Source organism: Tenrec ecaudatus, chromosome 4, assembly GCF_050624435.1.
Source record: "Tenrec ecaudatus isolate mTenEca1 chromosome 4, mTenEca1.hap1, whole genome shotgun sequence".
Classification (NCBI taxonomy): Eukaryota; Metazoa; Chordata; class Mammalia; order Afrosoricida; family Tenrecidae; genus Tenrec; species Tenrec ecaudatus.
Genome location: NC_134533.1, coordinates 126418227 through 126994942, shown reverse-complemented (window position 1 = coordinate 126994942; position 576716 = coordinate 126418227). Strand labels below are relative to the sequence as shown.

The following is a 576716-nucleotide window of genomic DNA, read 5'->3' as shown; positions in this document are numbered from 1 at the left end:
GCACTTGATGTTCAGCAACATCTGGCAGGTTTGTCTCTGCCGAGACCAAAGCAATATCTTTTAGGAATTTATCAAGAAGTTCCTTTGAGGAAATCTCTTCTGCTCCTTGATAAAACACATATCCCTCTGACAATGGAGCGGTGAGCAAAAACTTTGCCTTTTCAAGTTCAAGGGTTAAGGTGGACTATGGGATTAGCTGCAGTCAGATCAGTTGCTTTAATACAAGGAAACAAACTATCCGACTCATAGTCAGCAAATTGATTTAGATTTACAGGGATTAAAAAAACTGTTTCCCATTTAGAAAGATGAGAAAATAATTATGGCCGCCATTTTACGTAATAAGCCACAACCAATTAAGGGAAAGGGGCATTGAGGAATTATCAGGTAGGAGTGTATAACTGTCTTTTGTGCTAAATCTGTTATTCTGGCTGTTGTCCATGGGTGTGTTGGGTATGCCCTGTGGACCCTGTAATTAAAATCTTTCCTTTTTACAATGCACCAGTAGTCTTTTCCAAAACCAATAAGGTGGCCTCTGTGTCTACCAAGATATTTACTGGCTGGCCCACTTCTTGGAGAGTTACCCTGGGCTGCAAGGGGCCACGTGAAACAGAGCCCTGACACCTTCATTCAGTTTCTTCAAGCATTACAGTCTGTTGCTTCCAATTTTTCTTGGTGAGGATGAGGCCGATCCTCTCTAGTGGGAGATCATCCGCCTCTCCTGGGGTTTTCAATGCACTGATTTTTCCAATGTCCTTCTTTTGTGCTGTAAGCACATGGATCCTTCCCCATGGCTTGGCGGTGCCCACAGGTCAGTTGCTCTGTGAGTGGGCAATAATCTCCTTTTTCTGAACCTCTGGGGTCTCTCATGGCAATTACTAATATTTTAGCTAGTTTCTTTGTCTCTGTCGTGGTAGGGTCATCTCTATTGTTACACACCCGCTGAGCCACTTCTACCAAATCACTAAGATTTTCCCCTTCAAACCCTTCCCACTTCCTTTTCATGTCTGAGGTGGACTCAGTAATGAAGGCAATACTTATTGCCCTCCTGTTCTTGGGGGCCTCTGGGTCGATAGGGGTATAAAGCCCGTAGGCTTCCATCAGCCACTCTAAAAAGGCAGGCGGACATTCCCTTGTAAGAGCCTGAAAAATTCTCACTGACATTAGATGAATTCATAGGTTTCCTAGCTGTTCCGCGGAGGCCCGGCAAGAGAAACTGGTGATACCTGGTTAAGCCCTATGGGCCTTGCGAGGAGTTTGGATCCCACATTGTTCATGCAGTGGGAAAAAGAGTTTCTCTCAAGTGGGGAGTGCCCACTGGCTGACCATCAGGTCCATTGACTGCTTTCGGGGCCTCTCTCTGGAAGGGCTCTCATTCTTCTGATATGAACAGCATCTGTAGAACTTGCTGGCAATTGTCTGAGGTGGGCTGATGAGTATGGAAAACCCCATCTAGCAAAGATCTCAGACCTTGTGTTCATCAGAAAAGGGGATTTTATTGATTCCCATTATATGAATCACTGGAGGAAAGGGGGACATATATCCAAAAAGGGACTCGGGGGTCTTCCCCAGGTGTTGGGGCTGCTTGCCTTAAGGGGAGAATGGCTGCTGCCAAGTGATCCTTCTCGGGGGGGGTTATAAGACATGCCAGCCCTAGTGCATGTGTTGGGGGGGGTAACTCAAAAAGGGGTTGTATTTCTCTCTCTCTGGCCCCCGGGAACTGATAGGGTTGCAGCGGTACCAAAGGGTCAGAAGCCAGCTTTCCTGCTCCCAGAGTCCTCCTGCAAAATGGGATAAAGCCGACTGGGCGGGAGATGGGGATGGGGATGGGAGTGGGAGGGACAGTCTCCACCTTGGTGGTTTTAGGAACTTGAACTGATTGTTTTTCAGGTCCTGCCATGTTTCCTGAAATATTGGAAACAAGAACCCTTTCTGTTGGGGGAGGGAATAATCTTTTATATATGCTGACCCATTAGTGGCAATGTCAAACCACACATCAATTTAAGGGATCATATCAAGATTTCCTGGTTCCCCATAATCATAATTATGAACTCTCAGTATTAGGGCAAGGGAAAATGAGTCTTGCGCATGCCAATTAGGGATTCCTTCTGCCCAGTCTCCCTTAAAAATTGCGGAGTCCACAGACTTTAGGGTTGAAACCATATGCTCTTCGTGACTGCCTAGAGCAGGGGTCCTCAAACTACAGCCTGCGGGCCACATGTGGATAGCCAAGGACATTGACCCTGTCTGCCGGGGTTTGTGCCCCATTTTTTAACTTCAAAATAAGATATGTGCAGTGTGCAAAGGAATTTGTTAATAGTTTTTTTTACAACTATAGTCCAGCCCTCCAACAGGTTTGACGGACAGTGAACTGGCCCTGTTTAAAAAATTTAAGGACCCTTGGCCTAGAGAAATCATAAATCGCCTACTTCTGGGGAGAGCACTCCTATCAAGGAGGTCTCCTTTCTAAGCAGGCCCATAGAGTGGCAGTCGGATCTCGGTGCACCTCCAAATGTATTTACTCTCTGTTCCCAGAAAGAAAACAACTCAGACCTCTGGCAAGTTCAACAGAAAATGTTTTATTTCCTGCGTAGAGACTGTCAGCCCTCTTGAGAGGAGACTGAGCAGACCCCAGTCTAATTTTCCAAAGATGTTTATACTTTTGTAATGTGCAGGTGTGCAAGCAGGCAGAGTAGAGAAGCGGTGTGTTGAGGTTAGCCATTCTCAGTTGAAGAAAAACTGCTCTGGTTGTTATTGCAAGCCTTCTGAACATCCATTTCCTTCGGGACATTCCCTTGGGCTATGTCTGCACAGCCTACCTCCCAATATCAGCTAGAGCATTTACAGTTCATAGCTAATTTATTTACCTTTCATGATGGCTTCTGCCAGCTCAGAGTGGCTTCACTCTTGTCCAGGCTGTTTAAGCTTTTCCAAGAGATCCTGCATAGATGCCAGTGTGGCCATGGGGAAACTGTGCCTGTGACCCTGGCCAAAATGGTGCCCACCAGTCCAAAGATGTGGAAGGGTGCTGCCTAGGGAGCTGGTTGAATAGGCCTGGGAGTTAGCCCTGCCTTGTCCCAGGAGCCAAATGTTTCCCTTTTGCCCTCCATTCCCTTTGGCTTTCTCCTGGTTTTTCAAACAAGCTGCTTTAGCCCTATAACGCCGAGCATGACATTTTCATAACATTTAAATAAAACATATCTGGTACCAAAATTATAAATGTGACAATTTGGTTACATTTCAAAAACATTTCAAATATTATATGTTTCTAAAATATATTTAGAATGCTATATATATAGATAACTATAAAAGTAAAGAATAGAGACAAAAAAAATTATTTCCTGAATTTAAAACCTGAGGCGTTATAGGTTTAGTGTTCTACCAGTGTGGTTTTGTTCCTTTTTGCAGGCTTGTTTTCCATTGCCCAGGCTGAGGCCAAAGGCGTTCGGAAGCCTAGCCTGAGTAACTGTTACCTTTAGTCTTTCAGTGATGCTGCTTCAGGCACTTTTAGGGACACCTCTTAATACACAGCTCCACTGCCATGATGTTCCAGCCAGAAATTCCAATTTGCCATAAGGTTCCTTGAGCTGCCAGATGTCCCTTCCCTTCAGAGATTTGAGAGTCTGCTCCTGCCAGCAGGTGTCTTAGATGCCGTGGGGCCATCCCAAGCAGTGGTCCTCCTAGCTTGTTGTCTAAAAAAAAATGGTTGGACCTAAAGTCGCCCTCAGCTACTGGTCTTTGACTCCTTCCCTCGGTATAGGGCATCTGCCTGAGGCATCAGATTCAGGGCAACACAGGGGTGCGCTCTCAAGTGGGGGTTATTGACCTTGAGGCTGCAAGCTCTCAGTAGCCTCGATGTTTTGTGCTTTCTAGATGGGACTTCCAGCTTGATACTCAGAAATTGCCCCCTTGCATGAATCCTGTCCAATTGGGATAGATTTGATACACAGAAGCTGGACAACCAAAAGCTGATACACTTTGCAACCCTAATTGGCCACCGCCTGATAATCCTAAGATTTTTACTTATTTCGTGTGACACTGACCTAATTTCAAGGGCACTGCCACATCACAATCTTAACCTTGTCTTAGTTAAACTGTTCACTCTTTTGTCCATTTGTTTGTTTTTCCAGTAATTCTCTGGTTACCAAGGCCTCTAAACAAGTATGCCAGCTCAAGGACCACCATCTCCTGGACCACTTCAACCTTATCCATCCTAGCCCTGAATGGACAACCCCTATAAGTAGAGTAGGAAAGGTATGGACCCAAAGCCCCACTTCGCCCCTTTTGCCAGCAAAAAGTAGCTACAAATGTCGTCGCCCAGTACCCCAAAGATTTGGGTCCATGGCTCTTCATGGTGTAAATGTTAGGTAGCTAGCATAGGGACTGGGGTGTCCGTTATGCATGCTCAGAGGGCCGAGCTAGCGGCCCAGGAAGGAGTGGCACAGTGTGCGTGCTCAAAGAGGTCCAGGTTTCCGGCCAGGAAGGGCAGGTACACATGGGTGGGCACTGCACATGCATTGACACACCTAGGCCAAGTAAATTCAATTCAGCCACTGGGATCAACCATGGCTGCCCACCGCACCTCCCTCTCTTCTAAAACTCACTTGGATCACAAACCAGGCTGTAGCATGAATTCTTTCTCATGCAGTGCAAAGGACCGAAGTATATCTGCCCCCAGAGAGATCTGACAACCAAGAAGGCTCTTCGGAGGCAGCAGGAGTGGACATGAGTAGCTGGTGGATACTGTTCAGATCCATGGCTTTGTGCTTGGAAGGGTTTTTCTCTCAGCTGACTAGAAAGGAGGAGATCGTATGTCTGGATCACATAGTATCCATGTCCACAAATGAGCTACTCATTCCGCAGTCCTAGCAGTGCCTTTTGAAAACCCTCTGCTTTGCCATGTCACTCGTTGAAGATGGCAGTGGGAGGGGCTGGAACCAAGGTATGCTCCCTCTTACTCCAAGTTGCTGGTTTCTCGATCCTGATTTTATCTCTTACAGGATCACTTAGTGGGCTTGCTGTCCCCCTCAGGCTTTGTTCACCGAGGTCCTCCAGCTAGGTGGTGGTGTGTGTGCATAAGCAGAGGCTTCCTGTCAATCCTCCATGAATTGTAGAGCCCCATGGTGTGGACTCAATGAAAGAGTTTCCGAAGAGAGCAGGACTACAGATGAGGGTGGGGCCTGCAGGACAGGAGGACCATTCCCTCTGTGGAATGACCTGAGAGCCCCGCCTCCCTCACTGTCCAGCTGCTTGGACTGTGGGCACTAAACTTCATTCCTGACACAGTAATAGACACAGGGTGAGGCGACTCCAGTAGCTGTTTTTACTAGGGTAATCCAGCCTGAGATCATCCTTGCATGAGTCCTCTGCGCAGATCTTTTTCTGCTCATTTTATTAGAGGCTCCTACAACACTAATCACAATCCTTGCATACATCAATTGTGTAAGGCACATTTCTAGAGTCATTGGCTTCATTATTCTCCAAATGTCTGCTCTCCACCCAAGCCCCTGGCCTCAGCTCATTTTCCCCCTCCCTTCCCACTATCCCTCCCTCATAAATGCTTGATAATTTACTAATTATTATGTTGTCACATCTTGCACTGTCCGATGTACCCCTTCACCCACTTTTCTGTTGAGGTTAAATGTAGAACCTGTAATCGGGTTCCCCTTTCCAAGCTACCTCTCTCCACCCTCCCAGTATCTCCATTCTTAACACTGGTCCTAAAGGGCTCATGCACCTTGGATTCCCTGTGTTTCCAGTTCCTATCTGTACCAGTGTACATTCTCTGGTCTAGCCAGATTTATAAGGTATAATTGGGGTCATGATAGTGGAGGAAGAGGAAGTATTTAGGAACTAGAGGAAAGTTGTGTTTCATCATTGCTGTCTCGTACCTTGTCTTGGCTCATCTCCTCCCTGAGACCTTTCTTAATGGGATGTCCAGTGGACTAAAAATGGACTTTGGGTCTCTAGCCAGCACTCCCTGCTCATTCGCAATGATAAAATTTTTTGTACTGATGATAACTGATACCTGATCCCTTCAAAACCTCGTGATCACACAGTCTGGTATGCTGCTACCATGTGGGCTTTGTTGCTTCTGAGATAGAAGGTCGCTTGTTGACCTTCAAGTATTTAAGACCACAGAGGCTATATCTTTTGCTACCTGGACACCATCAGATTTCTTGAACACATTTGCTAATGCAACTGGTTTGTCTTCAGTGATAGTGTAAGGAAGGTGAGCATCAATGAATGCCAACTTAATAGAACAAAGTCTCTGGAGACTGCTGTAGGGAGAAATCTGAGGTGCTTTGCTTGGATACAATTTGATAACCAGGGGTTGTATATTTCTATAAAATTTGCCCTTTTCAATTTTGTCCCATTTGTGCCTCGCTGTGGCTATGCTCCACTGAGAGAACAACACTGGAAAGTGGAGCAGTTAACCTCTTTGGTGGTCTAATTATGTCCCTAATTTTGTACCCAAATTATTCTTTTTTTTGAATTGAAAAAAATCCTAATCAACGAATATCAGTATTCTAACATGAAGGTTCCCAAAAATGTAGTTGCAAGTAATTTATTCGTGATCCAATGCCATTTCGGCAGCCGTTGTGCCACCAGTCCCTGGAGTAGGGTCAGGCCCAGAAATTTCCAAATGTCATATTTGTTCACTGTATAGTTCTTTCTGCTTCTTGCAAACTTCTGAAGAAGAGTAGCAGATTGTTGCTCTTCAACCAGTTGTCTCCGTAATAATTTTTTCAATGACATTATCAAACAGAAATAATTGTAGTTATGCCAAAAGGTTGTAGTGGTCACCCTCCACTTGCATACCAGGTGCTCCAGTGAATGGGAATCTTGATGAAGCTGGCTTTTCCATACCCAAAGACAATAGAGCACCACGTTTGCGCATCTCAGAGCTCAAGTGCAGAATCTTCCTCACTGTCATCCTTTATCTGAGCAGTGTCAGGTCGGATTATGAATTTCCTGAAGAACCACTATCACGCAATTCTGTGAATAGTGCTGAGTCACCGTAGCTGTTATTTCTCTGGTCTAAAGTCCCTTTTGGGTTAAAATGACACTTTTTTGAAGCCATGGACTGAAATGTCCAGCCAGAAACTTTTCCCAAAGACATTAAAAGGGCAAGCAGGCCCTGGAGACTGCTTAAGGGATAAATCTGAGGTGCTTTGCTTGGATATGATATAATCCTCAAAGCTTACACAGTACCACTCTGTTATGTCTCTTTAAAACTTGCCCAATGAATGTCCCGCAAAGTCTCGCCCTCCTGTGGCTATCCTCCACTGGGATAACAACACTGGAAAGGGGAGCAGTTAACCTCCCTGATTGTCTAATATCAGTAATTTTGTATCCAAATTCATCATTATTTGTGAAGTGAAAAAGTTTCATAATCAATTAATATCAGTATTCTAACATGAAGGTTCCCAAAAATGGAGTTGCAAGTAATTTATTCCTGGTCCAGTACCATTTCTGCAGGCGTTGTGCCCCCACTCCCTGAAGGAATGATCAGGCCCAGAAATTTCCAAGGGTCATTTTGTTCACTGGTTCCCACTTTCTGCTTCTAGAAATCTTATGAAACAAAGTGGCAGAGTGCTGCTTTTCAATCGGTTCCTTCCCGTAATCATTTTTTCAATGACTGCATCGGTCAGAAATAATTGTAAGTATGCCAATGTGTTCTTGTGTTCAATGTCTACATACATAACAGGTGCTATAGTAAATGGGAATCTTGGTGGAGTTGGCTCATCCACACCCGAAGACTGCAGAGCACCATATTTGCCCATCACAGAGCTTAGATGTAGAATCTTCCTCACTGTCATACTTTATCTGAGCAGTGTCAGTGTCAGATTATGAATTTCCTGAGGAAACCATAACACTCACTTCTGAGCATAATGCTGAGTCAATCTCGCTGTTATTTCTTTGGTCTAAAACCCTATTTGGGTTAAAATGACACTTTTTTGATGCCGTGAACTAAAATTTCCAGTGAGAAAATTTTCCCAATAACATTACATGGGCACACAGGCACTGGAGACTGCTGTAGGGACAAATCTGAGGTGCTTTGCTTGGATACAATATAATCGTCAAGGGTTACACAGTACCATTTTATGTGTGTGTGTATTTCTTTAAATTTTTCCCTTTTCAATTTCTGCTCCATTTCTTCCTCGTGCTTATGCTCCACTGAGAGAACAACACTGGAAAGGGGAGCAATTAACCTCCCTAGCTGACTAAATATAGCCGTAATTTTGTACCAAAATTCTTCTGTATTTTTCGAGTGAAAAAATTTCATAATCAACGAATATCAGTATTCTAACATGAAAGTTTCCAAAAATGGAGTTGCAAGTATTTTATTTGTGGTCCAATAACATTTCTTCAGGTGTTCTGCCACCAGTCCCTGGAGTTTTCACTGTATAGTTCTTTCTGTTTCTTGTAAACGTGTGAACCAGAGTAGCAGATTGTTGCTCTACAACCGGTTGTCTCCGTAATAATTTTTTCAATGACCTCATCAATCAGCAATAATTTTAGTTATAATAAAAGGTTGTACTGGTCATCCTCTACTTGCATACCAGGTGCTCCAATTAAAGGGAATCTTGGTGGAGCTGGCTTTTCCATACCCGAAAACAATAGAGCATCACGTTTCAGGTGCAGAATCTTCCTCACTATCATCCTTTATCTGAGCAGTGTAAGTGTTGGATTATTAATTTCGAAGGAACCACTATCACACAATTTTTTGCATAATGCAGAGTCACTGTCGCTGTTATTTCCCTGATCTAAAACCCCATTTGGGTTAAATGACATTTATTTTATGCCATGAACTACAATTTACAGTGAGAAAATGTTCTCAAACACATTTCAGGGGCAGGCTGGCAATGGACACAGCTGTAGGGGAAAATCTGAGGTGATTTACTTGGATACAATGTAACCATCAAAGGTTACACAGTACCACTCTATGTGTGTATATTCTTTAAAATTTGCCCTTTTCAATTTTTGTCCCATTTCTACCTCCCTGTAGCGCTCCACTGAGAGAACAACACTGGAGAGGGGAGAGGTTAACCTCCCTGGCTGTCTAATTATGTCCATAACTTCGTACCCAAATTCTTCTTTATTTTTGAATTGAAAAAATTCATAATTGCGAATATCAGTATTCTAACATGAAGGTTCCCAAAAATGGAGTGGCAAGTAATTTATTCGGGGTCCAATGTCATTTTTTCAAGCGTAGGCCTACCAGTCCCTGGAGTAGGATCAGGACAAAAGCCACACACACACACACAAAAAAAAAACAGACTAAATGCCAAAAAAATGTGAAACTTCGCAAAAGCATCTTTAGAAGATCCCCAAACCATAAACATCCCCAAACCCCATAAAAGTCCTGAACACACCCTGAAAGTCCTTACAAAACCTAAAATGCTAAAAAAAAAACCAAAAAACATTAAAAATACCCTAAAATGCCTAGGAAACCCTATAAGATCACTAAAAACACACAAATGTGCTAAAAAATACCTATACACTCTAAAATATCACCCCTAAATCCTTTCAAAACAGCCTAAAATCTAATAAAACACCCTAAAATCCCCAAGCCACCCTTATGCCCAAAATATACCTTAAACGTCCTCAAACAACTTTAAAGTCCTAAAAAAAATCACATGCTATCAAAAAACTCTAAATGACCCCAAAATTCCAACTCATAGCCACCCTATAGAGGGCTTCTGGAACTGTATGTCTTTTTTGAGAACCGCTTTATGTTTCTCCCAAGGAGAAGTTGGAATGTTTGAACACCTTACTTTATGTTTAGCAATCTAATTATTGCTGGACAGTGCCACAAAGGCTCTGGTGTTTTGGTGGGTTACACATTGGACTACTAACCAGAAGGGCAGTAGTTCAAAACAACTACCCACTCCTCGGGATAAAGAAGAGGCTTTTTACTCCCCTAGATTTCTCACTGAAGGTGTAGAGTAACCTGCTAAATGCTCTCAGTGGCAGCAGCAATGTCTCATAACCATGGGGAAATCTAGTTCAGAAACTTCCAGAAGCAAGCATCCACCAGTAGCTGACTGACCAGCACTAGTGGCTTGGGCAACGAAAAAGTGTCATGGAAGGGTAAGGAGAAGAATGTGTGCAAAGGGCAGGTTGGCAGCTGAACCTAAGTCCAATAGAAACAACAGCAGAATGGGCTGTTCCTGGACGGGACACAGGAGATGCTGTGACTTCATGTAGTCCCATACTTACATGTGTAACAGCAGCAATTTCCTGAACACATGGCCTCCCCAGGGAGGAGTCTTTGTGTGGTGTTAAGATGCTGTTACTGTCTGTTGTACTGTGGTGGCTTGCATTTGGCTGTAATGGTGGTAGCTTTGCAGCCAGTAGTTCAAATGCCTGCTGGTCACTCACTGCAGGTAGACTTCAGCAGTTTCCAGATGGAGAGACTAGGAAGGAGGACCTGGTTTCCCACTTCTGAAAGAACTGGCCACTGTGAACTTTAAGAATGGCAGAACACTGTATGTGAAAATGAGTACCTCAGGTTATAAGGCATGATGGATTGACACAGTGGCTGAAGTAATGGTCTGAAATATACGATAGTGCAGGCCTTTAAAATAGTTCATCATCGTTTTCTTTTAAAAAATCATTTTATTGGGGCTCATATAACTTTTGTTGTGGTTGTAGTTTTCCCCCAGGGGAAATCAGTGTATTGGTACACTGAGAGATATATAGATCAATGGTCCAAAACAGAAAACCTACACATACAATCACCAGCCTACAGGAAACTAACCCTCTAAAAAGAACACAGAAATAACCAATGAGACAAACTCTGCTTCTTCAACAAATGGTGTTGGACAAATTGGGTTACCATATGCAGGAAAGTGAAACAAACCCCATACTCTCCCCATGCACAGTAATTAATTGAAGAGGGATTAAAACCTGAAAATAAACCTAAGGGAGATCAAGATCATCAATGAGTGAAAAAGCTGGAACAAATTAATGGTCCTAATTCAGGGTATACATAGACTTTCCAGTACAATAAATGAGCACTCTGAGTGGAAGACAAGATAGATGACTGGGACATGCCCTAAAAGTCCTTAGAAACACTGTAACAGCACTAAAAAAACTTCTTAAGTGCTAAAAAATAGCCAAAAAGCTCTGAAATACACACTAATATCCAATAAGCTCTAAAAAATAATCTTAAAAACATTAAAAGCCATAAGCCCCTAAAACCATATAAAACACCCTAAAAGAAATACAGAACACATTATAATCTACAAAACACACCCAAATGTCCACAAGCACACCAAATGCCCCCAAACACACTTAACACCTAAACACTCTAAAAGACATTATGGAAACCCTCAAGGGCCCTAAAAACACACTAAAAGTTCTTACGAAGCACAGAAAAATGTCTAAAACACACCCTAAGATACTAAAAAAAACACGAACCCAAGGAAACACCCTAAAAGCCATGAACACACCATGAAACCACCCAAAACACCCTAAAAGTCATAAAACACCTTAAAACCCTTGAGAAACAGCTTAAAGTCCTAAAAAAAACCTTAAACAAAGAAACACAACGGCAAAAGTACTTGAAAATCCCCCAACCTTCCTTTAAAAACCTCTAAAGAACACCCTAAACCCTATAAAAACAACTAAAACACTAAGAAATCTTAATCCAATAAAACACCATAAAGCCTTAGAAACAGAATAAAATAATATAAACATCCTAAAAGCCAAAACACACCCTAACACCCTTAAAAACACCATAAAAGCTAAAAACCATGCCTAAAGCAGCTAAAAGTATTATAAAAGCCCCCCAAATAACATCAAAACCCTAAAATCCCCACTAAGCTCCACAAAACTTACTAAACTACCTAAAAATACCATAAAAGACTTAAAAACACCATAAATGCAATAAAAACCCTAAAATGTGTTTTAAAAATTCTAAAATGCTAAAAAACACTCCAAAGCCCCCCAAAACATCTTAAGACTATTAAGTACATCGTAAAAGGCTTCCTAAAACACACTATTACACCATAGTCTTTTTAAAAAAAACTCTTAAAGTCGCCCACACACAATAAGCGCCAAAAAATACACAAATGCCATAATATGCAAAATAAAGCACACTCAAAACCCTGAAAACGCTAAAATTCATTTTAAAACACCCAAGAAAATCCCTAGAAAGCAACCTAAACCACTATAAAGCACCATAAAAGCTGAATAGCCTAATAGCCATGAAATTACCATGAAAGCCAAAAAACTATGCTAAAAACATTTTACAATGTAAACGATGGTTTTGGGGGTTAGGGTGTTATACTTAAATCCCCAGAGAACAACATTGGAAAGGGGAGCGGTTAACCTCCATGGCTGTCTAATTATATCAGTAATTTTGTACTCAAATTCTTCATTATTTGTGAAGTGAAAAAATTTGATGAAGGAAGATCTGTATTCTCACATAATGGTTCCCAAAACGGGAGTTTCAAGTAACATATTCGTGGTCCAATAGCATTTCTTCAGGCCTTGCGCCACCATACAAGTGCAGAAATTCCAAATGTCATCATTGTCCACTGGATCCTTCTTTCTGCTTCTAAAAAAGTTTTAAAGTAGAGTAGCAGATTGTTGCTCTTCAACCGGTTTCTCCCATAATTTTTTCGATGACCTCATCAATCAGAAATAATTGCAGGTATGACAAAAGATTGTTGCGGTAAACATCTGCTTCAATTCCAGGTGCTTCAGTGAATGGTAATCTTGGTGGAGCTGGCTCATCCATACCAGAACATAACAGAGCACCAAGTTTGCCAATTGCATATCTCAGGTCCAGAATCCTCCTCACCGTCATCAAGTAGATGAGCAGTGTCAGTGTCAGATTATGAATTTCCCAAAGAACCACTATCGCTCAATTCTGTGCATAATGTGGAGTCTCTGTCGCTGTTATTTCTCTGGTCTAAAACCAAATTTTGACTGAAATAACAATTTTTGATGCCATGGACTAAAATTTTGAATCAGAAAGATTTCCCAATGACATTAAACGGGCAAGCAGGCACTGGAGACTTCTCTAGGGATAAATCTGAGTTTCTTTGCTTGGATACAAAGTAATCCCCCAAGGTTATAGAGTTTCACTCTATGTGTACGCAAGTCTCTTTAAACCTTGTCTTTTTTAATTTCCAGGCCAGTCCCGCCAGCCTGTGGCTTTGGTCAACTCAGAGTAACACTAGAAAGGGGAGCAGTTGAAGTAGTGTTAACAAACACAGGGACAAGGGAAGAACATGGGACCCAAAATGGTAGAGAGGGGGGAGTGGCAGGCCTGGTGGGGAATGATCAAGGGTAAGGTTGCGTAAAGAAGAGGTATAGCTGTAGCCCAGGTGGTGACGGAGCATGGTAGTAGTGCAGGAGGAAAGTCAAGGGAGATGGAGGAAAGAGCTAGGAGTCAAAGGGCATTTATGGAGGTCTAGACAAAGACATGTACATGCAAATATATATATGAGGATTGGGAAATAGATCTATGTGTCTATATTTATAGGTTAAGTATTAAGGTGGCGGAAGGACCTCTACTCAAACACTCCCTCAATGCATGAATACTTTCTTTTATTAAATTGGAACTCTATGATGCTCACTCTCCCGACACAACTGCTGAGGCAAAAGTGGGTGAACAAGTAAATGTGGTGCCCGGCTATCAAAAGAGATAGTGACTGGGGTCTTAAAGGCATGAAGATAAACAAGCGGCCATCTAGCTCAGAAGCAAAAAGCCCACATGGAAGAACACACCAGCCTGTGTGATCGAGTGGTCCCAAAGGGATCAGTTATCAGGCATCAAAGAACAAAACATCATATTATTGGCTGCACACCTCCATGATAGGATCGCTGAAGACAAATGGGTGCATAAGCAAATGTGGCGAAGAAAGCTGATGGTGCCCGGCTATCAAAAGAGATAGTGTCTGGGGTCTTAAAGGCTTGAAGGTGAACAAGCGGCATCCACCTCAGAAGCAAAAAATCCCACATGGAAGAAGTACACCAGCCAGTGCGATCACGAGGTGCCAAAGGGGCCAGGTATATGGCATCATGCAAAATATATATATATATATATATATGTGTGTGTGTGTGTGTGTGTGTGTGTGTGTGTATACCATACTGAATGAAGGGGGATGAGCCAAGTGGAGACCCAAGGCTCAAGTGTCGGCCACTGGAGATCCCCTCATAGAGGGTTTTAGGAGAGGAGATGGGTCAGTCAGGGTGTGAGGTAGTACCGATGAAGAACACAGCTTTCCCCCAGATCCTGGATGCTTCCTCCCCCCAACTACCATGATCCGAATTCTAAGTTGCAGGGCTGAATAGGGCAGAGGTTGTACACTGGTACATATGAGGGCTAGAGGCACAGGGAATCCAGGGTGGATGATACCTTCAGGACCAAGGGTGTGAGGGGCGATGCTGGGAGAGTGGAGGGTGAGTGGGTTGGAAAGGGGGAACTGATTACAAGGATCCACAAGTGACCTCCTCCCTAGGAGTTGGACGGCAGAGCAGGGGGGGGGGGAGGGAGACTCCGTATAGGGCAAGATATGACAAAATAACAATGTATAAATTACCAAGGGCACATGAGGGAGGGGGGAGCAGGGAGGGAGGGGAAAAAAAGAGGACCTGATGCAAAGGGCTTAAGTGGAGAGCAAATGCTTTGAGAATGATTGGGGCAGGGAATGTGCGGATGTGCTTTATACAATTGATGTATGTATATGTATGGATTGTGATAAGAGTTATATGAGCCCCTAATAAAATGTAAAAAAAGAAAAGAGGGGGAAAACATAAAATGATTAGGGCAAAGAATGTACAGATGTGCTTTATACAATTGATGTGTGTATATGTATGGATTGTGATAAGAGTTGTATGAGCCCCTAATAAAATGTTTTTTAAAAAAAGGGGAGCAGTTAACCTCCTTGCTGTCTAATAATATCAATAATTTTGTACCCAAATTCGTAATAATTTTGAAGTGAAAAATTTCATAATCAATGAATGTCAGTATTCTCAAATGATTTTTCCCAACAATGGAGTTTCAAATAATTTATTCGTGGTCCAATACTATTTTTTCAGGGCTTATGCCCTCACATCCTTAAGTATGATCAAACGCAGAAATTTCAAAATGTCACCTTTGTCCACTGAATCCTTCTTTGTACTTCTTGAAAAGTTTTGAAGTAGAGTAGTAGATTGCTGCTCTTCAAACGGTTTCTCCTCTGATGATTATTTTCGATGACCTCATGAATCAGAAGTATTTGTACAAATGATTGTTGTGGTCAACCTCTACTTGCATACCAGATTCCAATGGGAATCTTGGTGGAGTTTGCTTATCCACCTCCGAAAACAATAGAGAACCACGTTTGAACAACCCAGAGCTCAGGTCCGGAAACTTACTCACTGTCGTCCTTTTTCTGAACCACTACCGCTCAATTCTGTGCATACTCCTGATTCACTGTTACTGTTATTTCGCAGGTCTAAAATACCATTTTGTCTAAAATGATATTTTTGATGCCATGAACTAAAATTTCCAGTCAGAAAATTTTCCCAATGACATTAAAATGGCAAGCAGGCACTGGAGACTGCTCTAGGGATAAATCTGGAGGTGCTCTGCTTGGATACTTTGTAATCCTCCAAGGTTACTTAGTACCACTCTATGTGGTGTATGTCTCTTAAAAAATTCCCTCTTGAATTTCCTGCCCAGTCCCGCCCCACTGCAGCTATGCTTCACTCAGAGAAAAAACTGGAAATGAAGCAGTTAACCTCGTTGGCTATCTAAGTATATCAGCAATTTTGTACTCAAAATCTTCATTATTTGTTAACTGAAACAATTTTATAAAGGAGTATCAGTATTCTCACATGACGGTTCCCAATAATGGAGTTTCAAGTAATTTATTCGTGGTCCAATAGCATTTTTTCAGGGCTTGCGCCACCACACCCTGATGTGTGATCAAGTGCAGAAATTTCCAAATATCTTTGTACACTGGATCCTTCTTTCTACTTCTTGAAAAGTTTTGAGTAGCAGGTTGTTGCTCTTCAACCAGTTTCTCTGGTACCAAATTTTTCAATGACCTCATCAATCAGAAATATTTGTAATTACTACAAACGAATGTTATGATCAAACTCTACTTGCATACCAGGTGTTTTAGTAAATGGGAATCTTGGTGGAGCTTGCTCATCCTCACCTGAAGACAGTAGAACACGTTTGAAAAACCCAAGATAAGGTCCGGAATCTTCCTCACTGTCATCCTTTATCTGAGCGATATCATTGTCAGATTACGAATTTCCCGAGGAACCACTACTGCTTAATTCTGTGCATAATACTGAGTAACTGTGGCTGTTATTTTTCTTATTTAAAACCCATTTTGGCTAAAATGACACTTTTTGATGCCATGGACTAAAATTTCAGGTCTGAAATTTTTCCCAATGATATTAAAAGGGAAAGCAGGCACTGGAGACTGCTCTAGGGATAAATCTGAGGTGCTCTGCTTGGATACAATGTAATGCTCCAAGGTTACAGAGTACCACTTTTTGTGGGTGTGTGTCTCTTTAAAACTTGTCCTTGTGAGTTTCCTGACCAGTCCCGCCCCCCTGTGGCAATGCTTCAGTCAAAGAACACACTGAAAAGGGGAGTAGTTAACCTCCCTGGCTGTCTAATTATATCATTAATTTTGTACTCAAATTCTTATTTGTGAAGTGAAATAAATTGTTAAGCGAGTATCATTCTCACATGACGGTTCCCAAAAATGGAGTTGCAAGTAATTTATTCATGGTCCAATACCATTTCTTCAGGGTTTTCGCCCCCACACCCTGAAGTATGATCAAGCCGAGAAATTTCCAAATGTCATCTTTGTCCACTGGATCCTTCTTTCTGCTTTTTGAAAAGTTTTGAAGTAGAGTATATGGCCTGGGCACAAGAAACTCAATTTTGATTCAGGCGCTTCCATGCTAGTTCTTGAAACTTACCCCTCATCAACCTCCCCCTACCTTCGGTAAACCAAAAACGTCTAAAATCACATGTTCTTACTAACAGGATGCTTGCTCAGCCAGTTTGCCCAACTCCCACCCAATTCCCGGAAAATTTAATGACTGGTTCTCTTTTTGCAGCCCTTTTTGTAAGCACACACTCACACACACCCCGCTGTGCCTGCCCACAGAGGGTATAAAAATACAGCTAAAATTTCCCACTACGCGGCTTCAATAGTTCAATACCCTGAGTTGCTGAACCCGTCCGCAAGCTTCTCAATAAAGCCTGCTTCTAAAATTCCGTTAATTGGGTCTTTGATTCTGTTTTCGCGTCCACTTAAACCTTACATTTTGGCGCCAAAAACCCGGGATTGGTGTGGCTCACCGCTCCTTTGGGGGTCCCGAGTGCTCCCTATCTCCCGCAAATCTCCAGGACATTTAGTCACGGCGCTTGCCTTCAGTGTTCGGAAATGTTCAGAACCAGTCTACGGCTGCCCTGGTGAGTCAGTCGCTCGCGCTCTCTCTCTCTCTGTCTCTCTCTCTCTCTCTGTCTCTCTCTCTCTCTCTCTGTCTCTCTCTCTCTCTCTCTGTCTCTCTCTCTCTGTCTCTCTCTGTCTCTCTCTCTCTCTCTCTCTCTCTCTCTCTCTCTCTCTCTCTCTCTCTCTCTCTCTCTCACTCACTCTCTCTCTCTCACTCCTTCCAGGCTTGGTTTCGGTTTTTCTGAGCTCCACCAGAGTCTTCCCACCCAAGACATGGCCTCTCTGGGAATTGTCCTTTCATTGGCCCCAGGGGTCTTGGGGAGTGATTGTTCTTGAGATGACTTGCTAATCCCTCCCCCCCACCCGCGTTCACTGCCGAACCATCCAGGACTCACTTGGAGGTGCCTGGGTGCCTCCTGCCTCGTCATTCTCACCCAGAAACTCGAACCTTGTCTCTGCTCACTCTCGCTCCCTCTTTCCGTGTGGCCTTTTGCCTATTGCGCGGGCATTCGTTTTCTAATGGTCCTACAGCTAACGGGACTGTTAGCAATAGGCCTCAAGGCAGCTGCCCCCTCAGACTGGACTAAACCTCAGAGGGTTAGCCTATGACTTTTTGCCTATTTGTGTGTTTACTATTCATACTTCTGCAGTGTCTGTAAACTGAATCTCTTTATCTTCTCCTCCCTCTTACCCTTACCATGGGCACCGGGCAGTCCAAAATTGACCCATTGACTCCACTGGGTTGTCTCTTAAAAAATTCTCCAGCCTGGTGTTCTCTCAGACCTTGCAGAACAAAAGACTTGTTTTCTCTCCCAAGTTGCCTGGCCCGAGTACCAGCTTAACAATCAGTCACATTGGCCTCCGACCGACAGTATCAGTAATGCTGTACCCAAATTGGTCATTATTTGTGAAGCGAAAAATTTCATAATCAAGGAATACCAGTATTCTCACATGAGGATTCCAAACATGGAGTTTCAAGTAATTGTTTCGTGGTTCAATATCTTTTCTTCAAGGTTTGCGCCAACACACCCTGAAGTATGATCAGTCCTAGAAATTTCAAAATGTCATCTTTGCCCACTAGATCCTTCTTTCTACTTCTTGAAAAGTTTTGAAGTAGAGTAGCAGATTGTTGCTCTTCAACTGGTTTCTGACATAACAAATTTTTCAATAACCTCATCAATCAGAAATATTTCTAATTACTACAAATCAATGTTGCAGTCAAATTCTATTTACACACCAGGTGTTCTAGTAAATGAGAATCTTGGAGGAGCTTGCTCATCCTCACGCGAAGACAGTAGAGCACCACGTTTGAAAAACCCAAGTCAGGTCCAGAATCTTCCTCACTGCCATTCTTTATCTGAACGTTATCATTGTGAGATTATGAATTTCCAGAAGAACCACTGTTGGTCAATTCTTGCATAATACTGAGTCACTGTTGCTGTTATTTTTCTGGTCCAAAACCCCATTTTGGCTAAAATGACACTTTTTTAATGCCATGGACAAATATTTCAAGTCTGAAAATTCTCCCAATGACATTAAAAGGGAAAGCAGGTGGGGAGTCCGGGAAGATGGCCAACGGGGACACCCGCATACTCTGAGAGCTCCTCCAAACAAAGCGGGTGTGGTGACCAGGTAGCTGAATAGTAGGAGTCTGGTGAGTGAAATATCCCCCTGGGACAGCACCCCAGTCCCACCCCACGCATTTTCCCTGAGCAGGGGTCTAGGTGAAAGAGGACCGGACTCGTGGGACATCTCTGGTCACTAAGCTGTCGCGAGCTCACTGGTTACTGGCCTAGGCTCCATCCCCAAACCGGACCCCAGCCCAGAATCACTTGCCTGCCCTGCCTAGGCAGGCGCAGCAGGTCACGCGCTCCCCTAAACCAGCGGCCCACTCACAGGTCCCCACTGGGAGAGAAGCTTTCCGCTCCCGTGGTTCCCCTCTCCCCGCAGGGCAGCGATCTGCCCTCAGGCTCGCGTCCCTCCCTCCATTCATCCAAGCTCCGGGGAGCAGACCCGCGGGTTGTCTGGCGACCCCAACGGGGGACCATCCACCCACACCGCTGCAGAGGACCTCTCCACCTGCCCTCCGTGCGCCTGCCGCCCACCCCCGCCCACCCCCGGCAGCCTAGCACCAGCACCACTCCCGGGCGTGACCCTGCGCTGAGCACCTCCCGCCGACGGGAGCCATAGACCAACCCGTGCCTGTCCCGGACCCTGCACTTCCGCGGAGCACCGCGGCCCGCGCTGCTGAGTCTGCCCGCCGAGGGCCCCTCCCGGCGCCAGGCACAAGAGTAGGTGCCCTCCCCAGAGTGCTGCGGGAACCCCGGCGGCCGCGGCTCTGAGCCTGAGCAGAGGACAGGCGCCATTGCCCCCTGCGGTTTCGCGCCAAGCCTCCTCTGCGGCGCCATTACCCCCTGTGGTTTCGTGCCAAGCCGCTACTGTCCGCGCGGTTCTGAGCTCAGAGCGGGGCAAAGGGCGAGGACCATTGTTCCCTGCAGTGTCGTGCCACTGTCTGCGCAGCTTTCCGAGGGGCCTCCTCGCGCCCGCTCACAGCCGGGCAGATCAAACATTCCACCTGCAGCGGAGCCTGAGACTCGGCTTTGCAGTCCCTGAGGAGCCGTCGGTGAGCTCCAGCCAGCTCTCACCACCTGGGGGCCTTGTGGGGTCCCCAGTGCCAGCCCTAAGCCTGCCGCAGCCCTCCCCAGCCAACCCAGAAGATGGCACGGTGGCCTGAGCCTCCACATAGTACCCTTAGCTGCCCTAGCACTTCCCAGCTAGAACACGAGGACCGCCAGTGGGGAGCGGCCAGACCTGGGAGGGCTTGGTGACCTGAAGAGCATTCCCAACAACACATAGATCAGCACCACATCATGGGACAATACGAACTCAGCCACCTCTGCGCTCTATTAGGCATCACCAGCGCTTAGAGGGAAAGGGGGAAATTTTCAGACATTCACATCTACACATCCTCCATCTAGCATAGGTTTTTTTCTGTTTTTTTGTTGGTTTTTTCTTTCTTTTTGCTGTTTTGTGTTTTTTTTGTTTGTTTTGTTTTTTATTCCTTCTTCCCTTTCATTTACTTTCTGTGCTGTATTCTCTCTCCCCTTCCTTCCTACTTTTTCATTAATGCTTGTACTTCTCTTCTGCCCCTTTTCTATAGATTCTCCTTCTCTCTCTTTTCTTTCTTCTCCTTCCACCTCTACTAGTATCACAGCTTGTCCCTCTTCTATTATAGATTCTCTTCCCTCTCCCTCCAATTTTTTCTTCCTCTGCCCAATATTATGTTAAAAACTATTTTTATATCATTAACCTTTTAAATCCTATTTATTACTAACCCCCCTCCTCATAAAGGGGGTTGCTAAGGGTACCTTGTCACACCTGGTCAAAGCAGCCTGAGGGCACTCACTGAGGCCCCAGCCCCCACTCCAGCAGCTGAAACATCTCGGCACTGCGGGTCACCAACCCGACAGGGAACTCGGTCTACACAGCAGTCTGACACACCCTTACAGTAGGTCATAGGCAATCGCCTGAAAGAATCCTTAACAACAACATAGATAAGGTTACTCCTGTCTCCCAGAAGCATGGGGCCTATGAAAGGATCAAGGAAAAATCAACAGACCACATCACTCCCAACAAAAAAATCAGACCACATCACTCCCAACAAAAAAAACAGGCACTTTAACAGACCTAACGTCACTCATAGAAGAAACAGATATAGATCAGTCACAAAAGGAAATCTTCAGAACTCTACTTGCAGTAATACAGGAGCTAAGAGAAGCAAACCAAAATAAGGATGCAACGATAGAGTGGATGAAATGCACAATAGAGGGGATGAAGTCCACAATAGAGGGTATGAATTCTACCCAGCAAAAGGAACTGCAGAAACTAACAGAGGAGGTAGCAGAGGCCACACAAAAGGTCACAGAAGCTACATCTAGGCTTGAGGAGGCTGAGAACCATATCAGTGAACTCGAGGACGCTCAAACCAAACGAAGCAAGCGAGAAAAACAATCAGATAGGAAAATTAAAGAAACAGAAGACAGCCTGAGATCAATGACAGATGCTATGAAGAGGAATAATATTCGAATAATCGGTCTACCGGAACACAACATAACACACAAATCGACTGCCAAGATAGCAAAGGAATTTCTGGAAGAAAATTTCCCCAACCTAACAAAGGAGAATCTGACTCTCATATAGGAAGCAAAGAGGACGCCGGCTAAGCTAAACACCAAGAAGAAGACGCCAAGACATATAATTGAAAAATTATCCAACTTAGAGGAAAAAGAGAACATTTTACGAGCATCAAGAGAAAGGAAGACAGTCACATACAAAGGAGCGCAGGTAATAATATGCTCAGACTTATCAGCAGAAACCATGAAGAGGAGAGAATGGAGCAACATCTTCCAAAAACTGAAAGATAAAAATGCCTCCCCCAGAATCCTATACCCTGCCAAGTTATCCATTAAGATAGAGGGTAAGATAAGGGTCTTCCAGGACAAGGAAGAACTCAATAAATATACTGCAAGTCACCCGACACTGCAGAACATACTGGCTGACTCACTATGGCCAGAAGATCAAGCTCCAACTAGAACCATCAGGAGACCACCATATAGCCCATCTCCATCTAGAAGCCAACATGCCAGCAACACATACCAGGACAACAGGGTCTCAGATGGAAAAGAGGGCAGGATAGAAACCCTCCACTCAAACGCAGTACACTGATATAAAGGAAGATAGGCAAAGACCCAAAACACAAAACAGAATATGGCAACCATGAAGCCAGAGATAGTAATAATCATTCTGAAAACAAATGGGCTCAATTCATACATTAAAAGAAAGAGACTGGAGGATTGGATTAGAAAACAACCCATCAATCTGCTGCCTGCAGACAAGCATATGCTGAGAATAAAGGGCTGGCAGAAAGTTTACCAAGCAAATGGTAACTCCAAGAAAGCAGGAGTGGCTATCTTAATCTCCGACAAAATGGATTTCAAGATCCAAAACATAAAAAGAGACAAAGAGGGACACTACATAATGCTCAAAGGCTCAGTAAACCAGGAAGCACTTAGCATACTGAATATTTACGCACCTAATAATGGCGGGGCAAATTTCGTCAAACAAATTATTTAAAAAATGACAGAAGAAATCACGGAAACAACAATAATAGTGGGGGACTTCAACACTCCACTATCAGAGAAAGACAGGTCACAGGGAAAGAAGCTCAGCAAAGAGGTCAGAGAGCTAAACAATGTAATTAGGTAACAGGGCCTGATAGACATCTATAGAGCCTTTCATCCAAAAGCAAAAGGTTTCACATTCTTCTCCAGTCCACACGGATCTTTCTCAAGAACAGATCACATGCTGGGACACAAGGCCAGCCTGAGTAATTTCAAACACATAGATATTATCCAGACGTCTTTCTCAGACCACCATGCCATAAAGCTGGAGATTAATAGGAGGGCACCCAGAAAAGCAAGGGCCACCAATTGGAGAATAAACAACGATCTCCTGCGACATGAATGGGTTAAGGTCCAGATCAGAGAGGATATCAGGCAGTTTCTAGAAACTAATGAGAATGAGCATACAACATATCAAAACTTATGGGACACTGCAAAGGCAGTCATCAGAGGTAGCTTGATATCACTGAATGCATATATGAAAAAGAAGAAAGGCGTATGACAGATATGTTAACACAAAACCTCCAACAACTAGAACAGAGTCAACAGAACTACCCCTCCAATAGCAAGAGAAAGGAAATAATAAAAATCAGGGCGGAGTTAATCCAGTGGGAAGACAAAAGAACAATGCAAAGGATTAACGCAACTAGAAGCTGGTTTTATGAACGAATTAATAAAACTGACACTCCTCTGGCAAAGCTTACAAAAGATAGAAAGGAGAAAACATCAATAGCCAGGATGAGGGAAGAATCGGGTGCAATGACAACAGACCCCAATGAGATAAAAAGGATAATCACAAAGTACTATGAAGGTTTGTATTCTAATGAATTCAGAAACCTGGAAGACATGGATAAATATTTAGAAAAACAATCTCTCCCTAGACTCTCTGAGACAGAGATCAAGAACCTCAACAAACCCATAGCGAAGGAAGAAAGAGAGAGTGTCATCAAAAACCTACCAAGGAAAAAGGCCCCAGGGCCAGATGGCTACAATTTTACCAAACATTCAGGGAAGAGCTGACACCGATCCTCCACAAAGTATTCCATAACATAGAAAAGAACGGCAAGCTCCCAAACTCATTTTACGAAGCCAGCATTACTTTGATACCCAAACAGGGAAAAGACCCCACAGGTGTAGAGAATTATAGACCAATATCTCTAATGAACATAGATGCAAAAATCCTTAACAAAATATTGGCCAGTAGAATACAAAGGAACATCAAACATATCATTCACCACGACCAAGTAGGATTCATCCCAGCGATGCAGGGATGGTTTAACATCCGAAAATCCATCAATATCATACACCACATCGAGAAGAAAAAGGATAAAAACCATATGATAATATCCATAGATGCAGAAAAAGCATTTGACAACATCCAGCATCCATTCCTAATCAAAACACTCATGAAGATAGGATTGGAAGGTAAGTTCCTCAAGCTCATACAAGCTATCAATGAAAGACCAATAGCCAACATCATAGTCAATGCAGAAAAGACAAGAACAATCCCACTGAAAAAGGGTACAAGACAAGGTTGCACCATCGCCTCTTCTATTCAATATCGTTTTGGAGGTTCTGGCTAACAACATAAGACAGCGGAAGGACATCAAAGGGATCCAGTTGGGAGAGGAGGAGGTGAAACTATCGTTATTTGCAGATGACATGATCCTATACATTGAAGACCCCCAAAACTCCACAGTTGGAATACTTACAGCAATAGAGGAATACAGAAGAGTAGCAGGATACAAAATCAATAAACAGAAGTCGGTAGGGTTTCTATACACATCGGACAGGGCCATGGAAGATGCGATTAAGAGGGAAGTACCCTTCACAGTAGCCAAGAACAAACTGAAATACCTAGGAATATATTTAACAAAAAATACTAAAGACCTTTATAAGCATAATTATAAAACCCTATTACAGGAAACCAAAAGTGACCTTCACAAATGGATGACCCTCCCCTGCTCATGGTTAGGTAGGCTGAACATAGAAAAGATGACAGTTCTTCCTAAAGCACTCTACAAGTTCAATGCTATACCAATACAATTACCATCAACCTTCTTCAAAGAATTGGAAAAACTGACCACCAACTTCATATGGAGAGGGAAGAAACCCAGAATTAGCAGAGAACTCCTCAAGAAGAAGGACACAATTGAAGGACTCGCCCTACCTGATTTCAATGCCTACTACACAGCTACAGTGGTCAAAACAGCAATGGTACTGGCACAATGATAGACACTCAGACCAGTGGAAAAGAATAGAAAGCCCAGGAGTAAAAGCATCAGCATATAGACAACTGATCTTCGACAAGGGTCCCAAAAACGTCAAGTGGGAAGCAGATGCCCTCTTTAATAAGTGGTGCTGGAAACAATGGATATCCACATGTAGAAAGTTGAAATAAGACGTCTACCTCACCCCATGCACAAGAATACACTCAAGGTGGATCACAGATCTAGAAGTCAAACCCCAAACCATCAGGACCATTAAGGAGGGAATCGGGACTAATCTCAGAGCACTGGCCCAGGGAGCACATAGGCTCACTGCAACAGGGAAGGGGACACACACAGGTGAACTGGAAATCGACAAATGGGATCTAATAAGAATAAAACACCTGTGCACATCGAAAGACTTTGCCAAGAGGGTGACAAGGCAAACCACAGACTGGGAGAAGATTTTTAATAATGACACATCAGACAAAGGGCTCATTACTAAAATCTACAACACCATCGTGACCTGCAAAAAGAGGAAAACAGTTAACCCCCTAAGGAAGTGGGCAAAAGAAATGAGAAGAACTTTCACTAGAGAGGAGATCGATATGGCCAATAAACATATGAGAAAGTGCTCGAAGTCCCTTGCCATAAGAGAAATGCAAATCAAAACAACCATGAGATACCACCTAACACCCCTGAGGCTAACCCAGATCAGTAAATCAGAGAGCATCAAGTGTTGGAGGGGCTGTGGTGAAGTAGGAACCCTCCTCCACTGCTGGTGGTCGTGCAGATTTGTACAGCCACTGTGGAAAGCAATCTGGCGATACCTAAAGAAAATGGAAATTGATCTACCTTATGACCCAGCCATCCCTCTACTGGGCATATACCCGGTTGAAGCAGCAAATAAAACACGACCAGTCATATGCGCTCCAATGTTTATTGCGGCACAATTCACAATAGCAAAGACTTGGAAACAGCCTAAGTTTCCATCGATAGACGAGTGGATTAGCAAACTTTGGCACATACACAATGGAGTACTATGCAGCACAGAAAAGCAGCGATGAGCACATGAAACACGCTATTTCATGGGAAGAGCTGAAAGGAATTATGTTAAGCGAGGTAAGCCAGACCCAAAGGGACAGGTACAACATGAGTCCCCTGAGGTAAGTACAATCAGCATGACAGAAATAGAAGAATAAACATCCATCCCACAATAAACGGGAGGAAGCATAGATAGTTGGAGGGAGCGCAGGCCACACCTAGGGAGGTACATGAGCCCAGCATAAAGAAGGAGTAGTGGGGTAGGGAGAGGGAGAACCGGGAGGGGGAGAAACCAAACGGATGGTATGGGGGGGGCAGGGTACTAACCTATCCGGGGGAGAGTATCGGTTGTGTCCCCACAGATCTGGAACATGCATACGGACCACGACACACCAAACAAGGAGGGCAACGCAAAGTACAGAGGTCTACACAAAGAGGCTGGACGACAAGCCGGCCCAAACCAGAATTAGGCCGACCCCCACACTCGAAGGGAATAACACAGAAAACAATAATAGATCGTCTGGAGTGGGAAAGGAACTGACCTACCACACCACATCCAGAAGGAAGCTGAACAAAAGAAGGAGGAAGGACGTAGTGGAGTACACCTGGGTCCACCAAGCCCAAGGTCGATAGACCAGCTAGAAGGGCCCATCATACAGAGAGGACCATTCAGCTGACCACACTACGAGATGCGACATCCTGCACCAACACATGGCCCTACACGGGACAGCACCTGAGACACAATGAGGGATGGGCGACTGAGCTGACCCCGCCACACTGAGGCAAACACTGGGGGCGTGCAATGGAGCAGTTGAGGAAGCAGAGCAAAGGGATCCCGAGGGAGTATAAAGGATGGTCTTCCGGGCCAGGACGTGGCGCCTCACAAGCTACACCTAGAAAACACTCCTAAAGGCCAACGAACTGACCTTGAACTACTAGCAATTTTTCTTTTAATATTTGCTATCTTTTTGTTTACTTTTTTAATTTGTTTTGTTTTTTACCTTGTAAATTTTGTATGTTAGTGGCTTTTCTGCTTATCAGCATGTCAATGTTGCTTCTGTCAAAGCCATGTTCTTATGGGCCACTTGGGCGCAGTCAAAGTCATATCCATTTGTATGCACATATTACTATGTCAGCAGGTCCACCTAGACAAGATAGGCTGGACAAATAATGAGAGAAGAAAACAACAGGACCAACGGTCCTGGAGGGACATGAGAGCGTGAGAGGTAGGGGAAGGGAGGAGGTGTCGCCCAACACAGGGATAAGGGAACAGCGAGTGGTTCAAAACCAGAGGAGGGAGGGGAGGGGAGGAGTGGAAGGGAGTTACCAAGAACAAGATAACTGAGAGGAATTACTGAATCCAGAATGAAGGCTAAACATGGTAATGGGTCGGGAGGAAAGCGAAAGGAAATAGAGGAAAGGAGTAGGAGGCAAAGTGCATACAGAGAAGCCTAAGTACAGACATGTACATATGTAAATATATTTATGATTATGGGGGCAATAGATTTATATGCATATATTTATAGGTTCAGTTATAGGGTAGCAGATGGACATTGGTTCTCCTCATGCATAATGCCCCAATACAATAGCACCTCGCCCTGCTAAGCAGCCATTGCAGGATACCCATCTTCCCGACATGATCACTGAAGACAGACGTGTGTGTAAGCAAATGTGGTGAAGAAAGCTGATGGTGCCCGGCTATCAAAAAGATATAGCATCTGGGGTCTTAAAGGCTTGAAGGCCAATAAGCGGACATCTAGCTCAGAAGCAACAAAGCCCACAGAGAAGAAGCACACGGCCTAAGCGAATACAAGGTGTTGAATGGACCATGTAGCAGATACAAAGGAACAAAAACAATCATTGTGTGATCACCTTCCTCACATAATGGCTGAAGACGAAAGTGTGCATAAGCAAATGTGGTGGAGAAGGCTGATGGTGCCCGGCTACTGAGAGATATAGCGTCTGGGGCCTTAAAGGCTTGAAAGCAAACAAGCGGCCATCTAACCCAGAAGCAACCGAGCCCACACGGAAGCAGCACACCAACATGGGTGATCGTGAAGGGCAGAGGAGACCAGGTCTCAAACAAAAAAGGCGGGGAGGTGGTGAGAATCACATCACCGTGCAAGAGGGGGAGTGCATGATGGGGACCTAATGCCCACCTGTAGACAGCTGGACACCCCTCCCAGAGGGGTAGTGAGGAGGAGATGGGCCACTCAGGGTCCAGTGTAGTCACAATGAAACTCAAAACCTTCCTCTAGTTCCTGAACGCTTCCTCCTCTCCCAATCATCATGACCCCAATTCTACCTTGCCTTGTGGACCTGGTTATACCAGAGGATGTACAGCGGTGCAGTGGGGATCTGGAGGCACAGGGAATCTAGGACAGAAGAACCCCTCAACACCAGCGGTGGGAGTGGCGACACCAGGAGGGAAGGGCGTGTAGAAAGGGAGAACCTATCTCGGAGATCTATGTGTAACCTCCTCTCTGGGAGATGGGCAATGGGGAGGCGGGTGAGGGGAGACGCCGGGGAGTGTAAGATAAGATATAATAATTATTTATAAACTATCAAGGGATCAGGGGTGGGATCGGGGAGGGAGGGGGATGGGGGGATAAAAGGGAAACCGAGCTGATTCCAGGAACCCAAGCGGAAGGTGAATTATGAGAGTGACGAATGCAACGAATGTGTAAGGGTGCTTTGCTCAATTGATGTATGTACAGATTGTGATAAGAGCCTTATAAGCCCCAATAAAAAGATTTTTTTTAAAAAGGGAAAGCAGGCACTGGAGACTGCTCTAGGGATAAATCTGAGGTGCTTTGCTTGGATACAATATAATGCTCCATGGTTACACAGTACCACTTTTTGTGGGTGTATGTCTCTTTAAAACTTGTCCTTATGAGTTTCCTGCCCATTCCGCCCCAACCCCCGTGGCTATGCGTCTGTCAAAGAACAACACTGAAAAGGGGAGCAGTTAATCTCCCTGGCTGTCTAATTATATCTGTAATTTTGTACTCAGATTCTTCAGTATTTGTGAAGTGAAAAATTTGATAAACCACTATCATTATTCTCACATGACAATTTCCAAAAATTGAGTTTCAAGTAATTTATTCGTGGTCCAGTGCCATTCCATCAGGGCTTGCGCAACCACACGCTGAAGTATAATCAAGCGCAGAATTTTCCAAATGTCATGTATGTCCACTGGATCCTTTTTTCTGCTTCTTGAAAAGTTTTGTAGAGGAGCAGATTGTTGCTCTTCGACAGGCACTGGAGAATGCTCTAGGGATAAATCTGAGGTACTTTGATGGGATAAAATGTAATCCTCCAAGGTTACAGGGTACCAGTCTATGAGTGTGCATGTCACTTTAAAACGTTTCCTTTTGAATTTCCTGCACAGTCCCGCCCCCCTGTGGCTATGCTTCACTCAGAGAACAAAACTGTAAAGGGGAGGAGCTATTCTCCCTTGCTTTGTAATAATGTAAGTCATATTGTACACAAATTCATTGTGAAATGGAAAATTTCATAATAAACACATATCAGTATTCTAACATACTGGTCCCCAGAAAAGGAGTTGCAAGTAACTTATTCATAGTCCAACACCATTTCTTCAGGGTTTGCGCCACCACACCCTGAAGTATGATCAAGCCCAGAAATTTGCAAATGTCATCTTTGTCCACTGGATCCTTCTCTCTGCTTCTTGAAAACGTTTGAAGAAGAGTTGCGGATTGTTTGTCTTCAAATGGTTTCTCCTCTAATATTTTTTGGATGACCTCTTCAATCAGAAATAATTGTACATACAACAAAAGATTGTTGTAGTCAACCTCAACTTGCAAACCATGTGCTCCAGTGAATGGGAACTTGGTAGAGCTGACTCATCTATACCGGAACACAATAGAGCAACAAGTTTGCAGAGCTCAGGTCCAGAATCTTCCTCACTGTCATCATGTATCTCATAAGTGTCAGTGTCGGATTATGAATTTCCCAAAGAACCACTATCGCTCATTTCTGTGCATAATGCTGAGTCACTGTGACTGTTATTTCTCCGGTCTAAAATCCCATTTTGTCTAAAATGACATTTTTGATGCCATGGACTAAAATTTCCAGTCAGAAATTTTTCACAATGACTTTAAAATGGGAAGCAGGCACTTGAAACTGCTCTAGGGATAAATCTGAAGTGCTTTATTTGGATACAAAGTAATATTCACAGTACCACTCCTGTGCGTGTACGTCTCTTTAAAAGTGGTCCATTTGAATTTCCTTCCCAGACACGCAGGCCTATGGATATGCTTCACTCAGAAAACAACACTGGAAAGGGAAGCAGTTATCTTTCCTGGGTGTCTAATTATGTCAGTAATTTTGTACCCAATTTGAATATAATTGTGAAGTGAAAAATTATAATAAACCGGTATCAGTATTCTAACATACAGGTTCCCAAAAATGTAGTTGCAAATAATTTATTCATAGTCCAATACCATTTCTTCAAGGTTTGCACCACCACACCCTGAAGTATGATCAGGCCCAGAAATTTGCAAATGTCATCTTTGTCCACTGTATCCGTTTTTTCCTGCATCTTGGAAACTTTTGAAGTAGAGTAGCGGATTGCTGCACTTCAACCGGTTTGTCCTGTAATAATTTTTTGATGACCTCATAAATCAGAAATATTTGTAGGTACGAAAAATGAATGTTGTGGTCACCCTCTACTTGCATACCAGGTGATCCAGTGAATGGGAATATTGGTGGGTCGTCCTTTATCTGAGCAAACGTCTAAAATTACATGTTCTTACTAACGGGATGCTTGATCAGCCAGTTTTCCCAACTCCCACCCAATTCCCAGAAAGTTTAACGACTTATTGTAACCCCTTGTGTAAGCACGCGCACACACCCTGCTGTGCCTGCCCACAGGGTGTATAAAAACACAGCTAAAATCTCCCACTGCGCGGCTTCAAAGTAGAGTAGCGGATTGTTGCTCTTCAAATGGTTTGGACCGTAATAATTTTTTCGATGACCTCATCAAGCAGAAATAATTGTAGGTACTGCAAACGATTGCTGTGGTCAACATCAACTTGCAGACCTGCGGCTCCAATGAATGGCAATCTTGATGGAGCTGGCTCCACCACACCAGAACACAATAGAGCACCAAGTTTGCAGATCTTAGGGCTCAGGAACAGAATCTTCCTCACCGTGATCCTGTATCTGAGCATTGTCAATGTCGGATTATGAATTTCCCAAAGAACCACTAACGCTCAATTCTGCGTGTAATGCTGAGTCACTCTCGCTGTTATTTCTCTGGTCTAAGCCCCCATTTTGGCTAAAATGACATTTTTGATGCCATGGACTAAAACTTTGAATCAGAAACTTTTCTCAATGACATTAAAAGGGCAAGTAGGCACTGGAGACTGCTCTAGGGATAAATCTGAGGTGCTCTGCTTGGATACAATGTAATCCTCCAAGGTTAACAGTACCACTCTTCGTGTGTATATGTCTCCTTAAAAGTTGTCTTTTTGACTTTCCTGCCCAGTCACGCCCACCCTGTGGCTATGCTTCACTCAGAGAACAATATTCGAAAGGGGACCAGTTCACCTTGCTGACTGTCTAATTATGTCAATAATTTTGTAACCAAATTCATTATTTGTGAAATGAAAAAATTTCATAATAAGCACATACCAGTATTCTCATATACAGGTTCACACAAACGGAGTTGCATGTATTCGTGGTCCAATACCATAACTTCAGGACTAGCGCCACCACAATCTGAAGTATGTTCAAGCCCAGAAATTTCCACATGTCATTTTTGTTCATTGGGTCCTTCTTTCCGCTTTTTGAAAAGTTTCGAAATAGAGGAGTGGTTTGTTGCTCTTCAAACACTTTATCCCGTAATAATTTTTTTCTTGATCTCATCAAACAGAAATAATTGTAGGTACAACAAAAGATTGTTGCGGTCAACATCGACTTGAAAAGCAAGTGCTCCAGTGAATGGGAATCTTGGTGGAGCTCGCTCATTCATACCGGGACACAATGAAGCACCAAGTTTGCAGATCTAAAAGCTCAGGTCCGGAATCTTACTCACCGTCATCCTTTATCTGAAAAAATGTCAGTGCCGAATTATTAATTTCCCAAAGAACCACTATCCCCAAATTCTGTGCATATTGCTGAGTTACTGTCGCTCATATTTCTCAAGACTAAAACCCCATTTTGGCTAAAATGATTTTTTTTATTCCATGGATTAAATTTTCAAGTCAGAAAATTTTCCAAATGACATTAAAAGGGCAAGAAGGCCCTTGAGACTGCTCTATGGATAAATCTGGACATGCTTCGCTTGGATACTATGCAATCCTCAAAGGTTACACAGTACCACTCTATGTGTGTGTGTCTCTGTAAAACTTGTCCTTTTGAATTTCCTGCCCAGTCCCGCCCCCTGTGGCTATGCTTCACTCAGAGAACAAACTGGAAAGGGAAGAAGTTAACCTCTATGGCTGTCTAACTGTATCAGTAATTTTGAACTCAAATTCTGCATTATCTGTGAAGAGAAAAAAATTTGATTAGCAGTATCAGTGTTCTCACATGATGATTCCCAAAAATGGAGTTTCAATAATTTATTCGTGGTCCAATACAGTTTCTTTAGGGCTTGCCCCACCACACCCTGAAGTATTATCAAGCCCAGAAATTGCCAAATATCATCTTTGTCCACTGGAGTAGCGGATTGTTGCTCTTCAATCTGTGTCTCCCGTAATAATTTTTCAATAACCTCATCAATCAGAAATAATTGTAGCTAATACAAAAAATTGTTCTGGTCAACATCTACTTGCATACCAGGCAGTTGCTCCAGTGAATGGGAATGTTGGTGGAGCTGGCTCATCCATACGGGAACTCAATATAGCACCAAGTTGCAGTTTGCAGAGCTTAAGTCCGGTATCTTCCTCACTGTCATCCTTTATCTGAGTTGTGTCAGTGTTGGATTATAACTTTACCATAGAACCACTATCCCTCAATTCGATGCATAATGCTGAGTCACTGTCGCTGTCATTTCTCAGTTCTAAAACACCATTTTGGCTAAAATGATACTTATTAATGCCATGGACTAAAATTTATCATCTAATAATTTTTTCGATGACCTCATCAATCAGAAATATTTGTAGTTAGGACACATAATTGTTGTGGTCAACCTCTACATGTATACCAGTGGCACCAGTAAATGGGAATCTTGGTGGAGGTTGCTCCTCCACACCCAAAGACAGTAGAGCACCACGTTTGAACAACACAGAGCTCAGGTCCAGAAAATTATTCACTGTCATCCTGTGTCTGAACAATGTCAGTGCCGAATTATGAATTTCCCAAAGAAACGCTTTCGCTCAATTCTGTGCATAATGCTGAGTCACTCTCAATGTTATTTCTCAGGTCTAAAACCCCATTTTGGCTGAAGTGCTATTTTTTGATGCCATGGACTAAAATTTCCAGTAAGAAAAATTTCCCAATGACATTAAAAGGGCAAGCAGGCACTGGAGACTGTTCTAGGGATAAATATTAAGTGTTTTACTTGGGTACAATGTAATCCTCCAAGGCTACACAGTACCACTCTATGTGGGTGTGCCTTTTTTAAACCTGTCCTTTTGAATTTCCTGCCCAATCCCGCCCCGCTGTGGCTATGCTTTACTCAAAGAACAACACTGGAAAGGGAAGCAGTTAACCTCCCTGGCTGTCTAATTATATCAGTAATTTTGTGCTCTCATTCTACATTATTGGTGAAGTAAAAATTCTGATAAACTATTATCAGTATTCTCACATAGCAGTTCCTAAAAATTGACAATAAACCACCACGTTTGAACCACGCAGAATCAGGTCCGGAATCTTCCTCGCTGTCGTCCTTTATCTGAGCAATGTCAGTGCTGAATTATGAATTCCCCAAAGAACCATTATTGCTCAATTCTGTGCATAGTGCTGAGTCACTGTCGCCGTTATTTCTCTGGTATAAAACCCCATTTGGGCTAAAATTGCACTTTTTTGATGCCAGGGTCAGAAAAATTTCCCAATGACATTATAAGGGCAAGCAGGCACTGGAGACTGCTCTAGGGATAAATAGGGAGGAGCTTTCCTTGGATACTATGTAATCCTCAAAGGATACTATGTAACCTCCATGGCTGTCTAATTATATCACTAATTTTGTACTCTAATTCTTCATTGTTTGTGCGGTGAAAAAATTGATAAAGGAGTATCTGTGTTCTCACATGACGGTTCCCAAAAATGGAGTTTCAAGAATTCTATTCGTGGACCAATACCATTTCTTGAGGGCTTGCGCCACCATACCCTGAAGTATGAGTAAACCCAGAAATTTCCAAATGTCATCTTTGTCCACTGGATCCTTTTTTCTGCTTCTCAAAAAGTTTAGAAGTAGAGTATCAGGTTGTTCTCTTCAACTGGTTTGTCCCGTAATAATTTTTCGATGACCTCATCAATCAGAAATATTTGTAGTTAGGACACATGATTGCTGTGGTCAACCTCTACATGCATACCAGTTGCACCAGTAAATGGGAATCTTGGTGGAGTTTGCTCATCCACACCCAAAGACAGTAGAGCACCACGTTTGAGCAACACAGAGTTCAGGTCCGAAAAATTACTCACCGTCATCCTTTATTGGAGCAATGTCAATGCCAAATTATGACTTTCCCGAAGAACCACTATTCCTCAATTCTGTGCATAATACTGAGTCACTGTAGCTGTTATTTCTCAGGTCTAAAACCCCATTGTGAGACCAAGGAGATATGGTAACATCTGGGTTAAGAGGTCAAGAATGATGCACAACACACTAATAAGAAAGGAAGGTAGGAAAACACCCAACACAAAAGGTATAAGATGACATTTCAGTGTCCGCAGATGGAGATAATAACTGAATATCAATGGCCTGAACTCAGGCATTAAAAGATTGAGGCTAGCAGACTGGCTTAGAAAACACAACCCATCAATCTGCTGCCTACAGGAGACACATCTCAAGTCTACAGACAAGAATAGGCTGCGAATCAAAGACTGGAGAAAGACATACCAAGCAAACAGCAATTCAAAAAACAGTGGTGGCAATCTTAATCTTGGATAAAATTGACCTCAAAGTGCAAACTTTATGGAGGGACACTATATAATGCTCAAGGGAACGGTAGACAAAGAACCAATAAGCATTTTAAACATATATTCCCGGAATGAGAGACCTGTTGAATACATCAACCAAATCTTACATAAGATGAAAAAGAAATCACAGCCTCAACAATTATAGTGGGTGACTTCAATACACCACTCTCTGAGAGAGACATATCACAAGGAAAGAAAATCAACAAGGCTAGAGATGTAAACACTACAATTAGACGATTTGGCCTGATATTTACAGATATTTTCATCCAAACACAAAAATTTCACATTCTTTTCAAGCTGAAATGGCACACATTTGAAGACAGATGACAAGCTGAGGCACAAGAAGAGTCTACATAAATTTAAGTACATTGGTATCATACAAATCTCTCTGACCACTGTGACATAAGGCTCGAAATCAAGAAAATGAAGATGAAGAAAAGAAAAGCAAACCACTGGAGGATGAATAACTCTGTTACTAAAGAAGTGTGCACTGGCCCACATCAGAGAGAAATTAGGAAATTTCCAGAAACCAATGAGAACACAATGTACCAAAACTTATGAGACACAGCAAGGAGAGTTTCATAGCAACATATGCACATATGAAAAAGGAAGAAAGACTTATGCACATATGAAAAAGGAAGAAAGACTTATGATTGATATGCTGGCACATTTGCAATAACTACAGCAGAGTCAACAGGATAATCTAATAGGGAAAAAAGAAATAATAAAAATCAGGGCTGAGATTCAGGAGAGGGAAACTAAGAAAACAATGAGAAAAATTAATGCTGCTAAAAGGTGTTTTTTTGCAACGATAAACAAAATCAACAAACTACTGGCAAACCTAACCAAGGAAAGGAGGGAACAAATTTCAACTGCAAGAATCAGGGCTGAAAGAGGGGACATTACAACTTACCCTTATGAAATCAAAAGGATAATCACACAGTACGACGAAGGATTGTACCCCAATGAATTCAACAACTTGGAAAACATGGACAAATTTTTTGGAAAAACAATCCCTCCCTAGACTATCCCCAAAGGACATCAAGAATCTCAACAGACACATAGCAATAGAAGAAATAGTAAAGGATACCAAGGGATTAACAACAACAAAAAATTCCCTGGACCAAATGGCTTCACAGGAGAGTTCTACCAAGCATTTAGAGAAGAACTAACACCAATCCTACACAAACTCTTCCAGAACATAAAATAAAAAGTAAAACTCCCGAACTCCTTCTAAGAAGCTAGTATAGCTCTGATACCAAAACCAGGCAAGGATCCCACAAGAATTGAAAACTACAGACCAATATCTCTAATGAACATCGATGCAAAATTCCTTAACAAAATATGGCCAATAGAATACAAAAGTATATAAAACCAATAATTCACCATGACCAACTGGGATTCATACCAGGGATGGTTCAACATACAAAAGACCATTAGTATCATTCACCACATTGACATGAAAAACTCTAAGAAACACATAATAATATCGATAGATGCAGAAAGAGCATTCGACAACATCCAATATCAATTCCTGTTTAAGACGAGAAGATAGGAATGTATGGAAAATTCCTCAAGACAATAGAAGCTATATATGGAGAGAGAAAAAACCACAGCCAACGTGGTAGTCAATGGAGAAAAGACTAACACAATCCCACTGAAAAAGGGGAACAGACAAGGAGGCTCCTTGCCCCCACTCTTATTTAATATTGTACTGGATGTTTTCTCTAACAGCATAAGGCAAAGAAAAGACATGAAAAGTATTCATCTGGGAAGGAAGAGGTGAAACTATCGTTATTTCCAGATGATATGATTAGATATGGAAAATCTCAAAAGCTCCACAGGGGAGTACTGGAATAGAGGAGCTTTGTAGAGTGGCAGGATACAAGATCAACAAACGAAAGTCCATCAAACTTCTATACACATCAGATAAGACCACAGAAGAGATCAAAAAGGTGGTACCCTTCACAATAGCCAAACACAAATTGAAATATCTAGGGATATACCTGACTAAAAGAATAAAAGATCTATATGGGGAAAACTACAGAACACTATTACAAGAAACCAAGAGTGACCTCAACAAATGGAAGAATATCCCATGCTTGTGGAATGGAAGACTCAATATAGTAAAGATCTCAGTTCTGCCCAAGGCACTACATAAGTTTAATGCAATCCTATACAATTACAATTAGCTTTGTTCAAAGAAATGGTAAAACTGATTACCAACTTCATATGGAGAAGAAGCCCAGAAATAGCAGAGAACTCTTCAAGGACGACATGGTGGGAGACCATGCTTTACCAAACTTTATCACATATTATACAGCCACGGTTCTCAAAACCGCATGGTATTGGTACAATGAGAGATACTCAGACTAATGGAAAAGAACTGAAACCCCAGAAATAAAATCATTAGCATACAGAAAACTGATCTTTGATAAGGGGCCAAAAAATAGCCAATGGGATGCAGATGCTCTCTTTAACAAGTGGTGCTGGGAAAAAAATGGATATCTACCTACAGCAAAATGAAGCAAGACCCTTGCTGGATGCACAAGAAAAAACTCAAGGTGGATCACAGACCTTGAAGTTAAAACCCAAATAATTAGGGCCATCAATGAGGAAATTGGGACCAACCTGAGAACTTTGGCACAGGGAACACAGACTATCAGAAATAGGGAAGGATAGAAACACAGAGAAGTCACAAATTGACAAGTGTGATATACTGAAGATAAACACCTGTGTACATTGAAACAATTCACCAAAAGAGTAATAAGAGAGTCTGCTACTGGGAAAACATCTTGGGCAATGACACATCAGACAAAGACCTTATTACTAAAATCTACAATATTCTGCTAGTTTTCAAAAAGAAAAACCTAATTGCCCACTGAGGAGGTGGGCAAAGGACCTGAACAGAAGTTTCACAGGAGCAGAAATCCGAATGGCGATTAAACATATGAGGAAACATTCCCACTCTTTAGCACTAAACGCAATGCCAGTTAAAATAACAATGAGGTACCACCTAAAACCCTCAAAGATAGGCCAATTAAAAAAATGATAAAGCAACACATGTTGGAAGGGCTGTGAGGAGACAGAAACTCTCATCCACTGCTGGTGGACTTGTATGTATGTACAGCCACTATGGAAATAAATTTGGCTATATCTAAAACAGATGGAAATCAAGCTACCATATGATTACCCAGCAATCCCCCTACTGGGCATAAACCCAGAAGAGACAAGAAGCAAACCACGGCCAGACACCTGTGCTCCAATGTTCACTGCAGCACAGTTCACAATTGCAAGAAGTTGAAAACAACGCAAATTTCCATCAACTGACAAGTGGATTAAAAACTGTGGTACACACATACAATGGAGTATTACGTATCGCTAAAAAGCAGTGGTAAACGTATTGGAAGAACTGTAGGAATTCATGCTAAGCGAAGTAAGCCAAGCACAAAAGGAGAAGTACAACATTAGTCCACTGAGGTAAGCTTTAAAGAAAATGCAAAAGGGGCATAGGGGAAAAGCTACTGTATACAGACATTCCCGGGGTGAGGTCCAGGTAGTATGACAGGGGCCAGACAAAATCCAGAGATACATATGGTAGCCAACTAAAGAGGAGGTGGGAGAAGGGGGGGGGGGTAGAAAAAGAAAATAAATGGGTAGCAGGAGAACAGGGCACTAGCCCACCCAACGGGAGAGTATTGTTTATATCTCCACCAGACTACAACCCAGTGCTCTAAGATATGAATGCAACATGGTGGCATGGAGTATGCAACATGGTGGCATGGTGGCATGGGGAACCAGTGGAGAGATCTGAGGGCCCGGCCCCAATCCCAACTACGTGGACACCTGCCCTTCCACCCAGAAGAATTTAGGGACATGTCTGCTCAAAGCACATGGTAGCAAAGTAAGGGGGAGGAAGAGAGTGGTGCACATCCTGGCCCACCAAACCTTGATGAAGAGATTCCCACTCAGAGCAGCCAATCTACAGAGAAGACCATATGGCCAGCCCAACTGAGACACGACATCCCTCACTGACCCACAGCCATATAGGCGACAACACTGAAGACACAGTGTGGGAATTCTGCCCTATCTGATCCCACCACAGCGAGGCAAAACACTACGGACCTGGAACAGAACAGCAAAGGGAACAGAGCGACAAAATCCCCAGGGAACACTAAAAATATACTTTGGGGCTAGGGCTTGGAACCCAATCAGACTCGACCAGAAAACACTCCTATACGCCAAAAAACAGACCTTGAACTAACTACAAGCTGTTCTTTCTTGTTGTTGTATTTTGTGTGTTTTTTGTTTGTTTTTTGGCATTGGCTCGTTGTTATTTTGCTGCTTAGTTTTGCTCTGTCTTGTTTTTGTGCATGTTATTATCTCTACAGGTCTGTCTAAATAATATAGGCTGGATGAACAATCTGTAGAAAACATCGGAACCAACAGTTCCGGGGGGATATGGGATAGGGGCTGAGGGAAAGGAAGTGGTGTTAACAAACCCAGGGAAAAGGGAACAAGTGATCCAAATCGGTGGTGAGGAGGGTATAGGAGGCCTGGTAGGGCATGACTGAGGGTAAGGTAACCGAGATGAATTATTGAAACCCAAATGAAGGCTGAGCATGATAGTGGGACAAGAGGAAAGTAAAAGAAAATAGAGGAAAGAACAAGAAGGCAAAGGGCATATAAAGATTTCTAAATAAAGGCATGTACATAGGTAAATATATTTTTATATGAGGATGTGGAAATAGATCTATGTGCATAGACAGGTTTAGTATTAGGTAGTAGATGAACATTGGACCTCCACTCAAGTACTCCCTCAATGCTAGAATACTTTGTTCTATTAAAGTGGCATTCCATGATACTCACCTTCCCGACATGATCACTGAAGACAAAGCGGGTGCATAAGCAAATGTGAAGAAAGCTTATGGTGCCCGGTTATCAAAAGATACAGCATCTGGGGTCTTAAATGGCTTGAAGATAAACAAGTGCCCATCTAGCTGAGAAGAAACAAAGCCCACTTGAAAGAAGCGCACCAGTCTGTGTGATCACGAGGTTTCAAAGGAATCAGGTATCAGGAATCATCAGAACAAAAAAACATATCATTGTGGATGAGGGGGGAGTGCAGATTGGAGACCCAAAGCCCATCTGTAGGCAATTGGACACCCGGTTATCGAAGGGTAGTGGGGAGGGGGAGATAAGCCAGTCAGGATGTAGTTTAGCAACAATGAAACATACAACTTTCCTCTAGTTCCTAAATGCTTCCTACCCTACCACTATCATGATCCCAATTTTACCTTACATATCTGGATAGACCAGAAAATGTACACTGGTACATATAGGAACTGAAAACACAGGGAATGTAGAGCGGATGATCCCTTCAGGAAGAGTAGTGCGAGTGGCAATACCGGAAGGGTGGAGGAAGGGTAGTGTGGAAAGGGGGAACCGATTACAAGGATCTACATATAACCTCCTCCCTGGGGGATGGACAACCGAAAAGTGGGTCAAGGGAGACGTCGGACGATGTAAGATATGACAGAATAAAAATTTATAAATTACCAAGGGTTCATGAGGGGAGGGGATCAGAGAGGGAAGGGGGAAAATGAGGAGTTGATACCAGGGGCTTAAGTGGAGAGCAAATGTTTTGAGAATGATGAGGGCATGAATATATAAATGTGTTTACACAATTGATGTATGTATGGATTGTGATAAGTTCCCCTAATGAAATAATTTTAAAAAGTTATATGTGCCCCTAATGAAATGGTTTTTTAAAAAAAACAATATGTGTCCTTAATGAAATTAAAAAAAGAAACACAATAACGAGGTGGATCTCTAGATCTTGGGAGGGCTGTCGCAATCTAGCTGATAGGAAGTACTATGAGGTAGAAGTAGGGCAAGCATGATGGTGGGGCAGAAGAAAGGTAAAACCAAACAGAGGAATGATCTAGAAAGCAAAGCTATGGATAGATGTATAAGCATAGGTGTGTCCTTATAGAAATACATTATTCATAAAAATAGAGGTATTGGTCTATGTACATATATTTATATGGCAATACACTGAGGTACTGGACGGACTTTCAGCCTCTGCTCATACCCTCCCACAATACAAGAACACGTTGTTCTACCAAATTGGCAGTCTGAGATTCTCACCCTCACAACAAAATCACTGAAGACAGAATGGGTGCATAAGCAAATGTGGTGAAGAAGGCTGATGGTGCCTGGCTATTAAAAGAGATAGCATCTGGGATCTTAAAGGCTTGAAGTGAAACAAGCAGCCATCCAGCAAAGAAACAAGCATGAGATTTCATCTGGACCAGGTCACAGGCATCAGAAGACCCTTAACAAGCAAGCAAACAAAACTATATAGTTAAGAATAAGAGGGATCAGAGCAGACACCCAACGTCATCTGTAGACAATGCAACATCCCCTACAGAGGGGTCACAGTAAAGGGATGAGTCAGACAGGGTGCAATAAAGCAGTGATGAAACACAATATTCCTCTTGTTCTTTGAGGCTTCCTCACCCCCTCCACCATGACCCCAGTAATGCCTCTCACTTCGGACTACACTGGAGCAAGTACACAACCGTAGATATGAGGTAAGAAGTCATGACACATGCAACCCAGGATAAGGAATGGGAAGAGAGATACCAGATGGGAAGGGTGAAGGGTGGGGAGAAGGGAAAGAAGGGGGAATGACACAACCACACATACCCCCCGCCAGAGGAAAGAACAATGGAAATCATAGGGGAGGAGAGACAGTGGTTGGTGTGACATGAAAATAATAATTTATAATCTATCAAGGGTCACGGGGGAGGGGGCAAAGGGGGAGAAGAGCTGATACCAAGGACTCAATATAAAGTAACTGTTTAGAAAAGAATGATGGCAACATATGTATAAATATTCCTGATACAATTTATGTATGGATTGTAATAAGCATTGTAAGAGTTCTCAAAAGATTTTTTTTAATCTAGAAAAAGAAAAGAATTTGCAAAAATAAAAAAGTACATGCTGGGCCATTTGCCTCACCCTTGCTTTCTCTACACTTTTCTCCGTGCCTACTTATGCTTCCCTGCAAATGACAACTGATTGGGTTCCAGCAATTTAATAGAAAAAAATTTCATAGTGATAATATTTCCCACTATGTGACCCCCTAACTCCATTACAGTAAACCTCATTATACTAGTGTAAAATTATTTCCATCCTTTATTCCTTTACACTCAATAAGAGAAATGGCTTACTTAAAAGTGCTTTAGACCCAATGCCCATCTGTAGACAGCTGGACATCCCTTTCAGAGGGGTAGTGGGGACATGAGTCACTCGGTTCAGTGTAGCAACAAAAAAACTCAAAACCTTCCTCTACTTCTTGAACGCTTCCTCCCCCCAATTATCACGATCCCAATTCTACCTTGTGGACCTGATTAGACTAAATGATGCACAGCGGTGCAGTAGGGATCTGGGAACACAGGGAATCTAGGACGGACGAACCCCTCAGGACCAGCAGTGAGAGTGACGACACCGGGAGGGATGGGGGTGTAGAAAGGGAGAACCGATCTCGGGGATCTACATGTAACCTCCTCTCTGGGGTATGGGCAACAGGAAGGTGGGTGGGGGGAGACGCCGGGCAGTGTAGTATAAGATAAAATAATAATTTATAAATTATTAAGGGTTCATGAGGGAGAGGGGATAAGGGAGGGAGGGGGAGGGAAAAAAGAAAATGAGCTGATTCCAGGAACCCAAGTGGAAGGCGAATTTTGGGAATGATGAGGGAAACAAATGTATATGGGTGCTTTACTCAATTGATGTATGTATGGATTGTGATAAGAGTTGTATGAATAAAAAGATGTCTTTCCTTTAAAAAAAGAGTTGTATGAGCCCCAATAAAATGATTTATTTTTTTAAAATGTTTCAGAACTCCTTGGTTTGGTGCATACCTGTTGCCATCAAGTCAATTCTGACTTACAGTGAATCTGTACCACTGTAACAAGTCAAAAGAATTCCCCTAAATTGCCCGCAGAATAATTCCTCTGTCAACTGTAATGCTTTCATCTCTACATAACACAAAGTATTAAGAATATGTGATAAGAATTGTATAAGCCGCCAATAAAATGATTAAATTTTTTTAAAAGAAAGGAAAAAAATAGATGATAATTACTATTGTAGGTAATACAAAGGTTCCAGGAGACTAGCAGATCTACAAAAAATGAGTCCAGATGTTCAGCATCATCACCTTGGGGCCACACTATAACCTTTTATTACACACAAGTGAAAAAAAATCTAGCAGAGACAATTTCTTCCTGTGTTTTCCTTTATCACAGAGATCTTTCCTAGAATTACTGCAGAGTATTTTCTCAAACATCTCATTGCTCACATGTCATCCCTAAACATTCATTTAAATGGAATTTCCATGATTAATTCAGACAAATCTGGACTTATCCCTAGTGTCAAGTAAAGTGGTAGTAAGGAAAGGCTGCTGGATTGGATTGTGTCTCCTGAAAGTGCTTGCCAATGTGTTCCAAGAAAGTGTAAGAAATAGGTCAGAGGAAGCAGGGGCAGTATACAGTATTCTATAACAGCAAATATGAATACATAGTTCTAGATTACACATATCATACTTAACAGATACCACAATGAACTATCAAGAGTATCAAACAGGAGTTTCATTACATAGCACTTTTTATTTGTACAGTATTGTGGGCCCATAACTGATGTTAGCAGCTACTTTCACATAATTTATGTAAGTATTGTTATTATTAATAGCATTTGTACTACTGATTAACTTATAGGCTACTGGGAAACTTCAGAAATTGTTGCTTGGCCTCTTAGGTCCAGTAATAATGGCCATACATATTCATTTTATGCAGGAAACAGAAACTGTAGACTATGTGGCTCTTTTACATATATTGGTCAAGCTATGAAGAGACTCTGGTAGTATTCATAATAGGGTTGATATAACAACAAAAATTAAACTCACTGTCTTTGAGCCGATTTTAACTTACAAAAACCCTGTAACACTGAGCATAAATGTCCATCTGTTTCCAAATTTGGAAATCTGAAGAGAGAAAAAAATTTCATCTTTTTCCTATGGAGCAGCTGGTGGGCTTCAACTTCACAGTAAATAGCCCAATACATACCCTACTGCACCACCAAAGTTCCTTGGACTGATCTAAAGGTAGATAATAACACACAAAAAAACATTTTTTTGCTTTATTGAAACAGTAGTTAAGTAATCCTGGTCATAAGTATTTAGTGAAAAATTGAAGAAGTTTCTATCTTAAATTTGCCAAATATTGATACATACAATATGGTAAAATGTTTGGCAATATGTTCTCTGGGAAAATAAAAACTCACAACTGTAGAATTTTGCCAGTGTTCATGGTACATATTCCTACTACAGCAATTTCAGGGGATCAGTGTGATAACCAAATTAAATAGTACTTCATTTTATAGAATTATATGTATATTATTATTATTATACACATAGATAGAATTGATTGTATAGCAGGTCAAACAATGGACTACTAACCAAAAGATCAGTGGCCTGAACCCCAAAACAACTCAAATGGAGAAAGAAAGGCAGACTTCCATGGAGACTTACAGCATCAGAAACACTCATATCTTTTTGTATGAGTCAGAACCAGCCCAGTGGCAGAGGTGAATAGAGTATCATATAATGATTTCAAAGTGTAGATTCAGGAGTGTAAATAATCTAAAGAGCATAGCTAACAGTAAATAATTAGGAAATGATTAGTGTTGTGTATTACCTTTGATTTTTAATATAATTTAGTTGTATTGTTATATAGCTTCATTTTAAATAAAAGCTGGTTCACAGAATTCATGAACATTTGGCAATCAGCAATTACAAGCCAGTAGAAGGAACCCTGGTAGCATAGTGAGTTACTCATTTGGCTGCTAAGTGCACAGTCAACAGTTTGAAACCAAAAACTGCTCTGCACTCCCTACTCCCATGAAGATTTCTTGTCTCAGAAACCCACAGGGACAGTTCTCTGCCTTATAGAGTCACTATAAATCAAAATTGACTAGATGATACTGACTTGGTGAGTAAGTGATGCTAGCATTTAACTTTATATGTGTAGGTATAAATATGTATACATATATGTATATAATTACATAAAGCCAAAGACACCAATGGCATTTAGCATGAGAAATATTAATATATCACAATAGATACTAAATTTCTTAATACTGCTCTTTTATTCAGGTATCTGTAACTTCAACCAAATGATTGACTAGAACTATGCAAATAGATGGTGTGAAACACTAATAAAGGGAAATTGCCAGTTTGGGTTACCATTTCCCTTATTAGAGAGAGAATTCCCAGAAACATCAAGGAGGAAGAGCCACTATCAAAGCACATTTGAGATTCTCCCGGCCTCAAGTGGCAGAGGCAGAAAAAGCCATGCCATGCCAAGACCAAAGACAGAGGCAATGACACCACGAGAGAGCAGTGCAACGCCAAGATTAATACTGTGAAGCAGGCCAGCATGCAGGCTTCCTGACTCACAAAGGCAGAGGTCAATGGAACACATTACTGAGAGGCTGAGAACCAGAGAGACAGATTTGATGACTGGCTGAAGCGATACACTGCTGTATCTTACTTTTCTGATTCTTGCTGGTGGCAACCTGTTAACTTCCCTAATAAACCACATAACCCTGAGTAGTGTGTGAGAGTTCTGTGTGGCCAATGCAATGAATTATCAAACCCAGCAAAGTTGAGTGTTGTGGGAGGAATGGTTGGGTGTCAGAAAAGGGTTAAGAAAATGGAGAGTTTGACTTCTACTATATGAAATGTGCCTTAAATTAGTGTAGAACTGGATTCTTCTTCTCCCTAGAGAAGTCAGATACAGTGTCCACCCTCCTTTCTCAGGTCCCAATATACAAATTAAGCAAAACCCAAATTTGTTGCATTTGAATACTCCAGAAACCTACAAGTGTTAAGGACTCTGCACACGTTTAATGCAGTTGTCATTCAAGTTTTTAAAGCTTCATATTCTAATGTGAATATGAGTGTATATATATTTTTTAAACACTGTTATCACTTCTGGAATAGAGTACTATAAATACAAATTTTAGATAAATATTAATTTGCCTCAGTAAAAAAAACTTATTACATTTTACTTTGTCTTGAAGGCTTTGTTTTTTAACTTAGTCTAAATTAAGTTACTGAAATATGTCCTTTCTAATTAATCTGGCACTCTTTGGGTTTCTTTACACTTTACAAAATGTAAAAAAAGATTTAGCCAAGTGGATATTCAGGATACTGAGATGGCTTTCATCCTTGAGTGAATCCTCTGATGTTTAGTAAGTACTGACCTCTGACTAAAAGTTTTCCCACATTCATTACATTCATAGGGTTTCTCCCCTGTGTGGGTTCTTTGATGTTTAGTGAGAGCTGATTTTTCACAGAAGGTTTTCCCACACTCATTACATTTATAGGGTTTTTCCCCTGTGTGTGTTCTTTGATGTACAATGAGATTTGACTTCACACAGAAAGATTTGCCACATTCATTACATTTAAAGGGTTTCTCACCTGTGTGTGTCCTCTGGTGTACAATTAGAGCTGACCTGTGGCAGAAGGATTTACCACACGCATTACATTCGTAGGGTTTTTCCCCTGTGTGTGTTCTTTGATGTTCAGTGAGGTTTGACTTAACACAGAATGTTTTTCCACATTGCTTGCATTCATAGGGTTTTTCTCCTGTATGTGTTCGCTGATGATTGGTAAGGTGTGGTTTCTGGCAAAATGATTTCCCACATTCAGTACATTCATAGGGTTTCTCTCCTGTATGTGTTCTCTGGTGCTGAGTAAGATTAGACTTCTCCCAGAATGTTTTTCCACATTCACCACATTCAAAGGCTTTTTCTCCTGAATGGGCTGTTCTCCGAATTTGGGAGAGGTGTGATTTCTTGCTGAAATTATTCCCATTTTCATTGTATTCATAGGATTTTTCTTCCATTTGGACTACTGGAAGGCTAAAGAGGGTTGACTTTTTCCAAGTTTTGTCACTTACTTTATACTCATGGTCAATCTTTCTCATGTAAGCTCCCTGATGAATAATGAAAGTTGAATTGTCACACAAGATTTTTCCATATTCATTATATTCATAAGGACTTACCACTATAAGACCTCTCTGATGTCTAAATCTTAACTCCATATACAAAGGCTTCCCACAAATACTGCACTCATATGGATCCATTTCCAAATGAGTTCTTTGAGATGTATTTGAATTTGGTATGAAGGCTCGTCCTTCACATTCATTATATTTAGATACTGTCTCTTCTACCTGAGCCCCCTTATTTGTAAAGGTTGCCTCCTCATGGAAATATTTTTTATTTTCATTACACTCCAAAAAACCAAAAATTGGCTGAGTGAGAGCTATTCTTTGATGGAGGGTATTCCTCTCTAGATTATAAAATTTTACTCCAGTAAAAATGTCCTTATGTCTACCCTGGAGCAATTTCTCACATATATTAAACTCATCAAGCTTATTTTCTGAAAAGTTCTTTTCATTAATAATTAAGCCTGAAATGTTTTTCAAATTCATTTTACATGAGTCACATATTCTATAGGTATTATTTCTTGAAAGAATAGGGTTTATACCCAAGTTGAAAGTTTCCAGCGCTGTATTTCCACTTTCTTTACTTAATGTTTTGTTGGTACTGAATACAAATTGCCAAAAATGTTCATCCTGGTTTTCTTGACTTCTCACTATCAGATCATCAACTCTCCAGTTCTCTAGAAATAAGGAAAATAATAACAATCTTAGTATATTGTTATTATACTAGTATGAATCTTAGTATATTTAAATGAAATTGATGGTTTACAGAAATTTCCTATTATATAAGCGATAGTTGTTTCATTTGTTTAGAGCTTGGTTCCCGGTTTAAATTGAATGCAAGTATTTATTTTCTCTACTGCCCTGGTTTAAGAAAAAAAGAATAAAAATATTATAATGAAAACTAGCCAAGACTATCTATACACTTAGTATTTTATAAATATAACCTTCAACACCAGATAGGAAAACAGTGAGATAAAATTCAAAGCACCCATAACTACTGAGTGCTTGATTAAGAAGTACGAAAACAGAAATGAGGTGAGCCCAGAGACAAAAAATTGAATAAAGTGACAGCAAATGTTAGAAGATAAAGGGATTCAGAGGATTACATCTGTTGTAGTCATAGCAGATTCCATCATAAACATAGGTAGGGTGGGAGTCCCATTAGAATATATGCTTCTCTTTTATTCTTCATATATCAGCACCAAATTAAAGTTCTGTAAACATTATACTGCTTGTGTTTATGGGAATGGTCTGAAAGCCCCGGATCAAATATATCCTCTAATCTAATTTATAATTACTATATTAAAAATATGTTGTAAGAAAAGGTAAAATAAAGTAATATTTGGTGACAAAGGGCATGGTAGTTACATAATTTCATTTCAACTTGATAAATAAGGGGTAGTCTAGACTATCAATCAGAACACAGCCTGATGATGCCTCCCGGTGGGCATCATCCTTCTCATGAGGATTATGGGAACTTCCTATCTCTGCTTCACCTTCCTGTTGGTGAGTCACACAGCTGAGACCTGACGGAAGTTTTGTGATGCATTCATTGCCATTAGAGCCACAACTTTGCTCCCACCCCTATGATCTGCCTGCATTCTGCATCATTGCATATGCCTGGCTGTGTGAGTTTGAAGAGCAACTTATGGATTAATATCAGACTTCTGACTAGTTTGGACTTACAGATCTGATATGGACTGGGCCGAAATGTTTGCTTGATATATATATTTCTCAATATAAAGCTCTCTCTTACACATATATGAGGGTCTTAGGATTTGTTTCTCTAGTCAAACTGGTCTAACACAAAGGGGTAGAGATTTTTTAAAGCATTATTGCTTCATCTTTCAGTGAAATGCTATTTTATTATAAATAATACCATATATACTGGTGTATAAGACGAGCTTTTCAGCTCATTTTAATTTAGTTTTTGTGGTAAAAATAGGTGACTCAACTGTTATTCGGGTTAGCTAATACTCAAGTACATATGGTAATAATACTGAAAGAACAAAGCCAACACACATTTTATATTATCCTTATCATTTTAAAGTTTCATCTGTTTCCACAATTAGAAATTCATTTTAATTTAAAATCAATTTCATTTTTCTTATTGACATTTCCACTCTTATTTTATTTTTGTAAATTGGGTGAAAGAATAGCGAACAAAATAAAATTTCCATTCAAAATGTCTATACACGTTTTATAACACTGATTACAATCCCTAAATGAAAGAGCACTCATTATTTCCCTCATTATATCCTGTAACATCTTCTACCTGGTGTAGTGAGTTATGTATTAGGCTGCTAACCTCAGAGAGCAGTTTGAAACCATCAGCCACTCTGTAAGAGAAAGATGAGGCTTTCTGATCCCATGGAGTAAACCCACGGGAGCACAGTCCACTTTGTCCTATATGGTCAGTATGATTCAGAATTGCCTACAATTTGTCACAGGAGCTCTAGTGTGGTACAAGTGATTACAAGTTGGGCTGTGATCATCATGGTCATAAATTCAAAACCACCAGCAGCTCCTTTGGAAAAAAACTGGGCTTTCTACTCCTGTAAACAGTTACAGTACTGGAAACCAAAAAGGGGATGGAGAGGGGGTGAGTGGGGACTTGCTATGGGTCAGCATTGACTCAATGACAGTGAATTTTATTACCCTGAGTTCCCCACTTGCATTTGTGCTCTTCTCCCCTTCCTGCTCTCTGGGCAAATGCTACAACTGGAGTCTTGTATGGTTGATTGTACTGAGTATATTGTCTCCTAGTGTTATTTAATTCACTTTTTAGGCCTGTCTAGTGTTTGGTGAAAGTTAATTCCTGAAAGTATGTTCAATTCCAAGTCTAAAGGGAGTCTAAGGGCCAGTCTCAAAGGTTCCACTAGTTTATTAAATGAGGAAGTTTGGTCTTCTTATAATTAAAACATTTTTGTCTATATAATTTTGCTCCTGTTCTAGAACTTACTTCTTTTAGAACTTTTTTATCTGTAATTAACATATCATACAACTCAATGGTTCAATCATATCAAGAGGGGCTGTATACTCATTGTCACAATCCATTTTTGTAGATTTCCCCCCCTCTGATGTTGACTCCCCTTTTCCCTTTCCCTCCACTCCCCCTGGTAATACTCAATCTCATTATTAGCTCTGTATTCCCATCAATCTCAGACTTTCTATACAGATACCTTCAGAAGACTAGAAAAACACTATATGAGATAAGTCTCCAGGAAATCCACAATACTCAATAGCTAGAAAATACAGTAACGCCCCCCAAAACAAATGGTGTACATTGTAAAAGGGATTTTAGCAACTGTCTTAGGATAGAATGTGATGCCCTATAATATGATATCCCTATGGACACAGTGTGAATTTATTCTAATTTTTTAATATTCTCTTTCTACTAAATTGAAACCTATTGGTTTTGAATGGTCATTGTTGATGGATCTTTGCTAGGTTTATGTCTCGAATATTCTATTGTAATCCTGATTAAAGTGATTAAGGGTTATAGTTGGCATCAACTAGTTTTACAGATCAGCAGAAAATGGTGATCCATTAGTAGTATGCATTATTTGCTTCCTTGGATATTTGATTTCCTTTAGTTATCTTTGCTCCAGAAAAAGGAGATCAACAGTTGCATGTTAGATGATCACTCACAAGCATATAACAACTCCAATCAATATTGACTGATACAGCATATAGAATACTGTCTTGGTAAACTGTTGTCAATTGGCCTAATTGACTCCTGAGACTCTAGTCCTAAGTCTCCAAGCCAAGTGGGTCATTTCTTCATGGTGTATGGTAAAAGCTAAGAATTTTTCAGAAAATTCACTCTCGTGTGCTATATAAAATCCTTGAATATATTTAAAGTAAGCACAAATAAATGTATATGTGGGGGAAAGAGGCTTCAAAAGTTCAATGGAAATTTTAAATTAAAATGCAATGCAAATTTACACAAATTTTTGAAGTCCACTCATATGCTGTCAAATCTATATATACTCATTGAGTGTACTCCCATTCATCTACATGTTCAGCTTCCAGTCTTCTGTATCTTCTTGTAGATACTATTACTAATACTGCAAGATTGCATGTATAATAGCATTTACCTTTGTTGTCTTCTATTCTGTGTACCTCAGTGATTTTTCTTTACCACTAGTAATGATGTGCTGACCTCCTCAATACTTGTACTGCCTTTCCCTTTACCTTTAATACATGCTTATTCATGAGTTACTGATTTATTCTTCCTTTTACTCTCCACACTAGTAACCATCACTAAAAGGTTTCTTTCTGTGTATAAAAGTTTTCTTCACTCTTGATAATAATTGTCATACAGTATCTTTCCTTCTGTGATTGATTCACATTATGCAATATTAAGTAAGTCATTCAGTACTATAACCTCTGTCATAACCACAAGTGGGCTGTAGGGAAGTGTTATTAAAATCTAGCTTCCCACACCTGGGCCCACCAAGCTCAGAGGACGACAGCCCAGCTCGAAGGGCCCATTGTACAGAGAAGACCATACAGCCGGCCCCACAGCAAGATGCGACATCCTGCACTGACCCATGGCCCTACACGGGACAGCACCTGAGACACAGTGGGGGATGTGCAACTGAGCCGACCCCACCACACTGAGGAAAACACTGGGGACGTGCAATGGAGGAGTGGGGGAAGCAGAGCAAGGAGATCCCAAGGGAGTACAAAAGATGGAGTTTGGGACCATGACGTGGCACCCCTCCAGATTCATCCGGAAAACACTCCTAAAGGCCAACAAACAGATCTCAAACTACTAACAGAATTTTTTTTTTGCTGTCTTTTTGTTTTGTTTTTTTCTATTTTAAATTTTGTATGTCAGTGGCTTTTTTTGTTTGTCAGCATGTTGGTGTTGCTGCTGTCGATGCCATGTTCTTATGTGCCATTTGGATGCTGTCAAAGCTATCTGCATTTGTATGCACATATTACTATATCTGCAGGTCCTCCTAGATAAGATAGGCTGGACAAACAATGTGAGAAGAAAACGAGACCAACGGTCCCAGAGGGACATGAGAGTGTGGGAGGTAGGGGAGAGGAGGAGGTGTTGGCCAACACAGGGACAAGGGAAAAATGAGTGGTGCAAAACCAGTGAAGGGAGGGGATGGGAAGACTGGTAGGGAGAGACCAAGGGCAAGGTAACTGAGAGGAATTACTGAAACCAGAATGAGGTTTTGAACATGGTAGTGGGACAGGAGGAAAGCGTAAGGAATTAGAGGAAAGGAGTAGGAAGCAAAGGGCATACATAGAAGCCTAAATACAAACATGTACATATGTAAATATATTTATGATTATGGGGGAAATACACCTATGTGCATATATTTATAGATTCAGTCGTAGGGTAGCAGATAGACATTTGGGCCTCCTCGCGCACACTCCCTCAATACAATAGCACCTTGCTCAGCTAAACGGTCATTCTATGATACCCACCTTCCCGAAATGATCACTGAAGACTGTCGTGTGCATAAGCAACTGTGGTGAAGAAAGCTGATGGTGCCCGGCTATCAAAAAGATATAGTGTCTGGGGTCTTAAAGGCTTGAGGGCAAACAAGCGGCCATCTAGCTTGGAAGCAACAAAGCCCACAGAGAAGAAGCATGCAGCCTAAGTGAATACAAGGGGTTAAAGGGATCAGGTAGCAGACACAAAAACCATCATTGTGTGATCACCTTCCCCACATAAATGCTGAAGACGAATGTGTGCATAAGCAAGTGTGGTGAAGGCTGATGGTGCCCGGCTATTGAGAGATATAGCGTCTGGGGACTTAAAGGCTTGAAAGTAAACAAGCGGTCATCTAACCCAGAAGCAACTAAGCCCACATGGAAGCAGCACAACAACGTGTGTGATCATGAAGGGCTGAGGTGACCAGGTTTCAAACAACCAAGGTGAGGGTGGGGAAGGTCATATTACCGTAAATGAGGGGAGTGTGTGATGGGGACTCAGTGCCCATCTGTAGACAGCTGGACATCCCTTGCAGAGGGGTAGTGTGAAGGAGATGAGTCACTCAGGGTTCAGTGTAGCAACAATGAAACTCAAAACCTTCCTCTAGTTCTTGAACGCTCCCCCCCCCCCATTATCACGATCCCAATTCTACCTTGCGGACCTGGTTAGACCAGAGGATGCACAGCAGTGCAGTAGGGATCTGGGAACACAGGGAGTCTAGGACAGAAGAACCCCTCAGGACCAGCGGTGAGAGTGACGACACTGGGAGGGAAGGGGATGTACAAAGGGGAAACCAATCTCAGAGATCTACATGTGGCCTCCTCTCTGGGGGGTGGTCAACAGGACGGTGGCTGGGGGGAGACGCCAGGTAGTGTAAGATAGGATAGAGTAATAATTTATAAATTAAGGGTTCACGAGGGAGGGAGGAATGGGGAGGAAGGAGGAGAGAAAAAAGGAAGATGAGCTGATTTTAGGAACCCATGTGGAAGGAGAATTTTGAGAATGATGAGGGCAATGAATGTATAAGGGTGCTTTATTCAGCTGATGTATGTATGGATTGTGATAAGAGTTGTATGAGGCCCAATAAAATGATTTATTAATAAAAATAAATACCTTGCTTCCTCTTGCAAGTAAAGGGATATTATAATTATAAAAATAATGTGCAATTGAATTATTTTCAACCTGTAGTTGATGAGCAACGACTTGTCCATCAGTTTGTCCTACTGAAGTGATTTGCATGTTCCTGTAATACTGGAATCTATGTCATCAAATGTAAAATATCAGTAGGGTCATCCAAGATGAACAAGTGGAGCTTCATGACTAAGAACATGATACAAAAAGAAATAGGCTGTCATTTCAAAAAGATTGGCCATTTAAAGTCTTATGAATAGCAGAAGGTTGTCAAATATATTGAAAACCTTGTGAATAGAAACAAAACATTGTCAGATATAATACAAGAAGATAATTCATGTCATAAGACATTCAAAATATACCTGAAGAAGATAAGTTAACCATCATGGTGGAGATGGAGTAAAGCCTTCAGGAACTCCATTTGCTGACAGGGCATGACTCAAAATGATAAGACCAACTGAAATATATTAATAATCAGAACATGGGATGGGACACTTCCGGGAAGATGGTGGCGGAGTGACACATACCAGAGGGACTCCGCAGAATTCAGCCCAGGAGAGTTGCTCAGAGGGAAATTCAATGCCACTGGATTGCAGGAGGTGCATCATAAAGATAAGTAGGCACAGATCCATGGGGTTTTGAGGGATGGGGGCTTTTGGCTTACCTCAGTGGAAGCCGGCTGGGGCTGTACCCTAGCCTAGCCACTGGATCTGCCCAAGCCGGGACCATTTGGAGCCTGTAGCAGGGCTTGGCCTCAGCGCAGCCACACTTTTCCCCTGCCTGCCTCAGGGCAGGGACAGGGCCCTTGTGGCTCCACCTGCAGGGATTGGTGTTCAGCTGCATTGTTGCTTCTGTTTGCGTTTCTGCTCTATATTCCCACGCAGCCTTGGAGGGCTGCACAGGGGCTTTTTCGGGGCACAGCCACAGCTTGCCGCGCCGCGTGGACTGAGCAGGGACTGAACCCACACGCCCACAGCTCCATAGGCAGGGATCAAGCTTCAGCTACACTGCGGCGTCGGTTAACATCTCTGCTCTCTGTCCCCCCACTTCTCTGGGGGCTGCTCAGCAGCTTTCTTGCGACTCTTCTTGGGGCTCAGCTGTGGATTGACGATGGGGCTTGGGGCAGGGAGTGAGCCCTTGCAGGTCCACAGGCAGGGAGAGGGACTCAGCTGCATAGTTGCTTTTCCTTCCCTCGCTTCCCTGTACCGCGGCACAGTCTGGTCTCACTTTTTAATTTTTCTCCCCCTCTTTTTCCTGAACTGCTCTCTCACACTCCATTGCAGACTTACGGGGAAACTTCCATTGCCCTAGGGCATTTGCGCCTGGGCCACACTCAGCTAGGTGAGCTCCACCCTGCATAGATAGCCCCAGGCTAGGGAAAGACCTGCTTGCTCTCCAGGGGATACTCCTGGAACTCCTCACGAGGGAGTGCCTCCCTGTGGATCTGGGGACATAAGGCAGCTCAGCCAACACTTATCAATATTCAAACCAATAGCAGGAACTTCAGCCAAGCCTCTGCAACACAGGGGCAGGCAGTCGACCTGCCATCTGGGGCACTCCCCTGATAGGGAAGCCACAGGAAGATAAAGTGGTAGGTTAATAACCTAGCAAAATCAGCTATAGGCAGTTTGAAGAAGCATTCCTATAAGTCTTCCAGAGAGAGACTAGAAAATGGCACCTGGTCCCTCAAAAACAACTCAATGCAAACAGCCATCAGCCCCAACGACCTCAACGAAAAAACAGGAGAAACAAAAGACAAAGGCAGAAGATGTGCTGAACATAGCAACATACATAGAAGAAGCAGACATTGAGAGGCCATGCAAAGAAACTCTCAGAATGCTGCTTGGAGTCATGCAGGATATGAGGGAAACAATACAGAAAAAGGATGAAACGATAGAGGAGATAAAGCCATACACCAAAGGGAAATACAGGAGTTTAGGGAGGAAATAACGAAAAACAATAGCAAAATCATGTTCCTTGAGAATCAATTGGAGGAATCAGAGAACCGCATCAGTGTCTTGGAGGACAGTCAAGCAGACTTTAATAAACGTGAGCAAAAATCTAATAAGAGCATCAGAGAAGCCGAAGAAAACCTAAGAGCTATGTCTGATGCTATGAAGTGAAACAACATTAGAATTATTGGCCTACCGGAGGAAGACACAAGAAAGAAGTCATCTGCAACAACAGCGAGAGAATTCTTTGAGGAAAACTTCCCAAGCCTAATGAATGAAAACCAAGCAACCATTCAGGAGGCTGAAAGCACGACGGGACCCCAAGAAGAAATCACCAAGGCACATAATAGTTAAACTATCCAACTTTGAGGAAAAGGAGAAAATCATGAGAGCAGCTAGGGCAAAACAAGCAATCACATATAAAGGTCACCACATAAGGATATGCTCAGACCTATCAGCAGAAACTATGAAAAAAAGGAGAGAGTGGAGTAACATATTCCAAAAGTTGAAGGAAAACAGCGCAAATCCAAGAATACTCTACCCAGCCAAATTATCGATCAAGATCGATGGAGAAGTAAAAGTCTTCCCAGACAAGGAAACACTCAAAAAATACGTTACAACAAACTCAGCCTTACAAAAGATCCTCGCCGACTCAGTATGGGCAGAAGAACAACACTCACCAAGCACAAATAAAAGACGAACACATAGAACAACTTCACCCAGAGCACAACAACGAGAAAACAGGCCCCAAGATAGCAATGGCTTAAGGATGGAAAGAAGTCAAGAATGATACACACACAAAACACACACTAATGATAAAGGAAAGTAGGAAAACTCCCAACACAAAAGGTATAAAATGGCATCACAGAATCCGCACATTGAGATAACCCTGAATATCAATGGTCTGAACTCAGGCGTTAAAAGACTGAGGCTAGCAGAATGGCTTAGAAAACACAACCATCAATTTGCTGCCTACAGGAGACACATCTCAAGGATACAGACAAAAATAGGCTGAGAATGAAAGGCTGGAGCAAACAGCAATACAAAAAAAATACAATACCAAGCAAACAGCAATACAAAAAAAAGCAGGGGTTGCAATCCTTATCTCGGATAGAATTGACCTCAAAGTGCAAACCATAAAAAGAGATAAGGAGGGACACTATATAATGCTCAAGGGAATGATAGACAATGAACCACTAAGCATTGTAAACATATATTCGCCGAATGAGAGACCAGCTCAATACATCAACCAAACACTCCAAAAGGTTAAGAAAGAAATCAGACTCGACAATTATAGTGGGCGACTTGAACACACCACTCACTGAAAAAGATAGATCACAGGGAAAGATACTCAACAAGGACACTATAGAGCAAATCTCCACAATTAGTCAATTTGACCTAATAGATATTTACTGAGTTTTCATCCAAATAAAAAAAAATTTCACATTCTTTTCAAGTCCCCATGGCACATATTCGAAGATAGACCACATGCTGGGGCATAAGGCAAATCTACATAAATTTAAGCACATTGAAATAATACAGACCTCTCTCTCTGACCACTGTGCCATAAGACTGGAAATCAACAAAAAGAAGACAAAGAAAATAAGAGAAAATAATTGGAGGATGAATAACTCTCTACTGCAAAAGGATTGCATACTGGTGCAGATCAGAGACGAAATCAGGAAATTTCTAGAAACCAACGAAAATGAGCACACGACGTACGAAAACTTAAGGGACACAGCAAAGGCAGTCATCAGAGGAAGGTTCATAGCAATACAAGCACATCTAAGAAAGGAAGAGAGACTCATGATGGATACGCTGTCACAAAATTTACAAAAACTACAGCAGAGTCTGCAGGACAACCCTACTAATAGCAAAAGAAAAGAAATTATAAAAATCAGGGCTGAGATTCAGGAGAGGGAAAATAAAAAAACTGTGGAAAAAATTAATATCGCTAAAAGTTGGTTCTTTGAAAGGATAAACAGGATCGATAGCCCATTGGCAAACCTAACCAAAGAAAGAAGGGAACAAAGCTCAATAGCAAGAATAAGGGATGAAAGAGGGGTCATTACAACAGACCCTAATGAAATCAAAAGGATAGTTACACAGTACTATGAAGGATTGTACTCCAATGAATTCAACAATTTGGAAGACATAAGACAAATTCCTGGAAAAACAATCCCTCCCTAGACTATCCTCGGTGGACATCAAGAATCTCAACAGACCCATAGCAATAGAAGAATTAGAAAAGGTTATCAAGGGATTACCAACAAAAACATCCCCTGGACCAGATGGCTACACTGGAGAAGTCTACCAAGCATTCAGGGAAGAACTAATACAAATCCTACACAAACTTTTCCACAACATAGAAAAAGATGGCAAACTCCCAAACTCCTTCTATGAAGCCAGTATAACTCTGATACCCAAACCAGGCAAGGAACCCACAAGAATCGAGAACCACAGAACAATATCCCTAATGAACATTGATGCAAAAATCCTTAACAAAATACTAGCCAACAGAATACAAAAGTATATAAAACAAATAATTCACCATGACCAAGTGGGATTCATACCAGGGATGCAGGGATGGTTCAACATACTAAAGGCCATTAGTATTATTCATCACACTGACATGAAAAAGTATAAGAATCACATGATTATATCAATAGACGCAGAAAAAGCATTCGACAACATCCAACACCAATTCCTGTTTAAGACACTAACGAAGATAGGAATGGAAGGAAAGTTCCTCAAGACAATACAAGCTATATATGAAAAACCAACAGCCAAAGTGGTAGTCAATGGAGAAAAGACTAACACAATCCCACTGAAAAAGGGGACCACACAAGGATGCCCCTTGTCCCCACTCATATTTAATATCGTGCTGGAGGTTTTAGCTAACAGCATAAGGCAAAGAAGTGACATCAAAGGTATTCGTCTGGGGAAGGAAGACGTGAAACTATCGTTATTTGCAGATGATATGATTCTATATACGGAAAATCCCAAAAGTTCCACAAGGGGAGTACAGGAAGCAATAGAGGAGTTTGGCAGAGTGGCAGGATACAAGATCAAAAAACAGAAGTCCATCGGACTGCTATACACATCAGATAAGACCACAGAAGAAGAGATCAAAAAGGTGGTACCCTTGACAATAGCCAAACACAAATGGAAATATCTAGGGATACACCTGACTGAAAAAACAAAAGATCTATATAGGGAAAACTATAGAACACTATTACAAGAAACCAAGAGCGAGCTCAACAAATGGAAGAATATCCCATGCTCTTGGATTGGGAGACTTAATATAGTTAAGATGTCAGTTCTGCCAAAAGCACTATATAAGTTTAATGCCATCCCAATACAATTACCATCATCTTTCTTCAAAGAAATGGAAAAACTGATTACCAACTTCATATGGAGAGGGAAGAAACCCAGAATTAGCAGAGAACTCCTCAAGAAGGACACCATGGGAGGGCTTGCTTTCCTGACTTTGGCACATACTATGCAGCCACAGTTCTCAAAACTGCATGGTATTGGTAAAATGACAGATACTCAGACCAATGGAAAAGAACTGAAAACCCAGAAATAAAAGCATCAGCATACACACAGCTGATCTTTGATAAGGGCCCAAATATATCAAAGGGGATGCCGATACCCTCTTTAACAAGTGGTACTGGAAAAAATGGATATTAACATGCAGAAAAATGAAGCAAGACCCTTATCTCACTCCATGCACAAGAATAAACTCAAGGTGGATCACAGACCTTGAAATTAAACCCCAAATTATTAGGGCCATCAATGAGGGAATTGGTACCAACTTGAGAACTTTGGCTCAGGGAATACACAGAGTATCAGAAATAGGGAAGGACACAAACCCAGAGGAGGCACAAATTGACAAATGGGATATACTGAAGATAAAACACTTGTGTACATCGAAAGAATTCACCAAGAGAGTAATAAGAGATTCCACAGACTGGGAAAACATCTTTAGCAATGACACATCAGACAAAGGCCTTATTACTAAAATCTACAATACTCTGCTAGCTTCCGCAAAGAAAAAAAACCAATAGCCCACTTGAAAGGTGGGCAAAAGACTTGAACAGAAATCCGAACGGCCAACAAACATATGAGAAAATGTTCCCGATCTTTAGCCATAAGAGAAATGCAAATTAAAACAACAATGAGGTACCACCTGACACCCTCAAAGGTAGCCCAATTCAAAAAATCAGAAAGCAACAAGTGTTTGAGGGGCTGTGGGGAGACAGGAAATCTCATCCACTGCTGGTGGGCCTGTAAGTATGTACAGCCACTATGGAAATCAATCTGGCGATACTTAAAACATATGGAAATAGAGTTACCATATGACCCAGCAATCCCCCTACTGGGCATATACCCAGAAGAGGCAAGAAACAAACCAAGACCAGACATCTGTGCTCCAATGTTCATTGCGGCACAGTTCACAATTGAAAGGAGTTGGAAGCAACCCAAATTTCCATCAACGGAAGATTGGATTAAAAAACTGTGGTATATACATACAATGGAGTACTACACATCACTAAAAAGCAGTGATGGACTATGAGGCACATAGCGGCATGGGAAGAACTGGAGGAAATCATGCTAGGCAAAGTAAGTCAGGCACAAAAGGACAAGTACAACATGAGCCCGCTGATGTAAGTATTAAAAAAAATTTTTTTAATGCAAAATTGGCATAGGAGAAAAAGCGACTGTATACAAACATTTCTGGGGTAAACACTGTGTAGTATGACAGAGACCAGACCAAAACCAGGGATGCACATGGTAGACAATGGGGGAGGAGGTGGGGAAAGGAAAATAAAAGAATGAATATAAGGAAGAAAAGGGTAGTGGGGGCACGGGGCACTAATCCACGCAAGGGGAGGGTATTGTTTATATCTCCACAGGGAAAGTGGGACCAGACTTCAACCCAGTGCCGCAAGGTGTGAATGCAATATAACGGCATGGAGTAGGAAACCAGTGGAGAGGTCTGTGGGGTGGCCCCAGCAGCAAAAATTAAGTGGATTCCTGCCCCTCCCCCGAAAAGAATTTGTTTCAAAGGATGACATTGATTCTGCAGCTACAGGAGATGGACATATCTGATCAGAGCACACGGGAGCAGATGAATGGGCAGGAGGAGACAGTGGAACACAGCCTGGGCCACTAGGCCGTGAGAATGATGTTCCTGATTAGAGCAGCCAGTCCACAGAGAGAACAACATGGCTGGCCCTACTATGAGACATGATGCCCCTCAGTGACTAAGGGCGATACAGGGGACAGCACCGGAGACACAGTGTGGGAATTGCACCTGACCCGATCCCACCACACCGAGGCAAAGCACTGGGGGAGTGCAGTGGAACAGCAAGGGAATGGAGTGGCAAGGTCCCCAAGGAATGCTGAAAGTGAACTTTGGGGCCAGGGCGTGGTGCCCCAACAGACTGGACTGGAAAATGCTCCTAAGGGCCAGCAAACAATCCTTGAACGAACTACAAGCCTTTCTTTAGTTAAGTGTTTTGTTCTGTTCTTTGCCAGTGGTTTGTTTTTGTTGTTTTGTTCTCTGGTTGTATACTGTTGCTTTGTTTTCCTCTGTCTTGTTTTCGTGCATGTTAGTGTCTCCACAGGTCTGTCCGAATAGGACAGGCTGGATGAACTATCTGGAGGAAAAACAATGGGACAGATAGTTCCGGGGGGACAGACAGTTCTGGGGGGGAAGGGGAGGACGTTAAGGAAGTGGTGTTAATAAATACAGGGACAAGGGAACAACATAGGACCCAAAATGGTAGTGAAGGGGGAGTGGCAGGCCTGATGGGGAACGATCAAGGGTAAGGTTGCCTACAGAAGAGGTATAGCTGTAGCCAAAGTGTGGACGGAGCATGGTAGTGGGGCAGGAGGAAAGTCAAGGGAGATGGAGGAAGGAACTGGGAGTCAAGGGGCATTTATGGAGGTCTAGACAAAGACATGTACATGCAAATATATATGAGGATGGGGAAAAAGATCTAAGTGTCTCATTTATAGGTTTAATATTAAGGTGGCTAAAGGACCTTGGGCCTCTACTCAAACACTCCCACAATGCATGAATACTTTCGTTTATTAAATTGGCATTCTATGATGCTCACTCTCCCGACACAACTGCTGAAGCCAAAGTGGGTGAACAAGTAAATGTGGTGAAGAAAGCTGATGGTGCTCAGCTATCAAAAGAGATAGTGACTGGGGTCTTAAAGGCTTGAAGAAAAACAAGCGGCCATCTAGCTCAGAAGCAACAGAGTCCACATGGAAGAAGCACACCAGCCAGTGCGATCATGAGGTCCCCAAAGGACCAGGTATAAGGCATCATGCAAAAAAAAAAAGAATATATGTATCTGTATGTATATATATATATGTGTGTATATATGTGTGTATATATATATATATAGATATATAGATATAGATATATATACCATATTGAATGAAGGGGGAAGTGCAGAGTGGAGACCCAGGGCCCAAGTGTGGGCCACTGGAGATCCCCTCATAGAAGGGTTTAGGAGAGGAGATGGGTCAGTCAGGATGTGAGATAGTACCGATGAAGAACACAGCTTTCCCCCAGATCCTGGATGCTTCCTCCCCCCAACTACCATGATCCGAATTCTACCTTGCAGGGCTGGATAGGACAGAGTTTGTACACTGCTACATATGAGGGCTAGAGGCACAGGGAATCCAGGGTGGATGATACCTTCAGGACCAAGGGTGTGAGAGGCGATGCTGGGAGAGTGGAGGGTGAGTGAGTTGGAAAGGGGGAAATGATTACAAGGATCCACATGTGACCTCCTCCCTGGGAGAGGGACGGCAGAGAAGAGGGAGAAGGGAGACTCCGGATAGGGCAAGATATGACAAAATAACGATGTATAAATTACCAAGGGCACATGAGGGAGGGGGGAGCGGGGAGGGAGGGGAAAAAAAGAGGACCTGATGCAAAGGGCTTAAGTGGAGAGCAAATGCTTTGAGAATGATTGGGGCAGGGAATGTATGCATGTGCTTTATACAATTGATGTATGTATATGTATGGATTGTGATAAGAGTTGTATGAGCCCCTAATCAAACGTTAAAAAATCGTAAAAAAGAAAAGAAAATGATTAGGGCAAAGAATGTACAGATGTGCTTTATACAATTGATGTATGTATATGCATGGATTGTCATAAGAGTTGTATGAGCCCCTAATAAAATGTTTTAAAAAAAAGATGTTGGAGGTATAATCCTAAGAATATTAGAAATCATTAAAAGTAAAATAGAAAATATAAAGATAAACATAATAGGCATTAGTGAACTAAAATAAACTATTACTGAACATCTTAATCAGATAGTCATAAGGTTTTATGTTGGAAAAGAAAATTTTGTAAAGAATGGTGTTGCATTTGTTGTCAAAAGAATATTTCACGGAGAGGGGGAAGATGGCCGACAGGGACACCCGCATACTCTGAGAGCTCCTCCAAACAAAGCGGGATTGGCGACCAGGTAGCTGAATAGTAAGAGTCTGGTGAGTGAAATATCCCCCTGGGTCAGCACCCCAGTCCTACCCCACGTATTTGTCCGGAGCAGGGGTCTAGGTGAAAGAGGACCGGACTAGTGGGACATCTCTGGCCACTAAGCTGCCGTGAGCTCACTGGCGACCGGCTTAGGCTCCATCCCCAAACCCGGCGCCTAGCCCAGAGCCACTTGCCTGCCCTGCCTACTCCAGCGGCCCACTCCCCACTCCCTATCGCGGATCCCCACTGGGAGAGAAGCTTTCCTCTCCCGCAGTTCCCCTCTCCCCACAGGGCAGCGATCTGCCCTCGGGCCCACGTCCCTCCCTCCATTCATCCAAGCTCAGGGGAGCGGACCCGCGGGTTGTCTGGCGACCCCCACGGGGGACCATCCACCCGCACCGCTGCCGCGGACCTCTCCACCTGCCCTCCGTGCGCTGGCCTCCCACCCCCGCCCGCCCCCGCCAGCCCCTGGCAGCCTAGCGCCAGCTCCACTCCTGGCGGGGACCCTGCGCTGAGCACTTCCCGCTGACGGGAGCCATAGCCCAACCCGCGCCTGTCCCGGACCCTGATCTTCCGCGGAGCGCCGCGCCCCGCGCTGCTGAGTCTGCCCACCAAGGGCCCCCCCCCTGCGCAAGGCACAAGAGTAGGTGCCCTCCCCAGGGTGCTGCGGGGACCCCGGCGGCCGCGACTCTGAGCCTGAGCAGAGGAAGGGCGCCATTGCCCCCTGCGGTTTCGCGCCAAGCCTCCTTTGCCGGCGCCATTACCCCCTGCGGTTTCGCGCCAAAAGGGCGGAGAGCGAACACCATTGTTCCCTGCAGTGTCCCGCAGCTGCATGCAGCTATCCAAGGGGGCCGCTCACAGCCCGGGCAGATCAAACACTCCACCTGCAGTCTCGGCTTTGCAGTCCCTGAGGAGCCCTCAGTGAGCTCCAGCCAGCTCTCACCACCTGGGGCCCTGTTGGGTCCCCAATGCCAGCCCTAAGCCTGCCGCAGCCCGCCCCAGCCACCCCAGGAGACGGCACAGTGGCCTGAGCCTCCACACAATAAGGTTACTCCTGTCTCCCAGAAGCATGGGGCCTATTAAAGGATCAAGGAAAAATCAACAGACCACATCACTCCCAACAAAAAAATCAGAAAAACGAGGCACTTTAACAGACCTAACGTCACTCATAGAAGAAACAGATATAGATCAGCCACAAAAGGAAATCTTCAGAACTCTGCTTGCAGTAATACAGGAGCTAAGAGAAGCAAACCAAAATAAGGATGCAACGATAGAAGGGATGAAATGCACAATAGAGGGGATGAAGTCCACAATAGAGGGGATGAATACTATCCACCAAAAGGAACTGCAGAAACTAACAGAGGAGGTAGCAGAGGCCACACAAAAGGTCACAGAAGCTATATCTAGGCTTGAGGAGGCTGAGAACCGTATCAGTGAACTCGAGGACGCTCAAACCAAACGAAGCAAGCGAGAAAAACAATCAGATAGGAAAATTAAAGAAACAGAAGACAGCCTGAGATCAATGACAGATGCTATGAAGAGGAATAATATTCGAATAATCGGTCTACCGGAACACAACATAACACACAAATCGACCGCCAAGATAGCAAAGGAATTCCTGGAAGAAAATTTCCCCAACCTAACAAAGGAGAATCCGACTCTCATACAGGAAGCAGAGAGGACGCCGGCTAAGCTAAACACCAAGAAGAACACGCCAAGGCATATAATTGTAAAATTATCCAACTTAGAGGAAAAAGAGAAAATTCTACGAGCATCAAGAGAAAGGAAGACAGTCACATACAAAGGAGCGCAGGTAAGGGTATGCTCAGACTTATCAGCTGAAACCATGAAGAGGAGGAGAGAATGGAGCAGCATCTTCCAAAAACTGAAAGATGAAAATGCCTCCCCCAGAATCCTATACCCTGCCAAGTTATCCATTAAGATAGAGGGTAAGATAAGGGTCTTCCAGGACAAGGAAGAACTCAAAAAATATACTGCAAGTCACCCGACCCTGCAGAACATACTGGCTGACTCACTATGGCCAGAAGATCAAGCTCCAACTAGAACCTCCAGGAGACCACCATATAGCCCATCTCCATCTAGAAGCCAACATGCCAGCAACACGTACCAGGACAACACGGTCTCAGATGGAAAAGAGGACAGGATAGAAACCCTCCACTCAAACGCAGTACACTGATATGAAGGAAGATAGGCAAAGACCCAAAACACAAAACAGAATATGGCAACCATGAAGCCAGAGATTGTAATAATCACTTTGAATACAAATGGGCTCAATTCATATGTTAAAAGAAAGAGGCTGGAGGATTGGATTAGAAAACATAACCCATCAATCTGCTGCCTGCAAGAGACACACCTTAAGCAAGCAGACAAGCATATGCTGAGAATAAAGGGCTGGCAGAAAGTTTACCAAGCAAATGGTAACTCCAAGAAGGCAGGAGTGGCTATCTTAATCTCCGACAAAATGGATCTCAAGATCCAAAACATAAAAAGAGACAAAGAGGGACATTACATAATGCTCAAAGGCTCAGTAAACCAGGAAGCAATAAGCATACTGAATATTTACGCACCTAATAATGGTGCGGCAAATTTCGTCAAACAAACTATTAAAAAAATGACAGAAGAAATCACGGAAACAACAATAATAGTGGGGGACTTCAACACTCCACTATCAGAGAAAGACAGGTCACAGGGAAAGAAGCTCAGCAAAGAGGCCAGAGAGCTAAACAATGTAATTAGGCAACAGGGCCTGATAGACATCTATAGAGCCTTTCATCCAAAAGCAAAAGGTTTCACATTCTTCTCCAATCCACACGGATCTTTCTCAAGAATAGATCACATGCTGGGGCACAAGGCCAGCCTGAGTAAATTCAAACACATAGATATTATCCAGACGTCTTTCTCAGACCACCATGCCATAAAGCTGGAGATTAATAGAAGGGCACCCAGAAAAGCAAGGGCCACCAATTGGAGAATAAACAACGATCTCCTGCGACATGAATGGGTTAAGGTCCAGATCAGAGAGGATATCAGGAAATTTCTAGAAACTAATGAGAACGAGCATACAACATATCAAAACTTATGGGACACTGCAAAGGCAGTTATCAGAGGTAGCTTGATATCACTGAATGCATACATGAAAAAAGAAGAAAGGCGTATGACAGATATGTTAACACAAAACCTCCAACAACTAGAACAGAGTCAACAGAACTACCCCTCCAATAGCAAGAGAAAAGAAATAATAAAAATCAGGGCGGAGTTAAACCAGTGGGAAGACAAAAGAACAATGCAAAGGATTAACGCAACTAGAAGCTGGTTTTATGAACGAATTAATAAAATTGACACTCCCCTGGCAAAGCTTACCAAAGATAGAAAGGAACAATCATCAATAGCCAGGATGAGGGATGAATCGGGGGCAATAACAACAGACCCCAATGAGATAAAAAGGATAATCACAAAGTACTATGAAGGTTTGTATTCTAATGAATTCAGAAACCTGGAAGACATGGATAAATATTTAGAAAAACAATCTATCCCTAGATTATCTGAGACAGAGATCAAGAACCTCAACAAACCCATAGCGAAGGAAGAAATAGAGAGTGTCATCAAAAACCTACCAAGGAAAAAGGCCCCAGGGCCAGATGGCTACACAGCAGAATTTTACCAAACATACAGGGAAGAGCTGACACCGATCCTCCACAAAGTATTCCAGAACATAGAAAAGAACGGCAAGCTCCCAAACTCATTTTACGAAGCCAGCATTACTTTGATACCCAAACAGGGAAAAGACCCCACAAGCGTAGAGAATTATAGACCAATATCTCTAATGAACATAGATGCAAAAATCCTTAACAAAATATTGGCCAATAGAATACAAAGGAACATCAAACATATCATTCACCACGACCAAGTAGGATTCATCCCAGCGATGCAGGGATGGTTTAACATCCGAAAATCCATCAATATCATTCACCACATCGAGAAGAAAAAGGATAAAAACCATATGATAATATCCATAGATGCAGAAAAAGCATTTGACAACATCCAGCATCCATTCCTAATCAAAACACTCATGAAGATAGGATTGGAAGGTAAGTTCCTCAAGCTCATACAAGCTATCTATGAAAGACCAACAGCCAACATCATAGTCAATGGAGAAAAGACAAGAACAATACCACTGAAAAAGGGTACAAGACAAGGATGCCCCCTGTCCCCTCTTCTATTCAATATCGTTTTGGAGGTTCTGGCTAACAACATAAGACAGCGGAAGGACATCAAAGGGATCCAGTTGGGAGAGGAGGAGGTGAAACTATCGTTATTTGCAGATGACATGATCCTATACATTGAAGACCCCCAAAACTCCACAGTTGGAATACTTACAGCAATAGAGGAATACGGAAGAGTAGCAGGATACAAGATCAATAAACAGAAGTCGGTAGGGTTTCTATACACATCGGACAGGGCCATGGAAGAGGCGATTAAGAGGGAAGTACCCTTCACAGTAGCCAAGAACAAACTGAAATACCTAGGAATATACTTAACAAAAAATACTAAAGACCTATATAAGCATAATTATAAAACCCTATTACAGGAAACCAAAAGTGACCTTCACAAATGGATGAAGCTCCCCTGCTCATGGTTAGGTAGGCTGAACATAGTAAAGATGACAGTTCTTCCTAAAGCACTCTACAAGTTCAATGCTATACCAATCCAATTACCATCAACCTTCTTCAAAGAATTGGAAAAACTGACCACCAACTTCATATGGAGAGGGAAGAAACCCAGAATTAGCAGAGAACTCCTCAAGAAGAAGGACACAATTGGAGGACTCGCCCTACCTGATTTTAATGCCTACTACACAGCTACAGTGGTCAAAACAGCATGGTACTGGCACAATGATAGACACTCAGACCAGTGGAAAAGAATAGAAAGCCCAGGAGTAAAATCATCAGCATATAGACAACTGATCTTCGACAAGGGTCCCAAAAACGTCAAGTGGGAAGCAAATGCCCTCTTTAATAAGTGGTGCTGGAAACAATGGATATCCACATGTAGAGAGTTGAAACAAGACGTCTACCTCACCCCATGCACAAGAATACACTCAAGGTGGATCACAGATCTAGAAGTCAAACCCCAAACCATCAGGACCATTAAGGAGGGAATCGGGACTAATCTCAGAGCACTGGCCCAGGGAGCACATAGGCTCACTGCAACAGGGAAGGGGACACACACAGGTGATCTGGAAATCGACAAATGGGATCTAATAAGAATAAAACACCTGTGCACCTCGAAAGACTTTGCCAAGAGGGTGACAAGGCAACCCACAGACTGGGAGAAGATTTTTAGTAATGACACGTCAGACAAAGGGCTCATTACTAAAATCTACAACACCATCATGACCTGCAAAAAGAGGAAAACAGTTAACCCCCTAAGGAAGTGGGCAAAAGAAATGAGAAGAACTTTCACTAGAGAGGAGATCGATATGGCCAATAAATATATGAGAAAGTGCTCGAAGTCCCTTGCCATAAGAGAAATGCAAATCAAAACAACCATGAGATACCACCTAACACCCCTCAGGCTAGCTCAGATCAGTAAATCAGAGAGCAACAAGTGTTGGAGGGGCTGTGGTGAAATAGGAACCCTCCTCCACTGCTGGTGGTCGTGCAGATTTGTACAGACACTGTGGAAAGCAATCTGGCGATACCTAAAGAAAATGGAAATTGATCTACCTTACGACCCAGCCATCCCTCTACTGGGCATATACCCGATTGAAGCAGCAAATAAAACACGACCAGTCATATGCGCTCCAATGTTTATTGCGGCACAATTCACAATAGCAAAGACTTGGAAACAGCCTAAGTTTCCATCGATAGACGAGTGGATTAGCAAACTTTGGCACATACACACAATGGAGTATTATGCAGCACTAAAAAACACCGATGAGCACATGAAACACGTTATTTCATGGGAAGAGCTGGAAGGAATTATGTTAAGCGAGGTAAGCCAGACCCAAAGGGACAGGTACAACATGAGTCCCCTGAGGTAAGTACAATCAGCATGACAGAAATGGGGCATTAATCCACCCAAGGGGAGGGTATGGTTTATATCTCCACAGGGAAAGCGGGACCAGACTTCAACCCAGTGTCGCAAGGTGTGAATGCAATATCCCGGCGTGGAGGACGGAACCGGTGGAGAGGTCTGGGAGGCTGGCCCCAGCACCATAAATTAAGTGGATTCCTGCCCCTCCCCCGAAAAGAACTTGTTCCAAAGGACGACATTGACCCTGCAGCTATGGGAGATGGACATATTTGATCAGAGCACACGGGAGCAGATGAAGGGGCAGGAGGAGAGAGTGGAGCACAGCCTGGCCCACCAGGCTGTGATGATGATGTTCCTGAGTAGAGCAGTCAGTCCACAGAGAGAACAACATGGCTGGCCCTACTATGAGACATGATGCCCCTCAGTGACTAAGGGCGATACAGGGGACAGCACCGGAGACACAGTGTGGGAATTGCACCTGACCTGATCCCACCACACCGAGGCAAATCACTGGGGGAGTGCAGCGGAACAGCAAGGGAATGGAGTGGCAAGGTCCCCAGGGAATGCTGAAAGCGGACTTTGGGGCCAGGGCGTGGTGCCCCAACAGACTGGACTGGAAAACGCTCCTAAGGGCCAGCAAAGATCCCTGAACTAACTACAAGCTTTTCTCTTGTGAACTGTTTTGTTCTGTTCTTTTTCAGTGGTTTGTTTTGGTTGTATTGTTGTCTGGTTGTACACTGTTGCTTTGTGTTCCTCTGTCTAGTTTTCGTGCATGTTAGTGACCCCACAGGTCTGTCTGAATAGGACAGGCTGGATGAACTATCTGGATGAAAAACAACGGGACCGACAGTTCCGGGGGGACTTGGGGTGGGGGGTAGTGGGGGTAAGGAAGTGGTGTTAACAAACCCAGGGACAAGGGAAAAACATGGGACCCCAAAGGGTAGAGAAGGGGGAGTGGCAGGCCTGATGGGAAATGATCAAGGGTAAGGTTGCTTAGAGAAGAGGTATACTCTAGCCCAGGGGGCGATGAAGCATGGTAGTAGGGCAGGAGGAAGGTCAAGGGAGATGGAGGAAAGAGCTAGGAGTCAAAGGGCATTCATGGAGGTCTAGACAAAGACATGTACATGCATATATATATAGGAGGTTGGGGAAATAGATCTTTGTGTCGATATTTATAGGTCAAGTATTAAGGTGGCGGAAGGACCTTGGGCCTCTACTCAAACACTCCCTCTATGCATGAATACCTTCTTTTATTAAATTGGAACTCTATGATGCTCACTCTCCCGACACAACGGCTGGAGCCAAAGTGTGTGAACAAGTAAATGTGGTGAAGAAAGCTGATGGTGCCCGGCTATCAAAAGAGATAGTGACTGGGGTCTTAAAGGCTTGAAGATAAACAAGCGGCCATCTAGCTCAGAAGCAACAAAGTCCACATGGAAGAACACACCAGCCTGTGTGATCGAGTGGTCCCAAAGGGATCAATTACCAGGCATCAAAGAACAAAAAATCATATCATTGACTGCACACCTCCATGATAGGATCGCTGAAGACAAATGGGTGCACAAGCAAATGTGGTGAAGAAAGCTGATGGTGCCCGGCTATCAAAAGAGATAGTGTCTGGGGTCTTAAAGGCTTGAAGGTGAACAAGCGGCCATCTCGCTCAGAAACAAATAAGCCCACATGGAAGAAGCACACCGGCCAGTGCGATCACGAGGTGCCCAAGGGACCAGATATAAGGCATCATGCAAAAAAAAAAATATATATATATGTGTGTGTATGTATGTGTATATATGTGTACATGTATATATGTATGTGTATATATATATTATATTAAATGAAGGGGGAAGTGCAGAGTGGAGACCCAAGGCCCAAGTGTCGGCCAATGGAGATCCCCTCATAGAGGGGCTTAAGAGAGGAGATGGGTTAACTAGGGTGTGAGGTAGTATTGATGAAGAACACAGCTTTCCCCCAGATCCTGGATGCTTCCTCCCCCCAACTACCATGATCCGAATTCTACCTTGCAGGGCTGGATAGGACAGAGGCTGTACACTGGTACATATGAGGGTTGGAGGTACAGGGAATCCAGGGTGGATGATACCTTCAGGACCAAGGGTGTGAGGGACGATGCTGGGAGAGTGGAGGGTGAGTGGGTTGGAAAGGGGGAACTGATTACAAGGATCCACATGTGACCTCTTCCCTGAGAGAGGGACAGCAGAGAAGGGGGGAAGGGAGACCCCGAATAGGGCAATATATGACAAAATAACGAGGTATGAATTACCAAGGGTATATGAGGGAGGGGGGAAAGGGGAGGGAGGGTCGGGGGGGGAAAAGAGGACCTGATGCAAGGGGCTTAAGTGGAGAGCAAATGCCTTGAGAATGATTGGGGCAGGGAATGTATGGATGTGCTTTATACAATTGATGTATGTATATGTATGGATTGTGGTAAGAGTTGTTGGAGTCCCTAATAAAATGTAAAAGAAGAAAAGAGAAAAAAATGATTAGGGCAAAGACTGTACAGATGTGCTTTATACAATTGATGTATGTATATGTATGAACTGTGTAAAGAATTGTATCAGCCCCAAAAAATTGTTAAAAAAAAAAAAAAAAAAGACAAGCCGTTACGACCTTTGAAGGATATTGTGTGCCGTAGAAAGGCAGAGTCTAGTGTCCCCGTAGTCTACAGCATGTTGCCGGGTCACCAGCAGAAACTACTGTATATACTCGTGTATAAGCCGAGTTTTTCAGCACAAGAAAATGGGCTGAAAAACTGGGGTTCGGCTTATACACGGGTCAGTGGTACCCCAGCGAGGTGTAACATCTTGCTGGGACCCCCCAAGGTAACTGGACTAGCTCCCGTTATCTCGTGGGTGATTGCCATTTCTCCGCTGTTCATTCAAAGCCCCGCTGACACTTTAGGGCTTTGAATGTTTGTTTACTCACACCTAACCAATCAGAGCCATCCTATGACGTGTGTCTTTAAACAAGCCTTTAAAGACCGTGTGAGAAGTATGTGGCATGAGTGGATGTCATCTGGTCAAACCCGACTAACAAAAGGAGGAAATCTCATGAAACCTGACATACATTTAATAGCAAAGTGGGTTCGAGATGCACGGGAAGACATTCCAGAAGACATGGTGTGACGTGCCTTCCAGAAATGTAGTATTAGTATTGCTGTGGATGGCAGTGAAGACTGCGCTTTGTATGAAAATGACAGCAGTGATGGTGATGACGGCGATCTCAGTGAGGACAGCGTCTATGATGACCTCACACCAGCTGATGCTCTGCATTGGGAGACGGATGATGATGATGAGGAATCCAGTTTTGAAGGATTTTAACTCCTTACATTTTAGCTTGGTTGCTGATTGAGCTGAGGGAATAGTACTCATTGTTGATAACTTATTGTTTTTGTTGAACCTATTTTCTACTTACTGTGCTGGTTTATTAATGTTAAATGACTCATTGTCCTTTTATTTATGTTTTTATTTAAAATAAATATTTAAATACATTAAAAAAAAAAGAATATTTCACGATATATCTTCAAGTACAATGTTGTCTGTGTCTCTTCACGATATATCTTCAAGTATAATAATATCTATAATGCAACTATTGTTCAAATCTATGATGATAATAGCAATATATGTACAAATTTTCTTGATACAATTAATGTATGAATTGTTATAAGATCTGTAAGAGCCCCCAATAAAATGATTTATTAAAAAACAATAAATAGGACTCGGGAATATGGCGTCTCGATAGGACTCACCCATCAGGAGCTCCTGCTCCCAGACCAGAAAATTGGGAGGTAAGGTGAAGGAAACGGGGAGGTGGAGTCCTGAAATTAGAACTAGGGTACTAGGGTCTCCCCTGAACCCCTTATTTGTATGTGATTTCTACTAACATAGCAAACTAAGAATGCTTTAAAGCGCTCTAGCTTTGGCAATCCGGCGGGCGCCATCTGCACTCTTGCCAGGAGCAGCGATTTCTCCAGGCTGTCATCCTAAAGGGAACAGAATCCCAAACATGAGGAGAACCCCACGCAAGAGCTCTCCGCGCTGTTGGCTGCCTTGAGCTCACAGCGGGGACTGGCGGTGGCGGGTAGCAATAATTTAGAGTAGAAGCAAAAGCAGATTTTTACCTGAGGTAGATCACGGTGTGGGAGAAAATAGACGGATACTCAAAGTCCAGGGAGCGAATTTAGTTCCAATTAGCTTAGAAGGCAACAACCCCCTAAAAAGCTGGCTCTCCCATTCTGGGGGTCAGCCTGACAGTCCCCAAAGCAGTGCACATCACAAACATAATATAAAAAAGTGTGAAATATATATTATTGGTTGAAAACTCAAACCTGAGGCTTGTTGCTCAGCTCCAAAGAGCACATAGGCATAAGAAGCATAAGAAGTCTAGCTAAGGAATGCCAGAACCCAGCTACACAGCCTAGCAGCTTTTTCCATAACAAACACCCACTATAAGAAGTCTTAGCTTCAAACAGTACGGAGCTGCAGCCCAGAGACCATGGGAGACAATTTAATTTGATTCTATTCTAGCTGGCCAGGAGGATAAAAAATAAAATCCTTTGATCTAGCAGAACACCAGCAGTCTAGAAAAGACAATAAGCCCAGCTACCCTCTCAGTGATTCTACACATAGCTGGGAGGTCCTGCCTGTCCTGAGGCCCTAGATGGGGCTGTGAGAACACCCTAGCCCCGGCCTCTGCTGCAGTGCTACATACGGCTCAGGGTAGGTATAACAGTGAACTCCAGGACTCAACTGATACATGGCTATGGGTGTGATCTTGCCATTGAAAGTAATCCCACACACCATCTGTGGAAACCTACATCAAACGCGTACACCACCCCACTACCTTAAGGAAAAGTTGGGACTCCTCCAGCCTCATGGACAGGTAATCAAGTCTCAATTATCTCCTTAGCTACTACTCTATTTCTTCTCCATCTTTATTCACTAGCCCTTCTAGCTTTCCCATCGCAGTCAGTCTCAACAAGCTCAGGTTTGTGTTGAGATTTTCCCCTTTTCTTCTTTTTCACTCTTTTTTTTTCTTTTTCCCTCTTTCTCCTCTTCTCTCCCATCTCTCTTATCATACGCCACTACTGGCTTCCTGTTCACTACACTCCGCTTAGGACAAATCAACCTAAATAGCAGGAGGAAATGCAGCCTGCCTTCCGTGGGAGTGCTGCACACCAAACAAGGCATCTGAACCAAACATCTACACTGCACTGCACTGCTAAGGAAACCTCCATCAGACCTCTAAGGCGATCTTGTCAAATAGGGCAATTCTGCCCAGCACCACTGGGTTCCTGCATTAAAAGGGTACACCAACCTGCCATTATGGGGCAGGACTTAAATCCCTCTGTCCCCACATTCAAGAAATCAGGGATCTCTTTATTCTTTATTTCCTCCTTCTCCCTCTCCTCCCTCTTTACCATCACAGCCAATCTTAGTGACAAAGTTGGCCATTTTCCCCCTCCTTTCTCTTTCTTCTCTTTTTCTTTATTTCCTCTTTCTTTCTTTGTTCTCTTCATTCTCTCTCTGCTTGTATGATTCTCTCTTCTCCCTCTCATTCCTTTCACATGCCACGGCTGGTTCCCAGACCCCTACACTCTGTCTAGGGCAACCCTGTCCTCCCAGTCGGCAGCCTGACCTCTAAGAGAGTGCTGCACACAGGACGAGTCAGTGCTACACAAAACACAGAATGAGGTCAGCTAGGTATTTATAGATTTCATTCTCTCAACTTTGCTTTCTATTTTTCTTCTTTTTCTTTCGTTCTTTTTGTTCTTTCGCTTTTTCTTCTTTTCTCCTCTTCTCCTAGCTCTTATCTCATTACTACCACAACTTCAGGAAATTGCGTTCTGCTTTTGTGTTGTTTCCTTTTATTACTTTCTCTATTTTCTTAAACTGTTTTCACTTTTGTTTACTCTGCATTTTAGCTGTGTGTGTATGTGTGTGTGTGAGTGTGAGTGGCTGAGTTTGGTTGACATTATTGCTCTAGTCTGTGCCTTCTTGTTCTCTTTTTCCTCTCCTTTCACTCTCTTTCCTGTGAAAAGACACTAGTGGCCTCCATGCCACTCCCCTCTACTTGGGGCAACTCTGAAGACCCAAATGGTGGAGCTCCCACCCACATTTACTATCTTAGGAATCAGCTGGGGAATTCATGCTGGTCCTCTTCCACACACCAAGCAGGAGGGGGTTCTCCCCTGAAAACAGTAGGGACATCCCCAGCCTAAATCCAGAGGCACTAGAAGTGACTGTTGGAAACGCCTGACCACCACTTGTGGAACACCTTGCTACTGCAGGAACATCCGCCCAATCTCGAAGGCGATCTCTCAGTCTACAGTAATTACCCTAGCAGCTACAGAGCTCTACACCAAGGAGGGTATAGCCACACACCCTCCTCAGCACTCCAGTTTCAGAGGAAAATACTGCAAGCCAGTCAAGGTGCTCCAAGAACCGTGAAACCTACTAAGTGATCAGCCAGGGAAGCGATATCCTCGCGGGCCCACAAAATCCCAACCAGTGTCGTATGAGAGGAATAGCCAACACACATTCAGAATAATGGAATATTGGATGGCTAGGATAAAAGTGAAACCACAGGAAGATATAGTGATAGCCTAACCCCTCAGTACAGACACTGTCAGGTAGTTTGTAGAAATACTCATATGAAACTGCCAAGAGAGAGCCCAGGGCTCTTTTACTAACGAAGATGGCTCCAGGATCTTCTAAAACAACATGGAAACAGTAACCAGATCTAACAGTTTCAACTAAAATGCAGTCAAATAAGACAACAGAAGAGGCTGAAGACAACTTGAAAGCCATGCCTTATGCTATGAAAAGAAACAATATTAGAATTGGACGACCAGGACAAGACACAACAAAGAAGTCATCAGTGAAAATAGCAAGGGAATTCTTAGAGGAAAACTTGCCCAGCTTAATAAATGAAAATCAGGCAACTATTCAAGAGGCTGAAAGAACACCAGCCAGACTGAATCCCAAGAAGAAGTTATCAAGATGCATAATTGTTAAATTATCCAATAGTGAAGAAAAGGAGATCATAAAATCAGCTAAGGAAAAACAAACAGTCACATATAAAGTTACTCAAATAAGAGTATGTGAGACCTATCAGCAGAAACAATGAAGAAAAGGAGGGTATGGAGTAAGAAATTCCAAAAATTGAAGGAAAACAATGCAAACCCATGAATACTTTACACAGTGAAATAATCTACTAAGATAGGTGGAGAAGTAAGAGTCTTCCCAGACAAGGGCAACCTCAAAAAATACATAAAAAGAAACCCAGCCCTACAAAATATCAATGCTGATCCAGGATGGGCAGAAGATTAACATTGTCCGAGGGCAAATAAGAGATTATCACATAGAACAACTCGACCCATAGAGCGACAAAGAGGAAACAGCCCCCAGGGTAGCATCAGCTCGATAGTGGAAAGAAGGCAAACATAAACCACATACACAATACAAGCTGATAAGAGGGTAGATAGGAAAATATCCAACACAAAAGGTACAAGATAACATTACAGAGTCCACAGATTGATATAATAACACTGAATATCAATGGCCTGAACTCAGGCATTAAAAGGCAGAGGTTAACAGACTGTCTCATGAAACATAACCCATCGATCTGCTGCCTCCAGGAGACTCATATCAAGCTTGCAGACAAAAACAGGTTGTGAATTAAAGGATGGAGAAAAATATATACCAAGCAAGTGGAAACGCAAAAACTGCACAAGTAGCGATCTTAATATCTAACCAAATTGACCTCAAGATAAAGGCCATAACAAGAGAGACGGAGGGGCAATATATAATGTTCAAGGGAATAATATACCAAGAAGCAGTGAGCACAATAAACATATATGCACGTAACAAGAGACCTGCGAAATCTGTACAACAAACGCTCCAAAAGACGAAAAATGAGATCACAGGCTCAACAATTATACTTGGTGACTTTAATACACCACACTCTGAAAAAGACAGATCATTGGGAAAGAAACTGAATAAGGAGACTAAAGATCTAAATAGCACAATTGTAGGACTTGACTTGATAGGTATTTTCGAGCTTTCCACCCACATGAAAAATAATCCATATTCTTTACAAGCCCACATGGCACATATGGGAAAATAGACCACATGCTATGACACAAGTTGAACCTGAGTAAATTCAAGCACATAGAGATTATACAGACATCTCTCGCGGATCAAGGCACCATAAAGCTGGAAATTAACAGAAGGACGGCAAAGAAAACAAGGCAAACATTAGCGAATGAACAATTTCCTATTGCAAAGGAGTGGGTATTGACCGAGACCATAGAAGAAATCAGGAGATTTCTGGAAACCAATGAGTACAAACATATGATGTACCAAAACCTGTGGGATACAGCAAAGGCATTTATCAGAGGGCGGCTGATAGCAATAAATGCACACATTAAAAAAGAAGAGCCACTCATGGGTGATATGCTCACACAAACCTTACATGAATTAGTGCAGAGTCAACAGAACAACCCTACTAATAGCAAGAGATTGAAATATTAAAAATCAGAGCCGAGATACAGGAGAGGGAAAACAAGAAAATTATGGGAAAAACTAATGACACTAAAAGTTGGTCCTTTGTGATTACAAGGATCCACATGTGACCTCCTCCCTGGGAGATGGACGGCAGAGAAGAGGGGAAAGGGAGACTCCAGATAGGGCAAGATATGACAAAATAACAAGCTATAAATTATCAAGGGCTCGTGAGGGAGAGGGGAGCGGGGAGGGAGGGGAAAAAAAGAGGACCTGATGCAAAGGGCTTAAGTGGAGAGCAAATGCTTTGAAAATGATTGGGGCAAAGAATGTACGGATGTGCTTTATACAACTGATGTATGTATATGTATGGATTATGATAAGAGTTGTATGAGCCCCTAATAAACTGTAAAAAAAAAGTTGGTTCTTTGAAAGAATTAACAGAATTGACAGACCTCTAGAAAATCTAACCAAAGAAAAGAAGGAACAAACAACATTTGCAAGGATGAGGGATGAAACAGGGGATATTACAACGGACCCTAATCAAATCAAAATGGTAATTACACAGTACTATGGAGGTCTATACTCTAACGAATTCAACAATCTGGAAGACATGGACAAATATATGGAAACACAATAACTCCATATGCTATCCCAGATGGATGTCAAGAACATCAACAGACCCATAGGAATGGAAGAAATAGACAAGATAATCAAGGGATTACCAACATAAACTATCGGGTCAGATGGCTTCACAGGAGAATTCTACCAAGCATCCAGGGAAGAATTGACACCAATCCTATACAAACTCTTCAAGAACATAGAAAAAGACAAAAAACTCCCAAACTCTTTCTATACAACTAGTATAACTTTAATACCTAAAGCGGGCAAAGAAGCCAAAAGAATAGCAAATTATAGACCTTTATCCCTAATGAACATTGATGCAAAAATCTCTAACAAAATACTGGCCAATAGAATACAAAAGTATATTTAAAAAAAATAATTCACCGTGACCAAGTAGGATTCATACCAGGGATGCAGGGATGGTTCAACATATGAAAGGCCATCAGCATTATTCGCCACATTGGCAGGAAAAATAATAAGAACCGCATGATAATATCGCTAGATGCGGAAAAAGCATTCGACAACATCCAACAGGCATTTCTGTTTAATACGCTCAATAAGATAAGGATAGAAGGAAATTTTCTCAATATTACACAAGCCATATATGAAAAATCAATAGCCAACATGGTAGTTAATGTAGAAAAACTACAACAATTCCACTAAAAAAAGGGGACCAGGCCCAAAAAATAATAATGGGAAGCAGATGCTATGTTCAATAAATGGTGCTGGAAAAAATGGATATCTACCTGCAGAAAATTGAAACAAGACCCTTACCTGACTCCATGCACAACAATAAATTCTAGGTGGATCACAGACGTTGAGATAAAACCCCAAATAATTGGGGCCATCAATGAGGGAATTGCGACAAATCTGAGAACCTAGACACAGGAAATACATAGGCTACAAGAAATAGAGAAGGATACAAATACAGAGGAGTCACAAATAGACAAGTGGGATATACTGAAGATAAGACACCTGTATTACATCGAAAGAATTCACCAAGAAAGTAATAAAAGAGTCCACCGACTGGGAACGCATCTTTAGCAATGAGACATCAGACAAAGGCCTAATTACTAAAAATCTACAATACTTCGCAAGCTTACAATAAGAGAAAAACTAAGTGCCCACTGAGTAGGTGGGCAAAGGACAGAAGTTTCACAGAGTCTGAAATCCAAATAACCAATAAACATATGAGAAAATGTTCCCGTTCGTTAGCCATAATAGAAATGCAAATCAAAACAACTACGAGATACCACCTAACACCTCAAAGATAGCCCAACTCAAAAAACTGAAAGCAACAAGTGTTGGAGGGGCTTTGGTGAGATAGGAACTCTCATCCACTGCTGGTGGACCTGTAGGTATGTACAGCCACTATGGAAATCGATTTGGCGATTTCTCAAACAGATGGAAATTGAGTTACCATACAACCCAGCAAGCCCTCTACTGGGCATATACACAAAAGAGGCAAGGAACAAACAGTTCACAATCGCAAGGAGTTGGAAGCAACCCAAATTTCCATCAACAGAATAATGGATTTTAAAACTGTGGTACATACATACAATGGCGTACTATGCATCACTGAAAAGCAGTGATGAACACATGAAGCATATCATGTCATGGGAATAACTGGGGGAAATAATGCTAAGTGAAGTAAGCCAAGCACAAAAGGACAAGTATAACATGAGTCCGCTGAAATAAGTGTTTATGTATATATATATAAAGAAAGAACAGAAAGGTAAATTCAAAAGGGGCACAGGGAAAAAGCTACTATACACAAACACTCCAAGTGTGAGGCCCAGGTAGTATGGCAGGGGCCAGACCAAATTCAGGGGTACATGTGGTAGCCAACTAAAAAGGAGGCGGGGAAGGAGGAAAAAGAAAAGAAAGAAAAAGATGTGTGGTGCAGGAATAGGGCACTGTCCCACCCGACAGGAGGGAAATAGAGGAAAGAACTAGGTGACAAAGTGTATTTATAGAGGTCTGAGGTAGTTAGTTTATTGTGCCAGCCTGGCTGATAAACACATGTAGGATTAATTGAAGGGCAGAGAGATAAATAGCTTGGCAAGCCTCGCCTTTCTTGTCCCTAGCTCTTTGACCATCAGACCAGTGTGCGGCTACCTTGCTTATTCTGTGCCTCAATTTGCAAGCTACACTACCTGTGGGACACCTAACCTGTGGACTGTGTCGCTGTAATTTGTAGTTCCTTCAAGACCTGCTTCGCCACGCAATTGGAATTTACATCTCTTCAGCTGGGGTCTAACTCTTGGTGACCTGGCTGACTGTTGGTGACCTGCCTCGCTGCTGGCTGCCTGTGACCGGACAGCCGGAATTCTCTCTACAAAGAACTACTCGGCGGCCCTCAAGACTTGAAAGACTGCCAGTGTCTCACAGCTCTCACGGGAGTGAGTTGAACTAAGCCATTTGTACTGCTTTATAATTTAATTGTTCATTTCTTATATTATATATCTATGTGTATATAATTTAACTGTTCATTCCTTGTATTATATATCTATCTGTATATATATATTAGCAATGTGGTTTTGTCTCTCTAGAGAACCCTGTCTAACACAAGGTCTAAAGACTGGAATGTACATATGTAAATATATTTATATAAGAGTGTGGGAAATAGATATACGTGCATATATTTATAGGTTTAGTGTTATTGCAGCAGATGGATATTGGGCCTCCACTCAAGCACTTACTCAATGCAAGAACACATTGTTCTATTAAATTGGCATTCCAGGATGCACACCTTCCTGACACGATTGCTGAAGAAAATGTGAGGTGTGGGGAAGAAAGCTGATGGTGCCCCGATAGCAAAAGATGTGGCATCTGGGATCTTAAAGGCTTAAAGATAAACAAGTGGACATCTAGCTGAGAAGCATCAAAGCCCACAAAGAAGAAGGACACCAGCCTGTCTGACCACAAGGTGTAGAAGGGACCAGTTATCAGACATCAAAGAACTAAAAATCATATCAATGGGTGCCTACCTCCCTGATACAATTAGTGAAGACAAATGTGTGCATAAGCAAAAATGGGGAAGAAAGATGATAGTGCCCAGCTATCAAAAGATATAGCATCTGGGGTCTTAAAGGCTTGAAGATAAACAAGCGGCCATCTAGCTCAGAAGCAACAAAGCCCACATGAAAGAAGCCCACCAGCCTGTGTGACCACGAGCTGTCGAAGGGATCAGGAATCTAACATCAAAGAACAAAAAATCATATCATTGTAAATGTGGGTGAGTGCGGAGTGGAGACTAAAAGCCCATTGGTAGGCAACTGAACACCCCCTTACTGAAAGGGTGTGGGAGGAGATGAGCCAGTCAGGGTGCAGGGTAGCAACGATGAAACATACAACTTTCCTCTAGTTCTTAAATGCTTCCTCCCCAGCCCCCACCCACTCTCATGATCCCAATTCTACCTTACAAATATGGCTAGATCAGAGGATGTACAATGGTACAGATAGCAACTGGAAACACAGGGAATCCCGGAGGGGATGACTCCTTCAGGACCAGTGGTGAGAGTGGCCATGCCTGCAGGGTGGAGAGAATGTGGGGTAGAAAGGGGGAACTGATTACAAGAATCTACGTATAGCCTCCTCCCTGGGGGGTGGACAGCAGAGAAGGCGGGGGGAGACACCGGACAGTGTAACATATGACAAAATAATAATAATTTATGAATTATGAAGGGTTCATGAAGGGGGAAGTGGGGAGGGAGGGGGGAAATGAGCAGCTGATATTATGGGCTTAAGTAGAAGGCAAATGTTTTGAGAATGATGATGGCAACAGATGTACATATGTGCTTGACACAATGGATATATGTATGGATTATGATAAGAATTGTATGAGCCCCAATAAAATGATTTAAATAAAAATACATAATATACTAATCCATATTAAATTAAAGCATAAATATCATGAAGATCAAAAAAGAGTAATAATTATAAAAACAATAAATAAAAATTTAAAATTTTTAAAAATTAGTGAGAAAGAAATCTATAAATTTCTTCATTCTGAAACTGATCAAACATGCAATCAAGTTATATTGGTAATCATTGATGATCGGAATGCAAAAGGTGGAAACAAGAGGAAAAACCTTAGGTGTGGCCCTGGTGATAGAAATGACCTGGATATCACCTGGCAGAAGTTTGTAAAACCACTGAATTTATTGCAAATACCATTTCAACAACAAATGATAACTATACATGTGGACTTCACCAGAATACAGAAGAATCAAACTGACTACATTTTTGAAAGAGAAAATAGAGAAGCTCAATACCAGCAGCCAAAGTCAGGCCAGGGGCCTACTATGGAACAGACCCATCAATTGTTCCTATGTAAATGCACCTTGTACGTCCAAGTAAACCAAATACAATCTAGAATATATCTACAAGGCAGCTAATTATTAATATGGTTCTCTGTAATTCCACCAAACAGCCTTTTCTTGACCAGTCTGAGAAAGAGAAGGTAGGGGAAGATACAGGATTTACTTTTAAGCGTTTGTTAACAGGATTTCATGAGATTGCTACCTTAATGAGTATAAAATGAGCCATAGCATAATGACAAGGCGGACTCTCACTATAAACAAGAGCCAAGGGTAGAGTGCATTTCTGGAACCTGCGATTTCTGTGTAATGAAACTCCTTGATCCAGAAGACAGTTCTGACATCAGAGGAGTGGCAGAGGAGTACTAGAAGCAGAACCAGGACCCTTAGCATGCGACAGAGCACTGGACTTTACCATCCACAGAGCAAGTAAAACTGAGTCCTTTTCAATGAGATGCTGGTTTGTGAAGTAGGGTGGCTCTGGACACTTAACTGAGGGAGCTAGGTTCACTCACCCACGGGGTTCTAGCTGAGTGCCTTCTGGTTGAGGCTACAGCAGAGTGGGCATTTACTACAGCCCTAAAAACTACTGAACATGTCCAGATGAAGCAACTCTATCCCGAGTATTTCAACCTAATTGCAATCTATAAACACAATAAACCCCATAATCATAAGAATTATCTCTGAGTTCTGTGTGGCAATTGCAATTAATTATAAAACTTAGTTGAAAAGTAGAGTGTGGGAAACTAACACAGTGGGAAATATGACCAGGACTATATTCCCTAGCTTATAACAGAGGGAATCTGGGAAGCTAATATTCCATGGTAGGAAAGACACCACTTTGGTAAGTTAGACATAAAGTCCATGTACATTATTCTGCTTTAGATAGCATTCCCACAGATTCTCCCCTAACAGTTATGCTGCCTTAAAGTGAGCACATAGTTGATTTTCTCCCTATAGAAGCAGACATTCTTTGGTTATCTCCTCTTGCAGCAGCACCCATCCCCCCTCATACCTTCCCCAAATTCAGGTATTAGGTTTCCTCACCAGTGTGCTCAGGGACCTTATCATAGCTAACACCCACCATGTGACATATGTAACTATGGAGTATGTATGTCTTATGGCTACCTATAAATATCCGAAGATAGTAAAGATGCTCTCTCCTGCCCGCTCTTCTCCTACCTCCACATTTACCACCAAGAGGGGCTGAGGTGAGTATGCTACTATGAAATGTGTCTGACTCCTTTATTTTATTCTCTCTCCTATCTTCTATGACATTACTATAACCTTTATATATTATCGCAGTGTAATTGAACCTATGCACTCTTTGGTTGTTAAGAGGCTGGTTTCCTCTGACAATAGAGAGTCTTGTGTGAGGCAAAACAATATCCTACCTGTTTCAATTGCATTTCAAGAATAGATTTGACTCATTGAACACTAATGACCTGGGGAGCCATAGGATGATATCAAGAATATCATACATGAAGAAAGTAAAAGGTCATGTCAGTAATTTCAGTGACTCTGAAACTTATTCTTGATCCCCCAGAGTAGCAAAAGACATGGAAGAAATAAGGAATTAAATGAGTTGAAAAGGAAACTTCAATGGACAACTTGGGAAGACAAAGAAAAATATTGTAATGACATAGGCAAAGAACTGTTTTTAGAAAATGAAGAGCATGCTCAGCATATCTCAAGCTGAAAAATCTGAAGAGAAAATTCAAGCTTGGATTTGCAATACCAAAAGCTTCTACAGGCAACATATTGAATGAAGCAGGAAACATCAAAAGCCAATGAGAGGAATACACAGGGTCACCATACCACAAAGAACTGGTTGGCATTCAACCATTTTAAGAGGTAGTTATCTGGATGGGGTATGGGAAGGCAAGGGCAGAACACACTCACAAGATCAAAGCAAGTCAGAACAAATGGCACCAGATAAGACAACTGGCATCAGGATGTGGACAAGCAATCAGAAGTAGACAAGAAATCCTCAAAATGGCCAGACTCATATGTTAATTGCCATACATGCCGGACATTCCCCACCGCACCTTTAAAGACCCACGCTGCAGACTGCTAAGCACAACTTCCCTGGGCTACTTGCTAGCCCACGGAATTTCATCCTGGAGCTCCCTAAATAAAGCTGTCTGTTCCTGCTCCCTCTAGTCCTGTCAGTTTCCTTTGTTCGTCTCTCTCCACCTCAGTTTATCCTTATAATATTATATAATACTGAATAAAAGAAATCCAAACTGCACTGAAGTAATACCAAAATACAAGTCTCCAGGAATTGACAGAATGGCAAATAAAACTTCAACAAACTGAAAAAGTAGTGGAAGCACACAGTAGTTTATACCAAGAAATTATGAAGACAGCAATCTGGCCAATTTAATGTAAGCAATCCATATTTGTAATTATTCCAAAGAAAGGTGGCCCAACTGAATACAGGAATTATTAATCAATATCATTAAGATCACATGCAAGTAAAACTGTACTGAAGAACATTCAGAAATGTTTACAGTACACTTACAAAAACTTAAGCTGGATCCGGAAAAAAATATATGGTAAAGAGTTATTACAGGTGATGTCAGGTGGATCTTGGCTAAAAGCAGAAAATACGAGAAATATGTTTGCTTTTGTTTTATTGATTATGTAAAGGCAATCATCTGTGTGGATCATAACAAACTCTGGATAGCAATGAGAATAATGGGAATTTTAGAACACTTCATTGTGCTCACGTGGAAATTGTATGTAAACCAAGAGGCAATTACTCAATTTGTATGCTTAGGAGATATTATGAGAAGTTGGACTATATGAGAAAGAATGTAGCACCAGGGTCAAAAGAAGATTCATTAACAACCTGTGATAAGGAGATGATATAATCTTGCTTTATGAAAGTGAAGTGGACTTGAAGCACTTGCTGATGAAGATCAAAGATTGAATTATATTGGGTAAATCTGCTGCAGAAAATCTGTTTAAAGTGTTGAAGATCAAGCATGTCACTCTGAGGACTCAAGTCATGGTATTTTAAATAACCTCATTTTAAATAACCTCATATGCATATGAAAGTTGGGCATTAAGTAAAAAAGATTGAAGAAGAATCGATGCATTTAAACTATGGTGCCAGCAAGAAATAATATGTACTGCCAGTGTGTTAGACAAGGTTCTCTAGAGAAATAAAACCAGACTTATGATTAGATAGATATATAGAAACAGCATGAAGGAATATAACAGCTAATTAGTCCACAAAGCAGATCAGAAGGCTCAATTCAACTCACTTCCATGGAACAGTTAACATACTAGAAGTCCTTCAACTCAGGAGTGCTGCTGGGTTCAAAGTCAAGGAAACAGACAGCTGAGTCTTCTCTAGGACAATGCAGGTAGTCTGGCCGCAGGCAGAAAACAGGAGGCCGGGTCACCAAAAGTTAGCAGATCGGGAGCTTAGCAAAGCAGACCCGGATGGGATATCCAACTCAAGCAATACAAGATGACAGGATTCATCAGCCGTAAGCTCAAGCAATGTATGCACCAGCAGTGTGGCAAAACAAGTCTCGAAGGAACCTCAAGCTATAGCAACAAGATTGACGGGTTGGCTGTCCCACAGGTAGTATAGCTCATAGGTTGAGGCAGAGAACTAGCTAAAGTAGCCACATGCAAGTCTGATCCCCAAAGAGCAAGAGAGAGAGGGCCGGGTCTCGCTGAGGCATTTATATCTTTGCCTTCCAATCAAACTGCAACCTTATTAATCCTACATGTTCCTACTGGCCAGATTTGCACAATAAACCTACCTTTCAGAGCCAGAAAAAAGCCAAACAAATCTGTTTGGAAGTAATACAGCCAGAATGCTTCTTTTAAACAAGGTTATCAAGACTTGTATTTTACATATGTTATCAGAGGAGACAATTCTCTGGAAAACGACATCATGCTTGGTAAAGAGAAAGAGCAGCAAAGAATAACGGCTGTAGTAACAAAACCCTCTATGAGATGGATTGGTATAGTGGCTACAACAACAGGCTCAAACATGTTAATTGTGAAGATAGCCTACAACCAGACAGTGCTTTGTTCCATTGAACACAGGGTTGCTATGAATTGGACGTGACTTGATGGCACCTAACAACAGTTAATGAGAAGCAATACCGTAGGATAAAGTATGAAAGGGCTTTTTAAATCCACAGAAACATTTCATTAAATTGTCTATGAAAACTTGAAGTCCTACCATATAGGAATGTGAATTTTGAAAGTATACTGTAAAATGTTTTTGAATGAATGCAAAAGAATAACTTCTGCTAAACTTGGCTCAATAGTTAAATAAGAAAATAATTAGTAAAATATTGGAATTAGGAAAACTCTAACACAGTATGCTCTTAAACAAAAACTTACAGCCACCGAACCAATACGAACTCATAGTGACCTTACAGGATTAAGTAGAACTGCTCCTGTGGATTTTTATGTCTATAAATCATAATGGGTGTACAAAATCTCATCTTGTTCCTGTGGAGAAGCTGGTGGTTTCAAACTGCTGACCTTGTGGTTAGCAGTTCAATGCATAACCTACTACACCACTCTTAAGGAAAACAAAATCTTAATAGGGAAAATAATAACAACAACATAGGCAACAGCTATATGGTTAGGTTGTCATAAAATATAGACTATTTAAGTTTCATTAAAATATATAGCTCTAAAAATAAATTCCATAAGCAATAAAAGACTACATAAAACCTCATAAATATAAACACATTTGTTCATCAAGGGACTTGACAAATGACATAAAATCTAATAAAAATGAACAAGGGCATGAATGTTCAAAGACAAAAAATATGATTGGTCTGAAGGTCAAGCTCTACCATAAGCAGTGTCATGCTGAGAAAATACAAATGAAAAGAGACTATCAAGATGCATGAAAAGAGAAACACTAAACAAAAGAATGATGATAAGACTCCACAAGGTAAATATCTCTCTAGCTGCTGGACAAAGGAACAGTCCCAAGCTGAAGTACTTATTCATGAAACAGTAGATTCTCTAGTTTTCCTGTAGTTCAGATATTCATTCTCAGTTTTCTCTAATGAAGAGATTGCATGCGTATATATGCCTTCTACATGTGATATAGTCTTAAGCCTTCCTTTTGAGCCTGTATACAACCATGCTCTAGAAAATGAGTGTACTAGAAGAATAAAGCAAATAGCCTTCAAGTTTAGAATAGTTTTTACATTTTTAAAGTGAAAAATTGGAGAAAAGGAAAGAAAAGAGAGAAAGTAAAAGTAATAGCAGCATTAACTGAAAGTATATGTGACTCATTAAGCCTAAACGTTATCTTTTTTTTATGAAAGAGTTTGCTACCTCCTATCTACATGATCTTAGCTAGGCCAATGCATTAACATTATCTAAAGTTAAGCATTCAAGTGGCTATTCTAGTTCTGGCGTTAACTATAAACTTGATACTTAAATATCCAATTGCTTATTCAATACACAGACTATAATAATTACCTCAAACTGCATGTCAAAATTAAATAGTTATTCATTCCTCTAAGATCTTCTTCCTAATTTTTCAATCTCAGTAAGTGAAACTAAGTTACAAAGTTACTTGAGACAAAAATCTTTAACTAGGTTTCTCTTTTTCTGAAATAGTATATCTGACAGCAAATCCTCTTGACATCTTCTATATACCGTATATACTCGAGTATAAGCCAACCAGAATATCAGTCAAGACACCTAATTTTAAAAGAGCTGCATAAAAAAATATGCTGACGAAAGGACAAGTACAACTTGAGTCCACTGAGATAAGCTAAAAAAAAAAAAAGCAGGGCATAAGGGGAAAGCAACTATATACATACATCCCTGGGCTGAGGTCCAGCAACTATGGCAGGGGCCAAACACAATCCAGGGATACATAAGGCAGCCAATTAAGTAAGAGAGGAAAGAAAGACCAAAAAAAAAAAAAAAGACCTGGGTAGGTGGGTAGCAGGGAACTAACCTACCCATGGGAAAGGTATTGCTTACATCTCCAAAGTAGAGTGAGAGAGAGACCAGGTTTCAACCCAATGTGCCAAGATGTGAATAGAACATACCAGCATGTACCAGGGAACCAATAAAGAGGTCTGCAGGGTCGGGGCCCCAATCCCAACTATGTGGACATGTCCCCCCACCCCCAGAAGAATGCACTTCAGAGGAAAGCACTGGGGCTACAGCTTAGAGAGAGGGGCATGTCAGATTAAGGCACATGGGAGAAATGAAACGGAATGGAGAGGGAGGGAAGGACATCCTGGTCCATCAAGCCCAAAGAACAATATTCCTGCTTGGAGCAGACAACATACAGAGAGGACCATAGGGCAGGCCCAACCATGAGACATGACATCCCTCATTCACCATAGCACTGCAAGGGGCCGCACTGGTGATACAGTGGCAAAAAAAGTGCATAATCTGACCCCATCATGCTGAGGCAAAACACTAAGGGCATGTAACACAGCAGCAAGGGGAGAAAAGTTATGAAATCTGCAGGAAATATCAAAAATAGACTTTGGAGGCAGAGTGTGGCATCCCATCAGACTCAACTGGAGAACACGGTAAACACCAACAAACAGACCTTGCACTATTTATAGGCTTTTCCATTTTTGTCAGTAGCTTTCTTTTGTTATTGTCATTTTTGTTGATTTTGACTTCCTTTGTTGTTTGACTTTGCCTGGTTTTTGCACTTATTAATGTATTTGCATGTCTATCTAGGTAAGATAGGTGGGATAAATAATTCAGAGATGAAAAGAACAAGACCAATGGTTCCAGGGATACGGGAGAAGGGGAGGTGGGAGAAAGGAGAGGGGTTGGGAACCAACCCAGGGACAAGGGAACAAGTGGACTAAAATCAATGGCAAGAAGGGCATAGGATGTCTAGTTGGGCTCAATCAAGGGCAATGTAGTAGCAAGGAATTACTAAACTCGAGTGAAGGCTGAACATGATGGTGGGAAAAGAGGAAAGTAAAAGGAAACAGAGGAAAGAACCAGAAGACAAAGGACATTTATAGAGGTCTAAATACAGGCATGTACATATGTAAGTAGGTGAATAGAACTATGTACTCATACTCATATCTATATGTTAAGGTAGTAGATGGACATTGGGCCTCCACTCAAGTACACCCTCAATGCAAAAATACTTTGTTTTATTAAACTGGCATTCCATGATGCTCACCTTCCCGACATGATCACTGAAGACAAAGAGGGTGCATAAGCAAAAGTGGGGAAGAAAGCTGATGTTGCCCGGCTATCAAAAGATTTAGCATCTGGGGTCTTTAAGGCTTGAAGATAAACAAGTGGCCATCTAGCTCAGAAGTAACAAAGCCCACATGGAAGAAGCACACCCGCCTGTGTGATCATGAGGTATCGATGAGATCTGGTATCAAACATCTAAGACCCAGAACAAAATCATATCCAATGTGAATGGGGGGTGGGGGAAAGACGGCATAGAGTGGAGACCCAGTGCCCATCTTTAGACGTTTGGACATCCCCTCACAGAGGGGTCACAAGGAAGAGATGAGGCAGACAAGGTGCAGTATAGTACTGATGAAACACACAATTTTCCTCTAGTTCTTTGGTGCTTCCTTACCCCCACTATCATGACTTCAATCCTACCTTACAAATCGCATTAGACCAGAACATGCACTCTGCTACAGATAAGACCTGGCAACACAGGGAATCCAGGATAGACAAACCCCTCAGGGCCAACAATGAGAGAAGAAATACCAGGAGGATTAGGGGAGGGTGGGGGAGAAAGGGGAAATCTATCACAAGGATCAAACTATAACCCCCTCCCAGGGGGACGAATAACAGAAAAGTGGGAGAGAGACAATGGAGGACGATATAAGATATGAAAATAATAATCTATAACTTATCGAGGGTTCATGAGGGAGGGAGGATGGGTGGGGAGGGGGGAAATGAGAAACTGATACCACAGGTTCAAGTAGAAAGAAAATATTTTGAGAATGATGAGGGCAACAAATATATAAATGTGCTTGACACAATGGATGTATGTCTCGATTGTGATAAGAGTTGTATGAACCCCCAATAAAAAGATTTTTTGTTGTTTTAAACGTTTTATTAGGGGCTCATACAACTCTTATCACAGTCCATACATATACATACATCAATTGTATAAAGCACATCTGTACATTCTTTGCCCTAATCATTTTCTTTTCTTTCTTTTTTTTCCCCCCTTTTCTTTTTTTACATTTTATTAGGGACTCATACAACTCTTATCACAATCCATACATATACATACATCAATTGTATAAAGCACATCCATACATTCCCCGCCCCAATCATTCTCAAAGCATTTGCTCTCCACTTAAGCCCTTTGCATCAGGTCCTCTTTTTTCCCCCTCCCTCCCCGCTCCCCCCTCCCTCATGTGCCCTTTGTAATTTATACATCATTATTTTGTCATATCTTGCTCTATCAGGAGTATCCCTTCCCCCTCCTTCTCTGCCGTCCCTCTCCCAGGGAGGAGGTCACATGAGGATCCCTGTAATCAGTTCCTCCTTTCCAACCCACTCACCCTACACTCTCCCAGCATTGCCCCTCACATCCTTGGTCCTGAAGGTATCATCCACCCTGGATTCCCTGTGCCTCCAGCCGTCATATGTACCAGTGTACAACCTCTGCCCCATCCAGCCCCGCAAAAAGATTTTTTTAAAGTGCTGAAAAACTCAGCTTATACACGAGTATATATGGTATAAGTACAATAACAGCAATAATACAAGCACCTCAAATAAAAAACTGGCCAAAGGACATTAATATACACTTCACCAAAGAAATTATTCAAAAGGCCAATACACATGTAAAAGATGCTTAATCTCATCAGCCAAATGACAAATGTAAAAAACATAAAATACCATTTCATTCCCCTTATGACAGCCAACCACCACTTATCTGCTATTTTTGTCGTATTGTGGATGTGTACATATTGCTGTGATATTGGATGTGATGCTAACAGTATTTCAAATACCAGCAGGTGCTTCCACACAATGCAGAAGGAATAGGCTACCCATTTCTGAGGGGATAGCCACTGAACATTGTTAAATATAGTGCTGGACAACAAAGCCCACATGGAAGAAGCATACCAGCCTGTGCGATCACGAGGTGCCAAAGGGATCAGGGATAAAACATCATTAAAAAAAAAAAAAAACTTACCATAGTGAATGAAGGGGAAAGTGCAGAGTGGAGATCCAAAGCCCATTTGTCGGCCACGGGAGACCCCCTCACAGAGGGGTCTAGGGGAGGAGATGAGTCAGTCAGGGGCGATGTAGCACCGATGAAGAACACAGCTTTCCCCCAGATCCTGGATGCTTCCTCCCCCCCCAACTACCATGATCCGAATACTACCTTGCAAGTCTGGATAGAGCAGAGGTTGTACACTGGTGCACATAGGAGCTGGAGGCACAGGGAATCCAGGGTGGATGATACCTTCAGGACCAGGGGGTGAGGGGCGATACTGGGAGAGTAGAGGGTGAGTGGTTTGGAAAGGGGGAACTGATTACAAGGATCTAAATGTGACCTCCTCCCTGGGGGATGGACGGACAACAGAAAAGGGGGTGAAGGGAGACGCCAGATAGGGCAAGATATAACAAAATAATAATCTATAAATTATCAAGGGTTCATGAAGGAGGTGGGGAGCGGGGAGGGAGGGGGAAAAATAGGGGACCTGATGCAAAGGGCTTAAATGGAGAGCAAATGCTTTGAAAATGATTAGGGCAAAGAATGTACAGATGTGCTTTATACAATTGATGTATGTATATGTATGGATTGTGATAAGAGTTGTATGAGCCCCTAATAAAATGTCAAATAATTCAAAAGACAATAGAAAGAATACATAGTCATTGTATCAAAAATAGGTTGACATTCAACCATTTAAAAGAGGTAGCATGTGAACAAGAGTCAACAGTATTAAATATATCTACATTGCACTGAAAGCACTAGCCAAAAAATAAAGGTCTAGAAGTTGGCGGAATACCAATTTCAATGTTTCTACAAATTGATACATCAGGAGAGGCACTCATTTTTCCAGAAATTTGGAACACTGCCACATGGTCAATCAACTAAAAAAATAAACATATATTAATCTATTCCAAAAATGCAACCCCCAAAAATGTAGAAATTATTGAACAATATCACATGAAAGTAAAATTTTGTTGAGGATAATTCAAGTCCATTAACAGGGAGTTGCCAAAAATCCAACCCAGATTCAGAAGAGGATGTGGACTCAGAGATACCATTAGTTAACACCAGATGGGTCTTGGCAAAAAGCAGAGAATTCCAGAAAGATATTTTCTGTGTTTCATCTACTAAGGAAAGGGATTCAACTGCATAGATGCTAAAAAAAACTATAGATACCATCCATCATGAAGAACGGGTAATACCTTCACGGGGAGCCTGTACATTGATCAAGAAGCAATTATTCAAACAGAGTAAGAGAATACTGCATGGTTTAAAATCAGGAAAGGTGTGTCTGGGTTGTATTCATTCTTCCACTATACTCATTCTATGGTAAGCAAATAATTCCAGAAGTTGGGCTATATGAAGGCATCAAGATTGGAGGAATGTTCATTAACAATATGTGATATACACATGACACAATCTGGCTTGCTGAAAACGAGAACTTGAAGCACTTGCTGAGGAATGATGAAGATCAAGGATTATAGCCTTCAGTATGAATTACAACTCAATGTACAGACAATCAAAATCCTCACGATTCAACTAATAGACAACAATCATCTTGCTTGGATCCATAATGAGTGCTCGTGAAAACAGCAGCTAAGACATTAAACAACAAATTGCATTAAGCCAATCTCTTTCATGAGATCTCTTTAAATTAAAAAAAAAAGCAAACATGCCACTTTGAGGACTAAGGTGTGCCTGACTCAAGCCAAGGTATTTTCAATTACCTTGAAAGTATGGGAAAACTGGATAGTGAATAAGGAAGACCAGAAAATAATAAAAGGATTTAAAATATGGTATTGGTGAAGAATGTTGTAAGCACCGTGGTCTAAAAGAATATCACCTTGGAAGAAGTGAAGTCAGAATGCTCCTTAGAAACTAGAACGGCAAGACTTCATCTCATAAACTTTGGAAAAGTTATCAGAAAAGAAAGGCTTAAAGGCTTTCAGTGATTTAAAAGCAACATGTGAAGTTGGTTGTCATGAAGAATTTGTTGCCAGTAAGGGTCAGTTCAATCATTTCAAAGTGAAGGCAAAGTTATATAACATTAAAGGGCAAATATGCATTTCCTATAAGTTGGCTGATAGAAACCTGTGGACTGTCTGTACTCATAAAAGTCAAGATATACAAACTCCCCAAATGCTCAACAGTGGATAAATGGATAAGCAAAATGTGTGTGCATGTATATATGTATTCATTTGTAAAGGGCAAAGGGGCAGTTAACAGATAATTCTAGAACATATCTAAATACATCACATGATTGGATTTCTGGGTTTAAAGGATGAAGATCACAATATTATGGCACATTCTGGTCAACTGGCATAATATACATAGCTTCTAAAGTCATGGTCTACATCTTAATTTAGTTAGTAGTGTCTGCAGTCTTGTGAGATACTAGCTAGGATAACAACTCCTGATCTCTACTTGTCTAGAGCAAAAAAAGAAGAAAACCAAAGATTCAACAAAGCAACTAATATACAAAAGGGCATGTAGTTTATATCTACCCTAAGACCAGAAGAATTGATGGTGCCTAGCTACCACTACTAATCATTCTAATCATGGCCAAAATAGATGGTCAGTGACAATTGAAAAACCATGTGCACTCAAATTTCAAATTCCAAAGCTCTAAACAGATCTGGTTGACTGGTTGATACTGGAGGATTCTTGGGACCATTGCTTTACGACTCTTCAAGCCTTGAATTGAAACCAATCTAAGGTTACCTTGTAGAAAAATAACAAATTTGCTCAAAAAAATAATGAATATCATACATTAGTATTGTCCTTTTAAACTCACGTATATGAGACCAAACAATGACTATTTCAAAACAAAGATTAGAATATAAGAAGGCAGAGAAACTAGATTAATGGAACTAGAACATCTGTAACAAAAACAATGAGAATGTTTACACACTGTAAAGGATATAACCAATGCCACTGAACAACTTGCATAGAAATAACTTAATGTGAACCTAAACTGCTGTGTAAACCTTCACCAAAAACACAGTATTGATTTTTTAAAATACATTTATGCATAAACCTACCACTTCTTACTACCTTCAGCACTCCAGCATAGCTTTGGTGACTATTCTCTGTCCTCTAAAGTATTTAATATTCTCCTAACTGATATTTCTTCTTTGTTTATATCTAATCACCACCCACCTACCACAGTATATTCACTGCACAGAGTCAGAGATCTTTGAAACTGTAAATCACTCAGGACAGATGAACCCCTCAGGACCAGTGGTGAGAGTGGTGATACTGGGAGAGTGGAGAGAAGGTGGGATAGAAAGGGGGAATCGATTACAAGGATCTACATGTAACCTCCTCACTGGGGGATGGACAACAGTAAAGTGGGTGAAGGGAGATGTAAGATATGAGATGTAAGAAAAGGCAGTGTAAGATATGAAAAAATACTAATAATTTATAAATTATCAAGGATTCGTGAGAGAGGGAGAGGTGAGCGGGAAGGGAGGGAAAAGTGAAAAATGAGGAGCTGATTCCAAGAGCCCAAGTAGAAAGCAAATGTTTTGAGAATGATGAGGGTAACGAATATACAAATGTGCTTTACACAATTGATATGTATGGATTGTGATGAGTTGTATGGGCCCCCAATAAAATGTTTTTTTTAAAACACTGTAAATCACACATGACTTTATTATCTGATCTATATTTATTCACAAGGGTTTTCATATCACACAAAATATGCTAGCTTCCTTACCGTACTTCAAACACTTCAAAGAACACAAATGGGAAGCAGAAAAAGGGAAGAGAGTATATATGGATGAATCCTTTAGTCTCATATATTAAGAAGACTGGCAGGCTGGGTTTCCGGGGTGGTGGGAGGTCTTCACCCTTGTGCGTTGGAGGTGAGTCCCAATCACATTCTCATAATTAATATTGTTCCCCAGTGTATCCTTCCATAACAGTGCTACCTTAAAGTTTTCTCTTACAAGTTCACGGCTAATTGCTATCTAGACAGCAGCTTTAACTATAGCAACAGACATGTGCTATTGGTCTCTAGGCTCTGAAGACAGCCAGTCCCCCTTACCTGGCCCAGCACTGGTGTTAGATTACTCCTCCAATGTACTCAGGGACCTTTAAGGTTAAATTATGAGTGCAGTTACCTGTAATTAAGGGGGCTTGCATGTATAGAAACCTTAGTTGGAAATATATTCTCTCTCTCTGCATGAACCTGGCTCCTGAAATATTGGTGGTCCCAGAGGTAAACCCTTGCATGCCTTATCTTGTCTGATGTCTCTTTAACTTTACCCCTCAATTACACAACCGCTTCTTGGATACATTTGATTGTGGGAGCTGGTACCCCACAAACACATCTATATATGAGAAGTTCAGCATAGGTTCCCTCAACCTAGAATACTAAGAATGGACACAACTCACTCTTAACTTATTAATATAGTCTCAGCTCTACTTTGGAGCTCATCAGATAGGTATTTTCTGATCTCTTTGCCAAAAATGGCATATACCACCTTTTCCATATCCGCTTTAATGATTCACAGTACTTACCATCACCCAACATTGTGTGGGTGTGATATATGCATGCATGTGCTGTGTTTTGCCCATCATTGTAATATGCAAAGAGATATGTAAGAGTTTGTGGGAAAAAGAATATCTTTTAATTCCACTTTTCCATGATATTTTTGAAGACTTCTTGTATACATTTTGATAACAGGAACATTATTCTGTTAATTATCTGAAACATTACTGGGTTATAATGAGTATTCATTATATTACTGAATAAATTATATGAATAAATATCAGCTAAAAATATATCCAAAAACAATGACAAAAGGTAAATTATGTTCACAGCTAGAAAAGAGAAACGAACAAAAGGTATCTCAAAGGAAACAGCCTAAATATAAGTTATGGGTATAAGTAAATTTCTCTCATATTTAAGAAAAAAAGGAAAGCATTTATGAGTGAGAATGACATTGGAAGGGGAGTGTTAAATAACTTAGAGACATGGGCCAAATGTGTTTGTTCAACTTCCGAAGGTCTGTGGCTCAAAAAATATTTATAAAAATATTCCAAAGATGGTAAATTCTTAATCCAATTAACTTTTATCTAAAATCCTCTGGATTTCATCTGCCTGAAAGCTCACTAACATACCTGAGTGAGACGGGCTTGATAATCTCTCCTCTAATATCCAGGGCTCTTCTCCTTGCTCTATCTTGAAGATCACCTCTGGCTTAGTAACACAATATCCTGTTAAGAAAAAAATTATACAAGGATGATTTAAACACTTTGGATTCAGAGACTGAAAAAAATATAGAACTTCAAGGGCTGCTCAAAGAATATACCCAAATGAAACAATAGCTAGGCAGGAAAAAAAACAGTTTTTTTTTATGGTGACAAAAGGGTTTAGTCAATTCAGAACCCAAAATCTCAAGCTTCTAACCAGAAAATCTTACAGGAAGCTCACAAATTTCAGCAATGCATAATAGTTACATGAGGGAAGGGGATATCTTTACCAATTGAGACAATGTTGCTGTAATTTTCCAGGATCACGTCTCTGTAGAGTATCTTCTGAGCCGGGTCCAGAAGATACCACTCTTCCTGGGTGAAGTCCACACATACATCCTTGAAAGACACCTGTAACAGCTAACAGAATATTCCTTTTCTATATGAAGTTGTCAGAGGTATATGATATGTAAAAGATTTAATAGAAGTAATCTGAGTTTATTGAGAAATACTACATATAATGGAATATTATATACCTTGATTTGTTATATATTTTATAAGAAAATTTAAAATATTTTGCACAAATTAGGTTTCACTAAGGGTCTAAAAGTATTCTACTTGCTTGGAATATTATTAAGGAACACAAACAAACAAGATTTCTGTTCTAAAATAAGATTTGCAGGAGTTAGCGATATGTATAAATTGTACTAGAGTTAGCAAATTAAAACTAGTTCTATTTCATAATATCAAGTTAATTTCTATTAAGGAAGTAACGACTAAATTACTTACATTAAGGAGTTACTTCCTTAATAAAAATAACTTGATATTATGAAATAGAATTAGCTTTCTTTTTCTTTGACATTATTAAAATGAGTAAGATTAAAATGAATATATATTTACAAAGTGAATATAGCACATGCCCTGACCAAGCTCCAGTTATGATTGAATTAAAGTCCCATGACTAAATTAATGTGTCTACATTCTATGTACATATCCCCACCCACCACCCAAAAGGATGAATCCCCTCTGCTGAAAAAGATCTATTTCCAGAGTTTCTACTTTTAAAACACAATGTCTGTAACAGATCAGTAATGGGAGGAAAGCAAAGTCACCAAAACCCTGAGGAGCCCCCAAAATAGACTTCAGGCTAGGAGAAGTTCCCAGAACCACCCAGGACCGGTGGGGAGATAGTCATAAAGGTCAGCGGACAGACCTGAAACTATGTATGCTTATTTTTTTTAACGTATGCTTTTTCCTTTTTCCTGCAAGTTTTTTTTGTTTTGTTTTTTCTTTTTATTCAAGCTTTTCTTTTCATTTTGTTTTGTCTCTGTTATGGTTGTTTTGCATACCTATGAAAGATAGGTATAGGAAGCAAGCCTGATGAGAAAGCTGGACCAACAGCTCCAGAGGGACTTGGGAGGAGAAGACAGGGAAAAGGAGCAGTGAGCAAACAACACCATTAGACAGGGGAACAACTAGGGGATTAAGATTAACAACGAAGAGGACATAGAGATGCCAGTGGTATGAAGCAACAGCAATCTAGCTGAGAGAAGTTACTAAGAGGCAGAAGAAAGGCAAGCGTGATGGTGGGGCAGGAGAAAGAAAACAGAGGAGAAACCTAAGAAGCAAGGCTATAGATAGAGGTATAAACATAGGTGTGCAAGAATGTAAAAATATTAATTCATAAAAATAGGGGTATGAAATAAATAAATAAATGCCTATGTACATATAATTATATGGCAATGCACTGAGGAAGTGGTTGAACTTTGGGCCTCTGCTCAAACCCTCCCTCAATGCAAAAACACTTTGTTCTAACAACCTGCTATTCTGTGATGCTCACCCTCCCAACATGATCAGTGAAGACAAAATGGGTGCGAAAGCAAATGTGGTGACGAAAGCTGATGGTCTCTCACTATCAAAAGATATAGCATCTGGACTCTTCAAGGTTTGAAGTTAAACAAGCAACCATCTAGCAGAGAAGCAACAAGCCTCATGGAAGAAGCACACCAGCCTGTGCGATCATGAGGTGTTGAAGGAATCAGATAACAGATACCGGAAGCCTCACCGCCCGCCGCCCTCCCCCACCCCTGAAAAAAAAAACAACCCATATTGCTGAAAATGAAAGGGGTTGGATCAGAGAGACCCAAAATCCGTGTGTGGATGATCCCCCTCACAGAAGGGTCATAGGGAAGGGATGAGTCAACCAGGGTGCAGTATAGCACCAATGAAACACACAAAATACCTCTGCAATATTCCTTTGGTTCTTTGAGGCTTCCTCAATCCCACTATCATGACCCTAGTCCGGCCTTTCAGTTCTGGATAGACTGGAGCATCGACACTGATTGAATATTGTGAAAACATCCCTGCGCAGTCCAGATCAATTCCATAAGTCCAATATTAGCCCATATTTCTAATACCAATCTATAAAGTCATCTTCAGACTAACAAATGATGTGAATGCAATGACGCTGAATGCAGCATGATCACCGGCCAGTGGGTTGGTGTAGGGAACTGCGTGTCCCCCTACCCTGGATTTAAGCCATGTACGACCTTTATGAATTTACTCTGTTTCCTTCCATACAAACTGTGCCCTGTGATTTTACTGCCCTTTGTTTCATTCCCGCCAGATGGTGGCTGTCTTGACCCTTGCTAGGATTGGTGCTCTTTCACTAGCAGCTGCTATGTTCATCGGTCAATACATGACTGGTGGCATTTCCCCCAAGCCACCTGGTATGCTTCATTAGCATACTTACCTGTTTGATCAGTTGCCCGCCATTTCTTCCTTATTTAGGAGATGCACAACTATTGGCTACCTCAGCTGTACCTTATTTATATGTGACGTAATGGTGCCCGCCCTTCGCTGGCTATTTAAACCTCTGCTCTCAGCTCAATAAACGCGGCTTGATCAGATTCCTGTCTTGCCTCCATTTCTGGCGCCCTTGCCCATCTTCATTCCCAGTCCCTCTTTCAGGTATCCACGTTGTTAATGTCCCGCGGGATGGGACAGGTTGGAAGTCTTGTGGATCCAGTGGCATTGTGAGCATCTCTGCACTGGCAGGCGTCTCTACATGGTTTCTGCAGCTCCAGAGGTCTGGTTACATCAGGCAGGTCTATGTGGTTTCTCCAGCTCTCAGGGCATAGCACCATTTGTCTTGTCTGTAGAGCATCTCTCAGGGAGTGAGCAGAGAGAGAAAGAGAGAGTGTCTCCCACCTTAAAGGAGGACATACAGGAGTTCCCAGAATTGTCAGAAGGCCATGCCCAAACAGAGGCCTCATTGGTTGCATATTGATTGACAGGTCAGACTCCACCCCTTCACTCATTATTGTAAGGTATTCAAGAGGTGCCAGAGACCAAATCAATCTAATTTGAGCAAACAGGCTTTATTGGGAAGGAAAACCCAGCCTGGGCGAAGTCCTACGGTTCACTGTGATCTGGCCAAGGAAGTCACACTCCAGACTACAGGAGTGGTGTTTATATTGCCAAGGAGCATGTGACTGAACTGCCTTGAGTCCATATAAAGTAAAGGAGTCAGGGATTGAGAGATACAGGTATGTGCGGGTTTCTGGAATGTAAGGTGTCTTCCTGATTCCGGGTGTATTCATGCAGGTGCAGGGCGGTGGGCTGAGAACAAAACATGCCATGAGCCAAACAGGCCATGAACAAAATGGGCCATGAGCTAAACGGGCTGTGAGTAAAAGAAAAAAAACTTGAAAACCTGCTGACAGGTCACTTTAGCCAGCTCTGGTCAGCTCTGCAGGTGTGTGGGGGAGATTCAAAGTTACTCACTGCTAGGAACCGGTCTTATATTGATCTGGCCAGTTATCCTCTCAAATTGACACTAGTTTTTGAAACTACCACATGGAAATGAAAATAGGTCCATAGATAATACAGATATTGGATGTAGTAAACAAGAACTTTAAAATTAATTATTTTGTTCAACTGTCACCATATCCATTCTCATTTTTATTACCCTTTATGATAAAAATAATTTATGTCACTGAATTGTACATGTGAATGATGAAACGTTAATATTATGTAATATAGTTAACATAAAAGTAAATAAAATCTAAAAATAAATGATTAATACTGTGTTAAAAAAAACACAGGAAAAGTCAAAAGAAACAGAGCATGTACATGGGTACAGATAAGAGCTGGAAACACAAGGAATCCAGGATAGAGAAAACCCACAGGACCAATAATGAGAGTAGCGATACCAAGAGTGTAAAGGGAAGGTGGGAGGAGAAAGGGGGAATCAATTACAATGATCTACATGTAACACCATCCCAGGGTGGACAAACAAAAGATAAGTGGGTAAAGGGAGACAGTGGTCAGTGTAAGACATGAAAAAATAGTAATAATTTATAAATTATCAAGGTTTCATGAGGGAGGAAGGGGGGAAATGAGCTAATACCAAGTGCTCAAGTGGAAAGAAAACATTTTGAAAATGATGATGGCAGCATATATACAAATGTGCTTGACAAATATATGTATGAATGGATTGTGATAAATGCTGTTTATGAGCCCCCAAAGAAATGAATTTTAAAAGATAAGAGAAATAGTATGTGTACTGTGCAGAGAAGAGTTAACATAGTAGACCTGAAGCAGGTATCCTTTTAAAAACCTGCTAGAAGATTACCCCAAGACTGGTTACCTGAGAACCTGGATTTTAGTAGGATTCTCACCATTCCCTGCTAAGAATAACTTACTGCATTTAAACTATGTGTGTAAACTATATGCTTTATCCGAAGCACATGAGTTTAAATAACCTGGAATTTTAGTACATGATAGGCTGGCTACCTCTACCATGGAGTTGATTCTGACTCAGTGACCCTGAGGAGGGTTTCCAAGGCACTAAATCTTTATGGAAGAAGATAGCCTCATCTTTCTCCCGTGTGTTGCTGGTGGGTTTCAATCACTAAGCTTTCGGTTACCCCACAGACATTTGGGTTCTTTACGCAGTAGGTACAGAGTGCCTGTGAACAGCCCCTGCAAAAAAACCTAGGCCTATAGAGAGGTCTGGGAGGCTAGCCCCAGCACCAAAAATTAAGTGGATTCCTGCCCATCCCCGAAAAATAATTTGTTTCAAAGGACGACATTGATTCTGCAGCTCTGGAAGATAGACATATCTGATCAGAGCACACAGGAGCAGATGGAGGGGCAGGAGGAGAGAGTGGAGCACAGCCTGGCCCACCAAGCTCTGAGGATGATGTTCCTGAGTGGAGCAGCCAGTCCACAGAGAGAACAACATGGCTGGCCCTATTATGAGACTTGATGCCCCTCAGTGACTAAGGGCGATACAGGGGACAGCACCGGAGACACAGTGTGGGAATTGCACCTGACCTGATCCCACCATACCGAGGCAAAGCACTGGGGGAGTGCAGCGGAACAGCAAGGGAATGGAGTGGCAAGGTCCCCAGGGAATGCTGAAAGTGGACTTTGGGGCCTGGGCGTAGTGCCCCAACAGACTGGACTGGAAAACGCTCCTAAGGGCCAGCAAACGATCCTTGAACGAACTACAAGCCTTTCTTTTGTGAAGTGTTTCGTTTTGTTCTTTGTCAGTGGTTTGTTTTTGTTGTTGTGTTGTCTGGTTGTATACTGTTGCTTTGTTTTCCTCTGTCTTGTTTTCGTGCATGTTAGTGTCTCCACAGGTCTGTCTGAATAGGACAGGCTGGATGAACTATCTGGAGGAAAAACAATGGGACAGAAATATCCGGGGGGACTTGGGGTGGGGGAGGGGTAAGGAGGTAAGGAAGTGGTGTTAACAAACAAAGGGACAAGGGAACAACATGGGACCCAAAATGGTAGTGAGGGGGGGAGTGGCAGGCCTGGGGGGAATGATCAAGGGTAAGGTTGCATAGAGAAGAGGTATAGCTGTAGCCCAGGTGGGAACGGAGGATGGTAGTGGGGCAGGAGGAAAGTCAAGGGAGATGGAGGAAGGAGCTGGGAGTCAAGGGGCATTTATGGAGGTCTAGACAAAGACATGTACATGCAAACATATATATGAGGATGGGGAAATAGATCTAAGTGTCTACATGTATAGGTTTAGTATTGAGGTGGCGGAAGGACCTTGGGCCTCTACTCAAGCACTCCCTCAATGCATGAATACTTTCTTTTATTAAATTGGCACTCTATGATGCTCACTCTCCCGACACCACTGCTGAAGCCAAAGTGGGTGAACAAGTAAATGTGGTGAAGAAAGCTGATGGTGCCCGGCTATCAAAAGAGATAGTGACTGGGGTCTTAAAGGCTTGAAGATAAACAGGCGGCCATCTAGCTCAGAAGCAACAAAGCCCACATGGAAGAACACACCAGCCTGTGTGATCGAGTGGTCCCGAAGGGATCAGTTATCAGGCATCAAAGAACAAAAAAATCATATCATTGGCTGCACACCTCCATGATAGGATCGCTGAAGACAAATGGGTGCATAAGCAAATGTGGCAAAGAAAGCTGATGGTGCCCAGCTATCAAAAGAGATAGTGTCTGGGGTCTTAAAGGCTTGAAGGTGAACAAGCGGCCATCTAGCTCAGAAGCAAAAAATCCCACATTGAAGAAGCACACCAGCCAGTGTGATTACGAGGTGCCAAAGGGACCAGGTATAAGGCATCATGCACAAAAAAAAGATAAATACATGTACATGTATATATGTGTGTGTGTGTGTGTGTGTATGTATATATATATATATGTATATATATATATACCCCATATTGAATGAAGGGGGATGAGCAGAGTGGAGACCCAAGGCTCAAGTGTAGGCCACTGGAGATCCCCTCATAGAGGGGTTTAGGAGAGGAGATGGGTCAGTCAGGGTGTGAGGTAGTACCGATGAAGAACACAGCTTTCCCCCAGATCCTGGATGCTTCCTCCCCCAACTACCATGATCCAAATTCTACCATGCAGGACTGTATAGGGCAGAGGTTGTACACTGGTGCATATGGGGGCTGGAGGCACAGGGAATCCAGGGTGGATGATACCTTCAGGACCAAGGGTGTGAGGGGCAATGCTGGGAGAGTGGAGGGTGAGTGGGTTGGAAATGGGGAACTGATTACAAGGATCCACAAGTGACCTCCTCCCTGGGAGATGGACGGCAGAGAAGGGGGGGGGGGGGAGACTCCGGATATGACAAGACATGACAAAATAACAATGTATAAATTACCAAGGGCACATGAGGGAGCGGGGAGAGGGGAGGGAGGGGGAAAAAAAGAGGACCTGATCCAAAGGGCTTAAGTGGAGAGCAAATGATTGGGGCAGGGAATGTGCGGATGTGCTTTATACAATTGATGTATGCATATGTATGGATTGTGATAAGTGTTATAGGAGCCCCTAATAAAATGTTTTAAAAAAATAGGGCAGGTAAAATTGAAAAAAAAAAAAAAAAAACCCTAGGCCTGAATCTGCATTGAATTTTCCTGAGAAATGTTTCACACATGTTGTCAAAGCTCATTTTTGGAGGAAACAAGCATGCCCCATAAGATTTCATTGGGAGAACATTCTTGGAAACTTGTGCATTTACTATGGATTGTGGTCCACACCTTGATCTCTTTGATTTTATTTTGTATCTTTTCTCTGTAATAAATCATAGTCATGAGAAGGACTGTTGTGTCCTCTGACTCCTCTTAGATAATTACTGAATCAGGACGTGGCCTTGGGGACATCCTACACATTTGTACACATACACATATATGTACAAACACATACAAAAAATAGGTACTATGGAACTGAAACATAAAACATCCGATCATACTGTGCAAAAAAAGATCAAAACACTGGAAAATGAATATTCACCTAACAAAAGATTGTCAAATATGTAATGTAAAATCTGATAGAACTAAAAGGATATATTCACAATCAATCATAGTTGCAGATTCAACATTCCTGTCAATATTTGATAGACCAAGCAAGCAAAAAAAAAAATCTATAATATAGACGGCCTCAGCAGCAACACTACCAACTTAATCTAACTTTACAGAATACTCCATCCAAAACATAAGAATACACCTTCTATTTAAACTCATAAGGGGAATTCACACCAAGATGGGCCACATTCTGGGTCATAGACTATACTTAGGAAACTTAAAACAATAGAAATAATTTTAATGCATTTTCAGATTATAATGGAATTAAATAAAAACCAATATAGTTTGAAACCGCAAATATTTTAAAAGTATAAATATGCTTACTATATAAAATATAGGCTAAAGATGAGAAACTCAAAAACAATTTTACAAGAACAAATTTTAAATATTTTAAACAAAATAAAAATGAAATTCCACTTATCAAAATGTGTGACATGCAGAGAAATGGAAAATTTATATATTTTTTAAAAGAAAAAAATTGTGCTTTATACAATCAATGTATGTATATGTATGGATTGTGATAAGAGTTGTATGAGCTCCTAATAAAATGTTTTTAAAAAATTAAATCAGTGACATAAGCAGTCAGATTAATAAACCAGAAGGGTGAGGGGCAATTTGGCCTTAAGCTAGCAGAAGAATGGAAGTAAGTTAAAATTTAATTTTAAAAATTAATTTTAAAGTAATTTAAAATTTAGAAAATAAACAAAACATTGAAACAAAGATGAGAGAACAGTTAAACAAAAAGTTTCTTTGAAGCTGATGGTGCCTGGCTATAAAAGATATAGTGTCTGGGGTATTAAAGACTTGATAAACAAACAAACAAAGACTTGATAAACAAGTGGGCATCTCTAACTCAGAAGCAACAAAGCCCACATGGAAGAAGCACACCAACCTGTGTGATCATAAGTTGTTGATCGGATCTGGTATCAGGCATCTAAGACCCAGAACAAAATCATACCCAAAGTGAATTTCTATGGGGGGGCGGGGGGGGGCATGGATTGGAGTCTCAATGCTCATCTCTAGACAGATGGACATCTCCTCACAGAGGGGTTACAGGGAAGAGATGAGCCAGTCAGGGTGCAGTATAGCACCAATGAAACACACAACTTTCCTCTGGCTCTTTGGTGCTTCCTTCACCCCACTATCATGACCTCAATTCTACCTTACAAATCGGATTAGACCAGAGCTTGCACACTACTACAGAGAAGAGCCCACAACACAGGGAATCCAGCATAGACAAACCCCTCAGGGTCAACAACAAGAGTAGAGATACCAGGAGGATTAGTGAAGGGTGGGGGAGAAAGAGGAAATTGATCACAGGGATCAACCTATAACACCCTCACAAGGAGACCAATAATGGAAATGTGGGTGAGGAGCAATGGAGGATGAGGATATGGAAATAATAATCTATAACTTATCAAGGGTTTCTGAGGGAGGGTGGGAAGAAATGGCAAGCTGATATCTGGGGCTCAAGTGAGAAGAGAATGCTTTGAAAATGATGATGGCAGAGAAGGAGGGGAGAAAATGATGACCAGATGGGACTCATCCGTCCAGAGCTCCTGCTGCCAGACCAGAAAATTGGGAGGTAAGGTGGAGGAAACAGGGAGGTGGAGTCCTGAAACTAGAACTAGGGTACCAAGGTTTCTCCTGAACCCCCTTTTGTGTGGGATTTCCAGTCACAAAGCAAACCAAGAACGCTGTAAAGCGCTTTAGCTTCGGCGAGCCCTAAGGGGCCAGCTGTGCCCTTGCCAGGAGTAGAGATTTCTGCAGGCGTACACCCAAGAGGGGACAGAATCCCAGACATGAGGGGACTCCCACTCTGGAGCTCTCCGCACAGTTGGCTTCCTTGAGTTTATGGCCAGGGGGAATGGTGGTGGTGGGTAGCCATAATTTAGAGTGGAAGAAAAAGTATATTATTACCTCAGGAAAATCGTGGTGTGGGAGAAAATAGGCAGAAAGTCAAGAGTCCAGGGAGAAAATTTAGTTCCAATTCACCAAAAAGGAAACAACCCCCTTAATAACCTGGATCTCCCCTTCTGGGGGTCACCCTGACATCCCCCAAATCGGAGCACATCACAAGCATAATTTTTTAAGGGTTAAATATATATTATTGGTTTAAAACTCAAACCCAAGTCTAGTTGCTCAGCTTCAAGGAGCACATAGGTGAGGCCCTTAACATAAATCAGCATAAGAAGTAACCTGGCTAAGGAATGCCAGAACTCAGCTACAGGTCTGGTGGCTTTTAGCATAACAAAGACCCAGTGTAGCAAGTGTCTGCTTTAAACAGCAAGGAGCAGCAGCCCAGTGACTGTGAGAGATATTTTCATTTGATTTTATTCTAGCTGGCCAGGGGGATAAAAAATAAATAAAATCCTCTGATCTAGTAAGCACCAGCAGACTAGATAGGGCAATAAGCACAGCTTCCCGCTTAGTGATTCTACACATAGCTGGGGAGACCCTGCCTGTCCTGGGGCCCTAGACAGGGCTTGAGAGAACACCCTAGTGCCCCCTCCCAGCTCCTGCTGCAGTGCTACATACAGCACAAGGCAGGTACACCTGCAAACTCCAGCACACAAGTGACCCCTGGCCACAGGTGTGATCTTGCTTTTGAAGTAATCCCACACAGCATCTGTGGAACCCTACATCAAACAGGTACACCACCCCAGCTACCTTGAGGAAGAGTGGGAACTCCTCCAGCCTCACGGGCAGGTGATCAAGTGTCAGTTATCTCCTTACCTACTACTCTATTTCTTCTCTTTATTCACTAGCCCTTCTAAGTTTCCAACTGCACTCAGTCTCAAGGAGCTCAGGTGTTGGGGTTTTATTTTCTCTATATCTATTTTATCCCTCCTTTTCTTTATTTTCCCTCTTTCTCCTCTTCGTTCCTGCTCTCTCTTATCACATGGCACTAGCTGGCTTCCAGTTCACTACCTTCCACTTAGGGCAAATCAACCCATAATAGCAGGAGGAACTCCGGGCCTGCCCTCCGTCGGAGTGTTGTACACCAAACAAGGCAACTGGGACAAACACCTATACTGCACTGCGCTGCAGACGAAACCTCCGTCAAACCTCTAAGGCGATCTCGTCAACTAGGACAATTCTGCCCAGCACCACTAGGTCCCGGAATTAAAAGGGCACACCAACCTGCCATTGGGGGGAGGGGAGGGAGACAGGGTCTAAACCCCTCTGGCCCCACATTCAAGCAATCAGGGATCAGCTATCTCTTTATTCTTTATTTCTTCCTTCTTTCTCTCCTCCCTCTTTACCATCACAGCCAATCTTAGTGAATTCAATTGGGTTTATTTCCTTCTTTCTCTTTATTCTCTTTTTATTTCATTCCTCTGTCTTTGTTCTCTGCACCTTCCTCTTTGATTGTATGATTCTCTCTGCTCCCTCTCATTCCTTTCACATGCCACTGCTGGTTCCCAGACCCCTACACTCGGCCTAGGGCAACCCTGTCCTCCCAGTGGGCAGCCTGACGCCTAACACAGTACTGCACACAAGATGAGTCAGTGCTACACACAACACAGCACAGGGTCACCTATTTCTTTAACTCTTTTTAAAATTCTTTCTCCTTCTCCTTCCTTTTTTCTTTCATTGCCCTCTTCTTACATGTTTTCTTCTTTCTCTGCTCATTCAAGCTTTTCTTTATTTCCTACCACAGCCTCAACAGATTTAGTTCTCCTTTTTAGTTTTTTCTTTTCTTTCATTCTTTTTTTACTGTTTTCACCTTTGTTTACTCTATGCATTTTAGTTGTGCGTTGATGAGTGGGTGTCAGTTTACTTGGAATTATTGCCTCAGTCTGTGTCTTCTTCCTCTTTCTTTTTTCTCTCCTTTCACTCTCTTTCTTGTCACAAGACACTATCAGCCTCCAGTCAACTCCCCTCTGCCTAGGGCAACTCTGAAGGCCCAACTGGGGGAACTCCCACCCACATTTATTGGCGTGGCAAGTAGCTGTGGAATTCAAGATGGTCCTCCAACACACACCGAGAAGCAGGGGGTTCTCCCTTACAAAAAGTGGGGACATGCCAAGCCTAAATCCTGTGGGGCTCCATGGTACTGTGGAAACATCCATCCAACCTCCAAGGTGATCTCTCTGTCTACGGTAATTCCCCTGCCAGATATAGAGCTCTACACCTAGGAGGGTATACCCGCACGTCCTCCTGAGCACTACACATGCAGAGCAAAACACCACAGGCCAGCCGAGGTGCTCCAAGAACATTAATATGCCGGGGAAGCGACACTGTCATGGGCCCACAACAACCCGACTAGTGCCACATGAGAGGAATATCCAACATACATTCCAAGTAACAGAATTCTGGACAGGTAAGATAAGAGTGAAACCACAGGAAAATAAAGCAATAGCCTTGCCCCTCAGAACAGCTACTGGCAGGTTGTTCATAAAAATACTCATACAAATCCCCAAATAGAGAGCCCAGGGATCTTTGACACAGGAAGATGGATCCAGGCTCCTCTCAAACAACATGTAAACAGCAACCAGTTCTAAAAGCTTCAACGAAAAATCAGGAAAAACAGAAAACAATGCCGGAAGAAGTCATGAACCTAAGGATGTGCATACAAGAAGCAGATATTGACTTGCCACAAAAATAAATGTTTAATATGCCGCTTAAAGTCATAAAGGATATGAGGGCAGCAATGCAGGAAAAAAGATGGAATGATAGAGGAGATAAAGGCAACTCACCAAAGTGAAATACAAGAGTTGAGGGATGAAGTAACAGAATCCAGTGACAAACTGATAAACCTTGAGAAGAGGCTTAAGGAGGCAGAGAATCACACCAGTGACCTAGAGGACAACCAAGCAGACCTCAGCAAACAAGAAAAGCAGTCAAATAAGACAATTAGAGGAGCTGAAGAAAACTTGAGAGCCATGTCAGATGCTATGAAAAGAAACAATATTAGAATAATTGGATTATCGGAACAAGACACAACAAAGAAGTCAAAAGCGAAAATAGCAAGGGAATTCTTAGAGGAACATTTCTCCAGCTTAATAAATGAAAATCAAGGAACCATACAAGGGGCTGAAAGAACACCAGCCAGACTGAATCCCAAGAAGTCACCAAGACACATAATTGTCAAACTATCCAACTGTGAGGAAAAGGAGAAGATCATAAAAGCAGCTAGGGAAAAGCAAACAGTCATGTATAAAGGTACCCAAGAGTATGATCAGATCTATCAGCGAAAACGATGAAGAAGAGGAGGGAATGGAGGAACATATTCCAAAAATTGAAGAAAAACAACACAAATCCAAGAATACTTTACCCAGTCAAATTATCTACTTAGATGGAGAAGTAAGAGTCTTCCCAGACAGGGACAACCTCAAAGAATACATAAAAGAAACCCAGCCCTACAAAAGATACTTGCCGATCCAGTATGGGCAGAAGATCAACATTCACCGAGGGCAAATAAGACCATCACATAGAACAACTCCCCCCAATATGGCAACAAAGAGGAAACAGCCTCCAGGATAGCATCAGCTCAATGGTGGAAAGTAGGCCAACATAAGCCATAGGCACATAGGAAAATATCCATTACAAAAGGAACAATATGCCATCACAGAGTCCACAGATAGATATAATAACACAATATCAATGGCCTGAACTCAAGCATTAAAAGGTGGAGGCTAACAGACTGGTTCAGGAAACACAACCCAATGAACTGCTGCCTCCAGGAGACTCATCTCAAGCATACAGACAAAAACAGGTTGCGAATTAAAGGCTAGAGAAAAATATACCAAGCAAATGGTAATACAAAATAAGCAGGGGTAGTGATCTTAATATCTAACCAAATTGACCTCAAGATACAGGCCACAACAAGAGACAAGGAGGGGCGCTGTAAAATGCTCAAGGGAACAATAGACCAAGAACCAGTGAGCATAATACATATATGCACGTAATGAGAGACCTGCAAAATTTGTAAATCAAACACTCCAAAAGATGAAAAAGGAGATCACAGGCTCAACAATTATAGCTAGTGACTTTAATACAGCACTCTCTGATAAAAACATCATTGGGAAAGAAACTGAAAAAGGAGGCTACAGATCTAAATAGCACAATTGGACGACTTGATTAGATAGATATTTTCAGAACTTTCCACACACATGCAAAATAATTCACATGCTGGGACACAAGTCGAGTTTGAGTAAATTCAAACACATAGAGATTATACAGACATCTCTCTGATCATTGCACCATAACGCTGGAAATTATCAGGACAGTGAAGAAAACAAGGGCAAACAATTGGAGGATGAACAATTTCCAATTGCAAACAGAGTGGGTATTGACCCAGATCAGAGATAAAATCAGGAATTTCTAGAAACCAATGAGAACAAACATACAACGTACCAAAACCTGTGGGATACAGCAAAGGCGTTTATCAGAGGAAGGCTGATAGCAATAAACGCACACATCAAAAAAGAAGAGCAACTCGTGGATGATATGCTGACACAAAACTAACACCAATTAGAGCACAGTCAACAGAACAACCCTTCTAATAACAAAAGGATACATATAATAAAAATCACAACTGAGATACAGGAGAGGGAAAACAAGAAAAATATGGAAAAAAATAATGCCACTAAAAGTTGGTTCTTTGAAAGAATTAACAGAATTGATAGACCTCTGGCAAACCTAGCCAAAGAAAGGAAGGAACAAATGAAATTTGCAAGGATAAGGGATGAAATATGGGACATTACAGCGGGCCCTTATGAAATCAAAATGATAATTACAAAGTATTATGAAGGTATATATTCTAACGAATTCAACCATTTGGAAGATATGGACACATATTTGGAAACACAATCCCTCCCTAGACTATCCCAGATGGATGTCAACAACCTCAACAGACCCGTAGCAAAGGAAGAAATAGACAAGGTAATCAAGGGATTACTAACCAAAAAATCCCCGAGGTCAGATGGTTTCGCAAAAGAATTCTACAAAGCATTCAGAGAAGAACTGACACCAATCTTATACAAACTCTTCCAGAACATTTAAAAAGACAGAAAACTCCCCAACTGTTTCTATGAAGCTAGTGTAACTTTAACAGCTAAAGCAGGCAAAGATGCCACAAGAATTGAGACCAAAATCCCTAAAGAAGATACTGGCCAATAGAATACAAAAGCATATTTAAAAAATAATTCACCATGACCAAGTGAGATTCATACCAGGGATGCAGGGATGGTTCAACATAAGAAAGACAATCAGCATTATTCACTGCATTGGCAGGAAAAATGATAAGAACCACATGATGATATCAATAAACGTGGAAAAAGCATTCGACAAAATCCAACAAGCATTCCTGTTTAAGACACTTAAGAAGGTAGGAATAGAAGGAAAATTCCTCAATATTATACAAGCCATATTTGAAAAACCAACAGCTAATGTGGTAGTTAATGAAGAAAAGACTAAATCAATTCCACTGAAAAAGGGGACGAGATAAGGATGCCCTTTGACCCCACTCCTATTTGACATGGTACTGGAGGTCCTAGCTAACAACATAAGACAAAGGAAAGACATTAAAGGTATTCTGCTGGGGAAGGAAGAGGCGAAATTATCATTATTTGCAAACAATATGATTCTATATATCGAAGATCCCTTGTAAATCCACAAGCGGAGTGTTGGAAGCAACAGAGGAATATGGCAAAGTGGCAGGATACAAAATCAACAAACAGAAGTCTATTGGATTGCTCTACACATCAGACAAGACCACAAAAAAGATGATTGAAAATGTAGTACGCTTTATAATTGCCAAGCACAAATTGAAATACCTAGGGATAAAAAAAACTACAGATTTGTATGAGGAAAATTATAAAACACTACTTCAAGAAATCAAGAGTGACCCCAACAAATGGAAGAATATCCCATACGCATGGATGGGCAGACTGAATATAGTAAAGATGACAGTTCTGCCCAAGGCACTATATAAGTTCAATGCTATCCTGATACAAATAACACCATCCTTCTTCAAATCATTGGAAAAACACATTACCAACTTCATATGGATAGGGAAGAAGCCCAGAATTAGCAGAGAACTCCTCAAGAAGGACAAAGTGGGAGGGCTTGCTCTACCTGATATCAGCACGTACTATGCAGCCAAGTACTCAAAACAGTGTAGCACTGGCATAATGACAGATATTCAGACCAATGGAAAAGAGCTGAAGACCCAGAAATAAAAACATGAGCATACAGGCAACAGATTTTTATAAGGGCCCAAAAATATTAAATGGGAAGCAGATGCCATCTTCAATAAATGGTGCTGGAAAACATTTATAGCTACCTGCAGAACAATGGGAAAAAAAAGACCCTAACCTCACTCCATGCACAAGAATAAACTCAAGGTAGATCAGAGACCTTGAGATAAAACCTGAAAAAATTAGGGTCATCAATTAGGGAACTGGGACAAACTTGAGGACCTTGGCACAGGGAATACATAAGCTATCAGAAATAGGGAAGGATACAAATACAGAGGAGTCACAAATAGACAAGTGGGACATACTGAAGATAAGACACCTGTATTACATCTAAAGAATTCACCAAGAAAGTAATAAAAGAGTCCACTGACTGGGAACGCATCTTTAGCAATACACGTCAGACAAAGGCCTTATTACTAAAATCTACAATACTTCGCAAGCTTACAATAAGAGAAAAACTAAGTGCCCACTGAGTAGGTGGGCAAAGGACCTGAACAGAAGTTTCACAGAGTCTGAAACCGAATGGCCAATAAACATATGAGAAAATGTTCCCGTTCGTTAGCCATAAGAGAAATGCAAATCAAAACAACTATGAGATACCACCTAACACATCAAAGATAGCCCAACTCAAAAAACTGAAAGCAACAAGTGTTGGAGGGGCTTTGGTGAGATAGGAACTCTCATCCACTGCTGGTGGACCTGTAGGTATATACAGTCACTAAGGAAATCGATTTGGCGATTTCTCAAACAGATGGAAATTGAGTTACCATACAACCCAGCAATCCCTCTACTGGGCATATACATAAAAGAGGCAAGGAACAAACCCCCGCCATACATCCGTGCTCATTGCAGCACAGTTCACAATCGCAAGGAATTGGAAACAACCCAAATTTCCATCAACAAAATGAATGGATTAAAAAACTGGTATACACATACAATGGAGTACTATGCATCACTAAAAAGCAGTGATGAACGCATGAAGCGTATCGATGCATGGGAAGAACTGGACGAAATTATGCTAAGTGAAGTAAGCTAAGCACAAAAGAACAAGTATAACGAGTCCACGGAGGTAAGTTTATATAGATAGAGATAGAAATATAGAAAGAGAGAACAGAAAGGTAAGAGCAAAAGGGGCGCAGGGAAAAAGCAACTGCATACAAACACTCCAGGGGGGAGGTCCAGGTAGTAAGACAGGGTCCAGACCAAATCCAGGAGTACATATGGTAGCCAACTAAAACGGGGGTGGAGGGGAAAAAAGGGGAAATAGGAAAAAAAGAGATGTGTGTTGGGGGAATAGGGCACTGACACACCCAAGGGGAGGGTATTGTTTGTGTCTCCACAGGGAAAGAGGGGCCATATATAAAGCCAGAGCCAGACGAATGCATTGTGCCAGCAAGAGTGGAGAGACAGTGGAGGGCCCTGAGGGCTTGGCACCCATAACAGCTACATGGAAAACTACCCCTCACCCCAAAAGAATTTAATTGAGAGGATGGCACTGAAGCTGCAGCTAGGGGAGAGGGGCATGTTCGAACAGAACAAATGGGAGCAAAGAAGGGGTAGGAGGAGAGAGTGGAGCACATCCTGGCCCATCAGGCCTGGAGGACAATATCCCCACTCTGAACAGCCAGTGGACAGAGTGGATAATATGGCTGATCCCACTATGAAACACACCGTCCCTTGATGGCCCAGGGTCCTAAGAGGAACAACACTGGAGACTCAGGGTCGGGACTGGCCCAGACTGACCCTGTGACACTGAGGCAAACCACTAAAAGCGTGCAACACAGCAACCGTGGGAGCAGAGCAGGCAGCCCCCGAGGGAGTATAAAGGACAGACTCTGGGGCCACAGCATGGTAACCCATTGGACCTGACTGGAGGACATGCCTAGAGATCAAAAACCAGACCTTGACCTACTTACAGGTTTTTTAAATTTTTTTAAATTTTTTCTCTTAATTTATTCTTCTATTGTTACTTGGTTCCTTTTTTGTTGTCATAGCAATGTTCTCACTCATCACCTACCTTGTAATGACTTGATTTTTGGTGCATATTATTATCTCTACACAACCATCTAGATAAGATAGACTGGATGAATAGTCTGAAGGGGAAAACAACAGGACCAACGGTTCCGGGGGGGACACGGGAGAGGGGACAGGGGAGCAATAAGTTACCCAAAATCAGTAGCAAGGAGGGTGTGAATGGCCTTGTAGGGATTCAGCAAGGGCAAGGTAACCGAGAGAAATTACTGAAACCCAAATGAAGGCTGAGCATGATAGTGGGACAAGAGGAAAGTAAAAGGAAATATAGGAAAGAACTAGGTGACAAAGGGTCCAAAATCTAGAATGTACATATATAAATATATTATTTATATGAGTGTAGGGAAACAGATCTATGTGCATATATTTATAGATTTCGTACTAAGGCAGCAGATGGACATTGGGCCTCCTCTCAAGCACTTACTCAATGCAAGAACACGTTGTTCTATCAAATTGGCAATCCAGGATGCACACCTTCCCAACACAATTGCTGAAGAAAAATGTGTGCATAAGCAAATGTGGTTAAGAAAGCTAATGATACCTGGCTATCAAAAGATATCATGTCTGGAGTCTTAAAGGCTTGAAATAAACAAGCGGCTATCTAGCTGAGAAGTATCAAAGCCCACATGGAAGAAGGACACCAGCCTAGCTGACCAGGAGGTGTAGAAGAGACCAGTTATGAGACATCAAAGAACTAAAAATCATATCAGTGGGTGCCCACCTTCCTGATACAATCACTGAAGACAAGTGTGTGCCTAAGCAAATGTAGTGAAGAAAGCTGATGGTGCCCAGCTATCACAAGATATAGCATCTGGGGTCTTAAAAGCTCAAAGATAAACAAGTGGCCATCTAGTTCAGAAGCAGCAAAGCCCACATGGAAGAAACACACCAGGCTGTGTGACCACGAGCTGTCAAAGGGATCATGTATCAAGCATCAGGGAACAAAAAATTCTATCATTGAAAATGTAGGTGGGTCCCGGCCGGTGCCGGTCCGCGCCTCGTCGCCATGCCTCGCAAAATTGAAGAGATCAAGGACTTCCTGCTCATGGCACGGTAAAAGGACGCCATGTCTGTCAAGATCAAGAAGAACAAGGATAACGTGAAGTTCAAGGTGCGGTCCAGCAGGTACCTCTACACCCTGGTCATCACCGACAAGGAGAAGGCCGAGAAGCTGAAGCAGTCTCTGCCCCCAGGTCTGGCAGTGAAGGAGTTGAAATGAACCCGGCTAGCTGATGCAAACTATAATAAAAAAATTCTTTAAAGAAAATGTAGGTGAGTGCAGAGTGGAGACTCAACGCCCATTGGTAGCCAACCGGACACCCCTAACTGAAGGGTTGTGGGGGATGAGCCAGTCAGGGTGCAGGGTAGCAACGATGAAATAAATAACTTTCCTCTAGTTCTTAAATGCTTCCTCCCCCGCTGCCCCCCACTATCGTGATCCCAATTCTACCTTACAAATCTGGCTAGACCAGAGGATATACATTGGTACAGAGAGCAACTGGAAACACAGGGAATCCCAGACAGATGACTCCTTCAGGACCAGTGGTGAGAGTGGCCATGTCTGGAGGGTGGAGAGAATGTGGGCTAGAAAGGAAGAACTGCTTACAAGAATCTACGTATAGCCTCCTTCCTGGGGGGTAGACAGCAGAGAAGGCAGGGGGGAGATGTCGGACAGTGTAACATATGACAAAATAATAATATTTTATGGACTGCCAGATGGCCTAGATTAGACCAACTTGAAGTACCTGACCGACCTTGGTATACTGTAGATGAAGGCATCCAAAAGCTTAGCAACATTGGTATGTTAGAATGGATCTATCAGAATATTCCCATAGACCCAAAAAGGGGGCATCCTGAGGACATACCCTTTACCACAACCATAAGGAACAAGTTTGTGAAGTGGGCCCCAGCATCTCTTAAGACTCCTGTAATTGCTATTTTACGTGCACTAGGATTAACACTGGGCACTTCCCTAAGCGAACTCCCACATTTGCCCACAATGGGGCTGAATAGTTCCCGTGATGGTAGAGGGTAGGTGTCAGCACTGAATCAATAGAGACAGAGTGGGCGTGGTTATAATAGACAACAAGTTTTCAATAGTAGTCAAAGCAACCTGTCTCGTGTGGAATTATGGCATTGGCTACTTAGCCACAGTGTCCCTTGGAATGAAATAAATGGGAAACCTACTAAATATTGACGTGATCTGTACAGGCGAAAGGATGGCAGATCAGGTGAATAGCAGAAGAGACAGTCACTGTCGCTCAATCAATTCCCAGACTTGAGCCAGTTTAATGAGCCACAACCCCTTGAATGAGGGGGAGGCCATGTCCTTTGGGTATGGATTTGCCTTCCATGCACACGATGCTTCTGCCAAAACTATTTGTGGACTTACAGAATGCCTCATCCACCGGCATGGCATCCCACATAGCATTGCTTCAGATCAAGGAACTCACTTCACAGCAAATACAGTGCAGCGATGGGCCCATTCCCATGGAATCCACTGGTCGTATCATGTTCCTCATCATCCTGAAGCTGCCGGCTTGATAGAACAATGGAATGGGCTCCTAAAGACACAATTACAGCACCAACTAGGTGGCAACAACTTGCGGGGCTGGGGCAATGTTCTCCAGGAAGCTGTATACGCTCTAAACCAGTGGTCAATATATGGTGCTGTGTCTCCAATTGCCAGAATTCATGGGTCCAGGAACCAAGGGGTGGAAGATGGCATGGCACCACTCACTGTTACTCCTAGTGATCCCCTTGCAGCATTTTTGCTTCCTGTCGCAGCAACCCTGTGTTCCTCGGGCCTGGAGGCCCTGGTCCCGAACTCTCCCACCTGGAAACACAGCATGGATTCCACTGAACTGGCAACTGAGAATGCCCTCTGGGCACTTTGGGCTTCTCATGCCTTTGGATCAACAGGTCAGGAAGGGTGTCACTGTACTAAGTGGTGTGATTGATCCTGATTACCAAGGAAAAATTGGAATGGTGTTACATAATGGAGGTAAAGAAGAATATGTCTGGAATCCAGGAGATCTCATAGGTCAACTGTTAGTGTTACCATGCCCTGTTATTAAAGTAAATGGTAAGTTACAGCAACCCAATCCAGACAGGACTTATAATGACCCAGACCCCTCAGGAATGAAGGTCTGTGTCACCCCGCCAGGCCAAAAACCACAGCCAGCTGAGGTGCTTGCTGAGGGCAAAGGTAATACAGAATGGGTAGTAGTAGAAGGTAGTTCTACCTAACAATTATGACCACACGATCAATTGCAAAAGCAAGGTTTGTAATCCCTAGACCACCCTATAGCACAACCCCTATCTGTGATGTTTATACTCACCTGTAATTAGGGGGCTTGCATATCCCCAGAGAATATAACAAGCCTGGGCTAGCATTAAAGATATCTCTTTCCCTCCATGTGGACCATCGAGTGGGGCTGAGGTGAGCATATTACCATGAATCGTATATGACTCCATTTATTTCAATACTTCTCTTATTTCTCTCATGTAATCGCTGTACAATTGCACCTACCGGACCCGTAATGATGTGTTAGGGGCTGGCTTCCCCTGACATATAAGTGCGATTTCATTAATGTCTGGAAATTATATAAGTATATATGGCTTAAAAATTGTGTACAGGTGCCAGGTTGGCAAGGGGTGGTTTGCGATAGTTTATTGTGCCAGCCTGGCCGATAAACCCAAGTAGGATTAATTGAAGGACGGAGAGATAAATGGCTCAGTGAGCCTTGCCTTGCTAGCTCTGTGCCTCAATTTAAAGGGTACACTACCTGTGATAAACCTAGCCTGTGGACTGTGTCACTGTAACTTAAGGTCCCTTTAAGACCACTCAATTGGAATATTCATCTCTAGAGCTGGGGACCGACAGTTCGTGACAGTTGGTGACCTGTCTTGCCGTTTGCTACCTGGGTATATATAGCCCAGCTCTCTCTACAGAAAAGGAACTGGCAGTTCTCAAGACTTAAAGGATTGCTAGTGTTTCACTGTTTTATAATTTATAATTTAACTGTTAATTTCTTGTATTATCTATCTGTATATAATTTAATGGTTCATTTTCTTGTGTTATATATCTATCTTTATAAATATATACATATATAATTAGTAGCAATCTGGTTTTGTCTCTCTAGAGAACCCTGTCTAACACAGAGACCCCCAGTAAAAGTATTAAAAAAAAGATGAAGCACTTCCAACATAACTGCCATGGTGCTAGTGGGTGTAATTTTTCAAAACCTTTTATTAGGGACTCATACAACTCTTATCACAATCCATACATGTACATACATCAACTGTATAAAGCACATCTGTACATTCTTTGCCCTAATCATTTTCAAAGCATTTGTTCACTAAGACTTTTGCATAAAGTCCTCTTTTTTTCCCTCCCTCCCCGTTGCCGCTTCCCTCGAGCCCTTGATAATTTATAAATTATTATTTTGTCATATCTTGCCCTGTCCAGCATCTTCCTTCACCCCCTTCTCTGTTGTCCATCCCCCAGGGAGGTGGTCACATGTAGATCCTTGTAATCGGTTCCCCCTTTCCAACCCACTCACCCTCCACTCTCCCAGTATAGCCCCTCACACCCCTGGTCCTGAAGGTATCATCCACCCTGGATTCCCTGTGCCTCCAGCTCCTATCTGCACCAGTGTACAACCTCTACTCTATCCAGACTTGCAAGGTAAAATTCGGATCATGATAGTGGGGAGGGAGGAAGCATTTAGGAACTGGAGGAAAGCTGTATTCTTCATCAGTGCTACGTCACACCCTGACTCTGGGTGTAATTTTTATTATTATTGTAATGAGCAACAAGGTTTCTACAGGTCATTTCTTTCTTCACTGCTCATGCGCACACTGAACTCTGCTGGACTACTCCCTTATTCCTTCTCCAGCTTCCTTGTTCTGTCTTTAACAGCACTGTGCTCTCCACCCCCACCTTTTTTCTTCACTTCTTCCCTCTCCTCACTTTTTTCTTCTTTATTCCTCCAACTTTTCCCTTTTTAATTATTATTATTGCTACCGTGGAATGGGTACTCTATTCTTTCACCTCCATGTTCAGAAGCACTTTTCTCATCTGACTGTGATTAGCAGAGCACATACCACATACTGAGGACTGCTGAAATGTTTAGCAGCGTTTACTTGCATTAGGACTGTCTCTTTTATTGCCAGTTATTCGCTCTCACTCACTTCCCTTTTTTCATTTCCACTCCCCAACACTTCTTGAGGGGGTGAGCTCCCCCCCCCACCCCCTTTGTAGTTGGCAGACCCTGTTCTGCCCTCTATGGATGGCAGCACTTGCTCTTACCACATTACTGGTACAGCCATATTTAATGCTTAGTGCTTTCGTCATATGGAGTTCCCCCCTCTTTTCTTCTGAGATACAGTTAATTAATATGGCCTTTCTAGCCATAATTCCATATGTGGTGTATTATAATTCTGGACTATCTGCTTGTGGCTATGATCCCATTTTAGATGGAGATTAAGGTAGCCAACAAACACAGGAAGAAATGTTGGAAAGCAACCATTTCAGGAGTGGAAACCAAAGCAACTATGAAAAAGCACTGTGTGTCAGCATTGAGAGCACAGTACAATAAAAACAGATAACAATAAATGCAGGCAAGGGTGTGAAGATACCCTCATACACTGCTGGTAGAACTGTAAAACAATGCAACCAGTGTGGAAAGCAATATGGTACTTACTAAAAATATTGGAAATAAAAGAACCATATGACCCAGCAAACCCCTCTTGGTATATATGCTAAAGAAACAAGAGCTGCAACATGAATACATATATGCACACCCATGTTCACCACAAACTAATCACTATAGCAAAAAGATAGAAATAAGCTAAATGTCCATCATAAGAATAGATAAACAAACTTTGGTGCATACACCAAATGAAAACTATGCAATATTAAATAATGATGAATCTCAGAGCACAACATGATGTAACTAAAGGACAAAATTTGTGATTAGTCAGTCACAAAAGGACAATTATTTTATGAGACATTATAAGAATTCATGCAGGGATGGAGGGTGGGGTGGAAAGGGGGAACTGATTACAAGGATCTACATATAACCTCCTCTCTGGGGACAGACAATAGAAAAGTGGGTGAAGGGAGACGTCGAACAGCGCAAAATGACAAAATAATAATTTATAAATTATCAAGAATTCGTGAGGGAGGGGGAGGGAGGAGGAAGGGGAAAAATGAGGAGCTGATGCCAGACGCTTAAGTGGCGAGCAAATGTTTTGAGAATGATGAGGACAATGAATGTACAAATGTGCTTTACACAATTAATGTATGTATGGATTGTGATGAGTTGTATCAGCCCCTAATAAAATGATTTTTTTAAAGAATTCATGAAAAGTTCTTTATACTAACATTATTTGATGGTTACCAGGGGTGACAGGAAGGAGGTCTGGCAGCATAGTGGCTATGCATTGGACTGCTAATTGCAAGGTCCACAGTTCTAAACTACCAGTCGTTCCTTTGGAGAAAGACAGGGTTTTCTACTCCCATAAATACCTAGTCTTGGAAACTCACAGAGGAAGTTTTATCCTGTCTTATTGGGCCACTTTGACTCAGCACTGATTCCATGGGAGTAAGGGGTGAGAGGAGATGGAATGGCTAAGTCATAGACTAGACGGTAGACAAATATGAAGCTGGTGAGGGGAAAGGCAGTGCATAAGGAGGGCAAGGTTGGGAAAAAATAATGGTGGCAGGGGAAAACACTGGGAAGTTTGCCATAGTTAAAGGCAACAGAGATAAAAATTATTATATAAGAGTCTTGCAATAATGGGATCGAATAGTAGTACTTGCATAAACACAAATATTGAACAGGGAGTGACAGATAATATCTGCATGTGTTTTTACTTTTGCTGCAAATATAGCCATGAATGTGATAAAGCATACAGAGGCAAAGTTATGAAAACTTCTTAGACATAACCAAACTTCTTGTGGGAATGAGTCCCTAGTCCTGAGGAGTCAGGATCATGGTGACTGGAGATACCAAGGCCAATTAGCATAACATAATTCGCACAGAAATGTTCTACATTCAACTTGGGTTAGTAGTGATTGAAATATTGAAAGCTTGTGATCAGCCATCAAAGGTACAAAAATTGGTCTCTTCCTGTCAATAGGAACAAAAAAGAATGAAAACCAAAAGACATACAGAAACAATTAATCAATGAACCAATGAACCATGCAAACAGCAGTCTCCACGACCCTGAGATAAGAACTAGTTGGCGTCTGACTACCACTACCACCTGTTCTGAAAAGGATCCCATTAGAAGGGCCTGAATAGAATAAGAAACAACGTAGAACAGAACTCAAAATCAGGTCTACTAATGGAACAGACGATGACTATAACCAAGAAACGTGGCCCTTCCTCTTTAGGTATGTAACTGAACTTATCCTCTACTTAGAATCATCCACCGAGTAACATCAAAAGGGCAGCATTTACCCAAGGGCAACATCCACAGGAATAGGAAAGGAGAAATGAAAACAGAAAACACAGAAGGAAGTATGGTGAGCAATGGTACTTTGAGGGTATGCATTCAATGACTGCATTCAATCAGAATGCATATGAAGTGTTGAATGTAAAACTGATGATTTGCTCTGTAATCCTTCATCTAATTCACAATAAAATGTTTTAAAAGATTTTAAAAATAAGCCATAAAATGAGAGAATATATGTGAAAATCCCATAAGGCATTAATATCTAGACTATAGAGAGAGCTCTTATAATCTAATACCTGAAAAGCAGGCAACTAAATTAAATTATGGGCAAATATTTGAACAGACATTTGTCTATGAGATCCTCTCATTAAAAACAAGAATGGAAAATAACTATTTTAGAGGATGTGGGAAAATTGGAATATGAGACTATTGCTGGTATGAATGTAAAAAATGTACAAGAACTTTGGAAAAGTTTGCCATCTCTCTAAAAGTTAAAGAGAATTTATTATTAATTAAACAGTATTCTCATAATTTCTATTCATTGGTATATGCCAAAGGGAATTAAATCAGGAAAAATTAAATAAAAAGATAATGGAATTTTTATCTGGGATATTTTGAAACCTCCTCTATAAGGAAGTTGATACAAACATTTATGGAGAATAATTGTGAGAACATATAGTCCTTTCAATTCTTCAGACATTGAAAGTTTTATTCTTAGATCAAGCAAGGCCATAAGAGACCTATTTAATCAAACATCAAGGTTAGATCCCTTGTAAAGTATGTGAACTGAGTTCTGCTTTGGTCCCATATTCTTAGTATACAACACAAAATGAATATATTGCATTTATTTCAGGATTATTGTTAGAAAGTTCAGAGAAACATTTATCACAATTTTGATAACTATAAAATTAAAATCCCTGGATTTAATTTTGCTACTTTCTCTGCTTCTGATTTACTACTATAGATATGAAGGAGGCCTGGTGGCATAGTGCTATACATTTGGCTACTAACCAAAGGTCTTCAGTTCAAAACCACCAGCCTCCCCGCAAAAGACAGATGAGGCATTTTACTTCCATAATAATTTACAGTCTTGGAAACCCACAGGGGGATGTTCTACTGTCCTACAGAGTTTCTACCAGTCGGAATCAACTCAATGGCAGTTAGTTTTTATTTTGTTATTGTTGTCAGGTACCACAGAGTTGCTTCCAACTCACAGTGACCCTATGTATAACAGAATGAAACACAGCCTGATCCTGCACCACCCTCATAATTATTCTTATGTTTGAACCCATTGTTGCAACCACTGTGTCGATCCAACTTGTCAAGAGATTTCCTCTTTTTCACTGGCCCTCTACTTTACCAAGCATAATGTCCTTCTCCAGGGACCAGTCTCTTTTGACAACATGCTCACAGTATTTCAGACAAAGTCTCACCATTCTTGCCTCTAAAGAACATTCTGGTTATGCTTTTCCAAGACAAATTTGTTTGTTCTTTTGACAGCCCTTGGTACTTTCAATATTCTACTCCAGCACCATAATTCAAATACATTTGATTCTTCTTGGGTCTTCTTCATTCAATGTCCAACTTTCATGAGGTGACTAAAATATATGATGGGTCAGGCTTGGGTCAGGTGAACCTTAGTACTCAAAGTAATATCCTTGCTTTTGAACACTTTTAAGAGGTCTGTGCAGCAAATTTACTCAATAGGAAGTGTCGTTTGATCTCCCAAATGCTGCTTCCATTGCAAATTCAAGCACGAAATCCTAGGCAACTTCGATCTTTCCCTTGATTTTTGTTTACCATACCTATAGTTCCCTTAATGATAGTTTTTGCCAGCTTCTACTTCTCCATTTAAAATGTTAATCATTATCAACTTCAAAAAATCTATTTTAAAATATATTGGGAATAAACAAAAAATCTCACCTGAGATTTGTTCATTCTCTGCTCTTCTTGGTGCTGGGATGGAAGAAAAGAAAACATTAAAGAGATCTGGCTTTCCTTGGAAATCATGGATTCAAATGCCTGCATAACACTATATCCAAGATATGTTCATGAGTGATTACTTGCTGACCTTAGACATGGCATTTTTCACTGAGTGAAAGTAAACATTTGTTTCTTATTAACACATACTACCAATTTTAGGTTTAGTAACACAGAAAATTTTTAAATGGGATAGGATGAGCTGAATAAAAAACAGTAATCTAAGGAAATAACATTATAGCTTTTCCATACAGGTAGATGAAAAATAATAAAATTATAATGTATTTATCTATTTACCTATTCATACCATTGATCCTTTGAGGTCTGACAATCCAACAAAAATCTGAAAAATAGGATGGAAATGCTTAGACCAAAAGAAATATTTTCTTAAATATTCACTCCAACTTGCTTTTGATTTTTCAACAGAATTTTTTGGGTGGGGTTCTACATAGGCAATAAATTATTTTAATAAAGTAACTTTGATCTAACAATAGCAAAACGTACAGCCATGACTCAGTAATAACAAACCAGACTTCCAATTTTGGTTCTGCACTGTGTGATCTGAATCAGTCGATTGATACTAAAAAAATTTTTTCAATAACATAAAAAAATAAAGAAATAACTAAGTATAAAAGGTATGCTACACTACTATTCTGTAGTAAGAACCTCAGCATCCGAGAGCAGGTCACTTCCTCAGAGTAAAGAGAGAATGAGGGGTATGTGTGGGTGGATACGGGGAGACAGGGTGGTTTAACTATAGAAGGGTGATGACATAATTTCCATAGCTGGGGCTGTTACCAGCCTTTCATCCTGAACAATGCCCTCACAACATTTCCAAAGAGGTGACATATCCTGTGAAATCTGCCTACTACTCAAATTGCCTTGAGCTGCTCTAGCTTGCCTCTCTATTCTTAAATGTGTCCTAGGTCTCCCATCATGGGTGGCTTCTGAATACTGTGCCCCAATTAAATATAACAATATATTAATATATAATAAACACTAACTTGAGATCTAGGAATGTTACAGTCAGGAAAGGGTTTTGGTAGCCAGCTACTCCATCTCCTTCACCACTCTTCTGTTTAAAATGTGAGTAAATTCATGCACATAATTTATGTATGAGATGTGGCTAATTAATATGGACCGGCTAATCATAATCCCTTTTATGATGTATTATAAATCCTAGCTTCTACGCCTGTGGTTATAATCCTATTTTGGGAGTTCTTTGTATTGCTAATGGAAAAACTGAAGTAGGGTATATTCTGAATCCCCATCTCATTACAAAGTGTAAACCAAGTCACTACCCTTTGTTTCCTTAGAGTTATGGTAGGCTGAAGGTCAAAAGTCACCCCTCCACATGAAAAAGAGAATTACTGACATGATCAAGGAAAAAGTGCCACAACTCCTAATCCAGAAGCATATTAGAAATCCCTGGCTGAAGTAGCAGAGGTAGCAGATGCTATGTGTCACCAAGACCAGAGGCTGAAACAAAGAAATTATGAGACAAAGCAGAGGGGCAGTGTGGAAACTTGAGTTAAGCATTGGATAGGTTTCCTGGTCTGCAGAAGCAAAAGACAAGAGAGACCACAGATAGACTTAGCTGCTGGCTGAGAAGTGATGCTGTAGACCACAGACTGTATCCTTAATGTTTTCTGATCCTGGCATGTGGTAACCTGTCGGCCAACCTAATAAACTCTCTTAATCACCATCACTGTCTATAAGTTCTGTGTGGTCACTGCAATGAGTAATCAAATCCAGCAGAAAAGTAGTGTGGTGTGATAGGGATGGTTGGTGTCAGAAAAGGGTAAAAGAAGGGTGCAGGGTACAGGCACGCCTGACCTTTGCCTGTGGCAATCGGCCTTGGGTAGATATCGGGATGAATCCTCCTCCCTTGGGTAGCCAGAGGAGGTCAGATATGGCCTCTGAACCATTTACTCAATATATCTGATTTTTCAAACTTTAAGTCAGCTAGAGTCAAATAGCCATTGGGTTTAAGAAGTGTCTAGCAAAATGCTTTCTTCCTGCAAGCTTCTCCTAAAACCAAACTCAATGTCATTTAGTCAATTCCAACTCTTAGCAACCCTATACAGTGCAAGTAAAAGCTGAATCTGTGTGATCTCTGGAGCACTTCCTCAGGCTCCCACTTTCATGGTGACATTTCCAAGCAAGCATGAATTTTGTGCTTGTACTTTGAAAACAGAGCTTCAGAATGTCTTCATTGTTTCACATGCACCAGAGGCATTAAGCCTGCAGTTTTCCTGGAGGAAAGTGTAGCAGTTGGAATTGTGTGTATAACTATAATAAGGGCATTTTATCCTTTCAAGACTACACCCTGTCCGTGTTGCCTGTTCTCCCAAGACACTGTGAAAATGTAGTTCAGAAGTTAAACCTTTTTATGTTTTCCCTGCCTAGTTATGATTCATACAAAGCAGCTGAAGGCAATTAGATTCTGCAGTTCAAAATTGGGTACTATTAGCTTGAAAGGATGGATGGATGAATAAACATGTCAATTCAATTCTGGGCAATGTCCCGATTGTGTAGGAAGTGAAATGCAAAGTAGCATATGCTCAAAAAGAATTGGTGATGCAGATATCTAAGCTTATGGATGATGGATGCTCAATAAATGCTTGCCTAATATTGATCCTGAGTCTACCAGTAACAGTTGCCATGTAGTCTATTCTGACTTATAATGAATAACCCCTTGTGTTTCAGGGTAAAACGATGCTCTATAGTTATAGTGTCCTAGTTCCACAGGACCCTCCCACAAGACTATAATGACATACAAAAGCAGCTACCAAAATGTAAATGGTCCGAACCACCCAAAGCAGCAAGTATTCCTGATATCCCAGATATCTAATATCCCGGATATTACAGATATCAAAAGAGTTACCCAGCCTGAATAATTCATTTCCTCTGGCTGTGCTTAGAGGAGCCCTGGTCGTGTAGTGGCTGTGTGTCGGGATGTGATTCCAGCAGTTCCAAAGGATAAAAAGACGGCGGGGCGCGGGGAGGGGGGGTGGCTTTCTACTCGTTATGAGTCGGCATTGACTCGATGACAGTGTAAAACGTTTTGTTTTTGTTTTGTTTTGTCCGGTACTCTGATAAGCGCATTCTAGCCCTATCTCAGCTCCGCCCCTTCCAGCGGTTCCAGTACATACATCACGCACACGTCTCGTATTCACAACGTCCACAAACTCTCCAGTGTAGTCCACCTCCATTCGACTGACCCACGGTGTACGCACGCGCACGCCCCGCTTGGGGCCCACAAGGATGCCCGGCACCCGGCGCTGGTGGAAGAGCTGGACACGTGCGGATCCTTCCCATATTTTTGTGCTAGCACGCCAGCCCGGCCCCAGTAACAGAGAAGCTTCCTTCCGCCACACCCCTTAACCCCTGATGGCGTCGCAGGCTTTGGGGAGCTGGCTTGGAGGTCTAGGGCTCCTCCTAACTCCGGACAGTAACCCCTTCTGCCTGCTCCCCATACCAGACACCAGCGGCCCTATCTAGCGTCTATTACTCACCTGCCCTCTCAAACCGAGTGGACACGGATGCGGAGGTTTATTTCCCAAGAAGAACCCGAGGCCTGAGAAGGAGAAGCGGAGGGGGCGGAGAAGAGAGAGGGAAACGGGAAAGGCGGGGATACACATGCGCAGAGGGAGCAAGACGCTGCACAGTCCTGGCGCTAGATATCAGCCAAACTGGCTGTAGCCCATAGTGAAGTCAACGGGTAACGTCCCTGCCCTTGTCTCTCTTTATTTAATTGTAAAGTGAAACTAATATTTCTCTAAATAATTTTTAATAAAAAACTATCTAACAATAATAGAGCAGACTTAGAGCTACCCTATAGAACTGAGTAGAACTGCTCTCTAGGATTTCTGAGGCTGTAAATCTTTAAGGGAGGAAATAGTCTCATCTTTGGCAGAGGAATTGATTAGAACAGTCAATCTTGTAATATGATGCGATAAAGATTTACAGTCTTGGAAACCTTATGATGCTGTTCTACTCTACCCTGTGAGGTTGCATTGATTCTGAATGAACTACATGGCAGTGGGCATGGTATTGGATTTGGGCCCGTGCCAATAGCTTAGCACTCAGCTAATGACAAAAAGATCTGTGGTTTGAGCCCATCCAGAGACAACCTACTTCCAAAACTCAGCCTAATGAATGTGTTAGCTAGACAGGGCCAATGGGAGGAGAGGTGATGGTGGCAGAAATCTGGAAGAAATCAGAACACAAAAAGAGAGGGGGAGATCAGTTTCCCCCATATACCTCTCCAGCACAAAGGAAGGAGAAGAGCAGAAATATAACATTTTTTTCATCAATGGAAGAGACCAGAGATAGTGAAAAGGATGAGTGCAGAAAGACAGGATGTTCAATTGCCCCCCAAGGACTGAATCAACTCTTGGGTTTGGGAGTGTGGAGAACAAAGGCACAGAATGAAGTCTGCGGTGGAGGGGTACAGAGATTCATACACCTAGAAAGAGGAGGTATACTACAAAGGACCAATAAACAGAAGACTCACCAGAAAGCCAGTCTATGGTGGGACATCTTCTATTAGCATAATAAAAGTTTCAGCTCTCCATTCTACCAGGCCTTTTGGACCAGCTAAAAGCTTTTTGGATCCCTTGTGCCATAGTGGTTATGAGAGGCTGAGATCCATAGGGTCTGCAGTTTAAAACCACCAGCTCTGTAGGAGAAAGATTTTCTACTCCTGTAACTATTTAGTCTCAGAAACAGATAGCAGTTCTACCTGTCCTATATGGTCACCATGAGTCAGCATCAATTCAATGGCAGTGAGTTTGAAGGGCCTTTGGACATCTTTTCCAAAGTATCCCCTTCAATAAACTCTCTCTTGTCCACGCCTTTTCTCTGACTGTAGTCTGAATTTTGTCCCTTGCCTAAAACAATTTTTGGCAAACAGAACAATAACCTATAAACTCACTGCCACCAAGTCAATTTTGACTCAAGATGATCCTATAGGATAAAGAAAACTGCTCTTGTGGGTTTCTGAAACTGGAAGTGACAGACAGGAAGATTATGTGAAAAGGGGTTGTCTCCACTAAATGCCTATGCTACACAAAAATTAGCTGGCTATGTCACAAATAAAAGGGTTTAAAATAAATCAAGCTTATGGGGAAGCCCTAAAGCTTGGTATGTGCAGACTAAAGTCACCTGTCATGTGCATTAGAATCTAGAAACACTACATCATACATGGGCCTAATGGAAGCCACTAATAAAAGCCAGTAGCCTCAACCAAGCTCCCCCGGAGTGGAGGTAGGAAGGGATAAAAAGCAAAATCAGAGCAGGTACTCCTTTTTGGAATCCAAGGTCCCTCCTTTTTGACCACATTCCATGTGATTTTTTCATTCTCCCCAGAAGTGGTCATTTTCAGTCTAGATCTCTCTCTGTGTCCCCAGTGTGGCTTTGCATGCTTTCCAGAGAACCTGTGTACTATTTGAGACTGTATTACTTAAAACTTCCTTTTTCCTCATAAAACTTACTTGGACTTACAAGAGTGCTTCTGCTATATGATTTCTTTCAGTGTTGAGAAGCAAGAATCAGGGGAAACCATCCCCCAAACCTAACAGAAGTAGAAAGCCTCTTTTTTCTCCAGATGGGCTGAATGGTTTTGAATTTCCAACCTTCAAGTTAGCAGCCCAACATAAAAACCACTATGCTGCCAGGGCAGCCTTAAAGCACAGCTTTAGTTCCCATTTTAAAGTCTTTCTGTAGCCCCAAATTACTTAATGTTATTAAACAAATTCATTTTAGTAAACACAGTCTAATTTAAACCATCTCTTCCTTGACCAGTGTGATATGTAGGTTTATTGTGCCAATCTGGCCAATAGGAACATGTGGGATTAATAAGGTCACAGTTTGATTGGAAGACAAAGAGATAAAAGGCTCGACAAGGCCTGCCTCTCTCTTGCTTGCTCTATGGTGATAGACCAGCTTGTGGCTGCTTTAGCTAGTTCTCTGCCTCAACTTATGAGGTACACTACCTGTGAGACAGTCAACAAGTGCATCCTGTCGCTAGAGCTTGAGGTTACTTTGAGACCTGCTTCACTATACTTCTGGTGCATGTATCACTTGAGCTTGAGGCTGGAGGATCCTATCATTCTGCATTACTTGAGTTCAATATCCCATCCAGTTCTGCTTCACTAAGCTCCTGATTTCCTGACTGTTGGTGATCCACCCGACTATTTGCTGCCTGGGGAAAGACTCTGTCTGCATGGTCCAAGAGAAGACTCAGCTGTCTGTTTACTTGATTTTGGCCCTGGAAACCCTCATGAGTTGAAGAAAATCCAGTATATTAACTCTTCCATGGAAGTGAGTTGAACTGAGCCCTCTATACTACTATGTAGACTAATTAGCTGTTATATTCCTTCTTGCTGTATAAATCTATCTATCTATCTATATGTATAATCTTAAGTGTCCTGGTTTTGTTTCTCTAGACAACCCTGCGTAACACACTACTAAAGTACTAACCAGGGCTCCTGTTTTTATATTTTCAGCAACTTATTAATGGGGTAATTATAAACATGCTAAAATATTTGAATTGTGGTAACATAATAAAGTCCACAAAAATATCAATAAGGAAAAACTGAAATGACTAATTGTGGTAGTCACATAATCTGTTATCAATTTGAGACTATTAAGAGTGAAGGGGTGGAGCTTAGCCTGTCAATCAAGTTGCAGCTTGATTACCTCATTTGGAGGCACTAAGGAGATAAATAGCTCACTGGAGGCAGGGCACGCACTTTCTCCCTGTGAGACATTCCTGTTGACAAGTCACATGGAATTATGCTGAAGGCAGTCAGAGCCTTAGAGTTGGAGGAGACATGTGGAGACCCATGCCAGTGCTAAGATGCTTCCACTGCCAATGGATCCACAAGATTTGTCCACCTACTACCCTGTGATCTTCCTGCAGTCAGCATCATTGCATGTGTTGCATGAGTCTGAAGAGGAATTTACACAGTGGTCCTGGACTTATGGGCTAATATTGGACTTATGAACTTGATCTGGATGGGACTGGGATGTTTTCCTAATGTACCATTACTCTTTATTTAAAACTCTTTCTTTTACACATATGAGTGTCTATGAATTTGTTTCTCTAGTCTACCCATACTAACACAACCAGAATCTAAAATCTCATTGGAATTTTTTTAACTTGCTACATTGCTCAGAGGCAAATCAGATGTAAATGTTTCTGGAAGGTCTGGAAAGTAACTCTGAGAGTTCCCTTGTATTAGCCTAATTATAGTGTTCAACAGAGTTAGTTAACAGAGACATGCTTCGACCTCTAGGAATTTATTGTTCCATCAGTTTGTTCAGGGTCAGTAATTGTTTCCCATGATTATCCTGAAATAAATGAGGTAATGTAAAACATCTGTATATGACTAACCCAAAGTGTGAATTCCAAAATAAGAAGCATATAATCTCCATGTATTCTGATATTAAACAGGACAGTCTGTGTTGTCAATTTTCCATCTTAGGATACTTTCTAATAAGCCTTCTATTTTTCTCTCTTACTTGCAGTTAGTGAATTGGTTCTACTCCTCCTTAATAGCAGAATATTAACATGGGTCTAGAATCCATGTTGAATTTACTAACTTTTCAATTGTGAATTGTTAAAGACTTACAATGAAAATCTGTTTTCCATTCAACAATTCATACACTTTTGTTTGTCATTGGTTGCAGTCCCCACAATCACTTATCCCACTTCATCTCTGTGACTTCTGTTTCCATTCTACCTTCTTTCTTAAACTTCCTGAATTTTGTTCTTGTGTAAATGCTGTCCTTTTGATCTCAAATAGTTGATTATTCTCAGGTGGTGTGCATATAACCATAGCATTATTGTTCCCCTGATAGAACTGTTTTCAGTTTGCCTGAAGATTATTCACAGTTTGCCTGATAGAACTGTTTACAGTTTGCCTGAAGATTGGAAGTGAGTTTAGTCCAAATTCTGAGGAGTTTACTCAATGGCCATAGCCTGAGGAATTCTCCAGTCTCTATCCAATTTAGTTGTGTTTGTTTTTTTAAAAATTTGTTCTACATTTTTCTCCCACTTTTCCCAGGTTTTTCTAATGTGATTCCATTCAGCAAAGTGGTAGTGGTATTTGGACACCATCTAGTTCTTATGTTCTCAGGATCATGAAGGCCAAAGTTTGCTGCATTCATTGGACAAATTTTCTACACATCTTTTATTTTCTTCACTCTTATTTGCTCCAGACAGAAAGTGAGGAAGAGTTGCATCTAAAATGACTGCTCTTAAAGTTTTAAGACCTCCGTTCTTTTTTAATTATGCTATGCCAATTGACCTTGATATCCCCCAAGACTATGGTCCTGAACCATCAGGCCTAACAACAAAGTTTTTGCAACTTAAGAAGCCTTCATAATTTTCCCCCTGTATGTGTTACTGTATTCATAGATATGTTTGCAGCATATGTAAAATAAATTAAAATATTTTCTGTCATATATATACAAAACTATTTATATATTCTTCTTACACCTGTTTAGCTTACTTGTATAAAGTATGCATCACTTGTAGATTAATGTTATTGCAAGATTGTGTATGTAACAGTTTTTAAATGATCACCTTAGCTCTTGTACTTCTCCCAGCATCTTCCCTTACCTTCATTATCTTTTCTCACTTCTCTCTTATTGTGCTTCCTCAAAGTTAATGTGTATCTAGCCTCTATTTAATAGTTTAGGCCTTCCCCTCCAGACAATGTTTTCTTTGAGGTTTTTTTTAAGTGTGAAAACCTTTTCTTGACCTTTTTATGATAGTGGTCTGATACAATCTTTGTCTTTTTGTGATTGACTTATTTCATATATCATTATGTCCCCTAATATTATGAAGTATTTCACAAATTTATCATTATTCTATAATTTTACATCGTATTCCATTGTGTTTGTGTAGCAAAGTTTATTGTTCATAGATCCATTAATGGGCAGTAAGGTTATTTTCATCTTTTTGCTATAGTGAATAGTGCTGTGATTAACCTGGATGTACATGTTACAGGCCTTTTCCTCTCAAACTCAAAAATTTACTGTCATCAAATGATTATGATTCAAAATGACCTTATAGCAGGCCTATAGGACATGGTAGAATTGCCTCTATGGGTTTCCAAGACTGTAACTCTTTTGGGGAGTAAAAACACTTCATCTTCCTCCTGTGAAATGACATGGTTTTGAATGGCTGGTCTTGCAAATTGGCAATCCAACTCTTAACAAATATGCCACCAGGACTCCACCATATAAGCTATATTACTCTTGGTATAACTAGATCATGTAGTATTTTCTATTTCCAACTTTTTAAGAATGCACTATACTGTTCCATGGTTGTTCCATTTTACAAGCCCACCAGCAATGTATAAGCTGATGGGCTTCAGTCTCTCCACACTTCTCCAGCATTTGTTTTCTTTTACAAACCTTGGTATTAATACTGGGGTGAGCTGATTTCTCATTATTGTTTTGATTTGCATCTCTCTAATAAGTAAGGATTATAAGCATTTGATTTTATTGTGTGTGTGTATGTGAATTAGGTGGAAGGTCTCTTTAACCATTGGCAAGGAGCGTTGGTTCTTAGTGTGTGTGTTAGGCTGGGTTGATCAGAGAAACAAATCCAGTGACACTCATTGCTATAGTTTATTGTGCCAGCCTGGCCGATAAACACAAGTAGGACTAACTGAAGGGCAGAGGGATAAATGGCTCCGTGAGCCTCACCTTGGTTGTTCTGTGCCTCAGTTTAAAGGGGTACACTACCTGTGGGATGCCTAGCCTATGGACTGTGTTGCTGTAAGGTGAGGTCCCTTTAAGCCCACACGATTGGAATGTTCATCTCTGGAACTGGGGACTGACAGTTGATGACAGTTGGGGACCTGCCTTGCTGTTTGCTGCCTGGGTATATATAGCCCAGCTCTCTCTACAGAAGGAAACTGGCAACTGGCAGCTCTCAAAACTTGAGGGACTGCTAGTGTCTCACTGCTTTATAATTTAACTGTTAATTTCTTGTATTATCTATCTGTATATTATTTAACGGTTTATTTCTTGAATTATATATCTATCTTTATAAATATATTTATATATAATTACTAGCAATCTGGTTTGGCTCTCTAGAGAACCCTGTCCAAAACACTCATATATGTATAAGATAGAGTTTTATATTAAGAAGTAATTGTCTATCAAGGAAACAGCCCAGCCCAGTCCAACTCAAGTCTATAACTTCTTCAGACTTGCACAGTCACATACAATGATGTAGAATGCAGAAATTTCACAAGCTGGTGGGTACAAAGATGTGTGGATTCAATGTTAGTGGAAAATATTGCAGGACTCCAGCAGGACTCAAGATCAGCAAGCAAGCAAGCAGGAAGAAAACTCCAGCAGCACTCAAGATCAGCAAGCAGGAAGATCAAGTCAGAGTTGACGTGAGATGGGGGGAGGTTCCATGAGCCCTCATCAGGCTGTGACCTGGATGATAGGTGGAACACCACGCCTACACTTCTGTATATTTTCAAGTTTATAGTAAATTACACAACTACCACAAACTAGACCTTGTCAACTTGACACTTTATACAACTCTTTAGCCATACGAAAATTTTAGCAGAACAATAATAAAATCAAATTTGTGCCTAACAAGATAAAACAAAAATGTGTACAACTGAAAATGTTTCAGCCCCATTTAAATATGATATTCTATAAGGGAACAAAACAAAAAAATTCTATTCCTAACTAATACAGCTATGTGGTCAGGCTGTTTTCCCTGTCCTTGTCAAACCCCCCCCCCCCCGAATTCCTACTGCTCCCATTGTTTCCTGCTGTGCTTTTTAATTCTCTCTCAACCTGCATGCTATCTATCTTCTCTCAATTGGATGCTGTTTGGATTTCTGTTGCTTCTGAAGTTGCTTAACAATTGTCAACGTAAGCCTTTCATACATTTACTACCTGTTTTTATCAAAACTAACTACCTTTGAATTGATGCCAACTCAGTGACCCTCTAAGACAGAGTAAGACTGCCCATGTGGGTTTCCAAGACTGCAACTCTATGGGAATAAAAAGTGTGGCCTTTCTCCCGCAGAGCCATTGGTCATTTCAAACTGCTGACCTTGCAGTTAGCACCTCAATATGTAACCACTATGCCACCAGGGCTCTTACCACCTGTTGTTATAATGCTTGCTTATTATCTTCTGCATTAGTTTTACAGATTATGTTTTGCCTTTAGTGAATGAGAACAAAAAGTCTAATATGCTGCAAAATTGCAGGACCAAAATATCTGATTGAGTGACTAAACAGGCTAAAGGTTAGAACCTGAAGTTCAGGCACCCTCCTGAATCACCCACCCACCAATCCTCCTCTAATAAGTGAATCATTTGCAAGTACAATTTTATTTATCCCACATTTGTTTTCACACTAAGTTAATCAGTGTTGATAGAGTGTAATCTAAAATTATGTTAGCTATCTATCTTTGCTTTTTTGAGGAGACAGATGTTAGGACTAAAAATGCTTTTGTTAAATTATCACAATCCATGAAAAATGCTCGTAATCTAATGCAGTGTTGAATTCACAAGAGACCCCATTTTTAAAAAACAATTTATTAGGGGCTCATACAACTCTTATCACAGTCCATACATATACATACATCAATTGTATAAAGCACATCCATACATTCCCCGCCCCAATCATTCTCAAAGCATTTGCTCTCCACTTAAGCCCCTTGCATCAGGTCCTCTTTTTTTTTCCCCTCCCTCCCCTCTCCCCCTTCCCTCATGTGCCCTTGGTAATTTATACATCGTTATTTTGTCATATCTTGCCCTATCCGGAGTCTCCCCTCCCCCCCTTCTCTGCTGTCCCTCTCCCAGGGAAGAGGTCACATGTGGATCCTTGTAATCAGTTCCCCCTTTCCAACCCACTCACCCTCCACTCTCCCAGCATTGCCCCTCACACCCTTGGTCCTGAAGGTATCATCCACCCTAGATTCCCTGTGAGAGACCCCATTTTTAACCATCATTTAATTCCACCACCTACTTTTAACTTTTGCAAGGTTTTATTTCTGTGTTGATACGGATTGACTCGAGAAACAAATTCATAGACACTCATATATGTGTAAGAAAGAACTATATCGTGAACAAGTAAATGTGCTGAAGAAAGCTGATGGTGCCCGGCTATCAAAAGAGATAGTGACTGGGGTCTTAAAGGCTTGAAGATAAACAAGCGGCCATCTAGCTCAGAAGCAACAAAGTCCACATGGAAGAACACACCAGCCTGTGTGATCGAGTGGTCCCAAGGGAATCAGTTACCAGGCATCAAAGAACAAAAAATCATATCATTGACTGCACACCTCCATGATAGGATCGCTGAAGACAAATGGGTGCATAAGCAAATGTGGTGAAGAAAGCTGATGGTGCCCGGCTATCAAAAGAGATAGTGTCTGGGGTCTTAAAGGCTTGAAGGTGAACAAGCGGCCATCTAGCTCAGAAGCAAAAACGCCCACATGGAAGAAGCACACCGGCCAGTGCGATCACGAGGTGCCAAGGGACCAGGTATAAGGCATCATGCAAAAAAAAAAAACAACGATATAAGTGTGTGTATATATGTGTATATGTATATATATACCATATTAAATGAAGGGGGAAGTGCAGAGTGGAGACCCAAGGCCCAAGTGTCGGCCAATGGAGATCCCCTCATAGAGGGGTTTAGGAGAGGAGATGGGTTAATTAGGGTGCAAGGTAGTACCGATGAAGAACACAGCTTTCCCCCAGATCCTGGATGCTTCCTCCCCTCAACTACCATGATCCGAATTCTACCTTGCAGGACTGGATAGGGCAGAGGCTGTACACTGGTACATATGAGGGCTGGAGGTACAGGGAATCCAGGGTGGATGATACCTTCAGGACCAAGGGTGTGAGGGGCGATGCTGGGAGAGTGGAGGGTGAGTGGGTTGGAAGGGGGGAACTGATTACAAGGATCCACATGTGACCTCTTCCCTGGGAGAGGGACAGCAGAGAAGGTGGGAAGGGAGACTCCGGATAGGGCAAGATATGACAAAATAACGAGGTATAAATTACCAAGGGCACATGAGGAAGGGGGGGAAGGGGAGGGAGGGGAAAAAAAAAAGAGGACCTGATGCAAGGGGCTTAAGTGGAGAGCAAATGCTTTGAGAATGATTGGAGCAGGGAATGTATGGATGTGCTTTATACAATTGATGTATGTATATGTATGGATGGTGATAAGAGTTGTATGGGTCCCTAATAAAATGTAAAAAAAGAAAAGAGGAGAAAAAAATGATTAGGGCAGGGACTGTACAGATGTGCTTTATACAATTGATGTATGTATATGTATGAACTGTGATAAGAATTGTATGAGCCCCTAATAAATTTTTAAAATTAAAAAAAAGAAAGAACTATATCAAAAAGCAATTATATAGTAAGAAAATATTACAGCCCATTCCAGATAAAATCCATAAGTCTAATATTACCCCATATGTTGATATTAGTCCATAAATTCCTCTTTAGACTCAAATAGCCATGCAATGATGCTAAATGCAAGATCATGGGCAAGCGGATGGAAAGGCATGTGGATCTAGTGTTGGTGGAAGCATCTCAGCACTGGTGTGGGTCTCCACATGGCTCCTCCAGTTCCAGGACTCTGGCTCTATCAGTGTAGCTCCATGTGACTTGTCAACAGGAATATAAAAAGAACAGAGAGTGTGTCTGAACCTCAGTGGGCTATTATCTTCTTTGGCCCTCCAAATGAGGTCATCAAGCTGCAACCTGATTGACAGGCTAGACTCCACCCTTTCACAAGTTGACAGAAGATTACATAACTGCCACAGAGCACCCCTTGTCAACTTGACACTTTAATACAACTCTTTAGGCATTCATAATTTTAAAAAAATAATAAAATCATATCTGTACCTAACAGGCTAAAACTAAAATGCATGCTACTCATTATGTACCAAAGCCTCATTTAAACATAATATTCTATGAGTGAACAACACAACAATATTCTATTCCTAACAATTAAAGCTAAGTGAATACCAACAACATAGTCCTATGAATATATTCCCCCACCTATGAAAGTTTGGAAGCCAGCCATCATGCCTTTATCCACCCTGTTTTGGGTATCCCATTTCTATACTGCCCAGTTATATCAACCCAGTACTCTGAGGAGATAATCATAGTTTTTGATGTGAAAAATCTTCATTCTAAGAACATTGTGAAGTCTGCATCCATAAGCAAAGTTAAATCAGGACAAGCCATCCATAAAGTGAACAGCAATATGCAGCAGTTCACAGGCTCAAACATCTTCTCTTCATCTGGTCTGGTCTGGTCAACTCAATATGGGCTGTCTCACTTAGCTTAAATAGAGTGCTGATTGGTCACCTTGCCTTTAAACCATAGGTCCATCACAAATTCTCTATAACTCTAGTCCCCTTGTGCTAGGTCATGAACTTTAATCCAGTCAACCTGCCCTCATCTACTCCTCTAGTTCCTGTAAACCAGGTCCAAGGTGTCAGTGGCCAGACTCAATCCGTATCTCTATACTGCTGCTTTTCTCCAACTTCTACTCAACAAGTGTATCCAAGTAGTCACCTAGCAAGCATTTCAGGCCACCATAGGCTCCCTTTAACATTCAATCCTAGAGAGGAGTGTTCTTCATGGATTCAGATTGTTTCCAGCTTCTGACAAAAACCACTAGTTCAAAATTCAAAAATCCAAAGAATTCCTTGTTTTCCTTTAATCTGCCAACAGCCCACTAGGCAACTCTCTGCACCTTTGAATGTCCTGAGCACTCAAGACACTGGGTGGGGATTATCTTTTCAGAGCCTCTGTACAGGTGTGGCCTAAACCCATTTGACTATCCAATTTTAATGGTTGAAGACAAGTCAGCTTACAAGCTCTCTATTTTCAGGCTTCCCTATAATAATTTCTATCAATCATTATATCAACAATTATAAACAGAAGAAAGCAGTATAAACAAAATAGAATGAGACCCTAAACTCAATTTTTCCCCTAAATTCAATTCTTAAAATAGTCAAGTTTGGCCCACCAAGCCTTGAAGATGATATTCCCGCTCAGAGCAGCCAATCTACAGAGAAGACCACGTAGCTGGCCCAACTACGAGACATAACATCCTTCACTGACCCATAGGCCTACAGGGGACAACCCTAGAAACGTATGGGAATTCCACCCGATCTGATCCCACCACACCGAGGCAGTACACTAAGGGCATGCAAGAGAACAGCAAGAGGAACAGAGCAACGAAGTCCCCAGGGAATACCAAAAATAGACTTAGGTTCAGGGCTTTGATCCCCAACAGACTCAACTGAAAGCCACTCCTAAAAGCCAACAAACAGTCCTTGAACTCACTACAAGCTTTTCTTTCTTGTTTTTTTTTTTGTCATTGGTTTGTGGGTGTTGTTGTTGTTTTGTTTTATTTTGTTACTTCATTTTGCTCTGTCTTGTATGTGTGCATGTTATTATCTCTGCAGGTCTGTCTAAATAAGATAGGTTGAATGAACAATCTGGAGGAGAAAACAATGGGACCGACAGTTCTTGGGGGGCATGGGAGAGGGGGAGGTAAGGGGAAAGGTGTTAACAAACCCAGGGACAAGGAAACAACAAATGAGCCAAATTAGTGGTGAGGAGGGTGTAGGAGACCTGGGAGGGAGTGATCAAGGGTAATATAACCAAGAGGAATTACTGAAACCCAAATGAAGGCTGAGCATGATAGTCAGACAACAGGAAAGTCCAAAGAAATAGAGGAAAGAGTTAGGAGGCAAAGGGCATTTGTAGAGGTGTAAATAAAGCCATGTACATATGTAAATATATTTATGAGGATGGGGAAATAGATCTATGTGCATATTCATAGGTTTAGTATTAAGGTAGCAGGTGGACATTGGGCCTCCACTCAAGTACTCCCTCCATCCAAGAATACTTTGTTCTATTAAACTAGCATTCTGTGATGCCCACCTTCCCGACACAATCGCTGAAGACAAAGCGGGTGAATAAGTAAATGTGGTGAACAAAGCTGGTGGTGCCTGGCTATCAAAAGATATACTGTCTGGGGTCTTAAAAGCTTGAAGGTAACCAAGCAGTCATCTAGCTCAGAAGCAACAAAGCCCACGTGGAAGAAGCACACCAGCCTGTGGGATCACGAGGTGTCAAAGGGATCAAGTATCAGGCATCATCAGAACAAAATGTGATATCACTGTGAATGAGGGGAGTGCGGAGTGGAGACCCAAAACCCATCTGTAGGCAACTGGACATCCCCTTAAGGAATGGTTGCGGGGAGGAGATGAGCCAGTCAGTGTGCAATGTAGCAACGATGAAACATACAACTTTCCTCTTGTTCATAGCTTCTTTCCACCACCCCCCACTATCATGACCCCAATTCTACCTTACAAATATGGCTAGACCAGAGCATGTACACTGGTACAGATAGGAACTGGAAACACAGGGAATCCAGGGAGATTGATCCCTTCAGGACCAGTGGTACAAGTGACGATACCAGGAGGTGAAGGGAAGGTGGGTTGGAAAGGGGGAACCTATTACATATAACCTCCTCCCTGGGGGAGAGACAACAGAAAAGTGGGTGAAGGTAGACATCGGACAGTGCAAGATATAACAAACTAATAATTTATAAATTATCAAAGGTTCATGAGAGAGGGGAGTGCGGGGAGGGAGGAGAAAAATAAGAAGCTGATGCCAGGGGCTTAAGTGGAGAGCAAATGTTTTGAGAATGATGAGGGCAATGAATTCACAAATGTGCTTCATACAATTGATGTATATATGGATTGTGATAGAGTTGTGTGAGCCCCTAATAAAATGATTTTTTAAATAGTCAAGTTCAATCCTTATCTAACTTATTTTAATCCTTATCTAAACTATTCCATTGATACAAAATATGGCCTTAGGCCTTTGACTGAATCAAGCCAGGGTCAGGATTTCTGTGAGCCATTTGACCTTCTTTCAGTCATTTTCACAAAGCAGCATGATCTCTGAGAAATTCAAGAGGCGGTTTTGTCACCTGAGATCAGATTCACATTTATCACAATCATTTTCACCATTTCAGACAGGATTAACCAAAGGTAATTTCTACAAATCAAAACTTTAAATTCCCATATTCTTTCCAGAAAACAATCCAGTAAACTGCATGGACATATCTGACCTCTGGCTTACCAAAGAAGAAAAACTACCATAAGACAGAGGTTAAACAAGCATCCGCTCTACATCTTCGTGATTTGTTTCACTGGTACCCCACTCCCAAAGTACCATAATGTGTTAGTCTGGGTTAATCAAAGAAACAAATTCTCATATGTGTAAGAGAGAACTTATATCAAAGAGTAATTATACAGTAAGAAAACATCTCAGTCCAGATCAAGTCCATAAGTCTGATATTACCCCATATGCTGATACTATTCAACAAATTCCTCTTTAGACCAGCCATGCAATGATGCCAAGACAGGAATATCATAGGCCAGTGGATAGAAAGTCTTGTGGATCCAGTGGTGGTGGAAGCATCTCAGCGCTGGCATGAATCTCCACTTGGCTCCTCCAGCTCCAGGACTCTGGCTCTATCAGCATAGCTCCATGTGGTTTGTCAACAGGTATACAAAGCAGCGAATGGGCCTGGCCTCCAGTGAACTACTTATCTCCTTTTCGCCTCCAAATGAGGTCATCAAGCTGTGACCTGATTGACAGGCTGGACTCCACCCCTTCACAAGTTGACAGGAGGTTATATAACTGTCATGACTTCACATTGCTTTAAATACTGTTTTGGAAGAAACTGTGCTTGATTTTTCATTCACGGTGTGTATTAGCAGCACTACAGTGGGAGTGCCCCTGGAGTTTTTGAGTTCTATCATGATAGGGGAGAAAAAGGTTTTTAATTGTATTTTTTTGGACTATCATTGAAGAAAGTGTCACTTACTGTTTTCTCTGACTTACTTAGAATATATTTTAATCTTCCCCCGCATTGTGTTCTGCTGATACATTGAAATTCAAAATCCAATAGCATTACTGTTTTCATTTTCAGTATTGCTTGGTAACAGTTCCCTGTGCAAAAGTTATTGCATTTCTAGAGGAGTAGTAAATGCATACCTTCCAACTTTTTCCAACTTTCATGTGCATATGAGGCCATCGAAAATACCAGGCCTTAAATTCAAAGAGAAAAAAAAAAAAGAAAATACCAGGCCTTGGGATCACAGGGAAGGGATGAGTAAACCAGGGCACAATAAAGCATCGATGAAGCACACAATATTCCTCTAGTAACTTGAGGCTTCCTCGCCCCTCACTATTATCACCCCAGTGCTTCTTCTCACTCCAGACTAGACAGGAGCATGTACACAGGTACAGATAAAAGATAAGAGCCCAGGACACATGGAATCCAGGAACAAGAATGGGAATAACGATACCAGAATGGTAGGGGGAAGGTGGGGAGAGGTGAGGAGGAAGGCGGAACTGATTTCAATGATGAATGCATAACCACAATCCCTTTCCAGGGAGAAGAACAACAGAAACCATGGGGGAAGGGAGATAGCAGTTGGTGTAAGATATGAAAATAATTATTTATAATTTATCAAGGGGTCATGAATGGGGAGAGGATAAAAAGAGGAGCTGATACTAAGAGCACAATAAAAAGTAAATATCTGGAAAAGAATGAGATGGCAACATATGTACAAATTTGCCCATCCCTCTGTCTCTTCTTCAACTCTCTATGTTAGGCAGGGTTCTCCAGAGAAACAAATCCAGGACACTTGTGAGAATATATATATATACATATATATATACTTATGAATACATATATATTGATAAATTTATATAGCACGAAGGAATATAACAACTAATTAGTCCACAAAGCCGTACAGAGGGCTCAGTTCAACTCACTTCCATGGAACAGTTAACATACTAGACCTTCAAATCAGGAGGACTGCTGGATCCAAGGTCAAGGAAGCAGACAGTTGAGTCTTTAAAGAACAATGCAGACAGAGTTCGCCCACAAGCAGCAAACAGCAGGGTGGTTCACCAATAGTCAGCATTTCAGGAGCTTAGTGAAGCATGCCCAGAGAGGATATCAAACTCAAGCAATGCAAGATGACAGGATCCACAGTCTCAAGCTCAAGTGATATACACACCAGCAGTGTGGAAAAGTGGGTCTTGAAGGAACCTCAAGTTCTAGCAACACTATCCACGGGTTGGCTATACCACAGGTAATGTAGCTCACAATTTGAGGCAGAGAACTAGCTAAAGTAGCCACATGCTGGTCCGATCAACAGAGAGCAAGAGGGAGCGGTCCCTTGTTGTTTTCTTCTTGAGTTGTTGTTCAGTTCTGTATATGTTTATAATTGGCCCTTTGTCTAATGTGTCATTGGTAAAGTTTGTTTTACCATCTGTGGGCTCTTGTTTTATTCTCCTGATGCAGTCTTCTGATGTACATAAGTGATGTAATTTCAGCATGCTCCAGTCATCTATCTTATCTTCTGCTGTGTGTGCCTCCTCCATTATATGAGGAGTCTTAATAGTGTATGAATGCCCTGAAATAGGGCCCTTAAGTTTGTTCTAGCCTCCTCATTGATGATACTGAGAGTTTTGGTGTTTACATTTAGGTCTTTAATCATCTTGGGCTCATTTTTTGTGCATGGTGAGAGATATGGGTCTTGTTTCATTCTTTTGCATATGGAAATCCAGTTTGTTAAACACCATTTGTTGAAGAGGCCTCTCTTTCTCCCATTGGATAGTTCTAGGTCCTTTGTCAAACATTAGTTAACTGTAGGCTGATGCATTTTTGTTTGAGTTTTCTGTTCTGATCCATTGGTCTATGTATGTCTCATTGTACCAGTACCAGGCTGTTTTGACTACTGTGTCTATGTACCAGTTGTTTAGGTCAGCCAGTGCTAGGGTTCCTACATGTTTCTTCCTTTTAAGAAGTTCTTTGCTTATCCTGGTTCTTTTGCCTGTCCATATGAAATTGTTAATTAGTTTTTCCATTACTTTAAAGAATTCATTTGGGATTTGAGTTGGTATTTCATTGTATCTGTAGATTGTTTTAGGTACTCTTGTCATTGTCAAAATATTAAGTCTGTCTACCCATGAGCATGAATATTCTTTCATTTATATAGGTCCTCTTTTGTTTTCTTATAGTAATGTTCTCTAGTTTTCTCTGTATGGGTCTTTTGTTTCTTTGGGTAAGTTTATTCCCAAGTATTTCATCTTTTATTTGATTATTGTAAATGGTATTGTTTTCTAAATGTCCTTTTCATAGCTCTCTTGCCTGGCATAAGGAATCTGAATGACATCTGGTTATTAATTTTGAACCTTGCTACTTTTCCAAATTCCTTAATTGTTTCCAGCAGGCGTTTTGTGGAGACTTTTGGGTTTTCTATACATAGGATCATACCATCTGCAAATACTGAGCATTTCATTTCTTCTTTGTCCATTTGAGGAGAAAGTTTTCAAGTTGTCAAGGATTCCATTTTACTTGCAACTACATTCAATGATCTTGGATATAGCAGTCAAAAAAATTATACCAATGGATTTCACTGGGCAAGTCTGCTGCAAAAGACTTCTTTAAAGTGCTTAAGAGATGTAATTTTGGAGACTAAGATGCACCTGATGAGCTGTAGTATTTTTAATCACTTCATGTGGAAAACCAAAGAAGAATTGATGCATTCACAGTATGGTCTTGACAAAAAAAATTACTTAATGTATCCTGAAATGCTAGAAGCAAAAACAAATTTGTCTTTGGAGAACAGTCAGAATACGTCTGAGAAGTAAGACCAAAACTATCTCATGTACTTACGACATGTTATCAGAAAAGAGTAATGCCTCAAGAAGGGCATCATGCTTAGAAAAGTAGATGGTCATTGAAAAGGGGGAAAAACTTCAAAGAGGTAGATTGACACAGTTGCTGCAGCAATGAACTCAAACATAGGAATGATTGGAAGAGTATGAGTATGGTTCATGATTGGCATAGAATTGTTATGGGTTGAAATTGACTCTACAGAACCTTACAAAAACAACAATAGAGCCAAAGTTGTGGATAGGTCCAGGGTTATCTTTAGAGCAAGGGTTAGTGCTCAGGTGAAAGTAATGTTTTCTTTTTCGGGGGTTAATTTATTATGATTTGTATAATTTGAAAAGCCATGAACGCGGTGAGGGAGGGGAAAGAAGAGGAGCTTATACCAAGGGCTCAAGTAGAAAATGTTTTGGTAATGATGATGGCAACATATGTACAAATATGCTTCACATGATCAATGTATGAAATGTTATAAGGGCTATAAGAGCTCCCAATAAAATGATTATTATATAAAAAAATAAAAGAAATGTCTGCAAAACAAAACCTACTTTAAATAGGTTAAGAGTGGTTAGATTATATGAAATCCCAGATTGTTCAGTCATTTCATTATTATGCTATCGCAGCCAACAAGTCCTTACCTCCCATTAGAGTCAGCCTCCTAAATCCAGCTTAATTGAAGATTTGAATTTCTATGTTATCTTCTGTCATTTGTCCTTCAAAGCTGTTTTATAGGGTCAACATGGCTGTATGATGCTGTCTTCATGTTTCAGGTCTTTATTATATCATTTTTCCAGGAAAGTTTTCACATTCGCATAGTTCTTTCCATTGCTGTGTCTTTCCAAGCAAAGTAACCATCAAATGGATCTGACTGAAATAAATAAGGTTGCCCCTCTTCCCAACCACAAATTAGTAAAGAAAATCCAAATGGATGTACACTACCTGACTGGGTATATTCTTGCATGAAAGAAGCTACTTTTTGTACCAGTTGAGTTGTGGTAATAGGCTTTTGGTAAACCAGATAGTACTACTGTGCTAATTTCTGAGCTCTGTGAGCTCTGTAATCTGGGCCCATGCCACTATATGCCAATTATATTACAGTTAAATTTAAAGTTAGCACTAAAATAAGGGTTATAATTAGTTTTTAGATATATGAGGTTTAGGATAAGATTAGGTTAGAGTTCAGGTTAGGGCTAGGGGTAATAATATTGTGAAGCGAGTGTTAGAGTTAGATTTAACTTTATAGTTTGGTTTAGGGCTAGGGCTAGGGCTTGAGCTAGGACTAAGGTTAGAGGTAATGTTCAATTTAATTTTAAGGATAGATTTAGGGTTAGACTACAGTTTAATTTGAGGTAGTGGTGATTGTTCAATGTCATCAACCATATATGCAACAAAATTAAGCACTGCCAGGTCCTGCACCATCTTCACAATTTTGCTGTTTGAGCCATTTTTGCAACCATTCTGTTAATCACCTTATTGGGGATCTTTCTCTTTTTCATTGATACTCTACTTTACCAGAGATTGGTCTTTTCTGAAAAGATGTCCAAAATATGTGAGATAAAGCCTCACCATCCTTGCTTCTAAGGAGCATTCTGGCTGTACTACTTTCAAAATAGTTTTGTTTGTTCTTCTTGCAGTACATGGTACTTTCACCCACACAATAATTAAAATGCATCACTTCTTCCATCTTCCTTATTCAATGTTTGAATTTCATATGTATTTATTTTTAGGTTGTTATTAGTTGCAGTCAAGTAAGTTTTGACTCATAGCCACCCTATGTAAAACAAAATGAAACACTAGCCGATCATGTGCCATCCTCATAATTGTTCTTATGTTTGAGCCAATGTGTTAATCCATCTGGTTTAAGGTTCCTCCTCTTTTTCACTGCCCTACTACATTATTAAGCATGATGTCCTTTTCCAGAGACTGATCTCTCCTGACAACATGTCCAAAGTAGATGAGATTAAGTCTCGGCATTCTGGCATTTCAAAGAACATTCTGTATTTCTTCCAAGGCTGATTTGTTTGTTCTTTTGGCAATGCATGGTACTTTCAATATTCCTCACCAACACCATAATTTATATGTACCAATTCTTTTTCGTCTTCCAACTTTCACATACATATGAGACCATTGAAAATACCATGACTTGGGTCAGGCGCACCTATTGAAAACCTCTCTGATTTTCAATACTTTAAAGGAGCCTGTGTAGCAGATTTACCTAATGCAATATGTTATTGGATCTCTTGACTACTGCTTCCAAGAGCACTGGTTATAGATCCAAGACAAAATCTGTGACAGCATCAATCTTTTCTCTGATTATAATGATGTTACTTACTGGTCTGGTTGTGAGAATTTGGGTTTTCTTTACATTTAATTTTATTTCATTTATTTTAATCATTTTATTGGGTGTACATTGAATTTTAATCCAATCTTCCTCAGCAAGTGCTTCAAGTCCTCCTCACTTTCAGCACACATATGAGACAATTGATAGTACCATGGCTTGGGTCAGGTAAACTTTAATTTTCAAAGTGATATTCTTGGTCTTCAATGCTTTTAAGGTGTCTTGTGCTGCAGATTGGCCCAGTGAAAAAGTTTGTTTGATCACTTGACTGCTGCTTTCATGAGAATTGATTATAGATCCAAGCAAGTTGAAATGTGTAAGCACTTTGATCTTTCCTCTGTTTTTCATGATGTTACTTATTAGGACAGTTGTGAGGATTTTTGTTCTCTTTACATTGAGTTGTAATCCATATTGAAGGCTGCAATACTTGATCTTCATCAGAAGTACTTTGAGTCCTCTTCATGTTTATCAAGCAAAGTTGTGTCATTGCATATAATAAATTGCTAACAAGCCTTTCTCCAGTCCTGATGCTGAGGAGCCCTGGTGGCATAGGGGGTTACAAATTGGGCTGTTAACCTTAAGGCCAGTAGTTGGAAACAACCAGCTGATCTGCAGAATAGAGATGAGGCTTTCTACTCCTATACAGAGGTATAGTATCAAAAACCTATAGGGCAGTTCTACCCTGTCCCACAGGGTCACTATGAGTCAGAATTGACTCAATGGCAGTGATAATCCTGATGCTGCTTCTGCTTCATTCCATTCAGCTTCTTGGATTATTTGCTCAGAATACAGATTGAATAGGTATGTGAGAGGACACAGTTCTGCTACACATCGTTCTTGGTTTTGACCCTTGTAGTACTCTCTTGTTCTTTTGAATTGTCTTTTAATCCATGTACAGGACAATAAAGTGCTCTGGAATTCCCATTCTTCTCAATGTTATACATAGTTTATTATGATCCACAAAGCAGAAGGCTTTTGCATAGTCAATAAAATACAGATAAACAACATTCTAGTATTCTCCACTTTCAGCCAAGATCCATCTGATATCAGTAATGATATCCCTTGACAAACATCTTCTGAATCTGGCCAGAATTACTAGCAGCTCAATGTCAATTTCAATGGCAAAAGTTCATTCAACAAAATGAATAGAAAATATGCCAAAGTTAATTCAACAACCTTTGAATGATCTTTGGCATATTTTTACTTGCATGTGATATTAATGATATAGATCTATAATTCTGTTAGATCACCTTCCTTTGGAATGGATATAAATATGGATTCCTGAATTGTCCAGGTAACTGTATTCCAAATTTATTGGCATGAGCTTGTTGCTGATCAGCTTCATCAGTTTGTTGAAATATTTCAATTGGTATTCCATCAATTCCTGGAGCCTTGTTTTTTGTCTAATGCCTTCAGTGTAACATGGACTTCTTTCAGTATTATTCTTTCAGTATAATCATGATTACAATGATCTGTATCTGAAAAAAAGCTGTTCAAGATCCTTGCCTGTGGTTAGAGTGGATCTGCCAGAGGCTAAATCTGACTATACAGTCTGCAGATAGGTTTTGGGCTCCCACTATCCTCCATAGCCTTTTACAAATTGGGTGGTTGCAATTTGGGCTCAGATAATTTTCCCTTTGTCATATTTGAATTTTGCTATTGTCTTTAGATTACACATGCTTCTGTGCTTCTTCTCTGTGGACATAGCTGACTCCTTGCTTAGATGGATGCTTGTTTGAATACAAACCTTTAAGACCCCAGAGAGTTTTCTGATTGATAGTCGGGCATCATCTGCTTTCTTCACTACACTTTGCTGTAAAACCTATATCTTCAGTGATCAATACATGAGGGTAAATATAGAGCAGGGTCATATTATCAGAACTAACTGTTCTTGGATTGGGATTAAAATTAAGTGGGGTCCCAGAGTCCATCTGCTTCTCCATGATTCAGGTTTACTCTGGCAGTCATATTATGGCAAATTCAAAACCTTATAAGACCAACTGCCCCACCAACAACAAGAAACCATCTAGCAGACCACAAAAATCAAACACACAAACAATAACAAGCACCCTAAAGGCAGGAAAACATAACCCCACAGAAAAAGAAAAGTATGACATAAACAGCCCCCTGGGGAATAAGACAGTTGCACTTGTAACATCATCAATTTTCCCAATGACACATCACCCTGGAAACTAGTTATGAGGAGTCTATGCCAATAAAGTTCCACCATGAGCTGAAACCCATGAGTTGTTGCTTCACACACTTCAGTCTCTCATTCAATTGAGTTCTGTTTACCCTAAGCATGGGGTGCCAGGGAGAAACTTCCTAAATCAATTTTTCCAAGTTCAAATCCCTACTCAACAGATAAAAACCTGTCTGTTGCAGTGAGGGGGCATTAAGGTACTAAATATATGGTGATTCTGTATCCCTTTCTATTGGATTCCCAAAAAAATGGGGCTTTCCCCAAAAGTCCAATGACCACCAGTTCCATAGGTCTAGGGCATCCACTCTTTGCTTTTCCTCCCATCTGAGTACCCAGTCTTCAGTCCAAGGGTGTGGGCACCTTTGAGGCAGGGATCATTTCATTCTGCCAGGCCTCTATGTTAAGTCCTTCTGGTATAGACCCTGGGTTATGCCATGCTGGCCACAAGGTGTGTCCACAGACATCTTGGTGTTCAGCCCATGTCCTGTTTCATTGAGGGTTGGGTAGAAACTTATTTGTAGTGTCTACCCAGGAACATAAAATCTAGACCATTGGCCCTATAGGCTCCCTATAATCATTTTTAGCACCCCTTCCTTATGTGAGGTTACTTATCCCTAATCACCCATCATACTCACCAACAGAACTATCAATGTCTCCTCAGAAATGTAGATGCTCCTTTCTCCTTATCTTAGCTGGATTTCCTGGAAAGGTTCTCCTTCCATTCCTAAGAGGGCCCATTGATTTGCCTCAGTTTTGTCTTAATGTTGTATAGCCTCAAGTGATGCTCTTCTTCCATTTGACCTCTCTTGGAGGAGTGACCCCTGACGATGTGAGGTATCCTCCCTCATGATGGCTCTTGTGAGGTGCATAAGAGGGAGGTGATGTATGGTTTAGAGCCAGTAGGTAACCTTCTCCCCTTTTATTCAGGAATATTGTTCCCTAAGATTTGTTTAACTGGTGTTTCTCCTTAAAGTAGTGGACTCATAATAGTTGTCCTTTTATGACTGACTGACTTCACTCAGCATAATGGTTTCCAGGTCCCTTCAATGTCATTTGGTGTTTCATGCTTTTATCACTATTTTTTATGGATGCATAATATTCCATTGTATGTATGTCCCATAGTTTCTTTATCTATTCTTCCACTGTTGGGCATTAGAGCTGCTTCCAGTTTCTTGCTATTGTGAACTGTACAGCTATGAACATAGGAGAGCACACCTCCACTTGTATTGTGTCTCTTATTTTCTCAGAGCATATGCCTAAAAGTGGTATTGCTGGGTCATATGGGATTTCAACTTCCAGTTGCTTTAAGTATCGCCATATAGTTTTCCACAGTGGCTGTATATATTTACAGTTCCACCAACAGTGTATATGAGTTCCAGTCTCCACATCTTCTCCAGCATTTGCTATTATCCTTTAAAAAAATTTTTGGCTAGCATTGTGGGTATAAAATGGTATTTCATTTTGGTTTTAATTTGCATCTCACTAATGGCTAGTGATCATGAGCATTTTTTCATGTGTTTGTTAGCCGTTTGTGTTTCCTTTTTGGTGAACTGTCTGTTCATATTGTTTTCCCATTTCTTTATTGGGTCTTGTTTTTTTCTTGTTGAGCTTTTGTAGAGCTCTATATATTTTTGTAATTAGTCCCTTGTCCAGTGTGCCATTGGTCAAAAACATATTCCCAATCTGTGGGCTCTCATTTTACTCTCCTGGTGAAGTCCTTTAATGTGCATAAGTGACATAATTTCAGCATGTCCCAGTTATCTATCTTGTCTTCTGCTATGTGAGCCTATTCCATTATACTTGATAGTTTATGTATGCCCTGCAATAGTGTCCTTAAGTTTGTTCTAGCCTTCATTGATGATTCTGAAAACTTTGAAGTTTACATTTAAGTGTTTAATCCATCTTGAGTTCATTTTTGTGAATGGTGAGAGATATGGGTTTTGTTTCATTTTTCTGCATATGGAAATCCAGTTTGTCCAACACCATTTCTTGGAGGCTCCCTGTCTCACATTGGATATTTATAATTCCCTGTCAAAGACTAGACGGCTGAAGTCTGATGCATTTGTGTTTGTTCTGATCCATTTGGCTATGTATGTCTTGTATCAATACCAGGCTGTTTTGACTACTGTGGCTATGTAGTAGGTTTTCATTTCCAGCCTCCTACTTGTTTCTTCTTCTTAAGAAGTTTTTTGCTTATCCTGGGGCTTTTGTCTGTCCATATGAAATTGGTAATTAGTCTTTCTTCAACACAAGAACACATTGTTCTAATAACCTGGCATTCTGTGATGCTCACCTTCCCTACACGATTGCTGAAGACAAAATGAGTGTACAAGCAAATGTGCTAAACAAAGCTGATGGTGCCCAACTATTATAAGATATAGCATCTGGGGTCTTACAGGCTTGAAGTTAAACAAGCAGCCATCTAGCAGGGAAGCAACAAAGTCCACGTGGAAGAACCACACTAGCCTGTGTGATCATGAGGTGTCAATGGGATCAGGTATCAGGCATCAAAAGACCCTAAACAAACAATTATATCTATGCGCACAAATGGGGGTTGGGATGGAGCCCATCTGTAGACAATTGGACATCCCCTCACAGAAGGGTCATAATAAAGAAGGGACAAGTCAACCAGTGTGCAGTATAGCACCTACAAAACACATATCATTCCTCTAGATCTTTAATGTTTCCCTCACGCCTCCCATCATGAACCTAGTTCTACCTTACAAATCCAGCTAGACTGGAGCATGTACACTGGTACAAATAAGAGCTCTGGACACACAGAATCCAGGACACATAAACCCCTCAGGAACAATAAATGGAGTATCAATACCAGGAGCCTAGGGCTAAGACAGGGGAAGAAGGTGAGAAAGGGGAAATTGATTGCAATGATTGATGCATAACCCCGCCCCCCTTGAGGGGGATGAACAATGGGTGAAGGGAGATGGTGTAAGATATGAAAATATTAATTTAGATTTTATTAAGGGTCTAAGAGGGTGGGAGAGTGGGGGAGGGGCAAAAGAGGAGCTGAGACCAAGGACTCAAGTAGAAAGAAAATGTTTTGAAAATGATGATGGCAACATATGTACACAAGTGCTTGATACAATTGATGTGTATGTTGTTACAAGAGCTGTAAGAGCCCCCAATAAATTATTTAAATTATTTTTAATTAATTTAAAGAGATAGAACACAGCAACACCAATACCCAGGGATAGAGCTGCTGGGTCCCACCCCTTGCCCTTTGGGGAAGTCAGGAGTCCCTGCCTAATCTTGTAAAACCTGCTCCGCCTGCAAAACCTGCTGAAGCTTCTCCTTGCTTTATTATGCTAATGTTTTTAATGAACCAAGTGTGTGCAATCCAGGGAAATTTAACAAGCTTAAAAAAAGAAAAATTCCTAAGAGTGGTCCCATTCTTTAAGGTCTGGGGTCTTTTGGGTGTTTGGGGTGTTTAAGGATGTACCTCAAGGAAGGGAGATTAGATTTGCTGAGCGGTGGTGTTGGATCTCTCTGGGCTTGTGATCTCCAACTATGGGTGCTCCTGGCTGCCCTGCTTACTAACTCCAAACACATTGTTTGGGAGGCTGTGTTGTTTCCTCTATTGGGGTCCCTGGGCTGTCGGGTATCTACTGGGGGTCTCCTGGTCTGGGCAGAGACCCAAAGGAATTTATGGTCCCTTAGAATTAAGTTTCTCTTGCTCAGCCACAGTTAGCTCCTCTAGAAACCAGGGAATCTGCACTCAGATGGCCAGAATATCCCCTAACTCTGTTTCTAAAAATTGTTCTGGCAAAGGAACTGCTGGTCCAACAGCCGCTGGAATTGTGAGGTTTCTCGGGTGGTAAATACCTCGATTCTTGGCTTCACACGAGAAAGAATTCATGCTGAAGCCTGGTTCTGATCCAAGTGGGAGTTTATGAAGGATGGAAGAAGTTTGAGGTTTACTGTCACAAAACAGGCAACTTTGCAGGACTGCACACCCCCACATGGTGGTCTGAGGCCAGAGAGAGTTCACAGCACAACTGAGCGGAAAGTGGAGTAGCAGCCTAACAAGGGTTGATCTTGAGGTTCTGATATTTAGGGCCTTCAGCTGAGAGGCTGATATTTGTGGCTGGTCAATGATTTTGGTTGACACCATTGGCTGAATTATGCTGAATTAAGGCCCCCTGGCCTAGTTCAGCACACACACACACACACACACACACACACGCACACACACACACACATACACTAGGTGTACCGCCCTCCAGGCTGGGGGTAGGGGTGGGGTGGAGAGAGAGACCTGAATTGGTGCATGCCCAGTAGTCTGTAACTGGCTAAGGGCTCACCTGATTCTCCACAGTAACCTCCTATAATGGGGAAAGGGGGGTGTCTTTATGCATGGAAAGGGACATCCTGGATCCCTGTCTCTAGCTACCTAAAAGAATTGCCAAGACGGGCCACAAAATACCTGTTGGCCCCTCACCTCCTTCTGCAGCCGCACTTGACTCAGCTCCTGCCACCACATTTGCGTATACAACTCTTTTTAAAAATCATTTAACTATGGCAATATATGAAAAGCGAATACTATGCCAAAAAAACTACACCCCCCCCAAAAAAAATTGACCAATGGTTACCATGGGTGTAGGAAGAAGACTTGTTGCTTAGGGGCATTAGCTTTATGTTAATGGTACCGGAATAATTTGGAAAAGTATATCAATAATGGTTGTAAAAAATGAAGAATATAATCAATGGCACTGAATTATACATGTAGAAGTTGTTGCATTGCAGAATATTTTGTTGTTTATATTTTTTCCACAAGTAAAAATATACTTAAATGAATAACAATGACTACAAAGAAGAAAATGTTGTGGAATTGAATAGGGTGATAATTGTACTAGTCATCTTGATACTATTGAATTATTGAATTGTATAATATGTGGATGAAGTGCCAATACATTTTTAAAAGATTTTTCTCAATAAAATATTGGTTGAGGTTAATTGGAAACTTAATAGGATTATACCACAAGTTTGGTAGGTTTGGTAGAGGTATTTCTAGATATGTATTTATTGTAAATATATCTCTGTAAATACTAGAGCAGTATAGTGAACAAAGTTATGAAAAGTTCCTAACTACAACAAAACACCTTGAGTCCCTGAGCGTGGGGAACTTAGAACTATAGTCTTAAAGGACATGCAGATCAATTGGCATCACAGTCTTCAAAGACATTGTTCTACACCCTACTTTGATGAATTGTGACTCTGATCTTAAAAGCTTGATCTATGTGCATATATTTGTAGGTTTAGTATTAAGGTAGCAGATGGACATAGGGCCTCCACTCAACTACAACCTCAATGCAAGAACACTTTGTTCTATTAAATTGGCATTCCATGATGCTCACCTTCCCAACACGATCACTGAAGACAAATGTGTGCATAAGCAAATATAGTGAAGAAAGCTGATGGTCTCCAGCTATCAAAAGACAGCATCTGTGGTCTTAAGGGCTTTAAGGTAAACAAGCGTCCATCTAGCTGAGAAGCAACAAATCCCACATGAAAGAAGCCAACCAGCATGTGTGATCACGATGTGTCGAAGGGATCAGGTATCAGGCATCAAAAAACAAAAAATCAAATATGGTAATTGTGAATGAGGGGGAGTGCGGAGTGGAGACCCAAAGCCCATCTGTACACAACTGGAGAAAGGTTTCAGCGAGAAGACAAGCCGGTCAGGATGCAGTGTAGCAACGATGATACATACAACTTTCCTCTAGTTCCTAAATGCTTCCTCCCCACCCACCCCACTATCAAGATCCCATTTCTACCTTACAAATCGGCTAGACCAGAGCATTTACACTGGCACAGATAGGAAATGGGAACACAGGAAATCCAGGATAGATGATCCCTTCAGGACCAGTGCTCAGAGTGGTGATACCAGGAGGGTGGAGGGAAGGTGAGGTAGAAAGGGGGAACTGATTACAAGGATCTACATATAACCACCTCCCTGGAGAATGAGGAACAGAAAAGTGGGTGAAGGGAGATGTTGGACAGTGTAAGATATGACAAAATAGTAATTTATAAATTATCAAGGTTTAATGAGGGAGTGGGTGGTAGAGAGGTAGAAGACTAAATGAAAAGCTGATACCAAGGGCTCAAGTAGAAAGCAAATGTTTTGAGAATGATGATGGCAGTGGCAGGCCTGGTGGGAAATGATCAAGGGTAAGGTTGCTTAGAGAAGAGGTATACTCTAGCCCAGGTGGCGACGAAGCATGGTAGTAGGGCAGGAGGAAAGTCAAGGGAGATGGAGGAAAGAGCTAGGAGTCAAAGGGCATTCATGGAGGTCTAGACAAAGACATGTACATGCAAATATATATAGGAGGATGGGGAAATAGATCTATGTGTCTATATTTATAGGTCAAGTATTAAGGTGGCGGAAGGACCTTGGGCCTCTACTCAAACACTCCCTCAATGCATGAATACCTTCTTTTATTAAATTGGAACTCTATGATGCTCACTCTCCCGACACAACGGCTGGAGCCAAAGTGGGTGAACAAGTAAATGTGGTGAAGAAAGCTGATGGTGCCCGGCTATCAAAAGAGATAGTGACTGGGGTCTTAAAGGCTTGAAGATAAACAAGCGGCCATCTAGCTCAGAAGCAACAGAGTCCACATGGAAGAACACACCAGCCTGTGTGATCGAGTGGTCCCAAAGGGATCAGTTACCAGGCATCAAAGAACAAAAAATCATATCATTGACTGCACACCTCCATGATAGGATCGCTGAAGACAAATGGGTGCATAAGCAAATGTGGTGAAGAAAGCTGATGGTGCCCGGCTATCAAAAGAGATAGTGTCTGGGGTCTTAAAGGCTTGAAGGTGAACAAGCGGCCATCTAGCTCAGAAGCAAAAAAGCCCACATGGAAGAAGCACACCGGCCAGTGCGATCACAAGGTGCCAAGGTACCAGGTATAAGGCATCATGCAAAAAAAAAAAGATATAAGTGTGTGTATGTATGTGTATATGTATATATGTATATATATACCATATTAATGAAGGGGGAAGTGCAGAATGGAGACCCAAGGCCCAAGTGTTGGCCAATGGAGATCCCCTCATAGAGGGGTTTAGGAGAGGAGATGGGTTAATTAGGGTGCGAGGTAGTACCGATGAAGAACACAGCTTTCCCACAGATCCTGGATGCTTCCTCCCCCCAACTACCATGATCCGAATTCTACCTTGCAGGGCTGGATAGGGCAGAGGCTGTACACTGGTACATATGAGGGCTGGAGATACAGGGAATCCAGGGTGGATGATACCTTCAGGACCAAGGGTGTGAGGGACGATGCTGGGAGAGTGGAGGGTGAGTAGGTTGGAAAGGGGGAACTGATTACACGGATCCACATGTGACCTCTTCCCTGGGAGAGGGACAGCAGAGAAGGGGGGAAGGGAGACTCCAGATAGGGCAAGATATGACAAAATAATGATGTATAAATTACAAAGGGCACATGAGGGAGGGGGGAAAGGGGAGGGAGGGGAAAAAAAAAGAGGACCTGATGCAAGGGGCTTAAGTGGAGAGCAAATGCTTTGAGAATGATTGGGGCAGGGAATGTATGGATCTGCTTTATACAATTGATGTATGTATATGTATGGATTGTGATAAGAGTTGTATGAGTCCCTAATAAAATGTAAAAAAAGAAAAGAGGAGAAAAAATGATTAGGGCAAAGACTGTACAGATGTGCTTTATACAATTGGTGTATGTATATGTATGAACTGTGATAAGAATTGTATGAGCCCCAATAAATTGTTTTAAAAAAAGAGAATGATGATGGCAAAAAAAACTGTACAAATGTACTTGACACAATGGATAGATGTATGGATTGTGATAAGAGTTGCACGAGCCCCCAATTAAATATTTTTTAAAAGCTTGCAAGCAACTATCTAAGTTGCAAATATTGGTCTCTTTTCATATGAAGCACAGAACAGTGAAGGAAATAAAAGACTCAAAAATTAATCAAATCACTAATTTTCTATTGACCACACAAACCACAGCCTCTACCATTTTGAAACCAGAAAAAAATAGATTTTTACGCAGCTATCATGACACCATGCTGATCAGGATCACACTAGAGGTTTCTGGGCAGAGTGGGAGAAAATTGCAGAAAAAATTGTAAATCATAAAAATGACCAGACTTCTGGTGTGACATAGTGGAACACCCAAGACAATAGGACTTTTCAATAGATACCTTTCAAACCTAACTGTGAACCTACTTCCAGGGACCACCTTTAACTCAAACAATAAGCAGACTTGGTTAGGCTGAAGAAAATCCAGTGACACTTGTATGTGTATTTATATAGAAAGAGTTTTATATCAAGAAATGACTCACACTATTGTAGAAGTAAGTCCAGTCCAGGTCAAGTCAGATATACGCTGAAGGTTTCTCTAGACACTTGTAGTTGAAGGGCTGACCAAGGAAGTAGGAAGGTGAAGCAAAAAGAGTACAGCATGATGGATGCTGAGTTGAATGAATCATTGATCAGCTGAATGAATCCAAGGTCTGCAATCGGCTGATGGCTCCTGGCAGTGGCAGGTAATATGAGAGGAAAACAAAAAAACAGATGTAGGATCCAAATCCAGGTAGAAGTTCGATAGTTTCCACATCCTGTCAATTTATACTGAGTACACTTAATGAAGCCTCCCTCAATCAGACCAAGGCCAAGACTAGATTAAGGGGTCTCTTTTCCCAAAACACTAAAATTAAAACTGCTTGACTGTTTCACAGGAGACTCTCAGCAAGATAGGATTAGAAGGGAAAATCCTCAGTACTATAAAAGCCATATACGAAAAACCATCTTCTTTGAGCCTTTATTAAGAATGGATGTTGAATGTTCTTAAATGCTTTTTCTACAGCAATTCATATGAACATATGGTTCTTGTCCTTTTTATTGTTGTTGTTGCGGTGGATTATGTTAATTGTTTTTTGAATGTTGAATCATCCCTACATCCCTGGTATGAAGCCCACTTGGTCATGATGTTTTTGCCTTTTTTTTTTGGCCGGGGGGGGGGAGGGTTTGATATGTTGTTGGATTCTATTGGCCAAGATTTTGTTGAGGATTTTTGCATCTATGTTCATGAGAGATATTGGTCTACAATTCTCTATCCTTGTGGGGTTTGACCAGTTTTGATATTAGGGTTATGCTGACTTCAAAGATTGAGTTTGGGAGTCTGCTGTCCCTTTCTATGTTGTGGAAGAGTTTGCGTAGGATTGGTATTAGCTTTTCTCTAAATGCTTGGTAGAATTCTTCGGTGAAATCATCTGGACCAGGGCTTGTCTTGATGTGTTTTTTGGAGGGGTTTATCTAATTGGTGTTCTCTCTGGTTCCTGAATGGCTATCCTTTCCTACTTTATGACATTGGGGAAATTTTCTTCCAAAAATTCCCTTACTGAAACTTTGGTCAATGTAAGACATGAAAAAACAATAATAAATTATCAAGGGTTTAGGAGGGTGAGAAGATGGGGAAGATGGGGAAATAAACGAGGAGCTGATACCAAGGACTCAAGTAGAAAGAAAGTGTTTTGAAAATGATGATAGCAACAAATGTACTAATGTGCTTGACACAGTGGATGGATGTAGTTGTATGAGCTTCCAATAAACTAATTAAAAATATATTGCGGGGGGAATGCACAAAAATGATGTGATGATGAATGTGGAATTCTTCTTGATAAGATTGGATAATTGAACTATTGAATTGTATATGTCAAATATATGCCAATAAAACAGTTGGGAGACAAAAGAATTCCCTTACTATCTTAACTCTAGTCTTACTTATTTCCTCCTCTTCCAGCACCCCATTAATTTGAATATTGTTTTGCTTCCTGGAATGCCACATCATCCTCAGGTTTTCTTCAGATTCTTTTGCTTTTTTTTTTTTTAATTATTTTTTATTTTTTTAACAAATTATTGGGGCTGATAGAATTCTTTTCACAGTTCATACATATACATACATCAATTGTATAAAGCACATCTGTACAGTCTTTGCCCAAATCATTTTTTTCTCCTCTTTTCTTCATTTACATTTTATTAGGGACTCCAACAACTCTTACCACAATCCATACATATACATACATCAATTGTATAAAGCACACCCATACATTCCCTGTCCCAATCATTCTCAAGGCATTTGCTCTTCACTTAAGCCCCTTGCATCAGGTCCTCTTTTTTTTTTCCCCCCTCCCTCCCTTTTCCCCCCTCCCTCATATGCCCTTGGTAATTTATACCTCGTTATTTTGTCATATCTTGCCCTATTCGGGGTCTCCCTTCCCCCCTTCTCTGCTGTCCCTCTCCCAGGGAAGAGGTCACATGTGGCTCCTTGTAATCAGTTCCCCCTTTCCAACCCACTCACCCTCCACTCTCCCAGCATCGTCCCTCACGCCCTTGGTCCTGGAGGTATCATCCACCCTGGATTCCCTGTATCTCCAACCCTCATATGTACCAGTGCACAGCCTCTGTCCTATCCAGCCCTGCAAGGTAGAATTCGGATCATGGTAGTTGGGGGGAGGAAGCATCCAGGATCTGTGGGAAAGCTGTGTTCTTCATCGATACTACCTCACTCCCTAATTAACCCATCTCCTTTCCTAAGCCCCTCTATGAGGGGATCTCCATTGGCCGACACTTGGGCCTTGGGTCTCCACTCTGCACTTCCCCCTTCATTTAATATAATATATATATACGCATACATATATACATATACACATATATACACATACATACACACACTTATATCTTTTTTTTTTTTTTTGCATGATGCCTTATATCTGGTCCCTTGGGCACCTCGTGATCGCACTGGCCGGTGTGCTTCTTCCATGTGGGCTTATTTGTTTCTGAGCGAGATGGCCGCTTGTTCACCTTCAAGCCTTTAAGACCCCAAACACTATCTCTTTTGATAGCCGGGCACCATCAGCTTTCTTCACCACATTTGCTTGTGCACCCATTTGTCTTCAGCGATCCTATCATGGAGGTGTGCAGTCAATGATATGATTTTTTGTTCTTTGATGCCTGGTAACTGATCCCTTTGGGACCACTCGATCACACAGGCTGGTGTGTTCTTCCATGTGGACTTTGTTGCTTCTGAGCTAGATGGCCGCTTGTTTATCTTCAAGCCTTTAAGACCCCAGTCACTATCTCTTTTGATAGCCGGGCACCATCAGCTTTCTTCACCACATTTACTTGTTCACCCATTTTGACTCCAGCTGTTGTGTCGGGAGAGTGAGCATCATAGAGTTCCAATTTAATAAAAGAAGGTATTCATGTATAGAGGGAGTGTTTGAGTAGAGGCCCAAGGTCCTTCCGCCACCTTAATACTTGACCTATAAATATAGACACAAAGATCTATTTCCCCAACCTCCTATATATATTTGCATGTACATGTCTTTGTCTAGACCTCCATGAATGCCCTTTGACTCCTAGCTCTTTCCTCCATCTCCCTTGACCTTCCTCCTGCCCTACTACCATGCTTCATTGCCACCTGGGCTAGAGTATACCTCTTCTCTAAGCAACCTTACCCTTGATCATTTCCCACCAGGCCTGCCACTCCCCCTTCTCTACCCTTTGGGGTCCCATGTTTTTCCCTTGTCCCTGGGTTTGTTAACACCACTTCCTTACCCCCCACCCCAAGTCACCCCGGAACTGTCGGTCCCGTTGTTTTTCATCCAGATAGTTCATCCAGCCTGTCCTATTCAGACAGACCTGTGGAGTCACTAACATGCACGAAAACTAGACAGAGGAACACAAAGCAACAGTATACAACCAGACAACAAAACAACCAAAACAAACCACTGAAAAAGAACAGAACAAAACAGTTCACAAGAGAAAAGCTTGTAGTTAGTTCAGGGATCTTTGCTGGCCCTTAGGAGCGTTTTCCAGTCCAGTCTGTTGGGGCACCACGCCCTGGCCCCAAAGTCCACTTTCAGCATTCCCTGGGGACCTTGCCACTCCATTCCCTTGCTGTTCCGCTGCATTCCCCCAGTGCATTGCCTCGGTGTGGTGGGATCAGGTCAGGTGCAATTCCCACACTGTGTCTCCGGTGCTGTCCCCTGTATCGCCCTTAGTCACTGAGGGGCATCATGTCTCATAGTAGGGCCAGCCATGTTGTTCTCTCTGTGGACTGGCTGCTCTACTCAGGAACATCATCATCACAGCCTGGTGGGCCAGGCTGTGCTCCACTCTCTCCTCCTGCCCCTTCATCTGCTCCCGTGTGCTCTGATCAAATATGTCCATCTCCCACAGCTGCAGGGTCAATGTCGTCCTTTGGAACAAGTTCTTTTCGGGGGAGGGGCAGGAATCCACTTAATTTATGGTGCTGGGGCCTGCCTCCCAGACCTCTCCACCGGTTCCGTCCTCCACGCCGGGATATTGCATTCACACCTTGCGACACTGGGTTGAAGTCTGGTCCCGCTTTCCCTGTGGAGATATAAGCCATACCCTCCCCTTGGGTGGATTAATGCCCCATTTCTGTCATGCTGATTGTACTTACCTCAGAGGACTCATGTTGTACCTGTCCCTTTGGGACTGACTTACCTCGCTTAGCATAATTCCTTCCAGCTCTTCCCATGAAATAACGTGTTTCATGTGCTCATCGGTGCTTTTTAGTGCTGCATAATACTCCATTGTGTGTATGTGCCAAAGTTTGCTAATCCACTCGTCTATCGATGGAAACTTAGGCTGTTTCCAAGTCTTTGCTATTGTGAATTGTGCCGCAATAAACATTGGAGCGCATATGACTGGTCGTGTTTTATTTGCTGCTTCAACCGGGTATATGCCCAGTAGAGGGATGGCTGCGTCGTAAGGTAGATCAATTTCCATTTTCTTTAGGTATCGCCAGATTGCTTTCCACAGTGTCTGTACAAATCTGCACGACCACCAGCAGTGGAGGAGGGTTCCTATTTCACCACAGCCCCTCCAACACTTGTTGCTCTCTGATTTACTGATCTGGGCTAGCCTCAGGGGTGTTAGGTGGTATCTCATGGTTGTTTTGATTTGCATTTCTCTTATGGCAAGGGACTTCGAGCACTTTCTCATATATTTATTGGCCATATTGATCTCCTCTCTAGTGAAAGTTCTTCTCATTTCTTTTGCCCACTTCCTTAGGGGGTTAACTGTTTTCCTCTTTTTGCAGGTCATGATGGTGTTGTAGATTTTAGTAATGAGCCCTTTGTCTGACGTGTCATTACTAAAAATCTTCTCCCAGTCTGTGGGTTGCCTTGTCACCCTCTTGGCAAAGTCTTTCGAGGTGCACAGGTGTTTTATTCTTATTAGATCCCATTTGTCGATTTCCAGATCACCTGTGTGTGTCCCCTTCCCTGTTGCAGTGAGCCTATGTGCTCCCTGGGCCAGTGCTCTGAGATTAGTCCCGATTCCCTCCTTAATGGTCCTGATGGTTTGGGGTTTGACTTCTAGATCTGTGATCCACCTTGAGTGTATTCTTGTGCATGGGGTGAGGTAGGCGTCTTGTTTCAACTTTCTACATGTGGATATCCATTGTTTCCAGCACCACTTATTAAAGAGGGCATCTGCTTCCCACTTGACGTTTTTGGGACCCTTGTCGAAGATCAGTTGTCTATATGCTGATGATTTTACTCCTGGGCTTTCTATTCTTTTCCACTGGTCTGAGTGTCTATCATTGTGCCAGTACCATGCTGTTTTGACCACTGTAGCTGTGTAGTAGGCATTAAAATCAGGTAGGGCGAGTCCTCCAATTGTGTCCTTCTTCTTGAGGAGTTCTCTGCTAATTCTGGGTTTCTTCCCTCTCCATGTGAAGTTGGTGGTCAGTTTTTCCAATTCTTTGAAGAAGGTTGATGGTAATTGGATTGGTATAGCATTGAACTTGTAGAGTGCTTTAGGAAGAACTGTCATCTTTACTATGTTCAGCCTACCTAACCATGAGCAGGGGAGCTTCATCCATTTGTGAAGGTCACTTTTGGTTTCCTGTAATAGGGTTTTATAATTATGCTTATATAGGTCTTTAGTATTTTTTGTTAAGTATATTCCTAGGTATTTCAGTTTGTTCTTGGCTACTGTGAAGGGTACTTCCCTCTTAATCGCCTCTTCCATGGCCCTGTCCGATGTGTATAGAAACCCTACTGACTTCTGTTTATTGATCTTGTATCCTGCTACCCTTCCGTATTCCTCTATTGCTGTAAGTGTTCCAACTGTGGAGTTTTGGGGGTCTTCAATGTATAAGATCATGTCATCTGCAAATAACGATAGTTTCACCTCCTCCTCTCCCAACTGGATCCCTTTGATGTCCTTCCGCTGTCTTATGTTGTTAGCCAGGACCTCCAAAACGATATTGAATAGAAGAGGGGACAGGGGGCATCCTTGTCTTGTACCCTTTTTCAGTGGTATTGTTCTTGTCTTTTCTCCATTGACTATGATGTTGGCTGTTGGTCTTTCATAGATAGCTTGTATGAGCTTGAGGAACTTACCTTCCAATCCTATCTTCATGAGTGTTTTGATTAGGAATGGATGCTGGATGTTGTCAAATGCTTTTTCTGCATCTATGGATATTATCATATGGTTTTTATCCTTTTTCTTCTCGATGTGGTGTATGATATTGATGGATTTTCGGATGTTAAACCATCCCTGCATCGCTGGGATGAATCCTACTTGGTCGTGGTGAATGATATGTTTGATGTTCCTTTGTATTCTACTGGCCAATATTTTGTTAAGGATTTTTGCATCTATGTTCATTAGAGATATTGGTCTATAATTCTCTACACCTGTGGGGTCTTTTCCCTGTTTGGGTATCAAAGTAATGCTGGCTTCGTAAAATGAGTTTGGGAGCTTGCCGTTCTTTTCTATGTTCTGGAATACTTTGTGGAGGATCGGTGTCAGCTCTTCCCTGTATGTTTGGTAAAATTCTGCTGTGTAGCCATCTGGCCCTGGGGCCTTTTTCCTTGGTAGGTTTTTGATGACACTCTCTATTTCTTCCTTCGCTATGGGTTTGTTGAGGTTCTTGATCTCTGTCTCAGATAATCTAGGGATAGATTGTTTTTCTAAATATTTATCCATGTCTTCCAGGTTTCTGAATTCATTAGAATACAAACCTTCATAGTACTTTGTGATTATCCTTTTTATCTCATTGGGGTCTGTTGTTATTGCCCCCGATTCATCCCTCATCCTGGCTATTGATGATTGTTCCTTTCTATCTTTGGTAAGCTTTGCCAGGGGAGTGTCAATTTTATTAATTCGTTCATAAAACCAGCTTCTAGTTGCGTTAATCCTTTGCATTGTTCTTTTGTCTTCCCACTGGTTTAACTCCGCCCTGATTTTTATTATTTCTTTTCTCTTGCTATTGGAGGGGTAGTTCTGTTGACTCTGTTCTAGTTGTTGGAGGTTTTGTGTTAACATATCTGTCATACGCCTTTCTTCTTTTTTCATGTATGCATTCAGTGATATCAAGCTACCTCTGATAAATGCCTTTGCAGTGTCCCATAAGTTTTGATATGTTGTATGCTCGTTCTCATTAGTTTCTAGAAATTTCCTGATATCCTCTCTGATCTGGACCTTAACCCATTCATGTCGCAGGAGATCGTTGTTTATTCTCCAATTGGTGGCCCTTGCTTTTCTGGGTGCCCTTCTATTAATCTCCAGCTTTATGGCATGGTGGTCTGAGAAAGACGTCTGGATAATATCTATGTGTTTGAATTTACTCAGGCTGGCCTTGTGCCCCAGCATGTGATCTATTCTTGAGAAAGATCCGTGTGGATTGGAGAAGAATGTGAAACCTTTTGCTTTTGGATGAAAGGCTCTATAGATGTCTATCAGGCCCTGTTGCCTAATTACATTGTTTAGCTCTCTGGCCTCTTTGCTGAGCTTCTTTCCCTGTGACCTGTCTTTCTCTGATAGTGGAGTGTTGAAGTCCCCCACTATTATTGTTGTTTCCGTGATTTCTTCTGTCATTTTTTTAATAGTTTGTTTGACGAAATTTGCCGCACCATTATTAGGTGCGTAAATATTCAGTATGCTTATTGCTTCCTGGTTTACTGAGCCTTTGAGCATTATGTAATGTCCCTCTTTGTCTCTTTTTATGTTTTGGATCTTGAGATCCATTTTGTCGGAGATTAAGATAGCCACTCCTGCCTTCTTGGAGTTACCATTTGCTTGGTAAACTTTCTGCCAGCCCTTTATTCTCAGCATATGCTTGTCTGCTTGCTTAAGGTGTGTCTCTTGCAGGCAGCAGATTGATGGGTTATGTTTTCTAATCCAATCCTCCAGCCTCTTTCTTTTAACATATGAATTGAGCCCATTTGTATTCAAAGTGATTATTACAATCTCTGGCTTCATGGTTGCCATATTCTGTTTTGTGTTTTGGGTCTTTGCCTATCTTCCTTCATATCAGTGTACTGCGTTTGAGTGGAGGGTTTCTATCCTGTCCTCTTTTCCATCTGAGACCGTGTTGTCCTGGTACGTGTTGCTGGCATGTTGGCTTCTAGATGGAGATGGGCTATATGGTGGTCTCCTGGTGGTTCTAGTTGGAGCTTGATCTTCTGGCCATAGTGAGTCAGCCAGTATGTTCTGCAGGGTCGGGTGACTTGCAGTATATTTTTTGAGTTCTTCCTTGTCCTGGAAGACCCTTATCTTACCCTCTATCTTAATGGATAACTTGGCAGGGTATAGGATTCTGGGGGAGGCATTTTCATCTTTCAGTTTTTGGAAGATGCTGCTCCATTCTCTCCTCCTCTTCATGGTTTCAGCTGATAAGTCTGAGCATACCCTTACCTGCGCTCCTTTGTATGTGACTGTCTTCCTTTCTCTTGATGCTCGTAGAATTTTCTCTTTTTCCTCTAAGTTGGATAATTTTACAATTATATGCCTTGGCGTGTTCTTCTTGGTGTTTAGCTTAGCCGGCGTCCTCTCTGCTTCCTGTATGAGAGTCGGATTCTCCTTTGTTAGGTTGGGGAAATTTTCTTCCAGGAATTCCTTTGCTATCTTGGCGGTCGATTTGTGTGTTATGTTGTGTTCCGGTAGACCGATTATTCGAATATTATTCCTCTTCATAGCATCTGTCATTGATCTCAGGCTGTCTTCTGTTTCTTTAATTTTCCTTTCTGATTGTTTTTCTCGCTTGCTTCGTTTGGTTTGAGCGTCCTCGAGTTCACTGATACGGTTCTCAGCCTCCTCAAGCCTAGATATAGCTTCTGTGACCTTTTGTGTGGCCTCTGCTACCTCCTCTGTTAGTTTCTGCAGTTCCTTTTGGTGGATAGTATTCATCCCCTCTATTGTGGACTTCATCCCCTCTATTGTGCATTTCATCCCTTCTATCGTTGCATCCTTATTTTGGTTTGCTTCTCTTAGCTCCTGTATTACTGCAAGCAGAGTTCTGAAGATTTCCTTTTGTGGCTGATCTATATCTGTTTCTTCTATGAGTGACGTTAGGTCTGTTAAAGTGCCTCGTTTTTCTGATTTTTTTGTTGGGAGTGATGTGGTCTGTTGATTTTTCCTTGATCCTTTAATAGGCCCCATGCTTCTGGGAGACAGGAGTAACCTTATTGTGTGGAGGCTCAGGCCACTGTGCCGTCTCCTGGGGTGGCTGGTGCGGGCTGTGGCAGGCTTAGGGCTGGCACTGGGGACCCAACAGGGCCCCAGGTGGTGAGAGCTGGCTGGAGCTCACTGACGGGGACTGCAAAGCCGAGACCCAGGCTCCACTGCAGGTGGAGTGTTTGATCTGCCCGGGCTGTGAGCGGGGAGGCCCCTTGGATAGCTGTGCCGGCAGCTGCGGGACACTGCAGGGAACAATGGTGTTCGCTCTCCGCCCTTTTGGCGCGAAACCGCAGGGGGTAATGGCGCCCTTCCTCTGCTCAGGCTCAGAGTCGCGGCCGCCGGGGTCCCCGCAGCACCCTGGGGAGGGCACCTACTCTTGTGCCTTGCGCAGGGGGGGCCCTTGGTGGGCAGACTCAGTAGCGCGGGGCGCGGTGCTCCGCGGAAGCTCAGGGTCCGGGACAGGCGCGGGTTGGTCTATGGCTCCTTTTGGCGGGAAGTGCTCAGCGCATGGTCCCCACCAGGAGTGGAGCTGGCGCTAGGCTGCCAGGGGCTGGCGGGGGCGGGCGGGGGTGGGAGGCCGGCGCACGGAGGGCAGGTGGAGAGGTCCGCGGCAGCGGTGCGGGTGGATGGTCCCCGTGGGGGACAACCCGCGGGTCCGCTCCCCTGAGCTTGGATGAATGGAGGGAGGGACGTGGGCCCGAGGGCAGATCGCTGCCCTGCGGGGAGAGGGGAATTGCGGGAGAGGAAAGCTTCTCTCCCAGTGGGGATCCGCGATAGGGAGTGGGGAGTGGGCCGCTGGAGTAGGCAGGGCAGGCAATCGGCTCTGGGCTGGCGTCCGGTTTGGGGATGGAGCCTAAGCCGGTCGCCAGTGAGCTCACGGCAGCTTAGTGGCCAGAGACGTCCCACGAGTCCGGTCCTCTTTCACCTAGACCCCTGCTCCGGACAAATACGTGGGGTAGGACTGGGGTGCTGTCCCAGGGGGGATATTTCACTCACCAGACTCTTACTATTCAGCTACCTGGTCGCCAATCCCGCTTTGTTTGGAGGAGCTCTCAGAGTATGCGGGTGTCCCTGTCGGCCATCTTCCCCCTCTCTCTTTTGCTTTTTAAAATTTAATTGTTTCCCTCATTTGCTTAATTCTGATTGGTTATCTCTAAGATCACTGATTTGGTTTTCCACTTCCTCCATTCCATTGGTGAGATCACTCACCTTTTTCTTTATTTCTGTCCTTAACTCCTGGATTTCCTTTCAGTGTGAAGATTCTAGTATCTCTATTTTTCATCAGTTTTCAGGATTGATCCCATATTTTATTGCATATTGCATGGCCCTAAACAGCATTCTCATGTATACTTTCACTGGCAGTTCAAGGACTGCTTCTTTTATGTAAACCATTGGGCTTGTGTCATCTTCAGTAATTGACTTTTGTCTCTATAGATTTTTTTTTACATTAGCTGCTGGTGTTGGCTCTTGTTTGCATCACATCTTGATTGATCTGAAGGTGGTATGCAGCCTTCTGGGAGGTGTTCAGAGGTGGGGCTGGCTCTCTAGGTTAGGGGAGGATCAGATAGGTGTGGGAAAACATATTTTGTGTAGATGAGGAGGGAGCATTAGTTGGGTGTGTAGAGGGACAAGGGTGTAGTCAGTGGTTCTCAACCTGTGGGTCTCGACCACTTTGGTGGTCAAACGACCCTTTCACAGGGGTCACCTAAGACCATCGGAAAACACATATTTCTGAGGGTCTTAGGAACTGAGACACTGCTCCTCTGTCTCAAGGCGAGTGTGCTCACATGCGGATACACCCACATACAAGTATGAGACACGATGACATCATCGCACCAACCCATCACATACACCCTGTGTAAATACAGGTGTATGTGACAGGGTTGGCACCATAATGTACTTATGCAGAGAGTCACACATGTGTAGAGAGAAGTTACTGTATAAAGAGCAACTACTGTGTGGAGAGCAGCTACTGTATTGAAGACAGCTACTCTGTTAAAAGCAGCTACTGTGTTGAAAACAGCAGTATTAGAGGTAAAATGACACTTCATGAATTATAATTACTGGGTAAATGTAAAATCATATACTGTAAAATCATCAACTACTGCAAAAAAAAAAAAAGAAATGTACCATGGGAACTTAATCTGGATGCTGGTCGGTCTTTTTATATTCAGTTGTGGTTGATGTGAATACTGCCCCCTTATGATAGTAACAGGTATGTTAAAAAAAAAAAACAACCACAGAGAATAGTAAATCATAGGAAACTTTTTTTTATCATTTTATTGGGGGTTCATACAACTCTTATCACAATCCATACATCCATCTATTGTGTCAAGCACATTTGTACATTTGTTGCCATCATCATTCTCAAAACATTTGCTTTCTACTTGAGCCCTTGCTATTAGCTCCTCATTTCCCCCCTCCCTACCTGCTCCCTGCTCCCTCATGAACCCTTGATAATTTATAAATTATTATTTTGTCATATCTTACACTCTCCAACATCTCTGTTCACCCACTTTTCTGTTGTCCATTCCCCAGGGAGGAGGTTATATGTAGATCTTTCTAATTGGTTCCCCTTTTCCACCACACCCTCCTTCCACCCTCCTGGTATTGCCACTCTGAGCACTGGTCCTGAAAGGACCATTTGTCCTGGATTCCCTGTGTTTCCAGTTCCTATCTGTACCAGTGTACTTGCTCTGGTCTAGCTAGATTTGTAAGGTAGAATTGGGATCATCGGGAGGCGGGCATTTAAGAACTAGAGTAAAGTTTTATGTTTCATTGTTGCTACACTGCACTCTGACTGGCTCATCTCCTCCCCATGACCTTTCTGTAAGGGTGCGGGGAAAAGGAGGGCCCCCAACAAATCATCAAGGGTCCAGTAGGTACAATTGTATGGTGCGATAATAAGTAAAGATTATAGTGAAATCAGAGTGCATGAGAGAAGAAAGATTGAAGTAATGGAGTCAGACACAATTCATAGTAGCATGCTCACCTCAGCCCCGCTTGGTGGTCCTCGTGGGGAGAGCCCAGGAGTGAGAGCAGGAGAGGCCCACTTTATTGCTAACCAAGGGTTATAACTTTGGAGGGTGGGGTGATTACAGGTAACCACACATCTCAGGAAGGGGCAGTACAATAGGCATACACATCATAGAAAGGAGATGTACCATAGACATAAGCGTGACAGGAAGGGGATGAGCTAGGGGTGTGCACATAGGAATGGGAGGGACTAGGGGTATACATGTGACAAGATGGGCAGATGGCAGCCTAACCTTGATCACCCTTGGGTGGGTTTGACCTCTCTGGGGTCTCCTACAAGGAAACAGTTAACTATTATCCTTATCAGAAGGGTGTGGGTCCTACTTCTTGTGGGATAAACAGTGGTAACTGCTTGCTCTGGATGGCTGAGAGCCCTTAGGAAGAATAACCCCTGAGCTACTTCTGATGGCCTCCAAGTGTATAGTCATTCGCGAGCATTTGGCATGTCTTTGGGGGAGACAGCTTGGGAGAAATCCTTCTGTTTCCCACATAAGGGAGTGTCCAGTTGCCTACAGATGGGTCTTAGGTCCCCAAACTGTGCTCCTCTTCATTCACAATGATTTTATTATTTGATCTTTGATGCCTGATACCTGATCCCTTCAACACCTCATGATCACACAGGCTGGTGAGCTTCATCCATGTGGGCTTCGTTGCTTCTGAGTTAGAAGGCTGCTTACTTACCTTCAAGCCTTTAAGACCCCAGATGCTATTTCTTTTGATATTCGGGAACCATCAGCTTTCTTCACCACTTTTGCTTTTGCACCTGCTTTGTCTTCAGCAATCATATCAAGAAGGTGAACGCACAGTGATATGATTTTTTGTTCTTTGGTGCCTGATACCTGATCCCTTCGATACCTCATGATGACGCAGGCTGGTGTGCTTCCTCCATGTGGACTTTGTTGCTTCTGAGATAGACGGCCGCTTGTTTACCTTCAAGTCTTTAAGACCTGCAACACTATATCTTTTGATAGCCGGACACCATCACCTTTCTTCACCACATTTGCTTATACACCTGCTTTGTCTTCAGCAATTGTGTTGGGAAGGTGAGCATCATAGAATGCCAGTTTAATAGAACAAAGGTATTCTTGCATTGAGGGAATACTCGAGTGGAGGCCCAATGTCCATCTGCTACCTTAATGCAAAACCTATAAATATATGCACATAGATCTATTTTCCCATCTTCATATATAAATATATTAACATATGTACATGCCTTTATTTAGACCTGCAAAAATGTCCCTTGCCTCCTAGTTCTTTTCTCTATTTCCTTGTGCTTTCCTCTTGTCCCACTATCATGCTCAACCTTCATTTGGATTTCAATAATTCCTCTCAGAATTACAATACCCTTGAGCAAGCCTTACCAGACCTCCTACATACTCCTCACCAATGATTTGGCTCATTTGTTGTTCCCTTGTCCCTCAGTTTGTTAAAACCACTACTTATCCCCCCACCACCCCTTTGCTATGTCCCCCTGGAACCATGAGTCTCATTGTTTCCTCCTCCAGATTGTTCATCCAGTCTCTCTTTTTAGATAGACCTGAAATCATAGGAAACTTTAATGAACTGTATTGACCGAACTGTTCCATGTATCATCTTTTGTATTATTCAAGCTATTGTTATATATTATTTTTATTAGCAAACCATCCATGACAATGGATCGCGTGGAGAAGAACATTAAGGAAAGTAAACATAGTGAGGATTTTTTACAGCATTGTTTTACCTCAATAATTACAGCAAGAATTGAGAAACCGCAATGTGTTATTTGTTGTGAAGTTCTATCAGCCAAATCTATGAAGCTGAACAAATTAAAATGCCATTTTGATAGCAAGCATCCGAGTTTTTCCAGCAAGGATACCAACTCTTTCAGAAGCAAAGCTGATGGACTCAAGAAAGCCAGACTTGACACTGGTGGCAAGTACCACAAACAAAGCATAGCATCCATTAAAGCTTCATATTTGGTGGCACTCAGAATCGCCACAGCTATGAAACCTCACACCACTGCTGAGGATTTACTATTGCCAACAGCCAAAGGCATTGTTTGAGCTATGATCAGAGATGAATTTCTTATGAAATTGAGTGAAGTTTCCTTATCTAATGACACTATCTGCAGAATAGATGGCATGTCTGCTGATATTCTTGATCAGGTAATTCAAGAAATTAAATCTGCTCCACTTCCAATATTTAGCATCCCACTAGATGAGTCTACAGACATTGCAAACTGTTCACAGTTACTGGTTTATGTGAGGTATATTAATGAAGGTGACTTTAAAGATGAGTTTAGTTTTTACAAACCTCTTGAAACGACACCTACTGCACATGCCGTATTTGACACAGTTGGTTCATTTCTGAAAGAGCATATATCTCTTGGGGGAAAATTTTGTGTTGTTTGCACAGATGGTGCTCCAGCTATGCTAGAATGTCGATCTGAATTTCAACGTTTGGTACTGAATGAGTCACCAAAAGTCAACAGAACTCACTGTATGATTCATCGGCAAATATAAGCAACAAAGATACTGCCACAAGAGTTTCAAGAAGTAATCAAAAACATCCTAAGTTCTGTCAATTTTGTAAAAGCGAGCACTTTAAACAGTCGACTGTTTTCGCAACTGTGTAACGAATTGGATCCACCGAAAAATGCTCTATTTCACACTGAAGTGAGATGGTTGTCGAGAGCAAATAAAACACGACCAGTCATATGCGCTCCAATGTTTATTGCGGCACAATCCACAATAGCAAAGACTTGGAAACAGCCTAAGTTTCCATCGATAGACGAGTGGATTAGCAAACTTTGGCACATACACACAATGGAGTATTATGCAGCACTGAAAAGCACCGATGAGCACATGAAACACGTTATTTCATGGGAAGAGCTGGAAGGAATTATGTTAAGCGAGGTAAGCCAGACCCAAAGGGACAGGTACAACATGAGTCCCCTGAGGTAAGTACAATCAGCATAACAGAAATAGAAGAATAAACATCCATCCCACAATAAACGGGAGGAAGCAAAGATAGTTGGAGGGAGGACAGGCCACACCTAGGGAGGTACATGAGAGCCCAGCATAAAGAAGGAGTAGTGGGGTAGGGAGAGGGAGAACCGGGAGGGGGAGAAACCGAATGGATGGTATGGGGGGGGCAGGGTACTAACCCACCCGGGAGAGAGTATCGGTTGTGTCCCCACAGATCTGGAACATGCATACGGACCCCAACACGACACACCAAACAAGGAGGGCAACGCAAAGTACAGATGTCTACACAAAGAGGCTGGATGACAAGCCGGCCCAAACCAGAATTAGGCCGACCCCCACACTCGAAGGGAATACCACAGAAAACAAAAATAAATCGTCTGGAGTGGGAAAGGAAATGACCCACCACACCACATCCAGAAGGAAGCTGAAACAAAAGAAGGAGAAAGGACATAGTGGAGTACACCTGGGTCCACCAAGCCCAAAGTCGATAGACCAGCTAGAAGGGCCCATCATACAGAGAGGACCATTCATCTGACCACACTACGCGATACGACATCCTGCACCAACACATGGCCCTACACGGGACAGCACCTGAGACACAATGTGGGATGGGCGACGGAGCTGACCCCGCCACACTGAGGCAAACACTGGGGGCGTGCAATGGAGCAGTGGAGGAAGCAGAGCAAAGGGAGCCCGAGGGAGTATAAAGGATGGTCTTCCGGGCCAGGACGCGGCGCCTCACAAGCTACACCTAGAAAACACTCCTAAAGGCGAACGAAAGGACCTTGAACTACTAGCAATTTTTCTTTTAATACTTGCTATCTTTTTGTTTAGTCTTTTTTTAATTTGTTTTGTTTTTTACCTTGTAAATTTTGTATGTTAGTGGCTTTTCTGCTTATCAGTGTGTCGATGTTGCTTCTGTCAAAGCCATGTTCTTATGGGCCACTTGGGCGCAGTCAAAGTCATATGCATTTGTATGCACATATTACTATGTCAGCAGGTCCACCTAGACAAGATAGGCTGGACAAATAATGAGAGAAGAAAACAACAGGACCAACGGTCCTGGAGGGACATGAGAGCGTGGGAGGTAGGGGAAGGGAGGAGTTGTCGCCCAACACAGGGACAAGGGAACAGCGAGTGGTTCAAAACCAGAGGAGGGAGGGGAGGGGAGGACTGGAAGGGAGTGACCAAGAGCAAGGTAACTGAGAGGAACTACTGAATCCAGAATGAAGGCTAGACATGGTAATGGGTCGGGAGGAAAGCGAAAGGAAATAGAGGAAAGGAGTAGGAGGCAAAGTGCATACAGAGAAGCCTAAATACAGACATGTACATATGTAAATATATTTATGATTATGCGGGCAATAGTTTTATATGCATATATTTATAGGTTCAGTTATAGGGTAGCAGATGGACTTTGGGCCTCCTCATGCATAATGCCCCAATACAATAGCACCTCACCCTGCTAAGCAGCCATTGCAGGATACCCATCTTCCCGACATGATCACTGAAGACAGCCGTGTGTGTAAGCAAATGTGGTGAAGAAAGCGGATGGTGCCCAGCTATCAAAAAAAGATATAGCGTCTGGGGTCTTAAAAGGCTAGAAGGCAAATAAGCGGCCATCTAGCTCAGAAGCAACAAACCCCACAGAGAAGAAGCACACGGCCTAAGCGAATACAAGGTGTTGAATGGACCATGTACCAGATACAAAGGAACAAAAACAATCATTGTGTGATCACCTTCCTCACATAATTGCTGAAGACGAAAGTGTGCATAAGCAAGTGTGGTGAAGAAGGCTGATGGTGCCCGGCTACTGAGAGATATAGCGTCTGGGGCCTTAAAGGCTTGAAAGCAAACAAGCGGCCATCTAGCCCAGAAGCAACGAGCCCACACGGAAGCAGCACACCAACATAGGTGACCATGAAGGACAGAGGAGACCAGGTCTCCAACATCAAAGGTGGGGTGGTGGTGAGAATCACATCACCGTGCAAGAGGGGGAGTGCATGATGGGGACCCAATGCCCACCTGTAGACAGCTGGACACCCCTTCCAGAGGGGTAGTGAGGAGGAGATGGGCCACTCAGGGTTCAGTGTAGCAACAATGAAACTCAAAACCTTCCTCTAGTTCCTGAACGCTTCCTCCCCTCCCAATCATCATGACCCCAATTCTACCTCGCCTTGCGGACCTGGTTATACCAGAGGATGTACAGCGGTGCAGTGGGGATCTGGAGGCACAGGGAATCTAGGACAGACGAACCCCTCAACACCAGCGGTGGGAGTGGCGACACCAGGAGGGAAGGGCGTGTAGAAAGGGAGAACCTATCTCGGAGATCTATGTGTAACCTCCTCTCTGGGAGATTGGCAAGGGGGAGGCGGGTAAGGGGAGACGCCGGGGAGTGTAAGCTAAGATATAATAATTATTTATAAACTATCAAGGGACCAGGGGTGGGATCGGGGAGGGAGGGGGGTGGGGGGACAAAAAGGGAAACCGAGCTGATTCCAGGAACCCAAGTGGAAGGTGAATTATGAGAGTGACGAGTGCAACAAATGTATAAGGGTGCTTTGCTCAATTGATGTATGTACAGATTGTGATAAGAGCCTTATGAGCCCCAATAAAAAGATTTTTTTAAATGTGCTTTTGAGCTTCCTGATGAACTCAAAATGTTTTTTAATCAGAAAGCAAGACTGCAGTTCAAAGCACTTTCCAGTGTCAAAAGTGAACTACAGAAAATCACTTACTTGATATGTGTGCATATATATACCATATTGAATGAAGGGGGAAGTGCAGAGTGGAGATCCAAGCCCAAGTGTCGGCCAATGGAGATCCCCTCATAAAGGGGTTTAGGAGAGGAGATGGGTTAATTAGGGTGCGAGGTAGTACTGATGAAGAACACAGCTTTCCCCCAGATCCTGGATGCTTCCTCCCCCCAACTACCATGATCCAAATTCTACCTTGCAGGGCTGGATAGGGCAGAGGCTGTACACTGGTACATATGAGGGCTGGAGGCACAGGGAATCCAGGGTGGATGATACCTTCAGGACCAAGGGTGTGAGGGGCGATGCTGGGAGAGTGGAGGGTTAGTGGCTTGGAAATGGGGAACTGATTACAAGGATCCACATGTGACCTCTTCCCTGAGAGAGGGACGGCAGAGAAGGGGGGGAAGGCAGACTCCAGATAGGGCAAGATATGACAAAATAACGATGTATAAATTACCAAGGGCACACGAGGGAGGGGGGAGCGGGGAGGGAGGGGAAAAAAAAGAGGACCTGATGCAAAGGGCTTAAGTGGAGAGCAAATGCTGTGAGAATGATTGGGGCAGGGGATGTATGGATATGCTTTATACAATTGATGTATGTATATGTATGGATTGTGATAAGAGTTGTATGAGTCCCTAATAAAATGTAAAAAAAGAAAAGAGGAGGAAAAAAAAGAAAATGATTAGTGCAAAGAATATACAGATGTGTTTCATACAATTGATGTATGTATATGTATGGACTGTGATGAGAGTTGTATGAGCCCCTAATAAATTGCTAGAAAAAAAATTACTTACTTGGTTGACATCTTTGACATCTTCATTGAGTTAAATTTATCACTGCAAGGACCAAATGCAGCATGCCTCAATTTGTCTGAGAAGATCCGATTATTCCAAATCAAACTTCAGCTTTGGCAAAAAAATTGGAGGAAATAAAATTTACATGCTGCCTACCTTATCTGCTTTCTCTGAAGAACATGACATTGAACCAGACAAAAGGATTACAATGATAAGTTCTGTGAAAGAACACTTATTCAGGCTTGAAGATGAAATTTCATTGTACTTTCCAGATCTACCTGATATCCCATTTGAATTTGCCAGAAGCCCATTCCCAGTCAAAGTTGAAGATATTTCTGAGACAGCACAAGAGGACTTCATTGAACTTATTAACAGCAACACAGCAAGAACTGATTTCTCTATGGTACAGGTACAAAAATGCCAGGTACAAACTTCTGGATCAAGTGTTTGCAGTCATATCCTGTTCTGTCTGAGACCGTGTTGCACCTTCTTCTTCCATTTTTAGCAACATATCTTTGTGAAACAGGGTTTTCCAGCTTTCTGGTTATCAAATCTAAATACAGAAGTAGACTTGTTGGGGAAGATGATCTTTGTTGTGATCTTGCAGACTGCCCCAAGAATTTCTGATCTGGTGGGAAAGAAGCTGTCTCAACCTTCGCACTGATGCTGGCTTTTTATGCATGCCCTGGACCTGCGGGACTCAGTTATTCGAGAGGTTCCGAGGGGGATCCAGCCTGAAAGAGAAACAGGCGAGAGAGAGGAGGGAGACCAAGCAGATTCTTGTCAAGGTCTTTGTTTATTGCTACACAAGCCTCTTTTTAAAGGGTGAGGCAAACAAAGGAATTCCAAGGGAAGGTCAAAAAAGGAAGGGAGGGGGTGTAGAGCAAACAGGGTAGACAGACACAAATCTACGGTTGGAATGTCTGGTGCTGGCGTAAACAAAGGTGGGCCATCTGGTGTTTGTCAGGATAAGATAAGGTTGAGGCTGCCGGGCAGGCAATATGGAGTTGGTTTTGTCAGGCTGATTATGTCCGGTTCCCAACATCTCCCCCTTCCTTACATTATTAAAAAAAAAGGGGGGGGGGGTAAGGCATGCAGTGACCATCCTTCAGGGAATTCCATCTGTCTTAGGTGGCTAGGGCGCAACTCAGTCCGTACCCGTCATCGGCTAGGAGGCCCTCTTGGCGGCCAATGCCTGTCCTAGGTTGGTAAAGAGTGTCCCCAGTCCTTACCCGTCATTGGCTGCAAACTCAGCACTGAAGGCGGGGGGTCTTACAGTTGACCAATATGCCGCTCTTGGTCTTACAATTTAGTCAAATATGCCACCCCAATGAGGGCAACCATGGCCCGGTCACGCGCTGCAGGGGAGGGAACAAAACGGATGTTTGTATGCACTGACAATGTTATCAATGGCTTTTAGCCCAATTCCAGGCCCTACACGGCCAGGACCGAGAGGGATGGACCATGGAGGCAAGGGTGGAAAATTGCAGCCCGGGGGTCTCTGTAGCTCGAGACACACCCTCGGAGGATTCCTCTTCATCAGCGTCCCGGGTGTTGATCCGGTGGTAGTGGACGGAGACCGGCTTTGTGCGAAGGGCTGCGTCAATCTGTGACTTAACGAAACTGGTTAACTTGCTAAAGGCCCAAGGGCCGAAAGTTAAAAGTAAAATAAGACCTACAAGAGGTCCCAATAAGCTAGGGAGTAAAGTGGAAAGCCAAGGGGAAGTAGAAAACCAATTTTCATACCACGATTCCTGCTGTTCTCTTTCCTTTTTTCTTTTTTCCAAGCTATCTCTGACCTTTTGCAAACTATTTTCCACCAATCCTAACTTATCCACATAAAACAACATTCTTCCTTAAGCGCGGCACATAGGCCGCCTTGTTGTAAGCAAAGCAAATCTAGCCCTCTTCTATTTTGCAAGACTACCTCGGCGAGGGAGCTCACTGAATCTTTGAGATTGGCAAGCCCCGCCTGTAGGTCTTGAAGATCTTTGTGGATAGCTGCGCTTAACTGGGTGTACTGTTGATTGGTGGTAATCAATGAAGCAATTCCAGTACCTGCCCCAGCGGCTCCGAGGCCGAGGACCACAGGTAAGGTGAGTGCAGTGAGGGGCTCACGTTTGACTTTTGAGGGGGGAGGCGTTTTTTGTTCCCAAAACTGCAAAAATTCTGCGGGGCTGTGGACAGTTAAATGGGGCAAAAGTAAAACTTGAACACAATATTCCTTATTCTTTAAAAAGGTGGCAGTGATTATGAAGGTGGTTAATCATGAGGAGCAAGCAAAATAGGAATGATTTGTAGAAGAAACGTACGTAAAAGAAGCGTTCACTATAAGGGTTTGGTTACAAATATCAATGAATTCTTTGGGTGGCAACATGCGTGGTCCTAGAAGACAGAGTCCCGCCCCTGAGATCTGTCCGAGAGTGAGGCCCTGCTGCTCCTCGGGGTCCCATCGAAGCTCAGTAGTTGAGTTGGTGAATACTGGGTTGCCAAAATGAGCTACTCCTTCATAAAAAGGGGGAAGGGAGGAATAACACACCCAACAGTTATCTGAAAAGGTAAGGTTAGATCTTTGAAGGGCGTGCACCGAGGCGTTAACTACTGCCAAGAAAAGATCCGCGGTAGAGGGGGGCCCTACGGGGAGGGTAGGTTGAAACAATGCTGAGGAATGGGTGATAGGGGGGCTTTTTGTAGGAGCAGCCGGATTATGCCTTAGTACAGGGGCTTGGCCATGACCACGACCATTGTGGAGCTCTGGATTAGGCCCAACAGCGGCTGGACGTTGGGCGTTTGGAAGTGATTTGGTTAGTTTAATTTTGAAGGTGAGCCCTTTGTCTGGCCCGCTCATATAAAGGCGAAGGCCCCATTCAAACCCGATGCTTTTGCTTGTTGATTTCCAGGCTTGCAAACTGCTCCTTCCCTTCTCAGTGAAGGAAATGATAAGGGGAAAGCACCACTTGTTTTTTTGTTGGCATGAGGGAGGTGACGGGGGCTCAGTCAGTTATGTAGTCCCAGGTGGAGCTGGGCTTCCAATAAACACTTCCAGTGGTTTCGCAACCCCAGGAGGCACAGTAATAATTTTGGCCATATCCACATTTATAGTTAATATGTTGAGGCCTGTGAGTAGTTCCTGGGCAAACATAAACTCCATGACCTTGGTCACGAAAGGTGGCCCTTCCCCAGTGGTTGCCACAACCACCTCTGGTGCGCTCAGGGGCTTGCTGCTGAGGCCAAAAAAGGTTAGGGACTCCCCATGCTGGGTCAGCGCCAAGTGCCAAAATGCATAGATCTGTTTGGAAAGTGGGCCAATGGGGGGTGCCGGCGACCTGAGAGGAGGCATTAACAGTCCTACCTGCTTGATTAATGAGGCTCCAAGTATAATTAAACAGCTGGTGCGAGGACGCAGCAAGGGAGGGTCTTAAAAGGACATTTATGCATAAAAAGGAGGTGAAAACAAACATCTTGGTCCCCTCTACAGACAATTTAAAACTGAAAAAACTACGCAAACGAAAAAATAAAAGGAAAAAATAACGAACTTTTGCCACCAAGTCCAATCATCCGGATAACCCGTGCATGCCCCTGAAGCAAGCCCCAAGGCAAACAACAACAACAAGGGGGCTGAGGCGGCTGCTCCAATTCCAAGGCAAGAGGCGAAGGTCCACATCTAAGAAACAAAAAAGGAAACTATCTCTCAAGGGGTTGTTTTCTCCCTGGAGGGCATTATTTCCGGCTGTTGGTCCATTAATTTGACCAGCCTGTCTGGTAGCCATCTGGCATTTTGTGCTTTGGAGTCATAGACACACGCTTGTCCTTTTCCCCAAATGAGGACCGGGTCTGGTCCCTGCCATTTATTGAGCAGGGGGTCCTTCCATAGTGCCTGTGCATAGCCTCCGGCTGTGGCTGGGTGCCAAAGGCGATCGGCAGCCGTTTTGCCACTGGCATCGTAAGTGAGGAAATTTAAGACAAACAGTGCGTGGTTTAAAAGAGTTTTGGAGTTGCCAGAGCGGGGATATAAAGACTCCCCCCCGACTGTAGTTTGAAAAGCATGTTTTTTAAAGTTTGGTGCGTTCTCTCCACAATGCCCTGACCTTGAGGCTTGTAAGGGATGCCAGTAACATGGCGGATGCCCATTTGTGAGCAAAATTGTTTAAAACTGGAACTGGTATATCCAGGGCCATTGTCCGTCTTAAGTACCTTGGGTTGAGGGGTGGCAGCCAAGCAAGCAAGGATGTGATAAATGACGTGCTTGGTGGCCTCCCCAGTTTGAAGGGAGGCACAAATGAAGCCGCTAAACGTGTCGACCGAAACATGGATATACTTAATTTTACCAAAGGGTGGGTGGTGGGTAACATCCATTTGCCACAACTCTCCGGGCACGAGCCCATGGGGGTTGACCCCGTTGTGAGGCTTGGGTAAAAGGGTCAAGCAGCCTTTGCATTGCCTTACAATTTGTCTGGCCTGCTCCCGTGTGATAGAATATTTAAGCCTGAGGGTATGGACATTAAGGTGGTGTAAATCATGTGCCTTTGGGGCTGCTTCAAGGGGAGTTATAGAGAGGTTGGTTGCAATTAGTTGTGTGGCCTTGTCTACTAAATCATTTCCTTCGGATAGCGGTCCTGGCAACCCAGTATGGGCACGAATGTGGCCTATAAAGAAAGGGGCTGTATGGGCAAAAATCAATTTTTGTAATTGGGAAAACAAGGAGGAGGCATTAGTTGTAGGGCGGATATAAGGGACTGTTTCTAAAAGCGGAACAGATGCGGCGACATAAGCACTGTCAGTATACAAATTAAAAGGACTATCTGGCAAGGCCTTAAAAATTTTTATGATGGCGCTTAATTCTACCAACTGAGCTGAGGAGAACTCAGTCCGAAATCGAGAGACCTGCCCATTTATGCTAAAGGCGGCCATTCCAGAAGGTGATCCGTCAGAGAAAACCAACAGGGCCCCCACAACTGGAGCCATCTTAGTCCAATGGGGGAAAATAACAGGGGATCTTTGGAAAAACTGGATTAATTTATCGGCCGGATAATGATTATCTATGGAGCCCTGAAAAGAGGTACAATTAACAGCCCAATCATCATCATTCTGGAGGAGCCACTGGACCTGGGTGGCGGTGTATGTCACAATTATAGTCTCAGGATCTCTACCAAACAGTTTTAAAGCAGCTTCCCTGCCAAGGCGTAAGAGTTGGGCAACCAAATGAGGGTAAGTAGGTAATACTCGGTTAGGGGAGGCGGGCAAATAGACCCAAAATAAAGGCTTGAGCTGCCAGAGCAACCCTGTGGGAGAATGGGGGGTGGGGAAAATAATAAAATTGAACGGCAATTCTGGGGAAAAATAACCAATGCTTTGATTGTTAATGGCTCGCTCGACCTGGGCTAAAGCTTGTTGGGCCTGGGGGTGAGCGTGCGAGGGGAAGAGGGATCAGTATCTCCTCGCAAAATGTCAAATAAAGGCTTAAGTTCTTTGGTAGTGAGCTTTAAGTAAGGGCGGAGCCAGTTAATGTCCCCGACTAACCTTTCGAAGTCATTTAAAGTATGCAAGGAGTCAGTACGTAACTGGATCTTTTGAGAATAAACTCGATTAGGTAACAATTCAAACCCCAGAAATAATTGTGGGGGGTGGACTTGAACTTTCTCCGGGGAAAGTTGGAGACCCCTATTTTGGAGGGCAATGATGAGTTGCTGTCCAACCTGATGGAGCTGTTGCTCGCAGGGCCCTGCCAACAAAATGTCGTCCATGTAATGGATAATATATAAGTTAGGAAATGACAAGCGGAAGGGGTCAACCGTTTGTGCCACATATTTTTGACACAGGGTGGGGCTTGTGCCCCACCCCCTGGGGGAGGACCCGCCACTGAAAACGAGGGGAAGGCCCTACGCAATTAGTTACAGGGAGACTGAATGCAAAACGCTTGCAATCATCAGGGTGAAGAGGGATAGAAAAAAAACAATCCTTAAGATCAATAATTAGTTTAACAAAATGTTTAGGAATAGCTATTGGCGAAGGAAGACCTGGTTGTAGGGCGCCCATGGGAAACATGGTTTTATTAATTGCCCTTAAATCTTGCAATAACCGCCACTTCCCTGTTTTCTTTTTAATAACAAACACAGGCGTATTCCAGGGTGTGGTGGAGGGTTCAATGTGTCCAGCCTCCAGCTGTTCCTGCACCAACTGTGTGGCGGCGGACAACTTATGTGACGGGAGGGGCCATTGGTCAATCCAGACAGGCTCATAACTCTTCCATGTAATCTTTTCTGCCTGGAGTGTAGGAGGAGCAATGGCCCTTACAAAAAAATGATTCGAAAATCCTAAGCCTGTACGATCATTTTTTGGGACAGCTGCCACGGGCGCTGAGTCTCCCTGACCCAGCCTGCCCAATCCCTGCCCAGACAAATAACCCTGGGAGAGCATTTGTTGGGCGACGACTTCGTTAGGGCTGCACATAAAAACCTTCATCTGAGAAAGGACATCCCTGCCCCAGAGATTGACGGGCAGGCCGGGAACAATAAAAGGCTGAACTGTACCTGTATTGCCCTCGCTATCTTCCCAGATTAGAAGTTGGGAACTTTGCAGGGTATTTCTTGACTGCCCAATCCCTTGCAGATGAGTTAGAGAGGCCTGTAAAGGCCAAGCAGAAGGCCAGGAGCTTTGAGAAAGGACAGTGGAGTCTGCTCCAGAGTCTAAGATGCCCTCAAAGGCTTTTCCCTGGATCTTAAGAGTAAGTGTTGGGCGATCCTTAGTAATAGCCTAGACCCAATAAAGGTCAGAGGAGCCCGGTCAGGAGGCACCACGAGTATTGCTCATTGCCGGGTGAGAAGTGTTTAGAGGCAGCGGTAGGGCCTGGGCCAGGCGCTGCCCCCGCGGGATGGAAACAATACCTTTAGAAACACTTGCCAAAATCTTTATTTCTCCTGCATAATCACTGTCTACCAATGAGGGGTGAACAGTAATGCCATTTAGGGTGGTTGAAGCGCGTCCCAAGATCAGAAAAAAAGGTACCTGGTGGTGGGGGGCCAAAAATCCCAGTGTTGATAATTCGCACTCCATCTTCTGGGGTTAATAATGTGGGGGTGGCGGTACACAGGTCCACTCCTGCACTTCCTGGGGTGGGCCGGTACAGGGAGGGTCGGGCTGCCGGCTGTTCCCCGAGGCCGGAACAAAGGGAATAGGTTGAGGGGCCCGGGGCTGGCCCCACTGGCCGTTTCCCTAGAGCGGAGGCAAGGGACACCTGTTGATATCAGTAATGGAGCGGCAGGCAGTAACCCAATGCTTTCCCTTTTTACATCAGGGGCATGGGGTGGCGGGGATGGCGGGGCAGGCGCTCGATTCCGCAGGGGAGGTAATTTTAGTGAAGAAGGGGGCCGCGACAGGGCACTGCCGGGCGAAGTGTCCCGGTTGGCCGCACTTAAAACAATTTTTCGAAGAATTATTGACCTGCAAGGCAGCGCCCACTGCAAGATGAATGGCCTGGGAAACCTTAGCGGAAAAAGGGTCGACATCCTGGCACAAGCGTAACATTTCATCAAGGGTCTTATCCCAAGCCTTGCCGCGCATAACCGCCCTGCAGGAGGAATTAGCATTTTCATAGGCCAGCTGTTTAATGAGCTTATCACTAGCAGCCTCATGGCCGAGGGTCCATTCGGCAGCTTCCAAAAGGCGGCTAAGGAACTCGTTATATGGCTCCTGTGGCCCTTGAGTTATTTTTGTGAGGGGGGTAATGGCCGAACCAGCAGTGGGAAGCGCTCACCACGCGCCAAGGGCGGCATTGGCAGTTTGGGCTAAGAGACCGATTGGGAAGCGTTGCTGGTGTGTTTCGGCAGCATACTTGCCCTGCCCACTAAGCTTTTCAAAGGTCCAAGCAGCTGAAAGTGACCGAGGGGATTTAAGGTTGGTGGCGGCAATGGACTGACATCTATCAAAAAAATCAGCTTTCCAGGTTAAAAATTGGGCTCGAGTCAAAACAGCCTGCACTACTCGCGTCCACTCGGCGGGAAGCATTTGGCCCCCGCAGGAGACGGCGTCTAAAACTCTTAACCTGTAGGGGGCGTTGGCTCCCTAAGTCCGGACCTCGGTATTGAGTTCCCTTAAGTTTTTAAGGTGGATCTTACGGAATTCTCGAGCTTTAGAGCCAGTCCCCTGTACGGGCGGCTCCTCGTCTTCGCTCCCGCTTTCCTTTTCGTTCTCCGCCTCCCCGTCCCCGTCCCCAGAGCCCAGGGGCGGGGAGCCGGCGGGTTATCAGGGGCGGAGCTCGGGGAGGACCTGGTGGAGCGGGTGAGAATGGGGAACAAGAGCTGGGCGGGTTTGGCTTTCTTTGTCTTAGGGACATGCTCTTTGAGCGGACCCGCGAGGGTGTGCTGCCTGGCAAGGTGAACAAAAAATAGTTTCTCGGAGGGACGTTTGAAGGGAGGAAAGTTCCGCGGAAAGGCGGGCGAAATCCTTTTGGAGGTTTAAAACTTCCTTCAATTCAGCGACTTGGGAGGAAAGTTTTGCCTTTGTCTCAGTGAGGGCGGGCATCAAGGCTGCGGGAACTGGGAGAGCGGGGGGGGGGGGGGGGGGGGGGGGCGCATATCTGATTGTTATAAGGTGGAGGTCTGGCTAAAAGGACTGAGGGCCCGGCAGGGTTATGGTAACGTGCCGCTTCTTCCTCCAGGGTGGCCACGTCCTCAGGGTCTAGGGGCTCGTCATTAGTGGCTTTGGAAAACACTGGGTAGGTAGCAGGCAATTTTGGGGGGCTATACTTCTCTTGTGGGAGGGGAGGGTAACGGGAGGTAGGGGGGGCAGGCTCCCCCGTAGCGGGCTTTTCTGAGTCAGGTTTTTGTGAACCTGGCACTTCTATGATTACCGAGGGAGATTTGGAGGGATGTTTATCCGAACAAAGGGAAGAAACGGAGGCCGAGCGAGAAAGTGGGCGGAGGCAATATTTTGCCAGCGAGAGAAGTTGTTGCTTATCCGGGTCCTCAGAAGCAGCCTCAACAATGTCCCTGATCAATCCCCAATAAGAAAAAACCGCGGCGGGAACAGCATCGGGTCCTTCTTTATGCAGTTTGTCATTTAAATCCCTCCCGACCTTTTGCCATTTCCCACAATGAATTTCAGGCCCATTCACTATAAACCATGGACAGACTTTTTCTACAAAAAGAAAGAATCTTATCAAGTCCTTTTTCTTAACTCTTACTCCTCTCTCTCTGAGGGAAACTTTAAGGTCCTTTATAAAGACCATCTCTTTAGTTAGTTTTTGGCCCATCTCTATGGGACTGACGAAGTTCTACTCACCGAGGCTGATCAGTCTTCGTGAGCGGCGAAGACAGTCCGCGACTTCTTCTTTATCTCTTCATGCAAAACTTTCTTGATTTTTAAATATGAAGTGTTCCCTTGTTCTCTTCTCACAACTGCCTAATGATCTATGTATAAGTTCTGGGCATTGTACAAGACCAGCACAATCTTTGAGATTACTGTTTTTAATATATTAATAATAATAAGTATTTCTATTAAAAAATATTAAGCCAGGAGAATTATTCTTGCTTTCAAATAATATCATACAAAGCAAAAATATTTATCTTTCTTAAAGGTTCAAGTGAGAGAACACTGTACACATTCTTTTCTTTAATCAGATGCAGTCATTATAGCTTTTCAAAGTGCTATTGAGTATGGAAAAGTGGCCAATACATTCTTTGAAAAAACAAATATCCTCCTATGCAAGTACACAAGAGAGCGAGAGAGAGTCATACTAGCTTGAAAAACACATCATGTCTTACAAAGACAGGAGATTTTCCAATACTCCTTTGAGAAAATAGTAAACAAATTCTCTCACTTAAATACATACAATGTAGAAAGTTATTCCAATTTTCAACATACATTGCATGAAACAATGATTGGAGAATTTCAATCTATTTTTTTCACAGTCTATCTTTTTGGTTTTTTTTAATTAAAAGATCATTTTATTGCGGACTCTCACAGCTCTTATAATCAATTAAACATCAATTGTATCGAGCATATTTTTACATGTTACCATAATTATTTTCTAGACATATGCTTTCTATTGAGTCCTTGGTATCAGCTCCTCTTTTTTCCCTTGACCCACCCCCGCACCCTCTTGACTCCTTGATAAATTATAAATTATTATTATTTTCATATCTTACACCAACCACTTACTTCCTTCCTCCAAGGTTTCTGTTGTTTGTCTCCCTCAAGGGGGGTGGGTATGGTTATTATGTGTCCATCATTGCGATCAGTTCACTCTCTGTTCCCTCCTCTCCCAACCTTTCCCCTACCCTTCTGGTATCTATACTCTCATTCCTGTTCCTAGATTCCATGTGTCATGAACTGTTTTCTCTTAACTGAAACTGTACCCATGCTCCCGTCTAGCCCAAAGTGAAAGGCAGTATGGGGGTCATGAAATTGGGGGTGTGGTGGGGTGAGGAAGCCTCAAAGAACTAGAGGAATATTGTGTGTTTCACTAGTGCTTTACTGTGCCCTAGTTGATGCATCCCTTTCCTGTGACCCCTCTGTGAGGGGATGTCCCATTGTCTTCAGATGAGCTTTGGGGTCTGCTCCAACACCCCTCATTCTCAACAATATGGTGTTTTGTTTGTTTGTTTATTTGTGTCTTCTGATGCCTGTTACTTGGTCAGGCTGGTGTGCTTCTTCCATGTGGGCTTGCTGCTTCTCTAATATATGGCTGATGCTTAATTTCAAGCCTGTAAGACCCCAAATACTATATCTTTTGATGGCTGGGCACCATTAGCTTTCTTTACCACATTTGATTATGTACCCATTTTCTCTTCAGCGATTGTGCTGGGAGGATGAGCATCACAGAATGTCAGTTTGTTAGAATAAAGTGTTCCTGCATTGAGGAGAGTATGAGTAGAGGCCTGAAGTCCATCCACTATTGCGTTGTATATTCATGAAGTGCAAATCCTGAAAACTTCTTTCTGTGGTAAATCAACATCTGCTTCTTCTATGCACACCCTTAGGTTCAAGACTTCTTCTTACATTGCCTTTTGTTTCTGCTGGGTTTTTTTTGTTGAGTTTGTTGGGGTTGGTTGGTGTTTGCATGTCATTTTAGAGGAGCCCAGCACAATTTTCTAGAGATTCGAAGATCACGGGGCTCTCTCTTTGGGAGACTCATAGGAATGCTTCTTCAAACTGTCTGCAGCTAACTGCACTTGGGGAGGTGCTGGGGTGGTGAAAGGGGTATCTGGCTACTGCTTTGTGCTCCTGTAGTTTCACTCTTTCCCTAGTCAACCAGTATTCTGCTATGCGGTGCTCTCCACCAACGCAGGCACACCCACCTGCCCTTGGCAGCACTCCCGCTGCAGCGGGTACTCCTGCATGCCCTCTGAAGTGCTCCCAGCTATCACAACTTCCTGTGAGCTCCTCCAGGGCAGTACCATCCTTACAGGTCTGCAACTGCCTGACCAGAATTTCCTGAGAGGGTCCATCCAATTTCCTTGCTAAAGTAGCGGGACAGTAGACAAGAGGAAGACTTTCCACAAGATAAATTGACATAGTGGCTGAAAATATTGACATGGGGGCTTGAATATAGCAGGAATTTGAGGATGGTACTGGACCAGGCAGTGTTTTATTCTCTTGTCCATAGGTTTGGCTATGAGTTGGAACTGACTCGATGGCATCTAACAACAGTAACAAGAATCTTCATGGGAGCAGGGTACCATATCTTTTTTCTGTGGAACAGTTGGTGTGTTTGAATTGCTGACCTTTCTTTGAGTACACAAGTGATCTAAGCAATGTACCCCTAGGAATCCCTATCCCTAATTTTTAAAAATCACTGCTATTGAATTGATAATGATTCATAGTTACCTTACAGGACAGATTAGAATGTTGCGGTTTCTGAGACTATAACTCTTTTTTTTTTGATACTATAACTCTTATGGGAGTAAAAAGCCCTGTCTTTCTCCCATCAACTTGGTGTTGGTTGTGAATTTCTGGCATTACAGTTAGCAGCCCAACCCATAACCAGTATACTACCTGGACTACTTTATCCCTATTTAATCCTGGATTAACCTTATACCTAAACCTGTACCTAGCCTTAGCCTTAATTGTTGCCCTTATCCCATACCTTAACTTGGATTTTACATTAACCCTAGCCCTAAACCATCCTTAGCCCTACTCCTGGACTAAGCCCAAATCCTACCCTAACCGTAATTCTACTTCTAAAACTACCTAATTCTAGTTTTATCTTTAATTCTAATACTGTCCCTTATATAACATGCCCTAACCCTATTCTAAGAAAACATGATGAGTTAAGAATTGGACTGCTAAGTGGTGTTAACAAACCCAGAGACAAGGGAACAACGTGGGATGCAAATTGGTGGTGAGGTGGGAGTGGTAGGCCTGGTAGGGAATGATCAAGGGTAAGGTAACATAACGAAGAGGTATAGCTATAACCCAGGTGGGGACAGAGCATGATAGTGGGATAGGAGGAAAGTCAAGGGAAATAGAGGAAAGAGCTAGGAGGCAAAGGGCATTTATAAGGTTTAGACAAAGACATGTACATGCAAATATAGATATATGAAGATAGGAAAATATATCTATGTGCCTATATTTATAGGTTTAGTATTAAGGTGGCAGAAGGACCTTGAGCCTCTATTCAAGTACTCTCTCAATGCATGAATACTTTCTTCTATTAAATTGGCATTCTTTGATGCTCACCCTCCCAACACAACTGCTGAAGCCAAAGAGGGTGAACAAGCAAATATGGTGAAGAAAGCTGATGGTGCCCAGCTATCAAAAGAGATCGTGTCTGGGGTCTTAAAGGTTTGAAGATAAAGAACTGGCCATCTAGCTCAGAAGCAACAAAGCCCACATGGAAGAACACACCAGCCTGTGTGATCATGTGGTTCCTAAGCGATCAGTTACCAGGCATCAAAGAACAAAAAATCATATCATTGGGTGCACACCTCCATGATACGATCACTGAGGACAAATGGATGCATAAGCAAATGGGGCGAAGAAGGCTGATGGTGCCCAGCTATCAAAAGAGATAGTGTCTGGGAACTTAAAGGCTTGAAGGTGAACAAGCGGCCATCTAACTCAGAAGCAACAAAGCCCACATGGAAGAAGCACACCAGCCTGTGCGATCACGAGGTGTCGAAGGGATCAGGTATAAGGCATCATCAAAAAAAAAAATCTTACCATAGTGAATGAAGGGGGAAGTGCAGAGTGGAGACCCAAAGCCCATTTGTCGGCCACTGGAGATCCCCCCACAGAGGGGTCTAGAGGAGGAGTTGAGTCAGTCAGGGTGTGACGTAGCACCGATGAAGAATACAGTTGTCCTCCAGTTCCTAAATGCTTCTCCCCCATCCCCCACTACCATGATCCGAATTCTACCTTGCAAGTCTGGATAGAGCAGAGGTTGTACACTGGTGGAGATAGGAGCTAGAGGCACAGGGAATCCAGGGTGGATGATACCTTCAGGACCAAGGGTGTGAGGGGAGATACTGGGAGGGTAGAGGGTGAGTGGGTTGGAAAGAGGGAACCAGTTACAAGGACCTACATGTGACCTTCTCCCTGGGGGAGGGACAACAGAAAAGGGGATGAAAGGAGACATCAGATATGGCAAGATATGACAAAACAATAATTTATAAATTATCAAGGGTTCATGGGGGGGATGGGAGGGACGGGGGAAAAAAGAGGACTTGATGCAAAGGGCTTAAGTGGAGAGCAAAAGCTTTGAAAATGATTAGGGAAAAGAGTGCACAAATGTGCTTTATACAATTGATGTATGTATATGTATGGATTGTGATAAGAGTTGTATGAGTCCCTAATAAAATTTTTTTTTTAAAGGAAAAGAATTGGACTGCTAGCCAAAATGCCAGAAGTTTGAGTTCACAAGTTGTTCTGAGGGAGAAAGATGAAACTTTCTACTCTCACAAAGATCTACAGCTTCAGAAACCCACAGGCACAGTTTTATTCTGCCTTAAAGTTTCACTGTGAGAATAAATTGACTCAATGCCGTGATTTTGGATTGGAGAAACTTATGCCACAAAGGGGAAAAAATCATGTACATGTATATTTGAGTCAAATAATATAATTTGTTCATTTAGGAAATTATTAATAAAGAAAGCTGTGAATATTAAAACATTTGTTTAAATATTTGTTTGATTTGATCAAAGTTTTTGTTTATTTGCAACTGAAAAAAGCATTAATGTCAAATAGCCTATGGAATAAAAAAATTGCACAGGCCTGTCCCGACTAGATCACTGAGGACAAAGTGGGTGCATAAACAAAAGTTGCAAAAAAAAAAAAAAAAAAGCTGATGGTGCCCGGCTATCAAATGATATAGCATCAGGGGTCTTAAAGGCTTGAAGACAATCAGGCAACCATCTAGCTAGAAACAACAAAGCCCACAAGGAAGAAGTACACCAGCCTACCCTGACGTGAACGCTGAAGACAAAGTGGGTGCATGGGCAAGTGCGATGAAGAAAGCTGATGGTGCCCAGTTGTCAAAATACATAGAATCTGGGGTCCCATAGGCTGGAAGATAAACAAGGGGCCATCTAACTGAAAAACAAAAAAAGACCACGTCGAAAATGCATACCAGCCTGTGAGATGACAAGGCATCAAAGTGATCAGGTATCAGGCATCAAAAAAAAAAAATCATAGCATTGTGAATGAGGGGGAGTGCAGAGTGGGGACCCAGGGCCCATCTGGGGGAAACTGGACATCCCCTTGCAGAAGGGCTGTGGGGAAGTGACAAACCAGTCAGGGTGTAGTGTAGCAACAATGAAACATACAATTTTCCTCTAGTTCTTGAATGCTTCCTCCCCCCCAGTATCATGATGCCAATTCTACCTTGCATAACCAGCTGGATCAGGAGATGTACACTGGCACGGATAGGAACTGGAAATACGGGGAATCCAGGACATATGAGCCCCTCAGGAAGAGTGGTGAGAGTGGCAATATCGGGAAGGTAGAGGGAGGGTGAGGGAGAAAGGGGAAACAGATGACAAGGTCTACATGTAACCTCCTCCCTGGAGGATGGACAGCGGAGAACTGGATGAGGAAGATGTCGGATGGTGTAAGATATGATAAAAATAATTATTATTTATAAATTATCGAGGGTTCAGGGGGAGGGGGAGCAGGGAGGGAGGGGAAAATGAGGAGCTGCTACTAAGGGCTTAAGTAGAAAGCAAGTGTTTTGAGAATGATGATGGCAACATATGTATAAATGTGCTGGACACAAATGATGTATATATGGATTGTAAAAAGAGTTGTATGATCCCCTAATAAAATGATTTAAAAAATTAACTTTTAAGATAACAAAATTTTCTTGGTTATTCAGTTGAAGATCAAGAACAGGGCACATTCTTCCCCCTTGAGAAGCCCTTCATATTAACCGGAGAACTTAAATAGCTACCATGGTAAAAATAGAAAGGGAAAAAAAACTAGCTAGAGTCAGAATTTACCTCCACCCTTTAAGTTCTACTGACCTCCTGATGAGAGTATCACAGAACTCCATTGCAAGACATTGAACTATTTTGAAAGAGGTGGACACAAGAAACTCATTTTAGAAAAGAAATGAAAGTATATTTAGGCCCAGCCTAAATGTTGAGCCACTACCAAGAACTAACAGATGGTGTGAAGAGCCACCACAGAAAATCTGGGGAACCCCGATAAAACTTGACAGGACACCACGGAATTTCCAGAATGATGTCAAATGACCAGATGAACTGCTTAGAGACACTGACTTTTAGAGAGTGAGGAACCAAGGAGTCATCAATTCCTGCTCTAGAGCTCCAACTCTATCTGGGGAGAGTACACCGATGAATGCAATGCTTACTGGGATTATGATGCTGAAATAATAATATGTGTAGTGCGTTGCCCTTATACTTTGACATTTGCCTTAATGGTCTTATTCTTGATAATTTGAGTTAATTTTAGAATTATTAAATTGTTTGGTGTGTGTGCAGTGAATAAACCAAGCATTCGAAAATATCAAAGAGCATTAAGTAATTATTCATCGTGCCGCTTGTGACACCTCCACTCTATGAAGGGTATCCCTTGACTCACTAGTCCCTAGGAGTGTTCAATAAAATCACTCAGAGGTCAGAAACCTGCAGAAAATTGTTAATAGAGGCCATAGATTTGAGCATCTGTAAAGGAAAGATGCTGTTGATCAAGCTGGAAGCAACAGTGCATGTAAAGAAAGGAGAGTTAACCATAACAATAGTCAATGGCAGAAGCCTAGAACTTCCCTTATGATAGGGACAGATTCTTTGAATTCTAGAGCCCTCCTCTAAAAAGACATCTCGAAAAAGTGATTCCAAAGTGTGGGACACCTCCACCCTAAAAAGGACCAGTAACATTGCACTATCCTCATAAGACTTAAACCAGACACTCCTGATACAATCACAAAAGTTTGCCATATTTTAACACCAGATACCCTTCTTCGAGCAGCAAAATTGGAATGTAATTGCATAGACAATTGGGGAGGGTTGCTCCAACAGCCCTTACTTAAGAGACCCATTAGATAATCCTCATAGTGGCTCACTTATTCTGACACCAATGGATCTTTCCACAACACTCTACTTCTTTGGTGGGTTCAATAATTCATTGCAATGGTCACAAAAAGTGTTTGTTCCTAAGGTCTTGGGATTCGCTGACCTAATGATTAGGGGGTGGGGGTCGGGGCACCGGGTGGAACCCACTAAGAGTGGTTCTCAACCTTCCTAATGCTGAGATCCTTTAATACAGTTCCTCATGTTGTGGTGACACCCAACCATAAAATTATTTTCGTTGCTATTTCATAACTGTAATTTGCCACTGTTATGAAACATTATGTAAATATCTGATATATGAAGGATATACTTTCATTGTTACAAATTGAACATAATTAAAACAGTGATCCGTTACAAAAACAATATGTAACTATAGATTGTGAAATATTTATTTCTAATGACAAATAAATGAAGTTTTGTCTTGCAGCATGGTGTAGCATGGGTAAAAACAGTCTTGTGCCAGCCGGATGCTCCTATGTGGTTGTATCTGCATGTGGGCGGAACCGCCCGGAGATGATAGACCGAGGAATGGTGTCTCGGTTCCTAAGACGGTCGGAAATAGGTGTTTTCCGATGTTCTTAGGCCATCCCTGTGAAAAGAACGTTGGGGTCGCGAACCCCAGGTTGAGAACCATTGCACTAGGAAGCCGTCTCTAACAACCACCCTCAACTAATCACGGGTTTTACTCCTTTTTTTTTTTTTAACTTCCTCCCTAAGTCTCTCGTCAGGACTCTTTCTTTTGCCGCTTGGTTTCCCGCCGAGCTGTAAAGGCCTTGGGCAGAGCCGTTTCCGTTTCCGCCGTGTTCCAGGCGCGCCGAGGGAATCGTGGCGGTCGTGCAATCTGGTAGCGGCGGAGGCCTGGGACACGCTGTTCCTGTGAGTCCTGGGGTGGCGGTTCTGGGAGGATTCATGTCACACACTTGGCTGAAGTTCTCGCGTACAGTCTTTCTCTCTAGAAGCTTATGGATCTGAACTGAGCACACAACCTTGTTCATGCCTGAGAAGCCTGAGGTTTGGGGGGGAGGGGAGTGAATTTATGCTGAGTCCGATCGGGGACAGTGGATCACGGGGAATAGTAAGTTTTTGGCAGGACGCTATACCTAACCAGATATGTGGTCGCCGAATTGTGATTTTGCCATTAGAGGCACAAAAAAACGTTCGGGACCAAAATAAAAATTTTAACCTCATGCCTTGTTCAGACCCTGTGGGACAGAGCGAAACTGTTCCATACTGTTTACGAGGTTGTAGAAAACCCCCGTTCTTTCACAGAGGGACTAGTGGGCTCGAACTACTGATCTTTCAGTTAGCTCCACGTGCCTTCAAAATTATGTAGGGAAGAAAAATAATCTCTTAAAGTCACTACTGACCGGTTTTAAGCATAACTAGTACCTTCTACCTTTGAGGTAACTGCACCTTGATACTATGCTAAGATAAAACTAGATGCCCTGGAGTGGTGACCCACGGCGACCGCTTGTATTTCAGACTAGAACGCTGTTCCATGGGCTTTCGATGACTCTTTCAGAAATAGGTCGTCAGATCTTTTTTTTCCTAAGGAGCCTCTAGGTAGATTGGAACCGCCAAACTTCCCAGGTAGTAGCAAGACACATTAATCTTTTCACTACCCAGGAATATAAGGACTCTTTCTGTGTGCCTATGAGGTCTTTGACCTCTTAAGTGTACTGATTGGATTCTGTAACCAGCCCTCGACTTGGTGTAGAATAGATTAGTTTGAGTTTCCTGTACCAATTTATCTGTAGCTATCTCTTGGTACAATGCCTAGTTGTTTTTCACTTAGGGTAACTGTTCCAAAGTGTTTTTTGACTGTTTTCTTACAGATTGCCAGGACTTCTGCAGTGCCCCTGGGTGAACCCATACTGCTAACCTTTAGGTTAGTAGTCAAGCACAAATTGTATCCAAGCATCTGTCATATTAGAGGGTCAATACGTGTTTGGGTTTGTTTTTTTTAAACGTTTTATTAGGGGCTCATACAACTCTTATCACAGTCCATACATATACATACATCAATTGTATAAAGCGCATCTGTACATTCTTTGCCCTAATCATTTTCTTTTCTTTCTTTTCCCTTTTCTTTTTTTACATTTTATTAGGGACTCATACAACTCTTATCACAATCCATACATATACATACATCAATTGTATAAAGCACATCCATACATTCCCCGCCCCAATCATTCTCCTCGAAGCATTTGCTCTCCACTTAAGCCCTTTGCATCAGGTCCTCTTTCCCCCCCCCCTCCCTCCCCGCTCCCCCCTCCCTCATGTGCCCTTTGTAATTTATACATCGTTATTTTGTCATATCTTGCTCTATCCGGAGTCTCCCTTCCCCCCTTCTCTGTCGTCCCTCTCCCAGGGAGGAGGTCACATGTGGATGCCTGTAATCAGTTCCCTCTTTCCAACGTACTCACCCTACGCTCTCCCAGCATCACCCCTCACACCCTTGGTCCTGAAGGTATCATCCACCCTGGATTCCCTGTGCCTCCAGCCCTCATATGTACCAGTGTACAACCTCTGCCCTATCCCTCCCTGCAAGGTAGAATTCGGATCATGGTAGTTGGGGGGAGGAAGCATCCAGGATCTGGGGGAAAGCTGTGCTCTTCGTCGGTACTACCTTGCACCCTGACTGACCCATCTCCTCTCCTAAGCCCCTCTATGAGGGGATCTCCAGTGGCCGACACTTGGGCCTTGGGTCTCCACTCTGCACTTCCCCCTTCATTCAATGTGGTATATATATAAACATATATATATATACACATACACACATATTCTTTTTTTTTTGCATGATGCCTTATACCTGGTCCCTTTGGCACCTCGTGATTGCACTGGCTGGTGTGCTTTTTCCATGTGGGCTCTTTTGCTTCTGAGCTAGATGGCCGCTTGTTTATCTTCAAGCCTTTAAGACCCCAGACACTATCTCTTTTGATAGCCGGGCACCATCCGCTTTCTTTGCCACATTTGCTTATGCACCCATTTGTCTTCAGCGATCCTATCATGGAGGTGTGCATCCAATGATATGATGATTATTTGTTCTTTGATGCCTGATAACTGATCCCTTTGGGATCACTCGATCACCCAGGCTGGTGTGTTCTTCCATGTGGGCTTTGTTGCTTCTGAGCTAGATGGCCGCTTGTTTATCTTCAAGCCTTTAAGACCCTAGTCACTATCTCTTTTGATAGCCGGGCACCATCAGCTTTCTTCACCACATTTACTTGTTCACCCACTTTGGCTTCAGCAGTTGTGTCGGGAGAGTGAGCATCATAGAGTACCAATTTAATAAAAGAAAGTATTCATGCATTGAGGGAGTGCTTGAGTAGAGGCCCAAGGTCCTTCCACCACCTTAATATTAAACCTATAAATGTAGACAATTAGATCTATTTCCCCATCCTCATATATATGTTTGCATGTACACGTCTTTGTCTAGACCTCCATAAATGTCCCTTGACTCCCAGCTCCTTCCTCCCTCTCCCTTGACTTTCCTCCTGCCCCACCACCATGCTCCGTCCCCACCTGGGCTACAGCTATACCTCTTCTCTACGCAACCTTACCCTTGATCGTTCCCCATCAGGCCTGTCACTCCCCCCCACTACCATTTTGGGTCCCATGTTGTTCCCTTGTCCCTGTGTTTATTAACACCACTTCCTTACCCTCCTCCCCCTCCCCCACCCGGATCTGTCTGTTCCCCCGGAACTGTTTGTCCTATTGTTTTTCCTCCAGATAGTTCATCCAGCTTGTCCTATTCAGACGGACCTGTGGAGACACTAACATGCACGAAAACAGGACAGAGGAAAACAAAGCAACAGTATACAACCAGACAATAAAACAACAAAAACAAACCACTGACAAAGAACAAAATAAAACACTTCACAAAAGAAAGGCTTGTAGTTCGTTCAAGGATCGTTTGCTGGCCCTTAGGAGCGTTTTCCAGTCCAGTCTGTTGGAGCACAATGCCCTGGCCCCAAAGTACCCTTTCAGCATTCCCTGGGGACCTTGCCACTCCATTCCCTTGCTGTTCCACTGCACTCCCCCAGTGCTTTGCCTCGGTGTGGTGGGATCAGGTCAGGTGCAATTCCCACACTGTGTCTCCGGTGCTGTCCCCTGTATCGCCCTTAGTCACTGAGGGGCATCATGTCTCATAGTAGGGCCAGCCTTGTTCTCTCTGTGTTCTCTCTCTCTGCTCTACTCAGGAACATCATCCTCGCGGCCTCATGGGCCCGGCTGTGTTCCACTGTCCCCTCCTGCCTCTTCATCTGCTCCCATGTGCTCTGATCAGATATGTCCATTTCCCGGAGCTGCAGAATCAATGTCATCCTTTGAAACAAATTCTTTTCGGGGGAGGGGCAGGAATCCACTTAATTTTTGGAGCTGGGCCCTTCTCCACGCCGGGATATTGCATTCACATCTTGCGGCACTGGGTTGAAGTCTGATCCCACTTTCCCTGTGGAGATATAAACAATACCCTCCCCTTGGGTGGATTAGTGCCCCATGCCCCCACTTCCCTTTTCTTCCTTATATTCATCCTTTTATTTTCCTTTCCCCACCTCCTCCACCATTGTCTACCATGTGCATCCCTGGTTTTGATCTGGTCTCTGCCATACTACAGTCTTCACCCCAGAAATGTTTGTATACAGTAGCTTTTTCCCCTATGCCACTTTTGCATTTAAAAAAAAGTTAAAAAAAATTTTTTAATTAAACCAGTTTTTTTTAATACTTACCTCAGTGGGCTCATGTTGTACTTGTCCTTTTGTGCCTGACTCACCTCGCTTAGCATGATTTCCTCCAGTTCTTCCCATGCCGCTATGTGCCTCATACGTTCATCACTGCTTTTTAGTGATGCGTAGTACTCCATTGTATGTATATACCACAGTTTTTTAATCCAATCGTCAGTTGATGGAAATTTTGGTTGCTTCCAACTCCTTGCAATTGTGAACTGTGCCGCAATGAACATTGGAGCACAGATGTCTGGTCTTGGTTTGTTCCTTGCCTCTTCTGGGTATATGCCCAGTAGGGGAATTGCTGGGTCATATGGTAACTCTATTTCCATCTGTTTTAGGTATCGCCAGATTGATTTCCATAGTGGCTGTACATACTTACAGGCCCACCAGCAGTGGATGAGAGTTCCTATCTCCCCACAGCCCCTCCAACACTTGTTGCTTTCTGATTTTTTGAATTGGGCTACCTTTGAGGGTGTCAGGTGGTACCTCATTGTTGTTTTAATTTGCATTTCTCTTATGGCTAAAGATCGGGAACTTTTTCTCATATGTTTGTTGGCCATTCGGATTTCTGTCCCTGTAAAATTTCTGTTCAAGTCTTTTGCCCACCTTTCAAGTGGGCTATTGGTTTTTTTTTCTTTGCGGAAGCTAGCAGAGTATTGTAGATTTTAGTAATAAGACCTTTGTCTGATGTGTCATTGCTAAAGATGTTTTCCCAGTCTGTGGAATCTCTTATTACTCTATTGGTGAATTCTTTAGATGTACACATGTGTTTTATCTTCAGTATATCCCATTTGTCCATTTGTGCCTCCTCTGTGTTTGTGTCCTTCCCTATTTCTGATAGCCTTTGTATTCCCTGCGCCAAAGTTCTCAAGTTGGTCCCAATTCCCTCATTGATGGCCCTAATAGTTTGGCGTTTAACTTCAAGGTCTTTTTTTAGTTTTTTAATTGAATTATAACAATAATTTAAGATAGGAAACTGCTTAATCTAGTTATATATAGTGGTTGTTAGCTACAGTTGAGGAACTTTGGTGGCACAGTGGTTATGTACTGGGCTGCTAATTGCAAAGTCTGCTAGCAGTTCAAAACCCTCTCTCTGCAGGAGAAATGTGGGCCTTTCTACTCTTATAAGGAATTACAGTCTCAGAAATAAACAGGACGCTCCACCCTGTCCTTTAAGGTGGCTTTGAGTTGGAGTCAATTCAATAGCAGTGAGTTTGGTTTTGATTTTGAGCTTTAAATGGGTGTTTAAATTTAGAATGAAAAAATTAAATAATTGTTTATTTCATTAAGTACATCATAATTGTTCAAGCATTTTAATTGAACCATATAGGCATAATATTCCAATTATTTCAGAAATGGATAGTGTTGATCTAGACCCATAAGATGAATAAAAAATGATGTAAACAGAGGTAACTATAGCATAACAGAAAGGAAAGAAATTGTGGATTTAGCAGTTTATACCTCTAAGGAGTGAAAAATGCATACTCTTTTTATTAAGAAAGAAGATTGTTTTTCCTTTGTGTTGACTAGATTGTTAAATCCTGCTTTTTTTTTTCTCTCACTCATTTGAAGTAGGTTCATTTTTTGTGAGTTATAAAAAACTATTATGGAAGCTAAGGATCAGAAGAAGCATAGAAAGAAAAACAGTGGACCCAAAGCTGAGAAGAAGAAAAAAAGACATTTTCAGGATCTTCAACTTGGAGATGAAGAAGATGCCCAAAAGAGAAACCCCAAAGCTTTTGCCGTTCAGTCTGCTTTGCGGATGGCTCGATCCTTTCACAGGTACATTAATCTTTAGTCAGGTGGTTCTCATTCATTCATTTTAAACAGTAGAAGCCTCTTACGGATGACCTGTGTATTCATGAGTTCGTTTGAGAGTGGAATTAGAAGTTGCCTGGTCCAGTTCCAGAGGATGTAGAGATGGGTGTTGTATCCCATTTACAAATGGTTCAGAGCCTATTCTACAGAAGTGACCTGGCCTCCAGCTTTATTGTGGATTATTTTGTTTGTTTGTTTTGCTCAAGAGAAAAGCTTTAACATTTTTTCTTTTAGAATTTCCTCTTAAAATTTACAACTTCTCTAGTAATATATGTGCTTGTTTTTTTCTAGATAGATTTCATACAATTATGTATTATTAAGCAAGTTTACTTAATAAGTCCTTAGTATATGGCAAGCAGTGTTCTTTAAACATTATTGAATTAAATCCTCCAAACAACCTTGAGAGTGTAGGAATTATTGTCCTCTTTTTATACAGAGGCTCAGAAAGTAACATCTTCACTCATGTATGAAAAAGAAAAAAGTTGCTGTCACATAAGATTTTTGTTATGCGTGTTGGAGTCGAACTGTCCTACATAGGGCTTATGCTTTTGGAAGATGACAAGCCTTTTTAGGAACCTTTGACTGGACTCAAATCTCTAACCTTCCATTCAGCAGCTGAGAGAGTTGGAGACCCCAATCAGTAATTAGAAGAACCACATTTATCTTCATAGCCTCTCCTCTTAAGTTATGCAATCTCGGTGTCGGCCTTTTGTTTTCTTTTTAAACATATTGCTATCGATGTAAAAGTTAATTAAGGTGTTCATGTTTTTCAACCTTCTTTACTGGTTGAAGTCATCTTGTTAGATCACTACTGCTTGGATTGGCACCAGAAGTTAAGAAATAGCAAGTTACTTATCACCATGTATTGTGTGCTTTGCTCTATTTAAAATAGTTGATGTCCTTTATATTTTGAAGGCAAATTTATCTGTTCTCTCCCATCCCACCCCCAAACAGAACTCAGGATTTGAAGACAAGAAAACATCACATTCCGGTGGTTGATAGAACTCCGCTAGAGCCCCCACCAATAGTAGTGGTGGTGATGGGGCCTCCAAAAGTTGGGAAGAGCACGTTGATACAGTGCCTCATTCGGAACTTCACCAGGCAGAAGCTGACTGAGATCAGAGGTCCAGTCACATTTGTGTCAGGTAGGAGTGGGAAACCACAGAGCTATCATAGCAGGTGATTTTTCCTGGGGACCATGTAGGTCTGTTGTTTTTCTTGACTAGAAAATATTAAGGTAGTAATGTTGTGTTATATCACCTGGCCTGGTGACAGAGTGGTTATGCATTGTGCTATGATCCACAAGGTCAGCAGTTTGAAACCACCAGCTGCTCTGCAGTAGAAAGATGGGCTTTCTACTTCCAGTAAGAGTTACAGCCTCGGGAGCCCTCGGGCAGTTCTACCCTGCCCTATAGAGTTGTTATGAGTTGGTATAGACTATCGACTCAGTAGCAGTGAGAGTTTGAGTAAACTTTTACAGAACTGTTTGTAGAAAAATAGGGTACTGGCAGTAATCATGTAGTCAATCTTAGTTACCATTGAGTGCCACTGGCTATGGTTCATGGTGACTCCTTTCACGATGGAATGAAATGTTGCCTGACCCTGTGCGATCCCCATGATCAGTTTAGTTGTGATGCATTGGTTTTACATTGGCTGATTTTCAGAAGTAGATTTAGAAAAGAATGTGGAACAAGGGAGAGGTGTCATTGCTGATATCACACCAATCTTATTCAAAGCAGAGAATATGAGAAACATGTTTGCCACTGTTTCATTGACTATTTATGCTAAACATTATGGATAATATGAAGAATGGGAGTCCCAGGACACTAAATATGCTCATGCAGAACCTGTACATGGATTAGGATGCAGTCATTTGAACAGAACAAGATGTTAACTGTGTGGTCCAAAATTGGAAAAGGTGTGGTAGATGTATATCCTTTTTATTTATTCAGTCTGTACTGAACAAATAATCTGAAAGGCTGTACTATGAGGAAAAACGTGGTAGTCGGAAATGGAGGAAATTGTGATAAGCAGATAGCACAATCTTGCATGATGAAAATGAAGAAGAGTTGATGCAATAACTGATGAAGGGCAAACCCTTCAATAAGGATTACATCTGAGCATAATGAAACCCCAAATCCTCACAACTGGTTCAGTAAATGGTGCCGTGATAAATGGTGAGGAAATTTAAATGGTCATAGCTTTTCTTCTACTTGGATCAATAATTAACATCCTTGGAAGCAGCATTGAAGAAATCAAGCACATGTTACATTGCGCAAATGTGCTATAAAGATTTCATATATACTCGAGTATAAGCTGACCCAAATATCAACTGAGACACCTAATTTTGCCACAAAAACAGCATAAAAAAATGTGCTGCAGTCGCTGGGCTCTGGCGCAATGGATAATGCACTGGACTCTGAGCTCTTCCGAAGAAGTGATTCAAAAATGTGCTGAAAAACTTGACTTCTACAGTAGCATATACAGGATCTTTAAAGTTTTAAAAAGCAAAAATGTTCTTGGTTGCCTCAAGTGTACTTGGCCCAAGCTGTGGTCTTTTCATTTGCCTCATATGTATGTGGAAGCTGGGCAGTGAAAAGGGAAGATCAAAGTGGAATTCATGTACTTGAATTGTGTTGGTAAAAAATATTAAATATGCCTTGTATTGCCAGCCAAATGAACAGGTCAGCCTTGGAAGAAGTACAACCCAAGTCAATGAAAGAGTGGTCTTGAGGATGGTAGAAGATCTGGCAATGTTCTATAATCCATACCACCTCTATGGTTGGAGCTGGTTTGATGGCATCTAACAACAACAAAGAACCTGCTATGTGTTAAGCATATATGTTTGCTTAATGAAGGCACATTCTTCGGGAAGTGAGAAGGAATTGTTGAGGTCTTTAAGGCAGTCTTCATCTTCTTAGCCTTTTTTTTTTTTTTAATTTTTTACCTTAACTTAGAAACAATCCATTCTATTTCATTAGTTTGGGGGATTTTTACGATAGTGGCAACATAATACAGATATTATTACTATTGGACATATGCTTCACAGTCTGGAAGCTTGTTCTTTCCAGCCAGAATTTTATTCATTTGAACCTTGGTGGCATAGTGAGTGAGACTTTAGACTGCTAATCACGAGTCAACAGTTCAAATCTTACTAAGCTGATCTATAGGAGAAAGAAGACTTTCTGTCATAATTAAGTTTTACAGCCTCAGAAACTCAAAGGAAAATATCTTATCCTATAGGGTCCCTATTAATTGAAATAGACATTATGGCAGTGAGGTGTTTTTTGTTTATAGCAAGAAAGCCAAGACAGAATTTATTCCATTTTTGTAACTTTTTCTATAAAAACAAACATGGGGCTTGCCCCTATAAATGCATTGGGGATCCCTGAGTGATACAAACTTTTGACTACTATCTGGAAAGCGCAAAGCTGCTGAGAAAAACCTCAGAAGACATGCCTGCTGATCTGCTTCCAAAAGCAGAAAACCCTGTAGAACAATTATACTGGGCACACATGGGTTGCCATAAGTTGGAGTCAGCTTGATGGCAAAATTAACAAGAACAATACTATTTTAAAAAAATAATCACTAGTATCAATGGATAGATCTTTTAAAATTATTATATATATATATATATTTGTTTACAGGTAAAAAACGCAGACTTACCATTGTTGAATGTGGATGTGACATTAACATGATGATTGATCTGGCCAAAGTCGCAGATTTGGTAAGTCCATAGAGGCAGTTTTTGGTCTCTAATGGAGACTGCCGATGTAATACTTCATTTGTACCATATTGAAGGGCAAAAGAGTTTATGATTATTAAAGCAGTATTAACAGGAATACAGTGAATATATCTGAATTTGTGGTGATGATAAAAGAATATATTGTAAAACCTAAAGATGGAAACCAAATAATAGTTTAGTTTAACTAGTAAGTTAGGTTAGCCTTGAGCATTATTTTCTTTTAAGAACTCTGTGAGATCAAATTGACAATAACAACTCAAAAGATAAGATAGGAACCTTAGGGGACAGTAAGTTTATGTTGAGAGAAAAACAAGTAAGAGATGAAGGAGTGGTTATACAGCTCCAAGAATGTAATTGTTACTAAATTGTACATATAGAAACTGTTCACTTCATGTGGTTTGCTCAACAGTTACATCATAATATAAGAGAAAACTTTTTTTTTGGGGGGACGGAAAACGGTTTATTTGCTTCTTAGTAATGGCGCCATGTGGGGAAGTACAAAAGGTTGTGGGGAGCGTGCACGAGTGGAAATCCGTTTGGGAGGACTGGAGCGTTCCAGAAACCAACCCTAGTCCCTCTCCACTTGGAGTGTGTGGGGGGGTGGGGTGGAGAGTGTGGGGGGCAGGGGAGAGGCCGGTGTGTTTGATAAAGCTAACGAGTGAGAAGAAGGCACTGGTAGGTGACATCTCTGAAGGGCTAACGAGTGAGACGAAGGCACTGGTGGGTGACATCTCTGAAGGGGCAGGCCAGGGGGCGCGGGCATCCAGACCTGGCCTCTAGCCCTTCCCCTTCTTGGCTTTGGCTTTGGCCTTGGCTTTGGTCTTCGGGGTGCAAGGCTTCATCACGAGGATGGTGTCCTGGCACTGGGCATTATACCGCGCCTTCTTCAGGGTGCCCTGGCGGGCCTTGGTGCCTGTGCCCCCATCGCACACCCCCCAGTTCTCAAACTTGTACTTACAGTTGGCTCCAAACTCCTTCCAGTTGCAGGGTACTCTGCACCGGATACGCTGGGTCTGGGTCCCGCAGGTGCTCTCACGGAAACCCATGCAGTAGTCCTTGCTGCTGGCGGTGCAGGGCCCCCAGGCCCACTTGGCGCACGGGCTGCCCGGGCCGCCCTTCTTCACCTTGTCTTTCTTTTTGGCCGCCGCGGAAGTGAGCGCCAGGAGGGCGAGGAGGAGGAAGGCTCGGTGCTGCATCTCGCTCGCTGTCCGCGATGCTTAGCTCCCTCCCGACTCCGGCCCGTCCTGCTCCGGCCGCTGCGGCCCCTTTTGTCTCCAGAACCGGTCTCAACAGAAAACTTTTAATGAACAAAGCTAATTAAAGTTTATTAAAATATATCTGTGTGCAAATGTTAAATACCATTTCTTGAACCCTTACAAGACGCTGTACGCATAATTCTACAAATTTAACTTAGATAACTACCCAACAAGGATCCCCAAGTTAACCATTGGACTGTTAGCTGAAATAGTTTTCAATAGGTCAAAAGGGAGAGAGAACAAATGATAGTGTTATATTTTAACCTAACCCTATCTGCATGAATACTTCCCAATGCACACTGTCAGTAACAAGGATATTCACGTCCCTTGCCAGTTGTCAAAGGAGATTCATTGAAGGTTTAATCCACTTGGGGACCCTGCAAATGGTTTTTGGGCTGTCACTATCATCCATAGCCTACAAATTGTGGGCTCAGAATTTAAGCTACCGTATATACTCAAGTATAAGACAAACTGAATATCAGCTGAGACACCTAATTTTACCACAAAAACTGCGATAAAAAAATGCGAAAAACTTGGCTTATGTATGAGTATATAATGGTGATACTGGTTCCTACTCAGTTTTGGATTTAATTATTTATAATCCTTGGATCATACAGGCTAGTGTGCTTCTTCGGTGGACTTAGCTGCCAGTTCCATAGCTGCTTGACAAATCTGTTAAGACCACAGACGCTAGGTACCATGGAATTTTGCCATAGCACAGTTCCTTATTGATCTCTTCATGGGGGCAAGTATATTGAGTTTTTAGATCATTAATTGTACTTAGATTAGGATTACAATTAAGTACGAGCCCAAAATCCATTCATGTACCTATGGTCTACATATGTCCCTGGTCCACTTTAGAGAACTTAGTATCATCCATTCAGGAACATTACAATTTATCACCATGGAGCATATAATTCTACTGACAGTATCATTAATTTAGCCAATGATGCAGAATGTAAAATATTGTTGAAAAAAAGGAAAGAATATGTGTATAGGGCAGCTTTTTCAGAAGAAGTCAACAGCTTTTTCTATAGTCAGCTAGTAAAGAAAGGATTTCCAGACTCTATGCTTTCTAGTACAACTAATTAACTTTGTATTTGTAGTGCAGAAACAGCCATAAATAATATGTAAATAATATGATTGTGTTACAATGAAACTGTTTATGAAACTACATGGTCTATTTTGATAGCTTCCTTGAGAAGTTGTTTTGTTTTTAGGTTCTGATGCTTATAGATGCCAGCTTTGGTTTTGAAATGGAGACATTTGAATTTCTAAATATCTGCCAAGTACATGGCTTTCCCAAAATTATGGGAGTTCTTACCCACTTAGATGCCTTCAAATATAATAAGCAACTGAAGAAGACAAAGAAGCGATTAAAACACAGATTCTGGACAGAAGTTTACCCGGTAGGAAGAGAAATCCTTTTTAAACACTAATACAGTAAGCTTTTTCAAATAGATTTAATTTGAAGGGTAGACTAACAAATATCTGTACAGGATTCACTCCTAAGTTTCCTTTATATCTCTGTCTAGGCCCTGGAATATAAGGGTGCTTCAGAATGTTAATGGGAAAGTACAATTAAACAATAATGTGGGATTTTTTCATGAGTCTTTTAAGTATCCTTGAATTTTCCTTGAAACAGTCTATTCCATGTCTTTTGGTACGTCTAACATGTGTGTATGTTCCACCAGCAGCAGGCAGTGTCTTTCTCTTAGTGTAGTGGGACAGTTTCTCCTAGGTATAGAAAGTATAGAGACTATAATGTGGCTAGTTGATCACAGAATTCTTTTTGTGCACAGGAGTCTCACTGCCCTTCTCTGCATCACTCCAGACAGATGCCTTTGCCCAAACAACATAGGTGATTAATCATAAAACTTAACTTGAAATTCTGTCCCTAATTCATCCTAACAGAATGAGTTTTGAAAAAAGCCCTCTGGGTTCTGGAAGAATTGAGACAAGTGTTTTACTATAAATCTCCCCTATTCAGAATTGTTTCTGATTTGGAGTCTCTTTTGGTGAAATATTGACAATAATTGAAATTTAACTTTTTTTTTTTAATATTTAGGGTGCCAAACTATTTTATCTTTCTGGAATGGTACATGGAGAATATCAAAATCAAGAAATTCACAATTTGGGCCGTTTTATTACAGTTATGAAGTTTAGGCCTCTCACATGGCAAACTTCTCACCCTTATATCCTGGCAGACAGGTAAAAGTGAATTGTGAGCTATTTTTTCTTGGACTGTATAATGTAAAGCTAAAAACTATAGAAACAGTGGATGGTATAAAATATGAAAATAAAAAACTTATAAATTATCAAGGTTTCACAAGGGTGGGATGGTGGAGGAGAGAAGGGAAAACGGGAGCTGAAATCAATGGCTCAAGTAGAAAGAAAAAATTTTGGAAATAATGATGGCAACATTTCTACCAATGCACTTGAAGCATTGATGTATGGATTGTTTTAGGCTGTAAGAGCTCGCAATAAAATGATTTATTAAAATAAAACATGAGTCGTGCAAATAGGAAAAAAATTTAGAAAGAGTTATGGAGTTTATTTTTTGCTTATTTTATTAGTGGGGAGAGAAAATATCTAATTTTTTTTGAACCAACAGTCCATTTAAGAATGAGTATGAAATGTTTTTGTGAGAATTTTGAAATGTTTAAAAGGCTGTAGGATCTGGTGCCATCTTGCCTTTTCAACTTACATGTGTCTTGCATTTTCCTTCCTTCAGACTTTTACTCACTTTGTTTTCATCCTGAAAATTACCCCTTCTCTATTCAGAAATCCAAGTTATACTTTAAAATCTCAAATAGAAGATCAAACCTTCCTTCTTTCCATAATGGTTTTTCTGGGATATGTTCTATACCCTGGTTCCTGGTGGAAGTAATTTTCTGTTTCTAGGATCTTATGTAAGGGTTGCATGTCATATACATCATAAGAGGAAGCAGAGACATGTACCTGTTCGTTTTCCTTCAGTAAACTGAACTTGCTTCTATGTTTTCTCTAAATGCTTACAAATGAGTGAGCGTAATGAGACGTTGACATATTGGGAAGATACAATGAGTTTTTGACATTTATTATTGTTTAAAAATTTTCTTCCAGAATGGAAGATTTGACAAATCCAGAAGATACTCGAACAAATATCAAGTGTGACCGAAAGGTGTCTCTTTATGGTTATTTACGAGGAGCACACTTGAAAAATAAAAGCCAAATTCACATACCAGGTATCCTTTTGTAAAATTACTATGCTTTTACAACTTTGGGGGTAGCTTCATGAAAAATTGAGAAATGGCCAAAATGGAGCCTTCCTTTTGGAGGTATAAAATGTAAATCTCCCCTCCCCCAAAACAAAACAAAAAAATTGTAACCCATCTGTGTATCTGTCAGCAAAGATGCTGAGTTGACAAATCCCCTCTGATTTGATGATGGTGTAGTTCAGATGTCATGTTGGACTTTGAGACACTCACCAACAGTTTTACTTGTTAACTGTAGCCCATTTTGTGTGTTCTGTCTTTCAGGTTTAGGGGATTTTGCTGTGAGTAATATCAGTTTTCTTCAAGACCCCTGTGCCCTTCCTGAACAGCAAAAGAAGCGCTGTTTAACTGAGAAAGAGAAATTGATTTATGCACCTTTCTCAGGTGTTGGTGGTGTGTTGTATGACAAAGATGCGGTCTATGTTGATCTTGGTGGCAGCCATGTTTTTCAGGAACCGGTAAGATGGGGGAAAACTTTGATCTGAACTCTATCATTCTTTAATCCATTATTTATGATAGAAAGTAGTATTCTGCTTTTAAACTTATTGAAACTTTTCATCTTTATGTTTATTGTGTGAAGCATAATACTTGAATAAGGGGAATATTTAAAAAACAAAAAACATAACTAAGCAGAAAGTAAGTCACATCCTCTGCGCTTCTCTCCTGTTAAGCACAAACATGATGCTTCATCTCACACTGAGACTCTGAGCAGTTTCTATCAATGTTTTTAGCTCTCTTTGGTGTTTTTCTTTTTTGGTCTATCTTTCTTTCTTTGCTTCTATATACAGAGTCCCTGGGTGGCAATGTTAAGCATTGTACAATTTCATAGGCAATACAGTGTCCAATGATACTGATCTTGTGGGTTTTATATCAAACAGTAGAGGACTTAGGTGTGCCCTTGTTTCTTGGACTGGGGTCTTAGGGAACTTAAAGCCAAGAGAGGCTGCCTGGGTTACATGTATGTGTCCATAGGTTAGTCACCATTTTACCTCTGAGAATGAAGCTGAAAACGAAGTTTACCCATGAGGGGTAGAGAGTTGGGTCCAGCTAAGGAACCTTAGGCCTTTATTCTGGAACATTTCTAGAAGATAGTTCAAACCTAATAAAAAATACTTCAGAATAAAAGCCTGTTGATCTGCTTCAGAAAGGACATAGGCCTGAAGACACTTCGAAGTGCACTTTTACTCTGAAACACGTGGCATAGCCAAGAGTTGGAATCAACTTGATGGCAGCTATTCTTAAAATGTGTGATTAACCAAGGGCTTTGAGTGCACAGATATTAAGTATATGTTTTGTAAAAATCATATCGTACCCTGTATTGCCTGTAAATAAATTGTTGTACAGTGTTTAACAGTGTCGCCTATGGACTCTGTATATAGAAGTAGACAAAAATAGACAAGACAAAAGAGCTAAAAACATAGATTGGTTTTGGAGAGAAAACAAAATAATCATTTCTTGCATGTGCAGCTTCTAAATCGTCCAAGACTTAGAATCTTTTGCACTAAGAAAACAAAACACACAAAAACCCTAAACCTGTGCTGTTGAGTTGGTAAGGACAGGATCTAATGCATTAACAACTTCCCTACAAATGCAACTTAAAGATATACTTAAGTTCGCTGCCTGCATGCCAAGCTGCAGACTCGCCCCACAGAGCCCTGGCTGCTAAGCCCCCAGGCCTGTGCTTTTCTTCTCATTCAACTCTTTACTACCATACCACTGTATGAGGGCCTCGGGTGCAGTGGAGAGAAAATGGCAGTCGTGATGGATCTGGGAGAAGCTTTTTACCAAGTGTGAATTTGCTGAAGACTCTAGTCTAAAATGTATAATTCTAATAAAATAAAAAGCCGGTCTGCCTAAGCCTATGTCAGTACAGAAGAATGATATTCCTACTGGACGGAATTTATCCACATCCTGTCTTTCAGACATCTGTTGGTGAGTCTCAGGGACTGCCAGGTTATGGTTATCAGGTCAGTGTTACATTGCTCCCACTTCAGAAAGACACTCACTTGTGTTCTCTTCAAATGTTTTGAGGTTCCATCTGTCTTACTTGCTCCAAGCCATTTTTTGCCTCTTCTGACTTTTAGGATTAACTCTGCTATGGTCCTGGATTATGGATACAGGGATAGCCTGATGCTCCTATCTATGGAGGAATCCCAGTATTGAATTGGTTGGGAGCACTTACCCTAGGAGGAAAAGCTCTTCACAAGGAATTGGAAGTTTAACTGTTAGAACAATGTACTGTTTACACAAGTGTTGCTAAAGAACAGAGCCTTCCCTCAGGGATGGGCACTACTCCAGAAGGTGTCCTAGAGGACATTAAAGTTGATACTTGCTTTGTAATTGATCTGAAACATGGTCTAAATACCCAAGCAACAAAATTTACCAGTAACATTGATAGGAAAACTGAGTGCGCCCCACACCAACCCCGGATGTTGATTACACATTAGATGAGATTTTATATGTCCTTGGATCAGTCAGGGATTCGGTTGTGGAAATTCTTTTTGAACAAGATAATGAAGAAAAGTAATTTGCCACTTTAATACTGGACTCAACGTATGCAAATCTCTGAAGCAGCTAGCAGAGAACTTGGTCATCATTAGTGTCACATCTAGGTTACCAAGATTTCTCTGCAGATTGCTTGCAGAAATAAGATATTTGTGGAAAAACCAAAATATACAAAAGCACTTGGCAGCAAGATATTTCAGATTCTACAGCAAAGACTGTGTGGCCTGATTGAGAGGAGATATGTTTTGGAGGACTGCAAGAAATACTTGGAAGCCATATTCCATCACAAAAGAATATTATTATCAGACAGGTCATATACCAGGTTGGCTTTTCTCAATAACCACCTTTGGAAATGATGTTTGATGCTGGCAAAACCCATCCACCTCAGATGAACAGAGCATATGCCATTGAGAAAAACTTGACTAAAATTTAACTTTGCTTTATTTCAAATATTCAGTTTTTAAAATTTTATGAAGTATATAAAATGTTTTGTTATAAGCAGCTTTTGTAGAGATGCTTTTTCTGTTCTTCTGCATTAAAATTCTTTTGACATTGTTTCTCATGCAGTAGTACAATGAAAGCTGATGCTTATGAGATTTTACTATATATCAATAAATTATAGTAAAATAGTATAATTTGGCAAGCTTGTTACATAGTTCACTTTTTTTTAAACAATTTATTGGGGCTCATACAATTCTTATCACAGTTCATACATATACATACATCAATTGTATAAAGCACATCTGTACAGTCTTTGCCCTAATCATTTTTTTCTCCTCTTTTCTTTTTTTACATTTTATTAGGGACTCATACAACTCTTATCACCATCCATACATATACATACATCATAGTTCACTTTTCAAAAAGAGTAAAATTGTTCCTTTCTCTTGGGTATTATGGTATTTAGGAATTATTTAAAGAATAAATAATGTTACCATTACCAATTAAAAAAAGGAGGAGAGAGATTTACTTGGGAACAGATCTCACTGCTAGCCCAGGATGCTTTCTTCCGCACCCCCCCCCTCCCCAAGATACCTTATTAATACCAAAATTCAAACACATTGCTGTTGAGTAGATTCTGACTCATGGGAGCCCAGTGTATTTATTGAACTGCTCCATAGGGTTTTCATTGCTGTAGTATTACTGAGAGGAACCCTTGTGGCATAGTGGCTAAAGGGTTTGGCTGTGATCTAATAGATGACAGTTTTAAGCCCAACAGCTGCTCTGTGGAAGAAAGGTGTGGTATCCTGCGTCTGTGAAGTTGTACAGCCTTGGAATTATGGAACTTTCCACTGTCCTATAGGTCAACTCCATGGCAGTAGTTCTTTTTGAACACGTTAATTTTAACAGAAGGAGCTCTGCTTGCCTAATGGTTAAGCATTTTACTACTAACTAAAAGGTTGGTATTGGGACTTGACAGCTGCTCTATGGGACAAAAGACAGCAATCTGCTTCCATAAAGACTATTAAAAGTCTAAATGAAACTCATAACCATGGAATCTGTTTCATTGCAATCCTATGTGTATATAACAAGGAAACATTGCTTGTGACATTTCTCACAATTATTCCAATCATTGTGTCAGTTTATCTTCTATTTCAATTACCCTTTACTTTATCAAGCATGCTGTCTTCAAGAAACTGATCTGTATTGATAGCATGTCCAAAGTACATGAGACAAGTCTGCTGTTTTTGCTTCTAGGGAGCAAGTTCTTCTGACTGGTCCTGGCAGTCCCTGGTGTTGTCATTCTTTGCTATCACCATAATTCAAATGTGTGAATTCTTTTTTGGCCTTCCTTGTTCATTGTCCAGCTTTTGCATGTATATGAGGTGATTGAAGATACTGTGTGGATCAGGTGTACCCTGGTCTTCAAAATGACATATTTGCCTTTTCAGTTTGAAGGTTTTTGGTAGCGAGTTTACCCAATACAATAAGTCATTTGATTTGATTTTTTGACTTATATGAGCTTTGATTGTGAACCTAAGTAAAATGCAGTCCTTGAAAATGTTAATATTTTCTGTTTATCATGAAGTTGAGTAGTCCAGTTGTGAAGGGTTTTATTTCCTATAGGATGACAATTAGTTAAGAGTATAGCCTGGAAAATACTATGGGATAGTTTTACTTTGACCTATAGAATGCTTATGAGTTTGAGGCAACTTGATGGTACACATTAACAATCTCTATGGAATCAATTCACCAGGCCTTTCTTCAGTGGTGCTGATGAATAGGTATGAATGTGAACCGCCAAACTTTAGATTCATAGTTAAACAGAAACCTCTTGTGTCAGGAATCTTGTCTCTCTTGATCTATCAATTGATCTAGATATCTATGTATATGAGAGGGAATCTAGTGTCAGAATGGTTAAGTACTCTTACTAGCTAAGTAAGCTAATTAGATAATAATAAGATAGCTAAATAAGCTAGTTAGATAGCTCAGATAAGCTCAGCTGTTCCATGGGAGAAATAACTTTGTTTTTGTGAAATTATAACCTAGAAAAAACTAGGACAGGTCTACGCTGTTCCATGGAGCTCCTCTGAATTAGAATCAGCTTGACAGCCTATCTTATCTAGATAGATATGCAGAGACATTAATAAGCGCAAAAACCCTGCAAAGCCAGATGAAACAACAAAGGAAGTCAAGACCAACAAAACAATAACAACAACAAAAAGAAAGCCACTTACACAAAATGGAAAGGCCTGTAAATAGTTCAAGGTCTCTTTATTGGTCTTTAGGAGTGTTTTCCAATCTAGTCTGATGGGGTGCCACACTCTGTCTCCAAAGTCTACTTTTAGTATTCCCAGGGATTTCATCAGTTTGCTCCCTTTGCTGCTATGTTGTATGCCATGAATGTTTCACTCCAGCATGATGGGGTCAGATTATACACAATTCCTGCCCTGTGTCTCCAGTGTTGTCCCCCGCAGCATATGGTTATGTGTCTTGTGGTGGGGCCAGCCCATATAGTTGATTTTTAAAGAAGCACAGTACTTTATGATGATGGGTATTTTTTTTTTGAGTGACCTTGGGTTGATGTTGCTTTAAAATTTGAAATGTACATAGTGCAATAACCTCAGATTAAGCCCTCAAGTCTCAACCAGTCCAGTAATTTTTTTTAAAGAAATTGAGGTTCTGTTACACATTTTTCTGATATGAACATTCAGTAATGGTAAACTAGTACCATCTAGTTCTGTTGCCAGGCCAAAATGTATGTAAACTGCCAATTTTTTTTGAGTCTTTGATTTTTCTCCTTTCTCTTAGTTTGGATAGGTAAAGACCAATAGTTGTATCTTTGATGACTGCTCATAAGATTTTAAGAACCGTGGCACTACTCATCAAACTAGGATATTGAACTTAACATAATGAACTGTATTATGCCAATTGATCATAGTCCTGATCCTTCAAATCCAGAGTCTAAATCCAGGAGGAACTTGATTATGTCTAAGAAGTATCCATAACTAGGCCCTTTGTCTGCTTTATTATGTATGTGACTATATATATATATATATATATGAACATACAGTCATGTAAAACAACAAAGCAAATAAACCTACTATCATCAAGTCAGTCCAACTCATAGTGACCCTGAGTAGGATTCTTGAGGCTATGTACTTTTATAAGAAAAGATAGTCTCATCTTTACTCCTTTGAGCAGCTGATAGGTTTGAACCACTGAACTTGAGGTCAACTTACTTAGGAGTGCCATCAGGGTTCCTTATAGTCATATAAAAACCAAACTCACTGCCATTGAGTCATTTATGAAGCATAGTGACCTTATGCTTTTATGCAAACATATATGTCATATAGGCCCATATTTTGAACTAATGTGAAGTGTAGATCTTCATATTCTTAATGTAGAGATGCATTTTGTTGCAGAGACTGCCTTCTTTCTGAGTGGATTTGGCACTCACATGGGAAATCGGTTTACCATAAATGTTTGGGTATTCATTTCTATTCTATTTGTCAATGTGTCTGTCATTAAACCAGTTCCAGGCTATTTTGATCACTACAGCTGTGTAGTATGTTTTGAAGTCATTATGCTTTATCTGTTTTGGACTTCTTATCTTTCTATATAAAATGGAGAATTAATTTTCCTGTTTCTGTAAAGAATGCTGTTGTAGTTTTTATTGACATTATGTTGTATCTATAGGCCACTTTGATAGTATTGACATCTTGAATCTATTAAGTCTTCTAACTTATGAACATGGAATCTTTGTCCATTTAGGCCATCTTTACTGTCGTTTAGCCCTGATGTGATCATGGATAATTACAGAGTTGTCATTTCAAACCCACTAGCCTCCCAATGGGAGAAAGATGAGATTGTCTGCTACCACAGAGACTAAGTCTTTGAAACCACAGGGAGCAGTTCTACTCTGTTCTATAAGGTTGCAATGAGTTGCAATAAAATTGAAAGTAGTTGGGTGGTGTAGTCTCTCTTAGCAGTGTTTATAATTTTCATTGTATAAGTCTTTTATATCCTTGAGTGATTTATGCCTAGAAAGTTTATTCTCTTGTAGTTGTATGTGGAGTTTCTTTCTTACTCTCCTTTTCAGCTCTCTGATGCATAGAAACCTGATTTTTGTTTGTTGACATTGAATCCTGTAACTTTCTGCCAATCTAGAAGCTTTTTAGATTATTTGTTTTTATTTTATTTTAATGTGTAGGATCTTGTAATCTATAAATACAGTTTTAGATTTTTCTTTTCAGTTGGATGATTATTTTTCCTTATCCTTTGACTAAGGAGAATTACTTTAACCTTTTTGATGGTTGTAGTACATCATTTTATAGGTAAACCAGATTTACAGAACTACTTGTAAAGGTCCGTGGAGTTTACTCTAGGGTTCCCCCTAGTGTGGAGAGTGCTCCAGTGATCACGTTTATGCTCATTCCTGGGGAGTCATTCTATATTATAGGTTCTATGAAGTGAAAAATTTCTACCAAAGGTTAGCAAACATAAAAAACTAAACAAAAAGTTCCAGTTTTGATTTCTTTGACTTCCTCGATGTAATTTCAAAAATAGTTTATTGACATAATTTTCATATCATACATTTAAATAGTTTGGGCATATCAAAAAATTTGTACTTGAAAGGTACATAATTTTATTTGGGTGATACTTTTTCTATAGTATAGAACCAAAAACATGCTTAGCTAAGTATTGCGGCTACCAATTTATTTTGTTTATGAACTTGGAAATGATTTGATGAAGGTAGGTATCAATGACAATTTTATGTTCTTCATGAGGCAATAAGAAAGATTCTCAAAATTAGGTTTAAGATTTTTTAGAAACTGATCGAAACTAGTTTGAATCTATCAGAATCCTTTGTACTTTCCTCATTTTTACTCTTTTGATAGGATGAAGTGAAGCCTCCTCATGAACTGGTCCAGAGTCTTATTTCCACTCATTCCACTATCGATGCCAAAATGGCTTCAAGTAGAGTGACACTATTTTCTGATTCCAAGCCATTAGGGTCAGAAGATATAGATAATCAACAGTAAGTCTACTTAAAACATTTTTTTAATTTAAAAATAATGTTAACAGAAGATTCTGTCTCCTATATAATTCTGCTGCATAACAGGCATTTATTCTTGTTTTTTAAATGTGCGTGCTTATTAGAATTCTTTCCATGTAGGCAAAAATATATAGAAATATTTTCTCGAAATAAGATGCAAAGTTCATTTTGAATAGATGCATAATAGTACTTAGGAAATAAAAAGCCTTTCTATAGGTTGCTTTTTGTTTCTTAGGAAACCTGAAACCATTGGATATTTTGGTGGTCAAAATGCTAGAACAAGACAGTTCTGAACTTATTTACATGTCTGTCCAGAAGCCATGTATTGTGTCTCTAAAAAGTTCCTTTAGATTGTGTTATAATAGTATCATGTATGGGTCAGTTTCCACTATATATGGCTTACATGAATTGTTTTTCAGTCTTGGTTGAACATTTATATCGATTGTGTGTAGTGGATATTTGTTAAACATTGATTTGATTGTATTGATATGTAACTTCCAATAAAACTAATCTCAACAGTAATTATGATTATATAGCATGTAATTTTTATAAATAGTTAACCTATAGCTGTAAATAAGATCTATTTCTAAGTGTGTCAATGTGTCTAATTTGTAGGTAAATGGGAATAAAGGATTTGTTATGGACAGGGGTTGAGTAAGAGGGCTTAATTGTTTTAAACTGAGCACAAAATTAGATAACTTTAAAGAGCAAGTATGATTTATCCAAAAGTTGGACATTTGTAACCCTGGGGATTGCCTGCATACAAACATGAAGGAAAATTTGAGGACTGTCATTTACTCTCACCCTACCTAGCAAGTAGTATAGTGTGTTAGTTAAGAGGAAAAGATACATTCATTTGGGAAAATCAAACCATAAATCTCAATTTTCAAGTATCTCTAAGTGCCATAGTGATGAAATAACAGTGATCATAAAATTAGTTATGTAACTTAAATCTGGGGCAAATAAAATGTGTTCACTGAAAGGTTACCATGATTATTTTCTGTGTTTGGAATTATGTACCGTATATACTCGTGTATAAGCCGAGCCTTTCAGCATGTTTTTTATGTTGATAAAGCCCACCTCGGCTTATATTCAAGTGAGGGTTCCACTTACCTATTCTCTGATGCAGTGACAGTGTTTTCCAGTCTCTCCCTCATCTGCGGGTGCCTGCAGCCTCTGTGGGTGGTCCAATGCCTGCTGATATCACCGCTCTTCTTTTCTCCTGCATGCCGACAGCCTCTGTGTTAGTCTGTGCCATACTGGGCAAGAACCTACCTGCTTCTGTGTGCTGGTACTTTGGTCACACTGCATCCTTGTTAGATGAATGTCGGATACTGTTGCTCTTCTTCTCCCGCTCTTCTCTAGACTTGTGACCAATGCCGTAGCCTTTACAGTCTTAACCTGTCCTTGGTCACACCCCCGTGGCTCGACCCAAGCTTTGCTGAATACAACTACTGGTATATCTCTGGTGTTGGATATATAGTATGTTTATTTACAGTACTTAGTCTGCTATATTTTATTTTTATTCTCGTATTAACCCCTATCTGGACCTTGTGTTGTTTATGCTTGCCTAGAGCAACCTGTGTTAGGGTTCATAATACATACGCTGGGTTGTGTATATGTGGTAAGGCAGCATATGTAGTAATGGAGCACATTGAGTACATAGCGTGTATAGTTATTGTTGATACCATATTGTTTTTGTTGACCCCTTTTTCCACTTACCGAACTAGTTTACTATTTTTCTTTGAAATATTCAAAAACGTTTAACCTACTGATGTCTCAATTAATGTAATTTTATTGGTATCTATTTTTATTTTGAAATTTACCAGTAGCTGCTATATTTCCCACCCTAGGTTTATACTCAAGTCAGTAAGTTTTCCCAGTTGTTTGTGGTAAAATTAGGTGCCTTAGCTTATATTCAGGTCAGCTACTACTCGAGTGTATACAGTACTTTCATTATTAAGTGCTCCCCTAGTTAACTTTGTGTAATTGATACTTTTTTCACAGTGTGGTTAATAGTCATGATACAAGGGAAATTTTCTTTTCCCCCCTTTCAATTCTTTTTCTAATTAGTCTTTTACCACTTTGTTTCTAATGTATTCTAATTTACCAACACAAAATTAGGGTTAATGGTGATGGTTGTACAACTCTTGTTAAAATGATCGAACCATTGAATTGTGTGATTTGTGCATTATATGCCAATAAAACTAGAAAAATATCACTATAAAATTTTGGTTCAACTGTCAGTATTTCTTTAATTACTTATTTTAATATACACTCTTAAATAGTTTCATGCATATAATTTTTTATTTCATCACAATTTTTAGCATCTTTGTTGCTTATCATAGTATCTTATCCTGGTTGAGATGACCTTTTTTTTTTACATTTTATTAGGGGCTCATACAACTCATCACAATCCACACATATATGTGCATCAATTGTATAAAGCACCTCTGTACATTTTTTGCCCTAATCATTTTCAAAGCATTTGCGCTCCACTTAAGCCCTTTGCATCAGTTCCTATTTTTTTTCCCTCTCCCTCCCCGCTCCCCGCTCCCTCACGAGCCCTTTATAATTTGTAGATTGTTATTTTGTCATATCTTGCCCTATCCGGTGTCTCCCTTCCCCCACTTCTCTGCCATCCATCTCCCAGGGAGGAGGTCACATGTAGACCCTTGTAATCAGTTCCCCCTTTCCAACCCACTCACCCTCCACTCTCTCAGCATCGCCCCTCACACCCCTGGTCCTGAAGGTATCATCCACCCTGGATTCCCTGTGCCTCCAGCTCCCATATGCACCAGTGTACAACCTCTGCCCTATCCCGTCCTGCAAGGTAGAATTTGGATCATGGTAGTTGGGGGGAGGGAGCATCCAGGATCTGGGGGAAAGCTCTGTACTTCATCGGTACTACCTCGCACCCTGACTGACCCATCTCCTCTCCTAAACCCCTCTATGAGGGGATCTCAAGTGGCCGACAAATGGGCCTTGGGTCTCCACTCTTTACTTTCCCCTTCATTCACTATGGTGTATATATTCTTTTTTTTTGCATGATGCCTTATACCTGGTCTCTTTGGCATCTCGTGATCGCACAGGCTGGTGTGTTTCTTCCATGTGGGCTTTATTGCTTCTCAGCTAGATGGCGCTTGTTCACCTTCAAGCCTTTAAGATCCCAGATGCTATATCTTTTGATAGCTGGGCACCATCAGCTTTCTTTGCCACATTTGCTTATGCACCCATTTGTCTTTCGTGATCATATCAGAGAGATGACCACACAATGATACGATTTTTTTGGTCTTTGATGCCTGATAACTGATCCCTTCAGCACCTCATGATCATGCAGGCTGGTGTACTTCTTACATGTGGGCTTTGTTGCTTCTGAGCTAGATGGTTGCTTGTTTACCTTTAAGCCTATAAGACCCCAGACACTATCTCTTTTGATAGCCGGGCACCATCACCTTTCTTAACAACATTTGCTTATGCGCCCGCTTTGTCTTCATCGATCGTATCATGGAGGTGTGCAGCCAGTGATATGATTTTTTGTTATTTGATGCCTGATAACTGATACCTTCGGGACCACGCGATCACACAGGCTGGTGTGTTCTTCCATGTGGGCTTTGTTGCTTCTGAGCTAGATAGCCGCTTGTTTATCTTCAAACCTTTAAGACCCCAGACACTATCTCTTTTGATAGCTGGACACCATCAGCTTTCTTCACCACATTTACTTGTTCACCCGCTTTGGCTTCAGCAGTTGTGTCGGGAGGGTGAGCATCGCAGAGTGCAAATTTAATAAAAGAAAGTATTCATGCACTGAGGGAGTGCTTGAGTAGAGGCCCAAGGTCCTTCCACCACCTTAATAATAAACCTATAAATATAGACACAGATCTATTTCCCCATCCATATATATATATATATATATTTGCATGTACATGTCATTGGAGATGACTTTTATAAATTAAATTATTTTGCGTTTTCTTGGTATAATACAGATTTGGTATGCCAAAAGAGGAAAAGCAAATGGATTTGAAAACTGGCCGTGTGCGGCGTAAAGCCATTTTTGAAGATAAAGATGAAGAGTCTAGTGAAAGTGATGATGAAGATGATGAAGAAATGTCTGAATGTGATGAAACACAGGAGGAGGGGGAGGAGGATGAAATAACTGACAGAGAGACTGTTAAAGTTATCAAGCGGCAGAAACTTGAGGAAGTGGAAGAAGACATTGCAGTAGATTTGCCAGCATTTGCTGATAGTGATGATGACCTTCATAGGAGCTCTGAGGATGAAGAGGAAAGCAGTGAAAGTAGTGAAGAGGCATACACCACTATGGAAACAGAGAGTGATGTAGAATCAAAAGCTGTTGGAGAAAGTAGTAAATCAGGACTATTAGGAGCTAATGGCTTGAGTGACCATTTAAATCCAGAGAAATCTTTGATGTTGAAAAAAGCATTCTTCACCACTTCAGATTCAGGTCATTACACAGCTGAAGAGGCATTTGCATCTGAAGATGAATCTGAAGAAAACTCTTTTCTCAATTTAAAGGAAGGAGGTACAGAGGATGAAGATTTTATTGGGAAAAAACTTATAAAGCCTTCTCAAAAGGGCAGTGGTCAGAAACTTGGGCCAGAGAACTTAATTGATGAGACCAGTGAGGTAGAATATTTATTCAAAGAGGAAGAATACAAGGAAGAGATTAACTCTCCCACAGAAACGTCAGGTATGCTTAAATTGAATTGGTTTCTTTTATAAACTTGGTACTGAGGACATTGATATAAATATGTCTCTCTATTTGAGATGTGTTGTTCCAGAGATTGTGTTAACTTTTCAAATATTGTGTCTCATAAAAAGGTAGATGAACAGTAATTTTGATTGGAGGGGGGAATAAATAAATAAATATATATATATATATATATATATATAGGTTTATTGGGGATAATATATATATTAACTGGGATGTTGGCATTGGTCCTTTAGGTACTCTAAAGTGGAAGGAAGATCTTTCTAGGAAGGCAGCTGAAGCCTTTCTGAGACAGCAACAAGCAACTCCAAACCTTCAAAAGTTTATTTATGGGACAGGTAAAGAACTGTGGTTCAGAGCTTGAAAGAAATTTCTTACATTATTTTCTGAGAAAAATAAATTGGTCCGAAAATTTGGATAGCACAAGTTATTCCTGTCACATTTTATATTTGACAGATTTAAAAGTAATTAGTTCATAAACACCAAAAATCAGTTATATGAAGCAGTTTAATGCTATAAAACTTCTGGTAGCACACTGATTATGTTTCATAATATCTCCTACATAAAATTCTTCGTGGGAATTTTATCGTAGAATTTAGTGCCATAAAAAAGCCTATTAAATGTTTGTTTTTTTTCCTTATAAAAATAAGATGCCCTTATTCTTTGATTTTATATTTTATTGAACTTGGTGATAGCTTCTTTGGAAAGAGCATGCGTGTGTAATAGAAAATATAACGTGGTTCCCACTTTGAGAGCATATGTGGGCTAGAAGCATCAGATCACACAGTTAGTATGGACTTACGCACATGTGATCTAGTTCTTTGCCAGTTTTAGTCAGATTTTGCTAAAATACTTATAACTTAAGCACTTAAACCATTTAAGAGAAACTAATGATTTGAAGGTGTTCTTCTAAATATCTTCCTCTCCTTCCTTCCAAAATTCTCACTCTAAGTGAATTCTCTGCTGCTGCTTTTCAGGAAGGTAAGAGTACTCTAGAGATGTTGAACAGCAGCTTCCTGGCTTTGTGACTCTTTCTGCTTGACTTGGTTGGAACCACCATCATAGCTACCACAAACCCCAACATTGGCCTAACTACTTAATGAATTTTGGAGGATTATAGTTTTTTGGTTTTTTTCTCTCTTTTCATCATGATGGTCTCTTTAGTGACAGAAGATAATGAAGATAATGGTGACTTCAGAGAACTTGGAGGCTTGTTTCATGTTAGCCATCCTGACAGAGAGTGTAAGCACAAGGGTGACTCTTTGGACTGCTCTAAATTTTTTGTGGAATCACCCCACCATTGGGATTTGGAGGAGGTACGGCTAAATAGTATGTTTTGATTTATAGAAGGCCTGTGGATTTTATACTTTTTAAATGATTTAAATAATAATTAATACTTTTAAATCTGTATCAAATTTCAGTGTTGTTTACCTGAGATAAGGGAGCTTGCTCAGATAGTGGAGTCTTTTCTTCCCTTTCCCCCAAACTTGTTTTATATATTACTCAAAGATCCAACATTAGAGTTTTTCTTGCTCTGGATTTAGTGAATTATATCCCTATCCTTCCTATAAATTGTTTGAGCATCATCAGTAGAACTTTCTGTCACGATGAAAATGAACTAATAACACCTAAGCTGTCCAGTATGGCAGCTGTGGTAATTAAGGCCTTTAATGGCAAATGAGACTAGAGAGCACAATTATAAAATTTTTTAAATGTACTTATAATTTGCCATTCAGTATATTCTCTGGGCATAGAATAGGTGTTCAGTAAACATTTAGGAAGTGATGGGAGTCATGAATAAATAACACTTTGGGATTTGTTGTAATCACGTTAGCTTTTAAGGCCACTCTGAGTGAAGTTATATATAAAAAACGTGTAGTGAATCAGGGCCTATGTGAAGATTTCTATGAAAGATGTACTTTTTATGGGCTTCGGAATGAATGACTAAGTCTTAGGTTCCCCTGGAAACAGACTCTGAGATGGAAATTTGTATTTGAGGTTTTATTACATAGATAGGTGGTATAGCCATCATCAATTAAATAAATGTGTGTACCAATGTTCTTTTCATTGTAATGTGCTCAGATAGGACATTTGTGTTTGTCAGAATAGAATATTTTATTAGTAGTCCTAGGAATTACATTTCAAACAACTGATAAATTTGGATTAACTTTTTAAATTGCTGTCTAACTGCATTGGTGTTCAGATATTAATGAACTTTGAAATCAGTTGAAGCAGTAAATATTTGTTTAGTTACTAGGTCTATGATTAATAATCCTTTTATCAAATGGTTTTTCCCACAATAATTGTGATTTTTTACATATATCTCTCTCAAAGTTAAAATTGTATTTGTGGTTCCCACTATTCATAAAAGTATTTAAAGGCAAGTTACAACTTACTACAAGCTTCTTAATATCAGTAGTTTCGTTGAGTGATTGGAGCACGCTATCTAAGGGCTGACTTTTCTGTGTAAGGTTATGAGCAGTATCAGAGATTGCTTCGTGACTGGGAAGTGGGAAGAGGATAAAGATGCTGCTAAGATCTTAGCAGAAGATGGTAAGTAAAGAGCTGCATTCTTCTAACTAACTTCTCAATACATTGTTTTATTTTTAAAGTATCTTAAAATTGCCATCGAGTTACTTCTGAATTATGACAACACCCTGTTTTTCAAGATTGTGGCCTTTTGTAAGCAGATCACTAGACTTGTCTTCCAAGGCACCTCTAATTGGGTTTGAACCACTGTAAACCTGACAGGGCAGTGGTTGCAGCATCTGACTTCCTCTAACTTCACAAAAGGATGGTGAATTAAGATGAGGAGCTCTAGGCTGGTTCCTCTGAGGTGCATAGACGTGCCTCCACCTTCCTACTTTTTTCCTAATTCTCACACCAACCCAGGGGATTTTGCTTCTTTGTTGGCAGAGAATTTTTGCAATAGTCACACAGAACTCAAAGACATTACTCATGATTTGGGGAGTTATTAGGGAAGTCTTTAATGAAGACAACCTCTTGTTTCTCCTTTCAGTTGTGGTTTTATTTTCACTTCTTTTTAATCAGCTAACTTACTAGATTTTGATTTTTCTAGCAAGTAAAAAACTTTCTGTAACTTTTATAATGCATTTGTTATAATTTCAAACTAAAAATAAGAGCAGCACAGGTTATTCAAGCAAAAAAGTTTAATATTGCAATGTAACATTCAAATGTAGAATTACTGAGATTGTGGAAGAATATGGTCTAGCCAGTATTAAATGTGTGATACTATTTTTGTTTGAGCAGAAATGGTATTTTTAAAATAATCATTTTATTGGGAACTCTTACAACGCTTGTTAAAATCCATGCATCAATTTTATCCAACATATTTGTACATATATTCCATCATTCTTTTCTAGACATTTACTTTCCATTGAGCCCTTGAGATCAGCTCCTCTTTTTTCTCTCCCCTTCTTCCTCCCCGCCCCTCTCCCTTGTGACCCCTTGATAGTAGATTGTTAAATATTTTCAAAGCTCATACTGACCGCAGTCTCCCTTCCCCTCTGGTTTCTGTTGTTTTTCCCCCTGGATGGGAATGTGTGGCTGTTGCCATTCATTGCGATTGGTGCCCCTCTCTCCACCTCTTCACCCTCTTTACCTCTACCTTTTGGTATCTCTATTCCCATTCCTGTTCCTGGGTTCGACGTGTTGTGAGTTTTATCTCTTGCCTATACCTATGTACATGTTCCCGTCTAGTCTAGATTGGGAAGCAGCAATGGGGTCATGACAGCAGGGGGTGAGAAAGCCTCAAGGAATCAGAGGTATATTCCATGACCCATTAGTGCTCTACTGCACCCTGATTGATGCATCCCCTCCCTGCTACCCCTCTGTTGGGGGAAGTTCCATTGCCCATAGATGGGCTTTGAGTCTCCACTCCAATCCCCCTCCATGATCACCAATGCATTTTTGTTTGTTTGTTTGTTTACTGTTTGTTGTGAGTCTTCTAGTGCCCATTTCCTGGTCTGAACGACACCTCATAATCGCACTGGCTGGTGTGCTTCTTCCATGTGGACTTGTTGCTTGACTGTTGGGTGGCCGCTTGTTTAACTTTAAGACAGTAAGACCCCAGACACTATATCTTTTAATAGCCGGGCACCATCCTCTGTCTTCACCATATCTGCTTATGTACCCATTTTGTCTTCAGCAATTGTGTAGGCAGGGGTCAGGGGTGGGGGGGTGGGGGAGTGTGAGCATCACAGAATGCCAATTTGTTAAAACAAAGTGTTCTTGTATTGAGGGAAGGTTTGAGCCAAGGCCTAAGGCCCCTCTGGAGCTTCAGTGTATTGTCTTATAAATATGTGTACATAGTTCAGTACCACTATGGTTATGGGTTAATGTATTTACATAAGTGGACACCTCTGTTAATCTCCCTATCTATGCCTTTGCTTTCTACAGCTTGCCTCTGTTTCCTTTTTGCTTCCTCCTGTGCCGCCGTTACTTTCTCCCTTCTTCCCCCTCTTAGTGCTTCCTCTCCACTAGCTTGGTATTGCTTTAATACTCACAGGATCTCTATCCTCTCTTAAATGCTGGATCCGCTTTCCTAGTTGTTCACTCACCACACCCTTCTCCCTACCTCCTTCTTCCCCCTTTACCTTCTGGGGCCATTAGACCCATTGCCATCTCACCGGACTTCCCTCCCATGGTCCAACCCATATAATTAGGCAACCCATCCATGTCCTAGTCTGAGCAATAAGCCTATGGTTGAAGAAAGAAAAGGGAAAATAGACAAGAGAAAAAAGGAGAAAACATAGGTCCAGGTCTTTGTGCTGGTCCTAAGGGAGATCCGGGGGCTGCCCCTCCTAGCCTGAAATCCATTCTTGGGGCTCCTCAGGGGCTCTATGGCTGAGCTATACTCCCAATTGCTGATCTGTTATACTTATTCCCATACTGTCCCTGTCGTGGGTCCCCATTAGTCCCCTGTTAGGGGACTTCAGTTAGGGGATAATATGTCTTGCGCTGTTGGTAGTCCACAGTCCTCTCTCTGCCTTAGCAGCTCCATGCAGGGACCTCATTTTCTGGGCCTGGTGTGCTTATATGGAGTCTAGGCCGACTGCCTCTCTCTTTTTCCTTCTTGGTTTGCTTCCATCTGGGTATGATAAGTTGGTTCCTTTCCCCCACCAGAAGGTCTAGTGTTGTTCTCTGCAGCACACACGTCCAGGGTGGGGTCAGGCTGGTTCTGGAGAAGTGGCCCTGTAGTCCGGTCTTTTCATGCATTCCTCCATGTATTACTTTGCCCTCTTGGTTTGGTGCACCATGGTGGGTTCTGTATGCACATTCCAATTCTGTGGGGACAACCAGTACCCACCCCTGGGTGGGTTAGTGCCCTGTTTCCCTATGTCATCATCTCAGTTTCTTCCCACACCCATTTTCTTTACTCCACCCCCCTTTCCCCTTCATGTTGGATTCACATGTACCTCCCTGGGTTTGGTCTGACCTCCCCGCAACGACCTATGCTTCCACCCGTATATTGTGAGATACATGTCTTTTCTTCTATTCCCACTGTGCTGATTATACTTACCTCCTTTTGAGATTGACTCACCTCACTTAACATAATTCCATTCAACTCTTCCTATGAAACGACATGTTTTGTATGGTCATCTGTGCTTTTAAGTGCTGCATAGTACTGTATTGTGTGTATGTGCCAGAGTATAGCAATCTGTTCTATCGATAGAAATTTAGGTTGTTTCCAACTCTTTGCGATTGTGCATTGTGCCACAATAAACGTTAGAACACAGATGACTGGTTGTATTTTATTTCTTACCTCCTCTGGTAATAAATATGTAAGGTGGCTGGGTCATAAGGTAAATTAATTTCCATTTTCTTTAAATATCGCTAGATTGCTTTCCATAGTGGCTGTACAAATCTACACAACCACTAGCAGTGAAGGAGGGTTCCTTTTTCACCACATCCCCTCTAATATTTGTTGCTCTCTGATTTTCTGATTTGAGCTAACCTCAGGGGTGTTAGATGGTATTTCATGGTTGTTTGATGAATGGGAACACTTTCTTATGTTTTTGTTGGCCATACGGGTTTCCTCCCTTGTGAAAGTTCTTTTCACTTCTTTCACGCACTTCCTTAGGGGGTTAACTGTTTTCTTAATTTTGCAGGCCATAAGAGTGTCATAGATTTTAGTAATAAGCCCTTTGTCTGATGTGTCATTACTAAAAATCCTCTCCTTGTCTGTGGGTTGCCTTGTCACCCTCTTGCTGAAATCATTTGAGGTACACAGGTGTTTAATTCCTATTAAATCCCATTTGTCGATTTCCAGATCACCGGTATGTGTACCCTTATTGCAGTTAGCCTATGATTCCCCTGGGCTAATAATCTTAAACTAGTCCTGATTCCTTCCTTGATGGTCCTAATGGTTTGGGGTTTTTCTCCTAGGTCTGTGATCCAGTTTGAGTTTGTTCTTGTGCATGGGGTGAGGTAAACACCTTGTTTCATTTTTCTACATGTGGATATCCGTTGTTTCCAGCACCAATTGTTAAAAAGGGCATCTGCTTCCTACTTGATGTTTTTGGGAGCTTTATTGAAGATCAGTTGTGTATATGCTGATGATTTTACTTCTGGACTTTCTGTTCTTTTCCCCTGGTCTTAGTATCTGTCATTATGCCAGTACCAGGATGTTTTGACCACTGTGGCTGTGTAGTATGTGTTAAAAAAATCAGGTAAGGCGAGTCCTCTGACTTGTCCTTGATAAGTTCTCTGCTACTTCTGGGCCTCTTCCCTCTCTATATGAAATTGATGGTTGGTTTTTCCAATTCTTTGAAGAAGGTTGTTGGTATTTAAATCGGAATGGCGTTAAACTTATAAAGTGCTTTGAGTAAGATTGACATCTTAACTATGTTGAGTCTTCCAATCCACCAGCATGGGATGTTCTTCTGTTTGTGGAGGTCGCTTTTGATTTCCTGTATTAGGGTCTTGCAGTTTTCCTTGTATAGGTCTTTAGGGGTTGTTTTTTTTATGGTTAAATATGTTCCTAGGTATATTTCAGGGTTTTTGTTGGGTTTTTTTTTGGCTACTGTGAAGGGTACTGCCTTCTTGATATCCTCTTACATGGTCCTGTCCAATATATATAGCAAACCTATCCACGTCTGTTTGTTGATCTTGTATCCTTCCATTCTTCCATATTCCTCTATCGCTGTAAGTACTTTGGGGGTTTTCAATGTACAGGATCATGTTGCCTGCAAATAACAATAGTTTCACCTCTTCCTCTCCCATTTGGATATCTTTAATATCCTTCTGCTGTCTTATGTTGTGAGCTAGGACCTCCAGTATGATACTGAGTAGAAGTGGGGACAAGTGGCATCGTTGTCTTATACCCTTTTTCAGTGGGGTTGTTTTTGTCTTTTCTCCATTGACCAGGGATCCTCAAACTTTGTAAACAGGGGCCCAGTTCACTGGCCCTCAGACCCGTTGGAAGGCCAGACTATAGTTTAAAAAAAAAAATCTATGAACAAATTCCTATACATGCTGTACATAATTCATTTTGAAGTGAAAAAAATGGACAAAAACACCTGGCAGGCCGGAAAATGCCCTCGGTGGGCTGCATGTGGCCCATGGGCCATAGTTTGAGGGCTCCTACCATTGATTATGGTGTTGGCTGTTGGCTTTTGTAGATAGCTTGTATTAGCTTGAGGAATTTACCTTCCATTCCTATCTTCGTGAGTGTCTTAAGTAGGAATGGGTGTTGGATGTTGTCAAATACTTTTTCTGCGTCTGGATATTATGTGCTTCTTACACTTTTTCTTATCGATGTGTTATATAATATTGATGGATTGTTGGATGTTAAACCATCCCATCATTTCATCCCTGGGATGAATCCTACCTGGTCATGGTGAATGATATGCTTTATATACCTCTGTGTTCTGTTGGCCAATATTTTGTTAAGGATTTTGCATCTAGGTTCATTAGAGATATCAGTGTATAGTTCTCTATACCTATGGGGTCTTTGCCCTGTTTCAGTATCAGAGTAATGCTGGCTTCGTAGAATGAGTTTGGGAGTTTGCCATCCTTTTTTATGCTCTGGAATACGTTGTGGAAAATTGGTGTCAACTCTTCCCTGAATGCTTGGTAGAATTCCACTGTGAAGCCATCTGGCCTGAGGACTTTTTATGTTGGTAGATTCTTGATAATCCTCTGTCTGAGATAATCTAGGGAGGGACTGTTTTTCCAAGTATTTATCCACGTCTTCCACCTTTCTGAATTCATTAGAATATACTCCTTCATAGTACTTTATGATTATCCTTTTAATCTCATTGGGGTCTGTTGTAATTACCCCTGTTCATCCCTCATCCTGACTATTGATGTTTGCTCCTTCCTTTCCTTGGTTCGTTTCTCCAGTGGTCTGTCAATTCTGTTCATCCTTTCATAGAACCAGCTTTTTGCTGCATTTATCGTTTGCATCATTCTCTTCCCACTGGTTTAACTCTTCCCTGATTTTTATTATTTCTTTTCTTTTCCTATTGGAAGGGTTGTTCTATTAACTCTTTTCTAGTTGTTGGAGGTTTTTTGATAATATATCAGTCATGAGCGTCCCTTTTTTCATATATGCATTTATTGATAACAAGCTATCTCTGATAACTGCCTTCGCAGTATCCCGTATGTTTTGAAACGTTGTATTCTCGTTCTCTTTAATTTCTAGAAGCTTCCTAACCTCCTCTCTAATCTTGGCCTGTACTCATTCATGTCTCAGAAGATTGTTGTTCATTTGTTTGCCTTTGCTTTTCTGGTCATCCTTTTATTAATCTCCAGCTTTATGACATGTGATCCAAAAAAGACATCTGAATATTCTAAGGTGACCAGATTTTAGCATTGGTAAAGCGGTACACCATTGATAAAACGCACCCTGGCGAAATAGCCACATGGCAGCCGAAAACCGTATACCCTAGATTGTCATGCATTCTTTCCCAAAACTGAGACTTTTTTAAAACGCTGCAGAACGCGGGGAAAATGTTAAAAACCGGGACTGTCCCGCTAAAAGTAGGACATTTGGTCACTTTAGAATAATCTCTATGTGTTTGAGTTTACTCAGGCTTGACTTGTGTCCCAGCATGTGGTCTATTCTTGAAAATGTGCCAAATGGACTTGAGAAGAATGTGAATTTCTTTGCATTTGAATGGAAAGCTTTATAGATGTCTATCAGGCCCAGTTGCCTAATTACTTTGTTTAGCTCAATAGCCTCCCTGTGAGCTCTCTTTTTCTGATAGCAGAGTATTAAAGTCACCTACTATGATTATTGAATCTGTGATTTCTTTTTCATCTTTTTAATAGTTTGACAAAAATTTGCCACTCCAGTATTGAATGACTAAATATTCTATATGCTAACTGGTTCCTGGTTTACTGATCCTTTGAACATTATATAGTGTCCTTCCATGTCTCTTTTTATGGCTTGATCCTTGAGGTCCATTTTGTTGGAGATTAGGATTGCCATCCCTGCTTTTTTAAAGTTGCCATTTGTCTGGTGTACTTTCTACCAGCCTTTTATTCTTAGTTTATTTTTGTCTATGTGCTTAAGTTGTGTCTCTTGCAGGCAACAGATTGTTGGGTTATGTTTTCTGAGCCACTCCTCAAGCCTTTTTCTTTTAATGTATGAATTGAGGCCATTGGAATTCAGAGTTATTATCACAATCGGTGGATTCATTGCTGCCATATCATGTCTTGCATTTTGGGTCATTTGCTATCTCCCTTTGTATCAGTTTATCAGTGTTTGTGTCTGCGGCTTATTTCTTGTCTTTTCCATCAGGTCCTGTTATCTTGGTAATTGTTGTTGACACATTGGCTTCTGGATGGAGATGGGCTATATGGTGGTCTTCTGCTTGTGCTTGGTGGAGGTTGATCCTCTGGCCATAGTGAGTCAGCCTGTATCTTCCACAGGGTCGAGTGTCTTACAGCATATTCTTCGAGCCTTTCCTTGTCCTGAAGCACCCTTATCTCCCCATCTATCTTAATGGATACCTTGGCAGGATAAAGGATTCTTAGGCAGGGATTTTTTTCTTTCAGCATTTGGAAGATGTTGCTCCACTCTCTCCTCCTCTTTGTGGTGTCTGATGGTAGGTCTGAGCATATTCTTACCTGAGCTATATTGTATGTGATTGTCTTCCTTTCTCTTGCTGCTCCTAAAATGTTCTCTTTTTCCTCCAAGTTGGATATTTTTACTTTTATGTGTCACGGTGAGTTCTTAAGGTTTATTTTATTCTAGCTGGTGTCTTCTCTGCTTCCTATATGAGTGCCTGATTTTCACTCATTAAGGTGGGCAAGTTTTGTTCCAGCAATTCCTTTGCTATCTTGGTTGTCAACTTGTGTGTTGTGTCCTGCTCCGGTAGACCAATTATTGTATTATTATTATTCCTCTTCATAGCATCTGTCATTGACTGTTTTTCTTGCTTGCTGAGGTCTGTTTGAGTGTCTTCGAGATCACTGATACGGTTGTCTGCCTCTTCAAGTCAAATAGTAAATTCTGTGACCTTGTGTGTGGCTTCTGCTATCTCATCCATTAGCACATGTATTTCCTTTTGGTGCATGGACTTCATCTCTTCTATCATTGTATCCTTATTCTACATTGCTTACCTCAGCTTCTGTATTGCTCCAAGCAGACTTCTGAAGATATCTTTCTGTGATAGATCTGTGTCTGATTGTTCTACGAGTGTCATTAACTCTGCTACTGTGTTTTGTTTCTCTGTTTTTTATTGTGGAAAGTGGTGTGGTCTGTTGATTTTTTTCCTTGATCCTTTTGTAGGGCCCGTATATCTGAGAAGAGAGGGGGCCCTTGGGTCTTTCTCTGTGTTACTGTTAAGGATGCTTTCAGAGGGCTGCCTGTGAACCTCAATAGGAGCTGGGTCAGACTGCCATGTAGACAGAGTTCCTTGATGGTTCAGTGGCCAACAGTGATGAGGAGTTTCAGTAACGGGAGTTGGGGCTGGAGTCAATATGTATGCCCCTTGGCTGCTTTGACCTGGTTGTCAGGCCATGCTTAGCAGCCATTTTTACTGTTAAAAAAAAAATTTCCCCCCTTTAGTTTTCAAAGATGCCTAATAGAAGGCAAAAGGAGGCCTCGCTGCCACGGGTGGTGGTACTGATCTAGGGCTCTGAAGCCAGGCTATGGGGAATGTATGCTCTTCAGATCAAGCATGCACTACCCCCTGCTTCCTGCGGCCGTGGAGTGCTGAGCAGGTAGGCAGAAGCGGTGCCGGCGAGATGTGCAACACATTGGTAGGCCTCCTGCAGTGGTTGGAACAGTCTGGGGCCACAAGGCTGGAGCACGCAGGACCACTGTTGCTGGGAGCATGTTACAGTGTAGTGCAGTGGTTTGGGCTGGCGTGGGAGCAGGCAGAAGTGGCTGTGGGCTCAGACGGAGATATGTCCGCTGGCAGGGGAGTGCCCAGGTCTGCTGGCTAAGAGACTGTGCTGCCACCTCGTAAGAGTGCACTGCCACGGAAGTCTCCTAGGCGGGAGCAGGAGCTGTGATGGTGATGGCAAACCAGGCGGGCAGATGGGGGCGCCAGTGGAGGGGTCCCAGGCAACAATGGGGGTGGATCACCTAACCAGCTACAGATAGACTGCAGGTTTCCCAGGGCCCTGAGTGAATGGAAAGAGACCCAAGTCTGGGGGCGAATCACTGTCAGATGGGGAGAGGGGAGCTGCCAGAAAGGGAAACCTCTTAGTGGGGCACCTTGAGTGTGCAGCTGCTGCAGGGGTTGTGTCAAGCAACTCCTGGCATGTAGACCAGGCCTGGGGGTAGGGTGGGGCATCTCAGCCTGATGAGCCATGTCTCAAGATTCAGATTTTAGGGGCTCTGGCTCAGGACAGATGTATGGAAGCCTATGGGGTGGGGAGGTTGTCCCAGGGGGTTCCCCCACTCACCAGAATCCTTCCACTAGGCCACCTGGACACTAGACTCGCAGTGCACTGAAGAGCCCTCAGTGTGTGCTGCTTGCTTCTTTCTTTTTGCAGCATGCTTGTTTTACTCAAGTAGGATAAGTTAAAAAAATTTCTAGAAAAATCACAGAAATCCTCATTAAACAAAAACTAATGGGAAGCTGTTATTAACATATTTCTTAACTATCTGGGTGTTTCCATCTCTCTTTTACCCCAAGAATTCTGCAGCCTTTGCTTTATACTATGTCAAAAGAGCAGTTTTAGCATCCTGTCGATCTCAGATTGTGCTCTTCAAATGTTTTTTGACTTTGGGGCACAAAAAAAGTCTGAAGGGGTAAGATCGGGGCTATATAATAGATGTAATAAGGTTTTCCAACAAAATTCTCACAGGACAGCCCTTGAAACCTTCAAATGAACAGGTTTATCTTGTGATGGCAAAAAATTCCTCCATGTAACGTTGCTGACCTTTTCTCACCAATACAGTTTTCAGTTTTTTTAAACTTCATAATCAACCTTCATAATTTATGAAAATTACCCTTTATGATCCTACAAAAAAGTTACCAAAACGTGAGTTAACTTCTCTGCCTTAAATTTAACTGACCAAAAAGATCTCCTTTGAAGCCACTGTTTTAATCCGACAGTATTTATGAAAGCACAGCAAGGAGATTAAGACAATGATACTGAGAGAACTTATCTGTAACAATTTACTGATCTCAGAGACACGGTTAGACATATTTTGCATGTATGAACTAGAAAGACCTGTGGTGGTGGTTGTAGATTAAGTCTTAGATTGCTAACAGAAGATCAGCAGATCAAGCCCACTAGCAGCTGCTTGGGAAAAGATGAGACTCTGCTCTTGTAAAGCTTGTGTTCTTGGAACCGTGCGGAAGCAATTTAACTCTGTCCTGTAGGGCTAACAGTCATAACTGACTCAGTGGCCATGGGTTTTGTATGAACTGGAACCATAGTAGCAGTATTTTTTGACATGCTGCACTTTTTCATCTCACACATGAAGCCACTTCCCTGTTTTTAATGACCTGTATGTGCATATCCAATTGTCTACAGATGGGCATTGGGTCTCCATCCCTTTGGGTATGATTTTCTTCTGGGTCTTAGATGCCTAGTACCTGATCCATTGATCGGTGGTGTGCTTCTTCCTTTTGGGTTTATTTACTTCCCTGCTGGATGGCTGCTTGTTTAGCTTCAGACCTTTAAGGCACCAGATAATACATCTTTTGTTAGCCAGACATCACCCACTGTCTTCACATTTGCTCATGCACCCATTTTGTCTTCAGCATTTATGTCAGGAAGGTGAGTATCAAAGAGTGCCAGGTTATTAGAACAAAGTGTTACTGTGTTTAGGAAGGCCTTGAGTAGAGGTCATCTGCTATCTTAATACTTAACATATAAGTATATATATTGGTCTTGATAGTCATCATCTTTAATAATTTTTATTTAAAATTTTAAATTTTATTAATAAATCTTTTTATTGGGGCTCATACAACTCTTATCACAATTCATACATACATCAATTGAGTAAAGCACCCTTGTACATACATTGCCCTCATCATTCTCAAAATTTGCCTTCCACTTGGGTTCCTGGAATCAGCTCGGTTTCCCTTTTTTCCCCTCCCCCCCCTCCCCGCTCCACCCTTCCCCGTGCACCCTTAATAGTTTATAAATAATTATTTTATCTTATCTTACACTGCCCAGTGTATCCCCTCACCCACCTTCCCATTGCCCATCTCCCAGAGAGGAGGTTATACATAGATCTCCAAGATCGGTTCTCCCTTTCTACACCCCCTTCCCTCCCGATGTATCCACTCCCACCGCTGGTCCTGAGGGGTTCATCCGTCCTAGATTCCCTGTGTTTCCAGATCCCTATTGCACCGCTGTACAACCTCTGGTCTAACCAGTTCCGCAAGGTAGAATTTGTTTTATATTTAATCGTTTTATTAGGGACTCATACAACTCTTATCACAATCCATACATCAATTGTGTAAAGCATATTTGCACATTCATTGCCCTCATCATTCTCAAAACAGCCACTCTCCACCCAAGCCCCTGGCATCAGCTCCTCATTTTCCCCCTCCCTCCCTGCCTCCCCCTCCCCCATGAACCCTTGATAATTAACAAATTATTATTTTGTCATATCTTGCACTGTCTGACATCTCCCTTCACCCACTTTTCTGTTGTCTGTCCCCAGGGAGGAGGTCACATGTAGAGACTTGTAATCGGTTCCCTCTCTCCAACCCACCCTCCCTCCCCACTCCCAGTATCACCACTCACACCACTGGTCCTAGAGGGATCATCCACCCTGGATTCCCTGTGTTTCCGGTTTCTATCTGTACCAGTGTACATCCTGTGGTCTAACCAGATTTGTAAAGTAGAATTGGGATCATGATAGTGGGGGGGGGGGACAAAAAGCATTTAGGAACTAGAGGAAAATTGTATGTTTCATCGTTGCTACATCGCACCCTGACTGGTTCATCTCCTCTCTGAGATGTCTAGTAGCTTACAAATGGGCTTTGGTTCTCCACAGCGTACTTCCCCGTCCCTCATTCACAATGATAGGATTTTTTGATCTGATGATACCTGATACCTGATCCCTTTGACACCTCGTGATTGTACGGGCTGGTGTGCTTCATCCACGTGGGCATTGTTGCTTCTGAGCTAGATGGCCGCTTGTTTACCTTCAAGCTTTTAAGACCTCAGACGCTATATCTTTTCATTGCCTGGCACCATGTGGAAATATTTTAAAATAGGCATGTTGTTACTTTATATTCCAAGTATACCAGAAAAATGCCTCAAATTTTATATATGTCAGAATCAACTCCATGGCAGTTAGTTGACTACAGTATGTGGGAGTAGTTTGTTGTATATCTTGGCCAAAACTGGATACCACCAGTTCTTTTTTTTTTTTTACCAGTTTTGTAAGTTAACAGTGGTCCAAATTAACATTGAAAATATTTTTATTAATTATATATAATATATTTAAAATAGTATATTCAGAAATTAATTTGAGAATACTTGAAGCTATTTGACAGTATTCATGTCTTCTCATATATCTCTACCTAGTTCTGTGATTAAGTTTTGTTTGCCACCAGAAGTTTATATTCTGGTTACTCCTAGAAATTTCACATTTTTGATTACTTTTTAGATGTCTTTTTTGAGTGTGTGGTAAAATACGTATATAAAATCCTTGCCATTTCAACCACTCTAAATGAAGTTGAGTGACAGTAACCACAGTCACTCATCTGTCACCATGATTTATTTCCAAATATTTTTCATTGTCTTAGAAAACTGCTTAATAATTGGCCATTTCCTTGTTTCCCCTTCACCTGGTAACCACTGATAAACCTTTGTCTCTATGCATTTGTTAAATTCTAGATACGTTATGTGAGTGAAATCTGTATTCTTTGTCCTTGTGAGCTTTGTTTCGTTTAACATAATGTCTTCAGGTTTCTTTATTATAGATATCAAAGTTTATTAGTGGTTATCAGGGTCAGTATACAGAAAGTGGGGGATGGAGGGTAGGAGTGATGGAAAAACTACATGGATCATGGAATGTTAGCTTGCAAACAAATTCTTGTAATTGCTGTCAATAAGGCTTAGACCTGTATATAACTGAATAGGCAAAAGTTGTGTGATAGACAAGGGAGCTTCAAAAAGTTTGTGGGAAACTTCCATTATTTCCTTACTCATTTGCCGTCATCGCTGGGGCTATATCTTGCTCCTGGTTTCTTTGCTGGCCTGCTCTTCCACCTGCATGACCAGGACAGGGCCTTCTTGAAAGCTTGCATGACTGAGAGGTAATTGGGATGCATGGCTACGGTGGGTCTTGCTTTGTTTTCAGTTTTCTCCAGGTCGTAGTCTGGCTGCTTGGTCATATTGGGAGAGCTTAAGTCAGGTTTGCCCTTAATTTGAGCTGATGATGTTGAAGGAGTCTTAGGGAGAAAACACCACTGGGTGCGCCAACTACATACTGCTCAGGCTGCTGGCGCTTGTCTGGCACCACACCCCGTGCACAGCAAGTAGAACCCCAGGTTTCATCTTTGTAGGAGTGAAAAACCTCATTTTTCTCACATGGAGCAGCTACTTGTGGTTTCAAACTGCTGACTTTATGATTAGCAACGTATAACCACTCTGCCACCAGGGGTCGCTATATTTTTCCGTATCTTCTTATATGATATCATATAAGATTTTTCCTTTTGTGATTAGCCTATTTCACTCTTCATAATGTTTACAAGTTTCATTCATGTAGCATATATCAAGATTTCATTTCACTTACTGCCTAAGTAATAGCTCGTTTTTCTGTGTGTTCTACATTTTGCTTATCCATTCATCTGTAAACCGGGATTTAGTCTGTTTCCATCTTTTGGCTACTGCAAGTGGTGCAAGAATGAACACTGGTGTCCGGTCTCTTTTAAATCTCCATTTTTAAGTCTTCTGGGTACCCGGAGGAGCTTTTATAGGATTGTTACCTACTAGGTGAACATTAAGCAACTTGCTCTGAGTTAATGCACCCAGTGGTGTTGCCTGGGAAGGTTCTCTTTGGTCACAGTGAATTTTTTCATGAAGCACTTTCACTCGAACCTCTGTTTTTGTGATGGCTGATTTAAGAGGAGGACAGTGTGCGGCTATGAAATTTTATTTTCTGCTTGGGAACCATGCTGAAGAAACTGTTGTGATATTGAACACAGCTTACTAGGACAGCACTATAGAGAAGTTCCGGTGTATGAGTAGTTTTCCCATTTCACAGAAAGTAAAATATTGATTGATGATAAACCTTGTCTGGATGTCCATCAACTTCCTGAACGGACAAAAGTGTTGGCTCGTAGCGCATTTGGAGTTCATTCCTCCAGGTCAGACTGTTAATCAAGCTTTTTATTTAGAGTTTCTAAAAAGAGTATAGCAGTGTGTGGCAAAAAAGGCCTGATTTGTGACAGACGGACCTGGTTTTGCCACCGGGGCAGTGCAACTGTTCACACAGCCATCTCAGTGCGCCAGTTTTTGGAAAAGACAGCATGCCTCTCTTGTCCCATACATCTTATTCACCTGACCTTACTGTGGTAACTTCTTTTTGTTTCTGTGAATGAAGAGGGATGTGAAAGGACCAGTGATTTGACAACCTAGAAGAGGTGAAGAGAAAAACAAGGTAGGAACTGTTGGCCATCCAAACAGATGAGTTTGAAACATGTTTCCAAGAATGGAATTACAAATTTGACAAATGTATCGTGTGATGGAGAGTATTTTGAAGGTGATTATGGTTGTTTTATTAAAAAAAGAAGAAAAATAGCTTTGAAAAAATTTTACATTTTGGGGGGTACCCCTTCATATACCAATGATTGAAGCTACTGGGTCTTATGCACTATACCAACACGAACTAGTCAATATTCAGCCATTTCAGAAGTTAGCATATGAGCAAGAACCAGTGGTACTGAAGGAAGAAGGTCAAGCTGTACTGAAAGCATTAGTCAAAACTAGGCTCCAGGAACTGATAGAATACTAATTGAAATTCTTCAGCAAACTGTTGAAACACTGGAAGCACTCCTGGATTTTTGTTAGCAATTTTGGAAGACTGGAAGAAATCCAAATTTGTACCCATTCCAAACAAACAGAACCCAAAAGAATTTTCAAATTATAGAACAATATCATATTTTTAACACATAGAAGGAAAATTTTTGCTGTAGAACACCAAAAGACACGTCAAAATACTCATTGCTGTGGGTAAATTTGCTGCACAAGACCTCTTTAGAATATTGAAGGGCAAAGACATTACTTTGAGGACTAAGTTGCGTCTGACCCAAGTATTTTTAGTTGCCTCATATACATGTAACAGTTGGATATTGAATAAAGAAAATGGGAAAAAATTGAATTGTGTTTGAATTGTGGTGTCGGCAAAGAATATTGAAAGTACCATGAGCATCCCAAAAAAATGAGCCAATCTGTCTTCAAATGAGCCAGGATGTTTCTTAGAGGCAAGGATGGCAGGACTTAACCGAGAAACTATTACTTGGAGAAGAACAAGCTTGATAAAGTTAGAGGGACAGCAAGCAAGAGGAAGGCAAAATGAATTGACAGTGCCTGCAACAATGGGCTGAAGCATAGAAACAATTGTGAGGATGGTGGAGGACTGGGCAGTGTTTCATTCTGTTGTACACAGGGTCGCTGTGAGTCAGAACCAATTTAATGGCACCAAAGAACAACATGCTAGTTCTATCACTCTTTTTTTAAGTTACAGCCACTGTTTTCTTTCTTTCTTTTTTTTTTTGTAGAGGGGAATGGAGAGACTATGTTTTATAAGATTTAATGGTTTTAAGTTCACTCAATGGACTATAAAATGAAATATCAAAAGTCAATCAACACACAACTGTGCCATAAGAGAACTGGTGCTTTTAAAACTCATGTTCTGGGTAGGAACTCATTCACGTGGACAAAAGCATGTGCTATAGTAAAGCTGAACCACAGGACTATTAATAGAGTTTTGCTATTTCATTCCTAGCCTAGTTGGGTTTTGATTTATAAATGTTTTTGGCCATCTAGTCATAATTTTACTTTGAAACGGGTAGCAGAAAATACAAGTGTGGGTCAATATAAATAGAATAAACGCCACATACTAGAATGCCTCTTAATTTTTTGATCACTTGGTTTCCTGTCTTCCATTTCTGAATCATGACTAGGTAGCCACTTGAAGGGGGCTGGCAATAGGTGGGCCATGGAAGAAGTGTCGGCAAACATGAAAAATAAAATCCAGCCATGAATATGTAAACAGTCCATCCAACCTGTGCAGTCACGTACCCATAGAAAAATACAACTATTGCAGGGGGAAAAGATCTGTTCAGCTAACTTCTGTTTCCCTTTAATTCCTCTGAGTAGGAGGGTGGGTAGTGGAGCACAGATGGTACATAGGGTTATGAGAACAGCAATGAATCTTGAGATTTTGAGGGTAGGGCACAGCTGCTATTTTCTATAAGCAGCATTACTATTTTGCATTCCCATCAGTGATGGATAAGTGTTCCATATATCCTACAACTTTGTCCACATTTGTAATTTTGGTTTTTTATCTTGCCTATTGTTAGGTGCCATCTACTCAGTTCTGACTCAGAGGGACCCAAGCGAAACAGAATGGAAGTCATCTCACAATTGTTATACTTGAGCCCATTATTGTAGATAATGTATCAGCCTATCTCACCAGGGTCTATTTTTTGCTATCCCTCTACTTTAATAAGCATGATGCCCTTCAGAGACTGTTCTCTCCTGATACATTTCCATAGTGCATGAGGTGATATCTGGCCTTTTTTGCTTCTAAAGCACATATGGCTATACTTCCTCCAAATGGATTTGTTTGTTCATCTGACAGTCCAAGGTACTTTTTTATTCTTCAGGAACACTTTACCTCAAATACATCCATTCTATTCTTCTCTGGTCTTCCTTATTGACGTTTTGTTTTCTTTCTTTCTTTTTCAATTCCTATTGTATTTTTGGCTCTTGGGGCATTGTCATCTTTTCAATATGAAAAAAGCAGCAAGTTCAACACAAACAAATCTCAAGTGGCGAATGGGGCTGGGGGAGGATGGGAGAAAACAAGGATAGAAATTTTAAAAGGCAATAAGAGCAAATGGAATAGAGATGTTTCCAGGCCCTGTTCCCAACTTTAGGGAATCAGCTACTCACACCTGTAGGTTACAAATGTTAAAAGTTGTGGGATTTTGAACAGTGAAGGCCCTTAGCACTTTGTTACTTTCAGATAAGGTGAGGATGGAGACAGCCTTTCTGAGAACTTGGAGGCTTGTCTGTGTCCCTCGTTCCTAAGCCAAAATGGTAGAGGAAAGTATTACGCCAGGCACGAGGAGCAGACCCCTCAAAGGAAACTGGCAGCTCAGGACTGCTTGCAGTAAAAATGGAAAGAATACTGTCAGTTCCTCCCCTGAGAGGAACCGGGCATGCTTGACGACCGCTGAAGGAACTGGATTCCCCTCCTTAAAAAGTACATCACCCTTCACTTATAGTGACTTGCATTATGAGTTAACTTGGTTCCTTTTACCCTTGGACAGAGAGGCTTAGAGCACATGTTTCTAAATGGGATTTGGGTGAGACCCAGCTTTCTGGAAAATTGCCTTGAAAACAGATGAAAGGTTTTTGTTTGTTTGTTTGTTTTGGCAAGGACGGGGGCTAAGAACATTGTTGATGGTACCTGAAGAGGGATAGTGTTAAAACTCAATCTCTTGGTTGAGAGTAAAAAGGGGGGGGGCTTAAAATCAAGTGAAGATATATTTAGGACTCTTATCCTTCTGGATTCACACTTCCTTCAGGGTCTTCATCATTAAAATATTCTCTGCCATCTGTGCATGATGTTATCTTCTGATACAGAACAAATCACTCAAGATGGGTGATTGGGATTCCAAAAGTCAGATATGTTAGCAGTGTGACTACCATGAATACACAAGTCTGGCGGTCTATCTCCTGCATCTTCTGGGAATTACTGCTCTCCAAATTTTACTTAAATCCTAGACTTTCAGTCTGATCAGAGAAGCCAAAATAGTTTCATTATAAGGCAACCACTGAGCCTGATTTATTTTATCCTTAAGTGATTCAAAGGAATGCAATTTGAGTTTCAGATTTCTCAGATCCCACAAAGCAACAACAGTCTTGCCAGCTGATCCTTTGGCAAGAATAAATTCACTCTAAAGATTGAGAGAAAGGCAGTTCACTTCAGCAGTGTGAGCATCAACTGCATGGCTTGGTTTGGAAGTATTGACTGTTTGAATATCCCAGATCATGAGCTTCTGATCATCAGCAACCGGCCCAAACAGAGATTCATGAAGTAGATGCCAACAAAACATCTTCATCTACTGTAGTATATCCAGTAAAGGTGGTCTCTGCATCCACCACTTTTCCTACCTTTGGAATAGCACTGAGGTCCCATAGTTAGATGGTAGAGACATCTGAAGCACTAAGCAAGTGCCTGCTGACATTCTGGTTCCACGAAAGTCCATACCCTGCCTTCTGATATCTCCAGAGATGCAAGCCTGGCTTATACTCTCCAGAAGGGTCTAGTTTGAAGGGTATTTCATGTAGACAAAAATGAAGTCTTGGTTGCAATGATGTAAGGGGCATGTAACAGGCCCAGTTTACTTCTCCTTCATGGTTGATCTTGATTTGTATTTCAATCTTTCCAATGACAAGAGCTAACATCTCCAAATGCTTCTTTCTCACTGTTATAATGTGAGGCATCAAACTGAGCATTCTCAGGTAGCTTCACACTGGTTATCACAAGGTGGTTTTGCTCATCCAATATATGTGTGCCCAAGACAAGTTGAGGAATGCTGGTCTTTCCCTTCTGCTCTGGTTACATCTGGAAGCCACTACAGTTAGGCAGGGCCACTCCAGAGCATGGGTCATTACCAAATTGTAAAGCAAAGAGGTGTATTCCCCCATATTTTGCACTTGTTAATGACATGTTCTTCCACGGTGTCATCAAAGGCTGCTTTCTTGTCAGCCATGGCAGACGGGCAGACTGGCAAGCTGGTAAGGAGCTCAGTGCCATGTGTTTAGGGGAGGCTGCAACACTCGCTGCACATGGTCTCTCTTGTGCAGACAGAAGTTGTTAACTGGACAGAGGGGAGTAATAGGTGCCAGAATGAAACTGGGTTGCTCAGAGTGGCAGAAATCTAATGGTTCTCAGAGTAAGAAAAGAGAGGAGACATTTAACAAACAACAGGTATATACTAAGTACCAGGCACTGCTCTAGAACTCCCTCAAGGGGAGAAGGGGAAATGAATGAGAAGTAGAAAGTACAAATTCTTGAGGGAAGGGAAAGGAAAGGGACAGGTGAGGAAGAAGGCTGGGGGAACTGAGAAGCCTGAGGTGCTGGAACTGCCTTAGGCCTATACCCTGAAATGATCCTCTTCTTCGGTGATGGCATCCTGGTACTCAGAGACAAGGATGAGGACGTTCATGTTGTTCTCAGCTGCAGTGAACTCCATCTTGTACATACCCTCACCTGTGTACCAGTTGAGGAAGGCCTCCCGGGAACATGGTAGTAAACCACACTGAGTTGCACTTAAACAGCTCGTGGATGGCCGTGTTGTTGCCAATGAATGTGATTACCCTCTTTAGGCTACAGGTAGCCTTCTTGACATTGTTGGGGATCTATTCCACAAAGTAGCTCTTATTCTTACTCTGCTATTGAGCATCTGCGCATCCACCTGTTTCATGTACTTCTGCCCGAGGAGGATGGCAGCCATGGTGAAGTACTAGGGTTGCAGGCAGCCATCATGTTCTTAGCATTGAAGACTTGTATGAGCTCAGGCATGGTCAGAGACTGGTATTGCTGGCTACCATGGCTGATGAGGGGTTTAAAGGTGGGCATGAAGTGGAGAAGCAGGAAGGGCACCATGTTGACGGCCAGTTTACATAGGTCAGCATTGAGCTGGCTGGGGAAAAGGAGCAGGTGGTGACCTACTCCTGGTGGCTGAGTGAAGGTTTTTCAGATCTCCTTAGGTGAGCATGCTCAGTTTGAGAGTATGGAAGCAGATAATCTATCACAGAGAGGGCCTGGTTATCAATGCAAATAGGTCTTGCCAGTGCTCTATACCAACTCACCAGAGAGGATGGTGTTCTAGTGTTTGACCACTGTGTCAGAGACTTTGGGGGAGGGCACCACACTGAAGGTGTTTATGATGCCTTCAGGATACTCTTCGCAGATCTTGCTGTTGAGCAAGTTTCCCATTACAGAGTCGGTGCCTCCGCCCTGCAAATGGGTCAGTTGGAAGTCCTGCAGGCAGTCATAGCTCTTTGCCTCCTTCCACACCACATCCATGACGGACTCAACCAGCTCAGCATCCTCTGTGTAGTGGCCCAGTTGTTGTCTGTTCCAGACTGACTCTCCCCCCCCCCCAAAAAAAAAAAAGTTGTTTGGTATGAAGATCCAGCCGAAAAATCTAGGTAGAGTCCATGATTCCAGGTTCTAGATCCACCAAGATGGCACGAGGAACATATTTGCCACCTTTGGCTTCATTGTAGTACACCAAAGTGCGGTCCAACTGCAGATCATTGCCCTGGTGGTGGGTACTGGTGGGGAAGGTGCCGTGTTCATCACTGATCACCTCCCAGAACTTGGCGCCAATCTGGTTGCCACACGACCAGCCTGGATGTGCACAATTTCTTTCCCTCGTGATGAAAATTTATTTTAGTTTTTTTGTTGTTTTGCCCACCTCCGGTATGTGCAGGACAAAAACACAAGCTCTAATTTTGGATTTTGCAGATCGCAGGCTGCGAGGATGGCATGTGCCCCAGAGGGTGGAACAGCTAAGTCCAAACCTCATTAATGAGTTCTCACATGCATAAGAGGTTACTGAAATTTTTAAAGGATTGGGTCAGGTGCACCTTCATCCTCAAAATGACACTTTAAAGAGGTCTTTTGCAATAGATTGTTTTTGCTCTAATGTTTACAGAAACAGATTACTAAGTTTACTTTTATGCATTTGTTCTTTAAATAATTTAAGTATAGTCAAAATATTAAAATACTGTAAAACTGACCGTTATTCATTAAATTATCTTTACTACAGTTCTTTTCTCATCACATGTGCTTGAGTTTTTTTCTTTTCTCTACTTGATGGGCATTATGGTAACAAGCACATTCTGCTTTGTTTTATTCGGAAATGTCTTCACTTCATCCTAGATTTTAGAGAACCCTTCTTCCCAAGTGCAGGGATTTTTAGATGACTTTTCCTGGTAACTGTGAATATAATATATTACACTGTCTGTGGCCTCCATAGGTTTTTAGGAGAAATCAGCATTTAATCTTTTTGGAGTGCTCTTGTGATGTGGTGGCTTACACACACACACACAAACACACACACACACACACACACATACACAATGTGGTGGCGCACACCACCGCCGCCACCACCAACCCCCTCTTGCCGCCTTCAAGATTCTCTATGGATACCAGATGGGAAAAGAAGTGGGGAGAGGAGTGGAAGACAAGGAACAGACCACACACAATGACCAGCACACAACCCTTCCAGGGAAAGAACAGAAACCTTAGGGGAAGTGATACAGTGGTCGGTGTGAGATATGAAAACAATAATAATTTGTAATGTATCGGGGTCACAAGGGTGGGGGTGGAGGGAGGAGCTGATACCAAAGGCTCAATAGAAATTAACTGTAAAATAATTATGGCAACATATGTACAAATATACCTGATACAATGGATGTATGGATTGTAATAAACATTGTAAGAACCCTCAATAAAGTGATCAAAAAAAGATTCTCTTTGGTTTTTGATACTTGGTTTTAATGGTGAGTGTGTCATGGTGAGTGTGTTTCCTCTGGCATTTAGAGTTTGTTATGCTTCTTATGTATGTAAATCATATTTAATTAAAAATTGGAAAGCTTCAGCTGTATTTTCTTCAGATACTCATTCTTTACCTGTTTCTTTCTCCCATGTTCACATACTAAGCCCCTTAATAGTATTCCATTGTTCTCTTTTCTTCATCCTTAAGACATTTTTTCAGCTGTGCTATCTTTAGGTTTTCTAAATCATTTGTTTTCTTTAATATACTGAATTGGTGAATTTTTAATTTTAGCTGATTTGGGTTTTTTTATTGCCTGTTTGCCTGATAGTTTTAATAACACATCATTGTTAACACTCTCATTTAGTACATTCATTGTTTTCTGATTTTCTTTCCTTTTTTTAGATCTTTGAGCATATATAATAATTAGTTTGTATGTCAGTTGCTGTTGTGTTTACTCTGACTCATGTTGGCCATATGTGTCAGTAGAAAGGACTGTGCTCACTAGAAGTTTCAGTTTCTGGAAGTGACCACCAGGCCTTTGTTTTGAGGTGTGTTTGGGTGGACTTTAACCTCCAGCCTTTCTACGAGTTGATGCACAGTAACCATTTGTACAACCCTAGTACTATTGATTCTTTGAATATATAGTAAGTCCTTTGAATTATCTGTTCTTTTCCTCTTGTGTTGTAGACATTGTGACTTTTTATGTTGTTAAAGCTGGGACTCTGGAAACCATCTTTCTCAACTTCCCCATGGTTTTCTCTTACCGTTTTTAACTATTAAAGGCTTTAGTTTGGTGATTACCTGTCTTCCTCTCTCAGTTTGTCATCTGTCAGCGCTCTAAGATCAGACATGCAGCATGGGAGTGCATACTGTCACTGCTTCAAGACTTAGCTCGCTGGGTAGAAGTGCCAACTGTCAGTATTTTAACACCAAACACTCTTGTCTGGTTGGGTTTGTTGTTTCACCATTGTACCAGGCTTGCTGTTTGAGGGAATGCTCACTATTTCAGAAGGCCAGCTGCGTTAGGTACCCCAAGATAGCTATGCCTTGCCAGTGAGATGTTGATGGGTAGAAAAACAAAGTGGGGAAGCACGTGACTGCTAACTGAAAGGTCAGCAGTTTGAAGCCATCACCTGATCCACAGAAGAAAAATATCTAGCCTTTGAAACGTAATAGAACAGTTCTACACTCTCCTCTAGGGTTGCTATGAATTGGAATTAACTTGATGGCGATGAGTTTAATTTTCTCTTTATTCATTATCGACTTATAGTGACTGTTTCCAGAGTTCTGAGACCACTGCTTCCACCAATTTATATAGGGGAAGGGGCGATGTTTGTTATTTTAAATTTATTTGTTTTTCTAACTGAAATTGTGAGGGAATGGGAGTGTTCAGCTGCTTACACTGCCATCTTGCAATGCCCTTTTTTGTTTTGTTTTAATTAAACTTTAATTTGAGATGACTAGGTTCACTAGCTAGCAATTGTAAGAAATAATATAAAGCCTGTGCACCCTTTACCCAGTTTTTCCCATGTTGATAGCTTATAAAACTATAGTATAGGATCATAATCTGGTTGTTAACATTTACACAAATCACTGGTCTTAATGTAAATTTATTCAGTTTTATGTCTGTGTATAATTTTGTTTATGTACCAACAGTGACTATAGGACACTTCCATCACCACAAAGATCTCTTATGTTTTATAAATACACTCACCCTACCCCTTCCTCCCATTATTAACCTCTGTAAAACACAATTCTGTTCTCTGTAATTTTGTAATGTAATTTCTGTAATGTTGTTATTTCTACCTATATAAAAGAAAAACAATACTATATAAAAGGAAAACTCAAAAAATACCCACTGCTGTGGAGTCAAATACCCTATAACACAGAGTAGAACTGCCCCTTTGGGTTCCTAAGACTATTATCTTTACAGGAGCAGATAGTGTGTCTTCCATAGAGAAACTAGTGGATTCAAGCTGCTTACCTTGCAATTAGCTGATCAATGAGTAGCCCAATGACACCAGGGAAAGGGGCATCAAAAGTTTATGGAAGAATGGAAATGAAAGATAATGGAATTTTTCCATGGGCTTTTTGAAGCCCCTTGTATGTATATATATGTATGATTTTATGATTTTCTTTTTCACTGAACGTAATTCCTTAGGGGTCTGTATGAATTTTCATATCAGTATTGCTCCTTTTAAATTGTGGAGTAGTAAATAGTCTATGGTATAATATGCCGTGGTATGGAAGGACCATTGAAGGACATCTAGGTTGTTTCTAGTGTTGGACTATTATGAATTAACTGCAATGAACATTCATGTACAGGTTTTTTGTATACATGAAAACTTTACTTTCTATGGCACAAATGCCTAAGAATTCACTTGGTAGGTCAGATAGTAATCCATATTTATTTTTATACATACCAAGATGGAATAGCTGTCATTTTTACATTTACACCAGCACTATGAATGATGATTTATATATTGAGTTGTGTGGTGAGAAAACACTGGATAATTAGCTCTTGGTTAAGTGATATTTTTAAGTGAAGTATGGAAATACAGATTATGTTATTTTATTTAACCTAGAAACAAAATGACATTGACCATTTTAAAAGGAAGGAAAGTAGGATTGTTTTATGTATATGTGACAGTGGAAACGAGAAAAAAGGAGACTTAGAAGGAAGAATGTACAGGAATGATGGTGATAAAATGTCCTACTCATAGAGTCATCATTTGGATGTTCTTTTCCCAGAGGAACTCTATGGTGACTTTGAAGACCTTGAAACAGGGGACATGCAGAAGGGAAAATCAGGTCCAGAAACTCAGGTATGATTTTTTTTAAGAGGGCCATTTTCTCCTGCCTCTGATAGGGCTCATGTTGAGGCAAATCTTATCTCTGTAGATTATAAACTCCTTAAGGTGGGAATAGAAAAAGATTGTTCAATTGTTATTCAGCATTTAAAGAAACTTTCCTTCCTGTTCTCTCTGATATTTCTTTAAAATAGAGACTGAGAGCCACGTGAGCTGGGGAAACTTACTGTTATTTTTATTCATGGTTGTCCATCTTAGATTAATATTAATTAAAATTCATATGTTGAAATAGTTCCTGTAGTCATACCATTATTATTTAGAAATAAAGGCTGTGTTTTGTGTTTCCCGATGACCATAATTACAGGATTTTGTTGTTCAAATGGAACTTTCTTATCTGTTTCAATATTTTACAAATATATCCATAAATTTTACAAGTGTTCTCCTTTGGTTTAAAGATTAAAGGTATAGTTGAAGAAGAAATTGAGCCCAAACCAGAAGAAAGTGCCAATAAAAAGCATATGGATAAGAAGAGAAAACTGAAGGAGTTGTTTGATGCAGAATATGATAACGGAGAAAGCACATACTTTGATGAACTTAAAGGAGAAATGCATAAACAAGCACAGGTAAGAAAACCCAAGTCTGTTCTATCAGTCTCATTTAAAGGCTATAGACTTATTTGATCCCTAACTTAATTTTATTCAGGACTCTGTACCATGACCCCATGCCTCTCCTTTGGACTCCTAAGTTAGGGTACATGTGAGAATGTTTACTTGCACATTTTCCTTTTTATCTAAGTCAGAAGTTGGTTTAAAAAAAAAACAAACAAACCAGATCCTAGAATTGAACCAAGCAGTAGTTTTTGAAGGAATATAAATGACTGGTACTTGGTCATCACTTTGGAGGATCTCACTGTGATGTTAGTTTTATTTAAATACAACAATTGATTGCTCATTCAGATGATTGCTTCCCAGACCCAAAAGTGCGAATGGGTAGGTGATTTGGAGGTTATGTGGCTTGTGCTGTCCAGAGAATTTTTTTTTCTGAAAAATCATTTTGGTTAAAATTCAAATGAATATTGTGAATATAAGGCTAGATATAGAATGTTGTAAGGTCCCGCCCCCCCTCCCCCCCCCCAACTATCATGATCCGAATTCTAGCTTGCCAGGCTGGATAGAGCAGAGGTTGTACACTCGTGCAGATAGGAGCTGAAGTCTCAGGGAATCTAGGGCGGATGATACCTTCAGAACCAGGGGTGTGAGTGGCGATACTGGGAGGGTAGAGGGAGAGTGGGTTGGAAAGAGGGAACCGATTACAAGGATCTACATGTGACCTGCTCCCTGGGGGAGGGACAACAGAAAAGGGGGTGAAGGGAGACCTCGGACAGGGCAAGATATAACAAAATAATAATTTATAAATTATCAAGGGCTCATGAGGGAGGGGGGAGTAGGGAGGGAGGGGAAAAAAAGACCTGATGGAAAGGGCTTAAGTGGAGAGCAAATGCCTTGAAAATGAAGAGGGTAAAGAATGTACAGATGTGCTTTACACGATTGATGTATGTATGGATTGTGATAAGAGTTGTTGTATGAGTTCCTTATAAAATGTTTTTTAAAAAAGAATGTTGTAAGGAATATAGTTCACCCCACCACCTGTGAATTGAGCCATCCTGTTTGAGTTGTTGATTTCACTATGAGGAGGCATGGAGATGTCATCATAGTCGACAATAAGGTTTAGATCACGTATTTGAGTTGCACTGTGAAGAGGGTGGACAGCAAGAGATGGGGAGGGAAGACACCAAGAATCTATAGCAGTGGTTCTCAACCTTCCTAATGCCTTGACCCTTTAATATAGTTCATGTTGTGGTGACTTAGCATTAAATTCTTTTTTCATTGCTAATTCATAACTGTAATCTTGCTATTGTTGTGAATCGGGCAACCTTTGTAAAAGGGTTGTTATACTCCCAAGGGGGTCACGACCCACAGGTTGAGAACCGCTGATCTATAGACTAGGGGGGAAGATAAAGCGAAGTCCATTGCCATTGAGTCAATTCAGACTTATAATAGCCTTGTGGGACAGAATAATGTTTTTAAGGTGGCGATTCTACATGGCAGAAAGCTGCCTGCCACATATTTCTCCCATGGAGCAAGTTCAAATTGCAGATTCTTTTGTTATCAGCTTAGTGCTATATCCATTGTGCTACCATGGTTCCCTTTAAAGACTGTAATATGTCTTAATATATCTTAAGCAAACTAAGTATACAGTGTGTGGAGATGCTATATGCAGAAGTTACTCAAGTGAGGCTTCATCTAATCCTAGAAGAATGTCTCATTTAGCCTTTAACATAGTAGTTACAAATTTTTGCTGGTCTTTGTTCATGTGGATTTAAGAGGAATGTGGATTTAAGATGAAGTTGAGCCTGGAACTGTGGAAGCTCAACTTCTGTTGCAAAGAAGCAGAATATTGGAAAAGTGGAGTCAAAAGGGTCTTGAGAGGAGAACAGGGAATATTTGTTGGAATAAACTGCAACTAGATTGTATGTAGTCCGTAAAGAAGGTCTCCAGTGGAGCTGTTGGTAGTTTCAAGCTGTAGACCATGAGGATCATAGCCCAGTGCGTAACCACTTAGGCTACTTAGACAAATTCACTATTCCACAAAGATGTTTGTCAAGTTTCTAAAAGCCTTCATATTTCTAATGTAGTCCCTCATCATGTACAGATATTAACCGCTTGAAATGTGGCTAGTGCAAGTGAGGAACTTCATTAAAATTTTAATTTCTATTTAAATAACTTGTGGCTATCCTATTGGACACTGTAGAGCTATAACAATAGGATGGCTATGGATGAGTGTTAGTTGTAGAAATTCTAGAAGATGGTTCAGTTTTAGTGGTTGGAAGATAGGGAGGACAGAAGAAAAGGTGTATTGTAATTACTAGAAAAGTTAGAAAGTGTGGGCTGTCGGAATTGAGAGCATTTACTGTGCAGCATTAAGAGTTTGTTGCTAAGTTGTTTTTATGTGCTGTTACCATCAAGCAACAGAGAAGAAAAGAGGGACATTCTGAACTAAAATTAAAATGTATATTATTTTAAATTAGGATAAAACCAGAATCATTCTGTTTATGGTTCCTTTACTTAGAAATTGCTCAGTGTTTAAATGTTAACATTATTAAGAATAACGATATTGTGAATGAGGTAGTTAGTTTATAGTGCCAGCCTGCCCGATAAACACAAGTGAGATTAATTGAAGGGCTGAGAGATAAATGCCTCCGTGAATCTTGCCATTCTTGCCTCTCGCTCTTTGATCATCGGACCAGTGTGCAGCTGCCTTGCTTTCTCTGTGCCTCAATTTACAGGCTACACTACCTGTGGGACGCCCAGCCTGTAGACAGTGTCGCTGTAAGTTGAGGTTCCTTTAAGACCATACAATTGGAATTTACATGTCTTGAGCTGGGGACTAACTGTTGGTGACCTGGCTGACAGTTGATGACCTGCCTTGCTGTTTGCTGCCTGTGCTGGGATAGCCTTGCTCTCTCTATAGAGGACTACCTGGCGGCCCTCAAGACTTGAAGAACTGTCAGTGTCTCATAACTCTCACAGGAGTGAGTTGCACTGAGCCATTTGTACTCCTTTATAATTTAACAGTTCATTTCTTGTGTTATATATCTGTCTATCTTTATAAATATATATATAACTAAGTATATATAATTATCAGCAATCTGGTTTTATCTCTAGAGAACCCTGTCTAATACATTTTGGTGCCAAGGGTACTTCTAGAGAAATAAAATCATAAATATAGGCTTCTTAAATGGGCTCTCCAGCCTGATTAGTCTTAACACTAGTGATGCTACTTCAACACCCCAAAGCATGGATAAGTCTGCCACTCTTATTAATCCATGGTATGAAATAGCAAAGATAATATCTACAGTAGCACCACCAGTACCTGAGGTGCTGGTTAAAGGAGAGGCTCTGAGTGATCGTATGTTTGATATTTTCCAGGAGTTTTGTCAGGATGACAAGTATACAGAAGCTGGTTGGCTGGTCCTTAATCACAATGGAAAGTGTGATTAAGGAGAGGGATGGTCTCAGAGCCTCAAAAGTGCGCCTCAGGTGCAGACTAACGGATTTGAAAACTTCCTTCTGTGCCACAAAGGAGAGCCTTCTCTCCTCCAGTAAAAGAGTTAACATTGCTGATAACCAGGTCCAGAGTCTCATACGAGTGGCTGAATTACAACAGCAGCTGAATTGCAGATCTAGAGTAGTGTCTGAAACCAAAGTAAAGGTATTAATTGGGAAAAGTTGGGAACCTGAAACATGGGATGGGAACATATGGGCTGATGATCCAGAAGAGGATATTGAGCCTTTAGAAACAATTGACCCACCCCAGTCAATAGATCCACCCCTCCCAGGTGAAAGTATTAATTCACAGTCCACACCTGAGCAGATTACCCAAACTATTCAAGTTGATAGGCCAGGTGGGGCTGCATCACTAGCATTGCCTGAGGGAGATGGCTTAGAAGATATTGTGGACAGCACCCAGGAAATACCCTCACCACCCATTATTTCTGCTAGACCTGCCTAAAGGTGAGATTGGGATGATTACCCAAAAAGAAGCATGCTGTACTAGTAAACTTCTGCTTGAGTTTCAAATACGTAGGAACAGAAGCCTGGGGAATATCCCTGGAATGGTTACTAAGGGTGTGGGATATTGGTGCAACAAATGTAATATTAGACTGAGTTTCTGGATATGGGACCCCTAAGCACAGTCTGAGTTTCTGGATATGGGACCCCTAAGCACAGACTCTTCTTTCAGTGCCTCTGCGAGAGAGGCTAAGAGAGGATCTAATTCTTTATTTGGTTGGTTCCATAAAGCATGGATTGCCAGATAGCCTAGGTTAGACCAATTTGAAGTACCTGACCTACCTTGGTACACTGTAGAGGAAGGCATCTAAAAGCTTAGAGAAATTGGTATGTTGGAATGGATCTATCAGGTTGTTCCCATAGACCCCAAAAGGGGGTGTCCTGAGGACATCCCCTTTACCACAACCATAAGGAACAAGTTTGTGAAGTGGGCCCAGCATCTCTTCAGACTCCTGTAATTGCTATTTTATGTGCACCAGGATTAACAGTGGGCACTGCCCTAAGTGAACTCCAACATTTGCCCACAATGGGGCGGATTGGTTCCCGTGATGGTAGAGGGCAGGTGTCAGCACTGAATCAACAGAGACAGAGTGGGCATGGTTATAATAGACAACAAGGTTTCCATAGTAATCAAAGCAACTTGTCTTGTGTGGAATGATGGCATTGGCTACTTAACAACGGTGTCCCTTGGAATGAAATAGATGTGAAACCTGCTAAATATTTACGTGATCTGTACAGGCGAAAGAATGGTAGATCAGGTGAACAACAGAATAGACCATCATGATTGCTCAATCAATTCCCAGACCTGAGTCAGTTTACAGACCCACAACCCTTTGAATGAGGGGAAGGCCGAGTCCCTTTGAAGAAGGACCCTGCTACATCACCGAAGGTTTATACTGTTAGTCTTTCTTCTAGCCTTCCCCAAAGGGACCTGCGGCCTTTCACAAGAGTCACTGTTCATTGGGGGAAAGGAAATAATCAAACTTTTCGGGGATTACTTGACACGGGCTCGTGACTGTCACTAGTTCAGGAGACCCAAAGTGTTTCGGAGGCCCACCAGTCGGGAGTTTATGGAGGTCAAGTTGTCAGTGGAGTTTTAGCTCAGGCATGCCTCACTGTGAGTCCAGTGGGCCCCCGGACCCTTTCTGTGGTTATTTCCCTGGTTCCAGAATGCATCATTGGAATAGACATACTTAGTAACTGGCAGAACTCCCATATCGGATCCCTAAAATGTGGAATAAGGGGACAATATTAGAACTGCCATTACTTAAAGAAAATAGTAAACCAAAAGCAGTACCGCGTTCCTGGAGGGATTGCAGAGGTCAGTGCCACCATCAAAGACTTGAAAGATGCAGGGGTGGTGATTCTTACTACATCCCCATTTAACTCACCTATTTGGCATGTAAAAAAGACAGATGGATCCTGGAGAATGACATTGGATTATTGTAAACGTAACCAGGAGGTGACTCCAATTGCAGCTGCTGTTCCAGATGTAATTACATTGCTTGAGCAAATTAATACTTCTCCTGGTACTTGGTATGCAGCTATTGATCTGGCTAATGCCTTCTTCTCAATACCAGTCTGAAAGGACCACCAGAAGCAGTTTGCCTTCACCTGGCAAGGGCAACAATATACTTACAACTCTTCCCCAAGGAGTTCATCAAGTATTCTGCCCTGTGCCATAATTTAGTCCAAAGGGACCTTGATCACCTGTCTATTCCACAAAATGTCATACTGTTCCATTATATTGATGACATTATGCTGATGGTGGCCCTCTAAGGAGGTTGCATCAAAGTCTCTAGATTCATTGGTACAATATCTGCTTACCAGTGGTTGGGAAATTAACCCAACGAAGCTTCAGGCACCCTCCACCTCAGTAAAATTTCTAGGAGTCCAGTGGTGTGGGGCATGTTGAGATATTCCTACTAAAGGATAAGCTGTTGAATTTAGCACCCCCTACCCCACAAGGAATAAAAAAGAGGCAAAACGCCTAGTGGGCTTCTTCGGATTTTGGAGGCAACATATCCCTCACTTGGAGTTGTACTTTGACCTAGTTTTCCACTCCAGTTTTGAGTGGGGCCCAGAAAAAGAAAAGACTTCAACATGTTCAGGCTCCCATGCAAACTGCTTTGCCACTGGGACCATATGATCCAGCTGACCCAATGGTGCTAGAGGTGTAGATTAAGATGCAGTGTAGTTGTAGATTAAGATGCAGTGTGGACCTCCATGATAGGATCGCTGAAGACAAATGGGTGCATAAGCAAATGTGGTGAAGAAAGCTGATGGTGCCCGGCTATCAAAAGAGATAGTGTCTGGGGTCTCAAAGGCTTGAAGGTGAACAAGCGGCCATCTAGCTCAGAAGCAAATAAGCCCACATGGAAGAAGCACACCGGCCAGTGCGATCACGAGGTGCCCAAGGGACCAGGTATAAGGCATCATGCAAAAAAAAAAAGATATAAGTGTGTGTATGTATGTGTATATATGTGTATATGTATATATGTATGTGTATATATGTATATATATATATCATATTAAATGAAGGGGGAAGTGCAGAGTGGAGACCCAAGGCCCAAGTGTCGGCCAATGGAGATCCCCTCATAGAGGGGTTTAGGAGAGGAGATGGGTTAATTAGGGTGTGAGGTAGTATCGATGAAGAACACAGCTTTCCCCCAGATCCTGGATGCTTCCTCCCCCCAACTACCATGATCCGAATTCTACCTTGCAGGGTTGGATAGGACAGAGGCTGTACACTGGTACATATGAGGGTTGGAGGTACAGGGAATCCAGGGTGGATGATACCTTCAGGACCAAGGGTGTGAGGGACGATGCTGGGAGAGTGGAGGGTGAGTGGGTTGGAAAGGGGGAACTGATTACAAGGATCCACATGTGACCTCTTCCCTGGGAGAGGGACAGCAGAGAAGGGGGGAAGGGAGACTCCGGATAGGGCAAGATATGACAAAATAACGATGTATAAATTACCAAGGGCATATGAGGGAGGGGGGAATGGGGAGGGAGGGGGGAATAAAAGAGGACCTGATGCAAGGGGCTTAAGTGGAGAGCAAATACCTTGAGAATGATTGGGGCAGGGAATGTATGGATGTGCTTTATACAATTGATGTATGTATATGTATGGATTGTGGTAAGAGTTGTTTGAGTCCCTAATAAAATGTAAAAGAAGAAAAGAGGAAAAAATGATTATGGCAAAGACTGTACATATGTGCTTTATACAATTGATGTATGTATATGTATGAACTGTGAAAAGAATTGTATCAGCCCCAATAAATTGTTAAAAAAAAAAAGATGCAGTGTGGAGTCTTTGACAGACCCCTATTGGTGAATCACAGCGTAGACCATCCTCTGCAGACAACTACTCCCCCTTTGAAAAACAGCTGTTGGCATTTTACTGGGCCTTGGTGGAGACTGAATGCCTTACCAGGGACCACCAAGTCACTATGAGACCTGAACTATCTATCATGAACTGGGTATTGTCTGACCCACGGAAGCATAAAATTGGACGTGCACAGCAACGCTCCATTGGTAAATGGAAGTGGTATATATGAGATCGGGCCAAAGCAGGACCCGAAGGAACAAGTAAGCTGCATGAAGAAGTGGCCCAAATGCCCACAGTCTCCACTCCTGTCATATTGCCTCTTTTCTCCCAGTCTGCACCAATGGCCTCCTGGGGAGTTCCTTACCATACTTTAAGTGAAGAACAAAAAAGTCATGCTTGGATTATGGATGGCTCTGCACGATATGCAGGTGCCACTCGTAAGTGGACAGCAGCAGCACTACAGCCGCTTTCTGGGGTCTCCCTAAAGGACAGTGGTGAAGGGAAATCTTCCCAGTGGTTAGAACTTCGAGCAGTGCACCTGGCCGTTCAGTTTGCATATAAGGAAAAATCGCCAGATATGGGACTACATACTGATTCATGGGTTGTGGCTAATGGTTTGGCTTGTTGGTCAGGGAATTAGAAGGACTATGGTTGGATAATTGGTGACAAGGAACTGTGGGGAAGAGGTATGTGGATGGACCTCTCTGAATGGACCAAGAAAGCAAAGGTAATTATATCCCACATGAACGCTCACCAAAGGATTACCTCTGAAGAAGAGGACTTTAATAATCAAGTGGATGAGATGACACGCGCTGTGGAGACTGCTCGTCCTCTTTCCTCTGCCACTCCTGTTTTCGCCCAATGGGCACATGAACAAAGTGGACATGGCAGGGATGGAGGTTATGCATGGGCACAGCAACATGGACTTCCACTCACCAAGGCTGACTTGGGCAATGCCACTGCTGAGTGTCCCATTGGCCAGCAGCAGAAACCACAATTAAGTCCAAGAAACGGGACCTATCCTGGGGGAGATCAGCCAGCAACTTGGTGGCCTGTTGATTACATAAGACCTACTTCCATCATAGAGGGACAAGTGTTTTATTCTTACTGGAATAGACACCTATTATGGATATGGATTTTCCTTCCCTGGATGCAGTTCTTCTGCCAAAACTACTATTCATGGACTTACCGAATGCCTCATCCACCGGCATGGCATCCCACATAGCATTGCTTCAGATCAAGGAACTCACTTCACAGCAAATACAGTGCGGCAATGGGCCCATTCCCATGGAATCCACTGGTCGTATCATGTTCCTCATCATCCTGAAGCTGCCTGCTTGATAGAATGATGGAATGGGCTCCTAAAGACACAATTACGGTGCCAATTAGGTGTCAATAACTTGCAGGGCTGGGGCAGTGTTCTCCAGGAAGCTGTATACGCTCTAAACCAGCGGCCAATATATGGTGCTGGTTCTCCAATAGCCAGAATTCATGGGTCCAGGAACCAAGGGGTGGAAGCTGGAGTGGCACCACTCACTGTTACTCCTAGTGATCCACTTGCAGCATTTTTGCTTCCTGTCCCAGCAACCCTGTGTTCCTCGGACCTGGAGGTTCTGGTCCCGAAGGAAGGAACTCTCCCACCTGGAAACACAGCACGGATTCCACTGAACTGGCAGCTGAGAATGCCCCCTGGCTATTTTTGGCTTCGATCAACAGTTCAGGAATGGTGTCACTGTACTAAGTGGTGTGATTGATCCTGATTACCAAGGAGAAATTGGACTGGTACTATATAATGGAGGTAAAGAAGAGCATGTCTGGAGTCCAGGAGATCCCATAGGCTGACTCTTAGTGCTACCATGCCCTAAGATGAAAGTAAATGGTAAATTACAGCAACCCAAACCTGACAGGACTTATCATTATAGACCCAGACCCCCCCAGGAATGAAGGTCTGGGTCACCCCACTCGACAAAAAAACCACAGCCAGCAGAGGTGCTTGCTGAGGGCAAAGGTAATACAGAATGAGTAATAGTAGAAGGTAGTTCTACCTATCAATTATGACTACGTAATCAATTGCAAAAGCAAGGTTTTTAATTTTCAATGTATTTTCTTTTTATGAGCCTATTGCACATCTTTCCTTTGTTCTTGTGTGATATATCATACAATTGGAATCAGCGTGTTTTCATTTATATGTATGATAGATGATTGATTATAAATATAAGTGATATTTCCTCAATGTCCGTAAATGATATAATTATATATGACTGAAGAATTGTGTACAGGTTGGCAAGGGGTGGATTGAGATAGTTTATTGTGCCAGCCTTGCTGATAAACACGTGGGATTAATTGAAGGGCGTAGAGAAAAATGGCTCAGTTAGCCTTGCCTTTCTTGTCTCTCTTTCCTTGACCATCGGAGCAGTGTGTGGCTGCCTTGCTTGTTCTGTGGGACGCCCAGCCTTTGGGCTGTGTCTGTAAGTTCAGGTCCGTTTAAGACCACACGATTAGAATTTACATCTCTTGAGCTGGGGACTGACTGTTGGTGACCTGGCTGACAGTTGATGTCCTGCCTTGCTGTTTGCTGCCCGTGCTGGGATAGCCTTGCTTTCTCTACAGAGGACTACCTGGCAGCCCTCAAGACATGAAGAACTGCCAGTGTCTCATAACTCTCACGGGAGTGAGTTGCACTGAGCCATTTGTACTCCTTTATAATTTATCTGTTCATTTCTTGTATTATATAACTATCTGTATGTAATATAACAGTTCATTTCTTGTGTTATATATCTATCTTTATAAATATATATATGAAATTATCAGCAATCTTGTTTTATCTCTCTAGAGACCCCTGTCTAACACAGTGAATGTCCCCCACCTTTTTTAAACTTTATTTTATTATTATTTTTAATCATTTTATTGAGGACTTTTACAGATCTTCTAACATTCCATACATCAGTTGTATCACGTATACTTGTACGTATGTTACCATCATTTCCTAAACATTTTCTACATGAGCCCTTGGTATAAACTCTTTTTTCTCCTCCCTCTCTACCCTCCCAACCCTCTTGAATCCAAGATCAATTATACATTGTTATTACTAATTTTTTGTTATTATTATTATTCCCCTCTCTTATACAGCTTAACCATGCAGAATTTGAAGATCAAGATGATGAAACCAGAGTTCATTATGAGGGCTTTCGACCTGGAATGTATGTCCGGATTGAGATAGAAAATGTCCCCAGTGAATTTGTACTTCACTTTGACCCACACCACCCAGTTATTCTGGGTGGTTTGGGCACTAGTGAAGGCAATGTTGGATATGTACAGGTGTGTACCCCTTGCTATATGTTTGGTAAATTAGGTGCTTTGGACTTATTCTCCATCAATGATTGTATTGAATAGAACAACGTCTCTCTATACCTCAGATGCGTCTGAAGAAACATCGTTGGTATAAGAAAATCCTGAAGTCTCGAGACCCGGTCATTCTTTCTGTAGGTTGGAGGCGGTTTCAGACCATTCCACTCTATTATATTGAAGACCACAATGGAAGACAAAGGCTTCTAAAATATACCCCACAGCATATGCATTGTGGTGCAACCTTTTGGGGTGGGTAAAATGATCATGAGAATTACTTGTTACACGAATTTAGATCTTTTAGTCTTATTCATTTCATTAATTTCTTACATCTTTCTTTAGTTAGATTGGCATATATATATATATATATATATATATATATATATTCCAAATTCAAAATGTGTGATTTATTGTTTTTCTTTTGTCTGTTTTCTTTAAGGTCCTGTCACGCCACAGGGGACTGGGTTTTTGGCACTACAATCTGTTAGTGACATGATGGTAAGCACCTTAGATGTTTTCTTTTACAGGTAGTATTTCAGAAATATAAGCTATTATGTACATGAAATTTTAAGCTGAAAATGGGTCATTTTCAACTTGAAGTGTAAGTTTCTCTTGGCTTTTAATTTTCCCAACTTGTTTTAAACTAGATTGTAGGAATAGAGGGAGATAGAAAAAGAATTGTAATACTGTTGATGACATTTAATATATTAATACATATTTTGGACTTGCATTTAAGCAGTGCCTCTCAGATGCCCTGCCTCCACTTGTCTGTCTGTCAGTTTGTCATACTGTGGTGGCATGTGTGTTGCTGTGATGCTGGAAGCTATGTCATTGATATTTCAAACACCAGCAGGGTCACTCAAAGTGAACAGGTTTCATCGGAGCTTCCAGACAAAGAACAGAAAACAAAGAAAGACTTAGCTGTCTGTGTTGGAGGAGGCACTTGGCTGAAAAATCTTATGTATAGTTTCAAAACATTGTGAGATATTGAAGACTCAACAAATGGAAACAGATACTTGTCAGAGATAGTGCTCCTCAGGTAGGAGGGCAATCAACATGACTGAAGAGGAACTTTTTCTTCAGTGACATGAATGGAGTAAAGCCTAAGGGAGTGGAACCTTTGGGATCTTCATCTCCTGGTGGGGCATGACTCCAGATAAGAAGAAACAGCTGTAAAAATCTGCTAATGAATGGAACTTAGCATATGTGAAGTACTGGAAAATTGAAAATGGTCAGAATGAAATAGAATGTTCAAAAATTGATAGCCTAGGCATTAATGAGCTCAAGTAGACTGGTATTGACTATTTTAAATCAGAAAGTCATATAACTTTAATTTACTGTGCTGCGAATAGCACACCTAAGAGAAATGGTGTTGCATTCATTATCCAAAAGGACATTTCAAAATCAATCTTGAATTATAATGCCGTCTATGATAGGATTATATCTACCTTCAAGAAACTCCAAAAAATACAACTATTATTCCAGTTTATACACTAACCACAAAAGCTAGTGATGACATTAAAAAATTGAACCAACAATTTCAATCAGGAATTGAGCAAACATGTTATCAAGATAGATTGATAATTATTGGTGATTGGAAACAAAGAGAAAGAAACAGTAGCTGGAAAATATGGACTTGGTGATAGAAATGAAGCTGAAGATGTTACGAGAGAATTTTGCAAGATCAACGACTTGTTCATAGCAAAGACATTTTTTTCAGCAACACAGAAAGCTACTATACATGTGGACTTCCCAAATGGAATACATAGAAATCAAATTGACTACATCTGTGAGAAGACAAGATAGGAGAAGCTCAATATCAGCAGCTGAAACCAGACCAGGGTCTGCATGTGGAACAGATATCAATTGCTCATATGTAAGCTCAGTATAAAGCTGAAGAAAATGAAAACAAATCCACAGGAACCAAAATATGACCTTGAGTCTTACCCACCTGCATTTTGAGACCATCTCAAGAACACATTTGATGCAGTGAACAGTAATGACAGAAGACCTGATTACCTGTGGAAAGACATCAAGAATATCATTCACGAAGCAAGCAAAATGTCATTGAACAGAAAGAAAAGATCAAAGTGGTATCAGAACAAACTCTGAAACTTGCTATTAATCATAGAGTAGCTAAAGCAAATGGAAGAAAGAAAAGAAGTCATGGAGCTGGATAGAAATTTTTGCAAAGGGTAGCTTGAGAAGACAAAGCCAAGTAGTATAAGGAAATGTGCAGAGATCTAGTCTAGAATTACAAAACAAATAGATAAGAACATGCTTAACATATCTGAAACTAAAAGAACTCAAGAAAAAATTCAATCCTTGAGTTGTAATTTTGAAACATTTTATAGGCAAAATATTGATGGAGTCAAGAAGCATCAAGAGAAGATGGAAAGAATTCACAGTCACTATACCTGAAAGAACTAGTCCATAGTCTACCATTTCAGGAAGTAGCATATGAACAAGAACCAATGGTGCTGAAGAAAGAAGTTCAAATTACCGAATGCATTAGCCAAAATCAAGGCCCTAGGAATTGATGTAATACCCATTGAAATATTTAAGAAAGCTAAAGAACCACTACACACATTTACTCATTTATGTCAGGACATTTGGAGGAGGATTACATGTCCAAGTGACAGAAAGAGATTCATATTTGTGCCCAGTCCAAAGAAAGGTGGCCCAACAAAATGTGCAAATTATAGACCAATAGCATTGATATCACATGCAAGTAAAATTTCATTGAAGAGTAAGAAATAACTTGGCTGAGGTGCAGGCCAGATTCAGAAGGGAAAGTGGAACAAGGCTGATGTCAGGTGGATCTTGGCTCAAAGCAGAGAGTACCAAAAAGATGTTTACTTGTGTTTTATTGACAGTGCCAAGGCATCTGTGGATCATAACAAATTATGTATAACCCGAGATTGGGAATTCCTGAGCACTTTATTGTGTTCCTGCAGTAAACTTGTAGATGGATCAAGAGACAATGTGGAAACAGAATAAGGGAATACTGGGTTGTTTAAAATTGTGCTTCAAGGTTCTATTCTCTCACCATATTTATTCAATCTGTATGCTGAGCAAATAAGCAAAGAAAATGGATTTTATGAAGAAGAATGTAGCGTCAGGATTGGAAGAAGACTTAACCTGCAATATGCAAATGATACAACCTTGCTGGCTGAAACTGAGGAGGACCTGAACCACTGTCAGCCCACCTCATTGAGGGTCTTCCTCTTTTCTTTTTTTTTAAAGGTCATTTTATTGGGAACTCTTACAGCTCTTAGAACAATCCATACATCAGTTGAATCAAACATATTTGTACATATGTGGCCATCATTATTTTCTAAACATTTACATTCTATTTGAGCCTTTGGTATCAGCTCCTCATTTTACCCTGCCTCCCCTCCTCCCATGGTCATGACTCCTTGATAAATTATAAATTATTATTAACTTCGTATCTTACACCAACTGATGTCTCTCTTCCCCCATGTTTTCTTACCCTCTCCTTGACCCACCTTCCCCCTACCCTCCTGGTATCGCTAGTCCCATTTCTGTACCTGACGGGTTTATTTGAATGGAATGGTGTGTGACTTGAGCTCTTTATCTGTACCTGTGTACATGCTTTGGCCTAGCCCACAGTGAAAGATAAGGGGTCATGATAAGGGGTGGGGAGTGAGGAAGCCTTAAGGAACCAGAGGAATATTGTGTGTTTCATCAGTACTGTACTTAAATTTCATCCTGGTTGACTCATCTCTTCCTTGTGACACTTCTGTGAGGAGATGTCCCATTGGAGGGACTTCCTCTTTTTCTCTGCCCCTCCACTTTACCAATCATGATGTCCTTCTCCAGAGACTAGTCTCTCCTGACATGTCCAAAGTATGTAATATGAAGTCTTGCCATACTTGCCTCTAAGGAGTACTCTGTACTTCTTCTAAGATGGATGGGTTTGTCCTTTTGGCTGTCCATGGTACTTTCAGTATTCTTTGCCAGCACCGCAATTCAAACACATTAGTTTTTCTTCAGTCTTCCTTATTCAATGTCCAACTTTCACATGCAATTGACAGTACCATAGCTTGGGTCAGGTACACCTTAATCCTTCAAGGAACATACTTGCTTTTCAATACTCTAATGACATTTCTGAGCTTTAATTTACCTAATGCTACTAATCCTGGTTTCTTGTCTGCTGCTTCCATAAACATTGATTGTAGATCCAAGCAAGACAAAATCCTGGACAATTTGAACCTTTTCTCTATATATTGTTACTTGTTGATCCATTTGTGAGGGTTTGGGTCGTCTTTACACTGATTCATAATCCACCCTGAAGGCTTTAGATCCTCACTGTCAGCAAGCAAGGTTGTGTCATTTGCATATCCCAGGTTATTATAAGCCTTCTTCTAATCCTGAGTGTTGCATTCTTCATATATACTATTTTGCTTGTGCAAATGTTATTCTTTATTAGCTGAGTATAGGTGAAATGCACTTTGGCCATTGCAAAAATATTATTGGGGTCATCTGACTTCTTGTCCTCAACTAAGGTGAATGACCATCAACATCATCCAGTCCAAGGCTAATTGCTAGGAAACAGAGGTCAGATACATCTACCCTATTTAATATTTTTTACCAGTTCTGACATCAAACCATACCTCCCCCAAATTATACTTCTCTCCTGGACACACAGAACTCACAGAGAGTACAATTATGGGGTTTACTAAGGATGTAACAAGTTATAATACAGGATTAGAAATGACTCAGGATATATTGTTCTTTGATCAGGACAGCCTCTTTGCCAGGCATATAGGCTGGCCTCTTTGTTCCTTGAGCCTTTAGATGTACCCAGCCTCTGTCCTGTCTGGGCAAGTGCTAGAAAAATACCAGAAAACCTCCTGCTTTAAGGTGCTAATTGTTCTGCTCTGTAGTGTAGAAAACGTACTGTATCATCTCTTACCAATATCCTAGGTGTGCTGCCTCTAATATTGTCATCTCTCTGCCACTACTTCTCTTCACCTCTGATGTTTGGAGTCTCTTCTTCCTGGATCTAGGAGGTTCCCAGCACAGGGGTTCTGGGTCCAAAGGACAGAGTCTATTCTTGTCTCTGCTTCTTGCTGGCAGTCAGATTCTCTGCCAGTTTCATCCCTAGTGTTCTGGCATTGGCTGTCTTTTAAGCCTAGCATAATGGCAAAACTGATGAATCCCTTCATTAGGGTTACATACATTTCATTTGCATGGTCCCTCCCACCCATATGGCCATGTAATATGTATACATTTTTAGCAAACTAATCCCTTTGATGAACAGCACACACACCTCATTAGCTTTGACTGACTAAACTAAACCCTCTGCCATCATGGCATTTCCCTATAGGAAAAAGTAGAGCTACCATAGAAGGTTTTCAAGACTGTAAATCTTTATGGAAGCACACTACGATATATTTTCTCTCATTCAGTAGCTGTTGGGCTCACCCTGCCAACTTTTTGAACATCTTAGTGCTTAACCACTGTATCACCAGGCCCCCTATAAACTATGGTTGAAGGACCATATTTATTGTGATTCACTATACTATATTACTGTATTGCATTCACAGAGAAGTATAATTTTCCTTTACTAATATTATTTTTATATTCCTATGGGTTCCTTTTAGCCTGATTTCCGGATAGCTGCAACAGGAATTGTCCTTGATCTGGAAAAATCTATAACAATTGTGAAGAAATTAAAACTAACTGGATTTCCATATAAAATTTTCAAGAATACTTCATTTATTAAGGTTTGTTTATATAATTATGCATATTTCTTTGAATCGGAAGACTTCATACCGTTCATAGTAAAATGGAATTGAAAGAAAAAGGAATATTTCCACATACTTTTTGAAGCCTCCTTGTACATAATTACATGTCAATAAAGCAAGAATAAAATACTTATAAAATGTAGTCTAATGTTTTCTGAAGGTTTTTTGATATTTTAAAATCTTGATTTGTAGTATTTTTAATTTTGTTTTTTATTGATCTCTTAATACATACACAGCCTCAGAAATGTTAAGGTGAAGTAAAATGGATTTTACTGTTTGAGACCTTGACTTAGTAATTCCATGTGAGACTACTAAATTGGGGGGGGGGCAGGATAGAAGGAGGGGGTGTTTTTTAACTAAAAAATGTTTTTATGGGGAGACATCGGACAGTGTAATGTGTGACGAAATAATAATTTATGAATTATGAATGGTTCATGAGGTAGGGGGCAGTGGGAAGGGAGGGGGGAAATGAGCAGCAGATATTAAGGGCTCAAGTAGAAGGCAAATGTTTTGAGAATGATGATGGCAACAAATGTACATATGTTATTGACACAATGGTATGTATGGATTGTGATAAGAATTGTATGAACCCCCAATAAAATGATTTTTTTTAATGTTTTAATGAACTAACAGTTGATATATATGGTTTTTCCTCAAAATATAATTTTCTAGGGAATGTTTAATTCTGCCTTGGAAGTGGCCAAATTTGAAGGTGCTGTGATTCGAACTGTCAGTGGAATAAGAGGACAAATAAAGAAAGCTCTCCGTACTCCAGAAGGAGCATTCCGGGCCACATTTGAGGATAAGTTGATAATGAGTGGTAAATCTTCCTTGTGGTGTTTTGATTACAATAACCATTATTGATTTCTAGCCAACAGTGGTTCGATAAGTACATTTAATTAGATTTTTTAATCATTTGATTGGGGTTGCTTACAACTCTTAGCACAATGCATACATCCATCCATTGTGTCAAGCACATTTATACATACATTGCCATCATTATTTTTAAAACATTTTCTTTCTACTTGAGCCCTTGATATCACCTCTTCATTTTCTCCCCTCTCTCACCCTCATGAACCCTTGATAATTTATAGTAGTTTTTCATGTCTAGACCCACCGCTGTTTCCCTTCACTCACTTTTCTGTTGTCTGTTCCACTAGGGAGGGGTTATATGTAGGTAATTGTGATCAGTACCCCCTTCCTCCCCCCACATTTTGTTTACCCGCTACTCTCATTATTGGTCCAGAGGGCTTTATCTGTCCTGGAACCCTTTGTTGCAAGCTCTAATCTGTACCAATGTACATGCTCTGGTCTAGCTGGATTTGTAAGGTAGAATTGGTATCATGATACTGTTGGGGCAGAAGTATTTTAAAGAACTAGAGGAAAGTTGTAATTTCATTGGTGCTATACTGTACCCTGACTGGCTCATCTCTTCCATGTAAGCCTTCTGTAATGGGATATACAATTGTCTACAGATGGACTTTGTGTCTCCACTCCACCTTCCCCTTTATTCACATTGATACAATTTTTTCTGGGTCTTTGATGCCTGATACCTTATGCCATCAACACCTCATAATCACACAGGCTGGTGTGCTTCTTGTGGCCTTTGTTGCTTTTGAGTAGATGCCCGTTTGTTTCCTTCAAGCCTTTAAGACCCCAGACACTATATCTTTTGATAGCTGGGCACCATCAGCTTTCTTCACCACATTTGCTTATGCACTCATTTTGTCTTCAGCGATCATGTCTGGAAGATGAGAATCACAGAATGCCAGATTATTAGAACAAATTGTTCTTGTATTGATGGAGTACTTTAGTAGAGATCCAATGTCGGTCTGCTACCTTAGTACTTAACACATTTAGACCTTTTAAGTATCCCTTGCCTCCTAGTTCTTTCCTCTTATTTCATTTTACTTTTCTCTTGATCCACTGTCATGTTCAGCCTTAATTCTGGTTTCAGTAATTCCTCTTAGCTTAAGCCCCACCAGGCATCCTATGTATACCCTCCTTGCCATCAGTTTTAGATCACTTGTTCCCTTGTCTCTTTGTTTGTTAACACCCACTTCCTTTCCCCTGCCTTCCCTCTCCTATGTTCCTCCAGAACCATTGGTCCCATTGTTTTCTCCAAATTGTTTATCCCGCCTCTTATCTAGACAGACATGCAGAGATAGTAATAAGCACAAAAACAAGGCAAAGTAAAACAAAACACATACCAGCCTGCCCCAACAGGATCGCTGAAGACAAAGCAGGTGCATAAGCAAATGTGGTGAAGATAGCTGATGGTGCCTGGCTGTCAAAAGATACAGAATCTGGAGTCCTATAGGCCGAAAGATAAACAAGGGACCATCTAACTGAGAAACAACAAAGCCCACATGGAGAAGCACACCAGCTTGTGAGATCACAAGTCGTCTAAGGGACCAGGTATCAGGCATCAAAGACCAAAAAAATAAAAATAAATCATAGTACTGTGAATGAGGGAGAATGAAGAGTGGGGACCCAGGGTCCATCTGTGGGAAATTGGACTCCCCTTGCAGAAGGGCTTTGGGGAGGAGACGAGCCAGTCAGGGTGCAGTGTAGCAATGATGCAGTACTACAATTTTCCTCTAGTTCTTGAATGCTTCCTCTCCCCACTATCATGAAACCAATTCTACCTTACAAATCCGGCTGGACCGGAGGATGTACATGGGCACGGATAGGAACTGGAAACACAGGGAACCCTTAGGACCAGTGGTGAGAGTGGCGATACTGGGAGGGTAGACAGAAGGTGAAGGAGAAAGGGGGAACAGATTACAAGGATCTACATGTAACCTCCTCCCTGGGGGACGGACAGTGGAGAAGTGGGTGAAGGGAGATGTCAGATGGTGTAAGATATAACAAAATAATAATTTATAAATTACCAAGGGTTCATGGGGGAGGGAGGTGTGGGAAGAGGGGGCGAAAATGGGCTCAAGTAGAAAGCAAATGTTTTGAGAATGATTATGACAACATATGTACAAATATGCTTGACACAATGGATGTATGTATGGATTGTGATGAGTTGTACGAGCCCCCAATAAAATGACTAAAAAGAAAGAAAGAAAACAAAATAACGACCAAAAAGAGAAAAGCCTATAAACAGGTCCAGGTCTGTTCGTTGACCTTTAGGTGTGTTTTCCGGTGGAATTTGATGAGGTGCCACGCCCTGATCCCGAAGTCTATTTTTGGCATTTCCTGATGACTTCATTGCTTTGCAGCCATTACTGATCTGTTGCACACCCTTGGTGTTTCACCCAGTGTGATGGGGTCAGATTGGGCACAATTCCCGCACTGTCTCCATTGTTGACCCAGTGCTATGGGTGAGTGAGGTACATCATGTGTATATGTATCGTGGAAGGGCCAGCCCTATGGTCCTCTCTGCATTTGCTGCTATAAGCAGGAAGATCATCATCAGGGCTTATTGGGCCATGATGTGTTCCACTTTTTTTCCTTCCCTCTTCGTTTGCTTCCGTATGCTCTGATCAGATGTGCCCTCTCCTTGAGCTGTAGCTTCAGTGCTGTCCTCTGAAGTACATTCTTCTGGTGGGGTTGGAGGTGGGAGGTCGTGCCCATATAGTTGGGATTGGGGCCAGGCCCGCAGACATTTCTTGGTTCCCTGCTTCATGCTGGTATATTGTATTCATGTCTTGGCCCACTGGCTTGAAGTCTGGTCCCTCTCCCTCTCCTGTGGAGATGTAAACAATACCCTACCCTTGGGTGGGTTACTGCCCTGTTCTCTACTACCCCTCTTCCCCCCTCCCCTCATTTTTAGTTGGCTGCTATGTATATGTCCGTGGATTAGGTCTGGCCCCTGCCATAGTACCTGGACCTAACCCCAGAAATGTATGTATATATTGGCTTTACCCCTTTTCCCTTTTGTATTTTAAAGCTTACTTTAGAGGACTCAGGTTGTGCATGTCCTTTTGTGCTTGGTTTACTTTGCTTAGCATAATTTCCTCCACTTCATCCCATGCATCGATGTGCTTCATGTGTTCATCACTGCTTTTTAGGGATAGGCAGTACTCCATTGTATGTATATACCACATTTTTTTAATCCATTCATCGAAATGTGGGTTGTTTCCAACCCCTTGCAATTGTGAACTGCAAAGTTGGATAGTTCACCTATTATATGTCTTGGTGACTTCTTGGGATACAGTCTAGCTGATGTTCTGAACACTTGCCAGGTTTTCATTCATTAAGCTGGGGAACTTTTCCTTTAAGAATTTCCTCTCTATTTTTGCTGTTGACTTCATTGTTTCTTGTTCCAGTAGCCCAATTATTCTAATGTTCTTCCTCTTCATAGCATCAGACATGGCTTTCAAGTTTCCTTTTGCTTCTTGATTGTCTTATTTGATTGCCTTTCCCGTTTGTTGAAGTTTTCCTGGTCATCTTCTAGATTGCCGGTGCAATTCTCTGCCTCCTCAACTCTTTTGGCAAAGTCTGTGAATTTGCTACTGACTTGTGTTATCTCATCCCTTAGGTCTTATATTTCCCTTTGGTGCATGACCTTTATCTCCTCGCTTGGTTCAGGACTTCTTCCAACATTGCCTTTGTTTCTCTTTTGTTTTGTTGAGGTTGTTTGGTCTGCTTGGTGTTTCCATGTCATTTTAGAGGAGCCCAGCACCATTATCCAGAGAGTCAAAGAGAACTGGACTCTGCAGAGACTCGTATGATGCAGGTGCTTAGACCAGCTATCCCGTATCAAGCTGCATCTGAAATGAGGCGTGCGGATGAAAGGAAAAGAAAGAGACATGTACAAAGCATGAATTGGGAGGACAACAGTCTGATGGACTGAAGTCCCAAGTATATTCGAAGCTTGGTTTTTATACTCTTTACAAGGGAATGGTTACAAAACAAACATCAAAGCTCTAAAAAACATTGGGAACCTCTTATTTATGTAGAACTACTTAACTAGGCCCCCATCCAAATACTTGAATACTAAAAGCACTGTATTCTAAGATAAGCACAATGACATGCTGGGTTTAAAAGAATCTAAAAGAGGTCATAAGCAACTGAGTTATCTCACAATGCTTTTAGCTGCAAGGTAAACAGAGGCACAGGGGACTAATTAGTCATCCACCAATTAACATCTTGACCAGCAAACGGCCTCCTACAGTATGAATATTTCTTTGAACTGCCTATAGCTAACTACACTGGGGCATCGGTCTTTATTTTTCCGTGGTTTCACTGTTTCCCTAGCCAACCAGTATTCTGTTATTTGGAGGGCAAGTTTGATGATCCTCTCAGGGGATGCTACTTGGGTCGTTGTGGGCCCACAAGGGTGACACGCCAGTGGATGATCTCCCAGGAAGCCGTGGTGGTATGGCCCATAATGGCTTGGAACACTTCAGAGCGTGTGTGGGGGTGCCTGCTGCAATGGGAGTGCCATGGAAGGCGTTTGGGTGGATGTTCCCACTTTGGTGTTGAACACCATGGTTGGTTTGTGGAATTGCCTTAGTTTGCAAGATCGCTGCAGAGGCCGGGCAGAGGTTCTCACAGCAGTATGGAGTGCTGGAGAGGGTCAATGTAGCTCTCATGGCACTTGAAGCACTGCAGCAGGCAGACGTTCCCTCACCTACATGTAGGGCTGCGGAGGACAGGCAAGTCTCCCAGAGTCACGTGGATCACCACAAAGGGCAGGTGGGAGGTCCCCCAGCCACTTAGAGGGCCTTGGAGGGTAGATGGGAGTTCCCTCAGCAGTTTGCTGAGCACCAGAAGATGGGCAGGATTTATCCAGCTGCCTGTAGGCCACAGGATGGACGAAAGCTTCCCCATCTGCGTGGGTAGAGTTGGCCTAGGTGGAAGGGAGTGGCCTGGAGGCTGGCAGTGGTATGTGAAAAGAAAGGTGGGGCAGGGGAGGAAATGAGCCTTTTAAGACTGGTAGGCGAGAGAAGAGAGAGAAAAAAAAGTAAAGAGATAGCTGAGCCCTGATTACCTGACAGTGGTTTAAATCCTACCCAAAGGTGGCAACAAGCTGAGGTTGTGTTGAAGTAAAGCCCTGGGGCCAGCCAAAGCAGCCTAGCACAGGTTGAGCAGTAGTGAGGCTAAAGCTAAGCACCAGTCGGCCTACACAGTGGTAAGCCAAAGGCCCACTAAAATCTAGTAGATCTGTGTCTACTTAGCTTTATGCTATTTCTCCTGTGTCCTATAAGAGTGGAGTTTCCCTCAGTGGCTCTCCTGTGCTGATTTCTGCAGTTTCACTGGTGTGTGTCACTTGGTAGCCATCTTGCCAGAACTCCTAATCAGATTTCTTAAGGACTGTTCTCAGTTAAGGCATTTTGAGCAGTGTACTAGTTCATTGTGGGCCCACCCCCCTTTTTAAAATTAGTTTTATTGATACATAATTAATGAACCACATCCTTCCAATAGTTTATATTAAGAGTTGGGAGGACATCCTTCCAATAGTTTATATTAAGTCATTACCACAGTCAGCTTCAGAATATTTTCTTCATTCTTATATCCATTGTTATTAGCTCCAAATTCTTGTGCCATAACCCTATGGAACTGTTAATCTAGTTTCTGTGTCTATAAATTAAATTTTATTTCATCTCGTTTTAAGCCACACAGAACACTATTTAGGTTTGAGTGATAAAAAACCTGCAAGACTTTTTGTTCTTTGAGGAGGGTGTTTTTAAAGCAACAGACTATATATATTTGCATAGCCCTTCTCAAGAAGTGAAATCAACAACAGTATCTCATTAAACCCTCCATATATGTGATTCTTTTTCTCACCCTCCCCAACCTTCCACCTTCTTTCCTTAATAACATAGTCCTCCCATCTTCTTGTACCTAGCCCTGTCTCTGCCCTCATAGTCATCAAATTCTTATCTATCAGTATATAAGCCATGTTTCTTTTTCTTAATTTTTCCTAATGAAATGGTGTTAAGTATTTATCTTTATAAGATTGACTGAGTTTGCTAAGCATAATACTCTCTACCTTTGCCTGTGTCTTGTGGTGTTTGAAAGAGTTGTCATTGTATTTTATTGATGCATAGTATGAATATAGCAGAGCTTGTTTATCTGTTCTGTATAATTGGGGGTTTTGCTATTAAGGAATAGTTCATTGTAACTTGAGCCCTTTGGTGTCCATGCAGTATAAGTTTTGTGACATACAAAACATTTCACTTATTGAGACTTTAAAATATTTTCCACCAAGTAAAGAGGTATAGAGTGTACTGTTTGCTTAGTTGAATATAAATCATCTTTTCAAAATATTAAAGGAAATGTTTTCTTTTTTCAGATATTGTCTTCATGCGAACTTGGTATCCTGTGTCCATTCCAGCCTTCTATAATCCAGTCACATCTTTATTGAAACCAGTGGGTGAGAAAGACAGCTGGTCAGGAATGAGGACAACAGGTCAACTCAGACTTGAGCATGGCATCAGACTAAAGCCAAGCAAGGATTCTTTGTATAAGGTATAAGTTATGTATGTATTAGTTAAGAGAACAGCATGCACTTGATACACATAATCATACCAATATTTTTGTACATAATTGTTAAATGAAAAAGGCTAGGTAGTGTCAGAGGTCCTCTAAGCTCACAAGGGAAAAAGATCAATACCAGGTAACGGCTGATTTTTATGAGGAAGGTCAAACATACCTTCATCTCAACTTTATCAGTTCTTAACACAAGCATTTCTACTCATGGCACTCTCCACTTCTCTGTTGGTTTCATAAACAATGACTACACAGAACTCATAAACTGTACTCATAGTTACAGCGTCTATTAGAGAACCAGGTTACAATTCAAGATTAGGAATGACTCAGGATGTGGTTCCTTTGTCAGCTTTTCAACTGTACCTGCAGTCACGCTTCTCTCTTTCTCTCAGTTTTCAACCCTTTGCCAAGACTCTGTTTGAGCAAATATTAAATGCTCTTTAGCTCTACTATTGAGTATCCAGAGGCACCCCCACTCTACCAGGAGCATTTTTCTGTTGCTGCTGCTTGCCTTCTTGCAATATATCCAGTGTAATACTCTGTTTCCTGGGTCTGGGTGTATCTCAGAGCAGGGACCTTGGATCCAAAGGATCATTCCCACTCCTAACTCTTCTTTCTTGTGGGTAGTGAGGTGTACCCCTCTTCCTATCTTTTGATAACTCCATCTTAAGCTTAGTGGTGTGCAGAACTGACTCATACTTTTGTTAGGGTTTCATATACCTTTTTTTATATGATTCCACCCCCACAAAGGATCTAAGCACCTCATTTGCAATATTAAAAACTTTGTACTACTCTTCTGATTTATTTCATTTAGAATCATCAAATTCATGTTCTATATAATAGATATTCCATTTTACTGCAAAGTAGAATTCTATTATATGAGTATGTCACCGTTTATTCCTTTTGTTCATTTTAAATGATGATTGATCTATGTGAGTTGTTTCGTGTGTATGTTTGTGCTTACATTTCTGCTGAATAGATTACCTAACATGTAATTGTAGGGTATGATGTTTGCATGTATTCAGGTTTCTCAAAGTCATACCAAGTTAAACTCCTACAAACAGCGTATCAGAGTGCTGCTAATTGGTCCACATCCATGCCAGCAGTAGTTTTCTTCATTTTTTTTCTTTTAGGGTTTGGGTTAGTGTCTACATTCCCATTTTTATTTAGATTTTTATCTCTTTAAGAGTATCCTCTATTTTCGGGGCAGCCTAATTAATACATTTTAAGAGGCTTTTTTGCTTTTTTAATCCAGGATATTTAGTTAAGTTGTAAGAGGGTAGTTCAAGGCCATCAAACTGTCATTCTACTGCAAGTAGAAGTCTCCCCCAGGCATGATTTATACTATAAAATAGTAAACTTTGGGGTTATCTTATTATATCTGCATTCTTTAATTCTAGAGCATAGATTCCTAAACACATGGTTGGATATTGTTCTCTATGTAGTGAATACTGACCTTGTTTCTAATAGGGGCCTAAGGGCAGAGCTTTCAACATATTAACAGTATTTTGGCCATCTCATTTAATTTAAGCATAGGATTTAGAGTATGGTGAAGTTGGGATCCACTTGATGGCAGACAGTTTTGGAAAATTTAATTTAGAATGTTTTTCCTTTGTGCTAGGCCAGGGTGACTAAAGAAACAAATCCAGTGACACTCATATATGTATAAGGAAGAACTTAATATCAAAAAACAATCTTATATCAAGAAGGTAACTCAAATCCTTAAGTCTGATACTAGCAGGGGCTCTCTTCAGACTCATGTAGATGCAGGCCAATGAAGCAGAAAGTTGAAGCATGATGTGGAAGGATCACAGACTAGTGGGTACATAGTCAAGTGGTTCCCAGGTCAGTGGGAATATGGCAGATCGCCAGTAGCTCTCAAGATCTGACCCATATGGAGCCACCACTGGAGGCAGGTAAGAGTCCCAGAAGCAGGAAGGCAAAGGACAGATAGAGGGGGAGGCTCCCAGTTTCTTCCTTATAAGAAGGCCACACCTCCAAGGAGACACCATCAGGTTGTGACCTGATTGACAGGTTGGATTCCACACTTTCATACAAATTCAGATTGTTATAAAATCACTCAGCTACCACAGCCTTCATCTATTCTTTAAATCTCCCTCAGCTGACCATCCACTAGAAATACTTAAAATATAGTAGATTAAAACTAAACTTTTAATGAGATCAGAGGTGATCACTTTGCTGATTGGAAGAGCTATGTTCTCAGATTCAGAAAAGTATATATTCACTGCCATAATGACCCTAATGAACAGAGTAGAACTGCCCTTAGAGGATACCAAGACTATAAATATTTATAGGAGTAGAAAGCCTCATCTTTCTGCTGAATGGCTGGTGGTTTTGAACTGCTGACCTTATTGCAGCTCAATGTGTAACATACTACTACACTACTATACCTGACTCCAGAGAGAATTATAGTCAAGATTAAAATATATGTGTGTGTGAGATAATACTACCACAGTGTCCAAAGCTATGCATTTTCCATTAAAATAAATATGATGTGGAAATATGAGATCAGAACAAACAGGAATAAACTGGTACAGTAAATCTTATGAAATGATTATCAATAAAATATACAACGGGGGTTCAAAAGGTTTATAGATATGTAGAATGAAAAGGGCCTAGAATTTTTCCATGAACTTATTGAAGTCCCCCATATTTGTTCCTTTGTTTTACTATTATGTTTGTCCATTGAAACAGTCTGCATTAGATTGATGATTGAATTCTCATTTCTGATGGTCAACAAAGTCTTGATGTTATTGATCTTGTGGGAAAGTCAAGTGTTTTAAGATAATATGCAAAACTTTTTAAATATGTTACACTCTTTGATTTATTTTTCTTTTCAGCCTATAGTGAGGCAAAGGAAACATTTTAATTCACTGCACATACCAAAAGCCTTGCAGAAAGCCCTGCCATTTAAGAACAAGCCCAAGACCCAAGCACAGGCAGGCAAAGTGCCAAAGGACAGACAGAGACCAGTCGTCATACGGGAACCTCATGAACGGAAGGTATTATGGATGCTTTATTCATTTACATGTTAAAACTGTTTTTCATAGTACATGTGGAAAAGATGAGGACCAGACTTTTGGGCGCACTCGACCCAGAAGTTCGGGGAGAATCTGTGATCCAGTCCCCTCTTTCATTTAGTCATGTTCTGTCTTACGCATTTTAATGAGGAAGACCATGATAGAACCTACCCAATAGATGAATCACTTTGCACCCTGTATATAACTGATGGGATTTAAGACAGAAACAAGCAAAACCAACATTTTTATAAATTGTTGTGAGTGTTGACAATACTTATTTCCTTATATATTATTTTTATTAAAAATTGCAGGGGATAGATTTATTTAACTGTACTTTTTTTAACCTTCTACTATGTTTTTTACTTTGGAGGAAAATATTTATCTTTTTTCGTACCCGAATACCAGAATCGTGGGTGCTCACCTTTCTTATGTAGAATGGTATAGTATTTGCATATGACATACACATATCCTTCTTTATATTTTTAAATCATGTCTAGATAACTTGTAATACCTAATATAATGCAATTGCTATATAAATAGCACTTTGTATGCTCCCTCTTAGCCTTTAATGGATAGCTTTGACTACTTAATTATTTTTTGCATTCCAATTATTTTCAATTTGTTGTTGGTTAATTCTATAGATAGGAAACATTGGATACAGAGAGCCGACTTTAGTTTGCTAACTAAATATGTTTTTACTTTGATCTTTAAGTAATTTGTGATTTACCAGTTAGGATATATGTTTACTATGTACTTATTTCAGATTACACATTAAATCTAGTCTTAAAAAAAACAATTGTTGTCATGCCCCTGAGACTTAGATTTAAGCAAGTAATAGCTATAAGAATGTTCTGATGCTCATTGGTTTTTCAGATCCTTGCCGTGCTGGATGCTCTGAGTACAGTGCACAGTCATAAGTTGAAGAAGGCCAAAGAGCAGCAGCATCTGCAAAATAAAGAGCACTTCAAAGTGAAACAAAAGGAAGAAGAAGCGAAACGGACACAGCAGAAAGAACTCAGAAAGAAGATATTCCGAATTCAGGGTCAGAAGGAAAGGAGAAATAAAAAGTCCAGCCTGAAAGGGTATGAGGAGCAATGAAGTGAGTCTCCAAGTTGGGTAGGATGTCATTGGGATCTTTTTTTAAAGGATTGTTTTAAACCTTAATAATACTTGTAAATAACAAGTCAGGTCACTTGAGCCCAAGAAAGACTGTCTTTGCAGGAAAAATTGAGAAAGACTCCTAATATGACACATCTTTTCTTTAAATTATATAGAGATATAAAACAATGATCTCATTTATCATTTTGCTCTAGCTGCTTAAATGATTTTTTGATGTATGCTCCAAAATTACTATTAAAACTTATTTCTTTATAAAATTGGCCTAGTGGTTTCCATTAGGGATGAAGCCTAAAGAACTTGGTTATGGATAATCGCATTCTCTACAACTACATTGTAGGTCTTGCAGAAGAAAGAAAAATATTAACTCAAATCCTCAACTCCAGAGTAAATTTAATAGAGAAGAGTGTATGGTCATTTTGGGGTTTTGCCTAATACATACATTTGATTGCTGATAGTAGTGTACATTTTATCTTGTATTTGTTTTGTTTTGTTTTTATCGCCTCCCTGCCCATGCTCACCCACTATCTTATGTTTTTTATGTTAGTATAAGATGATGATGTCATCGTCATCAGTAGGTGCCACGGAGTTAATTCCAGTTCACAGCAACACTATGTGCAACAGAATGAAACACACTTAATCTTGTGCTGTTCTCACAACTGTTACATTTGAGCCCATTGTTGTAGGCACTGTGTCAATCCATTTTTATTAAGATCTTCCTCTTTTTCATTGTTTTGTTAGACAAGGTTCTGTAGAAAAACAGAACCGGGACGCTTATGATTATATAACTTCCATGAAACAGTTAATATTCTGGAAGCCTGTCAATTAAGAAGGGCTTCTGGGTCCAAGGTGAATGAAGCAGACAGCTGAATCTTCTCTAGGACAATTCAGGCAGTCCGGATACAGGCAGCAAACAGCAGGGCAGGTCACCAATAGTCATTCAGCAGTTCAGGAGCTTAGCAAAACAGGCCCAGATGGGATATTGAACTCAAGCAATGCAAGACCACAGTCCCAAGGTCAAGCGATGTGTATACCAGCAGCATGGCGAAGCAAGTCTCGAAGGAACCTCAAGCTCTAGCAACACAATCTACAGGTTGGCTGTCACACAAGTAGTGTAGCTCACTAGTTGAGACAGAACTAGCTAAAGCAGCTACACGCTGGTCCCATTACCAGAGATCAGGAGATAGAGATGGGCGGTCTTTTCAAGCCCTTTTTCTCTTTGCCCTCCAATCAAACTGTTACCTAATTAATCCCACATGTTCCTATTGGCCAGGTTGGCACAATAAATCTACCTATCATAGTATTCTACTCCAAGGACTGTTCCCCACTGAAAATATGTCGAAAGTATGTAAGACAGTTTCCTGGCATCTATGCCTTATAGGAACACTCTGGACTTATTTCTTTTAATGCAAATCGGTTTGTCCTTTTAACAGTTCATGGTACTTTCAATATTCTTTAGCACTACAATTCAAAGTATAGTGAGAGGAAACAACCCTGATGCACATCTTTCCTGACTCTAAATCATGTTCTATTCACACAACTGCCTATTAATCCATGACACGTTCTGAGTGAGAATGATAAAGTATCCTAGGATTCCCTTTCTTCTCAAAATTATGCATAGGTATGAGCCACACAGTTGAATGCCCTGGCATTGTTAATAAAATGCAAGTAAATAATCTTTCTGGTAAGCTCTGCTGTGAGCCAAACTCCATCTGACATTAGCAATGATGTCCCTTGTTCCACACCCTCTTTTGAATCCATCCTGATTTCTGTCAGCTCCCTGTCAAAGTACTGTTCCAATCCTTGTTGGATGATCTTTGGGAAAATTTTACTGGCATGTGATATCAGTGATACTGTTTTATAGTTTGAGTATTCTGTTGAGTCACTTTTCTTTGGAATGGGAAAAATTGTGGATCTCTTCTAGTCAGTTGGCCAGGTAGTTGCCTTCCACATTTCCTGGCATAGATAGATGATCAAGTATTGAGTATTTCAATAGTCAAATATTCCATCAATCTTGGAGCCTTGTTATGTGTGAACTTCTTTCAGTACCATTGATTCTTGTCTCATGCTACCTCCTGAAATGGTGGACTTGTGACTCGCTCTTTCAGGTACATTGAATGTATATTCTTTCCATCTTCTTGATGCTTTAAGCCTCCTTCAATTTTGCCTATAGAATCTTTCAAAATTGCAACTCGAGGCTTGAATTTTTTCTTGAGTTCTTTCAGTTTCAGATATGCTGAGCATGTTCTCCCTTTTTGACTTTCTAATTCTAGATCCTTTTACATTTCTTTATAATATTTGGCTTTTTCTTCTCAAGCTGCCCCTTGAAAATTTCTACTCAATTCCTTGACTTCCTTTCTTCCACTTGCCTTAGCGGCTCTATGATTAATAGCAAATTTCAGAGTTTACTTGATATCTACTTTGATCTTTTCTGTGTCTTTTTAATGACCCTTTACTTTCTCCATGAGTGCTGTTCTTGATGTCCTCCCACCGCCCATCTGGTCTTCTGTCATTTGTGTTCAATGCGTCAAATGTGTTTTTTGAGATGTTCTCAAATTTCAGATGGGATAGACTCCCTGCCTTTTTAAATTTTATTCCGCTTTGTCCTGAACTTACATATAAGCAGTTGATTGTCTGTTCCACAGTCAGCCCCTAGTCTGTTGCTAGCTGCTGATACTGAGCTTCTCCATCATGTTAATTTGATTCTTTTGTATTCGATCTGGGGAAGTTCATGTGTACAATATACCTTTTGTGTTGTTGAAAAAAGGGTATTTGTTATGAACAAGTCTTTGGTTTTGGAAAATTCTATCATGAGATCTCCAGCTTCATTTCTGTATTTTCTTTTATTTTTTAAGTCATTTTATTAGGGGCTCATACAACTCTTTTTTTTTTTTAAGTATTTTATTAGGGAATCATACAACTCTTATCACAATCCATACACACATCAATTGTGTAAAGCACATGTGTACATTCTTTGCCCTCATCATTCTCAAAGCATTTGCTCTCCACTTAAACCCTTTGCATCAGCTCCTCTTTTTTCCCCCCTCCCTCCCCGCTCCACACTCCTTCATGAATCCTTGATAATTTATAAATTATTATTTTGTCATATCTTGCCCTGTCCGACATCTCCCTTCACCCACTTTTCTGTTGTCCATCCCCCAGGGAGGAGGTCACATGTAGATCCTTGTAATAGGTTCCCCCTTTCCAACCCACCCTCTCTCAACCCTCCCAGTATCGCCACTCACACTACTGGTCCTGAAGGGATCATCCGTCCTGGATTTCCTGTGTTTCCAGTTCCTATCTGTACCAGTGTACATCCTCGGGTCTAGCCAGATTTGTAAGGTAGAATTGGGATCATGATGGTGGAGGGGAGAAGCATTTAGGAATTAGAGGAAAGTTGTATTTTTCCTTGTTGCTACATTGCACCCTGACTGGCTCATCTCCTCCCCAAGACCCTTCTGTACGGGGATGTCCAGTGGCCTACAAATGGGCTTTGGATCTCTACTCCACACACACCCCATCATTCACAACGATATGATTTTTTTTCTGATACCTGATCCCTTTGGCACCTCTTGATTGCACAGGCTGGTGTGCTTCTTCCATGTGAGCTTTGTTGCTTTTGAGCTAGATGGCCGCTTGTTTACCCTCACTCAAGCTCTTAAGACCCCAGACACTATATCTTTTGAAAGCCGGGCACCATCAGCTTTCTTCACCACATTTGCTTATTCACCCGCTTTGTCTTCAGCAATTATGTCAGGAAGGTGAACATCACAGAATGCCAGTTTAATAGAACAAAGTATTCCTGCATTGAGGGAGGGCTTGAGTGGAGGTCCAAAGCCCATCTGCTACCTTAATACTAAACCTATAAATATATGCACATAGATCTATTTCCATATCCTCATATAAATACATTTACATATGTACTTAGATCTCTATAAATGTCCTTTGCCTCCTAGCTCATTCCTCTATTTCTCTTGACTTTCCTTTTAGCCCACTATCATGCTCAGCCTTCATTTGGGTTAAAGTAATTTCTCTCGATTACATTACTCTTGATCACGCCCTACCAGGCCTCCTACACCTTCCTCAACACCTATTTGGGTCACTTGTTCCCTGGTCCCTGTGTTTGTTAACACCACTACCTTTTCCCCCACCTACCCCTCTCCCATGTCCCCTGGAACTGTCGGTCCCGTTGTTTTCTCCTCCATATCGGTCATCCAGCCTATCTTATTTAGACAGACCTGCGGAGATAATAACATGCACAAAAACAAGACAGAGAAAAACCAAGCAACAAAAGAAAACAATAATAAACCAATGATAATCAAACAAAACACAACAACAAGAAAGAAAAGCTTGTAGTTAGTTCAAGGACTCTTTGTTGGCCTTTAGGAGTGTTTTCCACACCAGTCTGTCGGAGCGCCAAGCCCTGGCCCAAAAGCCTATTTTTGGTATTCCCTGGGTACTTTGTGAAGCAACTTTAAAATGGGTCAAATGGCAGATCAAATGATAAGATGTCACATTTTAACTTACATACATATGCCATGATTGATTTTACAATGCTCTTGGTCTGATAACAAGGCTATTCATATCTCTCAATTCTGCTCAGAGGGGTTTCACCAGTGATCCAATCCATGTGAGGACTCTGCAAATGGGTTTTGAGCTTCCACTGTCATCTGTAGCTTTCTGCAATCCAGACGCTCATAATTTAAGCCCTGATATTATTCCCTCCTTCAGATTTGAGCTTCATTATTTGCAATCTTTAGATAACACAAGCTGTTGTGTTTCTTCCATGAGGACTCAGTTGATCCCTCGCTTAGATGGCTGATTGTTTGTGAATACAAGCTTTTAAGACACCAGGTGCTATTCTTTCTGAGAGCCAGGCACCATATAGTTTCTTCACTACATTTTGCTGTAGCACGCAATTTTCAGTGATCTCTTTTTGAATTCGAGCATCAAGCTGGGCCATCTCATAAGAACTAATTCTTCTTAGATTGGGGCTAGAATCAAGTGATCCCCAAATTCATTCATATATCTATGGTTTATATATGTCTCTGGATCACTGAGAATCTGGAAGGTTTTTCAGATCCCTCGGTTTTTGGCTTTGTACAATGAAAGAATTCATGCTGAAGCCCTTTTATAATCCAAGTAAATTTTTATGAAGGACAGGACAAGTTTCAGGTTTTACGGTTTCAATAGAATACACACTATTTCAGGGAAGTATGCCAAGCTGTGCGGAAGCCACGCTGGGGTTCACAACTGGACACAAACAACCATGTGGGAAAGCACCCCTATGTGTGGAAGGCGACCAGGGAGGCTGTGGCACAAGCAGGGACCAGAGAGCAAGAAGGACAAGAGAGAGGCTGTGGGCCCAGAGTAGGCCTGGATCAGACGCATGTGGGCTCCAAGCAGACCCACAGTGGGCCTTGTGGGAGCATGCCTCCACCTTCTGACCTGCCTCTGTCCAGGAGCAGGGTTGAAAAGGACTGTCTTCCCACAGCTAGGATATTTAAAGCCTCTGGCTGGGGAGGCATGGTTGATGGTATTGGTTGACTCCATTGGCTAGGTTGAGCCCTCCTGGGTAATGTCATGACCGTGGGCCTAGTTTGGACTGCCCAGGTATACCTCCTAACTGGCTCGGGGGCTTGATTAGGAGCATGCTCAATTAGAGGTCTTCGTAGATATATAATAGTCGCCTGATTTCTTTACAACCTCCTCTGGGGGGCCATTGCAGACATGGGAGGGAGGGACAACCCTATGTCCTTAATTCTGGCTACCTAACAAATCTTTTGAGTTGCATGGATGTGAAATTTCTTACCCTGGCACTGCATTAGCATATGAGGATGCCTCTGTGCTCAGCCCCACATGAAGCACTTCCAATACATCGAGTCAGCACTAAGAAGGAAATAGTGTTTATACTGTTTTATAAGCTTAAAGAGGAGCAGTGACTATTCTGAGGTCCTCAAGCTTGGACGTGATTAATCTGGCTTCAAACATGGACTTCTCTGTACCCAACATCTATGTATATTTTTATTACCAGCTCAATTCTCAGTGCAGCTGAGAAATGGACTAGATGAAAATGAAAGGAGACTACTTTGGTTTATCAAGGAATATGCCATAACTAGAGTCACCAAGATAAGCTCCAGATAACAGTTTTATACATATCACCGGGAAGTAAATTGAGAGATAATGAATATGTAAACAAGTGTTGGTGGTGTAGTATGCTACAACTTGGGCTGCTAACTGCAAGTGGTCAACAGTTCTATCAGCTGTTTTGAGGAAGGAGGATGAGGCTTTCTGATGCCTTCAAGATTTACATCTTTGGAAACCCAGTTCTGTTTTATCCTATAGGGTCCTTATAAGTCGGAATCAACTCCAGGTCATATCAGTTTCTTGAGATGAATATATAACAGATTTCTGAGGAATGGTCATGAATATGCATTAGGACCAGAAAGTGGCTTGTAAGTCCTCTATCCTTTAAACGTTTTCTGAGTTGGTTTGGTGACATTTTCCCAGTGAGTTTTGATCCCTGTACTGAAGTTCTTTTATTTTGGGGTGACCTGAAATTTGTGATTTTCATTTTTTAGCTTGTTTGGAGGCCTAGATCTGGTCATAAACAATACTGACTTACTGTTGTGAGATATTTTGCTGGGAGGAACGGGCTTAAAAAGAGACAAGTTATCAGGAAAGGTAAAGACAAACCAAACTCACTGTCATCAAGTTGATTTCAACTCATAGTGACCCTATAAAACTGCCCAGTGAATGTTTGAATCTGTACACTTTTCCAGGAGTAGAAAGCTTCATCTTTCTCCTGTGGAACAGCTGGGGGTTTCAAACTGCTTTACCTTTCGGCTAACAGTCCAACATGTAACTCACTACACCATCAGGGATCCCTATCAGGAATGAAAGTGCAGATTATCTATGAGCAATACGCGTGGGATATATATATATATATATATATATATATATATATTTCAGCAACCGGTGAAATATATATATATATTTCAGCAACCGGTGAAAATGTTTTACATACTAAGGGTACGATCATTTGGCAGGCTGTGGAATCCATAGCATTATCCAGGGCTAAGAAAATTGGTAGTGGTCTCATTTTAACCACTGCAGATGACCTCTGTAGAGAACCAGATTATGACTATGTCTACACAAATGGAAAGACTGGGGAAGCCAAACTATTTCCATTACCTATCAGAAAGTCTTATCCCATACTCTTCCAAAAGGTCATGATTCTCTCCGAATTTTGGTTTCTTCATCTGTGAAGTGAGCCAGTGTCCCCTGCCTGGCATTCTTCGCATCTTGCATGAGACCCTTTGAACCCAGCCCTAAAACCATGTTGGGGCTCCTGGTTCCCTGCACATCTTCTAAGTCTTTGGGTCTCAGGCACAGTTCTGCACAGTTAAAATAGCCCTACTTACATATGGAACTTTCCTGCTTATTTACCAAGCACTTTTGTATCTTATGTACAATCCAGAAGGTAGACAAGGAAGGGGTTATTTTTAGACTATCCAGTGGATAATTGATAAAATAGGACCAACAGACAGTGATGTGCTACCACAAGCTTGCACCCAGATGTTAATGTTTCTGAATCTAATATGGATTCACACACAGCATAGTTATGTCAGTTTTGTAGGCAATGTTCTCAAGCTTGCTAGAATCCCATTGTCCTAGAATCCTCTAGGATGCTGGTTGTTCAGTTGGCTGTAATATCGGTCTTGATTTAGATTTGTTGCCCAAAACAGTTGACTAATGCTGACATAATAGTGTGATATAGGGAAGGAAGGGACGGTGCAGTCGAAATGGGGGTAGTACAGCAGGGAGGTACTGGAGGTGTTTTCTATTTCTGCCTCATTGTATCAAAGTCAGCTACATTTTTGGAATCCAAACAAAGTGGTTTGATATATAAAATGTAGGTAGGCATAATGGAGTATCATCATAGCCACAAAAGTAGCTACTTTTGTAGCTATGATGGATAAAAGAACAGCATGGAAACAACTGCTTATTGCATTTGGGCATGAGTTAAAACAGCAAAGGAAGATGCATCAGATAGAGTTCTTTGGTAGCAAGCAACAAAAGTGGATTGGTTAATTAAAAGAGGGAGAGGGTGGTTGAAGATAAATGGAGTAGCTCAGAGGTATCAAAGGCAAAATTGGGAAGAATCATCATCCAATGCAGTTTGGAATCTCAGAATGGGAGTTAATGGGCAAGCTTTGGGGAACTATTTTGGTGGGGTCGTACACAAAAGGAGAGTATATACTGGGCATCAGAGATCCTCTCCAGGTAGTTGATCACATCCACATCCCCCAGTGATCTCATCTGCAACTGGTAGATGAGAACCATCTGATAAAGTGTTGAGGACTAAATTTTGTTTCCAAATAATGTATTGTAAATCCTAACTTCTATGCCTGTAGTTAGAATCTCATTTGAGACTGGGTTGTCTTTTTATGCGAATGAGACAGGACTGATGCAGGGTGTATCTTGAGTCAATCTCTTTTGAGGTATAAAAGAGATTAAATGAACAAGCAGAAAAAGATGGAGGGAGAGAGAAGTCAAGTCACATGAGCATCACCCAGTAACAGAAGCTCAAAGAGACAAGGACCTTTCTCTGAGCTGACAGAGAAAAAGAGCCTTTCTCTAGAGCTGGCATGCTTAAATTGTGAGTAAATAAATTTATTTTTGTTAAAGCCACCCACTTTTATTTCTGATATAGTAGCCCCAGATAACTAAGACATCAGGAAACATTTATTCAAAGCCAAATCGAGTTTTACAGAGATAAACCTAACCTACCTATGGGTATGAGGACCTCATATAGGTTGGGGATACCTAAACTCGCAGTAAACTGTGGTTTAGACCATGGAATTGTTCTCCTAGAAATTTACTCTGCAGATAAAAGTGTACAGAAGCAAAAATACATATATGATCAAAGATACACATAGTATGTGGCATTATTTCGATATGTAGAATGTAGGAGATTGTGGAAGTCATTCAGTTGAGCTGATTACATACACTGAGCCATTAAAAATTATATGGAAGCATCTCTAAGATATGGACTGATAAATGAAGCAAGAATTAGATAGTATGTAGGGTTACCATTCATGGAAATATGAGAGTAGAGACATGTGTGCTTCCATGAACCTAGCTAATTACTCTTAAATTGTAAATTTAAGGTGGGGGGGGCTGCAGGTTTCATGGGTCAGCAAGAAAGAGAATTAACCATGAGGGAAGAGAGACAGCAATCAGTGTAAAATATGAAAATAATAATTTATAATTTTATCAAGGGGTCACCGTGGTGAAAGGGGGAGGTAGATAAAAAAGAGGAGCTGATAATAAGCGCTCAAATAGAAAGTAAATGTTTATAAAATGATGGCAAAATATGTACAAATATGCTTGATACAATTGATGTATGGATTGTTATAAGAGCTGTAAGAGCCCCCAATAAAATGTTCTTTAAAAAAAAAAACAGAAGTAGGACAATTATCTTTCACTGTTTGTCCTCTTGTGCTGTTTCAAAAATTTTATGTGTATTTTTACTTTTGTTTTAGAATTATTTTAGATTTATTTTAAAATGTTACAAAGCGGTTCTGGGAGGAGATGAGCCATTCAGGATACAATGTAGCAATGATGAACTATACAAGTTTCCTCTAGTTCCTAAATACTCCCCCAATCCCCCCACTATCATGATCCCAATTCTATCTTGCAAGTCTGGCTAGACCAGAGGATGTACACTGGTACAGATAGGAACTGGAAACACAGGGAATCCAGAGCAGATGATCCCTTCAGGACCAGTGGTGTGAGTGGCGATACTGGGAGGATAGAGGGAGGGTGGGTTGGAAAGGGAACTGATTACAAGGATCTACACATGACCTCCTCCCTGAGTGACGGACAACAGAAAAGTAGGTGAAGGGAGATGTCGGACGGGGCAAGATATGACAAAATAATAATTTATAAATTATCAAGGGTTCATGAGGGAGTGGAGCGAGGAGGGAGGGGAAAAATGAACTGATGCCAGGGGCTTAAGTGGAGAGCAGATGTTTTGAGAATGATGAGGGCAATGAATATACAAATGTGCTTTACACAATTGATGTATGTATGGATTGTGATGAGTTGTATGAGCCCCTAAAAAAATGATTTAAAAAAAAAAAACAACAAAGGATGTTATGCTCCTGGAGAGAAAAATTATGTGTCTGGCACTAGCTGTCATTCATCAGCTATGGAAAATGCTATGGAAAGTTACATCTTGTTGAGCTTGTATTCCCTTCTGCAAAATGGGTACATTACTATCTGAACAGGATTGTTTAAGAATCACAGGATTCATGCATATCAAAGAAAAAAATTAAAATAAACCTACAACATAAAAATGTTTTTTAAATGTTACAAAGAATTCCCCTATACCTTTCACTCAGTTTTCCCTGATTACTTTATACTACTATATGGTACCATTTGAAGCTATGCATAAGTTTTCAGGAGCTTCTTCCTCCAAAGTAGGGAGCTGAGTCTTCTGTTCTTTGGTTTGATGCTGGTGGAATTTGAAATACCAGTGACATAGCTTTCAGCATCACAGCAACACACAAACCACCACAGTATAACAAACTGACAGAACTAATAATCTACAATTTCAGGAGGTAGCTTATGAGCAAGACCCAGTGGTGCTGAAGGAAGTTCAAATTGTACTGAATGCATTAGCCAAAAAAAAGGCTTCAAAAACCGATGAAATACACATTGAAATGTTTCAGAAAGTTGACGTACTGGAAGTATTCCTCTGTGCTTGGAAATCTGGAAGACAAACTACCTGGCTAACTGACTGGAAGAGATCCATATTTGTGCCCATTTCAAAGAAAGAGCATGCCAACAGAATGTTCAAAATGTAGAACAATATCATTGATATCACATAAGTAAAATTTACTTAAGATCATCCAACAGTTGCAATAGCACATTTACAGGGAACTGCCAGAAATTCAGGCCTCATTCAGGAGTTTACGTGAGCAAGGGATATCACTGCTGGTGTCAGATAGATCTTGACTCAAAGCAGAGAATACCAGAAAGATATTTATTTCTGTTTCATTGTCTATGAAAAAACATTCAACTGTGTGGACCATAATAAACTGGTTAACCATAAGAATGGGGATTCTATAACACTTTATTGTGCTCATGAGGAATTTGTACATTATCCAAGAGGCAGTTATATGAACAGAACAGGGCAAATACCACATGGTTTAAAATAAGGAAAGGTATCAGACATCAAAGAACAAAAAATCATAACAGTGGGTGCCCACCTTCCTGATATGATCACTGAAGACAAATGTGTATATAAGCAAATGTGGTAAAGAAAGCTAATGGTGCCCAGCTATCAAAAGAAGCATCTGGGGTCTTAAAGGCTTGATAAACAGGCGGCCATCCAGCTCAGAAGCAACAAAGCCCACATGGAAGAAGCACACCATCCTGTGTTACCACAGGTGTCCAAGGGATCAGGTATCAGGCATCAAAGAACAAAAAAATCATTGTAAATGAGGGTGAGTGTAGAGTGGAGACCCAAAGCCCAGCTGTAGGCAACTGGACACCCCCTTAATGAAGAGTTGTGGGGAGGAGATGAGCCAGTCAGGGTGCAGGGGTGCAAGGTAGCAACGATGAAACACAACTTTCCTTTAGTTCTTAAATTCTTCTCCCCACCCTCCCAATATCATGATCCCAATTCTACCTTACAAATCTGGCTAGACCAGAGAATGTACATTGGTACAGATAGGAACTGGAAACAGGGAATCCAGGACAGATGACCCCTTCAGGACCAGTGGTAAGAATGGCAATACCTGGAGGGTGGAGGGAAGGTGGGCTACAAAGGGGAAACCGATTACAAACATCTACATATAACCTCCTCCCTGGGGGATGGACAACAGAAAAGTGGGTGAAGGGAGACATCAGAAAGTGTAAGATAAGACAAAGTAATAACATGAATTATTAAGGATTCATTAGGGAAGGTGGAGCGAGGCGGGGAGATGAACTGATATTAAGGGCTCAAGTAGAAAGCAAATGTTTTGAGAATGATGATGGCAACAAATGTACAAATGGGCTTGACACAATACATGTATGTATGGATTGTGATAAGAATTGTTTAACCCCTGTGGAAGGAAGTCAGATGCTCACAGGCATCCTCCCAGAGGGCGATAGTTGCCCTACTCCCTGCTGTACTATGAGCTTATTATCGCTGTACAATTGTGCCTACCGGACCCGTAATGATGTGTTAGGGGCTGGCTTCCCCTGACAACCCCCCCCCCAATAGAATGATTTAAAAAATAATAAGGAGATGTGTGCATCAGGATGTACCCTCGTACCATACTTGTTCAAACTATATGCTGACCAAATCAGAGAAGCTGGTTATATGAAGAGTGGCATCAGGATTGAAATCCTCACCACTGGACCAATAGGTAACATAAATGGAGAAAAGTTTGAAGTTATTAAGGATTTTGTCTTGCTTGTGTCCCCAATCAATGCTCATGGAAGCAGCACTCAAGAAATGTATTGAATTAGGTAAACCAATTGTGAAAGACCTTTAGAGTATTGAAGAGCAAGGATGTTACTTTGAGGAGTAAGGTGAACCTGACCCAAACCATGTTATTCTCCATTGCAACATATGCATGTGAAAATTGAACATTGAATAAGGAAGACTGTTGAAGAATTGATGCATTTGAATTGTGTTTCTGGAGACGAATATTCACAATACGGTGGACTGCTAAAAGGATTTTCCCAATCTGTATTGGGAAAAGTAAGGTTAGAGTGCTCCTTAAAGGCAAGGATGACAAGACTTTGTCTTACATAATTTTGGACATGTCAGAAGAGACCAGTCCCTGGAGAAGGACATATTTGACAAAGTGGAGAGGCAGTGGAAAAGGAACGCCCTCAACCAAATGGATTGGCGCAGTAGCTGCATCAGTGGTCTCAGGTATGGGAACAGTTGTGAGAATGGCATAGGATCATGTAGTACTTTATTCTGTTGTGCATAGGGTTGCTATGGGTCAGGCCAATTTGATGACACTTTACAACAACAACAACATGGAAACATTGGTACCAAAATAGGTACAGAATTTATTCCAATTTCATCAGTTTTCTCAACAATCTCCCCACCCCTACCCCATGGTTACTATTGTTATTTGCCTGCTATTGTTAATTGAGTCTATTCTGAATGATGACGACTCCCAAGTATGCAAACTAGAACTGCTCCATTGGATTTCCAAGGATGTGACCTTTCAGATGCAGAGAGCCCGACCTGTCTCTTGAGTTGCTTCGAATGTATTCAAAGAATCAACCTATTAGTCAGCACTTAACCAAGCTGCCTCTTTGGATTTAATCATGTTCCTTGTGCTCCTCTGATCTGTGGCAGTTTCTTTCACTTTCTTTCTTGTATTCATATCTCCTTTTTATTTTTGATATTGATCATTGATTTTATGAAAATGTTATCAATTTTATCATTCTGCAATGAAGAACCTGATTTTTAAATTTTTCTCAATTTTGCCTGTATTTTCTTTAAAAAAATACTAAGTGATTTTATAGCATTTATAGCTTTAGTAAGAACTGACTCCCAATAACACCCAGTGGTACCCAATAGCAATATAGTTAAACAATGCCAGAAAGAAGAAAACTGCTGACGATAAGATCATTAAAACATGTTTATGAGCTTGAAGGGAGCTTTGGAAGAAAATTATTATGTAAATTGAATAAAAGAATATTCAGTTTGCTGTTTCCTCAAAAGTATAAAATTCTGGAGCTGTCAAAGTATTAAATGAAAATTGTTTGGAAATGGGATTGATAGCCATTATTGTCAAGAATCTGGTTACCAATAAAGTAAGGAACACCCAAACTTAATAGCTAAAGAAGGAAAAGAGGTTCATGAGCAGTGGTGGGCACTGTAGTCATCTCCACAGCATTTATACCCCGTTCTCTCAAATCCAGGGGTGAGCCTTGATTAACAACAAAAAAGCCTCACTGCTATTGAGTCAATTTTGACCTATAGTGACTTTATAGAACTGCTCAATTTGGTTTCCAAAATGAAATCTTTACATCTTTTTTTCTTTTTTTTTGTTGAAATCTTTACATCTTTATGGAAGCAAACAGCCTCATCTTTCTCTATTGAAGTCCTGATCATAATGTCCAATTTAATCAATATGATTCTGCCACCCTCTCCATAGCTGACTTCAGGAATAGGGAGGTGATCCCCAAAGTAGACTCAGGATTTTAGTTTGCTGATTGGGAGAATGGCATGTGAAGCATTGACATCCATAGCCAATCTACTACCATCCAGAATACCAGATAAGGACAGTCCTGGAACACTTCTCAGGGAAAAACAGACTATGTCAACAACAAAAATGAAGCCAGAACATAAGCCCTGGCTGTTAAAACCACAGTTCTGGGAACTTTAGTTAAGACATTTGTTTCCAATGATTATTTCTTGAACATTTAAAGTGAGTTTTCTATCAACATAGTTCTAACTGATGTATTGGTTGAATGGTATACCAATAATTCCATATAGTTTCAGGTATGGCTGGGTCAAGGTGCTCAAACAATGTCAGCAGGAATCGTTTCTGTCACATCTTCCCTGCTCTGGGTTTGCTTTATTCTCAGGCTGGATTCCCTCAGTGTGGACCCTCTCTAGACATCTGTCTCATTAACACAGCAACCTGTTGGGAAGAGAAGCTTCTCTTATTCTCCTGGTTTCTTTAAAGTCCTGGAGTTAAGACTCATATTGGTTTGTCTTGAGTTAGGTACCCATTCCTGAACTGTGATCAAAGATTGTGATCTGATTGGCTCAGCCTTTTGTCCTCCTTCCCGTGTAAGCATTCTTAACTCGGTACCTTTCTACCATATGAAGCCACAGTGCTTCAATGTCTCAATTTTCATGTTCTGTGGTTTGATCCTGCCTTGAGGCTGTGTGTTAACAGTGCTGAACAGATTCAATGGAACTTTCAGATTAAGACTCACTAGGAAGAAAGGCCTGACAATTTACTTCTAAAAATATGCCACTGATGGAGTAGAGACCCATTGCCCAGTAGGCAACTGGACATCCCCTTACAGAAGGGTCGTGGGGAGGAGATGAGCCAGTCAGGGTGCAGTGTAGCAACAATGAAACATGCAACTTTCCCCTAGTTCTTTAATGCTTCCTCCCCCCACCCCTCACTATCATGATTCCAATTCCACCTTACAAACCCAGCTAGAGCAGAGGATGTACAGTGGTGCAGATAAGAACTGGAAAAATAGGGAATCCAGGACAGATAAACCTCTCAGGACGAATAATGAGTATTGCAACACCAGGAAAGGTAAGGGGAAGGTAGGGTAGAAAGGGGAAGCTGATCACAAAGATCTACATATAACTCCCTCCCTAGGGGATGGACAGCGGAAAAGTGGGTGAAGGGAAACATCGGTCGGTGTAAGACATGAAAAAATAATTTATAAGTTCTCAAGCATTCATGGGTGGTAGGGTGGTTGGGGAGGGAGAGGAAAACATGAGGCGCTTATACCAAGGGCTAAAATAGAAAGAATATGCTTTGAGAATGATGATGGCAACAAATGCACAAATGTGCTTGACACAATGTATGTATGGATTGTGATAAGAGTTGTACAAGCCCCCAATAAAATGATTTTTTTAATATGCCATTGAAAACTCTGTGTATCACAACAGTACAATACATAGTATACACAATAGTGCAATACCATTTATGGGGATGACACAGAACTGGCAGCATTTCATTCCATTATTCATGAGGTCACCATGAGCTGAGAACCAACTTCAGCAATTAACAATTAACAACTATTTTCCAAAGCTTGCTTGACTTGAGAAAGTTATTTCACTTCTCTGGTCTTCAGAAAAAGATGATACTGGTTTCTCAGGAAACATAAGGATGAATGGGACACATTCCTACTTTCATAAACCTTCTAGCTTAGGTTGAAAGTTGACATTAAAAGCTCTATTCCGTGATGACGTGGGCGGGGGGTGGAGGGGCGGGGAGAAGCTCCATTCCATTGCTGGAAAAGGCATAATTAAATGCTCAGCTGCTAACCAAAATGTCAGCAGTTTGAAACCACCGCTGCTCTGTGGGAAAAGGATATGTCAGTCTGCTTCCATAAAGATTTATAGCACTGGAAACCCTACGAGGCAGTTCTACTCTTGTAAGGTTGCTATGAATTGGAATCCCACTTGTTGATGACTAGTTTGTTTCCTAGTTGTTACATAAATCCCTCCCCTCAGCCTATTCAAATAACTAAGAATTCAGCTTTGGAATAAAGCAGGCCTGAGTTTGATTCTCAGCTTTGCCACATGTGTTACATTAGTTCTCTAGAGCCACAAAGCCAGTGGCGCTTGATTGCACTGTATATAGGGAAAATTTTTTATCAAGAAATAGTTTACACAGTTGTAGAAATAGGTAGGTCCATATTCTGGTTCAAGTCAGGCTTCTCCTGACTCATGGAAGCTGATGGACCAGAAGCAGGATGACTAAGCAAAGATAGCAGACCTGGGGCACAGGCTGGCAGATGCAGAGGTAATACGAATCCCAAGTCAGCAGGATGAATCTACAGTAATCCCATTATACCTTCTGAAATGGGCAGATGATGCAACAGGAAACTAAGGAACCAGAGATTCAACTCCATCAGAAGGCAAAGGGTCAGAGAGATTTTTTAACTCTGCTTTGTCTCTCTCTTTTTTTTTAAATCATTTTATTGGGGCTCATACAACTCGTATCACAATCCACACATACATCAATTGTGTAAAGCACACTTATACATTTGTTGCCCTCATCCTCAAAATTCGCTTTTCGCTTGGGGTCATGGAATCAGATCCTCATTTTCCCTTTTTTCCTCACCCTCCCTCCCCACTGCCCCCTCCCTCATGAACCCTTAATAATTTATAAATTATTATTTTATCTTTTCTTACACTGCCCGGAGTCTCCCTTCACCCACTTTTCTGTTGCCCATCCCCCAGAGGCTATACCCAATGAGGTATCATCAGGCTGAAACCTGATTGAGAGGTTGGGCTCTGCTCCTAACCTTGCCCAGGGCTGTCCAGTGGACATACTCCCTAACCAACACAACCCCCTTTCCTGTGTGACCTTGGGCAAGTAATATTTTAAAGTTCAATCTCACTTATAAAGTCAGGATAATTCATCTCAACCTCTTACAATTATTAAAAAGAGGAAGTAGAATAACCCATGCAAAGTAATGCTCAGAGGCTTAATCCATGTGTGGATCCTGAAAGATTTTGGACTAGCACTGTCATCCATAGCCTTATGCAAACCACATGTTCAAAATTTAAGTTCTGATACCATTCCCTCCTTTAATGTGGATTACATTATTTATAATCCTTGGATCACACAGACGGTGTGTTTATTCAGTGAGGAATACATTGATGCCTCACTTTGATGGCTGCTTGTTTAAAATCAAGCTTTTTAAAATGTATTATTAGCATTCCATCTACATATCAGACAATTCAACAGTTCAATCATATCAAGAAGAATTGCACAATTTTTTTATTTTTTTTATTTTAACAATTTATTGGGGCTCATACAATTCTTTTCACAGTTCATACATATACATACATCAATTGTATAAAGCACATCTGTACAGTCTTTGCCCTAATCATTTTTTTCTCTTTTCTTCTTTTACATTTTATTAGGGACTCATACAGCTCTTACCACAATCCATACATATACATACATCAATTGTATAAAGCACATCCATACATTCCCTGCCCCAATCATTCTCAAGGCATTTGCTCTCCACTTAAGCCCCTTGCATCAGGTCCTCTTTTTTTTTCCCCTCCCTCCCCTTTCCCCCCTCCCTCATGTGCCCTTGGTAATTTATACATCGTTATTTTGTCATATCTTACCCTATCCGGAGTCTCCCTTCCCCCCTTCTCTGCTGTCCCTCTCCCAGGGAAGAGGTCACATGTGGATCCTTGTAATCAGTTCCCCCTTTCCAACCCACTCACCCTGAATTGCACAATTTTTACAAGACATTTTAGAACATTTTCTTTTCGCCCATACACCTTACTAGTCATGTATTTTTTCCTCATTTTGCCAAAAATATACACAACAAAACATTCAATTCTACATTCATCAGCTTCATGTATCATTCAGTGCCATTGATTATTCTCTTCATGTTGTATAGCCATTATTGTTATCCCTCTCCAAATTGTTTCACCACCATTAAAATGAATGAAATGTCCCTTCAACAAAGACTTAAAAAAAAAAACCAAAACATTTTATTAGGGACTCATAAACTCTTATCACAAGCCATACATACATCAATTGTGTAAAGCACATTTTTACATTCTTTGCCCTCATCATTTTCAAAGCATTTGCTCTCCACTTAAACCCTTTGCATCAGGTTCTCTTTTTTTCCCCTCCCTCCCCGCTACCCCCTCCCTCGTGAGCCCTTGATAATTTATAAATTATTATTTTTGTCATATCTTGCCCTGTCCGACGTCTCCCTTCACCCCCTTTTCTGTTGTTCCCCCCCCCCCTAGGGAGGAGGTCACATGTAGATCCTTGTAATCGGTTCCATCTTTCCAACCCACTCTCCCTCTACCCTCCCAGTATCACCCCTCACACCCCTGGTCCTGAAGGTATCATCCGTCCCGGATTCCCTGTGCCTCCAGCTCCTATCTGTACCAGGGTACATCATCTGCTCTATCCAGACTTGCAAGGTAGAATTCGGGAGGAAGCATTTAGGAACTGGAGGAAAGCTGTATTCTTCATCGGTGCTACATCGCACCCTAACTGACTCATCTTCTCTCCTAGACCCCTCTGCAAGGGGATTTCCAGTGGCCGACAAATGGGCCGTGGGTCTCCACTCTGCACTTCCCCCTTCATTCACTATGGTAAGATTTTTTTTTGGTGTGTCCCAGGTTTATCGAAAATATTACAGCATTGTGGATAAGATTCAAACGGCTTCACATGGTGTTTTGAAATTCATTCCAACTGTGGGCTGAATGACCTGCAGGTTGGACAGACTGCCAAAGTCTAAAAGCTTCAGCATTTCTTTAGTGTCTGGATCCACTTCAATAATCTCCTGGTCCAAGGCTGAGACCTCAGGAACATAATTATCTCTCCATTCTCTCTCCTCTTCCTGCAGCTTGATGGAGATCCCTCTCACAGGGTCCCTCTGAAGCCTCTTCATCAAGTGTGTGACATAGCCCGCGATCTTGTTGCGGAGCTTCTTGCTGGGAATAATGGCGATCTCCTTGCATACGCACTTGTTGGTGTGGAAGTTGTTACCCAGGCGTGTGTAATATTTCTCAATGATGACCTGGGCCGCCTTCTTCACGGTTTTGGTGCGAACGCGCCCCATGTTGGCGGGTCCGTGATAAAAGAGCGGTACGATTTTTTTTCTGATGATGCCTTATACCTGATCCCTTCGACACCTCGTGATGGCACAGGCTGGTGTGCTTCTTCCATGTGGGCTTTGTTGCTTCTGAGTTAGATGGCCGCTTGTTTATCTTCAAGCCTTTAAGACCCCAGACACTATCTCTTTTGATAGCCGGGCACCAACAGCTTTCTTTGCCACATTTGCTTATGCACCTGTTTGTCCTCAGCGATCATATCATGAAGGTGTGCACCCATTGATATGATTTTTTTTGTTCTTTGATGCCTGATAACTGCTCCCTTCGGAACCACATGATCACACAGGCTGGTGTGTTCTTCCATGTGGGCTTTGTTGCTTCTGAGCTAGATGGCTGCTTGTTTATTTTCAAGCTTTTAAGACCCCAGACGCTATATCTTTTGATAGCCAGGCACCATCAGCTTTCTTCACCACATTTGCTTGTTCACCTGCTTTGGCTTCAGCAGTTGTGTTGTGAGGGTGAGCATCATAGAATGCCAATTTAATAGAAGAAAGTATCAATGCACTGAGGGAGTGCTTGAGTAGAGGTCCTTCTGCCACCTTAACACTAAACCTATAAATATAGGCACATAGATCTATTTCCCCATCCTCATATATATATTTGCATATGTACATGTCTTTGTCTAGACCTCTCTAAATGCCCCTTGCCCCCTAGCTCTTTCCTCTATTTCCCTTGACTTTCCTCCTGTCCCACTATCATGCTCCATCCCCACCTGGGTTTCAGCTATACCTCTTCGTTACCTTACCCTTGATCATTCCCTACCAGGCCTGCCACACCCATCTCACCACCAATTTGGATACCTTGTTGTTCCCTTGTCCCTGGGTTTGTTAACACCACTTCCTTACCCCCCCACCTCTCCCTATTCCATATTCTCCCAGAACTGTCGGTCCCATTGTTTTCCTCCAGATAGTTCATCCAGCCTATCTTATTTAGACACACCTGTGGAGATAATAACATGCACAAAAACAAGACAGAGCAAAACCAAGCAACATCAACAAAGACTCTTGTTTCCCATGATAACCATAGGTTATTTGGTTTCTTTATATATTTTAGTATTTTTCTTGGTATAATATTCACATATTATACACTTCCATAGTTAAAGAGCTTCTAAAAAAGAGTTGTATATACATCATCACAATCAGCTCTAATGATTCCTCTTCCTCCTAAATCCATTGAATGCTCTCTAATCCCCTACCCATTTAACCCCTTCCTTATAAATCGGTGCATCAGTTATTGTTTGTATGCTTTCACTCCTTCTGTGCTTCTTAAACTCGTCTAGAACATAGAAAAAGACAGCAAACTCTCAAAATCTTTCTATGAAGCTAGTATAACTCTGATACCTAAAGCGGTTAAGGATTCCACAAGAATTGAGAACTATGACCAATATCCCTAATGAATATTGGTGCAAAAATGCTTAACAAAATACTGGCCAATAGAATACAAAATCATATAAAACGAATAATTCACCATTACCCATTCAGATTCATACCAGGGATGCAGGGATGGTCCAACTTACAAAAGACTATTATTAGTATTATTTATCACATTGCCATGAAAAATTATAAGAACCACATGATAATATCAATAGATGCAGAAAAGCATTCAACAACATCGAGCACCCATTCCTGTTTGAGACACTCAAAAAGATAATAAAAGGAAAATTCCTCAATATCGAACAGCCAAAGTGGTAGTCAATGGAGAAAAGGCAATCAATCCCTCAGAAAAAGGGGACCAGACAAGGACGCCCCTTGTCCCCAGTCTTATTTAACATCGTACTGAAGATCCTAGCTAACAACATAAGGCGAATAAATGACATCAAAGATATTCACCTGGGGAAGGAACAGGTAAACCTATCGTTATTTGCAAAGGATATGATTTTATAAGCCCCAAAAGCTCCACAAGGGAAGTTCTGGAAGTGATAGAGGAATGTGGCCACATGATGGGATATAAGATCAACAAGGAGAAATCTATTGGACTACTATCCACATTGGACAAAGCCAGAGAAGGAGGATAAAAAAGATAGTACCCTGCACAGTAGGAAACACAAATTGGAATATCTAGGGATATACCTGACTTAAAAAAAACCCAAGAGATTTGTACAAGGAAAACTACTGAACACTATTACAAGAAACCAATAGTGACCTCAACAAATGGAAGAATATCCCAGTTCATGGATAAGAAGACTGAACATAGTAAAGATGTCAGTTCTGTCCAAGGCATAATATAATGTTATTGCTACTCCAATACAAATACCATCACCTTTCCTTAAAGAATTGGAAAAAGTGACTACCAACTTCATATAGAGAGGGAAGAAGCTCAGAATTAGCAGATAGCTCCTCAAGAGAAGGACAGAATGGGAGGGCTATCTTTACCTGACTGTCACACATACTATAAAGCCTCAGTGGTCAAAAGAGCATAGTGGAGGTGTAATGACAGATACTCAGACCAATGGAAAAGAACTGAAATCCTAGAAGTAAAATCATCAGCATACAGACAACTGATCTTTGATAAGGGCCCCAAAAATATCAAATGGGAAGCAGATGCCCTCTTCAACAAGTGGTGCTGGAAAAAATGGATATCTACTTGCCAAAAAATGATGCAAGACCCTTACTCCATGCATAATAATAAGCTCAAGGTGGATCACAGATCTTGAGGTAAAACCCCCAAACTGTTAGGGCCATCAATAAGGGAATTGGGTGAAACCTGAGAATTTTGGAGCAGGGAATACATAGGCTATCGGAAATAGGGAAGGATACAAATACAGATGAGGTACAAATTGACAAGTGGGATGTACTGAAGATAAAACACCTGACATCAAAAATATTCACCAAGAGAATAATAAGAGAGCCCACAGACTGGAAAAAACATCTTTAGCAATCACACATCAGACAAAGGTCCCATTACTAATATCTACAATACTCTGCTAGCTTCCAAAAAGAAAAAGAAAAAAAACTAACTGCCCACTGAAGAGTTAGTCAAAGGACCTGAACAGAAGTTTCACAAGTGCAGAAATCCAAGTGGCCAATAAACCTATGAGAAAATGATACTGATCATTAGCAATAATGGAAATGCAAATTAAAACACCATGAGACACCACCTAACACCCTCAAAGATAGCCCAATTCAAAAAATCAGAAAGTAACAAGTGTTGGGGGTGCTGTGATGAGATAGAAACTCTTGTCCAATGCTGTTGGACTTGTCGGTATGTACAGTCACTATGGAAATCGATTTGGCAATATGAAAAACACATGTAAATTAAACTACCATACGATTCAGCAATCCCTCTACTGGGCATATACCCAGAAGAGGCATGGAACAAACCACGGCCAGCCATCTGTGCACCCATGTTTATCATGGTGCAGTTCACAATTGCAAGGAGCTGGAAACAACCCAGATTTCCATCAGTGGGTTAATGGATTAAAAACTGTGATACATACATTCAATGGAGAACATCGCAACATGGGAAGAACTGGAGGAAATTATGCTAAGTGAAGAAAGCAAAACACAAAAGGACAAGTACAACATGAGTCTACTGAGGTAAGCTTAAACATGCAAATCAGAAATAGGGGGAAAGCTGCTGTATATATACATTCCTGGGGTATGATTCAGGTACTTTGGCAGGGATCAGAGCGACCCAATCTAGGGACACCTCTGGCATCCAACCAAAAGGAGGGGGAAAGAAAGAAAAATAAGACGTGGGCAGCAGGGGATGCAGCAGTAACCCACCCAAGGGGGAAGGTGTTGTTTATATCTCCATAAGAGAGGGAGAGAGGGACCAGACCTCAATTTAATGCACCAAGACATGAATGCAACATACAGGCATGAAGCAGAAAACCAATAGAGGTCTGTGGGGCAGGCCCCATTCCCAACTACATGGACCCTCCCCCCCGCCGTCCCCCTAGAAAAATTCACTTCAGAGGACAGCACTGACACTACAGCTTGGGGAGAGGACCATGTCTGATCAGAGCACACAGGAGCAAACGAAGAGGGAAGGAGAGAGAGTGGAACACATCCTGAACCATCAAGCCCTTAGAATGATATTCCTACTTAGAGCAGCCAATACAAAGAGGGGCCCATAGGGATGGTCCCACCATGAGACATGATGTCCCTCACTGACCTAAAGCACTACAGGGGCAACACTGGGGGCACAGTACGGGAATTGTGCCCAATCCGATGCCATCAAACTGGGGTGAAATCCTAAGGGTGTGCAACAGAGCAGCAAGAGGAGCAAAGCAGTAAAGCAAACCGAGGGAATACAAAAAATGGACTTTGGGGCCAGGGTATGGCACCCCATCAGACTGGACTGGAAAACAGTCCTAAAGTTCAACAAAGAGACCTGGAATTATTTATAGACAATTCTTTTTTTGTTGTCATTGGACTTTTTTGTTGTTTTGCTTTTTGTTTTCTTTTGTTGTTTTGTTTTTCTCTGTCTTGTTTTTTTGCTTATTATTATCTCTCCATGTCTATCTAGATAAGATAGGCAGTATAAACAATTGGGAGGAGAAAACACAGGACTGACAGTCTTTTGAAGGAGTGGGTCACTGGAGAGGGGGAAGCGGGAGAAATGAAGTAAGTGTTAACAAACCCAGGGAGAAGGGAACGACAAGTGATCTAAAATCAATGGCTAGGAGGTTGTAGGATGTCTGATAGACCTTGATCAAGGGCAATGTTATCAAGAGGAATTACTGAAACCCGAATTATTGCCGAATATGATAGTGGGGCAAGAGGAAATAGAGGAAAGAACCAGAAGGCAAATGGGCATTTATAGAGGTCTAAGTACAGGCATGTACATATGTAAATATTTTTATATATAATGATAAGGAAATAGATCTATGAACATATATTTATATATTGTGAGAGGTGAAAAACGGCGGCACAGAACAGAGATAGAATTCAGCCAGGAATGTGAAGTTAAGAAAGATTTTATTGAAGCAGGGAAAGAAGTCCCAGGAGGGAAGGGAGAACAGAGAAAGGGACAGGAGCATCTTGAGCTCCTGGGCGGATTCCACGGCCCAGTAAGTTAGATCAGGGATGTCGCACCGGGCAGTGAGGCAGTGGAACATATATAGGGCTTGAGCCAGGGACGTATGTACTGATAAAGGGAAGGAGGCTTTCTGATGCTACAGTTGAAGGGTCTGAGTCAGGATATGTGTGAGTAAATCATCTTGTTTTTCACAGACCCACTTCCTGGAACACTGAAGGACAGGGCTGTACAGACCTGGCCGGGAGAGATGAGATCTTTGGAATGCTGGAGGCAGGGATTGAACAGTCCAGCTCTGGCCTTGAGAGGCAAGGGGAAGGGGCCACACAGTCCAGCAGGCTAGCTTTAGGGAGAGCTGGGGGAAGCAGCTACATGTCTGAACCCGGCCCAAACATTAAGTATTAAGACAGCAAACAGACATTTGGCCTCTATTCAAGTACTTCCCTCAACGCAAGAACACTTTGTTCTATTAACCTGGAATTCCATGAAGCTCAGCTTCCCATCATTATTGCTGAAGATAAAATGGGTGCACAAGCAAATGTGGTGAAGAAAGATATAGCATCTTGGGTCTTAAAGGGGTCTTAGAAGTTTGAAAATAAGCCCTTAATAAAAAGATTAACAAAAAATAAATTTTAAAAATGATGATGGCAGTATATGTACAGATGTGCTTGACACAATGGATGTATGTATGTATGGATTGTGATAAGAGTTGTATTAGCCCCCAATAAAATGATGTATAATTTTTTTTAAAGTTTGAAAATTAACAAGCGGCCATCTAGCTGAGAAGCAATCTATGCCCATGTGGAAGGCACACCAACATGTGTGATCATGAGGTGTCGATGGGATCGAGTATCAGGCATCAAAGATCCAGAACAAAAAATCATAACAATGTGAATCAGTGGAAGGGTGGAGTTGAGACCCAAAGCCCATATGTAGACAATTGGACATCCCCTTACAGAAGGGTCACAAGGAAGAAATGAACCAATCAGGGTGTATTATAGCACCGATGAAACATACAACTTTTCCTCTATTCCTTTAATGCTTCCTCCCCCTCCCCCCCAGTATCATAGCCCCAAATCCAGCTAGACCAGAAGATGTACACGGGTACAGCTAAGAGTTGGAAAAATAGGGAATCCAAGACAGATAAACCCCTCAGAACCAATAATGAGAGTAGTGATACCAGGATGATAAGGGGAAGGTGGGGGGACACAAGGGGAACCAATCAATAGGATCTACATATAGCCCCCTCCCAGTAGGATGGACAACAGAAAAGTGGGTGAAAGAAGACACTGGGTGTAAGACGTGAGAAAATAATTTATAAATGATCAAGGGTTCATGAGGAGGGTGGAAAGAGGGGGGAAATGAGCCAATACCAAGGGCTCAAGTACAAAATGCTGTGAAAGTGATGATGGCAACATATGCACAAATGTGCTTGACATAATAGTTGTATGTATGGATTGTGATAAGAGTTCTATAAGCCCCCAATAAAATGATTAAAAAATAATAATAAAGATTCTAGATCCTATTCTTTCAGATTGATGGGCACCATCTAGTTTTTTGTTTTGTTTGCCGGGTGGGGCTGGGGGTGGGTTTGCCACACTTTGGTTTAGTACCCATATCTTCTGTGATCTCTTCATGAGATTGAGGATCAAGCAATGCCATATTATAAGAACTAATTGTTCTTAGATTGGGGTTAGAATTAAGTGCAAGCCCAAAAGTCATTTATGCATCTATTGATGAAATCCCTTGATGTACATAAGTTTCTTATTTTTAGGTCCCAGTCATCTATTCTGTATTCTGCTGTGTTACCCTGGGTTGACTAGAGAAACAAATCCAGAGACACTCATATATATGTAAGAGAGAACTTTTTATCAAGAAGTAATTATGCATCAATAAGTCCTATATTAACCCATGAATTCTTCAGACTCATGCAGCACATCCAATGATGCTGAATGCAGGAAAATCACAGGCCTGTGGGTGGAAAATCTTGTGAATCCAGTGGTGGTGGAAGCATCTAAAGGACTCTGGCTGCCATCAGACCTGCTACATGTGGCTTGTCAACAGGAAAGTATAGTAGAGAGATTGTCTAGCCTCCAGGGAGGAAGAGATGAAGTCCCAGAATCATCATGAGAAGGCCATGCCCACAAGGAAGAATCACCAGGCTGTGAGCTGATTGACAGGCTACACTCTACCCCTTCATTCTTATTTATCAAGTTGACATAAAATTGTGTAACTACCTTATCTGCTGTATACATGTTTTTTGTTATATTTGATAATGTGTTTATTCCATTTATTAGGACCCCTAAACCTGTTCTCATTTTTCATTGTTGATCTTTAAAGCTCTAGGATTAATATTTACATTTTTAATCCATCTTGTGTTCATTTTAGTATATAGAGTAAAGTGTGAGTCCTGAATCTTCCTTTTGAAAATGGGCTCCCAATTTTGTTAGCACTATTCTTTTTTTTTTTAGGTTAGAAAAGTCATTTATTATTATTAGTTTGTGTGTTATTGTTTGAAGTGAACTTGTTTGTCACAAGACTCCAAGTCCATTTCAGTTTCACTTTCCTCCTTTTTTCTTTAAGCCACCCAGACCACTGGAGGGATTACTATTCTTGAGATCACCATTTATCTGTCAGTTTGTCATACTGTGGTTACTTGTGCATGGTTGTGATGCTGGAGGCTATGTCACTGGTATTTCAAATGCCATCAGGGTCACCAAAAATGAACAGGTTTCAGCAGAGGTTCCAGACTAAGAACAGACTATGAGTTTCCCACTTTGTAGGCTTCTGAAAACCTTATGTCTAGGATAAAAATACTGTCGGATACTGAAAGCCTAATGAATAGAAGCAGAACATTATTAGAGATAATGCCAGAGGATGGACCCCTAGGGTCAGTAGACACTTGAAATATGACTTATGAGGAGCTGCCTTCTCAAACTAGAGTCGACCATGGTGACATAAATAAGAATGAAACTAGGAAAATTGGAAACAGTCAAAATGAAATTGAATGCATAAAGATCAATATCCTAAGCATTAATGAACTGAAATGAACTGGTACTGACCATTATGAATCAGAAAATCATATGGTTTACTATGTTGGGATTTGCACAATCAAGAAAAACAGTGTTACATTCATTGTCAAAAGGGACATTTCAAGGTCTATCTTAAAGAACAATGCTGTCTATGATAGGATTATATTTATCCATATACAAGGAAATCCAATCAATATAGCTATTTTCAAAATTATGGACCAACCATGAAAACTAGTGATGAAGAAATTGAAGAATTCTACCAATGTCTCCCATCAGAAATTGATCAAACATGTAATCAGGATTCATAGATAATTATTGGCAAATGGAATGGAAAACTTGGAAACAAATAGGAAAGAATGGTATCTAGAAAATATATATGGCTTTGGTGATAGAAACAAAGCTGGAGGTTGCATGATAGAATTTTGCAAAACCCATAACTTGTTCATAACAAATACATTTTTAAACAACACAAATGAAAATGATACGCATGAACTTCTCCAGATGCAATACACAGAAATAAAATTGATTACTTCTGTGGTAAGAGACAATGGAGAAGTTCAATAGCAGCAGCTAAGACCAGGCCAGCGGCCTGTGTGATTTATAAAGGATGCTGTGGGCTTTGAAAGACTAGAGTCTAAAGTTACAGTAGTCTATAGCACACAAGCTGGATCACCAAGAGCTATATAGTAATTAGGTCAAAAGTGTCCAATTAAGTTGGCCTCCACTTATGTACTCCCTCAACACAAGAACAATTTGTTCTACTAACACGGCACTCTGTGATGTTCAGTGGGTGCTTAAGCAAAGGTGATGAAAAAGCTGAGGGTACCCGGCTATCAAAAGATATAGTGTCTGGGGTCTTAAAGGCTTGCAGATAAACAAGCAGCCATCTAGCTGAGAAGCAACAAAGTCCACAAGGAAGAAGCACACCAGCCTGTGTGATTATGAGGTGTTGATGGGATCAGGTATCAGGCATCAAAGAACAAAAAAATCATATCATTGTGAATGAGGGGGGGATGGGGAGTGGATATCCAAAGCCCATCTGTACACAACTGGACATCCCTTTACAGAAGGGTCACAGGGAGCAGACAAGCCAGTCAGGGTGCATTATAGTACCGATGAAACATACAACTTTCCTCTAGTTTTTAATGTTTCCTCCACCCCCCACCCCCACTATCATGACCACAATTTTGCCTTACAAATCTAGTTAGACCAGAGCATGTACATGGGTACAGATAAGAGCTGGAAAAACAGGGAATCCAGTATAGATAAACCCCTCAGGACCAATACTGAGAATAACCAAGGAAGGTAAGGGGAAGGTGGGGGTTGAGAGGGGAACTGATCATAATGATCTATCTATAACCCCCTTCCAGGGGAATGGACAACAGAAAAGTGGGTGAAGGGAGACATCGGTCAGTGTAAGACATGAAAAAATAATAATAATTTACAAATGATCAAGGGTTTATGAAGGAGAGAGGGTGGGGGAAGTAGGGGGGAAATGAAAAGCTAATACCAAGGGCTCAAGTAGAAAGAAAATATTTTGAAAATGATGATGGCAACAAATGTATAAATGTGCTTGACACAATGGATGGATGGATTGCGATAAGAGTTGTACGAGCCCCCAATAAAATGATTTTTAAAAAAGAATGGTGATCCTGTTTTCCATGGAGTGTTTCTAGCTTTTCCCAATTGAGCATGTTGTTGACTATTGGTTTCTCATATATGACTTTTTATTATATTGAGGAATCTTCCTTGTATTCCTATTTTGTTGAGTGTTTTGAGCAGAAATTAGTGTTGAATATTGGCAAATGCCTTTCTGCATATATTGATATGATTGTATGGTTCTTATTTCTTGCCTTATTTATGGGGTGAATTACTTTGACTATTTTTTGAATATAGAATCATCCTTGCATCCCTGGAACAAATCATATTTGGTCATGGTGAATTACTTTTTTGATATGCTGCTGTATTCTTTAAAAAATTTTTGCTATATTTTTAAAATACTTTTTCTGCATCTATTTATATGATCATGTAGTTCTCATTCTTTTTTCTGGCTTATGTGGTGAATTATATTCACTGTTTTTCAGATGTTGAACCATCATTGCATCCCTGGAATGAATCACGTTTGTTCATAACCACTGGATCATGATGAGTTATTTGTTTCATTAGATGTATTATATCTTTCCCAGGAATTCAGATCATGAGGCTCTGCGAAGAGTCTCTTGTTCTAATTGGCTGGCAGAGGTGTCCTTTGGAGATGCTTCCAAAGGTCCAGGAGCTTACATTCCCTCTGCCCTTGCAGGGCAACAGCCAGCCATGGCATCACGGTTCCATGCCCAGAGACAAAGCCTCCAGGCCCATGGCCCTCTCCTCTCAGCTGCTTGGCCTACTCTTGATGACCCAAACAATGTCCAGGCCACTACATCCCTGAATTTTTCTTGTTTGGAAGTTTCTTGATGACCTTCTCTATCTCTTCTTTTGTTACAGGTCTGTTAACGTTATCTACACCTATCTGAGTTATTATGGGTAGATGGTGTATTTCTAAATATTTGTCTATTTCCTCTAGGTTATCAAACTTGTTGTCTTTCATAGTTAAGTGTTATTCTTTTTATTTCATTTGGTTCTGTTGTGATGTTAATTTTTTCATCTCTAGTTCTAAATATTTGCATCTTCTGCTTTTCCTTTGTCAAGTTTGCCAGTGGGTTGTCAAATATTTATTTATTGGGTCAATTTTATTAATGCTTTCCTAAAACCAACTTTTTGTCCTGTAGATTTTTTCCATTGTTTTTCTCTTTCCCAGTTAATTTATTTCTACTCTAATCTTTGGGGTTTCTTTTCTTTCATTGTTGGTTGGTTTATATTATTACCTTTGTTCTAGTTGTTGAAGGTGTTGTGCTATGGTGCTCATTCTTTATTTCTCCTCTTTTGATATATCCAAAAGGTATGATATGTTCTCATTTGTTTCAAGAAATTTATTAATTCCATGTTTCAAGGAATTTCTTACTTTTATCCTTTGTTTGAATCCTGATGATAAGTTTCTTTCCTGATAATCTGTTTTTCCTTGAGAGTGTTGTGGTGAAATCTCTTAGTCTTATTTTTGAGTTGTTTGTTTTCAACTCTGTGAACATTTGATTGATGCATTTCAATGGTCTCTTATTGGGTGCATATATGTTTATCAAGGTTATATGTTCTTTGCGTATTTTCCCTTTAATCAATAAGCAGTGTTGATCCTTATGTTATTCATCTTGAAGTCTATTTTATCAGAGACTTTTAATTGCACTACTCCTGGCTATGTATTTATTTATTTTTGGTTGCTGTGGTCTTGGTAGGGTTTTTTTTTCTCCATCCATTGATTTTTTTTTTTCATGATTTTAGAGAATTTTTCTTTCAGCAGTTCTTGGACAATTTTTTCTGTGCTTTTTGCAATTTGTCTCCTCCTACTCTGGAATTCCTATCATGTGAATATTATTCTTCTTGATACTCTGAAACTCAATGCAGTCCAGTCAATTCTGACTCATAGCAACCATATAGGACAGGGTACAATTTCCCCAGTGGATTTCTGAGCCTGTAACTCCTAATTGGAGAAGAAAGGTTCATCTTTGTCCCATGGAGTAGCTGGTGCTTTCAAACTCTTGACCCTGTGCTTAGCAGCCCATCAAATAACTCAGTAGGCAATAAAGACTACTCTTGATACTGTCCCACACAATTGTGAGACTTTCTTTGGATTTTTTAAAATGCATTGCTCTTCTCATAATTTTGTATTTGTGCTAGGCAGGTTTGACTTAAGAAACAAATTCAGTTATATGCATAAATGTATTAGAATGAGCTTTATATCAAGAACCTTTATATATGATGAAAACATCCCAGTCCAGTCCAACTAAAGTCCATAAGTCTCTCTTCAGACTCACACAGCCACAAGCAATAATGCAGAATGTAGGAATATCACAGGTTGGTGGGCGCAGAGTCCCATGTATTCAATGGTGGTGGGCACATCTCCAGGGATGCATTTCTGGCAGCAACCAGGGTCAGCCACAGCACAGTGAAGGCTGAGCGAGAAGGGGCAGTTCCAAGGGCACGCCTTATAAGAAGGTCACGCCCACAGGAGGTACCATCAGACTAACATGATTGACAGGTTGAACACCACCCCACCCTCATCCTGCCCCATACACTTTTATATATCTTTAAGTTGACATGAAATTATGTAACTGCCACGGTATTTTAAAAAATTATCTTCAAGCTTAGTAATTAGTCCCGCCATTGCTTCAATTCTACTATTATGCTCTTTCAATGTATTACCTATTCCTAATATCTTTTTTCCCCTCCAGTTTAATTGTGTTTTACTTTCTTTTCCATTTAGGTTTTTCTGTTTTATTTTGTTATTATTATTATCTTGGTATGTTTTTCTTTATATGAAATTCAAGATATGTGACTCTATATAGTAACTGGATTAATAGTTTCTTTCTTTATTGTTATTATAAAAATTATTTTATTATGTGGTTTTCCCCAACAGTTTTATTGATGCATAATTTATATATCATACAATTCAATCATTCAATCATATCAAGGAGAGTTTTATAATAATTACTATGTCAATTTTAGAGCAGCCCCCCCCCCATTTGCTAAATCAACCTATTTATTTATTTTTGGCTAAATCAACTTTAGGATGATTTGTGCAATCACAATCTGTTCTAGTGCTTCCCCACACCCCACCTTCATTATTTACTCCCCAAATCCCCTTTCTCTCCATATCACCCCCCCCCTGTATTCCCTATATCCCCTTGTATCAGTTATCATTATGCATCCACTCCTCCTGTGCTTCATGCAGGGAGACACAAGAGAAAACAATAAAAAATCAAAATCTCACAAAGTGATAAGGATAAAATCATAATACAAAATTACAAACAATGTGTAAGAGGGAAACACCTCCATCAAGAGTCAAAAAGCCAGGGAAGAAAATTCTGTCATGGAACTAGTAAGAGTTACTTGAATCCAGAACAAATTCAAGTCGCCTCTAGACGGTGGTCAACTAGCCAAGTATTGAGTTTGATCCAGCATAATCAAGATGATAATGGTCTCTGCCTGATAGTAGGGCTGTTCAAGAATCTTGCCTGTACCTAGGGCAGATACGCCAGGGTCTCAGTCTCACTGGATACCCTGCAGACAGGTTTTGGGCTCCCACTGTCCTCATACCCCTCCACATATTGGGTGTTCATAATTTTAACGCTTATGCTTTTCTCTTCACCATATTTAAATTTTGTAATTGTTGTCTTTGATCATTCAGGGTGATCTGCATTTTTCTGGGTGGATTTTGTTGATTCCTTGCTTAGAAGCTGCTTGTTTGAATACAAGCCTTTAAGACCACAGACATTATTTTGATTGATAGCCAGGTACCATCCGCTTTCTTCACACGAAGCTGTCAGACCCTAATCTTCAGTGACCATTTCATGAAGAGCAGGGCCATGATGTAAGAACTGATTGTTAAGTTGGAGCTAGGATTTAGTGTGAGCCCAAAACCCATTCCTGGATTCATGGTTTTTTGTTTTTAATTTGTTGTAACTTGTGAGTTAGCACATAAGTCATATCTTTCCATAGTTCAGTCATATCAAACATAGTTGTCCAATTGCTTCCATAATCAGCCTCCAAACACACTTTTCTTTCCTTGACTTCTTTATATCACCTCCCTCTTTTCTTTCCTTCCCTCTGCCCCCCAAACCCTTGTTATATTTTCTTTCCCAATAGGCTAAATTTCCCTTGGTTTTATTTATCAAAAAATAGAGAAACAACACAGCTTCAAGAAGGTGAGCCCCAATGGTGACACACCTCTGAGATACACCCTAATATAAACAAGCATAAGCGCAATATAACTGAATGGCCATCACAGAATTGCTGAAATAAACATATCTTAATAATGCATACAAGGCACTGATGTAGCAAGAGCTTGTTTGTCCACCCACCATAAGTACATTGCTCTTGGGTACAGCTATCTTCTGCTTGCTAAGACACCATGTGTTTTCCAACTGAAGTCCTCAGGTTACAAGTGTTCTAATATCTTTCAATTTATTTTTACCTGCCATCTTTTATTGGATACATGTTCTCAGGGTAGGGAAGGGCTCTTCCTCAGGGAGAGAGGGCAAGGACAAGTGGTCAGGCCAAGAAAGCAGGTAGAACCCTTGCCCCAGCTTTCTCAGTGGTACTTAGGTGACCCCTTGTGTTTGAGCTCCCTGTAGGAGAGGCAGTAGATGAAAACCACATAGGCTACCAATACCATGGACATGCCAGTGACAATCCCCTTCTTCGTGTTGATGTACTTGACTACCAATCACAACCTTTCCAAAAAGTACTGGCAATGCCCTTCAGGGTGAAATCCAACTTCAGCACCTAGCTGGGCAGGTCAGTGATCTTGATATCCAGGAGGTGGTTCTCTTTTGGGGGTATGACAGAAGCCATCTTTGAATCCTGAGTGTCCCTATTTCTAATACCTTAATATTCATTTTATGCATTTCTATTTGGTGTTTTTGCATAATTTCTAATTTTTTCATTTATTTTGTCAGGTTACTCTGAGTGCTTTTCTGGGTTATCTATACTTTCTTCTACTCTACCCCACCCCACTCCCAGAGCACTCTCAATTATTTTTTCCATCCTAAAAATCATTCTTCTGAATTTATTTTCTGTTAGTTCCAATGCCTATCGTCCTTAGAGAAGTCTTTTGCCTCCATATATTGGTCACTTGTTTGTGCCATCCTATCTTGTGTCTCCTTATGAGCTGACATTGTCTGATGTTTCTGAGACATTTGTATGTGTGTATTTGTTTGTGTATGTTTATTCATTTTTCAGGAGGTTCTACAGTAGATGTAGTATTTGAATGTTCAAATTTGTCTGGGTTGTGGGGCTGATAGTCTCTCCTGGTTGTTTAAATAACAACAAAAGAAGACAAATTTATAATAGCAGCCAAAAAAAATCACAAACGTATTAGCTGACCAACAAACACATGAAGAAAAATCTCAGCAAGTAAAACAAAATTTTTAAAAACTAAAAACCTCAAACCAAACAGTGAAATAATAAGTAAGTAAATTTAGAAGAAAAAAAATTACCCAGGCTTGAATCAGCAGTTGTTTCCTCTTTTTTAGTCATCAGTGTGTGTTTATCAAGATACACTATTATGCATATGATACCAGAACAGCCACAGGTATGTGACAGTGGATGTGACAACTTTTCTGGACACCAGAGGGTTGCTGAGATAGAGATACCTTTGTGTACCAGGGAGTACTGGGACAGTGGGTTCCATTCCCATAAGGGTCTTAGGCTAAGACAGGCTTATGTGTTGTTGGTGTTTATTTCACTTAACTTTCTCTCCCATCACCCGCTTCCAAGATTCGGGGCTCCATTTTCCCCCCTCTGTTTTCCCATGCCTCTATAAAAGGGGGATTGTGTAGTATGTCTGTCTAGGTCATTATCAATACAGAAGACCTCTCCATATTTTCCAGAGAAGGGGATTCTGATCCCTATATGTGATAACCAGAAGGGATACTTTTGTCCAGCTGGCTTTTTTTGTAGGGAAGAGGAATCTGAGACTCAGGAAAGTACCCTTCACTGATAGAGGACATCGTGGAACTTCTGAACCCTACTTGCCTGAAACAAGAGCTAGGTTGAACATTGATGTGTCCCAGGTCTCAATGGAATTATACAGTAGGAATGATGCCCTCTGTTAATTTAGCAAGTTTGTATTTATCTCTTGAGGTATTGCTTGTGAAAGTTTCTGCTGCCTCCCACCCTGCCTTCCACACTTTAGTCAGTGCGAAGCTCCAAGGCCTTCAGTTCAGATCTTCTGCTTCAGAGGGTCCAAGGTCTGAGTCCCACTCTGTTTTGTCTCTTCCTAGGCCAAGTACAATGTTTGACATACAGTAGGTGTCTTGTGGGTGTTGAATGAGTCAAAAGGAGCAGATGGTTTACATTGCGTGAGTGCATATGTCCCTGTGAGAATGTGCCTGGTGAAAATGCATAAAGCTTTCATTAGGGATATCTGTAATCACTAGAGTGATGGGGAGCCAGGAGTCACCTTCTATCTGCATCATGGGCCACTTTGTCAATCTGGTGAGGCCTATGAACCCCTTCTTAAAATGTTTGTTATATTTACTGAAATGTAACATACGTACAGCAGAACACACCATACCCCAAGCACTCAGTTCCTTGAAGCTACCCTCCAATTTCCCCTACCAGATTACCAGAATAGTGTTTTTGCATGCACATTCCAAGTGAAGAGCTGAGTTCTATTTAGCCCAGAAACTGAGCATGTGCTCTGGGGGTATGTGGTTGTGGAACATGTAGGGAACATAGGAATTTGCACGGGCCTGAGTGAGGTGGCATGGGAGGTATGTGAGTTTAGGTGTGTGCGTGGGTACCTGTGTGGTCTTTGGCTGTGAGCAGGGTGTGTTGGGCATTCACAGGGTTGGGAATAAGCTGGGAGTCTGTGTGGCTCACAGCTGCAGGGCAGCGGTGTCACACAGAGTCCTGGTAGGAAAGGAGAAAAGGTGAATCCAAAGTTAGGGAAAGACATAATGGGTGGGTGGGGGGGCGCTAGCGGGCGCAAAGGGGGAGGCGGGCAAATGGAGGCGGTAGCAGAGCACTGGGGGTGGGGCAGCATGTGTGCTGCGGGCACGCGCACGCAGCCCGCGCGTCCCCCTCTAAGCGGCCATGTTGGTGTGTGGGTGTCAAACAGAACCTAACACGGCGGCTCTACTGACTCTAGTCACTCCCGTGCTCCCGGCCCTCCTGGCGGACGAAGCTGAGTACCGGGCCATCCCGGAGGAGCGGAGGTGAGCGGGTCTCGCGCGCGCGCGCGCGTGCGCGTGTGTGTGTGTGTGTGTGTTGATCTGAGAGGGGCCCTGGGCGCGCAAACTCCCACTGCAAGCAAGGTCCGAAAGCATGCCCCCCTTATTGCCTGAGCCGGGGACTCGCCCCAAGCGGCGAACCCCCTTCTTTCCTGCCAGGCTGGAGCTTGGCTTTTTTCTGCTCCAGATTACTCTTTCTTTTGCAAGACACCCTCCACCCCTCGCCCGTTTTCCTGTCGGAGAACTCCATCAATACCCTTAAGAGTCTGGGGTTCCTCTAACTTCCACCCAAGGTCCCTTGTCCTTTCTCGGCCTTCACCCAAAGCCTTTCAGCTTGGTGCACTCTCCTCCTCCGTTGGGCGCTCATTCCTCTAGAGGCTGCTCCCTCTCCACCCGCGCGCTGTGCAGCGTCCACGCTCCAGGAATGGAGAAGAGGTCCCTTTCTCTGTCCTGACTCCGCCCCCCCCGCATCCCACCACCCCCCCCCGGGAAGTAGGGTTGTAGTAGGTGGGCTTTCTCTGTGGCATGCAGGTTCCTTGTCCCGCTCCACCCCACCAACAGTGGGGAAGGAGGCCTAGAGCCTAGCTCCAGCTGCCTTTTGTTCCGTGTGGGATCAAGACCCCGCCCAGTGTCCCAGCGCTTGTAGTGGGGTGAGTGAGGAGTGGCCGGCCTCTTGGTGGAGACCCTTCCTCTCTCCTCATGAGTGGCTTTTCCTAGAAGGGACTATGTCAACAGATTTTTGTTTGTGACTTAAAGTTCGCTCAGGGCTTTGTAGGGTTGGTAAGCAGCCTGGGCTTTTCAAAAATCTTGACTTGTGCAACCTTATTCAACTCCACCTAGGGGGCACCTCTGGGGCTCCTCATTATTTTGCTGCCCTGAAATCTGTTCTTTAAGAGAGCCATCATAAGGGTTCAGATAGGGGAAACTAGCCCAGAGATGCAGTGATTTATTTAATTTAAACAGTTGCCTATTACTGATTTTGCTGCAATTGAAAACTAGGTTGTACTTCATGGTAATATATTTGAAATAAAATTGACAGATCCTCAAGGTATGTGCTATATGTAAATTGGATGCTTTTGCCTACTAGTGAAAGACTGCACTGTTATACAATAAACTCTTTAGATTGACAGTACAGTATAGTATGTACAGAAACTGATAACAAACGTTTAGTATGACTATCAAAACATGTAGATTATACATGTGCTGTACCATTATATGCCTGGTGACAGAATTGCTTTGTATACAAGCTACACATGATATACATGTGTTGCATGTAGGAAGCTAATGGATTTGCTGCATATGATTTTCTGAACAAGATTTTTGAACCCTGCTATGGGTCCAGGGACACACAGTCACATGTTTCCCAAACAGATATTATTTGGCATATGACAATATTTGTCAAATTTCTCCCATATGCAACTTGATGTTACTTACATTAGTCAAGTTGTGCAATTTTTACCCACATTTGGTGTTACCTTTACCCTCACCCTAAACAGAAATGTGCTCACTACAAGAGTACATTTTGCTTTTGCCAATTGCATTGTCGATGACTGTTTCTGTCCATATGTTGCGTTTTTGAGACTGGGTGAAATTTTTAGGAAGTTGTCAATATTTTCTTTGGTCTTAATCAGCTTGTTCAAGATATATAATAATAGAAGCTTAGTTAGAGAAACCATCACAATCAAATAGGTGTACCCTTAATTCACTTTGTATATGAAACCATTCCATTCATTGCCTGTTGGACTATATCTATTTTGAGTCAGGTTGTCAAATCCAAGCTGCCTTGAAGTGCAGGTATTTGTGATTGGAAACACTGAGTGAGACTTAGGAAGTTTAAGCACCCTGGGAATCTCCGTCCGAGTAAGAATTCAAAGCCATTTCTATGTTATTCCCAAACCTGGGTTCTTTCTTCTGCAAGCTCTTCTAGAAAGCCACACAGAAAGGGTGATTTAAATTACCAGGTAACCGTTGGTCTGTTAGTCTCCATCAAAGTGTACTTCGAAGTTAGAAGTCATGCATAAGGAGATCCTTATCATTTTCGACTATGATGTGCTAGGTGCCACGGAGTTGGTTCTGACTCATAGTGGCCCTCTGTACATCAGAAGAAAACACTGCCTGTTCCTGCATTGTCCTTACAATTATTCTTATGTTTGAGCCCATTGTTGGAACCACTGTATCAGTCCACCTCATTGAAGTCCTTCCTCTTTTTCGCTATCCCTTTTCTTTACCAAGCATGATGTCCTTATCCAGGGACTGGTCTCTCTATACAAGTCTAAAATATGTGAGCTGAAGTATTGCCATCCTTGTCTTTAAAGACCAATCTGGCTGCACTTCTTCCAAGATAGATTTATGCGTCAATGTCAAGAATCTAAGGGACCACTTTGGCTGACAATCACTACATTTAGACATTGTTCATGTGTATAAACATTGGGTTCTTTCTGGTGACTCATCCTGGAAAACCCAGGTGTGGGAGTGATTTTGTACCTTGAATTTAGAAAAATCTTTGCTTGGTTCTGCTGCTTGCTGGTCCTGGTCCTGGTCCTGGACTTGGGTAACTGTGTTGTACTTTTAAGCCTTCTAGAGACAGAACAAGTAGCTACATTCTTTCTGTTCAAAGCAATGCAAAGAGACTAGGTACCCAAAGAGACTTTAAATAAGGCACCCAGATGTTTTCTTCATGATAACCTAGAGGGCAAGTCGGCTGAGATAAGCAGGTTTGTCTTAAGGGCTGTTCCCCAGGGACAATGCAGGGTAAGGATGGTAAAACATCTACAATGAATCATTTTGGGTACAAGCTTTAGCTTTCCTCTCGCCTCCAGCCTTTATGAAGGCATGTCATCCTCATGACCTGGGGAGTGAGAGTACCAAGGTAGTACTCTGGGCTACAAAGGCCAGGTAGCAGAGACTGTCAGATGTGGGTACAAATTTGTCTTCTGGCAATTGTGATGGCAGATTTTTGAATTCCTTGTCTTGAAAGTGTGGTCAAAAATATCTACCTCACAGATTAGACAACTAGGGCCTTCCTACAATGTGTGTCAGAGTCACCCAGAGAGCTCACAAAGACATTGCTGCTTTCATTCATTGAGAAAAGGCCCAAGATTTTCATTTGTAACCATGTACAGGTGTTGTTTCTGTTTGGGGACCTTGATTTCAGAGTCCTTCCCAAAAGGATAAAATGACTAAACATAAGAGTAACTCAGGACCTATCGGTGCAGGAAGGTGGGTGGGAGTAGGGGTGTTAGCTATAAACTATAACTTCTTTTTGCCTTTCCCTGGACCCTATTTTTTGGCTCTTAAATGCTTCAAAATACTGCAGTATTGTAATAATGGTGTTACATTGAGAAAGAAATTTGGTTTCTTAAAGAGGTGCTTTTGCTTTGTTTTTATAAAAAATTTTAAATCATTTTATTAGGTAGGGGCTCATACACTTCCTATCACAATCCATTCATGCATCAATTGTGTAAAGTACAATTGTACATTCATTGCCCTCATCATTCTCAAAACATTTGCTCTCCACCCAAGCCCCTGGCATCAGGTCCTCATTTTTCCCCTCCCTCCCCACTCCCCCTTCCTTCATGAACCCTTGATAATTTATAAATTATTATTCTGTCATATCTTGCTCTGTCCCACATCTCCCTTCCCCCAGACAGATCTGAGGAGATAAAAACATACACAAAACCAAGACAGAGCACAACCAAGCAACAATATACAACAAAACAACAACAACAAACCAATGACAAAAACAAAACAAAACACAAGGAAGTAAAGCTTGTAGTCAGTTCAGGGATTGTTTGTTGGCCGTTAAGAGTGTTTTCCAGTCCAGTCTGTTGGGGCACCACACCCTGGCCCCAAAGTATACCTTCAGCATTCCCTAGGGACTTCGCCGCTTCATTCCCTTGCTGTTCTGTTGCACCCCCTTAATGTTTTGCCTCGGTGTGGCAGGATCCGATTGGGTGCAATTTCCTCACTGTGTCTCCAGTGTTGTCCCATGTATGGCTATGGGTCAGTGAGGGACGTCATGTCTCCTAGTGGGGCCGGCCATGTGTTCCTCTCTGTTGACTGGCTGCTCTAATTGGGAACATCGACCTCCTGGCCTGGTGGGCCATGATGTGCTCCTCTCCCCTACTCCCCCTTCATCTGCTCCCATGTGCTCCGATCAGATATGTCCCTCTTCTGGAGCTGTAGATTCAGTGCCATCCTTTGAAATAAATTCTTCTGAGGAGAGGGGTAAGGTGTCCACTTAGTAGTTGGTGTTGGGGCCAGCCCTCCAGACCTCTCCACTGCTTCCCTACTCCACGCCAGCATGTTGCATTCACATCTTGGAGCATCAGGTTGAAGTCTGGTCCCTCTTTTCCTTTGGAGACACAAACAATACCCTCCCCTTGGGTGGGTTAGTGCCCTGTGACCCCGCTACCCTATTCTTTTTAAATTTTTTTAAATTTCCTTTCCAAAACTCCTTTTTAGTTGTCTACCATGTATATCGCTGTATTTGGTCTGGTCCCTGCCATAGTACCTGGTCCTCACCTCAGGAATATTTATATACCATAGCTTTTTCCCTATGCCCCATTTGCCTTTTTTTTTTTCTTAAAGCTTACCTCAGCAGCCTTTCAAGTCTTCCTATATTTAAGTCAATGCTATCTTGAGATCTGTTTTCTCTTTTTTGCCCTCTGGGTAAAGTTGTTCTATGTGGTGATTGCGTATTCATGCTTGGTGAGTGTTGTTCTTCTGCCCATACTGGGTTGGCAAGGATCTTTTATAGGCCTGGGTTTCTTCTAACATATTCTTTGAGTTTTTCCTTGTCTGGGAAGACTCTTTTTATTTACATTTTATTAGGGGCTCATACAACTCTTATCACAATCCATACATATACATACATCAATTGTATAAAGCACATCTGTACATTCTTTGCCCTAATCATTTTCAAAGCATTTGCTCTTCCACTTAAGCCCTTTGCATCAGGTCCTATTTTTTTTCCTCCCTCCCTGCTCCTCCCTCCCTCATGAGCCCTTGATAATTTATAGATTGTTATTTTGTCATATCTTGCCCTATCCAGAGTCTCCCTGCCCCCCCCCCACTTCTCTGCCGTCCGTCACCCGGGGAGGAGGTCACATGTGGATCCTTGTAATCGGTCCCCCCTTTCAAACCCACTTACGCTCTACTCTCCCAGTATCGCCCCTCACACCCCTGGTCCTGAAGGTATCATCCACCCTGGATTCCCTGTGCCTCCAGCCCCCATATGCACCAGTGTACAACCTCTGCCCTATCCAGTCCTGCAAGGTAGAATTCGGATCATGATAGTTGGGGGGAGGAAGCATCCAGGATCTGGGGGAAAGCTGTGATCTTCATCGGTACTACATCACATCCTGACTGACCCAGCTCCTCTCCTAAACCCCTCTGAGGGGATCTCCAGTGGCCGACAAATGGGCTTTGGGTCTCCATTCTGCACTTCCCCCTTCATTCACTATGGTATTTTTTTTCTTTTTTGATGATGCCTTATACCTGGTCCCTTTGGCACCTCGTGATCACACAGACTGGTGTGATTCTTCCATGTGGGCTTTTTTGCTTCTGAGCTAGATGGCTGCTTGTTCACCTTCAAGCCTTTAAGACCCCAGACACTATCTCTTTTGATAGCCGGGCACCATCAGCATTCTTTGCCACTTGCTTATGCACCCATTTGTCCTCAGCGATCGTATCATGGAGGTGTGCACCCATTGATATTATTTTTTGTTCTTTGATGCCTGTTAACTGATCCCTTCAGGACCACGTGTTCACACAGGCTGGTGTGTTCTTCCATGTGGGCTTTGTTGCTTCTGAGCTAGACATCCGCTTGTTTATCTTCAAGCCTTTAAGACCCCAGACACTATCTCTTTTGATAACCGGGCACCATCAGCATTCTTCACCACATTTACTTGTTCACCTGCTTTGGCTTCAGCAGTTGTGTTGGGAGGGTGAGCATCATAGAGTGCCAATTTAATAAAAGAAAGTATTCATGCATTGAGAGAGTGCTTGAGTAGAGGCCCAAGGTCCTTCCGCCACCTTAATACTAAACCTATAAATATAGACACATAGATCTATTTCCCCATCCTCATATATATATTTGAATTTACATGTCTTTGTCTAGACCGCTATAAATGCCCTTTGACTCCCAGCTCCTTCCTCCATCTCCCTTGACTTTCCTCCTGCCCCACTACCATGTTCCGTCCCCACCTGGGCTACAACTATACCTCTTCTCTACGCAACCTTACCCTTGATCATTCCCCACCAGGCCTGCCACTCCCCCCTTCACTGCCATTTTGGGTCCCATGTTGTTCCCTTGTCCCTGTGTTTGTTAACACCACTTCCTTACCCCCCCACCTCCCCCCACCCCAAGTCCCCCCGGAACTGTTGGTCTCGTTGTTTTTCCTCCAGATAGTTCATCCAACCTGTCTTATTTAGACAGACCTGTAGAGACAATAACATGCACGAAAACAAGACAGAGGAAAACAAACAACAGTATACAACCAGACAACAAAACAACAACAACAAACCACTGACAAAGAACAAAACAAAACACATCAAGAAAGAAGAGCTTGTAGTTAGTTCAAGGATTGTTTGTTGGCCCTTAGGAGTGTTTTCCAATCCAGTCTGTTGAAGCACCACTCCCTGGCCTGTCTGGGAAGACTCTTAGTTCTCCATTTTGATCGATAATTTGGCTGGGTAGAGTATTCTTGGATTTGCGTTATTTTCCTTCAATTTTTGGAATATGTTATTGCACCCTTTCCTCTTCGTCATAGTTTCTGCTGATAGGTCTGAGCATATTCTTATTTGGGAACCTTTATATGTGATTGTTTGTTTTTCCCTAGCTGCTCTCATGATTTTCTCCTTTTCCTCAAAGTTGGCTAGTTTAACTATTATGTGCCTTGGTGACTTCTTCTTGGGGTTCAATCTTGCTGGTGTTCTTTCAGCCTCCTGAATGGTTGCCTGGTTTTCATTCATTAGGCTGGGGAAGTTTTCTTACAAGAATTCTCTCATTATTGTTGCAGATGACTTCTTTGTTGTGTCTTCCTCCGGTAAGCCAATAATTCTATTGTTGTTCCACTTCATAGCACCAGACATAGCTCTTAGGTTTTCTTCAGCTTCTCTGATGATCTTTTTTTTTTCTTTCACTTTTTAATCATTTTTGGGGGCTCATACAACTCTTTTTTTTTTTTTTACATTTTATTAGGGGCTTGTATTGGACAGGGTTCTCTAGAGAGACAAACCAGATTGCTAGTAATTATATATATATAAATATATTTATAAAGCTAGATAGATAATACAAGAAATTAACAGTTAAATTACAAAGTAGTTAGACACTAGCAGTCCTTGCCAGTCCCCTTCTGTAGAGAGAGCTGGGCTATAAATATACAGGCAGCAAACAGCAAGGCAGGTCCCCAACTGTCATCAACTGTCGGTCCCCAACTCCAGAGATGAACATTCCAATCGTGTGGGCTTAAAGGGACCTCAACTTTACAGCAACACAGTCCACAGGCTAGGCATCTCACAGGTAGTGTACCCCTTTAAACTGAGGCACAGAACAAGCAAGGCGAGGCTTACCGAGCTATTTATTCCTCTGCCCTTCAGTTAATCCTACTTGTGTTTATCGGCCACGCTGGCACAATAAACTATCACAATCGACCCCTTGCCAACCTGGCACCTGTACACAATTCTTTACCCATACATACTTATATAATTTCCAGATATTAATGAAATCACATTTATACGTATCATCAATCATCTATCATACATGTAAATGAAAACACACTGAGTCAAATTATATCTGATATATCATACTTGAACAAAGGAAATATATGCAATAATCACATACAAAGAAAATACATTGACAATTACAAGCCTCGCTTTTGCAATTGATCACGTGGTTGTAATTGATAGGTACAACTCCTTTCTACTGCTACCCATTCTGTATTACCTTTGCCCTCAGCAAGCACCTCAGCTGGCTGTGGTTTTTGGCCTGGCAGTGTGACCCAGACTTTCATTCCTGAGGGGTTTGGGTCACTATAAGTAACAGTGCATGGTAGCACTAAGAGTTGGTCTATGGGATCTCCTGGATTCCAGAATATTCTTCTTTACCTCCATTATGTAGTACCAGTCCAATTTCTCCTTGGTAGTCAGGATCAATCACCCCACTCAGTACGGTGACACTCTTCTTGACCTGTTGATCCAAAGGCATGAGAAGTCCAAAGTGCCCAGGGGACATTCTCAGTTGCCAGTTCAGTGGAATCTATGTTGTTTTTCCAGGTGGGAGAGTTCCTTTCTTCTGGACCAGGACCTCCAGGCCTGAGGAACACAGGGTTGCTGGGACAGGAAGCAAAAATGCTGCAAGGGGATCACTAGGAGTAATAGTGAGTGGTGCCATGCCATCTTCCAACCCTTGGTTCCTGGACCCATGAATTCTGGCAATTGAAGACACAGCACCATATATTGGCCGCTGGTTTAGAGCGTATACAGCTTCCTGGAGAACACTGCCCCAGCCCTGCAAGTTATTGACACCTAGTTGGCGCCGTAATTGTGTCTTTAGGAGCCCATTCCATCGTTCTATCAAGCCGGCAGCTTGAGGATGATGAGGAACATGATATGACCAGTGGATTCCATAGAAATGGGCCCATTGCTGCACTATATTTGCTGTAAAGTGAGTTCCTTGATCTGAAGCAATGCTATGTGGGATGCCATGCCGGTGGATGAGGCATTCTGTAAGTCCACGAATAGTAGTTTTGGCAGAAGCATCACGTGCAGGGAAGGCAAATCCATATCCACAGTAGGTGTCTATTCCAGTAAGAACAAAACGCTATCCCCTCCATGATGGAAGTGGTCCTATGTAATCAACCTGCCACCAAGTTGCTGGTTGATCTCCCCCAGGATAGGTCCCATTTCTTGGACTTAATGTTGGTTTCTGCTGCTGGCCAATGGAACACTCAGCAGTGGCAGTGCCCAAGTCAACCTTGGTGAGTGGAAGTCCATGTTGCTGTGCCCATGCATAACCTCCTTCCCTACCGCCATGTCCACTTTGTTCATGTGCCCATTGGGCAATAACAGGAGTGGCAGAGGAAAGAGGACGAGCAGTCTCCACAGCGCGTGTCATCTTATCCACTTGATTATTAAAGTCCTCCTCTTCAGAGGTAATCCTTTGGTGAGCGTTCATGTGAGATACAATTAACTTTACTTTCTTGGTCCATTCAGAGAGGTCTATCCACATACCTCTTTCCCACACCTTGTCACCAATTTTCCAATCATGGTCCTTCCAATTCCCTGACCATACAGACAAGCCATTAGCCACAGCCCATGAATCAGTATATAGTCTCACATCTGGCCATTTTTCCGTATATGCAAACTGAACGGCCAGGTGCACTGCTCGAAGTTCTGCCCATTGGGAAGAGTTCCCTTCACCACTGTCCTTTAGGGAGATCCCAGAAAGGGGCTGTAGTGCTGCTGCTGTCCACTTACGAGTGGCACCTGCATATCGTGCAGAGCCATCCGTAAACCAAGCATGACTTTTTTGGTCTTCACTTAAAATATGGTAAGGAACTCCCCAGGAGGTCATAGGTGCACACTGAGAGAAAGGAAGCAATGTGACAGGAGTGGAGACTGTGGGCATTTGGGCCACTTCTTCATGCAGCCTACTTGTTCCTTCAGGTCCTGCTTTGGCCCGATCTCGTATATACCACTTCCATTTAACAACGGAGCGTTGCTGCGCACGTCCAACTTTATGATTACGTGGGTCAGACAATACCAAGTTCGTGATAGGTGATTCAGGCCTCATGGTTACTTGGTGGCCCTTGGTGAGGTGTTCACTCTCCACCAGGCCCAGTAACAGGCCAACAGCTGTTTTTCAAAGGGGGAGTAGTTGTTTGCAGAGGATGGCAAGACTTTACTCCAAAATCCCAACAGTCTATGCTGTGATTCACCAATAGGGGTCTGCCAAAGACTCCACACTGCATCTTTATCTACAACTGGCACCTCTAGCACCATTGGGTCAGCTGGATCATATGGTCCCAGTGGCAAAGCAGCTTGCATGGGAGCCTGAACTTGTTGAAGAGCCTTTTCTTGTTCTGGGTCCCACTCAAAAATGGAGGCATTTCGTGTCACTTGATAAATAGGTCGAAGTAGAACACCCAAGTGAGGAATATGTTGCCTCCAAAATCCGAAGTGGCCCACTAGGCATTGTGCCACTTTTTTAGCCGTTGGGGGAGCTAAATGTAATAGCTTATTCTTCACTTTAGTAGGAATATCTCGACATGCCCCACACCACTGAACCCCTAGAAATTTTGCTGATGTGGAGGGTACCTGAATCTTTGTTGGGTTAATTTCCCAACCCCTTGTGCGCAGATATTGTACCAATGAATCTAGAGTCTTTGATACATCCTCCTTAGTGGGTCCAATCAGCATAATGTCATCAATATAATGGACCAGTGTGACATTTTGTGGAATAGACAGGTGGTCAAGGTCCCTTCGGACTAAATTATGGCACAGGGCAGAAGAGTTGATGTACCCTGGGGGAGAGTTGTGAAAGTATATTGTTGCCCCTGCCAGGTGAAGGCAAACTGCGTCTGGTGGTCCTTTGAGACTGGTATTGAGAAGAAGGCATTAGCCAGATCAATAGCTACATACCAGGTACCAGGAGAAGTATTAATTTGCTCAAGCAATGGGACAGCAGCTGCAATTGGAGTCACCACCTGGTTAAGTTTACGATAATCCAGTGTCATTCACCAGGATCCATCTGTCTTCTTTACAGGCAAAAATAGTGAATTAAATGGGGATGTAGTGGGAATCACCACCCCTGCATCTTTCAAGTCTTTGATAGTGGCACTGATGTCTGCAATACCTCCAGAAATGCGGTACTGCTTTTGGTTTACTATTTTCCTAGGTAATGGCAATTCTAATGGTGTCCACTTGGCCTTTCCAACCATGATAGCCCTTATTCCACATTTTAGGGATCCGATATTGGTGTTCTGCCAGTTACTAAGTATGTCTATTCCAGTGATGCATTCTGGAACTGGGGAAATAACCACAGGATGGGTCCGGGAGCCCACTGGACCCACCGTGAGGCGTACTTGAGCTAAAACTCCATTGATAACTTGACCTCCATAAGCCCCCACTCTGATTGGTGGGCCTTCGAAACATTTTGGGTCTCCTGGAACTAGTGTCTGTTCTGAGCCAGTGTCTAGTGATCCCCGAAAAGTTGGATTATTTCCTTTGCCCCAATGAACAGTCACTCTTGTGAAAGGCCGCAGTTCCCTTTGAGGAAGGCTAGAAGAAACACTAACAGGATAAACCTTCAGTGATGTAGCAGGGTCCTCCTTACAAGGGACGGACCCGGCCTCCCCTTCATTCAAGGGATTGTGGGTCTGTAAACTGGCTCAGGTCTGCGAATTGATTGAGCGATCATGACTGTCTCTTCTGCTGTTCACCCGATCTACCATCCTTTCACCTGTACAGATCACGTAAATATTTAGTAGGCTTCCCATCTATTTCATTCCTAGGGACACCGTGGCTAAGTAGCCAATGCTGTAATTCCATACGAGACAGATTGCTTTGATTATTATTGAAAACTTCTTGTCTATTATAACCACGCCCACCCTGTCTCTGTTGATACAGTGCTGACACCTGCCCTCTACCGTCATGGGGACCAATCAGCCCCTTTGTGGGCAAATGTCGGAGTTCGCTTAGGGAAGTGGCCACTGTCAATCCTGGTGCACATAAAATAGCAATTACAGGAGTCTGAAGAGATGCTGGGGCCCACTTCACAAACTTGTTCCTTATGGTTGTGGTAAAGGGTATGTTCTCAGGATGCCCCCTTTTTGGGTCTATGGGAACATCTTGAGAGATCCATTCCAACATACCAATGTTGCTAAGCTTTTGGATGCCTTCCTCTACAGTGTACCAAGGTAGGTCAGGTACTTCAAGTTGGTCTAATCTAGGCCATCTGACAGTCCATGCGTCATTGAACCAACCAAATAAAGACTTAGATCCTTTTTTAGCCTGTCTCGCAGAGACATTGAAAGAAGCGTCCATTCTTAGGGGTCCCATATCCAGAAACTCAGACCGGTTTAATATTACATTTCGTGCACCAGTATCCCACACCCTTAGTAACCATTCCCAGGGATATTCTCCATGCTTTTGCTTATACGTATTTGAGAACTTGAGCAGGTCTTTATGTGTGTAGTGAGCTTCTTCTTGGATAATCATCTCAACCTCACCTTTAGGAGGTTTCTGACACTTAATTTTAGTGACAGGTCTAGTGGAAATAATGGGTGGTGAGGGTGTTTTCTGGGTGCTCTCAGCAATATCTCGTGAGGCATCTTCCTCGGGTAATGCTACTGATGCAGCCCCACCTGGCATATCAACTTGAATAGTTTGGCTAATCTGCTCAGGTGTTCTAAGGGCTCAATATCCTCTTCTTCTGGATCATCAGCCCATATGTTCCCATCCCATGTTTCAGGTTCCCAACTTTTCCCAATCAATGCCCTTACTTTGGTTTCAGACACTGCTCTAGATCTGCAATTCAGCTGCTGTTGTCATTCAGCCACTCATTTAATGAGACTCTGGACCTGGTTCTCAGCAATGTCAGCTTTTACTAGAGGAGAGAAGGCTCTCCTTTGTAGCGCAGATGGAAGTTTTCAAATCCGTTAGTCTGCACCTGAGGCACACTTTTGAGGCTCTGAGATCACCCCTCTCCTTAATTACACTTTCCATTGTAAGAAGGACCAGTCAACCCGCTGCCCTATACTTGTCATCCTTACAAAACTCCTGGAAAATATCAAACATTCAATCACTCAGAAGCTCTCCTTTAACCAACACCTCATCTATCGGTGGTGCTACTGAAGGTATTAACTTTGCTATTTCACACCATGGATTAAAAAGAGAAGACTCACCATGCTTTGCGATGTTAAAGTAGCATTACTAGTGTTAAGACTAATCACGCTGGAGAGCCAATTTAAGAAGCCCATAATTATGATTTTATTTCTGTAGAAGCATTCCTGGTACCAAAATGTGTTAGACAAGGTTCTCTAGAGAGACAAAATCAGATTGCTATTAATTATATGTATATATATAGATAGATATATAACACAAGAAATAAACAGTTAAATTATAAAGCAGGACAAATGGCTCAGTACAATTCAAATGTATTAGACAGTTGTGAGACACTGGCAGTCCTTCAAGTCTTGAGGGCCGCCGAATCGTCCTCTGTAGAGAGATTCAGGCTATCCCGGCACAGGCAGCAAACAGCAAGGCAGGTCACTAACAGTCAGCCAGGTCACCAAGAGTCAGTCCCCAGCTCAAGAGATGTTAATTCCAATTGTGTGGCGAAGCAGGTCTTGAAGGAACCTCAAATTACAGTGACACAGTCCACAGGTTAGGTGTCCCACAGGTAGTGTAGCTTGCAAACTGAGGCACAGAACAAGCAAGGCAGCTGCACACTGGTCCGATGATCAAAGAGTGAGAGACAAGAAAGGCATTTATCTCTTCGCCCTTCAATTAGTCCCCTGTGTTTATTGGCCATGCTGGCACGATAAGCTAACTACCTCACTCTGCCTCTTACAAACACACAAGAGTCACAGACACTGTCTCTTACACATACACACACCAGAGTTACAAATACTGTGCCTCTTACACACGTGAGTGACAGACACTACACCAGAGTGACAGACACCGTTTCTGTTACGCACACATCAGAGTGAGACACTGTGTCTCTTTTACACACAACAGAGTGACAGACACCGTGTCTCCAACACACACACAGCAGAGTAACAGATACCGTGTCTCTTATACACACACCAGAGTGACGAACGCTGTGTCTCTTACACACAGCAAGGAAGACAGATCCCTTGTCTCACTAACATATACAAGAGAGGTAGACACCATGTGTCTCACACAAATAGGTAGACATCTTGGTTCAGTCTCTAACATGGAAGCACACACAGGAAGATAGAAAACACATCAGCCTTACATATGGGAAAGAAAGATAGCAAACACTGGTCACAGCAGAGGGAGACAGACAATGCCTGTGATAGATAGAAAACGGGGAGAGAGACAATATCTCTGATAGATACAACATAACAGAGACAGTACCCTGATAAATACAAAACAGGAGACAGACAATGCCCCTGATGGATACAGGACACGAGAGAGACAGAAAATGTATCTGATAGAAGCAATACGGGAGAGAAGACAATGCCTCTGATGGATGCAACACAGCAGAGAGGGACAGACAATACCTCTGATAGCTCTCCTTTGTAGCACAGATGGAAGTTTTCAAATCTGTTAGTCTGCACCTGAGATGTGCTTTTGAGGCTCTGAGATCATCCCTCTCCTTAATCACACTTTCCATTGTATGAAGGACCAGCCAACCAGCTTCCCTATACTTGTCATTATCACAAAACTCCTGGAAAATATCAAATATACGATTACCTAGAGCATCTCCTTTATCCAGCACGTCATCTACTTTAGGTGATACTTTAGGTATTATCTTTGCTATTTCATACCATGGATTAGTACGGGTAGTAGACGTATCCACGTCAAGACTAAATAGGTTGGAAGGCCAATTTAAGAAATTCATATTTATAGTTTATTTCTCGAGAAGCACTCCTGGTACCAAAATGTACTGGACAGGGTTCTCTAGAGAGACAAACCAGATTGCTAGTAATTATATAGAAATATATTTATAAAGATAGATACATAATACAAGAAATGAACCGTTAAATTATATACAGATAGATAATACAAGAAATTAACAGTTAAATTATAAAGCAGTGAGACACTAGCAGTCCTTTAAGGCTTGAGAGCCGCCAGTTGCCAGTCCCCTTCTGTAGAGAGAGCTGGGCTATATATATCCAGGCAGCAAACAGCAAGGCAGGTCCCCAAGTGTCATCAACTGTCGGTCCCCAGCTCCAGAGATGAACATTCCAATCGTGTGGGCTTAAAGGGACCTCAATTTACAGCGACACAGTCCACAGGCTAGGCATCCCACAGGTAGTGTACCCCTTTAAACTGAGGCACAGAACAAGCAAGGCGAGGCTCACAGAGCCATTTATCCCTCTGCTCTTCAGTTAATCCTACTTGTGTTTATCGGCCAGGCTGGCACAATAAACCATTGCAGGGCTCATACATCTCTTATCACAATCCATACATATACATACATCAATTGTATAAAGCACATCTGTACATTCTTTGCCCTAATCAATTTCAAAGAATTTGCTCTCCACTAAAGCCCTTTGCATCAGGTCCTTTCCCCCCCTCCCTCCCCACTCACCCCTTCTCTGATGTTCTTATTAGATTTTTATTCACGTTTATTAAAGTCTGCTTGGCTGTCCTCCAAGTCACTGATGGGGTTCTCTGATTCCGCCAATCGATTCTCAAGGTCCGTGTTTCTGCTACTGTTTTTTGTTATCTCCTCCCTAAGCTCCTGTATTTCCATGTGGTGTGTGGTCTTTATCTCCTCTATTGTTCCATCCTTTTTCTGTATTGTTTTCCTCATATCCTGTATGACTCCAAGCAGCATTCTGAAAATTTCTTTCTCTGGCAGCTTAATGGCTGCTTCTTCTATATATGTTGTTATGTTCAAGACATCTTCTGCCATTGCCTTTTGTTTCTCCTGTTTTTTCATTGAGGTTGTTGGGGCTGATGGCTAAACAGTGTTGCATTGTTTTAGAGGGACCAGGTGTCATTTTCCAGGGAGTCGAAGAGCACTAACTCTCTCTGGGAGATTTATAGGAATGCTTCTTCGAACTGCCTACAACTAATTTTGCTATGGGATTATCCTCCTGTAGCTTCCCTATGAGGGGAGTGCCCCAGAAGGCTGGTGGGTTGCCTGCTTTGGTGTTGCAGGTGAGGCAGAGGTTCCTGAAACAGCTTGGAATGTTGATGAATGTTGGCTGAGCTGCCTTATGCTCCAGGTACACAGGCAGGGATTCACCAGTGAGAAGTTGGACAGAGTATCCCCTGGAGGGAAAGCGGGGCTTTCTCTAGTCTTGGGCTAGCTACACACTCTGGAGCTCACCTAGCTGGGTGTGGTGCAGGCGTGAATGCCCTAGGGAAAAGGGAATGTTCAGCAGTGGAGTGTGAGAGAACAGGAAAGAGACAAACAGGAGGAAAAAAATTTTTTAAATAAGACTGTTTAGACTGTTAGGGAATATAAGGAAGAGAGGGAAACAAAAGCAACTATGTAGCTGAGTTCCACTCCCTGCTGGTGGAGCTGCAAGGGTTTAGTCTCTTCCCTGAGGCAGCAAGGCAAGCAGCAGCTGAGCCAAGAGAAAACTGAACAGCTCTCAAAGACTGTGGGGGAACGGAGAGCAGAGATGTAAATAGAAGCAACAATGTAGCTGAACCATGATCCCTACCATTGGAGCTGCAAGGGTCCTGTCCCTGCTTTGAGGTAGGTGGGGTAACTGTGGCTGTGTTGAGACCAAGCCCCATTACAGGATCCAAATGGTCCTGGCTCCAGCAGATTACAGTGGCAGGGTCAAGGTCAAACCCCAGCTGGCTTCCACCTAGGTAAGCCAAAAGCCCCAGCCCCTCAAAGCCCCATGGGTCTGTGCCTACTTATCTTTATGATGCTCCTCCTGGTTCCAGTAGTGTTGAATTTCCGTCTAAGTAATTCTCGTGGGCTGGATTCTGAGGAGTCCCTCTGGTATGCGTCACTCTGTCACCTTCTTCCCGAAGTCCTCCATCAGACTTTATTAAACACATTTTCATGTGTTGACGGTATTGCATGATATTAGTCCCTTCAGCTTATCTAGAGTAGTGGCAGAAGAGCTATTTCTAACTTTGGTCTGTGATCTTAGGTTGGTTATTTTATCTCGCTGAGTCTCAGTTTCCTTGTTATTTGGCCCTTTGGAGGTTTACCTTACAAAGGTACATTTGGTAGTCTCTTTTATAGGGTCACATCAGAAAAAAGCTCATATCATTCCAAAGTTGCCAGATTGTGAGGGGGTTTGAATTTTCCACTTAGACAGTTTTTCTTTATGAAGAAGATCTTCTATTTTTCATAGGTCCACTATTAAAGTGAAAGTACCCTGCCTGAGACACAGGCATACTTCAAGTTATGATGAGCTATTCCTTTAACCCAGGAATATTGTATCCTTTTTGGCACCTACGTGAATTTAGAACATACAAGGAAAGGGGCTTCCGTGGTAGCAGATGGGGATTAGTTCCTTATGGAGAGGTACAAAAATGCCATGGAAAGTTTTCAAATTGCCGTCATCATTTTGTCATTGGCTAGTTTTAAAAGCAAGGTCCAAGCTCAGTCTTATTGGCTCAGTAACTCAAGTCTCTCAGACTATCCTTCTTCACTGTTCCATCCCAATCTAGTAGCTTCATTGGAAGTCTATTTGTAACCCCAAATGCCATGTTATAAAAGCTTCTGTACACTTGAGATGCTGTATCATGTAATTTCCCTATAAGTCACTGTCTCATTTCCTGTACCTGTGACCTTGGGAAGCCAAACTACAGAAGTTTAGTTTGGTTGGTATTCCAGAAAATAGGCTGAGGCCAACTTTCACTTGTGGGTGCTTTTATGAGGAAGACCATCTCAGGGTAGCAGGAGTAGGAGGGAAGAGAGAGAAGTGAGGCAGAGAAGGAAGGAAACTAACACAAGGTGGTGTATTTCACAAGACACACCACTGGTAGCTCAGTCATGGTGGATGTCTTCAGCGAAGCTGTATGAGTCCATCTGCATGGAACTATCAGAATCATTCTAGAACTATCTGATGGGGCTGCAGCCCATCCCAAGTGATGTTAGCTACTCTGGGTGTGTTCCTCCTCTTCAGGAGTTTTTGGAGATGCTGAAGCCTTTGGAGTTCACACCTCAGAAGACAAGTCAGAAGCCAGGCTGAATCCCAGTGAGGCAAGGGTTAGGGTGGTTTACAACTGTAGGAATGGGTGTGCTCGCTGGAGTTGCATTGTCTGGGAAACACAAATAGCTAAAGGATGAGGGTAGAGATTAATGAGAGAGACCCAGCAAAACTGGGTGGTACCTAAGCTTTGTCTTGAACAGTTAATGAGCACCATGCATTATTTTTTTAAAAAAGAATAAGAATTGATGATAAGGAATATTTCCAGTCCTCATCCATTGTGAAAACCTAGCTTATCACCTATTCTGCTCTGTTGATCCAGTAAACAATCTGATGATGATGGAAAATTCTAAAGTTTGGCATCCAAACCATCTGCACAGACTGACTTTCAGGTACAGAAGTTGAACAACAATCATTTGCTGAGTCACATCGTCATAAGTTTGGATTTGAAGAAAATCCTCAGTCCAAGGCGATATGGCTTTTGTTATCAAAGCACCATCTACAGATGGCCTTCTTTCTCCTCTAGGAACCTAACAGAATGGTGCAAGCCACATTTGAATAAATGCTTGCATATTTCTGTTGGCACTCTCCGATGAATAATATTGACATAAGATCATGCCTGGCCCAGCCAGCAAGAGGAAGAAATCTGTTAGAAACAGAGCCAAGTCAACCCAGCCATACTAAGCAATGCCATTCTAGATCAGCTAATAACAAGTTGGCCTTTAGACATGAGTGAACCCAACCAAGATGAGTAGAGTCATCCAACTAGCCTCGAGGAGAACACACATGAGCCCAGCTTTTAGTAGCTGAAACTTAGAGACTTAGAAGAGAAATAAATGAACATTGTTTTATGCCTCTGGGGTTGTGTGTGTGTAAGGTTGGGTTTTGTTTGTTTTCCTACACAATTGTATTGTGACAATAGCTGATTGATATAATGTTATCTATCCAAAGTTTAACTCTCCTTCTATGAATTCCTATTGACACTCTCTGTAATAGTTTCTCATTTATCTAATTCTTCATATGCATAGTTCTCATCTCCCAATGCAACTATAGATACTCAAGTGGTCAGGTTTAGATTTCTGTTTTCTTAGAGAGTACATAGGAGTCACACTGAATCTAAAAAATATTGGATGCTCTTCAAGCCCATGTGGCATGGGCTACGTGTGCAATGTCACTGCAATTTGCTTTTCAAAATTTTATAATGAGAAATAGAAGAAAACTCATAGAGAGTAGATTCACACCTACTTTCATAAGTTAGCAAACTAACACTTGGAGATATTAAATTAGGTGTGCTTGATCACATGTTTGGCTGAGAGCAGAGGTAGATTTTGTTGTCAGGTTTTCTGCCTGTGATTCCAGTTTTCCATCCCTTGACATAGACTATGGTTCACAATTTATTGGCAGATGCACCCTGCGTAATTGTGATGAGGATGGTTCTGGAAATAGTGGGAGAAAGTGCCGTGATCAATTAGTCATATCCTCGTGGGGAGCAAAGAAGAAAGAAGTAGGGTTGATATACCATATGGTCTCCCTCTCTGCTACAGCTTACTGCTTATTGGCGCAACTGTTGGCCTATGTTCATTACAAAGATGCCACTTTGTTTTGTTTATTTCCCCTTTATCAATTTAGTTTGAAGTTCACATTGGAGACTTCCACGGACTCTGGTTGACACTTTCTTGTGTGTGCTCACCATCAGCAATTCTGTCCCCTTGCTGCAAGGCAGCATTTTAAAAATGCCTTCTTCTGGTGATATCTTTCTTTTAAAAAAATCATTTTATTAGGGGCTCATACAGCTCTTATCACAATCCAGACCTACATCCATTGTGTCAAGCACATTTGTACATTCATTGCCCTCACCATTCTCAAAACATTTGCTCTCCATTTAAGCCCCTGATGTCAGGTCCTTATTTTTTCCCCTCCATCCTCGCTGCCCCCTCCCTCATGAACCCTTGATAATTTATAAATTATTATTTTGTCATTTTTTGCCCTGTCAGATATCTTCCTTCACCCACTTTTCTGTTGTCTGTCCCCAGGGAGGAGTTTATATGTAGATCCTTGTAATCAGTTCCCCCTCTCCACCCCACCCTCCCGGCATCGACACCCTCACCACTGGTCCTGAAGGGATCGTCCACCCTGGATTCCCTGTGTTTCCAATTCCTATCTGTACTAGTCTACATCTGGTCTAGCCAGATTTGTAAGGTAGAATTGGGATCATGATAGCGGGGTGGGGGGGGGGTGTTGCATTTAGGAACTAGAGGAAAGTTATTCATCGTTGCTATGCTGCACCCTGACTGGCTCATCTCCTCCCCATGACCCTTCCGTAAGGTGATGTAAAATTCCCTACAGATGGGCTTTGGGTCTACACTCCAAGTTCCCCCTCATTCACAATGATATGATTTTTTATTCTGATGATGCCTGATACCTGATCCTTTTGACACCTGCTGATCACACAGGCTGGTGTTGGACTTTGTTGCTTTTCAGCTAGATGTGCGTTTGTTTACCTTCAAGCCTTTAAGACCCCAGATGCTACAGCTTTTGATAGCTAGGCACCATTGGCTTTCTTCACCACATTTGCTAATACACTCTCTTTTTTCTTCAGCAATTGTGTCAGGAAGGTGAGCATCATAGAATTCCAGTTTAATAGAACAAAGTATTCTTGCATTGAGGGAGTGTTTGAGTGGATGCCCAATGTCCATCTGCTACCTTAATACTAAACCTATACATATATGCACATAGATCTGTTTCCACATCCTCACATATAAATATACTTACATATGTATATACCTTTATTTAGACCTCTATATATGCCCTTTGCCTCCTAGCTCTTTCCTCTCTTTCCTTTCTCTTGTCCAACTATCATGTTCAGCCTTCATTTGGGTTTCAGTAATTCCTTTCGGTTACATTACCCTTGGTCATGTCCTGCCAGTCCTCCTATACTCTCCTCACCACCGATTTGGATCACTTGTTTCCCCTTGTCCCTGGGTGGGTTTGTTAACACCACTTCCTTTTCTCCCCAACTTCCCCTCTCCCATGTCCCCCTGGAACTGTCGGTCCCATTGTTTTCTCCTCCAGATTGTTCATCCAGCCTATCTTATTTAGACAGACCTGCGGAGATAATAACATGTACAAAAACAAGACAGAAAAACCAAGCAACAAAAAACAAAAAAAAAACAACACCAACAAACCAATGACAAAAAAACAAATCAAAACACAACAAGAAAGAAAAGCTTGTAGTTAGTTCAAGGACTGCTTGTTGGCCTTTAAGAATGTTCTCCAGTCGAGTCTGATAGGGCGCCAAGTCCTGACCCCAACGTTTATTTTTGGTATTCCTTCGCGACTTAGTTGCTCTGTTCCCCTTGCTGTTCAGTTGCACACCCTTAGTGTTTTTCTTTGGTGTGGTGGGATCAGACCGGGTGGAATTCCCACACTGTGTCTGTCCCCCGTAGAGCTATGGGTCAGTGAGGGATGTCGTGTCTCAAAGTAGGGTTGGCCATATGGTCTTCTCTGTAGATTTTGACTGCTCTGAGCAGGAATCTCTTCATCAAGGCTTGGTGAGCCAGTATGTACTCCACTCTCTCTTCCTCCCCCTTCATTTGCTCCATGTGCTGTGATCAGATATGTCCCTCTCCCTGAGCTGCAGCTTCAGTGCTGTCCTCTGAAATAAATTCTTCTGGGGAGAGGCAGGTGTCCACTAGGTTGGGATTGGCTTTGTTTTTCTTAGTGATTATAATTTAGACTTTTGTCCCAGGTATTATCACAAGTTAAGGCTCAGAAAAGGTAAACCAGTTCACATGCACTTGGAATGTTGCTAGCAGAACCTGAATTCCAGTCCTTTCCTTTCTTATTTCAAAACCTCATCAAGGCATTTTTATGACAACACTTCACTTCCCTGCCCAGGGTCCTAGAAATACATTCAGAACCTCAGCTGCTTGGATAGATGTAACAAGGATGGGGATGCCCCTATCAAGTGTGTGGACTAGGTTGTTGAGCGGTTTGTGTTTGCAGTTTTAACAGAGTTGGTCAAATTGCTCTTCTAGGGAATGAACTATTTTTATTCTATAATTTTGAACCTACGCATATCAGTTCTGTAAATATTTATACTCTAAAAAATCATCTAATGGTGATACTAACATGAAAATGAGTATAAAGTCACACAGAAGAAACTGAGTAGTCTTAAAAAATTATATATATGGTGGTACCTTGGTTGTTGAACTCAATTAGTTCCAAATTCATGTTTGAACACTGAAAAGTTAGAGAACTGAACTTATTTTTCCCATAAGATATCATGGGAAACCAAATAATTGGTACCGAGGCCCTAACATTAATTTAATTTTTTGTTAAAAATTAATTAAATTAATTTTTCCAGAACTGTAAATCACTATGGAGGCTTTGAGGCTTCTCTCATGTCAGTGTCTTGGACATGCAGTTGCCATGGAGTTGTTTCTGATTTCTTCAAATAAATGGTAACTTTTCAGCCTCTTTGATGGTCTGGATTTTTTTGTTTTGTGGTTACCGATTTCACACTTTTTGCCACATTAGCCACATTAATCAAACCACATTAGATGGATTCCAGAGCAGAGAGAGAGGGGCAGATAGGGTGAAGTGGGGGAAAGAATGAGAGAGAGAGAGAGAGAGAGAGAGAGAGAGAGAGAGAGAGAGAGAGAGAGACAATGGGATGGAAGATGCCTCCAAACCACTTTTGCAAAGGGCATAGTTTAGAAAGAAGTACAAACTAGTTAAGGGCAGGGCCTAAGGTTGTGATCCCCTTATGTGGTTTTGCTTCAGTTCTACATAGTGGGAAGGTAGATTCCTTCCTGAACTTTTTAATTGTATTCACTGCAGTAGATGGTATGTGTAAAATTTAAAATTATTTCTTTAAAATAGTATTTTTAAAGGCAGTTGTAATTTTCAGTTCCTAATTGAGATATATTTCCTATTAGTCAAAAGTTAAGCTTAACCTGGTATATTTAATGCATATATTAATATCAAAATAATGTGCTATTTTTGACAAAATGCAATTTATATAAGTCCAAGTCATTCAGTCCTTATTGAGTACCTATGCAAGGTGTGCTAAAAGCTGCAAATACATTGATAAATAAGTATGTATGTTACTGTCCTTATGTAGCTCATTCTGTGAGTGAGGACATTGATTTGTGGTCAACTCCTGTTGGGTCAGTGAGATGAAGAAGTGGTGTCAAACATGGCAATGGAGTCAGACAAAGAAGGCTTCAGAAGAAATGATATTGAAGGAAGCAGGTGTGTTTGGTGGTAAAATAGTTATTCTGAGTGACAGAAGAAAGAGGAGTCCAGGCTAGTAGTGTTAGAAGTGGCATGCCTGCATTAGTACAGGGTGTGAACTAGGGCATGGAGGAGGTGGGATGGGAAGATAAGGTAGTCATGACCAGCTACAAAGGTGGTTTGAAGGTTGGCTTTTCCCAAAGGACCTGAAGACCACTTGCCCTTATCTGTTTGTAGGGAGATGATGGCTTTGAGAGGATTCCCCCCTCAAGACCTAAACCAAACCAGCGTTTCCAGGTCCTAGGTGGTTTGTGCTGACACAGGTCAGCAGAAACTTCTTTACAAGAAACCATCTGTCTTAGAGAAGTCTAGAATTTTGCAAGTGAATGGGAACAGGGTCCCCACAGATCTTCTGAGGTATGAGAGCAGCCTGAAGCTTTGTTCATCCTTGTGCTGGTTTTTGGATTTCTAGTCTTTAGCTCGCCCAGTCTTATTCTTTCACACTGGTGTCTTTTAGTGTTTGCCTAGTGCTGCTAAACACAAGTACCACCAGTGAATAGCTTTAACAAAGAAGTTAGTTTTGTACAGTTCAGGAGACAGGATGTCTGAATTAGGATGTTGACTTTAGGGGATGACTTTATCTCTTTGTCTTTTCTGGGAGAATTCCTTGTCCCTTCAGCTTCCATTTCTCAATCCCGTGATGACCTTCACGTGGTTTGGCTATTTTCTTCATCTCTGTCTTTTTGCTTAATCTGTTCTTTTGACAATCTTCCATGAATATTGTAACGTTAACATACCATAGAAAACCCACTCCCAAATAAAATTATAACCACAGATATAAATTCAACTCTTAGTGACCCTATATAAGGTTTTTAAGATTGTGAATGTTTATGAGAGCAAACAGCCTCATCTTTCCCCATGAGTGAATGGTGAGTTTGAATTTCCGAATTTGTAGTTAGCAACCCAACGCTTAATCTACTACACCACCAGGGCTCCTAACCACAGGTATCAGTCAGGGTAGGAATTTACAATACATCCATATGGGAGACATTTAATCCATACAGGTGGTAAAAGTGAGGGGTACCATCATTGATTCAAGTATACTTCAAAGGCCATTTCAATATGCCAGACCCTGTGCTGGGTCTCAAGGAGTAAATTGGCTTTAGCCACCACTCACCCCAACCTGAACTAAAAACCAGTGGTCCTTTCACTTAGCCCAACCATGGATGTGTTTTGTACCTCTTCTTAAAAATTAAAAGTATTTTCTTTATTAATTTCCTATGACTTCTCTAACAATATAAATTACCTCCCAATGCCATTGAATCTTATATAGCATTTCTAAAGCCATAAATCTTTATAGAACAGACAGCGTCATCTTTCTCCCATGGAGATGCTGCTAGGTTTGAATAACCCACCTTTCAGTTAGCAATCCAACACTTAACCTAACAGTGTGACTCAACTCCAAACTTAATGTAATCGACTCAATTCTGACTCATAACAACCCAGTAGGACAGACTACAACTGCCCTTGTGGGTTTTTGAGACGGTAATTTTTTACAGAAGTAGAGTACCTCATCTTTTCCTGTGGAACAGCTAATTTCTAACTGCTGACCTTGGCAATTAGCAGTCCAGTGTATAATGACTATGCCACCAGGGCTCCCAACAGTGCCACTAGGGCTTAAAAAAACATGGTTGTGCAAATTGGAAGACTAATACAGTTATCTTGGCCAAATCAAGGTGTTGGCAGGACTGTGTTCCTTTTGGAAACTAGGGGAGTATCTGTGCTTTTGCTCTCTGCAAAGTCTAATGGCCATCCATATCACTTGACTAAACATTCTTGTTTCCAAAGCTAGCAGTGAGTGGCGAATCCAGTGTTTTCTCACATGCAGTATTTTGACCCTAGCCCTGCTGATGCAGTGGGTTAGGTGCTGAGCTGCTAACCACAAAGTCATTTGTTCAAACCCACCAGCCACTGTGTGGAAGAAAGATGGGACTGATTGTTTCCATAAATATTCGCAGTCTTGGAAACTTTATATAGGTTTGCTGTGAGTTGGCATTGCCTCAACAGCATTGGGGTTTTCGTTTTGAGTTTATGATAACATTAAAAAACACATATATGCCCTTGGTTGCTAACTGAAGGGTCTGCAGTTCAAACCTGATACTTGTTTTACAATTGAAAAATGTGACAGGTTGCTTCCCTAAAGACGATATGAGAGCAGCTATAATCTTATCTTTTAGGCTCAATATAAGTTTTTTAAAGTACTAATGCTTGGCCCCTACCCATTTCTGTTTTATTTTTTCTGGAATGATGCTGGAGCAGTATTACTTTTCATTGAGATTTGAATGTGTTGCCAAGGTTGAGAACTACTGTTTTAAACCGTTTTCTACCTTTTTAGCTACCAGGCAAAGATAAATAGACAACACAGTGGTATCTGGGTGGATAGAGACCACCCAATGAGGGTGGTCTATATCTTTTGATAGCCGGGCACCATCAGCTTTCTTCACCACATTTGCTTATGCACCCACTTTGTTTTCAGTTATTGTGTCGGAAAGGTTGGCACCCCACAATACAGGGTTATTAGAACAAAGTGTTCTTGTGTTGAGGGAATACTTGAGTAGAGGCCCAATGTCCATCTGCTACCTTAATACTTAACATATAAGTATATTTACATAGATCTGTTTCCCTGTCATTATATAAAAATATATTTGCACATGTACATGTCTGTATTTAGACCTCTATAAATGTCTTTTGCCTCCTAGTTCTTTCCCCTATTTCCTTTTGCTTTCCTCTTGTCCCACTATCATGTTCGGCTTTCATTCAGGTTTCAGTAATTCCTCTCAGCTACATTTCCCTTGGATCAAGTCTCACCAGGCATTGTATGCCCTCCTCGCCATTGATTTTAGATTACTTGTTGTTCCCTTGTTCCTGGGTTTGTTGTCACTCCCACCCCACCCCATTCCCCGTGTCCCCAAAGAACATTCGGTCCCATTGTTTTCTCCTTCAGATTGTTTGTCTGAGGCTGGCCAGCTCACTCTTGATTTGACCCAAACAGCTGTCCAAGCTGTAGTTTAACCTAATGTTAAGAGTGTCCATGTCTAGTAATTTTCTTTTGTATGTTAAACTCAAAGGGTTTTCATATGAAACAATGGGGAGAAATTCCTAATTACTTTTGATATAGGGCTAGGCTTAACTGTCTGATCGCTGAGCCAACCCCAGTAAAAATGTTATCTGCCTTTTACAAGCTTCCAGATGCTGGGAGGGCAGCTGTCACTGGTGGTGCTCATGTACAACACTGAGCCTGTATCTGGGTAGCTCCCTACATGCTTGTCAAGTAGAAGTTTGCAATTATGAGCCATGGGTCCAACAGTTGGATATTTAGGAAATCCTGTTGAAAGAAATTTAAAGGCTGCTATGAGGAACTCCCCCCCAACTCCCCGCCCAACTGGGAAGATGAAGGAAATTACTTTAAAACTTGGAAAGGGGAAACAAATGTCTTCCTTTAAAGAATAATTAATCTTGTACAACATTAGCTTCTGAATCAGCTCTCAGAAATTTGAGGTGATGCTAAAACTGCCCTTTGATGTTCACAGAAATGTAGTTTGAAATTGGCCGATCTAAGGTGTTTTTCCCTTTTCAGCAAATGATGAGGAAATAGAGTTTTGCTGGTGTTTTGTTAGATATGAGAGTAGCACCTTATAAATTTGGCATCTCTTGAGCAGTGTCAAGGTATTTTAGAAGGATATTTCTAGACAACTGAATCTCAGGCATTTCATGTTTGCATGTAGCATTGGTTTTTCTCTTTTATACACTGTATCTGGATTAAACTTTCTTATCCACTTCTCCTGCTTCAGACATGTTCTGTGTTGAGAACGCAGAGGTTGGGCTCACTGGAGTAGAGTTGGTTGGATAAGATGCTAGCAAGACAGTAGAGTCTCTGTGAAGTGTGGAGATAGTGTCTTTGGGAAAGGTTTGAGCTAGGACTCTCATCCCCAAAGTGCCTGTAGAAAACCCTTGCCTTTGGCACTTGGGCCATCCCGATGTAACCTCACTTTTCTCTCCTGCTTGTTTGTTTTTCCTCAGAAATTCTTGTGCCTGCCTGAGATGCCTTGGTCCCCTTGCACTCTTTAGGCCCAGCCCGAAAGTCTGCTTATACTGTATTGCATCCTTCTGATTCCTGTCTTTGTCCTTTGTGATATGTGCACAGTGTCTGATGAGCTCTGTGAAGATGGGGGTATTTTTTTTAATCTTTTTATTCGGGCTCATAAGGCTCTTATCACAATCTGTACATACATCAATTGAGCAAAGCACCCTTATACATTCGTTGCACTTGTCATTCTCATAATTCACCTTCCACTTGGGTTCCTGGAATCAGCTCGGTTTCCCTTTTTTCCCCCATCCCCCTCCCTCCCTGATCCCACCCCTGATCCCTTGATAGTTTATAAATAATTATTATATCTTATCTTACACTCCCCGGCGTCTCCCCTCACCCGCCTCCCCATTGCCCATCTCCCAGAGAGGAGGTTACACATAGATCTCCGAGATCGGTTCTCCCTTTCTACACACCCTTCCCTCCTGGTGTTGCCACTCCCACCGCTGGTGTTGAGGGGTTCTTCTGTCCTAGATTCCCTGTGCCTCCAGATCCCCACTGCACTGCTGTACATCCTCTGGTATAACCAGGTCCGCAAGGCAAGGTAGGATTGGGGTCATGATGATTGGGAGGGGAGGAAGCGTTCAGGAACTAGAGGAAGGTTTTGAGTTTCATTGTTGCTACACTGAACCCTGAGTGGCCCATCTCCTCCTCACTACCACTCTGGAAGGGGTGTCCAGCTGTCTACAGGTGGGCATTGGGTCCCCATCATGCACTCCCCCTCTTTCACGGTGATGTGATTCTCTCCACCACCCCACCTTTGTTGTTGGAGACCTGGTTTCCTCTGTCCTTCACGGTCACCTATGTTGGTGTGCTGCTTCCGTGTGGGCTCGGTTGCTTCTGGGCTAGATGGCTGCTTGTTTGCTTTCAAGCCTTTAAGTCCCCAGACGCTATATCTCTCAGTAGCCGGGCACCATCAGCCTTCTTCACCACACTTGCTTATGCACACTTTCGTCTTCAGCCATTATGTGAGGAAGGTGATCACACAATGATTGTTTTTGTTCCTTTGTATCTGCTACGTGGTCCATTCAACACCTTGTATTCGCTTAGGCCGTGTGCTTCTTCTCTGTAGGCTTTGTTGCTTCTGAGCTAGATGGCCACTTATTTGCCTTCAAGCCTTTAAGACCCCAGATGCTATATCTTTTTGATAGCCAGGCACCATCAGCTTTCTTCACCACATTTCCTTACACACACGGCTGTCTTCAGTGATCATGTCGGGAAGATGGGTATCCTGCAATGACTGTTTAGCAGGGCGAGGTGCTATTGTATTGGGGGATTCTGCATGAGGAGGCCCAATGTCCATCTGCTACCCTACTACTGAACCTATAAATATATGCATATAAATCTATTGCCCCCATAATCATAAATATATTTACATATGTACATGTCTGTATTTAGGCTTCTCTGTATGCCCTTTGCCTCCTACTCCTTTCCTCTATTTCCTTTCGCTTTCCTCCCGACCCATTACCATGTTTAGCCTTCATTCTGGATTCAGTAATTCCTCTCAGTTACCTTGCTCTTGGTCACTCCCTTCCAGTCCTCCCCTCCACTCCCTCCTCTGGTTTTGAACCACTCGCTGTTCCCTTGTCCCTGTGTTGGGCGACACCTCCTCCCTTACCCTACCTCCCACGCTCTCATGTCCCTCCAGGACCGTTGGTCCTGTTGTTTTCTTCTCTCATTATTTGTCCAGCCTATCTTGTCTAGGTGGACCTGCTGACATAGTAATATGTGCATACAAATGCATATGACTTTGACTGCGCCCAAGAGGCCCATAAGAACATGGCTTTGACAGAAGCAACATCGACACGCTGATAAGCAGAAAAGCCACTAACATACAAAATTTACAAGGTAAAAAACAAAACAAATTAAAAAAAGACTAAACAAAAAGATAGCAAATATTAAAAGAAAAATTGCTAGTAGTTCAAGGTCCTTTCGTTCGCCTTTAGGAGTGTTTTCTAGGTGTAACTTGTGAGGCGCCACGTCCTGGCCCGGAAGACCATCCTTTATACTCCCTTGGGATCCCTTTGCTCTGCTTCCTCCACTGCTCCATTGCACGCCCCCAGTGTTTTCCTCAGTGTGGCGGGGTCAGCTCATTCGCCCTTCCCCCATTGTGTCTCAGGTGCTGTCCCGTGTAGGGCCATGTGTTGGTGCAGGATGTCGCTTCTCATAGTGTGGTCAGCTGAATGGTCCTCTCAGTATGATGGGCCCTTCTAGCTGGTCTATCGACCTTGGGCTTGGAGGACCCAGGTGTACTCCACTACGTCCTTTCTCCTTCTTTTGTTTCAGTTTCCTTCTGGATGTGGTGTGGTGGGTCAGTTCCTTTCCCACTCCAGACGATCTATTTTTGTTTTCTGTGGTATTCCCTTCGAGTGTGGGGGTCGGCCTAATTCTGGTTTGGGCCGGCTTGTCGTCCAGCCTCTTTGTGTAGACCTCTGTACTTTGTGTTGCCCTCCTTGTTTGGTGTGTCGTGTTGGGGTCTGTATGCATGTTCCAGATTTGTGGGGACACAACCGATACTCTCCCCCGGGTGGGTTAGTACCCTGCCCCCCCACCCATATCATCCATTCGGATTCTCCCCTTCCCGGTTCTCCCTCTCCCTACCCCACTACTCCTTCTTTATGCTGGGCTCTCATGTACCTCCCTAGGTGTGGCCTGCGCTCCCTCCAATTATCTATGCTTCCTCCCGTTTATTGTGGGATAGATGTTTATTCTTCTATTTCTGTCATGCTGATTGTACTTACCTCAGGGGACTCATGTTGTACCTGTCCCTTTGGGTCTGGCTTACCTCGCTTAACATAATTCCTTCCAGCTCTTCCCATGAAATAACGTGTTTCATGTGCTCATCGGTGCTTTTCAGTGCTGCATAATACTCCATTGTGTGTATGTGCCAAAGTTTGCTAATCCACTCGTCTATCGATGGAAACTTAGGCTGTTTCCAAGTCTTTGCTATTGTGAACTGTGCCGCAATAAACATTGGAGCGCGTATGACTGGTTGTGTTTTATTTGCTGCTTCAACCGGGTATATGCCCAGTAGAGGGATGGCTGGGTCATAAGGTAGATCAATTTCCATTTTCTTTAGGTATCGCCAGATTGCTTTCCACAGTGGCTGTACAAATCTGCACGACCACCAGCAGTGGAGGAGGGTTCCTACTTCACCACAGCCCCTCCAACACTTGTTGCTCTCTGATTTACTGATCTGGGTTAGCCTCAGGGGTGTTAGGTGGTATCTCATGGTTGTTTTGATTTGCATTTCTCTTATGGCAAGGGACTTCGAGCACTTTCTCTCATGTTTATTGGCCATATCGATCTCCTCTCTAGTGAAAGTTCTTCTCATTTCTTTTGCCCACTTCCTTAGGGGGTTAACTGTTTTCCTCTTTTTGCAGGTCACGATGGTGTTGTAGATTAAAAATCTTCTCCCAGTCTGTGGTTTGCCTTGTCACCCTCTTGGCAAAGTCTTTCGATGTGCACAGGTGTTTTATTCTTATTAGATCCCATTTGTCGATTTCCAGTTCACCTGTGTGTGTCCCCTTCCCTGTTGCAGTGAGCCTATGTGCTCCCTGGGCCAGTGCTCTGAGATTAGTCCCGATTCCCTCCTTAATGGTCCTGATGGTTTGGGGTTTGACTTCTAGATCTGTGATCCACCTTGAGTGTATTCTTGTGCATGGGGTGAGGTAGACGTCTTGTTTCAACTTTCTACATGTGGATATCCATTGTTTCCAGCACCACTTATTAAAGAGGGCATCTGCTTCCCACTTGACGTTTTTGGGACCCTTGTCGAAGATCAGTTGTCTATATGCTGATGATTTTACTCCTGGGCTTTCTATTCTTTTCCACTGGTCTGAGTGTCTATCATTGTGCCAGTACCATGCTGCTTTGACCACTGTAGCTGTGTAGTAGGCATTAAAATCAGGTAGGGCGAGTCCTCCAATTGTGTCCTTCTTCTTGAGGAGTTCTCTGCTAATTCTGGGTTTCTTTCCTCTCCATATGAAGTTGGTGGTCAGTTTTTCCAATTCTTTGAAGAAGGTTGATGGTAATTGTATTGGTATAGCATTGAACTTGTAGAGTGCTTTAGGAAGAACTGTCATCTTTACTATGTTCAGCCTACCTAACCATGAGCAGGGGAGGGTCATCCATTTGTGAAGGTCACTTTTGGTTTCCTGTAATAGGGTTTTATAATTATGCTTATAAAGGTCTTTAGTATTTTTTGTTAATTATATTCCTAGGTATTTCAGTTTGTTCTTGGCTACTGTGAAGGGTACTTCCCTCTTAATTGCCTCTTCCATGACCCTGTCCGATGTGTATAGAAACCCTACCGACTTCTGTTTATTGATCTTGTATCCTGCTACTCTTCCGTATTCCTCTATTGCTGTAAGTATTCCAACTGTGGAGTTTTGGGGGTCTTCAATGTATAGGATCATGTCATCTGCAAATAACGATAGTTTCACCTCCTCCTCTCCCAACTGGATCCCTTTGCTGTCCTTCCGCTGTCTTATGTTGTTAGCCAGAACCTCCAAAACGATATTGAATAGAAGAGGCGACAGGGGGCATCCTTGTCTTGTACCCTTTTTCAGTGGGATTGTTCTTGTCTTTTCTGCATTGACTATGATGTTGGCTGTTGGTCTTTCATTGATAGCTTGTATGAGCTTGAGGAACTTACCTTCCAATCCTATCTTCATGAGTGTTTTGATTAGGAATGGGTGCTGGATGTTGTCAAATGCTTTTTCTGCATCTATGGATATTATCATATGGTTTTTATCCTTTTTCTTCTCGATGTGGTGTATGATATTGATGGATTTTCGGATGTTAAACCATCCCTGCATCGCTGGGATGAATCCTACTTGGTCGTGGTGAATGATATGTTTGATGTTACTTTGTATTCTACTGGCCAATATTTTGTTAAGGATTTTTGCATCTATGTTCATTAGAGATATTGGTCTATAATTCTCTACACCTGTGGGGTCTTTTCCCTGTTTGGGTATCAAAGTAATGCTGGCTTCGTAAAATGAGTTTGGGAGCTTGCCGTTCTTTTCTATGTTATGGAATACTTTGTGGAGGATCGGTGTCAGCTCTTCCCTGAATGTTTGGTAAAATTCTGCTGTGTAGCCATCTGGCCCTGGGGCCTTTTTCCTTGGTAGGTTTTTGATGACACTCTCTCTTTCTTCCTTCGCTATGGGTTTGTTGAGGTTCTTGATCTCTGTCTCAGAGAGTCTAGGGAGAGATTGTTTTTCTAAATATTTATCCATGTCTTCCAGGTTTCTGAATTCATAAGAATACAAACCTTCATAGTACTTTGTGATTATCCTTTTTATCTCATTGGGGTCTGTTGTTATTGCCCCGCATTCATCCCTCATCCTGGCTATTGATGATTGTTCCTTTCTATCTTTGGTAAGCTTTGCCAGGGGAGTGTCAGTTTTATTAATTCGTTCATAAAACCAGCTTCTAGTTGCGTTAATCCTTTGCATTGTTCTTTTGTCTTCCCACTGGTTTAACTCCGCCCTGATTTTTATTATTTCTTTTCTCTTGCTATTGGAGGGGTAGTTCTGTTGACTCTGTTCTAGTTGTTGGAGGTTTTGTGTTAACATATCTGTCATACGCCTTTCTTCTTTTTCATATATGCATTCAGTGATATCAAGCTACCTCTGATGACTGCCTTTGCAGTGTCCCATAAGTTTTGATATGTTGTATGCTCATTCTCATTAGTTTCTAGAAACTGCCTGATATCCTCTCTGATCTGGACCTTAACCCATTCATGTCGCAGGAGATCGTTGTTTATTCTCCAATTGGTGGCCCTTGCTTTTCTGGGTGCCCTCCTATTAATCTCCAGCTTTATGGCATGGTGGTCTGAGAAAGACGTCTGGATAATATCTATGTGCTTGAATTTACTCAGGATGGCCTTGTGTCCCAGTATGTGATCTATTCTTGAGAAAGATCCGTGTGGACTGGAGAAGAATGTGAAACCTTTTGCTTTTGGATGAAAGGCTCTATAGATGTCTATCAGGCCCTGTTACCTAATTACATTGTTTAGCTCTCTGACCTCTTTGCTGAGCTTCTTTCCCTGTGACCTGTCTTTCTCTGATAGTGGAGTGTTGAAGTCCCCCACTATTATTGTTGTTTCCGTGATTTCTTCTGTCATTTTTAAAATAATTTGTTTGACGAAATTTGCCGCGCCATTATTAGGTGCGTAAATATTCAGTATGCTAAGTGCTTCCTGGTTTACTGAGTCTTTGAGCATTATGTAGTGTCCCTCTTTGTCTCTTTTTATGTTTTGGATCTTGAAATCCATTTTGTCGGAGATTAAGATAGCCACTCCTGCCTCTTGGAGTTACCATTTGCTTGGTAAACTTTCTGCCAGCCCTTTATTCTCAGCATATGCTTGTCTGCTGGCTTAAGGTGTGTCTCTTGCAGGCAGCAGATTGATGGGTTATGTTTTCTAATCCAGTGAAGATGGGGGTATTAGATGAACCTCCCGCACATTGCCTACCAGGGCATAGGTGCTAAGGGGACTGATGCACTTGTGGCTCTCCCATCCCTGTTCTTTCATCATTCAGATAAAGATTTGTTGGGCTGCATGGGGTGGTGTTTGTGTGTGAGTCTGGCCTAGCCAAGAGAGAGTCTGGCCTAGCCAAGAGAACGTGTCATGAGAGGATCAATTCATACCAGCAACTCACCACTAGGGTGAACCAGCAAGGCTGGACAGATGCAGGAATATGTGGTGGTCCTATCTTCTTGCTTTTAGCTTGTCTGACCCTCCTTAACATGGTTTTTAAGCATGCATTACCCTCAGATTGGCACCTGAGATGTGACTCAAAGACTTTGATGTATGGTGTTTGGGCTATTTGTATTATTATTTTTGTAATGAGGTTGGGACCTTTTTCTTTTCTTTTAAATTGCTTTGTCTAGGCAGTTCATTCACATAGTTTTAAAATGAAAGATGTTAAAGTATACTTTGAAGAATATTCACTCAGGTCATCTCCTTTGTCTCCCTCCCTAGTAGATAATCACTTTGGGTAGTTTGAATATCCTTGAAGTAGTTAGTTTATTGTGCCAGCCTGGCTAATAAACACATGTGGGATTAATTGAAGGGCAGAGAGATAAATGGCTCAGAAAGCCTCGCCTTTCTTGTCTCTCGCTCTTTCATCATCAGACCAGTGTGAAGCTGCCTTGCTTGTTCTGTGCCTCAATTTGCAAGCTACACTACCTGTGGGACACCTAACCTGTGGACTGTGTCGCTGTAATTTGAGGTTCCTTCAAGACCTGCTTCGCCACACAATTGGAATATACATCTTTTGAGCTGGTGACCTGACTGTTGGTGACCTGACTTGCTGTTTGCTGCCTGTGCCAGGATAGCCTGAATCTCTCTACAAAGGACTACCTGGTGGCCCTCAAGACTTGAAGGACTACCAGAGTCTCACAAGTCTCTTACAGGAGTGAGTTGCACTGAGCCATTTGCATTGCTTTATAAATTAACTGTTCATTTCTTGTCATATATATATATATATATATATATCTGTATATAATTCAGCTGTTCATTTCTGGTTTATCTATCTATCTGTATAAATGTGTGTATGTATATATATGTATATATAATTAGCAATCTGGTTTAGCCTCTCTAGAGAACCCTGTGTAACACATTTTGGTACCAGGAGTGCTTCTAGAGAAATAAAATCATAAATATGAGCTTCTTAAATTGGCTCTCCAGCCTGACTAGTCTTAACACTAACAATGTTACTTCAACACCCCAAAGCATGGATAAGTCTGCTACGCTTACTAATCCATGGTGTGAAATAGCAAAGATAATACGTACAGTAGCACCACCAATAGATGAGGTGCTGGTTAAAGGAGACGCTCTGAGTGATGGTATGTTTGATATTTTTCAGGAGTTTTATAAGGACGACAGATATAAGGAAGTTGGTTGGCTGGTGCTTCTTACAATGGAAAGTGTGATTAAGGAGAGGGATGGTCTCAGAGCCTCAGAGCGTGCCTTAGGTGCAGACTAACGAATTTGAAAGCTTCCATCTGTGCTACAAAGGAGAGCCTTCTCTAGTAAAGGAGCTGACATTGCTGAGAACCAGGTCCAGAGTCTTATGTGTGTGGCTGAATTACAATGGCAGCTGAATTGCAGATCTAGAGCAGTGTCTGATACCAAAGTGAAGGCATTGATTGGGAAAAGTTGGGAACCTGAAACATGGATGGGAACATATGGGGTGATGATACAGAAGAGGAGGATATTGAGCCCTTAGAAACAATTTACCAACCCAGTCAATAGATCCACCCCTCCCAGGTGAAAGTATTAATTTACTATCCACACCTGAGCAGATTAGCCAAACTATTCAAGATGATATGCCAGATGGGGCTGCATCAGTAGCATTGCCTGAGAGAGATGCCTTACAAGATATTGCTGAGAGCACCCAGGAAACACCCTCACCACCCATTATTTCTGCGAGACCTGTCTCTAAAATTAAGCCTCAGAAAGCTCCTAAAGGTGAGGTTGAGATGATTACCCAAGAAGAAGTGCGCTATACTCATAAAGATCTGCTCGAGTTTTCAAATACGTACAAACAGAAGCCTGGGGAATATCCCTGGGAATGGTTAGTAAGGGTGTGGGATAATGGTGCATGAAATGTAATATTAGACCTGTCTTAAGTTTCTGGATATGGGACCCTCAAGCCCAGACTCTTCTTTCAATGCCTCTGCGAGAGAGGCTGAGGATCTAATTCTTTATTTGTTTGGTTCAATGAAGCATGGACTGCCAGATGACCTAGAATAGACCAACATGAAGTACCTGACCTACCTTGGTACACTGTAGAGGAAGGCATCCTAAAGCTTAGAGAAATTGGTATGTTGGAATGGATCTATCAGGTTGTTCCCATAGACCCAAAAAGGGGGTGTCCTGAGGACATACTCTTTACCACAACCATAAGGAACAAGTTTGTGAAGTGGGCCCCAGCATCTCTTCAGACTCCTGTAATTGCTATTTTATGTGCACTGGGATTAACAGTGGGCACTTCCCTAAGCGAACTCCAACATTTGCCCACAATGGGGTTGATTGGTCCTCATGATGGTAGAGGGCAGGTGTCAGCACTGAATCAAGAGACAGGGTGGGCGTGGTTAAAATAGACAACAAGGTTTCCTTAGTAATCAAAGCAACTTGGCTCATGCAGAATGTGGCATTGGCTATTTAGCCACAGTATACCTAGGAATGAAATAGATGTGAAACCTACTAAATATTTACGTGATCTATACAGGCGAAAGAATGGTAGATCAGGTTAACAGCAGCATGATTGCTCAATCAATTCCCAGACCTGAGACAGTTTACAGACCCACAACCCCTTGAATGAAGGGGAGGCTGGGTCCTTTGTAAGGAGGATCCTGCTACATCACCGAAGGTCTATACTGTTAGTCTTTCTTCTAGCCTTCCCCAAAGGGACCTGCGGCCTTTCACAAGAGTGACTGTTCATTGGGGGAAAGGAAATAATCAAACTTTTCAGGGATTACTGGATACTGCCTTGGAACTGACACTAGTTCCAGGAGACCCAAAGTGTTTCAGAGGCCCACCAGTCAGAGTGGGAGCTTATGGAGGTCAAGTTATCAGTGGAGTTTTAGCTCAGGTACGCCTCATGGTGGGTCCAGTGTGCCCCCGGACCCTTTCTGTGGTTATTTCCCCGGTTTCAGAATGTATCACTGGAATAGACATACTTAGTAACTGGCAGAATCCCCATATCGGATCCCTAAAATGTGGAATAAGGGCTACCATGGTAGTAAAGGCCAAAGGGACACCAATAGAATTGCCATTACCTAGGAAAATAGTAAACTAAAAACAGTACCACGTTCTTGGAGGGATTGCAGAGATGAGTACCATCTTCAAAGACCTGAAAGATGTAGGGGTGGTGATTCCTATTACATTACCATTTAACTCACCTATTTGGCCTGTAAAGAAGACAGATGGATCCTGGAGAATGACAGTGGATTATCATAAACTTAACCAGGAGGTGACTCCAATTGTAGCTGCCGTTCCAGATGTGATTGCATTGCTTGAGCAAGTTAATATTTCTCTTGGTTCTTGGTATGCAACTATTGATCTGGCTAATGCCTTTTTCTCAATACCAATCTAGAAGGACCACCAGAAGCAATTTGCCTTCACCTGGCAGGGGCAACAATATACCTTAACAACTCTCTCCCAGGGGTACTTCAGCTCCTCTGCCCTGTGCCATAATTTAGTCCAAAGGGACCTTGATTACCTGTCTATTCCACAAAATGTCACACTGGTCCATTATACTGATGACATTATGCTGATTGGACCCACTAAGTAGGGTGTATCATAGCAACATGAATTATACTCACGAAGGCTGACTTGGCCACTGCCGCTGCTGAGTGTCCCATTTGTCAGCAGCAGAAACCAAGATTAAGTCCAAGATATGGGACCATTCCTGAGGGAGATCAGCCAGCAACTTGGTGACAGGTTGATTACATAGGACCACTTCCATCATGGAGGGGACAGCGTTTTATTCTTAATGGAATAGACACCTACTCTGGATATGGATTTGCCTTCCCTGGACGCAATTCTTCTGCCAAAACTACTATTCATGGACTTACAGAATGCCTCATCCATGGAAATGGCATCCCACATAGCATTGCTTCAAATGAAGGAACTCATTTCATAGCAAATACAGTGCGGCAATGGGCCCATTCCCATGGAATCCACTGGTCATATCCTGTTCCTCATCATCCTGAAGCTGCCGGCTTGATAGAACGATGGAATGCGCTTCTAAAGACACAATTATGGCTGTATACGCTCTAAACCAGCGGCCAATATATGGTGCTGGTTCTCCAATAGCCAGAATTCATGGGTCCAGGAACCAAGGGGTGGAAGCTGGAGTGGCACCACTCACTGTTACTCCTAGTGATCCACTTGCAGCATTTTTGCTTCCTGTCCCAGCAACCCTGTATTCCTCAGACCTGGAGGTCCTGGCCCCAAAGGAAGGAACTCTCCCACCTGGAAACACAGCATGAATTCCACCAAACTGGCAGCTGAGAAAGCCCCCTGGCTATTTTTGGCTTCGATCAACAGGTCAGGAAGGGTGTCACTGTACTAAGTGGTGTGATTGATCCTGATTACCAAGGAGAAATTGGACTGGTGTTACATAATGCAGGTAAAGATGAATATGTCTGGAATCCAGGAGATCCCATGGACCGACTCTTAGTGCTACCATGCCCTGTGATTAAGTAAATGGTAAATTACAGCAACCCAATCCTGATAGGACTTATAATGACCCAGACCCCTCACTAATGAAGGTCTGGGTCACCCCACCAGGCAAAAAACCACAGCCAGCAGAGTTGCTTGCTGAGGGCAAAGGTCATACAGAATGGGTCGCAGTAGAAGGTAGTTCCACCTATCTGTTATGACCACATGATTAATTGCAAAAGCGAGGTCTGTAATTGTGAGTGTATTTTCTCTTTATGTGCTTATTGCATATCTTTCCTTTGTTCAGATACAATTGGACTCATTGTGTTTTCATTTATATTTATGATAGATGATTGATGATGAGTATAAGTGAGATTTCATCAATGTCCAGAAATTATTTAATTATATATGGCTGAAAAATTGTGTATAGGTGCCAGGTTGGCAAGGGGTACATTGAGGTAGTTAGTTTACTGGGCCAGCCTCGCCGATAAACACATGTGGGATTAATTGAAGGGCAGAGAGATAAATGGTTCAGTTAGCCTTGCCTTTCTTGTCCTCGCTCTTTGATCATTGGACAAGTGTGAGGCTGCCTTGCTTGTTCTGTGCCTCAATTTGCAAGCTATACTACCTGTGGGACACCTAACCTGTGGACTGTGTCGCTGTAATTTGAGGTTTCTTCAAGACCTGCTTTGCCACACAATTGGAATTTACATCTCTTGAGCTGGGGACTGACTGACTATTGGTGACCTGACTGTTGGTTACCTGACTGTTGGTGACCTGACTGACTGTTGGTGACCTGACTTGCTGTTTGCTGCCTGTGCCAGGATAGCCTGAATCTCTCTACAAAGGACTACCTGGTGGCCCTCATGACTTGAAGGACTACCAGTGTCTCACAACTCTCTTACAGGAGTGAGTTGCACTGAGCCATTTGCACTGCTTTATAATTTAACTGTTCATTTATTGTGTTGTATATCTATCTATCTGTACAAATAAATGTGCATATATATATATAAACTATTAGCAATCTGGTTTAATCTGTCTAGAGAACCCTGTCTAACACAATCCCCTCTGTGTTTCTTCAGTCAAATGCAAACAGACACACCCTTATATTCTTAACTCCTTTTGTTAAATAGGAGACAGCATACCATAAACACAGTCCTTCATCATGTTTTTTATAACTTCGAAATCTATCCTGAAGTAATATTTCTCTATCAGAATATATCGTTTTCTTCTCTATCTCAGCAGTATCCATTGTGAAGCTTCTCCAGGTCTGTCCTTAGATCCCTGTTCCTGTAATTCTTATGGAAAGTCATGTGGGTAGTTTCTAACATGCTGTTTTATAACATTCATTCTTATAGAGAGCAATCTTACTTGGACACCATACCCTGTGTGCCCAGGTAGATCTATAGGTTACAGCCCCACAGCATAAATGCATTTGGAATGCTTTCCACTGGGGTTCCATTTTGAACTCCCACCAGCAGTGTGTGAGAGGCTGTTTTCTACTGCTGCCCTAACAGAGGATGGGATCAAATGTTTAGATTGCTGCTAACCTGACAGGTGGCAATAGAACAGTATAGTATTTATTTGCCGTTTTCTGAAGTTTCCATATGTATAGGAACAATTCATAGGCGAACGGTTTCTTTTTCCCATTTGGGGGTGACTGCTATTGATTGTTTATTTATCAGTTTCTGGGTTCTTTTTATTGTTCGAAATTTAGTTCATTGTGTTATGAGTTGCAAGTATTTTATCAAATTGGGAGTTTTTCTGATCAAGCCAGATTCTTTTTTTTTTCTAAGCCAGATTCTTATGAGCAATTCTACTCTCAGTTTCCCAATATTTAAAAGATTTTAGCTATGGCCTTGGAACCTGCTGAGAATACCCCATTCAAAGTCTGTTCTTTATTATTATCAATATTAAATACTTTTATTGGGGGCGCTTACATCTCTTATCACAACCCATACATTCATTCATTGTGTCAAGCACATTTGCACATATGCTGCCATCATCATTTTCAGAGCATTTTCTTCCTATTTGAGCCCTTGAAATCAGCTCCCTATTCTTCCCCCTCCTTCCCCTCCCTGCTCTCCCTCATGAACTCTTGACAAGTTATAGATTGTTATTTTCATATCTTACATTGACCTCCTTAGCCCCTCACCCACTTTTCCATTGTTTGTTCCCTTAGAAGGGGGTTATATGTCAATCCTTGTGATCAGTTGCCCCTTTTTCCACCCCGCCCCCTAATCCTCCTGGTATCTCTACTCTCATTGTTGGCCTTGAGAGACAGCAGGAATTGAGGTGGTGTAGGAGTTTTCTGAAATGACAGTGTAATGATCCAACAATAAAGTTAAGTTACTAGGAAGAGATGCATCTATTATGAAAATGACTTTCTCCAAGGTCCACTCAGGGCTCAGATCTGGATGATTTGATTTAAAAGGTCCTTTTGCTTAGGTGAGCTTCTGGTGCTCAAGGCTCCCAGGGATGGGTTGAGGAGAGAGGGATGTGAGAGGCCTAGGCGTGGCTCCTTGAGCTGCCTGTGGGGGGCTGCGTTGGTCACTATGATTTCTGCTGTGCAACCCACTTACATTTTTTTTTCACATTCTAAGTTTTATTGACATAGAGTTCACATAACTTCTAATGAGTGGCTTAAACATAAGAGAGCAAAACAAACAAACAAACAAAACACATAAGAGAGCTCTTCAATCATTATCACAATCAATTGTAAAACAATTTCTTCTTTCTTGTACTTATTATTAGCTCCCCATTTTCCCCCAACCTCCTCTGCTGTGACACTAAGAAACAATCTAGTTACAGTCTCTATAGATTTACATATTCTGGACTTCATGTAATGGAAAAAAACAAAAAATCAAAGCAAAACCCCCCCCCAAACAATAACTAAATGAAACAGAGAAAACCCTCAATCAAAAAAGAAGCAGAAATTAATAAAAAATAGAACAAATTAAAAATTGGTCAGAAGGAGGAACAAATGATAAGGTATTAAATTTTAACCCCTCTACATCTTCAAGAGTCACTTTCCAGTACACTCGCTTAACCAGGCTCTTCACATCCTGATCAGTGGGCAAAGGGGATTCACCTGAGGCTTAAGCTACATGTGGACTCTGCAAATGGATTTTGGGCTTTTACTTTTACAAAGTAGGTGCTCAGTATTTAAGCTCTAATACATTCCCTTAGTCAGTCTTGGGTTTCATTATGTATAGTCTTTGGCTCACACAGGCTGGTGAGCTTCTTCTTTATCGACTTAGCTGACACCTCACTCAGATGCTTGCTTGTGTTCAGTCCAAACCTTTAAGATACCAGATGCTTTTCTTTCTGATAGCCAAATACCATCTGATTACATCACCACACTTTGCTATAGCACCTATTTCTTCAGAGATCTCTTCATGACAAACCACTCACTTTTTGCGGCTTTGGTCTTGCATCTGTACAGAGTGGAAATACTTGTTCCTTATCGGCAGGGTTCCTCTTGGCAAGCATCTCAAGCTTCTTTTGATGAAAGTATTGCATAATTGTCATGCCTGAGACCAGAAGACTGTGGTACAAAGGAGTTGAAGCTCACATTCTTCTGCTTGCCTGGCCTCTTGGAAGGTGGCTGTGGCCCAGCACCCAGACCACCTAGCAGCTATCAGATATCAGCCAAGTGTATAGCCATGGGATTTCTGTAATTTCCCCAAGCAGCTATTTGTTTATGTCTCAGACTGGAGAATTGTCCTGATGGAATGATAGTCTATTGCATGATGAGAACCCTGGCTGTTGGACTCGTGTCACAGGGCGATCACAGAACTGTACTAGTCCTAGTGGTTCCTCGCCACTTAGTTATCTGTTCTGTATGACATTCCAGTCTTTGCTTTTTGACAGGATATGTTTAAAAATGCCCATTTGGTCATTTGCAAAACTGATTTGAGGGAGTAGAAGGGATGTGGCTTCCAGTAAGGAAGTCCCTTTTTCTTTGATGGTGTGTTTATGCGTCACCTTTACACAACTGTCAGTATTTTCCCCTTATACCTTTGATGGAGGTTTAGTCTGCATTCCATTTCTGGAGAGGGAATGAATCTCAGGATGGCTGGACGGCATAGTCCAGTGAGTGTCTAGGATATAGCCAGCCCTTGGACTTTGTCTTATGTTGGATTTTCTGGAGAAGTAAAATTAAAGTAGCTGTGTGTACATTTTATTTATCTAAAGGAAATGGTTAACACAGTTTTAGAAGCTGGAAAGCCCCAAATCTGTGGGTTACATGCCAGGCAGGAAGTTTCTGTCTACTTGTGATGTAACTGCAGGGATGGACAAACACAAGTTAGGCAGGTCAGATGGTGGGGCTTCTAGCTGACGAGACTAAGGAATTGAAGATAGGCAGATGACTGCTAGTTCAGGTTCAAAGAACTGCAAGTCACATGAAGAAGATCCAGATTGAGCAGAGTCACCGAGCTTTGACAGATTATCCATATGTATTAGCTACAGGTCACATCCCAGAGGAAACTCTTCAAATAATTAGCTTCTCATAGCTGAGCTCATCACATAGGGGATTACCCTATGTCAAATTTCATCACTGTGGCTGACTACACCAATCACATAGCTTCCAAACGACATCATAGACGAGAATTATGGCCCAATCAACATGGTACAAAATTTCAATCTCTCCCTCCCCCCCACCCCACCCCACCCCCCTCTATCATGATCCCAATTCTACCTTGCAAGTCTGGCTAGACCAGAGGATGTACAGATAGGAATCAGAAACACAAGGAATCCAGGGTGGATGATCCCTTCAGGACCAGGGCTGTGAGTGGCGATACTGGGAGGGTAGAGGGAGGGTGGGTTGCAAAGGGGGAACCGATTACAAGGATCTACATGTGAACTCCTCCCTGGCGGATGGACAACAGAAAAGTGGGTGAAGGGAGATGTCGGACAGGGCAAGACATGACAAAATAATAATTTATAAATTGCGATAGTTTATTGGGCCAGCCTGGCCGATAAATACAAGTAGGATTAACTGAAGGGCAGAGGGATAAATGGCTTGGTGAGCCTCACCTTGCTTGTTCTGTGCCTCAGTTTAAAGGGGTACACTACCTGTGGGATGCCTAGCCTGTGGACTGTGTTGCTGTAAGTTGATGTCCCTTTAAGCCCACACGATTGGAATGTTCATCTCTGGAGCTGGGGACCCACAGTTGATGACAGTTGGGGACCTGCCTTGCTGTTTGCTGCCTGTATATATATAGCCCAGCTCTCTCTATAGAAGGGGACTGGCAACTGGTGGCTCTCTAGCCTTAAAGGACTGCTAGTGTCTCACTGCTTTATAATTTAACTGTTAATTTCTTGTATTATCTATCTGTATATAATTTAACTGTTCATTTCTTGTATTATATATCTATCTTTATAAATATATTTATATATAATTACTAGCAATCTGGTTTGTCTCTCTAGAGAGCCCTGTCCAACACATAAATGATCAAGGGTTTATGAGGGAGAGGGAAGCGGGGAGGGAGGGGAAAAATGAGTTGATGCTAGGGCCTTAAGTAGAGAGCAAATGTTTGAGAATGTTGACGGCAATGAATGTACAAATGTGCTTTACACAATTGATGTATGTTTGAATTGTGATGAGTTGTATGAGCCCCTAATAAAATGATTAAAAAAGAAAGAAAAAACTTCAATCTTACGGTCCACCTTTGTCAATTTAGCCCCTAAACTAGGCTGGATTATATAGAGAAACAAAACCAGGACACTCATATGTATAAGAAAGAAATTTGTATCAAGAAAGAAATTCACATCGAGTGTGACCCACACAGCTGTAAAGTGGGCAAACCCAGTCCAACTCTAGTCCATGGGTCAGGTGCTAGCAGGAGATGCTCCCTAACTCACACAGCTGCCATTGATTGAACTAGGAAAATTATGCAGGAGGTGGGAAGGCTGCAGGCTGGTAGAGAAAGTTTAGCCCATCAAAGGCAAGGGATATGGCAGATTGCTGACAGCTCCCATGGGCTGGTAAGCTACATGGAGGCTAATAGCTCAGGCCCAAGGAAACCAGGCTCAGCAATAAGGTCAGCAGAAAGAAGAAGATAAAGAATCTGTTCTCCACAGCCTCTCTCAATAGATGTCAAAATAGACCACACGCACAAGGAGAACTCTTCAGGCTGTGACTTGCTTGAGAAATTACACTACACCCCTATCTTCTTACAAGTGCAGCCAATTTGACAAAAAAAAAAAAAACACCAACAACCAAAAACAACTATCACAGTGATACACAACCAACTTCTAAAGACAATTATAAAGTCATACATGCACCTAATGTGTTACAACTAACAAGTGAAGATGCATGCACTATCCCTCTGTAAGCATCTCAGATGGTTGTAGTTTTTTGCCTGAACTGAAGCTTTTGTCTCATTAGTAGTCATGCTAGAATTGGGTTGCTATAGCTTTCCCATTGAATTTAATCACAGGTTATGGTACACATGTCCTAAGAAATCTACTGGATTCCAGACATATTCTTTTTTACCTCCATTATTACTACCAATAGGAAATCAGGATCATCCACACCAGCCAATGCAGTAAGTCCCTTTTGCCTGTTTATCAAGAGAAATGAAGAAGCCAGAGTAGGGGGAAAAAAAGAAAAAGAAAAGCAGCCAGAGCAGCCAGATGGCATTCTTCTAGTTCAGTCAATATTGTATTTTCAAGTGGGCTTATTCTTCTCTATGGAATCAAGACCTTTAGACTCACAGAGCACAGGTTCCAGGAATAGGAAGCAACAATTTTGCAAGTAGGTTACTAGAGGTAATAGTGAGTGGTACCACTCCCATTTCTTTCCTGCAGTTCTGTTTTTGGAAAAATAGCACCATGTGTTGTAAACTGGTTTAGAGCATATATAACCTTCTGAAGAGCATTGCTCCAACTCTTTTGGAGCCATAATAGTGTCTTTAGGAGGCTGTTCTGTTAAACCAGCTGCTTCAGGATGTTGGGTAACACGATAAAACAGTGAATCCCATGAAACTTTGACCCATTGCTACACTTTATTTGCTATGATCTGAGGTAATGCTTTTTGGGATACCATGACTGTGATTACCCAGATGGTAGCTTTGAGAGAAGTATTGCATTCAAGAAAGGCTAATCCACATTCAGACTAAGTGTCTCTTTCAGTAAATAAAGCATTGCCCTTCCATCATGGAAGTAGTCCCCTGTAAGCATTGGACCACCAGGTTGCTGGCTAGTTTCCTTGAGAAATGGTTCTATATCAGGGAATGCTTTTGGCAGATTGGGTACTTGGCAGTGGTTGCAACCAAGTTGGCCTTGATGAGGGGGAGTCCATGGTGCTGAGCCCCATGCATAACTTTTACTTTGTTCATGAGCCCATTGGTCATTACAAGAATGACCGAGGAAAGAGGATTACTAGTTTACATAGAATATAATTGTTAAAACTTTTTGCCAAGGTCACTTTTGGTAAGCATTCCCAAAGACACAAATGTCTTCATTTGTGTGTTAGTCTGGGTAGATTAGAGAAGCAAATTCACAGAAACCCATATGTATATAAAATAGAGTTTTGTATAAAGTGTAAGTATACATTAAGAAAGCAAAGCATCCCAACCCAGTGCTGTCCAAGCCCATAAGTCCACATTAGTTCATATGTCCGACACCGATCTACAAAGTACTCCTCAATCTCACAAAACACACTCAATGATGCCTACTGCAGGAGGAAAGCCAAATCAGTGAGCGTGTAAGCATGTCAGCGCTGGCAGGGGTCTTGATGCGGCTGCTCCAGCACCCATGGCTGCATCAGGGTAAGTCCATGTGGCTTCTCCTCAAGGATGTCTCACAGGAAGTGAGTCTTGCCAGCTGAAGCAGGGAACTGGCTAAGGCAGCTGGACCCTGGTCCGACCATTAGAAAGCAAGAGACCTGAGAACTAGAAAGGTGAGGCTCACCGAGTCTTTTATCTCTCTGCCCTTCAATTAATCTCATATATGTCTACCGGCCAGGTTGGCACAATAAATCTTAACCATCTCAATTTGTTTGGCCTAGGATTCATGGACCTCCTGGGCCCATTATAAGATAGATCTGAGCTAATGGTCCACTAGAAATCTAACCTCTGTATGCTGAATGGTGGGCAACAGTGAATTATGGTTTTTTGGGTCAACTGATTAAAAACAAAACCAAAAACGTCTATTGTGAATTAGCGAAAGATCTAGAGTAGATCATCTGTCAAATTACATTCACCAATTCATATGCATTTTTTTTTCAAATTAACCACTACAATCCCCTCAGTGTACCATTACCTTTCCTGCCTTTTCCCTGTGTCTCCTGTTCTAATTCCTTGTATGAATTGGAGATCTAACCTAACTCTCTTAACTTTGTTGCTGGGAGATCTTAAATGATTGATTATTCAACCATACACATGAGTTCAGTTCCAGACCAGAAAGATGACTAAGGACCATAGTCTTGGAAGTCCTATCTCTTCTTGACCTCTAAATCTGGTGTCTTTTATGATTTTGATTTTTGTTCCGTATTTTTCTCTTACTCCAATCAGTCCCTTTTAATATAATCCATTTCAGAGCAGTTGGTAGCCAGGCATCATCTAGTTCTGGTCTCAGAGTTTTGGGGGCTGATTTTTACATGGTTCAGTAGTCCATTGGCCTAATTGTTTCCAAATGTATTTATTCACTCTTTCCTCTTGGACAGAGAGAGACCAGTAGTTGCACCTTAGATGGCTGCTCATGAACTTTTAAGACCCTAATTGCTCTTCACCAATTAGGGTATAGGACCTTGTCTTTATGAATTATGTTATGCTGATAGACCTTGGTGTCCCCTGAGACTGGTCCTGACTCCCTAAGCTCATCTACTCACTTCCTCAGGGAAGGGAATTTAGTTATATCTAGGAGTATGATCCATTACATTTATGGATATATTTGCAACAAAGGTTACATATACACATATTCCTTGTTAAATCTATATATATTTGTGAATATACTCTCTCTCTCCTGCCTTCACCTGTTCAGCCTGCCTGTCGAAGGATTTACTCATAGATCACTACTATTGCATGATTTTGTACATAACTGTATTTATCCTTCTTACATCTAACTTTTACAAATCTACCAATGTCTTGCTTATTGTCCTCCTCTTCACTCAAGTCTACCTTCTAACCTGTGACATCCTCTTCTTCCCTTCCCCACTTAGCCCTGGTAATAATCACAAATTTTTCTTTTAGAGGAAAAACCTTCTCTCTATAATAGTAGTTTCAGGCAATATTTATCCTTTAATGATTGCCTAATTTCACTGAACATTATGACCTTCAAGGAGCCTTGGTAACTTTGGGCTGTAATCCACAAGGTCAGCAATTCAAGACAACCAGCTGATGTGCACGGGTAATTCTACTATGTTTATAGGGTCACTATGAGTTGGCATTGACTTGATGACAGTGACTATAATGACTTCCAGATTCAGATATATGAGATTTTTGAAGGATTCATTGTCATTTTTTAACATTGAATAGTATTACATTGTGTGTATATGCCAAAATGTATCCATTCTCCCACTAATGGGCATTTAAGTTATTTCTATCTTTTTGGGATTATGAATAGTGCTGTAATGGATGTATCTTTTGGTACCTTGATTCTGATTTCTTTTTTTTTTTAACGGTTTTATTAGCACTTCATCCACTTGTCATACATTTCAGTAATTCAACCATATCAAGAAGAGTTGTATGGTTATCACCACAGTCAGTTCTAGAACATTTACTTCTTTGTACTCATTGTTATTCAATCTTCTTTCTAGTTGTGGCAGAAACATACACAACAAAATATTCTCCAATTCCACAACATCTACATGTATAATTCAGTGTCATTGATTATTCTCTGTATTGTAGGTTTTGATTTCTTTAAGTTATATGCCAAGTACATGGATTACTGGGTCATATGACATTTTTATTCACAGCTTTTTGAGGAAGTACCATACTACTTTCCACAGCTATATTATTTTACAGCCCTACTAGCAGTGTATGAAGTTCCAATTTATCCATATATTCCTGAATTTGTACCTCATTGTAGTTTTGATTTGTACCTCTTGAATGGCTAAAGATTGGGAGTATTTCTTCATATGTTTGCTGCCTGAATGTAGTCTTTGGTGAAGTGTATTCATGTTTGCTGCCCACTTTAATTGGTTTATTTATATATATTTTTGTGGTATTGGAATTTTATAAATTAATCCCTTATGTTCAATATGCCATTGACAATTTTTTTCCCGTCAGGTGTGTGTCTCTTCTTACTTTTTTGATGCATGTAAGTCTTTCAATGCATTTAAGTATCTGGGATTTTCCTTGCCTGTGGGTTCTTTTCTTACTCTTTTGGTGCATGAAGTGTTTTTTGATACATTAAAATTTCTAATTTTTGGAGGTTCTAGTTGTCTAGTTTGCCTTCTGTTGTTTGTGTAGTTTCATTTATGTTTGATAGTGTATTTATGCCATGTATTAGAGCCTCAAAATTTGTCTCTATTTTTTCATTAACAATCACGATAGCTCTAGGTTTTACAGTTAGATATTTAATCCATCTGAAGCTCATTGTTGTATATGAGTGACATGTGGGCCCTCTTTCATTTTTTTGAAAACAGGAGCTAGTCTTGCCAGTTCCATCTGTTGAAGAGACGATCTCTTTTCCACTTAATGTATTTTGGTCCTTTGTCAAAGCTTATTTGCTCTTCTTCCATAGTAGTGCTTTGCTTATCGAGATCCTCTTTCCTTTCCATATAAAGTTGATTAGATTTTCCATCTCTTTAAAGGATGACTTTAGATCTAGATTGCATTATATCTATAGATCGCTTTGAGCAGAATTGACATTTCCACAAGGTTAAGTCTTCCTATTCATGGACAGGGTATATTTTTCCATCTGCTTTATGGCAATGAGTTTAGTTTCTTTCTGTTTCTTGTAGCACTATTCTGTAGTTTAATTTGTATAGGTCTTTTGTTTCATTGGTTAGATTTACTTCTACATATGTAATCATTTTGGTGGTTATTGTAAATTCTATTATTTTCTTGATTTTCTTTCAGAGCTTTCTTTGTTAGTGTAAAGCAGTGGTTCTCAACCTTCCTGATGCTGCGACCCTTTAATACAGTTCGTCATGTTGTGGTGACCCCGAGCCATAAAATTATTTTCATTGCTACTTAATAATTGTAATTTTGCTACTGTTATGAATCGTCATGTAAATATCTGATAAGTAGGATGTATTTTCATGGTTGAAAATTGAACATAAAGCATTGTATTAATCACATTCTATATTGTGAAATATTTATTTCTAGTGACAAATAAATGGAATTTGCCGGGTACTCATATGTGGGTGTATCTGCATGTGGGTGAACCCACCTGGAGATGGATAAAGGAGTGATGTTTCAGTTCCTAAGACCATCAGAAATATGTGTTTTCGGATGGTCTTAGACAAACCCTGTGAAAGGGTCGTTTGACCCCCAAAGGGGCAAGCCATTTGCCTGTCAGTTGTCATACTGTGGTGGATTGTGTATTGCTGTGATGCTAGAAGTCATGTCAGTAGTATTTTACATATTAACAGAGTCCCCCAAAAATGAACAAGTTTCAGTGGAGCTTCCAAATAAGAACAGACTATGAAGTATGCATAGGATGTTCACTTCTGAGGAAATAGCCACTGAAAATCTTATGACTAGCCGGGAAACATTGCCAGATATAGTGCTGAAAGGTGGAATAATTTATAAATTATCAAGGGTTCATGAGGGAGGAAGGGTGGAGAGGAGGAAAATTAGCTGATACCAAGGGCTTAAGTAGAAAGAAAATGTTTTGAAAATGATGATGGTAATTTATGTACAAATGTGCTTGACATAATGGATGTATGTATGGATTGTAAAATAATAATAAAACCTGATTTCTGGATGTTGTTATTTTTAAGTGCTCTTGAATTGGTTCCAGCATATAGCAAACCTATGTGCAACAGAACAAAACACTACTCAGTTTTGAACCGTTCTCACAGTTATGCTTGAAACCATTGTTATAGCACTGTGTTAATCCATCTTGTCAAGGGTCTTCCTTGTTTCACTGCTCTTTTACTTTAATAAGTGTGTGCTACTTTTCCAGGGATTGGTATCTCCTGGTAACATGTTCAAAGTACATGAGACAGTGTCTCACCATCCTTATATCTAAGGGGGATTCTGGTTCTTTTTCTTCCAAGGCATATTTTTTTTTGGCAGTGCATAATACTTTCAATGTTCTTTCTCAGCACTATAATTCGAATGCATTGATCCTTCTTCATTCTTCCTTATACAGTGTCCAACTCTCATATATGGTAGCCTTGGTGGTATAGTGGTTACTCGTTGGTCTGCAATCCAAATGGTTGGCACTTCAAAACCATCAACAGTTCCTTGGGAGAAAGACTTGGCTTTCTACTCCCATAAACAGTTACAGCCTTAACCCACTGGGGGTCATTGTGAGTCAGCACTGACTTTATGGCAGTGCTTTTGAGAACTTTCGCAAACACAGGGAGCAGTCGAAAATACAGTGACTTGGATCAGGTGCACCTCGGTCCTCAAGGTAACATGTTTTTCTTTTTTGTAACAGTTTTATTAGCACTTCATCCACATGTCGTACAACTCAATAATTCAATCATATCAAGAATATTTGTATGATTATCACCATAGTCAAATCTAGAACATTTTCTTCTTCCTTTCACTCATTGTTATTCATGTGATTACTTTTTTTCTAATTGTGGCAAAAATATACACAACAAAACATTCTCCAATTCCAAAACTTCTACTTGTATAATTTAGTGCCATTGATTATACTCCCTCTTGACCCAACCTGAATTTGCTCTAGGCTCAAATATTTCTTGCTAATTCCATGACAGAAATTTCTTTTCTGGCTTTTAAAATATTGATGGTGATCTTTCCTTTCTTATTCTTTATTTTCAATGTTGACTTTATCTTTTTAAAAAAATAACTTTATTGGGGGCTCGTACAACTCTTATCACAATCCATACATACATCCCTGTGTCAAGCACATTTGTTGCCATCATCATTCTCAAAATATTTGCTTTCTGCTTGAGACCTTGATAACAGCTCCTCACTTTCTCCTTCCTTCCTGCTTCCCCCTCCCTCATGAACCCTTGATAATTTATAAATTGTCTTTATCTTTTTATTATTTTCTTTTGCTTTTTATTGTTACTGTTGGATTTTTCAGTTTATGAAGCATAGGAGTAGTAGCTGCATAGAGACAATAACTGATGCAGTGGTTTATTGGGGATGTGGAGAAGGGTGAGGATGGGGAGGTGAGGGAGGCCAACTGAACAAGTATCATATTCTGCTACCATAATCAAGTTTACAATAATCTCTGTCTGATATAAAGTCCCTTGCCTATGGCTCAGGGTATCTTGCTTGAGGTTTAATCTGATTAGATACTGTGCAGATGGGTTTTGGGCTCCCACTGTCCTCCATGGCCTTCTATAAACTGGGTGTTCACAACTTAAGCTCTGATACTTTCCCCTTCCTCATATTTGGATCTTGACATTGTCATTTTTGGATCACACAGGCTGGTGTGCTTCTTCTGTGTGAACTTAGTTGACACTTCACTTAAATGGCTGCTTGTTTGAATACAAGCCTGTAAGACCCCAAACACTATTCCAGTTGATAGCTGAGCACCGTCCTCTTTCTTCACCATACTTTGCTGTAGTACCTGTTAGGTCTTTCAGAGACAAGAGACAGAGTGAGACCATTAGTTAATAGACTTATTGAGAGAGGTGAAGTTTGTAGGGAACAGGAAATCAAAGGAAATGAAGTGAAAGTTTAGGATAGCCAGATAAAGAAAGTTTAGAGCTGGCCCTTTGTCTAAAGACAGAGAATTAGCTAACTTAAAATGTATAAAGTCCACGAGAGCCGTTATTACATAAAGGAAGCTGGAGGGAGAGCTGCTAGCAGGTGTAAGAGGCAATAGCTGCAGGAAAGCAAACTAAGAATAGCAAGAGCAGCAAAAGAGAGAACAAAGGATCAATTCGGGTATTTTAAGTCATTGGGATGTCTATAACTTTTAGACAGGAGGGTTCCCACACATCTTTCTGGTTGGTGCTAATAACTCCAATGGACTGGACACCATTTTCAGCAAGCTGACATCAATTAATTGGGTGAGAAGTTGGGCGGAGTCAACTTTGTAAGCATAAGAACTGTTTGCTTCTGTCCTTAGTAATGCTGCCACTGGATTCTAGAGCACCCTTATATTCAGTGATCATATCATGAAGGCAAATAGCGAACAAGGGCTATGTTATTGCGAGCAACTGTTCTTGGATTGGGACTAGAGTTAAGTGGGAGCCCAGAATCCATCTGCTTGTCCACGAATGACTCTGGTTTGCTTTCACATTTGCATTATGACAGAAATAAAAACCAACAAGAACAACAAATAAAAGACAGAAAAAACAATACAAAAAAGGAAAAACATTGTCTATCATTCCCCAGGGGTATAAGGCATTGATAACACCAATAATTTCCCCAGTGACATAGAGTTTAAGATACTGCTGATATAAGGAGTTTATGCAAGTGTAGTCCAACTATGAGCTGCCATCCATGCGTTATTGCTCTGTACAGATTGATTTCTTAATTGCTTGAGCTCTGTTTACATTGAGCATGGGTCTTGGTGCTAGGGGAAAATTTGCTGTAGCAAATTTTACAAGAACACATCCTTGCCTAGGAGATTAAAACCTGTCATTAATGCAAGGGGAACATTGAGATGCTAAATATATGGCAGTGGTGATATCTTAAGATGGGGTACTGTACAGAGCTGTACCTCAGGAAAGTGGGAGTTAGTTTTGCCAAGTGGGGGTGGAGATCCCCCAGCCTGTGTGGAGATTTAGTCTATTCTCTATGTACACCTGCTTCAAGCTGCCCTGTAGAGTTATGACCTGGTAGGCTGGGCTATCCCTGTTATTGGGAGTTAAGGCTGTGAGGCTATCAGACAGCAGCTCCCTTGGCTTGGGCTGAGAGCCAAACCTATTTTGGGCTTTTAGAGCTATTTCCCTGCAGCCCAGTGGCTCCGCCACCCTAGCTAGCTCTGAACTGGCAAAATTTGGTGGGGTGAGGTGAGAAACTGCAAGTAGCCTGGCTGGTGCTGAGGGCCGATGGCAAAGGGTAGTCTATTGGCAGATATTGCTGCTCTTTTATTTTAATAAATGTGTCAACTTATCTTTCTGCTGAGAATCCTGTGGTCTGGGTGAATCCCTTTCCGTAGCCCCTCTAACAGAGTCCTTCCCATGTATGATACACGATTGCCATCTTGCTTCCTCCCCGTATCCATATTGAAGGCAGCAATCTTTTATCCATATCAGCAAGTGCTTATCCATATCAGCAAGTACCTCCTTACTTTCAGCAATCAAGGTGTGTCACCTGCATATTTCAGGTTATTAAGCCTTCCTCTAATCATGATGTCATGTTCTTTTTCATATAGTACAACTTCTCTCATCACAAACCAACAACAAAAATTTTTTCTTAGTGTCTTGTTTTTTGGGACTGTTTCTGGGATTATTTGGGGGTGCTGATTCGGAAATTGCTTTGGTTAAACCATACTGGCTTTAATTTTTAGTTCTGGTATTCTACTATATTTCCAGCTATTACGATTTGCTAATTATTAATTAATCATCCTACTTTTAAATATGGGAAGACTTCAGACCCACAAATTATAAGACAAAAAAAGTAAGAAATGTTTGCACAAGAATTAGGTATTTAAGGACTTCCAGTGGAATCTGTGCCCTGGTGGTGTCATGCTCACGAGTTTGGCTGCGATCCACAAGATCAGCATTTTAAAATCAACAGCCATTCTGAGGGAGAAAGAGGAGGCTTTCTATTCCCATAATTGGTTACACTCTTGGAACTCACAGGGGCAGTTTTACTTTGTCCTATCTGGTCACTGAGTCAGCATCAACTAGCTGGTAGTGAGGGAATGGAAGCTATATATGGACCTGTTAGGTTTCTGACATGAGAAATGCCTTGGTTCTTGGCTTCCCAAGAGAAAGAATTCACACCTAAGCCTGGGATCCAAGTGAGTTTTTATAAAAGAAGTTTCAGGTTTTACACAGGCACCTTCAGGGCACTTCACACCCACATGTGGAAACCTGAGGCCAAAGAAATAACACCACTGCAGCTGGAAAAGGAGTGTGATGGGCTCCCAATTATGGCTTTTTCAGGGCCCTCCGCTAGGAGGCATGGTTGATGGTACTGATTAACCCTATTGGCTGAATCAAGCCCACCTGACCTACATTGGAGCCCTCCCAAGTGTACTGGGTTTCTGTCTCAACACCTGAATTTGTGCATGCCCTCTAGCCTTTATCGCCTTCCAACTTCCTTTAAGCGGGGAGGGAGGCTTTGGCATGTAGAGGGACAACCCTTCGTTTCTGTTCTGCTAACTAACTGACCCATGGTGGCCTGTTGGTTACACATTGTGCTACCAATCATAAGGTCAGTGGTTTAAAATATTTAAAGATCTGGAAAACCAAAGGGGAAGTTTGTCATATAGGGTCATTATGAGTTATAATCGATTGGATGGCAGTGAATTTTCTTTTTGGCATGGAAGGCTGTGCAATATATATAGACTACAAGTTGGATACTGCAAAGCCAGAACACAGGTTGAGAAGTGGGGAGAGGGGTGTGGGATTGAAAGGTGAAAAGCTGCATACAAGTGTGAGGACAATTTAAAGTGTTGAAAATATAAGATTTCATAGAAATTTTTATAAATATTTTGAAGTTCTATAAATTTCTTCCTCAAACTAAGCAATGAACATTTCAGAATACATCTTAAAATATAGAAGTCAATGGATAATTCATTTTAAATGTTTCAGAAGTGAGGTTGACTGCAAGCTTCTTTATATTCTTTTAAGAGTTTCTGTGCACAAGTGGAGACAATTTGCCATCTTATAACAAGACCAGAATGTTTTAATTTTAATAAAGGAAGGTGAACTCTGACAGACCCATTTTGGGTTTCAGAACATTTTATTATCTATTTACCTTACCAAACGCACTACCATTCAGCCAATTATGACTCATAGTGACCCTTTATGGGTGGCCTCATTGTCTTCCAAACTCCTCAATGGGGGCCTTCAGGCATAGGGAGGGACAACCTCATCTATCCTGCTATGTAACAAGAGGACATTTCTGTTTTAACTTGATCTCACTATTTCTCTCACCCCTCCCACTCCACCCAACCCTCAAACCCCCTCCATCCTTCTTATGTATCAGCAAAGCCTGCATTGTTATAAGGCACCTTGGGAGCTTAATCTTTGCTTTTCTATTTCTGAGTTTTGAATAGGCTCTTATAGGAGGGTCTGATGGATGGGCAATTGACTCTCATGGTGTGATATGACAGGAAAGGTGGGGGCACTCCTTTCTGCAGTTCTCTGTCATCTGCTTCTAGAAAAATTAAGTATATGTAATATTAGATGAGGCTGCCAAATATTAATGTGAAGATTTTCATCCCAATTTATTAATATTTATTGATTATGACGGATTGTAATAGTCAATGTTAATTGTGTGACTAGATTCATTAGGCTTGGGGAATGTGAGACCTTTATGGCCATTTTCTAATGGTCTTGATCCCTGATCATGGTAGTTGAACTTTACTACATTTTCCCAGATTTCTTGAGAGATTTGAGCCCTGACAGACATGCTCCATCTTTTCTCAAAATATGACTTTCCCCCTTATGCTCACAGAGAAGCAAATAAGCACACAAAGGTTTTGACATGTGTCTACTTGTGCTTCCGTGCCACAGACAGTCTCACCATCTCACCTGAGCATGAGAAAAGGCATTTCCCTATATAGCTCCACAGAGTCTAGGAGCATATTTTAATAAAATTCTTGCCTCTAGGGACATCACCCTCACCTTAAGATTTTTGTTTTATTTAGTCTTCCTATGTTCCTTGTTTCTGTTTCATCTATTTTCAACCAATTTCTTAGTTTTCGAGTGACTTTTGAATTCTAATTGTACTTCCAAGTGAACCAGACTTGTTCCTCAACTTGTCCTCTGCTGATGGAAGCTCTTTCACCAGAGTGGATCATCTCAAGCTTTGACTGAAGGTGTCTGAAGTTTTGAAGTGGGAGAAGAGAACCTGCTTGGTGTTTCCACACATAATATGTGCCTAGCAGGTGACTCGGGGGAGCATCATCTCTCCTTCTCCTGGTATATGACACTCATGACACGAACACTTATTCTAATGTTGGTGACAATAGACCACCTTGGCTCATATACCTGGGAAATTCAGAGGACGCATGATGTTGGTGGGCCTAGAGGTTCAAGCAGTACTGTATCTTGTGCCTTTCCTTGCCTTCTTGCTTGTTGGAATTTGTCTAAGGTAACTTTTGGCCCTGTGATAGCTCTACCACTATTGTTGTTTCCCATTAATTTTGGCCAAGTCCAGTGTGGTCTTCAGGAGGCCTACTTTGATTATTGACTCACATTAATGTGGCTGTTGTGATTGGGGTGACTGGCTGGACCTGAGCTCTGGGCCTGCTCCCAGACAGCTTCTCCAGGAAAATGAAGCACACTTTTCTGGGAAAGCGAATGTAGATGTTACCCAGGCAAAAGCAATACATTCCCTTTCTGGAATAGAAATGAAATATTCTTTGATTTGAAGAACCTTCTTGATGCAGGGTCTCCAAGACTCCTAAGTACTTTTCAGAAGACCTGAGTAAAGTCTACAAAGCCCACCATGGGACTTCTGCAAGTTTGTCACTGATTGTGGTTATCTTTGCTTATTTCATATGGTTCAGAAATCCTTATTCTTAATAAAAGCAAAACCTCTATGTAGAGTTGATTCTTATGCATAGTGACCCTGTAGGACAGTAAGACTGTCCCATGCACTCTTCAAGGCTGTGATCTTTGTGGAAGCAGACAGCCACATTTTCTTTCCTCAGAGTGGCTATTGGGTTCAGACTTTACAAGGATCAATATTCATAATAAAGAAGTGTTGGTACATACAATACACAGGCTTCTAAGGGCGAAAGTGATGGTAGAGGAGGATTGTGGTAGATAAGAATCTTCTGGTCATCTCATTTAAGAAAATGCAGTAGACATCTGTAGCTCTCTTGGCGAACGAGTTGCCTTGAATGGTAAATCCCAATTAAAAGTTAGTTTGCTGCCTCTATTTTAAAATAGTTAAATTGTAATTAAATTGTACAATCTTTGTTGTAAGATAGTTCTGAGTAATACCTGATGGTAGAAATTGATTTCTAAAGATATTTTTAGTACTTGTTAGCATGTTCTGATCGCATGCATCCCTTATATTGTCACTATGGAATTTAGGACACTAATTTCTTCCCAACCCCCAGTTTTTCCCCCCTAGTTCTAGTTTAAAATTTTAAGTAAGTTTATCTTCCCACTTTGCTTTGATTGCTATCATGATGATATCTGGCCTAGAAGTTCTTAAATGATTGAACTTAACCCTAAGGTTTGTGTGATAAGCCTAGAAAAATCACAAATTATCCTTTTAGTTCCCTTTGAACCTAAATTGGTGTAGGTTGATGGAAAAGGAAGAAAATTGTCCATTTGAGAAGGAAAGTTTGGAAAGTAGAGCATATGAACTATTAAAAACAAGTTAGAATGAACTATTAAAAACAAGTTAGAACAAAGCACAGTCTGAGTTGTAGAGGATATATGTGTTATGTTGTTTGGGTTCGCTCTTTTTGATAGGGAAGAGCATGGCAGATGTTTTCTGAAAGAAGAGACAGGAACATAGCCAAGAGGTTGAGGGGAGAAGTTATGACTGGGGAAATGGAAGATGACGTATAGATGGACAAACTTATATGGGGTTTATATGGACAAATAGACAGAAAAAAATCATCTAAGCCCATGACTGTAACACTCAGAAGAGTATTCTGCACACACCCACAATGGCCTGGATATAGTTGTATAGCTCAGCACCACTGAGAATGAACATGGCCTGATGACATTTCCTTGATGACACTGGCTTTCTTCCTATTGGGTAGCTAGTTCCTGGATCTTGACTTTTAACCAGGTTCCTGAAAATTCCAGTTGTCTGTAACTTTAAGAAAACAGTAATAAAGAGGAGAAAAAAATGATTAGGGCAAAGACTGTACAGATGTGCTTTATACAATTGATGTATGTATATGTATGAACTGTGATAAGAATTGTATGAGCCCCAATAAATTGTTAAAAAAAAAAACCAGTAATCAGCTGCCCAAATGATATGCTGTTGCCATTGTTACTGTGGGATAAGAACCTGTGATAGCCTTTACTTCTTTGCAATTTAGATATAACTTTTTCCTTCTTCTGAAGAGATATATTAAGAGTTCTCTGCAAATGGAGTCAGCCAAGGAGAGCAGCAGCTCCTTCAGAGCACATGCAGTTCCTTCCCAGCCACATGAAAAATGCCAGAGGCTGTGGGAGAACTGATTGAGTCTCACCTCATCTCCCAGGAGCACACAGGCCCACCTGAAGGCTTTCAGGAAGGCAACAAGAGGAGAGTAGCTGGATTTGGAGTATTTCTTCTTCTTCAGGAAGTCCTTTCCCCCCCCCCCCCTCACCGAGGGCCTCTTTAGGGTCAAATTCCAGCTCTACCATATTTTTTGCCAAGGTGGACAGCAGTCTTGCTGTGTAAAAAGGCATCATAAATGGAAATTCAGGGTTCTTGGCACAAAGGAAGGCCTTTGGCCATTGAATGCATCTGATTCTGATGAGCTTCACACTTTAACCTGAGAAATTCGCCTTAAAAATCAACGTATTATTTTTTTTTCCTGTGTGTATGTGTTACCCTGTCTCTGTAAACATTGTATTGTAAATAAAGAGCCTAATGAAATCAAATATGTAGGTCACTGTGAATAGAAGTTATTTGTCCTTGGTTATATGACAGATTGTTGAGGATTTGGGGGAGCTTATCACGGGGATCTAAAGGTAGATTTCCTTGCCTAATGAGATTTAAATTCTATAACTTCACTGGGTGGCATAATTCTGGGTATATTTTAGCGTGGAGAGAGAAAAAGCCTTAGTGGCCTGAGCATGTAAATCAACTGTCAAAGGATTGGAATGGCACTCCCCTCACTGGGACACTTTTTGTTCATTCGTTCATTTATTAATATACTGTTGCCAGTCTTTGTCATTATTTGGCTTGAATGACCCTTTCACAGGGGTAGCCTAGACCATTGGAAAACATATTTCCAGTGGTCTTAGAAACCGAGACACCTTTCCTCTCTCTATCTGTCATTCCAAATGAAACTTCAGCTTTGGCAAAAAAAAAAAAAAAATGGGTGCAAATAAAATTTACATGTTGCCTACCTTATCAGCTTTCTTTGAGGACCATGACATTGAACCAGACAAAAGGATTACGATAATTTCTGTGAAAGAACATTTGCACGTGCTTGCAGATGAAATTTCATTGGACTTTCCAAATCTACTTACACCCCATTTGCACTTGCCAGAAACCCATTCACATTCAAAGTTGAAGATGTTCCTGAGACAGCATAAGAGGAGTTCACTGAACTTATTAACAGCGATGCAGCGAGAACTGATTTCTCTACAATGCCAGTTACAAACTTCTGAATCAAGTGTTTGTAGTCATATCCTGTTCTGTCTGAGACTATGTTATGCCTTCTTCCATTTCCAGCAACATATCTTTGTGAAACAGGGTTTTCCAGCTTGTTATTTATCAAGTCTAAATACAGAAGTACACTTGTTGTGGAAGATGATCTTTGTTGTGCTCTTGCAAAGACTGCCTTGAGAATTTCTGATCTGGTGAGAAAGAAGCTATCTCAACCTTTGCACTGATGTTGGCTTTTTACTCATATTCTCGCAAAATGTAGCAATGTAGTTTGCTGTTATTATATGAAGACTGTTACCCATGTGACACCATGCTTCAAGACAAAATTTCACTTGTTTGTATTTAGAAGTAAATATTTCACAAAATATAATAGCATATTTTTGTGATTAATCACTATGCTTTAATTATGTTCAATTTGTAACAATGAAAATATATCTTGCATATCAGATATTTACATTATGATTCATAACAGTAACAAAATTACAGTTATGAAGTAGCGACAAAAATAATTTTATGGTTGGGGGTCACCACAACATGAGGAACTGTATGAAAGGAAGGTTGAGAACCATTGATTTAGATGAAGGGAAGGGAAGTAGGGTGGGCACAGGGTCTCACATGCTTTTAGATGGGCTCTAGAGCTAAAAGTGAGCCCTGGAAGCAAGCGCATCAGAGTACTGGCCCCAGCTGAAGGGTCTCATCTCAATCAGCTGACTTAATAACATGATGGTTTTTGTAAGTGCTAAATGAGAGAGCCTTGTATTTGGCTGTATTTCTCTCATGAATACAGAAGTGTGAATTGTGAACAGCGGGCTGTCCAGGGTGGTGACTAGAGTCACATGCTTCCTATTTGGGTGAGACCTACCCATTAGCAGTCTCTATAGTCCTCTGGGCCTCAGTTTTCATGTTTAAAACAATTTAATTGTGTTGAAATAAGAGAGCTGCAAAAGGCTCAAAGGAAAATGGAATAGAAAGTTAATGGAATTTTTCCATGAAAATTTCGAAATGCTCTTGTACATAATAGCATAAAATTGGTCATTTTGATGTGAGCAATTTAGTGGCATTAACTACATTTACAGTGGTAATGCAACCATTAGTACTATCCATTTCCCAATTTTTCATTATTCAAAACAATCCTGTAAACATTAAGTAATATCCTCTAACTCCAACCATGCCCGCCCAAGCCAAGCCCTGGTAACTTCTAATGTGGTTCATCCATGTTATAACTTTTATCAACACTTCTTTTTTTATGTATGGCTGAATAATGTTGTTAGGTGTTGTTGAGTTAGACATAGATACCATATGTAGAGGGGAATGAAATGCTGTCCGCCCCTGTGCTGTCCTCACAAGTGTTCTTATGTTTGAGCTTGCATAAGATTATACACATGGACTTCTCCAGATGGAATACACAGAAATAAAATTGACTACTTCTTTGGGAAGAGATGATGGAGAAGCAGCTGAGAACAGATTTGTTGCACTGAGCACTAATGACAGAAGACCTGATGACCTATGGGAAGACACCAGGAATATCATTCATGAAGAAAGCAAAATGTCATTTAAAAAAAAATCAAAGTGAATGTCAGAAGAGACTATGAAACTTGCTCTTAATTGTAGAGTAGCTAAGGCAAGTGGATGAAATGACGAAGTCAAAGAACTGAATAGAAAAATTTCAAAGAGCAGCTTGAGAAGACAAAGTAAAATATTATCATGAAATGTGCAAAGACAAAGTTAGAGAAGGAAGGAAGAACATGCTCAGCATATCTTAAACCAGAAGAACTTGAAAAATTGAAGCTCTGAGCTACAATATTGAAAGATTCCCTGGGCAAAATGTTGAATGATATAAGAAGCATCAGAATCATTTTAACTGAAAGAATTCGTCAGCAGTCCACCATTTCAGGAGTTAGCATATGAGCAAGAAACAATGGTACTGAAGAAAGAAGTTCAAGCTGCACTGAAAGCATTAGCTAAAAACAAGGCTCTGGAATGGATGAAATACCACTGAAATGCTTCTGCAAGCTGATGAAGCACCGGAAGCACTTACTTGCCTATGCCAGGAAATGTGAGAGACGGCGCTTGACCAACTACTGGAAGACATTCATATTTATACCCATTTTAAATAACGGTGATCTAGCAGAATGCTCAAATTATAGAACCACATCATTGATAGTATGTACAAATAAAATTATGCTGAAGATCATCCAAGAAGAATTACGGCAGTACGTGGACAAGGAGCTACCAAGAGATTCAGGTTGGATTCAGAACAGGGTGTGGAACATAGGATGTCATTGCTGATGTCTGATAGATCTTGGCTGAAGGCAGAGAGTACCTGAATGATGCTTACAAATGACTGTGCGAAATCATTTGACAATGTGGATCATAACAAACTATGGATGTCCTTGAGAAGAATGGGAATTCCAGAACACTTCACTGTGCTCTTGTGAAAATGTACATGGATCAAGAGACAAAACAAGGGAATACCACATGGTCTAAGTCAGGAAAGGTGTGTGACTGAGTTGTTTCCTCTCATCATACTAGCTCAATCTCTATGTTGAGCAGGTCATCATTAAATCTGGGTTATATGAAGAAGAGCTCAGTGTTAACATTGGAGGAAGGCTTATTAGCAACTTGTGATACTCGAATATAGATGACACAACTTTGCTTGCTCAAAGTGAGAAGGACTTGAAGCATTTCCTGATGAAGATCGAGGACTGCAGCCTTCAGTGTGAATTACAACTCAATGTAAAGACCAAAATCTTCACATCTGGACAAATATCAGGTTAAATGGAGAAAGGATTGAAGTTGTCAAGGATTTTGTCTTGCTTGAATCCACAATCAATGCTCATGGAAGCAGCAGTCAAGAGATTAAAAATAGTATTGTATTAGGTGATCTGCTCAAGACCTCTTTTATGTTGTAAAAAGTTGGGAGTTTACTTGAGTATTGAGTGTGCCTGACATACATCTTGGCATTTTCAATCTCATATGACTATGAAAGTTGTACATTGAATAAAGAAGACTGAAGAAGATTCATTGTACTGCTGACGAATATTGAAAGTACCATGGATGGCCAAAAGAACAAATAAATCTGCCTTGGAAGAAGCATTGCCATAGTACTTCTTAGAGACAAGGATGACAAACTTCGCCTTAATTACTTTGCACTTGTCAGAAGAAAGACATCTCTGGAAAGAACATCATGCTTGGTAAAGTAGAGGAGCAGCTAAAAAGGGGATGATAGTCTGAGATATGGATTGACACTGGCTGCAAAATTGGGTTCAAGCACAGGAACAATGGTGAGGATGGCCCAGTGTTTTGTTGTGTTTTGTATAGGGTCACTGTGGGTTAGAAAATAACTTGATGGAACATAACAACAAAGAACACGACTATTTTATATTTTTTGATGCTAATGTAAAGGGAATGGTTCTTTTATTTTTAGTTAACCCATTTTATTTATTATATTTCTTTGTGCTTTGGACAAAAGTTTATATAGCAAGTTAGATTTCTATTTAACAATTTCTATACACATTGTTCTGAAGATGAGGCTTGTGCAGAAAGATGAATAAACAGTTTGGGAACACAGAGGCAGTTCCTCACAGTTCCATGGAATCACAGTGAGTTGGAATACATTCCAAAGCAGAGAGTATTCAAATTGTTCAGTGAGCTTTGTTACATTTGTCACAACATATCAACATTCTCATTATAGGTTCCTCCTGCTATCCAGAATTATAGAGGTTCTAAGAAACCTTTCCTAAATTGAAATGGCAGAAAGCAAACATGAAAGTACCACTGATTTATATGGGAAAATTGTTGAGTATTCCTAGAACTCCCAAATAATTTACCAATGTGATACCTCTGGGTATCACTTTCAAACCCAACACTAGCATGTACAGTCCATATACTCAGTGCAAAGCTGTGGCGGCCAAATGCTGGCTGGGATATACTGAGTATAGGGGAAAGAGCTTTGCAAGACCATTTGTAGACCACATTCTTGCTCATTAAGTGTTTCACATCAAAGGAAGGGAAGAATGAATATACTTGATATGTAGGCCTTGGTGAACTTGTTAACATGTATTTAGCTTTGAGTCTCAGTGTTCTCCGAGTGAGAAGGCTAGACTAGAACTGAATTATTGTTGAGGTTGTATTAGCTTGGGTCAACTATTTTACAGTTGTATTACTTTTTGGAAGTCAAGTAGAGATCTTTAGTGTTGCTCTAAGAGAGCAGTCAGGAATCTTTATACATTCTTAAACTGAAAGGTCAGAGAAAAGTGGTGCTCAAGAAAAAATCCTTGGGCATGGTGGACTAAAGCCAATATAATAAATACTTTTAAAAGGATAGATAGGTATTTTTGGTTAAGATCCACAGGTGGCTTTCCATTGTGTTCATTCCATGTCTGGCGATTTGACCAACTGGATCAAAATATTCAGGGAGAAAAAAAAAGTCAAAATCCCTCAAGGGCTAAGACAGTGTATTAAATATTATAAGTAATCTAGAGGTGATTGTTGTGTGTAGATGTAGGTCATATACAAACAATGCACCATTTTATATGTGATTTAAGCATCTAAAGATTTTGATATATCTTTGTGAGAGTTGGGGTAGAAGCGGTCCTGGAACCAGGATAACAAGGAATTACTGTATCTGAAGTGACAGGCTTTCTTGCCCATACGTGTATAACTTAAAATGGCAAGATTGACTTTTCCCAGTGTTTTGATTATTTTCCAGGCACAAGAAATATAACACCAAAATGGTAATTTTAGTACATGTGTTTTGGAAATAGAACAATAGTCAATGATGTTTACTTCTTTTCTTCCAAAAGCTTAATCTTCGTTTTAAATCTTAACGTTGAAAGGACATAATTTCTTTCATACCTCAAAACCTGCTCTCCTCAAAGATGTCTGAACCCACTTATTTTCCTGCCTAGGGATCTCAAGTCACAATAAAGCATTTCTCTTTCTTTCTTTAGGTCATGGCTTTCAGTTTCCCAACTTCACGGTTCCAGAAGAAGAAATGATTGTTCAGGGGTCCAACTCCAGGTTAATTACAAAAACGGATGCTTTGTAGACTAAAATCCTTTGTGAGTTTACTGAAGATAAGAAGGAAATTTGCTTTGGAGAGCTTTAAATTTGGAATCGGGAAAATAAAAATGACAACTTCATCTATCAGACGACAGATGAAGAACATTGTGAACAATTATTCAGAAGCTGAAATAAAAGTCCGGGAAGCAACCTCCAACGACCCATGGGGCCCATCCAGTTCCCTGATGACAGAGATTGCAGACCTCACCTACAATGTTGTGGCCTTCTCAGAGATCATGAGCATGGTGTGGAAGCGGCTCAATGATCATGGCAAGAACTGGAGACATGTGTATAAGGCACTCACGCTGTTGGACTATCTAATCAAGACAGGCTCTGAGCGGGTGGCTCAGCAGTGCCGTGAGAATATCTTTGCCATCCAGACCCTGAAGGACTTCCAGTACATTGACAGGGATGGCAAGGACCAGGGCATCAATGTGCGTGAGAAGTCTAAGCAGCTGGTGACTCTCCTCAAGGATGAGGAAAGACTGAAGGCTGAAAGGGCCCAAGCTCTCAAAACCAAAGAGCGCATGGCTCAGGTTGCCACAGGCACTGGCAGCAATCAGATTACTTTTGGTCGTGGCTCCAGCCAGCCCAACCTCTCTACCAGCTACTCGGAACAGGAGTATGGCAAGGCTGGGGGCTCTCCAGCTTCCTACCATGGATGTGAGTACTTGTAAAGTCCCTACCCCTTACTAGAGCACCGCAGTCGTTCAGGACCACAGGTGACAGAGTACTCTGGGCTGAGGGATACAGCCTCTGCAGAGTTTTTAGAGTCTAGAAACATAGCCCTTGGGCTAAATGAAGATATGGTAATGAAAAGGTCTTCATACTATTTACTGAACTTGCTGGGTAATTCTAAATGTCCTGGGCTGCATTGTGGACTTGATTCAGTATGTGTGGATAGGAGCTTGTGCCCTCCATGGTTAAGAGCCACAGAACTGGCATCTAGAGGGATCTGAGGAGGGATCTGGAACAGAGTGGCCGTCTTTGCTATATAAGCATTTGGGGATTAACTATTTTGATAGCTAGGCAGAAATGACTACTTTCTTGATGATATTGATTCTTTAATCTTGTATTAAATGTCTTTCTCATGATTGGGCTACAGGTCTCCTGAATGCCTCTATGTTATTTTACTTCAACAGCACAGAGGATAGTCAGCAGAAGTATCTCTGTCTAGCATAAACCCCACCCCCCCACAAAAAAAAAAAAAAACCAAGCCCTCAAGTCCCTCTTTAAAAAGCACATGAGAGCACTTGCTGGTGTGGTTGCATGGCTGGGTCTGCATTGGGTAAGCTGTGATGTCTTTTTTTTTTTTTTTTTTAATATCAGATTTCTTTGGACCTTTGCTTAACTCAACAGCATTCAGAAGAGATTTCAGGGAATAGAAGTGGAGTTCAGAGACTGACAGCAAGTTTCTGTGAGGTACATTGAGCATTGTGGCTGTTGACTCAGAGAAATTTAAAAAATGGAAAGCAATCCTACTTCACAGAGCAACCTGTACTCTGGGCATGAGTGGCCATAGCCACCTGCGAGGTTTAGTGGTGCTGAATTTATTGTAGTTGAACTAAAATGTAGATTCCCCACACCATTTATTTTTGGAGTCAGTAAGGCTTCATGTACAGGAAAAAGTTTTTTAAAGGAGGTTGCTTGTAGTTTGCCCTATTGGCCCCTGCTTAATTATTCAGAAGTTCTGTTACCAGACTAGTTCCTAATGCTTCCAGCTTGGGGCTCGTTTCAATTTGACATTATACCAGGAGCACTGATATTTTGAGAAATGATTCAAGTAGATGATTTGCATATTAAAGTCAAACTTTTTTTTTGCCCCTAGGAATTGTAAATTGTTCTAAAGTTAATGTTTTCTTGTCCCATGTCCCTCCACACCCCTCCTCCCGCCTGTAAGTTGAATCAAAGAATAAAGATTTTTTAAGAAGTGAAATTGTCCTATTTATCTCAGTGACTTTCCCTTCACTCCCTCACCTCCTTCCAGGAAGGGGGTCCCTTTGGGTATGTATGATGAGGTGGAGTGCCTCATCACTTCAAATGTCTTTCACACTCATTATTCTCAGAAACTCAGAGGCTACAGAGAAGCAGCTAATGTAGCAGCACATGTCATAAAGTTTGTGGCGTATCCTGGTACAGCAGTCTGGAGTCTAGATAAGAACTTGTGGTCACAGCTCCTACTGAGGTTCCCTTGGGCCATGTGATGCTGCTCTGGTTATAATTCAGGGTGCCCTAGACCCGTCAGACCTCAAATCTAGCTGTGTGTTTCGGCAGGTAGGTTTTGCCTAGGTGTTGTAAGGGCAGCAGGCATTAGAGAAGACTGTCCCCTGTATACACTCTGTTTGAAGAGACTGTTGTGTTCCTCTAATGGTCTCTGTTTCTCTCTCTTTGTCTTTCTCGTGTGTGTGTGTGTGTGTGTGTGTGTGTTCTTCCTTTCCCACAGCACCTGAGACCTCACTGTGCCCCCAGCACCGCACAGGTACCCCACTGGGTCAGAGTGAGGAGCTGCCGCGGCTGAGCCAGTACCATCCTTTCCTGCAGCACCTGGGGTTAGCTGCCTACCCAAATGGGGATTGGTCCCAGCCTTGCCTCTCTTGTGACCATGTTACCCAAGGTGGGATGGCGGTTTGCTTTTTTTGTCCCCAAAATGATGTGCAATCTGCTTGGAGTGTGTGCCAGGCCAGCACAGCCAACTCTCTACCTTCCTCATTCTGGGTTCACAGACTTTCTAACTATGCTCCTCATTCTGGGTCACATGTCATCTGCTATAACTTCTACTGAAGGGGCAGTAGAAGAACTGCTACTTGGATAAAAAGGGGGCCCCAGGACCCTAAAAAATTGGTGGGGTCTACTCTCTGCCAAGACAAATGTGACAGTGGTGTATCAGACCACATGACTTCTTGAATCAGAGATGTGTGCTCTAAATTTCATGTACTAGACAAGCCGAAGATAGATCCTTGATGCATCCTCTTTGGAGGCCAAAGTTTCCATTGTGGTAATATATGCCTTCTGAGAATAAAATGAGATGGTTTTGCTTCCCAGTCATCTGGTGTCCTTCCTAAAACCCCCATCACCGTGGTTAACAGAGAGTTAGCTGTAATGCAAGTCAAGCTTGAGTTGTTTGTAGACACTCCATTCAGTGGTTAACTAAAAAAAGGGCCTTCTCTTTTGACTAATTAAAAATGTATCTTTGTCCGAGACTTCCGCATGCTGCAGGTTAAACTAAAAACAGATTTTCACTGCAGTTTACTAAAACATGTTCGCAGTATGGTCTGTATGTGGTCACTGGTGGACTCTGATCTTCCACTTTGACGGGATGGGCTCTGTTGAGTGGCTGCCCCTGATAAGGTGCTATCTCACTCAATCTTGGAAACATTTGTTCATTTAAGCCTCATTAATATTGTATCTTGTTTGACTTGGTTATTTGCTTGATTCCTATCTTTAGCTTTGGAGTATTTTCCTGCATGCCCTTTAATAGTTTACAGAATTTTGATTTATTTTATATTGATCTTAGGAAACATAACAGGACTAGTTTTGCACTGTAAAGAATGTAAATGGTCAAAGCATGTTTGAAAGCCTACCCACAGGCATCCATCCCAATCTTCTCACCAGATACTCAGGGAATGGTTCTGGCAGTTTCCCAGTGGTCACAGAAGTACCTGTTCTTTATTTTTCTCATGTTCTGACCATTTTGTGACTGGCTGAGGTCTGGTTGAGTCTCAGTGGTTAGCTTTGAGTTCCCTTGACCTCCATCTCATCTGTTGGGAATTCACATTTTAAGAGTAGGACCTGGAAGGCAGACAGCCCAGCTTTCCTCACCAGGCTTCATTTATCTGTGTGTTCTGCTGTGCCTTAGGGAAGATACCACAGCGTCAGGAGGCCCGGAAAAAGGTCCTACTCCTTTTGCAAGACCTTAATCTCATGTGCACACATATCTGTGGAGTTTTTCAAGTATAAGCCCACATAGACTTCTCCTCTTACTCAGTTCTGCAGTATGAATTAAGGGTTATTTTCTCTAATGGAGTCTTTTGTCCCAGCTAGGTTTGGAGGACTTGTGTTTTCTGATGTCAGATTTTATGAATGACAGGTTGAATATGTGTGTTCCTCTCCACACCTCATGCTTTTCCATATGATAGCTGGCTTCCATATGAAAAGCCTGGCCTAGGCTTTTCCTCTGGTCTTTATTGACTTCTAACTAAATGTTGGATGTAAATTAAGTAAATAAGTAATAGATACACACTGACTGACCTGCCTTGACATGGAATATAGTGCAGAAAAGTCAGAATGATGGCAATCATTTGGAAGATGCACCTGAGGGATGCAAGATGTCTGTTATGACCACACCTAGATCTTAGGCCCCACAGACAAGGATCCCAACTGGCTAGACTAGGAGAAGTAGGACTTAGACTTAGCATGTGGCATCATGTGGTATTGTTAGATTCAGGAAAGGAAGGCGAGCTCACCTTGGGCACACGGAATAATCACTACCAGTTGAGATGCAAAAACAGCAAAAGGAGTTTATTTGCTACCTTGAGTTAGGGCTTACCTCCCTCCACTGCCCGGTACAGCGGGGACCCAGTATCCAAAGGGAATCAGCCCGAGTGCCTTGGTAGCCTAGCTTTTATAGGATGAGGGAAACGGGGGAAGTCCCATGTCGATGTTTCTTGAATTCATTGGAGGAGCTTCGGGTGCCAGCGATGTCCAGTGGTGGTTGGTGAGTAGTTTCACACGTGCCTCCTCGATTGGTCAATCAGTGGCAGGTTGTTGCTTGAATTTCACTGGTTAGGTAATCAGGCGATGCATCCCATTGGTCAGTTTGGAACAGGAAATGTCTCAGTGACCAGGAACCTGAGACCGAAACTTAGGCCTACCCCAGATTTTGGTTTTATACAGTCTGTTATGGTGCTGGTGCTGGCAGTTGTAAACCATGACCCTACATTATAGATGTACTCACAGGAGAGCAGCTTGGGACTGGGACCATGGTCACCTTGGGGAGGTTGCCCTCTTGCAACATTCTGTACTTGTCCTCTCTGTGCTACATTCCCCAAAATGGCACTTGGGGATCTGACTTTAGAATTCTCCTATCATCTCTAGTTCCATGGCCTTAGTTCAGTGCTGGCCTTCTGGTTGATGTCCTTGCTGTTAACCTCTTCATTCTGGTTCCTCCTTCATTTTGTCCCGTAGAGTTATTTTTAAAGAGGGTGCTCTATTTCTAGGTTACAGAAAGCCTCTTTGAGTCTCAGTTGTCCGGCTGGAGCCTTTGACGTAGTAGACAAAGGTGGGGCCAGTTGCCCTCATAAACCCTTAATAATTTATAAATTATTATTTTATCATATCTTACACGTTCCGATGTCTCCTTTCTCCCACTTTTCTGTTGTCCATCCCCCAGGGAAGAGGCTATATGTAGATCCTTGTAATCAGTTCCCTCTTTCTACCCCACCTTCCCTCCACCCTCCCAGTATCGCCACTCACCACTGATCCTGAAGGAATCATCTGTCCTATCTGTACCAGAGTACATCCTCTGTTCTAGCTGGGTTAGTAAGGTAGAATTGGGATCATAATGGGGGGCGAGAGGGGCGAAGGGAGGAAGCAATTAAGAACTAGAGGTAAGTAGTATCTTTCATCGTTGCTATACTGCACCCTGACTGGCTCGTCACCTCTCCGCAACCCTTCATTAAGGGGATGTCCAGTTGCCTACAAATGGGCTTTGGGTCCCCACTCTGCACTCCCCCTCACTCACAATGATATTATTTTTTGACCTTTGATGCCCGATACCTGATAGATATCACCTCGTGATCACACAGGCAGGTGTGCTTCTTCTATGTGGGCTCTGTTGCATCTAAGTTAAGTGGTCGCTTGTTTACCTTCAAACCTTTAAGACCCCAGATGCTATATCTTTTGATAGCCTGGCACCATCAGCTTTCTTCACCACCTTTGCTTATGCACACATTTGTCTTCAGCACTCATGTCGGGAAGGTGAGCATCATGCGGTGCCAATTTAATAGAACAGAGTGTTCTTGCATTGAGGGAATAGATGAGTGGAGGCCCAATGTCTGTCTGCTACTTTAATACTAAACCTATAAATACATGCACATAGATCTGGTTCCCCATCCTCATATATAAATATATTTACCTATGTACATGCCTGTATTTAGACCTCCTAGTTCTTTCCTCTATTTCCTTTTACTTTCCTCTTGTCCCACTATCATGCTCAGCCTTCATTTGGGTTTCAGTAATTCCTCTCGGTTATATCGCCTTTGATCAATTCCTACCAGGCCTCTTACACCCTCCTTGCTACTGATTTTGGATCACTTGTTGTTCCCTTGTCACTGGATTGGCTAACACCACTTCCTTTCCCCCACATCCTCCTCTCCCATGTGCCCCCAGAACCATCGGTCCAGTTGTTTTCTCCTCCAGATTGTTTATCCGGCCTGTCTTACCTAGATAGACCTGCAGAGATAATAATATGCATAAAAAACAAGACAGAGCAAAACAAGAAAACAAAACAACAAAAAACCAATGACATAAAAAAGAGAAATCTGTAAATAGTTCAAGATCTGTTTGCTGACTTTTAGGAGTGTTTTCCAGTCGAGTCTGATGGGGTGCAACGCCCTGGCCCCAAAGCCTATTTTTGGTATTCACTCAGGACTTTCTTGCTCTGCTCCCCTCGCTGTTCTGTTGCGCGCCTCGGTGTGGTAGGGTCAGATCAGGCACAATTCTGATATTGTGTCTCTAGTGTTGTCCCCTGTAGGGTTATGGGTCAGTGAGGGATGTTGTGTCTCCTGGGTCAGTGAGGGATGTTTCATATTGGGGCCAGCCATATGGTCTTCTTTGTGCATTGACTGCTCTGAGTGGGGATATCATCCTTAAGGCTTGGTGGTCCAGGATGTGCTCCATTCTCTATTCCTCTCCCTTCATTTATTCTCATGTTCTCTGATCAGGCATGTCCCTCTCCCTGAGCTGTATCTTCAGTGCTGTTCTCTGAAGTAAATTCTTCTGGGGGGAGAGGCGACTGTCCATGTAGCTGGGATTGAGGCCAGCCCCTCAGACCTTTCTACTGGTTCCCTGCTTCATGCCTGTATGTTGCATTCGCCAATTGGCCCATCCAATCCTCTTTCTTATACACATATGTGTCTCTATGAATATGTTTCTGTAGTCTACCCAGACTAACACATTGTGCTTCCTTGAAGATTCATAACCTTGGGGACTCTTTTGGAACAAGTCTATTCAGTTTGCTAATTCTGAGGAGCAGAATTAGATTTGATTTGAAATTTAGGTAGAAGTGGAGTAAGATCCTGATACTTAGGTTTGCTAGAGTAGACTCATAAAAGGAGGTAAATTAATATAGAATGAGAACATTTTAAAACAACTTCCCATGAGCCAGAAATTAAATTCTCCCATCTGCCCATCCTTATGTATGCACTCTGTGTATGCACTGGTAGCTTCTCTGCTCAACACTGAGGACAGATGGAGCTTGAAAGTATGCGTAGGTTATGTGCCCCTCATGGTATGAGTGTGGCAAGGAAGAGTGACTGACAGCTGACCTGACCTTAATGGAGAGGTTGGGTTTCTCCCCAGGAAGAGTTGGTTGGGTTCCTCCACTGTAGGACTTGAGGAAAAGCCATGTGAGGGGAGGAGACTGTATGCATTAAGGCCCAGAGGAAGAACAGAGCCCACATTTGCCTATAGCAATGGTCCCAAATTATATACCCTGTCACCTCACCCCACCCCACCCCCTCCGAGAACTGTAGAGCTCAGTAGGCCTTCTCTTGGGATGGTGGAGTACATACTCAGGCACATGTTCCCAAAGTTTCTGTATAATTTCTGAAGGCATCTAGGCTTCTTGGGCCACATGTCCTCTCTGTGGATGGGAACTTGGCATTCTCTTATTGCAGGTGTGGGTAGGTGTGGGGGGTGGGATGTTCAGCAGGCTTCACATGTGTTTCTTTAAGAATCCTTTATGAGGTCTTTCATCTGGGTTTGTTACATCAGTTAGGAATTCACATTTCATCCCATCAATAGAAACTATCTTTTCAGGAGATACTTGTGTTAAAGTCAGATAAATCTTTAGAACAAAATTATCTGTATATGTGTCTTACAGTAAATGTACCCAAACCAAACTCACTGCTATCGTGTCAATGCTGACTCATAGCATCCCCTGTGGGTTTCCAAGACTATAACTGTTTATGGGAGTAGAAAGCCTAGTCTTCCTTGGAGCTCCTAGTGATTTCAAACTACTGACCATAGAGATTGCAGCCCAACTTATAACCACCGTACCCCAGGGCTCCTAGTAAATGTATAGTGCTACTTAAAAAATAAGTTTTTGTAGAAATTTCCACAGAAGGGTTTGAGCTTCATTTTTCATATGAAGAGATAGCAACGTGAGGTTTTTAAAATGCTGGGCATCTCAAGCAGTGCTTGGCTGACAAATATCTGGGTTTGTCTAGCTTTTCAAGAAATACTGTATATACTTGTATATAAGCTGAGTTTTCAAGCACATTTTTAAATGCTGTCTTTGTGGTAAATTTAGGCGCCTCAGTTGATATTCGGGTCAGTTTATACTCAAGTATATACTCAAGTATATACAGTACCTTTGCAGTCTTTTAAAACAATTAATGCATATCATTGAAACCGTACAAATGTGTTGTGAAGATACAGGTTGTGATCCCCTGAAGACTGGTGCTGGAAGGCAACTGTCTTGCTGCCATTACTGTGTGGTTTATGTTGTGATAAAACCACTTCTTACTTCTGGTTAACCCTCTTAAGCGAACTTTTTCCTTTTTTGCTAACCTGTTGACAGGCCTATTAGTTTGCAATGGCAGTGGGATGTTATTTGATGAAGTTTGTGTTGACACTGTCTTGCACTGCGTGATTTTGTCTTGTTTCTCCCACAGCCACTTCCCCACGGGTGACTTCTGAGTTGGAGCAAGCTCGGCCCCAGACCAGCGGAGAAGAGGAGTTACAGTTGCAGCTGGCACTGGCCATGAGCAGAGAAGTGGCTGAGCAGGTTAGTGCCTAATGTGGTTATTGGTCCTTGGGCACAGAGGGGCGGGCTACAGGGAGGACGACATATAACCCCTTGTCTTTAAGACATTTTAGATATGGTGCCAAGCTGAGACTTCATTTTACTACTGGTTGCCATCCACTGCCCTCCCTCAGGAAGGGAGCCAAGACATTTAGGAAAAGTTTTGGTGGAAGTCACTGTCCAGGGAACAAACCAGTCAAAAGGACTTCCCAGAAACCTTTTTGCCACCATGGCCAGCATTCTGGCCACTTTGTGAATAGTGTGCATATCCTTTTTGAGGTTCAGAATGCCTTGGGTAGATGTGTAGGAAAGAGGGATGTCCTACAAGGCAGGGGTTTGGTGGGTTTACCCCAGGAGGGAAATTTGCAGAGATATAACAGGAGAGCCCAAAATGCTCAGAACCCCTGGAAAAAAGCTAGCAAGAAAGAAGAAAAGGTTTTGTTTTTTTTTAAGTGCTAGTATTCTGATGATGGAAGTAATATTAACTGTTTTTTTGCTTCCCAGTTCTTCTTTAATAAACATAGATGACTTTTAATGGGAGTAGAGGAGAAATTAAAATTCCTTTCTGAAACCATCCTTCATACTAGCTGCCATTATCAGGTTTATGTTCACCGAACTTGATGAAAAAGATATGCAGAATCAAGCTTAATATTGAATCTGCTCTCATTTGGGTGCTGGTGTCCAAAGAATATTATTAGGGGATTATGGGCAAAATTTTTTTCTCGCATTACTTGTCTATTTATGATGGGAAATAAGCTAAAATGCAACCATAGGACACAGCTTCAATGACGTCCTCTCTGTCCCCAGGCAGAAAAGTTACCTAGTCCTCTAGTCTGTGCATACAGATGCATAGGACAGTACTCTCTGGAAGATCTAGGGCCCACACAGATGATCCAATTCCTTTCAGTCAGTCAGTCATCTTTATGTGTTCTTTTTAATACAACATTTATGAATAGGAACGTGTGTAAATAATTGATTGTAAGTCAGAGCTTGCTGGGCTCCTGTGCAGTAGGAGGTGGAACGTTTATTCTTATCCTCCTCATTCTTTCTGGGTCGTCTGATTTTGTGTTTGATTGGAAAGCATATTGATTTTATCATTAGAAAGAACAATGAAGCCTTTTTTAATGTGAGAAAAAAATGTTTAATGTTCTGTCCCTGTGTGGTTGTGCCTATTTCAGTGTGCTTGGTGCCTGTTAAAAAGGGTGTTGAAATCTAATGTGACCCACAGAGGAAAGAATCTCCTTAATGAGGGTTATTGGGGGGCTGCACAAATATTCCCTACTTCAAAGTAATATTGTTTTATAAGTTGTTCTTCAATTATTCCTTTGAGGTCATTCAGAATATAGTGTTATATTTCCTATTGCTGGCCAGAGTTGCTTTGTTTTGTGTAGCAGTAGTATTACATTAAAATCAGCTTCAAACTTCACTATGCGCAAGAGAAAAACAGCCACATATTGAGGGATCAACATTTATTCATGGTTACCCATGTGGTAGGGAGGATAAAAGGAGTGACTGCTTTTGGAGCACTGGATTTCCTTTAATACTGATTTAAAGAAAATTGAAGCTAAGGGTTGCATAGCTGATTAATTAATCAAAAGGTGTCTATCTGTTAAAAATTGAATTGAAAACTGTGACACACACATATGTACATTCATACAGGTCTGTATCACTTAACATCCACCATATGTTCTGTGAAATAGGACATTGTATACTTTGGACGTCGTTTGAACACCATATACTGTATATACTCGAATATAAGCCGACCCGAGTATAAGCCGAGGTACCTAATTATTACCTGGGAAACGAGAAAAACTGATGGACTCGAGTATAAGCCTAGGGTGGGAAATGCAGGATGTGAATTAACACAGAGACCACAGGGGAGAGATGGAGCGCAGCCACAGACACATCCTTACCAGTTCAGCTGCCGGCATAAGTGAATCACTACAGGTGCTTCTGCAAATTGGAGCCAACCACTTCATAAGACGGCTCTGATTGGTTAGATGTGAGTAAACAAACATTCAAAGCCCTGCGGTGTCAGCGGGACTTTGAATGAACAGCGGAGGAACGGCAATCACCCGCAAGATGTTACACCTCGCTGGGGTGCCACTGACCCGTGTATAAGCCGAACCCCAGTTTTTCAGCACATTTTTTGTGCTGAAAAACTCGGCTTATCCACGAGTATGTACAGTATATATAAGGTTGTATTGGCACAACATCCAAGTCACATAATATCTGAAGTCACATGGCTTGCTATGCTTCATGATCATGCCCTTCTCCACGGGCATAGGGCTCCCAGCTGGGTAGAGGGAGTAAAGGAGTGTTTGTTGCTACTTCTATTTTAGGCTTTTCGTAGTGGCAGGGGTCAAGCCTGGGCTTAGAGCAACAGTCTGCAGCCCTATGAGCTGAAAGTATTTCTACCCCGAGACCCTCACTTCTGTTCAGATAGTGGGGCTGGGAGTCCCAAGTATACACACATTCAGCAGTCATAGGGAATAATCAGGAGTCCTCTTCGACCCTGCCTCCTGCCAGGCTTTCATCACCAGGGACACCGTGTGAATCCCTCTACCACCATAAAGGCCTGCTTCACTTCCATGATCATCAGCATGACTCACATCCATCCTGGTCCTGAGTTGTTTTCCCAGCCACCAGTAGAGGAGGCCCTAGATCACCAAGATATCCAGGAAGTCAAGAAGGCACCACCATCTCCCCAGGCAGACATTCCTGGGGTAGGGGTAGAAGAGGACCCGGTGCTGTAGAACCTGCTGAAGGCCCTTTGGTGAGCTAGGTGTTGGGGCAGCTTTGGGACTAGAGGCCAGTTTGGAGGGGCCTCTGCAGGCTGTCTGTCAGGGGACGGCTCCTGCAGGAATAAGAGCCCAGGTGGCAGCAGTCTCAAGTAGGCTGCGCTGGGTAGCTTCTTTGACCTGGGCATTGACTTAGGGGACCACAAGTGTGTAGGGTGGGATACCATACCATACGGTGACTGACAAGCACTTCAGGCATAACGTGTTGCTATTGAAGCACTAGCACATCCACATAAGCAAGAAACCCTATGAATGGACCAGTACAATAAGGCCTTCACCTACAGCTCCCACTTCATGTGGCACCAGCACATACACAATAACAAGAAACTCTAAAATTGTGGTGAGTATGACTAGGCCTATACCCAGAACTCCAACCCGGTATGGCACTAGTGGCTGTACAAAGATAACCAATGTGGCAAAGCCTTTATCTAGAACATTGTGCTCATTAGCACCCAGCGTGTCCACAGGCAGGAAGTTCTATGAATGTTACTACTATGGTAAGGTCCTCTGAGTCTATTCCCACTTCTAGCACCTGTCCACCCACACAGTTGGGCAGTCTTTTGCCTGCAGTGTACAGTGTCTGTGGCAAGGCCATTGGCCAGAACTCATAGACCGTCCAGCAGCAGAAGATCCACTACTAAGAGTAGGTGAAACAACTGGCTGGGGGTGGTAAGGTATCTCTCCTCTGTTAGGCTCCTTAGGGAAGAGCTCCTGCCCGACAACCCCTGAATAACCACTAGTTCTCCATGCCCAGTGTCCCCAGGGAATCCAACCTGGCTGCTAGAAAATTGATTAGGGGTGGCAATGGAGGGGCTGAATGGATCCTTGAAACTACTGCCCTGAGATAATTCTAAATTTGTAAACTAAAAATAGCCCCTGAAGTCTTTTAAAGACCAAACAATAGTCAATTTAATTAGTAAGGATTATCTGCCCTTCCTCTCTAGCCTCAGGCAAGGATCTCCAACAGCTTTACTATCAGACAAAGAGCATTGTCAACTTGATCAAACTTGATACTGGTCCTTTGACCTCCCTCTTGACCCAACCTGAATTTGTTTTAGGCTCAAGTATTTCTTGCTTATTCCATGACAAGAATTTGTTCCCTGCCTTCCTAAGTATTGAAGGTACTCTTTGTTTTGGTTTTTTTAGATCATTTTATTGGGGGCTCTTACAACTTTTGTTACAAAAGGTGCTCTTTCTTTCTTACTCATTATTTGTATTTTTATCTTTATATCATTGTTATTCGGGCCATACCACTTTATTTTGCTTTCTATTGTTTCTGTTGGTGTGTTAGACAGGGTTCTCTAGAGAAACAAAACCAGGACACTAATAATTTTATATATATTTATATAGATAGAGAACATAAGAAATAAACAATTAATCTATAAAGCAGTACAAATGGCTCAGTGAAACTCACTTCCATGAGACAGCTAGTACACTGGCAGTCCTCCAAGTCTTGAGGGCCTCTGTAGAGCAATTCAGGCTGTCCAGCCCCAGGCAGCAAACAGCAAGGCAGGTCACCAGCAGTCAGCCAGATGACAGGGTCCGACAGTCCCTTGCACAAGAGATGCGCATTCCAGTAGTGTGACAAAGCAAGTCTTGAAGGAACCTCAAGTTACAGCGACACAGTCCACAGGTTTGGTGTCCCACAGGTAGTGTAGCTTTCAAATGGAGGCACAGAACAAGCAAGACAGCCACACACTGGTCCGATGATCAAAGAGCAAGAGAGGGAGAGAGGCGAGGCTCGCCGAGCCATTTATCTCTCTGCCCTTCAATTAATCTTACATGTGTTCATTAGCCATGTTGGCACAACAAACCTACCTCTCACAGTTGGGTTTCCAAGTTTGTGAAGTACAGGAGTAGATGCATAGAGATATAACTGATGCAATGGTTCATAGGAGTCGGGGGATTGGGAGTTATGGAAGGTGAGGGGATTTGGGGGGCAAACAGTGAATGTGGGAGGGGTAAGAGAGCACTAGAACTGATTGTGATTAGGCAACTCATTTTAAAATTGTTTTAACTATGGAAACATACAATATGTGAGGGGTAGTGGGGAGGGAGGGGAAAAAGTGAGGAACGGATACCAAGGGCTCAAGTAGAAAGCAAATGTTTTGAGAATGATGATGATGGCAACAAATGTACTTGACACAATAGATGTATTTATGGATTGTGAGAAGCATTGTACAAGCCCCCAGTAAAATGATTTAAAAAAAAAAACAAAGAAAACCATGGGAAAAAATAGAAATCATACTTGACCAATGGTTACCATAGGGAAAAAGATTTTACATAAGGGGCATTAAGTTGTCTGTCAGTGGTGGTAGAATAATTTGGGAAAGGATATCAATAATGGTTGGACAACATGAAGAGTCTAATCGATGACACTGAATTACACATGTAGAAGTTGTGGAATCGGAGAATGTTTTGTCCTGTATATTCTTGTCACAAGTAGAAAAAAAAATACATGAATAACAGTGACTACAAGGAAGAAGGAAATGTTTTAGAATTGAATATGATGACCGTTGTACAACTCTTCTTGATATGATTGGATTATTGACATGTGGATGAAGTGCTCATAAAACTGATTTTTTTAAAAAAAGGATATCTGCCTTGAGAATTGTGCTTTTCTAAAGAACTGGATGGGATCTTATTGACCATAGCAATTTGAGAGGTCTCTTTGGACGCCTTGAGAGCAGTGAGATTATGTTAATGGAGGAATAATTCAGAAAAGGAGGGTGAGAATGGTTGTGCTACTTGCAGAACCTAATCACTGTCACTGGGTTGTACATGTTGCACTTGCTGAATTGGTGTGTGCTTTGCTGTTATATTCTCAACAACCACAATACAATAATATAATCTATTACTTGAAAAAAAAATCAGCTTCAAGTTTTAGTTTCCCTCTGCAGGAAGAACGCCTCAGACGGGGGGATGACCTCAGATTACAGATGGCACTCGAAGAAAGTCGAAGAGACACAGTTAAAGGTCCAAAAAATAAAGAGGTAAGAGCTTCATTGGTTAGAGAAATGTTGCTGTGGAAATGCCTCATCGCAGTCCTATAGCACATTGTGATGTTCAGAGTGTTTCCAAAGTGCAGATTTGTCTCTTCATGTAAAAAATGCCCTGGGTGTCTGTGGTAGCAAGAATAAGGTGAGGATATAGCTCAAAACATGTCTGAGTACTATGACTTGCCCACATCCCGACCCCTGATCAATTCTACATCTTACACTCCCTAAGACAGATGGGAATGGGCAGTGGGCCTGGTCACTTGGGTTCACAATACTCCAACCCCTACCCACCTCAGCAGGTAGTCACAAACAGTGGACCCGGTTATTTGGGTTCACATTCTATCCATTAACCAAGAGATACTTAATGACCCAGTTCCACATGTGATATGATATGGGATATTCCTGTAATTAAGAGGTTTGGTGAATAGTTATGACAAACATATGGAGTTTTGTTGTGATTGTAATAATGTAAGTGAACCCCGATGGCATAGTGGTTACGTGTTCAACAGCTAGCTAACTGCATGATCATTTCAAACCCACTAGACACTCCTTGAGAGAAAGATGTTGCCAGTCTGCTGCCATAAAGATTATACCTTTGGAAACCCTATGGGGCAGTCCTGCTTTGTCCTACACGGTCTCTATGTACCTGAATTGACTTGATAGCAGTGGGTTTGTGTTTGGAAGCAATAAAAAAAAAATCTGTCTTCTTTTTTTCCTCAGAAGTACAGTTCCCACCCACAGCAGACTACTCTGTTGGAGTTAATGGATGCTCTCCCCAATTCAGTCCCTATGAGCCAGAAAGCAGAGGCTTGGGGCATGGTACCTACAGCTAGCCAGACCAACCCTTGGGGTGTGCCTGCGATCTCAGCAAGCACCTCGGACCCCTGGCCATCATTCGGTAAGATCCCTTGGTTTTTCCTCTGAGACTGCCTGCTGGCTTGGTGAGGAGTGGCATGAAGAGCTCTTTTTTCTTTTTTAATAGGCTGAAGTGAGGTCCTGGTTGGGTTAATTGTGATGAATTCTCAGTGCTCTCCAGGCATAGTCAGTATTGTCAACAGAGTGAGCCCTTCTTTCTTGGGAACTGTGCACAGCACTCCATCTCTTTCTGTGTCCGATGGTTCTGCTTTGGTAAAGGAAATTCTTATTCTCTGCTTCCTGTGTGCATCAGAAAAGACTTGTCCCTTTTCCCAGCCATGTTTCAACTCTCTTAGGCTTCTAAGTTTCCTCAGCAACGTAGTCTAAGGAGCTATGGCATGAAACATATGCCAAATTACTATAACAGGCTGGAAAGTAGGATGTGCTTAGCAATACTGCTAATGATTAGAGATACATCCTGAGATGCATACATTACTATAATTCCTATTGTTTAAAGCAGTCCTATAGCCTAAGTGGGTATTCTAAAACTCTTTGATAGAAATTTCCGAGAATTTATTGTCTGAGATTTGAAACATGAGTATGACATGACCAGCTGCTCTGTGATGATAGCCTTAACCTGTGAGCATCTTCATGAGTAGACAAAGGGCCTATGTCTCACAGGCCTATGATGACCCTGGCCCATTACTTCTGAGTTCTCCATTTGCTCTGTGGGCTTGCTGACCGAGAACTTTGAATTGTGTATTTTGTGCCTGTTTTCCCAAACTGAAATGATCTTTTATATTAAGCTTGGTCCCCTGGATATTTGCTAAGGTGTGCCAAATGCCAGGTCCTGTCTTCCTATACAAGGACTCAAAGATAGACAGGAAATATGCAGGTGGGGAAAAGGCTTGTGCCCTTAGACCTTGGTCTGTTCTGGCATACTGGCTACATTTGATCACATGCTGGTTCAGCACACCAGCAGATCTAGGACAAACTTCTTGAAGGGAATCTTCAAGGAATTATAGGAGATAGGCAGTAGAGAAGTGAGGGTGTTTCTAACAGAGAACTGAAGGCACAAGAGCACAGAACTCTAGTTGTGGTGGGCACAGGGCACTGCCCAGCGTGAGACTGGGGACAAGGGGAACCCAAGCCCATCCATTTATACAGTTTGGGAAGCAGTTGGGACCTGGTCCTGTAGTTCTGGATGACCTTTGGCAATGGTGTTGGCCCCATTGATACAGCCATAGTTCCTTGTGCCTTTCGGGACAAATCCCAGGCTGAATATCCAAGTTTTTATTAGCAGGGCTACCCATAGGTGCTTTGTGAGAAGAATCATGATAAGACATGAGGGTAGCTGCTGGGTGGCATCCCATACTGTACTGGGGGAATAAAGGGTTGCTGTCATGTGCCTACCTAAAGTAGGTACAGATCATATTGAGGGGAGGGAGCAGGCAGTGGCAGGGGATGAGTGGTGCTGGAGTGCTTGGGGAGGGTATAGCAAGGGGTGGGCTCCTGGATGCAGTAGCTTCTGGTTTTACTTTTCAACTTCTATCTACTTTTGTGGTATGATGGATACCTTAAGTTATGGATACGATGTTCTTTAAGATGGAGAGATTTTTCAATCCTTTTCAAATATTTTAGAGTGAATCAGTAAGCAAGTGGGCGTTTTTGTTTCTTTCCAAGTGTTCAGAAAAGAAAACAGTCATACCAGGTAAGTTTAATAAATTGTGTTGAGCTGAAGAGGCACTTGGAATCTGGATGGTAGTTGAGAGATTTTTCATTCCCTGTATTATTATTATTTTAGCTATTTGACTTGCCCATGTGTAGGATACCTTCTCAGGAAAGACAATCATATTCTAGTAGAAATGAGTAAGTTGGCATATACTTTTGGCTGGTGGAAAAACGCTTAGACTGAATATCCAGGACTGATTCAGGGAACTAACTGGGCAGTGGCTTCTGCACAGAGATGCTGCAGAAGTTTTCCTTTGGCAGAATCACAGTGGTGGATCAGGGGTCCAGTGTCCTCTAGTCATTACAAGTCTTCCAATATTTGTGGGTATTTCCAAGACCTGTAGACACAATCAACAAGGGGCCAGCCCCAGGCTGCTGTGTAGGAAAGGGTATGATGGGGACACTGGCAGTGAGACATCTGGTATCTGGGGCACCCAGGGATCACCTGAGAATGTTAGCTGTTGTAGGTCTGCATTACCAATTTTTAAAAATTGAGATAAAATTCACATACTAGAAATTTACCACTTTAACCATTTGAAAGTATATAATTTGATACAATCAGTGTTTTGCAACCATCATCACTATCTAATTGCATAATTTTTTCTTCTTGCCAAAGGGAAACCTTATGCCTATTTAGTAGTCACTCATCACAGTTACTCTTCATTCCAGCCCCGAGCCCCCGGCAACCATTAATTTACTTTTTGTCTCATTTGGCAATTCTATACATTTCATAAACTAGGAATCATATGTGACTCTGTGCTTGCCTTTTTCACTTGGGAACATGTTTTAGCATCGCTCATCCATGTGTTAGCACATATTATTAATGCTTTATTTCTATTTATAGGTGAGTTAATATTCCATTGTTGGATCATCCATTAATTTATAAACATTTGTACTTTTTTACTATTATTAATCCAATATTTTAAGAAGATGTTGGAATTAAGAATCCACTTCAAATTGTTGGCAGTGAGTTTTTAAAAAGAGCATGATTTGTTCTAATCAAAATATGTCCAAGGGTGGCTATGTGCATATAACTTATGGACCTCCAGCTTGTGACCACTTGCGCTTGTCAGTGACCTCTGGAGGAAGTTGAGGCACCAAACCCAGAGAGAATGTTAATTCCAAAGGGACCACTGAGCTCATTAGGACAGATTCAGAGCTAGAGCACCAGTCCTAGGCTGATCCTACCTTCCAAGCTGTTGCAAAGTCTTTATGTGGACCTGGCTCTTTTGGAAAAGTAATATCAAACTCTAGCATCAGAGAGGACCATTGTTAAAATATTAGCTTAAGTATTTCCATTTTTGGTTTGTTTTTTTTTTGTGGGCACTGTGTTTTTATTAAGTTAAAGTCATGTTGCATATGCAGTTATATTATGTGTATGTAATTTCTCCATTTTGTTTTTTCCCTTCTTCGTGAGCACGCCTTTGTGCGTGTTCTGTCTCTCACAGCACTTTCTACTCTTTACTGTTCTAGCTCTCACAACACACTCTACTTTTCTTCTGGTTCTGTAATTCATTGCACTGCCCACGCAGAACTCACTGACAATGCTCAGGATCATGGGTTTTTCTAAAGAATTAATAGCTTACCATTCAGGTATTCATTTCAGGTGAGAAATGCTCAGAATATAGTGTTCAGTCAGGACAAGTTACAAAGGTCTTTTAGGACTGCTCGAGAATGCCCAGAGGGCATGCCATTCCACTGCATGCATCAGTCTAAACTTCTAACTGCACTCACATCCCTAGCTTCATCAGCAAACCTGGTCCCCAAAATAAGTGCTCAGAGCACTCCAGTCCACAAGCCAGCCTCCTCCCCCAAAGCAGTTTCCTTGCCCTGGGCTGGGAAGTCCACTGCTTTATCTCTTGATCTGGTTCCTGGTTCTCCTGCTGCTGCTTCTCTGTCACTCCTCTGGTGTCAAAGCTATCTTATGGATCAAGGAGGTTAACTGTGCAAGGATTTCAGGGTCAAGAGAATCCACTCCAAATCTTCCCCTTCTACTTCTACAATGGCCCATTTGATAACCAACAGATGGCAATCACAATGAATCCCATCTGTATTTTACCCCATGTTCTCTTACCCAGATGCATCAGGAAAAGGTTGTTTGTGTCAGTTACAGAGACTGTGGCTAGAACAGCCATCTAGGTAATTCATTACACTGTGTAAGGGAAACTTGTTCCATCATAATCTACTCAATAGTCTGTTGTTGTTCACAAGGAGAACACTCTGCCTTGGGGTTGAAACCACTCTTTTCTTTTGAATGCTCATATCTTCAGGAAGAATGTCTTTCCCCCAGTTCTCAACTCCACTGAAGCTTATTAACAGTGCTTTTATTCCATTTGCAAAACCTGGTGGTGTAGTGAATTAAAATTTGGGCTGATAACTGCAAGATCAGTAGTTCAAACCCACCAGCTAACCTGCATGAGAATGATAACAATCTCTGTCCTTATAAGCATGTATAGCCTCAGAAACCCAAAGAGGCATTCTGTCCTATAGGGTTCCATAGATTTCAGAATCAACTTGATAGAAGTGAGTCTGGTTAGTTTTCTATTCCATCTTCCATTAATGAGGATCTAGTGTGAGCACTTGGGATTAGAGTTACTGATTTACACTTGCCACGTCCATAAATTTGAAAGATTATTTTCCCATTTACTAGTAGCACCTTCTTGAAGAAAGGAAACACATTTGAAAGCCACTTTTTGTAATTAGCCCACCATTACTAACTCTTTCCAAGTAGCCCTGGGGGCAGCTAAGCCAGGTAACCTCAGGAGGACTTGTTCAGGGCTGAGAAGATGGAAGTGGGTGCTTGCCAGGTCAATAAAGGCACTTCCTCCTCAGTCTTAGACACAAAGAGCTGCCACCTGGTAGCATGGCCTATAGCCTGGTGATTCAAAAGGCTTGGGTGCCTCTCTGTTTACAACCCCACCCTCTTCTCCTCTCTTCTGGATGAGGACAGAACTTGCTTCTTGGTGACCCCTACAAAGGCACCACTCTTCTGTTTGCTCCCCCCAACCCCCCAGTGCCTATGAATAATTTATTTGTGAGGATGTGGGACAAACAGGCCAGTGGTCGAGGCAAATAGGTCCACAGAGTTCTCTGTGAATAGGTCCACAGAGCTAGAGGCCAAAACCCTCTGGTGCTTCTGTGTTCCATCCCCACTTCCTCTCATTTATTCACACTTTCAATAGCACCTATTCACTGGGTATGTTGATGGCCCGGATTCTGCCTAGGGCTCAGAAGTGAGTGCACAGAGAAGCCTGAGAGAGAATCTATAGATCAGTGCAGTTGGAGGACAGAGCCCTGGGCCAGCTTCTGCAGGCAGCTTGTTTGGATCTCTTAGTGCCATACAAAGAAAAGAGGTTGTTTTCTGTCCCCAGGCTTTGCTTGAAGGAAGTGAGATACAACAGTGAGTCGGCCCCTAACCTAGCAGAAAGGCAGCACCAGTCCCTGAGCTGTTTGCATTTCTGTGCTAGTCTTGGTTATCTATTAATAGTTTGGGTGTGGCCAGGGTTAAACCAAACACAACTTTCATCCCTGAGGGAAATGAGGTTCCTTGAGCTTGGTTTAAATTGAGCACATTCCTGCATTGGACTGACTGGAGTAGGGGACTCCTCCTCCTGGCCAGGCTTTACCAGTTCAATACCAACCCAAATATAGGGTGCTGATTTTTAAACTCCTCGGGAACACCCTTGTTTTGTTGTTAGAGCAGCAGGTTGGACAAGGGAATCTGGGCTTGTGGAAAACAGCAGAGGGTATGGAACCATGTCTAGCAAGAATGCAGCCTCTGCCTGGAGGTTGAGTCTGCTGATTTGGGAGGTTGGAGGCATGCATATACTGAGTCCAAAGAAACACTGGGGTCTGTGTGTGCAGCATACTGGTGTACCAGGAATTGTTCTATTCATAGTAGAAAGAGTTCCTCCAGAGGTGTTAAAGGGGTTTAACTCTTAGAAATGAACGTGTGTCACTTGTGGTATATTTAGAACCTTGCTTCCCAAGAGTAAGTGCAGAGGAGCTCATATTTTTGCTCATATGCACACATATGTGCATGAGTGTGTGCAGTCATTGAAGACTCTCAAGTATAGCTGGGAAGGTGAAGCCCAAGGGGCCAGGGTCAAGGTATACCCCAAGACTTGAAAAACTTGTTCTAATGTCCCTGCCCTAGGAGGCCTCCCCTTAACTGTGGTGATGACTCACATTTAGACTGCTCTTGACCTGGTCATCAGTGCCTACCACAATCATCTAGAGTTTGGTCCTCTGAATAAGTTTTATTTTCACTTCAGAGTCACAGATAAGTACTGAAAGAGCCACTTATAGTTCAAGAGGCACAGATTACCAACCCCTGAACCATCCTGTGCCCAAGCCTGGTGATGCCATCCAGGTGTTGCTTGAGGGGAGACTTCCAGTACCACTATGGCAAAGCAGGGGTAATGTGTGGAAAACCATTGTTGTTTTCACTTCCTGCTTGTCTACATACATAGTCTATGGTCATACCAAGACTCCAGACTATGGCCTTACTGTAGAGAGCATTTAAGGAGGGGCCTAAATACAATGGGGACTCAGTACTTCTTACCTGTTAGGTCTCTTGGGAGCATCTAATGGCCCAGTGTTCAATCTTACCCAGAATCTTTGTGTGGGGAGGCAGCATCAGTATTTACTAGAATTTCCCAAGAGACCTCCAGGGACAGCCACAAGTCAAGGTACTTCCCTGGCAAATCCCACTGACTCTCAGATACATGAAAACATCAGTATGTACTACCAGATCAAATTAGTGACGGTTCGAATTTATGTGTCTGTATTGGCAACAGACATATATACCTGGGTCCTTCTAGAATCAGACCACTGACTCCTGTGTTCACATAACTCATCCCTGAGGTTCTGTGTCTCCCTGCTCCTTTATTCCAAATCTCATCTTCCACTTGGCCCCTTTCTGGGTTAGGCTCATCTCTGGGTGAGGTCTAATGGCCCCTGTCCTCAGAGCATGCACGCAAAAAGTAACAGAGGCTCCACAGCAAAAGCAGGTGGGGAATGTTATATGGGGGTTCTGACCCTGGATTTGGATTCATGCTAGTGGTGGCAGATTAAATGGGTGGAGATGGCAGGGATGGGGTCATTCTTCCAAGTAAGCACCTCCAACAGAGTCAATTGTGGAAGTAGTTGAGTCCTTGCACTACATTTATAACAGAAATAGATGCTCATAAATAAATACTGTAATGAAGTTCCTTTCTGTGCTGCTCTCCCCCAGTGAATCATCTTATGCCCCTCAAGCTTTCAGCTCAAGGTCTTATGCAACCGAAAGCACCTGGCAGCATTGGCTCCACACCTGTGTCCACAGTCCACAGCTCAGAGAAATGGAAGTCTTTCTGTGACTCCTTAACAACTTCTGGGAGCTGGAGGGGCAGTTAGAGTACTCTTCTACTAGGATCAATCCCACCTTTTCTTCCTTGTAATGACTGGTGGGTTTGAATGCCAACTTTTCAGCAGCTGTATTCCTAGGGTTCTTTGTAGCTAACATACTTAATGGTGAAATGCTGATCTTGATCCTTTTGATTAAGAACAAGACAAGGAAACCTGCTATCTATCAGTACCTCTATTTAATGTTGCAATTGCTGATCTGAGCCAGTAAAGTAAGGAGGGAAAAAAGGAAGTAGAAAGTACAAGAACACTAAACAGTCATCAGTTTCAGATGATATGATTATGAATATAAGGAGTAAAAATGTTGACAGCTAAATTACTTACAAGTTATTAGGATTCCAGTAGTAGAATTAAAATTTTAGTAAGAGTGCTTGGTACAAAAATCAGTATAAGCTTTTTCTGTGTAACAGTACATAGAAAGAGGTTTTTTAAAAATGAAAGTGTTTTGGTTTAGTTTCTTTTTTTGGTGGATTAGGCAGAAGAACTATCATGAAAACTAGAGGAGTCTAGTAAGATGCTTCAGATGACAGTCATGGAACCCCCAGCCTCAAAGTGGTGGATAAAGTGGATAAAATACTAATGAGAGGGGAAAACTGAATGAAAATAGAGAATAAAGAGCAATAAACTGCATCTGACACAACACAGCCATAAAATAACTGCAAGCAGTGTTCAGATTCCAGCAGGAACCAGATAACCAGCTTTGTTTAACCAGGAGTACACCAACACTCATCTTGGTGACTAACAATCAGATCAAAGAGCTGTGATTTCATTTCTTACTTTGAACTACCTTCTGATGTCCCAAGGCAAGGCCCTACCCACCCCAATCCACTTTGGGGGGGCTGGTTATACCCTATCACCACCACTGCCAGTACTGTACTGTTTCCTGCCATCCTTTCTTTGTTTCTTCCTGGTTATATCCCATACCACCATCATTTTCTTTCTCTTTCTTTGCCCTTGTGGTGCCACTCTACCACCACCTCTTTCATTCATGTCCCATCATAGTCAGTGGTGCATATCCTTGTAGAATATGCTGAGTTTCTGATGCAGCCATATATAGCAACTAATACTTTCCTAGTGCTGGTTGCTATCTTTTTTTCCCTTCCCTTCTGGGTTCTTACCTCTTTCCTATTCCTATCCTTGTTTATCTCTTTATTCTTCCTTTCCTGGCCCCCATTTTATTCTTTATTTTCTCTCTTCTCTTCCTCCCCACCCCTTGTTCCCAAAGGATGGCAGTGCATGTGCTAAAGAGTGAACTCTGTATTCCCGCTCCAACTCTCTTGTGCCAATACTGTGCCAATACTGTGCCACTCCCTCCCACCCCATTTTTCTGTTCTTCTTACTTTTTCGCTCTCCACGCCTGCTTTCTTCTAATTAGAAAATTTTATTTCTTATTATTTTCCCTCCTTTTAAAAATACACCAAAGTAGTGCCCCACCACCTATCACCTCCATGCTTACTCTTGACTTTTTATATTCTGTGGTGTGCACTCTTGCAAGGCACTCCATATTCCTATTATAGCCATATTTGCTGGTTACAACAAGATTGTGCTACTTTGCAGTTTGCTTATTTGTTTTATTCCAACTTTAGCTCTAGCACCACTGGATTGATGATAGATGATGACCCACACCTACTCATCCTGCCTTCAACTGCTCTGTATGACCAGTGAATAGGGATTCGTGCCTATACACCCATGTGCTACCAAATCTACCCAGATAGATAGTTACTCACCCCATTACTGGGATAAACTAAAACAAAACAGAGTTAAAAAATAAGGGTGAAGCAAATTAATATTGTAACACTATAATGTCTCGGAGACAGTAGAAAATATTAATACAAGATTAATACAAAAATTAAATAAATAAATAATGCACTGGAATGGCAAGGAATAGAATCGAAATCAGAATTAGCAAAATTGAAGACAAATCTCTTAGAGGAATAATTAAAAAACAATCAGGTAAAAATGAAAGTCTAAAAATTATGTTTCACTATCAAGACAATTTGCATGTAATCAGAATTTCAGTAGGAGGAGAGACTTAAAACAGAAAGCACAGAGAAAACTGTCAAAAATTTGTTGGAACAAAATGTCTCTAATATGACCAATGAAAAATAGGCACTCAAGAAGCTCCACAAACCCCAAATAGGATAAATCTCAAAGAAAATCATCCAAATATATCATAATCAAGCTCCTCAAACACATATAAAACCATAAAAAGCAATCATGATTTATACACCCTGCAAAATTATCCCTCAAATATGATATTTAAATCAAGAGATTCCCAGATTAAATGAAATTAAGGGAATTTGTAACAAATAATCTGACTTTATTCAGTGAGCTAAAAGGAATCCTTCAGACTGAGAATAAACAGTGCCAGACAATGATGAGTTGAAGACACTGAAAAATATCACCTGGAATTCAACCCAGATATATTGTGGTTGTTGTTAAGTGCTGCCAAGTTGGCTCTGAGGCACAGTGACCCCACATAGAAACAACAACAAACTGCTTGGTTTTGTGCCATCCTCACAAGTTTGTGTTGGAGCTCGTTGTTTCAGCCACTGTATCTTCCTCTTTTTTGGCGATGCTACAGTTAACTATGCATAATGTTCTTTTCCAAGAATTGGTCTTTGTACGTCTTCCATGACAGATGAATATTTTTCTTTTGCTAATCATGATACTTTCAATTTTCCTCACTAGCACCATAATTCAAATCCATTAATTCTTTTGTGATCTTCTTTATTTGCTGTCCAGCTTCCACATGTATGTGAGGTGATCGAAAATACCATGGCCTGGGTCATATGCACCTTACTCTTTAAAGTGACATCTTTGCTTTAAATAGGCATTGGGCAGCATATCTGCTCAATGTAGTACATCCTTTGGTTTTGGGACTGCTGTTTCGAGGAACATTGATTGTGGATCCAAGTAAAATTCAAAGGTTACAGGCTCACTCGAAGCCCCCCTAGGAGCCTATTTCTGGTGCAATGGAACCCTCACAAAGTGCCTCAATGCCTCCCACCAGTCCCCTTGCCTCCAAGTCACCGCAGTCCCACAACTTATTAGGTATGGACAAGCTGAATTACAGTGGCTGTGGGAACTACACACTCGTTCTAACTCTCGGATCAAATGGGCAATATTCTTGACGGTATTAGTAGGGCTCAGTTTTGCTTCTTCCTTAGCTGCAGCCAGCATGTCGGGAGGAGCAATGGAACAAATTTTTATTCAAGCTCAGACCTTTAATGACAAAATACAATTTGCTATGGATTCTAACTCTCTTGTCTCCCTCCAAAGGCAGTTAACATGCTCAGCACAAGTCACCCTACAAAATTGCTGAACCCTTGACTTGCGAGCAGCAGATAAGGGAGAATCATGCATGTTCTTAAGTGAAGAATGTTGTTGTTATATTAATAAATAGGTATAGCTGAACAAAACGTTAAAAGCATTCCGCACCATGGCTGATGAAATCAGAAAATGTAGTTGGGCCCCTAATAATAATCTGTGTACATTTACTTTTAGCTCCTGTGTGTTTAAATTTTCACAGGAACGAATGAAAGACATCTCCAACCTGACCTTCAACCAACTCTTATTTCACCCTTATAGTCCGCTGCTGACCAGCCTGGTCCTGGAACCTGCCAACTCTTAATCCTTCCCCTCATCACTCTACCTCAGCAAGGAGTAGTTAAGACACAACTCAACACCCATTACCACTAAGAATTTGGGTGTTTGGGCCTGGTCAGAACCAAGCAGTCCCTTTCCCCAACCTCTCAGAGAGATGGATGACCTGCTGAACTTTATAGCCCCTGCTCTTAACATTCCAGGGAGTTTATCTGTCCCAGCAGAGTTCACCTAGCCCCATCTCCCAACATTCCAAAACGGAACTTTGCAATTAGCAAGATAATTGGCTCACAGCCTGCAGCTGCAGGACTAAAAGTACCCCTTCCCCTTATCAACACATGGGTCCTTGGCTCAGACCCTATGTATATCCAACCCCACTCACCTCACCGACAAGCTGCGACTTCCGTGGGTCATCCGGGAGTTTTTCCTTGCCTCAATAAAACCTTTCTTTACTTCTCCCCCCCCAAAAAAGGAGGAGAAGAGAAACAGTTCAACCAGTACTTATTAGTAAAATGACTATATATTATTTTCCTTTTCTTTTGCTGCTTCCTGTGTCATTCAGTATTTTGCCTGTAGAATCCTTTAGTATTACAACTTGAGACTTGAATGTTTTCTTTAGTTCTTTCAACTTACTTTTTGGTCTCCTAATACGTTACTTGGCCTTCTTGGGCTACCTTTTAGAATCTTCTGTTCAGCTCTCTTCAACATTTATTTCTTCTTTCATTCACATTTGCTACTCTACATTCAAGAGCAAATTTAAGAGTCTTTTCATCCATCTGGTCTTTTTCTTTCCTTTATTAGTTTTTTTTTAACACCAGGTTCACAGGATACATCATTTTGACAAATTTTGATCTCCTCAATGAAAAGTACAGAAACCATTTACATTTACCTCCTACAATTTATGCTGACATTTATCCATTTAATGAGACAAACATGCATATACAAATTCATTTTTTCTAAGCCTTGTAATCTTGAAATTCTGTGTGGTATACCTATCTCTACAGATACACGTCTATTTGATGGAAATGTAAATTGAGTATTAATTCCAGTAAATTGGTTTTATTAATTAAAATATTACTTCAGTAATAGCTTACTAAAAAATTCTTAATAAAAATATCAAATATAAAGACAAACCATGCAGCAGCTTGTCATACTGACTGATCCACGCGACCCTTATTAGACATCCAACACAATACCTAAAATGTTGTATAACATTAAATAGCATATAAACATACAATATCATTTATAAGTTAATAGTGTATAATTATGTTGTTTTCAATTAAATAACTTGTTTTTTAAAGGACATGTGCACACTGCATTCATGTGTCCCTTTAACACCTGTCCGTAGAGAAAGGCATAGGAGGGGTACCCCTCAAAATAGGAAAGAGTAGTACACATTTTCCTACCAGACAAGCACTAAGCAACTCACTCTGAGTTAGTACACACAAGGGCATTGCCTGGGAAGGTTCTCTCTGGTTACAGTGAATTTTTTTGTAAAAGCAGTTTCGCTCGAACCTCTTTTTTTAAAAATATTTTATTGGGGGTCTTATAGCTCTTAAAACAACCCATATTATCAATTGTGTAGAGCATATTTGTACATATGTTGCCATCATTATTTTGTAAATATTTACTTTCTATTTGAGTCCTTGTTACCAGCTCCTCCTTTTTCACTCCCTCCCCCTTCCCATCCTTGTGACCCCTTCATAAATTAGAAATTATTATTTTCATATCTTAACACTGACCACTATCTCCCTTCCCCTACAGTTTCGGTTGTTCATCCCCCTGAGGGGATGGGGGGAGTTATGTGTGGTTCATTGTGATCAGTTCCCCCTTCCTCCCTTCGCCTCACCTTCCCCTTACACTCCTGGTATCACTACTCCCATTTCTATTTCTAAGGGTGTGTTAGTCTGGGTTGACTAGAAAAACAAGTTCGTAGACACCTATATATGTATAAGAAAGAGCTTTATATACAAGAGCAATTGAATATTAAGGAAACATTCCAGTCCAGTTCAGATCAGTCCATAAGTCGGTTACCATTCTATAAAATCCTTTTCAGACTCACAAAACACATGCAATGATGTCAAATGCAGAAAGATTCAGGCCAGTGGGTGGAAAGTCTTGTGGATCCAGTGGCGGTATAAGAAGCTCAGCGCTGGCAGGAGTCTCCATGTGGCTTCTGCAGTTCCAGGGCTCTAGCATGCCTCCATGTGTCTTCTCAGAAGGAATGTATCACAGGGAGTGTGTTTCCTGCCTCCAGTAAGCTATTTATCTCCTTAGCGCCTCCAAATGAAGTATCAAGCTGTGAACTGATTGACAGGCTAAACTCCACCCTTTCACTCTTAAGTTTCAAATTGACAACAGATTATATCACTACCACAGAAGGGTTTATATGACCTGGTTTCCATGTTGTGAGCTCTTATCTGTACCAGTGTACATGCTCTGGTCTAGCCTGCAGTGAGAGGCAGGATTGGGGTCATGATAGGGGGCTGGGGATGAGGAAGCCTCAAAAATGAACCTCATTTTTTGTGATGGCTGATTTAAGAGAACAGTGTGTGGCTGTGAAATTTTGTTTTTGCTCAGTAAAAATGCCACAGAAACTGTTGTGGTGTTCAATACAGCATATCAGGACAAATCTGGGAAAAACTCAAGTGTACTTGTGGTTTTCTCATTTCAAAAAAATGAAATGTCGATTGATGACAAACCTCATTCTGGATATCTGTCAACTTCCTGAATGGACAAAAATGTCAACAAAGTTCATGCACTTGTGCTCAAAGACAGACGACAGACCATTGAAGAAGTGGTGAAATTATCTGGACTATCTTGGAGCTCAGTTCAGTGAATTTTAATGGAAGATTTGGAAATAAGAAGGGTCACTGCAAAAGCAGTGCCTTGGGTTCTGACTGAGGAGGAGAAAGAGTGTTGAGTGGAAACATGCTGTGCCTTGAAAAACCAGCTCCAAAGCAACTGATTTTTTTCCCCAAGGTCATTTTCTGGTAGTGCGACATGGTGCTATTGTTAGAACCCCAAAAGCAAACATCAGTCAAGCCAGCGGAAGATGTCATTATCATTTTGTCCAAATAAAACTTGTCAAGTGAAATCAAAGATCAAGATGATGCTCATTTGTTTTTTTGATGTGAGGGAGATAGTGTATTTGGAGTTCATTCCACCGGGTCAGACTGTTAATCAAGCTTTCTATTTAGAGGTTCTGAAAAGATTGCATAATTGTGTGACAAAAAGGCCTGGTTTGTGGCAGATGGGGGACTGATTTTGCCACCACGACAATGCACCTGCTCATGCAGCCATCTCAGTATGCCAGTTTTTGGCAAAAAACAGCATGCCTCTCTTGCCTCATGTACCTGACTCACCTAAGCTTGCTTCATGAGACTTGTTTTTCTTTTTGCGAATGAAGAGCGACATGAAAGGACAGCATCTGACAACATAGACAAGGTGAAGAAAAAAACAAACCAAGGGAGGTACTGTCAACCATCCAAACAGATGAGTTTGAAAAATGTTTCCAAGAATGGAATCTCAGATTTGACAAATGTATTAAGTGTAATGGAGAGTAATTTGAAGGTGATAAAAGTTGTTTTGTAAAAAAACTTAAATACATAGCTGCAGGTGGGAGGATTCCGTTTTTTTTTTTTGGAGGGGGTACCCCATCATATAAGAAATGTCCATAAACTTAATGGTAATGATATTTTGCTTTCTTCATGTATGATTTTCTTGATATCCTATAAGTCGTCTGATCTTCTGTCACCAGTGTTCAGTGAGTCAAATCGGTTGTTCTTCAGTTGGTCTCTTAAACTCAGGTGTGATACATTCAAGGTCAATTTTGGTTCTGTGAACTTGTTTTAATTATCTTCAGCTTCAGTTTGAACTTATATATGAGTAATAGATAGTCTGTTCCACAGTCCCTATCCTTCTTTTGCCTGATTATATTGAGTTTCTCTAATATTGTTCCCATAGATATACTCAGGTTTTTCCCTCTGCATTCTCTTGTGAGGTTCACAATTACTATTTATGTTGTTTAAACCACTATTTATGTTGTTTAAAGAAGGTATTTGCAATGAAGAAGTCACTGGTTTTCTACATTCTGTTTTGTGATCTTCAGCTTTATTATATTACCAGGTCATATTTTCTAGCTAATGGTCCTTCTTTTTTGTTACCAACATTTGAATTCTCATCCCCAGTAATTATCAATGCATCTTATTTACATGTTATATCGATTTCAGAATAAAAAGTTGGTAGAATTATTAATGTTCTGGATCTCTGCTTTTAGTAACTGGTATATAAATTTGAATAATAGTTGTATTAACTGGCTTTCCTTGTAGATATTTCAATAGTATCCTATCTCATACTGCATTGTTCTTCCATATAGGTCATGATATGTTCTATTTGATGAGTAATGCAATGCCTTTTCTCTTGTATTTTTTATTCCTGTTATATTAAACCATATGATTTTTCAATTCAAAATGACCAATGCCAATGCATATTAGCTCACTAATGCCTAGGATATTGATCTTTAGGAGCTTCATTTTATTTTTCACAACTTTCAATTTTCCAGTTTCATGCTCTGTACATTTTATGTTCTAGTTATTAATGGATGTTTATAGCTGTTTCTTCTCATTTTGAGTCATGCTCCATCAGCAAATGAAAATCTATCCAAGTCACTAATGTCGACTCTGTATTGAGAAGGCTGTTTATTCTCAGCATTATTTTGAGTGCTTTCCAAGTCGAGAAGTCTTCTGACACGAATCAGACAATATCCCACTACTGTTTATCAGATTTTCAGTGGCTAATTTTTATAAGTGGACCACCTATTTCTTCTTCCTACTCTGTTCTTATTCTAGAAGTGCCACTGAAAGCTGGTCACCATGGTGACCCTAATGATACGTGAAATGCTAGTTGCATAGCTTCCAGTAACACAGCAACATGAGAACCATCACTGTGCAACAAACTGACAGATACATGGAGATATAAAAGTACCAAAAATAAAAGTACACCTAACACTGAAAATAAGGAGCCTGAGACAACTGCAATATGAAAAAAGGGACTAAGTCATGTAATTGTAGAACTTCCAGATGGAAAGGATGTCAAGACAATATGAAGATTGAATGACTGTTTTAAATTTGGGAATATAATAATAACAGGGTAGCTCAAAAAATGAAATCTCACCAATATAAAAAGGAAAATCACTAAGTATTCATAAATTCTAATACAAAAGTAGCAAAGAAAACAATAATAGGATCAATTAACAGAAGATATGAAACAAATCAACACAGAAGAATAAAAGCGCTGCACATGACAGTACCAAACTGATACCTATTGATCACTATACTGAATATAAGAAAATGGTATCTATTAAAGTACTGTCTATAAGACACACACTTTAGCTAAAGAGGCAAAATCTAAAAATTAAGTGCTGAGAAAACATGTATCAAGTAAATGGCAACCAAAACACAGAATTAGCAATATTAACTTCTGAATATACAAACATTAAGACAAAACATTGTAGAAGACAAAGGGAAGGACAGTATGTAATGGCTTAAAGGTCAATCCAGCAAGAGAACAGAATAATAGTAAATATTTAGGTGTCCAATGAAAAGCTCCAAAACACAGAAATAAAAAGAGAAATCTACAACTTTACAATAATAGGTGGAAATTTTAATATAGTGATCTAAATAATACAGTTACCCAGTTTGACCTAACAGATATATATGTAGACACTATTCAACAATAGCATAATATTCATTCTTTTCCAGTGAACATAGAACATTCTCCAGAATAGACCATAGAAGGGTACCATATTTACTGCATAGACTCGAGTATAAGCTGACCCGAATATCAGCCGAGGCAGCTAATTTTACCACAAAAACGGCATTAAAAATGTGATTATACACGTTTGGCTTATACATGAGTATATACGCTAAGTAAAATACTACTAATAACTAGGCGTCAAGTTCAAACTTACATGGATCTATTCCAAACAAACTGTTTACACATGTTTCTCTTTGTGATTAGTGGGTTGCTGCAAACAAATTCTCAAGTAATACACCTGTCTTCAAAAAAGACAAGTAATAAGTAGATTTGTCTAAGTCTCCTTAGGGTGCCTTCACCAAAAAAAAAAAAAGGTCCAATCAAAACTGGCTTCTGTGGGGATCTACTGAGCCTGTTAAATTCAAGGGGAAAAGTTATAGTGAGTATAGTAAAGGGATTCCAGTGGAGTGATCTTTGTAATCTCCTCAAAGGACACAGGACAATCATATTAAGGGGCTTATTATAAAGGCTTAAGAAAATTGAAAACTATCTATCGGGGGTGGGGGGGTGGTAGGAGCGGAAAGCTAGGAAGTTTTCCTGAGGAATTTTTTCCCTCCATCACAACAAAGCCCCTGTTAATGAGGATAGCAACGGCTGTCCAATAGTAATTTTGTTGGGAAGTTTTACTCCATCCACCTATAGCTCTGCTCTTCTCCCTTCAGCCTTTTTGTTCCCCAAACTGGAAGGAAAAAAAAAATGTTTAAAGGGAATATGATTTGAGTCCCTTGCTAAAGCTAAAGTAGCCTTTTTAACATGGTGTATACAAAAGAGTGTATAATTCTTCAGAGACAGGTTAGAGCAGTGGTTCTCAATCTTCTTAATGTTGCAACCCTTTCATACAGATCCTCATGTTGTGGTGACTCCCCCTCAACCATAAAATTATTTTCATTGTTATTTCATAACTGTACTTTTGCTACTGTTATGCATCAGGCAACCCCAGAGAAAGGGCCATTAAACCCCCAAAAGGGTTGCAACACAGGTTGAGAACCACTGGGTTAGAGAGATGGAAACAGTGCTTTCAAGACATGTATAGAGCTAAATGCAGTCTATATTGAAAAACAATAGCTTCACATTTTGATATAATTTAATAAAGGTTTGTGTGATATTGAAGCAGTATTTTTTAAACTTTTTTTTATCTTTTTATCATTTTTAGGGGCTCATACAACTCTTATCACAATCCATACATACATCAGTTGTGTAAAGCACATTTGTACATTCATTGCCTCATCATCCTCAAACATTTGCTCTCCTCTTAAGCCCCTGGCATCAGCTCTTCATGTTTCCCCCTCCCTCCCCGCTACCCCTTCCTCATGAACCCTTGATAATTTAGAAATTATTATTTTGTCATATCTAGCACTGTCTGACATCTTATTTTTTTGACTTACCCTTAAATTTTAGACCACAAAACTAGCCTCAGTAAAATTAAAAACATGGATACTACCAACCATCTTCTCAGATCACAATGCTATAAAATTAGAACTCATTAAGAGGAAGGTTAGGGGAAAATTCAAACATATTGAAACTGAGTAACATCCTACTTTAAAATTACTGGGCTAACGTGGAAATAAGAGATAAGTGATATGTCAACAGAACTAACCGAAATAAATATTATTATACCAATACTATGAAGAACTGTACTCTAAAAAACTTGAAAATTTTCTAGAAATATACTAGTAGTCCAAGCTGGTATAATGGTTGTGTGTTATGTTTGAAACCACCAGCCACTCTCTGGGAGAAGGATGTAAAGGGGGTCTTGGAAACCCACAAGGGCAGTTCTGTCTTTCCTATAGGGTCGCTGTGAGTTAAAATCAACTTCATGTCAGTGAGGTTTTAAAAAATCCAATCTTAGACAATGTGAGGTAGAAATTTTGAACACCTATCAGAAAGAAAAAGTGAACAGGCCATTAAAAATTTCGGAGCAGATAGAGCAAGATGTGACAAAATAATGATGTCTAAATTACAAAGGGCACATGAGGGAGGGGGGAGCGGGGAGGGAGGGGAAAAAAAAAAGAGGACCTGATGCAAAGGGTTTAAGTGGAGAGCAAATGCTTTGAGAATGATTGGGGCAGGGAATGTAAGGATGTGCTTTATACAATTGATGTATGTATATGTATGGATTGTGTTAAGAGTTGTATGAGTCCCTAATAAAATGTAAAAAAAGAAAAGGAAAAAAAACTTTCGGAGCATGGTAGTAGGGCAGGAGGAATGTCAAGGGAGATGGAGGAAAGAGTTAGGAGTCAAAGGGCATTTATAGAGGTCTAGACAAAGACATGTACATGCTAATATATTTATGAGGATGGGGAAATAGATCTATGTGTCTATATTTATAGGTTTAGTATTAAGGTGGCGGAAGGACCTTGGGCCTCTACTCAAGCACTCCCTCAATGCATGAATACTTTCTTTTATTAAATTGGCACTCTATGATGCTCACCCTCCCGACACAACTGCTGAAGCCAAAGCAGGTGAACAAGTAAATGTGGTGAAGAAAGCTGATGGTGCCCGGCTATCAAAAGAGATAGTGTCTGGGGTCTTGAAGGCTTGAAGATAAACAAGCGGCCATCTAGCTCAGAAGCAACAAAGCCCACATGGAAGAACACACCAGCCTTTGTGATCACGTGGTCCCGAAGGGATCAGTTATCAGGCATCAAAGAACACAAAATCATATCATTGGGTGCACAACTCCATGATACGATCGCCGAAGACAAACGGGTGCATAAGCAAATGTGGCGAAGAAAGCTGATGGTGCCCAGCTATCAAAAGAGATAGTGTCTGGGGTCTTAAAGGCTTGAAGGTGAACAAGCGGCCATCTAGCTCAGAAGCAACAAAGCCCACATGGAAGAAGCACAGCAGTCTGTGCGATCACGAGGTGCCAAAGGGACCAGGTATAAGGCATCGTGCAAAATATATATATATATATATATGTATATATACCATAGTGAATGAAGGGGGAAGTGCAGAGTGAAGACCCAAAGCCCATTTGTCAGCCACTGGAGATCCCCTCACAGAGGGGTTTAGGAGAGGAGATGGGTCAGTCAGGGTGCGATGTAGTACCGATGAAGAACACAGCTTTCTCCCAGATCCTGGATGCTTCCTCCCCCCAACTACCATGATCCGAATTCTACCTTGCAGGACTGGATAGGGCAGAGGTTGTACACTGGTGCATATGGGAGCTGGAGGCACAGGGAATCCAGGGTGGATGATACCTTCAGGACCAGGGGTGTGAGGAGCGATACTGGGAGAGTAGAGGGTGAGTGGGTTGGAAAGGGGGAACCGATTACAAGGATCCACATGTGACCTCCTCCCTGGAAGAAGGACGGCAGAGAAAGGGGGGAAGGGAGACTCCGGATAGGGCAAGATATGACAAAATAACAATCTATAGATTATCAAGGGCTCATGAGGCAGGGGGAAGTGGGGAGGGAGGGGACCAAAAAAAGAGGACCTGATGCAAAGGGCTTAAGTGGAGAGCAAATGCTTTGAAAATGATTAGGGCAAAGAATGTATGGATGTACTTTATACAATTGATGTATGTATATTTATGGATTGTGATAAGAATTGTATGAGCCCCTAATAAAATGTAAAAAAAAAAACAACCAAAAAAACTTTCAGTTAATAAAAAGTTAAGGCCCAGATGGCTTCATTGCCAAATTATACCAACCAGAGAGCAGATACTAATTCTACTCAAATTATTCCAGAATGAGGAAATGGATTAAATACTCCTGAACTCATTCTATGAAAAAAGCATCACTGATACTGCCATCAAAGTAAGATTACAAAGGAAATTCCTCAGCATGATTATCACTTATTGCCATCCAGTCAGTTCCAATTCATAGAAACCCAACAAGGCAGGGTAGAACGGCCCTGTGGATTTCCAAGTGTGTGACTCTTTTTTGGAGTAGAAAGTTTCATTATTAACTATATTCAACATTATTCTCATTGGAGAGTGGTTGAAAGGATGAAACATTGCCACGCAGATAGGACAGCAGACATAAACAAGGATGTATATTATCACTATTCCTATTCAAGATTGCATTGAAAGTCCTAGCCAGAGCAGAATTCAAGAAAGAGAAATTAAGGGCATCCCGATTGGCAAAGAAGCAGTAAAACTACCTTTACAAACAGATACTTTGATCATATACATAGATAATACCAGAAATGCAACAAGAAAACTACGAAACCAATACAAGGGTTCAGCAAAGTGGCAGAGTTCAAAATCAGCAAACAAAAATCAGTCATACTCAGGAACTAATCTCTAAGATTTATAGAAAATTTCAGCACCTCAACAAGAAAAAGACAATAGCCCAATTGAAAAATGGACAGATAGTTGACCAAAGAAGACATGCAGGAGACCAACACACATGACAAATATTCTCTATTGCTAGCCATCTGAGAGATGGAAACCCAAACAATGATGAGACACCCCCCCATCCGCACCCCCAAATTGATAGCAAAGTTCAAAATAGAAAACAAGTACTGGAAGGGATGTGGAGAGATTAGAACCCTCATACACTGCTAGTGGGACTATAAAATAGTATAGTCACTATGAAAAGTGATGTGGTGCTTCCTCAAAGAATTGTGTATTAGGCTGGGTTGACTAGAGAAACAAATCCAGGGACACATATATGTATAAGAAAGAGCTTGATATCAAACAGCAGCAATTGTATATTAAGAAAACATCCCAGCCCAGTCCAGATCAAGTCCATAAGTATGATATTTGCCCATAAGTTCAATACTAGTCCATAAATCCTTCTCCAGACTCATGCAGTCACATGCAATGATGCAAAATGCAGGAAGATCAAGGCTGGTAGGTGCAAAGTCTTGTGAATCCAGTGCTGGTGGAAGCATCTCAGCACTGGCACAGGTCTCCACATGACTGCTCCAGCTCTTTGAGTGTGGCTCTTCAACAGGAAGGTGAAGCAGAGAGAGACTCCTCGCAGGTCTCCGTGTGACTCCACATGGCTTGTCAACAGGAAAAAGAAGGCAGAGAGGGAGTGTGTATGGTCCACTTCCAGGAAGAGAGAGAAGTTCCCAGAATCCTCATAAGAAGGCCACACCCACAAGGACGCATCAGCAGGTTGTGACCTGATTGACAAGCTAGACTCTACCCCTACACTGATTAATCAAGTTGACATGAAAATATGTAACCACCACAAATTCATACTGGAATTATCATATGACCCAGCAATAGTGCTATTTGGTATGTACCTTGCAAAAATAAAGAGTATAGCATGAACAAATGAACCCATGTTTATTGCAGCACTATTCACAGTAGCAAGAAGGTAGAAGCAACCTAAATGTCCATTGGTGGACGAAGGATAAATAAATCCTAGTACATACAGCAGACTATGATGCATCACTAAAGAATAATGCTAAACCCATGAAATACTTTATGATGTGGGTGGATTTGGAGGACATTATACTGAGGGAAAATAATCAAACACAGAAGTGCGAATATCATATGAAAGCACTGTTATAAAAAAACTAAGACAAAGGTTTTTATATCAAAAGAAACTGATGATCACCATAAGTGAGATGGGGAAGAAAAGAAGGAGGGGGGAGCAATAGACTAGAGGATAGACAGTTGTTAATTTTGGTGAAAGTGAAATTAATATAGAGGGAGATGGGAAAAAGTTTGCAGGACAGGGCAAGCCATTGAGAGGGTTGTTGATAAGTTGTAGAATGCAAAAACGATGATCTGATATGTAAACCCTCTTTGAATTCAGAGTGCTCCTTAGGGGCAAGGGTGGGAAAACTTCATTTTAAATACTTTGGACATGTTGTCAGGAGAGACTGGTCCCTTGAGAAGGACGTTTGGTAAAGTAGAGGTGCAGCAAAAATGTGGAAGGCCCTCAATGAGATGGATTGACACCATGGCTGCAACAATGAGCTCAGGCTCAGTTGTAAGGATGGTGCAGGTCCAGGCAGTTGTTTGTTCTGTTATGCACAGGGTCACTGTGGGTTGGAACTGACTCAAAGACACCTAGCAACAACAACCCAATTCTCAATTTAAAATCTGGGAGCAGGAGGATCAAACTTCTCTACATTAACACAGAGAACTCTGAAAAGGAAATCAAGAATACAGTATTACAAACAACCAGGAAAACGTGAAGTACTTGGGAATAAATCCAATCACAGAAACAAGCTACCTATACAAAGAAAACTAAAAGATACTACTACAATAAATCTATATAAATGGATCGTTGTACCATGTCCATGGATAGGAAGAGTAAATACTATGAATAATTTCATTACTACTCAAAGAGAGCTTTAGATATAATACAATTCATTTCTAGACTCCAGTGTCATCCTCTAAAAGAGATGGAAAAAGCTACTCATCTTTATATGGAAAAGAGTGAGACCTCAGATAAAGCACTACTAAAGAACAACAAAATAAGAGCCATAATGATCAAATCAGCCTGATTTTTGCTATAGTGACAGACACATAGACAAATTGAACAGAATTAAGAACCCAGAAGTAAATCCATCCACCAATGAACTGCTAATCTTTGGGGGGGAAAAAAAAGATCAAACACATTAGAGACGAGAGAATCTCTTTAATAAATGGTACCAGCAGCAAACAGTTATGTATTTGCAGAAACATTAAGCAGGATCCATATCCTCATATTTAAAAATGAACTCAGGATTCATTAAAGACCTGAATGTAAAAACTTAAAACTTTGTAAACTGGTGAATAGATGGAACAAACTTAGGGTCCCGAATAACTAACTAACATAATTGAAAATACAAACAGCAGAAGACAAATTAGACAACTTGAACCTCCTGTAAATGACACATTTATTTCCATAAGAAAACATTATATAAGAGTAAAGAGAACCTTTAAACTTGGGGGGGGAGGATTGGCAGTGACAAAGGATTAATCTATAAAATTCATATCAGCATTGCAGAAACAAAAACAATCCAATATTAAAAGACTCAGTGGACATGAACAGACAACATCATCAAAGAAGACAGGCAGCCAACAAACACACGAAGGCAATTCTTGCATTCACTATCCGTAAAAAACGCAAACTGACGGTCATCAAGTCTGTTGTGACTCTTAATGGCACTATGTAGGGTTTCCAAGAGTAAATCTGTATAGACACAGACAGTCTCTCTCATTCAAGAGTGGCTGGTAGTTTTGAACTGCCCGTACTTCTTCCAATAAAAAGTATAGAAAAATTTTATTCACCGAAAGAAATATTCTTTGAAAGTTATGGAGGGAGGATAAATCTGTAACTATAGTGGAGACACACAAGGGGCCTTTAAAAGTTCAAGAGGAAAAAAGAATGAAAAGATAGTGGGATTTTCCAATGAACTTTATATATATTTTGGCCCCTCATGTAAATTTGGGTGAATGGAAAAAGCAGGATACAATAAGGGAGAGGTCAGCACAAAATCATTCGGACAAAGACACTTGTTTTTTGTTGTTGGTAGGTGCCATCGAGTCATTTAGACCCATAGCAACCTTATGCACGACAGAACTAAACACTGCACAGTCCACCATCCTCACAATTTTTCCTATGCCTGAGCTCAGTATTGCTGCCACAGTGTCAGTCCATCTTATTGAGGGCTTTTATCTTTTTTGCCCTCCTTCCACTTTACCAAGCATGATGTCTTTCTCCAGGGGATGGTCTCTCCTGAAAATGTCCAAAGCCTTGCCATCCTTGCCTCTAAGGAGCACTCTGGCCATACTTCTTCCAAGACAGACTGGTTTGTCCTTTTAGCAGTCCATAGTACTTTGAATATTCTTCTCCAGCACCACAATTCAAATGCTTTAGTTCTTCTTCGGTTTTCCTTATTGAGTGTCCAACTTTCCCATGCAAATAAGGCAATGGAAAATATCATGGGTTGGATGAAGCACACCTCCCTCCTCCAATTATCATCCTTGCTTTTCAATACTCTAAAAGGTTCTTATGCAGCAACTCGTCTTTTGATTTCTTGACTGCTGCTTCCATGAGCATTGAGTGTGGATCCCAGCAAGACAAAATCCTTGACAACTTCCAACTTTTCTCCATTTATCAAGATGTTACCTAACGGGCTAGTTGTTGTGAGGAATTTGGTCTTCTTTACATTGAGTCATAATTCATACTGAAGGCTGCTATCCTTGATCTTCATCAGCAAGTGCTTCAAGTCCTTCTTATTTTCAGCAAGCAAAATGGTGTCATCTGCCTATTGAAGGTTAAGAAGCCTTCTTCCAATCGTGATATCACATTCTTCCTCATATAAGCCAGCTTCTCTGATTATTTTTCAGTATACAGATTGAACAAATATGGTGAGAGGATACAATCTTGACAATATCTTTCCTGATTTTGAACCATGCAGTACTCCCTTGTTCTGTTCACACAACTGCCTCTTATTCTATGTACAAGTTCATCATGAGTACAATGAAGTGTTCTGAAATTGCTATTCTTCTCAAAGTTATCCTTAGTTTATTATGGTCCACAGTTTATTGCCTTTGCATAATTAATAAAACACATGAAGATCCTCAAGGCTCCAGTCCTACAGACTTTATTTACTCGACTCACATCACCATGGCCTACTCTACTCAGAGAAATCAGCTCCTCCTCAGTCACAATTTGAGTGCCCTCAGACCTGTGGGGTTTATCGTCTGGCACGATCTCCAACAATGTTCTGCTTACATTCTTTAGGCTTTCCATACCTGACAATGTTTCAAAGCTATGCATAATGTTTTCACCAGCTCTTTCCTTTGAAGTGGGGAGCTGAGTCCTTCTTTGTTGTCTGTTCTTAGTCTGGAAGCTCCGCTGAAACCTGTTCACTATGGGTGACCCTGCTGGCATTTGAAATACCAGTGACATAGCTTACAGCAACACAGCAACACATATGCCACCACAGTACGACAAACTGACAGACAAGTAGTGGATGAAGACATTGGGAGTAGCACAAGAATTAAAGGCAGTAAAGGTAAATAGTATTATATACCCAATCTTCTCTTATCAATAATAACAGTAATCTACAAGAGGGGACATAGATAATTAAACTAAGCAAGGGTGGGAAAGTGCATGAGCCATGATTATACTAGTATAGGTTTGACTGATATTTTAACATATGTCTTTAAATATGCTATAAATATATCCTTGAAAATAAAAAAAAGAAAATAGAGCACTAAAAAAACCCCACTGCCTGGTTAAATTATAATAACTAGCTAAATTATAATAACTTCTTAGTCAGAAACAAGCACGTGGGAATGAATTACTGGGCCTTGGGGTTCAGGGCCATAGTCTCAAGAAACAGCAAGGTCAATTGACATAACTTGGTTCACAAAGACAATGTTCTGTATCCTACTTTGGTGAGTAGCGGCTGCAGTCTTAAAACTTGTGAGCTGCCATTAAAGTTGCAACTAGTGAAAGATGCAAGGAAACAGTTTGTTCATCATCCAGTGAACTGATTAACCATAACAGTTTGTTCATCATCCAGTGGACTGATGAACCATACTTCAGTGATCCTGAGATCAAAAAAGTAGATGGTAATCTTGCTACCACTATGGACCACTCTATGAATGGGATCCTAACATGAGGTTCTGGATAGCGTGTGAGAAAAATGTGGACCAAAACTCAAAATAATAAGAAAAAAGGCCCCAGGGGATGGACAACAGAAAAGTGGGTGAAGGGAGACATCGCACTGTGTAAGATATGACAAAATAATAACAATTTATAAATTATCAAGGGTTCATGAGGGAGGAGGGAGGGGGGGAAATGAGGAGCTGATACCAAGGGCTCAAGCAGAAAGCAAATGTTTTGAGAATGATGATGGCAACAAGTGTACAAATGTGCTTGACACAAGGGATGCATGTATGGATTGTGATGAGAGTTGTACGAACCCCCAATAAAATAATTTTTAAAAAGATAATAATAAGAAAAGTTTACTGGTCATGTAAAGACTGGTGGAACCTCTAAGACATGAGTAGCCCATGAGTACCCTTGAGGCCTGGAATGAAACTCTACTTTCAGCCAGATGATAGAACTATAAAGTGAACAATAACACAAAGGATACACTAATTATACACTCTGTTATAACAATAATACTCTCCTTAGGACAATCAATTATATGAGATACATAGTACTTGCCCAGGGACAAAGCTCAGAAGGCAGGAAGGGATAGGAATTAAGAATGAATGGGAATGATGAATATGGAGAAAGTAGAAAGGGTGTTGTTTCATTGTGAAAATTGTAATGTCGCAAATCAAAATGTGTATGAACTATTGAATGATAAACCAATTTGCTGTAGAAACTTTCACCCAATCACATTAAAAGTAAAATAAATAATAGAAAAAATAAAATTGTAACAAGATACATGTAACAGTAATAAAAAAATACCAAGGTTCCAGCAATAAACTTTCAAAAGTTGTATAAATCCCTTATAAGAAGACTACAACTACAATTTCACTAAAACATTAAAGAAGACTTAAATAAATTGCTATAACAAGTTGGAAGTCTTCTTACTATAACAATAATTCTTTCAAAATTGGTAGGAGATTCAATGGTGTCAAAATCCCTACAGGGTGTTTGATTGTTTTTGTTTTACATAACTTAATACTAGAAAAATGAATATGAAAGAGCAAAGTACTAGTAATAGTCATGATACTTGTGATAAACAAGAATGGTTGTTTTATATATCAAGAATTAATCTTTATTATGATATTTGTAAGCTTAGATAAGAAAGCTCAGGGGTGGGAGCAGATAAATGAATCATTGTGATAGCCCAGTAAAACAAAATCTCATGAACATGTAATTTAGGCAGAGTGGTCCTTCAGTTCAGTGGGAAAGACTGAACTCCTTAGTACACGGTACTGGGATAATTAGCTATTTACGTGGGATTGGATACTTATTTTATACCATATAAGTAAATCAGTTCCTAATGGATGATACATCTGAATGTGAAAGGCAAAATTATAAAGCTTATGAAGTTACAAAAGAGTAATAATTTGAAGGCCAGAAAGGAAGGGCAGAAAGCACAGATTACAAAGGAAAATAATTGATAAATTTTACTTACATTCAAGGTAAGAAATTTTGCATTTCAAGGCACCATGGGAGTTTAAAAAAGTGAGGCTCCAGATTGAGAGAAGATATTTGTAACACCACGAAAGACTTACTATCCAGAATATGTAAAGAACCTCTCTAAAACCTCACTGCAACGCATAGTAACCTTATAAGATAGGTTAGAACTGCCCTGTGGATTTCCAAGCCTGTTTAACTGTGTATAGGTACAGAAACTTCCTGTTTTTCTCCTACAGAGTAATTGGTGGTTTCAAACTACTGACCATGTGGTTAATAGGCCATATGTAACCACTACTACAAGGTTCCTTAACACAAGTCAATCAAAAGATAAACAAATCTCAACAGTGGATAAAAGACTCCACTCGGCACTGTAGGAGAGGAATCATGTGACTGTGAGAAAATACACTGGATACACAGAACAGTTGGAACTTACCGACTGTTCTGTGGTAGAAAGATGTGGCAGTTTGCTTCTGTGAAGATTTACAGCCTGGAAATGGTAGGATATAGGGCAGTTTTACTCTTTTCTGTTGGATCCCCGAGTCAGAATCAACTGTGAGGCAGTGGGTTTCTTCTGTTGTTTGGAGCTCCTCCACTGTCGTAGGAGTGTTACGTTGGTGCAAGCACTTTGAAACTCACGCTGGCATTACTTGATAGAAGTGAAGATGTTGCAGACCCAGCAATTCCTGTGAGCGCGCACATGAGAGCATGGGTACAAGTGTGTGCACGTCCACCGTTTATGAAGTAAGCAGGGGGTTAGTGTCCTGCAAAAGAGTAATTAATTGTGATATTTTTTAGTTGAGTATTATTCAGCAGTAAAAATGTGTAAATGTCAACTACTCATCACAATGATAAGTTTCCGAAGTAAAAGGTGGAGTAAAGGACAAGGCATGGTGTTTCATTTGATACGAAAAGCTCCGAAAGTACATTCAAGTAACCATGTACTCTGTTACCTGCGGGGGAAAGAAGGGAATGACTAAGACAGAAGTGGGGGGGGGGGGGGCAGAGGCACCCCAAGAGAGGCCCCCATGGGCAGCAGGGCCTCCAGTGTTTCCAGACTTCTGTGGGTAGGCCAGAGGTGCTTGTTGCAAGCGCAGCAGCGGCACAGGTAGATTTCTACCGATCTAAAGTCACAGCATCCCACAACTGCAAGATTCATCCATAGTGCAGTATATGAATTTAGGTGTTCTCTCTGGTTCTTTAAGAGAAAAACGCCCTCTGTGTCCCTCTAAATAGATTTTGTAGCTTATTGTTTGAATGTGTTATGTAGTGTAAACTGGGTAGTAAGTACACAGGTTTTTTGTCCTGTTGCCATTTCCTTATAAAGGACTCACATCTTTTCTTCACATGCATTTCAGAAAGAGAAGTCACTCAGGGGTTTGTTTGTTTTTTTCCAGGAAGTGTAGCATGGGTGGCCTTGTTCTTCCAGATGGGAAGAGCCTACTTCAGATACTCCACTGGGTCCCACTGGAGTGAGATCTCATTCCGAGGACACAAGGCTTGAGAAGGTCCTCCATGAAGCCATATCCTTTCTGGCCCCTCACCAGGGAGGCTAACCCACACTGTCTTGTGGCTGAGGCTCTCTCACTGTCCAGCTTTGGGCCCTAGCTCTGCCTAGCACTCCTGTAGGGCTCACAGCAATCTCTCCCTTCACTCACCTAATCTGCCTGGAATGTTCTAGGGGCCCCTCTGAGCCCTTGGCCTCTCCACAGGTGCCAAGCCAGGGGCATCTGTCGATCCATGGGGACTGCCCACTGGAGCCAGCACACATCCAGTCTCCAAGGACTCAGACCCGTGGGTGATTCCACAGCAGCCAGCCCTGAGTGCCAGGATAAGAACCTCTGACAACTGGGATACATCTTCAGCTGCCAAGCAAATGTCTGCCTCTGGTAAGATACTAACTCCAAGTGCCCAAGTGTAGATGCCTGGTCATGTAAGCTAGCAAAAAGTCACAAGCCCGCCTGGGAATGTTCTTGGGTGGTGTGGGAGAGCAGGCTGTGCTGGGCCGTACTACTATAGCCTTCAGGCCTGCCATCACACCCAAGAGTCCAGAGTAAGCTGGGTTCAGGGAACTTACCACAGACGCTAATCCAAGCTCTGGGCCCAGCTCAGATGTATACCTCTACCATTTGTACTTCGTCAGTTTAAGGGCTTGGTAGAAGCAGTGGTGGGATGTGCCCTATATTATGTTCTGAAGCTACGTCTCCAGCCTGGCTTTCCTGGTTCTCCCAGCCTTTAGATGCCCTCTGCTCCCCTAGAGTTCTTCTCATAGGTGGGGGTGGAAATGTACCTCCCTGTTCACTCCAATGGGGCAAAGGCCTCCTGTCAGCCCAACCATGACTGTGTGGACTGGGACACTGAAGCACAGAAGCAACCTGACATACTCCATCACTGCCTTTCATGTCTGCTAGGGTTCTTTGATCTCTTCAGTAATCTGAATGGTACAAATAAAGATGACTTCTCTGAATTTGACAACCTCCGAACTTCAAAAAAAACAGGTATGTAAAGATGATAGTGATTTTCATAATGTTCTGTTTATTTCAGCTTCTGTTTTTTATTGTTTTTGTTTTAATTTTTATTTCAGCTTCTTATACTGCCTCTGGGTTCTCATCTTGGGAGCCATAAGCTTGTTGCAAGATTCACATAAATAATAAATTTGTGTTGGAGTTTTCTTTCAGTTTTTCTGTTGGGCCCATGCTTCCTGTTCCAGCCACCTGTATCTTGTGACTTAGATAGATGCCTCCTGGTGTGGCATACCAGGGTCAGACATTCGCCTCCCAACTCCCTATTTCCTTTCTCCTGTGGGTGCCATTGGGATGGGGGTGCTGAGCTAAAGGCCGGGTGGTGGTGGTGGTGGTGGAGATGAACCTGGAGAGGCCAAGGATGTCTTTTACATGTGTTCTGTTGTGGCTCTGGGGACCACTGCGGCCTCTAACCATTCCAGCGGTGGTCGCAGAACCACCCCTCGAGCTGCACACAGCAACTCTTTCCTTTCTCCTCCCTTTCACCACTCTCCCCGCCACCATCCTACTTCCTTACCCCTGTCTTCCTCTTCCTCACCCTTCTCTTTAGACTCCCCCGCTGCAGCCACAGACCTAGCCAGTCCTGGTTTCAGGTATGAGCTGCCAGGCCCCAGATCATGCCTCGTCTAGCCCAAGGTGGAGGTCGGAGTGAGGGGTTCTCTGCCAGCAAGCCAGAGAAAGCTTGGAGAATGTATTGTTTGGGGGGAGGTTTTCTTTTGCCACATTAAAAACAAAACGAAAAACAGCAGTAAAATTCCATGTGTCTCCCTCATAGGCTCAAGTAGAACCTAACTGTCCTTGCTTGCCTTTCATACTTCTTCGGGAAGGGTGCTCAGCCATCGCTGCAAGAACACCTTTCTGCGGTTTGTAATGTGGCTCCACAATTATAGATATATTCTTATTGTGGGAAATTTGGAAAATATATTAAAGTTTGAGGAAGAAATGGAAACTCCTCTATAATCCTACGACCTAAACAGTCTCTGTGTTTACTTAATGCCACTTTGTTTAACGCAGAAGGACTCAGGTGGTGATTTTTTGGAGGACAGTTTCGGTTGAGTTCAGATAGTGCTAATGTAAATAATGCTATGGTGAGCATCCTGTGTACATTTTACATTATTTCCTTAGGCTAGATTCCTAGAAATGTGATTACTGAGTGGAGTATGACATTTTTAAGGATCTCTATGCCCATTATCATGTTGCATTCTACCAAAGCAGTCATATTCCTGCAGACCTATCTCAGCATACCCTCTGTTGGCTGACTTAAAAAATAATTTGCTTTTTTATTATCAAGAAACCAATGTTCATTGTAGAAAATATGTAAAATGCAAACATAAAAAAATATATAAATTGCCCATGCCTGGCCACCAAACAAAAATATCTTCATGTTTTTGGAGGATTGTACTATACTATTCTCTTATAAATTCATTTAATACAGTGTACTTTCCTCATCATTAATCTCCTTGGGAGCTATAGTCTTACGGGCTGCTTGGTGTCTGGTTCTTTAACCCACCTCAAGGCCAGTGGCTTTGTCTTCTCTTTGGGATTATAGGATCAGCCCTGCAATGAACATTCCCATCTCTTGCACATCCACATGGGGCTCCTGTGGAGCTGTAGGTTAGAAGGCTGTTGTATGCGGCTTGGGATGCATGTGGGGTGTGAATGTGATGCCTCACGTTCTAAACTCTCATTCTCTAGCTCAGTGTGTTTGTATGTCCTTTCTTGTCTTGCAGCTGAGTCCACGGCTTCTCTACCATCCCTAAACAACAGAACCATAAGCCCTGACCCTTTCGACTCTCAGTCCTGGACCATTGCCTCGAGTAAGACCAGCAGTGCCCAGAAAACTCCTGAGTCCTTCTTGGGCACCAATGCAGCCCTGGTGAACTTAGATTCACTGGTGACCAAGCCCACCCTACCAGCCCAGTCCCTCAACCCCTTCCTGGCACCAGGTATGCACTCTCCCAGGGGTTCTTTGACTTCTGCCTTATTCCTAACATCCTCTCCTCTCTCGGATGAGTTCCTCAGAGGTCCTCCTGGTGTGCTGAGGGAGCAGCCTCACAGCTGGGAAGGAATGGAGCTGCCAGGATGGGCCCAACATCATGAGGGTAGGAGGAAGCTCTGAGTTAAGGGGAAGGTATGAGCAGAAGCACCCTTTCTCTCAGTTGAGAGTTCCCTTGAGCTTAGAGCCTGACATGGGGACTCAAGCGACATCTCTGAGCAAGCTAGAAGAAAGATGAATATTGGAGGCGGGGAGAACCTTTTTTTGTTTGTTGTCCATGTCCACACTTTGTAGGGGGAAAGTTAATTGAGCCTGACAACACAAGCTCTTTCACAAGAACCAAGCATCCACCCTTCTCCTGGAGCCCCACTTTCCCCCTCCAGTTCAGTCTAAAGCTCTGCTTTACTCCTTCCAGAGCTCTGTTGGTGGCAGGGTGTGCCCTAACCTCTTCATTTAGTGTGAGGCCACTGACTGCCCTGACATTTTTATCTCAGCCACAAGGAGCCCCTTAACATTCCCCAAACCGACTGTGTCTTCCTTATATGTATGCATACTGTTTTCTTTGTCTAGGAGGTCCTCCCTCCCACTCAGATCAGATGACTCATACTTGGAAAACCCTCCCTGCTCTACACAGATTCGTCCACAGGGCCTGGATCTCAGAACATGGGACAGCCGTGCAATATGTGCATCATGGAGAAAACCAACCCAAACCAAATTCACCTATCATCCAGTGGATTCCAACTCCCAGCAATACTATTAAACACACTGGAATTACCCCTTGGGTTTCAGAAATCTTTATGGGAACAGAAAGCCTTACCTTTCTCCCACAGAAAGGTTGGTGGGTTCATGCTACTGACCTTACAGTTAGCAGTCCAACATGCAACCCACTATGCTAGCAGGGCTTCTGGCCTAGGAAAATAGGCTCTGAACAGCTGGGGGTGTGCATCCTGACAGAGGATGATGACTAGTGGCATCAGGTGAAGGTTGGCACTTTAAGGCTTCAAAACTGGAGCAGAGCAGAGTGGCTGTTCCCATGCCAGGGACACAGTGGTCCTTTTCTCCTTGGAACTCTTCCTGGGGTGAAGCTAGATTGAAACCCAGGGCCCCAAGCTAGTATTGAGCCTGTCCTTGCCCCAGTGTGGCCCCTGCCTCCTTTTCCCAACAACTCATTGAGAGGTTCATCACCAGTCTGCCTGGGATTCTCCATGAGCACTATCAGGGCTGTAAGTGGCTTTTCAGTTTGCAAATAGCCTCTGGTCCCTGTGATCACAGCTAGCGCCATGACAGTGCTGCCATATCTTTGGGGCCACTGGATTGCCCAGGCTACACAGGCATGCACAGTCAGCTGTGGACTCACAGTCAGATTGGCAGTCCTGGTACTGATCATTTTTGCCTAGAAGCTTTCCAGCAAGTTACTGCTCTAATGGATGGTTACTTTGTTAGGGTACCTTTGAGAGCTAGAGCCTCATCCTTGCTGTGGGTTACATTGGCAGCATTCTTAGGTACTTATCTGCATAAGCTGAGCAGTACTGGCAGCTCTGTGTTTTTTGGAAGCGTATCAGTAGATGTTTTAGCTAAAAGGAGGAAAAGCTTTCTGAGGTAAGACATAGTTTAGAAATTGTGGTTAGACAAGGCACTCTTAGGTCTTTATTGTAGGGTCCCTAGGCCTGCAAGATTCCCACATATAGCTCCACTCTTATTTCACATGCCCTCTTGGTCCCAGGGCCCAGAAGCACTAGTAGGCACCATCTGTAGCTATTTGGTTGCTAGAGGGACTATGCAACCATTGATGTGGAATGTGGTCACAGCAAGTCAGGGACTCCACACAGCCATATCTTCTCATCCCAGTGGGGCTTCACGTTTTATGCAGGTGGTTGTAAGCATGTGGCCTGGGCTTAGCACCACTGAAAACCCTGCAAGGACCAAACAGTGGTGTCTGTGCTGGGGTGGGTGGCCCTCTGCTTCTCACAGTTTTGGGAACATGTTGTCATAACAGTTCTGCCTGTTGTGCTTTCTCTCCAGGTCTAGCTACAGCCTCAGCTCCCATCAACCCTTTCCAGGTGAATCAGCCCCAGCCACTGACATTGAATCAGCTTCGAGGAAGTCCTGTCCCAGGGCCCAGTACATCTTTTGGGCCCAGCCCAGCTGTGGATCCCCTGGCAAATACCATGGTCCCTGCAGCTCCACCCTCAACTCTGAGCAGCAGTGGTTCCTCACTGACCCCACTGGGCTCTGCAGCAATGAATGTGGTGGGCAATGCAGGCATCTCTCCATCAGCTGCAACCCCAGCTTCTGGTACAACCAACCCTTTCCTTCTCTAGTGCACAGATGTAGGACTGCCTGGAGTGGTGCTTGAAACTTCTGTGCCCAAAGGTGTGGATGAGGACCTTGTGCTCCATGGACTGTCTATGAGCTCTGAAAGATCAGGACATCCTAGCTCTGGATGCCAGAGAACTGCCCTTGCAACCCAGCTCTCTCAAGTTTCAGTCACTGGAGCTTCACACAACCCATGGGGCCTCAGTGCTCTTGTAGGCTGCAGTCTGCTCAGTCAGGGGAGGACCAGCTTGATTCAGCTCTTGCTGCCTTCTCCCAAGCACCTACTCTGATACCACTAGGGATGTATATGCTGGACTCTTTGAGGGCCTCTCAGGAGGAGTAAAGTTGTCAGTGTTACTGAGCAACTCTTGGACCTTTCCTGCCACAGGACCCAGGCTCTGGCCTCATCTCTGCCCAGGCGGGCTGGGCATATGTTGGAGGGAGCCTCTTGCCTGTCTGCAGACAAGGAATCTTAGGAGTGGTTGTGCATATTTTACATTATTTAACTCATTTGTGAGTTCAAATTAAGCACAATCATTGTGGGACAACTCTGATTAAATCCACTAGAGCAAGTTTTAAAACTAACCTGAGCATAACCCTGCTGTGTGGCTATACGCTTGCATACATTTGCACATGTTTTGTTTAGTACAGTTTCATATTTGAGATTGCAGAATTATCTAATAATCATTTTTTGGCTAATATTTTTATAGTGTGGTTCTTATTTAATTGTCTAGTTTTGATAGAATTTATCAGGTCTGGCTGAATTAAGATATTGGGCATGTGTCATTTTAGTAGTTTAAATCCTTTTATTTATGGTTTTAACTCTAAGAAAAATTTAAAAGGAGATATTTGGGGTTGGGAAAAACTAAAGAAATTTTTTCTGACTTTATAAGGGAAAAATGAATTTGATTACATACAAAAGATAATGTTTATTTGAAAAAAACCAAACAACAGCAAAAACAAAAACTGGATTCTAGTTGCCTTTTCGTTAACTCCTTGTGGTGAATTACCAAATAGATAAACTTTTAGCCTTTGTGGCTAGGTCTTGACAGAGAGGCTACTTTTCTTACTGACCTGCCAATATCTGGAAGAGAAAAAAAATCTAATGTATGAATGTGATCTACCAGTTTTTATCAACTAATTTTTTAAAATTAAAGCCATGCACAGATTAACGAGGATTTTTGTTTACCGTGGAATCTGAAATTGCAACCTCTTTAGCCCAATGTGTTGCTTGATGCTCAGGCTAAACACTCTCCCCCAGGCGGAGACAGGTTTGAAGGACCAGGCAGGCCCTGATCCTCCCATTTATCCATTCCTAATACATGTTGTTTACTTAAAAATAATGTTATCTCTTACTCTGGAGAGGAAGGAAAATGGATTCCCAAACTGGGTAGATGTTTTAAAAAGCACCATCATCTCCCTCTTATAGCTTCTTACCTTCCTCATCCATGCCCCTACCCCTATTCCCCAGTCAATATAAAGACATTCTTCAGTCATTAATGATAAAAGGAGGCCTGCTTCTCCCCAGTTTAGTCCCTCCCCCTTGAGGAAGAGGCAGACCTCTCTTTACCCTCTGAGATAGTCTGACCCTCAGTGTGGGTCACAGGTGAACTTCAAAATGGTCTCTGGGCCCTGATTCAGATGTGCTTTATCAAGCAAATCTTTACCCTCGTAAGGCAGGCATTATGTTAGTTCTCTTTGGGGTTCTTTCCACCCATCACATGCTGACCAGAGCCACTCTGTAAACTCTACCAGGTCACATTGCCTAGAATTCCTAAGCAAATCCAGGGCTGGCCTAAGGTGGTAGGGCTTCTGGTATTCTGCCTATCTGGTTTTGTTCAAGAATAGAGCATCTGGTCTCCTCCTGCCTGGAAAGATTGGGGCACAGTAGGGTATGAGGTAGATTCCCTGAGAAGATATCTTTACCCAAGTAGTATGGGACTTAGGCTAGCCTTATAGACTGGCAAGCCTAACCTGACTACTTAGGTTAACAATTCCATGGTAACAAGAATCTGACAGGGCTCAGAGGCCCCAACATCTTAATTTTCATCTATTACTGCTACTACTGTTCACCTGTCTTCTGTACCAGGTCCAGAAGTACACTGTCTCTATCCTCACTACACTGATCATGAGTGTACATAGCTGATGTATGTTCCCGATGAGCGTAGTGGGAGGATCCCCATGGGCCCCTGTCAGGGGAAGCCAGCCCCTAACACATCAATATGGGTCCGGTAGGTGCAATTGTTCAGCGATAACAAATAAAGCTCATAGTAGAGTTATAGAGAGCATGAGAGATAGAAGAGAAATATTGAAATAAATGGAGTCAGACACGATTCATGATAGCATGTTCACCTCAGCCCCACTTGATGGTCCAAGTGGAGGGAGAGAGAGTTTAATGCTAGCCCAGGCTTTTTATATTCTCTGGGGACATGCAAGCCCCCCAATTACAGGTGAGGATATATGTCACAGGAAGGAGCTGTCCTATAGGTAATACAGTAATGAGAGGGGGTGGTCTAGGGACATACACGCAATAGGAAGAGGAGGGATTGGGCATATACTTGTGACAAGAAGGGCAGATCCTAGGTTTAGGATGGCAGCTTAACCTTGCTTGACCTGTTCTCTGGATCTCCATAGGAACCATTATCAGTAGGGTGTAAACCCCACCTACTGGAACCAAATAGATGACTGCAGGCATCCATTGTCTTTAACAGCAGGGAGTGGGGCCTACTGCAGTCCGCAACTGATCGCCCTCAGGGAGTGATGCCTGTGAGCATCTGACCTCCCCCCATAGGACCCTCAGTACTAGGATGAGTAGCTGGCTTTGAGCTTGTGTTGACTTGATACTTTATAAAGAACCCGTAGCCTACCACTTACAGAAGGAATGTGTGACTATCATGAGCCACTGGCTCCTGACCGACAAAGGGACAGATCTGTGACAGGTGAGGGACAGAAACTTTCTAGACAGAGCTAGGAGGTGGCGGGCTGGTTGAAGTTAACCCAAGAGGCACAGACAGGATGAGGTAGATGGAGGGATGGCTGGAGGCCAGGAGAATCCTGAGTGTGGGCCCTCTGCTAAGCAGCCAGCACCACTCCTGGGCTAGCTCTACAACTTACCTCTTATAAACCCCCAATCTCAGCTCCTAGTGTCCATTCAGAGACAAGAAATAGATAAATTGCTGACTTGGAAAGGAGAGAAAAGGAGGGGTGGTCCTCCTGTGGTGGCCAGCCTCCATATTTTGGTGGACTCACTAGGCCCATTGCCTAAGGAGCAGTCTTCTAGGCACAGAGGCTCAGGGACTAGGCTGCCTTTATCTTGTGACTGCCATCTTTAGCAAGTGGCTCTGAAGATGGCTGTGTAAGGGCATGAAGGGTTGGGTGTAGAGAAATTTCTGGGCCAGGCCTGGAAGGGGGTGCATTTCTTCCACCATACTCTAGTACCAGGACTGGTCCAGAGGCACCATTAAAGCACAAAGAGGGGAAGTGGAGATAAGTGGTCAGCACATGATCAGCCTCTCACTGCCAAATATTTTTTTTCATTCCTCTACTCCTCACTATGCCATGAAGCTCATATGCCCTCCCCAAAAGGATATGTCCTAAGCACAGCCCTCCCAACCCCCACCCCAATCTCTGCGGCTAACTCGTGTCACATTATTTCTAAGGGGTACACTGTCTGCTCCCACCCCACCCCTGGCTAGTACTGCCTATATACTTCAAAGTCACCTTATCTCTGTCCCCAGTAAGTCATGAAGCAGGACGGGCAGCCACACAACAGACTCCATGTACAAAAGCAGTGCTGGTGTTTGGCTACATGGAAAAGGTCCCAATGATGTGCTGGGGTGTTACTTTGTTTCCTTTGGGGGATCACTTAAACACTTTTCTCACTGCCCCAGACTCCTCTTCTGGGGGACAGTTCATCTTTTTATATGTCCCATGGTCACAGTGAAGGTAGGTCTTAGAGCACTTTCCTTGGGCCCCATAGATTCCTCAGCTTGTGTGCCTGGGACTAGAGTACACCATTGAAACATTAGCAAGCAGAAGCTTAGAAAACCCTTGCAACCTGGGGCTGCTTTTCTTGGGGTGCTCCCACTAGGCACCCAGATGTCATGGTATAAAAAGCCTGGGCACCTGGAGAGGCCATACAGAGAATAAAATGCTCTTGTCAGCAATTCCAGACAGGTTCTCAGATAACTGCCAGCCATGGCACATCCCAAACGACACAGACTAATGTAGCCCCAGTGAACACCATGTGGCACAATATCATCCAGCTGAGCCTAGTCACCCTAGAATCATGAGACAAAGCTTTGGGGCACTTTGTCAAACTGCAATAGGTAATTGAAAACACACACACACAAAATACGTCCTGGACATGAAACAAACAAGTTGCTATCAAGTCCATTCTAATTTATGGTTGACACCATGTGTATTAAGAATTGAACTATGCTCTTGGGGTTTTCAGTGGCAGAATTTTTGAAGTACATCACTAGGTTGTCTTCCTAGATGTAAGCCTGCTTTACTTCCTTAATCCCAAGGACATCTGGAGCAGTGGCCTCCTTAAGGCCGAGTTAGTTAGGTTGCTCAAATATTTTTACCAGACTTTTATTGTTAAAACATTGTTTAATTTTCTCTATTCCTGTTCTGAGTTCGAGAATCAGTCTTCCGTTTAAACTTTGGATATCAGAAAATTCTTGATTCTTGTGTTTCATTCTGCTTTCTGCAATAGCTTTCCAAATGCAGCCAACAACAGCCAACACACAGCATTAACATCCTATCATCCTTTCACCTGATAGCTGTTGTCTGGATAGGCACATAAGCTGTCTCCCAAGTTAACACAGGTGATTTTATCTAATATTTTATACATGGGTCAGCCTAGTCTACTTTTTCCCTGCTATCTAACTGCAGAAACATAAGTACGCCTGATAGCAATTTCCATTATCAGTCTCTGGGTGGTACAAATGGTTAACACACCTCAAGATATCTCAAGAAGATCTGGTGATCTACTGAAAAAACCAGTATTGGAAACTCTATGGAGCCAGTTGTGCTTTGACACTTCAAATCACCCATTTTCAAAATCCATTCCATAGCAACAGGTGCCCATAGAGCAGAATAGAAATAGAATCGGCTATATAGGAACAAATAAGCCCCAGATTCATTGTGACTACACACGGAATTTTCTCACAGATGTCTCATAGGGATATACCTGGCAGCACCCATCCAAGAAGTTACTCAGTAATCTAGGCTTCTCCTTTATGATCCATAAACCTATCCTATCAATATCTAGCCCCACAGTATGAGTGGAAAAATAAGGACCTTTTGTGTGAGCTTTTTAATGAGTCACATCTAGAATATATTTTCACCCTTAATTTCTTTGACCAGAACTACTCACATAGATCCCATGATACAAGTAGTCTTACTGTACTTCCAGGTGGAGAATGAAATGTTTTGGTGAACATACAGTTTCACCGTACATATTGATGACCTGGGAAGTGACCTATGCCACACACCTTACCTGTTCATTAAATGGTCACTATATCCACCTTTCTCCTCACTTAACCAGGCACATACACAGGCTTCAACCTCAAAAGTTCCTAACTATAGCATTGCTTTGGGCCTTGTTAGAGGTTAGGTATGCCTTGGTCCAAACTAGCAATGTCTGCCTAAGATTGTGCATTTCAATTATGTATGTCAATGTTACTCGGAAGAAAGCTTAATGGAAAACAAAGACTAAACTCTAGTTAATGATTAGCACACTGAAATATTCTGAGGGTAATATACTCACGCCTACCATTTGTTTTGAAATGCACAAAAAAATAGGATGGAACAATGGAGTGTGGGAAAGATAAGTAATTAGATGGGGGGGGGGAGTATAGTAAAAATATAATGGTAGGCTCAAGATAGTACCTGTGTGGCTGCTGAAAAGTTTTAAAATAAATTGTTGAAGCAACGTGAAGGGGTGACTCACTAAGCTGCAGTCAGTAGTGGATGTGACTTCACTCAAACCTGTGAATGAAGGATAGGATAAGGGTTCAAGGGAGGGTTGGGGGACTGCTGGTTTGTCTCAAAACTGACATCGAGTTGATTCCAATTCATAGCGACCTCTATAGCTGTTAGCAGGTAGAAGGAAACGAATGGAAGAGGCACCTCAAATTCCACAATAAGGGTTGACCAAGAAATGGAGTATTTTCTAGAGCAGTGGTTCTCAACCTTCCTAATGCCACAACCCTTTAATACAGTTCCTCATATGGTGACCCCCAACCATGAATTATTTTTGTGGCTACTTCATAACTGTAATTTTGCTACTGTTACGGATTTGGTGACCCCTGTGAAGGGGTCGTTTGGCCCCCATTGGGGTCACCACCCTCGTGTTGAAAACTGCTGATCTAGAGCTACTGGAGTTTTGTTTGTTAGAGCATGCCCACCATACCTGAATGAGCCGCCTGCAGAGGGGGAAAGACATGCTTGAGAAATGCATATCCTATCCTTGAGAAACCAGAGGGGTAGGGGGACTGCCTTATGCAGGATCAGAAATAAACAGTCCTGCCTAATGTGGTACTGACATGAGGAACTTTTTCAATAGTTCCTGTTTCCTAGCTGCAGGGAGGAAGTCAAGGGTAGTAAGGGTAGTACTGAAGTTCTGAAAAACTAAGTGATTTGGAAGCAATTGCTCAAAGAGGGTGGGGTCGGGAGTGGCAGCATGTACTAGGGCAGTGGGATTACCTATAGAGCGGACACCTTATTGTGTTTTGCCAGGTGAATATGGGGCTGGGGAAGAGTACAAGAGTCTATGAATCAATGCATGTAAATGGTGACCAGATACTTCAAACTGGGCAGGGAGAAAAGGACTGGTGGTCAGTAAAAGGAAAGTTAGATGGTTGGTGTCTTGGCTTTTTGAAAGGGACAGTGAAGTGTGGAGAGGGCACCCAGAATGAAGAGCCCAGTGTGGGGAGGTGATGATCTGTTTGGGGATGCCCAAGTCTAGATTTTGGAGGCAACTGTCAACTAGAAATGAGTCTGAACACAGAAGTGGGTAGCTGTTAAGGGGTGGAGGCCAAGTGGACAGTGATGTAGCCAGTAGTCAGAGGTAAAGATGGGGCATGAGGCAGCCCAGTACCTGTGACCAGGATTCAGTGGTATAGCCTAGCTATAAGGAGCTGAAGGGGGTGGGGGAGGAGCCATGCTTAAAATGTTAGTAAGAGACAAAGAGCATACATCTGAGCCTGGGTACACAGGATACAAGAGGAAGAACTATTTGTAAGCAGGCTACAGGGCTCAGTAAGGTCTGCAAGGTCAAGGGAAATTTCCCCTCCCAAGATTGAGGGCAGAACAAATCTAAGTATGTTAAGTGAGCTGAGTGGAAGTCTAGATCACAATGCTTCTGGTGGCTGCTGACAACTAAGTGAGATCAAGGGCACAATAGGCTTGTTCCCACAGTATTTCAGTGAGTTGGAGCCCAGCCAGACAGGTTTTCTACTGTCCCCTCGAGTGTCTGCTAGATATAAAGCTTTGGGTTAAGGGGGAAATCCAGCTTTGCACTGGGATATGGCTGACCAAAGCTGACACTCCCATCAGAGTGACCAGGGGACCTGTATGCTGGAGGAGATTGACTCTACAACATGGGCACAGCCTCCTGGGCATGGGGTCAAGGCAAGTGAGCAGGGGATAGAGGGGCTCACTCTCCAGGCCAAGGTTGGCAGAACTGGGGCTCTGGCAAGTAGCTCTTGCCTCTTGGGCCACCAGCCCCGGGCATAACCCATCCTCAGATAGGCTCCATCTCCTGGCTGCCTTAGGAATAACGTACCCTGCTTTGAGACGTTTGTGCATTTCTTCATGCCCACTGTGGGTGAGCACCTGGGCTTAGGAGCACTAGTGCTGGGAGACGAAGGGTTTTGTGATGGTCAAGAAAGGTTGTCCTGCCCAATAGGGAAGGTGCAAGGGAGAGAGAAACTCCAGGCCAACATATCTAGAAATGTGACACTTTATTATGTAAAAAACACGTCCAAAGGCTATGCTTTTAATCCAGTTTCCAAATGGGCAACAATCAGGAGAACCACTGGGTCCTCAATACCTGATGGGGGGCAACAGTCAAGGCCTTCACTAGAGGATGTTCTGAGGCTGGTTGGGTGTCAAGACACCCTGTGAGTCCACAGGCCCGGTGTCATAGCCCAGCTTCTTCATGTCCTTGGTGACCACGTTGAAGAGGAGGGTGATGAAGCCCTGGGAGCGGACTCGAGTCACTGGGGACAGAGGGTGGCATGTCAGCAGGGCAGTGGTGGGGTAGAAGGGCTAGTAAATGCTCAATCACAGTGCTCTTCTGTACCATGAGGCAACAGGATGGGGATGGGAATGATCATGGAAGACCCCCGGTGCCTACACATGGAAAATACAATAAGGGAACTTCCTGGGACCCCCTCCCCCAATGGCAACAACCTCCATACACCCATCCCTGTTATTCACCCACCGACTATTTCCTTGGGCCACTAGCTCCTGCCTAGACTCTAACATGATTATAAGGTCCCCACCTTATGTCAAACTTTACCTTCCCGGCCTTCACCCTGAGCCACCACCTTGGGGTCTGTGTACTCGGGCCGCCGACCCATGAACCAGCTAGGAAAACAGGACACAAATGGAGTGAGCAAGGACCCTGGTGAGTCCTCTCATAATCTCAGAAACTGATAATCCCCCAATCCTAACCTGCCTGCATCTACCCTTTCTACTTTTCTGAAATGTGGGTCAACCAGAAACGGGAACCTTCTGGGTTTGGCTGTGGTGCTCCCAAGCCTCATATGTCCCATAGGCCCAACACTAGCTTTCCTCCACCACCCTACCTCCTGACCCTTTCCCAGACCCCATCTTTACCCACCACTTCCCTCAGCTAGAATGCTCAGTTTTCCCACTACCATCCTCTTTGTGGACTCACTATGGATACTGAGGGTGATGCTGGACTAGGGTCAGGCTTGACCTAAACTCAAGTGGAATTCCCAGAAAGGTGACAAAACTGGAGTAAAGGAGAGTGACAAAGGTGCAGGGACACTGTGGGGCAGGCTACCAGCTTATCCTGGTAGACTCCAGCTTACCCTGAAAGATCAGCCAGCTGGGGGCAGATTTGGGATCAGATATGGGATCCTTACCTTTGCTTTTTTATAGTATGACACCCAAAGCAAGTCATTTTCCATTTTGGAACCCTAACAGTCTGTGAAGTTGGGTGGGGGTGTGTGAATGAATGGTGGCATCTGTCTCATGAGTGAAGCTACACTACATTGACTTCACCACCCAAAACTTCACCCTGGATACCCCTACCCATGGGTTATATCACATCACTGTCTACCTTTACACTCTAAGGGTCATGATCCATCAACCAGAGCTGGCTCACTTAGTTCTTGGTCACAGAGGTTCAGGGAAGGTCCAGGATAGTAGATATTGCCTAGCTCATGGAAGGCAGACCCTTTTTCAGAGTGCCATACTTCCCGCATAACCAAGCCCCAGAAAAAAATAGGTGCACTATCCCAAAGGCTTGGTCTTCCTGTCTGGAGCTGGTGTCAGGGTCTCTGAGGTGAACAGTGCCACCTGGCACAAGGGCTGCTAAGTTTCTGGAAAATAGCCTCAGGTCCTGCGTACCCCTCCAAGCCCTGGCCTTCTGTGGGAGCAGCTCCCCAACATCCCATTAGCAAGCTCCTGCCAGGACACTCTTCTGACCCAGGAGGTCAGGGCAGGCAATGGGTCCCCTGGGAGATGCAGCCCAGGGGACTCCAAGGGGAGTGGGTGTGGGACCAGGCCCCAGGGTAGTGCATCTTGCCTGTACCCTACTTCCAAACATCCCTGTCCAATTGGCAGGGAACCTGGGAGGTGGCAGAACTCCAGCAACAGTCCCCAGTGCCATCTCTCTGTCACCCTGAGATGTGCCTAGTGGTTTGCATCAGGGGAAGGACATGGCCGATATGAAAAGACTAAACTGGAGAGGCTATAATGGGCTGCATGATTGTCCCCAAGTCCTAATTCTTAGAGCCTTTGAATATGACTTTATTTAGACAAAGGTCTTTGGAGGTATGATTAAAAATCTTGATATGGGAAAATTATCCTGGATTATTACAATAGTCCCTAAAGTAATTACAAGTATTTTATAAGAAACAGGCAAAGAGAAATTTGATAAAAAAGACAGCCATGTGACCATGGATGCACAGATTGGAATGATGTGGTCGCAAGTCAAGGGACACAGAAGGTGAGATTCTCCTCTAGAACCTTTGGAATGAGTCCTGCTGATACTGCACATTTTGGCCAATGGTTTTTCACTTCTGGCTCTGAGAACTCGGGGAATACATTTTGTTAAGTTTGTGGTAGTTTGTTACAGTGGCCAGAGGAGTTACAAAGTCAAGAGTGGAGATGGGCAGGCTGGTCAGGGTACAAAATGGACTGGGAGAAGGGTGTGAAGAGAAGAAAGTTTCTGGAGGCAGGATGAAGAGGAAGTTCTAGAATAGTGTTTCCCAAAGTGAGTGATGGGTAAGTGCCAGGGGATGGCACTTCAACAACTAAGGGTAATTGCACCACCTAGAGTCTATACCTGAAGTCTACAGTAGGGCTGCTTAAACTTTCTCCACTTGCAACCCTTTTTTGTCCAAGAATTTTGCAACATGGGAAAGCACTTACAGAAACACTTCAGATTCATTACACATTCAAAAGCCTTTTACAATTGCTAAAGTTTCCGTAGACCTCCACATTCAGATATGAAACTCAATTTAAGCAGCTTTGGTCTAGAGCAGTGTTTCCCAGACTGGAGAATGCTGAAAGAATCCAGTAGGGCTGCAAAAGCAGATACCTAAATTTTAACCTGGATTCTGGGCTATAGTACAAAGGTTTTTAATTGCCAGGGGTGGGGTGGGGGGCTCACTGGAAAAGGGAGTGGTAAGCCAAGTAAGTTTGGGAAACTGCTCTAGAGCAGTGGTTCTCTCCTTCCTAATGCCAAGACCCTTTCAAACAGTTCATGTTGTGATGACCCCCCCCAACCATAAAATTATTTTCGTTGCTACTTCATAACTGTAATTTTGCTACTGTTATGAATCGGGGGACCCCTGTGAAAGGGTCGTTTCAACCCCCAAAGGAGTCACCACCCACGAGTTGTGAACCGCTGTTCTAGAGGGTGGCATTTAGAGAAAAGGCACCTGGGTTCTAGTTTGAATCTACAAGGTACCAGAATGTCAAGAGGTCTGAAATGTGCAGCTTCCATCTGAGTCTACAGAGTTCACTGCTCAGTTTGATAAGACCTCATGTTTGAGAAGATGGTGTCCATTAAACTGCCTTTGTGAATCACTTTCCCCACGTGGTACCCATACCCCCCACCCCTTATCCAAGGAAGACTCTTAAAGGGCTTGCCACACCCTCAGCACCATACTTGCTGTGTCAGGCACAACCAAAGCTTTCAAGTATGAGGGCTCACTTGTCTATCAGTAAAACCCTTTCCTCAGTGATGTTTTATGTGAGCCCAAACTGGGCCCCACATGTCACATCTCCCAGTGGTGCAGTTTGGGCTCAAATGGGACTGCAGCCTTTTAAAGCCCTCCCCAACCCATATCCTCTCACCTACCACACCTCACTGTCTCTGACAGCCCTAGGGTATATGTATTATCCCATCCCAGACACTTGGGCTGAAGCCAGTGGGGAGGGTCAGTGTTGTCACTTACATTCCAGGGCTCAGTGATCAATGGGGCTGGCCTTGGTGCTTACCTTATGCTCCCCTCCTGGTAGGCCCTGTTTCCCTGGTCCTGATAGCCAAACCCCATCTTAGCTGCACTGTTATAAAGCTGATGGAACCACAACTTGGACGTGTTAAGAGGTGAGAGGCATTTCAGCTCAGTCTTTCTTTATTCTTACCTTTGAAGCATTTGTAGCTGGTCCTGGTGGCCTACTGCTGCCTGCCTCTCTGATTTCTCCCATCCCACGTCACCTACTTGACACATCAGCCTTCTTGCTTTTCCTGACATCCTAAATATATTCTCTTTGTTCATGTGGATTTCTATGCCTACAACGTTCTTCCCATGGCTGGCCCGTTAAATGACCTCTAATCTGGGCTCAGATGTTACCTGCTTCACTTGTGACCTTGGCCAAGTACTTCTCTGAGCCTTACTCTCCTATTGTAGAAGCCACTGTGTCAATTCGTGTTTAATTCCTCTTTGTCACTGACCCAAGCATGTCTTTCTGCAGGAACTGATCCCACCTGATAACAGGTCCAAAGTACATGAGAAAAAGTATCACTCTCCTGGCTTCTAAGGAGAATCACAGCTGCACTACTTCCAAGACACTTGTTTCTTCTGGCAGTCCATGACACTTTCAATTTTCCTCACCAACACTGTATTCAAATACATCAATTCTCCAATCTTCTCTATCCATTGTCAACTTTCACATGTGCATGATGGGGTTAAATATACATGGTTGTGTTCAGAAGTACTTTAAATCTTCACCTTGACTTCAAATTTACATCTTTGTTCTTTAATTTCCCGACTCTGCTTCCATAGCACCAATTGTGGATCCAAGCAAAATGAAATCCTTGACTTCATTCTTTTCTCCATTTACCATGCTGTTGTTCAATAGTCGTTATTAAGGATTTTGGTTTTCTTTACATTGAGTTGTAATCTGTACTGAAGGCTGCAGTCCCTGATCTTCATCAAATGCTTCAAGCCCTCTTGGCTCTCAGCAAACAAGGTTGTGTCAACTACATATCATAGATTGTGAAGGAGACGTCCTTCAATCTTGATGTTGTATTCTTCAGATATGTTCTTTAGTGATTTGCTTAGTGTACAGATAGAATAAATATGGTGAAAGGATACAACTCACTGTTTTCTTTTACTTTAAACCAGTAAAAGGAATATCTCTTAGTATTAGTCAAGGGAGAGGGAGCGCTTCCACATGACCTCAATGAAATGTTCTAGAATTCCCATTCTTCCCAATGTTATTCAGTTTTCTTAATCCATATGGTCAAATGCTTTTGCATAGTCTATAAAACATAAGTAAACATCATTTTGGTATTTTCTGCTTTCAGTCAAGAGCCATCTGACACCAGCAATGACATCCCTTATTCTGAATCTGGCTCGAATTCTGGCAGCTCCCCACTGAGAGTACTACTGTTATCATTTTTTAATTACCTTCCGTAAAATTTACTTGCCTGTGATATTGCTATGTTTACTTCCATAGCCCCTTGGGCCACTGTCTTTGAATTCTTTTTGATATGGTGACTCTGCGTCTTCCTTCCATCTTCTTTTCCGTTTGCTACTTATCATCGTGTTTCATATTTTGCTTAAGAATTCTTCAATATTGCACCTTGAGGAATGAAAGTTTCAGTTCTTTCAGTTTGAGAAATACTGTGTGTTCCTTTTGTTTTTAACTCCAGGTCTTTGTATATGTCATTGTAATAGTTTGTCTTCTGATGTGCTATTTGGAATTTTCTATTGAGCTCTTTTACTCCATCATTTTTTCCGTTCACTTTAGCTATTCTATGTTCAATACCAAGTTTAAGTTTCTTCTGACATCTACTTTGCACGTTGATGTTTTCTTTCTTTCCTGTCTTCTTAATGTTTTGCTTTCTTCATGTATGATGTTCTTGATGTTATCTCACAACTCGTCTGGGCTTTGGTGCTCAATGTTATGAAATATGGTTTCTAAATCGTGATACTGTGGTTTATGCATTGAACTAATAAACACAAGGTCAGGGATTCAAAGTCACTAACTGCTCTTTAGAAGAAAGAGGAGACTGTCAACTACTATATAGTTTTCAGAATCCCTATATGGAGTCACTGCAGTAAAAACTGACTCAATAGCAGTGGTTTGGGTTTGAGTTTTTTTATGTTCAAGATTTTATTTTGACTCTTGTGAATTGTTTTAATTTTTTTTCAGCTTCCACCTGAAGGTACATATAAGCAATTGATGATCTGTTCAAAAAAAAGCATATATGCAATTGATGATCTGTTCAAAAGTAGATGCTGGCCTTGTTTTGGCTAATGACATAGAACTTCTCCAATGTCTCTTTCCACAGACGTAGTCGATTTGATTCCTGTGTCTTCTATCTAGTGAGGTTACAATGAGTAGTGTATGTTGTTGAAAAATATTATTTAGAACAAAGAAGTTGTTGATCTCTCAAAATTCTATCATTTGGTCTACAGTGTCATCTCTATTACCAAGCCTATATTTGGCAACTACTAATCATTCCATTAGGATCCAGATTTTCACATTCCAGTCACCAGTTCATCTTGATGCAGTCAATGCATCTTGACTGCATTTTTTTAGCAACTTCAGACCGCAGAGATTGGCAGAGTTCTTCAGTGTCTTCATTACAGGTTTGGGGGCTTGGTACATAAATTTGAGTAATAGTCATATGAACTGCTCTTCTTTATAGCCATATTATCCTATCACCGACAGTATTGTACTTTATGACAGGTCTTGAAATTTTCTATTTGACAATGAATTTGATGCCATTCTTCTTTGTCATTCCCAGCATAATAAACCATGTTTATCTAATTCAAAATGACCAATTCCAGTCCATTTCAGCTCACTAATACCTAGGGCACTGATCTTTATGTATTCTATTTAATTTGTTGATGTCTTCCAATTTTCCTGGATTTATATTACTATATTCCTATATTATTGATTCAGCGGTTTCTTCTCATTAGAGTCATACCACATTAGCAAATGATAAGCTTAGCTCCACATTACCATTAAGGCTGACTCTACTTTGTGGAGGCATCTATCCCATCATATTTTGAGTGCCTTGTAGCCTAATGCTAAAGATCTCATCTTCCAGCACTATCTCAGACAATTTCCCACTGCTATTCATAAGGTTTTCAGTGGCCTTGCTGGTATTTTCAATACTGGTGCCATAGCTTCCAGCATCACAGCAACGTGTAAGCCACCAAATACAACAAATTTACAAGTGATGGATGTAACCATTAAGATTACTCTGTTAAGGTGTTTTTCTGAGACTCCCGACTCCTCTTGTATTCTACTTTTTGAATGACCCATTATGTTTTAAATAGTTTCCTATCTGCTTAGTAGGACAAGAGACCTTTGGCAGGGCTCAGAATAAGACTGTATGATCTTATTCTGCTAGAAGAGTGGCTGTTGAGTACCCTGAACCTCATGTCAACCCCACAGGATATGCCACCCTGATAAGGTTATGTGGCACATAATGAGAGTGGAATATGGTATCCACCTACCTATTCCAATTACTTAAATCAGAAGGAGGGACAGAAGTCAGGTAGAAAACTTACCTTGTAAACTTTTGCACCTTAGATGTAGATTCAGGGACAAACATGGGGATGGTCCTTTTGTGTCTAAAACAAATGTTTTCACAGACAAATGTGATTCACTGAATGTACTGAGTAACAAAAACATACAGAACTTTTTGAACCTCCAATGAAATGTAATAAGAAGAGACACAAATTTCTGCCCACCAGCTTGGCCCATCCTCATAGGGCTGGTGCCTTAATTCTGTTCCTAGGTTCTATAAAGGGGCAGGAGGATGCTGCAGGAAAAAAAATAAGGACTGGCCTTCTTCATATATCCAAATCCTTTGCCACTTTCAGAGCCAAAACTGAATGCCCTTTAATTCCCGGGACCTTCCCAAGTCACTTCCCCCAATGCCCAGGGCCTGGCCATCATCCAACCCTGGAAGCTACCCACTAGCCCCCCAGCCCTGATTCTACCACCTCTCTACCAGTTCCTTCCTTTCCATGTCCTGCACTTCCTGTTTCTGCAACACATTCATCCAACCTCTTCGCACAACACTGTCCCATTAACCTCCCACTCTTCTGGACACCCACTCCCATCATTTAAGGCCAGATGACTACTCCTCCTGTGGGTCCCAAGATACATCCATAACTTGTCATTGCCTTTACCAAAAAAGTATTATGTCTCCCCTTATCTCCACTGTTCTGGGACTTCTGAGGACACACCTATGTAGTCTGGACCCCAGCAGAGCCAGGCATAGAAGGGGGTCTCTGAACCCAGTCTCCTCTCAAGAATCTAATGTTTCCTATAGGGTGCGGTGACATTACATGCCCATTCCACCTAAATTTTCAGGCTGCAACATGAATCTTCCCCAAGGGCCCTTGTCCAGATAACAGATGCCCCCTCCAAAACCTCCCCAGGCTGGGTTGCCAGGCCCCTAGGAACCCAAAGGAGCCTGACTGTCCCTGTCCTAAAGCAGGATGGCCCACCAAAGGGCATGCTGTGCCCTAGGACCCAGGATGTACCAAATACCTACCGGCCAGGTGAGAAAGGTATGTGCACCACCCCATAGCCTCGGACTACATCATTCCCAAATATATCCGGTCCATACACACTGAGCACGATCTGTGGCCCTTGGGAAGGACAAGGTGATGGTCAGCATGTGGGCAAATGTGGGGGAGGTACAATGTAAAAATCAGAGTGGTGGGCTTGGCGGGTAGGATCAGAACTGAAAACTTCACCACAAGTTAATCAAAACAGCCGGGAAGGGTATAGGGATCCAAAACCTGCTGGCCAGCAATGCTTGGTCTGTTTGTTTATAGCTGAAATACAGAAAGTTACAGTTGAAATACAGAAAGTTACTGATTTTTGCACATTGACCTTGTAACCTGAAAGTATACCAACTTAATTCTAATACTTAATCTGTAGGTTATTTTGGAAATTCTGCATACAACAATACCTTCTGTGAATGACAGTTCTCCTCTTCCTTCGGAATTATTTTATTTCTTTTTCTTGTCTTACTGCACTGGCTAGTAGTATATCCAGTACAATGCTGGTGACAATAACAAATATACTGACCTCAGAAATGTATCAATATTTCTATCTTACTATCAAATGTGATGTCTTTTCTAAGTTTATTATATATAAATAGCCTTTATTAGATTAAAAGAATTTCCTTCTATTTCAAGTTTGGTAAGAGGTTTCCACCCCCATTAAGAATCAGAAGCATTTTCTTTCTTTATTGGTATGATCTTGATTATTCTTTTCCTAAGATGGTGAACCACACATGATTTCAGAGTATTATATAAGCTTGCAATATATCAGGATGTTTACTGGATCTCTTGTCAGGATTCCTTTTCTTCCTGTTTAGGTGTAATCTATGGTGAAGGCTATAGTCTTCGACTTTCGTTAGTATTTTCAGCCAAGGTTTCAGTCAGCTGCACTGTCAATGAGAGTTCCTCTAATCCTTAATGCCACATTATTCATAATATAGTTGTTTCTCTATTTGTTCAGGCTATGGACTGAGTAAACTGGACACAACCATGCCAAACAACTTCTAGTCTCTGCAGGGACCATTCAATCGCAATTAAAAAAATTAACTTTTGTTATTTCTTTATAAATTTGCTTTCTGTTTAATTTGTTTTTATTCTACTTTTGGGGGTTTAATGTGCTGTTCTTATACTATTAAAATGGATGCTTAGATAACTAATTTTGCAACATTTCCCACTTGCTAATATAAGCTTTAAATTTTTTCATTCTGCAATTTTTAATTCCTTCAAAAAGTTAACAGATAATTGAGCTGCTGTGAATTACTTAATATGGTCCTTCTAATTATTATTTTTGTCATCTCCCCCCAAATGAACTATACAATGGACTATACAATGTAAAGTGTTTGTAACTACTAAGGAGACTGGAATAGCATGCTAATAATATATAGCAAGAATGGTACTCGTGTGGGTTGGTCGTATGCAAATAAGGTCCATTTTGCCATCTAACTGGGTTTAAAATGAAGCATAAAGGTCTTACTACCATCAAGAAAGAAGAACCAAAGCTGGGCATGTCTTCTGGCCCTCCTCAATCCAGGAAGAGAGATGTGTGACACTGGAGAATGCTAGCAACATAGAATGCCTTTGGGTAAGCACTGCAGACCTAAGAGCTTTGACCACTGCCCTGTAGCAAAGCAGGGGCCAGACCATGAACCTCCAGCAACTGCCTGACACTATACTGCTGTAACCATTGCTGAATGATCTTCAGCAGAATTTTACTTGCATATGATATTGATATTGTTTGATAATTTCTGCATTTTGATTCTGAATTGTACTGCTATATTTGGGTCTAAATCTACCATCTTACTACTTGCTTGCTATTTTTCCTGCCTGTTCTATGTTCCCTGTTCTCTCCTTCCTTCCTCTTGGGGTAATATTTCCCCCTCATTTCCCTTATGCACTCTTCTTAATCTGTTAACTGGTAGCTGTAGCTTCTTTCCCACACTATGCAAAAAACTTAGAATACATTAATTCTACTTATCTACCTTCTAATTTATAAATTTTCTTGTCAATATATTTTAATTTTATATTAGTGCACACAAAATACAGTTTTGTTTCCTTTACTGCAACTCTGCAAGTGAGAATACAAATTCTATTTGTCTTACTACACTTGAAGACTATTTTCACAGAATAGAGAATTCTACTCATAATCTTTAATATCGATAATATCATCACTTTGAAGATATCATCCTGGCTACCCATGGTTTCTATTGAGAATGTCCATTGTTACTTCAACTCCCAGAAAACATAGAATAATTCTACAATGAAGCCTTGATTGCTTATCACCTAAAGTCTATCATTAGCATTCTACTTTACTTCAAAAAAACTCCAACTCATTGCCATCAAGTGGATTCTGACTTCAAGCAGCCCTGTAGGACAGGGAAGAATGGCCTCTCTGGATTTCCAAGACTGGAAATCTTTACAGGAGCAAAAGGCGTCATCTTGCTCCTGTAGAAGAGCTGTTGGTTTTGAAGTGACCTTGTGGTTAGCAGCCCCACTTATAACCTACCAGGGTTCCTTCTACTACACTTACTTACTTCATCACATTTCTATCCTTCCATCCCACCCTACTTTTGATGTATTTCAAAGTTGCAAATATCTGATATATGTAAATTCCCTTTACATACATCACCGTGCACACTGATAACTAGAGTTCAGTAATTGTTCACAGTTGAGATAAAATTGATGGTAAATACACAAATCATAAAAATTCAATGGATTTTGACAAATGTATACATTTGCGTCACTCAAATCTGATTGCTATGAAGAATTTTCTTTTTGACTCTGATTTTCAAATTGTTTCACTATTAAGTTCCTAGGTGTGGTTTTCTTGACATTTATCCCACTGTAAGTTTTTCGTCTTGAGTCTGTGGTTTGATATCTTTCATCAAGATTTGCAGGGAGGAGGGAGAGATGCAGCTATATTGCTTCTGTCTTGTTCTCTCCTAATAGGACTCTAATAAAACATTACATTAATCAAATACTATTTTGCCTGTATTTTCTGTCTCTATGCACTCTTCTTATTTCCTCTCTGTTTTTTTTGTTTCACTGTAGCTATTTTCTTCAGACCTAGATCTTGGTGGGAATTATAAACACATGGTTAGAATAGCTATAGGCAATTTCACTTCACCACATTATTAGACTCATTTTTATTTTTAGACTCATTTTTAAATATGTCGAACTTTCTAGTTCTCTGACCATAATTCTAAATCTTGTCTTCATCTCCTTTGATCATTATAATTCTGATAATTTCAGAGCCTGTTTGTCTCCATAGCCTAATTTTGCTAATAGATATTCATATTGTTTTGATTCCTCTGTGTCTCTTCATTCCTTTTATTACATGCTAGTCATTAGATTTGAAAAAGTATAGAAATAGGTTGAGGTCAAGGAAATATTATCCTCTGCAAAGACTTCTTTTTTGCTTTTTCCAGGTGTCTTGGGCTGTAACGATCTAGGCATTAATCCAAAAATCAGGGAGTTCAAACGATTAGGAACTGGACTTGTGTGGGATGGTCTACTTCCATTTCTCCATCATTCCCAGGGTACAGTTCTTTTGGGTCACAATTCAAATTACACATGGCATCTGCCACGCACCTCCTCATATTCATACAACCCTTTGAGGATTCTGAACATATTACTTTTGAACCCTTAGCCCAAAGAGGCTGTCAGAAGTATTGACCAGCCTCTCAATCACCTCTCCTACAGGAGATATGAACAGGGCCACAGCTCTAGATTCTTGCTTTTCTTCTGGATATTATCTATTAAAACTTCACTACTTTGCTAGCTCTCTAAAGCCTCTAAGTAGGTCTCTGTCCTGCCCCCAACACATACACTTCTCAACTAGTACTTTGCTTAGCTTTCCTAGCTGTCTTCAGGAGGAGGAGATTGGTACATTACCCAGGGCACCATTCTAGGAAGCCCTTGAGAGCTTTCTCAAGAATGGATAAGGACAGTATGATGGTCCTGGTCGAAGAGATACACAGGAACCCTTGTCCTGGTACCTAGGCAGCTTCTGCACCACCCCTTGGCTCAAGAATCTGATCTGCATTTACAATACTGGGAGCTATCCAACACTTCAGCTTGGGGCCTGCCTCATCTACTCTGAATTGCACAGCACCTAGAAGATGAATTGGATCTTGGCAGGGATAAGAAAACAATGAATGCAAATGGACAGAAAGTACATCACCACAGGCTGGTATAATAGGCAAGGTGGCAGGCAATGAAGCCAAGAGTGAGTGGGGTGAAACAAAAATAATTTCTCTAGGTATGTTTTTAGAAACCCACCCTTCCCACCACACCCCCAAGACTCACAGCCAGAGGGGTTGGTGCTTTTAAAGGTAACATCGATGGGAAAGTTCCATGTTAGCAGTTGCCGCATGTCTTGACTCTTGGATGTGATCTGTGAGATGCCCTCCTCCAAACCCTGTGAGGGTAATAACATTGACAGCTAGTACCTAGACTTCATATATCACACTCCTCCTCTCTTCCCTTCATTACCTCCTTGGGGCTCCATAAGCCTACAAAACCAACCCCTTTCCCTATGCCCTTGGTCTCATTCCCTCTCACTGTTTGAAGGAAATAATTTTGTCAATTTTTCATTCTCCTCCTGTATCATCCACCTCTTTTACTCAGATCATTCTCATCAGCATACATACATATTATTTTCTCTATCACAAGATATGGCTCTTTTGTCTTACCTCTTCCTCTAGTTATCTACCAACTTTTGCTCACTTTTAGAGCAAAACCCATTGAAAGAGTGGCTGATCTTGGATACTTCCAGTTTTACCTGTTTCTCTTTTGACCCCAATCTGATGACTGGTCCCACTACTCCACCAAAGCATTCTCATCAAGTGACAGATGGTCTTGACAATGCTACATCCAAAAGCCAAATATCTGTCCGTGTTCTAACAGAAATACAACAGTGTTTGTACACTGATGCACACTCTGATCTGGATAAACCTTTCCTCCGTTTCACAAGCATTTAGGTCTTGCCACCTCATGGACAGCATCTATTAGTCTCTCATCAGTACCTTCCTAATGCTACACTGTCCCAAGGTTCTGTTGCTGGCCTACTCTTTTACTATGCCTGTGGACTCATGTAGGCTCACACCTTTAACTGAGGTATGTATGTTGATAATGCCCCAATTTCTGTATCTAATATGGCCCCCTCCTCTGAAGCCCAAGTGATATCTCCCCAGGAATCCTGTTGCCTATTTCACACTGCCACTTTGATATCATTTGCCATGCTGAACTTTATTATATAGATACCCACTCCATCTGCTCTCTCCATAATCTCTCACCCAATGGCAGCTCTATTGCAAATGCTCATGCTAAAATCCTTCATGTCATTTTAAATTCCTTCTCAAATAACAGGCCACCACTTGTCTGCAGTTTGTCATACTGTGGTGACTTGTATTGTTGTGATGCTGGAAGCTAAGTCATTGGTAGTCAAATACCAGCAGAGTCACCTAAAGTGAACAGGTTTCAGCAGAACTTCCAGACTAAGAAAAGACTGAAGGAACAGGATGTCCACTTCAGAGGAATTAGCCATTGAAAAATTTATAAATAGTAGTAAAATACTGCCAGATACGAAAAGCTAGTGACTAGGGCATGATAACTGTCAGAGACAATGCCGGAAGATGAGCCTCTGACATCGACACACTCTAAATGGGAGAGAGGAAAAGGTGCCTTTTCAAAGTAGTCTGTCCTAATGATGTGGATGGGAAGTTGGAAAATATGATCTTAGTGATAGAAATGAAAGTGGTACCAAGGACTGCCAAAAGAACAAACAAATTTTTCCTGGAAGAAGGACAGCCAGAATGCTCCTTAGAGGCAAGGATGGTGAGACTTCATCTCAAGTACTTTAGACATGTTATTAGGAGAAATCAGTCTCTGGAAAAGGACATCGTGCTTGGTAAAGTAGAAAGGTAGTGAAAAAGAGGAAGACCCTCAACAAGGTAGATTGACAACAACGGGTGCAAAGATAAAAATAATTATGAGAATGGTGCAAGAGCAGCCAGCGTTTAATTCAGTTGTACATAGGGTCACTGTAAGAATTAACTCAAAAGTACTTAACCTAAACAGCCCAAAAGGGAGATCTGTTGGTTCTAACTTCAAAATATATTCAAAATTGAGTCACCTCTCACTGCCTTACTGCCAACACCCTGTCCCCACCACCAACTTCTCATATCTGCATTAATGTAATAGTCAACTGATCTCACAAATAATAGCCAACTGATCTTGCTCCCCATCAACAATCTATCAGGTCAGATCACCCTTTTCTCTATTTAAAAGTCTCTTTTGGGGTCTCATTACACCCTGGGTGAAGGTCAGAATCCTTTAAGACCTTTCTCTCCATGGCCTCTCTGTTCTACCTCAAGTCACACGCTGTTTGTGGTCACATCAACTTTTTTTGTTATTGTGTCCTGTCAAGTTAATTCAGACTTATCTAGTGACCCTACATGACATAGAACTACTCTATAGAATTTGCTAGGATTGCAACCCAGCAGGGACAAATCACCAAGCCTTTCACCCAGCAGAACTGCTGGATGGGTTCAGAAAACAGACCTTATAGTTAGCAAGGGAACGTTTAACTACTGTACCACCAGCACCCAGAAGAATCTCAATAGTTATTCAATATATGAGTATTATAATCTTAGTTGGAAAGTAAGTAGTATAATCTTATTTGTACAGATGAGGAAACAAAAAGACTCAGAAAAATGAACTAAGTTGGGTTTACATTTCCTAACTGCTGAGAGGCTTAAGCGCTATACAAATAGTAAAATGTCGCATAGGCTGCACACCACAATCCTTCTCCTTGTAGGCTGCCCTCTGGAGAAAAAAAATCCCTATGAATCATGTTCTGTCTTCTGAACCTCCAAATTCCTTTGCATAGGCTAAAAAGACAAACTGTGGAGGGGCTGACTACCCCAAAGTATCTACAGCTCACCTCTTCCCAAATAACTCTTTGAAGCCTGCCTGCCGCAGATGCTTATTATAAGACAGGGTACATGAATGAGAAGTCAAGGACACTGGGAGATTATAATATTTGGGGGCCCAACTATGACTGTGTTCTCTAGCTTTGCTAAGAACAAACTCATAATTTGGTTCCTCTCTAAATTCTGTTTTTCTCTCTGATGTGGGAGGATAAGGGATATGATGGACACCTTCAGGAACCCCAACGATCATTAACTCACAATCAAGGGAGCCCCAAGAGTCCAGCTTACCGCTGTAGGAGCCCAGTCCTGCCCATACACGAAGCAGTACTTGCAGTAGAGGTCATCATATTCTGGAAACTGTAAAAATAATCACACGAGTTGTTTAATGGCACTCATGCTGAGGCCCACCAACATGATAGCTAGACAGGTGTAGCCAACAAGAATTCTGAACATGAGGTACCTGGGGTAGGGCAAACTGGACTTGTGGATATGGGGTTTGGCAGAGAGGCTGGGCTGGAAATCTGGAGAGTTCCAAAGAATACACTCAAACCAAACTTACTACCATTGACTGAATTCCAACTCATAGTGACCCTATAGAACAGGGTAGAAGTGGCCCTGTGGTTTTCCTAGACTGTAACCTGTTTACAGGAATACAAAGCCCGATCTATCTCTTGAGGAACGGCTGACAGTTTCAAACTACTGACCTTGTGGCTTCAGCCCAACATATAGCCACTACACCACTAGGGCTCCAAGAAGCGTTCCAGACTACAATTCCTCAGGCTCTACCTTGTTTGATAGGCTCGTCCCACTCCTTCATCTGAAAAACTTCTGCTCCTCCTTCAAAACCTTTTGGAAGCCTGCCCTAATGTCCAAATTCCATCATTTCCTTGGCTGGTTGCCTATATCTGACTATCAACTTCATTAGCCTGTACACAGGCTGGATAGAGAGATCTAAAGGGGTGAAGACAGTCAAGTGAAAGATCTAAGAACCCAGGAAGCCATCGGGACACAGACTACAAGCTCAGACCCAGTCTATGTGAGAGCCCTACTTGAATAGAATAGGGGAAATGTAAAATAAAGTCTTTGGTGCCAAATCAAGGGGAGGTGCGCAAGGATGGGAACATGGGGCAGGAGTATTTCTTCTGACTGGAGAAAGCAGATAATTTCTACTGGGTGTCAAATGCTGAGCACAGCTTTACTTGAGCATTCATTTAATCCTCACGTATGACAATAACCTCAGTGTAGCAAAGCTTTGAAGTCAGACAGACTTCAGTTTAAACCCACGCTCTGCAGCTTCCTTTGCACAGGTTTGTCCACAAGTAAAAGTTGACTTTTATAATCTTACAACTTGTTGACACAAGTTTACTTTTATAATTTATAATAGCTAACGATTTTTATAAAGTGTTGGTAAAGGGCATGGAAAATAATAGTGCCCCCTTTGGTCTAACAGACAAACCTCCCTGGATGATTCCAAATCCCCACCATCGGTGACTTGGATTACGGAACCAGATCCAATCTGGGTTCACGGATCTGAGACTCAGAAACATCCCGATTTGGCCAGGGGCAGGGTATGCTGCGCCCGGTCGCTCCGTTGACGCCTCGTGATGCTCCAGATAATGATTCGACAAGGCCTGGGGTCATGAGTGTGACCAAATGTTCTTTCGGCTCGAACTCTGCCCTTGCAGGCCTCAGTTTCCACAAGGCGCCTAGCGGACTTCCAGTATAGTGGCATCGTTCAGCTCTCTTCCCCCACCTCACCTAGGTAAAAGAGTTCGAGAAACTACAGGCCTTGCGGGGGCCCCAGCGCACCCCGAAGAGGCCGGGACCAGCCCAGGCCGCTCACCTGGGCGCTCTCCACCTGCCCGTTGACCATAAGGAGGAAGACACTGGGAACCACTGACGCCATAACAGCTCTGCGGGAACGCGGCACTGCCTTTAGTTGCAAACACGGTTGCTAAGAGACACACTAGGCGTGCCTCAGGGGCGGACGGCGTGGCGCACGGGTCAAGTTTCTTCGCACGAAAATGCAGCTGTGTAGTATTGCGCAGGCGCAGTCCGTGAGAGCTGCAAGTAGCGCCGGAAATGAGCGGATTAGGCAGTTTCCTAGCGGGAGCTCTCTGGGATCCCCAGGGAAGGACCTTGGTGGAGGAGGCACAAGTTAAGTGCTCAGGAGAGGGTCAGCTACCTTGACTCGAAAGGGAATTTCCCCAGTTGGCTCCAGGAATCATCCTACTTCAAGCGAGAAACAAAACTTTCTGCCATCGAGTCAATTCTGATTCAAGGTGACCCTATAGGACAGGATAGAACTGCCCCTGTCAGTTTTGGAGATGCTGGTGTTTTTGTTTTGTTTTGTTTTGTTAATCATTTTATTGTGTGTGTGGTGGGCTATTATAAATCTAACTATCCATCATTCAATAGCATTAAACACACTTGTACATATGTTGCCATCAACGTATCCAAAATAATTTCTCTCTCCTTGAGCCCTTGGTATCAGCTCCTCCTTTTTACCCTTTCCTCCTCCACCCTCACACCTTGGTGAATCCTTTATCAATTATAAATTATTATTGTTATTTCATGCCTTACACTGTCCGTTGTTTCCCTTCACCTACCTTTCTGTTATTCCTCCTCTGGGTTGTGGTGGGGGGTGGTGTCTATATATCCAAACTTTGTGATGGGTTCCCTCTTTCATAACCCCCAACCCTGTCTCTTAATGATATCCATACTCCCACTACTGTTCCTGAGGGTTTGATCTGTACTGAATTCCATGTGTTCCAGAACTCTTATCTGTCCAGCCAGATTGTAAGGTAAAACTGGGTTATTGGAGTGAGGGGTCGGGGGAGCATTCAGGAATTAGAGGAATGATTTGTTTCATTGGTGCCATACTGTACCCTGGTTGAATCGTCCCTTCCATGTAACCCCTCTCTGGGGGGATGTACAGTTGTCTACAGATGGGCTTTGGGTCTCCACTCCAACCCCCCTCTTTCACATTGATATAATTGCAATCTTTTGATACCTGATACCTGCTCCCGTTGATCCCTCATAATCACACAGGCTGGTGTGCTTCTTCCATGTGGGTTTATTTGCTTTCCTACTAGATGACTGCTTGTTTAGCTTCAAACCTTTCAGACCCCAGAAGCTATATCTTTTGATAGCCAGGCACCATCCTCTTTCTTCATCACATTTACTCATGCACCCATTTTGTTTTCAGCAATCATGTCAGGAAGGTGAGTATCAAAGAGTGCCAAGTTATTAGAACAAAGTGGTCTTGTGTTAAGGGAGGCCATGAGTAGAGGCACAAAGTCTGTTGCTATCTTAATGTACATAAATATATGTACATTGGCTGCTATCCCTTTCATTATAAATTAATATATTTACATATATACATACCTATAGCTATACCTCTATAAATAGCTTTTGCCTCGATGATAACTCTTTAAGGGAATCGAATGCTTCATTTTTCTGCTGCAGAGTAATTGGTGCTTTTGAACAGCTGACCTTGTGGTTAGCACAACAGTCACTATGCCATCAGGGTGCCTACCTTGGGCAAAACAGGTACCCATTTACAGTGGTATAATGAGATACACTTTAGGATGCTAACTGAAAGTTCAGCAGTTTGAAAACATCAGCCTCTCCACAGAAGAAAGAAGTAATGAGTTAACAGTCTTGGAAACCCACAAAAACCTATTCTGTCTTTTTAGGGTCACAAGGAGTCAGAATTGACTCGATGGTTTTGGTTTGGGCCCCTAAATTAGTTATTGGACTTGGGAGGAATAAAAAAAAATCCTTACATGTAAGCTTTCTATTGAAGTTAGGTAACCTGAGGCTCATAGAGGGACCTGGGACTGCAGCAGAACCAAAAATCTGAGGCTCTGTTGTTGTCTAGTCGATTCTAAGCCCCATAGTACACCTTTGGTTTTCCAAGGCAATAATCTTGTGAAAGCACAAACTGCTACATCTTTCTTCCATGCAGCAGCTGGTGTGTTCAACTGCTGACCTTTCAGTTAGCTAACAACAGCTTACCCACTGCATAACTTCTATCCTCCTTAGCAAATTTATGCACCAACCGCTAAAGCTATTGATCCAGAAATTGAAGAATTCTACTAACATCTTCAGTCTGAAATTGATAAAACATTCAATTAAGATGCACTGATAATTATAGGCGATTGAAATGCAAAAGTTAGAGGCAAAGAGGAGGGAACAGTAGTTCGAAAATATGAGGGTAGAAATGAGGCTGGAATGACAGAAATAGAAGAATAAACATCCATCCCACAATAAACGGGGGAAGCATAGATAGTTGGAGGGAGGGCAGGCCACACTTAGGGGGGTACATGAGAGCCCAGCATAAAGAAGGGGAAGTGGGGCAGGGAGAGGGAGAACCGGGATGGGGAGAATCCGAGTGGATGGTATGGGGGGGGACAGGGCACTAACCCAACCGGGGGAGAGTATTGGCTGTGTCCCCACCGAACTGGAACATACATACAGACCCCACCGTGATACACCAAACAAGGAGGGCAACGTAAAGTATGGAGGACTACACAAAGAGGCTGGACCATACACTGGCCCAATCCAGAATTAGCCCGACCCCCACATTCGAAGGGAGTACCACAGAAAACGAAAATCGATCGTCTGGTGTGGGAAAGGAACTGACCCACCACACCACACCCAGAAGGAAGCTGAAACAAAGGAAGGAGGAAGGACATAGTGGAGTACACGTAGGCACACCAAGCCCACAGCACGATAGCCAGGCTCGAAGGACCCACCGTACAGACAGAACCATACAGCTGGCCACACTGCGAGATGCGACATCCTGCACCGACACGGGACAGCACTTGAGACACCGTTGGGGATGTGCAACTGAGCTGACCCCACCCCACCGAGGCAATCACTGGGGGTGTGCAATGGAGCAGCGGGGGAAGCAGAGCAAAGAGATCCCGAGGGAGTATAAAGGATGGACTTTGGGGCCAGGACGTGGCACCCCACAAGATTCATCTGGAAAACACTCCTAAAGGCCAACAAACCGACCTTGAACTACTAGCAATTTTTTTCTCCTTTTTTTGGTATCTTTTTGTTTTGTCTTTTTTTTTTTAACCTTCTAAATTTTGTATGTTAGTGGCTTTTTTGCCTATCAGCATGTCGGTGTTGCTGCTGTCGAAGCCATGTTCTTATGTGCCACTTGGGCGCTGTCAAAGCCATCTGCATTCGTATGCACATATTACTATATCAGCAAGTCCACCTAGACAAGATAGGCTGGACAAACAATGAAAGAAGAAAATAATGGGACCAACGGTCCTGGAGGGACAAGAGAGCATGGGAGGTAGGGGAAGGGAGGTGTCGGCCAACACAGGGACAAGGGAACAACAAGTGGTTCAAAACCAGAGGAGGGAGGGGATGGGAGGACTGGTAGGGAGTGACCAAGGGCAAGGTAACTGAGAGGAATTACTGAAACCAGAATGAAGGCTGAACATGGTAGTGGGATGGGAGGAAAGTGTAGGGAAATAGAGGAAAGGAGTAGGAGGCAAAGTGCATACAGAGAAGCCTAAATACAGACATGTACATATGTAAATATATTTGTGATTATGGGGGAAATAGACCTATGTGCATATATTTGTAGGTTCAGTAGTAGGGTAGCAGGTGGACATTGGGCCTCCTCACACACACTTCCTCAATACAATAGCACCTCACCCAGCTAAACGGTCATTCCATGATACCCACCTTCCCCACATGATCACTGAAGACAGACGTGTGTGTAAGCAAACATGGTGAAGAAAGCTGATGGTGCCCGGCTATCAAAAAGATATAGCATCTGGGGTCTTAAAGGCTTGAAGGGAAACAAGCAGCCATCTAGCTCGGAAGCAACAAAGCCCACGGAGAAGAAGCACACAGCCTAAGCGAATACAAGGTGTTGAATGGACCAGGTAGCAGACACCAAGGAACAAAAACAATCATTGTGTGATCACCTTCCTTACATAAACGGTGAAGACGAATGTGTGCATAAGCAAGTGTGGTGAAGAAGGCTGATGGTGCCCGGCTATTGAGAGATATAGCGTCCAGGGACTTAAAGGCTTGAAAGTAAACAAGCAGCCATCTAGCTCAGAAGCAACAAAGCCCACACGGAAGCAGCACACCAACATGGGTGATCGTGAAGGGCAGAGGAGACCAGGTCTCAAACAACAAAGGCAGGGGGTGGGGAGAGGAGATCACATCACCATGAATGAGGGGGAGTGCGTGATGGGGACCCAATGCCCATCTGTAGACAGCTGGACATCCCTTGCAGAGGGGGTAGTGAGGAGGAGATGAGTCACTCAGGGTTCAGTGTAGCAACAATGAAACTCAAAACCTTCCTCCAGTTCTTGAACGCTTCCTCCCCTCCTAATTATCATGACCCCAATTCTACCTTGCAGACCTGGTTAGACCAGAGGATGTACAGCGGTGCAGTAGGGATCTGGAAACACAGGGAATCTAGGACAGATGAACCCCTCAGGACCAGCGGTGGGAGTGGCGACACCGGGAGGGAAGGGGGTGTAGAAAGGGAGAGCCCATCTTGGGGATCTATGTGTTACCTCCTCTCTGGGAGATGGGCAATGGGAAGGTGGGTGAGGGGAGACGCCGGGCAGTGTAAGATAAGATAAAATAATTATTTATAAACTATTAAGGGAGCAGGGGGAAGGGGGGAGTGGGGAGGGAGGGAGAGGGGGAAAAAAAGGAAACCAAGCTGATTCCAGGAACCCAAGTGGAAGGCGAATTTTGAGAATGACGAGGGCAACAAATGTATAAGGGTGCTTTACTCAATTGATGTATGTATGGATTGTGATGAGAGTTGTATGGGCCCCAATAAAAAGATTTATAAAAAAAAAGAAGAAGAAGAAATGAGGCTGGAAATCACAAGATGGAATTTTGCAATATATTACTTTCTTCATCACAAATACCTTACAAAGAGATCAATTTGGCTATATTGTATGAGGAGAGGATGGAAAAACTCCATTTCAGCAGCTAAAACCATACCAGGGTCTGACTGTGAAACAGACTGTCAGTTCGGGTTGAAACTGAAGAAAATTATTAGAAGTCCAGGAGAATCAGAATACAACCTACAGTTATCCCACCTGAATTCTGAGAACATCTCAAGAACAGATTTGATGCATTAAACACTAATGAAAGAAGTCCTCATCAGCTGTGGGATAACATTAAGAGCATCATACATGACGAAAACAGAAGGTCATTAAAAAGACAAGAAAGAAAGAGAAAGTCAAAGTGGATGTCATAAGAAAGTCTGAAGCTTGCTCTTAATTGTAGAATGGGAGAAATGATGAAGTCAAAGAGCTAAACAGAAAATGTCAAAGGATGGCTTGGGAAGACAGTAAAATATCAATACATTGTGAAGACCTACAGTTAAAAATCCACAAAGGAAAAACACACTCAAGATATTTTAAATGGAAAGAACTAAGAAAGTTCAAGTCTCTGAAGGTAAACAGGTGGTAATCTAGCTCAGAAGCAACAAAGCCCACATGGAAGAAGCACACCAGCCTGTGCGATCATGAGGTGTCAAAGGGATCAGGTATCAGGACAAAAAAAATTATATCATTGTGAATTAGGGGGAGTCCAGAAGAGATCCAAAGCCCATTTGTAGGTCGCTGGACATCCCCTTATAGAAGGGTCGTGGAGAGGGGATGAGCCAGTCAGGGTGCAGTGTAGCAATGATGAAACATATAACTTTCCTCTAGTTCCTAAATGCTTCGCCTCCCCCCGCCCCCGCCACTATCATAATCCCAATTCTACCTTACAAATCTGGCTAGACCAGAGGATATATACTGGTACAGATAAGATCTGGAAACATGGGGAATCCAGGCCGGATGATCCCTTCAGGACCAGTGGTGAGAGTGGTGATACTGGGAGGGTGGGTTGGAAAGAGGGAACTGATTACAAGTGTCTATATATAACCTCCTCCCTGGGGGACGGACAACAGAAAAGTGCGTGAAGGGAGAAGTCAGACAGTGAAAGATATAACAAAATAATAATTTATAAGTTATCAAGGGTTCATGAGAAAGGGGGGAGAAGGGAGGGAGGGGAAAATGGAGCTGATGCCAGGGCTTAGGTGGAGAGCAAATGTTTTGAGAATGATGAGGGCAATGAATGTACAAATGTGCTTTACACAATTGATGTATGTATAGATTCTGATAAGAGTTGTATGAGCCCCTATTAAAATGATTAAAAATAAAACGGAAAGAAAGTTCAAGCCTCAAGTACATATGTTAACATTTCAGATGACTTTGCCAGTGTATGAGTATGTACTGATGTGACTGTGTGTGAGCAAGTTGAGCTTGTTTGTGAGTGGATGGAGATTGAAGGAGCAGATTAACTGCTTCCGGCCAGCACTTAACTTAGCAACTAGTCATGGCTGTACTGAGGTACATGGGGCTTTATAGCTGAGTGAGGTCTTGGACTTTGCCATAAAACATTTGGAATGAACACAGGAGCCTCCAGAACAGAACTAAAAACCACAAGGAAAATGGTCTGTATTCTAGATTCCTTAGATTCTGAATAAGTGGATCTAGATCTGAAACTGACCTCTGCCTTGTGAAAATGGGCCTTGGGCTTGTGTAGAGTTTGATTCTCCTTACTCTGGTGCAGCGGAAGGAGGTCAGATGTGACTACATTCTTCAGTAGGTTTCTGTTACTTACAGCCTGATGCAACCCTCCCAGGTTGAAAGTTGGAGAACCAGAAACCCTAGCTTTGCCTGCCCCACAGTCCTGCCCTCTCACTCCTGTCTATTTAGAATAATAACACCCTAACCTCTACCATTTCCCTGGTTAACAGCAGGATACATTTTCAAATCAGGCCTGGATCCACTCCATTTATATTCTTGAGCAAGTTTCTTTCTTCATCTGAACAGTAGATCACTACCTGCTATTACACAGAAAAAGAGACAATGACTCAAACAGGGTGACATTTGCCTTAGGTCACCCAGCTGGTAGGATTACAATTCAGAATTTCCTTGTATGATGGATTCTAAGGGTTCTTGGAATAAGTACTTAGCCCTACACCCTCTTCTCCAACCTGTCCTGCTGGTGCTTAAAATGTCCTCTTTAGAATAAGCACTCGTTTTTTGTAGATTCATCCATTCAATTGACCCTTTTCTTAGGAAGGAGTCCTGGTAGCATTGTAGGCTAAACATGAGGCTACTAATCTCAAGGTCAATGGCTCAAATCCACCAGCTGCTCTGCAGGAGAAAGTTGAGGCTCTCTGCTCCCATAAAGCCTTACAATCTTGGAAACCTTACATAGGATCAGAATCAACTTTGCAGTGATGTGAGTTCTTAGGAGTGAATATTTGGACCTCAAGACCTTTCCCCTCAGAAGGTAGTGCTAGTAACAGGCTGAAGTGGGCCATGGGGAGATGGGGAAGGACAAGTGGATGGGTGCCCTGTGGGAAACAGAGAATGAGAAGAGTGTATGCAGACGAATCCGTTATTCTCATATCTTAAGAAGCCTGGCAGTCTAGGGTTCTGGGGGTGCAGGGAGGCCTTCAGCCTTTTGAGTTAGAGATGAGCCCCAATCAAATTCTCCTAATATTGTTCCCCACTATATCCTGACATAATAGTGCAGTCTTAAAGTTATCACTAACAAGCACATGGCTGATTGTTATTTAGTCAGCAGCTTTAACTATAGGAGCAGATGTGCTGTTGTACTCTAGGCTTTGAAGACAGTCACTCCCCATTACCTGCCCCCAGCACTCATGTTAGGTTACTCCTCCAATAATTCAGGGACCTTTAGGGTTAGGGTACAGTCCACTTTGTTATGTCTGTGGTTACCTGTAATTAGGGGAGCTTTAACACCCTGAGAGTAGATAAGCTGTTGTTGGAAATATATAAAATCTCTCTCTGTGTGGACCTGGCGACAGAAGTCATGGTAGTGGAGGTGAGCCCTTGCATGATTTATCTTGTCTGATGTCTCTTTAATTCACCCCTCAATTATGCAACCATTTCCATGGACCCATTCAGCTGTGGGGGCTGGCACCCCAGAGTGCCCGCACAGATTGATTACATTTGTTGTAGCAGTGGAAAGATAAAGGCCCTCAACATGAGAATGGATTGACACAGTGGTTGCAACAATGGACTCAGCATAGGTTATAGTTATGAGGATGGAGCAGTGTTTCATTCCATTGAGCATAGGGTTGCTATGGGTTGGAAATAACCCAATAGTACTTAACAATAAAAATTGTGCTCGTGAAATATGTGTATAGAGCTAGAGGCAATATTTCACAAATAATAAGGTGATATTGTTTAGTTCAAAACCAGAAAAGATGTGTATCAGAGTTGTATTCTTTCAGCATACTTATTCCATCTGTATGCTGAGCAAATAATCCGAAGAAACTGAAATATATGAAGAAGAATGTGGTATCAGAATTGAGGAACCATTCATTAGTGATATGCAGCTAATATAACGTTTTCTGAAAGTGAAGAAGACTTGAAGCAGTTACTGAAGAAGATGAGTGACCACAGTCTTCAGTATCGATTACATCTCACTATAAGAACAGAAGAAAAAAAATCTCACTACTAGACCAATAAGTAACATCATGATATAGAGAAAAGGTTAAAGTTTCCAAGCATTTTATTCCAACACCTATGGAAGAGTCAGTTAGAAATCAAGTGATATATTGCATTAGACAAATCTGCAAAAGCCCTCTTTAAAGTGTTGAAAAGCACATTACTTTGAAGATTAAGGTTCACCTGATCCAATCAATGGTATGTTCAATTGCCTTATATGCATACAAAAGCTAGACAATAAAGAGAAAGAGTGAACAAGAATTGATGCATTCAAATTATTTTCTTGGCAAAGAATATTAGATATACCATTGACTTCTGCCATAATGAATAGATTTGTCTTATAAATAGTACAGCCAGAATTCCCCCAAGAAACAAGGATAGTGGGACTTTGTCTCATGTACTATGAGAATATTATCAAGAAGTACAAGTCTCTAGAGAAAGACATCATGCTTCTGTAAAGTAAAAAGAGGAAGATATTCAAAGAGATGGATTGGCCCTTGTGGCAGTTTTGATTCTATGTCAACTTGATGCTGTGTTAAAGTGTAGGGATGGAGCCCAACCTAAAAATCAGATCACAGACTGACGGTGCTTCCTTAAGGGGTATGAGTTTTCTAAAAGAAAGAAAGTGAGACATTCTCTCTCTATTCTTCACCTTCCACCTTGCTGGGACTCTGTGTCTGCCTCCAGGGGCAGCCCTATGTGAACTACAGATCTAGAGAGCTTCCATGTTTCCACTGACCTTGGATCCATATGACTCTGCACTCACTAGCATATGACCTCCCTGCTTCCTGCTTCACCTTTCTATGTCCTCAGCCTGCACCTCTGTAAGTCTGAAGAGACCCCCAGTTAGCATCAGAGCTATGATCTTGAGTTGGACTGGATTGGAATGACTTCTTGATATAAAGTTCTTTCTTATACATATATGAGTGGTACTGGTTTTGCTTCTAACACAAATGCACGTGATCTACAGATATAATGCAATCCCAATCCAGATTCCAATACCATTCTTTAAAGAGATGGAGAAATTTATCAGCACCTTTATATGGAAAGGAAAGAGGCCACAGATTTACAAAGCACTACTAAAGAAGACAAACAAACTAGGAGGCTTTTGAACTCCCAATTTCAAAGCCTACTACACAGTCACAGTAGTCAAAATAGCCTAGTATTCATTAACAATAGACTAATGGAAAGATTGAAAAGCCAGAGTAAACAAGATCCATCAATCTGCTGTCTTCAACACCTCAAATTCACAGACAAAAACAGACTTGGGTCAAAGGATTCCCCAAAATTTACCCAGCCAAAAAAAATCAGGAGTGGCAATACTAAACCAAAAAATCAGGAGTGGCAATACTAATATAAAACAAAAGAGACAAAAAAGCAAATGACATAATGAGACAAGAATGGACATTACATAATGATTAAAGGATCAGTAGACTAAGAACACATAGTTATAATAAGCATATATGCACCCAACAAAGACCTCCAAAATACATTAACCAAATCCTCAAATAGATAAAAAGAGAAATCACCAGATCAACAATAATATTAGGAGACTTCAATACCCACTCTCAAGGAAAGATAGATTGGTCAAAGGAAAGAAACTCAATTAAGAAACTGAAGAGCTGAACAACACAATGAAAGAGCTGAACCTTCTAAAAATTAACAGAGTTCTCTAACAGTAAAAAAGTAAGACCATTTTATTCTCCAAAGCATATGTATGGCACATATTCTAAAATAGACCACATGATAAACCATAAAGCAAGTCTTTTTTAAAAAATCATTTTATTGGGGCCTCTTACAACTCTTATCACAATCCATCCATATATCCATTTTGGATATATGTCAAGCACATTTTTACAGATGTTGCCATCATTTTCAAAACATTTTCTTTCTACTTGAGCCCTTGGTATCCTCTCATTTCCCCCCCCCCCACCCTCCCTCACTACCTCATGAAACCTTTATAATTTATAAATTATTATTTTGTTCCTGTCTTGCACCGACTGCTCTCCCTTTCACCCACTTTTCATGTCATAGTGAATTAGGGGGAGTGCAGAGTGGCGACCCAAAGCCCATTTGTAGGCCACTGGACATCCCCTTAAGATTATCTAGTCAGGGTGCAATGTAGCAATGATGAAACATACAACTTTCCTCTAGTTAGTAAATGCTTCCTCCTTCCCCACTATCATGATCCCAATTCTACTTTACAAATCTGGTTAGACCAGAGGATGTACACTGGTACAGATAGGAACTGGAAACACAGGGAATCCTGAAGGTGATTCCTTCAGGAGCAGTGGTGTGAGTGGCGATACTGGTAGGGTAGAGGGAGGATGGGTTGGAAAGGGGGAACCGATTACAAGGATCTACATGTGACCTCCTCCCTGGGGGACAGACAATTGAAAAGTGGGTGAAGGGAGATGTCAGACAGGGCAAGATATGACTAAATAATAATTTATAAATTATCAAGGGTTTATGAAGGAGGGTGAGTGGGGAGGGAGGGGGAAAATGAGGAGCTGATGCCAGGGTCTTAAATGGAGAGCAAATCTTTTGAGAATGATGAGGGCAATGAATTTACAAATGTGCTTTACACAATTGATGTATGTGTGGATTCTGATAAGAGTTGTATGATCCCCTAATGAAACGATGAAAAAATAAATACAGGCACGTACATACACATATTTATATATAACAATAGGGAAATAGATATTTGTAGGCTTAGTATTCAGGTAGCAGATGGACATTGGCTTTGTGTTAGTCCCGGTAGACTGGAAAAACAAAGCCATTGAAACTCATATGTGTATAAGAGAGTAATTGTACATTAAGAAAGCATCCCAACCCAATCCAGTTCAAGCCCATAAGTCCCATATTAGCCCATATGTCTGATACCAATCTATAAAGTCCTCTTCAGACTCACAAACACATACTGTGACGCCCAATGCAGGACGATAACAGCCAGTGGGTAGAAAGTCTTTGGATCCAGTGGCATTGAAAGCATCTCAGCACTGGCAGGGGTCTCTATATGACTTCTCCTGCTATCAGTGTAGTGCCATATGATGTCTTGTCAGTAGAGCATCGCCAAGTGAGTGAACAGACAGAGTGTGTCTCCCATCTCCAAGTAGGGAAATGCCAGAGTTCCCAGAATTCCCAGAAGGCCATGCCCACCCCACACAAAGGCCCCATTGGCTATGACATGATTAACAGACTAGACTCTACCCCTTCACCCTTAATCCTCTCAAATCCCAAATTGACACCAGATTATGTAACTACCACAGGCCTCTACTTAAGTACTCCCTCAATGCAAGAACATTTTGTTCTAATAACTTGGCATTCCATGAAGCTCACCTTCCTAACACAATCGCTGAAGACAAAGTGAGTGCATACGCAAATGTGGTGAAGAAAGTGGATGGTGCCCAGCTATCAAAAGATATCGTGTCTGGGTCTTAAAGACTTGAAGATAAATGGGCAGCTATCTAGCTGAGAAGCAACAAAGCTCACATGGAAGATGAACACCAGCCTCTGTGATCTTGAAGTCTTGAGAGGATCAGGTATCATAGACCCAGAACAAAAAGTCATATCAATTGGAATGAGGGGGAAGGTGGAGTGGAGACCCAAAGCCCATCTGTAAGCAATTGGAAATCCCTTTAAAGAAAGGGTCGTGGGGAGGAGATAAGCCAGTCAGGGTGCAGTATATCACCATTGAAACACACAATGTTCCTCTAGTTCTTTAATGCTTCCCCTCCCGACTATCATGGCCCCAATTCTACCTTACAAATCTGGCTACACCAGAGCATGTACATGGGTACAGATAAGAGCTCAAAACACAGGGAATCCAGTACAGATAAAATCCTCAGGACCAATATTGGGAGTAGTGATACCAGGAGTGGAAGGAAAAGGTATGAGGAGAAAGGGAACCGATCACAATGATCTACATTTAACCCCCTCCCTGGGGGATGGACTACAGAAAAGTGGATGAAGGGAGGCATCAGTCAGTGTAAGACATGAACAAGTAATAATTTCTAAATTTTATCAAGGGTTTATGAAGTAGGGAGGGTGGGGTAGGGAAGGGAAAAAATGAGGAGCTAATACCAATGGCTCAAGAGGAAAGAAAATGTTTTGAAAATGATGATGGTAACAAATGTACAGATGTGCTTGACACAATGGATGATGAGTTATATGAGCCCCCAATAAAATGATTTTTAAAACAGAAGAAGAAAGAAAGAAAAGTGGGGAGGACCAACTTCATTACAGGGCGGAAAATGACTAACAATACTTTCAAGAACCCTAAGAGAGGAGTATCCCTTATATTATGCTCCTAATAAGCCATTTGCAAAGAATCTCTGTCCACCTCCTAGGGGCCCAGATCATGTGCCATAGAACACCAAGACATTGAACCCTAGATCTTCAAGGTGCACAGTACACTAAAAAGGCCATACCAGAGGGATGTGATGTGGAGACCCTTCTACACGAACTATACTTTACCTCCACCACACCTGTAATGTCAGGATTTTAGACCGAAACTATGTGGTGTGTAAAGAAGCAGAAGACAGCTATACCAATAGTATGCACTGTCGGTAGGTGTACTAGCATTTACTTACTATTTCAATGCCTTACTTGCTGTTTTAAGATTATGTATTATTTTTACAAACCTGTGTGTGATATTGTCAGTGAATATTATTGTATCTTTAGCCTGACCACCAACACTCATCATTTGTGCATAATTGAAGAATTCTGCCAACATCTTCAGTCTAAAATTGATCGAACAATCAAGATGTATAGATCATTATTGGTGAATGGAATCCAAAAATTGGAAACAAAGAGTAAAGAATAATAGTTGGAAAATATTGTCTAAGTAATAGAAACAAAGCTGGAAATCACATGATAAAATTTTGTAAGACCAAGGACTTGCCCACAGAAAATATGCCCTTTTCAGCAACATAAATGGCAAATATGCACATGGGCATCTCCAGATGAAAAACATAGAAATAAAATATGGGAAGAGACAATAAAGAAGCTCAATATCAGCAGCTAAAACAAGGTCAGAGTGTCACTATTGAACAGACCATTCATTGCTCACATGTAAGTTCGAGTTGGAGCTGAAGAAATGTAAAACAAGTCCATGAGAGCCAAAATGTGACTGAGTCTATCCCAATGAATTTGGAGAACATCTCAAGAACAGATTTGCTTCATTGAACACTAATGACAGAAAAGGTCATGCAAAAGACAAGATCAAAGAAAGAAAAGATCAAAGTGGTTGTCAGAAGAGACTCTGAAACTTGCTCTTTAGAGTAGCTAAGACACACGGAAGAAATTATGAAGTCAAAGAACAGAAAGTTTCAAAGGGCAGTTCATAAAGAGAAAGTTAAATATTATAGTGAAATATACATAGCTCTAGAATTAGAAAACTAAAAAGGAAAATTTTGTTCAGCATATTTTAAACTAAGGGAACTCAAGAAAAAAATTCAAGCTTCAAATTGCAATATTGAAAGATTCCATTGGCAAAGTACTGAATGATGCAGGAGCATCAAAATAAGATGGAACGATCACACAGAGTCAATTTACCAAAAAGAGCTAGTTGACATTTCATTTCTGGAGTTGACATCTGAGCAAGAACCAATGGTGTTGAAGGAGTAAGTCAAAGTTACATTGAAATCATTAGCCCAAAACAAGGCTAGATAGAATATTAATTGAAATATTTCAACAAGCTGATGAAGCACTGGAAGCACTTATTCATCTACTTAGCCAACTGACTGGAAAACGTCCATATTTATACCCATACCAAAGAAAGGTGACCCAGTAGAATGCTCAAATTATAGAACAGTATCATTGGTAACACATGCAAGTAAAATTTTCCTGCAAATCATCCAACAAAGGTTGCAGCAGTATATTGATAGGGAGTTGCCAGAGGTGTTGAGGCTGGATTCAGAAAAGGGTGTGGAACAAAGGATATTCCTGAGGTCAGATGGATCTTGGTTGAAAGCAGAGAATACTAGAAAGATGTTTACTTGTGATTTATTGACTGTGCCAAGCTATTCAACCGTGGATCATAACAAACTATGGAAGGCTTTGAGAAGAATGACAATTCCAGAATACTTTATTGCGCTCACGTGGAACTTGTGCATGAATCAAGAGGTAGTTGTGGATATAGAACAATGGAATACTGCATGGTATTAAATCAGGAGAGGTGTGCGTATCCTCTTGCCATACTTATTCAATCTGTATCCTGAACAAATGATCAGAGAAGCTGGCTTATATGAAGAAGAATGTGGCATCAGGATTGGAGAAAGGCTTATTAACAACTTGCAATATGCAGATAGCACAACTTTGCTTGCTGAAAGTGAGGACCTGAAACACTTGCTAATGAAGATCAAGGATTTCAGCCTTCAGTACGAATTACTACTCAATGCAAAGAAGACCAAAATTTGCACAACTGCAACAGAAGGTAAGTAATAATAAATGGTGAAAGAATTGTAATCAAGGATTTTGTCTTGCTGATCCACACTCAATGCTCATGGAAGCCTAATTCAAGAAATCAAAAGACACATTGCATTCGGTAAATCTGTGCACAAGACCTCTTTAGAGTGTTGAAAAGCAAGGATGTTACTTTGAGCACTAAGGTGTGCCTGACCTAAACCGTGGTATTTTCACATGCATGTGAAAGTTGGACATTGACTAAGTAAGAGCACAGAAGAATCAATGCATTTGAATTGTGGTGCTGGAGAAGAATATTGAAAGTACCACGAATGGCTAAAAGGACACGCAAGTCTTTCTTGGAAGAAGTGTGGCCAGAGTGCTCCTGAGTTTGTCCGCGTAGACTAGAGAAATAAATCCAGGGAGACGCATATATGTACAAGAAAAAGCTTTAAATCAAAGAGCAATCTGTATATTGAGAAAACATCCCAGCCCAGCCCAGATCAAATCCATAGGTCTAATATTAGCCCACATGTCTGACACTAGTCCATAAATTCCTCTTTAGACTCACACAGCATGTGCAATGATGCCAAATGCAGGAAGATCACAGATTTGTGGGTGGAAAGTCTTGTGAACACAGTGGTGGTGGAAGCATCTCAATACCGGTGTGGGTCTTCACTTGGTGACTTCTCCAACTTCAAGGCTCTGGCCCCATCGGTGTGGCTCTATGAGGCTTGCCAACAGGGAAGTAAATCAGAGTGAGAGTGTGGAATGCCTCTCCAGAGACAGAGAGGAAATTCTCAGAATCCTCATGAGAAGGAAGCAGCCTCAGGCTGTGACCTGATTGACAAGTTACACTCCATCCCTTTATCAAGGTGAAATGAAATTATGTAACAACCATCGCTTCTTCGAGTTAAAGTATGTCAAGACTGACATGCTTTGAACATGTTATCAGACCAGTCTGTGGACAATGGCATCCTGATTGGTAAAGTAGAGGGACAAAGCAAAAGAGGAAGACCCTCAACAAGATAGGTTCTTGCAGTGGCTGCAACAATGTGTGCAAGCATAGGAGCAATTGTGAGGATGGTGCAGGACAGGGCAGTATTTTGTTCTTTTGTGCAGAGGGTCACTGAGGGTTGGGCTTGACTTGATGGCACCCAAAAATAACAAAAGTGCCAAGTCATTTCCTACTCATAGTGATCACATGTACAATGGAACAAAACAATGCCTGGTCCTGAGTCATTCTCACAAGAGTTGCTTTTTTCCTTTGAGCCCATTGTTGCAGTTGCTGCATCAATCCATCTTGTTGAGGTTCTTGCCCTTTCTTTTCTTCTGACTCCTTTACTTTCCCAAGCATGATGTCCTTCTCCAGGGATTGGTCCCCTTTGATGATATTCCCAAAGTAAGCATCTGGGGAACATTTTAGCTGTACTCCTTACAAGCCAGATTTGTTTGTTATTCTGTCATTTCCTAATATATTCAACATTCTTTGCCAACAGCATAATTTGAATGGTTTAACTCTTCAGTCTTCCTTATTCATTGTACAGCTTTCCCATGCAATCTAAAACACTTGAAAATATCCTAGTTTGAGTCAGGCACACCTCGAATCATCTTTTCTTTTTCACACTTTAAAAATGTCTTTTGCAGCAGATTTTCACAATGCACTACATCATTTGCTTTCTCGACGGCTGCTTCCATAAGCATTAGTTGTGGGTCCAAGTAAAATAAAATCCTTGTCAACTTCAATTTTTTCTACATTTATCATGATGTTGCTTACTGGTCTAATTGTGAAAGTTTTATGTGGAGGGCTAATCCATACTGAAGGCTGTGATCTTTGAACTTAATCAGCATGATACAAGTTAATGATGATGCGCAAGGTTGTGCTGCTCTTGGAGATGGGTGTGGACAAAAAGACTAAAAAGTAAAAATTGTGTTAAGGTGTTTCTTTTTTTCTCTTACACTAATTTATACATTTTAATTGGTTGCATATATTAACATGTACTATAAGATTCTTTTCTAAGAAGCATTACATAATAAATGGATACTGTAAAAAGATATGATTAGTGAGAAGTAACAAGCATCAATAGATATATGCAAAACTCAGCCCAATCAGACTGGGTGTGAGCCTGTAATGAAACATGGGCACCAGCCTTTCCAAGATGTGGTCTTCACAAGGAGGGGACAGGGGAGGGAGGGTAAAAAGACCACAAGACCGTTTTAAAAATCAGTAACAAATTAGACACAGATTAACTGTAAACAGTTCTCTCTCTCTCTCTCTCCCCCCTCCCCCCCCCAGCGGACAAAAAGAATAAGCTTCCAATGCCGACTCCATGCCAGAACGATGTCTACAGATGGCCTGTCCTGCTGCCAGACAAGGGCTCATGTGGTGGGTGGGCAGACCCCATGGAGCAGTGTCATAGGTGCAGGCCGCTTGTCTACTTGTGTCAGATCTGTGTATGTGTTGTCTATGGGGGTGAGTTTGTTTGGTGGGGGTTTTTTGGCAGCTGGATAGGAGAGACCAATTTAGGTTTTGTTTGGAATAGGCAAGGGGGCTTGTGTTTGAAGGCCTAAGTGTGTTCTTGGTTTGTGAAGGACTCTGCTCTATTCTCACTGCCCCTTCAGCAACTGCAGCTTTCCGCTGAGGCTTTGGCCCAGTCATTCTTATCCAGTTTGATGGGCTCAGGGAATTCATTGTACAGCTCCACCTCTCTTTCCTGTTTTAGTGCGTTCTGGGCAATCGTCTGAAAGGCCTGCACCACGTTGATGGCTTCCTTTGCACTTGTCTCGAAGTAGGGACTATTATTTTTACTGTAGCACCAGGCCTGTGCTCGCTTCGTGGCAACTTGTCTTTTCGAGGTCAATCTTGTTTCCCAACACAACAAAGGGGAAGTTTTCAGGATCCCGGGGACTGGCTTGGATGAGAAATTCATCTCTCCAGCTATCAAGGGTTTTGAATGTGTTGGGGGCAGTCACATCAAATACCAGAACGCAGCAGTCTGCGCCTCTGTAGAAGGCAACACCGAGAGACTGGAATCGTTCCTGTCCTGCTGTGTCCCAGATCTGCATCGTAACTAGTCTATCATCGACCATCACCTCCTTTGTCAGAAAGTCTGCTCCTATTGTGGCTTTGTACTGATTGCTGAATTTCTTATTCACATACTGGTTCATGAGTGATGTTTTACCAACTCCTGAGTCTCCCAGGATGATCACTTTCAGCAACACTTTCTTCCTAGAAGTCATGCTTCAAACACGGCTCTGCCGGCTGGGGCCGAGCTCTGGGAGGCAGGCGAAAGGACGGGCAGAGAAGGCCGGGCGCTCTCCGAGCCTCCGGTCAAGGTATTTCTTAAAGAATAAGGACAAACGGTGTTGCTGCCATCGTAGCCATGTTCTTATGTGCCGCTTTGGTGCTGTTGAAGCCATCCGCAATTGTATGCACATATTATCTCTGCAGGCCCATCTAGATAAGATAGGCTGGATAATCAATGTGAGAAGAAAATAATGGGCTCAACGGTCCCGGAGGGACATGAGAGTGTGGGAGGTGGGGGAAGGGAGGTGTTGACCAACCCAGGGACAAGGGAACAACAAGTGGTTCAAAACCAGTGGCAGGGAGGGGATGGGAGAACTGGTAGGGAGTGACCAAGGGCAAGGTAACTGAGAGGAATTACTGAAACCAGAATGAAGGCTGAACATGGTAGTGGGATAGGAAGAGAGCACAAGGAAATAGAGGACAGGAGCAGGAGGCAAAGGCCTAAATACAGACATGTACACATGTAAATATATTTATGACTACGGGGGAAATAGACCTATGTGCGTATATTTATAGATTCAGTAGTATGGTAGCACGTGGACATTGGGCTTCCTCATGCGCACTCCCTTAATACAAGAGCACCTTGCTCAGCTAAACAGTCATTCCATGATAAACACCTTCCCAACATGATCGCTGAAGACAAACGTGTGCATAAGTAAACGTGGTAAAGAAAGGCGATGGTGCCCGGCTATCAAAATATATAGCATCTGGGGTCTTAAAGGCTTGAAGGGAAACAAGCAGCCATCTAGCTTGGAAGCAACAAAGCCCACAGATAAGAAGCACACAAGTCTATGTGGTCATGATGTGTAGCAGACACCAAAGAACAAAAACCATCATTGTGTGACCACCTTCCCCATATAGAAGCTGAAGATGAATGTGTGCATAAGTAAGTGTGGCGAAGAAGGCTATGGTGCCCGGCTATTGAAAGATATAGCATCTGGGGTCTTAAAGGCTTGAAAGTAAACAAGTGGCCATCTAGCCCAGAAACAAGAAAGCCCACATGGAAACAGCATACTAACATGTGTGATCATGAAGGGTTGAGGGGAGCAGGTATCAAGCACCAAATTGGGGGGGGGGAATCATATCATCGTGAATGAGGGGAGCACATGATAGGGACGCAATGCCCATTTGTAGACAACTGGGTATCCCTTGCAGGAGGGTAGTGGGGAGGAGATGAGTCACTCAGAGTGCAGTGTAGCAATAATGAAACTCACAACTCTCCTCTAGTTCTCAAACGCTTCCTCCCTCCCCCCCCCCCCCCGCCCACCATCATGATCCCAATTCTACCTTGCAAACCTGGTTAGAACAGAGGATGCACAGCAGTGAAGATGGGAACTGGAAACACAGGGAATCAAGAACAGATGAACTCCTCTGGACCAGTGTTGAGAGTGGCAATACTGGGAGGGAAGGGGGGGTAGAAAGCGGAAACCGATCACAAGGATCTACATATAACCTTTTCCCTGGGGGATGGGCAACAGAAAAGTGGGTGAAAGGAGATGATGGGCAGTGTAAGATAAGATAAAATAATAATTTATAAATTAACAAGGGTTAATGAGGGAGGGGGGAACAGTGAGGGATAGGTGGGGAGGAAAATGAGGAGCAGATTCCAGGAGCCCAAACAGAAGGCGAGTTTTGAGAAAGACGAGGGCAACGAATGTATAAGTGTGCTGTAGACAATTGATGTATATGTGGATTGTGATAAGAGTTGTATGAGCGCCAATGAAATGATTTAAAAAAAAAAAAAAGAAGGACAAGCAGGAGCAATCTACTGGGGAGACACCCGTAGACAATAGTGTATCTCTGAGCTTACAAATTAAATCATTTTGTACGCTGCCTTTTTTTTTTTTTCCTTTTTAAGGCTGTCATCTTAATCAAGAATTGGTTTGTGTTTTTTGGGTAAGCTTTCTTGTTTGGCTACTTTGTGCAGTTGGGGTTTTACAAGCTCTTTCCTAGGTCCTCTTTTCAATGGGTACACATGGAACTTTGGGCGAAGATAAAGTCTGAAATTTGAAAATGGAGTCTGTAGCATGGGTGTCCGATGTAATTAGCACAAGTAATTGGGCATGCACACAAGTTCTTTATTCTTAGTTTGAATCCCAGGTTAGTGTTGGGACTGCCATTTAAAATCAGCTAGTGGTTGGGATTGTCCTCGCTGTGCATATCTCTTAAAGTGACTGAACACAATCTTTCAGGAGAACTTTTTGTAATCTGGAAAACAACTGAAACAGATTTCATAGATTCGTGAGTTAGTTTACAATGTCACATTATTTGTCCTGCTACTTTCAGTGTCTGTTACACTCCTTTGAAGGCATTGCTTTTGGAAACTGTGGTTTCTCCATATATTGCTTACCTTCTTCCTTGGTTAATTTAATTTTTTTAAAATCATTTTATTGGAGGCTCGTACAACTCTTATCACAATCCATACATACATACATGGTCTGAAGCACATTTGTACATTTGTTGCCATCATCCTCAAAACATTTTCTGTCCACTTGAGCCCTTGGTATGAGCTAATTTTTTCTCCTCCATCCCCTCTCCCCACTCTATCATGAACCCTTGATAGTTTATAAATTATTATTTTGTCATATCTTACACTGTCCGACGTCTCCCTTCACTCACTTTTCTGTTGTCCAACGTCTTGAATATTTTTTGGGAGCATTCGAGTAAGACTTCATTGCACTTATTTGGTCATGTCATCATGAGGAACTAGTCCCCGGAGAATGATCTTTTGCTTGGTAAAGTAAAATGTCAATGAAAATGAGAGAGACTTTCAATGAGATCAATTATCACAAAGGCGGCAATGATCAGTCCAAACAGGAATGATTGTTAGGATAGTGCACGTCCGGGCAGCACTTCATCCAGTTGTACATAGGATCTCTGTGAGTTGAAGCCAACTCAAGGGTACCTAAGAATATCAACACATATAATATTACCCAGGTCACTGTAAATTAAAATTATTATATAAATATACATGTGTGGGGGAGGGAGGGGAAAAAAAGAGGACCTGATGCGGAGGGCTTAAGTGGAGAGCAAATGCTTTGAGAGTGATTAGGGCAAAGAATGTACCGATTTGCTTTATACAATTGATGTATGTATATGTGTGGATTGTGATAAGAGTTGTATGAGCCCCTAATAAAATGCAAAAAAGAAATATATATATATATATATATATATATATATATATATACATGTGTGAGCATGTATGAATGAATACATCTGATTGCTTAGAGAAAATTTGGGACTCACAAGAGAGATTTTTCCTGCATTAAGGTTTCTTTAAGGATCCCTCTTGTGTAAAGTAGTTATGCTTTGGGTTGAGATCTGCACATACAGTTTAAAACAACCAGATGTTCCACGGAAGAGAGGACTTTTTACTCCTGTAAACAGTTATAGTCTCAGAAACTCACAATGGCATCACTGTGAGTTGGCACAGACTCTGTGGTGGTGTTTGGTGTTTTGGATTGTTTCTGGCTTTGACAACAAATAATTCTAGTTACTACAGTCAATTGCAGACATATCTCATCAAGACATATAAGTGTGAACTCTGTTATATATGGTCAAAGAAAGACAAAGCCCATCCCAATGAAAAGAAGGCACCTTCACATACATGAAGATTTCCCAGAGTGTATACATGATAATCCCCAGAGATGTGCTGAAAACGTGGGGGAAACTGCAACTTCTGAGGAAAGCATCCCTGATTCCTCTCTCGTGCATATCCTGGAACCATGGCCTGTTGCAGGCAGGTTTGTGTCTGGGCTCACACGGACTTCCCATCACTGTGTCTCTAGCACAGCAATACATGGCTGTGTACTCAGTATTCACAGAGCTCAGTTTTAAAGAAACTTGGCTCTTGGAAATGCCTTTGATGATGCTGACTTGTGATTGGAGAGATGAATTGTAGTATATTTTCCCATCATGTTATTACCCCAACTCACCCCAGGCCCTTTCCTGGAGCCTGGCAATCCAGTGCACATAATAGATAGTTAAAGAGAATCCACAGACAGCACAGGTGAGAGACAAGAGGGCTTCACCACTCCTGGGCCTGACTCTTGTAGCTGCACCTGGGTCAGGACACTTGTGTTCTCCTAATGGCAGACTGGCAGTTATTCGCAAGGCATTTGAGGGGGCTGAGCTTGGAAATCATCACAGATTTGTGGTCTCTGGATTAACAGACTAAATAAAATATGGTCTTCTGTGATGTCTTCAAAAGTGCCTTCAAGCAATCGTTTGTCAATTCAAACTCTCTGTGAAGTGACGTGGAACTCAGGGTTTGTAAATTACTGTCCCAAGGTCTCCGCCTCAATGGAAACTAGGTTGCGATAGTTCTCCAACATCACATTCTGATATAGGGTCTTCTGAGCAGGGTTCAGGAGCTGCCATTCCTCCCAGGTGAAATTTACAGTCACATCATTGAATGTCAGTGATTCCATTTTGGGGCTCGAGCTTGAAGTCAAATCAATGCACTATGTAAATAAAAAGCAGATACTAGAAGACTGGAATCAGGTGATTGGATATGGTTCACACCAAGGCAGAAGTTGAAATCCTTACTTGTGATGCATAAAGTTTCAAGAGCGTAGTCCTGGTTTCTAGCTCCCTCGAGTGGATTATATATTTTTTTATGTGTGCCAAATCTGCTATAGTACTCACGATTTCAATTCACAGTTGTAAAGGCTGGAGAGGCTCAGATATCAGTCTGGACCCTTCTCTTGATTCTACTAACTCCAGTACCTCATGAAGCCAAGATGGTAGATCAGGTGCTAGGCTGCTTCCTCACAGGCTGTGCATATGGATGAATCCAAGCTAAATAGGAAATCTGGCAAGATGTTGTCTCATGTCTGGAGATCCACCCATCTGGTGAGGTCCTGGACATGGCCAAAAGCTACAGCGGTTAATTTAATTGTTATAGCCATTAGTCTCAGCCTTTTGTCTCAGTGTCATCTGATTATCTGTCACAATGTCACCAGCATATCAAAGTTTTGCACAAATGAATTGAATTTCCATTCTTCCTGCTATCTATCTATCTATCTATCTATCTATCTATCTATCTATATCTCTATATCCATATATATTTAAGACCCGTACAGTCTAATGATTTTGCAGTCAATTCTGACATAAGCAATGATAGTCCTCATGTATTGTTTTCTTCTGATACAGCCTTATGTTTCTTACAGCTTTCATGGATGTACTACTGCAATTTTTTTGAATTATCAGAAAAAAATTTACTTGCATGTGATATTTATGATATTGTTTGATAATTTCTGCATATCAGTGGATCACCTTTCTTTAAAAGGGGGACTTAAGAATTTCTCTTCCAGTCAGTTGGCCAGCTATTCTCCAAATTTCTTGGCATAAATAAATGAGTGCTTTCAGCAATGCACTTATTTGCTGAAACATCTCGTTTTTCAACCCATGCTTTTAATGCAGCCTGGATTTTTTCATTCAGTACCATTGTTCCTGATCATATGCTACCTCCTGAAATGGTTGAATGTCAACCACCTCTTTTTGGTACAGTGACTGTATATTCCTTCCATCTTCTTTGAATGCTTCCTGCATTATTCAATGTTTTATGTGTTACTTTATAGAGTATTTGAGTATTGCAACTTGAGATTTGAAAGTTTCCTTCTTTCAGCTTGAGAAATACCAAATACGCTCTTTACTTTTGGTTTTCTAACTCCAGGTCTTTGCACATTCATTATAATACTTTGAACTGCCCTTTGAAATCTTCTGTTCCCTTCTTTCACATCATCCTTTCTTCTGTTTGCTACAATTACTTTATGCTCAAGCACGAGTTTCTTTCTTTTTTATCATTTTATTTGGAAGGCTTTTACAAATCTTATGACAATCCATCATTTAATTATATTTAGCACATTTGTACATATGTTGCCATCCACATTTCCAAAACATTTTCTTTCTACTTTGGCCCTCGATATCACCTCCTCTTTTTTCACCTCCATCCCCCTACCTTTCACCCTTGTGAATCCTTGATCAAATATATATTATTGCTATTTCATGTCTTACACTGTCTGCTTTCTTCCTTCACCCACATTTATGTTGTTTGTTCCCCTGGGGGCAGGCTATATATCCAACCATGTAAAGGGTTCCCTCTTCTCTCCCTTCCCTTACCCGCACTATCCCCCAACCCTCATGATATCGCTACTCTCACTACGCATTACTGAGGGTTTCATCTGTCCTGAATTCCATGTGTTGAGAGCTCTTATCTGTATCAATGTGTGTATTCCAGTCTAGCTGGATTTGTAAAGTAGAACTGGGCAATTTGTGTGTGTGTGTGTGTGTGTGTGTGTGTGTGTGTGTGGTGGGGAGGAAGTATTCAGGAACTAGAAGAATGATGTGTGTTTTGTCAGTGCTAAACTACACCCTGGTTGAATCATACCTTCCATGGGGGAATGTCCAATTGTCTACAGATGGGAGTTGGGTCTCCACTCCAATCCCCCTCATTCACATAGATATACTTGTTTGATCTGAATCTTTTGATATCTGATACCTGCTCCTGTGATGATGATCACATAGGCTAATATGCTTCTTCCATGTGGGCTTATTTTCTTCTCTGCTAGATGGCTGCTGGTTTCCCTTCAAGCCTTTAAGACCTCAGATGCTATATCTTTTGATAGCCTGGCACCATCCACTTTCTTCACCATATTTGCTTATACACCCATTTTGTTTTCAGTGATTGTGTCAGGAAGGTGAATATCAAAGAGTGCCAGGTCATTAGAACAAAACGTTCTTGTGTCTAGGGAGGCCTTGAGTCCAAAGTCCATCTGGTATCTTAATACTTTAACATGTAAATATATGTACATTGATCTTTATCCCTTTCATTATAAATGAATATATTTATATATACATGTCCATAGCTATACCTCTATAAATAGCTTTCAATTCCTACTTCATTCCACTATTTCCTTTCACCTTCCTCCAGTCCCACTGTCATGCTCACCCTCCACTCAGTTCTCAGTAATTCCTCTTGGATACATTGCACTTGATCAAACCCCATGAGGCATCCTTGCCATCATTTTTAGATCCCTGGTTATTCCCTCATCCCTGAGTTTGTTGGCTCCTAGCACCCCCACCCCCCACCCCATCCTCTAGCATGTCGCCCTGGGACCACAGGTCCTGTGATTTTCTCCTCAATTAGTTGACCACCTGAAGTATTAAACTCTCCATCTAGCCCTAAATTCTAAATACTAAGCTCTGTCCTAATCTCCTCCTCTTCCATTCACATTCAGGGTGAAGAACTTGAAGGGGGCATACATTCTGAGGTAGTTTATTGTGCCAGCCTGGCCGATAAACACATGTGGGATTAATTGAAGTGCGGAGAGATAAATGGCTCCGCGAGTCTCACCTTTCTTGTCTCTCGCTCTTTAATCATGGGCCAGTGTGTGGCTGCATTGCTTGTTCTGTGCTTCAATTTGCAAGCTATACTACCCATGGGACACCTAACCTATGGACTGTGTCACTGTAATTTGAGGTTCCTTCAAGACCTGCTTCGCCACACAATTGGAATTTACATCTCTTGAGCAGGGGACTGACTGTTGGTGACCAGGCTGACTGTTGGTGACCTGCCTTGCTGTTTGCTGCCTGTGATCGGATAGCCAGAATTCTCTCTCCAGAGGAGACTCAAGACTTCAAGACTTGAAGGACTGCCCGTGTCTCACAACTCTCTCAAGGGAGTGAGTTGCACTGAGCCATTTGTACTGCTTTATAATTTACCTGTTCATTTCTTGTTATCTATTTATCTATATAAATATATATATATATAATTATTAGCAATCTGGTTTTGTTTCTCTAGAGAACCCTGTCTAACACACGTTCTTTCACTTTTTTTTTTTTGCCTATATACCTTGGCTTACATGTTTATCAGCTCCCAGTGTTCTTCATTCACATCTTACTTGGTGGAAACTCAGCTGACTTTGGAGTCCAGACCCCTAAACCACTTCTTCCTTTACAACACTACCTCAGTTCTGCTTGCTGCTTGAACCTTCCTTCTGGTACACACTGCTTACCACGTTTTCCCTTGACTTCACATCTGATAGTAATGAATGTTTGCTGCATCAATGTGAGGAGCACTAGTGGTGTAGTGGTCAAGTGCTGGGCTGTGAACAAAAGCCTGATGGTTTGCACTCACCATCTGGTCTGAAGGAGAAAGATAGGGTAGTTTACTTCTGTAAAGATTTACAGTCATGGAAATCCTATGGGGAGATCCTACATTGTCCTATGATTTTACCAGACTATGAGTCGTAATCAATTCTATAGTACAAGTTAGGTCCGCCGCCCGCCACCCCACCTCCCCCCCCACCCCCCGCCCAGCTTTTTCAGACAACATGAATACGTTAGGGTAGGCCCCTGAGAAGACTCAGGACTCCAGGGTTTTAAAGCAAGCCAGGTCATAGACGGCTCTCAGGCGCTCTCACTCTCTCTCTCTCTCTGTGTGTGTGTGTGTGTAGGGGCGTGGGGGGCGCAGAGAGAATGGGAAGGGGCAGAAACTGGACAGCCCAGATGACCTCCTCCCTTTCTGCTACACTCCAGAGTTGCAGAACACTGAAGAAGTGTGAGACTCCAGGCACTGACGCGCAGAAGTCCAGGGTTCCAAAAGCTGTGCGAAGAAACTCCAGTTGCGTTGTGGCAACTTCAGATCAGACGCTCTAGAATTCCGGAGAGTCAGGGATCTCTGTGGTTGGACAGTCTATTTCTTTCCGTACCGGGAAGATGTATTTTTCAGAGCTGGCAACTGGGATCGAAAAAATGGAGACTAACTAACCCCCTGAATGATGACAGCTATTAAGAGAAGTGGGGCCCCATTGGCAAAGAAGGGAATCTGGGATATTGGTGAGGTAGCCGCAGGAATGTAAATCTGTGCCGTCAGCCTGAGGTTTAGCGTTCGATCAGTGCCGCTAATTGGCCGATTAATTAGGACACGCGCGAGGCCTTCCAATCTCGCGAGCCTGGGACGCGTAATCCTTGGCGGCGTAAATACAGGGGTGGGGTTTTCATTCCGTGGGAGCTCGGCCGCAGGCGCGTAGCGGAAAGGGCGGTGCTCTCAACCCCACGTTACTGAATGGGCTCCGGGCGGCTTCCGCCTACACACCGGACTGAGACTTGTGGACGCGCCACGAGGAGGCGTGACTTCCTGGATAGGCGGCTTTGCATTGGACTCAGCAACCGGAAGGGGTGGGAGTCCCTAGAAAGACCGCTCAGCTATAGGCTGGAGATGAAAAGGCCTTGGTTTTGAGGGCGGGGTGAGGGGTTGGCCGGACCAGCGGACTCGGAGGTGGGGGTGGTGGTCCTCAAATGTGCGAGTGAGCTATCTCTATTTGGGACGAGGGGTCGTGGAGTCCTGGTGACTTCCAACTGCGCTGAGGAGGGGTCGGGATGAGACTGAATTTGGTAAGTGTAGACCTGTGAGAAACTCAGGTGCCCCATCCCTCCTGGGACCTCGGGTGAAACGCGACCCTTTCCCTACCGCTGATCCTGCCCCTGAGCTCTACCTCTCATATGCGCAGCATCACTGCCCTGTGCAAGCCCCATTTTTTTTTTTGCCGAATCAGCTTAGGGAAATTGAAAATTCATGGCCCTGCTGCCCTGATTCGCAGAAAGGAAACTGAGGCCGGGAAGTAGTCCCCTCCTCAACCTCGTCTCCACGTAGACACCATGGCCGAGCCCTTAAAGGAGGATGACGGCGAGGATGGCTCTGGGGAGCCCCCCGGGAGGGTGAAGACTGAACCCGCCAACCCTACAACCTCGGTAGCCATCAAGAACCTGGCTCTGCTCAAAGCCCGCTCCTTCGACGTTACCTTTGACGTGGGAGAGGAGTACGAGATCATCGAGACCATAGGCAACGGGGCTTATGGGGTCGTGTCCTCTGCTCGACGTTGCCAAACGGGTGAGCCACACGGGTCCAGAGTGAGCTGGGCCCTGAGGCAAGGAGCCCTTCTCCCAGTTTTCATTCTCCCACTTTTATGAATCTCTTAAGAAAGTTGTGCCACCCATTTATTACAGCTTCAGTCCCTGGATCATAGAGAGCAAGTAACGCGCCCATTCCCTGCCAGCAGTCAATTCTGACTCATAGCAACTCGGCTCACATAAGAATGATATCTGGAATATGAATTCTAGTTCAATTCAACAAATACTGAGTTAGGTGTCATCTGTGTGCCAGGCTCCATGTTAGGTACAGTTCTCTGAAACTGATGGTTTTATATCTTTTCAACCTACTTTCTGGAAGACAACCTGCTCTGGTGTCCAGGACTAAAAAAGTATTCTCCAGTTAATGGTATATAGAAGCAGTGGTGATAGTAGAAGAGGATGTTGAGGTCTGAAATGGAGAATGTAGGGAAATAGATTGAGTGGGGGGACATTGAGGATTAATGCTAGCACTAACTAGCTCTACAATGTGCTTCATAAAATAATTTGTGAAGGTTAATTTTGATATTTGAAAGATGCTTGTACTCAGTATACACAATTTATGTGGTAGCTGTTATTTGTACCATCATCCTGTGGTACTTAACTTGGCCTTTCCCTGCTCCCAGGCCAGCAGGTGGCCATCAAGAAGATCCCTAACGCTTTTGATGTTGTGACCAATGCCAAACGAACCCTAAGGGAGCTGAAGATACTCAAACACTTCAAGCATGACAACATCATTGCCATCAAGGACATCCTGAAGCCAATGGTGCCCTATGGCGAGTTCAAATCTGTGTAAGGCATGGAACTGGGAGAGGGTGGTAGAGTTGGCACCTTTTCTGAAAGCTGGTATGTACATATTGCTGAAGTTCTGAAAAGGCAGTTGAGTCTAACAAAGGCTGAAAAAATTCCCATGATTTCAGCATGTGTTATTTTTTGAGAGGAGTACAAACATCGCAGCATTATCGAATCTCCCTATATTTGGTCAAAGGTGGCAGACATTTGACTTTCATGCTACCACTGTCTTTTTCCATAGCAGACATCGCTAATCAACAGCATAACCCTTTCCTACAGAATTTGGATATGTTTTTCCAGTTTTTATGATAGTTCTTCCAGCAGCATTACCACACAATGGAGATAGTCCTCAAATCATTGGCAAGCACTAGTTTATTCAGATCCTCTTTTTATATGATGAAAAAGTGATTTAACCAAGTTTGTGGTGAAATTGTAGAGAAGATAAAACTTGTGCTTTTCTTCCATACTATTCTGTGGGTTGTTTTTGGGGTGGGGTGGAGGGAAGGTCATTATTTGTCTAGAATAAAGGTAAAGCACTAAGGCTGGAACTAGTCCCTAGAGTGTGGGAGGACCAGCCCATGTCTCTCCTTGCCTTTTTTACAGCTATGTAGTCCTGGACCTGATGGAGAGTGACTTGCACCAGATCATCCACTCTTCACAGCCACTAACTCTGGAGCATGTGCGCTACTTCTTATACCAGCTCCTTCGAGGCCTTAAGTACATGCACTCAGCTCAGGTCATCCACCGGGACCTCAAGCCCTCAAACTTATTAGTGAATGAGAACTGTGAGCTCAAGATTGGGGACTTTGGGATGGCCCGTGGCCTGTGTACCTCACCTGCTGAACATCAGTACTTCATGACTGAGTATGTTGCCACGCGTTGGTACCGGGCACCCGAGCTAATGCTTTCACTGCATGAGTATACACAGGCTATTGACCTGTGGTCTGTGGGCTGCATTTTTGGAGAGATGCTAGCCCGGCGCCAACTCTTTCCAGGCAAAAACTATGTGCACCAGCTACAGCTGATTATGATGGTGCTGGGTACTCCATCACCAGCTGTGATTCAGGCTGTGGGGGCTGAGAGGGTAAGAGCTTATATCCAGAGTCTGCCACCACGCCAGCCTGTGCCCTGGGAGACAGTATACCCAGGAGCTGACCGCCAGGCCCTCTCCTTACTGGGCAGCATGCTGCATTTTGAGCCAGGCACCCGCATCTCAGCAGCTGCTGCCCTTCGACACCCATTTCTGGCCAAGTACCATGACCCTGATGATGAGCCTGACTGTGCCCCACCTTTTGACTTTGCCTTTGACCGCGAAGTCCTCACCCGGGAGCGCATTAAAGAGGCAATTGTGGCTGAGATAGAGGACTTCCATACTCGGCGTGAAGGCATTCGCCAACAGATCCGTTTTCAACCTTCCCTGCAGCCTGTGGCTAGTGAGCCTGGCTGCCCTGACATTGAGATGCCAAGCCCTTGGGCACCCAGTAGAGACTATGCCATGGAATCACCCCCACCAGCCCTACCCCTGTGCCCTGGCCCTGTACCTGACACTATTGATTTGACTGCTCAACCACCTCCCCCTGCTACTGAGCTGCTCCCTCCAAAGAGAGAGGGTGCCATCTCAGACAACACCAAGGCAGCTCTCAAAGCTGCCCTCTTGAAGTCCTTCCGTAATCGGCTCAAAGGTATTTTGTGGATGGAGTGGCTGGCCTGGGAGTGGGTTGGGAATAAGACCCCAGGCTGGGCTGGGCTGCATGCTATCAACATTCCCTACCTTGCCTCTTTGTAGATGGCCCCAGCATCCCTCTGGAGGCCCCCGAGCCTCGGAAACCAGTGACGGCTCAAGAGCGCCAACGGGAGCGGGAAGAAAAGCGGCGGCGGCGGCAAGAACGGGCCAAGGAGCGGGAGAAGCGTCGGCAGGAGCGAGAGAGAAAGGAACGGGGGGCTGGGGCCATTGGGATTCCCTCCACTGACCCTCTGGCTGGGCTGGTGCTCAGTGACAATGACCGAAGCTTGCTAGAACGTTGGACTCGCATGGCTCGACCCCCAGCACCACCCCAGGCCCAGCCTGCCAGCCCTCTTCCTGGCCCTGTTGCCCAGTCCACTGGTCTCCCAACTCAGCCTGCGGACACCATTCCTGGTCCTGCCCCTCAGCCTACCTGTCCACCCTCTAAGCCTGCTCCCTACCCAACAGGCTTACCTGAGCCCATCCCTAGCCCTGCTTTGCTCCAGACCACTACTTCCAGTCTCCTGGGCCCCCAGTCACTTATGCCAACTCCTGGGCTGCCTGGCCCCTGTGCCCTGGAAGTCCTGCCTTGCTTCCCGTCTGGCCCAACCCCTCCAGATCCTGGAGTGCCTCAACTCGCCACCTCAGATTCACCAGATGTTAACCTGGTGACCCAGCAGCTATCCAAGTCACAGGTAAGAGAAGAGACCCAGATGGTGGGTGCAGGGGAAGTGGGTGATTTTCAGTGGGGGCAGGTAGAAGGTAGAGGGTTTGCATGCCCTTGTTTCATGAAAATTTTGAGGCAGGGGTGTTCTGCCTCTCTAAGCTTGTCCTTTTCCTTGAGCAGGAATGTGGTGCCTAAGTACTGGTTTTGAGACAAGGTTATTGTTTGGAAAACTCTGTACCTAGAGCTGGGCACCCAGCTGCCCCGGTGTCTCTGCATCTGCTTGTGTGACGTCTGCATTGTAACCTCATTCTTATTCCCTGCAGGTGGAGGACCCTCTGCCCCCTGTGTTTTCAGGCACTCCAAAGGGCAGTGGGGCTGGCTATGGTGTTGGCTTTGACCTAGAAGAGTTCTTGAACCAGTCTTTCGACATGGGCGTGGCTGATGGGCTTCAGGATGGGTAAGGGCAGGCCTGGTTAGACTGAGCTGCTGGGAGAGGTGGTGGGAAGGGGACCCTGGTGCAGGAGGTTCTCCATGGGGTGGGTGAGGGACTGGACCAGGATGACAGCTTCCTGCCTGCCCTTTTCCCTCCAGCCAAGTGGATTCAGCTTCTCTGTCAGCCTCCCTGCTTGCTGACTGGCTGGAAGGTCATGGCATGAACCCTGCTGACATTGAGTCACTGCAGCGTGAGATCCAGATGGACTCCCCAATGCTGCTGGCTGACCTGCCTGATCTCCAGGATCCCTAAGGCTCCCAGCTTATGCCTTGTCACCAGGAAATGGGCCCAGCTCTAGGTCTATGGGAGTATTCTTGAGAACCGGAGCCCTGAGCCAGCAGGTGAAGCTCAACTTGGATTCAGCAGGTTCATCTCAGATCTACACTACAGCCTTAAGAAGCCACTGAGTCACCACTGAGCCATGGCAAGATTGGGGGACTCCTACTGCCTCCTGTTATCTTTTCAGTATTGTATTTTATTATGTATTTTTTACACTCTCTTTTGGTCAACAAAACAAGGTCTGTGAAATACAAGGATCCTTTCACCATCTGACTGTAGATGTCATTTTTGGAATTAGCAAATGCACTTGAGAGCACAATAACCAAAGCCAGTTCATTTAGTTCCTGCAGATTTATTGAATCAGCCTGCTCCCATCTCTCAACTCTGCTATCTTGGATCACCAAATTTTGGCTGAGCTGGAGCAGGGCACCTCATTTCTATGTCTACTTAACTAATGGCTATTTCCAGGTATCATACACTAGCTGTACTGAAATGCAGGTTTAGTTGAACTTTGGGGACTGGGATTTGCAGATGGGGGAAGCTGAGATGGACCATGGTACTCACCATAGGAGGTAAGTTATGGAAAGAATGCCAAAGGTAGAGGATACTCTTAAAATAGCCAGAAAGAGGCCTCTGGTTCCATTGCTAGCTCAGTTGGAGGAAAGTAAGGAAGCTGGCTGAAGACAAACACAAATGCCTGCAGCGTGTGATTTATAGCTCTAACTTTTAGGACAGGGTGGAGGCAGCTCTGATTTGGATGGAGTCAAGCCAGGTCTAGGCTGGGAAGATGCAGATTGTGCAGTTTTAAGGTTGGAAAGAAAGTTCTTTTGAGGGGCCCAGGTATGGGGAAGGGATCCGTTATGGCAGAGATTGACAAGGGCCTGTGAGAAGCTGGTGATAGGGGAAGAATAATCAACATGGCAAGGAATCGGAGGGTTCAGAGGGAGCACCCATGAGCCCAAAGTGGCAGAGTGGAGAGGGAGGGGGAGCCCAGCTTTTAAGCACGACGAATTTTCATCTCAGTGCGCTTAAGGGAGTAGTAGAAACCCTTCCACTGGGCCCAGTTGATCCCGTTGGCATAAGAGAGGTGGGTACCACCCAGGTAGAAGCCATTGAGATTGGCGAAGTGGCAGCTTCGGAACCAGAAAGCCCCTGAGGAGAGGGCTGCACAGTTCTGCACAAAGAGGTCCTGGTCCCTGTCGAAGGTGGAGAATTTCTGACCACTATGGTAGGACAGGGAGTCGCCTGTGGGGACAAAGGGGTAGGATGGGGATAATTAAGGTTGCTGAGGAAGAACTGAGCCCTTGCTGGCAGGGAGAGGGTGACATCAGTAATGTGTGACACTGTTGGAAACCACATGGCAGCCTGGTGGGATAAGGGGCACCTCCCCGAGCCAGATATCTTGGGTAAATAGACTTCTGCAGTGAAGAGAAACAGCTGCTTCTCTACAGGAACCTTGGAGCAAAACCAGAATGCTCCCTGGGGCTGAGGTCCAGACTGCTTGGAAATCAGCTGTGACCCTTTCAAACCCAGAAGAGGAGGAGGGGCTTGAAGAGAGTGGGATCAACTAGGTAGTGCCAACCCCTGCCTTTACCCCTCTTGACCCCTCAAGCTGACAGTGGGCAATACCTGCTCCACCATCTTCAAAACCTGCCACGTAGAGAGTATAGCCATCCTCCTCAGCACTGACTGCATTAGGTGAGATGGAGAAGTCAGCGTATTTCGCAAAGGCTGTGTTGTTCTCAAAGTCTTCCAAGTCCACGCGCAGCTCATACTTCTGCTTCAGTGTCAGGAGATGAAGGTTCTGCAGCCCTGCAGAAGAGGGAAGGCTAGTTCAGCCTGCCTCTGGGCATCCTCCCTACCCTTCCCCAGTAGCTTCTCTCTGGCTTACCCAGCCAATACTCTCCATCTGCACGGCCAAAGCCCAGCTTGTAGTCATTCCAGCCCCGAAAGAAACTCACTGAACCATTGAATCGCTTCTGGAAAATCTAGACAGAGGACAGTAAACTAGACCAATGGAGGGGAGGATCCTGTTGGCAGAGGCCTCACCGTACTCTGCCTATAGACTGCAATACTTAGGGCAAGTGTTAGAAGGCTGAGCTAATAGTAGCTGCTTTGTGCCAGGCCCCCAGCTGAACTGAAACAAGCAATCACATGAGAGGCAGAATGGAAGGGATTTATAGGGTACATTCTAGAGTTCAGGTGCTTGGGTATGAGCCCTGGTATTGGCTCTGTGGTCTTGGGCAAGTATGTCACCTCTGGGCCTCCTTCCCAAGATTATTCTATGGATTAAATGCATTAACTTACCTTCAGCACTTAAGTTTCTGTTGGCTGCTTACAAGCTATTATTCCCATTTTACAGGTTCAAAGGGAAGTTCAGGGTCACACAACTAGAGCTAATTAATACAAGGCTTATTTCAACCAGCTGTATGGCCTCAGTCACCCCCCCCCCCCATACACATAGACTTACTGTCCACTTTCCACCCTCAGTGGTCATATCACAGAAGACAGGTACAGGTACACTGGGGCCAGAGGGGTAGATGAGGTACACGCCATCAGCCTGGTAGCCCTGGCCATAGATGTCATCACAGTCCAGGGCCTGCTGAAGGTAGGACTTCTCCAGAGCTGGTGTTAGGTGGGGGGTGGGAGGGACATAGGGGATTAGTAAGGGGAGAGGGACTAGGGCATTAAGTACCTCTCCACACCTAACTGTCTGCCTCAGTTTTTGAGGTAGGATACTCACAAAGAAGTGGGGGACCATTCAAAGATCTACCTGCCCCATATTATAGAAGAGGGAATAGAATTCTGGGGAGCTGGGAGTCAACCATGAGGCCTGAATCCCAGGAATGGTGGCTCTGAAAAGCCTCTCGCCCAGGCAGCTTACCTGCTGTACTTGTGAACATGGGGCTGCTTACCATCTCCTCTAATCCCAGAGGCTTGGGGCATACAATGGGTGGTAGAGAGGTGCAGAAGCAGCAGCAGCGGCAGCGGCAGCGCCTGGAGGGCCTGGAAGGGAGGGCAGGGTCATTGCATTCCTCAATCCTGAGACCTCAGCTTTCCTTGTGACATCTCCCACCCTGCCAGAACCCCTCTGCCTGGCCTTTGACCTACCAACTAACCCTGCTCTTGGGCAGGCTCAGAACTTGAGTATCTATTTGGCACAAGAGATCCTTTGTCCCTTTATAGTCCTTCTTAGTCAAGGGTGGTTCATTCCCTCCTCCATTCCCCCCGGGAGTGGGCTCTGTTCTGGTGCCATGGGAGTCTCCACTTTGGGCCTCTTACCTTCATATTGTCCGTTCACTGCTGGGTGTCTGGGTATCTGCAGCTCAGACTGCAACTGCCTGGAGTTATGTGCTGGGGTCTGGCCAGCCTTTCCAGCCCCGCCCCGCCCTATGTCTGCACCCCTCCTCCCCTCCCAGTGAATTAGCATCAGCCTTCACTAAGTGAGGACGGCCAAGGGACCACCTGTGTCTCATTAGGCCTGTCAGAGGCAGAGCTCAGCAGCCTGCTGGCTCTGAAAGTACCCTGAATTCCTTGTCACCCCAACCCCCATCCCAACCTGTGGGCTTCTCCCAGCTGGCTCCACCCTGCTCTTTGCTTTCTGATAATCCTTTTCCCCACATATCTGCTTATTTCCGTCCCTCCTGTAGTCTGTTTTATTAACTATTTGATGCTGGAGGCCTAGGGGTAATGGTAAGGCAGTGTGCCTGAGTTCTGGGAAGGGGGTGGCACTCAGGGGAACTTCAGAGCTCCTAATGGGACTTGGCTGGGCCTTGGGGGAGGCAGTGGGAACCAGGAAGTCTGGCAGAGCAGAGACATTGCTGAGCAATGAGCACAAGCTTATGTGGCCAGTCCTGTCTGCCCCTCGTTCAAGCCTGGCCCCAGTTCTCTTTTGGTCTCTTCCTTCCCTTGAGTTCCCTCTACCCCACCATTCCCCTCCCACAAAGTTTCTTGGTCTCTGCCTGTCTATTCCCCTTACTCCTAAGCATAGGGCCCTCTTTTGTTTCTCCTTACTCTTCCTTTCGCAACCCTATTTTTCACCCCTAACCCACCCTATATTCTCCCTCAGGTCCTTCCCAGACTGTCTCCATTTCCCATTTCCTCAGCTTCCAGGGGCCTGGAGCCCCTGGAAAAGGATACTATGCTTGGTAAAGTAGAAGAGAAATAAACAAAGATCCTCAACCAGATGAATTCACACAGTGACTGAAATAATGGATTTAAACAACCAATATGAGGATGGCACAGAACTGGGCTGTGTTTCATTCTGTTATACATAGGCTCATTACGAGTAAGAACCTATTTAATGGCACCTAAGAACAAGCTTACAGCTCCAGGCCTTGTCCTTTTTGACTTCAGCCATTGCTTGGTGGTCCTATCCCCTCATTTGACAGTGGATTCTGTGTTTGAGGGCAATGCTTTTGCCTACCACATGAACAATAAGGACCTGCAGGGAAGAACTCCAGAGGCAGCAGCCCAGGTGTACTGAGCAGCAATGAAGGCCTTGCAGGGCTGCCAGGTATGAGTTCTTGCCATCATGGTGATTCCGTAGAAACAGGGAAGAGACTATAACCCTTTACCGGAGTAGAAAGCCTGGTATTTGTCCCAAGAAGAAGACGGTGGTTTTGAACTGGGACCCATGTTAACAGCCTAACGTGTAATCATGACACCAGGATTCCTATGGACAGAATATGTTTCAGTAAAAAATACTCATTGGACACATACATTGTGACCACTTAACTGCTATCAAATTGTGATCACCTAACTCATGGTGACCCCATCTGTATGCAGCAGTTTGAAATGTTTCTGGGTCTTGGGGCATCTTCCCAATTAATTGCAGATAAGGCCATTTTGGTTCATAGGGTTGTCACTGGCCACTTTTCAGAAGTTGATCACTAGGCCTTTCTAGTTCATCTTGATTGGTCAGCTCCTGAAATTTATTAAGCATCATGGCCACATGAAAGCTTCCAATGGTAGCTGTACAAGAGGGTCATTGGGCTAGAGAAGTCTGTGGGGCCGGCCCTAATCCCAGCTACGTGGACCTCCTTCCCAGAAGGTGGCACTATAGCCAACAGCATTGAAGCTACTGCTTGGGAAAAGGGGTGGGTCTGTTCAGAATACTAAGAGGGAAGGAGCAAACTAAGAAGGAAGGACAGAGAAAGAGAGAGTGGAACTCATCCTGGCCCACCAAGCCCCAAGGTCACTATTCCTGCTCAAAGCAGCCAATGCTCAGAGAGGATCAGAGAGCCAGCCCCACCATAAGACACAGTGTGCCCTCACTGACCCATAGCACTATGGGGGGCAACACTGGAGACACAGTGTGGGAATTTGACCTATCTGGCCCACCACACAGGGGGCAAAACATGAAGGGCATGCAACAAAGCAGCAAGGGGAGCAAAGCAAAGAATTATCCGAGGAATCTGAAAAATAGACTTTGGGGGCAGGGCATGGCACTTCAGCGGACTTGATCGGAAAGCATAAAGGTCAACAGACAAATCTGGAACTATTTAGGCTTTTCTTTTTGTTTTTTCTTTCAGGTCTATCTATGTAAGATAGGCAGGATAAACTATCCCAAGTAGAAAACAATGGGATTGATGGTTCTGGGAGACATGGGAGAGCGGGGAGTGAAGAGGGGTGCCAACAAACCCAGGGACAAGAAAACAACTGATCAAAAACCAATGGCGAGGGCATAGGATGCAAGATAGGGCTTGATCAAGTGCAATGTAGCTGAGAGGAATTAATGAAAGCCAAATGAAGGTAGAACATGATAATGGAACAAGAAGAAAGTAAAAGGAAATAGAGGAAAGAACTAGAAAGCAAAGGACATTTATAGAGGTATAAATACAGGCACATATATATTTAAATATATTTATATATAATGATAGGAACATAGATCTATATACATATATTGTATGTTAAATATTAAGGTAGCAGGCAGACATTGGGCCTCTCTCTATTCAAATACTCCCTCAATGCAAGAACACTTTGTTCTAATAACCTGGCATTCTGTGATGCTTACCTTTCTGACATGATCGCTGAAGACAAAATGGGTATATGAGCAAATGTGGTGAAGAAAGCTGGTGGTTCCTGGCTATCAAAAGACATAGCGTGTAGGGTTTTAAAGGCTGAAAGATAAACAAGGGGCCAGCTAGCTGGGAAGCAACAAATCCCACATGGAAGAAGTACACCAGCCTGTGTGATCATGAGGTGTTGATGGGATCAGGTATCAGACATCAGAAGACCCAGAACAATCATATCAATGTGAACAAGGGGGTGGGGCATGGTGGAGACCCAACGCCCATCTGTAGACAATTGGATATTCCCTCACAGAAGTATCACAAGAAGGGACAAGCCAGCATTTGCCTAGTTCTTTAATGCTTCCTCCCCGAATTATTATGACTCCAACTCTACCTAACAAATTCACCTAGACCAGAGCATGTACACTGGTACAGATAAAATCTCTCAAAACAGGGAATCCAGGACAGATAACCCCCTCAGGAATGATAATGGGAGTAGAAATACCATGAGGTAGGGGAAGGTGGAGGGAGAAAGGGGGACGAACAAAAGAAATGTGGGTGAAGGCAGCTAGCAGTTGGTGTAAGATATGAAAATCAAAATAATTTATGAATTATCAAGGATTCATGAGGGAGGAAGCATGGGGGAGAGAGGGGAAAAATGAGCTGAGACCAAGGGCTCAAGTGGAAAGAAAATGTTTTGAAAAGGATGATGGCAACTTACATACAAATATGCTTGACATGTGAATGTATGGATTTTTATAAGAGCTGTAAAAGTCCCCAATAAAATGATTTTAAGAAACAACAAAGGAAAATTTATGATTCTTATAATATGATATCATATTGTTCAAAGAAAAGTTATGAAATATAAAGCAGAGCAAAAGAAGCCAAAATTCTCTCTCAAAAAATAAAAAGATAAAGAAAGAGGTTCATTGAGCAGGTATATGAACCACCACTACCTTCTACTATGTGATTGCTATATGTTGTAGTAGCTGCTTCGCTTATATTGTCTGTCCACAGGAGTAGCTGTAAATGTTTATTATAAGTGTAGTTTGTATCATGAAAGGATGTTTATTGAATGGAAGAACAAAGTAAATACTGACACAAAGCAAGAAGGCAGCTGTTACTCAGTTTTTTTTTTCCCACTCCTAAATCCTTAAGCCCATTGGGAAAACCCTAGTCTACCTCTTTGATTTGGTTCTGTAATTGCTGGTAAGGATTGTCACTGTTCATAGTGTCCTATTTGGAATTCTGGAGCCAGGCTGCATAGGTTCAAATCTAGATTTTGTCACCTATTAGCTATGTGATCTTGGCTAAGTTATCTAACTTCTATGTATCACTTATTTTCCTCTGTGAAACAAGGACATGAAAGTACTACTGCATAAAGACGTGTAAAGACTAAGGAATACATGTTGAGCACTTATAACAGTATTTGAAATTAGTAAATATTAATAAATAGTTATTAAATGTTAAATAAATGGCTATTAAATAGTTAAATAAGTGTTAAGTAAATAGCTATTAAATAAATAAGTAAATATTACTGAATAGTAAATATATTAAGTAGATATCATCATTGTCATTTTTAGTGGAGTAATTGTTTTTATAAATGGGTGACTTACAACGCAATTGGTATACTTGCCTAGGGAAGAGACAGTTAACTATCTCTCAAGATATTTTTGCTTTAGTCCTTTCAGGGTAGTCAGGATCTTGCCTGATTTTTAGCTAGGTTTTGTACCCCCCAGGTGAGTTTGCATGGCAAAAGGTTAGTAAATAAGATAGAAGCACAAGTATGGAAGTAGGTGGCCAGTCCTCTTTATTCTGTCCTCTGCTTACTGCTTGAGTTCTAGGCACCACCTTGGATAGTAAGGACAAGAGCCTCATTGTGGGGAGGAGTGGACAGGGTGAAGCTGCATCCCTGTGACTAAGTGGAGCTTGACCATGTTACCTTCTGGGCTGCCCTTCTTAAGACTACTTTTATGTGAAACAGAAAGAAATGTCTTTAGAAAAAACTTCTATTTAGTTTAAGCTTCTCTTTCTCTTCCTTTCCTCTTGTTCTATACCACTGTATCTAACCTTTTAATGTTTCCTCTTTTGGAAAACAGCAGATTATTTTAGCACAAGGCTACATAATGAAAAATAAGCCTTTAAAACAAATAGTAAAAAGTATTAAAGACATTTAGAGAAATGAAATAGGAATCAGAAGAGTGAGGAAGCAAATAAAGTGGCAGTAAAGAATGTTGAGGTGACAGTAACACTGGCTATTACTCATGAAAACAGAAGTCAAGGAATCAAAAGACATTACACCAGACAAATCTGCTGTAAAAGACAATTTTATTTATATATTTTGAAATGTATCAAATACATTTTTAGTGTGGTAAATACATAACACAAGATATGCTATTTCAACATTTTTTACATCTGCAATTCATTGACATTATTCTATTCATCATGTTGTACAACCATCACCATTATTGATTTTCGTGTTTTCCGTTATGCTTAACTAATACCCTTAATGGAAATTCAGTCCCTCCTAAGTATGGAATTCCCCTTTCCCTCTTATGTGTCAATTTGGCTGAGCCATGATTCTCTGTGGTTTAGCAATTATATAAGGTTATAATTTGATAATTACCGTATACACTTACGTATGAGCCGAGTTTTTCAGCACATTTTTTCAAAAATGAAGAGTAATTTATTTTAAACAGTATTTTGTGGTTATTCTTTAAAATAAAATTTCAGGTTATTATGCTTTTATATTGTCTTAACATAATTTTTGTGAATTATCTGACACTTTCAAGAATGAAAAAGGTAAATTTACTACTGTATCTTCTAGATTCACTAAAACCTTAATATTCTTTAAAAAATCATTTTATTGGGAGCTCATACAACTCTTATCACAATCCATCAATTGTATCAAGGACATTTTTACATTCGTTGTCCTTATCATTCTCAATATATTTGCTCTCCTTGGTATCAGCTCCTCATTTTCCCCCCTCCCTCGCCGCTCTCTGCTCCCTCACGAACCCTTGGTAATTTATAAATTATTATTATTTTGCCACTGTCTGACATCTTTCTTCACCTGCTTTTCTGTTGTCTATCCTCCAGAGAGGAGGTTATATATAGATCCTTATAATTGGTTTCCCTTATCTACTCCACCTTCCCTCCACCCTCTGGTATCGCCACTCTCACCACTGGTCCCGAAAGTATCATCTGTCCTGGATTCCCTGTTTCCAGTCCCTATCTGTACCAGTGTACATCCTCTAGTCTAGCCAGATTTTTAAGGTAGAATTTGTATCATGATAGTGGGGGTGGGGAGGAAGCATTAAAGAATTAGAGGAAAGTTGTATGTTTCATTGTTGCTACTCTGCAGATAATAATAATATGCACAAAACATCAAGTCGTAGCAAGAAAAAGCAACAAAAGAGAACACAACAACAACAAAGAAACCCAATTACTTGCCCCCAAATAAATTAATTAATTAAAAAAGAACAAAAAAACCCACAACACTGTAAATAGATCAAGGTCTGTTTTTTTATGTCTGATGGGATGCCACACTCTGGCCCCAAAGTCTATATTTTGTACTCCCTTGGGAGCTCCCTGCTATGCTCCCCACTCCCCCCGCCCATTGCTTTGCCTTTAGTGTTTTGCCTCGGTGTGGTGGAGTAAGACCAGGCCAATCCCGACACAGAGTTTCCAGTGTTGTGCCCTGTAGGGCCATGGGTCAGCGAAGGATGTCGTGTCTCATAGTGGGATCAGCCACTCTGTGCATTGGCTGTTCGAAGCAGGGATATCATCCTGCAGGCTTGGTGGGCCAGAATGCGCTCCACTCTCTCTTCCTCCCCATTCATTTGCTCCCGTGTGTTCTGATCAGACATGTCCTTCTCCCCAAGCTGCAGCTTCAGTACTGTCCTCTAAAATAAATTCTTCTGGGGGCAGGGGCAGTTGTCCGTATAGCTGCCCTCTCCATGCCAGTACACTATATTCGCATCATGGAACACTGGGTTTAAGTCTGATCCCTCTTTCTCTGTGGAGATATAAACAATATCCTCCCCTTGGGTGGGTTAGTGACCTATTCCCCCGCTACACATTTCTATTTTCTCCCCTTCTTTCCTCTCCCCACTTCCTGTTTAGTTGGCTACCATATGTACCCCTGGATTTTGTCTGACCCCTTCCATACTACCTGGATCTCACCCCTGGAATGTTTGTATACAGTAACTTTTTCCCTGTGCCCTTTTGAATTTCTTTCTTTCTTTTTATAAACTTACTTTAGCGGACCCATGTTGAACTTGTCGTTTTGCGCTTGGCTTACTTCACTTACTTAGCATAATTTCCTCCAATTCTTCCCATGAGGTGATATGCTTCGTGCGTTCATCACTACTTTTTAGTGATGCAGAGTACTCCATTGTATGTATGTACCACAGTTTTTAAAACTTATTTGTCTGTTGATGGAAATTTGGGTTGTTTCCTTCTCCTTGCAATTGTTAACTGTGCCGCGATGAACATTGGAGCACAGATGTCTGGCTGTGGTTTGTTTCTCGCCTCTTCTTGGCATATGCCCAGTAGAGGGATTGCTGGGTTGTATCGCATAGCTCAATTTTCATCTCTTTTAGAAATCTCCAAATTGATTTCCATAGTGTCTGTACATACCTACAGGTCCACCAGCCATGGATGAGAGTTCCTATCTCATCACAGCCCCTCCAACAGTTGTTCCTTTCAGGTTTTTTGAATTGGGCTATCTTTGAGGGTATTTGTTGGTTTCAACTTGCATTTCTCTTATGGCTAATGATCAGGAACATTTTTTTGTATGTTTATTGGCCACCCGGATTTCAGACTCTGTGAAATTTCTGTTAAGGTCCTTTGCTGACCTCCTCAGTGGGCAGTTAGTTTTTCTCTTATTGTAAGCTTGCAAAGTATTGTAGATTTTAGTAATAAGGCCTTTGTCTGGTATGTCATTGCAAAAGATGTTTTCCAAGTGAGTGGGCTCTATTGGTGAATTCTTTCGATGTACACAGGGACTTATCTTCAGTATATCCCTGGTGTCTAATTATGACTCCTTTGTATTTTTATCCTTCCCTGTTTCCAATAGTCTATGTATTCCCTGTGCCAACATTTTCAGGTTTGACCTTATTCCCTCATTAATGGCCCTAATTGTTTGGGGGTTTTATTTCAAGGTCTATGATCCACCTTGAGTTTATTCTTTTGCATGGAGTGAGGGAAGGGTCTTGCTTCATTTTTCTGAAGGTAGATATCCATTTTTCCCAGCACTATTTACTGAAGAAGGTATCTGCTTCAGATTTGATAGTTTTGGGCCCTTATCAAAGATCAGTTTCCTTTATGCTGATGTCTTTATTTCTGGGTCTTCAGCTCTTTTCCATTGGTCTGAATATCTGTTGTTATACTAATACCACACTGCTTTGACAACTATAGCTGAATAGTATGTGCTAAAGTCAGGTAGAGCAAGTCCTCCCACGTTGTCCTTCTTCTTGAGGAGTTCTCTGCTAATTCTGGGCTTCTTCTCCCTCCATGTAAAGTTGGTCATCAGTTTTTCCAATTCTTTGTAGAAGGATGGTGGTATTCGTATTGGGATGGCATTGAACTTATATAGTGCCTTGGGCAGAACTGATATCTTTACTGTATTGAGTCTTCCAATCCATGAGCATGAGATGTTCTTTGATTAGTGTTAGTCTGGGTACTTTTAGAAAAACAAATCCACAGAAACTCATGTATAAGAGAGAGTTTTATATAAAGGTTAAGTGCACATCAAGAAAACATCCTGATGCAGTGCTGTACAAGCCCCAAGTCCACAAGCCCAACATTAACCCAGTAATCCATATGTCTGACACCAATCCACAAAGTCCTCCTCCATCTCACAAAACACCCTATGATGCCGACTGTAGGAGGAAAGTCGAATCAGTGAGCGTGTAAGCATCTCAGCACTGGCAGGGGTCTTGACATGGCTTCTCCAGCACCCAGGGCTGCACTCGGGTAGGTCCATGTGGCTTCTCCTTGGGGATGTCTTGCAGAACGTGAAGCTTGCCAACTGAAGCAGGGAACTGGCTAAGGCAGCTGCACCCTGGTCCAACCACCAAAAACAAGAGACCCAAGAACTAGAAAGGTGAGCCTCACCGAGCCATTTATCTCTCTACCTTTCAATTAACCCCACATGTGTTTATTGGACAGGTTGGCACAATAAACTTTAACTATATCAGTTGAGGTCACTCTTGGTTTCTTGTAGTAGTGTTTTATAATTTTCCTCATACAAATCTTTTGTTTTTAGTCAGATAAATCCTTATTTCAACATGTACTTGGTTATTGTAAAGGCTACTACCTTTTTAATTGTCTCCTCTGTAATCTTGTCTGATGTGTATAATGGACCGATAGACTTCTTTTTGTTGATCTTGTATCCTGTCACTCTGCCATATACCTCTATGTCTTAAAACACTTCACTTGTGGAGTTTAGGGGATTTTTGATATATAGAATCATATCGTCAGCGAATAATGATAATTTAACCTCTTCCTTCCCCAGATGAATGCTTTTGATGTCTTTTCTTTGTCTTGTAGCAATGACCTCCAGTGCGATGTTAAATAGGAGTGGGGACAAAGGGGCATCCTTGTCTGGTCACCTTTTTCAGTGGAATTGTTTTAGTCTTTTCTCCATTAACATCCATGTTGGCTGTTGTTTTTTCATATATAAGTTGTATAATATTTTGGAATTTTCCTTCCATTCCTATCTTCTTGAGTGTCTTAAACAGGAATGCGTGTTGGGTGTTGTCAAATGCTTTTTCTGCATCTATCAATATTATCATGTGGTTCTTATAATTTTTTCTGCCAATGTGGAAAATATACTTATGGTCTTTTGTATGGTGAACCATTCTTTCATCCCTAGTATTAATACCAATTGGTCATGGTGAATTATTTTTAAAATAAGATTTTGTATTTGATTGGTCAGTATTTTGTTAGGGATTTTTGCATCAATGTTCATTAGGGATATTGATCTGTAGTTCTCAATTCTTGTGGGATCTTTGCCCGCTAGGAATCAGAGTTATACTAGCTTCATAGAAAGAATTTTGGAGTTTTCAGTCTTTTTCAATGTTCTAGAAGAATTTGTGCAGGATTGGTGTCAGTTCTTCCCTGAATGCTTGGTAGAATTCTCCTGTGAAACCATCTCGTCCGGGTTTTTGTTTTTGTTTTTGTTGGCAATCTCTTAGTAACCTTGTCGATTTCTTCCATTTCTATGGGTCTCTTGAGGTTCTTGACATCCATCTGGGATAGTCTAGGGAGGAATTGTGTTTCCAAATATTTGTCCATGTCTTCCAAGTTGTTGAATTCGTTAGAATATAGGCCTTCATAGTACTGTGTAATTTTCCTTTTGATTTCATTAGGGTCCATTGCAATGTCCCCTGTTTCATCCCTCATTCTTGAAATAGACCTTTGTTCATTCCTTTCTTTGTTTAAGTTTGCAAGCGGTCTATCAATTCGGTTAATTCTCTCAAAGAACCAACTTTTAGCTGCATTGCTTTTTTCCATAATTCTCTTGTTTTCCTTCTCGTGATCTCAGCTCTGATTTTAATTATTTCTATACTCTTTCTATTAGTAGGGTTGTTCTGTTTACTCTGCTCTAATTGGTGTAAGTTTTGTGCCAGCATATCATCCATGAGTCTCTTCTTTTTTTCACGTGTACATTTATTGCTATCAACCTCCCTCTGATAAATGCCTTTGTTGTATCCCAAAGGTTTTGGTACATCGTATTTTCATTCTCCCTGGTTTCTAGAAACTTCCTTATCTCATCTCTGATCTGGGTCAATATCCACTCCTTTTGCAATAGAGAATTGTTCATCCTCCAATTGTTTGCTCTTGTTTTCTTTCCTGTCCTTCTGTTAATTTCCAGTCGCATGGCACAGTGATCGGAGGGAGACATCTGATAACCTCTATGTGCTTGGATTTACTCAAGTTCAAGTTGTGCACCAGCATGTGGTCTATTTTTGAATACGTGCCATGTGAACTTGAAAAGAATGTGAATTTTTATTGCATGTGGGTGGAAAGCTCTGAAAATATTTATTGATTCAAGTCATCCAATTGAGCTGTTTAGATCTGTAGCCTCCTGTTGAGTTTATTTCCCAGTGATCTGTATTTTTTTCAGACAGTGGTTTATTAAAGTCACCAGCTATAATTGTTGAGCCGGTGATTTCTTTTTTTATCTTTTGGAGTGTTTGATTTATGAATTCCGCAGGTCTCTCATTAGGTGCATATATATTTATTATGCTTACTGGTTCTTGGTGAGCTGTTCCCTTGAGCATTATATAGTGCCCCCTCTTTGTCTCTTGTTATGATCTGTATCTCAAGATTAGTTTTGTCAGATATTAAGATCGCTGTACTGGCTATTTTTTTGCATTGCCATTTGCTTGGTATATGTTTCTCCAGCGTTTAATTCTCAATCTGTTTTTGTCTGCAAGCTTGAGATGTGTCTCTTTTAGGCAGCAGATCGATGGGTTATGTTTTCTGAGAAAGTCTGTTAGTCTCTGCGTGTTAATACATTAAAGACCGGATATATTTTTTTACCAACTGACCCAAATGGTCGTGTATTTTTTCTTTTGCATTAAACCATAAATGGGTTTATGTCTCATCAACTTTTTATCATATTTATTTGTAACTCAGTTTTTGAATATGAAACGTTGTCTCACATTATGAAACAATATTTTGCAATGTATGTGGAACATTATTACTTTTATGAACTGTAATCTTCATGAAATTATAAACTTCTTGTTAAAATAATCATCATAATCCATATTACTTTGAAAAACAGTAAAAATACAGTATATCAAACATAAAATACATTCTTTATTCTCCAGTGTTCATTTGTTGATATGTTCCTTTGTTATACAATGTACTATTGTTACTATACTCTACAACTATACTATACAACTACATTGAGAAACAAAGATAATGTAAAAATATTATCCCTGAAACACTGTGCAAACTTTATCTCTTAGCCCTTTGGTTTGGTTACTCATGGAGACCTTGTCCTAAACAGTTATAATCATTTCATATATTGTAGTTAGCATAAGACCTATATATAAACAAAGGTTCCTAGTACTTCTTTAATGTATGGTACTTTGTATAACATTTTTCTCTGTGAAGCAGTACCTTACAAAATTTGCAAATATACCTGGTTTCACATGTTTTTCCATGGGCAGCACAAACTCTACAAGCTCTGGTAGGAAATTTCTTTTTTCCATTGCTTGAAATGAACACAGTTTGATGCTGCTTCATGTCACCTGACAGCCTTCCTGGTGGATCTTTACCTGGTGCTCTCCCTGCTCTACCAGGGGTTGGGCTGGACATTTCTATCTCTGATTCCAAAGAGCCTTCATTTTCATCACCAGTAATCCAGTATTTTGCCATTGAAAGGAGAAATTGCTTGTAATTGATTTTTTTATGGATTCAGGACATTGTAAATGCTAGAACAATTGAAAGGTCCACAGTTTATGAGATAAAGTATGATTTTTTTGGTCCTTTTGATTGTTTTCTTTAGAATAGGATCATATGAGAGATACTGATCTGCACAATCAACTCCCTATTGATGTATACACATAGGTTTCAATACATCCTCTCCAGTTTTTCTATTGTTCTTTCCTGTATTTGAGACAGAAGCGTCATGAATTGTTGATCTCATTCTGACATCTCACTTGTCTTTCCATATGAGGAGAAGAATGTCACCTTTTCTACAGAAAACTGTGTCACCTTCCTTCATTCTTGATGCTTTGGCTTTTAGAGTTATTGGTAAACTTCTGTTCACTCGAATAGTACCATAGACTCTAGTTTTGCTTTTCAGTAGTTAATCAGCAGTAGAGGTACTGTTATAGTAATGATCCTGGTAGATATGGTGCCACATACCAAGATAATGACCAAGAATTGAGAGAACAATTTCTTCTCTTCACCAGTAAAAATTTCCATATTGCAGATATAGCCTGTGTCACTCTTGCACACCATCCTAACAAGTAAACCATATTTGTAATATTTGCTGGGTTGTATGTTTGAAACCTCAGGCATCCTCTCCAAGGAATCATCCCCTTGTCCAAAGACAATTGTTGCTTTGGTCTGTAAATTGTCCTGAACTTACTGAGGAAATAATCCAGCACAGGTTGAATTTTAAAGAGTCTTTCAGAGCTATTGTCCATTTTTGTGTTGTCAATAAAGTGCCAGAATGTCCAATTTTGTTCCAATATATTATGACTCATATTCTGCAAAAACATTGGGTTAGCTATTAGAGGATGTGTTGACCAATATTCTTTCCAGCTATCTTTTCTTGTTTGTTCCATTAGAAGAATTAGAACTAAGAATTTCTTCATGTCTTTTTGTGTAACGGGAAACCACTTGAGTGTTTAGGTGAGGGTTTACATTTCACTGAGGTTTGATCATGATAAGTGCACAACTCTTTGAAAAACAGTTCAAACAAGTCATCACCAAACATCTGGCTAGTCACAGAGGCTACAGTCACATTGAGTTGGAAATGTAATAACCCCAGGATGACCTTCAAACATTTTCAAATGTGTTGGAATGTCAATTTTACACCAATCATTAGCAACATTATTACAAAACGAGTCATTGACAAAAACAGAATCACCTTCATCGTGTCAGAATCATTTGCAAGCACTGCCACTTTATGCTCCTTTACAGGTCTAATAATGTCACTGTCACTAGAAGCATCCTCAGAACCATCAAAACATTCATTCACACAGTCATCTTCATTTTCACTAATCATCGTCAAAAACTTCTGAAAGTATTTCAGATTCATTCCTTTCCTTCCATTTTCTGAATGAGGCCATCTCTAAAAGCAGGCAGAAATTGAAGATGAAAATAGTAATTATTTGATTTAACCAAAATGCACTAAAATGCTAAATAAACAAAAAGAACATGAATACAATCAAGTTCGATGCATTCACTACTTATGTAAACACTTAAATGGATGAAATAGTTAAAATATATCTAAGCAGATGACATCTGAAGACAGTGTGCATTGCCTTTATCTCCTCTATCATTTCACCCTTTTTCTGTATTGCTCCCTTTCTGAAGATTTCTTTCTGTGGAACCTCAATATTTGCTTCTTCTATGCACATTGTTAAGTTTGTGACTTCTTAGGGCATTGTCTTCTGTTTCTCATGCTTTTTTGTTGAGGCTGTTAGGACTGGTTGCTGTTTACCTGTTGTTTTAGAGGAGCCTGGAGTCATCTTCCAGAATCAAAGAGCACTGGGCTCTCTCTTGGGCGACTTGTATAAGTGCTTCTACGAACTACCTGCCAGTAGCTGTATCGAGGGGTCAGGCTACCACTGTATCTTCCTGTGGTTTCACTCTTACCCTAGCCGAACAATATTCTGTTATTTGGAATGTGAGTTGGATAGCCCCATGCTGTTCCTTGTACAGCACTGCCTCGTTCTGGGTGCAGCCCTGTCACAGGGGGTAGACTTTAACTCTCCCCATTGAGTTTGCAGAGCTGCCCTAGGCAGAGGATAGGGGACTAGAAACCAACAGTGGCATGTGGAAGCAAAGAGAGGGAGAGTAAAAACAGAAGAGGGAAAGGAGAAGGGAAAAAATAAAGAAAAAGAAAAGAAAGAGAAACAAGGAGAGCAAACACAACTGTGTTCTCTAAGATTGGCTGTGATGGGAAAAAGAGAAGAAAGAGAGAGAGAAAAAAACAATAAAGAGATAGCTGATCCATGAATGCCTGGATGTGGGGTGAAAGGGGTTTAAACCCTGCCTGGCAATGGCAGGTTGGTGTGCCCTGTTAATGCAGGGACCCAGTGGTGCTGGGTGGAATTTCCCTAGTTGTCCATATCACCTTAGAGGTCTGACAGGTTTCCTCAGCAGCATGGATCACTGTAGAGGGCTGTCACAGCTGCCTTGTCTGGTGTGTAGCGCTCCACAGAGAGCAGACTGGAACTTCCCCTGCTATTTGGGTTGATTTGCTCTAGGCGGAGGGTAGTGGCCTGGAAACCAGTAGTGACATTTCATAGGCAAGAGAGGGAGAGAAGAGGGAAAAGAGGGAAAAAGAAATACAAAGAAAGAGAAAACAACCAAAACAAACCCGAGCCAGTTCAGACCGACTATGGTGGGAAAGATAGAAAGGTGAGAGAATTAAAAAAGAAATAGAGAGGTAAGTAAGGGGATAAGTGAGACTTGATCACCTGTAAGTGGGGCTGGAGGATTCCAACTCTTCCTCAAGGTAGTCAGGTGGTGTGCCTGCTTGATGTAGGGTTCCACAGATGCTGCATGGGATTACTCTTAAAGGCGAGATCACACCAGTGGCCAGGTGTTAGTTCCCACCGAGGTTTTGAGCGCTGGAGTTCACTGGTGTACCTGCCTTGTGCTGTATGTAGCACTACAGCAGGGGGTGGGGTGTTCCCATAGCCAGTGTAAAACCCCAGGACTGGCAGGACCTCCCTACTGTGTGTAGAATCACTGAGAGGGAAGCTGGGCTTATTGTCCTATCTAAACTGCTTGTGCCATAGATCAGAGGATTTAAAAATTAAAAAAAAATACCCCCGCCCCTGACCAGCTAGAATAGAATTAAATTAAGTTGTCTCCCTGGTTCTGGGGTCTAGTTCTGTGCTCTGTTAGAAGCTTAGACTTCATTCAGCGGGTTTTTGTCATGCAAAAAATCCTCCAGGCCCTGTAGCTAAGTTCTAGCATTTCTTAGCTGGACTTCTTCTTATTCTGATTTGTGTTAAGGCCCCCCATCTATGTACTCCTTGGAGCTGAGTAATGAGGCTGGGATTTGAGTTTTTACCAATAATATATATTTCACTCTTTTTTATATTATGCTTGTGAGGTGCTCTGATTTGGGGGCTGTCACGCTGACCCCCAGAGTGGGGGGGTCCAGCTTATCAGGGGAGTTGTTTCCTTCTGGGACAATTGGAGCTAAATTTTCCCCCTGGACTCTGACTATCCACCTACTTTCTCTCAAATCACTATCTGGTTCAGGTAAATTTCTGCTTTTTATTTCTACTCCAAATTATAGCTGCTTGCCATCCCCACTCCCCAGGCCATGAGCTCAAGGAAGCTAACAGAATGGAGAGCTCTGATGTGGGGTACTCCTTGTGTGTGGTATTATGCCCCCTTTAGAGCATCTGCCTGGAGAAATTGCTACTCCTTGAAAAAGGGCGGGAGTAGATTTTCATCTGGAGCCCACAACACGAACCCAGCTCACCTAACCTAGAGTGATTTGGTGCATTCTTGGTTGGCTTTGTGAGTGGAAATCACATACCAAAAAAAGGTGTTCTGGAGAGACCCTAGTACCCTAGTTCTAATTTTAGGACTCCACCTCCCAGTTTCCTTCACCTTACCTGCCAGTTTTCTACTCTGACAGCAGAAGCTCAGGATGGGTGAGTCTTAACTAGTTGCCATTTTACTCTGACTTCCTTCAGCACATTAAAAAAACCATTTTATTGGGGGCTCATACAACTCTTATCACAATCCACACATACATCAATTGTGTAAAGCACATTTGTACATTCATTGCCCTTATCATTCTCAAAACATTTGCTCTCCACTTAAGCTCCTGGCATCAGCTCCTCATTTTCCCCTCCTTCCCCACTTCCCCTCCTTCATGATCCCTTGATAATTTATAAATTATTATTTTGTCAAATCCTGCACTGTCCAATGTCTCCCTTCATCCATTTTTCTATTGTCCATCTGCCAGAGAGGAGGTTATATGTAGATCCTTGTAATCGGTTCCCCCTTTCCACTCCACCCTCCCTCCACCCTCCCGGTATAGCTACTTTCTCTCCACTGGTCCTGAAGGGATCATCTGCCCTGGATTCCCCGTGTTTCCAGTTCCTATCTGTACATCCTCTGGTCTAGCCAGATTTGTAAGGTAGAATTGGGATCATGATAGTGGGGGCGGGGAGGGGGAGGAAGCATTTAGGAAATAAGGGAAAGTTACATATTTCATCATCGCTACACTGCATCCTGACTGGCTCATCTCTTCCCCGCGACCCTTCTGTAACAGGATGGCTAATTGCCTACATATGGGCTTTGGGTCTCCAATCCTCACTCCCCCCCATTCACAATGATTTGATTTTTTTTGTTCTGATGATGCCTGATACCTGATCCCTTTGACACCTCATGATCGCATAGGCTGGTGTGCTTATTCCATGTGGGATTTGTTGCTTCTGAGCTATATAGCTGCTTATTTACCTTCAAGACGTTAAGACCCCAGACACTATATCTTTGATAGCTGGGCACCACCAACTTTCTTCACATTTCCTTATGTACCCACTTTGTCTTCAGCAGTTGTGTCGGGAAGGTGAGCATCATGGAATTCCAATTTAATAGAAGAAAGTATTCTTGCATTGAGTGAGTACTTGAGTGGAGGCCCAATGTTCATCTGCTACCTTAATACTAGATCCATACATATATGCACATAGATCTGTTTCCACAAACTCATATATAAATATATTTGCATATGTACATGCCTTTATTTAGACCTCTGTAAATTCCCTTTACCTCCTAGCTCTTTCCTCTATTTCCCTTACTTTCCTCTTGTCCCAGTATCATGTTCAGCCTTCAGTAGGGTTTCAGTAATTCCTCTTGGTTGCATTACCCTTGGTCATGCCCTATCAAGCCTTGTGCATCCTCCTCACCACCAATTTGGATCACTTATTGTTCCCTTGTTCCTGGGTTTGTTAGCACAACCTTTCCCCCCACCTCCCTGTCTCCCATGTCCCCTCAGAACTGTCGGTACTTTTGCTTTCTCCTCCAGATTGTTTATACAGCCTATCTTATTTAGACAGCCCTGCAGCGATGATAACATGCACAAAAACAAGACAACAAAACCAATTAACAAAACAAAACAACAAAACCAATAAACCAATGACAAAAAACCAAATCAAAACACAACAACAAGAAAGAAAAGCTTGTAGTTAGTTCAAGGACTGTTTGTTGGCCTTCAGGATTGTTTTCCAGTGGATTCTGTTGGGGCTCCAAGCCCTGGCCCTAAAGATTATTTTTTGGTGTTCCCTGGGGACTTTGTTGCACTCCTCCCCTTGCTGTTCTGTTCCAGACCCTTAGTGTCTTGCCTCAGTGTGGCTGTATCAGATCGGGTAGAATTCCCACACTGTGCCTCCAATGTTGTCCCCTGTATGCTATGGGTCAGTAAGGGATGTTGTGTCTCATAGTGGGGCTGGCCATGTGGTCTTCTCTGTGGATTGGCTTCTCTGAGTGAGAAAATCATCATCAAGGCTTGGTGGGCCAGGATGTGCTCCACTCTCTCTTCTTCCCTCTTCATTTGTTCCTGTGTGCTCTCATCAAACATGTCCCTCTCACGGAGTGCAGATTCAGTGCTGTCCTCTGAAATCAATTCTTCTGGGTGGAGGGGCAGGTGTCCACGTAATTGGGATTGGGACTGGCTCCGCAGACCTCTCCAATGGTTCCCTACTCCATGCTGACATGTCTTTCAGCACAATATAATGTAATTTTTGTGGTAAAATTAGGTTTCTCAGTTGATACTTGTGTTGGCTTATACTCAAGTATATATGGTATATAGCAGCCATCCTCTATTTTGTGACTTAATACAGCCCTGTATTTTTACATAATACTTATTTTTATAATGCTGACTATGGTCTTTAGACACTAACCAAGTCAATAACTGAGGGATGTGCATAGCACTTTTACTAAATGCTACTTAAATAATTCTAGTCAGAGTGCTGTTTCCTGATGGGATCCTGACTGATTCATAGAGGAAGGGGCCCCTGAGTATACCACTCTCCCCCCTCTAAAACTATATATTATTAAAAAGAAGATGCAGGGCATCCAAAATGACCCCTGTAAATAGTCACAATATCTTTGTATTATTTATTCCATGATATTGTAAAAACCCAGAGGATTAAGTGTGTTCAGAGATAACTATATCCTGGGTATCATTGTGGTAAGACTTAAAAAGACTGCATATAGCTTTTGTGTCAGAGGTTTTCCTGAAATCTGGAATGATACCTGTCCTATCTGAGGTATTGCTGATTGGTCTCTTCCTTCCCTAGGCCACTGCTCATTTTTTCTAACCCTATATGTACCCAGGAGTCTGACCTATATGGAGGCCATCAATCAACTTTATAGACCCTGGCTTCTGGTTGAATTTGGCCAATAGGAGGCAGACGCAGAAAATCAAAGGCTGGGATAAGATCAAGGTTAGGTATTTATTCCCTTGTCCCTGTGCTACATTGGCACTGCTTTTGGCAAAGATTGTGTCTCTCTGCCCACTTCCTCACTGCACTCCTTGTTGTAACTCTTTTACTGGCTTTGCTGTCATCATTTCTTTCTCTTAACACTTCAAGCCTAGGATGTAACAACACCCAATGTTGTTAGTCCTAGGGTATATTAACAACCCAGTCATTTTTTTAATACCCCAGCATGTCCAAATGGTCTTTTCACTACATTCTCTTGGAGAGGAAAAGAAACCCAGCAAACCAGCTGATTTTGCTTTTTGTTTCCCGTCAGCACCCTAATACAAGATCTTTTTTTGGTGCAACAGAATATTTTCTATTGGCTTGGACAACAACTGAGAATAAGACCCCTGTTTTCTCTCCGTGGGTGCCTCAGCCACTTCAGGAAGCTCTGCTAGTGCCTCTTCTTCCTTGATGGTCCCAGAATTCTCTCCTCCTGCTTCAGAGATGGCTTACTTATATAAATAAAAATGGCAAAACTGACCAATAAGAGTCAGAGCCCTCTAACTCTGCATGGTCCCACCCAAATGTCTAGTGAGAGTTAGGTCCTACCCAAATGTTAGGTGACAAATAGAAGAGTCATATGTAAACTATCTCACTTCACCACATTCATTAATAAGCTTGCTTACTGAAAGCAAAGAGAACGTGAAGCACCCAGTATGGATAGTATCTGAATATACAACAACAACAACAAAACCCTAACTGGAATATCAAGCAGTGTTTTAATAAATGGAGAAAAGATTGAAGTTGTTAATGATTTTATTTTACACAATCAATACCCATGGAAACAGCAGTCAAGAAATCAAATGATAGCAAATCTTCTAAAATACTCTTTTATTTAGATAGATTAAAATTTATCAAATACATTTTAATGTGGCAAGTAAATATATGACACAACATATGCAATTTCAACCTTTTTTACATTACATTTACATGTACAATTCAATGGCATTAATGGCATTCATCATGTTTTGCAACCATCACCACTGTTCATTTTCATATTTTTCCATTACTGCCAACTGAAATTCAGTCTCCTAACTAAAGTGTTCCCCTTTTTACCTTCCTGCTATTTACCCTTACTAACCACTATAACCTTTTGTCTCTAAATGTTTCCTTCTGTGGATCTCATGTAAGTGGGATCACATAATACTTGTCCTTTTGTGGTTGACTCATTTCATTCAGCATAATGTTGTCAAGGTTCATCTATGTTGTAGCATGTATCAGACCACCTTTTGTAGCAAGTATAGACCACATTTTGTATGTTCACTCATCTGCTGTTTCTTTATAAACTTTTTATTCTGTTTTATGTGAAGGTTTACAGAGAGGCCCATGAGTTCTACATTTAACAGTTTATACACATTTTGTTTCAACTCAATTATTTCAGTCCCCTTAAGGTACCATCACTTATTCTACTTCCTTCAGGGTTTCCTGTTTCCATTCTCCTGCTTTCCTTAGGTAAATGCTGCCCTTTTAATATTAAATGGATGATTATTTTAACACAGGGTTAATTTAGTTCCAGATCGAAAGGAGCTCAGGGCCTTCTCATTTCTCTCTGTCTGACTACTGAGCCTTGTTTCTTTTTATGATTTTGAGTACTTTGCCATATTTCCTCTCATTATATCCAGAGTCTCTTAATGTGATCTTTTTCGTAACAGTTGGTATTGGTAGTTGGGCACCATCTAGTTATCCTGATCTTAGGGTTGTGGAGACTGATATAAGAGTGTTCCATTGATTCATTGGAATAATTTTTCCATGTATCTTTCAATTTTCATAATTTCTCTTTCCTTCAGATGGGAAGAGACCAATATTTGAATCTTATATGGCTGCTCACAAACTTTTAAGATCCCAGTCACTACTAACCAAAGTAGGATGTATAGTATTCTTTGTGAACTAGACCTTGCTGCCCCTGAGAGTCTGGTCCTGAGCCCCCAGAACCAGTGACCCATTCCATCATGGGGTTTGGTTATGTGTAAGAAGTCTTAATAACTTTTCCCTTTATGCCCTATCACATTCATGGATATATTTACACCAAAGGTAAATACATATATGCAAATATTCCCTGTCAAACCTGTATATATTTTTAGGTAAACTACCATTATCCATTCCACACCTGTTCAGCCTTCATGTCTATCCAAGCAGGCTTGGGTATATAACATTATTTGTCTTTATTGTTTTTAACCCTTGTAAACTTCCTAGTGTATTCTCTTGCTTCCATCATTTTTTCCTAACCTCCATTTTATTGTATATTGCCTTCCTCTTCATCCAAGTTAATACCTACCCTCTGTCAAAAGACCTCTTAAAATCCCCCAAACAACAACAACAACAACAACAACAACGAACAGAGTTGTCATTATGAAAACTTGACCCAAGCCCTTATATTTTCAATCAAATCCTAGGATGGGGCTTCAAAAATTTCTCAGAAAAGTGAAATTAAGAGATAGTGGAAATTTCCAAGAACTTTCTGAAGAACACCCTGTGTGCATGCGAACTATTGGCAGTTAATACTGGAGACCAAAGAAGAATGGATGCTTTTGAATTATGATGTTGGCTAAGAATATTGAATACACCATGAAATACAAGAACAACAATACATCAGCTGGGAAGAAGCAAAGCCAGAACACTTCTTAGAAGCAAGGGTGGCAAGAGTTTGTCTCATTATCTGGACATATTTTTAGGAGGGATCAATCCTTGGAGGAGAAAATTATTCTTGGTAAGGTAGGGGTCGGTGAAGAAAGAAGAAATTCTCAAGGAGCTGGATTGACACAGTGGCTGCCATAATGATTTCACGTTTAGCAATGATTGTAAGGATGTTCCAGGACTGGGCAGTCTTCTGATCTCTGTTCATGGGTTCTTATGGGTCAGGGCTGACATGAGGACACCTAATAACAAAGATGGGCTTATTTTGAAAGTCTTGCTATTCCAGGATACCCTTCTAATCCATCCTAAGTAAGGAAGGTCAAAACCCAAAGCTCAAAACCTAAAGGGATAGCAGGTCACTATTTCAAATTGACTCTGGTATTATGACCTTTTTTGTTACTGCTTCTGTTGGCCTCTGCACCCTCCAGTCACAATACTCATTTGTTGCTTACACAGGGACCCATCAAGAGGGGTTGTTTCTGGACCCAGAGAAGCTTTTAGGAATGTTGCAAGCATCCCATGTTTTTGTCTGTTTTGTTGTGAACAATTAATCTTCCCCAAAAGATACGGATATCTTGCTTAACTGTCAGCTAATTAATTCTGTCTTCTGTCAGCAGTACAAAGAGAAATGAGAAATTTCAGTTAGGTGGTGATTTTCAAGGGTCAAGGAGTTTACAGGACTGAAAAGGGGAATTAGAAATAACCTTTGACCAAGTATTTCCATTTCTGAGAACTATCTTTATTGGAAAGTAGTAATAGAATCATATTGAAATGCATAAGACATTCAGTTTATAAGGAATGCACATTTCAAAATCTTCCTTGATTGGGGATGGCAGAAGAAAGACAATCTTTCTCTGTTCCTTTGATCTTCTTTGTCAGAAGTTTTCATTTATTCATTTCTTTCACTGAGTTTGTTGTTAAGTAAAATTTGACCCATAGACACACCATGTGACAGAGTAGAACTCTATAGAGGTTTTTTTTCTCCTTCAATCTTTATAGAAGCAACTTGATAGGGCTTTCTCCTGTAGAGCTGTTGAATGAGTTCAAATGGCTGCCCTTTCACTTAACTGCTAGAGTGCTCCTTGTGCATCCTCTCCAACACCCATCAAACCCACTGATGTTTGGTTCATTCCAACTCATAGTAACCTTATGGGACGTAGTAGAACTGTTCTATGGGTTTTCTGGTACTGTGAATCTTTATTGGATTGCCTCTTCTTTCTCTCACAGAGCAGCTGGTGAGTTTAAACATTGATATGTTTTTAACAAGCTGATGAAGCACAGGAAGGACCCATTCATTTATGCCAAGAAATTTGGAAGACAGTTACTTCACAAACTGACTGGAAGAGAACCACATTTGTACTCATTCCAAAGAAAGGTGACTACACAATGAACAAATCATAGAACATCATCATTAAAATAATATGCAAGTACAATGTTACTGAAAATCATACAACATTGGTTTCAGCAGTACATTGAGAGAGAACTGCCAGAGATTCAGGCCCAATTTAGAAAGGGACTTGAAACCAGGGATATAATTGCTGACATCAGATGATTGTTGAATGAAAACAGAAAAATATTTACTTGTATTTTATTGACTATGTTAAGACATTCAACTCTGTGGATCATAAAAAATTATGGCTATCTTTGAGGAGAATGGTGTGTTAGACAGGGTTCTCTAGAGAAACAAAACCAGGACACTTATGATTAAATAGATAGAGACATATACAAAATAAGAAATAAACAATTAATTAGTCTACAGAGCAGTACAGAGGGTTCAGTTCAACTCACTTCTGTGAGATAGTTAATATACCAGCAGTCCTTCAACTCATGAGGGCTGTTGGGTGCAAGTCAAGGAAGCAGACAGCAGAGTCTTCTGCAGAGCAATATTGGCAGTCTGGCCACAGGCAACAAACAGCAGCCAGGTCACCAACAGTCAGCCAGATGACAGGGTCTGACAATTCCCAGTGCAAGTGATGTACACACCAGCAGTGTGGTGCGAAGCAGGCATCAAAGGAACCTCAAACTATAGTGACACAGTCCACAGGTTGGGTGTCCCACAGGTAGTGTAGCTTGCAAGTTGAGGCAAAGAACTAGCTAAGGCAGCCACACACTGGTCCATTTATCAGAGAGCAAGAGATGGACAGGTGAGGCTTGCTGAGCCATTTAGCTCCGTGTCCTTCAATTAAACTGCAACCTTATTAATCGCACATGTGTCTATTGGCCAGGTTGACATAATAAGCCTACCTATCCCAAATGGGAATCCCAGAACACTAAATTGTGTTAATGAGGAACCTGAACATGGAACAAGATGCAGTAGTACTAACACATTAAGATTCTTCGATGGCTTAAAATCAGGAAAGGTGTGTATTAGGGTTGCAATCTCTTACCATACTTACTCAATCAGTATGCTGAGCTAATAAAGAAACTGGATTATATGAAGGAAAGTGCAGCATCAGGATTGGAAGGAGACTCATTAACAACCTGAGATATGCAGATGACACCATTTTGCTGGTTCAAAGTGAGGAGGACTTGAAACACTTGCTGATGAAACTCAAGGACTGCAAATTTCAGGGTGAATTCAACTCAATGCAAAGAAAATAAAAATCCTCACAACTGAAGTAAAGGGATAAAAACTGAAGTTGTCAATGATTTTATCTTGCTTGGATTCACAATCAATGCTTATGGAAGCAGCAGTCAAGAAAGCAACCAACACATTGTGTTGGGTACATCTGCTCCATGAGATTTCTTTAAAGTGTTGAAAGCAAGTATTCTACTTTGAGGACTAAAGTGTCTCTGACCAGAGCCATAGATTTTCATTACCTCATATGCATGTGAAAAATTGGCTATTGACTAAGGAAGACCAAGGAAGAATCGATGCATTTGAATTATGATGCTACGGAAGAATATTGAAAGTACTATGGATTGCCAAATGAATAAACAGATCTATCTTGGATGATGCACAGCCAGAATGCTCATTAGAGGCAAAGATGGCTAGACTTCATCTCAGATACTTTGGACATATTGTCAGGAGAGACCAGTCTGTGGAGAAGGACATCATGCTCGGTAAAGTATAAGGTATCAAAAAAGAGGAAGACCTTTGTTGACAAGATGAATTGACTCAGTGGCTGCATCGATGAGCTCAAAGAACAACTATGAGGATGGCTCCAAACTGAATAATGTTTCATTCTGATGTACAGAGTTGTTAGGAATTGGAACAGTTTCGACAGAACCTAACAGCAGCAATAACCAGCAATGTAAGTAGCCTTGCCATCAGACAGAGTGCATTAAAGAGTAGATTACTGTCACTCAGTTAGTCCAAGGGGAAGCAATATAACTTTTAGGGATTTGTCTGAGTGTTCCTTCAATGGAATTTGTGGTGATAAGAACACATGACCATGAGTCACTTCCTGACTGACTTGGTTGGGGGGCCCTGAGCCAATTTTGTAAGTTCTTCTATCTAATATAATTTACCTGTACCAATCATTTCCTGTTCCTTCACATATAGTCTTACCTGTAACTGTGATTCATTGACCTGCTACCAATCATACTTTTGTGATAGTTTCCTCTGTCCACCCATGCCATTTTTAAGTCTCCAAATCTTGGCTAATCCTTGGATGCCATCTACTGTCAACTTGAGTGAAGGGGCAGAGTCTAGCCCATCAATCAGGTCATAGCCAATGAGGCTTTTGTGTGGACATGACCTTCTCCTGAGGATTCTGGGAACTCCTGTTTTCCTCCCTGGAGTCAGGACACACACAATCTCTGCTTCATCTTCCTGCTGACAAGACACATGGAGCTATGCTGATGGAGCTAGAGCTCTGAAGCTGGAGGATCATGTGGAGACCTGCACCAGTGCTGAGGTGCTTCCACCGCTATTGGATCCACAAGACATTCCACGCAATGGCCTGTGATCTTCCTGCATTTGGCATCATTGTATGTGTTGCGTGAGTCTGAGAAGGAATTTTCTGGTATCGGACATATGGGCTAATATTAGACTTATGGACATGATCTGGATTGGGCTGGGAGGTTTTCTTAATACACAATTACTCTTTTATATAAAGCTCTTTTTTTACCTTTTATTAGGGGCTCATACAACTCTTATCACAATCCATACATATACATACATCAATTGTATTAAGCACATCTGTACATTCCCTGCCCTAATCATTCTCAAAACATCTGCTCTCCACTTAAGCCCTTTGCATCAAGTCCTTTTTTTCCTCCCTCCCCACTCCCCCCTCCCCTCATGAGCCCCCGATAATTTATAAATTATTATTTTGTCATATCTTGCCCTATCCGGCGTCTCCCTTCAACACCCCTCTGCTGTCCGTCTCCCAAGGAGGAGGTCACATGCAGATCTTTGTACAGGGTTCCCCCCTTCCAACCCACTCACCCTCTACTCTCCCAGTATCGCCCCTCACACCCCTGGTCCTGAAGGTATCGTCCACCCTGGATTCCCTGTGCCTCCATAAAGCTCTTTCTTATACTCTTATGAGTGTCTATGAATTTATTTCTCTAATCAACCCAGACTAACAGAATGACCTTTTGTTAATGGTATCCTTCATTCGGATGAATTGTTTGTTTTGTCTTTTCCTGCTTAAGATTTAACACATGTTCTCCTTAAATTCATCTGAAATGTAGGATTTTTTTTGGGGGCATAGAACAGAACAACAGATGTAACTCCCTTGGCTTGTTTCTTGACTAGAATTCCAAGAGACAGACACATTTTTTCCGTTTTTTTCTTTCGGAGTCTCTTTTATTCTCAGCTGATGGGCTTCCTGTTGTAGCAATTAATTAGATCCATCAGCTACATGCTTACTTTCTTTAACAAAACAAAAAATGTAGCCATGTTGTTGGTGCATATTCTAGGACACTGTACCCCTTGCTATTGTTTGGTGCTGTCAAGTCAATTCTAACTCATACTGATCTTATGCATACTAGAACGAAATATTTCTCCGACCTGAACCATTCTCACAATAGTTATTTTTGAGCTCATTTTAAAAAACATTTTATTAGGGGCTCATACAACTCTTATCACAATCCATACATATACATACATCAATTGTATAAAGCACATTTGTACATTCTTTGCCCTCATCATTTTCAAAGCATTTGCTCTCCACTTAAACCCTTTGCATCAGGTTCTCTTTTTTCCCCTTCCCTCCCCCTCCCTCCTCCCTCCTCCCTCCTCCCTCATGAACCCTTGATAATTTATAGATTATTATTTTGTCATATCTTTCCCTATCCAGCGTCTCCCTTCACCCCCTTTTCTGTTGTCCGTCCCGCAGGGAGGAGGTCACTTGCAGATCCTTGTAATCAGTTCCCCCTTTCCAACCCACTCACCCTCCACTCTCCCAGCATCGCCCCTCACACCCTTGGTCCTGAAGGCATCATCCACCGTGGATTTCCTGTGCCTCTTTGTTACTCCATCTTATTGAGGGGTTTCCTCTTTTTTTTTTTTAAATGTCATTCTATTTCTCAAGTATAATGTCCTTTTCCAGGGACAAGTCTTTCCTGATAACACATGCAAAGTACATGAGATGAAGTCTTGACATCACCACTTCTGAGTAGCATTCTGATTTTACTTCTTTCAAGACAGATTTTTTGTTTTTGTCCTCCTGGAAGTCTGTGGTAATTTCAATATTAGTTGTTAGCACTATAATATAAGAAGTAAGGCCATAAGCCAGAGAGCTCCTTAGAGGCAAGCATGGTAAGACTTTGTCTCAGATACTTGAGACATATTGTCAGAAGAGAGCAGTACCTGGACAAGGCCATCATGTTTGGTAAAGTGGAAAGGCAGTAAAAAAGAGGACAGCCTTCAATGGAGATGGATTGACACAGAGTTGCATTAGTAGGCTCAGGCATAGGAAGAATTTTGAGGATGGCACAGGACTATGCTGTGTTTCATTCTGTTGTACATAGGGTAAATATGGTTGGGCACCTACCAAGAACCACAACATAATTTAAATATATTGGTTTTTCTTCAGTCTTCCTTATTAATGTTTATATTTTACATGCCAGTGAAAAGAGCTTGTCTTGGGTCTTAGTTCTCAAAGTGTTATCTTTGCTTTTCATCACTTTGAAGAGGTCCCATGCAGCAGATTTACCTAGTGCACTGCATTGTTTGATCTCTTGACTAGTGCTTTCATGAATGTTGATTGTGGATCCAAGCAAGATGAAATCCTTGACAGCTTCAATCTTTTCTCTCTTTATCATGATGTTGCCTACCAGTGTATTTATAAGGATTTTTGCTTTATTTACACTGAGTTGCAATCCATATTGAAGGTTGCAATCTTTGATCTTCATCAGGAAGTGATTCAAATCCTCATCACTTTCAGCAGGCAAGGTTATGTCATCTACAAGTTTTGGGTGTTTAATAAGCCTTCCTCCAATCTTCATGTCTCCTTTTTCATATAATCCAGTTTATCAGAATTTCTGCTCAGTATATAGATTGAATAAATATGATGATCCAACCTCAGCACATACCTTTCCTTGTCCCGTCCCGTGGGTCATCAACAACATGGATACCTGAAAGAGGGACTGGGAATGAAGATGGGCAAGAGACGCGGAGAGATGGAGGCAAGACAGGAATCTGATCAAGCCTCATTTATTGAGCTGAGAGCAGAGGCTTAAATAGCCAGCGAAGGGCGGGCACCATTACGTCACATGGAAATAAGGTACAGCTGAGGTAGCCAATAGTCGTGCATCTCCCAAATAAGGAAGAAATGGCAGGCAACTGTGATCGAACAGGTCAGTATGCTAATGAAGCATACCAAGCACATGGGGGGAAATGCCACCAGTCATGTATTGTCCAATGAACATAGAAGCTGCTAGTGAAAGAGCACCAATCCTAGCAAGGGTAAAGACAGCCACCATCTGGCGGGTGAAACAAAGGCAGTAAAACCACCAGGCACAGTTTGTATGGCAGGAAACTGAGAGTAAATTCATAAAGGTCGTACATGGCTTAAATCCAGGGTAGGGGGATATGCATTCCCTACATTTCCTTATTTTAAAACATGCAGTATTCTCTTGTTCTGTTTGAATGACTGCCTTTTGATTCATGCACAAGTTTCTCATGAGCATAATGAATTGTCCTGGAATTCCTCACAAGGCTATCCACAGTTTGTATGGTTCACACAATTGAAAGCCCTTGCATAGTCAATAAAACACAAATAAACACTGTTCCTGCTTTCGACCGAGATCCATTTAACATCAGCAAGCATTTCCCTTGTTCCACATCCTCTTTTGAATGTGGCTTGAATTCTTTGTCGATTCAAGGATTCCATGAATCCTTGAATTCCTTGAATCCCTGTCGATGTCCTGCTGCAACCACTGAATGGTCTTCATCAAAATTTTACTTTCATGTAATATTAATGATAATGTTCTATAATTTTAGCTTTCTTTTGGGTCACCTTTCTTTGGAATGGGTACAAATATGGATATCTTCCAGTTGTTTGGCAAGGTAACTTTCTTCCATTTTTTTTCGTAGAAATGAGTGATTGCCTCCAGTGCTTCATTAGCTTGTTGAAATATTTCAATTGGTATTTCCTCAAATCCTGAAGCCTTGTTTTTCACTAATGCCTCAGTGCAGCTTGGTCTTTGTTCTTTAGTAACTTTAGTTCTTGATCATATTCTACCTCTTAAAATGTTTTAATGTCAATCAGTTCTTTTTTGGTACAGTGAATCTATGTATTCCTTACATCTTCTTTTGATGCTTCCTGCATTATTCAATATTTCCCCCATAGAATCTTTTAAAAATGTTTAATTCATTTTATTGGGAGCTCTTACAGATATCATAACATTCCATAGTATGAACACATCAAGCACTTTTGTACAATTGCTACTACAGTCAATTTCAAACCTTTTCTTTCTTCTTGAACTCCTTGATATCATGTCATTAAATCTATTTTTAAAAAATTTATTAGGAACTCTTACAGATATTATTACAATGCATAGTTCCATTAGATCAAACAATTGTACAACCGCAGCCCCTCATAATTTTCAATATGCTTTCTTTGTTTCTTGAACTCCTTGATATCAGCTCCCTTTTATCCCCATTCTTCCCCATCCTCCCACCCCTCTGAATCCTCAGTATATTATATATTAATATTATTATTTTTGTCTTAACTTACACCATACCATGTATCCATTCTCTTTACATTCTGATGTTCATTCCCTTTGAGTGGGGTTATATAGTCATCATAGCTATGTGTCCCCCCTACCTCACTCCCTCTTCCCGTATCCCCAGGAAGTCGATAATCTCTTTACTGTTTCTAAAGCAATAATCTATCTTGAATTTCATTTATCTAAAGATCTTGGTTGTTGTACCCATGTACATATGCAAGACTAGCAGCATTAGTGAGGTAAAATGAGGGCCATAATAGTGGGAGGAGGAAATTTTAAAGAACTAGAAGATAGTTGTGTGTTTTCTCAGTACTATACTACACCCTGGACATATCATCCCTTCCATGTGTCCCTTCTGGAAGGAACTGTCCAGTTGTCTTACAGATGGGCTTTGGGCCTCCACCTTGCCTATGTTCCTTCACATCAGTTTGATTGCTTGATTTTGAACTTCTGATACCTTTTCCTGACAACATCTCAGGATCACACAGGCTGGAGTGCTTCTTCCATGTGGGCGTTATTACTTCCTTGTTAGATGGCGTAATGTTTATCATCAAGCCTTTAAGACCCCAGACACTATAGCTTTAATAGCCAAGTGCCATCAGCTTTCCTCACCACATTTGCTTATGTACTGCTTTATCTTCAGCAATTGTGTTGGGAAAATGAGTATCCTACATTGCCTCTTTATTAGAACAAACAGTTTTTGTATTGAGGTGGAATTTAAGTAGCGGTCCAAAGTCCATCAGGTTCCCTATCATACTTATATATACATACCTAGATAAATACACCTATTTCTCTCTCTCTCTTGTAAAAAAAAATAAATAAAAAATAAATACACCTATCTTTATATATTTACACTTTTGCACATATACATATATATTTATACCTATATATGTAATTTTTACACCCTAGTATCTTCTTTTATTTATTAATTTGCTGTTATACCTCCTGTCACACTATCATGCCTACCCCTCGTTTACCTCTCAGTAATTCCTCTCAGATAAATTACAATTGATCAAACACCCCAGGGACACTACATAACACTCTCCTAATCATCAGTTTTAGATCTCTGCCCCTAACGTAACTGTCTCACAGCTCCCTTCCCCCCATCTCCTCCTCTCCCTTGCCCTGCCCCAGAACCGTCGGTCCCATTGCTGTCTCCTAGGGATTGCCTAAACAGTTCATCTCATGTAAATAGACAATACTAATAATAATAATAACATATAAAAACAAAAAAACATAAATAGTTCCAGGTCTAACTGCTGACTTTCATGGATAGTCCCCAACCAGTCCAGATGAGGTGCCAAGTGCTGCCTCCTGAATCAGAAGTCTACTTTTGGAGGTTCCTCAGGGGTTTTCATGGATTTGTTCCCATTGTTGTTCTGTTGTACTCCCCTCTTGGTTTGCCCCCTATGGGGAAGTTAGATCAGCTGCCCTCCCCACACTCTATCTTCAATGCTATCCTCTACATGCCTGTGATCTAGGAAGAAGTTAGTTGCTAGTTCCTAGTTAGGAACATTGTCCTCAGGGCTCTCTTTTTCCCTCTTAGTTTGTTTTCATATGGACGGGACAGATCATTCTTTCTCCTCAGACTTTATCTTCAGTACTGCCATCAGTTTCGCTGTCATCTGGGGAGGAAGACATTGTAACTAGAACTGGGTCTGGCCTTGCAGTAATCTCTGCTAATGGGCTCTTCTATGCACGTCCGTCCGTTGGCCTTGAGGGTTGGTGTATTTTAATGAAGTCTGTTCTCTCTTTACCTTTCCTGTGGAGATATAAACAATACCCTCCCAATGGGTGGATTAATACTCTGCTTCTCCCATTGCCAACATTTTTCTTCCCTCCTCCCTCTGTGGGTCTGAAACACATGACAGAGAAGGATTAGATGTCTTTCAGGTCTGGTGTTATCTGCACCTTTTTTATTTCTTCTTTTTATTATTGATTCCCTTTGCATCCTTGGGTTAGGTCTGTACCCTCTCAGAGTACCAGGTCCTTTGGCTGGAAGCTACGAGGTATCTTCATTTTCCTCTATACCCATTGTACTGTTTGAACTTACCTCAGTGGACTCATGTTGTACGTATCCTTTTATGGTTGGCTAACTTCACTCAACAGAATTTGCTCCAACTCTTTCCACAAGAGGATATGCTTCATGTTTTCATTGCTGACTTTTAGGGATGCATAATGCTCCATTGTGTATATATACCAGAGTTTTTAATTCATTAGTCTATTGATGGATATTTAGGTTGTTTCAAATTCTTTGCGAGTGTGAACTACGCTGTGATGAGCATTGGAATGCAGATGTCTAGTCATTTTTGTTTTGAACTTCTTCTAGCTATATGCCCAGTAAAGGGATTGCTGGGTCGTAAGCTAATTCGATTTCCATTTGTTTTAGATATTGCCAAATCGCTTTCCATAGTGGCCACTGTGGTATCTATAAGACCACCAGCAGTGGATGAGAGTTCCCATCTCTCCATACCCCCTCCAACATTTGTTGCTTTCTGATTTTTTAAAAATTGGGCTATCTTTGAGGGTGTTAGGTGGTATCTCATAGTTGTTTTAATTTGCATTTCCCAGATGGCTAATGTTAGGGAACATTTTCTCAGATGTTTACTGGCCATTCAGGTTTCCTCACTTATGAAACTTCTGTTCAGGTCTTTTTCCCACCTCCTCAGTGGGTATTTCTTTTTTTCCCCTTGTAGGATTATATAGTTTTGTAGATTTTAGTAACAAGTCTGATATGTCCGATATGTCATTGCTAAGTATATTTTCCCACTCTGTGGGCTCTCTTATTACTCTTTCGATGCACACAAGTGTTTTATCTGTAGTATGTCCCACTTTTCTATTTTAGCTTCATCTGTTTGTCTGTCATTCCCTATTTCATTTAGCTTGTTTATTCCCTGAACCAAGGTTTTTAGGTTTGTCCAAGTGTTCTCATTAATGATCCTAACAGTTTGTAGGTTTGACGTTGAGGTCTGCGATCCACCTTGAGTTTATTATTGTGTATGGAGTGAGATAAGGGTCTTGCTTAATTTTTCTGCAGATAGATATCCAGTTCTTTCAGCACCATTTGTTAAAGAGGGCATCCAATTTCCATTTGGTGGTTTTGGGGCCCTTATCAAAGATCAGTGGCCTGTATGCTGCTGTTATATTTCTGGGTATTCTGTTCCTTGTCATTGGCTTCAGTATATGTTGTTATACCAGTACCATGCAGTTTTGACAACTGTGGCTGTATAATAGGTTTTAAGGTTAGTTAACACAAGCCCTCCTACTGAATTCTTCTTTTTAAGGAGTTCTTTGCTAATTCTGGGCTTCACCCCTTTCCATATGAAGTTGATAGTCAGTTTTTCCCATTTCTTTGAAAAAAAAAAAGACGTTGGTATTTGTATCAGGATTGCATTGAGCTTATATAGAGTCTTGGGTAGGATTGACATCTTTCTAATATTAAGTCTTCCAATGCACAAGCATGGGATATTCTTCTATTTGTGAAGGTCATTTTTGGTTTCTTATAATAAAGTTCTGTAGTTTTCCTTGTACAGATCCTTTTTTTTTGGGGGGGGTTACATATCCTTAGATATCTGAATGTATGCTTAGCCACTGTGAAGGCTACTACCTTCTTGATTTCCATTTCTGTGTTCTTACCTGATGTATATAACGATCCAATTGACTTCTATTTATTGATCTTGTATCCAGCCACTCTGTCAAATTCCTCTATTGTTTCCAGTATTCCTAATGTGCAGTTTTCAATATATGGAATCATGTCATCTGTTAATAATGATACCTTCACTTCTTTCACCAGGCAAATACCTTTGATGTCCTTCTGTTGCCTTATATTATTAGCTAGGATCTCCAGAACAATGTTGAATAAAGCGGGCACAAGGGGCATCCTTGTCTGGTTCCCTCTTTCAGAAGGATTGTTTTAGTCTTTTCTCCAATGATTATAATTCTGGCTGTTGGTTTGTCATATACAGCTTGTATTGTGTTAAGGTAATTTCCTTCCGATCCTGTCTTCTTGAGAGTCTTAATTAGGACTGGGTGTTGAAAGTTGTCTAATGCCTTTCTGCCTCTATTGATATGATCAGATGGTTCTTGTCTTTTTTTGTCAATGGTATAGACTTTTGGATGTTGAACTATCCTGCATTCCCTGAAACGAATTCCACTTGGTCATTGTTAATTATTCATTTTATGTAATTTTGTGTTCTATTGCCAAAATTTAATGATTTTGCATTGATGTTCATAAGCGATATTGGTCTGCAGTTCTCTATTCTTGTGGATCCTTGCACATTTTGAGTATCAGGGTTATACTAACTTCATAGAATGAGTTTGGGAGTTTGCTGTCCTTTTCTATGCTCCGGAAGAACTTGTGTAGAATTGGTGTCAGCTCATCCTGTCATAGTAGGGTCACAAGGAGGAGATGAGCCAGTCAGGGGCAGTATAGCATTCACAAAACATACGACTTTCCTCTAGTTCTTTAATGCTTTCCCCTTGCCCCCATTATCATGAGCCCAATTCTACCTTACAAAACCGGCTAAACTAGAGCAGGTGCACAGGTCCAGATCAGAGCTGGAAACACAGGGAATCCAGGACAGATAAATCCCTCAGGACTAATAATGAAAGTAGCGATACCAGAAAGGTAAGGGGAAGGTGAGGTGAGAAAGGGGGAACCTATCACAATGATTGACATATTAACACCCCCCAGGGGGACTAACAACAGATAAGTGAATAAAGGGAGACAGTGACCAATGTAAGACACAGGGGGGAAAAATCTATAAATTATCAAGGGTTCATGAGGAGGGGGGCAGGAATGAGGAGATGATACCAAGGGCTAAAGTAGAAAGAAAATGTTCTGAAAATGATGATGGTAATATATGTATAAATGTGCTTGACACAATGGATGGATATATGAATTGTAGTCAGAGCTGTAAGATACCTCAATAAAATGATTTATTTTTAAAAAAGGAAAGAAAGAATTGGTGCCAGCCCTTCCCTGAAAGCTTGGTAAAATTTCTTGGTGAAGCCATCTGGGCCAGGAGTTCCTTTAGTTGAAAGTTTCTTAATAGCCACAACTATTCCTTCTTTTGCTCATGTTTGTTCAGGTTCTTGACCTATATATGGGATAATCTGGAGGATAGTTTTTCTAAGTATTTGTTCATATCTTACAAATTTTATTCATTGAAGTACTGACTTTCATAGTAATGTATAATTACTCATACTCAGGGTGCAGTGTAGCATTAAGGAAATTCACAACCTTCCTCTAGCTCTTAAATGCTTTCTCCTCCTCACTATCATGATCACAATTATACCTTGCAAGCCTGGTAAGTCCAGAGGATGCACAGCAATGCAGATGGGAACTGGAAACACAGGGAATCCAGGACAGATGAACCCCTCAGGACCAGTGGTGAGAGTGGCGATACCTGGAGGGAAGGGGGGTATCCAGGCAATACCTGGAGGGAGGGAAGGATCTGCATATAATCTCCTCCCTGGGGGATGGGCAACAGAAAAGTGGGTGAAGGGAGACGCTGGGCAGTGTAAGATATGATCAAATAATAATTTATAGATTATCAAGGGTTCATGAGGGAAGGGGAGCCGGGGGTCGGGGGGTGGGGGGGAGAGGAAAATCAGGAGCTGATTCCAGGACCCCAAGCGGAAAGCAAGAGTTTTGAGAATGATGAGGGCAATGAATGTATAAGTGTGCTTTACACAATTGATGTATGTGTGGATTGTGATAAGAGTTGCATGAGCCCCAATAAAATGATAAAATATTTATACTTTATGCACTCCATAATTAAGTCACCTTTAAAAACTCTATATACATCATCACAGTTTTAGAGTTCCCTTCCCCCTTTGGCATTCATTGTTTGCTCCCCAGTTCCCCTCTCCATCTCCACCCCATCTCAGATAAACCATTGCTGCAGACCTATGCTGTCGCCACCCATGATCCCATTGCTTCCACCTCCAAGAAGATGGCTGTGCCTCCCAAGTATATAACACTTTGGTAAACCTGCGTGAGATGTGTTCACTAAGGGCTATGAATCTGATCTAATAAAACTTGGTTTGAAAACAAAATCTGAGAATGTAGTGGAATTAAACAAGTCCGACCACCAAAGTGATGGGCAGCCTGGAAACTAAGTGCCAGTGGACTGAATATGGGCTGAAGTTCATGGAGAAGTGAAACAAGGATAACATGCTCAGCACAGAGGTCACCGTGGAAGATCAGCTTACACGCGGACTGAAGCTGGCCTTTGATTCATTTTTCTTTCCTAATCCCAGGAAAAAGAATGCCAAAATCAAGATGGGGTATTAAGTAAGAGGGTGCACATCAGCCTGTGCTGCAACATGGATTTCGACTTTACCGGGCGTGTCAACCACTGAACTCTAGTACTGGGTGATGAGGGCTATCTGACTGGCTACCAGGTGAACTTTGAGACTGCCAAGTCCTGAGTTACCCAGAGAAAGTTGCAGTTGTCTACAAGACAGATGAATTCCAGTTTTGCATTAACGTTAATGACAGGATAGAGTTTGGCGGCTCCATTTGCCAAATGTGAACTAGAAGTTGGAGACTGCTGTTAATCTCACCTGAACCAGCTGAAAATAACAACACTCACTTCAGAACAGTAGGCAAGTATCATCAGATCGACCCTGATGCCTGCTTCACGACAAACGTGAACAACTCCAGCCTGATCTGCTTAGGTTAAATTCACTCAAACCCTAAAACCAGGTATCAGACTGACGCTGTCTGCTCTTTTGGATAGCAAGAACTTCAATACTGGTAGCCATAAACTTAGTCTAGGACTGGAATTTCAAGTATAAGTGAACTGTACAATCGTTTAATTTTAAACTATTTTGCCACATAGCTACCGTCTAGTGTACCTTTTAATGTTGTATACTTGGGAAGCAAGTACTGCACAATATCATGTTAGACCTTCAGGTTATGGTTGATTTAGCTTTAACGTATTTCCCATTCCAAGGTACAGAACAATCCCAGCTCCCAAAAGGCCTTTCAGCTATAAACTTTGGAGGTGAGGTTGGACTTAGTGGCCCCTTCTAGGGATGTCAAGTTTCTTTTTGATCTAGAAATGGCTGCAAGTGGAAGCTGATTATATGTAGGTACTTTGTAAATTCACATTGAGTAATGAGTGAAATGGTGACTTCTTGAGAATTGAACCTGACTTTCCTAACCTGAACTGAGGAGGAGCTCACTGCTTGATGGTAAGGCAAACCCATGTGAAAGGCACTTTTGTAGACCAATGTTCATGACCTGTTTTCACCCCATTCCACCAATTCTGTACACCACTTCATGACCTGTTTCCACCTCTTTTCTCCAAAAGTACTCTGCAGGGTGTGGTATCTGATTTGTGTGTGTGCCATTTTGTTGTGGACAATATGAGAGTTACAAACACAACATTCAGGACTTTTAACTCCCTCTCAAGTTGTGGTTTTGTGCCCTTGCACGAGTGTGAAATAGCTTCCAAAAGCCTCCTGGCTGCAAGATGGGAAGAGTTTCTTTAACCCAGTGGTTCTCAACATGTGGGTCGTGACCCATTTGTGGGTCAAAGGACCCTTTCACAGGGGTTGCCCGATTCATAACAGTAGCAAAATTACAGTTATGAAGTAGCAACGAAAATAATTTTATGGTTGTGTTGGACAGGGTTCTCTAGAGAGACAAACCAGATTGCTAGTAATTATATATATAAATATATTTATAAAGATAGATATATAATACAAGAAATGAACCATTAAATTATATACAGATAGATAATACAAGAAATTAACAGTTAAATTATAAAGCAGTGAGACACTAGCAGTCCCTTAAGGCTTGAGAGCCGCCAGTTGCCAGTCCCCTTCTGTAGAGAGAGCTGGGCTATATATATCCAGGCAGCAAACAGCAAGGCAGGTCCCCAACTGTCATCAACTGTCGGTCCCCAGCTCCAGAGATGAACATTCCAATCATGTGGGCTTAAAGGGACCTCAACTTACAGCGACACAGTCCACAGGCTAGGCATCCCACAGGTAGTGTACCCCATTAAACTGAGGCACAGAACAAGCAAGGTGAGGCTCACCGAGCATTTATCCCTCTGCCCGTCAATTAATCGTACTTGTGTTTATCGGCCAGGCTGGCACAATAAACTATCACAATGGTGAACTGTATTAAAGGTTGAGAACCACTGCATTAATGATAATAACACAGTGACAACACCTAGAATCTTAATTAGACTGGTGGTGTATTCAACACTCAATTTAATTTTTAGCTGCTTAATAAATACATTTTAGTGTCTTCCAGTTTGTGTGGAATTTTATCCTCTCCTCAAATGCTGTAATCAACATCACTTAAGATAAAATTTCAATAAAATATTGAAGCCTTAAAAAATCAAATAAAACAGAAAGAAAATAATAATAATCATAAAGAAGAAAAAAAAGCAGACCACCAGCAATATTTAAAAAGCCAGAGAAGAAATTTCTGCTGTGGAACAAGTGAGAAATATTTAGGTCAACTGACCAAGTATCATATTATAATGTGGTTCAATCTGCCATAATCAAGTTTACAATAATCTCTGTCTGAGAGTAAAGCTGTTCGTGTTTCTCACCTTTGGCCAAAGGTGATCTTCCAGAGACTTAATGTGACTCGATTCTCTGTAGATGGATTTTGGGCTCCCTAAGTCCTCCATAGCCTCTACAAATTGGGTGTTCATATCTGAAGCTCTGCTACATTTCCCTTCATCATATTTGGATTTTGTTATTGTCATTTTTGTACCACACAGACTGATGTGCTTCTTTCATGTGGACTTATGCCCCATTTAGATGGTGTTTGTTTGTATACACACCTTTAAGGCCCAATATATTATTCCAACTGATATCCAGGCGCCATCTGTTTGTTCACCATATTTTGCCATAGCACCTGTGTCTTCAGTGATCTTTTCATGGAGGTGAATATCAATCAGGGCCATATTTTAAGAACTAGTTGTTCTTGGATTGGGTAGATTAAGTGGAAGCCTAGAATCCATCAGCGTGTCCATGGGTTATGAATGACTGTGGTTTACATTAGCAGTCATATTATGACATAACTCAACAAGAACAATGACAATGAAAACCCAAAAAAGAAACAAAAACACCCCGAAAAAACAAAACAAACAAAAAGAAAAATGCCAATCATCCCCCTTGATAAAAGGCAATTGAATTTGTAACATCAATAATTTACCCAAAAGGCATATAATTTAGGGAATTGTTGATATGAGGAGTTTATGTGAGTATAGTCCAACTGTGAGCTGCAATCCACAAGTTGTTGCTTTGTACAGATTGGTTTCTTAATTGAGCTCTGTTTATATTGAGCTAGAGTTGATGCTAGGGGAAATTTTCCTGTAACATTCCTTACAAGGGAAGATCCTTGCCTATCAGATTAAAAGCTTGTCATATTAATACATTGAGCACTGAGGTACTAAATTTATGCTGCTTCTGAGTCCCTTTTCATTGGACACCCACTAAGCCAGGATTCCCAGCCAAGGTCCAACGACCACCATCGCTATAGTTTTGGGGTGGCCACCTTTTCTTCCTCTTCCATTAGAGTATTTCAGTTAAAAGGGATAGGGATAGTATGGAGGTAGGGTCCAGGTTGGGGTTCCAAGTTGAGTCCTTCTGGTGTGGTCCTTGTGTGTGTCTGTATGGCCAGCATCTAAGGTCATCGTAGTGCTCAGTCAATGGTGCAGTTTACTACGGATTGTGCAGATTCCTTACAATTATTGTTTAACACCCCTTCCCAATGTGAGGTTGCCTCTCTCCATTTACCCACTGTACCCACCAAAAGATATGTGCCTCTTCTGAAATGTAGATGAACTCTTCCCCTGGTTTTAACTTGATTTTCCAGTAAGATTCTCCACTCATTTTGGTGAAAGCCTGTTGATTTGTCACAGCTTGTCTCAATGTTGTATGGCATCAAGTGAATGGCATTCTTCTTTTTACCCCTTCTTGAAGGAGTGACTCCAGCCAAGGTGAGGTCTCCTCTTTTGAGGTGGTTCTTATGAAGTGTACATAAGGGGGTTCATGGCAGATTCTTCCTCTTCATTTGGGCACTAGTCCCTAAGATTTGTTTATTTCCTTACAGTAGTGGATTCATACAATATTTGTTATTTTGTGATCGACTAACTTCACTCTGCATAATGGTTTGCATGTCTCTTTCTATGTCATGTGGTGTTTCATGCTTTCATCACTGTTTTATAAGGACAAGTAGTATTTCATTGTGTGTATGTACCACAGTTTCTTTATCCATTCTTCCACGGTTGGGTATTTGGGCTGCTTCTAGTTTCTTGCTATTTTGAACTGTTACTATAAATATGGAAGATCGTAGATCCACTTGTGTTGTGGGTCATATTTCCTTGGGTTATTTGCCTAATAATGATATTGCTGGATCATATGGCATTTTAATTTCCAGTTTGTTTTATCACCATATCATTTTCCCTAGTGATAGTATTTATTTACAAGTCCAACAACGGTTTATACAAATTACATTATCTCCATATCCACATGCTCTCCAGCATTTGTCGTTTTCTGTTTTTAATTGGGCTAGTATTGTGGATGTAAAGTGGCATCTCATTGTGGTTTTAATTTATATGTCCCTGATGAATAATGATCATGAACATTTTTTTATCTGTTTGTTTGCCATTTGTACTTCCTTTTTGGTGGACTGTCTGTTCATGTCTTTTTTCCACTTCTTAATTGGGTCATTTTAAATTTTCTTATCAAACTGTTGTAGAGTTCTACAGATAGTGGCAATCAGATGCTTGTGTGATGTGTCATTGGTTAAAAAAAAATCCCAATTGGTGGGCTCTTGTTTTCCTCACCAGACGAAGACTTTTGATGTTCAAAAGTGATTTAAACTCAGCATGTTCGTCATCTATTTTGTCTTCCACTATGTATGCTTCCTTTTATTATATTTGGTAATCTATGTTTGCCCTCCAATAGGACCCTTCAGTTTGTTTCAGTTTTTTCATTGATGATCCTAATAGCTTCAGGGTTTACATTTAGGTTTTTAATCCATCTTGAGTTCATTTTTGTGCATGGGGAGCAATATGGGTCTTGTTTCATTCTTCTGTATATAGAAACCCAGGTTGTCTAATACCAGTTGTTGAAGGGGCTATCTTTGTCTCATTGGGTATTTCTAGGTCCTTTGTCAAAGTTTAGTTGTGTGTAGGCCAATCCATTTATGTCTGAGTTTTTTGCTCTGTTGATCTATCTATCTCTCCTTTCACCAATCTCAAGCTGTTTTGACTACTGTGTTTTGACTGCTGTGGTTACGTAGTAGGTTTTTAGGTCAGGCAGTGAGAGGCTTCTTACTTGGTTATTTTTAAAAGAAGATTTTTGCTATCCTGGCTCAATTTTCAGCTAACCAATAGGTCCACATGGAGAATAATAAAATTAGTGCAGTTCACATCTTAGAATAATCAATCATTTGAGATAAAAAATGTTAGGAAAAAAGGAGGACTGGATTCAGGAAATACATGAGGAAGTGGGACAAGTGATGTTTTATTGAGGGGATTTCATTTAATGAGATGAAACAAAATGTGTATAACAATGAATATAAAATTGGTGATCTTAATTCATAGTAAAAATGTTTAAAATAAAGAGAAGGGATTTACTTCGGTCATTTAGTTGTTTATTTTGATGTGTCTTAAGCCTTCTTTCCACCACGTGTCTGTAAGTTAGTTGTACTGTCGTGGTTTGTGTGTTGCTGTGATGCTGAAGGCTATGTCACTGGTGTTTCAAATACCATCAGGTCACTCAAAATAAACAGGTTTCAAAAGAACTTCCAGACTAAGAACAGATTATGAAGAAGGAATAGGCTGCCCACTTCAGTGGAATTAGTCACTCAAAGCCCTATTAACAGAATTGAAACATTGTCAGTCACTGAAAAGCTAATGAATGGAAGCAAAACATTGTTAGAGATAGTGCCAGCAAAAGAACCCCTTGTGTCAAAAGGCACTCAAAATATTATTGAGATAGAACTGTCTTCTCAAAGTAGAGTTGACCATGATGACATGGATGGAATAAAGCTTGTGGGAAGGTCTTTGGGATCTTCATTTGGTGATGGGGCCTGACTAAAAATTATAATAAACTGTTGTAAACATCTATTAAGATTTTGAATTATGAAGTATAAATCCAGTGCAGTTTGAAGTAATTAAAATGAGTGGAACATACAAAGATCAGTATTCTAGGCTTTAGTGAGCTGAGTCAGAAAATTATATGGTTTGCTATGCCAGAAAAGAGATTATCAAGTGGCATAGTGCTGCATTCATCATCAAAAAGGACAATTTGAGCTGTATCTTGAAATACAATCCTGTCTGTGATAAGATAATGTCTATCTCCATGAAAGAAAATCCCATCAAAACAACTATAATTCAAATTTATGCACCAACAGCCAAAGCTAGTGAAAACAAAATTGAAGATGCTATCAAAACATTCAGCCTGAAATTGGTCAGGATGCAGTGATAGTTTTTGATGATTGGAATGGAAAAGTTGGAAACAAAGAAAAAGGAAAAGTAGTTGGAAAATATGGTTTTGGTTCCAGAAATGAAGCTAGAGATGACATGATAGAATTTTTCAAGACCAACAACTTCTTCATTACAAATACCCGATTCAACAACACAAAAGGCCACTATACATGTGGCTTCTCCAGATGGAATACCTAGAAATCAAATTTATTATATCTTTTGGAAGAGAGGAGGGAGAAAGTCAATACCAGCAACTAAAAGCAGGCTAGGGGATGACTGTGGAACAGAACATCAATTGCCCATGTATAACTTCAGGTTGAAGTAGAAGAAAGTGAAAACAAGTCCACAAGAGCCAAAATATGACCTTGAGTCTACCCCACCTGAATTTCAAAAGCAGATTTGACACACTGAACTGAAGAGAAAATTCCAAAGGTAGCTCTAGATGATATATGCAAAGATCTAGAGTTAGAAAACCCAAAAAGAAGAATTTTCCCAACATATCCTATACTAAAAGAATCAATAAAAATTCAGACCTCAAATTTTAATATTGAAAGTTCTTATGGAGAAAATATTAAATGATGCTGGAAACATCAGAAGAAGATGACTAGAATATACAAAGACACTTTACCAAAGAGAACGAAGTCAAGATTCACCCATGTTAAGAGGCAGCGTGTGAGTAAGAATCAATGGTAGTGAGGGAAGAAGTCCAAGCTGAACTGAAACATTTTCTAAAAACAAGACTCCAGGAGTTGACAGAGTATCCACTAAAATGTTTCAATAAGCTGATGAAACACTGGAAGCACTCACTCACTTATTTCAAGAAATTTTGAAAACAGCTACTTGGCCAAGTGACTGGAAGAAAATCATATTTGTACTCATTCCAACAAAACTGAGCCAACAGCGTATGCAAATTATAGCACAATATCATTGACATCACATGCAAGTAAAATTTTGCTGAAGCTCATCCAACAACGAACTATTGCTGCAGTACATTTACAAGGATGTGTGAAACAGATGTGGGGAATATTTGTGAAAAAATAAAAGGAGGGGAAAAATGAGGAGCTGATGCCAAGGGCTCAAGCTGAAAGCAAATGTTTTGAGAATGATGATGGCAACATATGTGCAAATGCGCTTGACACAATGGATATATGTATGGATTGTGATAAGAGTTGTATGAGCCCCCAATAAAATGATTTAAAAATTTTTCTAAACAAAACTGTATAATAAAAAAAGTGAGGCTACTTTGGACATTTTATCAGGAGAGACATATGCCAGGAAATAGATATCATGCATGGTATAGTACAGGGTCAGAAATGGATTGACACAGTGCCGGGAGCAATGGGTTCAAACATAACAAGAATTGTGGGGATTGGCCAATATTGGGCAGTGCTTTATTCTGTTGTAAATAGGGTTGTTATGGGTCACTTCATGTTTTTTAAAGTCGTAGGTCAGCGAAAGTGTGACTGAAACAATAGCCTAAACCATAACAATTGTGAGGATTGTTTATTGTACTTAGGGTTATTATAAGTCAGAATAGACTCCATGTCACCTAACAACAATCAACTCCATAACACCTAACTTACATACATGAACACCTAACTTACATACATGAATTCTATCCTCTATCATTCCTATCTCTATTGTTTTTATTATCACTAAATACATCTTTATATTTCATATGCCCTGTAATAATTTTAATCTTTGATTTTAATGTTTGTTATTGAAAAACATCAAGAACAAAACCATTCAAATTCTCAAGTATGAATCATTTGTTATTGGATTATACTGTCCTTGGTTTCCCTTTATTATGGATCTTCTTTTGATGTGTGGCTTTGAAATAGTTTCTAATGTCTTTTCCCTTCCATCTACAGAACTATCAGTATTTTTTGTAGGATTATATGTACACTTTTGCAGTTTCTGTTTGTCTGGGAATATATTAATTCTCTACTTTTTTAAACACTAAAAAATCATTTTATCAGGGGCTTTTACAGCTTTTATCACAATCAATACATCCATCCATTGTGTCAAACACATTTGTACCAATGTTGCCATCATCATTTTCAAAGCATTTTCTTTCTACTTGAGTCCTTGGTGTCAGCTTCTCATTTTCCTCCCTCCCTCCCCTGTCCTCTCTCCCTCAAGAACCCTTGATAATTTAAAAATTATTATTTTTTTCATGTCTCCCTTCACCCATTTTTTGGGTTGTCCATCCCCCTGGGAGGGAGTTATAGATAGATCATTGTGATTTATTTTTCCTCCCCCACCCTGCCTGCCTCATGGTATGGCTACTCTGATTATTGCTCCTGAGGGGTTTATCTGTCTTGGATTCCCGGTGTTTCAAGCTTTATCTGTACCCATGTACATTCTCTGGTCTAGCCAGATTTGTAAGGTAGAATTGGGGTCATGACAGTAGGGGGAGGAAGCATTAAAGAACTAGAGGAGAGTTGTGTGTTTCAACGATGCTATACTGCACCCTGACTGGCTCATCTCTTCCTTGTGACCCTTCTGTGAGGGGATGTCCCATTGTGTACAGATAGGCTTTGGGTCTCCACTCCACCTTGCCCTTCATTCACATTGTTATGATTTTTGGTTCTGGATCTTCAGTGCCTGATACTTGATTCCATCAGCATCTCATGATCACACAGGCTGGTGTGCTTCTTCCATGAGGGCTTTGTTGCTTCTCAGATAGTTGGCCACTTGTTTATTTTCAAACCTTTAAGACCCTCCCCCCGAGACACTATATCTTTTAATAGTTGGGCACCATCAGCTTTCTTCACTACATTTGCTTATGCACCCATTTTGTCTTCAGAGATCCTGTTGGGAAGGTAAGCATCACAGAATGCCAGATGATAGAACTAAGTGATCTTGTGTTCAGGGATTACTTGAATCCAGGCCCAAGGTGCATCTGCAACCTTGATACTTAACATATAAATATATGTACATATATCTATTTCCCTATCTCTCTATGTAACCATATTTACATGCCTGTATTTAGACCTTGTCTATAAATGTCCTTTGCATACTAGTTCTTTCCTCTATTTCCTTTTACTTTGCTATAGTCCACGATCATGTTCGGCCTTCATTCAGGTTTCAGTAATTCCTCGTGGTTATATTGCCCTTGATTAAGCCCAACCAGGCGTCCTACATACTTCTCACCATCAATTTTAGTTTACTTGTTCCTTTGTCACTGGGTTGGTTGACATCGCTCTTCCTTTCTGCCACCTCCCCTTCTCCCGTGGCCCTCTTGGAACCGTCAGTCTTTTTTTTTGATCAGTTTGGGAATCCCTTTATAGTTTATGAGGAGAGCTTCTTCTTGTTTTTTTAAGCATCTGGTTTGAATCCCTTTCTTTTTCTTTTCTTTTTTTTTAAAAAAATTTATTGGGGCTGATACAATTCTTTTCACAGTTCATACATATACATACATCAATTGTATAAAGCACATCTGTACAGTCTTTGCCCTAATCATTTTTTTCTCTTTTCTTCTTTTACATTTTATTAGGGACTCATACAACTCTTACCACAATCCATACATATACATACATCAATTGTATAAAGCACATTCATACATTCCCTGCCCCAATCATTCTCAAGGCATTTGCTCTCCACTTAAGCCCCTTGCATCAGGTCCTCTTTTTTTCCCCCCTCCCTCCCCATTCCCCCCTCCCTCATATGCCCTTGGTAATTTATACATCGTTATTTTGTCATATCTTGCCCTATCCGGAGTCTCCCTTCCCCCCTTTCTCTGCTGTCCCTCTCCCAGGGAAGAGGTCACATGTGGATCCTTGTAATCAGTTCCCCCTTTCCAACCCACTCACCCTCCACTCTCCCAGCATCGTCCCTCACACCCTTGGTCCTGAAGGTATCATCCACCCTGGATTCCCTGTACCTCCAACCCTCATATGCACCAGTGTACAGCCTCTGTCCTATCCAGCCCTGCAAGGTAGAATTCGGATCATGGTAGTTGGGGGGAGGAAGCATCCAGGATCTGGGGGAAAGCTGTGTTCTTCATCGATACTACCTCACACCCTAATTAACCCATCTCCTCTCCTAAAACCCTCTATGAGGGGATCTCCATTGGTCGACACTTGGGCCTTGGGTCTCCACTCTGCACTTCCCCCTTCATTTAATATGATATATATATACATATATACACATACATATATACATATACACATATATACACATACATACACACACTTATATCTTTTTTTTAAAATTATTTTTTATTTTTAACAAATTATTGGGGCTGATACAATTCTTTTCACAGTTCATACATATACATACATCAATTGTATAAAGCACATCTGTACAGTCTTTGCCCTAATCATTTTTTTCTCCTCTTTTCTTCATTTACATTTTATTAGGGACTCCAACAACTCTTACCACAATCCATACATATACATACATCAATTGTATAAAGCACACCCATACATTCCCTGTCCCAATCATTCTCAAGGCATTTGCTGTTCACTTAAGCCCCTTGCATCAGGTCCTCTTTTTCCCCCCCCCCCTCCCTCCCTTTTCCCCCCTCCCTCATATGCCCTTGGTAATTTATACCTCGTTATTTTGTCATATCTTGCCCTATTCAGGGTCTCCCTTCCCCCCTTCTCTGCTGTCCCTCTCCCAGGGAAGAGGTCACATGTGGCTCCTTGTAATCAGTTCCCCCTTTCCAACCCACCTGGTCCCTTGGGCACCTCGTGATCGCACTGGCCGGTGTGCTTCTTCCATGTGGGCTTATTTGCTTCTGAGCTAGATGGCCACTTGTTCACCTTCAAGCCTTTAAGACCCCAGACACTATCTCTTTTAATAGCCGGGCACCATCAGCTTTCTTCACCACATTTGCTTATGCACCCTCTTGTCTTCAGCGATCCTATCATGGAGGTGTGAAGTCAATGATATGATTTTTTTGTTCTTTGATGCCTGGTAACTGATCCCTTTGGGACCACTCGATCACACAGGCTGGTGTGTTCTTCCATGTGGACTTTGTTGCTTCTGAGCTAGATGGCGGCTTGTTTATCTTCAAGCCTTTAAGACCCCAGTCACTATCTCTTTTGATAGCCGGGCACCATCAGCTTTCTTCACCACATTTACTTGTTCACCCACTTTGGCTCCAGCCGTTGTGTCAGGAGAGTGAGCATCATGGAGTTCCAATTTAATAAAAGAAGGTATTCATGCATTGAGGGAGTGTTTGAGTAGAGGCCCAAGGTCCTTCCGCCACCTTAATACTTAACCTATAAATATAGACACATAGATCTATTTCCCCATCCTCCTATATATATTTGCATGTACATGTCTTTGTCTAGACCTCCATGAATGCCCTTTGACTCCTAGCTCTTTCCTCCATCTCCCTTGACTTTCCTCCTGCCCTACTACCATGCTTCATCGCCACCTGGGCTAGAGTATACCTCTTCTCTAAGCAACCTTACCCTTGATCATTTCCCACCAGGCCTGTCACTCCCCCTTCTCTACCATTTGGGGTCCCATGTTTTTCCCTTGTCCCTGGGTTTGTTAACACCACTTCCTTACCCCCCCTACCCCCCCACCCCAAGTCCCCCCAGAACTGTCGGTCCCGTTGTTTTTCCTCCAGATAGTTCATCCAGCCTGTCCTATTCAGACAGACCTGTGGAGTCACTAACATGCACGAAAACTAGACAGAGGAAAACAAAGCAACAGTGTACAACCAGACAACAAAAACAAACCACTGACAAAGAACAGAACAAAACAGTTCACAAGAGAAAAGCTTGTAGTTAGTTCAGGGATCGTTTGCTGGCCCTTAGGAGCGTTTCCCAGTCCAGTCTGTTGGGGCACCACGCCCTGGCCCCAAAGTCCACTTTCAGCATTCCCTGGGGACCTTGTCACTCCATTCCCTTGCTGTTCCGCTGCACTCCCCCAGTGATTTGCCTCGGTGTGGTGGGATCAGGTCAGGTGCAATTCCCACACTGTGTCTCCGGTGCTGTCCCCTGTATCGCCCTTAGTCACTGAGGGGCATCATGTCTCATAGTGGGGCCAGCCATGTTGTTCTCTCTGTGGACTGGCTGCTCTACTCAGGAACATCATCATCACGGCCTGGTGGGCCAGGCTGTGCTCCACTCTCTCCTCCTGCCCCTTCATCTGCTCCCGTGTGCTCTGATCAAATATGTCCATCTCCCAGAGCTGCAGAGTCAATGTCGTCCTTTGGAACAAAATTCTTTTCGGGGGAGGGGCAGGAATCCACTTAATTTATGGTGCTGGGGGAACCGTCAGTCTTATTGTTATCTTCTCCTAATTGTTTATCCCGCCTGCCTAATCTAGATAGACATGCAGAGACAATAATAAGCGCAAACCAAGTCAAAGCCAAACAAGACAACAAAGGAAGACAAAACAAACAAACAAAAACAACACAAAAAATAAAACCAATAACAAAAAGGGAAAAGCCTATAAATAGTTCCAGGTATGCTTTTGACCTTTAGGAGTGTTTTCCAGTGGAGACTGATGGGGTGCCACACACTGTCCCCAAAGTCTATTTTTGGTATTGTCTGGTAACTTCATTGCTTTGCTCCTCTTGCTGCTCTGTTGCATACCCTTATTGTTTTGCCCCAGTATGATGGGGTCAGATCGGGCACAATTCCCCCAGTGTGTTTCAGTGTTGTCCCCCGTAGCTCTATGGTTCAGTGAGGGGGATTGTGTCTCGTGGTGGGGCAAGCCGTACTATTCCTCTCTGTGCATTGGGTGCTCTGAGCAGGAATATAGTTCTTGGGGATTTGTGGGCCAGGATGTGTTCCACTCACTTTCTTTCCCCCTTAGTTTGCTCATGTGTGCTTTGATGTGTGCCCCTCGCCCCAAGCTGTAGCTTCAATGCTGTCCTCTGAATTGCATTCTTTGGGGGTGGTGGTGTGGGTGTCCACATAGTTGTGATTGGTGCCAGCCTGCAGACCTTTCTATTTGCACCTTGCTACATGCCGGTATGTTGTATTTATTTCTTGGCATACCGGGTTTAAACCTGGCCTCTCTCTCCCTTTCCTGTGGAGATATAAACCATACACTCCCCTTGGGTGCATTAGTGTCCTGCTGCCCACCTACCCATGTCGTTCTCTCTCTCTCTTTCTTTTCCTCTCCTATTTAGTAGCTGGCATATGTATCCCTGGATTGGGTTTCGCTCCTGCCATAGTACCTTGATCCAACCTCAGGAATGTATGTATATAGTAGCTTTTCTACTATACTCCATTAAAAAAATCTTTTTATTGGGCCTCATAAGGCTCTTATCACAATCTGTACATACATCAATTGAGCAAAGCACCCTTATACATTCGTTGCACTCGTCATTCTCATAATTCACCTTCCACTTGGGTTCCTGGAATCAGCTCGGTTTCCCTTTTTTCCCCCCATTCCCCTCCCTCCCCGATCCCACCACTGGTCCCTTGATAGTTTATAAATAATTATTATATCTTATCTTACACTCCCCGGCGTCTCCCCTCACCCGCCTCCCCATTGCCCATCTCCCAGAGCGGAGGTTACACATAGATCTCCGAGATCGGTTCTCCATTTCTACACCCCCTTCCCTCCTGGTGTCGCCACTCCCACCGCTGGTGTTGAGGGGTTCGTCTGTCCTAGATTCCCTGTGCCTCCAGATCCCCACTGCACCGCTGTACATCCTCTGGTATAACCAGGTCCGCAAGGCAAGGTAGAATTGAGGTCATGATGATTGGGAGGGGAGGAAGCATTCAGGAACTAGAGGAAGGTTTTGAGTTTCATTGTTGCTACACTGAACCCTGAGTGGCCCATCTCCTCCTCACTACCCCTGTGGAAGGGGTGTCCAGCTGTCTACAGATGGGCATTGGGTCCCCATCATGCATTCCCCCTCTTTCACAGTGATGTGATTCTCACCACCACCCCACCTTTGATGTTGGAGACTTGGTCTCCTCTGTCCTTCACGGTCACCTATGTTGGTGTGCTGCTTCTGTGTGGGCTCGGTTGCTTCTGGGCTAGATGGCCGCTTGTTTGCTTTCAAGCCTTTAAGTCCCCAGACGCTATATCTCTCAGTAGCCGGGCACCATCAGCCTTCTTCACCACACTTGCTTATGCACACTTTCGTCTTCAGCCATTATGTGAGGAAGGTGATCACACAATGATTGTTTTTGTTCCTTTGTATCTGCTACATGGTCCATTCAACACCTTGTATTCACTTAGGCCATGTGCTTCTTCTCTGTGGGCTTTGTTGCTTCTGAGCTAGATGGCTGCTTATTTGCCTTCAAGCCTTAAGACCCCAGACGTTATATCTTTTTGATAGCTGGGCACCATCAGCTTTCTTCACCACATTTCTTACACACACGTCTGTCTTCAGTGATCATGTCGAGAAGATGGGTATCCTGCAATGACTGTTTAGCAGGGCGAGGTGCTATTGTATTGTATACCCCATTTTTGAAGCTTACCTCAGTGGACTCATGTGTACTTGTACTTTTGTGCTTCACTTCCTTCCCTTAGCATAATTTCCTCCAGTTCTTCCCATGCGACAATGTACTTCATGCATTCATCGCTGCTTTTTAGGGACGCGTACTACTCCATTGTACGGATGTACTACAGTTTTTTGATTCATCAGTCCGTTGATGGAAATTTGTGTTGGTTCCAACTCCTTGCGATTATGAACTGTGTTGCGATGAACATTGCACAGATGTCTGGCTGTGGTTTGTTTTTTGCTTCTTCTGGATATGGTAGCATGATTCCCATCTGTTTTAGACATCGCCAAATTGATTTCCATAAAGGCTGTATACATGTCCACCTGCAGTGGACAAAAGTTCCTATCTCACCACAGCTCTCTAACACTTGTTACTTTCTGATTTTATGAATTGGGCTATTTTTGAGGGTGCTAGGTGGTATCTCATAGTTGCGTTAATTTGCATTACTCTTATGGCTAATGATCAGGAACATTTTCTCATATGTTTATTGGCCATTCAGATTTCTGCCCCTGTGAAACTTCTGTTCAAGTATTTTGCCAAACTCCTTAGTGGGCAGGTATTTTTTTTCTTATTTTAAGCTAGCAAAGTATCATAAATTTTATTAACAAGGCCTTTGTCTGATGGATCATTGCTAAAGATGTTTTCCCAGTCTGTTTGTTCTCTTATTAGTCTCTTGGTGAATTCTTTCAATGTACACGGCGTCTTATCTTCAGTATATCCCACTTGTCAATTTGTGAATCCTCTGTATTTGTGTCCTTCCCTATTGCTGATAGCCTATGCATTCCCTGTGTCAAGGTTCTCAAGTTTGTCCCAATTCCCTTATTGATGGCCCTAATAGTTTGGGGTTTTACCTCATGGATTTCTAGCAACCTTGAGTTTACTCTTGTACATGGAGTGAGGTAAGGGTCTTGCTTCAATTTTCAGCATGTAGATACCCATTTTTCCCAGCACCACTTATTAAAGAGGGCATCCACTTCCGGTTTGATATTTTGGGGCCCTTATCAAAGATCAATTTTCCATATGATAATGTTTATATTTCTGGGTTTTAGGTTCTTTCCATTAGTTTGAATATCTGTTGATATACCAGTACCACACTGCTTTGACCACAGTAGCTCTACAATAGGTGCTAAAGTCAGGTAAAGGAAGGTCTCCCACTTTGTTCTTCTTTTAGAGGAGTTATCTGCGAATTTTGGACTTCTTCCCTCTCCATATGAAGTTGATAATCAGTTTTTCCAATTCTTTGAAGAAGGATGATGATATTTGTATCAGGATATCATTAAACTTATATAGTGCCTTGGGCAGAACTGACATCTTCACTATATTGAGCCTTCTGATCAATGAGCATGGAATATTCTTCCATTGTTGAGGTCACTCTTGGTTTCATGCAATAGTGTTCTGTAGTTTTCCTTGTACAAATCTTTTGGGTTTTTTAGTCATGTATATCCCTAGATATTCAATTTATGCTTGGCTATTGTGAAGGGTGCTACCTTTGTGATGGCCTCTTCTGTGATCTTGTCTGATGTGTATAACAGTCTGATAGACTTCTGTTTAGTGATCTTGTATCCTGCCATATTCCTCTATTGTTTCCAACACCCCAGTTGTGGATATTTGGGATTTTTAAATATATAAAATGATATCGCCTAAAAATAACAATAGTTTCCCTTCTTCCTTCCCCAGACAAATATCTTTGATATTTTTTCTTTGCCTTATGTCATAAGGTAGGATCTTGAGTTTGTCTGAGTAAACTAGGGAAACAAATCCACAGAAACTTATATGTTTAAGAGTTTTATATAAAGGGTAAGTATACATTAAGAAAGCATCCCAAATCAGTGCTGTCCAAGCCTATAAGTCAAACACTAGTCCATATGTACAACACCAATCTACAATGTCCTCCTCAATCTCACAAAACACATGCAATGATGCTGACTGCAGGAGGAAGACCAAATTACTGAACGTGTAAGCATCTCAGCACTGGCAGGGGTTTCCACACAGCTGCTCCAGCACCCCGGGCTTCATCAGGGTAGCTAGGTCCCTGTGGCTTCACCTCAGGGATATCTTGCTAGCTGAAGCAGGGAACAGCTAAGGCAGCTTCACCCTGCTGTGACCATCAGAAATCAAGAGACCTGATAATTAGAAAGGCGAGGACCACTGAGCTGTTTAATCTCTCCACCCTTCAATTAATCACACATGTGTTTATCGGCCAGGTTGGCACAATAAACCGTAACTTTTTTTTAGACCTCTAGGATGATGTTAAATAGGAGTGAGGACAAGAGGTATTCTTGTCTGGTCCCCTTTTTTCAGTGGGATTGTTTTCTTCGTTTTTACATTGAGTACCACGTTGGCTCTTGGTCTTTCATACATAACTTGTATTATATTGAGGAATTTTCCTTCCATTCCTATCTTCTTGAGTGTCTTAAACAGGAATGGGTGTTCAATGTTGTCGAATGCTTTTTCCGCATCTATTGATATTATCACGTTTCTTATAATTTTTCATGCCAATGTGCCAAGTAATATTAATGGTCTTTTGTACATTGAACCACACCTGCATCCCTGGTATGAATTCAACTTGGTCATGGTGAATTATTTGTTTTATTTGCTTTTGTATTCTATTGGCCAGTACTTTGTTAAGGATTTTTGCATCGATGTACATTAGGGATATTGGTCTGTATTCCAAATTCTTGTGGGATTCTTGCCCGCTTTAGATATCAGATTTATATATATCAGTTTTCTAGCTTCATAGAAAGAGTCCAGGAGTTTTCCATCTTTATCTATCTTCTGAAAGAGTTTGTCAGTTGTTCCCTAAATGCTGGATAGAATTCTCTTGTGAATCCATCTGGCCCAAGGGATGTTTTTCTTTGTAATCCTTTGATAACCTTGTCTATTTCTTCTAATGTTTTGGGTCTGTTGAGAATCTTGACATCCATTTGGGATAGTCTATGGAAGGACTGTTTTTCCAAATATTTGTCTATGTCTTCCAAGCTTTTGAATTCGCTAGATTATAGGCCTTTTTAATACGGTGTAATTATCCTTTTGATTACATTAGGGTCCGTTATTATGTCCTCTGCTTGACCCCTCATTCTTACTATTCAAATTTGTTTCTTTTTCTTTGGTTAGGTTTTCCAGTGGTCTGTCAATTCTGTTAATCCTCTCAAAGAACCAACTTTTAGCTGCATTATTTTTCTCCTAGTTTTCTTGTTTTCCCTCTCCTGTACCTCAGCCCTGATATTTATTATTACTTTCTTTTGATATTAGTAGAATTGTTCTGTTGATTCTGCTCTAATTGATGTAATTTTTGCCATATTATCAACCATAAGTCTCTCTTTCTTTTTCATGTGTGCATGTTTTGCTATCAAACTTTCTCTGATAAATGCCTTTGCTGTGTCCCAAAGGTTTTGGTACATCATATTTTCATTCTTGTTGATTTCTAGAAACTTCCTAATTTCATCTCTAATCTGAGCCAATAGCCACTCTTTTTTCAATAGAGAATTATTAATCCTTCAATTGTTTACTCTTGTTTTCTTAATTGTCCTTTTTTTGATTTCCAGTCTTATGGCCTAGAAGTTGGAGAGATAAGTCTGTATAATCTCTATGTGCTTAAATTTACACAGATTTGATATGTGTCCAGCATGTGGTCTATGTTGAGGAAGTGCCATGTAGGCTTGAAAGTAACGTGAATTATTTAGCATTTGGTTGGAGAACTCTGAAAATATCTATCAGGTCCATTCATCTAATTGTAATGTTTTGATCTGTAACCTCCTTGTTAAGTTTTTCCCTTTAACCTGTATTTTTCAGAGAGTCATGAATTAAAGTCACTTACTATAATTATTGAACCTGTAATTTCTTTGTTCATCTTTTGGAGTGTTTTATTGATGAATTTCCTGGCTCCCTCGTTGGGTGCATATATATTTATTATGCACACTGGATCTTGATCTACTGTTCCCTGGAGGATTATAGTGCCTCTTCTTATCTCTTGTCATGGCTTGTACCTTAAGATCAATTTTGTCTGAGATTAGGATTGCAGCCCTGCTTTTTTTGAATGGCCATTTGCTTGGTTTATTTTACTCCAGCCTTTGATTCTCAGCCAATTGTTGTCTGTAATCTTAAGATGTGTCTCCTATAGGCAATGGATCAATGAGTTATGTTTTCTTTTTTTTGGATAATTTTATTGGGGACTCATACAGCTCTTTCCAAAAACATCCATCCATCCATTGTATCAAGCACATTTGCACATTTGTTGCCATCATCATTTTCAAAGCATTTTCTTTCTACTTGAGCCCTTAATATCAGCTCCTAATTTTTCCCCTTTCCCACTACCCTCCCTCCCTCACAATCCCTTGATAGTAGATAATTTATTATTATTTTTTCATGTCTTACACTGACTGATGTTTCCCTTCACCCACTTTTCTGTTATCTATCCCCAAGGGAGGGAGTTATATGTAGGTCATTGTGATCAGTTTCTCCTTTGTGTCCCCACCTTCCAATTACCCTTTTCGTATCACTATTCTCATTATTGATTCTGAGGAGTTTATCTGTCCTGGATTCTCTCTGTTTTGAGCTCTTATCTGTATCTGTGTACATCCTTTGGTCTCACGGGGAGTTATGTTTTCTTAGTCTCAGGTGGCTTGTGATGGTTCCTGCTGCAATGGGAATACCACAGAGAGTAGGTGGTGGGTGAATCCTCCTATGCATAGCGGGCAGAATTACCCTAGTTGGAGAGATCGCTGTGGAGGTTGGGAAAATGTTCCCAAAGCAGCGTGGAGCACCACAAATGGCAGGCAGGATTTCCCCCAGTCACTTGTATGGCTTTGCGGTGTAGGCAGGAGTTCCCTCAGCCATTTAAAGGGGGTGTTCCCCAGTCGTTTGGGGTGCACCAGAGGTTGGGTGTGATTTACCCAGCTGCGTGTAAAGCCAATGTGTGCAGGCGTGAGCACCCCCAAGTGGTCAGTTGGAGTTGCACTCCACAGGAGTGGGGATGGCCTGGAGGCCGGTAGTGGTGTGTGAAAGGAAATAGATGGGGAAGAGGAGAGAAAGGAGAAAACAAAACCAAGAACAGAACTAAAAATAAACTAGCACATGCAAAAAAAAACAGAAAAAGAAAACAAACAAAAAAGAAAAACTGAGTGCTGAAACTGTGGTGGGGAAGAAAGAAGAGATAGAGGAAGCAGAAAAAGAAAACAAAGGGAAAGAAGAAAACAAAATAAGAAAAAATACAATTAAATAAAGAGACAGCTGAGCCCTGTGCCTTGCCTGTGTAGTACTACCTCGTGCCTGGAGCTCTCCTCACTGGGTGGGCCACATTGCCCTTGGTAGAGGGTAGGGGGCTAGAAGCCAGCAGTGGCATTTAAAAGGAAAGACTTGGAGAGAAGGAGGAAATAAAGAAGAAAGAAAGAGAAAGAAGAAAAACAAAACAAATCACAATTGAGTCCACTGCAATTGACTGTGGTGGGAAAGAGAGAAGAGAAAAGGAAAAAAGAGGAAAGACAGCTGAGTCCTGATCACCTGGATGTGGGGCTGGAGGGGTTTAGACCTTTCCCCAAGGTGGGTGTGCCCTTTAGGTGTAGCATCCCATGGGTGCTGAGCAATATTGCCCTAGTTGACAAGATCAATGTGGAGGTCAGGTGAAGGTTTTTTCAGCAGTGTGGAGCTCTGGAGAGGGCTATCATAGGTAGTTGCCTTGTGCAGTGTGCAGTGCTCCCACAGAGACCAGGCTGGAGCTCCACCGCTGTTTGGCTCAAGTTGCCCTAGGCGGAATAGTGGCCTGGAACCCAGCAGTGGTATGTGAAAGGAAAGAGAGAAAGCAAAGAAAGAAAAAGGAAGGAAAGAAAACTTGGCCCACTGAGATTGACTGTGGTGGGAAAGAGAATGGAGAGAGAAGAGAGAATAAAAATAAGTAAAAGTAAGGAGATAGGTTCCAACCCTGGATCAAGATGGTGTTCCCATTTTGGTGTAAGGTCCCACAGATGCTGGGTAGAGTTACCCTCCTAGGCAAGATCACAGCAGAGGTCAGGCAGAGGTTCTCACAGTGGTTTAGAGCTTTGGCAATGACTGGTATGGCTGCATTGTGCTGTATACAGCACTGCAGCAGGTGGGAGGAAGTTCCCTCAGCCACAAGTAGGGCCCCAGGGCAGACAAGGCATCCCCCAGCCACTGAGAAGAACTGTAAGGGACAGGCAGGATTTCCCTAGCTGCATGTAGGTCCACCTAGGTTGGACAGTGTCTCCCTCTCATTTGGCTTATGGAGTTGCCCTAGTTTGTGCTGAGAATGCTGAAGCCCTAGTAGCTTAGAGAAGTTTTTTTTTTCCTGGTCAACTGGAATTGAATTAAATTAGCCTCCTGGCTATCGGCTTTCCATTTATGTTTTGCCCCAGAGGCTCTCTTACGTTGAAAGCCTCTGGCCTATGTTCTGTAGCAGACTTCTGGCATTCCTTAGCTCTGTCTACCTTGTTATGTTGATATTTGCTAAAGGACCTGTTCTGCAGGTTTGTCTTGGGGTTAAACAATGCTCCTGGGATTTGAAAGGTTTTTACCAAGAAAATATTTTTTCTTCTTTTTATATTCGGCTTGTGGGGTGCCCTGACTTTGGGGTTGTCATGCTAAACTCCAGGAGAGGAAATCTAGCTTATCAGGTGTTTTCTTCTCCACCAACTGGAATGGAATTTGCCCTGGGCTTTAAGTTATCTGTTTGTGCTCTGCCAAAGTGCGATCTGACACAGGCAAATTTCCCAATGTTTTTTCAATTGCTGCAAATCTATGGCTACCTACACCAACCCCCAGACTTAGAGAGCAAGGAAGCCAAAAATGCAGGGAGCTCTGCTGTGGAGTCTTGTGACCGGCTTTCAGAGGCTCACCTGGAGTCTGGGATCAAGACCACTTTTAGAATGCAGCCTGGGGCAATTGCTGCTCGCTGCTGGAAGGGGCTTGGTCTAGCGAGCCGCAAGCCCAGCACAATGAACCAAGAGCATCTCAGTGCATTCTCAGTGGTGTCAGTTGGAGGCACAGATATTTATCCGTCTGGATATTTATTATTTATCATTCATTACATGGAAACCATCTGCAAAATTTCTTAGCTTTCTTTAGTACTCTCCCTTTCTCAAAATCTCATAGTCTGTCCTAGAATTATCATTACATTCTTCTAGGCCAAGTCATAGTCCAGGATGAGGTGGTGAAAAGTATCTATTTACTGTTCTGGATTATCTGCGTAGCTGCTTAGATTACTTTTAATCTTCTTGAATTCAATTATGGTTAAAGGCTTATGAATCCTCTTCCTTCTCATGTTCTATAGGTTCAGTATCAGAAGGTGGTGTCATTGGGTTGGGGGCTGAAAGACTCTCAGTTCCACACACTGGGCCTTTTATAGGGTATTTGGTACATTTGGAACAAAGGTCTTTATGGTTCTCAAGAGGAAAAATGCCCAGACATAAGGAACTTCAGCCCACTTTCTCATTCCCTTGCAAAAAACTCTAAGTGTGTTAGAATTAGGAAGGATAGTGTGGCATGCTTTGACTAGGATTTCTTGTCACCTAAAATGTACTGGGGCCAGCTAGTCTTGCAGAAGAACACTAATTTCCACTTTAGTGTATGTAGGTCAAATCTAGATGAGTTAGACAGGATACAACACAAAAGCATTCCTCGAGGAACCAACTCCTGGTTTCCCATCTAGAAAACACACAGCAAAAGGTTAGAGAGTCTGGCATCCCTGGGTCTTAACCAGAGGTTCCGGTACTCTGGAATTTGAGGACCTCAGACAGACATTTCTATCGTTGGTGGTGTTGGGACCCAATCTTAGACCATTGGCCAGTCTCTGCCCATTTTCTAGAGAGCAAGCCAGGTATTAGAGGACCACCAACTGGTGGCCCCTTAGTATTTGTCTAATGGCTCATTCTGAATCCAGTCAACTTTTGGGAAATTGGGATTCTTGGCTGTGTATTCATTAACCCAATTTAATTGAACTAATGATGTAAATATTCTGACGTATAGGCCCATCCACTGTGTGAGGAGGAAGAGGCACAGGCTGTGCTTAAGAAACCTCTTGAGTGGTTTTGACAACAACTGGATTAGAAATTGTTCATTGACCTAACTTCCAAATGCCTTTTGGCCAATGCTTGGCAAAAGGAAACACAAACAAACAAACAATAAAATAAAGAACAAAACCCAAACAGAGATAAACTTAACACAACAAAACTAATCTATAAATTGGGGGAAGGTTGCCTGGAGGATGTAGAAGGGTCTGGATAGCCAATAAGTCCAGCCCCCAGGAACATGTGGTTAAACCAGTGGGTGGAAGAAGAAACTCCATCTTTATAATGAGGCAGTATGTGTTCAACTCTCCTACTAAATGGTGGAAAATCAAAAGATTGACAAGAAGAGAACAAGTTGGTGCAGAAGGGGGGTGGGGGCAGTGGGTACATTCCAAAGAGAGACTAACAGATTTAGCAGCACAGGCAAGCAGCAATTGAAGGTTACAAAGAAGGCAGCAACAATGGGGGTGAAATGTGCCAGAAAGGAAAGGAAGACAGACGGAGCACTCAGGAACAGGAGTGCAGGCCCTTATTAGCTGCACCAGAAACATTCTTCCAATGGCATCATATAAAAGGAGGATGAAGGAAGTGAAAATAGCAAAGCATGGAAGCAAGATTTGCATTGGAGAGTAAGAAGGCAGACATATGTAGGATTTCTGCAGCCATCTTGTCAGAGCACATGTGGCCCCAGGTGAAGTAAGCCACAAGTTCATTGCCATTGAGTCAGTTCTGACTCATAACTCCATAGGGCAAGGTTGAATGGGTTGCAAGGACCTCCAACTCCATAGCAGAAGGCCCCATCTCCCTCCCATAGAGAGGCTGGTGGTTTCAAACTGCAACTCTTTTAGTTTACGTCCGACACTTAGAAGTACTACTCTAGGCCACCCTGCTGCCAGGGTGCCCTAGCTTGTGCCATGATTGTTGATGCCCCAATAGCTCAGAAGTTTGTTTTTTTACCTTTAGAATTCTATATATGTCATTGCATTGTTTTCTTGCCTGCATAGTTCATGATGAGAAGTCTGAGCTTATACTTATGCTTTTATTTGTAGGTGACTTCTTTTTCCTCTAGCTGACCCCAGGATACTTTCCTTTTCCATGAAATTGGAGTTTGACTGCAATATGTCTTGACGTTATTTTTTTTTTGTTTTGCTTTGGCATCTATTCTATTTGGGATCCTCTCAGCTTCTTGAAAGTTATTTTCTCTTCCTTCGTAATGTTGAGTGAATTTTCTTCTATGATTTCTTACATTATTTTCTCTGTTGTTTTTTTGGTCTAGTTTGGGGATCCTGACGAGACAAGCTGATTGTCTTGGATAGTGTTCCACATCATTCTCAGGATTACTTGATTCCTTTGCTTTTAAAAAATGGATTGTTTCTCTGACTGATTGTAGTCAGGGTGTTTGTCTTTGAGCTCATTGCTTTTTCTTTTTGTCCACTTTCTTCCTCAATGTTTTAAAAAGTTTTCTTAATTCTGCTATCTCATTGTTTATCTTTTGGGATTTTTTTGGTTTAAGATTTTAGGTTTTATTCCACTTTTATTATTACTTTTAAAAAAATCTTTTTATTGGGGCTCATAAAGCTCTTATCACAATCTGTACATACATCAATTGAGCAAAGCACCCTTATACATTCTTTGCACTCGTCACTCTCATAATTCACCTTCCACTTGGGTTCCTGGAATCAGCTCGGTTTCCCTTTTTCCCCCCATCCCCCTCCCTCCCTGATCCCACCGCTGGTCCCTTGATAGTTTATTAATAATTATTATATCTTATCTTACACTCCCCGGTGTCTCCCCTCCCCCACCTCCCCCTTGCCAATCTCCCAGAGAGTAGGTTACACATAGATCTCCGAGATCGGTTCTCCATTTCTACACCCCCTTCCCTCCTGGTGTCGCCACTCCCACCGCTGGTGTTGAGGGGTTCGTCTGTCCTAGATTCCCTGTGCCTCCAGATCCCCACTGCACCGCTGTACATCCTCTGGTATAACCAGGTCCGCAAGGCAAGGTAGGATTGGGGTCATGATGATTGGGAGGGGAGGAAGCGTTCAGGAACTAGAGGAAGGTTTTGAGTTTCATTGTTGCTACACTGAACACTGAGTGGCCCATCTCCTCCTCACTACCCCTCTGGAAGGGGTGTCCAGCTGTCTACAGGTGGGCATTGGGTCCCCATCATGCACTCCCCCTCTTTCACGGTGATGTGATTCTCACCACCACCCCACCTTTGATGTTGGAGACCTGGTCTCCTCTGTCCTTCATGGTCACCTATGTTGGTGTGCTGCTTCCGTGTGGGCTCGGTTGCTTCTGGGCTAGATGGCCGCTTGTTTGCTTTCAAGCCGTTAAGTCCCCAGACGCTATATCTCTCAGTAACCGGGCACCATCCGCCTTCTTCACCGCACTTGCTTATGCACACTTTCGTCTTCAGCCATTATGTGAGGAAGGTGATCACACAATGATTGTTTTTGTTCCTTTGTATCTGGTACATGGTCCATTCAACACCTTGTATTCGCTTAGGCTGTGTGCTTCTTCTCTGTGGGCTTTGTTGCTTCTGAGCTAGATGGCCGCTTATTTGCCTTCAAGCCTTTAAGACCCCAGATGCTATATCTTTTTTTGATAGCCGGGCACCATCAGCTTTCTTCACCACATTTGCTTACACACACAGCTGTCTTCAGTGATCATGTCGGGAAGATGGGTATCCTGCAATGGCTGCTTAGCAGGGCGTGGTGCTATTGTATTGGGGGATTATGCATGAGGAGGCCCAATGTCCATCTACTACCCTACTACTAAACCTATAAATATATGCATATAAATCTATTGCCCCCATAATCATAAATATATTTACATATGTACATGTCTGTATTTAGGCTTCTCTGTATGCACTTTGCCTCCTACTCCTTTCCTCCATTTCCTTTCGCTTTCCTCCCCACCCAATACCATGTTTAGCCTTCATTCTGGATTCAGTAGTTCCTCTCAGTTACCTTGCAATTGGTCACTCCCTTCCAGTCCTCCCCTCCCCTCCCTCCTCTGGTTTTGAACCATTCGCTGTTCCCTTGTCCCTGTGTTGGGCAACACCTCCTCCCTTCCCCTACCTCCCCTGCTCTCATGTCCCTCTAAGACTGTTGGTCCTATTGTTTTCTTCTCTCATTATTTGTCCAGGCTATCTTGTCTAGGTGGACCTGCTGACATAGTAATATGTGCATACAAATGCATATGACTTTGACTGCGCCCAAGTGGCCCATAAGAACATGGCTTTGACAGAAGCATCATCGACACGCTGATAAGCAGAAAAGCCACTAACATACAAAATTTACAAGGTAAAAAACAAAACAAATTTTAAAAGACTAAACAAAAAGATAGCAAATATTAAAAGAAAAATTGCTAGTAGTTCAAGGTCTTTTCGTTGGCCTTTAGGAGTGTTTTCTAGGTGTAGCTTGTGAGGCGCCACGTCCTGGCCCGGAAGACCATCCTTTATACTCCCTCGGGCTCCCTTTGCTCTGCTTCCTCCACTGCTCCATTGCACGCCCCCAGTGTTTGCCTCAGTGTGGCGGGGTCAGCTCAGTCACCCATCCCCCATTGTGTCTCAGGTGCTGTCCTGTGTAGGGCCATGTGTTGGTGCAGGATGTCGCATCTCGTAGTGTGGTCAGCTGAATGGTCCTCTCTCTATGATGGGCCCTTCTAGCTGGTCTATCAACTTTGGGCTTGGTGGACCCAGGTGTACTCCACTACGTCCTTTCTCCTTCTTTTGTTTCAGCTTCCTTCTGGATGTGGTGTGGTGGGTCAGTTCCTTTCCCACTCCAGACGATCTATTTTTGTTTTCTGTGGTATTCCCTTCGAGTGTGGGGGTCGGCCTAATTCTGGTTTGGGCCAGCTTGTCGTCCAGCCTCTTTGTGTAGACCTCTGTACTTTGCGTTGCCCTTCTTGTTTGGTGTATCGTGTTGGGGTCCGTATGCATGTTCCAGATCTGTGGGGACACAACCGATACTCTCCCCCGGGTGGGTTAGTACCCTGCCCCCCCATACCATCCATTCAGATTCTCCCCCTCCCGGTTCTCCCTCTCCCTACCCCACTACTCCTTCTTTATGCTGGGCTCTCATGTACCTCCCTAGGTGTGGCCTGTCCTCCCTCCAACTATCTATGCTTCCTTCCGTTTATTGTGGGATGGATGTTTATTCTTCTATTTCTGTCATGCTGATTGTACTTACCTCAGGGGACTCATGTTGTACCTGTCCCTTTGGGTCTGGCTTACCTCGCTTAACATAATTCCTTCCAGCTCTTCCCATGAAATAACGTGTTTCATGTGCTCATCGGTGCTTTTCAGTGCTGCATAATACTCCATTGTGTGTATGTGCCAAAGTTTGCTAATCCACTTGTCTATCGATGGAAACTTAGGCTGTTTCCAAGTCTTTGCTATTGTGAACTGTGCCGCAATAAACATTGGAGCGCATATGACTGGTCGTGTTTTATTTGCTGCTTCAACCGGGTATATGCCCAGTAGAGGGATGGCTGGGTCATAAGGTAGATCAATTTCCATTTTCTTTAGGTATCGCCAGATTGCTTTCCACAGTGGCTGTACAAATCTGCACGACCACCAGCAGTGGAGGAGGGTTCCTACTTCACCACAGCCCCTCCAACACTTGATGCTCTCTGATTTACTGATCTGGGCTAGCCTCAGGGGTGTTAGGTGGTATCTCATGGTTGTTTTGATTTGCATTTCTCTTATGGCAAGGGACTTCGAGCACTTTCTCATATGTTTATTGGCCATATTGATCTCCTCTCTAGTGAAAGTTCTTCTCATTTCTTTTGCCCACTTCCTTAGGGGGTTAACTGTTTTCCTCTTTTTGCAGGTCACGATGGTGTTGTAGATTTTAGTAATGAGCCCTTTGTCTGATGTGTCCTTACTAAAAATCTTCTCCCAGTCTGTGGGTTGCCTTGTCACCCTCTTGGCAAAGTCTTTCGAGGTGCACAGGTGTTTTATTCTTATTAGATCCCATTTGTCGATTTCCAGTTCACCTGTGTGTGTCCCCTTCCCTGTTGCAGTGAGCCTATGTGCTCCCTGGGCCAGTGCTCTGAGATTAGTCCCGATTCCCTCCTTAATGGTCCTGATGGTTTGGGGCTTGACTTCTAGATCTGTGATCCACCTTGAGTGTATTCTTGTGCATGGGGTGAGGTAGACATCTTGTTTCAACTTTCTACATGTGGATATCCATTGTTTCCAGCACCACTATTAAAGAGGGCATCTGCTTCCCACTTGACGTTTTTGGGACCCTTGTCGAAGATCAGTTGTTTATATGCTGATGATTTTACTCCTGGGCTTTCTATTCTTTTCCACTGGTCTGAGTGTCTATCATTGTGCCAGTACCATGCTGTTTTGACCACTGTAGCTGTGTAGTAGGCATTAAAATCAGGTAGGGCGAGTCCTCCAATTGTGTCCTTCTTCTTGAGGAGTTCTCTGCTAATTCTGGGTTTCTTCCCTCTCCATATGAAGTTGGTGGTCAGTTTTTCCAATTCTTTGAAGAAGGTTGATGGTAATTGTGTTGGTATAGCATTGAACTTGTAGAGTGCTTTAGGAAGAACTGTCATCTTTACTATGTTCAGCCTACCTAACCATGAGCAGGGGAGGGTCATCCATTTGTGAAGGTCACTTTTGGTTTCCTGTAATAGGGTTTTATAATTATGCTTATAAAGGTCTTTAGTATTTTTTGTTAAATATATTCCTAGATATTTCAGTTTGTTCTTGGCTACTGTGAAGGGTACTTCCCTCTTAATCGCCTCTTCCATGACCCTGTCCGATGTGTATAGAAACCCTACCGGCTTCAGTTTATTGATCTTGTATCCTGCTACTCTTCCGTATTCCTCTATTGCTGTAAGTATTCCAACTGTGGAGTTTTGGGGGTCTTCAATGTATAGGATCATGTCATCTGCAAATAACGATAGTTTCACCTCCTCCTCTCCCAACTGGATCCCTTTGATGTCCTTCCGCTGTCTTATGTTGTTAGCCAGAACCTCCAAAACGATATTGAATAGAAGAGGGGACAGGGGGCATCCTTGTCTTGTACCCTTTTTCAGTGGGATTGTTCTTGTCTTTTCTCCATTGACTATGATGTTGGCTGTTGGTCTTTCATAGATAGCTTATATGAGCTTGAGGAACTTACCTTCCAATCCTATCTTCATGAGTGTTTTGATTAGGAATGGTTGCTGGATGTTGTCAAATGCTTTTTCTGCATCTATGGATATTATCATATGGTTTTTATCCTTTTTCTTCTCGATGTGGTGTATGATATTGATGGATTTTCGGATGTTAAACCATCCCTGCATCGCTGGGATGAATCCTACTTGGTCGTTGTGAATGATATGTTTGAGGTTCCTTTGTATTCTATTGGCCAATATTTTGTTAAGGATTTTTGCATCTATGTTCATTAGAGATATTGGTCTATAATTCTCTACACCTGTGGGGTCTTTTCCCTGTTTGGGTATCAAAGTAATGCTGGCTTCGTAAAATGAGTTTGGGAGCTTGCCGTTCTTTTCTATGTTATGGAATACTTTGTGGAGGATCGGTGTCAGCTCTTCCCTGAATGTTTGGTAAAATTCTGCTGTGTAGCCATCTGGCCCTGGGGCCTTTTTCCTTGGTAGGTTTTTGATGACACTCTCTATTTCTTGCTTCGCTATGGGTTTGTTGAGGTTCTTGATCTCTGTCTCAGAGAGTCTAGGGAGAGATTGTTTTTCTAAATATTTATCCATGTCTTCCAGGTTTCTGAATTCATTAGAATACAAACATTCATAGTACTTTGTGATTATCCTTTTTATCTCATTGGGGTCTGTTGTTATTGCCCCGGATTCATCCCTCATCCTGGCTATTGATGTTTGCTCCTTTCTATCTTTGGTAAGCTTTGCCAGGGGTGTGTCAATTTTATTAATTCATTCATAAAACCAGCTTCTAGTTGCGTTAATCCTTTGCATTGTTCTTTGGTCTTCCCACTGGTTTAACTCCGCCCTGATTTTTATTATTTCTTTTCTCTTGCTATTGGAGGGGTAGTTCTGTTGACTCTGTTCTAGTTGTTGGAGGTTTTGTGTTAACATATCTGTCATACGCCTTTCTTCTTTTTTCATATATGCATTCAGTGATATCAAGCTACCTCTGATAACTGCCTTTGCATTGTCCCATAAGTTTTGATATGTAGTATGCTCGTTCTCATTAGTTTCTAGAAACTGCCTGATATCCTCTCTGATCTGGACCTTAACCCATTCATGTCGCAGGAGATCGTTGTTTATTCTCCAATTGGTGGCCCTTGCTTTTCTGGGTGCCCTCCTATTAATCTCCAGCTTTATGGCATGGTGGTCTGAGAAAGACATCTGGATAATATCTATGTGTTTGAATTTACTCAGGCTGGGCTTGTGTCCCAGCATGTGATCTATTCTTGAGAAAGATCCGTGTGGATTGGAGAAGAATGTGAAACCTTTTGCTTTTGGATGAAAGGCTCTATAGATGTCTATCAGGCCCTGTTGCCTAATTACATTGTTTAGCTCTCTGGCCTCCTTGCTGAGCTTCTTTCCCTGTGACCTGTCTTTCTCTGATAGTGGAGTGTTGAAGTCCCCCACTATTATTGTTGTTTCCGTGATTTCTTCTGTCATTTTTTAAATAGTTTGTTTGACGATATTTGCCGCGCCATTATTAGGTGTGTAAATATTCAGTATGCTAAGTGCTTCCTGGTTTACTGAGCCTTTGAGCATTATGTAGTGTCCCTCTTTGTCTCTTTTTATGTTTTGGATCTTGAAATCCATTTTGTCGGAGATTAAGATAGCCACTCCTGTCTTCTTGGAGTTACCATTTGCTTGGTAAACTTTCTGCCAGTCCTTTATTCTCAGCATATGCTTGTCTGCTCGCTTAAGGTGTGTCTCTTGCAGGCAGCAGATTGATCGGTTATGTTTTCTAATCCAATCCTCCAGCCTCTTTCTTTTAACGTATGAATTGAGCCCATTTGTATTCAGAGTGATTATTACTATCTCTGGCTTCATGGTTGCCATATTCTGTTTTGTGTTTTGGGTCTTTGCCTATCTTCCTTCATATCAGTGTACTGTGTTTGAGTGGAGGGTTTCTATGCTGTCCTCTTTTCCATCTGAGACCGTGTTGTCCTGGTACGTGTTGCTGGCATGTTGGCTTCTAGATGGAGATGGGCTATATGGTGGTCTCCTGGTGGTTCTAGTTGGAGCTTGATCTTCTGGCCATAGTGAGTCAGCCAGTATGTTCTGCAGGGTCGGGTGACTTGCAGCATATTTTTTGAGTTCTTCCTTGTCCTGGAAGACCCTTATCTTACCCTCTATCTTAATGGATAACTTGGCAGGGTATAGGTTTCTGGGGGAGGCATTTTTATCTTTCAGTTTTTGGAAGATGTTGCTCCATTCTCTCCTCCTCTTCATGGTTTCAGCTGATAAGTCTGAGCATATTCTTACCTGCGCTCCTTTGTATGTGACTGTCTTCCTTTCTCTTGATGCTCGTAGAATTTTCTCTTTTTCCTCTAAGTTGGATAATTTTACAATTATATGTCTTGGCGTGTTCTTCTTGGTGTTTAGCTTAGCCGGCGTTCTCTCTGCTTCCTGTATGAGAGTCGGATTCTCCTTTGTTAGGTTGGGGAAATTTTCTTCCAGAAATTCCTTTGCTATCTTGGCATTCGATTTGTGTGTTATGTTGTGTTCCGGTAGACCGATTATTCGAATATTATTCCTCTTCATAGCATCTGTCATTGATCTCAGGCTGTCTTCTGTTTCTTTAATTTTCCTATCTGATTTTTTTTCTCACTTGCTTCGTTTGGTTTGAGCGTCCTCGAGTTCACTGATACGGTTCTCAGCCTCCTCAAGCCTAGATATAGCTTCTGTGACCTTTTGTGTGACCTCTGCTACCTCCTCTGTTAGTTTCTGCAGTTCCTTTTGGTGGATAGTATTCATCCCCTCTATTGTGGACTTCATCCCCTCTATTGTGCATTTCATCCCCTCTATCGTTGCATCCTTATTTTGATTTGCTTCTCTTAGCTCCTGTATTACTGCAAGCAGAGTTCTGAAGAATTCCTTTTGTGGCTGATCTATATATGTTTCTTCTATGAGTGACGTTAGGTCTGTTAAAGTGCCTCGTTTCTCTGATTTTTTTGTTGGGAGTGATGTGGTCTGTTGATTTTTCCTTGATCCTTTCATAGGCCCCATGCTTCTGGGAGACAGGAGTAACCTTATATATGTTGTTGTTAAGGATTCTTTCAGGCAATTGCCTATGACCTACTGTAAGGGTGGGTCAGACTGCTGTGTAGACCGAGTTCCCTGTCGGGTTGGTGACCCGCAGTGCCGAGATGTTTCAGCAGCTGGGGTGGGGGCTGGGGCCTCAGTGAGTGCCCTCAGGCTGCTTTGACCAGGTGTGACAAGGTACCCTTAGCAGCACCCTTTATGAGGAGGGGGGTTAGTAATAAAAAGGATTTAAAAGGTTAATGATATAAAAATAGTTTTTAACATAATATTGGGCAGAGGAAGAAAAAATTGGGGGGAGAGGGAAGAGAATCTATAATAGAAGAGGGACAAGCTGTGATACTAGTAGAGGTGGAAGGAGAAGAAAGAAAAGAGAGAGAAGGAGAATCTATAGAAAAGGGGCAGAAGAGAAGTACAAGCATTAATGAAAAAGTAGGAAGGAAGGGGAGAGAGAATACAGCACAGAAAGTAAAAGAAAGTGAAGAAGGAATAAAAAACAAAACAAACAAAAAACACCCAAAAGGCAAAAAAACAAAAATAAAGAAAAAAACCAACAAAAACACACACACACACACACACACACACACACAAACAGAAAAAAACCTGTGCTAGATGGAGGATGTATATATGTGAATGTCTGAAAATTTCCCCCTTCCCCTCTAAGCGCTGGTGATGCCTAATAGAGCGCAGAAGTGGCTGAGTTCGTATTGTCCCAAGATGTGGTGCTGATCTATGTGTTGTTGGGAATGCTCTTCAGCTCACCAAGTCCTCCCAGGTCCAGCCGCTCCCCACTGGAGGTCCTCATGCTCTAGCTGGGAAGTGCTAGGGCAGCTAAGGGTACTGTGTGGAGGTTCAGGCCACCGTGCCGTCTCCTGGGGTGGCTGGGGCGGGCTGCGGCAGGCTTAGGGCTGGCACTGGGGACCCCACAGGGCCCCCAGGTGGTGAGAGCTGGCTGGAGCTCACTGACGGCTCCTCAGGGACTGCAAAGCCGAGTCCCAGGTTCCGCTGCAGGTGGAATGTTTGATCTGCCCGGGCTGTGAGTGGGCGCGGGGAGGCCCCTCGGACAGCTGCGCAGACAGCTGCGTGACACTGCAGGGAACAATGGTGTTCGCCCTCCGCCCCTCTCTGAGCTCAGAACCCCGCAGACAGTAGTGGCTTGGCGCGAAACCGCAGGGGGCAATGGCGCCCTTCCTCCGCTCAGGCTCAGAGTCGTGGCCGCCGGGGTCCCCGCAGCACACTGGGGAGGGCACCTACTCTTGTGCCTTGCACAGGGAGGGGCCATTGGTGGTCAGACTCAGCAGCGCGGGCTGCGGCTCTCTGCGGAAGCTCAGGGTCCGGGACAGGCGCGGGTTGGGCTATGGCTCCCGTCGGCGGGAAGTGCTCAGCGCAGGGTGCCGGCCAGGAGTGGAGCTGGCGCTAGACTGCCAGGGGCGGGTGGGGGCGGGCGGGGGTGGGAGGCCGGGGAACGGAGGGCAGGTGGAGAGGTCCGTGGCAGCGGTGCGGGTGGATGGTCCCCCGTGGGGGTCGCCAGACAACCTGCGGGTCCGCTCCCCGGAGCTTGGATGAATGGAGGGAGGGACACGGGCCCGAGGGCAGATCGCTGCCCTGCGGGGAGAGGGGAACTGCGGGAGAGGAAAGCTTCTCTCCCAGTGGGGATCCGCGAGTGGGCCACTGGTGTAGGGGAGCGTGACCTGCTGCGCCTGTCTAGGCAGGGCAGGCAAGCGGCTCTGGGCTGGGGTCCGGTTTGGGGATGGAGCCTAGGCCAGTCACCAGTGAGCTCACTGCAGCTTAGTGACCAGAGGTGTCCCAAGAGTCCGGTCCTCTTTCACCTAGACCCCTGCTCAGGACAAATACGTGGGGTGGGACTTGGGTGCTGTCCCAGGGGGATATTTCACTCACCAGACTCCTACTATTTAGCTATCTGGTCGCCAAGCCCGCTTTGTTTGGAGGAGCTCTCAGAGTATGCCGGTGTCCCTGTCGGCCATCTTCTTATTATTACTTTTTAATCATTTTATTAGGGGCTCATACAATTCTTATCACAATCCATACATAAATCAATTGTGTCCAGCACATTTGTGCATATATTGCCACCTTCATTCTCAAAACATCTGCCTTCTGCTTGAGCCCTTGGCATCAGCTCCTAATTTTTCCCCTCCTTTTATTTTTTCACAAATATTCCCTACATGTGTTGAAATGACCTAAATATCAGTCTTCTGTATTCTGTTTCTGGTGTGTCCAGGGGCTCTTCTTCAGGGAACTCCACTGCATTTGGGCTATTTTTGATTGTTTGTGTTTGTTTTTCTAATTTGGGGTTTACTATGGTTGATTGCTGTTTCCTTGGCATTGTGGTACAGTTATTAGTGGTGTGTCAACTGCTGGGTCATGTAGAGGTTGTTTGCTCTGTCTAGTAATGTGGGAGAGGTCAAATTGAAGCTGAAAAATATATGGTGGTGAAATGGAAAAAAGGGGAGAAGGGTGTGCAAATGTGGCAGTGGGGCTAGAGAAGAAGAAAGAATAAAATAGAAGTAATGATAGTAATAATATGTTGCCATCTAGATAGGTGAATATATTTGTAAAAATAGTGGGAAAATGTATTTTAAGAGGGGTATTATAATTAATAAGCTTCAAGAAATATAGTTAGTGAGGACAGACAAAGCCAAAAGAGATAATGGTTGAATTTTGGAATAAAAGGTTAGTGATTTGATTGCACCAGCCACTCTGGAAGAATGTTGAGCCAATCTGCTTCTGTAAAGATCCACGGTTTAGAAATGCTATATAAAAATGTTCTCCTTTGCACTATAAGATCACTATAAGTGAAGTTTAACTCATTGACAATGGATTGGGGATAATTTCCCCACACAGGGTTTCAATGTTCTAAAAGATGGACCAATTCCTCTCAGCTCAAACCAAGAAATCACAGCCCCACAACATGTGTGTTTTCACTATTTATATAAGCCAGTTAATGCTCTTTGTTAAATACAAGATCCCCTACATTCTTAACAAGAACAGAGGTCAACCTCAATTACTCAGAAAATTCCAATCAAATTAGGCCTCATTAATTTCCTACATTCCCTAGCCAAATCATACAGAAGTAAGAAGCAATCATTGATTTAAAACACATTAAAAAAACCAACAACAACTGGATAACCCCTCCAAGTTATTTTACAAGATCCAATGGCAAAATAAAAAATCTCTTTTCATCACAGTGAGAATAAATTTCAGGGAAGGGTGAGGGTTAGTGAGGTCATCATCAGAGTGAAGTTGGGGTTAAATGTCAGCATCAGAGTCAGGATCAGTATAATTGTCATCTTTGAACATGAGTCTCAGTCAAGGTGTTAGATCTAATTGTGCAGCACTGGAGAGGAGTAAACTATTGAAAATTGAAAGTATTAAAATAGATAATACCTAGACAAATTTACCAAATTTCTCAAAAGACACAAGTGTAGAATTCTAAAGTGCAGAGTGAACTCTATACAAGTTAAACCCAAAGAAGCAGACACAAAGAAACTTTAAAGTCAAACTTTACAGACTACAGTTAAGACTAAAATATCAAAAGAAGCAATCCACTTACCTACAGAGGAAACACATTTCAAACCCTCAAGGATTTTTCATCTCATAAAATGGAGGAAAAGAGCAAAGATAACAGTATTTTCGAGGTCTGAAATGTTAACCTCATTTTACAAAGATATGTTTCAGGAATATGTATATTCTTATGTGAAGAAACACTAAGAGTTTATTTCCTCCTGATATACTCTTAATGGATGGCTGTTTGAAATTTCCAATACAAACAATAAAGAAATAAATCAAGAAATCTTCGAGCATTGTGAAGGAAGGAAGAATATGAACAGAATAAATAGGTAAGAAAATACAATGGACTTTTCTACAAGAGGATATCTAGGTAAGCATGTGTGTTAGGATACATTGACTAGAGAAATAAATCCAGTGACATTAATATATGTGTAAGAAAGAGCTTCATATCAAGAAGGAATTTTATAGTAGGAAAACATCCCAGCTTAGTTCAGATCAAGTCCCTAAGTCTGATACTAGTTTTTAAATCCTTCTTCATATTCATGCAACCACAAAATTCAGGATGATCACCAGCTAGTGGGTGCAAAGTCTTGTCACTTCAACAGTGGTGACTACATCTCCAGGGCTCTGGCAATTCTCTGAGTGATTCAGGAAGGCGATAGCAGGAAGGTGAAGGCAGAGAGTCGGGGAGGTTCTCAAGACCCTCCTTATGAGGAGGTCATGCCCACAAGGAAGAACCATCAGGCTGTGACCTGACTGACAGGCTAGATTCCACCCCTACACGACAAGTTGATGCAAAATCATATAGCTACCACAACATGCAAGTTGAAATGCGTGTGGTAGATAACTATGTTGGCACTATTTCTACAAATACATATAAATAGGACAGGAGGTATTGCTACATGAATACTTATCTCTATATTGTAAGCATATTTATAAGTTGGTGGAGCACACAAATGGAAAAGTTATAAAAACTTCTTCCTCTTTCTCTTTATCTTCATCCTCCTCCTCTTCTACTTCCTCTTCTTCATTGAACACATCCCAACTTTTGTATAGAGTGACCCTATATACAAAAGAGTGAAACAATGTCTGGTCCTGCTCCATCTCCACAATTGTTATGTTTAAGTTCATTGCTACAGCCACTGTATAAATTAATCTTTTTGAGGGCCTTCCTCTTTTCACTGCCCCTCTACTTTACCAAGAATGATGTCCTTCCCTAGGGACTCCTCTTTTCTGACAGCATGTCCTAAGTGTTTGAGACAAAGTCTCACCATCCTTGCCAGAGCATTCTGGCTGTACTTCTGCCAAGACAGATTTGTTTGTTTTTTGGCAGTCTTTTAATAGTCTTTGCCAACACCACAACTCAAATGTATTGATTCTTGTTCCATCTATTAAATTCAATGTCTGACTTTCACAAATATATGAGGCAATTGAAAACACCATGGTTTGGGTCAGGAACACCTTAGTTCTCAAAGTAACTTTATTGTTTTTCAACACTTTAAAGATGTCTTGTGAAGATTTACCCATTGTAATGAGTCATTTGATTTCTTGAGTGCTTTTTCCATGAGCTTTGATTATGAATCCAAGCAAGACAAAATCCTTGGCACCTTCAAAATTTTCTCCACTGATAATAATGTTACCTATTGATCTAGTAGTGGGAATTTCTTCGTCTTTACATTGAGTTGTAGTCCACACTGAAGACTGCAATCTGTGATTTTCATCATTAAGTGCTTCAAGTCCTCCTTATTTTCAGGAAGCAAGATCGTCTCATCTACTTATTACAGGTTGTTAATATGCCTTCCTCCAATCCAGATACCACATGAATACTTATCTATATTGGAAACAAATAATGCAGCTTCTTTGATTATTTTCTCAGCATATAGTTTGGATATATATAATAAGAGGGTACAATCCTAACACATACCTTTTCTGATTTTAAACAATGCAATATTTCCTTGTTCTGTTTGCAAAACAGCCTCTTGATCTATAGACAAGTTCCACATGAGCACAATAAAGTGTTCTGGAATGCCAATTATTCTCAAAGATTTCCACTATTTTTTTTATAATCCACACAGTCAAATTCCTTTGCATAGTAAATGAAACACAAGTAAGCATCTTTATGGTATTTAATTTCAGCCAAGATCCATCTGGCATCAACAGATTGTTCCATGTTCTCTTCTGAATTCAGCATGGATTTTTGGCAACTCTCTGTCAATGTATTCCTGCAACTACTCTTGGAAAATATTTGTCAAAATTTCTCTTGTATGTCTTATTAATGATAGTGTTCTGTAATTTTAGCTTTCTAATGGGGCATCTTTCTTTGGATTGGGTCCAAATAGGGATGCCTTTCCATCAATTGGTCCAGTAGCTGTCTTCCAGTCAGTTGGCCAAGTAGCTATCTACAAATTTCCTGGCCTCTGAAACATTTCAAAGGGTATTACACCAGTTCCTTAAACCTCATTTTTGGCTAATGCTTTTAGTGTAGCTAGTATTTCTTTTTTTCAATTTATTTATTTATAATAATTTTATTGGGGGCTTGTACAATTCTTATCACAATCCATACATACATCCATTGTGTCAAGAACATATGTACACTTGTTGCTATCATCATTCTCAAAATTTGCCTTCTACTTGAGCCCTTAATATCTGCTGCTCATTTTCCCCCTCCCTCCCCAATCCCCCTACCTCATGAACCCTTCATCATTCATAAATTAATATTAGTCATAAATTACACTGTCCGACATCTCCCCCTGCCTTCTTCTCTGCTGTTCTTCCCCCAGGTAGGAGGCTATACGTAGATTCTTGTAATCAGTTCCCCTTTTCTACCAAACATGCCCTCTACCCTCCAGGCATCACCACTCTCACCACTCGTCCTGGAGGAGTCATCTGTCCTGGATTTCCTGTGTTTCCAGTTTCTATCTGTACCTATGTACATCCTCTGGTCTAGCCAGATTTGTAAGGTAGAATTGGGATCATGATAGTGGGGGTGGGGGAGGAAGCATTTAAGAACTGGAGGAAAGTTATATGTTTCATCATTGCTACCCTGCACCCTGACTGGCTCACCTCCTCCCCACAACCCTTCAGTAAGGGGTGTCCAGTTGGCTACCAATGGGCTTTGAGTCTCCACTCTTCACTCACCCACATTTTAAATGCTATGATTTTTTGTTCTTTGATGCTTGATACCTGATCCCTTTGACAGCTCGTGGTCACACAGGCTGGTGTGTTTCTTCCATGTGGGCTTTGTTGCTTCTGAGCTAGATGGCCACTTGTTTATCTTTGAGCCTTTAAGACCCCAGACACTATATCTTTTGATAACTGGGCACCATCAGCTTTCTTCACCACATTTACCTATGCAGCTAGTACCTCTTTTTTGAGTACCATTGGTTCTTGCTCATATGCTACCTCCTGAAATAGTCTAATGTTGATTATGGTTATTATTATTGATACAGTCACTCTGTGCATTCTTTTCATCTTATTTTGATGCGTTCTGCATTAATCAATATTTTTCCAATGGACCCAAGGATTGAAAATTTTATTGAGTTCTTTCAGTTTAAGATATGCAGAATGTGTTCTTCCCTTTTGTTTTCAAACTCTAGGATTTTGCACATTACAATATTTGGCTTTGTTTGTTCAAGTTCCATTTTTCACATTTTCCATTCAGCCCTTTGGCTTCCTCACACATTCCACTTGCCTTAGCTACAATTCAGAGAAGGTTTCAGAATCTCTTATGGCATCCACTTTAGTTGTGTATTTCTTTCCTGTCCTTTTAATAGCCATTGATGTCATTCCACAGCACATCAGTCATTAATGTTCAATGTATCAATTCTGTTCTTGAGATGTTCTCAAAATTCTGGAAAGATATAATCCAGGTCATATTTTTTTCCCTTGTGGACTTGTCTTAATTTTCTTCAGTTTCAACCTGAACTTATATATGAGCAATTGATGATTTTTTTCAGTTAGCCCCTGATCTGGTTTTAGCTGCTGATATTGAGCTCCTCCAGCATCTATTTCTACAGATATCATCAATTTGATTTCTGTGTATTTTATTTGGAAAAGTCCTTGCACAGAGTTATTGGTGTTGTCAAAAAGAGGTATTTGCGTGGAACACATCCTGGTTCGCCAAGCCCTGAGGATGATATTCCTGCTCAGAGCACCCAATGCACAGAGGACCATGGGGCCAGCCCTACACGAGACAAGATGTCCCCCACTGACCCATATCACTACAAGGGACAACACTGGAGGCACAGTAGGAATTGTTCCCGATCTGTCCCCACCACACCGGGACAAAACGCTGTGCGTGTAACCGAGCAGCAACGGGAGCAAAGCAGTGAAGTCCCTAGGGTATACCAAAAGTAGACTGACACCCCAGCAAACTAAACTGGAAAACACTGCTAAAGTTTCAACAAACAGACCTGGAACTATTTATAGGCTTTTCTTTTTTTTCGTTGTTGGTTTTGTTGTTTTGGTTTGCGCTGTATTGTTTTTGTGCTTATTATGGTCTCTGCATGCCTATCTAGATAAGATAGGCAGAATATACAACCCAGGGGAGAAAACAATGGAACTGATGGCTTCAGGGGACAAGGGAGAGGGGAAGGGGGGGAAAGGAAGTGGATGCTAACAAACCCAGGGACAAAGGAACAACAGGTGATCTACAATCCATGGCAAGGAGGACATAGGATGCCTGGTAGGGCTTGATCAAAGGTAATTTAATCAAGAGGAATTATTGAAACCTGAATGAAGGCTTAACATGATAGTGGGGCAAGAGAAAAGAAAAAGGAAATAGAGGAAAGAAATTGGAGGCAAAGGTCATTTATAGAGGCCTAAATATAAGCATGTACATATGTAAATAAATTTATATATGACAATGGGGAAATATATTTATGTGCTTCTTTATACAGGTTTAGTATTATAGTAGCAGATAGACATAGGTCCTCTACTCAAGTACTCCCTCAATGCAAGACACTTTGTTCTAATAACCTGGGATTCTGTGATGCTCACCTTTCTGACACGATAACTGAAGACAAAATGGGTGCATAGCAAATGTGATGAAGAAAGCTGATGGTGTCTGGCTATCAAAATATATAGCATCTGGGGTCTTAAAGGCTTGAGGATAAACAAGCAGCCATCTAACTGAGAAGCAACAAAGTCCACATGGAAGAAGCACACCAGCCTGTATGGTCATGAGGTGGTGATGGGATCAGGTATCAGGCATCAAAGACCAAGAACAGAAAATCCTATTATTGTGAATGTGGGTGTGTGTGGAGTGGAGACACAAAGCCCATCTATAGACAATTGGACACTCCCTTACAGAATGGTCACAAGGGAGAGATGAGCCAGCCAGGGCGCAGTATAGCACCAATGAAACATACAACTTTCCTCTAGTTCTTTAATGCTTCCCCCTCCACACACAAACCATCATGATCTCAATGCTACCTTACAAATGTGGCTAAACCAGAACATGTACACAGGTACAGATAAGAGAGAAACACAGGGAATCCAGGACAGATAAACCCCTCTGGACCAATAAAGAGATTAGCAATACCAAGAGGGTAAGGGGAAGTTGGGGTGTGAGGAGGAAGGGGGAACCAATCACAATGAATGATCTACATACATATAATTCCCTCCCTGGGAGATGGACAACAGAAAAATGGGTGAAGGGAGACATCAGTCAGTGTAAGACACGAAAAAAAAATTATCAAGGGCTCTGGATGGAGAGAGGGTGGGAAAGGGAGGGAGGGAGGGAAAAATATGAGGAGCTGATACCCAGGACTCAAGTAGAAAGAAAATGTTTTGAAAAATATGATGGCAACAAGTTTAAAAATGTGCCGGATACAATGAATGCTATATGTGTTGTGATAAGAGCTGTATGAGCCCCCAATAAAATGATTTTTTATAAATTAAAAAACCATACAACAACTACAAAAAGAGGTATTTTCTATGAATGTGTTGTTGACTTTGTTAAACTCTGTCATGGGGCATCTAGCTTCATTTCTATCACCAAGATCATATTTTTAAGCTAGTATTCCCTCTTCTTTGTTTCTAATGTTTGCATTCCAATTGCCAATAATTGCCAGTGCATCTTGATTGCATGTCTGATCAATTTTACACTGAAGAAATTGGTAGACTTCTCCAATTTCTTCTTCACTCTCTTTATTTTGGCTGGTGCATCAATTTTAATAATAGTTGTATTGATTGGATTTCCTTGTATGTGAATAGATATAATCCTATCATAGACAGCATTGTACTTCAAGATAGATATTACAATGTCCTTTTTATGAAGACTACAATACTATTTCTCTTGGTTATGTTATTCCTAGCACAGTAAACCTTATGATTAGCATATTTCAAATGGCCAATGCCATCCATTGCAGCTCACTAACACCTAGGATATTGATCTTTATACATTCCATTTCTTTTTTTTTTTTAACAATTTATTGGGGCTCATACAACTCTTATCACAGTTCATACATCTACATACATCAATTGTATAAAGCACATCTGTACAGTCTTTGCCCAATCATTTTTTCTCCTCTTTTCTTTTTTACATTTTATTAGGGACTCATACAACTCTTATCACAATCCATACATATACATACATCAATTGTATAAAGCAGATCCATACATTCCCTGCCCCAATCATTCTCAAAGCATTTGCTCTCCACTTAAGCCCCTTGCATCAGGTCCTCTTTTTTCCCCCTCCCTCCCCTTTCCCCACTCCCTCATGTGCCCTTGGTAATTTATACATCGTTATTTTGTCATATCTTGCCCTATCCGGAGTCTCCCTTCCCCCCCTTCTCTGCTGTCCCTCTCCCAGGGAAGAGGTCACATGTGGATCCTTGTAATCAGTTCCCCCTTTCCAACCCACTCACCCTCCACTCTCCCAGCATCACCCCTCACACCCTTGGTCCTGAAGGTATCATCCACCCTGGATTCTCTGTACCTCCAGCCCTCATATGTACCAGTGTACAGCCTCTGCCCTATCCAGCCCTGCAAGGTAGACTTTGGATCATGGTAGTTGGGGGGAGGAAGCATCCAGGATCTGGGGGAAAGCTGTGTTCTTCATCGGTACTACCTCGCACCCTAATTAACCCATCTCCTCTCCTAAACCCCTCTATGAGGGGATCTCCATTGGCTGACACTTGGGCCTTGGGTCTCCACTCTGCACTTCCCCCTTCATTTAATATGGTGTATATACATATATATATATACACATACACATACATATATATATATACATACACACACTTATATATATATATATTTTTTTTTGCATGATGCCTTATACCTGGTCCCTTGGCACCTCGTGATCGCACTGGCCAGTGTACTTCTTCCATGTGGGCTTTTATGCTTCTGAGCTAGATGGCCGCTTGTTCACCTTCAAACCTTTAAGACCCCAGACACTATCTCTTTTGATAGCCGGGCACCATCCACTTTCTTCACCACATTTGCTTATGCACCCATTTGTCTTTAGCGATCCTATCATGGAGGTGTGCAGTCAATGATATGATTTTTTTGTTCTTTGATGCCTGGTAACTGATCCCTTCGGGACCACTCGATCGCACAGGCTGGTGTGTTCTTCCATGTTGACTTTGTTACTTCTGAGCTAGATGGCCGCTTGTTTATCTTCAAGCCTTTTGACCCCAGTCACTATCTCTTTTGATAGCCAGGCACCATCAGCTTTCTTCACCACATTTACTTGTTCACCCACTTTGGCTCCAGCCGTTGTGTCGGGAGAGTGAGCATCATAGAGTTCCAATTTAATAAAAGAAAGCATTCATGCATTGAGGGAGTGTTTGAGTAGAGGCCCAAGGTCCTTCCGCCACCTTAATACTTAACCTATAAATATAGACACATAGATCTATTTCCCCATCCTCCTATATATATTTGCATGTACATGTCTTTGTCTAGACCTCCATGAATGCCCTTTGGCTCCTAGCTCTTTCCTCCATCTCCCTTGCCTTTCCTCCTGCCCTACTACCATGCTTCGTCGCCACCTGGGCTAGAGTATACCTCTTCTCTAAGCAACCTTACCCTTGATCATTTCTCACCAGGCCTGCCACTATCCACCCAAGGGGAGGGTATTGTTTATATCTCCACAGGGAAAGTGGGACCAGACTTCAACCCAGTGCCGCAAGGTGTGAATGCAATATCCCGGTGTGGAGTAGGGAACCAGTGGAGAGGTCTGGGAGGCTGGCCCCAGCACCATAAATTAAGTGGATTCCTGCCCCTCCCCCGAAAAGAATTCATTCCAAAGGATGACATTGACTCTGCAGCTGGTCTCTCTGCAGCTCCGGGAGATGAACATATGTGACCAGAGCACACGGGAGCAGATGAAGGGGCAGGAGGAGAGATTGGAGCACAGCCTGGCCCACCAGGCCGTGAGGATGATGTTCCTGAGTAGAGCAGCCAGTCAACAGAGAGAACAACATGGCTGGCCCCACTATGAGAAATGATGTCAATCAGTGACTAAGGGCGATACAGGAGACTGCACCGGAGACACAGTGTGGGAATTGCACCTGACCTGATGCCACCACACCGAGGCAAAGCACTGGGGGAGTGCAGCGGAACAGCAAGGGAATGGAGTGGCAAGGTCCCCAGGGAATGCTGAAAGTGGACTTTGGGGCCAGGGCGTGGTGCCCCAACAGACTGGACTGGAAAATGCTCCTAAGGGCCAGCAAAGGATCCCTGAACTAACTACAAGCTTTTCTCTTGTGAACTGTTTTGTTCTGTTCTTTGTCAGTGGTTTGTTTTTGTGGTTTTGTTGTCTGGTTGTATCCTGTTGTTTTGTTTTCCTCTGTCTTGTTTTCGTGCATGTTAGTGTCTCCACAGGTCTGTCTGAATAGGAGAAGCTGGATGTACTATCTGGAGGAAAAACAATGGGACCGACAGTTGCGGGGGGACTTGGGGTGGGGGGGTAGGGGAGGTAAGGAAGTGGTGTTAACAAACACAGGGACAAGGGAAAAACATGGGACTCCATTTCTTTTTTGATTACTTGCAATTTTCTTAAATTCATACTTCCTACATTCCAAGTCTTGATTATTAGATTTTTGTAGTTGTATCTTGACATTTTGAGTCATACTCCATTAGAAAATGATGGTTCCAAAGTCTTTATTCCCATATGTTTGACTCTATGATGGTCTGTTTTATTTTGAGAAGGTAGCTCTTCCTCAGCAATACTTTGAATACATTCCAACCTGAGGGACTCATTTTCTGGCATGATCTCTGATAATGTTCTGCTTCTATTCATTATGTCTTCAGTATTTGACAACACTTTGGTACTATGCATGATATTTTCAGCTGCGACTTCCTCCAAAATGAAGAGCTAATTCATTCTTTATAGTCTTTTCTTAGTCTATAAGCTCCGCTGAAATCTACACACTTTGGTTGACCATGCTGCTGACATAGTTTCCAGTATCACAGCAATATATAAGCCACCACAGGAGGACAAACTAACAAACAAGTGGTGATGAACGTTTCTTAGACATAATCAAGCATTTTTAGGAGAGAGTCATGCAGTCTCAGATCACAAGACCATATTCTCAGAAGACACCAAGGTCAATTAGCGTTACAGACCACAAAAACAATGTTCTATAATTTACATATTTGAGTAGTGACTGGGGTCTTCAAAGTGTATGAATTTTCCTCTAAGATCTCTCCCAACCTTGAGAAAATAAAAGTGAAGAAAACTGAAGACACATGAAAACAATTAGTCCAATAGATTAACACAGCACATGAATCTTTTTTTAAAAATTTATTTATTTATTTATTTATTTATATTTACAGTTTATTAGGGGCTCATACAACTCTTATCACAATCCATACATAAACATATACATACATCAATTGTATAAAGCACATCCGTACATGCTTTGCCCTAATCATTTTCTTTCTTTCTTTTTTTTTTTAACCTTTTCATTGGGGCTCATAAGGCTCTTATCACAATCTGTGCATACATCAAATGAGCAAAGCACCCTTATACATTCGTTGCACTCGTCACTCTCATAATTCACCTTCCACTTGGGTTCCTGGAATCAGCTCAGTTTCCCTTTTTCCCCCCCATCCCCCTCCCTCCCCGATCCCACCCCTGGTCCCTTGATAGTTTATAAATAATTATTATATCTTATCTTACACTCCCCAGCGTCTCCCCTCACCCACCTCCCCCTTGACAATCTCCCAGAGAGGAGGTTACACATAGATCTCCGAGATCGGTTCTCCCTTTCTACATGCTCTTCCCTCCTGGTGTCGACACTCCCACCGCTGGTGTTGAAGGGTTCGTCTGTCCTAGATTCCCTGTGCCTCCAGATCCCCACTGCACCGCTGTACATCCTCTGGTACAACCAGGTCTGCAAGGCAAGGTAGGATTGGGGTCATGATGGTTGGGAGGGGAGGAAGCGTTCAGGAACTAGAGGAAGGTTTTGAGTTTCATTGTTGTTACACTGAACCCTGTGTGGCCCATCTCCTCCTCACTACCCCTCTGGAAGGGGTGTTCAGCTCTCTACAGGTGGGCATTGGGTCCCCATCATACACTCCCCCTCTTTCACGGTGACGTGATTCTCACCACCACCCCATCTTTGATGTTGGAGACCTGGTCTCCTCTGTCCTTCATGGTCACCTATGTTGGTGTGCTGCTTCCGTGTGGGCTCGGTTGCTTCTGGGCTAGATGGCCGCTTGTTTGCTTTCAAGCCTTTAATTCCCCAGACGCTATATCTCTCAGTAGCCGGGCACCATCCGCCTTCTTCACCACACTTGCTTATGCACACTTTCGTCTTCAGCCATTATGTGAGGAAGGTGATCACACAATGATTGTTTTTGTTCCTTTGTATCTGCTACATGGTCCATTCAACACCTTGTGTTCGCTTAGGCCGTGTGCTTCTTCTCTGTGGGCTTTGTTGCTTCTGAGCTAGATGGCCGCTTATTTGCCTTCAAGCCTTTAAGACCCGAGACGCTATATCATTTTTTGATAGCCGGGCACCATCAGCTTTCTTCACCACATTTGCTTACACACACGGCTGTCTTCAGTGATCATGTCGGGAAGATGGGTATCCTGCAATGGCTGCTTAGCAGGGCGAGGTGCTATTGTATTGGGGGATTATGCATGAGGAGGCCCAATGTCCATCTGCTACCCTACTACTGAACCCATAAATATATGCATATAAATCTATTGCCCCCATAAACATAAATATATTTACATATGTACATGTCTGTATTTAGGCTTCTCTGTATGCCCTTTGCCTCCTACTCCTTTCCTCTATTTCCTTTTGCTTTCCTCCCAACCCATTACCATGTTTGGCCTTCATTCTGGATTCAGTAGTTCCTCTCAGTTACCTTGGTCTTGGTCACTCCCTTCCAGTCCTCCCCTCCCCTCCCTCCTCTGTTTGAGAACCATTCGCTGTTCCCTTGTTCCTGTGTTGGGCGACACCTCCTCCCTTCCCCTACCTCCCACACTCTCATGTCCCTCCAGGACCGTTGGTCCTGTTGTTTTCTTCTCTCATTATTTGTCCAGCCTATCTTGTCTAGGTGGACCTGCTGACATAGTAATATGTGCATACAAATGCATATGACTTTGACTGCGCCCAAGAGGCCCATAAGAACATGGCTTTGACAGAAGCAACATCGACACGCCGATAAGCAGAAAAGCCACTAACATACCAAATTTACAAGGTAAAAAACAAAACAAATTAAAAAAGACTAAGCAAAAAGATAGCAAATATTAAAAGAAAAATTGCTAGTAGTTCAACGTCCTTTTGTTGGCCTTTAGACCATCCTTTCTACTCCCTCGGGCTCCCTTTGCTCTGCTTCCTCCGCTGCTCCATTGCATGCCCCCAGTGTTTGCCTCAGTGTGGCGGGGTCAGCTCAGTCGCCCATCCCCCATTATGTCTCAGGTGCTGTCCCGTGTAGGGCCATGTGTTGGTGCAGGATGTCATATCTCGTAGTGTGGTCAGCTGAATGGTCCTCTCTGTATGACGGGCCCTTCTAGCTGGTCTATCGACTTTGGGCTTGGTGGACCCAGGTGTACTCCACTATGTCCTTTCTCCTTCTTTTGTTTCAGCTTCCTTCTGGATGTGGTGTGGTGGGTCAGTTCCTTTCCCACTCCAGACGATCTATTTTTGTTTTCTGTGGTATTCCCTTCGAGTGTGGGTGTCGGCCTAATTCTGGTTTGGGCCAGCTTGTCGTCCAGCCTCTTTGTGTAGACCTCTGTACTTTGCGTTGCCCTCCTTGTTTGGTGTGTCGTGTTGGGTCCGTATGCATGTTCCAGATCTGTGGGGACACAACCGATACTCTCCCCCGGGTGGGTTAATACCCTGCCCCCCCATACCATCCATTCAGATTCTCCCCCTCTCTACCCCACTACTCCTTCTTTATGCTGGGCTCTCATGTACCTCCCTAGGTGTGGCCTGTCCTCCCTCCAACTATCTATGCTTCCTTCCATTTATTGTGGGATGGATGTTTATTCTTCTATTTCTGTCATGCTGATTGTACTTACCTCAGGGGACTCATGTTGTACCTGTCCCTTTGGGTCTGGCTTACCTCGCTTAACATAATTCCTTCCAGCTCTTCCCATGAAATAACGTGTTTCTTGTGCTCATCGGTGCTTTTCAGTACAGCACATGAATCTAAGCCTCCATAACCCTGAGGCCAGAAGAACTTGATAGTGCCTAGCTACCCCTCTGAAGGGAACCACATTTGAAGGTCCTAGATAGAGTGGGAGAAAAGTGTAGAACAAAAACTCAAAATAAGAGGTGAGAGGAAGGGCAGGTATACTGGTTGGAAAGTGCCTAGTCTGTCACCAGAGTTTTGTCATTCCTTAGGACTAGAACTAAACTCACCTTTGTAGCTCAACTTTTAGCCAAATAAAATACCTAAGCCTATAAGGAAAACAATAAAATGATGTAAGCATGCACTTCTTAGACTAACAACCTTTTGAGATGAAACAGATACAATTTACCCAAGGACAAAATTGAGAGAGGCTCGGAAAGAAGGAGCAGAATGGAAATAGGAATTCCTGGGAGGAAGTGGGATATGTGATGATACTTTGTGGGAATTGCAATCAGTGACATGAAATGGAATATCTATGAATTGTTGAAAGGAAAACTGTTTTGTTCTGTAAAATCTTGCTAATTCACAATGAAAAATTAAGAAAAAGAAAATACAAACAAAATATTCTAGTACTCTAGTTTCCCTGCCTTTTAATTGCTCATACTAGTTTTGGCATTATTATTAACCTTTTGGTCTTAAATAGATTATTTTTAATGGAGCACCCTCATTAATAATGTCCTATGCTATATGAGAACTTAAAATTGGTGGCATTTGTACAGCAGACTAAAAACTAAGTCTTAACTCTATTTTAAATCTTGAAATCAGTTTGACTTTAAAAAAACTACCTTTTTGAGTAGCATTTTTTCTAGCCTTTATGCTGACCTAAATAAAATCTTAAATAAAACTTCTTTAAAACATTGATGACATGCCAACAATAATAGCAAAGTTCAATAAGACTTAAAACAAAAAGATACTGGTGAGTGTATGCAGAGACTAAAACTCTGTTGCACAGTTGATGCTGATGCAGCCACTGTGGAAAATGGTATAGCACTTGTTCAAAAAGTTGAAAATATAAATACAATTTGATATTGCAATCCTACTATGAGGTTTATGACCTAGAGCAGTGGTTCTCAACCTTCCTAATGTTGCAACCCTTTAATACAGTTCCTCATGTATGGTGACCCCCAAACATTAAATTATTTTTGTTGCTACTTCATAACTGTAATTTTGCTACTGTTATGAATTGGGCGAACTCTGTGAAAGGGTCTTTCAATCCCCAAAGGGGTCACGACCCACAGGATGAGAACAACTGATCTAGAGCAATAAGAGCCAGGAGACAAACTCATAGACACACCTTCGTTTGTTGCAGTGTTAGTCACAATAACAAAGAGATGTAAGCAACCTAAGTGCCCATCAGTGGATGAATGGGTAAACGAACTGTGGTATATACAAACAAGGGAATATTATGCAACATTAAATAATAAAGCAAATATATTAACATCATATAATGTAAATGAACCTAGAGGGCATTATACTGAATGAAATAAGCTAATCACAAAAGGGCAAATCTTTCATGAATCCACTATTTTAAAAAGACAAGGAAAGGCAGAAAATAATTTTTCCTTTGATTATTACAAAGGAAGAGATGAGAGAGGAAATCAGTAGCTAGATAATAGACATGAGCTAATTTAGGTGAAAGGAAAGTCAATATACAATAAAAGGTGACCAACATATGATTACAGAAAAGAAAGACTTGACATGATATATATGAGTTACAAGTAACAAAGTAAATACCAATGCACATATAGTAACAAACAACAGCCTACAAATAAGTACATAGGCAGATAGGCAAGATAAGCAGAATGAGCAGGCAAAAGTGGTTACTCTCATGTCCATAAGTTTGTCAAACAATATTTCTACAAGTACATTTGTGTATGGTAAACATATATTTTTTAATAAATAGGGGGCAAAAGTCTATAATATTCTTAGCCATAACAAAACATCTGGAAAGAATGAATCACTGAGCCTCAAGGGTAGGAACCATAATTCTGATGGACATCAAAGATATTGGAATGATATAATTAACAAAGGTAAGCTTTGGTGAGTAGCAACTGAAGTGTTAAATTTTTTTAAGCGACTCACAACTTGCCCAATAAGAAACAGTATGATAAACAGAGAAAAGATTTATATTTTCAAGGATTTCATCTTGGTTGGATCCACAAGCAGTGCTCATGGAAGCAGTAGTTGATAGTTCAAATTATGCATTGAATTGGGTAAATATGATTCACAAGAGCTCTTTAAAGTGTTACTTTGAGGACTAAAGGTGTGCCTGACTTCACAATAGAAAAGCGGATGAATGGAGACTTCGGACAGTGCAAGATATGACAAAACAATTTATAAATTATCAAGGGTTCATGAGGGAGAGGGGAGCTGGAGGGAGGGGGTAAAATGAGGACCTGATGCCAGGGGCTTAAGTGGAGAGCAAATGTTTTGAGAATGATGAGGGTAATGGATGTACAAATGTGCATTACACAATTGATGTATGTATGGATTGTGATAAGAGTTGTATGAGCCCCTAATAAAATGATTTTTTTAAAAAGATATGGTATTTTTAATATCCTTACATGCACTTGAAAATTTGACATTGAATAAGGAAGTCTGGAGAAGAATGGACACATTTGAATTATGGTGCTGGTGAAGACTCTGAAAAGTACTACGGACTGCCAAAAGAACAAACAAGTCTGTTTGGGAAGAAGTACAGCCAGAATGCAAAGGATGGTGAGACTTCGTCTTAAGTGCTTTGGACATGTTCCAGGAGAGAGAAATCCCTGGAGAATGACATCATTCTTGGTAAAATAGAGGGGTTAGTGAAAAAGAGGAAGGCCCTCAACAAGATGGATTGACACAATGGCTGCAACAATAAGCTCAACCATAAGAAAAACTGTGAGAATGGTGCAGGACTTGGCAGTGTTCATTCTTTTCACTTGATGGCACCTAACAACAACAATGTGTTAGGAAGGCTTCCATAGAAAGAAAACCAAGACACTTGTGAATATATACATGTACACATGCATACATATATGTATATACATGTACATATGTATACATGTATACACACATACATAAATACAGATATAAAGGGGTAGGTTTATACAGCAAAATGAATACATTAAATTAGTCCACACAACATTACATAGAGCTCAGTCCAGCTGTCTTTCATGTGACATTTAATATACTAAAGGTCTTTCTAACTCACACAGGCACTGGCTCAAGACCAACGGAGCAGATTGTGGGAAGTTGAAATAGTGAGGTGTAGCAGAGGCCACAGCTGCAGCACTACAGAGCAGGTCTCAGCAGAGCCTCACGATATAGCAATGCAAAATGTCGGGCTGGAGGTGCAAGGTCAGCCCACAGGCAGAAGACACGACAGGGTGGGGCAGTGCCTTGCCATAGAGCAGCACAGCACAGCACAGCATAGCAAAGGTGTTCACCTCAGTTCATGGGTCGCCTTGGCCAGGCTGGAGCAGAGCACTGCATCATCCCACAGGTAGCACAGCACACGGTTGAGGCAGAACAGCGAACTCAGGAAGTGAGCTAGTCTAATCAACAGGGAGAGGGTGAGAGAGAGTGAAGCCAACCTCAAAGGGTCATTTATCTCTGTGGTCCTCCAATCAAGCTGCAATCTGTTTAAACTCCGCTCACATGTTTCTATGGTAACATAGTTGGCACAGAAAACCTATCACAAACAACAAAAACATATATGAGCTCTCCCCATCCTGAACAAAGAAGAGAGAATAAAATTAAAGACACATGGAAACAACTAGTCCAAAGGAATAATGGATTCTTTAAATCTACCTTGCCTCTACCCAGAGACCAGAAATAAATTAAATGGTGCCTGGCTACCACTGCTGAAAGGGATAAAAATATAGACTCTTAGATAAGTGGAAGAAAAATGTGCAACAAAATTCAAAACCAAAAGGCCAGAATTTCTGGTTGTACAGAGACTGGTGGAACGCTTAGTTATTCTTCAAGTCTGGAAATAAACTTAACTCTATGGTTGAACATTCAGCCAAACAATAGAGAAGTCTATAAAAGGAACAAAAACACGAGCAAGGTACGTCCTCCTCAGAATAATACAGTGTTTGTGATGAAGAAGGCAGCATTTGCTGAAGTCAAGAGAGAGAGTAGGGGAAAAGGAATGAACGTGGGACACACAGCGA

The 576716-nt window shown here is 41.8% G+C and overlaps 6 protein-coding genes and 9 pseudogenes across 20 annotated transcripts; 6 read left to right on the top strand and 9 right to left on the bottom strand.

Annotated features, from left to right (window-relative positions):
- Positions 1–42885: 42885 nt before the first annotated feature.
- Positions 42886–128172, bottom strand: ZNF248 (zinc finger protein 248). Of its 3 annotated transcripts, XM_075546789.1 has the most exons (7): positions 128065–128172; positions 124844–124889; positions 124490–124522; positions 97299–97428; positions 96937–97032; positions 47585–47719; positions 46875–47030 (listed from the first exon to the last, which is right to left on the bottom strand). In XM_075546789.1, the coding sequence occupies exons 3-7, from the start codon at positions 124502–124504 to the stop codon at positions 47008–47010; spliced, it is 399 nt and encodes a 132-aa protein (XP_075402904.1). In that variant the 5' UTR covers positions 124505–124522; positions 124844–124889; positions 128065–128172; the 3' UTR covers positions 46875–47007. The 3 variants fall into 3 exon arrangements, with proteins under 3 accessions (XP_075402903.1, XP_075402902.1, XP_075402904.1); XM_075546787.1 differs by having other exon boundaries at positions 43084–47719; XM_075546788.1 differs by lacking the exons at positions 97299–97428; positions 124490–124522; positions 124844–124889; positions 128065–128172 and adding an exon at positions 91786–91865 and having other exon boundaries at positions 42886–47719; positions 96937–97033.
- On the top strand, positions 116106–116366 carry LOC142447110 (large ribosomal subunit protein eL38 pseudogene; annotated as a pseudogene).
- Positions 128173–145951: 17779 nt separating the features above from the next.
- On the bottom strand, positions 145952–149025 carry LOC142446045 (proteasome subunit alpha type-2 pseudogene; annotated as a pseudogene).
- A 45171-nt stretch (positions 149026–194196) lies between these two features.
- On the top strand, positions 194197–302542 carry BMS1 (BMS1 ribosome biogenesis factor). 6 transcript variants are annotated; one of them, XR_012783995.1, is made up of 26 exons: positions 194199–194339; positions 195299–195351; positions 199766–199975; positions 200966–201156; positions 203659–203738; positions 206233–206421; positions 207081–207223; positions 208118–208239; positions 208534–208727; positions 216117–216256; positions 220261–220985; positions 221243–221344; positions 222171–222322; positions 223478–223559; positions 247964–248037; positions 248478–248645; positions 259114–259302; positions 259401–259581; positions 259769–259827; positions 264960–265082; positions 265776–265923; positions 272356–272531; positions 275414–275575; positions 276467–276692; positions 295495–295574; positions 295829–302542. XR_012783995.1 is itself a non-coding variant. In XM_075546785.1 (25 exons), the coding sequence occupies exons 3-24, from the start codon at positions 199800–199802 to the stop codon at positions 276689–276691; spliced, it is 3801 nt and encodes a 1266-aa protein (XP_075402900.1). In that variant the 5' UTR covers positions 194199–194339; positions 195299–195351; positions 199766–199799; the 3' UTR covers position 276692; positions 295829–302542. The 6 variants fall into 6 exon arrangements, 5 of the variants coding, with proteins under 5 accessions (XP_075402899.1, XP_075402900.1, XP_075402897.1 ...); XM_075546785.1 differs by lacking the exon at positions 295495–295574; XM_075546782.1 differs by lacking the exons at positions 295495–295574; positions 295829–302542 and having other exon boundaries at positions 199769–199975; positions 276467–279641.
- On the bottom strand, positions 204458–205037 carry LOC142447109 (midkine pseudogene; annotated as a pseudogene).
- LOC142444359 (actin-related protein 10 pseudogene) lies at positions 209226–211207 on the top strand (annotated as a pseudogene).
- On the bottom strand, positions 241194–242413 carry LOC142445190 (histone-binding protein RBBP4 pseudogene; annotated as a pseudogene).
- Positions 242798–245677, bottom strand: LOC142444333 (tubulin beta chain pseudogene; annotated as a pseudogene).
- Positions 295615–296044, bottom strand: LOC142445191 (small ribosomal subunit protein eS17 pseudogene; annotated as a pseudogene).
- A 10242-nt stretch (positions 302543–312784) lies between the features above and the next one.
- Positions 312785–431643, top strand: EPN2 (epsin 2). Of its 4 annotated transcripts, XM_075546776.1 has the most exons (11): positions 312785–312918; positions 321211–321314; positions 377805–378579; positions 380360–380530; positions 386811–386923; positions 392643–392735; positions 393462–393639; positions 422878–423054; positions 423577–423663; positions 425418–425633; positions 427706–431643. In XM_075546776.1, exons 3-11 carry the CDS (start codon positions 377892–377894, stop codon positions 428002–428004), a joined length of 2022 nt encoding a protein of 673 aa, XP_075402891.1. In that variant the 5' UTR covers positions 312785–312918; positions 321211–321314; positions 377805–377891; the 3' UTR covers positions 428005–431643. The 4 variants fall into 4 exon arrangements, with proteins under 4 accessions (XP_075402891.1, XP_075402890.1, XP_075402892.1 ...); XM_075546775.1 differs by lacking the exon at positions 321211–321314; XM_075546777.1 differs by lacking the exons at positions 321211–321314; positions 380360–380530.
- A 4310-nt stretch (positions 431644–435953) lies between these two features.
- On the bottom strand, positions 435954–453186 carry B9D1 (B9 domain containing 1). 2 transcript variants are annotated; one of them, XM_075546779.1, is made up of 7 exons: positions 453031–453186; positions 451476–451544; positions 448561–448672; positions 444240–444336; positions 443245–443307; positions 436533–436600; positions 435954–436230 (listed from the first exon to the last, which is right to left on the bottom strand). In XM_075546779.1, the coding sequence occupies exons 1-7, from the start codon at positions 453091–453093 to the stop codon at positions 436091–436093; spliced, it is 612 nt and encodes a 203-aa protein (XP_075402894.1). In that variant the 5' UTR covers positions 453094–453186; the 3' UTR covers positions 435954–436090. The 2 variants fall into 2 exon arrangements, with proteins under 2 accessions (XP_075402894.1, XP_075402895.1); XM_075546780.1 differs by having other exon boundaries at positions 436092–436230; positions 436516–436600.
- A 17550-nt stretch (positions 453187–470736) lies between these two features.
- LOC142447108 (ras-related protein Rab-7a pseudogene) lies at positions 470737–471388 on the bottom strand (annotated as a pseudogene).
- Positions 471389–480694: 9306 nt separating this feature from the next.
- On the top strand, positions 480695–485577 carry MAPK7 (mitogen-activated protein kinase 7). 4 transcript variants are annotated; one of them, XM_075546772.1, is made up of 7 exons: positions 480695–480839; positions 481099–481335; positions 481979–482144; positions 482748–483826; positions 483931–484562; positions 484858–484991; positions 485126–485577. In XM_075546772.1, the coding sequence occupies exons 2-7, from the start codon at positions 481104–481106 to the stop codon at positions 485277–485279; spliced, it is 2397 nt and encodes a 798-aa protein (XP_075402887.1). In that variant the 5' UTR covers positions 480695–480839; positions 481099–481103; the 3' UTR covers positions 485280–485577. The 4 variants fall into 4 exon arrangements, with proteins under 4 accessions (XP_075402887.1, XP_075402886.1, XP_075402885.1 ...); XM_075546771.1 differs by having other exon boundaries at positions 481046–481335; XM_075546770.1 differs by having other exon boundaries at positions 481001–481335.
- A 65-nt stretch (positions 485578–485642) lies between these two features.
- On the bottom strand, positions 485643–488730 carry MFAP4 (microfibril associated protein 4). The gene is made up of 6 exons (XM_075546774.1): positions 488589–488730; positions 488222–488312; positions 487777–487931; positions 487198–487294; positions 486936–487118; positions 485643–486551 (listed from the first exon to the last, which is right to left on the bottom strand). The coding sequence occupies exons 1-6, from the start codon at positions 488592–488594 to the stop codon at positions 486304–486306; spliced, it is 780 nt and encodes a 259-aa protein (XP_075402889.1). The 5' UTR covers positions 488595–488730; the 3' UTR covers positions 485643–486303.
- Positions 488731–524246: 35516 nt separating this feature from the next.
- Positions 524247–525093, top strand: LOC142446044 (non-selective voltage-gated ion channel VDAC1 pseudogene; annotated as a pseudogene).
- Positions 525094–576716: the final 51623 nt, after the last annotated feature.

What these genes read in the sequence shown, in the direction of transcription:
- MFAP4 (XM_075546774.1), bottom strand. An exon ending in CTGAGGGTGGAAAGTGGACA is followed by an intron (nt 487,295 to 487,776) that starts GTAAGTCTATGT and finishes TCCTCTGTCTAG; the next exon opens with ATTTTCCAGAAGCGATTCAA. An exon ending in TTTTGAAGATGGTGGAGCAG is followed by an intron (nt 486,552 to 486,935) that starts GTATTGCCCACT and finishes TTGTCCCCACAG; the next exon opens with GCGACTCCCTGTCCTACCAT.
- EPN2 (XM_075546775.1), top strand. Translation starts at nt 377,892, where the DNA reads ATGCTTTGTAGACTAAAATCCTTTGTGAGTTTACTGAAGATAAGAAGG. An exon ending in GGACCCCTGGCCATCATTCG is followed by an intron (nt 393,640 to 422,877) that starts GTAAGATCCCTT and finishes GCCTCTCCACAG; the next exon opens with GTGCCAAGCCAGGGGCATCT. An exon ending in CAAGCAAATGTCTGCCTCTG is followed by an intron (nt 423,055 to 423,576) that starts GTAAGATACTAA and finishes CATGTCTGCTAG; the next exon opens with GGTTCTTTGATCTCTTCAGT.
- MAPK7 (XM_075546772.1), top strand. Translation starts at nt 481,104, where the DNA reads ATGGCCGAGCCCTTAAAGGAGGATGACGGCGAGGATGGCTCTGGGGAG. An exon ending in TGCTCGACGTTGCCAAACGG is followed by an intron (nt 481,336 to 481,978) that starts GTGAGCCACACG and finishes CCCTGCTCCCAG; the next exon opens with GCCAGCAGGTGGCCATCAAG. An exon ending in GCTGATGGGCTTCAGGATGG is followed by an intron (nt 484,992 to 485,125) that starts GTAAGGGCAGGC and finishes TTTTCCCTCCAG; the next exon opens with CCAAGTGGATTCAGCTTCTC.
- BMS1 (XM_075546785.1), top strand. Translation starts at nt 199,800, where the DNA reads ATGGAAGCTAAGGATCAGAAGAAGCATAGAAAGAAAAACAGTGGACCC. An exon ending in TCCAGTCACATTTGTGTCAG is followed by an intron (nt 201,157 to 203,658) that starts GTAGGAGTGGGA and finishes ATTTGTTTACAG; the next exon opens with GTAAAAAACGCAGACTTACC. An exon ending in GCAAGGATTCTTTGTATAAG is followed by an intron (nt 272,532 to 275,413) that starts GTATAAGTTATG and finishes TTTTCTTTTCAG; the next exon opens with CCTATAGTGAGGCAAAGGAA.
- ZNF248 (XM_075546787.1), bottom strand. An exon ending in CAGCAACATTGTCTCAATTG is followed by an intron (nt 97,033 to 97,298) that starts GTAAAGATATCC and finishes TTTTCTTAACAG; the next exon opens with GATATTGTGTTACTAAGCCA. An exon ending in ATCAAGCCCGTCTCACTCAG is followed by an intron (nt 47,720 to 96,936) that starts GTATGTTAGTGA and finishes CCTTATTTCTAG; the next exon opens with AGAACTGGAGAGTTGATGAT.
- B9D1 (XM_075546779.1), bottom strand. Translation starts at nt 453,093, where the DNA reads ATGGCGTCAGTGGTTCCCAGTGTCTTCCTCCTTATGGTCAACGGGCAG. An exon ending in ATACCTTTCTCACCTGGCCG is followed by an intron (nt 443,308 to 444,239) that starts GTAGGTATTTGG and finishes CATTTGTTTTAG; the next exon opens with ACACAAAAGGACCATCCCCA. An exon ending in AAGGTGCAAAAGTTTACAAG is followed by an intron (nt 436,601 to 443,244) that starts GTAAGTTTTCTA and finishes CTGTTTTCCTAG; the next exon opens with CTGGTTCATGGGTCGGCGGC.